At 45.0% G+C, this 510,416-nt stretch overlaps 5 protein-coding genes and 1 long non-coding RNA gene across 16 annotated transcripts; 1 reads left to right on the forward strand and 5 right to left on the reverse strand.

Annotated features, from left to right (window-relative positions):
- Positions 1 to 3,549: 3,549 nt before the first annotated feature.
- On the reverse strand, positions 3,550 to 48,277 carry MEST (mesoderm specific transcript). 4 transcript variants are annotated; one of them, XM_068276033.1, is made up of 12 exons: positions 48,218 to 48,277; positions 28,839 to 28,993; positions 22,147 to 22,226; positions 19,330 to 19,407; positions 19,107 to 19,243; positions 17,279 to 17,337; positions 15,093 to 15,133; positions 12,552 to 12,622; positions 10,944 to 11,045; positions 10,668 to 10,744; positions 10,092 to 10,155; positions 3,550 to 6,551 (listed from the first exon to the last, which is right to left on the reverse strand). In XM_068276033.1, exons 2-12 carry the CDS (start codon positions 28,990 to 28,992, stop codon positions 6,506 to 6,508), a joined length of 909 nt encoding a protein of 302 aa, XP_068132134.1. In that variant the 5' UTR covers position 28,993; positions 48,218 to 48,277; the 3' UTR covers positions 3,550 to 6,505. The 4 variants fall into 4 exon arrangements, with proteins under 4 accessions (XP_068132134.1, XP_068132132.1, XP_068132133.1 ...); XM_068276031.1 differs by having other exon boundaries at positions 3,550 to 7,603; XM_068276032.1 differs by lacking the exon at positions 48,218 to 48,277 and adding an exon at positions 48,019 to 48,107 and having other exon boundaries at positions 3,550 to 7,603.
- A 14,726-nt stretch (positions 48,278 to 63,003) lies between these two features.
- On the reverse strand, positions 63,004 to 131,675 carry CEP41 (centrosomal protein 41). 3 transcript variants are annotated; one of them, XM_068276035.1, is made up of 12 exons: positions 131,512 to 131,675; positions 128,778 to 128,870; positions 117,405 to 117,468; positions 110,711 to 110,758; positions 105,314 to 105,375; positions 103,729 to 103,801; positions 101,704 to 101,860; positions 97,659 to 97,828; positions 95,073 to 95,140; positions 74,783 to 74,897; positions 72,423 to 72,641; positions 63,004 to 63,163 (listed from the first exon to the last, which is right to left on the reverse strand). In XM_068276035.1, the coding sequence occupies exons 1-12, from the start codon at positions 131,542 to 131,544 to the stop codon at positions 63,051 to 63,053; spliced, it is 1,215 nt and encodes a 404-aa protein (XP_068132136.1). In that variant the 5' UTR covers positions 131,545 to 131,675; the 3' UTR covers positions 63,004 to 63,050. The 3 variants fall into 3 exon arrangements, with proteins under 3 accessions (XP_068132136.1, XP_068132137.1, XP_068132138.1); XM_068276036.1 differs by lacking the exon at positions 128,778 to 128,870 and having other exon boundaries at positions 131,512 to 131,671; XM_068276037.1 differs by lacking the exons at positions 117,405 to 117,468; positions 128,778 to 128,870 and having other exon boundaries at positions 131,512 to 131,672.
- A 20,250-nt stretch (positions 131,676 to 151,925) lies between these two features.
- Positions 151,926 to 185,258, reverse strand: LOC137562284 (carboxypeptidase A1-like). The gene is made up of 11 exons (XM_068273619.1): positions 185,194 to 185,258; positions 183,157 to 183,238; positions 174,898 to 175,032; positions 171,246 to 171,350; positions 168,584 to 168,685; positions 167,938 to 168,036; positions 160,690 to 160,800; positions 158,585 to 158,675; positions 153,476 to 153,675; positions 152,279 to 152,363; positions 151,926 to 152,123 (listed from the first exon to the last, which is right to left on the reverse strand). The coding sequence occupies exons 1-11, from the start codon at positions 185,256 to 185,258 to the stop codon at positions 151,939 to 151,941; spliced, it is 1,260 nt and encodes a 419-aa protein (XP_068129720.1). The 3' UTR covers positions 151,926 to 151,938.
- A 37,543-nt stretch (positions 185,259 to 222,801) lies between these two features.
- LOC137563505 (carboxypeptidase A1-like) lies at positions 222,802 to 265,243 on the reverse strand. Its single transcript, XM_068276038.1, has 11 exons — positions 265,165 to 265,243; positions 260,963 to 261,044; positions 258,051 to 258,185; positions 255,376 to 255,474; positions 246,677 to 246,778; positions 243,440 to 243,544; positions 243,176 to 243,286; positions 242,199 to 242,289; positions 241,338 to 241,537; positions 228,680 to 228,764; positions 222,802 to 223,075 (listed from the first exon to the last, which is right to left on the reverse strand). Exons 1-11 carry the CDS (start codon positions 265,227 to 265,229, stop codon positions 222,888 to 222,890), a joined length of 1,263 nt encoding a protein of 420 aa, XP_068132139.1. The 5' UTR covers positions 265,230 to 265,243; the 3' UTR covers positions 222,802 to 222,887.
- On the forward strand, positions 241,972 to 314,832 carry LOC137563508 (uncharacterized). 2 transcript variants are annotated; one of them, XR_011030366.1, is made up of 5 exons: positions 241,972 to 242,106; positions 248,249 to 248,443; positions 258,149 to 258,196; positions 310,228 to 310,330; positions 314,662 to 314,832. It is a non-coding gene; the product is annotated as an uncharacterized lncRNA (long non-coding RNA). The 2 variants fall into 2 exon arrangements; XR_011030365.1 differs by lacking the exon at positions 310,228 to 310,330.
- Positions 299,755 to 484,180, reverse strand: LOC137563506 (carboxypeptidase A2-like). 5 transcript variants are annotated; one of them, XM_068276040.1, is made up of 12 exons: positions 484,042 to 484,180; positions 432,459 to 432,542; positions 330,108 to 330,189; positions 326,283 to 326,417; positions 326,094 to 326,192; positions 322,318 to 322,419; positions 320,893 to 320,991; positions 319,260 to 319,370; positions 312,755 to 312,845; positions 309,855 to 310,054; positions 301,543 to 301,627; positions 299,755 to 299,986 (listed from the first exon to the last, which is right to left on the reverse strand). In XM_068276040.1, the coding sequence occupies exons 4-12, from the start codon at positions 326,382 to 326,384 to the stop codon at positions 299,799 to 299,801; spliced, it is 1,077 nt and encodes a 358-aa protein (XP_068132141.1). In that variant the 5' UTR covers positions 326,385 to 326,417; positions 330,108 to 330,189; positions 432,459 to 432,542; positions 484,042 to 484,180; the 3' UTR covers positions 299,755 to 299,798. The 5 variants fall into 5 exon arrangements, with proteins under 5 accessions (XP_068132141.1, XP_068132142.1, XP_068132140.1 ...); XM_068276041.1 differs by lacking the exons at positions 432,459 to 432,542; positions 484,042 to 484,180 and adding an exon at positions 382,328 to 382,401; XM_068276039.1 differs by lacking the exons at positions 432,459 to 432,542; positions 484,042 to 484,180 and adding an exon at positions 334,415 to 334,480.
- Between the last annotated feature and the right edge of the window lie 26,236 nt (positions 484,181 to 510,416).

Here is a 510,416-nt window from a genome sequence, read left to right on the forward strand (position 1 = left end):
TTTTTGGAAAAACTATTGACTTGCTGTCTGATAAGTTATCTTTTTAAGTGACCATATAAAGGAGCTTTATGTACAGAACATATAGTAATGTCCTTAAAGATTGAAGATGAATAAATGTAAAAGATAAGTCTTATTTCCTATACAATTCATCCAAAGAAAATGTTCACTTTCTCTTTTCATTCCTAATACTCAACCTGGCTCTTGAATTCCTTTTTGACTTTCTCCATTTGATTGGGATATTTTGTTAATGAAGCTAATATCTTTGTGTAAAAGATGTGTGAATGTTTTATCTCTTATCCATGCTGCCGCTGTGTGGGCTTATAGTGTTAATTGGCGGTCTCTGTATGGGAGTGGCAACATTCTGCTCACCCCTTATAGTTGTACCACGTTGTCAGCAGTCTGGCTGCAGAACTGCAAAGCAGTCTTAAAAAAAAAATTCAGTTGTCAATACATAGTATTAGCCCTTTACCCTCAAATGTATACAGCAAGCAGACATTTTGTTGGATTAAACATTAACTGGGAGTATATTGGAGTTCTTAGTCATGATAGAATATGACAATAGAGCAGCAGTTTTTCACTAGGCCAATACACCTAAATGGAGCTGTGCTCCTCTTAAAAATAAAAGGGTGGTTGCTAAAGTGGGTGTGGCCAGATCAAACACAAAACAATCAGCCCCTCACTCAAACTTATGCACACAGCATGTAAAGCAGACCGTTGACTCATGGATCTAAGGCCTGGGACCCACTACAAAGTGCTACCGCTAGTGATTTGTGATAGCACTTTGTAAGCCACTTCCCTGCTCCTATACATTAGGATGGAAACACTCCCAAAAGGCTACATGTCCTATGATTTCCCCAATTGCAATTGGTCCAGTCCCATCCACTTACATTGGTAAAGCATTAGGGAAATTCCTAGAGATGTTAAAGCAATCCCTAAAAAGTCTAGTGGGCTCCACACCTTTTGGTCCAGTTATCAAATACAACAAAAAAAATTACATGTAGCAAAAGAAGTCAGAACAACTCAGCTCTTCAGCACACAGCCAAGAGTTATCTGTCCTTCGTCTGCTAGGGCTATACCATTGCTTCTGATACCCAAATTGTCCACTGGGTGCTGCTATAACTGTAACATTGCAGTCTATGGCAGTGCACAAATTTCCAGCAGTCTGCTCATTTTTGCTGATTTAGAACAATAAAGATGGCTAGAAAGTACCATTGTACTTCCTGCACTAGCAAAAAGGAATATACTTCTGTTGTACTTCCCGGAATCTAACTTTCATATATTTTAATTACAAAATTGTAATAAAATCCACTATGGAAAAATGACAAGGTTACATAGATTTGAAAATCAATTTAATTTTTACAATTACTCTGGTATTAGTTTTCAAATGTACAGTAATAAAAACATGATTGCAAACAGTTTATGCATCCTACAAAGGTTGGGGGGGGGGGGGGGGGGGGGGGGGGTGTAGAGGAATCAAATGACTCTCGTGGAAGATAAAGTGTGTGCTTCCAATATCCATATTAAATGGACATAGTGAACAGCTTGTACATGCATGACCAATGGAACCAAGTTGTTTCAGATGGGAACCATGAATGTGCAAAAATATTCATAACTTTCTTATTTAGCTATAGAACTTTAAATGCATTAACAAAAACCAAATGATCTCATTTGTTCAAATACTAGTCAAACCTCCACAAGAAAACTCCTGCAGTTGTAATACTCTCCTAAAAAGTTTTGAAATGTGTAAAAACAACATACAAAAAAAATGAGGCAGATATGTTATTGTTGTATTAGAATAACTAAAGAGCAAAACAATATGGTTGCTACTCCTTCCTATTTTGAAACCAAGCAATTGCTGGGCCTCATTCTGATCAGCAGTTTCTCAGTCCCACACTTGGAACAAGCATGCATGCAGTGGAATCAGAACACTTAGGGCCATATGCATTCACCTTTTCTCCAAATAGGTAATTTTTCATCTTCTATTTAAAGGGAAGGTCCAAGCAAAATATAAGAGTTTCACTTACCTGGGGCTTCTAGCAGCCCCATGCAGCCATCCTGTGCCCTCGTAGTCACTCACTGCTGCTCTGGTCCCCCGCTGGCAGCTTGCCGACCTTGAAGGTCGGTGGGACGCATTGCATACATTTTCATGCATTCCCGCTAGTGCAGGAACATTTATCAAATACATTTTTACACATTACTGGTTCAATGTGTAAAAATGCACGTATTGAACCAGTAACATGTAAAAAAAAAAAAAATGTGTTAATGTTCCTGCACTAGCGGGAATGCGTAAAAATGTATGCAATGCGTCCCGCCGACCTCCGAGGTCGGCAAGCTGCCAGCGGGGGACTGGAGCAGCAGTGAGTGACTACAAGGGCACAAGATGGCTGCATGGGGTTGCTAGAAGCCCCAGGTAAGTGAAACTTTTTTATTTTGCTTGAACCTTCCCTTTAAAATAACTTAAAAAAAAAAAAAAAGTATTACAATTCTTTGTGATTTCTTACTGGTGGTTTAAAAGGTGTTTTATTGATGAGGTGTGAAAATATCACCTAGTAGAAAGTCATATGGCCCCTTGTCTGCAAACTTATTCTGGGGTCATTTACAGTAAAGTATGAGGAGACAGCAGGTCAGCACTAGGCAGTTGCTTCTTCCATATTCATCTCACTGCATTTAGCTTTTTTTTTTTTTTTTTTTTACTAGATAAATTCTTAATATTCCATCATACACATTAAGATCCATTCTCAACTAGACGTGAAGATCTCAATCTTTTTGAAAAACCAATACAAACTAATGCAGGATTTCTACTTAGTTCTCCTTAGGCTTCTTTCATACGAGAGGTAGGAGGAGGTGAATTCACCACCTGTCATCTGCTGCCATGCGCCAGCTGAATGGTGACTGATGCACAAAATAAATGGTACAGTGGTGGCCACTGTATTCAATCACATCTGAGCATAGCAGAGGTCAAACAAGATTTTTTTTTTTGTGCCACCAGTAACTCTCAAGTGGTCTTAGAAACAATACACTTGATGGCTGGCAGACAGGAAAGCAAAGTGCTTAACAAGCATACAGTCCAGCCATCCATCTATCTAAAAGAGGCCTAAATGTGAAGTGTGTGGCATGAGACTACTACATATAGTTAAAGTGTCAAAACTACAGGAAATTCTATTGCTACTGCAGTCCACTGCTGTTTGAAAATGGGAAAGCCATTGGTTTTATTATTGATTAAACGAAAACTATCACCTGGCATCACCTGCTACAATGTATTGGTGCTGGTTGAAACAGCTTATCTCTGAAGTGAAAGAGAAGGAATTCTGTGGTCTGCAAACCACAGGTATACCTACAAGAAAATGCTAAGTGTACAGATAAGTTTTCTTTCTGTGCAGGGAAAAATAAATGCCATGCTTATCCAATAAAAGGGGACACCTTGGGTATAAAAGGACTTTTGAATCATGTAGACAGTGTGGCGTTGCTACCAAATACTGCAGCCCTTTTTTTCTTTAATCACTGTTATGGCTCAATATACTTTATATGTAAATACCAACAGGCTCCATGTAGGTTTCCATGTAGGTTTTATTTTGCGTTACACCCTCAGATTGTATACAGTCCTTAATTGTTGAATACACAGAAATGGACAGGAAACATGCAGTGGTACAGCAAACGCCACATGAAGAAAAGGCACGCCTAACTACCTTCTAGCCTCAATTAGTATACATAAAATGTGTACATTCAATTTTTGTATATTCCTTAACAGGCTGCAACCCTCAATACAATAGGTTGTTTTTTTTTTTTTTTTTGAATCTTAAATGCCACCGAGAAACTGTTGTTCCAGTCCATTCCTACACCAGTATAACATTACCAGCTTCTTGAATGAAGAGATAAAATAAGCCCAACTTGCTAGTTATCCCAGGCTGGAGATAGTTAGAGAGCCACAATCATCCTGCAAGACTGGCCTGGATTTATTAGCGACTGTTATTAAGCAGTAGAAGCTGGAAAGTTAGTAAATTACAAGCTGATTTTAGTTATATGCACAATTACAGTCAGCTCCATGTTACCTTCAATTCATTTAAATTATTCCATATAGCTACTTACCCAGAAAAAACATTTTCACTTCTAAAGACATCTATAGTTACTGTGAAGTTATCTCAGGTCCCTACAGTAGCTCAGCATGTTTAATTGTGAAAGCCATCTTCCATAGTTGTGTTAGTTAAGGTGGCCACTTCATACAATTTAATGAACGGTAGATTACAAATGATTCTTCGTATGAATGATTGTTTGGGACCACTAACAGACATTTCCTATCCAATTGGATCAGATTAATGAAATCAATCTAAATTTTGGTTCAATCCCATAAATCTGATCGGATTGGTTAGGAGATTTTTGTCTATCAGTGGTCCCAAACGATAATTTACAATCATTCATAGGAAGAATCGTTCAGCAAGTTGTATCCTTAGTGGGATTTCTTCTCCCTGGGAAATGAATGTGTCACTGCAGTCGTTAGTTGTTATGGTCTGATATGACTCAGGCTAAAGTTGCAAGCTTCTTCTGTATATGGACAATCGGTTAATAAATTAAAGGCCAAGTCTGCAGGATAATTTGTTCTCCAGTGTGGAGGTGCTTTGCATCGTCAGATGAATCGGGTCTCTAGTTTAAAACAACATAAGTTCCCATATACCGTATGTTCATTTTTGCAGAAGCCCATAAGGTTAAGGTCACATTCATAGTGGTGTAACGGCGGCTTTAAAACTGTGCAGTATGTTACCGCTATACACATGTTCACAGTAAAAGTGAAGCATACTTTTTATTGAATGTATGCTTCACTGTAATCAACATGAGCATAATGTGTGCAGCACCATTCTCCCCATCCATTGCATCCCTGCTGTCACAGGGAATGCCACTATGAGCGTAACCTAAAGGGTAATCATTTGGATGCAAATCACCTTGTCAATTACAAAACTAAAGGAAGTTACTTATTTTCAAATGAAATGACTGGACTGCTATCCCTGAGATAGTCACATTATTTCCACAGAGCAGGACATGCATTAGGCCTCGTTCACATCATTTAGCGCAGATGGCTGTGCGATTGGAACGCAACGCGTCCGATCGCACGCCATCTGCGCTCCTATGCGCTGCGCTGCAGATCCCATTCATTACAATGAATGGGATCTGCGCTGCGATTCCCAAAAATGCGTGCAGCACGCGATAGCGCAATCGCGCTGCCACGCAGCGCATATGATGGGAACGGTAGAAGGGCTGTCTATGCCCTTCTACCGTTCTTGCGTGTCGCACACTATACGCGCTGCGCACGGCAGCGCGTATAGTCTGAACGAGGCCTTACTTACAGCCCAACTCCAGCCAAAATATTTAGGTTAGTTCTTATTAGCATGGCAAAGATCTAGGACTTTTGTCAGGATTTTATTATACAAGATATTCTGTTTCACTTCCAAACTACACAAGAATAAAACACAGATTATAAGAAATACTGAGGTGAAAATAAACTGATGACAATTGTATCTATCCTCATCCTAAAAATTGACTTCATTTAAATCTATTTTTTATGGTTTCATTGTAACTGCTCAATGACACATTCATTGAACTATGCCAGAGCTAGAACCTATGCCTTGACTTTTTTTTTATCTCTTTACTGCTCTCAGAAGCAATTTTTTGCCAGAAAATATTTCTATGGCTGCAATTCCTTATCAGTGAGTTTTATGCTATAGTCTGACTTGACAGAAACTGTCACTTGCATTCTGGAACTCTTTCAGGCAGAGGAAGAAGAAAGAAAGAAAAAAAAAAAAGGACCGGCATAGTTATATGTATGCCACATGTCTAACTCATGTTACATGTCACCTCAGTATTCCTTAAAACAGAATTGTCAGCCACAAACTCAAATTCCATTTAAACACTGAACAGTGTTTATAATGCTGCCAGGAATCTCACCCTGCAGTGCAAGTTATCCAATCTATTCAGAAAGTCTCTGCTGTAATTATATTATCTCAGTTACCCAAGCTCTATTCTCTTGCCTTTTCAGAAGACAGTAGGGAGATGAGCTAGTCATCTCCCATCCCACATTCCTGCTCCTCTCTGATTGAGCTGAGCACACTGCAGTGTGATGGGCTTGGCTGAAATCTGAGCCTGTGCTCACACGTGGTTAGAAAGCAAGCCAGAATGAAGCAGCAGATTGGAGGAGAACTAAGGGAACAAATTACATCAGGATTTAGCTTCAGACTGTGAGGGAAAAAGACATGGAAGCTGCCAGGAACAGAATTCTTTTCATTTACTATATAAAATTAGGTGAAATCAAAATGTGAACAGTACAATACATCTGTTATGTAAGTAGATCAAATATTTATCTACTTTTATATGTTTTTTTTCCTGGTATAGTATGGCTGACCCTCCTGCTTCTGCGTTGTTGAAGCAGCGTTTTTATTATTGTACCTTTACACTGTAAAGTCCTCAGAAAGACTAGTAGGATTTGGGTAGTCTGCAAGAAACTCATTTTGGAATGCCATTAATCCAGCCAGTATTTTTTGGGATGCAGGAGAATACCAGAGTACCTGAAGGAAATCCACACAAACAGAAAGTGAGCATACAGATTCTTTTCAGACTGTATCCTGGTCAACATTCAACCTGGGCCTTTGGCACTGCAAGGCGAGTGCCAGAGTGCACAGTGCTGCTTAACCTCCTTGCCGGTTATCCCGAGCTGAGCTCGGGGTAACCCGTCGCGGAGAATTTCTTAGGCCCTGGTGGGCCGATTTACATAATTTTTTTTAATTACACGCAGCTAGCACTTCACACGATCGCCGCTGCGTTAGAGGACCCCCCGCCGAGACCCCGTGCACAGCCTGGCCAATCAGTGCCAGGCAGCACTGAGGGGTGGATCGGGACTCCCGCTGACGTCACAACGTCATCGCGATCGTCGCCATGGCGACAGGGAAGCCCTAAAGGAAATCCCGTCAGAACGGGATTTCCTTATGGGCATACGCGCCAGCGGCAATCGGAGGGGTGGAAGGGACACCGCAGGGAGGGGGACATCATGTAGCTAGCGCTAGGCTAGCTACATGATAGAAAAAAAAATTATGCCAAAAAAACCTTCCCGTGGAAGGAGGTTAACTTGGTTTACTTTAAAACTTTGCCATGCTTTACAAATACAGGTTGAGGTTTATCTGGAGTTGGGCTTAAAGGGAACCTTAACTGAGAGGGAGATACATGTTTCCTTTTAAACAACACCAGTTGCCTGGCGTCCTGCTGATCTATTTAGCTGCAGTAGTGTCTGAGTCACAACCCTGAAACAAGCATGCTTCTGACTTCAGTCAGAGCACTTGATCTGCATGCTTGTTGAGGGGCTGTGGCTAAAAGTATAAGTGACACAGGATCAGCAGGAGAGTCGGGCAACTAGTATTAGTTTAAAAGGAAAAATCCATATCCTTCTCAGTTTAGGTTCCCTTTAAATTACTGCATTATTTTTTACAGCTCAATACAAAGCTTGCCTCAGAATGAATTAATAAAGCTTAGATAGGCATTCAAGAAGCCAGTGGGATCCTCCAGTTGGGGGTAGTGACTGATGTGGTCATCCAAAATAGTGTAAGTTGACTTCGGTATCAGAGTCCTGGGAACAGAACAATATTAATTAGTTTTCACCTTTTCTCTGCTGTTCCCTTCTATAACCTTACAAATGGCTGTTTGTTATCTAACTGATGCTCCAAGCTCATTTGTTCTACGGCATGCGTTATTCTTTGTGAATGGACATTAACCCTTTGCACTCGTATGTCCCGCATAGCGGGACATCACGAATTTGCCGATTCGCTCAGGACATTTTTACAGCGGCGGTTTGCGGCGCATCTATCCCCCCCCCCGCAAACCCCAATTTCTCTCTGCCTATTAGTGGACATGTAAAACTACATGCCCACACAGTCAGTACCCATTCTTCCCCAAACCGGAAGTGCGCGATCGGCGCACCAGGAAGTGACAGATGCAATGAAATTTTATTGCATCTGTCCTGTACAATCCCTGCAAATCTCTTGCCCCTCACACATTGACTCCTTGCTGATTCTACATTGCAGATGCCCCCTCAGCAGACTCCATGCAGATTCCCTGCAGACTACCCTGCAGACCACCTGCAAAGCCGCACAGTGAACCAATGGCAGTCTATGTAATAGAGGTCGAGGAGAGTGTAAATAGTAGCCAGTATTTTATTGCTAATATGCCCGATCGAAATACCAAAGATTGCATTGTGTGTAGGGACAGTAAGACACCGGGTGGCAGGCATAAAACCACCTATTATTGCGAAACCTGCTCACGCAGGCCAGGATTACCCCCAGAAACTGTTTTACAATTTATCATACCTTGGCTTTCTCCTCTGCTACCAGCCAATAGAAGATGCTAAACTGTCCATATAAGGTATCAAATTAAATGTTATAATGTGTTCTTTAAAATTAAATATACCATGTTACTATGTTATGTTCCATGTTAAAATGGGAGAGAGAATAAGAGAAAAAGTGCATTTCTGTAAAAAAAAAAAAAATAATAATAAAATAAATAAATAAAATCAGAAGAAACTACTCCCTTTAGGAAGGAACTCAGAGTGGGAAGGGTTAGAGAGGTATTTACCTCACTGGTCAGTAATTTTTGTTTTCCATGCAGTGACCGCCATTGTGAATTGACAGTTCACAAAATGTTTGATAAAAATCCGTACTTTTTGATTTACTGCACGTGGTAATGCTTTGTGAATTGAGGCTAATGAAGAACCAATGTCTTTCCCACATATCAAACTGGAATACATATTGTTCAGGTGCCAGGCAGTTGGGCGCAAGGTGGCGTTGAGTACTATTCCCCCTCCAAATTGTAGCATCTTGGAGGGAGATTAATGCTTCATACACACTTGAGATAAAAGTCTTTGGAAAATGCAAGATCACAGACCAATCTTACCACCCTTCATGTAGTATGAGAGCCATACTCTACACAGTCTATTCTATGGAGCTGCACTCCCCATCATATAAAATCTTTGCAAGATGCTGCACACAAAGATGCCCGTACACATTCAAAAGATCATTATCTGCAAAAGATCTGTTCCTGCAAAAAATCCATTCCTGCAAAATGCATTCATAGTCTATGAGATCTGCAGATCCTCATACACACTTGGTTTAACAGACTTCATCTGCATATCTGGCAATCATCTGCAGATCTGAAAATCCATCCTGGTGGATATGATCTGCAGATGATCTGCAGATGATTGTCTGTTAAACCAAGTGTGTATGAGGATCTGCAGATCTCATAGACTATGAATGCATTTTGCAGGAATGGATCTTTTGCAGGAACAGATCTTTTGCAGATAATGATTTTTTTGAGTGTGTACGGGCATCTTTGTGTGCAGCATCTTGCAAAGATTTTATCTGATGGGGAGTTCAGCTCCATAGAATAGACTGTGTAGAGTATGGCTCTCATACTACATGGAAGGGGGTAAAATTGGTCTGATATCTTTCATTTATTTTTCAAGTGTGTACACACCATTAGTTTGGGGCCAGGCGATCGCAGGATCCCCAAATTACTCTAGTGCTAAGCTGCGTCCAGCTTCATTGCTGGGAGGGACAGGCGCTGAAATGAAGTGATTCACTTAAAGCAGGGGTCCCCAAACATTTTGGGTCGAGGGCCGGGTCAACATACTTCAGACTGCTGGGGGGCCAGAGTATACATAAAATGATGTAGAAGTCTTTGCGGGCCAGACATGAAGCATACCCAGGTGACAACCTGCAGTGGACAGCAGTGTTCCCTGATGTTGAATTTGATTGGAAACCAGCAAATTGCTGCTTTCTGGCCTCCATGTGGATGGGTGGTGCCAGTACTGCTATTCTATATGTGGACCACCAATATTTAAAGATGTAGCTGACCGCACCTATAAGTAATACATTTTATGTGTGGGGGGCCAGTAAAAAAAAAGCCTCAGGGACATTCAGCCCACAGGCCTTAGTTTGAGGACCACTGACTTAAACTGTATCTTTTTTGTTACACTGAAATAGACGTTTGTGTTTAGTACAGTAATAAGCATCAAAAACAAAATCTGAACTAAATGAGTAAAAAAACAATAAAAAAAAACCTACTTGTATTGCTCCATGAACTCAGGATGGGGGTTAACTGGATCCAATGGCCCATAAATTAGATGCACTACGAGTACAAAATTTAAAAATGTTGAATCTATTCACAGAATTCTGGTTTTATTAACACCGAGGGCTCATTTCCACTATAGCGAATCTGCAGGCGTTGTCCGCATGCAGATTCGCACAGCCAATACAAGTGGATGGGCCTGTTTCCACTTGTGCGTTGTGCTGAGCGTTTGTGTGCGGGGAAAATCTGCCCGCCAGAGCCGTCAGAATTCGCTCCCCGAACACCGCTAAGCGAATCGCATACAATGTATCTTAATAGGGAAATCGCATGCGGTTTTGGCATGCGTTTTCCCCCGCGATTTCGCATAGGAGGTAATGTTAATTTACACAGGCAGTGACATGGTTAAAATCACCCACCTACTACCCTATGCGAAATCGCGGGAAAACGCATGCAAAATCGCACCCACACGCGATTTCGTCTGCGGCGATTTCCCGGCGATTCCGCACCGCACAAGTGGAAATGCAGCCTAAATGCAAAGAAAAAAATCATGTTTAGTAAAGAAATATACTCACAGGGCACTGATGTGTTGGTTAGGGCTCCCACCCAGCGATCCCGGTGCTTTCTGCGCTGGTTTATATACTGCAAAATACTAAGCACCAGAAGGAAAAGATCCGGGTTAATGGAGAATATACAGTGAAAAAAAAAACAAGGCTAAAAGCATGTGTGTTTGAGAACATAAGGAGCATACAAGTACTGTGCTTGTTTCTAAAAGTTACGATTTTGTTTTTGGTGTATTCTTTTTACAAGAATATTGCTCAGGTTATTCCCATGATTAGGAGTTATGTTACCTGTCTACAACAAGATTGCCTTCATTGTTCCTTAGACCAGACCACATATCCCAATATTCTGCCTCTGAGGGTTGTGTATATGGACCAAATACTTCACCAATCCTGACAAGAAAAGAGGATTTCAATGCATCATTATGCAGGTGTATTTTCGTAACAAGTCTAGTCAATCACATTTTTCTATTCTCTGCAACCCAATGCTAAGATCAAACCATACAAACCAAGACAAGAAAAGAAAAAAAAAGTGTAGCGTAGCCAACAAGGGATGAAGAGTGACAGGCAAATGGCAATGCAGCTCATTAACCTATTCCAATTATATGAAGACTGGCTATATTCACAGTGAGCATTACATTGCCTGTAAACCGCAGGAACGCAAGTTGCACTGCACACTATCCGGGCATATTTTTCTGTTGGGAAAGTAGGACACTAAAGGCTCGTACACACGCTTGATAGGCTGGGACGGGTCCGTCAGACCCTCCCGCTGGGCGGGCGTTCCAGCGACAGTACAGCATGTGTACAGTCTGTCTGCAGACTGACAAGGCCGTTTCTGAACGATCCGCCAGGCGGATCGTTCAGAAACAGCCTCATCAGTCTGCCTGACAGACTGTACACACGTCAGACTGTCGCTGAAACGCCCGCCCAGCGGGAGGGTCTGACAGACCAGTCGTTCCAGCCTATCAAGTTTGTGTACGAGCCTTAACGTCAAGACCATGTTTTCACACAATGACAGACTGCTGGTAACACCAGGTCTGCAGTTTAAGAAAATGGCACATCTTGCTTTAAAAGTAAAAAGTACTTTCCTATGTGGGAGAAAATTGCAAGGAATGCTTCAACTTCAGATAACACCTGAACATATCAAAGCTTTGTTGGTAGTATAAAACTAAAGCTGCATACAAACACTAGATGGAACATGCCATGGTGGTCATTATGGCCCTTCTCATGTCTCCATAGCAACAGTACGTGTCACTGTTTGTGTACAACACTTATTCCCTGCAAAGCCACCCACAGGATTAAGGCTAGGTCCACACTAGACACAGATGCAGGACGGACACTGCAGTCCGGATCTGGGGAAGATTAGGGGAAGTACCACCGTACTGCAAACTGATGAAAGTGCATCAGTTTTGCATCAGTTTTGTATCAGTTTCCATTCAGGTTTTTCCCTGACAGAAAACGTCTATCATTAGGAAGGAGTGGGAGGATTTTTTGGGCCAATCATAAAGCTCAGGCTATCCGTTTTCACATCCGTTTTTTGCCTGTGGAGCTGGAGATGCGTTTTCTCATTGCTTTCACTACCCCTGCGTGTATCCGTGGTCCTGATCCGTTGCGTGAAAATGCAGCAGGTCCGGACCTTCCGTTCAGGTTTTGAAAACGGATCCCCGCAAACGCAGACGGATCCGTTTTTTACTTGGGTGAGGCTGGCTGCTATTTTCAACATTAGTATCCGGGACTCCGTTTTTCATCAGGTTTGAAAAACGCAGCCACGGATACGTTTCCGGACCTAGTGTGGACGCAGCCTAAGCTTGATCCTGACAGGCAATGCTAATGGTACATCTGTAAGCAAACTCTAAGAAGTACTGCCCTATGGAATACATAGAATTGATAATTGCTCACCCTTTGCTGAAAAAATAGAAGTTCATCAGTCTGGTAAGTATTGGTGAAAACATCCCACCATCTTTTAGTATCTAGAGGAAGGAGATAAAAAGCAGACTGTGGTAGAACATAGGATTATAGAGTGTATACAAGGTAAAGTATATTGCTTACATACAAGTTACAAATAAATGATAATCTGATGCTAATCGGTCTTTACAAAAGGAACATTTTCTGTTAAGCTCATCCACAATCCATAGTTATGGATTTTTGTATGTGCTTTGGTAGCAATATTGTATTTTTGCCTTTGATATATTATGGATACATTGTATGTACCGCTCATCCCAGACCTTATTTCCTTCTTAAGGGGCCCATACACCTAACGATTTTTCCGCCGATATACAGCCGTTTCGATCACATTGAAATCGCTGCGCACACCGCTGACAGAATGATCGATTTCTGTCCGAAATCGATAGTTCCCGTTGATTCCCGTCGACCCATCCGTGCGGAAGATTTTGCTCGGTCGCCGGCGTGTCGGGAGTGCGTCGTTAGCGGCGTTCGAATGGCCGACGACCGACGCAATACAGCGGGTATACATTACCTGTTCCGGCCGGCGCGAGTCCCCTGGTCTTCTTCTCTGCTTCGGGCTCCAGACCGTCCCTGCAGCTACACAGAACCTCCTGTCTCGGCAGGAAGTTTAAACAGTAGAGCGCCCTCTACTGTTTAAACTTCCCCCCGGACAGGAAATTCAGTAGCAGAGCAGAAGACAGCGGACCAGGGGACTCGCGGCGGCCAGAACAGGTAATGTATGCAGAGGGGGGGGGGGCGGCAGCTCCACAGATTGTGATTGGTTTCAGGCCGAAATCGATTCACAATCTGTTTGCAGTAAAGGTGGCCATACGATCCCTCTCTGATCAGTTCCGATCAGAGAGGGATCTATCTGTTGGTCGAATCTGATGGCAAATCGACCAGTGTATGGCCACCTTTATCACACATTCCTGACCTTCTGTCCCTCCTTTCATGACTTCTCATTTCCTAAAGCTAATCATGACTAAAACAGGACTGATAATTTTTCCACAGTCTCTAATCACTTCTCTGCCTGATATAACAATAAATGTCAATAGCATCTCTACAACTTCAGTTCCCAAGCACACCATTTAGAGGCAACAATCAATTCCTCCCTTTCTTTTATCCAACACTCTCTGACCACTTCCTGTCATCGCCCAGTGTTCTCCCCAGAATTCTTTTTCCAACAGGGTGGCTTGAAAAAGTAGCTGGGTGGGGCAATATGAGAGAATGCAGGGCCGGTGCTTCTCTGCGCGATTCTGCTTACAGCATAGGATGAGGTGAGCCGATGACAACTGGGTGCTAACCAAAACTAGCCGGGTGGAGCACCCTGCTAAAAGGGCCTGGGGAGAACACTGTCGCCAACTCAAAAACATCTCATGCATCTGTCCTCCTCACACCATTAAGATGCCAGTGCATGCCCTAAGCGAGATCCCAGCTTGACTACTATAATAGTCTGCTCTGTGGCCTAACAACTAACTGACGTGCACCCTTTCAGTCTATAATGAACTCAGCTCTGCAACTCATTCACTTCTTGTTCATCTGCTGCTCCTCAGTCAAGCTCTTCACTGGCTGCCAGTTAACCAGAGGATCCACTTCAAACTCACATTCACACATAAAAGGTGTACATTTCCAGTCCAATCAGATAAAACTGATAGAAAACTCACAGGACAGTACTGGACCGTCAACATATAGATTTGTGTGTGAACCAAGCCTTACTCTAACCTAGAAAGCTCTCCACAATCTTTTTCCCCCATGTATCTCACTAGTCTCCAAATACCTTCCCAAATGCAACCTCCACTCTGTATATGACCTGCTTTTTTTCTCCTATTACTCTACACTGTGACACAGAAGATGGTGGCACTATATACATCAATAATATTATTAACAATTCAGAATTATGGATATTTCACTTTCATGCCTTTTAACACAGTATAAAGCATAATAGCAATAACTATTGCTACATTATTATTTTATATGGCAACATCATCTAAAAACAAAAACATGGAAAACATGATGCTATTAGTCAAGGCCCGTACACATGCTAGAGTGAGGTCACCCAACCCCTCAGGTGATATCGCTGGGTAAAGGCTGTACAGTCAGCCTACAACGTGTTCTATTGCAATGCAGGGTGGAGGGCCGACTGTGGTGCAGATGTGACCTCAGCCCCCCCGCTGTGTCCCCTGATGCTCCCCCACCTCCCTCTTCCAGCGTCGTGACCCCAGGGGTCACGAAAATGTAACTAAATGACTGCAGGGCCCAGGAGCAGCGTGGATGCCGGCTACCTGATCCACCCAGCCCCCCGAACATGTAGCATTGATCTTTTTTACATTTTCATCCCCACCTCGGGTTCTCTAACTATAGAAAAATTATTTGACGTCATCAAGGATGTGACGGCGGAAACCGCTTCATTGTCAAGGATCCCATAACAGAAAAGATCAATTAAAAGCTACAGGTGAATAAACTGGAGAAATGTATCAACACCCTGATAAAGCTGACCTTTTGTATCAGCCTGGGATGGTGAGTCTCTGGAAAAATCCCTGCAATCAGAAAAGCAAAACAAAGATAAATGTAGTTACTAAATGATGTGACCTAAAGGTTTAAAAGGGATAGCAGCAATTCAACTGGGTGTGTCTGGTCTAATTTTAGCTGTTGCCATTGATTTTTGGATCATTGATTAATTAACTAGTAAATGTATGGTCAACCTTGTACACAATTCATATTTCAGTGCCTGATGAGGATTGTGTTAACACCATGCACTATTTTAGATCAACCAGACTGAAATGTGATACAATATCATTCAGTACATGAATGACCATCCACCACTCCATGCAGTATAAAACTATGGAGCCAATTGGGCACCCCTCCCACCCACAGCACCCCTGCATTCCACTGGCTGCTTAAAGTGTACCTAAGATGACGTAATGAAAATAATTGATACTTTCCCTATTTGTACAGTGTTCTGATGTCGGTTCAATAAAGTGTTACTGTAAAAAAATAAAAATAAATAAAAAGAATTGATACTTACCTGGGGCTTCCTCCAGCCCCCTTCTGGGCCATGGGCTCCTTTGCAGTCTCCCCAGGCCGCTCAGAACATCTGCTCGCCGGCCCAGTAGCTTGGCTCGCTCTGCTACTGTGCAGAGCGCTTCCAGCTTTGGGGGATGATGGGGACACGTGTGGGGTCAGGGCAAACATGCGCTATGGAGGGCCATTAAGCCAAATTACCAGGATGGCTAGTGGATGATCTGAGTGAAGATGGCGAGGGAGCCCAGAGCCTGGAGGGGACAGGAGGAAGCCCTAGCCAAGTATCAATTATTTTAGTCTCTGTGTCTCAGGTTTCCTTTAGTAGATAAATTAATGGCCTTTCCCGAGTAATTAAAAAAAATTTGGGGGGGGTAGTTTTTTTTTTTTTTATGGAATCCAGGGCTGTGGAGTCGGTACAAAAATCTTCCGACTCCAATGCTGACTCCTCAGTTTATGAAACCATCGACTCCAACTCCAGGTACCCAAAATGCCACCGACTCAGACTCCTTAGCCTAATACTTATCAGGGCTATGGATTTTGTCCAGAAATCATCAGACTCCTCATTTTATGAAATCACCGACTCCGACTGCAGGTACCTAAAATTGCTCCGACTCCAACTCAGACTCCGAAGCCCTGATGAATTCTTCAGTCTATCCTATCAAACGGTGTAAAGATGGTCCTATACGGGTCAGAGTGCAATATGTCAACTGATCAAGCCTTTAAGCAGGGAAGGGCTTTCGAGTACTGAAGTAATCGAATTCGGAATTCTAATGAAGATTAAGTCCAGGGATCCTATGTGTGTGTGACCACTGTAATACGCGACCTATGGGACGCGTACCACCACTCACTATTGTACTTTCCCCTTCGCCGGGAGGACGTGGATGTGCGGTAGTGAGTGGTGGAACACATCCCATAGGTTGCATATTACAGCAGTGACACGCATAGGGTCCCCGGACTTCTGGGAAAGTTAGTTGGAATTCTAATGAAGATGCACCTGTGACTGCTGGATGGGGGGCATCCAGCAGTCACAGGTGCATCCATTATAATTTCAAATTTGAGTACTTCAGCACTCGAAAAGCCCATCCCTGTCTTTAAGTGGAATTGTATCAGATACAGAGCCATTCCTACACCATTCGGCAAACCAGATTTTAATAGGTAGAGATTCATCAAGCATCTATTAAACGACAAACAGTGTGCTATTCAACATTATGTGGCCTTCGATTCCTCACCACGTAGAGAGTTTCAGCATGTCACATCAGACTTTTGATAAATTGTCCAAAATCAATCGAAAATTAATCGGTTAAGTACAGGCAACAAATGACCAGCAGATTCAAAATCATCAAATTGGTTGGAAATACAGTATATAAATGTGCTCTCTTCAGCTAAATCTAGAGCCTCATTCCCAACATGGAGAAGAATAGAAAAATGCATATATGTTTCTGTGCATTTGCACTTTAATTCAAATAACTATACCTGTCATTTGCATTGCATGCAGTTTTCCTAAAAATGTATGCAGCAGTGCATTTGGAATTCAGCAAAAACACTGGTGAGAATGGGAATAATGGGATCCAATTGAGAAAATGAAGTAGAGCAGATCCGCAACTGCACACCCTTGCAGAAAACTCGTTCTTTTTTTGCCCTAACTATACCAATAACCTTACCTCCATTAGAAAGACATAGGCTTCCAATGTTGATGTGTCCTTTTCTTTTTTGTTCATACCTGCGTGACAATATGAAAATATGTAAATAGTAGACGTTTCTGAAAAACGACAGAAACTAGACACAATAGTACACATTATACATCAGAATGGAACTAGCAAGCCAATCCAACACATTTACAAACACAACTGTACTCCAAAAATAGGCCATCGTCGCCTATAGGCCATAGGTCAGTGACGTATTACGTTGCTAAGGAGGGAGTGAGAGAGACGCACAATGGAGATGAAGAGGTACAACGGAGAGCAAAGCCTGCACTCTGCCACACGTTGGTGCCGTCGTACACACCAGTTTCCTTGGACGAGAACCACCTTGTGTGTGCACCAGGCTTAAAAAAAAACCTGAAGTGAGGAAGCTCAATCCAGGTAGGAGGGTTTTTCAGGCTCTTTTAGTCCCCTATACTTTCCTAATGGTTTTGGGTCACCCCAAACTGCTTGAGTATTCTGTTGTCCAGGTCATACTTACCCAAGTAGAGGTAAGGCTCTGCAGCCCTGTCCCCAGATGTAGCTATTCCATTGAATAGCTGCTCTGAACTCCTAAGGCAAGCTTTGCGTCTTTGTAGTGCGGTCAAACAGCTACAACTGGGGACAGCACCGCAACAACAAGCTGGATGGAGGACCAGTAAAGGCTCTATACTATCCAGAGTCTTCCCTCTGCTTAGGCAAGTATCAAACCTGAAGTAAGTTTCCTCACTTACTTTAGGTGTATTGCAACAGGACCTTAATCTTGCCCATATCATTACTCAGCTTGATGTTGGTACTAGTCTGCCGAATGTCATTTACTTGGCCCACAAATAAAGAATATATAATACTTAGACATGAGCAAACTTAGACGAGGCAGAATTAAGTAACATTACGTACAATGTGCACTTCTTGTCTTTAAAAATATTGCAAAGTACAGTATAGCCTTAAAATAGATCCAAGTTAGTTCCACGTCTCCAAAATACAAGCCCATAATTCATCAGCTCTGGATAGTGGGCAGAGGCATACAAATGATGCCTTTATGCTGGTACTGTCCAGGCCAAGCATATAGCACACATTTAGCCATTTGAGTCACATAACATGTTGCAGGGTAACCATCAGTGCAAGACAGATTTTGTGAGGCACAAAAGCTGAAGAACTGCAAACTGCTCCTTTGGCTTTAGTACGCTACTATGGTCACTTCCTATTCAGGCAAAATGTGCAGAAAACTGCAGACCCCCACGCCTCTATAAACTTTAAGAGCTGCAACTGGCTCCATTGAAATTAGCAACTTTGCCAGGAATGCCCAAAATTTGTTATCAGGCACTTACAGTGCCAACAATAGGACCCCTTGTACATAACAGAACTCGTGAGTGATTTCTGTTTTTTTTAAATTTGCCACACGTAATGAAAGCCAATGGCATCACATTTGACTTTACTTGTGCGATTTTTCTACAGAAAAAAATTTGGCCAACATGTATGCTTTTTTTTTTCAGCACGGACATGCGATGCATGCAATTTAAGTCAGTGGAAACACATGAAAAATCGCATTACTAATGTGCAAATTGCATTTTTAAGTTAATCAGATACATACTCGTAAATTAACTGATAAATACAGGGTGGGGGAGAGAAAAACACTGTAAAACTGTATAAAAACAAGCAAATGAAGATTCAAACTGAAAGATTGCAACATGCAGAATCAGAAAAGCAAAAAAAAAAAAAAAAAAAAAAAAAAAAAAAAAAAGCTGAAAATTGCAGGAATAAGCGCAAGTTTAATCAGTGTTACAATTCTAGAGTACATTGCAGAACTGACCTGTAGAGTAGCTCCTGGGCAACAGTATCTCCATAATCATGGGACAGCACATTTATTTTTTGATCTGTAAGGCCAAGGTAATTAATCAGAGCTTCTACAATACTGGCCTGCTCAAAAATTGAATAGCGATGTAGCCTCTGTAAAAGCAAAATGAAAAATAAAGATACTGGGAAAAATAGTATTAAGATTGTGAACGGACTTACAGGTTTGTCAACTGACTTACAGGTTTGTCACTGAAACCAAAACCTATGAAATCCAAAGCAATCACTCTGTGAAATCTCTGTGATAAGCCTTCCCAGATCTGCAAGAAAATATCAATGTTTGAGAATAATAATAATTGATATTCTGGTGCTACATAGTACCTATTCTTATACCTATTAAAATGCTAAAGTCATTCCTAGATGATCGAATAGAACTTGCATAAGGGAGACATGAGTGAAGATGTTAAAACATATAAAAAGCATCCTTCATCAACACCCGACTAGTTTTGGTGAGCACCTGGCTGTTATTCGCTCACCTACTCCTATACTATAAGCAGAGTTGCACACAGAAGCACCGGCCCTGCATTCCCTCATCTCGCCCCACCCAGCTACTTTTTCATGACATCCAGCTACATTTTCATGCAACCTGGCTAGAAAAAAATTTCTGGGGAGAACACGGAGCTTAACATCTACTCTAAATGCCATACCAACTCATTCTACGCAGAGACTGATTTGACATGTTACAAAAAGAAAACTTCAGAAATAGCTTCACTGTACAGCCTAGTTTTTGTTTTACTGTCCTCTACCCGTATCTAACTGAAAAATAACTGACTTCCCATATTTCTAAGGCCTACATTACTACACAAACCCTAGATCTAATTACAGTACCTCCCATTTCATGCCTCATCTCTTATCTGCCCTCATACTAATGCCAACTTATCTTTCTCATGCCCACCTTTCCACTAGCATTTTCCCTTTCCATTCAAATATACAGGTCCTTCTAAAAAAATTAGCATATTGTGATAAAGTTCATTATTTTCTGTAATGTACTGATAAACAGACTTTTATATATTTTAGATTCATTACACACAACTGAAGTAGTTCAAGCCTTTTATTGTTTTAATATTGATGATTTTGGCATACAGCTCATGAAAACTCAAAATTCCTATCTCAAAAAATTAGCATATTTAATGCGACCAATAAAAGAAAAGTGCTTTTAAAACAAAAAAAAAAGTCAACCTTCAAATAATTATGTTCAGTTATGCACTGACTCAATACTTGGTCGGGAATCCTTTTGCAGAAATGGCTGCTTCAATGCGGCATGGCATGGAGACAATCAGCCTGTGGCACTGCTCAGATGTTACGGAGGCCCAGGATGCTTCGATAGCGGCCTTAAAGAAAACCTGAACTGAACATTAAAAGTCAAAATAAGCATACACAAGTCATACTTACCTTCCATGTAGTCTACTCCTCAGTGTCTTTCTCCTGTCCCGCGTCCTATTTGTTCACTGTGATCAAGGGAATTTTCCGTCCTCCATTTTGAAAATGGCTATTACCCATAACAGCTTTCTGGTCAGCACACAGTTAAACTGTAACATCGTCCACTTGAGCCATAGGGAAACATGGACATTACCGGGTACATCAGTTTTTCCTCTCAGCTATAACTGACAGCAACTGATACTTTACTGACAGCAACTGATATATTTCAGATCTGACAAAATATTGTCAGAACTGGAAGGGATTATTATCAGAAGAAAATGGAGAGCTTCTGAGAGGAACTGATGGCAAGGTAACTATGCAATGTTCATTTGAAGTTACCTCATGTGTTTATTTTAAATATTTATACTCAGTACAGGTTCTCTTTAAGCTCTTCCAGAGTGTTGGGTCTTGCGTCTCTCAACTTTCTCTTCACAATATCCCACAGATTCTCTATGGGGTTCAGGTCAGGAGAGTTGGCAGGCCAATTGACCACAGTAATACCATGGTCACTAAACCATTTACCAATGGTTTTATCTCCATAAAGCTTTTCAGCAGATGGAAGCATGAAGTGCTCCAAAATCTCCTGAAAGCTAGCTGCATTGACCCTGCCCTTGATAAAACACAGTGGACCAACACCAGCAGCTGACATGGCACCCCAGACCATTACTGACTGTGGGTACTTGACACTGGACTTCAGGCATTTTGGCATTTCCCTCTCCCCAGTCTTCCTCCAGACTCTGGCACCTTGATTTCCGAATGACATGTAAAAGTTGCTTTCATCCGAAAAAAGTGAGCAACAGTCCCATTTCCTGCACACGCCTGTACACGGTGGCTCTGGATGTTTCTACTCCAGACTCAGTCCACTGCTTCCGCAGGTCCCCCAAGGTCTGGAATCAGTCCTTCTCCACAATCTTCCTCAGGGTCCAGTCACCTCTTCTCGTTGTGCAGCGTTTTCTGCCACACTTTTTCCTTCCCACAGACTTCCCACTGAGGTGCCTTGATACAGCACTCTGGGAACAGCCTATTCGTTCAGAAATTTCTTTCTGTGTTTTACCCTCTTGCTTGAGGGTGTCAATGATGGCCTTCAGGACAGCAGTCAGGTCGGCAGTCTTACCCATGATTGCGGTTTTGAGTAATGAACCAGGCTGGGAGTTTTTAAAAGCCTCAGGAATCTTTTGCAGGTGTTTAGAGTTAATTAGTTGATTCAGATGATTAGGTTAATAGCTTGTTTAGAGAACCATTTCATGATATGCTAATTTTTTGAGATAGGAATTTGGGGTTTTCATGAGCTGTGTGCCAAAATCATCAATATTAAAACAATAAAAGGCTTGAACTACTTCAGTTGTGTGTAATGAATCTAAAATATATGAAAGTCTAATGTTTATCAGTACATTACAGAAAATAATGAACTTTATCACAATATGCAAATTTTTTTAGAAGGACCTGTATCGTAACAATTTTCAAATCAACCCCTCTCTTCCACTGCTAGAATCACATTGTATAAATTGCTATAACTGACAACAGTTTCATCTGACCTACATATTACATACAAAAGTATTGGTCACTGATAAAAGAATCACCTTATACCAATCATAACTGGAGGTTGGGAAGCCATGCAAAAGAATGACGACATCTGAGCTTCCTACTGCTCCCCATGATTCTGGTTTAAAACAGAAACAAGAAATGTAGGTAAACAAAAAATCTTAAAGCGGATCCCAAAAACATTGCACAACACACAATGAAAAGTTTTCATTCTACATATGAGGCCAGAAACCCACTTAGAGCGATTTTCCGAGCGTTTTGCGATTTGAAAACTCTTGCTAATGTAATGCTATGGGTGTGATCCCACTTGAGCGATGTGATTTTATAAAACTGCCCCATAGCATTGCATTAGCAAGACCATTTTCAAATCACTAGCGATTAGAAATCACTCACAAAGCGATTCACAAAGCAGTGCTAACCCAGTTAGCACGCCTAAAAGACTTTAGGCGTGATAACTATTGCACCACGCTGGTGAAAAGCCAGTTCAGGCGTGATAAGTTTAGGCGTGATAAGTTTAGATCGCGCGCCAAGTCCCGCACGCAAAGCAGCGCCATTAACCACTTGAGGACCGTGGGCTTTACCCCCCTTAAGGACCGGCCACTTTTTTTCCATTCAGACCACTGCAGCTTTCACGGTTTATTGCTCGCTCATACAACCTACCACCTAAATGAATTTTGGCTCCTTTTCTTGTCACTAATAAAGCTTTCTTTTGGTGCTATTTGATTGCTGCTGCGATCTTTACTTTTTATTATATTCATCAAAAAAGACATGAATTTTGGCAAAAAAATGATTTTTTTAACTTTCTGTGCTGACATTTTTCAAATAAAGTAAAATTTCTGTATACATGCAGCGCGAAAAATGTGGACAAACATGTTTTTGATAAAAAAAAACCCATTCAGTGTATATTTATTGGTTTGGGTAAAAGTTATAGCGTTTACAAACTATGGTGCAAAAAGTGAATTTTCCCATTTTCAAGCATCTGACTTTTCTGACCACCTGACACGTTTCACGAGGGGCTAGAATTCCAGGATAGTATAAATACCCCCCAAATGACCCCATTTTGGAAAGAAGACATCCCAAAGTATTCACTGAGAGGCATAGTGAGTTCATAGAAGATATTAATTTTTGTCACAAGTAAGCGGAAATGACACTTTGTGACAAAAAAAAAAAAAAAGTTTCCATTTCTTCTAACTTGCAACAAAAAAAAAAAAATGAAATCTGCCACGGACTGACCATGCCCCTCTCTGAATACCTTGAAGTGTCTACTTTCCAAAATGGGGTCATTTGTGGGGTGTGTTTACTGTCCTCGCATTTTGGGGGGTGCTAATTTGTAAGCACCCCTGTAAAGCCTAAAGGTGCTCATAGGACTTTGGGCCCCTTAGCGCAGTTAGGCTGCAAAAAAGTGCCACACATGTGGTATTGCCGTACTCAGGAGAAGTAGTATAATGTGTTTTGGGGGGTATTTTTACACATACCGATGCTGGGTGGGAGAAATATCTCTGTAAATGACAATTTTTTAATTTTTTTTTTTACACACAATTGTCCATTTACAGAGATCTTTCTCCCACTCAGCATGGGTATGTGTAAAAATACACCCCAAAACACATTATACTACTTCTCCTGAGTACGGCGATACCACATGTGTGGCACTTTTTTGCACCCTAACTGCGCTAAGGGGCCCAAAGTCCAATGAGTACCTTTAGGATTTCACAGGTCATTTTGAGAAATTTCGTTTCAAGACTACTCCTCACGGTTTAGGGCCCCTAAAATGCCAGGACAGTATAGGAACCCCACAAATGACCCCATTTTAGAAAGAAGACACCCCAAGGTATTCCCTTAGTAGTACGGTGAGTTCATAGAAGATTTTATTTTTTGTCACAAGTTAGCGGAAAGTGACACTTTGTGAAAAAAAACAATAAAAATCAATTTCCGCTAACTTGTGACAAAAAATAAAATCTTCTATGAACTCACCGTACTACTAACAGAATACCTTGGGGTGTCTTCTTTATAAAATGGAGTCATTTGTGGGGTTCCTATACTGTCCTGGCATTTTAGGGGCCCTAAACCGTGAGGAGTAGTCCTGAAACAAAATTTCTCAAAATGACCTGTGAAATCCTAAAGGTACTCATTGGACTTTGTGCCCCTTAGCGCAGTTAGGGTGCAAAAAAGTGCCACACATGTGGTATCGCCGTACTCGGGAGAAGTAGTACAATGTGTTTTGGGGTGTATTTTTACACATACCCATGCTGGGTGGGAGAAATAACTCTGCAAATGACAATTGTTTGATTTTTTTTTTACACACAATTGTCCATTTATAGAGAGATTTCTCCCACCCAGCATGGGTATGTGTAAAAATACACCCCAAAACACATTATACTACTTCTCCTGAGTACGGCGATACCACATGTGACACTTTTTTGCAGCCTAGGTGCGCTAAGGGGCCCAACGTCCTAATCACAGGTCATTTTGAGGCATTTGTTTTCTAGACTACTCCTCACGGTTTAGGGCCCCTAAAATGCCAGGGCAGTATAGGAACCCCACAAGTGACCCCATTTTAGAAAGAAGACACCCCAAGGTATTCCGTTAGGTGTATGGCGAGTTCATAGAAGATTTTATTTTTTGTCACAAGTTAATGAAAAATGACACTTTGTGAAAAAAAAAAAAAAATCAATTTCCGCTAACTTTTGACAAAAAATAAAATCTTCTATGAACTCGTCATACACCTAACAGAATACATTGGGGTGTCTTTTTTCTAAAATGGGGTCAGTTTGTGGGGTTCCTATTCCGCCCTGGCATTTTACGGGCCCAAAACCGTGAGTAGTCTGGAAACCAAATGTCTAAAAATGACTGTTCAGGGGTATAAGCATCTGCAAATTTTGATGACAGGTGGTCTATGAGGGGGGCGAATTTTGTGGAACCGGTCATATGCAGGGTGGCCTTTTAGATGACAGGTTGTATTGGGCCTGATCTGATGGATAGGAGTGCTAGGGGGGTGACAGGAGGTGATTGATGGGTGTCTCAGGGGGTGGTTAGAGGGGAAAATAGATGCAATCAATGCACTGGGGAGGTGATCGGAAGGGGGTCTGAGGGGGATCTGAGGGTTTGGCCGAGTGATCAGGAGCCCACATGGGGCAAATTAGGGCCTGATCTGATGGGTAGGTGTGCTAGGGGGTGACAGGAGGTGATTAATGGGTGTCTCAAGGTGTGATTAGAGGGGGGAATAGATGCAAGCAATGCACTGGCGAGGTGATCAGGGCTGGGGCCTGAGGGCATTCTGAGGGTGTGGGCGGGTGATTGAGTGCCCTAGGGGCAGATAGGGGTCTAATCTGATAGGTAGCAGTGACAGGGGGTGATTGATGGGTAATTAGTGGGTGTTTAGGGTAGAGAACAGATATAAACACTGCACTTGGGAGGTGATCTGACGTCGGATCTGCGGGCGAACTATTGGTGTGGGTGGGTGATCAGATTGCCCGCAAGGGGCAGGTTAGGGGCTGATTGATGAGTGGCAGTGCCAGGGGGTGATTGATGGGTGGCAATGACAGGGGGTGATTGATGGGTGATTGACAGGTCATCAGTGGGTTATTACAGGGAAGAACAGATGTAACTAATGCACTGGCGAATTGATAAGGGGGGGTCTGAGGGCAATCTGAGCGTGTAGGCGGGTGATTGGGTGCCCGCAAGGGGCAGATTAGGCTCTGATCTGATGGGTAACAGTGACAGGTGGTGATAGGGGGTGATTGATGGGTAATTAGTGGGTGTTTAGGGTAGATAACAGATGTAAACACTGCACTTGGGAGGTGATCGGACGTCGGATCTGCGGGCGATCTATTGGTGTGGGTGGGTGATCAGATTGCCCGCAAGGGGCAGGTTAGGGGCTGATTGATGGGTGGCAGTGACAGGGGGTGATTGATGGGTGATTGACAGGTGATCAGGGGGATAGATGCATACAGTACACAGGGGGGGGGGGGGTCTGGGGAGAATCAGAGGGGTGGGGGGGGGGTGATCAGGAGGGGGCAGGGGGGGGATAAAAAAAATAGCGTTGACACATAGTGACAGTGAGTGATTGATGGGTGATTAGGGGGGTGATTGGGTGCAAACAGGGGTCTGGGGGGTGGGCAGGGGGGGGGGGGGGTCTGAGGGGTGCTGTGGGCGATCTGGGGCAGGGGGGGAGAAATCAGTGTGCTTGGGTGCGACATAGGGTGGCTGCAGCCTGCCCTGGTGGTCCCTCGGACATTGGGACCACCAGGGCAGGAGGCAGCCTGTATAATACACTTTGTAAACATTACAAAGTGTATTATACACTTTGTATGCGGCGATCGCGGGGTTAACATCCCGCCGGCGCTTCCGTATGGCCGGCGGGATGTTGCGGCGGGTGAGCGGAGACAGGCGCCGGCGGAGGATCGCTTCACGGATGACGCGATCGCTCTGCCCATGCCCTTACAAGGACTGCCGCCTCTGTGGGTGAGCTGGTCCTTGCGGGCTCCACTTCCCGGCCGCCCGTGCGTTAGGCGGTCGGGAAGTGGTTAAACTCTATGCGAAGTGCACCAGACTTTGCTAGCGCAAGACTTTTGATCAGCTGTGGACTGCGGTGCTAACCCAGTTGATGCTATAGTTATCACGCCTAAACTTATCACGTCTAAACTGAGTTTGGGCGTGATAAAGGGCTGTTCACCAGCATGCTAACTGTTAGCACCGCTTTGTGAATCAAGCTTCTAGTGTGTTAAATTATCTTCCTGCTTTTTTTTAAAATTAGAAAAAGGTTGTTAATCCAACCTGGAACTGACAAGATGACAATTATAAGTACTGGCCTGAGTTCCCTTTTATTTTTTTTGCATTGCAGTATAAAAAAAAAAAAAAAAAAAAACCCAAAAAAAAAATAAAAAAAAAAATAGTGCTGTTTCTATGCACATGAGGCAGTCAACCAGCAAGCTGAATTCGCCCCTGGCTCTCATGAAAAGTAAACACAAGCAAAAACACTTATCTGGCTGTGCAAACATTGCTGATAGCAAGAGAGTGATCTCAAGCTACCAAGCTATATATTGTTGCTACAGGGCATACAATTATCTCAAGTTTATTTTCAGTTCAGGTCTTCATGTTTTGAGTTTCATGTTCAATATTGCATGTGCTCCACTCAGTGAAGCTGCAGAAACATCGCTATACAGGTCCTTCTCAAAAAATTAGCATATTGTGATAAAGGTCATTATTTTCTGTAATGTACTGATAAACATTAGACTTTCATATATTTTAGATTCATTACACACAACTGAAGTAGTTTAAGCCTTTTATTGTTTTAATATTGATGATTTTGGCATACAGCTCATGAAAACCCAAAATTCCTATCTCAAAAAATTAGCATATTTCATCCGACCAATAAAAGAAAAGTGTTTTTAAAGCAAAAAAAAGTCAACCTTCAAATAATTATGTTCAGTTATGCACTCAATACTTGGCCGGGAATCCTTTTTCAGAAATGACTGCTTCAATGCGGCGTGGCATGGAGACAATCAGCCTGTGGCACTGCTCAGGTGTTATGGAGGCCCAGGATGCTTTGATAGCGGCCTTAAGCTCATCCAGAGTGTTGGGTCTTGCGTCTCTCAACTTTCTCTTCACAATATCCCACAGATTCTCTATGGGGTTCAGGTCAGGAGAGTTGGCAGGCCAATTGACCACAGTAATACCATGGTCAGTAAACCATTTACCAGTGGTTTTGGCACTGTGAGCAGGTGCCAGGTCATGCTGAAAAATGAAATCTTCATTTCCATAAAGCTTTTCAGCAGATGGAAGCATGAAGTGCTCCAAACTCTCCATAATAGCTAGCTGCATTGACCCTGCCCTTGATAAAACACATTGGACCAACACCAGCAGCTGACATGGCACCCCAGACCATCACTGACTGTGGGTACTTGACACTGGACTTTTTTATTTTTTTACAGTAATGTTTTTGTTTTTTTGTTGTTAAACATTTTATGTGGGCATTTTTGGGAGGGTGGGATATAAATAGTGTTTTATTTGGGGAAATATTTGTGTATTGTAATGTTTTTTTACTTTTAGATGTAGTTTTACTTTTTGGCCACAAGATGGCAATCTTGAGTTTGTTTACATGACGTCACTCTAAGCGTACAATGTACGCTTAGAGGGACATAGGTTCAGCGGGGGAGAGGAATCAGTGATCGGGCACCATAGCCCGATACATTGATTCCTGGGCTACCGAATCCGCGGCCGGGAGTGCGCGATCGGCCGCGGGAGCGCGCATGTCCTCCTTGACGTTTTTATACGTCGAGGACAAAGTGGTTAAAACAATAAAAGACTTGAACTACTTCAGTTGTGTGTAAGGAATCTAAAATATATTAAAGTCTAATGTTTATCAGTACATTACAGAAAATAATGACATCACAATATGCTAATTTTTTTAGAAGGACCTGTAGATGATGCTGCAGTAGAATAACTATTTTTCTTGTATATGTGGACTGCTTTGTAACAGAAAAACTAGAGAACTTGTCATACCAATGCTACAAATGCTTGTCAGCACAGAAGGCTTCTTTTGACTATTTGTCACCCAATTAAAACAGAAACTCAAGCCTGTTAGGTCCAGCGTGTCCTGTAGATACAGTTAGCATGACCAGACCTAAGGTCACTCTAAATTATGCCAACTCCCTGGTACAATGAAAATAGACATAGAAGCAACACTACACACTACAGGATTGGTTCTGCAGAAGAACAGAGCTACAAGTACCTCTGTAGAAAATTTGTTTTTCTTTGAAGGTGAAGAAAGCTCCAGTTGACCTCCAGGTGAAGAGTCCCGGAGAGAGATTAGGAGGAGGAATATGTAGGTACACAGCAATGAGCGGAACCGTAATAAGGCCCACCTGAATCCACCATTCCTTCATCCTGAAAAACAGGATCATATTGAAAGCATTTTAATATATTCAAAAATATTCTGGAAACATAAGTAATGTACTAAACCTGGAAACAGAAATTCTTACAAAAAGCTATTTCTGTATTTAGGTGCCACAAGAAACCATGGGGCTGAAATAAGGCTACCACATAGCTGTGGCAAAAGAAACTTGGGTGTTCACATCACTTCCCCATACTACTTGTCTGCCACACAAGTTTAGAGCATGATTCAAATGCAGATGGCAGCTATTAACACCTTATAGTGGTTCCTGTGATATACCACCATATAATGGTGCCTGCACTGAGGCCCATGCCCTCATTTAGTGACAGTCATTTACTCTGGTAGTCTAGTGCAGGGCTTTCCAACCCCGTCCTCAAGTACCAACTCACGCGGACTAGCGACAGTTGCGGCGGCGACTGTCGCCAGGCGATTGACCGCGCCAATCGCCTGGCGACATCAGTGACGGTTCGGGGTGCGTGCCCTTGCAACGGCGCATACTCACGGGCGACCTGTCGCCGCAACACGCGCGCGCCACGTGTTGCAGCGACAATTGTAGCCCGTGAGTATGGGCCATTAATCAGCTTTGTTGAAACACTTATCTCAGCTGTGAGTGTTTGTGATTTTCTGCAAAACATGCACTTTTGGTGGTGTTTGAGAACAGGGTTGGGAACTATGGTCTAGTGGTTCCTGTTTTATAGATTTAGTTGATGGCCTATTGCTCTCCCCTTACATACATTTCCCCAGTGGTCCCCACCTTCCATACAGATTTCCCCTGGTAGCACCCCGCTTTCCATATATAGAGTTCCCTTATGGTGTGGTGGTCTCCCTTACATACTTTACCCGGGTTGTCTAGTGGTTTGTATAAAAAAAATGTATGCAGCTTGAAAATGGACCAAACAAATACTACAAAGGTGGAATTTTATTGGTCCTTTGTCAATCTGCATACATTTGCATAGAAAACTACTCATCGGGCTTTATTCTTACAGCAAAAATGTTATGTAAAAAAAAGATTCCTGTGCACTCATTACACATACAGTCACAATCAGATCATGTATGATGTATCACTGATTTTAAAAAATGAGGTTACTGCTTTATTCCAGCAGCACAAGTAACTGTTTTTTAATTAGTTTATCATTTCATTTTTGTGAATCAAGCACTGCTATCACAGTATACAAGTTATTTATGATGAATACTTGACAATAGAATAGTTTTATCACTTTTTTCCTTTTAATTATTGCAGATATAATGTGAAACAAACGTTTCCTTTCCAGCATTATATAAAAAGTGCTGCACCAGCTCAGGGACACACCTTTTCCCTTGCAAAGCAGTCATATTTCACCTCACTCATCTCTTCACAATCCCTAAACACTTTTAACTTCCTACTCCACCCCACCTCCTCCCCCATATTTTATCAGTTGAAGATTTTGCATCATACTTTATTAGCAAAGCTGATACAATACGGAATAGATTCAATATGCAACACCTTTCGCCAGCCCAACCATGTACTCCACTTTCCTCACCTTTCCTGGTTGCTCATCTACCAGAAACTACCCCGCTCTACCTGGCCAATCACTCACTCTGAGCTCACCCCCTGTAACGGCTTTCACTGCTTTAATGGAAAGGCGCCTTTCGTCACTAATCTCTAAAGCTCATCTCACTACCTGTGCGCTGGACCCTATTCCCACTTATTTTATGCCCCATCTCTCCTCTAATCACTATTTTCAACCTCTCCATCTTAACATGCATATTCCCTTCCTCATTTAGGCCTCTTTCACAGTGGGACATTGCGATTGATGTGACGTTAAAGTCGCACAACGTGCCCCTAATGCAGCGCATGTAGGTTATGAAATTGGACGTTATTTTGCACTGTGTTATGTGTCCCTTGGTGCGACACTTTCATCGCATACTGATGGAACGAAAACGGCACATGCGTTACATTAAAAAAAAACAAAAAAAACATTACTGAGCATGTGCAACACACATAACGCAGCAGATACATTGCTAAACACACAGCATGAAGAACTTTTTAATAACATTACACGTTACACACTAACGCAACGTGTGCACTGCAGTGTTCTCCCCAGAATTTTTTTCCAGCCGGGTGGCATGAAAAATCAGCCGGGTGGGGATGGTCATGCTGATTGCCACTAGGTGGGTTATCGCCAACACGCCCCCCCCCCCATAAAATTGACAGGCTAGGTTCCGTACTGGAATCTCTTAAAGGGATACTTAATTGAAGAAAAATTAGGCTAGATATTTACCTGGGGCTTCTAGCCCCTTAAAGAGACTCCGTAAAAAAAATTGCATCCTGTTTTTTATCATCCTACAAGTTCCAAAAGCTATTCTAATGTGTTCTGGCTTACTGCAGCACGTTCTACTATCACCATCTCTGTAATAAATCAACTTATCTCTCTCTTGTCAGACTTGTCAGCCTGTGTCTGGAAGGCTGCCAAGTTCTTCAGTGTTGTGGTTCTGCTATGCACTCCCCCCTCAGGGGGGAAAGAAACACACAAATAATCTCTTGAGATTCAAAAGGAATGCTGTATACAGCCTGCTTGTGTATGGATGTATTTTCTATGTGTGGACATATTGTACATCAACCTACTTCCTGTTTTGGTGGCCATTTTGTTTGTTTATAAACAAACTTTTTAAAACTGTTTTTAACCACTTTTAATGCGGCGGGGAGCGGCGAAATTGTGACAGAGGGTAATAGGAGATGTCCCTTAACGCACTGGTATGTTTACTTTTGTGCGATTTTAACAATACAGATTCTCTTTAAAGTCCTCCTGCTGCCCTCATCGCCATTCCACGCTGCTCTCTTCCTTAGCCTCGCACCAACGCGATCATGCTGCCGTGGCCAGGAGCACTTTGCCTATGCACAGTAGCAATTTTTCATTACCCCGAAGTGCAGAACTCTGCTGGTCACGGGAATGTGATGATGGAAGAGGCGAATGACACGTTGTGGCCATGCATGCAGCATTCAAAGGGGAATCACAGAGGTACAAAGCAGCAGCGCGGAATGACTGCAAGACATTAGAACAATTTAAGAGGCTGGAAGAAGCCCCAGGTAAGTAGCTTGCCATTTTCTTTTAACAGGTAAAGTGTCTTTAAAGTTCTAACTACCCTTCTGCTGATTTGACAATGAAACTAGCAGCTTTTCCCTATATACATGGGTGGTCCCAGTATGGGAAAGAGGATTTCTGGGCCATAGCATATGGATAAGCAGGCAGCATATCAATATCATGCTATGGCACCAGATATCCCCTCTTACACCACCCATGTATATAGGAAAAATCTTCGTAGTTTCATTTTCAAACCTGGCTGCTGGTTGTAACAACACTCAGTTACAAGGGATATTGCTGGCTATGTGTCTGTCAAGGGGCCAGGGTGCCTCACTAATCACTCGCTGCCTGCTCTGCCCTGTACGAGTCTGTGGCTGTCAGTACAGCGTCTCACTCTCCCCCCTCAGACCAGTCTAGTCTGCTAAGAATCAAACACAGTCACAGGACAGGATAATCAGGGGTGAAAGGGTTAAGCTAGCATCTTGAAGTTCTAGCTGGCGGGAGGGTCTGCGTTAGATACCCCCCTCCTCCATTAGCAGAAGTCAGTAAAACTCACAAACACGCAGCGGCTGGCAGCAGGATGAATATGGTGAGAGGAGGAAGAGAGCGTCTGGCTAAACATTCCACAGAGAACTGAGCCGCGCTTCCTCTCCGATCTCCTGCTCAGCTAAGCTGCGTGTGACGTCAGCTGCATTCCCCGCCCCTCCATACAACTGCCGGGAGCTGAGGAGGAGGGCGGAGGCAGCGTCCCTGAGTGACAGCGGCTGGCTGCAATGGAACAGCCGCCGCTGCTCACTAAAGAGCCACACAAAACGGGATAATTTCACCCCGGCGCTCAGAGGAGATCAGCCGGGCGCTCAGAGGAGATAAGCCGGGCGGCCCGCCCTGGTAAATGGCCCTGGGGAGAACACTGCACTGTGAATGTCACACAGACTTTGCATTGCTGTGCGTTACTCTGCGTTAAAGTATTTTATAACGTGCGTGACACCATCGATCACTCTCTGCTTCTCCAGACACTATCATCACTGGGTGTCAAAGGCCTAGCACATTCTTGGATTAGCTCCTACCCTACCCGTCTGGATCAAACACTTTCATTCCAGTGCAGGAGACTTGGGCGCAGCAGTGAGTAACTTCAGCACCGTCAGAAGTCGGAGCTGAGGTTACTTATAAAACACTATAATTTGGCCTCCAGCAATTGCTGGAAGCCAAATTATTTCATTACCCACCATCCATGGCGGCCTGGAGGGGGAATAGTATTTAACATCGATGGGAATTTGTGCAGGAGCAGGATAAGCCATACAGGCTGTATCCTGTGCCAATTCCTCTCTTACGCGTCTGGATGCACTTTCACTGTTTCCTATTCAACACTAACTCCTCTCCATGCCCGCTGTCTCTTGCTGTACCAAAAGGCTACGTTCTAGGACCTCTTCTCCACCCACACTCATGGCCTGGGACAATTAATACGCTCTCTTTCGGTTTTCAGTATCACCGCTATGTGCACGACACTCAAATCCATGACTCAACTCCTGACCTCTCTACACTATTATCTCAAGTCCCTGACTGTCTGCTGTTTCTGCATTCATGTCATCCACGTTTCATCATACTTAACACAAATAAAATAGTGCTATTTATGAAATTAACATCTATCCATATTGGTGATGTTATTCAAACTACACATCAGTTGTATGTACTTCGGTACTTGTGTCACTGGTTGTCCCGATTGTACAATATGTTAACTGCTCATGTATCTAGGCTCTCATTATGTTTTTCATGTTGTACAGCACTATGGAATGTGTTGGCGCTCTATAAATAAAAATAATAATAAAAATGTACTCATCTAATATAGGTCTGTCCCCTGCAATCACAGTTTAAATGGTGTCTGAAGGAGGAAGACTCCCCTACTTTCCCCTGTAGATTACGCTTAAAGAGACTCCGTAACAAAAATTGCATCCTGTTTTTTATCATCCTACAAGTTCCAAAAGCTATTCTAATGTGTTCTGGCTAACTGCAGCACTTTCTACTATCACCATCTCTGTAATAAATCAACGTATCTCTCTCTTGTCAGACTTGTCAGCCTGTGTCTGGAAGGCTGCCAAGTTCTTCAGTGTTGTGGTTCTGTGATGCATCTTCCCCCTCCAGGCCCCTCTCTGAACACTGCCTGTGTATTATTTAGGATTAGAGCAGCTTCTCTCTGCTCTATTATCTTTTACAAGCTGGATAAATCCTCCTCTGAGCTGGCTGGGCTTTCACATACTGAGGAATTACATACAGGCAGAGCTGGCTGCACTCTGCAGGAAGAAACAGCCTGACACTTCAGTGGAAGATAGCTGCAGGGGGAAAGAAAAACACAAATGATCTCTTGAGATTCAAAAGGAAGGGTGTATACAGCCTGCTTGTGTATGGATGTATTTTCTATGTGTGGACATACTGTACATCAACCTACTTCCTGTTTTGGTGGCCATTTTGTTTGTTTATAAACAAACTTTTTAAAACTGTTTTTAACCACTTTTAATGCGTCGAGGAGCGGCAAAATTGTGACAGAGGGTAATAGGAGATGTCCCCTAACGCACTGGTATGTTTACTTTTGTGCGGTTTTAACAATACAGATTCTCTTTAAGTCTGGGAGAACACTAATTACGATTTTGCGGGCATTTAGAGGTTTGCTGGGCCCTCCATTTGTTCTGTGATCGAGTTTTCCGCAAGCTTTTTCCCACATTAGTTTGCGATGTTTTTGGATGCTAAAAAATACATTTGAATCGGGAGCATATACATCGTGCTGGAAAAAGCAGAGAGCACCCAGATTTTATATTAAATTGTGGTAATCCCCAAGAAGGCCATTCAAATCAATGCCCAGTGTGGTGGTGCAGACAAGTGTGTTCCCTGCCCTGTCAACCTACCCAAGGTAGGATCGCCCAAGAGAACACAACACACAGATTACTACATTAGTACGGTATATTAAAAAAGGAGGAGTCACAGTTAGTACCATAACCTGAAGAGTGAGTTAAAGATTTATGTACTGACTGCACTCTGTAAAGTGCAATGACATGGCAGCAAGAATAAAAACAGCTTACTGTGGCTGTGTTACCATTATGTTAGAAATGTGGTAACAATAATGGAGATAATTGCAGCAATAAACATTTATTGCTGCATTTTCATGCTTTTTTTTTGTGAACCTCAGTTTGTATCTCGTTATAAAAAATGATCCATAACGTTGTCAGTGTAAACAAGGATACAATAAAAATATCCTATTAAGGAATGTAAGTCTTTTTATTAGATCCTGAAATTATAGTCCTAAAACTGTTCATGAGCTTTTCTGTTATAGTCTCTGAACTCAACTGTTTGTTCCATAGCTTCTGAATAATCAGGTAAGCAGAATGCAATGCCTTAACTGACTGTGTATATGTTACGGCCAGAACCCGAAGTCTGGCCACTTCGAGTTCTGGCTGGCCAACATGCGAAGTGGCTGTCTCACTGCGGCAAATGTGAGAAATGAATGCATTCCTGGCGGCCAATGTGAGGAATTAATGCATTCCCCCCTTCAACGCATCGCACCCGGCGCCGTATCCTCTCTTCTCCTCCGCCCGCAGTGCACCATCCTTTACTACCTGCAGAATCCGTCCAATTAATGGATGGATGTTTGGCGGCTCTGTGCTCCTCCTCTTGCCTCCCTCATTTCCCTCTGACAGCCGGGGACATACATGCACTCAGTCGTTTGTGGCTGCGGGAAAGCAGAGTGAGAACGCTGCAGACATAGCTTCTGCCAGCATGAATCCCTGCAGTAACAAACAACTCTGGGTACATGTGTGTGTCCCCAGCTGTCATAGGGAAATGGGGGGGCAGAGCCAAGGAGCAGGAGCGTTAACCTGCTGAGCGGTCTGGACGAGCTCAGCTCGTCCAACACCGCCAGAGGCTGCCGCTCAGGCCCTGCTGGGCCGATTTCAATGAAATAAAAAGCAGCACACGCAGCCGGCACTTTGCCAGCCGCGTGTGCTGCCTGATCGCCGCTGCAGCGCGGCGATCCGCCGTGTGCAGCGGCGAAAGAGGGTCCACCCAGCCGCCCGAGCCCAGCGTAGCCGGAACAAACAGTTCCGGCCAGCGCTAAGGGCTGGATCGGAGGCGGCTGACGTCAGGACGTCGGCTGACGTCCATGACGTCACTCCGCTCGTCGCCATGGCGACGAGGTAAGCGAAACACGGAAGGCCGCTTATTGCGGCCTTCCGTGTTACTTCTGGCCGCCGGAGGCGATCGGAAGAACGCCTCCGGAGCGCCCTCTAGTGGGCTTTCATGCAGCCAACTTTCAGTTGGCTGCATGGAATAGTTTTTTTTTTATTTAAAAAAAACCCTCCCACAGCCACCCTGGCGATTTAATCAGAACGCCAGGGTGGTTAAGAATACCGTACTGTGCCCATGCAGAGGTGGACACGGTGGGACACAAGAGGTACAAGAAGGCATGAGGTACAAAGGGAGCATAATCCACAAGATGCTGCTTCACCATGGATGCACCAGGTTTAGTATATATATTTTTTTCCCCTGGTTTTTGTCTAAATGTGTAAATCTAGGTGCGTCTTGAAGAAAACCTGTAATGAGAAAAAGTTCCCCGGGGGGTACTCACCTCGGGTGGGGGAAGCCTCCGGATCCTATTGAGGCTTCCCCCGTCCTCCTGTGTCCCATGGCGGCAACGAAAATCCTCCTGGAATGGTGATGTAAATATTAACCTCACCGGCTCCAGCGCAAGCACAATATCAGCTCTACACTCGGAGATAGGCAGAATTAGGCGATCGCTGTCTGGCCGCTCTACAGCGTAGGCGCAAGTCTCCTACGCCTGCGCAGTAGAGCGGACCCGATAGATCGGATATTTTCGCCAATCTCTGCGCGGAGAGCAGCAACAGCGCCCCCGCTGGAGCCAGGGAAGGTAAATATATCAAACCTTGTCGAGCCATGAATTGCGGGACACTTCGGGGGAGCCAGCACTGGATTGCCTGCAGCTACAGGAGAGGGGGAAGCCTCATCGGGACCCTGAGGCTTCCCCCTACCGAGGTAAGTACCCCCCCCAGGACTTTTTTTGTTACAAGTTCTCTTTAAAGAGACTCTGTAACAATTTTTTCAGCCTTAGTTCTTCTATCCTATGAGTTCCTATGCCTGTTCTAATGTGCTGGGGCTTACTGCAGCTCTTCCTAATTACACTGTCTCTGTAATAAATCAATGTATCTTTCCTCTGTCCTGTTTGTCGGGCTAAGGCTTTGATTGTGTGGAATGTGCAGGGCTGCTTGTGATTGGTAGAAGCGATACACACCCTCTGCAGGCCCCCTGCATACTCACACACTATGCTTAGCTGAGCCTATTAGAAGCTGGTTAGTTTGTTTGTAAACATTGCCTAAAACTGTTAAAGAGGAGCTGTTAGGTATAAGGTCTCAGAGAAAATAAACACATATATCAGTAGCTAAAGATTGGCTGTACTTACATTACATATGCATTTCACTGTCCACGTTTGGATTTCACAGAATTTATATATATAGTATATGCAGAGATAGATGCTCCTGACAGCTCATGGCAGGCTCCATGTTTTTCTGTCAAATGTGTCGTCATGTCCTGCCTGCTTCCTGATCACAGATAAGCTCGTACTTGAACAACACAGTGTGCAGTGAATATTAATGAGCCATGTGGCTAGGAACAATAGCTGACTCCTGCAGTGTAGTCTGCCCGAGATTTATCAGTGCTACGGGATTACAAGCTGCTGTACCGTCTCATTAGCAGCCGAGGGGAGAGCCCCAGAATGCTTTGCAGTATGATATGCGGCTTGCGTCTTCTTAAGAATAACAGACTTGTTGATAAGCACACATCGAAGGTAACTGAGATTTTTATCTTCACTAATTGCTTTTGGGCTTCCTTCTAAACTGTTTAACACAGGAGAATAGAGGTTTAAATTAGCTTCTGCAGCCTGACAGTTACTCTTTAATTACAAGCCAGGATTGCAGCAGAGAGTGGCAGAAACAGCACAGAGGGGCACAGGAGAAAATAAGGAATAGAATGGTATGCTTTTTAGTGTAAGAATATTAGAGTACAGATTCTCTTTAAGGTCAGAAGCGTCTTATAGTCCAAAAAATACGGTAGACGTGTACGTTTTAAAAACTGTTGATTCTCTAAACAGATAATTGGCAGCACTTCCATTTTAAAATGGTATGCTTATATTTCACAGTGGTCAGTAGGGCTGCTCAAATCCGGAACCGGGAGATACCCGGATAGTTGCTATCCGGATATCTCCCAGTAAACCTGTGCTGGCTGGGCGGGGGGGGGGGGGGGGGGGGGGGGGGGGAGGGCAATATTACCTGTCTGACGTCTTCTTCGGTCCGTCCCTCGGCGCCTCCCACGATGCGCTCCACGGTCAACCCGGAAGGAGGAAGTGTTTGTAATCACGTGACTGCCGCTTGGACCACATCGTGGGAGGCGCCGAGGGACGGACCGAAGAAGACGTCAGACAGGTAAGATTGACCCCCCGCCCAGCCCGCACAGGTTTACTGGGAGATATCCGGATAGCAATTATCCGGATGTCTCCCATTTCCGGATTTGAGCAGCCCTGGTGGTCAGTTACATAGCGCACGTGTTATGAGTGTGAACTGGGGCTGGACATAGACTTTAATACAAAGCCTGCATCCAGCGAGTTAGAATATTGCTAACAGTTACAATGCAGTATTGTGAACAGGCCCATAGAATTGTACGGCAGTGAGTTGACATGCAGAATTATTCTGCAACGTAGCTGAGCACTCTTAACCAGCCTATGCTTACTCAGTAAATTGCCAACACATTTGGCTTCTGAAGATCTCAATCCTTTGGAAATGAAATGATTTATGGTTGAAAAGTTAAAGATTGCACCAATGCATAAGCAGCTTGATTGGAGACAACATAGTGGCAGCAGCATAATGTGCAGTATGAACCACTGAGTAAGCAGAGACTTTACTGGCTGGATCAAGTCTGTGCTAGAGACAGAAGTAATCTTCTTAATAATTCTGCTTGCTCAGGACACTGTGCATAAATCTTCAACAGAATCAGCTCAAACACCACTGGGCTACATTACCAAAATGTATCCATTCAATACATGAACAACTTAACCCTTATTGATTGTATAGGTTACAACAAAAATACATTTAAAAAAAACTCTGTCATCTACTCTTCAATAAATGTACATTAAAGTATACATGAAACTGAACATAAGATAGATTTTAACGAAGTACATTTTAAGGCAATCCTGAACTGCTGTCCCCCTATAAAACAGACACTTTGGTAGTAAGAAGACTGGATAGTCCAGAGGCTTCCCGTACCATCATAAACTGTACCGCTCCTGTGCAGGGTTCCTCTAAACATAACTGACTCAGCTGTTTCTAGGGCTGGATTTCTGGAAAGGCTACAAAGGCCCAGGCCTTGGGCAGCTGTAGCCCAAGAAGCCACCTGGACATGAAATGGGGGTTTCTACATATGAAAAAGAAGGCTGCAAAAAAGGAGCAACACAAGATAAGAGAAGCTGATGTACTAGATCAGGGGTCAGGAAGCTTTTAGGCTGATAGAGCCATAAACGCCACCTTTTTTAAAATGCATGTCCCTGAGAGCCATACAATATGTTTCAAACTGGGACAGTGCGCATGAGCAGCAGAGGGCGGTCCCTGTTGCCATGGTGATATGTATACAGTTGATCTGCCGGGCAGTTGAAGTGTCAGACATCTTCTCTTGGGTTTCAGCAACATCAGCAATTTCACCAAAATCCAGACAAGAGAAATACTGACTAACAGCTTGTACAATTAGCTAGCTAACTTGGGGGTTGATTCACTTTGTAGAACAAGATACCCACGGTTTGGCCCAATAAGTTGCCTTATTGGGCCATTTAAAGTGCGGGGATCTCATCCTACAAAGTCATTGGACCTGACATGATCCAGAGTGGGACAATTGGAGCAGCTATTTAATTTGGGGAAAGAGCGAGTAAATTAGTAGTGCGCTGCAGCAGTAGCGTGTCTACTTTGAAAATTTAACTTGTACTGCTTGAGCAGTGTAGCTTAGTGAATCAATCCATACTGATTTGTCTGTGAGCCAGATGTAGCCATCAAAAGAGCCACATCTGGCTCCCGAGCCATAGGTTCCCTACCCCTGTACTAGAGAGTTGTAAATGCCGGGCTGCAGTATTTGGATGTTACACATGGAAGAGGAAGCTACACATGGAATAAGAGGGGCACTGCTCCACTTGGAAGGGGGCCCCAACATACTTGGCCTAGGGGTGGAAAATTATACATCTAGCCTTGGCTGTTTCTTCAGTATGCAGCCAAGATCAGCCTACGGGCATTTAAATCCCTGAATAATCTGGGCCCTGGATACATGAAAGAAATGTTACAGCTGCGTAGCAATCCCGGCAATCTCAGATCCACAGGTTCTAATAACCTAGTCATACCCAGAGTCCACTTGGAAACTTTTGGTCCCAGAGCCTTCTGTCATGTTGCGCCTACGTTTTGGAACTCCTTACCTCAGCAGATCAGGACAGCTCCATCCCTGGACGTGTTTAAATCCAGACTGAAAACCCACCTGTTCAGTTTGGCACTTGCAGAAATATAACTTTTGTTGTGTGAATACTTCATCCTACTACCAACTACTGAATTTGAGAGAGCCTATGGCCCCGTTCACACTGCATGCATTTCCAGGCGCGTTTTGGAAACATGTGCAGGAGGCAGACACGCACGACATCAGACAGTGCATAGAGTGCACTGTCTGATGTTCACACTGCATGCGTTCCGGACCTGTGCGGTCCGGGAACGCATGCTGCACGCATTTTTTGTAAAACCGCGTGGCTGTCCCATTCACTTTTCAGTGATGGGATCAGCCAAGCAACGCACACAAACACGGATGGAGTGCGTTCGCATGTGTTGCGTTCCGCACGCATGGCCATCCGCGTTTGTGATGTGAACGGAACCTAAGCGCTTTGTGTCCTATGGGAGAAAAGCGCTATAGAAATGTTACTGTATTGTATTATTGTATAAACAAGCATGTCCATATTGTATTGCATGAGTACGGTTTATGCAAGCCCAGTAGAACGAAGGCACTCATGCATGCTTTTTTTCCTCCGTGCACAAGTGCCTTTATTCTCCTTGACCTTCCAGACCATACTCACATATATGCACAGTACAGCCACACTCACACACTGAAGAAAATTGCAGGACCCAGTGCTGGAACAGTGTATGAAGATTCGGTAAGCCTCTGGACTATTCAGAGGCATCCCATTACTGAGGTACATAGCTGTTGTTTTTTGCTTAAAGGAATACTATCGATACCCAAGTGTTCTAAAATGACAGTGTGCAAATAATGTCTAAGTAGCTGTGTAAACATTTTCCTGCTTTTCATGTTAAATATCAGAGGCAAAAGTTGTAATTTATTGAGGGTTGGATTTAGCTATATTGGGACAAATCAAATGCAGAAGGGGTGTCTGCTTCAATGCACAGCCAGAGTTGCATATCAGACTACAGAAAGCAAATATCAAAGATATCAAACTCTGAAAGCAAAAACAGTATGAAAAGCTGTGACAATTAGTTAAATTTCCTCTGCTCTCTTCAGACAGGTCAGTCAGAAACACAGGACACAGGAGCTGCAGCTGTTGGGAGCTCTCTTTTCTGTCACACACAGAGCTACACAGAGTTAACTGATCAAGTGTGAGGGGAATTTCCCCTCTCCTCATGGCTCAGTCAGCCGTCAGTTTTGGCGTCAGTAAACAAAGAAGTTGCTACTAAAATGTATACACCAGTACTTAGCAGCATTTCCCAAACAATTCCTGTGTCAATTGAAAAAAATATGTGAATCGATAGTATTCCTTTAAAGTTTTCATGTTGGCACACGTTCTATCTGAAGCGAGAGGGATATAGAGGCTGCCATATTTATTTCCTTTTAAACAAAACCACTTGCTTTGCAGTCCTGTTGGTCTTTCATACACCGGCAGTGTCTGAGTAAACCACCTGAAACAAGAATGCGGCAAATCCAGTCAAACATCTCATCTGTATGCTAGTGCTGAGTCTACGACTAAGGGCCCTTTTCCACGAGCAGTTGATAGGCATTGAAATGAACTCTCACAACTGCTTGCTACTACCTGGCAACTGCTTGCTGCTTGGTAACTGCTTGCTGCTTGGTAACTGCTTGCTGCTTGGTAACTGCTTGCTGCTTGGTAACTGCTTGCTGCTTGGTAACTGCTTGCTGCTTGGTAACTGCTTGCTGCTTGGTAACTGCTTGCTGAGCGAGCAGTTCTGCAACCTGTGGAAAAGGGCCCTGAGAGTATTTTAATCTTCTTTTCCAAGCTGCTTCCGCTCACTACCTGGGCGCTTGCACTTGGCACAGGTGGTGTACAGGCTCCCCTATGTAGTTGCCTCTGAGCATGACAGTTTCTTTCCCCAGAGGTGGCATGAGACAGTATTTTGTTGCTGGGTAATGCTACATTGTGTCAAACATGACACGTGTAGTGTGACCAAACGCTGTCATTTAATTACTTGTAGCTGAAAGGCACTAGTGGCTGGCAGCCAACAGATAGGTGAGCGATCACAGGGCTTGTGAAAAAAAAAAAAAAAAAGGAGGCCTATGAGTGCATACACACATCCAATATTTTGGCCAATTTTACCACCTCCATGTAGTACAAGAGCCAACAGATTCTGAATACTATGAAAAAGATTGTGTAGGTTAGCTCTCATGGAAGTGGTAAAATTGGCCAATCAAAATTGGATGTGTGTATGTACCCTTAGGCCTCTTTTCCACGAACTGTTGAGCTGTGTGCTCAGCAAGCAGTTGCCAGGCAGCGACAAGCAGTTACCAGGCAGCAGTGAGCAGTTGTAAGAGGCATTTCCCTGCCTAAAAACAGTTTGTGGAAAAGAGGCCTTACAGGCAGAGGATCAGCAGGACAGCCAGGCAATTTGCCTTGTTTAAAATAAAAATATGACAGCCTTCATATCTCTCAGGCCTCTTTTCCACGAACTGTTGAACTGTGTGCTCAGCAAGCAGTTACCAGGCAGCAGCAACAAGCAGTTACCAGGCAGCAGCAAGCAGTTGGGAGAGTTTGAGAGGCATTTCACTGCCTATCAACAGTCCGTGGAAAAGAGGCCTAACTTCAGTTGTCCTTTAACCACCCTGGCGTTCTATTAAGATCGCCAGGGCGGCTGCAGGAGGGTTTTTTTTTTAAATTAAAAAAAAACTATTTCATGCAGCCAACTGAAAGTTGGCTGCATGAAAGCCCACTAGATGGCGCTCCGGAGGCGTTCTTCTGATCGCCTCCGGCGGCCAAAAGTAACACGGAAGGCCGCAATGAGCGGCCTTCCGTGTTTTGCTTACTTCGTCGCCATGGCGACGAGCGGAGTGACGTCATGGACGTCAGCCGCCTCCGATCCAGCCCTTAGTGCTGGCCGGAACTATTTGTTCCGGCTGCGCAGGGCTCAGGCGGCTGGGGGGACCCTCTTTCGCCGCTGCTCACGGCGGATCGCCGCAGAGCGGCGGCGATCAGGCAGCACACGCGGCTGGCAAAGTGCCGGCTGCGTGTGCTGCACTTTATTTGAACAAAATCGGCCCAGCAGGGCCTGAGCGGCGCCCTCTGGCGGAACTGGACGAGCTGAGCTCCTCCATACCGCTAAGGTGGTTAAGCATGTATTCACAACAGTGCTATTATACAACTATTTTTCTGATATGTCATTAGGGTGGAGCTTATTGCAGGCAGGCCAATAGGAAGGGTCAATGAGTAAGAATGGAATGGACCCACTAGTAGCACTTTTGTAAGTGTTGACTAATATTAAAAAAAAAAAAAAAAAAAAAAAAAAAAATATCACAAAACTCAAGTGCTAACACATACAGCATTACATTAGCAAGAGCTTTTCAAATCACAAGCACTTAGAAACGTATTGCTAGTGCAGATCTGGGCCAACTTTATACGACCCGGGCCGCATTCTTTGGACCGCGCACTGCATTCCTAACATGCCTGGCCTCCTCCTCTCTCTTTCCCACCTCCCTGCAGAGTGGCGAGCGGACGATTAGCGGGAGTTAACTCACCTACATAGTGCTTCCTGCATCGCGTCTCTATAGTAACAGGCCATCACGTGTCACATGACACGCCAGCGTACCACACGTGTAATATGCTGGTATGTCACGTGATGGCCTGTTACTATGGAAACGCGATGCAGGAAGCGCTATGTAGGTGAGTTAACTCCTGCTAATTGTCCACTCACAACTCTGCAGGGAGGGAGGGATGGGGAAAGAGGAGTCCGGCCGACTATCGGATTCGGGCCGTTGTTTGCCCAGCACTAGTGGGTTCCAGGCCTTATTCCAGGTTGATGCAGGATTATGCAAATGTATGCAGCTTGAAATGTTAGTGTGTTTTCAAGCTGCACAAATTTGCATAAAAAGTCCACATCAGCTTGGATTTGCCTCTCACTGACCATCCCTACTGGCCATCTAACTATTATCTGCCGCCTATGACAGCCATTCAGGTGCAACTAAAATGCAGCCGAATGTCAACAGTTGTAACACCATGTGTCAAGCACTGACATGCAGTCGCAATACCTAGTGGCAAAAAACATCTCATGCCACATCTAAGCACAGAGCCAACTCCATGGGGATTTGCACATTAAAGAGAATCTGTATTGTTGAAATCACACAAAAGTTAACATACCAGTGCGTTAGGGGACATCTCCTATTACCTTCTGTCACAATTTCGCCGCTCCCCGCCGCATTATAAGTGGTTAAAAACAGTTTTAAAAAGTTTGTTTGTAAACAAACAAAATGGCCACCAAAACAGGAAGTAGGTTGATGTACAGTATGTCCACACATAGAAAATACATCCATACACAAGCAGGCTGTATACAGCCTTCCTTTTGAATCTCAAGAGATCATTTGTGTGTTTCTTTCCCCCTGCATCTCTCATGCACTGAAGTTTTAGGCTGCTCTTTTCTTCCTGCAAACAGCTTTGCCCTTGTCTGTAATTCCTCACTATGTGAAAGCCCAGCCAGCTCAGAGGACGATTTATCCAGCTTGTAAAAGATAAGAGAGAAGCTGCTCTAATCTAAATAACACACAGGCAGTGTGCATAGAGGGGCCTGGAAGGGGGAGTTCATAGCAGAACCACAACACTGAAGAACTTGGCAGCCTTCCAGACACAGGCTGACAAGTCTGACAAGAGAGAGATAAGTTGATTTATTACAGAGACTGTGATAGTACAAAGTGCTGCAGTAAGCCAGAACACATTAGAATAGCTTTTGGAACTTGTAGGATGATAAAAAAACTGGATGCAATTTTTGTTACGGAGTCTCTTTAACCCCCTTGCACCTTTGCATTTGCGAATTTCCACAAATGTTTAAAGAGTAACTGTCAGGCTGCAGAAGCTAATTTAAACCTCTATTCTCCTGTGTTAAACAGTTTAGAAGGAAGTCAAAAAGGCATTAGTGAAGATAAAAATCTCAGTTACCTTTGATGTGTGCTTATCAGCAAAGCTGTTAGAGTCCCAAGAGGACGCAAGCCGCATACTATACTGCAAAGCATTCTGGGGCCCTCCCCTCGGCTGCTAATGAGACGTTACAGCAGCTTGTAATCAGTCCAGCGCGTAGCACTGATAAATCTCCGGGCAGAGTACACTGCAGGAGTCAGCTATTGTTCCTAGCCACATGGCTCATTAATATTCACTGCACACTGTGTAATTCAGTACGAGCTTTTCTGTGATCAGGAAGCAGGCAGGACATGACGACACATTTGACAGAAAAACATGGAGCCTGCCATGAGCTGTCAGGAGCATCTATCTCTGCATATACTATATACAAATTCTGTGAAATCCAAACGTGGACAGTGAAATGCATATGTAATGTAAGTACAGCCAATCTTTAGCTACTGATATATGTGTTTATTTTCTCTGAGACCTTATACCTAACAGCTCCTCTTTAAATTGCACACCTTTCCACTTTTTCTCGTATGTTCGCAATTATAGTATATGCTGCTGCAAACGAAAAATCATGGGACAATCGCAGCAACGGAAAACACGATTGCAAAAGCCAACGGAGACCAAGGAATCGCAGAGAAAAATGGCCCTGCAAGTGTGGAATAGGAATTGCATGTGGAAAAACACAATTGCCAGCACTCAAGCGCAACAGAATCATTAAGTGCTTTTTCCTTTAATGTGAATTCTGTCTTAGGGCACTCTGATTCAATAACCAGAGTGCTCACGTTTTGCAGATCGCAAGGGCACCACAATTAACATGTTAATTGTGCTACCCCTTTTCCACTGGTGCACTTTGTTTCACTGCGGTGCAGGTAAGCTCAGCATGCTGCATTTTTCGTGCCCTTGTGATAGACTGCTATAGCAGCCAATTGCAAGCACTGCTCAATCACAGGTAAAAGTGCACAAGAAAATAGTGATTGCAGTGCTGCAATTGCACATTTCCGTGGAAAAGAGCCAGCATGAGGCTGAGAAACTTGGGGGACACAGTTACATAGGAGAACTGATTGGGAGTATAGGAGAGAAGAGAAGGGAAGAGAAGGGAAGGGCGTGTGTGCAGGGCCGGATTTGTACTTCTTACCGCCCAAGGCCGACTATTACCAGCCGCCCCAACCGAAACCGTATCCTACCACCTCTCTCCTCACACACCCATCCAAACATTTTTGAGCCGATGGTGTCCACTATTGGGGCTAGTGCCGGGGTCTCCACGGCAACGTGAAGTGCATCAATCATGTCACACGGGGGAACTGGTCAATCAAGCGATCTACAGGTGATGGTCGTGGTGGGAGCCGTCCACCACACACACATAGTCAAAAGTGGCTCACAATTGGACATTGGGTGGGGTCAGCAACACGTAAAAGTGAGTCCTGTACCCACTGCTGTCTCCAGGGTAACAGTGCTAGCCAATCAATAATTAAGAAATGGGTACTGTGAGAGGCTGCTTTCTGTATTCTGTACTATTTGCTGGTGCTGCCCCTGGTCCTTTCATCCCCCACACCAAGTGTGTGAGACACGGCCTTCTGTAACTGCCTGGAGCTGCTGCTATGTCATTGGACAAGGTTTGGCTTTTTGCTAGTCACACACTGTTCACAAACGTTTGGTTAACGGACTGCAGCTGCCTGTAGCACAGCAGAGGCAGGTGCCAGCTGGTACTAATAGTGCAGTTATCCAGACCACTTTCATTTGTTTGGACACTTGCAAATAATGCCCACTGTCTGCAGGCCACCCCTTGTTTATCTGGTGCCCTAGGCCATGGCCTATGTGGCCTTGCTAGAAATCCGGCCATGCGTGTGTGTCACAAATAAGTTCTAAATACAGGGAATGGGTGCACACAGGAGCACCAGTTACAGAGGGAGATGCCACCACTCACAGGGGGAGGTAAGCACATAGAATGAATGAGTGATAAGCAAAAAAATAAATAAATAAAAGTTATCAATCACTTATCCAGGAGAAAAAAAAAGAAAGCCAACAGATGCTTTTGAATTTGTTGGCAGCTGATTGACCAGCAGCCTCAGAGTCCCAACATACATTGCTGAGACAGTATAACATGACAGTGCTCTAGCCAGGGGCATAGCAATAGCATCCATAGCAACTGCTATGGGGCCCTGGAGAGGAGAGGGCCCCGGTGGTAACTGATGTGTTCATTTTGTTTTTCCACCTTCTAACTTTGTCTCAATGTCCTTGGACTATACACAGTGTACATGGCATGGAAAAGTAAATTGCCCATTAACTCATATCCATGGGGTAGGGACCGGTGGCATTTCTAAAGAGTGCCTAGATATGATGGCCCCATAAAATTTTGCTATGTGGCCCCAGATTCTCTAGCTACGCCACTGGCTCTAGCCCAAATTCATGTAACCCAAACTAAGATCCGTGCGGTCCACTGACAACAAAAACTGCAGTACGTAACCCTGACCACTCATCTCTCCCACACAGTTATACAGAAGAAATAAGAATAAAGTCAGATATGCAGCAACACCTGTGTTCATATCCACTAATCTGGCTTCAGCTCCGCCCACACATTTCTACCCGCTATCAAATGTCCAGACGTGGCCGCCCGTTACAGCATGTAGTATGCGGGTCATACAAAGAGCTGCATCTACTCCCTATCACAATGACAGTCCTGCTTCCTTCCCCCACAGCCACCGGGAGCCACACACCTTACCCCGCGCGCTTACCTGCGCTCAACTTCCCAATTCCCATCATGCTGACACTAACTCCAGCGCGCTCCCGCGAACACAGCACAGAGCACTCCAGTGCAGTGTGCACGACTAGATTGGCTGGAAACAAGCGAGGGGCGGCCATTTTTAGTTCTGGCACAGGAGTAGCCTGGTAATTATACAGTTACGATAGCGATGCGCACGATTGCTACAATTGTCATCAGGATTCTAATACATAAAAAAATATGACAGTCAGTTCAACATCTATACGGTCGTGTTGGCTGTATGTACTTGTTTGCAAGCATAACAAATGTACCTCAATTACCGTAGAGGCCTGGAGCTTTGCCAAGCTTCTTTGCAGCCCACTATTTCCTAATATAAAACAGAAATTATTTTGCAGGTCTTTTTCTCCCTCCTGAAAACTGTCCCGTTTTTAGGTCAGTGCTTTCGGAAGCAAATTCCCCTGTCCCTCATTGAGGACTGGTGTACAAAACTGATGGACGTATAGATTTCTGATACATTGGTTATTTATTTCAAATGCTAGCATGAAAGAAAAGTGGTGATCACTGTAATTTGAATTATGGAAATAGGTCTGACCATGTATGTCACCAGACCAGCTCCCTTATAAATTGCTTCCACTACAACACTTTTCCATTATCTTTTAATGTTTATATTATTTTTTTTTATTGATCTCTGCCCATCCAGGTAGCCGTTAGGCCCCGTTCACATATGAAATTGCAAAACGCTAGCGCTTAGCATGGTAAAAATCACTGGATACTTCCTCGATTCAGAGAATTTGCGATCAGCACTTTACTAAGCACTGTATCGCATTCGCTCCAGAATAGCAGCAAAAATGCTGCAGGTAATGCGTTTTGCGATTGGTGCTATTCGGTATTATGCAGCTGCTGGAGAGTGGCCATTAATGCTGCTGGTATTATGCGGCTGCTGGTGAGTCGCCATTACTGCTGCTGGCAAAGTGGGGGCTGCTAGCGAGTGGCAATTACTGCTGCTGGCATTATGCGGCTGCTGGAGAGTGGCTGTTACTGCTGCTGGTATTATGCGGCTACTGGTAAGTGGCCATTACTGCTGCTGGCATAGTGGGGGCTGCTGGCATTATGCGGCTGCTGGAGAGTGGCCGTTACTGCTGCTGGTATTATGCGGCTGCTGGTGAGCGCCCGTTACTGCTGCTGGTATTATGCGGCTGCTGGTGAGCGGCCGTTACTGCTGCTGGTATTATGCGGCTGCTGGAGAGTAGCCGTTACTGCTGCTGGCATAGTGGGGGCTGCTAGCGAGTGGCCATTACTGCTGCTGGCATTATGCGGCTGCTGGAGAGTGGCCGTTACTGCTGCTGGTATTATGCGGCTGCTGGTGAGCGGCCGTTACTGCTGCTGGTATTATGCGGCTGCTGGTGAGCGGCCGTTACTGCTGCTGGCATAGTGGGGGCTGCTGCTGAGTGGCCGTTACCGTTATGAAAAAATTGTACCATGTATGGCCACCATAACGGTAACGGCCACTCAGCAGCAGCCCCCACTATGCCAGCAGCAGTAACGGCCACTCGCCAGCAGCCCCCACTATGCCAGCAGCAGTAATGGCCACTCACCAGCAGCCGCATAATACCAGCAGCAGTAACGGCCACTCTCCAGCAGCCCCCACTATGCCAGCAGCCGTAACGGCCACTCACTAGCAGCCCCCACTATGCCAGCAGCAGTAACGGCTACTCACCAGCAGCTGCATAATACCAGCAGCAGTAACGGCCTCTCTCCAGCAGCCGCATAATGCCAGCAGCAGTAACGGCCACTCACCAGCAGCCCCCACTATGCCAGCAGCAGTAACGGCCACTCACCAGCAGCCAGCAGCAGTAATGGCCACTCACCAGCAGCCGCATAATACCAGCAGCAGTAACGGCCACTCACCAGCAGCCCCCACTATGCCAGCAGCAGTAACGGCCACTCACCAGCAGCCGCATAATACCAGCAGCCCCCACTATGCCAGCAGCAATAACGGCCACTCACCAGCAGCCCCCACTATGCCAGCAGCAGTAACGGCTACTCACCAGCAGCCGCATAATACCAGCAGCAGTAACAGCCACTCTCCAGCAGCCGCATAATGCCAGCAGCAGTAACGGCCACTCACCAGCAGCCCCCACTATGCCAGCAGCAGTAGCGGCTGCTCACCAGCAGCCCCCACTATGCTAGCAGCAGTAACGGCTGCTCACCAGCAGCCGCATAATACCAGCAGCAGTAACGGCCGCTCACCAGCTGCCGCATAATACCAGCAGCAGTAACGGCCACTCTCCAGCAGCTGCATAATGCCAGCAGCAGTAATGGCCACTCGCCAGCAGCCCCCACTATGCCAGCAGCAGTAATGGCTGCTTACCAGTAGCCGCATAATGCCAGCAGCAGTAAGGTTGGCCATACATGGTACAATTTTTTTCATCCAATCTTACCAGTTCTATATAGTATAAGGGAACTGCCTAAGTTATCCTTTCAGTATATTCACTTAATTTCCCCTTATACTACATAGAAATGGTAAGGTTGTATGAAAAAATTGTACCATGTATGGCCACCATACAACCTTACCATTTCTATGTAGTATAAGGGGAAATTAAGTGAATATACTGAAAGGATACCTTAGGCAGTTCCCTTATACTATATAGAACTGGTAAGATTGGATGAAAAAAATTGTACCATGTATGGCCAAACCTTACTGCTGCTGGCATTATGCAGCTACTGGTAAGCAGCCATTACTGCTGCTGGCATAGCGAGGGCTGCTGATGAGTGGCTGTTACTGCTGCTGGCACAGGGTTGCTGCTATTACAGTGGTGGCTGTCGGTAAGTGGTTGCTGCTGGAACAGGTGTTGCTGCCTAAACAAGTGCAGAGAGGTGCACAAAAATGAGTACATCTTATCCTGTCGCTGGGCAGTTTGGCGCAAGGAAGGCTGAATGACAGCCCTCCCTACTGCCGCTAAACTCCCCGGCAGCTTTAAATACTATTCTCCCTCCGAGGGCGAGGTTGTAGCAACTCGGAGATGTAATTCGGAGTCTGGCCAACGCCAGAACCCTGAATTACCGTTATGCGGGGCGCGCAGCATTACTGCTATGACGGCACTTAATGTCACGCACCTAAATGAACTGCTTCGCATTAAAATGCTTCACTCACCATCATCCTCACTGCAGTTTTCCTCCCGCTCTGCTGCTGCTCCTCCTCAACACTATCTACCTATGCAGCTTTAGTAGATAGAGCAGGGCTACAAAAAAAAATGTCCACCAATGTCCACCGGCCATTTTCTTGTAGTCCTGATCTAACTACAGTGGGACAGAGGGGGAGGCAGAGTGGGGCCACAGAGCAGCGCGGAGGGAGAAACAGCGGGAACACAGCGACACATACCCAAGACTGCCACACCAGATACATTTGAAATACATTTGGGCTATTTCCCCCATCAGCATGCTGTTTCACAATTCATAGAAATACATCCCTACTGAATGCATTCACAATTTTCTAAAAAGGCAAAAGGTTTGGGCTCTTTCACACACAAAAAAAAAAAAAAAAACGCAAAATGCAATTGCAAATGTGGTTTGCATTTCATGGTTTCTTATTTTCACTATGTTGGTCTCAACCAAAATGCAGAAAAAAATGCAGCAGAACTACAATTGCCTTTTTAGAAAATCAGAAAAGCATTCAGTAATCACCTCATGATGAAGGAAGATTGACTACAGCAACGTCCCATGACATGTGCTCCCGATTCATCTTCTTGCCTGCCAGCAGGTATGCACGACTGGCACGAATGAGAAGTCGAGCAATCGCAGTACTTTGCGCAGAGTAGTCAGGGAACTTAAAGCAAACCTGAACTGAAAATTAAAAGTGAAAAACACACAGGTCATACTTACCCAACGTGTAGTCTACTCATCAATCTCTTCCTCCTTTGCTGCGTCCTGTTTGTCCACTGCAATCAATGGAATTCTCTATGCTCCATTTTGAAATTGGCCGTTACCCCATAACAGCTTTCAGGTCAGCACACTGTTAAACTGTAATATCGCCCACTTGAGCCATAGGGCAACATGGACATTACCTTGCACATCAGTTGTCCTTTCAGTTGTAACTGACAGCTAACTGATACATTTCAATTCTGACAAAATCTTGTCAGAATTAGAATGAGTCATTTTAAGAAGAAAATGGTGAGCTTCTGAGAGGAACCGACGGTGAGGTAAGTATGTAATATTTATTTGCAGGTACATCTTGTGTTTATTTTAAATAATCTTACTCAGTTCAGGTTCACTTTAAAGCTCCAATTTGCCGTGATGGTTGGATGTGTCACTTAACGCCGTACACGTGATTGTGTGCCTATACCCACATCACGAGATCACAGAACCTACTGCTCAAAATAATCACTGGTCGGTGGGATAATTGTCAGAAAAATTTTGAGGTGGATACTGTCCTTAAGGTTTAGAAGAGGGTAAGAGTGAATGGGGCGACAAATATTGCATGGCAAGGTTTTAGTGCCCATGGTAATGTGTTACAGCTTCTTAATTCTCACCATACTTAATCAGGGCTTACCATCCATATGTCATACCTGCACATTTTTTTCACTAGCAAAAGCAGTTTTTTTCTACTCATCTTTAGCTTAAATTACCATCCTACCTGGACTTCTCACCAGGGCTGCGGAGTTGGCATCAGGGCAATTTTGGGCACCCGGAGTCGAAATCATTGATTTCATAAACTGAGGAGTCGGATGATTTTTGTACAAAATCCAAAGCCCAGTTAAGTATTAGACTAAGGAGTCGGAGTCGAGGCCATTTTGGGTACCCGGAGTCAGAGTCGTGGTTTCATAAACTGAGGAGTCGGACTTGGAAGATTTTTGTACTGACTCCACAGCCCTGCTTCTCACCCATGCAAAGATGGGCATGCAGGACTATGTTTATTGTAATGGTTTTATATTATATAAAACAGCTATTGCACCAAACATCAGAAAACAATGCATAGCAGTGATACAGCATTGGTCCCCATCAGCTTTTAGAAGCTTCCTCATGTTAGATACTCAAAGCATATTTAGTGCTGCATACCTTCCAAGTACGGTGGTAGGCTGTGGGACATAGGCGTGTTTTACCTCAATATCAGCATCAAGGCCATCAAATAATGTGGTTTCTGTTTTACTCCCCTGACAAATGGGACCCTGCATGACCCCAAAATGGTTATTCAAATTGGCTTCATTTCAAAAGCCTATGTGCAATAAAAAGGTACAAGTCTCATGTATATTGGTGAGCAGGCTTTGTTGGACATTATCATGTTATATGTATACTCTTGACTTAATTTGAATATTCACTGGAAAAAAAAAATATGTGTGTGTGTACACATGTTGATGGGGGATTTGGCAGCAGGCATGTGGTTTAAAATGATGGTCCTTTATGTTTGTAATATCTAATATAGGTTGTTCAGAACACTGTTCTCAGTGGAATTGAGCCTACGAGGAAGTGGTTATTTAGATCACAAAAACTTGTGGCTCTACCACAAGTAATTTTACAATCAAGGAAAATAATGTCTTCTCAGTATAACAATCTTGCCCTATTTTGATTATGGATTGCTACTGTACTAGTGACAGTTATTTCTATTGTCTTATTCATTATGTTGTAAAGAATTATACCAGAACTATAAATAGTACATAAACCATAGTGGATCCATATCCGTGGCCAGGCCTACAATACCTTTATACTTTTTATGTTTGTATCCATACCTTTGGCATCGAGAACTGTGCATTAATACAACGTGATGAATTTTAACATTATATTCTATGCTGTCTCAAAAGTGACTCCAACCAGGTTTAATATACACAAGTACAAAACAAATATGTATTCCTCCAAACTCCACTTTGGGTCCAACCAACCCTTTATTTATCCAAATCTGGAATCATATAATTTCAAACAAAGGTTTTTGTTTTTTTATTTCCTTTTAATTAACACCAGTCGTCTGGCAGTCCTGCTGATCCTTTTAGCTGTAGACTCTGAACAAGCATGCAGATAAGATGTTTCTGACTGAAGTCCAAGTTAAAGGGAACCTTAACTGAGAGGGATAATGATGTTTCCTTTTAAACAATACCAGTTGCCTGGCTGCATGCTTGTTTCAGGTGTGGGTGAATCACACACCTGAAACAAGCATGCAGCTAATCCAGTCAGACTTCAGTCAGAGCACCTGATCTGCATGCTTGTTAAGGGGCTGTGGCTAAAAGTATTAGAGACACAGAATCAGCAGGAGAGTCAGGCAACTGGTATTATTTTATAAGGAAATGTCCATATCCTTCTCAGTTTAGGTTCCCTTTAAGCTAGTTGGACTTTGTGACCACAAGCCAAAGCTCAAGATCAAAATCAGGTAGTTACCTTTAGAGGGGATCTTGAGGCTTCCCTCTCTGAAGCGTGGCTACGCAAGCCCGCATGCGCAGTACCACTGAGCCCACGGCTCTGGCTTACTGCGCACGTATGGGCAGGCTGGGTCAGCTATTGCGCAGACACGCTGCAGGAAGAAGAGCTGCACGGCCCCGATATGATTAGCGACAATGCATTGTCACTATTCTTCTGAGGGAGGCCGCGCTCAGCAACAGGAGACAGCACAGCAAGGAGGGAAGCATCAATAGTATACGGAGGCTTCCCTCTTTTTAGGCAAGTATCTTCTTTTGTACCCGAGCTTCAGCTCTGGTACTCTTTAAACTGACAACTGTAAGGAGAGGGATATGGAGGCTGCCATATTTATTACCTATTAAATACCAGTAAATGCATGGATATCCTGCTTACCCCCTCTGCCTATAATACTTTTAGTCCTAGACCCTGAACAAGCATGCAGCAGATCAGGCTTTTCTGACATTGTCAGATCTGACAAGATTAGCTGCATGTTTGTTTCTGGTGTTATTCAAACACTACTGCAGCCAAATAGATCATCAGGACTGCCAGGCAACTGGTGTGGTTTAAAAGGAAAGAAATATGGCAGCCTCCATATTCTTCTCACTTCAGTTGTCCTATATGTTACAAGCTGCATGCTTGTTTCAGGTATGTGAGCCAGGTACTACTGCAACCAGAGAGATCAGCAGGACTGTTGGACAACTGGAATGGTTTATGAGGAAGTCAATAACACAGCTTCCAATTCAGGGATACTTTTAAGTGCATTTTACATCCTTTTTTTTTCTTTTGAGCCTCATTTACAAAACAAAAAAGTGACAGACAAGTCAGCACTGCTTTCAATAGCAGCAGATGTCATTTATTAAAATAAACACTTAAAAACAGGAAAACAAAATACACAATATAAGAACTCTTCAAAATTCCAGCTTCCACTGTTTTACATATTCACAATTCACAGACAGAACTGTACATCTTACATTATTGAAATGCACTGTTTCACAAAGCACAGGTTAGCAAATTTGATCAAGTAAAACTACAGACAAAAAATGGTTTAGTTTGGATTAGAGAAAGGGTTAATGTCTGTCACATTTTTACTGCTTTCTTGGGGATATTTTATCTCGCCACTTGATCTACAACACCCACTCACCTGAACCACTAGCAAGGCAAAAAATGTATTATGGTCATATGCAGACACCAAAACCTCAAAGAATCTAACTCTTCATGTGCTACTAAAAATAAGAAATTGTTAGGTCTTTTTTATTACTGACATTCCTGTGACCAGGAACCAATAGGGTAACAAAGGTAGTGCCTAGTAAGAATTTGAAGCAGCATGGAGTCTTACCCAAGCACCCCTTCCTAATAATTAGGTGAAGGATCCTGCCAGGATTCAAACCCTGCACTCCTGCATCAAAGCTGGTGTTAGTACACTCTCCAGCCTGTGATCCCTCAGGCAACACTTCTCCAATGATCCCCACACACAGACATGCTTGTCATCAAGAATTTCAGTATCAAACTGGTGCCACGCTCAGCTACGGGGATTCTCATGCATAACAATATTTATTTGCTGCATGCCGTCAGTTTCTCACCCCACATGCGAATTGACACGTTTACAATCCGTGCAGGGAAATAAAAAAAAAAAAAAATGCAACATCAGATGGGCATTTAGTGAACTGCAGGATTTGGAGTTTGCTTTCCATACTTGTGGCCACATGTTATGATTCAGCAGAGATGGAAGATTATGAGGTTGAGGAAAGGAAAGGAGTAGGATAACGTGCTTGCAGCATTATAACAGCATTTTTTATCTGATTCTGCTTTCTAACTTCCAAATGTATGTATGCTTAAAATGATTAAATCAGCTGTTTGCCAAAACTTTAACCAGTTTTCTTAATATTTTGTGCAGCCTGATTCCCGTAGCTGCGGACCGCGGCATGTGAGCGATCAGAGCGGATGGGGCAGGAGGAAGCCCCAGGCATGTTTAAATCTTTTTATTACATTTAGCTCTGAGTCCCTTTGTCACGGACGATTGCGGGGACGCAGGCGCGTCCTGGAACCGCCCGTGAAGAAAAGCGATCGCACTCGATTCTCTGCGTCGATTGCGCTTCAAATCGATAGAATCTGGATTTATTGTGTAGGAGGTCTGCAGTCCCTTCTTAGCAGAGGAATAGCATCACCTTAACTGCAGGATGGCTCTTTTGATATGCTAATGAGCCTGGGCCCAGAGAGTCCCTGGCTTCAAGCTGTGCTGATGGCCCATCCATCAGGTATAAGGTGACAAACACCATGACAGAACCAAATTTAGAGTGAGGGAACTCAGACACTCCGACTCCTTTTCCCAGCAGGGAGCCGACATGTGGCTTGCTGCTGCCAACTTCAAAGAACCTTTGCCTGGGAATGACCTGGTATAAATCCCAGGGGTCTCTCATATTCCATAAATGGCTATATGTATCATATTTTCTGTGTTGCCAGGCTGGCAGACCCTCCAAACTAACAGAGCAGGTAGGGCCCTGCCTGGCGTTGGGTCTGAGAACATTTCAGAACCTTCTGAGGTAAAGACTGCCCGTTAGGCAGTCCAACAGTGCCCTAATGGTACCACAGGGGTCCCACCCCTCATGTTTGGTATCAGACTGCTGGGTACATCGAGGCAGATCTGAAAATATTAGTAAATCTGCCCTGACCTGTACGGTTCTGTGAGATAGAGCCCATATATGGTTAAGGCATGATTTCTGGTCTCCAGGACAAGGGCAGGACTCATCTCATGTTCTAAGGGGGTGTGTGGGCCCGCCCTCACTTCCTCCTACTGAATCAGGGGCATAAGAATGGGAGAGGAGCCAAAACTCAGAGTCCTCCACTCTGAAACATCTTGAACTCTTCAGGTGCCAGCTTGAGGATATGCTGGCATCCACCTGGTCTGAACTCTGGACTTTGAAACCAAGGACTTTATGATTCTTCCCACAATAAGGACATCTTTCCAGGAACTAAGTAATTTTCTCCCTTCTTTTATTTTTCATACTGGCTATTGCTGTTTTCATAATTGTTGATTTTCATAATTGTCTGTATATATTAATTATTTATATTGCGTGAATAAACGACTTTCTCCAAGTCATTCACTTTCCGCTACCCTGCTTATCAGCACACACAGAAATGATCCCGGGTCTCTGAAGATACGCTACTGTTTGTTGTTGTTGGCTAGACAGAATATCGTGTGTTAACCGTTTTATTCGCAGGACTAGTCAGTTAGTGAGTTCCTCTGTCTCAGGAAACAGAGGTGGTGGCAGATCCCATGAACTAGTGTGTGAGTTGTAATCACCCGTGTCTCACAGGCTCCCTTCTGAGTTGTCTGCGGCTAATTCTTAACGGTTCCTGCGCATTGACTGCGACCAGAGTTCGCACGATCTGTGCGCTGGCACCGTTTAGAAGGCTAAGTGCGGTCAGCCACAAGGGCTCCTGTGACACCCTTTAAAGAGATTCTCTTGAACTTTGTAAAAAACAAAAACTGCCACTTACCTGGGGCTTCTATCAGCCCCCTGCAGCTGGAATGTCCCACGCAGTCCTCTTCTGATGAGCCATTCCCCGCCGCCGGCACCGGTGTAATTATTAGTCTAACTAGACGAATAGACGTGCGGCTGCGTGCTCCCACGCGCGGAAGCGTACTGTGCAGGCGCAGTACACGAAAACTTCTATTCGTCTAGTTAAACTAATAATTACACCGGGACCGGCGGCGGGGGAACGCGCATCAGAGGACGGCGCAGGACATTCCAGCTGCAGGGGGCTGACAGAAGCCCCAGGTAAGTGGCAGTTTTTGATTTTTACAAGTTCAAGAGAACCCCTTTAAAGAACAACTGAAGTAAGAGGACTACCAGTTGCCCAGCAGCCCTGCTGGTCTATTTGGCTGCAGCGGTATCTGAATAACACCATAAACAAGCATGCAGCTAATCTCGTCCATATTCCTCACGCTTCAGTTGTCCTTTTACTTAAACTATATTTATTAAGCTGAGTTTCAACCCCCCCCCTGCCACTTCCAAAAAAAGTGAACTGCTGCACATTGTTTACCGTAGTTGGTTATATCCAAGTAGTCTTGTGATTCAGACATCTGTCACATGACACACCTAAATAACAGTACTTCCTGTTTTAGCTTTGCAGCATCCCGTGTCACCTGCATGTTTATTGAATAGCTTATCATCAGCACCATAAACAAAACTACAGAACTGGAGTGATAACAAGGAATGCTTTTCTAGGTGAGACAGCAAAAAAAAAGGAAAGTGCGCTTCACAAATTTAAGCTCATACCATGTTTCCTTCATGTAAAACATTTACAGTAACCATTTGTAGTAACTACAGCTGTTATGAAGTAGTAAACTGTGATTAGTTTATTTTATAAAATGATAAAGCTTAATTTAAAATTGTCAGTTAAAAAAAACAAACAAAAAAATAAAAAACACTTGATTGACTGACCGCTATTAGTAATGGCAATATTTTCTATGCTCCAAATCTAAATTTAACATAAGCTATTCTTGGAATTGCACTTACTGAGCTGCCATCACGTTAAGATTCCAGAATACGCAACGTATATTTGGCAAGTGTATAACTGGACAATGAATTGGCTGTGACAGTTCCTGGTATGGTTACAGGGAACTGGATGCATACACATGGCCTTTAAAATCAAGATCAGCCAATGCTGATTCGTATATTTAGGTGGAAAACACTTATAGATGAACTACCACTGTAAGACCAATGGAAGTGGAATGTTCTCTAACTGTAAAAATCAATATAGACTTACACAGGTTACTTTGGATGGTCTATGTAAAAAAAAAGGAATTTTTCTATTACAAAAAGCAATATCAAGGAGGTACAGACAATGGATGTAGGATTTGTACGTTATTTTTGGGTTCTCAGTGTACATCCTAAATTTGGCCATACACATACATTAGCAATTTATTTAAAATATACTGGTAGTTTATAAATCATTAAGAGGTTAAACCCTCACAGAGAGTAGTAGGTGTCCAATCATATTTACATACTAATCTGACTAAAAGCTCTTTCAAAATACCTACTGTAAATGTTTTACTGCTCAGTACAGTCCAAAGCAACAGACCTATTTACCACCGTGTCTAACCAGATATTTGATGGAACAGTCAAAACATTGGAAGTCACTTTATGAAGCAAGGGGACATTCAAGCAAAGTAGACATCAAAAACTGATCATTTCAGTTGTGCACCATGTGGCTACTTTGAGGGTGGGATCACACTTGTAGCGGCAGAAAAAAAAAAAGGCAGCGAATCAGCATTCTTGGCTGGCAGCCTGCTGAGAAAATCTGTCGGCAAAGGGGAATCGCACGCATTGTGTGATAAAAAGCAACAGTGTGGTTTTTTTTTATCACCCAGGGGAAAAACCTTGCTATTGGTGCACTGTGACTGTGCATTGGGAAGCGTTATGTGTGTTTGATGCCAAGTGTGACCTTAGCCCCAGAGATATAACACACTAGAGACTTTGTAGCAAAATCATGTACTTGGTTACAATATGCATGTCTTCATAGTAAGCAGTTGCTTTTTAGACCAACAAAACAGACTGTGTGAATGCCACACGTAACTTGGTTACGCTAAACAGCAGTTTGAACTGCCCAAACACATCCCAATGCAATTATCACCCATGAGATATCTGGAAGGAGATGGTAGTACCAGCTAATCCTTTAATGTGAGCACCGAGCTGACCCTGCCCAACACCTGCACTGCTGCTAACAGGTTAACTCTTTGTTGACAACACATCAATTCCTCTCTAGATCCTCCCTGCTCAGTGTGCAATAAATCCTTAACCGGTCCCAGTGTCCTCCATGAGTCTATAAAAAACAAAAACAAAAAAAAAGTAAGTTTCATGAAAGCGCAGCGAAGGATGGTTTCTTATTGTAGGCAGAACTGTATGCCATAGGCTCCCTCGCTGTCCTCCGGGGCTGCACTGCGGTCCCCCAGTGATATCCTAAGGCCCCTTTTACACTTAATCTGTTGCTCTCAGTTAGAACTGAAAGAAAACTGATTATCTTATGGTACCTTTCACATTAAGGGAGGGTTTCCACTACTAAATGATGTGAATGCGGCTACGTAGCCGCATCGCATCACTTCCGCCGCCGGCCGCATCACTTCCGCATCTCCCGATGCGGAAGTCCATGGGGAGATGGGATGCGGCTGTGCTGCAGATTCTCGGATCGCACCGCACCTCACAACATGCACGCAGTGGAAACTCTTCCATTGCCGTGCATGTGTTTCAGGACACCCGCGGTGCCATGCGGCGCATCACTCCTAGTAGAAACGGGCCCAGTCGGTGCAGAGGCTGACCTACTCTACTGCACCGCTGTCAATCAAGTCCATGTTGTCTGCAGTGTACTGTACCTGTTCCGTACTCTGCGGACAACGTGGACTTGATCTTCAGCGGCGCTCGCGCAGGCGCAGTAGAGGGCGATCTCGAGGTCGGCCTCTGCACCAGCGGGGACACTGGGCCAGCAGCTGCCAGCGGAGGTGCAGCATGGGACGTCAGCTGCAAGGGGCTGGAGGAAGACCCGGGTAACCATATCATGGGGTAGCATTATTTGCCTGACAATTCCTTTAAAACTTTCATACAATTTCAACAATATCCCAGTACATGGAACAGTCTCTTATCAAGAAAGCTCAAAGTCCCTACCATTACAGGATCTATAACCTGTGGAATGCGATAACAATTTAACAGCGCTGCAGTGACCTAAAGCACAAATACATAGACAATAGTAAGTTTAACCACTTCAGCACCACAGGGTTTTTCGCTTAAAAACCAGAGCAATTTTCACATTTCAGCGCTCCTCCCATTCATTCACCAATAACTTTATTGCTACTCAGCAGATGTAAATGATCTATATCTTGTTTTTTTTGCCACAAATTATGCTTTGTGAGGGTGATATTTGCGTTTAGTAATTATGCTATTATCTATGCATTTTAAAGGGAAAATTGAGAAGAAAAAAAAAGAAGAAATACACTATTTCTCCATTTCCATCCACTATAGTTTTCAAATAAACAATGTTTCCATAGGTAAAACCCAAACATTGTATTTGCTAATTTGTCCTGGTTATCTCAACATTTAAATAATGTTCCTAGTACAATGTATGGCGATAATATATTAGTTTCTGGTTTGTGTTTTTTGTTTTCTCATTGTACTCTATCAGTAATTAAAAGCCCTTATCTTCATGATTAACAGTAATACACTCTCATGGCATACATATTTTAAAAGCTAAATCCCTAGGGTAACTATGTATTCTCTTTTCAATGCTGTCACTTGTTTTTTTTTACAAGTTTTTTTTTTAGGGGTATATAGTACATGAAAATAACAGTTTTATTCCTTTTCATTCAGTTTTCCGGTAAAAAAAATCAAAAAAAAAAAAAAAAAATCACATGACTTAGCCCTCAGTTGTCAAACACCACAAAATCTATTCTCTCACTTGTCACGGTTAAAATGATACCCTATATACATAATCAGATAGCTTATTGGGCATACAGCACACTGTTTACCACAAGTACGCCTATCTACTCCCCTGAGCTTCAGATAAAGTTTTGTGGGGAGTAGATAAGCGTAGCAAGGGAGGTGAAGTGGTTAAAGAGCAGGTGGTTGCCAATAACCTGGAAAGTACTTTTGACAACACTTTATAGGCAAATTTTGCAATATTAGTTAATATTGATCATGCTACACAAATAAGTGTGTGCGTTTTGTTTTTCAAACACTGACTTTTTACTAGAGATTCTGATGGGCAGTTGTGAAACCACATTTATAAAGTGTACCCAAGACTAATGGATTGAAAAGCTTTATATATACCCCCGGGGTTCCCTCCAAGCAGATGGCTCCCTCGCTGCTGTCCTCCTGGATGAGCCGGAAGATGCCCGGTTATCTTCAGCCAGTTGGACATGTTGTGCGCATGCCCTGCTAATGTCGGGAGCGCGGTGGGGTAGCACGTGTGGGCAGACTGCGCCAACTGGCTGAAAATAACCGCGCATCCACCGGCTCATCCAGGAGAACGGCAGCATGGGAGCGATTGGTGTGGAGGGGGCTGGAGGAAGCCCCAGGTATGTATCAAACTTTTTAATCCTTTCATCTCGAGTACACTTTAAAGTTTTCACTTGGAATTGTTTCCCACCATTATCTGTAATCATCATAGGCAACAAACCTCTGATAGCTCACAGTACACATATTGTGGATGTCCAGGATCCTCTGGGAAACTTTGCTATATAACACAAGCAAAGAGCAAACCAATTCACATTACCCCACCCACCCATTAAGTTATTAATACATCTATACAGTGATTATAAATTAACTGTAAACAACATTCTAAGTTTTATCTTTTCCCAAAGGAATCTCTAGCTAGCTAGCAATACTGCTGTAGCTTGAATAAGAAATGCTCTACTGCACAAGTAGATTAGGGAGTGTGTAAGTATCAGCATTTATTTCTGGAGAATGAACACGTTATTTCCAGGGTTTACTGCGTGGACTGATGCTGCGGATAGATCTGGAGCTGCTGACTGTGCTTGCAGAGGATGGAACTTCTGATCTCCCTGAAGATAGTCGGCTAAGACGGCCTGATAATAACAGAGAAAGAAGTCACTTATTCTGTATTACCAAACAGTATTTAACTATACAATTCATTACTGCATTTAATCAGTCATATTAAAACCTAATGAAAAGCACAAGGTTGTCACAGAGACACATGCCATCCTCTTTACTCATGCCTGCCAACTAAATTCAGACCAGTGGCATAGGGATTATCATTGCGGTTGCTAAGTGGCACTTAGCTACGGGAGGCTCAGTGAGCATAGCCAGTGGCGATATGTGGGTCTGCAGCAGTTCAACTGAGTATTTCCCCAGAGTCCATGGCGGCCTGAAGGGTTTTTTTTGGCTTTGCCCTGCACCCAAAATTTCCTGGCGCCTTAATTACATGAATGTGCTCCAGGATCCACATTCTCCAGGCACCCCTTTATCTAGAACTACAGCACACTCTCTCCTCACATAACGCGAGAGGGTGCACTAATCAGAGGCAGAGACGCCTGGAGAAGATAGACCATCGGCGGAGCCTGGAGAGCCGAGTCACTGCTCTCATATGGCCACTGCCCATAGGGGAGGGCTAGTGTGAGGGATAGTAAAATATATTGGTACAATCACAGATTTTATTGTGAGGAATTGGGGAGGTAGAATATTGGTACAATTACCAATATTCTACTATCTAGGACCAAATATACATTTTACCAGGCCCCCCATTAAATGTAGCTATGGGGGACCCTGTGGCTTCCAATACTGAGGGTGGCTTGTCTGGCTACCTATACGGGGAGGGGCAGCATTTTAGGGACAACAAAACTTTTCTATGGGGCCGCATGATTTCTACCTACATCCCTGACGCAGACTTTCTAACACAAAGTTTCCACAGATACAACATCAGGACTAATGAACTCTATAAGCTACGCATAGACTCAGTTGTTCACAATCTGTTATCAGCTTGCACAGTAATCCAAGTACAGTTGTAAACTTAGTTACACTGACATTCATAAACTGCACTATGGAGAGAATGAAGCAGCAGGAGGCCTTCTGCTGCAGGGAAATACAAGAAAACTAAACCAATAATTTAACAAGATGTCAAAGATTATACAAACTCCTGACTGGTGGCAAAAATAAAATAAAAAAACGGACACTTATCTGGGGGTTCTATCTGCCCCCTGTAGCTGTCATGTCCCGCGCCATCCATTTAAGATTCTCCATTTGCACCAGTCAATTATTCGTCTAACAAGACGAATAGTGCTTGCTCCCGCTCACATCTTCAGGAGCTTACTGCGCATCGCCCAGAGGCACCTTCGGGAGCGAGCACAGCCACAGTCTCGCTGAAGGGATAATTAGACCGGGACGGTGAACGGACGATCGTAGGATGACGGCACGGGACATGACAGCTACAGGGGGCTGATAGAAGCCCCAGGTTAGTGTCAGTTTTTTTTTTTTTTTTTTTTTTAACTCCACAGAGCTCCTTTAACCATTTCAGCCCGCAGAGATTTTTCACCTTATGCATCAGATCAATTTTCACCTCCCATTCATTTGCTAATAACTTTATCACTACTTATCACAATTTATTGATCTATATCTTGTTTTTTCCGCCACTAATTAGGCATTTTTAAGTGGTACATTTTGCTAAGAATTATTTTTTTATAAATGCATTTTAACAGGATTAATAAGAAAAAAAATGGAAAAAAATTCACTACTTCTCAGTTTTCTGCCATTATAGCTTTAAAATAATCCACGCTACCATAATTAAAACCTATGTATTTTATTTGCCTGTTTGTCTCGGGTATGACACCATTTAAATTTTGTCCCTATCACAATGTATGGCGCCAATATTTTATTTGCAAATAAAGGTTCTTCAGATTCGCACCATCTAAAATTCTTTATTAAGTACCGTATATACCCGGATATAAGTCGACTTCGTGTATAAGTCGACCCCACTATTTGACCCTCTTAAGCTGGAATTTTTTAATAACTCAAGTATAAGTCTATCTAGCAAAGTTAATGGCTGCACAGTAGACTTGAAGCCTTGCACAAGACATAATGAAAACATAGAGAAATGCAAACTGTATGTATTAAGAGAGTTTAGCCTGTCTAATCCCTACTCATCTGTGTCTAATAACAAGTTGTAATTTGATCTCTTCTCTGTGTCACCTGACAAGGCAGATAAACTCATTTGAAAGCACAGGATGTTAACAATACGCCTGCTTCCATGAAAGCAGGAAGTAGACACACTACAGCTGATACAAATTCTGCAATTCATCTGCAAACAAAAGGCATTTTTCTTTTAAAGGATATCATGCTATTGCATATCTTTTAGAGCAGAGAGAAAGATCTGAGATCAGGTCTGCTTTAAACAATAAACCCTTCCCAGAGCCCCAGCAGCCAGCATCTCTCTATCCCTCCCCACAGTGCTAAATCACCTGCAACACACTGAAAATCCCCCCTCCCTCCCAGCACAACTCTGTAATGTTATGCGCTGGGAAGGCAGCTTCTTTCTGTCCCCTTCCCCGCAATGCTAAACTATTTTGTGCTTCCATCCTCTCTCCCCCCCCTCTGTGCGATCACAGTGAGCACTGCAGCAGAAGCCAACACTTACAGTTCGATTGCCAGCGCTGAATCCTCTATACACTCTCCATTCATGCCGCTCTCTGTCCAATAGTACAGCTCCGGTTCCTGATGTCATGTGACTTCATGTGTCATGTGACATCAGGAGTCGCGCTGTACTATTGGACAGAGAGCGGAAAGGAGGGAGTATAGAGGATACCGCACTGGCAATGAAGCTTAATCGCCGGTGTCCTGTCATGAAAAGCTGCTTGCATCAGGGATAGGCAGGTCAGGACAGTGATCGGTGGCTGGAACAGAAGGATTTTTAGAGCGGCTTCTACTCCCGCAGCGGTTGTAGGAGCCGCTCTAAATCCCTCCGTTCTAGCCACCGATCACTGTCCTCACCTGCCTATCCCTGATGCAAGCAGCTTTTCATGACAGGACACCGGCGATTTAATCTCCGCCCCCGCCATTCTCATCATTGTCCCATGCCCATCTAATTGCTGCTTCTCCCTGAAGTGTCAGCACATACAGCGAGTGCCAGGGAGAGAGCTGTATTATTCATTTTAATGGGGAAAAGTGAGCGGCTCCTACCCCGGCAGCCGCCGGAGCATCACATGCTCAGCGGGGACCAGCATTCTCCGCTGCCGTCTGAGAGAATAAGTAATGAGCGGGGGTTAGTCCATTCTCCTGCTTGCAGGGGGGCACAGCATTGTGGCATCTAGGAATCATAGAGCAGGGGGATAAAATCCGGTTGGCTGGCAGCACTAGTGGGATCATACTGCAGCAGATGCAGAGCAGAGGGGTCAATTGATACTCAGCTACAAGTCAGAAATTTAGGTCTGACACGAGTATAAGTCGACCCCCCCTACTTTACAAAAGTAGATCAGACCTAAATTTCTCGACTTATAGCCGAGTATATACGGTAATGTTCTTTAAAACGTTACATCATAAAAGTATACATGTGGGTATCTGTAAGGTAGATCTACCTTACAGATACATCATAAAAGTATACATGTGGGTAACGTTTTAAAGAACATTACTTAATAAAGAATTTTAGATGGTGCAAATCTGAAGAATCTATATTGCAGTGTCTTGTGACTCCAAAGACGATTTCAGCACATCTAGTGAAGTGCGGTGACGATTGTGGAATTTGGAAATAAAGGTGCATTTTTTCCGTTTTGCGTCCATCACTATTTACAAGCTTATAATTTAAAAAATGTTCGTAGTATACCCACTTTTAAATGCATATTTAAAAAGTTCAGACCCTTAGGTAACTATTTGTTTTTTTTTTACATTAACATTTTTTATTTGGGTAATATTTTGGTGTGGGAAATAAAAGCTAATTTTTAATGTTATAATGTGTAAAATTGTAATGTAAATATGTGTAGATGTAGTTTTACTATTTGGCCACCTTCAGTTTTTTTCTCCCTCCTTGTGCTTCTCGCTAAGCGGAAGCACAAGGGTGATGCGGAAATTTTGACATGCAGAAACACTGAAGCCTCTAGCGAGAGCGCGTCAGTCTTTCTGCTGGGGACGCGGATCAGTGATTGGGAACCATGTTCCCATTCACTGACCCCTGGGCTACCGCGGGAGCGCGCCAAAGCACAACACCGCAGCAGAGCAGCCGTCCGGATGTGAGCTTCACAAAATGGTTAAAAAGAAGAACTGTAAAGAGAGGTGTTTTTTTTTTCACAAAACAAAGGAAAAGATAATGCGTTATGAGTAAAAGAATAAGAGATAAGCAAAAGAGGGGAAAATAATCCTCTAACCCCATCAGTGTGGTGATGAAAAAGAGCCTCTTTCTCCCACTCAGCATGGGTATGTGTAAAAATACACCACAAAACACATTATACTACTTCTCCTGAGTACGGCGATACCACATGTGTGGCACTTTTTTGCACCCTAACTGCGCTAAAGGGCCCAAAGTCCAATGAGTACCTTTAGGATTTTACAGGTCATTTTGAGAAATTTCGTTTCAAGACTACTCCTCACGGTTTAGGGCCCCTAAAATGCCAGGGCAGTATAGGAACCCCACAAATGACCCCATTTTAGAAAGAAGACACCCCAAGGTATTCCGTTAGGAGTATGGTGAGTTCATAGAAGATTTTATTTTTTGTCAAAAGTTAGCGGAAAATGACACTTTGTGAAAAAACAAAATTAAAATCAATTTCCGCTAACTTGTGACAAAAAATAAAATCTTCTATGAACTCGCCATACTACTAACGGAATACCTTAGGGTGTCTTCTTTCTAAAATGGGGTCATTTGTGGGGTTCCTATACTGCCCTGGCATTTTAGGGGCCTTAAACCGTGAGGAGTAGTCTTGAAACGAAATTTCTCAAAATGACCTGTGAAATCCTAAAGGTACTCATTGGACTTTGGACCCTTTAGCGCAGTTAGGGTGCAAAAAAGTGCCACACATGTGGTATCGCCATACTCGGGAGAAGTAGTACAATGTGTTTTGGGGTGTATTTTTACACATACCCATGCTGGGGGGGAGAAATACCTCTGTAAATGGACAATTGTGTGTAAAAAAATCAAAAGATTGTCATTTACAGAAGTATTTCTCCCACCCAGCATGGGTATGTGTAAAAATACACCCCAAAACACATTATACTACTTCTCCCGAGTACGGCGATACCACATGTGTGGCACTTTTTTGCACCCTAACTGCACTAAGGGGCCCAAAGTCCAATGAGTACCTTTAGGATTTCACAGGTCATTTTTGTTTCAAGACTACTCCTCACGGTTTAGGGCCCCTAAAATGCCAGGGCAGTATAGGAACCCCACTAGTGACCCCATTTTAGAAAGAAGACACCCCAAGGTATTCCGTTAGGAGTATGGTGAGTTCATAGAAGTTTTTATTTTTTTGTCACAAGTTAGCGGAAATTGATTTTAATTGTTTTTTTTTCACAAAGTGTCATTTTCCGCTAACTTGTGACAAAAAATAAAATCTTCTATGAACTCACCATACTCCGTACGGAATACCTTTGGGTGTCTTCTTTCTAGAATGGGGTCATTTGTGGGGTTCCTATACTGCCCTGGCATTTTAGGGGCCCTAAACCGTGAGGAGTAGTCTTGAAACCAAATGTCGCAAAATGACCTGCAAAATCCTAAAGGTACTCATTGGACTTTGGGCCCCTTAGCGTACTTAGGGTGTAAAAAAAAGTTCCACACATGTGGTACCGCCGTACTCAGGAGAAGTAGTATAATGCGTTTTGGGGTGTATTTTTACACATACCCATGCTAAGTGGGAGAAATATCTCTGTAAATGACAATTGTTTGATTTTTTTACACACAATTGTCCATTTACATAGAAATTTCTCCCACCTAGCATGGGTATGTGTAAAAATACACCCCAAAACACATTATACTACTTTTCCTGAGTACGGCGGTACCACATGTGTGACACTTTTTTGCAGCCTAGGTGCGCTAAGGGGCCCAACGTCCTATTCACAGGTCATTTTGAGGCATTTGTTTTCTAGACTACTCCTCGCGGTTTAGGGCCCCTAAAATGCAAGGGCAGTATAGGAACCCCACAAGTGACCCCATTTTAGAAAGAAGACACCCAAAGGTATTCCGTTAGGTGTATGGCGAGTTCATAGAAGATTTTATTTTTTGTCCCAAGTTAGTGAAAAATGACACTTTGTGAAAAAAACCCAATAAAAATCAATTTCCGCTAACTTTTGACAAAAAATAAAATCTTCTATGAACTCGTCATACACCTAACAGAATACCTTGGGGTGTCTTTTTTTCTAAAATGGGGTCACTTGTGGGGTTTCTATACCGCCCTGGCATTTTACAGGCCTAAAACCGTGAGTAGTCTGGAAACCAAATGTCTCAAAATGACTGTTCAGGGGTATAAGCATCTGCAAATTTTGATGACAGGTGGTCTATGAGGGGGCGAATTTTGTGGAACCGGTCATAAGCAGGGTTGCCTTTTAGATGACAGGTTGTATTGGGCCTGATCTGATGGATAGGAGTGCTAGGGGGGTGACAGGAGGTGATTGATGGGTGTCTCAAGGTGTGATTAGAGGGGGGAAGATGCAAGCAATGCACTGGCGAGGTGATCAGGGCTGGGGTCTGAGGGCATTCTGAGGGTGTGGGCGGGTGATTGAGTGCCCTAGGGGCAGATAGGGGTCTAATCTGATAGGTAGCAGTGACAGGGGGTGATTGATGGGTAATTAGTGGGTGTTTAGAGGAGAGAATAGATGGAAACACTGCGCTTGGGTGGTGATCTGATGTCGGATCTGCGGGCGATCTATTGGTGTGGGTGGGTGATCAGATTGCCCGCAAGGGGCAGGTTAGGGGCTGATTGATGGGTGGCAGTGACAGCGGGTGATTGATGGGCGGCAGTGACAGGGGGTGATTGATGGGTGTCAGTGACAGGGGGTGATTGATGGGTAATTGATAGGGGATTGACAGGTAATCAGTGGGTTATTACAGGGGAGAACAGATGTAAATATTGCACTGGCGAATTGATAATGGGGGGTCTGAGGGCAATCTGAGCGTGTAGGCGGGCGATTGGGTGCCCGCAAGGGGCAGATTAGGGTCTGATCTGATGGGTAACAGTGACAGGTGGTGATAGGGGGTGATTGATAGGTAATTAGTGGGTGTTTAGAGGAGAGAATAGATGGAAACACTGCGCTTGGGTGGTGATCTGATGTCGGATCTGCGGGCGATCTATTGGTGTGGGTGGGTGATCAGTTTGCCCGCAAGGGGCAGGTTAGGGGCTGATTGTTGGGTGGCAGTGACAGGGGGTGATTGATGGGTGATAGGTGATTGGCAGGTGATTGACAGGTGATCAGTGGGTTATTACAGGGAAGGCCAGATGTAATTAATGCACTGGCGAATTTATAAGGGGGGGGGGTCTGAGGGCAATCTGAGCGTGTGGGCGGGTGATTGGGTGCCCGCAAGGGGCAGATTAGGGTCTGATCTGATAGGTAACAGTGACGGTTGGTGATAGGGGGTGATTGATGGGTGATTGATGGGTAATTAGTGGGTGTTTAGAGAAGATAACAGATGTAAACAATACATTTGGGAGGTAATCTGACGGCGGGTTTGCGGGCGATCTAATGGTGTGGGTGGGTGATCAGATTGCCCGCAAGGGGCAGGTTAGGGGCTGATTGATGGGTGGCAGTGACAGGGGGTGACAGGGGGTGATTGATGGGTGATAGGTGATTGGCAGGTGATTGACAGGTGATCAGTGGGTTATTACAGGGAAGAACAGATGTAATTAATGCACTGGTGAATTGATAAGGGGGGGTCAGAGGGCAATCTGAGCGTGTGGGCGGGTGATTGGGTGCCCGCAAGGGGCAGATTAGGGTCTGATCTGATAGGTAAAAGTAAATACAAAAATATGTACATAAGCGCTCACAAGGAGTGGAAATGGAAATTAAATAGATAAAAGTTCATGAGAATTTTGTGAACACCAGTCTATAAACGGTGGAGCGCTGCCTGGCTATTAGTGAAATAGCTTTTTGAATACAAGACAACAGTAGGATAAGCGCTCAGAACAAAAGTCTCTATTGTAGAATACACATGAGTTCAGTGATAGCTGGCATCAATAAATGGACATACTCCCCTCCCCCAATATGGAGAGACTCACCGGACTTTGCGGCCTGATTGGGCCCGACAACGCCTCAGGGGTATTGGCCACCCCTCAGCCTCTCTGGCAACCTCCGGGATGCTGCACTCCTTACTTCCGACTTGCTTGGCCAATTGGTATAAGTGCCACCATAGAGTCCGCCTAGAGCGGCAATCTGGTGTACTGTCTATCCTGCTGCTACGCTGACTCCCTCACTGCTGGGAGGACCTGCTGATCTGGGGGTCTGGGGAGAATCTGAGGGGTGGGGGGGGGGGGGGTTGATCAGGAGGGAGCGGGGGGCAGGGGGGGGGATAAGAAAAAAAAAAATAGCGTTGACAGATAGTGACAGGGAGTGATTGATGGGTGATTAGGGGGGTGATTGGGTGCAAACAGGGGTCTGGGGGGTGGGCAGGGGGGGGTCTGATGGGTGCCGTGGGTGATCTGGGGCGGGGGGGGGGGGGGAAATCAGTGTGCTTGGTGCAGACTAGGGTGGCTGCAGCCTGCCCTGGTGGTCCCTCGGACATTGGGACCACCAGGGCAGGAGGCAGCCTGTATAATACACTTTGTAAACATTACAAAGTGTATTATACACTTTGTATGCGGCGATCGTCGGGTTAACATCCCGCCGGCGCTTCGTATCGCCGGCGGGATGTTGCGGCGGGTGAGCGGCGCCAGGCGGAGGCGGAGGATCGCGTCACGGATGACGCGATCGCTCCGCCCATGCCCCTACAAGGACCGCCGCCATTTGTCTATACGGCGGTCCTTGCGGCGTCCACTTCCCGGCCGCCTCTGTGCGTTAGGCGGTCGGGAAGTGGTTAATGTAGAACAGGTTTTCTTGTGAAAGAGAAAACTGCAGCTCAAGCCTCCCATGTGGGAAGCGCATGCACTTATTTTAGTTTGAAGTAGGACATACATTTCAGTGAATCTAAACAGCTATCCTCACAAACTGTCACAAGCTAATTTAGGATACACAGCATCAAACTTTCTGCTCCCACATGGGAGAGTAAAAACAGGAAAATCTACAGATACAAACAAGGAAGCAGACAGGTCCTTATCACGCATTATATCTGTTCTTGTATTCACCATATTTTAAACTCATATTTGACAAAGGTCCGCAAAAAAAACCAAACAAACAAAAAAAGATGGTGGACTGAGCACTTACTGGCAGTGTCTGCTGGCATGAGCATTTTCTCCAGATGCTCCTCTAGTTTTTCCAGGTCATGGCTAGAAAATCTCCATTTGTTCTCAGCTGGTAACATGGGGTCCCTTGGAGTGATTCGCCTGCGTGCAGACTTAGATTGGACAGGCTGAGGTAAGCAGGTTACTGGGAAGGAGCCGGTTGTTAGGCCATCTGGGAACTTTTGGGCTATGACTTTCAGACCTGCATATAACATTGTGACAGGACAGTTCATTACCAAGCTTGTAGAATATTGTAAATTGAGATATTAAAGTATAATCCACATTGGTCATTTACCACTCACAGTACTTTCCTCCGGTGCTTTGTAAAGAGAACATAATGTGTGATAAAAGCACATTATTAGTACAATAACCCTTTTATAGTAATTATCCTAACCTTTGTATAGGGCCTTTTTCCTGTTGGACTTAAAGCGCTCAAGAGCTGCAGCCACTAAGGGCGCAGCTCTTGAAAACATCCAGGGTTTTCTGGATGTGAGAGGTCCAGAGCCTGGGTGTGAGAGGTCCAGGCCCACCTGCACTCCCCTCCAGGTATCGCATGTTGGCCTTGGGGCCCCGGCCAGTGAGAGAGGTCCGGGGCCCCTGGCCATAGTGCGAACCAATCGTGTGTTTTTAAACGTTTTCTTTCAGCTCTAGGACATGGCAGACAGGTGAGCGGTTAGGGAGGGACCCCTGTGGGAGGGATGCCTGCACGGGGCGGTCCTGCTAGCGATGCAATCTTGCGATGGCGTCCAACTGAAGCCTCCCACCTGAATGCTAATGGCTGCTAGATGTGGTATGGCAGGTAAAGGGTGTATGATAGTGCATCCTGATTTGCTGACGAGCACCTGCTGACCACTTTAAATGTACCTGGATGCATGCACTGCTGTGTTCTATTGCTTGTGTGTGTTGTGTTTTGCCACAGCATCTGATGATTGTGCACTTTTTGTAATTTGCAGTGTGCAAAATGATGCTGCAGGTTGTAAGTTATCTTCCTGCATGCAAAGGCTATCATTCATAAAGGAGCGGTCGGTAAGGAGAATCAGTGCGGGAAAACACCGCTGCCGGTGTTTTAGACTTCTGGCTGCTGATTCATAAAAATGTATCCAGTTGCGGTAGCAGTGCGGAGATTCCCCGAACTAAGCTGGCGGTAGGCAGGCGGTAGGCTTGCGGAGACACGGAAGCAGCCGAGTTGATACATTTCTCCGTGTTCCGCTCTGCTGCAGCTGCCTGGGAGGTCTGTGTGTCTCCATTCATTTACATTGTTATCGCCACAGAGGGAGCGGTACTTCCCGACCTCACACCGCTTGCGGTGATCTTTATGAATTAACATTTTGCTACATTTTTTTTACAATAATCACCGCACAAGGCGGCGATTTATCGCTGTGCTCGGTAATGTCAGCTTTTGATGCAGAAGGAGCCTTTATGAATGCAGATTTTGCTACGTGTGCGGTAAAGTCAGCAGTTTTAAGCATTTCCGCATGCGGAAATGCTTTATGAATGATAGCCAAAGTGTAAATGATCCCATTGACTTACAGTGGTAAGTTCTAATGTGAAAGGCATCCAAAACTGTGAAGTGTGAACCCTGCCTAAGGGAGGGATGGAGAATAGTTGTGCAGGGGGAGAAGGATGTACTCAATAATGCTACCACAGTACAACCACACCCATGCACAACCATTCTGCATTCTACTGCATCCATATCACCATGGTATCAAAGAGTCATTGGCACCAAGCTCCAGCCAGACCTCCAGGTAGCCTTGAATTTATCTTTACACCATCTGCATAAAGCAGCAATGCATTGAAGCTCCATCCAGACCTAGAAGATGGCTTTGTATTTACCTTTATACCATCTACATGAAACAGCATTACTCCAAACTGTATAGAGGACAGCAAAGTTGATGCTTTGATATACTGACAGCTACAAAAACTATTTTTGTAAATATTTAAAGGAGGGTATGCAAAAAATAATGAAATAACTAAAGTGGGAATATTTAAATTATTTCTACTGTAGGCCATCTATTAAAGCAAACTTTATAAGCAATTTTATTTGCAGAACTAATCCTAAATAGAAATTTTCTTTCATGTTCTTATTTTGTTTTTAAGGGTTAAAAAACGTTTATTCACTATCCTGTAATAAGAACTGTTTGCACAGCAACACAAAAAGATCAATGGCAGTTTTCAAAAGAGCTGCTGAGGCACTTCAACTGTTTTGACTGCAAAGAAAGCACTGGTTTATCAACCTTTTCAATGTACTATTTGCTCACATTTATCTCCTCACGCTATTTCAGGTACCCTTTAGGTTTGATAAATAAGAACATAAAAGCATAGATGCGTAAAAGGCTTCCTTACCTCCAGAAAGCATAAATAGGTTTTCAAATCCTCTTTCACACATTGTAGTAGCTGCTTGACTGGCTATCCTTTCGTCTTCATCATAGAGAATAATGATTTTTCCATGTGCATTTTTCTAAATACAGAAGTTAAGGCAAATCTTTTCCATGTCCTGAGTCAGGCATGGAATCCACTGGGAGCGATTTTCTGAGCACTTTGTGATTTTAAAAGTTCTTGCTAATGTAATTATATGGGTGTGATCTCACCCGAGTGATATGATTTTATAAAAATCCCCCATAACATTGCATTAGCAAGAGCTTTTTCAAATCACTAGCGCTTAGAAATGGCTGCTAGTGGGTTTGAGCCCTGAGGCTGGTTATACACAGCACTATGAGATATGTGCAAATACTGCGACTGCTTCAATCTTATATCACATGCACTGAGGTAGTTTTACTGAGCCTGGATCCTGCTAGCTTGTGCTGAACTCTTTTTAAAAATGAATGGCCTGTCCATAGGCAAAATGTTAGGCCCCGTTCACACTGCACGCGTTTCCAGACGCGTTTTGGAAACACGTGCAGGAGGCCGACACGCACGACAGACAGTGCATAGAGTGCACTGTCTGATGTTCACACTGCATGCGTTCCGGACCTGTGCGGTCCGGGAACGCATGCTGCACGCATTTTTTGCAAAAACACGCGGCTGTCCCATTCACTTTTCAGTGATAGGTTTAGCCACACAACGTACACAAGCGCGGATGGCGTGCGTCTGTACTAGTGATGGGCGAACAGTGTTCGCCACTGTTCGGGTTCGCCCGGATTTTGGGCTGTTCGAGTTCGGTTCGGGCTCCGCCGGACACCTCGTGGTGTTCGACCATGCGGTCGAACGTATGTTCGGCCTGACAGCGCATGGCCGAACATTCCCCGAACGTTCGGCTCGCGCTGTGATTGGCCGAGCGGGTCACGTGGGTCGGGCTCGAACACGCGGCTCGCACTGCGATTGGCCGAGCGGGTCACGTGGTTCGGGTAAATAAATACCCAAACCGCGTCATTTCTCCGCCACTTGAAGTTGGGTTTAGCTTTGGGTAGGCAGGTAGGTTAGACTCTCTCACCAGCTAGGCTAGCCAGGGCCCCCCCAGCCTCCTAGTCATACTACTGTAGTGCCAGTCAGCGTGCTTGTACTGCTGGGATCAGTAGTACTTCCGCCACCAGTATATAGCATTGTCTATTGCCACTGTACTGCCAGTCAGCGTGTACTGCTGGGATCAGTAGTACTTCCGTCCGTCACCAGTGTATAACATACTATATAGCATTGTCTTCTTGCCACTGTACTGCCACAGTCAGCGTGTACTGCTGGGATCAGTAGTATTTCCGTCCGTCACCAGTGTATAGCATACTATATAGCATTGTCTTATTGCCACTGTACTGCCACAGTCAGCGTGTACTGCTGGGATCAGTAGTATTTCCGTCCGTCACCAGTGTATAGCATACTATATAGCATTGTCTTATTGCCACTGTACTGCCACAGTCAGCGTGTACTGCTGGGATCAGTAGTACTTCCGTCCGTCACCAGTGTATAGCATACTATATAGCATTGTCTTATTGCCACTGTACTGCCACAGTCAGCGTGTACTGCTGGGATCAGTAGTACTTCCGTCCGTCACCAGTGTATAGCATACTATATAGCATTGTCTTATTGCCACTGTACTGCCACAGTCAGCGTGTACTGCTGGGATCAGTAGTAGTTCCGTCCGTCACCAGTATATAGCATACTATATAGCATTGTCTTATTGCCACTGTACTGCCACAGTCAGCGTGTACTGCTGGGATCAGTAGTACTTCCGTCCATCACCAGTATATAGCATACTATATAGTATTGTCTTATTGCCACTGTACTGCCACAGTCAGCGTGTACTGCTGGGATCAGTAGTACTTCCGTCCGTCACCACTGCTATATAGCATTGTCTTATTGCCACTGTATTGCCACAGTCAGCGTGTACTGCTGGGATCAGTAGTACTTCCGTCCGTCACCAGTGTATAACATACTATATAGCATGGTCTTATTGCCACTGTACTGCCAGTCAGTGTGCGTGTACTGCTGGGATCAGTACAACCATAATGAAGAAATCCAGTGAAAGAGGGAGGGGCAAGGGAAGAGGTGTTTCCCCTGACGGTTCACGTAGAGGCCGCAGTGGAGCACCTAAGAAAACCCACTCAATACCACCCATGTGTGCCAGACAAACAACCCTCACTAATCCACAAGAGCAGGACCGGATAGTGAATTGGTTGACCTCTCAAGCGTCCAGCAGCGGGTTAAGCAGCAGCAGCACCAGCACATCCTTGTCACGCACGAGGTCCTCTGCCAGTTACAAGGAGCCAGTGGGCACAAAGGTGAAACAACCAGCAGCTACACCATGCACACAATGGCCAAATAACCAGTCCGAACAATTATTTCCAGACACAATGGGCTCTTCGGAGGAGCTATTCCCACTCCTACCCCCACAAACAATGGAACAGCCAGAAATGTTGTGCCCGGATTCACAACCATTGTGCGAGGAAACTGCACCACTCATTGAAATGCAAGGCGAGGACGAAGACACCCAAATCCCTGAGCAATGTGCGCAGGAATTGGAATTGCAGGAGGTCCACCAAGAACATCTTGAAGACATGGGAGTGAGGTGCGCAGAGGGTGTTCTGGGGAGCTCTAGTCCACTGCACACAGACACAGTCACAGATGAGGAGATGGAAGAGGAGGTTTTGGACGATGTGGACACAGACCCGGATTATCGAGTAGAACCTCGCCGTCGGGATAGCAGCAGTACAGATGAGTCTGCTGCAGAACCCACTGCTGCAAGAGTTCGCCGTGTGCCACAAAGTAGGCGGGGTATTTCGGACACAACAGGCGTAGCCGTACAAGTGAGACGCCAAAGAGGCACGAAGCAAACTCGCCAGCAAAGCAGGAGCTCAAAAGTCTGGGCTTTCTTTGAAGACTGCAGGGTGGATGTTACCATGGTGATTTGCAAGGTGTGCAGGACCCGACTGAGCAGGGGGAAAAATGTCAACAACCTCTCCACCACCAGCATGCGCCGCCACATTGTAGCCAAACATAGCACTCTGTGGTCAAACACGCAAGGCCAGGGTAGCGGCTCGCTTCCAGCCCCCAGCAACACTGCCTCCGTTGTCACCAGACCCTCCTCAGCAGCAGCCCAGCCATTACGTGGTGCACAAACATCCGTAGTAGACGACGATGTCAGTTTCCGCAACAGTCCTCTTGACGTTTCCCAGTCTTCAACGACCACAACAACCAACTGTCCTTCAGTGTGCGATCCTACGGTTCAGTTGTCTGTCCCGGAGATGTTTGAGCGCAAGAGAAAATTGCCAGCAAATGACCCCCGGGCCGTGGCACTAACAGCCAGCATAGCCAAGTTTGTGGCCTGCGAAATGCTGCCATATCGTGTGGTGGAGACAAACAGCTTCAAGCGCATGATGGCGCTTGCCATCCCACGTTACGTGGTTCCCAGCCGATACTATTTTGCGCGGTCTGCAGTGCTAGCGTTACATGAGCACGTGGTTAGCAAAATAACCAGAAGCTTGAAAAATGCCGTTGCCTGCAAGGTTCACCTCACCACAGACACCTGGACGAGTGCCTTTGGCCAGGGTCGATACATCTCCCTGACGGCGCACTGGGTGAACCTTGTGGAGCCTGGCAGTGACTCCTCCTCACCGGCTACGGCACGGGTGTTGCCCACGCCGCAAACTGCTGGACCGGCGTCCCTCAGAGGCACCAATCTCGACTCTGACTCCTTCTCCTCCAACGCCTCTCAAAGCTGTACCTCATCCGGCATCGGTAACCCAGCAATAGGGTCGTCGTGGAAGCAGTGCAGCACAGCTGTTGTCATGCGTCAGCAAGCCTTACTGAAGCTGATCTGCCTTGGAGATAAGAAGCACACAGGTGAAGAAATTTGGAAGGGAATCAAGGAACAGACCGATTTATGGCTGGCACCGCTGGACCTGAAACCAGGCATGGTTGTGTGTGACAATGGGAGCAATCTCATTCGCGCTTTAAAGTTGGCTAAGCTGACTTCCGGTTCCGGCGCCTGGATGTGAAGACGGGGAGAAGAGAGCTCCGCTAGACAAGCTCAGACTTGTAAAGATCCACACCAGATAAAACACCCGCAGAAGCACCTAACGGCAGAGAAAAGAATCGGGAAGTCAGCCGGACATTCACCCGTCAGATGGACAAATACCTGACACGATCCGGGCGGAGAAAGAACGCAGGCAAGCCGGAAACCAAGATGGCTGCCAGCACTACAGGCCGCAGAGACTCACGCGCTCTGGGAAATAAGCCGGACGGAGGGGATAGCGAGACACAAAGCGTCCGTGACTGGGACAGCGAAGCGGAGGAAACCCGCAGTGAGTACGAAGGGGAACTAGGCAATGCAGAGTTGGACAAACTAGCCACAGCAGTAGTAACTAAGCTGGCCCCTGAACTGCAAAGCATGATACACGCTGCCATGACGCAGTCACTGAAAAAAGTGCATAGAGAGCTACAGATGCAAGCGGGTCAATTAAAACAGGCAGAACAGAGAATTTCCAATGTGGAGGATGATTACCAAGCACATACCGTATTTTTCGGACCATAAGACGCACTTTTTCTCCCTCAAAAGTGGGGAGAAAAAGTCAGTGCGTCTTATGGTCCGAATGCTACAATTCAGCCCAGCGCAAATGTGTCCCCCACAAGTGCTAAACCCCACCATTCCCACTGAGGCTGTCCCCGTATGTTCTTCTACCTTTTGCTGTGTCCTAAATCATTGATTCATGTGTGGCAGCTGCACTTCACACACAGATCACGGGCTGTTCGCTGCCGGAAATCCAGAGAAGGGGCACCCGCCGCGAGTCTGATGATAACACGGTCATCGGGGAGCTCAGCCAGCCTATGGTTATAGCGCCTCCAATCCCGGGATCCCGAGCATAGATGGCCGTTTCTACTAGCAACAGCCTTATCCAGCTGACGGCCGCGAATTGAGCAGCGTGTAGTCCTTTGCACGCCGCGGGTCAGCCTCCAGAGCGGCCAATCAGGCGAGGTGCTGGCTATGGCCCCGCCAATCACCGCCGATCTGCTTGTTAACAGGAACGGATGGATTTGGAGGCGGGACCATAGCGCCGTCATTGACAGAGCTATGGTCCCGCCTCCAAATCCATCCAATCCTGTTAACATGCAGATCGGCGGTGATTGGCAGGGCCATAGCCAGCACCTCGCCTGATTGGCCGCTCTGTGTGGAGGCTGACCCGCGGCGTGCAAAGGACTACACGCTGCTCAAGCCGCGGCCGTCAGCTGGATAAGGCTGTTGCTAGTAGAAACGGCCATCTATGCTCGGGATCCCGGGATTGGAGGCGCTATAACCATAGGCTGGCTGAGCTCCCCGATGACAGGGTTAACATCAGACTCGCGGCGGGTGCCCCTTCTCTGGATTTCCGGCAGCGAACAGCCCATGGTCTGTGTGTGATTGGATTGCTGCTCCCCCACTGGTCTGTGGATCCAAGCAATGTCTGGCAAAGGAACCTGAAGTCAGCTGCTATGTCAAGTATTTCTTGTGTGGATCACAGTGTTTTGGGTGAGTTTCTGTGACTTTACTGCTCCAGCAGCAGGGAGGGAGGAGGTGTGGGAAGACTGAGGCATTTGTTTGCTGCCTGGATGAGTGGGTGAGCTGGCCTTTCTCCTTTGTACTTGCCATTTTTGTCAGTGCTGGAGTACTGATGTGAGATAAGATCCATTATCCCACTCAGTGATACTGTTCTCAGTGTGACCTTTGCCTAGTAAGCATAAGACAGCCCTCAGTAAAACAAGGAGACTATGCTGCAGACCCCAGTTAGGCACCATGTATTTCAGAGCAGCAGCCGCCTTGTATGAATGGAGAAGGATTGGGCTAGGACAGAGGACACAGGAAAGGTAGAATAGGACAGGAAGCTGGAAGGTCAGCACAATGCACAGTGGGACTGCTCATGGGGCATGTGTGAATGATGCAGAATAGCAGAGCACCAGGCGTCGTTACCTTACTAAGAGGGAGACAGTAATTGGGGGGAGGACATCCCCAAGACGCCTCTGCACCATGGACACACCAGGTTTAGTAAATTTTTTTTCCCCCTGGTTTTTGTCCTCTAAACCTAGGTGCGTCTTATGGTCCGGTGCGTCTTATAGTCCGAAAAATACGGTAACACCAAAATTCGCAGGCTAGAAAAGGAAAATGCAGAAATGCATGATAAACTGCAAGATTTAGAGAACCGCTCGCGAAGGAGCAATATTCGAGTAGTGGGACTACCAGAGTCATATGCACCATCTACCCTGATGCACTTCAGCATGGTTGAGCTCCCTCAGTTGCTGGGAATTGATCCACCATATAAAGCAGAAAGAGCACACAGAGTGGGACCACCCAAAGACGACAAAAAAAAAAAAAACTACCCAGAATGATAATGATTAAATATCTGGACTACTCAGAGAAAGACCACATCATGAGACTTTATAGACAGCTTAAAGATCCGCTGATCTATCAAGGTGTCACGCTAAGACTTTTTAATGACTACTCATTAGAAATCTCAAAACAACGCCAAAAATTCAATAATGCATGTACACAATGCATCACTAAAAAGCTGAAGTTCGCTTTGATGTTCCCAGCAGTCCTCAGAGTAACGGATAAAAAAGGGCAGCAACATATATTCAAAAATCATGGGGACGCGGAAACCTTTCTAGGAAAACAGACAGATTCACCTCCGAACAGCCCAAGAAATAGTACAGGGGGAGTTGAAGAAAATGATTGAGCGCTAAAGATATACAGCATAATGCGGGTGCTGCACAAAGTAAATGATTATAGCAAGCAAGACAAGAATTTCAATATTTAGAGGTATTGCAAGTCTGAGCATTGTTTCAAGGAAGTTAGAGGAGATTGATGTCCTTCACCAGGGAAGAAGTGAAGTCAGGTTATAGAAATGTATATTTTTACCTTGCACAAATGTTGGTATTTTATATGTTATATCTTCAAAAAAAGTTTATTCAGCAAGGTTGGGGGTTTCAGGGGATAATTGTTTGGGGGGGAAGGGGCGGGAGTAATTGTCTGCTGTTCCAACACTAATCATACTCAAAAGGAGATAATAAGTGTAACAGGGCATAAACTGGTCGTCTATCAAACATGACATTCAGAGTTGTTTCATGGAATGTAAAAGGCCTACGGGCAAAAGAAAAGAGATCACAAGTACTCAGACACCTCAAAAAATTAAAAGCAGATGTGGCTCTACTTCAAGAAACTTTTGAAAAAATGGTGGGTAGGAGAGGTATACTGTTCTGAGACGGTGGAGAGAAAAGCAGGCACAATAACTTTAATACACAAAAGAATATTGCATAGGGTTATAGACACAGAGTGTGGTGTTGATGGACGACTAGTTAGGATAAGGTTGCAACAAAATTCAGATGTGATCGATATATTCAATATATATGCACCAACAGAGGATAACCTGACCTTTTTGCAATCTCTTAGTAATAAAATAAACTGTTCAAATGCTACACATAAAACCATAGGGGGAGATTACAACGCAGTTTTAGACTTATTAGAGGGCAGGACTGCCAAAGACACCATCAGCAGGAGTTATAGGAAAAAAGCAAAACAATTTGCCTCATTCCAAGAAAATCTAAAACTAATTGACACATGGAGAATGTTGCACCCATATGACCGCCAATTTACGTTCTACTCTCAGCCCCATGACATGTGGTCTAGAATAGATTATATTCTAATTCTAATAACTGAATTTCTGTCGTCTAGAATTACAACCGCTGACATACAGGATTTGTTAGTTTCGGACCATGCACCAATCACCATAGACGTGGCAGAGATAGTCCAGAGGGGATCAGACATACTGTGGCGATTCCCGACACAGTTTTATGAAGACGAAGAATTCAGAGCATCCTTAAAGCAATGGTGGGAGGAATATTTAATAGACAATAAGGCCCAGGCCGATTCACCCTTCCTAATCTGGGAGGCGTCCAAGCCGGTAATTAGGGGGAAAATTATAGCATACGTGGCACACAAAAAAAAAAACAGGCACAGCTAGAATACTTGAAAGCGGTAGAAAAGACTAGACAAGCAGGAAAACACCACCAACTTAATCCCACAGAAGAAAATAGACAAGCCTGGGTTAAATCTAAAACAGAGGTTGATAGGTGGTACAAGACGAAAGATAAAATATGGGCATCTTTCATGTCCTTCCAATTCCACAAATACGGAAATAAAATGGGGAAACTTGACTAGACTGGCCATGGGCTCCAGAGACAACTCTAATATACAAACTCTAAAAGACAAGAAAGGTAACCTACACAATGACCCCAAAATTATAAATAAAATATTCCATGACTTTTATTCAGACTTATACTCAGAAACAACTAATAGTCTAGACCACAGCAAAATGACAGCCATACTGCAAAAAGCAAAGCTCCCAAAACTGACACAGGAAGAGACAGATAACCTCAATAGCCAAATAACTTTAGAAGAAATACAAGCAACAATAAAAAATCTGCACAACAACAAAACACCTGGACCAGATGGATTCAGTGCAGAATACTACAAGATTCTACAGACAGAAGTGGCACCTCACATACAAAAAGTCTTTAACATAATTTTGCAGACAGGTAATATGCCACACACCACCAATACTGCATACATAAAAGTACTACCAAAACAAGGTAAGGACCTATTGCTACCTGAGGCATACCGCCCTATCTCCCTAATAAACCAGGACCTGAAACTTTTAACAAAAATTATGGCAGAAAGATTAGCGAATATACTACCCAAACTAGTAGGGAAACACCAGTCAGGATTTGTCAAATGTCGCTCAGCAGTGGCAAATATAAGAAAGGTACTAATGGTACTGGACTATGCCAAAATGTATCCAAAAACATCTAAAGACTTTGCCGTGCTATTTCTTGATGCTGAAAAGGCATTTGACAATGTAAACTGGAACTGGTTACGAGCAGTACTAGAACAGATGGGATTCTCAGACTCTTATGTCACTAATAAAAGCGCTCCAACTAGACCCTACAGCGCAATTATATACCCCAGGTTTTTTGTCCCCGAGAATAATGCTCCAAAAAGGAACTAGACAAGGCTGTCTCTATCTCCCCTCCTATTTAACATAGCTCTGGAACCAATGGCCAAAATTCTAGAGTCCAGAATACAAGGTATCACAATTGGTTCATCCACAGTCATACAAACAATGTTTGCAGACGACATATTACTCTTCATGTCCAAACCACAGACCAAATTATCGGAGGTATTCCAGATCATAGATGAGGTAGGGAGAATAAGTGGATTTAAAGTTAACAGATCCAAAAGTGAATTGCTTCTACTCAATCACAAACCAGAGGCAGCAAGGCCCTTTGAAAACGCAGGAATTAAACTATCAAACAAAGTAAGGTATCTTGGAATCCAACTATCTAGGTCCCCCAGCTCGGTGTACGATTTAAACTACCCCCCACTGATTCATTAAATTATCCAACAGCTCAAAAACTGGGAACAGCTACCTATAAATTTAATGGGAAGGACAGCCCTTGTGAAATCTATAACCTTCGGTAAACTATTATACCCTTTACAGACTATACCATTGCTCCTTAAGCACCTAGATGTAAAAAAAAATTGAAGCTGCTATCTCCAGTTTCCTATGGGCGGGAAAAAGACATAGGATAGCCCTTAGCAAATTAATGATGCCAAAAAACTGGGCAGGAGTAGGTCTTCCTAACATAAGAAATTACAATCTAGCCTGCTTATTCAGACATGCTAGAGACTGGATATGTGGAGGTAGTTCCTTTTCGAACACCGAGTTGGAGGAAGCATTTTCAGAACCATGGTCACTACCAGCAATACTACACACCCCCTATCCCAAACTCCCGCAGAAAGTCAAACATAGCATAGTTTTGAGGGACACATGGGCTGGGTGGAAAGAGATAAGGAAGCGTTTTGGGCTACCCTGTCAGGTTTCTAAGTACGCACCCCTTTGGGGACATCCGGGCTTCCAGGCTAGCATGTCCCACGAGGGGTTCGGAATATGGGCAGACAAAGGTATCAGACAAATGGGACATCTCTTTAACTTATCTGAGGGAAAATGGAAAACTTTTGGGGAACTAAGGACAGAATTCAATTTACCTAAACATCACTTCTTATACTACGCACAAGTGAAATCACATGTGACAACACTGGTGAAGGACTTGACAAGAGAGCAGAAGCCAAATAACTGACACATTTTTGGCTCCAGGACCAAACCGGCTCCCCCTGTCGACAATACAAGCAACTCTGTTAAAACAACAGCAAGACCAACATGCGATAAACAACCTAAAAGCCTGGCATAGAGACATTCCGGACCCAGAGCTGATGGTACAGATTATAGACGGAAATAACCTTTATCGACAGATAATAAGCAATGAAAACTGGAGAGACTCTCACTTCAGATTAATCCATAGGGCAAAATACGCCTTCAACATAAGATATAAAACTCCTCCATCTAACTACTTAACATGCTGTCCAAAGTGCAAAACACCTCAAGCATCTCTTTTCCACTGTATGTGGGAATGTAAACCCATTAGAGCGTACTGGATTCAGGTTCAGAAGTATATCAAGCAAATATGCAACAGAGACATAGCAACCACACCGCAACTGTGTCTATTTCACTATAAAAAGGAAGACCAACAACCAACAGCAGAAACAACAAAATCGAGCGTAAAACAGAAAACGCCTCTATTGGGCCACCTAATCCTTGCAGCAAGCAAAAAAGTAATCTACAATAAGTGGATCTACCCCAGCAAACCAACTATATGGGACATAGAGCAAGAACTAATACAACTATTCAACATGGACAGACTAGATGCAGTGACAAAGGAAAAACAACAAAAGCTTTCTTCAAGAAATGGACTAAATTCATTGAACATACCTACTCCAAGGAGGAAATACAAGTCATAGTCGCACCCTTTAAGTACACAGAATGGTACGCCACAATGGACTTATTGGGAAAATTGGGCAAACTGAAGCTACCCTAGTCAATATGTCAGGGCCATAACAAGGCTTAAAGCCAATATCACGTCTCTTTCCATATAAGGATTGACAGACCTTTATGAATAAAGTTGCCTAAACACAGCAAGATGTTTTGGGGGTTGGAACAGCAGACAACAGAGGGTGGGGGGAGGGAGCAGAAGAGGGGGGGTTAAGTTGGGGGGAAAAGTTAAAAGGAAGAGATATGGTGATAATGTGATTAACATGGCTGAGTCGTAGCAAACTGTAAATCAGGGTCCCGTTTGTGAGGTTTGGATACCTATAGACCCATGTAAGATACTGTATGACATGTTGACATTAATGCACCTTGTAAGCGCATATCTCTAAATAAAATGTGTTTAAAAAAAAAAAAAAAAAAAAAAGTTCCTGAGGACATACCCAGGCGTGGCAGATCTTCTGCTGAAGGTGCGACGAGTGGCCAAATATTTCCGAAACTCCAGTACCGCTTCGGAGGGACTCACCAAGATTCAGGAGTGGTTCAATCTACCGAACCATCGCTTGGTGTGTGACGTACCCACGCGCTGGAATTCGACGCTGCACATGCTAGCACGCTTTTGCGAGCAGAAGAGTGCAGTGGTCCAGTACATGACGGCGCAGTACCGAGGCGCATCCGGGCAGCTACCAAGCTTCTGTGGATCTGATTGGGCCACCATGTTGGACCTCTGCCAAGTCCTCCAAAATTTTGAGCAATCCACGTTGCTTGTGAGTGGTGACAACTCCTCAGTCAGCATTACGATACCACTGCTGTGTTTACTGAAGAGATCAATGTTGCAGATCAAGGAAGCCGCAGTCAGGATGCAAGTGGGGGAATCTCAAGAGGACAACGATCAGCGTGATGATGATACCAACATCAGACAATCTGCCTCAGGAAACGCTGGTCCTCCCAGCTATGCTGAAGAAGAGGACGAGGAACAGCTGGAGTTGGAGCAGGACTTGGATGCCCCCACTGCCGAGGGACAGAGCGGTGCACGTTGGACTTCCACGATTCAGCTGGAATGGACAGCAGAAGAAGACGAGGAAGAAGGTGGGCGACGGCGTGATGCTGGTGATGATGATGAGGGTGCGTCAAGCTCAGAAGAACATGATGAGGATTCTGTTAGGACTGTGGCAGACATGGCTCAATTCATGCTAGACTGCATTGAATGCGACCCGCGCGTTGTTCGAATTCTGGACGACGTGGATTACTGGGTTTATACCCTTCTGGATCCACGGTACAAAGACAATGTTCCAAAACTCATTGGAGAAAGTGTCAGACAGGTCAAAATTGAAGAATACCAGCAGGCCCTTGTGGAGACATTAGAGAGGAGATTGACATCCTCCTCCTCCTCTAGCCAGTTCCACGCCGACAGACTGACTTCCGCAAACCCAGGACGAGGAGGGGAACAAAGAACGCAAGCTGCAGCTAGTGCCCACAAGGGAATGGTATCGGCAGTGTCCTTGGAGTGGCAAAATTTTCTGACACCCATGCAGCAGCCCACAGAACAGCAATCGCCCAGTTCCACCTCTAACACCGATCGCCTGCAGAAGATGGTCAAGGACTACATGTCAGATGGCGTAGCCATGTTGAACAATCCATCTGCACCCTTCAATTATTGGGTCTCTAAGCTACACATCTGGCACGAACTGGCAATGTACGCAATAGAGGTGCTGGCTTGTCCTGCAGCCAGCGTTATGTCCGAACGCTGTTTCAGTGCTGCCGGAGGCATCATTACAGATCGGCGTATCAGCCTCTCCACAGCAAATGCAGACCGGCTGACACAAATTAAAATGAATCAATCGTGGATTGGAAACGACTACGCAACACTCCCCGAGTCCGACCCCGACCAAGGACCATGAACATCTGTGATGGCTTAGCGTTGCCACTTTCCGTAATATCCCATTTCTATTTATTAATCACTGCATGGCGACAAAACTCATTGCTTTGCTTTGAAAATAATACAAGATTGTTGTTACCTGTGCCAAAAAAAACTGACATTTTCCGCATTTAAAAGACAATTTCCCTTTGAAACTTAAAAATCGTTTTTCTCAAAAACTATAAGGTCCTTTCGGAAAAAAATAGTTTCCTCTTATACCCACCCCCCTGTCCACATACCCTGAAAATTTGGTCTATGTTACATGTAAGGAGGCTTTGCAAAGCAGGAAAGTTCGGGTCCCCATTGACTTCCATTATGTTCGGTGTTCGGCACGAACGTACCGAACATCGGGACACCGTTCGGCCGAACGTTCTCGAACATCTGGATGTTCGCCCAACACTAGTCTGTACGCGTTGCATTCCGCACGCATGGCTGTCCGCGTTTGTAATGTGAACGGGGCCTTACTCCTATACTTTACTTCCACATTGTAAGTACCATCACTGGGCAGGTGTGCTAGTATCAGCTTGCTGATGGTTTGTACAGGATTTCTACAACCCAGCAACTCGGCTGGAGCCTGAAATAGTTGATTCATTATCTTGGCTAGTCGGTGCAGGTGTCAAGTGGCTAAAGCAAAGTTGGGGGAGGAAAAAAACAAAACAACACACACACACACACACACACACACAACACACACACACACCAAGGCTGCTGCCTAGGCACGGATACATTGAGACAGTTCATTCGGGTGCACATCCCAACTCTTAAATTAGGCGCCGCCATGGACCACAATGTTTTTTTTTTTTGTATGTATAACCAAAATGAGGTATGCAAATTCCTGATGTTAAGCTGCAATACAAATTTATTTATCTGCAATACCAAGAGCCATATTTAACATGCGCCTCTTTAAAAAGGTTTAACCACTTAAAGGGATACTGTAGGGGGGGGGGGGGGTCGGGGGAAAATGAGCTGAACTTACCCGGGGCTTCTAACGGTCCCCCGCAGACATCCTGTGCCCGCGCAGCTACTCACCGATGCTCCGGCCCCGCCTCCGGTTCACTTCTGGAATTTCTGACTTTAAAGTCAGAAAACCACTGCGCCTGCACGCCCGTGTCCTCACTTCCGCTGATGTCACCAGGGGTGTACTGCGCAGTCACAGACCATACTGGGCCTGCGCTGTGCACTCTTGATGACATCAGCGGGATCGAGGACACGGCAACGCAGGCGCAGTGGTTTTCAGACTTTAAAGTCTGAAATTCCAGAAGTGAACCGGAGGCGGGGCCGGAGCATTGGTGAGTGGCTGCGCCACCACAGGATGTCTGCGGGGGACCGTTAGAAGCTCCGGGTAAGTTCAGCTCATTTTCCCCCGACCCCCCTACAGCATCCCTTTAACGACCGCCTAACGCCGATAGGCGGGTCGTTAGTGGTATAGCATGGAAACGGCCTTTCCATGCCAGTTCACGGAGACTGTCTCCGTGAACAGTGTGCGAGCCGCCGATCGCGGCTCACACGCATAATGTAAACACGCGGGGAAGAAATCGTAGATCGGCGATCCCCGGCCTCTGATAGGCAGAAGCCTATCCTATCAGGCGCAGGACGGATATCCGTCCTGTGCCGCTCAGAGGGGGAAGGGAGAGGGAGGGAACAGAGGTGAGGCCAGAAAACGCTGCGGAGGGGGGCTTTGAGGAGCCCCCCGCAAATCAATAATAGCCGGCAGCGATCAGACCCCCCCAGCAGGACATCCAAAAGGGGGGGGGGAGGCACGCAACACCGATCACTGGAATATCCCCTGGTCCTTAAGTAATTAAGGACTCTTTCTCAGTGCGACGTTAAAGTCGCACGTTAGAAAATTTTATTACGCAGACTAACGCACAGCAATACAAAAAGTCTGTGTGACCTTCACAGTGCTCACATTGCGGTGTGTGTAACGTGTAGCAATATTTAGCAAGTGCTGCATGCTGTGCGTTTAGCAATACATTTGCTGCGTTGTGTGTTGCACATGCTCAGTAATTTTTTTTTAAATGTAATGCATACGCCATTTTCGTTCCATCAGCAGTGTTCTCCCCAGAATTTTTTTCCAGCCGGGTGGCACGAAAAAGTAGCCGGGTGGCGTGCAAGGGGGGGGGGGGGGGGGGAACAAGGCCAGTGCAACTATGCTTACAGAACAAAAGGAGGGTGAGGAGGCAAGCCGATCTACCTGCTAAGTACACACAATGCAATTTTCTGATAGGTTTACTGACAATTTCCAACAAGTCCGATCTGGTTTCCGATTTTCTGTTCACTGCTATAGGAAATGTTGCGAAAATCAGATTGGACATGTTAGGAATAATCGATCTGATAGTAAATCTGTCCGATAAGTGCATTGTGTGTACCTAGCATCATGGAGAGCGTTTCAGATTAAGGTGCTCAGGTCCCTTTTTAAAGGGAAGGTTCAGGGACTGTCTAAAAAAAATAAAAATCCGCATCCACTTACCTGGGGATTCCTCCAGCCCGTGGCAGGCAGGAGGTGCCCTCGGCGCTGCTCCGCAGGCTGCCGGTGGTCTCCGGTGGCCGACCCGACCAGGCCGGCGGCCAGGTCGGGCTCCTTCCGCGTTCCAAAATGCGCCTCACGGCGGCGTGCTGACGTCATCGGACGTCCTCCGGGCTTTACTGCGCAGGCTCAGAACTACTGAGCCTGCGCAGTAAAGCCCGGAGGACGTCCGATGACGTCAGCGCGCCGCCGTGAGGCGCATTTTGGAACGCGGAAGGAGCCCGACCTGGCCGCCGGCCTGGCCAGGTCGGGTCGGCCACCGGAGACCACCGGCAGCCTGCGGAGCGGCGCCGAGGGCACCTCCTGCCTGCCACGGGCTGGTGGAATGCCCAGGTAAGTGGATGCGGATTTTTATTTTTTTTAGACAGTCCCTGAACCTTCCCTTTAAGCCGACCTGAACTCAGAACTTCCTCTCTGCTCTAAAAGATACACAACAGCATAATTTAGCAAGCAACCTTTAAATAAAAGCATTTCTTTGTTACAGCAGATACAAATCCTGTAATAAATCTGCAGTGCTTTTAACATCCAGTGCTTTCAAATGAGCTCATCCGTCCTATCTAAAATGGTAGTGATGTGACACAGAAGATCAAATTACACAGGCTAAACTTTCTAAATTCAGGGTGCATTTCTCGGTTTTCCTTCGGTCCTGTGCAAGAGTTCAGCTCCACTAGGTTTCGGCAGTGTGAAGGGGAGGAGGAGCACTACAGACATGATACAAGCTGGGGACTGGGGGAGATGCAGACACAGCAGGAGAGGAGTGCATAGGACGCTGCCTAGCCTGTTACTGAACATGCTGTGCATGGCTGCGTCTCCTCTGCCAACCCCGACACCCCCCCCCCCCAGAACAAAGTAAAGAAAATAAACATGCAGAGCTGTGACTAGGCATCACTTCTCCTGCCCTGTGTGCCTCCCCCCATCTGGATTAGACCTGCAGCTGCCATTTACTTTAGCACTGTGGTTACCTGCAGTCTGGGGGAGGAAGGGGAGAATTAATTAGCAGCTCTGCGGCTGTCCCGGACTGCTGGACCCATGTGGCTCTCATCTTTGTAACTCCTGGAAGCTGCTGCTATTGCCCAGGGTTGTGTGGGCGTAATTGCTTAGCTGCCCCTCTCTTCATTGACAAGAGAGAGGCACGGCCATAACACAGATCCAACTTCTCATGACGGAGAATCGGAGCAGGAGTCCCGCCCCTTACAACCCGTCCAGCCAATCCCTGCGTCACCAGAAAGCTCTAGGTGACAGGCAGAGGAGCGCTCCTGCAGAGTACAGCCACAGCTTTCACTATGAGAGCTGGCGCTGATTGAAAGCAGGAAACTGAGCGTTCCTCTGTGCAAAATGAAGTTTTACAGCGCAGGATTTTAGAAGCAGGCAAGCACTTAACAGGCGGGTGGGGTTTCAAATCAGCCGGGCGGTCTGCCCACCTAATTGGCCCTGGGGAGAACACTGCATCAGTATGTGAGGAAAACGGCGCACCAAGAGTAACATAACGTAGTACAAAATAACGTCCAATTTTATAACCTACATGCGCTGCGTTAGGGGCACGTTGTGCAACTTTAACGTCGCATCAAACGCAACATCCCGCGGTGAAAGAGGCCTAAAGGTCCTTTTGCGGGTTTCTCCTGGAATGCTTTTGGCCCTTATGAAAGATGCTGATCAGGTGTTTAGCAGCTGTAAAAGTTTACTATCACACTAAAAATGCACTCTTGGCTGTGAAGCACTGCAAAGTGTGACTGATGTATGAATGCAGTGCCTGAACCCCAGGGCTGTGGAGTCGGTCCAAAAATCCACCGACTCCGACTCCTCTAATTTGCATATTACAATTTTGTTGATTAAAAGTATGTAACATGAAATTCTTCTCTTAACTGCCAACGCTTAGGAATTTTACAAGACAACTGAAGTGAGAAGGATATGTAGACTACTATATTTATTCCCTTCAGACTAAAACTAGTCCTTGGTAAGAGTACTTGTAAAAGGTACAAACCGGAACAAAGAACATCTATCAGGCCCTAGGCAATGTAAGTGTGGGTACACGTAAGAATGATGTGCAGGTACTCTGCAGGGGAATGAGGAGATTGTAAACAGACAACACCTCTGTGTTCAATGTGCACAGCATTCTCAGTGGATTCCCTGCAGCTCTGTGGGGAGTGCATATGTAGAGTATAGTACTACTGTGTAACAAAGTAAACCTGAGACAGATGAAATTAAAGTTTTATACATACCTGGGGCTTCCTCCAGCCGCCTTCAGGATAATCGGTCCCTCCTTGTCCTCCTCCACCACTTGGATCTTCTGCTATGAGTCCAGGTACTTGAGCCAGTCGGGCATAGTGCGCATGCACACACTCCGCCGCCAGGAGCATACTACACCTGTGCAGCACTATTGCGCAGGTGCAGAACGCTCCTGGCTGTGGGAGCGGCATGCGGCCGGACAGCGCTGACTGGCTGAAGTACCAGGACTCATAGCAGAAGATCCGGGTGGTGGAGGACAGCGAGGGACTGATTAGCCTGAAGGGGGCTGGAGGAAGCCCCAGGTATGTATAAAACTTTACTTTTCATCCGTCTCAGTTACCCTTTAATTTGTAGTCACCAAACCAAATTTTAACAACATATCAAATTATTTGATTTCATCAGCAAAGGGAGTGCATACATTTGCATAAATCAGCATCAATGCAGAATTATTTCCATCTCGTTGACCATCTCTATTAGTGACACAGCTACACATCAGGCTTTATACTTACAGCATAGATGTTATTTAGTATATATGAGAGATTCCTGTGTACACATCATATATACAGTCACAATCAGATGTGTATATCTGACCTTAAAAATACGGGGACTGCTTTATTGAAGCAGCACAAGTAACTAATTTTGATTGGTTTATTTCATTTTTGTGGACTAAGCACAGCTATTACTGTATATATACATTATTTTTAATGACCATTATCTGAGAAATAGAACATTTTATCATATTTTCTATTTTAATTACAGTTACAAATTCATTAGGAGTCGGTGCATTTTTTCCCCGACTCCGACTCCAGGCACCCAAAATTGCCCGACTCCGACTCCACAGCCCTGCTGAACCCCACCAGATAAATAACAGGCTCCTTATGCAGGCTGACATGGGCACTTTAGAAGAAGCAAACTCACGTATTGTAAAATCAAAGTGTAATAGAAAAATAAAGGCATCTTGTTAAAGGGACACTGTAGGGGGGTCAGGGGAAAATGAGTTGAAGTTACCCGGGGCTTCTAATGGTCCCCCGCAGACATCCTGTGCCCGCGCAGCCATTCACTGATGCTCCGGCCCCGCCTCTGGTTCACGTCTGGAATTTCAGACTTTAAAGTCTGAAAACCACTGCGCCTGCGTTGCCGTGTACTCAATCCCGCTGATGGCACCATGAGCATACTGCGCAGGCCCAGTATGGTCAGTGCCTGCGCCGTGCACTCCTGGTGACATCAGGGGAAGCGAGGACACGGCAATGCAGGCGCAGTGGTTTTCAGACTTTAAAGTCTGAAATTCCAAAAGTGAACCGGAGGCGGGGCCGGAGCATCGGTGAGGATGCCTGCGAGGGACCATTAGAAGCCCCGGGTAACAAACTCATTTTCCCCCGACCCCCCCCTACAGTATCCTGCGCTATCCTGTTTGGTTAAACCCTCCTCCTGCTTGCTAGCTAGCTAGCTAGCTACATGAACGTACTCCACTTAAGCACCCATGACCTATAGATGTGTCCCCAGCAAAAATCAGACCAGTCTTAAAAGATGGACAAACACTTAGCGATTTTTATTATCGATATTTGGCCAATTCCATCACTCTGCTAGAATACTGTATGTTTGAAATCAATGCAGCATGCAGTCGATCACACATGATGGATAATATGGATCATCGGTGAGTCGGGAGCGCCGGCAGGTGGACGGCCCATAGCATTGCACTAAACGGTGCAATGGTTAAAGAGACTCTGAAGAGAGAATAAATCTCGCTTCAGAGCTCAAAATTAGCAGGGGCATGTGTGCCCCTGCTAAATCGCCGCTATCGCGCTGCTAAACGGGGGTCCCTTCACCCCCAAATCCCCCCCCGCACGACTTGGTCGTACATTTGGTCGCTCCTGGAGGCAGGGCTAACCGCCGCAGCCCTGCCTCCAGTCGCATCTATCAGCGGCGCATCGCCGCCTCTCCCCCGCCCCTCTCAGTGAAGGAAGACAGAGGGGCGGGGGAGAGGCGGAGATACGCGCTGACAGACGCGCGTGGGGCAGGGCTGCGGCGGTTAGCCCTGCCCCAACCAGGAAGCGCTCCCCCGCTGCACCGAGGGAATTTGTGGGATCAGGGACCCCCGTTAAGCCACGGGATAGCGGAGTTTTAGCAGGGGCACACATGCCCTTACTATTTATGAGGTCTGAAGCGAGATTTATTCTCGCTTCAGACTCTCTTTAAATCGATTTTTAATAGGTTCATACTGAAATCTGTTAAAAATCCATGCCCAGTGTGTGGCAGTGATAGTGATAGATATATTATAGTAGTGGCTGGATGGTGTACTGGTTAAGGGCTCTGCCTCTGACACAGGAGACCTGGGTTCGAATCTCGGCTCTGCCTGTTCATTAAGCCAGTAATTCAGTAAGGAGCTCTTTGGGCAGGACTCCCTAACACTGCTACTGCCTACTGAGTGCGCTGTAGTGGCTGCCTCGCAAGCACTTTGAGTCAGACAGGAGAAAAGCGCTATACAAAAAAAAGGTATTATTATTATTCCTCTTAGATCAGATTTGGATAAGAGAGGGATGGTCAAATCTGGTGGCCATCTATACTTGTATGGCCACCTTTACCAGTAATTAAAGTCTTTAACCTAGATAACAGTGTAAAGGATACATAATCCAAGAGGTCTTGTGTGAAAGGATTCATTGTTCTGGAAAGCATTGCAATGGGATAATGATAAGCTATATAGAAAAAGGGAAAAAAATATATGAGAAGTTACATATACACATTTGTGGATATACACAGCTGATAATGTTCTTGAAAATGAATATTGAAAGCCTTGCCTAGCCACAGTTGCCAGATTCTGCCGCTCGTCATCTGCAGAGTGATGCAAATCCCAGCACACCTCCCCCTCACATTTGGCGGGGAGGGGTTGTTGGGCAAGGATTTAAAAATCAAACCGCAAGACAGAGAGGGGTAGAGATTGGCACTGTACCTGGGGTAAGCTGGGGACGGCTTGATGGAGCTTTACCAATATATCAATCACACTTTCATTCGATAAACTGCCTGAAATCAATACAGAGTTAATTGACCAAGCCTATTTGGGGCAATAGGTTTCTGGCAGACTTGATGAACGTGGTCGAATTGATTAGAAAATAATATACGTATAGCCAGCCTGACAGCTTCCCAATCAAATGAGCAGGTAGAGCTTAAAAAGTTCTTAAAGGAGGGGGGGGGGGGGGGGGGTAGCATGTTTTGGCTGATATTTCATATGTTACACATTTTTAAAGACTAACTGTACTGCGCATTGAAGTATATGGGGCTTCTAATTTGATGGAAGGCCATTGCAGTCTATAGAGATATGATGTTGTCAAGCTGCATAGGAGACAGAGCAAACTATTAAAAAACACCTATTTCTACCCTCCTTACTTGCTGAAGCCTTTAATTGCTTGACAAAGACATCCCTTTTTAAAATCCTTTATTTATTATTAGAGAGTTTGACAAGCCCTTTAGTCCTGGTGAGACCAGGGGCTTCATTCACAAAATTGTGCTAACACTTAGCACGCCTGTGCAAAGCTGCTTTGCACGCGATATTATGTGCGTAAAGCTTTACGCGCCTAAACGAATGACTTTGCTTGAAGTCAATACTTTACGCTCGTAAAGTTTTATGCGCATTACATCGCGTGCAAACCAGCTTAGCATGGGCGTGCTAAGTATACACTCATAGGTTAACACGCGAAGCGCCGTAGTGATCACGTTCAAAGTGCACTTATCATGCGTACGGCATAACGCTGTACGTGCGCTAAAACTTAGCACGTGAACGGCATAAACTTTGCACGTGCAAAATGCTTAGCACGCAAGTTTGCACGTGCAAAACTTTAACACGATAACTGCGTTATCACCAGTTAGTGAATCGAGCCCTAGGTCTTACCCAAACGTAACAACAAAGTCCAGTTTACTTAATTGCTTTTGGCAGTGCTCAGATTATGCACATACTTGTTTATGCTATGACATTACTATAGAAGTATAGTGTGGAGACTTTGTGACTTTTACTATGAGAGTCCCCAGTAACGTACATTGAAAAATGATTCGCCCGATTTCATAAATGCAGGTAAATACAACAAAAGACGTCAAAGAGGTTTGGAACAGCACCCGTGCAAGGAGAAGGTGGTGTGCCCAAGTCAGCAGCGTTCCACACCACTGGAGCTGTCACATAGAAGGTCCACTGGAACAGGCACCACCAATATAAATTTATAGTCTAACTGCTTTTAATTTTATGAAAATAAAGAGACTATAAATTTATATGGTGGTGCCTGTTCCAGTGGACCTTCCAGGTAAATAAACAAAATCAAGGCAGGCTGGACTACACAGCCCTTATTCAATTCACTTTGTCCACTAAGTTTTCTCCTAGGTAATATTTTAACACCTTATCAATAAAATGCCCTTTAAGCAATAAAATAAGCAGAATAATTTTGACAGTAACTTTTCACAAACGTATTGGGATTTTTCAATTGAATAGTGCAGAAAAGTTATTTTAACCACTTGCCGACCGCACACTCATACCGTGCGGCGGCAAAGTGGTAGCTGGAGGACCAGCGACGCAACTGTGCATCGCCATGTGCCTCCCTAATTAATCAGGAAAGGCAGTTCGCGCGAGCGGCCGTTTCCTGTTAAATCACGGAGCGGGTCTCCGTGAATAGCCTGCGAGCCGCTGATTGCGGCTCGCAGACTAAATGTAAAACGTAGGAGACATTTGTCTCCTTTGTTTACATTGTACGGCGCAGTAGCGCCGTAAGGCAGATCGGCGATCCCCGGCCAATCAGCGGCCGGGGATCGCCGCCATCTGACAGGGGACAGCCTGTCACTGGCTGCACAGGACGGATAGCGTCCTGTGCAGCCCCGATCACCAGGGGGGCCAGGTAGGAGAGGGAGGGGGGGAATTTCGCCGCGGAGGGGGGCTTTGAGGTGCCCCCCCCCGCAACATGCCTGCCCACCGGAGCGATCAGACCCCCCCTGCACATCATCCCCATAGGGGGGAAAAAGGGGGGCAATCTGATCGCTCTGCATGAAACATGATCTGTGCTGGGGGCTGCAGAGCCCACCCAGCACAGATCACAAAAAATAACGCTGGTCCTTAAGGGGGGGTAAAGGGTGGGTCCTCAAGTGGTTAAACAAAAGACAGAAAATGATCCCCTAGAGAAGAAAACTTAGCAGAAAAAGTGAATTGCATTTGGCCCCGGACTCTGGAATTCTGCTTACCTCCGATAACACGACACTGATCATAGCAGTCTCTATCGCGTACATCCAGAAGAAGGTAAGGGCAGTCTGGGTAAGGTTTGTCAAAACAGCCAGGGCTTGGTGGAGGCTCATGTTTAGGTTTTTTCTTTGGGTTATTATCCAGGTCCAATTCTCCTACTCCACTAATAAGGCTAAAAGAGAAATAGGCAAATTCCATATTAAATCATTCTGAGAACCAGATGGGTTGTTTCAGCATGTGACCTATAAACTATAAAATGCCCAAGTAACCTACATATTTCTCTTCTTCTGTGCATTTTTTTGCAATACGTAAAACAAAAAAAAACAAAAAAAAAAACTTTCACTGTTTCCATCAGACCTGCAGACCTGCATTAGCTGCGGTCACTCTGTGAGGATGAAGGTGAATACCCAGTTTATAACAGCAAAAGAGGAGTTAGTGATCAATTCCTACCATACACAGTAAACTCAATTTTGATAGATGTCAGCAGAAATCTATTGAGTATTGATCAAACCACAAGTGTTGTACTGCTTGTTGCATTGCAACACCATGGGCCATCAATCCCCCACGACTCTTATCCCGCCCCCATCACATTGAGGTTTTCGTAGTCCGATCAGACTTTCCATCAATTTACTGCACACGTTCGAATAAGTGCCAATTGAATGGATATGCTGGAGCAATAGATGACAGGCAGATGATCAACTCAGCCAGAAAACGATCAGAAAAAAAATTCAACACAAGTATGGCCAGCCTTACTCTGCTGCAATTGTCTCACTATCTATTGTATGCGCTGCACTGAAGGAAGAGAATTGTATTTCTTCATTGGGAATTAAAAGTAAAAGAAAATAGTGGGAAGAGTGTCCTCTAGTGGTTACCTACCATAACATCTACCACAGTGTACTCAAGGTAGTTTACACAACAAGTTTATACCCTCCTCAAGGCTAAATGTAATCGCAGACTATAAAAAAAAAAAAAAAAAAAAAAATTAAAAAAAAAAAAACGAACTCTTGTGGGTACATGGGGAAAGCTTCCCTGTGCAAACTCAGTCCTCACTATTGGCAGCACCAACCCCCTTCACAGACCACTTGAGGTGTTGCAAGGCAGGCCAGCCATGCACCCGTCCGGTGTTCTGCTTGAGGAAGTGAGCAGGAGCATCGCCAGACCTCAACTTTTGTAGAGTGCAGGAGCAGAAATTTAAGTTGCATAACACTCAGTGGTGGTCACATGACTCCCGCTGAGCACAGCAAGAGATAAGGTATTTTTTTTTTGTTTGTTTTTTTTAATTCTTCACCATTACACATCTGTCTTGGTAGATGGATGGTAGACGAGGGCATACACTTAATAAAAGGTTTTGGTTTGACAGCCCAAAGAAACTGAGCAATGCCAATTCTGATAGCAAGCAGAATGATAATTGAATATAAACCTCTTTATGGCCACATCACACCGATTGGCGTGAACACGGCACATTCTCCCCCCCTCGACCTTGCAGAGCCAATTGTGTCAAGACCTTGGATCGTGTTTTGCTGGGGATCATGCGCGCGGATCCCTGCTTGAATGATGGAGCGCGGCTTCGTTATCAATCTCCCATCCCTAGTAGACTGTTAAACAGCGTAACCCCTGTGATGTACGGTAGCGCTGTACTGGGGACAGCCGTGTCACTTGGCTGTCCCCTGGAGAGGCTTAGAAAGCGATCGGCTTTCATAAGCTGATGTCTATAAGAGCCGGTCGCTGTGATTGGCTGGCGGGGGTGGGGGGGGCGGGGCTGGAAAAAAAAAATCATGATTTTTATTATCAGAAGACAATAAAAGCAGCAAACAGAGCCCACCAACAGCAAGCTCTGCTGGTGGGCAGAAAAGAGAGGGGGGGGGGGGGGGGGAGAGAAACTCATTTGTGTGTGGATTCACGTATGTGTGGCTCTGCAACAAGCCATTAAAGCTGCAGAGCCCTAAACTGATAGCAGCATAAAGGTGGTTAAGCAAATGTGCTTAACCCTGCAATACAGCCTGCTTCTTCTCCTGTATGGATTTTGCTGGTGTGCAGATTAATCAGGAATTACACTGACACCTCAAGGATGGACAATAGATACCAAACTACCAATTACAGTAGAAATGTTGTACCTTACAGGAAGTAGGAGGGGATGTGAGCAATCTTGGAAGAGAAAGCTGGAGGCACTAAAGATCTTATGTCTGGATTGATAGGTCACACAATTGCAGGCAAGCACTGCTACACAATGGGTAAATAACTTATATCTACAGGGTTTAATTTTGGGATGTAATCAAGAAACTGTATTTAATTGATAAAAATGGAAACAATTTTAGGTGTCAGTTTTACAAATATGCCTCAGTGTTTCAGAGCTGGTGATCGATACACATGTGATACAGATAAATAGCATACCTTATTTATAATGTATACAGTGGAGGAAATAATTATTTGACCCCTCACTGATTTTGTAAGTTTGTCCAATGACAAAGAAATGAAAAGTCTCAGAACAGTATCATTTCAATGGTAGGTTTATTTTAACAGTGGCAGATAGCACATCAAAAGGAAAATCGAAAAAATAACCTTAAATAAAAGATAGCAACTGATTTGCATTTCATTGAGTGAAATAAGTTTTTGAACCCTCTTACAATAAAAGACTTAATACTTAGTGGAAAAACCCTTGTTTGCAAGCACAGAGGTCAAAGGTTTCTTGTAATTGATGACCAAGTTTGCACACATTTTAGGAGGAATGTTGGTCCACTCTTTGCAGATCATCTCTAAATCCCTAAGGTTTCGAGGCTGTCTCTGTGCAACTCTGAGCTTGAGCTCCCTCCATGGGTTTTCTATTGGATTAAGGTCCGGAGACTGACTAGGCCACTCCATGACCTTAATGTGCTTCTTCTTGAGCCACTCCTTTGTTGCCTTTGCTGTATGTTTTGGGTCATTGTCGTGCTGGAACACCCATTCACGACCCATTTTCAGTTTCCTGGCAGAGGGAAGGAGGTTGTCGTTCAGGATTTCACGATACATGGCTCCGTCCATTTTCCCGTTAAATCGATTAAGTTGTCCTGTGCCCTTAGCAGAAAAACACCCCCAAAGCAAAATGTTTCCACCCCCATGCTTGACGGTGGGGACGGTGTTTTGGGGGTCATAGGCAGCATTTTTCTTCCTCCAAACACAGCGAGTTGAGTTAATGCCAAAGAGCTCTATTTTGGTCTCATCAGACCACAGCACCTTCTCCCAGTCACTCACAGAATCATTCAGGTGTTCATTGGCAAACTTCAGACGGGCCTGCACATGTGCCTTCTTGAGCAGGGGGACCTTGCGAGCCCTGCAGGATTTTAATCCATTGCGGCGTAATGTGTTTCCAATGGTTTTCTTGGTGACTGTGGTCCCTGCTAATTTGAGGTCATTCACTAACTCCTCCCGTGTAGTTCTAGGATGCTTTTTAACCTTTCTCAGAACCATTGACACCCCACGAGGTGAGATCTTGCGTAGAGCCCCAGAGCGAGGTCGATTGATGGTCATTTTGTGCTCCTTCCATTTTCGAACAATCGCACCAACAGTTGTCACCTTCTCTCCCAGCTTCTTGCTAATGGTTTTGTAGCCCATTCCAGCCTTGTGCAGGTCTACAATTTTGTCTCTGACATCCTTGGACAGCTCTTTGGTCTTTCCCATGTTGGAGAGTTTGGAGTCTGCTTGATTGATTGATTCTGTGGACAGGTGTCTTTTATACAGGTGACTAGTTAAGACAGGTGTCCTTAATGAGGGTGACTAATTGAGTAGAAGTGTCTAACCACTCTGTGGGAATGAGAACTCTTAATGGTTGGTAGGGGTTCAAAAACTTATTTCACTCAATGAAATGCAAATCAGTTGCTATCTTTTATTTAAGGTTATTTTTTCGATTTTCCTTTTGATGTGCTATCTGCCACTGTTAAAATAAACCTACCATTGAAATGATACTGTTCTGAGACTTTTCATTTCTCGGTCATTGGACAAACTTACAAAATCAGTGAGGGGTCAAATAATCATTTCCTCCACTGTATGTATCCTAATCATTGAAAAACCTACCTCTGCAGAGTGGAACGTGCAGAGCTCAGAGATTCCCCACCTCCTATATTGTCAATGAACTCGATCGGGCTTAAGGGAACACTGCCAGGGCTGCCTTTTCCATTGGTCTGGTCTGCTGCAAGCTCTGCATCTGTTTCTGATAAAACTGAACTGTTGTCTAAAATAAAAGGATTGTAGGTTTGTTAGTGCACTGATAGCATCAAAAAGGTTAAGCACATTTATGATTTTAATCAGTACATATTAAATAGTTAGTCATGATCATTCAGCTGATCCAAACATTAATTTGTATAAAGCAGTTTATGCTTGCCTAAAATACCCAGAAGGTCACAGAATAGTACCACTGCTATCTGGGGAAGTATACAAAGCAGTGCAGCCCGCAGCCCCATTTATACAAGTGAATAGGGCAAGCCATCTCTAGTACCCAAGAATGTATCTGGATGCATTTTCTACACAGCTCTGCATTCCACCGTAGGGGATGTGAATGGTGCCACTCTACTGAATGGTAGGGCAGTACTTGTACGTTTCCAACACCACATGGTCAGATGAAGGAGTTTACAACCATCCTACTGTGTGGATACAGTTTCATCCACTACCAGTCTTCACAGTGCGCTGTACATTAAGCAAAAATCATCACAGCCTAAAGGCTGGTTCACATTTGATGGGAACATACAGACATTTAGTTGCTTTATAATGTAACCAAGTAAGGTCTCGTTCACACACACTAGGGGCATTTTCGGACGTTTTTCAAGCTCAGGCGATTTTTAAAATCTCCCACAAAACGCTTGTGCAATGAATCTCTATGAGAAGGTTCAAATCAGCGGGTTCATGCGCTGTGCATTCAGCAAAGCTGTGCCTGTACCATTTTTGGGGTGATTTTCGTATAATGGAAGGTATAAGAAGAGCGCTAAATGCTCACAAAACCGCTTTATGAAGTGATTGCGTTTGCGTTTTTTAGAATAAATACATTGTATTTATTATTTTCTGGGTCAAAGAGTTCACTTCCTGACTTGCGTCAGGAAGTTCATTACAAAACTGCTCTGGCAAAGCGCTTAGCAAAGCGCTTTTACCCGAAACGTAACGTGCAGTGGAGCACCAGGAGGAAAAAAATAAATAAATAAAAGCACGCAAAACGCTTGCGTTTTCGATTTTAGGTGTGAATGAGGCCTCAGTGTGTGTCAAACACTAACTTTATGTTGTGTCAGAGTTTGAGTCAAACTAGTGACCAGCAGACAGACGCCGCACAAACCTTCTGTCAGGTGGTCAGAAGCAGGTGAATGGGTCCTACTACCAGCCCCAAACGACACAGCTGCCTAGTGCTTCCATGGAGCAGTTAGCAAGTAGTGACTGGACTCCATCTCAGCTAACCAATTGAGCCTGGCTCTGACAAACTCTGTTTTCGTGCAATGTTATCTCAGGTGTTAAAACCAAGAACATTCCAAAATATTAAATTATCGAGGCACAACAGTCCCACGCCTGGCTGTACAGGAGTTTAGCATATCAAATCTACAATGAAGATGCAGAAAACAATGCATAAAAATAGTACCGTTAGAGACTAGCATTAGGGCCCATTTCCACTATTGCGAATTCGCATAGCCAATACAAGTGGATGGGACTGTTTCCACTTGTCAGGATTTCTGAGCGTTTTCGTCCGCGGTAAAAATTCGCATGGAAGAGCCATTAGAATTCACATACCGCTAGGCGGGTGTATGCAAATTTGAATTCGCATGGAATCAATGAAAAAACACAGGCACTGCCATGGTTAAAGTCGCATACCGCGTCATTCACGCAAATTCACATGAAAATTAAAATTTGCATACATTTGCATGCAAATTACTACCGCGGCGATTCGCACCGCACAAGTGGAAACGGGCCCTTACAGTATGTAAACAGCAGGCATTAAGAATAGCTGACAGTAATGAAATAAAAAAACAGGGTTAATGAATTGTTCTTTAACGTCTGCTAGTATTTCATCTAGGCACTCAGGTGACGGACATTCAATATTTCAGCTGCTGAAATTTTCATTACCTTCCAGTCTCTGTAGTTCCTCATTGGTTAGGCCAATGTCATTCTCTTCTGACACAGATGCCACTTGAAGAACCTGCATGTAATATTACATAACTTTACATTGTTCACTTTCATTTGGCAGAACAAATCCCCTAGTAAGCAAGTAAAACTGAAAAATAAAACAGGTTATTTAAAAAAACTGTCAATGTGGAATGCTTTCTGTTTAAACCCGGTTTAAACCAAGTACCTATGATCCCTGAAAAAACAGCACTAAGCTTTCTGTGTGGAGGGAGGGAAAAAAAAAAAAAAAAGGAAAGGAATCTTTAAAAGAACAATTGCAAAGAAAAATAAAAACCGGGATCTACTTTCCCCGAGGCTTCTTCCAGCCCCTGGCAGCTGATAAGTCCATAGCCGCAGCTCCCGTGTCCCGAGATCCTCCGTTTCAGATGCTGACCTCCCCATTTCCGCATCTACTGCGCGCCACTCGCAATCGCGCTCATGTGGTCTGGAGCGTTCTGCGCAGGTGCAGTTCTTGTGCGCAGAACTCTGCAAAAAGCGCTGCGGCCACGCGCTCGTGCAGGCGCGCAGTAGATGCCAATCTGGTGAGGCCAGCATCTGAAACTGAGGGGATCCCAGGACACCAAAGCAGCAGCGAGGGACATAGCGGCAGCCAGAGGCTGGAGGAAGCCCCGGGTAAATAGATCCCGTTTATTTTACCTGACACCTGTCCTTTAACTGACAACTATCAAAGCTTTTGTTTTGCCACAACACCTGTCATAGGTGGAAGAGTATAGGGATAAAATAATAAAAAAAAAAAAAAAAAAGTGTTATTTTTTTAAATTATGCCTCTATTACTCATAGAACAGGTGGCAGTGTCGAGAAGTAGAAGGTGCCATCTGTGGCAGGGGATCGCCAGTATTTGTAATATTTCCAGTATTATACATTTTCAAATTTGTGCTTCCCCCTCACCGCTGTGCTAAAGTCACACAGCAGGGATGTATGAGGAGTGAGAGACAACTACCCTCGCTACAGCTGTACTGCTGAACATTGCAACCAGTGCATGCATGCGCTCCGGAGGCATAACTCGGCTGTCTGCCATTGCTAAGCAGCGGAAAACAGCATCCTCTACGGGGGCCAGAGAAAGACTGTTTGTTGGTGGGCAAGCAGATGAACGCCTGGGCAGGCGCATGGCATTTGATTCCCTGATGACCAAGGGACCCCCAGCCTGTCTCTGCCCATGTGAAATATAAACACCCAGCCCATGGCAAGTCTTGCAGGCTCACCTGTCCACTGGTGCACCTCGTCCTGTGTCCTCCTCAAGTCATCCGCTGCAACCATGAAGACGCTGACATGGGAGGAGGTGCGCCAGCAGACTGCCACCACACCAACAGCGAAGGGGGAGGGCAGCAGGTGGAGGCAGCTAACAGATTTCCAATAGATCCCTCTGTGATTAGATTCACTAGTCAATTCTGCTAACCATCTGCCAGTGTAGGAGCTTAAGAGAAGATAATAAAAATGCATGCATTGCCATGGAAGAACAGGAATAGGTAGTTCCCTGGTGTTGACTATAAAGCACAGACATGCACATACAACTGCAGATACACACCAGCTGGGCGAAGGTAGCGACCTTTATCCTCTTGAAAAGTTCATCCTTTTTGTATCTGTAATCTTTAAAAAATGGCAAAAAAAGGTTTACATTACTAAATAATTTTCATCAAAAGTAACTAATAGCCCCATATCAAGTTGTAAATAACTGCACAGGCATAACATATCATAGGCTATTTAGTCATTACACCAAAGTAGTTGTGAAAAATCACCATGAGTTCTCAAAACATGCTTTAAAGATATGTAAAATACTTAGGCACGCCTATCCTAGAGTATCAGCACAACTGGTTTTAAAAAGATAACTGTAGCCTTGCTACTGTACTAAATAGCATCACCAAGCTTAAATATGCAATACATTTTTCCTTTTAGTACAAATAAAATAAGGTTAGCTTTCAGGAATGGCTTCTGTTGTCGGATAATCATAATCAATACTGGACTAAATTACAAACTTCGGAATACCTAGAGGCAGTTCTATACATTCTATACATGCGGTAATAAAAAGGAGGTGGCCATACATGTTTAGATTGCCACCCAAAATCTAAACATTTGGTAAACAGGTCAATCTCTCTAACCTGAATCTGATCAGAGGGATTGAATCCCCTATACACAGATTTTCAATAGATTTAATCCTGAAATCTATTGAACCGCAGTGTTGTTCTCTATAGTACAATACTATGGGCTGATCAATTTTTGGTGCAGAACTTGATCAAAATCCTGATAAAAGTTACAATAAATGTGGCATTTTGTGTCATAGATAATCGGCAGATTTGATCAGTGATTGAATCTGTCAGTAAAAATTGATCCGTGTATGTCCAGCTTAAGCAGTAATACAGGTATTAAAAAAAAAAAAAAGGGAAAGAAAACCGATGAATCATCATCATCATCATCATCATCATCATCATATAAAGCGGGTATCACCTAGAGTTTTTGCCAACTGAAAATCAGTACGATTCAGATAAAGGCACATCTCAAAATAAGTCTACCAGTTTTTGAATCCAAAGTCTACTCATACTGTATATCACCATCCAGACAAGCACCGTTTTGTAGGTTACATGCTGTACAACTACAGTACTGAAATTTTAAACAGAATACCCCAAAATGTAAAAGGGGTCTGCACCGCCATAACTGGCATTTTGAGCATCTCCACATTCTACAACATAAGGTAGTTTTAAAGCCATAAATCATTAAAGATAGCAACTAAAGACATAGGTTTAAAATGTAAAACACTAGTAATAATTAGGCTTGCCCCAATTCAATCAGCACAGCACAAATAAGCCATACATGCACTAATCTCACCAATGTCTTCCAATAACATAGTAGTGTAAAAGAAGTACTGTACTGAACACACAAAGTTCTGAGCCGTCAAATTACCTGGTTCTGTCTGGCAGGAAGCCTCGTCAGAGCTTTGAGACATTGCGGATGAAAGAACTGGGTATTTAAAGATGAGCAGAATTTGGTCCGTACATAGAACCAACCTTACAGGACTGCGAAACTGGAAAGAATGGCCCAAACCGTGTTCCACATTCACTCATTATGCATGGGCAGAGGACAGTTAGAGCTATTGTGCTGCCTTTTATCAGATTTGTATACTTTCTGCCATCATATTCTCTCTGTTGTTCTCATAAGACAGAATTACTGTACCTAGGGGTTTGATTTCACATGGATAGGGGGTACCCTTACCAAGTGGCACAATAGTACCCATTCTACCAATCCAAGAAGCTCCATATTCTACATCACATGGGCAGACACAAAGATCTGTGTGTGCTCTAGCTTTTATTGAGCAAGAGCCGAAAAATAAGAAACCTGATGTGCACCCAGGGAATTCACTTTAACAAAACAGGGATTGTGATGCTGCAAATATCAGGACAGTCGGGGAGAATGCAGATATATAACAGAATAATTTGCAGGAAAATCATATTGTGTATGAAACCTGACTTCCAGTTATAGAATGACATATAAATATGCTTTATAAACTGAAGGAGGAAATCATTCAACAGGATGCAGATAGATGACATGCATGTTCAGGAAATATCCTATGTAACTATTTCTACTGACCAAGCCAAGCACGTTAAAGCCAAGCATATGTACATACTGTATATGTATATAGGAGCATAAATATGTCTAAGAAAAGGCGAAAACCCTATACATACTGTATTTACTTATACTCTATATGTAAGAGTCATGCTGTCCAACCCGCTGAGAATCACACAGTCCATGAACCACATACTGTATATCAGGCCTGGGTAAACTGCCAGCTGGGAAAACATACAGTTGCAAACATGGGAATGCTGTCTTAAATTCAGCCTGTGATCAATTTGTATTCAATTACCTAACATACAGTATGTCATACAAACACTCACCTCCGGAGACAGCAGCGTGGGCCATCTCGGTGCAGGGTGAAGCTGTAAAACCGCTCACCCTGCTCCTGAACTCTGGGCCCACACCGATTAGTATTCAGCCTCCAAGTTATAGTAACTCAGGAGGGATGTGTAATACGGGCACCGGCTATTGCCAGTGTCTGAATTTTGTTTATCGATTTGTGTGGTGCTCAAATCAGACACGCAGCGATGTGCTGAAATTGTCTGGTTTATGTAGTTTCTGTGATCCCAACTCCCAAAGACTAACATAAAGTGGTGTATGCAACATAAAGCATTAGTGAATGAGAGACGACTTCCTGAAGTGGAGGCACACCAGTCAAACTCTGAAGAGCGATTGGTAAGATGCATCTGTCCCAGGACAGGACGTCAGGATGTGTGCTCCTAATCCCTAGATAGGTTTGATGCAAGAGTTAGGACACCTGGTACTTCTCCGCAGTATAGGTGACTAAGCATAAGAATGCATGCTTCTGTGAACTAAGACCCTGGCTTTTAACTTAGCTGTAGGGATAACAGTGGTGCCTGGATGAGTGAATCTGTGAATGCATTTGTTTGAACATTTGCATGCGAGAGTGCAAAGGGTTAACCACTTCAGCACCACAGGGTTTTTTGCTTAAAAACCAGAGCAATGTTCACATTTCAGTGCTCCTCCCATTCATTCACCAATAACTTTATTGCTACTCAGCAGATGTAAATGATCTATATCTTGTTTTTTTGCCACAAATTATGCTTTGTGAGGGTGAGATTTGCTTTTAGTAATTATGTTATTATCTGTGCATTTTAAAGGGAAAAATGAGGAAAAAAAAAAAGAAAAAATACACTATTTCTCCATTTCCATCCACTATAGTTTTCAAATAAACAATGTTACCATAGGTAAAACCCACACATTGTATTTGCTAATTTGTCCTGGTTATCTCAACATTTAAATAATCTTCCTAGTACAATGTATGGCAATAATATATTAGTTTCTGGTTTGTGTTTTTTGTTTTCTCATTGTACTCTATCAGTAATTAAAAGCCGTTATCTTCATGATTAACAGTAATACACTCTCATGGCATACATATTTTAAAAGCTAAATCTCTAGGGTAACTATGTATTCTCTTTTCAATGCTGTCACTTTTGTTTTGTTTTGTTTTTTTACAAGTATTTATTTAGGGGTATAGAATACATGAAAATAACAGTTTTATTGCTTTTCATTCAGTTTTCCGGTAAAAAAAATAAAATCACATGACTATAGGCCCATACACACGTCGGATTTCCGCGGACGGGTCGTTTGCACGCCCCGTCGTTCGCCCGCTAAATCGGGCGTGTGTACAGACTGTCGTTCGCTTGATAAGGGTGAGTTTGAGCGATCCGCCGGGCGGATCGCTCAAACTCACCCTTGTCAAGCGAACGACAGTCTGTACACACGCCCGATTTAGCGGGCGAACGACGGGGCGTGCAAACGACCAGTCGTTCGCGGAAATCCGACGTGTGTATGGGCCTTTAGCCCTCAGTTGTCAAACACCACAAAATCTATTCTCTCACTTGTCACGGTTAAAATGATACCCTATATACATAATCAGATAGCTTATTGGACATACAGCACACTGTTTACCACAAGTACGCCTACCTACTTCCCTGAGCTTCAGATAAAGTTTTGTGGGGAGTAGATAAGCGTAGCAAGGGAGGTGAAGTAGTTAATAGATTTTTTCTGGCCACACCCCCTTCAGCACCTCCCTTTCCTTAATAACTTATTTAATGTCCTAACTAGAGGCGATGTGCCTGGATATATGTGTTTTTTCAAACTCTGAAGAGGGAGACAGTGAACAGCCAAGGAAAGAAAGCTGCACAAAACACTGGTCAATGAGATGGTAATAATTCCAGCATGCATGTCAATGTACTGTAAATGGTGTGCAGTTCGGAATTGAGCCAATCACTTGTATGTACTTTTTGCGATTATTATTGGTCCAATTCCAAGCCTTATTCAATTTGCATGCTAGATGTAATTCACATCTCATTGACCATCTCTACCTTAAAGGACTACTGTAGGTAGGGGGAAGAAAAATAAAATACAAAAAATTACCTGGGGCTTCTAATGGTCTCCCGCAGACGACCTGTGCCTGCGCAGCCACTCACCAATGCTCCAGCCCCGCCTCCGGTTCACTTCTGGAATTTGACTTTAAAGTCGGAAAACCACTGCGCCAGTGGCAGTGTCCTCGCTCCCACTGATGTCACCAGGAGCGTATCATGCAGGCGCGGAGTGTCCTGGGCCTGCGCAATACACTCCTGGTGACGTCAGCTGGAGCGAGGGCACGGCCACACAGGCGCAGTGGTTTTTCAACTTTAAAGTCAAATTCCAGAAGTGAACCGGAGGCAGGGACAGGAGCATCGGTGAGTGGCTGCGTAGGCACAGGTCGTCTGCGGGGGACCATTAGAAGCCCCAGGTAACTTCAACTCTTTTTCCCTCTACCCCCCCCCCCCCCTACAGTATTCCTTTAAACTACAAAAAAGTCAAGCAGAAGCACTGAGAATTGCAAGCTAGTGCTGAACTCATTAACTGTACTAGCCCTTCTATACAATGTTTTCCTGTACTAAACTATAGCAGATCTCCAATCTCTAGATCGAGCAGGGAAGAGTTAAGCCTTGCACACAACCTACCAGGAGTGTCGCCTATCAGGGACCAGAATCAATCCCTCAAGGGACAACCACAGGAGGTAATTAGGGAGGAGATGATAGGAGGAGCAGCCAGTCTGATCCTGCAAACAGTAAGCAAGCTCTGCAGAAGGGAGCAGAGGAAGGAGGTGGGTGTGATCAGGAAGAAATATACATTTGGCTAGTAGTACTATACTTTGTGCGCAGATCTCAGGGCCATGTGGCTGAGAGACATGGCATCCTCCCTCCTCATTTCCTCTTGAATGGACTTGTGCAGTCTCCAGCCACACAGCAGTTATACATAAAGACACAATTACAGCTGGGATTTTATGAAAGCAATGAAACACTGTAAAGATACTAAAGAAGCGATAGAACAAAACATGGCTTACTTCTCTTAATTTCTTCTATTCGTTCCATGTACTTGGTCATGCTGTTACCTGATGAAAGACATAACTATTGATTTTTTTTTTTTTTTTTTTCAGTAATAAATTACCAAGTGTCACATTATACACCTCTGACATGACAAAAACACACCCATACACACATAGCAGGGGGCACCTGTTAAATGAAATGCAATTAAGGTTACCCTCTAAAACAACTTTTTTTTCCAAAATCAATAGCAACTTATGTGATTTTTGGCATTTAAGCGGAAATCTAGTGACTATTGGACATTGTACGGATCCTCTTGTTGTAAAAAAAATTCAATACAATTACCTACTGGGCATTTTTCATCCAAATCTCTCCCAGAGCTTTGGGCCCGTAGACCTCTGGCACATAGCCCCGCCCCCTTGCACCATGGAGTTGTGTCTATCTCTACCAGATAGAACTGCTACCATTGCCGGCCAAAGGCCATAACAGCCTCTTATTTAGCAGAGATGAGGACTTAAATGACCCGTTTACTGTAAACTCCATCTACACACTTGATTTATACAGTAAAAATGGGATTTTGGGAAATATAGTCTGGCATCTATAGTTTCTTCTAGTAAGTGTATTGCATAGTGATATTTGAGTGATTCGCCCTGCAACTGAGCCCAGAGAAAGCAAACTCCACTGCATGTACTGTACAAACACAGCTGTAATATTGTAATATGTCCAGCACTTTGTTTCTATACATGGTTTATATCCACTTACCCAAATTGCTATAAAAACTTGCCTTGCTAGGTTTTGGAATTTGTTTTGCTTTAAAAGCCACATCCTGTGCCCTGTGGACTTGAATCCACATAAAGAAAGCAGTGGCAGAATTTCTGCCTGAACAGCTTGCCGTTAACCCTTTCAGCTCTGCTGGTTTAATATGATTTTTTGTTTTTGTTTTGTTTTTTACACAACGTACATGTTTTTGTGTGTTTTTTTTAAAATTTGATAATGATCTCAGATTTTAGGTTTTAATCTGTGCCAGGAGATGAGCTTTAAGATTAATTATTAAGAGTACAGTACTTAATTTGTGAAGCAAAACACTGCAACTAAAGGTTTTCATTCCTCCAGAGAAGCGCAGATAAAAACAGCGCTGTAACACGACCCAAGATAATTGTAGAGAAGTGCTTGCTACATCTTTATTCACCAATCAAGCATAGTCTGTTTAATGGCCTGTTTGTTGGAACACACTAGCAACAGTAGTCAGCAGCTTTCAATACATCAGCAGTGAATTCAGTCAATGCCAAATGCAGTAACTTTACTGTGCAGTGCAGGACACCTTCTGCATTCAGCTGATTTTCTGCATGGGTTTGCATATTTGTAAATATACCAGTGGAGACAAGGAAATGGTGCACTACAAAACACCTGCACACAATATATTTATAGTTAACAAAAAAAGACAATTAGTGAATATACTGATGACACTTCATCCAGTTCAGACAATTATTGTTCCACTGCAATGGTTCTCAGGTGCAGAGTATTATTGAAAAGCCCACTTCTTGCATGCAGTTCAGAAGGTGAAGAAAAAAAAAAATTAAGAACATAGCTTTTTATTTGGATAAGGTGGGTGCATGGCCGATCACTTGAATTAGGCACTGGAACCCTGGATGGGCTATGGCAGGGCTGTGGAGTCGGAGCAATTCTGGGAAAAAAATGCAATCAAATTGTTTTGTTTTTACAAACAGGAAAATCAATCAAATAGATTCTTTGGTACTTATCCGTTAGCCGGGCGCATCCGGCAGGTGGCGACAAAACTCCACCAGAGTTACATCTTTCCCTACTATCCATGGCGGCCTGGAGGGGGAATATTAATTAGCGCCACCTGCCGGATGCGCCCGGCTAACGGATAAGTACCGATTCTTTTTAATGTCTTTTTTTTTTTTTTTTTTCCTCCCGATAAAAATTTGTTCGGATGTGTTGGAAAAATCAGGTTAATTACGATAGAGATAGATATATATTTTAAAGATTGAATCATGTATGGGCACCTTCAGGCCTCATTCACACTATATATAGTATGCGATCAGCAAGAACATCAGAGGTGCATAGAGAGCACTTCTGACTGTCAGACTATTGCTGTACACATTTTTGCCAAAGCGCATCACTGATTTCATTCACTGTACTGAATGGGATCAGCAGCACAACGCACGGGAACACAGATGGCGTGAGACAGGTGCACTTGCATCCTGAACGCACGGCCATACACGTTGCCTAATGTGAACAAGGCCTAAGGGTGATGTGCAGGTACTCTACAGGAGAATGAGGGGATTCTTCCTCTATTACACATTCGTCATGCATGATCTGAACCAGGTTTACTGACTCACCCACAAAAGCTCCATGTCGAGGTGACAGGATAAGTAGCATCTGGCAAATCATAAGCAGGTATTCTGTCCACCACTGTACTTTTGGTGGATTAAACTGGACATTTTTGTGTCCTATAAAATTTTCACCGCTAACCAAGTGGATTCATCACATCAAATTAGCTGAAGGAATACCTTGGCATTTATATAAGAACTGTAGGTAGTATATCCTTCAGACACCAGAACGCCTGACTAATGCTGGGAATACACGGTACGTTTATTCCCACATTGTCTAGCCGCTGGCTTGATTACGGCGCGTCCCAGCGGGAGCCTAGATCGATTCCTGCTTGTCCCCGCGGGCGCTTGTTATCTCCTGCTCGTTTTCTTCTATTGTCCTGCCCACGGTATCGAGCAGGAAATCGATCCGGCAGGTGATTAAGCATGTCGGATTTTATCATCGGCCGCCATCAGCAACTCGATTATGCGGGAATAAAATGTACCCGTGTATTCCCAGCATTAGATGAGCTAACTGAAGATAATTTCCACACTCAACAAGCAAAAGAAGTGGTATCCCATCATGCCACATCCCTGTTCACATGTGTACCCACTACCGGGGCAACTGAGACCATTCAAAATTGCATGAACTGAAAAATACATCAAGCAGCCAAATGCATCCAGACCAAGTATGTTCCTCATCAGGTCTTTGCCTGAAGATCATTACTTTCCTATAACATGAACAAGCCATGAGATCACTATTGCCACCCATTGTAGCAAACATGCATATGGAAAGGAGAGCTCTGAACACATTAAAGGGGAACTGAAATAAGAGGTATATGAAGGCTGCCATAGTAATTTCCTTTTAATTAATACCAGTTGCCTGGCAGCTCTGCTGGTCTATTTCTTTGCAGTAGTATCTGAATAACAACAGAAACAAGCATGCAGCTAATCTTGTCAGATCTGACTTTAAAGTCTGAAACACCTGATCTGCTGCATGCTTGTTCAGGGGCTATGGCTAATAGTATTAGAGGCAGAGGATCAGCAGGGCTGCCAGGCAACTGGTATTGCTTAAAAGGAAATAAACATGGCAGCCTCCATATACCTCTCACTTCAGTTCCCCCTTTAACATGTTTTGATTTCGACCCATGTGCTGTCCTCATACCAGATTTCAGTTGTTCCCTTTAAAGGGGAACTGAAGAGAGGTATATGGAGGCTGCCATGTTTATTTCCTTTAAAGCAATACCAGTTGCCTGGCAGCCCTGCTGATCCTCTGCCTCTAATACTATTAGCCATAGCCCCTGAACAAGCATGCAGCAGATCAGGTGTTTCAGACTTTAAAGAGGAACTCCAGTGAAAATAATGTAGTAAAAAAAAAAAGTGCTTGATTTTTACAATAATTATGTATAAATGATTTAGTCAGTGTTTGCTCATTGTAAAATCTTTCCTCTCCCAGATTCACATTCTGACATGTATTACATGGTGACATTGTTACTGTGGGCAGGTTATGTAGCTGTTTCTAGCTGTTCTGGCTGTTACAGACAGCTTTAAACAGCCATTTCCTGTCTGTGAACATTGTTACATTGTGGCAGTTTGCCCAGAGTACCGCGGTATTCAGAGCCTCTTGTGGGAGGGGTTTCAGCACAAAATTAGTCACACAGCGCTCCCTGATGGTCTGTTTGTGAAAATCATTCTATTTCTCATGTAAAAGGGGGTATCAGCTACTGATTGGGATAAAGTTCAATTCTTGGTTGGAGTTTCTCTTTAAAGTCAGATCTGACAAGACTAGCTGCATGCTTATTTCTGTTGTTATGCAGATACTACTGCAGAGAAATAGACCAGCAGGGCAGCCAGGCAACTGGTATTGATTAAAAGGAAATAAGTAGGGCACCCTCCGTATACCTCTTACTTCAATTCCCCTTTAAATGCAACCTTTCACCAAACATAAAGACACAATACATAAAAAGGATCATCAAATTCACAAGGGAAGACACAGAAAACAAAATCGGCCTTCTTGAACTCTATGCTATAAATCAGCGGTGTCCAACTGGCGGCATGCCAGCTGCTGGCTCTTCCCCGAGGTCCCGAAAGGCAGAGCGGAGCAATCTTGGCTCACAGATGGTGCCATAGGGGTGGCCACAGCACTCAGGGCTCCGGCTCTTCTCTGCTTTCCTTTTGGCTGTCACTCTTCTGCTCTCCTCCAATGCACTTCCTGCTTGATGGAAACCACCCAGGAGACATCGAGCTGTGGACGCTGGGGTGGCATCTCCAACATGCGGATGCAGCTAATCAAGCGGATTCTCAGCTGTGCGGCAGCCGTCCACGTGGTCGGGGCTGTGAGCCTGCGTGATCCACTGCAGATGCCGCGGCTGCCACCAACGTGGTCACCAGACGCTTACTTCCACCTCTGCTGTTGCTGGATCCACCCTACACCGCTGCCATGCTACTGACGGGGAGGCTCCACCGCTGGCATTGAATGATCCCCTGGCCCCACATCAAGCAGCAGGTCAGTGCTGATCCTCTGAACCCACCATGCCTCAGGCAAAGGTCTATTTGCCTCGGTGGTGCCCTAAGGACTTGAAGCTCACCACATGGCATTTTGTGAGAATCTGCTGCCAATCTAATTGCATTTTGTGGAGAATCTGCTATCACTCTAATTGCATTTTGTGGAGAAAGGCCTGGTGCACACCAAAAAACGCTAGCAGATCCGCAAAATGCTAGCAGATTTTGAAACGCTTTTTCTTTTTTCTGTAGCGTTTCAGCTAGTATTTTGCGGTTTTGTGAAGCGTTTTTTGGTGTAGTAGATTTCATGTATTGTTACAGTAAAGCTGTCACTGAACAGCTACTGTAACAAAAAACACCTGGCAAACCGCTCTGAAGTGCCGTTTTTCAGAGCGGTTTGCGTTTTTCCTATACTTAACATTGAGGCAGTAACGCATCCGCAATCCAAAATCTGCAGCAGTCCGGGAGTATGCGTTTCTGCAAAACGCCTCCCGCTCTGGTGTGCACCAGCCCATTGAAATACATTACCCTAGCGGATCCGCACCCGCAAGCGGATCGCAAACCGCAGCAGAACCGCTCTGGTGTGCACTAGGCCAAACTGCTGCTAGATTAATTTTTTTTTCTTGAGGGAAGGGAGGATGGGCCCTCCACCTTGTGGTCTGGAAGAAAAAAATGTCCCTCCATGCCTGTGAAGTTGGACAGCAAAGAGTGAAGAATACTTGGACATAGAAGTCTACATATAAAATTAATTACACAGACCAGCATCTCTTTTTGACTTCCACCATCCACTGGACCACAAGCTGAGTTTTGTGAAAACAATATACACCTAGGGTGACACTGTGGCTACAACACAAAGTCACCAAAGAGGGAATACAAACATCTCAGAAAAGCTTAAAAAGTTTGTAGGTTTGTTGAAACAACACAAGGACAACAGTTTGAGGAGAGAAACAGAACTCAAGGGATAATGTATAGTTACAGAGGAAGAGGGAGTCAGAGAAACACAGGAGGACCTTTAACCTCCTCAGGCACAAATTGTTTTCCAAGAACTATGCAGTTGCAGAGCTAGTTTTTGGTTGTGTATAAGTTACTCTATTAGCGGATGCCATATAACTTCTAAAACCACCTGGTCAGCAGGCCAGACACTGGCAAAATTTCTGCAGCATAGACTGGCATTGCTATAAGCTACTATCTTCTCAGATTCAGTCTGTGCTTGCAGTTTGAGAGCAACTGCAATTAGCAATCTGATTGGTAAGTCACAAAGAAATCATACAGAATGTCGCTTTGTACAGTGACTAAGGAGCAATTTTGCTACCCCCTAAGCTTTACAATGGAGCGCAAACCCTACCAAAACACTGCATGACCTGTGACTGCAAATTTTACCTAATTGCAGTTGCTCTAGTGGGTTCCTTTTCATTCATTACATAAAAAACGGATGTATGGTCTGAAAATCTGCAGCAAGATGTCTTTTTTTTTTTTTTTTTTCCTGGGAGGAAGGGGGGGGGGGGGGGGGGGGGGGAGATCCCAGTACTAATGCCAATGTTCACAATGATGATAGTAGCAAAAAAGTTTCTATATCGTGTTAGCCAAACAAAAATGTTGTGTAAAAAATAATACCTTTTAATGGCTAACTAAGAAGGGGACTAGATCCCAGAAAGCTTGCATCATTTAACTCTGTTAGCCATTAAAAGGTATTATTCTTTACAAAACGTATGTATATATATATATATATATATATATATATATATATATATATATATATATATATATATATATATATATATATATATATATATTCACAATGCAAACTTGCTCTCAGTGGAAACGGGCCCTAAACATTTCACAAGGGATACTTTCCATGCACGTGACATAGAACACTGACCTGTATCAAGCCTTGTCTTGACATGTTGGTACTTTGGATTCTGAGGAATTCTTTTCTTTAGAATCTGAAACAATATTGTTTATGCTGAATTACAAAAAGCAGCATACAAGTTTAATTGATTGCAAACCACCGATAATAGAAATGCAGGACACAAACGGGACGAAGTGCCCATTTTCAATTGGTACAGGATATTTTTTGTTCAAACCTGGGTAAAACAGATGTAAAAAAACAAACAAACAAACAAAAAAACAAAAACAAAACAGTATAATCGTAAATGAACTTTAGTGAACACCACCTCTCAAAAGGATTTGTAATTCTGGAAATATTCACAGACTCCCATGAATGCCTATGGGCCTGTTTCCACTAAACGCAATTTTCTGATGCAGATTTCCCATAGGCATTCATGAGTCAGTTTTCTACATCCAATCTGCGTGTAGTGGGGCCTAAGGCATTCACACTTGAGTGTTTTTCCGGCAATTTCGGCAAACCGCCCGCGCTTTTGACAGCGCTAGTGTAATAAAACCCTATGGGTCCGTTCTTACTTGGGTGATTTGCGCTGATCGCCGCAAATTGCGAAACGCAAATACGTTACCTGCACCATTTTCAGGCGATTTCCCGGCGATCACGGTTCAGTGCTATAGAAGCTCTAAACGCAATTGAGTGATTTTTCCGCTGGAAATCGCGGAAATATCACTTCCGCTTTTAAGTGTGAATGGGGCCTTAGGCCTCGTTCCCATTGCGTTCCACTCGCGTGTCCGTCCGCATTGGGCTTTTTTCCCCTCTCGCGGCGCTTGGGTGAGCAATGCAGTTTTGCTAAAAGCGCTTTTCCCGAGCGTTTTTTTAAACACTTCCTGACGCAAGTCAGGAAGTGAACTCTTTGTCCCGGAAAAGAATACAATGTACTTATTCCTACAAACGGTCACAAAATCGCTGCACAAAGAGATTTTGTGAGCGTTTTGCGTTTTTCCTATACCTTCCATGGAGTCAGAATCGCCTCAAAAATGGCCCATGCACCGCTTATCTGAGCGGATCAGAAACGAACCGCTCAGATGTGAACTTTGCCATAGACAATCATTGCACAAACGCTTTCAGGGCGATTTTGAAAATCGGCAGCGCTTAATAAAATCTCAAAAATGCCCCTAGTGTGAACGAGCCCTAAGACCAATTTCAACTCTGGTTTTGCACCATATAAGTATTACTTTGTACCAAAAATAAATACAAACAGTTAGGCAGGGGTCAACACTTGTCTGTTTTTCAATGCGTTTTCTGCATTAAAAAAAAGCTGAAAAGTAATGCTAATCAATGGGCCAGTTCACACCGACATCGATGTAGCACTGTCAGAAAACTTACTCAGAAAAACGCATGCAGAAAACTGAAAGACAAGTATGACCTTTGCCTAATGCTGGGTACACACCAGGGCTGTGGAGTCGGAGTCGGAGTCGTGGAGTCGGAGTCGTGGAGTCGGGCAATTTTTGGTGCCTGGAGTCGGAGTCGGGAAAAAATGCACCGACTCCGACTCCTAATGAATTTGTAACTGTAATTAAAATAGAAAATATGATAAAATGTTCTATTTCTCAGATAAAAGTCATTAAAAATAATGTATATATACACTATATATACAGTAATAGCTGTGCTCAGTCCACAAAAATGAAATAAACCAATCAAAATTAGTTACTTGTGCTGCTTCAATAAAGCAATCCCCGTATTTTTAAGGTCAGATATACATATCTGATTGTGACTGTATATATGATGTGTACACCGGAATCTCATATATACTAAATAACATCTATGCTGTAAGTATAAAGCCTGATGTGTAGCCATGTCACTAATAGAGATGGTCAATGAGATGGAAATAATTCTGCATTGATGCTGATTTATGCAAATGTATGCACTCCCTTTGCTGATGAAATCAAATAATTTGATATGTTATTAAAATTTGGTTTGGTGACTACAAATTAAAGGGAAACTGAGACGGATGAAAAGTAAAGTTTTATACATACCTGGGGCTTCCTCCAGCCTTCTTCAGGCTAATAAGTCCCTCACTGTCTTCCACCACCCGGATCTTCTGCTATGAGTCCTGGTAATTCAGCCAGTCAGCGCTGTCCGGCCACATGCCGCTCCCACAGCCAGGAACATTCTGCACCTGCGCAATAATGCTGCACAGGTGTAGTATGCTCCTGGCGGCGGAGTGTGTGCATGCGCACTACGCCTGACTGGCTCAAGTACCTGGACTCATAGCAGAAGATCCAGGTGGTGGAGGAGGACAACGAGGGACTGATTATCCTGAAGGCGGCTGGAGGAAGCCCCAGGTATGTATAAAACTTTAATTTCATCTGTCTCAGGTTTACTTTGTTACACAGTAGTACTATACTCTACATATGCACTCCCCACAGAGCTGCAGGGAATCCACTGAGAATGTTGTGCACATTGAACACAGAGGTGTTGTCTGTTTACAATCTCCTCATTCCCCTGCAGAGTACCTGCACACCACTCTTACATGTACCCACACTTACATTGCCTAGGGCCTGATCCATGTACAGATTGTGCATGAAGAATGTGTAATAGAGGAAGAATCTCCTCATTCCCCTGCAGAGTACCTGCACATCATTCTTACATGTACCCACACTTACATTGCCTAGGGCCTGATAGATGTTCTTTGTTCCGGTTTGTACCTTTTACAAGTACTCTTACCAAGGACTAGTTTTAGTCTAAAGGGAATAAATATAGTTGTCTACATATCCTTCTCACTTCAGTTGTCTTGTAAAATTCCTAAGCGTTGGCAGTTAAGAGACGAATTTCATGTTACATACTTTTAATCAACAAAATTGTAATATGCAAATTAGAGGAGTCGGAGTCAGCGTCGGTGGAATCCTAAACTGAGGAGTCGGAGTCGGTGGATTTTTGGACCGACTCCACAGCCCTGGTACACACTGAGATTTTCTGGCCGATTTACTGACAGATCGTTTATTTTCAACATGTCTGATTTGCTTTCCGATCGAATTTCCGAGCATTTTCCAATAGACTTCCTATTAAAGTGAATGGAAATCAATCGGAAAGCAAATGGGACATGTTGGAAATAATCGATCTGACAGTAAATTGGCCAGAAAATCTCATAGGGCTGGTGCACACCGAGCGGCTTTCTCAACGTTTCTGCAGCCGCTTGCGGCTGCGGATCCGCTTGGGTAATGTATTTCAATGGCCTGGTGCACACCAGAGCGGGAGGCGTTTTGCAGAGACGCATACTCCCGGGTTGAGGCATTTTTTGGATTGCTGATGCGTTTCTGCCTCAATGTTATGTATAAGAAAAACGCAAACCGCTCTGAAAAACGCCTGTTCAGAGCGGTTTTGCCGGCGTTTTTGTTACAGAAGCTGTTCAGTAACAGCTTTACTGTAACAATATATGAAATCTACTACACCAAAACCGCTACACAAAACCGCAAAATGCTAGCTGAAACGCTACAGAAAAAGCATTTCAAAATCTGCTAGCATTTTGCGGATCTGCTTGTGGGTTTTGGTGTGCACCAGGCCTCAGTGTGTACCCAGCATTAGAAAGAGCAGTCACCTCAGCTGGAAGATGGATATATTACTGTTATGCATTTACAAATTGTCGACATTTACTGCCACACTTTACATAGTATACAGTTGTATCTTTATCTGTACCTAGAGGCGTTCACAATCTGTGGTAATCTCTTTATAATCTTTAGGGCCCATTCACACTAGAAAATAGCAAAAGGGTAGAGCCTAGCACTACCGGTTTGTGCGGGTGATTCCCAACGATCGCGATGAGTGCTTGTGCAAGCACTGTGCCGCGATCGCTCGAGAATTGCGGCAAAATGCTGCAGGTGACAAGTTTTGCGATTGCTATTAATCGCGAAACACCGGCGATCGGCGGCAATTGCAGCAGTGAGTTCACTGCTATAAGATTTCTATTGCGCTAGCGCTTTAAAAAGCGATACCGCTTTGGGGGATTAGCTGGAATCATCCTCTAATCGCTCTAGTGAGAATGGGCCCTAAGGGCCCGTTTCCACTATTGCGTTGCGGAATTGCCAGCGAATCACCGCAGGCGAAATCACATGCGGGTGTGCGATTCCGCATACGTTTTTTGCCGCGAATTCGCATAGGTGAGGGTATTTGCGATTTTAACCATGTCACTGCCTGTGTGAATTTACATTGAAACCTATGCGAATTCGCATGCGAATTTGCGGCAAAAAACGCATGGGGAAAACGCATGCGATTTCCCTATTGAATACATTGTGTGCGATTCGCCTGCATTCCACACGCAGGCGAATTGAGGGCTCTGCTGTGCAGAACAATCCTGCACAGAAAAAACGCACAGCAAAACTGACAAGTGGAAACAGGCCCATCCACTTGTATTGGCTGTGCGAATCCGCATGCGGACAACGCATGCGGATTCGCGAGAGTGGAAACGGGCCCTTAAAGAAACACTTAAGCCAGAAAAGAAAAAAAAAATGAGTTTTACTCACCTGGGGCTTCTACCAGCCCCCTGCAGCAGTCCTGTGCCCTCGCAGCCACTCACTAATCCTCTTGCGGCTCGCAATAGCGCTAATTACAGTCGGGAATGCGGAAAAAGCTATGCGTGGCAAGTCCTGACGGGCCTGTCGGCAAAAACGAAGCTAGCTGGCAGCAGTGGACCAGAGGATTAGTGAGTGACTACGAGGGCACAGGACTGCTGCAGGGGGCTGGTAGAAGCCCCAGGTGAGTAAAACTTTTTTTTTCTGGCTTAAAGAGAATCTGTATTGTTAAAATCGCACAAAAGTAAACATACCAGTGCGTTAGGGGACATCTCCTATTACCCTCTGTCACAATTTCGCCGCTCCTCGCCGCATTAAAAGTGGTTAACCACTTCACCCCCCCAGTGCTAAATTTCTCCGTCCCTCTGCGCACCGCTTCACCCCCAGGGACGGAGAAAGGCGCACTTGTTTGTTTACTGGCTGGGAGTGGGCGGGGACCTCGCGCGCACACTCCAGCCAGCCAGCACAGCAGGTGACTAATTGGATGTTAGGAACAAGCGTTCCTAAATCCAATTAGACGCGCCGATTGCGGACACAATGGAGACTGCTTCAAACAGAAGCAATCTCCATTGATAACAATAAAATGTAAACAAACGTGCAGCGCGCGATCGCGCGCCCCCGCGACACGCGCACGCACCCCCGCTCTGCAGTGCAATGATTGGTTATGGGGACCCCAGTCCCCAATAACCAATCATATCACTGAAAAAAATCAATAGAAGCAGCGCTGCAAGGCACAAATCGCGCTGGTGCTTCAGGGGTGAAACCCCTCCGTTGTGAAGTGGTTAAAAACAGTTTTAAAAAGTTTGTTTATAAACAAACAAAATGGCCACCAAAACAGGAAGTAGGTTGATGTACAGTATGTCCACACATAGAAAAATACATCCATACACAAGCAGGCTGTATACACCCTTCCTTTTGAATCTCAAGAGATCATTTGTGTGTTTCTTTCCCCCTGCAGCTATCTTCCACTGAAGTGTCAGGCTGTTTCTTCCTGCAGATTGCAGACAGCTCTGCCTGTATAATTCCTCAGTATGTGAAAGCCCAGCCAGCTCAGAGGAGGATTTATCCAGCTTGTAAAAGATAATAGACCAGAGAGAAGCTGCACTAATCTAAATAACACACAGGCAGTGTGCAGAGAGGGGCCTGAAGGGGGGAGATGCATCACAGAACCACAACACTGAAGAACTTGGCAGCCTTCCAGACACAGGCTGACAAGTCTGACAAGAGAGAGATAAGTTGATTTATTACAGAGATGGTGATAGTAGAACGTGCTGCAGTAAGCCAGGACACATTAGAATAGCTTTTGGAACTAGTAGGATGATAAAAAACAGGATGCAATTTTTGTTACGGAGTCTCTTTAAGGTTCACTTTAAAGAGATGCTAACCAAAAGAAAATTTATGCGTGCTCAACACCAAGCTTAACCCTTACAAGTCTGTCTGTGCAAATCTGGCTAAATTGGCTTATCATGAGGCATTGCTCATGCAAAAATACATTTGCTTTCGCATGCCAAACTTTGCAGGGTCAAAAACTAATACCGCAAAGCGGTTGCCCTGCGGGAATCAGTTCATGCTACATAGCACTATCCAGGAGCGCCACGGGGAGGCTTCCCAATGTCCCAAATGGATTTTTTGCATGAGCAATGCCTCATGATAAGCCAATTTAGCCAGATTTGCACAGCCAGACTTGTAAGGGTTAAGCTTGGTGTTGAGCACGCATAAATCTTCTTGTAGTAATCACTTTAAAGAGAACCTGAACTGAAAATAAAGCCAAAATAACAATACACAGGTCATACTTACCTCCTGTGTAGTCTACTACTCAATCTCTCTCTCCTCTCTTGCGTCCCATTTGTCCACTGATCAATGGATTTCTCGGTCCTCCATTTTAAAAATGGTCATTACCACCTAACAGCTTGCTGGTCAACACACTTAAACTGTAATATCGCCACTTGAGCCATAGGGAAACATGGACATTACCTTGCACATTCAGTTGTAACTGACAGCTGCTGATATATACCGTACTTTTCGCCGTATAAGACGCACTTTTTCTCCCCAAAAAATGGGGAGAAAAAGTCCCTGCGTCTTATACGGCAAAGGCAGGGAACCGCAATCCACCGCTGGGGATTCCCTGCCTGTGCGTCCTGCTGTGGCCGTCTCCCCCCGCCCGCCTGTTCCCCCTGTGTGTCCTCGGGCCCCCCGATTGAGAAGCGGCAGCAGCTTACCTCCTCCATCTTGCCCGCGGAGATTGAAGACATCCAGCTTCTGTGAACGGCTTCCACTAGTGCCGGCTTGTAATGACGTGTCATCGATGACGTGTCATTACAAGCCGGCACTAGAGGAAGCCGCCTACACGGAGGGACCCGAGGACAAACAGGGGGGACCCGAGGACAAACAGGGGGGACCCGAGGACACCTGAACGAGGGGGTAGAGGCAACCCGGGGGGGGGGGGGCAGCCAGATGGGGGTCAGACAGCAGGACACATGGGGGTCAGACAGCAGGACACATGGGGGAGGTCATGTACAAGACGCTCCTGTAATATGGACACACCAGGTTTAGTTTATATTTTTTTCCCTGGTTTTTGCCCTCTAAACCTAGGTGCGTCTTATATTCCGGAGCGTCTTATACGATGCGAAATACAGTAACTGACAGCAACTGGTATATTTCAGTTCTGACAAAATATTGTCAGAACTTGAATGGATCACTGTAAGAAGAAAATGGTGAGCTTCTGAGAGGAACTGATGGCGAGGTTAGTATGTAATCTTCATTTGCAGCTACGTCATGTGTTTATTTTAAATATTTTTACTCACTTCAGGTTCCCTTTAAGGTAGACAAACTGTTAGGCTGGGAACACAATGTAATATCCCATCCGATCGATGAGTAATCTGAAGGGAAGTTGTATTGTGTGTACATGTCCAAACTGCTCGCTTTACCGATTGTAACTTCACAAAATTGATCCTTTATTAACCAGTTCCAGATTTCTGCTACGTATATATACGCCCCTGTGTTTACCTCTAGCAGATCAGGGGCGTATATATACGCACTGTTTACTCACCGCCGCCAATCGCGATTCCAGCGCCGTTTCCGCCGCATCCCCATTCTTCTGTGTTCAGGGCATGAGAATAATCCATTCTCAGCCCTGATCCCCGTGCCGATATGAATGGGAGAGAGAGCATCTCTCATTCATAACCCCAAGGAAACTGTTACAAACAGTTTCGTTCCTATCTGCTGTAAACAGCAGACAGTGAGCTAAGTGTAGTGCCATCTTGTGGCCAAAACGTAAAATACATCCATATACACCCCAATATACCAGAATACACTCTTACATTTAGACATTTATTTAAATATTTACTATTGTTAAACCCCTTCCACCCCTAACCCATAGTCACCAAAATAAAACTTGTAAATAAAAAATAAAAAAAAATTACAACATAAAAAAAACCCTACATAAATAGTTACCTTAGGGACTTTTTAAAGTGTCGATATATTAATGTTGCTTTTGTAAATAAAAGCCTATAATTATGTTTATAGTATTAAAAAAAAACACTAAACTGAAAAAAAATACACCTTTGTTTCCAAATAAAATATTATCGCCATACATTGTACTAGGGACGCAATTTAAGTGTTGTAATAAACGGGACAAATGGGCAAAAAAAATTGACTGTTTTACCTACAATAGCACTTTTTTTTTTTTAAACTACAATGGCTGAAAACTAAGAAATGATAATTTTTTGCAATTTTTCCTCTTCTTACCTGTAAAATGCATATATTATAAAATAATTCTTAGCAAAAAGTATTGCCCAAAGAAAGCCTAGTTTGTCCCGCAAAAAATAATATATAGATCGTTTCAGTGTGTTAAGTAGTCATAAAGATATTGGCGAATGAATGGGAGGTGCATTATGTGAAAATTGCTCTGGTCTTGAAGTGGTAAAACCATGTGGTAGGGAAGTGGTTAATTATAAACAGACTGAACAGGTTGTAAATAATTCAGGGCAGTGGAGTCTGAGTCAGAGCAATTTTGGGTGCCTGGAGTTGGGAAAAATGCATTGACTTCGACTCCTAATGAATTTAAACTGTAATTAAAATAGAAAATATGATAAAATGTTATATTTCTCAGATAATAGTCATCATAAATAATTTATATATACAGTCATAGCTGTACTTAGTCCACAAAAATGAAATAAACCAATCAAAATTAGTTACTTGTGTTGCTTTAATAAAGCAGTCCCCGTATTTTTAAAGTCAGATATACATATCTGATTGTGACTGTACAGTATATATGATGTGTACACAGGAATCTTTTATATACTAAATAACATCTATGCTGTAAGTATAAAGCCTGATGTGTAGCTGCGTCACTAACAGAGATGGTCAAGGAGATGGAAATAAATCTGCGTTGATGCTGATTTATGCAAATGTATGCACTCCCTTTGCTGATGAAATCAAATAATTTGATATGTTGTTAAAATTTGGTTTGGTGACTACAAATTAAAAGGGTACCTGAGATGGATGAAAAGAAAAAAGTTTTATACATACTTAGGGCTTCCTCCAGCCCCCTTCAGGCCGATCAGTCCCTGGCTGTCCTCCTCCGCCACCTGGATCTTCTGCTGTGAGTCCCGGTAATTCAGCCAGTCAGCGCAGTACGGCCACATGCCACTCCTACAGCCAGGAGCATTCTGCACCTGCGCAATAGTGCTGTGCAGGTGTACTACACTCCCGGCGGCGGAGTATATGAAAGCGCACTACGCCAGACTGGCTCAAGTACCTGGACTCATAGCAGAAGATCCAGTTGGTGGAGGAGGACAGCGAGAGACTGATTGGCTTGAAGGGGGCTGGAGGAAGCCCAGGCATGTATAAAACTTTAATTTCATCCCTCAGGTTTACTTTGTTACACAGTAGTACTATACTCTGCATATGATCGCCCCACAGAGCTGCAGGGAATCCACTGAGAATGTTGTGCACATTGAACACAGAGGTGTTGTCCATCACCCATAAACCTGGTTCAGATTGTACATGAAGAATGTGTAATAGAGGAAGAATCTCCTCATTCCCCTGCAGAGTACCTGCACATTACTCTTACATGCACCCACAGTTACATTGCCTAGGACCTGATAGATGTTCTTTGTTCCGGTCTGTGCCTAGGACCTGATAGATGTTCTTTGTTCCGGTCTGTACCTATTACAAGAGTCGAGGAGTCGGAGGAATCCTAAACTGAGGAGTCGGAGGATTTTTGTACCGACTCCACAGCCCTGAAATAATCAGCCGATTCCTGCCAATTGGACCGAGGTTGCATTGTGTGTTCCCAGCATAAGGGTCCATATACACACTAGATTAATGTCGAAACACACAAACAAGTGACATTGATTAAATTCACTAGTGAAAAGAAACAAGTCTACAACAACAATGATGTTGCTCACATTGTATACAAATACTGTGCAAGAGACATTTCACACATACATATGCTCTGATACAAAGTCGCTTGAGCAGTGTTCTCCCCAGAGCATATTAGCAGGGCGCGCCGCCCGGGTAAAATCTGCGGCCGCCCTGGCAAAATTTGGCCACCCATGTGGTATAATTAGCCCTCGTCCGAGCGGCAAAGAGATTAGATCCGTCCTGTGACCAGAGATGCCTGCTGCTCGGAGGAGACGCCCGCCCCCGGAAACTGTCAGAGTCAAGCGGTGTTCACGCTGTACGCACAGGGGAGGAAGACGAAAAATAACTGTGAGGCTGAGGCATGCCTGAAGTGACCTGGAGGCAGAGACGCAGTTGAGTGGAGAGGTGAGTGGGAGCAGACTGGACGGCGGGTGAGGAATGTAGCTCGATAGAGGATGCAGGATTAGAGACACTGCTTGTCATGTGTATTTGTCTTTGGTCCTGTTGAACTGGAATCTCTTTTTTCTGAGTTAGAACCTCTGGTGACTTTGTAAACGGCTTTATACAAAGTGCAGTGCTGCTTTCTGCATTGTCTTTTAGCGTAGCAATACGGTACTCATCTTTGACGATTTCTGCAGTTATTGAGAATTTGCTGACATTTTTTAAAGTATACTCCTGAATGTTTGTGAAGATTTCTGAGCTCTTGTAATTATCTTTCTACTTTAGTAATATGCAGTCGCCGCTTTTCTTAGAACAGTTACAGAATCTGTTGGATTTTATAGTTCTGCTGTGGGTGATTGGTTTTTGTCCCTAGCATTATTGGAATTTGCAGCACAGTCACATTTTTTGTCACAGAAAATGTGTCAGCGTGTCATTTCACCTCATCCTATGTGGGAATATTTGGTGTTTGTGCAGGGATGCTGGGAGCTGCCACTGGTCCTGTGGGGCATGCAATGCATTTCCCCTCCTCCCCTACTTTGTTTGAAAATTGGTTTTAAAACCGAACTCTCATCACACTGTTTACACCCAGTGTGTACCCTCTGATCAATAAGTAAAAAGTGTTAGTTTCCGTATAGCTTTAACTTAAAAGCTACCCGAGGTGACATGTTATATGAGATTGAAATATGTATGTACAGTGCCAAACACACTGCTGTGCTCTGTTCCTTTCTTTGCTTTCTGTGTCTGATAGTGTTAAAAATAAATGGTAAACTCAAACTGTCATTTTTTTCAGAATAGCAATCGGGCGATTGTGAACCATTCCCAGCAGCTATATGGCGCAATCACAGATAGTGGAAATTGTACGCTGTGTGATCACATCGCGATTGCGATCGGGCTTCCTAGTGGAAAAGGTCCCTTACTTCCCCACCCGGCTACTTTTTCATGCCACCCAGCTGAAAAAAAAATGTCTGGGGAGAACACTGCTTGAGCATTGTACACACTGTCTGATTGCACAAAATATCTGCCAAATATTCACCAGAATTGATAGACCACTTGGATCGAACAGAATACACGATATTGGTTGCTTGTCATTTAACTCTGTTCGGCTAGTTTTCAAACCTAATGTCGCCTGAAACGGCAATATTTGTAGTTGAACATTTCAAATTAATTCACCAGCTCTATTTCCTGAGAACCTGGCTTCTACATAGCAGCTCTAATTGGTATGTCCATGGTCACATACCAGCTGCCATTAACAAAGTCATAAAGCAGTGCTAAACCAGCCCTGCTTTTTCTTTTTTCCTCAACTTTAGACAAGCTATAAAGCCCATCTCAACCCAGAGGCGTATTGCTGTTGACTAGTTCCACCCTGCACTTTAATATAAACTTGTGTCAGATATGAACAGTGTGCACAAAAGCTACAATATTGTGACCTGGTGCTACCGGTAGTAAGGCTGAGGTGACCCATAGGGGAATTCCACTTATGTGATTGGTTGTGGTTTCAACAGTTCACCAATGACAGCACCTTGAACAACTTTTAAAGCTACTTCACGGTGCTCAGTTGCATTGCAGAATAATTCTGTGTGTCAACTCACTGCCTATACAATTCTACGGGGCTATTCACAGTATTGCATCGTAACTGATCATGCTATTCTAACTCACTGCATGCAGGCTTTGTATTAAAGTCTATTAGGCCCGGTTCATACTAACAATTAGTGGCAAACGGCTCTGATTACTGGTCGATCAGATCGATTTTCACTCTGTTTGCTGTGCAGTTGCTTCCCTTCCATTTCCCCATATCCTCCCCAGACCCCAATCAGCAAAGTGAATTTTGCTGGCTAGAACAATCCGTTCCTTCACTAGTGTAAAGAAACGTTTAGTTTTCTAAATGCAGTGCTTCAGCTTCCGTTTCTGCTCCGCTGGGCTCAGCTGTCTGGAAAAATTGCTGCAGTACCAAATTTGCGGTCCGTTCAGCGGATCATGCAGAACAGATCTGTTCTAACAGACCAATGTGAACAGATCCATAGGTTAACATCCGTTCCGATAGGATTCGCCAGCGGAGCGCTTTTTACTGCCAACGTGAACCGGGCCTATGTCCAGTCTCCATTGCTGTTCACACATTATAATGCATGCATTATGCAACTGACCACTGTGAATCCAGTCTAAGAATAATTCTGCATGTCAACTCACTGCCCATACAATTTTATGAGCCTGTTCACAGCACTGGGTTGTAACTGATCACGTTATTCTACCTAGCTGCATGCAGGCTTTGAAAAGTCTATGTCCAGTCTCCATTGCAGTTCACACTCATAACGCCTGGGTTATGCAACTGACCATTGTGAATCCAGGGTTGTAATAATCGGAGCAGTGCTTTTCAGCGCTGCTAGATTTGGGCGCAGCCGGCGCCTCTATTGACTTCAATAGGAATCATTCCTATTGAAGCGCTCAGTGAGTAACGTCGGCTCCTTGCTTAAAAACATAATAATTCGGCCTCCAGCAATCGCTGGAAGCTGAATTATTTCATTCCCCCACTATCCATGGCGGCCTGGAGGGGGAATAGTAATTAAATCGGCCCGGACTTGTGCAAAAGCAGGATCAGCTATATACCACTATATCCTGCGCCGATTTCAAATGTACTCGTAATAATGACTATGCCCACACTGTTTAGTCAATTAGAATGCTTCAAGTTGTAGAGGGTGCTGCGATTGGTGAACTGTTGAAACTGCAGCCAATCACATTATCAGAATTTCCCAATGGTTTTCAGTTGTGTCACCTCAACTATTTTGGCCCCTTGGACCTTGACATCCTCTGTACAGTGTTCATTAAAAAAAGCTATAGGTAGCTATATTATTAACACAGTATTTTTAGTACTGTTATGGGTGCAGAGTAGCCACACACCCTTACCTGGGCGCCAACCTCTATATTGCAACAGAGCCAAATGTATAGTCTTGCAAATGAAAACAAGTATAGCCAGTCCCCATAACCTATATCCTGCCCATTTGCCTGACCTGATACATGCTCAGTCAGATGGGTGCACAGGGCAAGAAAGGGATTCCTGGGGCATTGTAACAGCACATTTCCAACCCCCAACTTGATAAGTCAGCCAGAGGCTGGAGCATGGGCATAATAGGTGGGTACTGATTAAAACCACTACAAAGAAAAAATAAAAGTATTTTTTTTTATATAGTAGTTAATAATTCTGCAACAAATTACATATAGATTTTAGTTTTAACCCAACATTAGCAGACAGATCCAGACCTCTGTACAAACATAATCAAATTCATAAATATGAATATACGATAGTTTCATTAATCATGCCACCAGGTAAATAATGATCATTCACTTTGGGAATATGGTTAAGCATGTCCATAGGTCCCGTTCAATCCCTTCTTCAATCCAGTTCCTGTACAGCAAAAAAAAAAAATATCCAGCAAAGTCTAATTGATTCAAGCTAGCTCACTTTTAATCCCTCCTGCACAGCATCACCAGTGAAGTAACAATCTGACAGCAAGCTCATCTCATCAACAATAGACACCTCTGCCCGAGAGAAGGCGTATAAAGCACAAATCATAGAGATCTTCCCTTACATGAATTGCAAACAAAGCATCCGTTCACGCCACAGTACGCAGCTGTCATGCTCCCCGTTACTTTCTATTCATATATGGAAGGCGAGAGCCGTTGAACGGTCCACACATCAGTACTCTCCACCTCCTCTGCGCCTCCACATTAGCAGGGCACAGCGGTATGCGAATCCCCCTCCGGTCAGCACTCACCTCGGGATCACCAATTTGCCTCCTCGCCGACATGACTTTTCTTCACACGGTCGGCAGTCACAGCAGCCCCAGATTACAGCACCCTCTCCTGCTCCTCTCTCTGCCGCCTCTGCTTCGCCACTCTCCAACTATCTCTTCGCTGATTGGCTCCGCGTTCCTAAACCACCAGTGAAAAACGACGTTATTGTGTATGGAGGCGTGTCTTGTGCGGCTGGTGACAGTTCGGTTTAGTTGCTAGGGAACCGGGACGCCGTGGCCACCTGGATGTGTTGTCTGGCATGTTCCCGCCTGTTTCCCCGGCGGCTGTCGGCGAAGCTCACTGCACTTTCTTATACCTCGTGATCACTGTTCAGGAAAAATCAGCTGCAGTCCCGTCTGTGGGCTCTATTCATAAAACCTTACCGCAAGTTTTCCGCTCAAAACAGCGGATTTTCCCGTCCATTTAGCAAAGTCGGCATTCATAAAAGCTGTTCCCGCATGAAAATCTACAATCCCCCAGCAGAGCGAGAAATATCCGCCTTCTCCAGTGTTTTTCTAGATTTATCTAGAAAAAAGTAACAAAATGGCCATTCATAAAGATTAGAGGAAGCGGTATGAGGACGGGAAATACCACTTCCTCTGATTTTGCGGATTACATACAAGTGAATGGGACAGACCTCCCAGAGAGAGCAGTGCACGGAGGGACTCTGCCGGCTGAAGTGTTTCCGCATGCCTTCCGACAGCTTACCGCCAGCTTTCAGCGGGAGATCTCCGCTCTTGCATCGCAGCTTTCAAGATTTCTTTGAATGACCACCCAGAAGTGTGAAATACTGCTGCGGTATTTTCCCTCCAGGAGTTTTCTCGCAACAACTTTTTTATGAATAGAGCCCACTGGGCTCTATTCATAAAACCTTACCGCAAGTTTTCCGCTCAAAACAGCGGATTTTCCCGTCCATTTAGCAAAGTGGGCATTCATAAAAGCTGTTCCCGCATGAAAATCTACAATCCCCCAGCAGAGCGAGAAATTTCCGCCTTCTCCAGTGTTTTTCTAGATTTATCTAGAAAAAAGTAACAAAATGGCCATTCATAAAGATTAGAGGAAGCGGTATGTGGACGGGAAATACCGCTTCCTCTGATTTTGCGGATTACATACAAGTGAATGGGACAGACCTCCCAGAGAGAGCAGTGCACGGAGGGACTCTGCTGGCTGAAGTGTTTCCGCATGCCTTCCGACAGCTTACCGCCAGCTTTCAGCGGGAGATCTCCGCTCTTGCATCGCAGCTTTCAAGATTTCTTTGAATGACCACCCAGAAGTGTAAAATACAGCTGCGGTATTTTCCCTCCAGGAGTTTTCTCGCAACAACTTTTTTATGAATAGAGCCCATATGTGCAATATACTGCATGGGCTGGAGGCATTTATTTTGGAATCCTTTTTATCAGTCTCAAATACACGTGCTCACTTCTTTTGCCATCGATCTGTCACAATTTAAGGACAAGCTGAGAAGCGAATTGTAATATCCTGTAGCAACCACACAGCTAATACAGATTAATTACTAGAACATTTTAAGCTGAACGAGAACCTGAACTGAAAATAACAAGTTAAAATAATCATACACAGGTCCAGGGCCGGGCCGAGGCATAGGCTGGAGAGGCTCCAGCCTCAGGGCGCAGTGTAGGCGGGGGCGCAGAATTCATTCAGCTGTCAGTCCTAATTGTGTTTGAAGCAGAAAGAAATAAGAAAAGGGGATACATAGCAGTGACTGCAAGCCAGATAACTAGATATTAAGGTTTTGGGGAGGTTGTGGGCCCTGTGGCGCCTCTTAGACTAATAGCAATCAGTGTGTGATGGCTGGGGTGGGAGGGATGGAGGGGCGCACTCTGGTGTTTCAGCCTTGGGTGCTGGAGGACCTTGTCCCGGCTCTGCACAGGTCATACTTAGGGCCCGTTCTCACTTGAGCAGGAATCGCGCGATTCCCGCTAAAGGCAAACCACTAGCAGTTTTGTAAAAACCGCTACAACATGTAACACAAGGCAGTGTTCTCACTGCCTTGTTTGAGGTGAGCGTTAACCGCAAACGTGTTCCATGCAGCGGTTTGCCGGTGATTATCGATCGCGATTAGCATGCATAGCACGCTAATCGCGATCGCTCCAAAACCGCTGCAGTGTCCGGTGATTGTTCCGCGTTAGAGCGGGAAAATCACTCCCGCAAGTTTTGTGATTCTTAGATGTGAACGGGCCCTAACCTCCCGTGTAGTCTACTACTCAATCTCTTTCTCCTCTCCTGCGTCCCATTTTTCCACTGTGATCAATAGATTTCTTCGTCTTCCATTTTAAAAATGGCCATTGGCCATTACCCCATAACAGCTTCCTGGTCAGCACACTGTTAAACTGTAATATCACCCACTTGAGCCATAGGGAAACATGGACATTACCTTGCACATTCAGTTATAACTTACAGCTGCTGATAAATAACTGACAGCAATTGGTATATTTCAGTTCTGACAAAATATTGTCAGAACTGGAAGGGATTACTGTAAGAAGAAAATGGTGAGCTTCTGAGAGGAACTGACAGTGAGATTAGTATGTAATACTCATTTGCAGCTACATCATGCGTTTATTTTTAATAATTTTCCTCACTTCAAGTTCCCTGGCTTGAAAGGCCCTCAAAACTTACCTTTTCACTCTGGCCTACTAACCCTCACAAGTAATCCACAAGAGGTCAGCGCTCACAGCAAAATATAAATGATGAAAACCCACCTGTTCACCTCCTCTTATGCTGTTAAAATTGTATGTCAAGAGGTAGTGCTCAGGTTGTGCGTCAGAACAAATGTTAGCCAATCATCAATACATAACACCCATGCCCCCCAAAAATTAAGCATGAACTTTGACCTAGACAAGCATCAGAGACAATTCCCACACTAGCATATATATAACAGTTAATCATAACAGGTCAAAAAATTATTAAAAATAAAAATAAAATGAGTCCCTCACAGGTCCCTATGCGGACATAGATATTTAAGGTTCATGTACATAGGCCCTAAAGTCCTAAAACAGTATAGAAGAGATTTTCCTTCTCCGTGAGGCTGTGCAGCCCTCAAAAAGCTAAATTTCTGCCTGGATAGTAAAGTGGAACCTCCACCAACACCCTTTGTGTTCCACTCACCGCTGTCCTAGACCAACAAATGGTCTATATGCGCCTTGGAACCTTTTTCAGGTCATCCCCCACCTCTCCAGCAGTGTGTTCCTTCACAGATGACAGCCAGATATCTCCTCATGTGAAAGCAGCCTTCTTGGTCATAACCTCATTGAGAAAAACCCCACATAGCGTAATACTGCTAAAAACCATTTATTTGTAAAAAGCAATTGCACTCTCATGTGTTCTCATAAAAACAGCGCATAGAGTAATTTAAACACGGGCTCTCCCCCTCACTCCGCCCCAGTCTGATGCGGAAGCGGGTTTGTGCAGTTCTGGGGTGAGCTGCGGCGAGGAAGGCACGTGTGGCGTCACCGATCTCTGTGCGCGCGGCGGAGGAGTAGTGGGACACATCAAGACAAGCTTGCCAGCCTGGCCACCTGAACAGGGGAGAGCCCGTGTATAAATTACTCTATGCGCTGTTTTTATGAGAACACATGTGTATTCCTGTATTGTCATATTGCTGTATGTCACCCCTAAATATTGTCTGTCACCCCTAAATATTAAGAAAAATAAAAGTTTGCTTTCCTAAAATAGAAAGAATTTGCGATAATTCAGGTTGGAGTGAGCTTGAGATGTCTCCCAGAGCAACACTGCTGAATATATGCAAATTAACCATTGTACCCTTAGAAGCTAAACACACCTCCAGAACCGCTGGAATGCAATGATGTGTCAGCTTGTTAATTTGTACAGAGCCATAATAATCCAACATGCATACAGACTGTTTCGGATTGTTTGACCCTCATCAGTGCATGGCATGGATTAATTTGGCTCTATGGAGTAGGGCTTGTGAATCCGAGAGGCACAGACTAACCAGCAAGCTCATGGTGACCCAGAACTCATTGGAGTGTGTAAGGGACTACAATGGTCCTAAAAGCCCCCTTACTAAATACTAAATATTTACTAAATATTGTCTGTAACCTAAACTAATGTTCAGCGCTGCGTAATATGTTGGCGCTTTATAAATACAATAAATAAATAAAATAAAAAAAGCTGAACCATAGCAGAAGGCCTAACCACAGCAGAGCGCTCCCAGCCATGGGAGCATGATCAGGGTCAGTACAGCTCAGGGCTGCACATGCGCAGTAGCCACCGATTGGTGGCGGCGACCGGCCGGACATCGTGGACACAGGATGAGTCCAGGGGGCTGCAAGAAGCCCCAGGTAAGTTAAACTCATTTATTATTTTGCCTTAAAGGAGTCATCAGGCAAAGAATAGGAAAGCCAATTTACTTACCTGGGGCTTTCTCCAGCCCCTTGCAGTTGTCTGTCCCATGCTGAAAGCTCTGTTCACGGCCACCGGCCCGGGGTCCCCGCATGGTGCAGAGGACAACCTCGAGGTTGTCCTTACTGCGCCTGCGTGAAGTGCCATTCTCAATAAAGCCCACGTTGTCCGTGGCGTACTGCACAGGCGCATAGCTCCCAACTATCCCTCTTTTGGAGGGACAGTCCCTCTTCGGGAGACCTGTCCCTCTGTCCCACTTTACTGCTCATTTGTCCCTCTTTCAGGACTTTGTCCCTCTTTCTATGTTAATATATATATATTTCTCTACTAAAAATGTGTTTGATTGACTCTAAACTTTATTACCATCCTTTAAATTGATATACAGGTAGGCCTCGGTTAACAAACGAGATAGGGACTGTCGGCTCTTTCTTAACCTGAATCTGTCCTTAAGTCGGGACAGCCACCTTTGCCCCCATTTTTAATGCAGAGTACGCGCAGCGGACGGTAGATAGAGGACATTTCACCTGTTCCACGGCGGTAGAAGGTCCCATCGTGCTGCCCAGAAGCTGCGCCCTCTCTCTTCGGCCCCCGTTCCCCCCGGCGGCTTCACACGTGTCGCATAATGATGCATTAGCAGGCGCCGCCACAAGGGGGCTTTTCCTGATTGCGTCATTATGCGACGCATAAGAAGCCACCGGGGAACAGTGGACGGAGAGAGAGGACAGGGCCGCGCAGTTTCCGGGCAGCACGATGGGAACAGGTGAGATGTCCTCTATCTACCTTCCACTGCGCCTACTCTGCATTAAAAACAGCAGCAGAAGAGGTAGTCCCCGGCGGCGCAACGTCATGGCGGCGGGTCGACGGGCGTTTGTATCGGCGGGTTGTTCGTAAGTCGGGCGTTCCTAAACCGGGGACTACCTGTATTGCTAATTTTAAAATGTTTTTATATGAAGAAAAATTAACCAGCATAGAAAGGACCAGTGTGGTTTGAATTATAAAACAACATATTTTTCTTATGAAAATGTTATGGTATGCGTGACTAGGGGTGTGGCAGGGGCGTGGACAGGGGCGTGGCTTAAGTGTCCCTCTTTCTCATCTCAAAAAGTTGGGAAGTATGCAGGCGCAGAACTACTCCTACACTTTACTCCTTTAAAGTGTACCTGAGATGAAATATATCTCAGGTTCTATACTTACCTGGGGCGTCCTTAGGTAAGTCCCGATAGCCTGGGCAAGTCGCGCTTCGTTGCGCATACATGGCCCGGCCGAGCGTGCTCTGTTGCAGGGAGCATCCTGTGCAGTAGTACTGTGCAAGTGCAGAACGATCCCAGCCACAGGAGCGCATGACTGCAGTGGACAGGAGCCAACTGGGGAGATATTGAGGAACTGAGCGGCCTCAAAGGGGTTTAAGGAAGCTCCAAGTATGTATGGTACCGGAGATGTCTTTCATTTCAGGTACACTTTAAAGCAACATAAAAACTTTATTTATTTAACTTACCTGGGGCTTCTTGCAACCCCCTGAGTTCTCCTGTGCCCACAATGTCTGGCCTAGTCCCTCCAGCAAGCAGGGGCGACCCCCACAAGGTTGGCCGATCACCGACAGTCGGTGGCTACTGCGCATGTGCAGCCCCGAGCTGCATGCACCCTGATCATGCTTCCTTGGCTGGGAGCGCTCTGTGCAGTAGGGGTTTTTGCATATTGCGCAGAACACTCCCGGCCGCAGGAGCGCAGTGAAGAGGCGCATCGCCGCTGCTTTCCGGAGGAACTAGGACGGACGTCGTGGGCACAGGGGGCTGCAAGAAGTCCCAGGTAAGTTAAACTGTTTTTTTTTGTTTTGCCTTAAGATAAGTTTTGTTTTGTGCTATCTTATGATGTATCGCCTGCCTACCAGTTATTGTGTCTGTTCTCTCATTTCACCTAGCTGCATCTCATATGCAATCATTTTAAGAGACTGCTCGTAATTATTGATCAAGACAAGATATATGGCTTGAAACAAGTGAATACAACTTATATGTGCATCAGATGAAGTGGTTTCACTACTGTGTATGCGGTGGATGTTACAATATAATTTTTGTATTTATTGTTCTGACTGGATGCTGCAGCTAGCCTATCTGGTCACATTCTTATCAAAGAGGTGATCCATTAGTCTGCCACAATACTTACCGGTTGCGTATGGAAGCAAGGTCCCCCAGCAACAGAGGCAGAGATGCCAAAGTGCGCCTCCCAAATAGCGAATTGTACCTGCCCCTGTATAGGTAGCAGATGTGTCCCCAGTATTAGGTAGTACACCCCCACACACATGGACCCAGTATAGGTAGTGCCCCAATATTAGAAGTTCCTTCAACCCCAGTGTAGATAGCTAGATGTGCCCGAGTATGAGGTTGCCGCTCTCTTTTCAGTATAGATACCAGGGGCTTGATTCAGTAAACGGTGCTAACCCAGTTAGCACGCCTTAAGACTTTGGGCATGATAACTAGGGTGCTAACTGGGTCAGCACCATTTACTAAATTTACATCGCGCGCAAAGTCCCACACTGAAAACTTTGTGTGCCCACAGCACGGTGTGCGCGAAATGTCGCATCGCGGTGCGACGAAAACGGTACGTTGATGCGCCTATAAGGTCACATTGCGTGCGACTTTAACGTCACATGATGCGACTTTAAGGTCGCACCCAATGCGACCTTATAGGCGCATTGGGTGCGCTGTTTTTGCGGTGCGCGCACAAAGTTTTGCGTGCAGGACTGTGCGCGCGATGTGAATTTAGTAAAGGGTGCTAACCCAGTTAGCACCCTAGTTATCACGCCTAAAGTCTTTAGATGTGAATTTATCACGCCTAAACTAACTTTAGGCGTGATATAGGGCTTTTCACAGGCGTGCTAACAGTTAGCACGGTTTACTGAATCGAGCCCCAGATGTGCCTCCAGTATTAGGTATCCCCCTGTCCTGAATATAGACAGGCAGATGTGCTCTAGATAGCCAGCATTAAGTACCCCCCTCCCCAGTGTTAGGTATCTCCCAGCCACCTCATGCACACACTTTTGGTTTTTGTGAGGACTAGCAGACCCCAGAGACAGACTGCGAGCGACAGGGCAGCTGGCAGGGTGATGTACAACACATACCTGATTCATAGTCCCATGCTGTTTAGCTGTATGAACCTTCCTCCTTTCCTGCATGGTGTGCGCTGCCATACTAGAGGTCTGTCCCATCCTGATGATGTAGCTGCCCAGAATATCCATACTCGGCTGCATCATCAGTTCAAGACAGACTCAGTGTTGCCAACTTAGCGACTTTGTCGCTATATTTAGCGACTTTTCAAATCCCTCTAGCGACAATTTTTTAAAAAAGTGACTAATGACAAATCTGGTGACTTTTTCTTGTGTTACTGACTCTGATGTGTCTGTACTGACTCTTCTCAACTTGCCACAGCAGTTGCCGCTGCCGGCCCCTCCCCCGTCCCAAAGCACTCACAGACAGGCCCGTCCTCTCGCAGGAATCCCCCCCAGCTGCAGTTAGCAGGAGAAGAATAAACTCAATGTTATGAGATAAAAGTCGAAATCTTACAAATGGGTTTGTCAGATACAAATACACATTCTTACCATATTTCAAGATTCAAATAAGTGTCACGTAACTTTATGAAAGCCATATGACAGAATTGTCTCTCAGGCCTAGTGCACACCGAGCGGTTTTTGGAGCGATCCGCTGGCCACATCCGCCTGGAAAAACGCTTGGCTAATGTATTGCAATGGGATGGTGCACACCGGCGGTTTGAGGTTTTCGCCAAGCCGCAAACGAGCCTCCTATTGCGCGTTTGCGGATTTCGGAAGCGTTTCGTCCTCAATGTAAAGTATAGGAAAAACGCAAACCGCTCTGAAAAGCGCTACTTCAGAGCGGTTTGCCAGGCATTTTTGTTACAGAAGCTGTTCAGTAACAGCTTTTACTGTAACAATATGTGTAATCTGCTACACAAAAACGCACCCAAATCCGCTAGGTATGTTTAGAAAACCTCTCTAAACATACCTAGAATCGCTCTGAAATCAGCACCCAAAACCGCTAGCGTATTGCGGATCTGCTAGCGGTTTTGGTGTGCACTGGGCCTTAGGCCTGGTGCACACCAGAGGAGTTTTTCTGAGCGTTTTGAGTTTTTAAATCTGCTGCTAATGTTATCCTATGTGTCTGTGCACACTGGAGCAATGAGGTTTTGTAAAAAACCCCATAGCATTACATTGGGAAGAGCTTTTGAAACCTCTAAAAGCTCTTCCCAATGTAATGCTATGGGGTTTTTTACAAAACCTCATTGCTCCAGTGTGCACAGACACATAGGATAACATTAGCAGCAGATTTAAAAACTCAAAATGCTCAGAAAAACTCATCTGGTGTGCACCAGGCCTTAGGGCTGGTGCACACCAAAACCCGCTAGCAGATCTGCAAAATGCTAGCAGATTTTGAAACGCTTTTTCTTCTTTTTCTGTAGCGTTTCAGCTAGCGTTTTGCGGTTTTGTCTAGCGGTTTTGGTGTAGTAGATTTCCCGTATTGTTACAGTAAAGCTGTTACTGAACAGCTACTGTAACAAAAACCGCCTGGCAAACCGCTCTGAAGTGCCGTTTTTCAGAGCGGTTTGCGTTTTTCCTATACTTAACATTGAGGCAGAAACGCATCCGCAATCCAAAAAATGCCTCACCCAGGCATTTTTCGTTTCTGCAAAACGCCTCCCGCTCTGGTGTGCACCACCCCATTGAGATACATTGACCAAGCAGATCCGCAGCCGCAAGCGGATCTGAAAACGCCCAAAAAGCCGCTCGGTGTGCACCAGCCCTTACTTTCGGTTTCTGAATTTGCAAATAACTTGCATGTGCAGCGTGCATTATGCAAATTACGTGATGACGTCATCTAGCGACTTCTACGACAGCCAATAGCTACTTTCCTTACTGACGAGTTGGCAACACTGGACAGACTACTAGCACAGGCAGTGTGCACCTTGCGGGGAGGATGGAAGCTCTGCACCACCAGTGCATCTGAGCGGCGCAGGACCATGGATCAAGCATGTCTCATTGTCAGTTGTACAGTCACCTGAGTTCTGTCTCTGGGGCTGGAACATAGGGTAGAAAGGCAACCTCGGGAACCGCGCACCACGGCAGAGAGACCGATCACTGGAACGGTACAGTGAATGAAGATAAGAGAAGAAAGCTAGCCAGAGCCTTCACACTACCTATGTAAGGATCTATCTGTTTTTTACATCATTTCAGCAATCCTGAATGTAGTGGTAGGTCTGAAATGGCACACCTTACCATTTGCAAAACCATTTGCATAACCTGGGTGTCAAGCCACACCCACAAAGTAATAGCAAATAGAGATGGCCCGAACGGTTCGCCGGTGAACGGTACCCGGCGAACTTCCGGGGTTCGCGATCGCGGAGAACCGCAAACTTTTCAAGAAGTTCGGTTTGCCCCCATAATGCACCATTAGGGTAAACTTTGACCCTCTACATCACAGTCAGCAGGCACATTGGGCTCTATTCTCAATGAGTTACCGCATGAGTTAAATTAGGTAGTGATAAACACCGACCAAAATATCTCCATTTTGAAATTCACAATTTCTTTTTACCTCATGCGGTAAAAGTGAGGTAAAAGTGTGGTAATTACCTCAAAATGTATCTCCAATTTGAGATTCTCAATTGAAAAGTTGGTGTTAATTAAGGATTTTTTTTTATCACCTACAAATTTCTTATTCATTTGTAGTTAGCCAATAAATGGTATCATCCTGATTTAAAACTTCTTGCTTTTACTGATGGCTAACACGGTACAATACCCTACTGCTACTACTACAAATGGTAGGTGATAATTATCACTTCTCTGCTTTTGGCCTTCAGGATGGAGCCTTTTGAGCTTTGTTTGCTCAAGTTTATGTCAATTTTACATAGAAGGCAGAAAAGACGAGTGAGTCTAATTTCAAGGCGCACTTTCAGACCTTGTACAGTCTTTTAGATGATTTAATAGATGCCGAGGAGGAAATTCTTCTCTGCTCTAAAAGATAAGCAACAGCATAATTACCTTTAAAGAAAAAACATTTCTTTGTTACAGCTGATACAAATCCAGCAAAAAATCTCCAGTGTATGTACTTCCTGCTTTCATGGAAGCAGACATAGGGTCAACACAGGGGCGCCTCTAGCCATTTTGTCACTCCAGGCAAGAAAACCTGTGGCGGCACCCATCCCCATGTACATATCATAATCATAATGCGGCAGCGTTTCACTAGAAAATAATCGTAATGCAGCAGTGCTTCACCAGAAATTACACTTATTGCGGCAGCTTACACCAGAAAATACATGTAAAGGCGGCAGTGTTTCACCAGAAACTACACATAGGCAGGGCTCCCCCCCCCCCCCCCCCCCCTTCCCATTAGTTCCCCCTAATAGCCCTGATACCAGCCTGCACCTATAAGGAAAAAAAGTTTACTCACCTGCAGAAGACTCCTCTCCCGAGCACAAAGGGGGACAGAAGGAGGCAGTAGGCAGCACGAGGGTCAGGAGAAGTCACAAAGGAAGACAGAAGGAAGACAAGGGGACAGGATGAGACACAAAAGGACAGAGGGAGACACAGGAGGACAGAAGGAGGTACACAGATGGGCGGCAGAAGGTACAGGGCGACAGAAGAAGGCATGAGGGCCAGAAGGAGGCGCAATGGGGGACAGAAAAAAAAACAAAGGAGGGGCAGAAGTAAGGCCAGGGAGACAGTAGAAGGCACAAAGAGGCACAGAAGGAGGCACATGGGACTGAAAAGGCAGAGTGGGACTGAATGAGGAACAGGAGGGCAGAGGTAGCACAAGGGGACAAATACAGGCAAAGGGGACAGAAGGAGACACAAAGAGGCACAGAAGGAGGCACAGGTGGCACAGGGGGACTGAAGGATGCATATGAAGATGAAGGAGGCACAAAGGGAGACAGAAGGACAAAACGGGGGTCAGACATGGCACAAGGAACTGAAGGAGGCACAAGGAGACAGGAGGAGGCACAAAGGAGGAAAAAAGGATGCACAAGGCACAGAGGTGGCAGCTGCCCGCAACTTGCAATAAGTAGATGCAGCAGAAGCAAGTAATAGAACATCCACGGGGTAAGGCTTAATTTAGGGACGGAGCTTAATCCAGCAACATGGCGCCCCCTAGGACCAATGGCAATTCAGGCAATGGCCTGTACTGCCTATGCCTAGAGGCACCCCTGGGTTAACATCCTGTGTTTACACATTAGCTGCTCTGCTGAGGCATCCAGATGGCACAGCTGAGAGCTAAATTACAGTTGTGATTATTCAAAGATGAGGGGGAATTAGACAGGCTAAATTGTATACATACAGGGTGCATTTCTATATATTTTCCTTCTGTCCTGTGCAAGAGTTGAGGTCCCACTTTAAATGTGACAGGCTTTCCTCGGTCGTCTCTGTGTAATGGGTGGCAAGTATATGGGCTGCCCTACAGTGGTCAAAAAAACTTTATTTCCATACATATTACTGACAGTTTTATCACCTGTTTTGTCACCTGTTTTACCGCACTTTTATCAAACATTTATCACACTTGGTACATTTTTAGTGAATACTCACTATTTTCACTATTTTTAGTGAATTATCACTGGATGTAATTTTTCACCCAAAAAAGAGTTACCGCACATGGTTTTGTGAATAGAGCCCATTGTAGCAAATCAGGCTACACTCCCTCCTGGAGCCACTCCCCCCCTTATAAAAGGCAGGCACCGCCAGCCATTTTACTTACTCATGTGCCTGCAGTAAATAGAGACGGGACAGCTGCTGCTGCTGCTGCAGACTCTCATAGGGAAAGATTAGTCAGGCTCTTGTAGGCTTTTTAGCTTGCTCCTTGCTGATTCTTATTGCTAAAATAGCACCTCACAACAGCTCTTTTGAGAGCTAATCTTGTTCTTGTGATCTATTTTTTTTTCTTTGTGTGTCCCACTGACACTTGTGTTGCATAGACAGCCTTTGTGCCACTGCCAGCCAGGCACAGCACATTCAGTGACTACCTGTGTGTGTGACAGGTGCACATTGTAATACCCAGTACTGCATATACCTACCTACCTGTTGTTCACAGTGCACCCACCTACCTACGTGAGTTGAGTGCACGCAGTGTCACTGTGCCTGTCCGCTAACTGTCTGTGTGTGACAGGTGCACATTGTAATACCCAGTACTGCCTATACCTACCTACCTGTTGTTCACAGTGCACCCACCTACCTATGTGAGTTGAGCGCACGCAGTGTCACTGTGCCTGTCCGCTACCTGTCTGTGTGTGACAGGTGCACATTGTAATACCCATCACTGCATATACCTACCTGTTGTGTTCAGTGCACCCACCTACCTACGTGAGTGCACACAGTGTGATACACCACTCCGTGCATACCTGTTAACTGCACCTGTGTGACTGCACATTGTATTAGTCAAGTCAGTGCATACCTTCCACTTCATCCCCGCCCCCCGATATGGACACAACGGACAAAACAGGCAGAGGTAGAGGCAGACTCAGAGGAAGGCCACCCAGCAGGTCTGTGCAAGGTCGTGTTGATGTAATTTCGTGTGGCCCTGGCCCAAAGTACAGTGCTCAGAAGAAGGCACGTCCCATCAACTCCCAAGATTGTCAGGATGTGGTTGACTATTTAACACAGAACACCATCTTCCGCAGCCACCAGCACTACTACAAGCACCACATCCATTGCATTTGACGCTTCGCAGGAGTTAATTGGTGGGGAATTAACTGATTCACAGCCATTATTGTTACAACCAGATGAAGGTGCTAAGCAAGTTACACCACCTCATATGTCTGAGTTAGGCGGCGACACTATGGACGTAACGTGTGAAGATGATGAATTACCTGCTGTTGGTGCAGTTTATGAGGTGTCTGAGGCAAGCGAAGCTGGGCAGGATGATTATGATGTTGACGATGATACGGATCCCACGTATGTTCCCAATTGGGGAGATGAACAGGGGGACAGTTCAGAGGGGGAGTCAAAGAGGAGTAGGAGGAGAAGAGTTGCTGAAAGAAGCAGGGGGAGCTCGTCATCAGAAACAGCTGGTGGCAGTGCCTGGCGCCTTGTATCACCATCTATGTACAGCCAGTCAACATGCCCTTCAACGTCAGCTGCTGATGCCACCATAGTGCCATCACCCCAGGGGGGCTCAGCGGTTTGGAAATTTTTTAATGTGTCTGCCTCAGATCGGAGCAATGCCATCTGTTCTCTCTGCCTCCAAAAATTGAGCCGCGGATAGGCCAACACTCACGTAAGGACAAGTGCCTTACGAAGGCACATGGAGAAAAGGCACAAACTGCAATGAGAAGAGCACCTGAGCAAAAGCAGCACACAAAAGAAAAGCCACCCTCCTTCTACTCTTCCTCCTTCAGGTGCAGCATCTTCAGTCGCTTTCTCCCTTGCACCTTCACAGCCACCCTCCTCCACTCTGCCTCTGCCCTTGAGCGGTTCCTGCTCCTCTGCCCACAGCAGCCAGGTGTCCATGAAGGAAATCTTTGAGCGGAAGAAGACAATTTCTGCCAGTCACCCCCTTGCCCGGCGTCTGACAGCTGGTGTGGTGGAACTGTTAGCTCGCCAGCTGTTACCATACAAGTTGGTGGACTCTGACGCCTTCCGTAAATTTGTGGCCATTGGGACACCGCAGTGGAAGATACCAGGCTGCAATTATTTCTTAAAAGGTGATACCCAAACTGTACCGTGAAGTTGAGAGGCAAGTGGTGTCATCTCTGGCGAACAGCGTTGGGTCAAGGGTCCACCTGACCACGGATGCCTGGCCTGCCAAGCACTGTGAGGGCCGCTACATTACTTACACAGCCCATTGGGTCAACCTGGTGACCGATGCCAAGCAGGGAGTACGTGGCTGTGCAGCGGACCAACTTGTGACACCTCCACGGCTTGCAGGCAGGCCTCCTGCCACCTCCTCTCCTCCTGCTACATCCTCTTTGCTGTCGTCCTCCTCCTTGGCTAAATGGCAGTTCAACTCTACTGGTGCTGCGATCTCCTCTCCAGCTACACAGCCCCATCTCCCCAGGGCCTATGCTGCATGCCAGGTACGACAGTGTCACGCCATCTTAGACATGTCTTGCCTCAAAGCGGAGAGTCACACTGGACCAGCTCTCCTGGCTGCTCTTAACAAGCAGTTGGATCAATGGCTGACCCCACACCAGCTGGAGATCGGCAACGTGGTGTGTGACAACAGCAGCAATCTCCTTTCCGCTTTGAATTTGGGAAAGCTGACACATGTACCCTGCATGGCACATGTGCTGAATCTAGTAATTCAAAGATTTGTGTCAAAGTACCCAGGCTTAGAGGACGTCCTGAAGCAGGCCAGGAAGTTGGGCATTTCAGGCGGTCTTACATGGCCATGGCACGCTTTGCGGACATTCAGAGGAGAAACAACTTGCTGGTGAGACGCTTGATATGTGATAGCCCGACTCGCTGGAATTCGACCCTGGTCATGTTCTCTCGCCTGCTAGAACAGGAGAAAGCCGTCACCCAGTACCTGTACAATTACAGTAAAAGGACACAATCTGGGGAGATGGGGATGTTCTGGCCCAACAACTGGACACTGATGCGAAATGCACGCAGGCTCATGCGGCCGTTTGAGGAGGTGACCAACCTGGTGAGTCGCAGCGAAGGCACCATCAGTGACTTGATCCCGTACGCTTACTTCCTGGAGCGTGCCGTGCGTAGAGTGGTGGATCAAGCTGTGGAGGAGCGTGAAGAGGAACAGTTATGGCAGGAACAGTCATGGGAGCAATTTTCATCAGAATCAGATATTTCCTCAACACCTGCGGCAGCACAGAGGGGGAGGAGGAGGAAGAGTCGTGTGAGGAAGAGGAGTCAGACTCGGATGATGAGGAAGGTGTTTCTTTGGAGGAGGAGGAGGCAGGGGCAGAAGAACAATCGCAGCAGGCGTCGCAGGGGGCTTGTGTTGCTAGCAGCGGCAGCTATAATAATTTTTCTGATGCGTGTACATGCCTGCCTTATTTTTCTGGCTGCACTGCGTCTGCAACAAGAAAACAAAAGGCATGTACATGTGCCCATTCCCCTTCGAAATCATTACCTTGCCACGGTTAAGGGGCTTGCGTATCACAATGAAGCAATGACCGCCGGCTATATGAGTGTCTCGGCGGGTGGCACACCAAAGATAATAAGGTCATTGCTTCATTGTGGACAGACCAAATTTGATCAGCTGGACAGTCACTGTTCTGTCATTCAGCTACCTCAGCCCGGCGACCATATGGGATGGAAAGCCGCCATCACCTGCACTCTCGTCATGGTGCGCACCAGTCCAGCACGGCCATCACTACACAAACAGCTGTTTGCAGTCACTGCATACCTTTCACTGCATCTTTGACTGCACATTGTATTATACCTGGCAGTCAGTGCATACCTTTCACTTGAATGGATGGCAGACTTGCCCTCCATAACAGATTCTCGTTAAAGGTAGTACAGTCTATCAGTGTCATATACAGCAGGGCCTCGAAAGTCCTCCTTTTGGTCACTACCTGTGAGAAAACGCGGAAAGGCCGCCGCGAGTACTCAGAGCAAGGCGGGTGATTCCGCGTCCAACGCGGCAGGTTGCGTGCGTGGGTCTGCATCCACTGGCATGACGGAGAGCGATGAAACCGCCACATGCCTTATGAACAAGGCGGCGGATTCCGCGTCAGACGCGGATGCTGGCACGCATAGGCATAATTCTGACAGTACTGCTGAACGCGGAGGAACCGCCGCATGCTTGGACAGCGGTGCAGCTGGTTCCGCATCCAACACAGCAGAAACATTACAACACATGTCTGGTGTGGCTGGGACTGATAGTCCACACAGGTTCAGGAGGACGCGCGCGCGCGGAGAGGCAGAACCTTTATGACAGTCAGAAGGGCGTCAGCTGACCAAGCCGGTCAGCTGACAATTCCAGCAGTTTTCATCGGTCCAGCACTTAGGGGTGGCGCTGGAGAGCGCTGTGGTATATATACTGGGTGCTGGTCATTTCTCTGGTGTCTGGCGTTCCGATCACTACGTGGTAGCACTCAGACCTTCTGTCAGTATCTGTGTTATTATCTAGATCAGTTTCCAAGGTGTTGATGACCAAGGAGCTCACACCTTAGTCTAGGAATCCTGTTATTATCTGTGTTATTATCTGTGTTATTATCTAGATCAGTTTCCAAGGTGTTGATGACCAAGGAGCTCACACCTTAGTCTAGGAATCCTGTTACCATCTGTATTATTATCTAGACCAGTTCCGGGGTGTTGATAATCTAGGAGTTCACACCCAAGTCTAGGCCTTGTTGATTATTTGTTATGACCTTCTGCTCTCCTGACCACTCTTCTGATCTCTGATTAGGTACTTCGCTATATCTGATACTCGGTTGCCAAACTCTGCTAGTCTTAGGATTCCGCATCTGTCTCCTGTCTCTGTACTTTATCTGTCTGTGTGTTAACGACCTGGCCTGTCCGACCTCGAGAACTATCTTCCCTGTTGGGAGATAGTTCCCAGACCTGTCAGTGACACTTCACCCTTGGTGTCACTCACTCTCTGATCCTTCCCACTCTCAGCCTGGCTCCACCCCTTAGGGAGCATCAGACCAGTGGATGGAACCTGTTCTCTAAGCAGTATCTCGTGCTGCCTAGCACCCTCTACGCGGGTGCTCTCCTCAAAGTATACGGTTGCACCAAACACTCATATTACTCAGGTGTCCAGAGGTTAGAGATATATCTGATTATCGGTGATACTGCAGATCATCAATAATCGGGTATATATCTGCATTCTCGGTGATACTGCAGATCCTCTCTGTGTTACACCGATCGTTACACTACCTTGGGACGTGCATGCCATGCCTGCTGCCTTCCTTGGATGTGTGGTAGCCGTTCCTGCTCCTTTGCCCGCAGCGTGCCTGCTGCCTTCCTTGGATCTGTGGTGGTGGTAGCCGTTTCTTAGGCTCCCACTCCAGACCGGAATCGAACCAGGATTCCCCGGCCATTACCCGTAGTCACTCACAATGGCAGACTTGCCCTCCATAAAGGATTCTCGATGCTGGTACTGAACAGCAAGCAGAACAAGTATTTAAAAAAAAATAGGTGTAAGCTTTAACAATCTTTTCTGTCACTTTTGTGGCCAGCATAAATTTTTCTAGTTTTCAAAGTTTGCCTCCCCATTGTAGTCTGTTGCGGTTCGCGAAAGTTTGCGCGAACCAAACTTTCGCGGGAGGTTTGCGAACCTAAAATCGGAGGTTCGGGCCATCTCTAATAGCAAATTCCAAGACTGGTTTTACATTGTTTGATAATACTGAAGTGTTTTATTCTTCAAGGCATAAATCATCACAATTTTGACCTATGCCTTGAATAATAAAATACGGTACTTCTGCATTATTAAATGGTTTGCAAACCGATCTTGGACTTTGCTTCAGCAATCCTGAAGTACATAAAAAAGCACTAAAGAAACCCTACTAATACAAACCATCTGTGGTCCCCATTGTATAGCCATTATAGAAGGAAGTTGTAGGGTTTGGGTAGTGGTAACACTCCTCTCTACAGCCTCTGCTTTGGAGCATAAGGGAGGCTGCCAGCTCTTCCACTACCTGGACAGGGTCCATTTAGACCCAGACAGCTTATTTTAGTAAGCAGCCATCATATGACTTCTAGTATGGGCTGGCTATAACTAAGGCTTCACTTTTTATGCGGAGTTCAGTTCTCTCTCCTTTAACTGCCTTTTAATTAGCTCCATTATAATAGTCCCTTATGTCTGTGATCATGTTATTATTAAATGGTGTCTCTAGGCAGATTTTGTTAAAAACATCCACAATACACGAGTTGCAATTAGAGCTCCCAAAGAGGAGTTTTGTGAAATGCTTTTCTGTTGCAAAACATAAGTAGAATTTTCTCTTAAAGTTTTCCCCATTGAGGGATTGGGGAGAAATATGTTTAGGAAAATGATTTCTACTTTAAAGTGTCTCCAACTTAGATTAAAAAAAAATGTCTCCAACTACCTCTCAAAACAAAAATGAAGGTTCAGTAAAGTAGCATTGGAGCCCTCTTGTGTAGTAGTCACTTTGTGGCCCCTTCTGTATTCAGGATTTCCCCCATGTAGCATGCATGCACTTGTGTAATGACATCATTGCATACATCACACAGGGGTTAGTTGGAACTGCCTGCTTGTTCTGGTACTTCTGCCCTGCCTTCTGTACAAATGCAAGGGCAAGTGAGCAATTGCATGGAGTCAGGCTAGGCACCTGTCATTCAGGTAAGCAGCCAAATGGGGGACATTAAAAATGTATTTGGTACTCTTCTTACATGGATGCATACTTTTGGGAGTGAAGTATGAATTTTTAAATATAAGCATTGCTCCCAATGTCAGACTCATGGGTTTTTATGTACAAAGTAAACAAAGCACCAGTATGTCCACTTTAAGGCTATGTTTTCAGGGATGAGAAGTATGACATATCCAACAGCAAACAAACCATTTTAGTTAGGAAGGTTATTATATTAAAGTCTTTTCATTGACAGTTAAACCTCTTCAGTAGAGGAAGGAAATATAAAGAAATATTTTGGAGTCTGTGTGGGTGTTAGGGGGCTTTTTGTAGTTTTTCTTCCCAAAGTAGGTACAGGATTATATTTCTGCGCAGGCAATGGCCTAGATTCCCTCCAAAAACAGGACAGTTGGGAGTTATGCTTTCTCCAGACTCTAGTTATCAAGACACCTGATTTAGTGACAACACCATGCGCATGGACACAAGTGTGATTAATAGATGGAAGGTTAACTTGCAGCAGGTCCTGTCACTTGGTTACCAAACCTAGCTGAGAGGCAGCAGCTACATAGAGGACAGAGTTGGACTTGAGCAGTCTGCACTCATCTCTTAAAGTGAACCTCCAGACTAAAAATTGACTCAGCAGCACTGGAAAGGCCTGGTGTTTCTTTAACTGTTTCACAGCATCAGAACTTTTTTTCTCTTATACAAGCCTCATTTTTAGCTGCACAGAAAAAAACTGCCCGGGCATTTTTCCCCTAATGCTGTGCAAATCATGATGGGATTTCTGATGTTGTTGTTCTCGTTCTGCTGTTTTGGTGCAATTTTTTTTTTTTTTACATTTTGAATTTGACATTTGAAGCCTAGCACGTGCAGCTGGGAGGGGTGATCAGGACACAGGACAGTTGGAACTGTGTCTCCTGCTCCCTGTCACCTCCTTTCAACCAAAAAGATGGCTGCCCCCATGACAAAGATGGCAGCCCCCATGAATCACAAACATTTGCCTGTTCTTTTAAAACGGGGTGGGTAAGAGATTATATTACCTATCTATTCTAATTAACATAACTAATGTAACTTAATGACAGTATGTTTGTTTAGGCTGAAGTTCCCCTTTAACATATAGCAGCACTTTATTTTATACAAAAAAATACCATATTTCTTGGACTATAAGTCGCTTCTGACCATAAGACACACCTAGGTTTAGAGGACAAAATCCAGGGGAAACAAAATATATACTAAACCTGGTGCATCCATGGTCAAGGAGCATCTTGTGAATTGTGCCCTTTTTGTACTTCATGCCCCTTGTACCTCTTGTGTCTCCATGTCCTTTTCTGTCCTCCTCTATGGCCCTTTGTGTCCCCCTTGTGTTCTACTTTATGCCCCTTTGTTTCCTCCATTTGTCCCTGTGTCCTCCTGCATGGGCACAGTACAGGGAGTCCCCGACATTGTGGCACGTTGGAGGTTCGTATTGGCAGGCGTTCACAAGTCAGGAACTCCTTGCATTTGGACTATAAGATGCAGTGGCTTTTTTCCCTACTTTTTGGGGAGAAAAAGTGAGTCTTATAGTCCAAAAGATACAGTAAATGCTTCATTTTCTATTGGGAGGGGTTATGGACTTGTACATCATGTGCTGTAAAGTATTTTGAGTCGATGGAGGGGTTTATATCAGTGTGGCATGTAAAGCATTATTTATTATTTTAAATCAAGGATATTGCAAGTCCATTTAGAATCAATCAGATTTTTATTGCATGCCACAGGCTCTAGTTGTTTTATATATTGTCACGGGTATGCTCAATAAGCTTGGTAAGGGCCAGCCAGGTCTCCTCAGCGGTAGGAATGATCTGGTTAGCTGGAAGGGCAAATCCATAGCGGCCGGTGTCACGTAGTTCAAAGGTGTAAGAGTACTTGATGCCTTGGTTGTAGGTCCAGTCTACGGTTCCACCACTGGCTTGGTCTGTAAATAAAAACGTGCAGTTGCTGAGAGCACTCAAGACAGCTAAAGTTTTAGTAGATTTTCAAGGGATTTCCCATATGATATGGGTAGATGGGCAAATAGATGAGAAAGCATGAAGTTGTGAAACACTGTACATATATTGATGAAATACTTACAGATGGTAGTAATGATAGATCCATAGGTGTATTTTGTGCCATAGAGAGAAGTCAATGCATCAACTGCAGTTTTAGCCAAGGCATGCTGTGTAGGAAACAAGGAATATGTTTTTATTGTGCTTCAGGAAGATGTCACTAAGTTTGTTACAGTTGGGTTTTACTCAATACACATATTTCTCATAAAAAAGTACATTACTAGCAGTGATATTTGACAAAAATAAATATATTTAATGGAAAAATAGGAATATTTTTAAATCTGAAGTGAAAATACATTTCTGAGATAATTCTATGTGTAGTACCAATAATAAATAGAACATTCGTAACATGGAAAGTAATATAATTTTCCTATTTTCAGTTTAATGGCTTGATTTTTGTGCCTGATGCACACCATGCACTTTCCCATCAAATAGACCGGTTGAAGCGAATATTTTTGACTGGTCTGATCTAATATCCAATCGTTTTTCTGATCAATTTTACATAGAAGTGATCAGAAAAATGATCAGGAATCAGATCGGACCTGTCGGAAATAATCGGTTTGACCCGTCTATCGGCCGAGAAATTCTATGGTGTGTACCAGGCATCAAGCTACGTACACATATGCGACAACGATCGTTCGTTGTGAACGATGATCAAACTTTTAATTGACCAAGGAACGACCTAAGTAAAGTTCGTTTTTAAAAGTGTGTAACGATCTGATCGTTAGAATGAACTTTACATCAAGTAAAGCAACTATTGCGCTTGCGCATAAAAATCAAAAGTTCCATGGAGAAATAGCGAAATGCGCATGTCAAGCCTAGTACGAACGACCGTTTTCCAACGATGTACTACTTTTGCAAACAATCGTCGTTGGAAAAAATCCGCCAAGCTAGATTGTTCATTTTTAACGATCTAGCTCCTCCGTTGTTAGACTTAATGGTCGTTGGCTGCTTTTTTTTTTTAAACGATCGTCATTTAAAACGATCGGGGAAAGACGGTTTCAAACGACTATAGTCGCATGTGTGTAAGCACCTTTAGAGTCTACACTCTGCTTTATAAGTCTGAAAGAGAACGCAAGTCTTTTAACTCTTGCAATACTGGAAAAAAGAAAAAAAAACTTCAGAGGATTTCTTACTAGGGCTAGTATTGTATGCACCTATGTCTATCTATCGTTTTACATATCACATCAGGTACCCTTTAACCAAGGCTTGAAGAACATACCAATTCAACTTGATCAGCAGCTTTAATACTGGTGTATCCATAGGGGTAGAGGAGCATCTGAGAATAGCTGTGGATTGAAACAAATCCCTTGATTTTGCCATGGCTCTTCACATAATTTACAATGGCTCTGACTTCAGGCTCAGAATGGGCAGAAGTTCCTCTGTAGGTCTCGGTACAAGGGCTTGCGCTTGATCCAGCGCCTGAAAAGTGATGCATATACATAAGTTTGTCATTGTTCTGTTTAAAATACTATTATTATTATTATTATTATTACTATTATTACTTTTACCTCCCTTAAAACTACTGCTTGTCATATTTGGCTTGGAAATTAAAAGAAAGGAATTTGTACAATTCAGTCTTTGGATGGCATGTTTGCTAAATGTTAATAAACTGCTCTACAAACATGGTTACATTTGTTGGCATACTTCCTAAAAACAACAACAACTAAATTCATTAGAATGGCTGAATGTACAGCAGTAATGTATGTGACAGTAAATATGGCTATAAAGTTTGAGCCTAGATTTTTATCTCTTTTTACTAAAATAATAATATGGAATGCCAGGAGAGTTCTATTTAACCCTCCTGGCGGTCTATTAAAACCGCCAGGGGGCAGCGCAGCAGGTTTTTTTTATTAGGTTTTTTTTTCAAATCATGTAGCGAGCCTAGGGCTCGCTACATGATAGCCGCTGTGCAGTGGCATCCCCCCACCCGCTTCAATCGCCTATGGCGATCTGCGATCAGGAAATCCCGTTCAAAGAACGGGATTTCCTGGAGGTCGATTCTACAGGTCATTAATTTATATCATATATTTTTTTTCACTTCATGTTTACTTCTAAAAAGTAGCTCTAGATATGAAAATGTGAGGTTTCTTTCACACTGTGCATGTTGCGTTTTGATAATGCAACTGAACCAAAAAGTTGCATTGCACGGTAGCATTATGGTGCAACCATACAGTGAGGCATACAGTACAATAAAAGTACCGTATATACTCGCAAGCAAGCCGACCCGCATGTAAGCCGACCCCCCAACTTTTACCTAACAAAACATGAAAAAATTAATGACCCTCATGCAAGCCGAAGCCCTGGGGGAGCAGAGCAGGAGCAATGAATGGCCACCCAGAATCAGTGAGGGGTGTGCAGTGCGGACTAACCTGCTGAGGAGAGCGGCTCAGAGTGCAGCGGTGATGCGGCAGTGATTGGGCCAAAGGAGAGCGGGCAGCTGAGAGATCGGGTGCGGAGGTCGGAGATTATAGCTGCAGCCACGAGAGCAGAGCGGATGGATGGCCACACAAAAGTCTTTTAGAGTATAGCTGCAGCCGCTGGATGTCCGCGGCGAGAACAGAGCGTATGGATGGCCACACAGAATAGAAACACAGTAGGAGCGCTCTTCCGGGTTCATAATCTCGCGCTTCCTGCTGTGTCTGCACCTTGTACACCCATTGGCTGGTAATAGCCAATGGGTGTACAAGGTGCAGACACAGCTGGAAGCGCGAGATTATGAACACGGAAGAGCGCTCCTGCTGTGCTTCTATCCTGTGTGGCCATCCATCCACTCTGTTCTGCTCTCGCAGCTGCAGCTATAATCTCCGACCTCCGCACCCGATCTCTCAGCTGCCCGCTCTTCTTCGTGACTCGCAAGCAAGCCGAGACCCCCACTTTTGGGCCACTTTTTGGGGGTCAAAAATTCGGCTTGCTTGCGAGTATATACGGTATGCTTCATTGCCACTCTAAAAGTGCATGTCGTACTGTAAACACACTGCATGCAGTGCATTACCCTGATGGAACACGACACACTGCAGTTAATGTGATATTATTGCATTGGGATATAATTGAATTGTGTTGTGCTGCAATATTGTCCATTGTGATACAACACAATGGACACAGTGTGAAAAGAGCCTCAAAATTGGTCTCGAGGAGCAGACTCCAAAGCACCGCGCACGAGAAGACCTGAACTCGGTGCATATTCAGACACTTGCTGCCACATGAGCAAGTATGCAGGAGGTGGGAAAGGGGGTATGCTCCCTTATTCTTCAAGAGAAACTCCGACCAAGAATTGAACTTTATCCCAATTAGTAGCTGATACCCCCTTTTACATTAAAAATCTATTCCTTTTCACAAACAGACCATCAGGGGGCGCTGTATGACTGATATTGTGTTGAAACCCCTCCCACAAGAAGCTCTGAGGACCGAGGTACTCCTGGCAGTTTCCTGTCTGTGAACCTTGTTGCATTGTGGGAAATAGCTGTTTACAGCTGTTTCCTACTGCCAAAACAGCAATCAGCAGCTACGTCGCCTGCCAGGCTGCCAACAGTAAAAATGTCACCATGTGATAGATGTCAGAATGTAAATCAGGGAGAGGAAAGATTTTACAATGGGCAAACACTGATTAAATCATTTATACATAATTATTGTAAAAATGAAGCACTTTTTTTTATAACATTTTCACCGGAGTTCCACTTTAACCACCCTGGCGTTCTGATTAAATCGCCAGGGTGGCTGCGGGAGGGTTTTTTTTAAATAAAAAAAAAACTATTTCATGCAGCCAACTGAAAGTTGGCTGCATGAAAGCCCACTAGAGGGCGCTCCGGAGGCGATCTTCCGATCGCCTCCGGCGCCCAGAATAAACAAGGAAGGCCGCAATGAGCGGCCTTCCTTGTTTTGCTTATATCGTCGCCATAGCGACGAGCGGAGTGACGTCATCGACGTCAGCCGACGTCCTGACGTCAGCCGCCTCCGATCCAGCCCTTAGCGCTGGCCGGAACTTTTTGTTCCGGCTGCGCAGGGCTCAGGCGGCTAGGGGGGCCCTCTTTCGCCGCTGCTCGCGGCGAATCGCCGCAGAGCGGCGGCGATCAGGCAGCACACGTGGCTGGCAAAGTGCCGGCTGCGTGTGCTGCACTTTATTTGATAAAAATCGGCCCAGCAGGGCCTGAGCGGCAGCCTCCGGCGGTGATGGACGAGCTGAGCTCGTCCAGACCGCTCAGGAGGTTAAAGGATTACTATTGTGAAAAAAGTAGGCAGTTAAAATCTGACAGAACCAACAGGTTTTGGGCCAGTCCATCTCCTCATGGAGGATTCACAGGCAGGGAACACACTTGACTTTCAGTTTTCCGCGCGCGTTTTTCTGCATACTTTTTCTGCACACCAAGTGTGTTTCCATGCAGGAAAACGTGCGCGTTTTTTCACAGCAGCTGATGTAAATGATAGAGGAAACTGCCAAAATGTGCAGAGTCATGATGCAAAATGTCAGTTTTTTTTCTGCGTGCGAACAACACAGTAAGTGTGCACTAGCCCATTGATTAACATGAGTTCTCAGTTTTTCTGTGCAGAAAACGCCTACGAAAACAGTCAAGTGTGTTCCCTGCCACAGGGTTTTCTTTATTTTCAACAGCATTTCCTAAACAGCAGTTTAATGCCAAAATAGTAAGGGCCCGTTCAGATCAGAAATGCGGATGGCCATGCGTGCGGAACGCGTGCGGACCGCAACGCGTACGAACGCATGGCCATCCGCGTTTGTGTGCGTTGCGGGCTGATCCCATCACTGAAAAGTGAATGGGACAGCCACGCGTTTTTGCAAAATCTGCGTGCAGCATGCGTTCCCGGACCGCACAGGTCCGGAACGCATGCAGTGTGAACATCAGACATTGCACTCTATGCAATGTCTGATGTCGTGCGTTTTGGCCACCTGCACGCGTTTCCAAAACGCGGCTGGAAACGCGTGCAGTGTGAACGGGCCGTAAGGTACCAGCCAGCTTCCCTACTCACTTGCACACTATTTTGTCAGTTAGACTTTGCAACTGCTGGATAGACTGGCCCCAAACCTGTTGGTCCTGTCAGATTTTAACTGCCTACTTGTGATCATTTAAAGAGAAACTCCGACCAAGAATTTAAGTTTACCCTAATCAGTAGCTGATACCCCCTTTTACACGAGAAATCTATTCCTTTTCACAAACAGACCATCAGGGGGCGCTGTATGACTGATATTGTAGTGAAACCCCTCCCACAAGAAACTCTGAGGACCGTGGTACTCCTGGCAGTTTCCTGTCTGTGAACCTTGTTGCATTGTGGCAAATAGCTGTCTACAGCTGTTTCCAATTGCCAAAAAAGCATGCAGCAGCTACATCACCTGCCAACCCAACAGTAAAAATGTCACCATGTAATAAATGTCAGAATGTAAATCAGGGATTTAAAAGATTTTACAATGGGCAAACACTGACTAAATCATCTATACATAATTATTGTAAAAATGAAGCACTTTTGTTCTTTTTTTTTATTACATTATTTTCACTGGAGTTCCTCTTTAAGATATATATATATATATATATATATATATATATATATATATACTATAAATACTATAAAAAGCAAAATGACATGACCCTGCACACTCCAAAGCACCGTGCGCGAGAGAGATTACATGAGCTTGACACATGCTCACAAGGTCCTGTCACCCTTTCTGAGACGCTTGCTGCCACAGGAGCAAGTGTGCAGGAGGGGTGTTCCGGAGGCTGGAATGGGTATGCGCAGGAATGCCCTTCCAGCTAAGGACACCCCTCCTGCTTCACAATACTGACAAGCTGCTTGTCAACATTTTCAGGGGGGGGGGGGGGGGGGTTGGACTGCGGACACTAGGGAGACAGAGAGGAAGTATGTAATTGTGAAGGGTACATGCTTCTGTGTCTCATTATATAAGAAAAACTTTGGGTACATTTAAAGGACCACTACAGCAAAAAAAAGTAAGCAGATAAAATCTGACAGAAGCAACAGGTTTTGGACTGGTTCATCTCCTCATGGGGGATTCTCAGGGTTTTTTTTCCGCTTTTAAAAGCATTTCCTGAACGGTAGTTGCTAAGTCTAACTGCCAAAATAGTTAGATACCGACCAGCCTCCCTACACACTTGCACACTATTTTGGCAGATGGACTGAGCAGCTGCAGTTCATGGAATGCTTTTGAAAACAAACAAAAAAATCATGAGCATCCCCCATAAGGAGATGGACTAGATCAAAACCTTTTGGTTCTGTTAGATTTCTAGCGGCTTACTTTGTTCTCTTTAGTGGTCTTGTAAATGCAGAACCACATGATTTGTAGTTATGTTGTTTTCAACTCTTTTACCTCCAAAGCCAGCATCCCAGTTTCTGTTGGGGTCAGCTCCTACACAGGTGGAGCCACTGTTGGGGGACCTGGTTTTGCGCCACATACGGTCCTGTACCAGAGAAGATGGATCATTAAATTGTGCATAAAACTGGTCATAAAATGTGATCTGATCTTCATCTAAGTCACGGCAATAGACAATCACAGTCTGTTTAAACTAATACCCCACAAATAATTAAATGTTTCCAATTTTTTATTAAACCCACCATGTACATTCAAAGTGCAGGTGTTATTGCTACTGTATTTAAAAAAAAAAAAACAAGTGGACTATTTATTTTTGAGCTTTGGAAGATATTTAATTCATTAATTCAACTGGGAGGGGAATTATAAAAATATATGAACTACCCCATCTGCTCTCCCATGCTGCTCTCATTCTTTCCTGTTCTACTCCCAGGTCATCCTGCATGTTACATGATACCACATGATATTGAAGACCAGGATGGGGAATAGTGAGCAGCTGTATGACGATAACTGTAATTATGGTGCCTAATAACCTCTTGAGGACTGCAGGGCTAAACCCCCTAAGGCTTAGCTGCAGGGCCGCAGCTAACAAAACATCACACAAGTGATTCCCCCCCCCCCCCCCTTTTCTCCCCACCAACAAAGCTCTCTGTTGGTGGGGTCTGATCTCTCCCCTCATAGCCGCTCAGAGACTGAAGGCGGGGCGGAGCTCCGCCCCCCAAACAGGAGATGCGCGCGCAGCGATCTCCTGCAAAACAGAGCCCCAGGCCAATTGGGGTTAGGCGGTCCTGGGGCTGCTGCCGCGGCCACGTCCATCGGCGTGGCGCGGTCGGCAAAAGGTTAAAAAGGGCGCCTCATTCACATCAATGCAAATCTTTTCTCTGTTGGTGCCAGGTGTATAAAAAGGGCGCAGCGTTGATTTAAAACAATTATATCGTTTGTAAAAGGGCGCTGCGAAAATAAAAAACATATATAACGCTTGTTATCTTTAACTTTCAGTTTTTTACATTTTGATCAAATTTTTTTTTTTGTTATTCTATGTTAAAGGGAACCAGAGGCCCCAGGAAAAAGATACTATACATACCTGGGGCTTCCTCCAGGCCAATACGCACGCATCGCTCCCACGCCGCCGTCCTTTGTTGCCTGGATCCGCCGGTACCGGGTCCAGTCATGGCCGCCAGTCGGCCGGCAGACGCGGCCAATTGTCCGCATCACACGGCGCTCCCTCTATACAAGTACGCATGAGGCTGCCTACTGCGCAGCCGCATGCGTACGGTTATGGAGGGAGCCGCTGTGATGCGGACAATTGGCCGCGTCCGCCGGAAGTGACGGGACCCGGTACCGCCGATCCAGGAAGCGGAGAATGGCGGCGTGGGAGCGATCCAGGCTTATGGGGCTGGAAGAAGCCCCAGGTATGTATAAAAGCTTTTTTTTTTTTTTTGCGCGTTCCTCTCTGGTTCCCTTTAAATAAAACCAACACAATCATATACAAATTTCTATTCCACAAACAAAATGAGAGATTAAGGTTAGGCACCACCAGGGTGGTCTTAGGGTTAGGCACCAGAAGAGGTGTCTTAGGGTTAGGCACCACCAGGGGGGTCTTAGGGTTAGGCACCACCAGGGGGGTCTTAGGGTTAGGCACCACCAATGGGTCTTAGGGTTAGAAACCACCAGTGGGTCTTATGGTTAGGCACTAGCAGGGGGGTCTTATGGTTTGGCACCACCGAGGGGGTCTTATGGTTAGGCACCACCAGTGGAGGGTCTTAGGGTTAGGCATCACCAGGGAGATTTAGGGTTAGGCACCATCAGGGAAAGGTTCTGTATGTTTTACTAAACAATAACTTTAAAATTGTTTATATCTGGCGCCCTTTTTAACCTGAGCCTTAATAACATGCACCCCTGTATGTAAAAGGAGGCCCAACACAGGACCAGGTAATAAACCTCCCACACTGCATTACTCTGCACTTGAAAGGGGTTGAACATTGACTACCAAGGGAACGTAGAAGGAGCAACTTCTTACAAATCCACATCCTAAATACATAAACATTAAAGAAAATATAGAAGTCAAGTACTGGACAAGAATGACTTTGCAATAAAATAGTTACGTTGGTGTGTGTGTAGACAAAGCCATCAGGGTTGGTGACAAGTTCCAAGAGGATATCCATTTTGTTCAGGGTGGCAGTGAGAGATGCGTCACGACCATAATCTGTAACAATCTGTTTATAGAAAGGAATTTAAGATAGTTATTATAACTTTTTACCACAGGGGATCATGGTGTTTAATAATAATAACATTTATTTTATTTTTTTAATTAGACGTCCCAATCTTTTTAAAATAAATATAATATTTCCAAGTGCTAGATAACAGATAACGGTATGTGTTTATTCATATTCAGAATTTAATATAAAAATAATATATGTGATAAGCTTCAGTCAAGACCATAAATAATTTCACATAAAATAATGATTCGAGTGAGATAGAGAAAGCGCTTGGAGGTTATGTATTTATGTAGTATGTTTATTGAGGGATTCCTATGGACAGGGCCGGATTTCTGGAAAGGCCAAAAGGCCACGGCCTAGGGCGATAAAATCAGATAAGATAAGAAGGGCGGCATGACTTGGAGAGAGAAGAGGTCATATGTCAAAATTAATCACCTCTTCTGGTCCCGCAGCGCAGCCAGCCAGCGCCCTGCTCTGCACTAATAGCTGAATTCCAGAGTTCCCCAATTCCAGCAAGTCTCTCTCTCAATCAACATCTGCTGTCACCTCATCTGATGATCAATTCCTCTTATCATGATCATACAAGTTGATGTGAGAAATACCAGGGATTTACATTACAAAGCAGATAGAACTAAGTTCCGCTGAGTTTTAATGCAGGCATTCAAAGACATCAGTGAACCCTGCTCATTTCTTCACTTTCTCCTTTACAATTTTGACACTGACCCCAGCAGCTGTTAATTACACTTTCTTATCTCTAGTCTACTTAAATTTATGGCTTTAGGGTTTTTTTTTTTCTTCCTAGCCAGCAGTGGTCTCAGTTAACTCTTTCCTGACTCATTTTCTGTTCCTACCATCTATGAGAGGAATAAAAATGCTGTTTGCTTTACTTTCATTGCTAAACTGTCACTGTCACCTGAGCTGTTACTACCTCTATGCTAGTCTGTATAGTTTGGCATCCTTCTCCTTTCCTGTAGCAGTAAAGCATTGTACCATTTTAGCCACAGCGAAAGCAGAGAGTTTTGAATGAGGATGATACCATTTATTGGCTTAAAAGAAAAAAAGTAATCTTTCTGTGAATAAGCCTTCTTAAGACTTTGTTCCTGTATACTGCCAATATGTTAGAGCACACCACCATATGTACTTTCAACATTCAAAAGAGATACATAGATTTTTCAAATATAAATAAATATCATTCAGATGCTTTAAAGTGGAGCTGAACTCTTGCACAGGACAGAAGGAAAACAGAGAAAAATCTACCTTGTAATTCCCCCTCATCTGTGTCTAATCTGACGTTGTAATTTGACCTCTCCTGTGTCCCCTGACTGCCACAACATCTAAGCGAATTTGAAAGCACAGGATGGTAACAATATGTCTGCTTCCATGAAAGCAGGAAGTAGACACTGCCGATTGATTGCAGGATTTGTATCAGCTGTAACAAAGAAATGTTTTTTTAAAGGTTATTATGTTATTGTGTATCTTTTGAAGCAGAGAGGAAGTTCTGAGTTCAGGTCCGCTCTAATTACAACCCAACATCCACAGTGGGTATTGACAGGATGTTTGCTACTTACCTGTTCTCTGTTTCTCTCCATTGAGCTGTCCTGTCACCTGTTTGTGGCTATGACTGCAGCCAGTCACACAAAGGACAAAGAAGCAGTGCATGCTCTGGCCACTCACGCTCCCTGTCACCTGTTTGTGGCTCTGACTGCAGCCAGTCTCACAGAGGACAAAGAAGCAGCGCATGCTCTGGCCACTCACGCTCCCTGTCACCTGTATGTGGCTATGACTGCAGCCAGTGGCACAGAGGACAAAGAAGCAGCGCATGCTCTGGCCACTCACGCTCCCTGTCACCTGTATGTGGCTATGACTGCAGCCAGTCGCACAGAGGACAAAGAAGCAGCGCATGCTCTTGCCACTCGCGCTCCCTGCCACCTGTATGTGGCTCCGACTGCAGCCAGTCTCACAGAGGACAAAGAAGCAGCGCATGCTCTGGCCACTCGCGCTCCCTGCCACCTGTATGTGGCTCCGACTGCAGCCAGTCTCACAGAGGACAAAGAAGCAGCGCATGCTCTGGCCACTCACGCTCCCTGTCACCTGTTTGTGGCTCTGACTGCAGCCAGTCTCACAGAGGACAAAGAAGCAGCGCATGCTCTGGCCACTCACGCTCCCTGTCACCTGTATGTGGCTATGACTGCAGCCAGTCGCACAGAGGACAAAGAAGCAGCGCATGCTCTGGCCACTTGCGACTTGCGCAAGTTTTCTGCTCCTGCCCAGATGTGCACAGCAACCAACGCCAGTATAGTGTTATGCATTCTTGACAAGTACATATATCAGCGTTAGGGTTGCCAGGTGTCCGGTTTTACACCGGACAGTCCGGTTTTTGTGCGCTGTGTCCAGTGTAAAAAAACATGCTAAACCGGACAATTAAGTTGTCCGGATTTAGAGCCCCCCCCCCGCAGCGCAGGAGGAGAACAGCGCAGCAGAGAGAGAGCTGGGAGCAGCGGTGGAGAAGGGGGGCAATCTCCCCCCCCTTCCCTCACCTTAGGGTGCTCTCTCTCCCCCGCTGTCTCCTCCAATATGATGTGCAGGGCTGGCGAGTGGCTGCAGGCGGAACTTACCTCTGTGTCGCTCCAGCGCCGGAAGTTCGGGTCCCGCAGCCGCTGAGAATCTCATTCATGAGGCGGACAACACTATCAGTCTGAATAGTGTTGTCCGGCTCATGAATGATTCGGATCTTTGATCAGGATCTTTTTTGAGTCGAAACTCAGCGGCTGCGGGACCCGAACTTCTGGCGCCTGCGACACAGAGGTAAGTTCCGCCCGCAGCCACCCGCCAGCCTGCACATCAATATTGGAGGAGACAGCGGGGGAGAGAGACAGCACCCTAAGGTGAGGGAAGAAGGGGGGGAGATTGCCCCCCTTCCCCCCGCCCCTGGCTACCTATTCTGGGCACATATAGCCCCTGGCTACCTATTCCGGGCACATATACCCCCTGGCTACCTATTCTGGGCACATATAGCCCCTGGCTACCTATTCTGGGCACATATAGCCCCTGGCTACCTATTCTGGGCACATATAGCCCCTGGCTACCTATTCCGGGCACATATACCCCCTGGCTACCTATTCCGGGCACATATACCCCCTGGCTACCTATTCCGGGCACATAAACCCCCTGGCTACCTATTCCGGGCACATATACCCCCTGGCTACCTATTCCGGGCACATATAGCCCCTGGCTACCTATTCCGGGCACATATAGCCCCTGGCTACCTATTCTGGGCACATATAGCCCCTGGCTACCTATTCTGGGCACATATAGCCCCTGGCTACCTATTCTGGGCACATATACCCCCTGGCTACCTATTCTGGGCACATATACCCCCTGGCTACATATACTGGGACATATATACCCCTGCCTACGTATACTGGGACATTTACACCCCTGCCTACATATACTGGGACATATATACCCCCTGGCTACATATACTGGGCACATATATCCCTGGCTACATATACTGGGAACACTGGCTGTTTGTCATTATGTGCATTTAGTGGTGAAAAGCTGTCTCTTTTGTGCATTTACTGGTGAAAAGCTGTCTCTTTTGTGCATTTACTGGTGAAAAGCGGTCTCTTATTATGTGCATTTACTGGTGAAAAGTGGTCTCTTATGTGCATGTACTGGTGAGGACAGTTAGTGACATGGCTATGTACTCTGTAATGTGCTGCAGAAGATGTCAGTGCGATATAAATACTGTAAAAAACATTTTTTAAAAAGCCCATTGCTTAGCCCCACTCTACATAAAAGTGTGCTTCTGACTCCGCCCCTAACTCCACCCCCTGTCCGGTTTTCTCCATCAGCCGACCTGGCAACCCTAATCAGCGTCATTTCTCAAGTATGCATTCCCAGAACACTATTGGCTGCTGTGCACTTTCGGGCAGGAGCACAAATTGCAGGAATTATTGAGCAGACAGAGCATCCTCTGATTCTTGGCTGAAAGGGAGGCAGAGCAGCACAACTGAAATGAGCCCATTCAAACCAATGATCGATAGTCAGTGTTGGTCAGAATGTTTTTTGGTAGTGGTGGTGGTGGCGGGGGGGGGGGGGGGGGGGGGCGGTAGATGACAGCAGGCCTAGGGCACTATGAACTTCTAGCTGTTGATTGAAAGAACAGTTTACAATCCCAACTCTCTCTTTACACACCATACAATTTTCTGTTAGATTTTCTCTTAGATTTACCTGCCAGATAGCTTTTTTCCATGTTGTAGGTACATCTAACAGAAGAATCTAACAGAAAATTGTATGGTGTACCTAGCATCCTTTAGCTCCTCCTTATACTGCTCTCTCCAGATTTCTAAGTCTGTTCATCTTCTCTGCAACCTCTATTTCTTCTGAAGGAATCATTCACATTTTGCATATTTCATTGGGAAAACAGGAGATTATTTTAATTTGTGCTGTATAGCATTCTGTTTGCAATTGTTCCCGCTTTGTATTTTTATAGGATTTTTGTTATTTGTTTTTCTTAGTAAATTACTGACTTAAGTATATTAAGCAGCCAGGATAGTTTGAACACTTAATTTGCATCACGGATATGCTCATATGCAGTTTATTTAAAGAGACACTGAAGCGAAAAAAAAATATGATATAATGAATTGGTTCTGTACTATGAATAATTACTAGAAGATTAGCAGCAAAGAAAATATTCTCATATTTTTATTTTCAGGTATATAGTGTCTTTTCTAACATTGCATCATTCTCTAATATGTGCAGATTACACAACACTCAGCATTCAAAATGATTATTTCAGAGCAGTCTGTGAACTAATGACCTCTCCTCTAGCAGAGAAAAAGGAATTAGTTTAGTAACAGTTGAGATAATAAAAGTCAGAAAACAGCCCTCTCCACGACTTTGAAAGTCGGAAAGATAATGGCTTTTTTGTATAGAGATAACAACTGGAGTTTCTTAACTCTTCTTGTACTGGAACAATTAGACTGATGTATCTGATCTTAATGTTTTATTTCTTAGCTGTACTACACATACAAATCATAATATCATAGTTTTTTTTTTCCGCTTCAGTGTCTCTTTAAAGGACAACTGAAATGATATAGAGGCTGCCATATATATTTCCTTTTAAGCAGGGATGTCAGTTGTCTGGCATCCCTGCTGATCTATTTGGTTTCAGTAGTGTCTGAATCACACCAAAATCAAGCATGCAGCTAATCTTGCCAGATCTGACAATAATGTCAGAAACGCCTGATCTGCTGCATGCTTGTTCAGGGTCTTTGGCTTATAGTATTAGAAGCAGAGGATCAGCAGGATAGCCAGGCAACTGGTATTGCTTAAAAGGAAATAAACATGGCAGCCTCCATATACCTCTCTCTTCAGTTATCCTTTAACCTCCCCGGCGTTCTATTGAGATCGCCAGGGAGGCTGCGGGAGGGTTTTTTTTAAATTAAAAAAAAACTATTTCATGCAGCCAACTGAAAGTTGGCTGCATGAAAGCCCACTAGAGGGCGCTCCGGAGGCGTTCTTCCGATCGCCTCCGGCGCCCAGAATAAACAAGGAAGGCCGCAATGAGCGGCCTTCCTTGTTTTGCTTAGATCGTCGCCATAGCGACGAGCGGAGTGACGTCATGGACGTCAGCCGACGTCCTGACGTCAGCCGCCTCCGATCCAGCCCTTAGCGCTGGCCGGAACTTTTTGTTCCGGCTGCGCAGGGCTCAGGCGGCTGGGGGGACCCTCTTTCGCCGCTGCTCGCGGCGAATCGCCGCAGAGCGGCGGCGATCAGGCAGCACACGCGGCTGGCAAAGTGCCGGCTGCGTGTGCTGCACTTTATTTGAAGAAAATCAGCCCACCAGGGCATGAGCGGCAGCCTCCGGCGGTGATGGACGAGCGCTCAGGAGGTTAAGGCTAATTTCACATATGGAGCTTGATTCACTAAACTGTGATAACTGATATCACGGTCGCGTTTTGCGAGTGTTATAACGCACATAACGGTTTTTGCACGCAATCGCAAATTTTCGCGCAAAAATTTGCCGCCATTTTCATGCAAAAACTTGCAATTGCGCGCAAACACCTTACCACGCGTTATAACAAGCGTGAAACGCTAGCGCAACCGTGATAGTGAATCAAGCCCATGGTGCAGGGTGATTGTCCTGCAGTAGAAGAGTCGCTCCGCACCATTTACTATTTCAAACACCCTGCGACAGACAGAACCGACAGGGTGATTTGCTTAGCTCCCTCCCTGCTCAGTGACGTGGTCCCTGCTGGACAGGAAGTATGGCACTGAATTTTGAATGAGTGGAGTATGTCCGCCACACCGCTACCACCACAATCTAAATAGATTGTTGCGGTGCCATTGACTCTAATGTACCAGTAATTGTGTGTCAAGCAATACTGCTTGGCACCCTAGGTAGTGCGGCCAGTCATAGAGACTAATAACCACTGCAATGGAGGATGACACAAAAACCCAGTGTGAAAGGGACCTAAAGTTGAGTTGCTATTTGATCATCTCTATGTAAACATTAGGGCATATTCTTTCTGGTTCAGACTAATGCAGACTGAAACTGGTCATACACTAAATCCGGAAACTACTGATAGCTTAGTTTAGCATAGCTTTACTGGTCCATTCCTTGCCCCTTTCCTTATTAGATCAAATCCCAGCAGTAATCTGATCTAATATAGGTTGCATTGCCACCTTTAACAGCTTTATTCTGCTCCATGCAGTATAAAGCTAAACTGTTCTCATGCCCATCTATTGGCAAAAAGATTGGCCTTTCCCTAATGAATGTTTAACACCAATCAAGACAGCCATTATATTTAATATATATATATTTCATTGGATTTTATGTTTATGGAGAATTTAATATCTAATTTATTAAAAAATATATTTTATATTGTATGGGCATCTTAAAGAGGAACTCCAGTGAAAATAATGTAATAGAAAAAAGTGCTTATTTTTTACAATAATTATGTATAAATGATTTAGTTAGTGTTTGCCCATTGTAAATTCTTTTAAATCCCTGATTTACATTCTGACATTTATTACATGGTGATATTTTTACTGCTGGCTGCTGCTGCTTGTAGCTACTGCTTGCTGTTTTGGCAGATGGAAACAGTTTGTATATTTTTTACAATTTACCTTTTTGGCAAACCAAAGTCCACTGGCTGGAGTGACCCACTCACGGGCATGAATACCGGTATCAATCCAGAAAGCTGGTCTGTTGGCTCCGGTGCTAAACTAGAAAAAGAGAAGAAAAAAAAACAGAATTTGCAGCAAGATTGTAGCATAGTTGTTTTACATAACACACTTTTTTTGTTTTCTTATTACTTGTCACAATATCATAATATAAGGGTACTTTTAAAAACCAGTAGTTATATAATATAAATGTAGAAGCAATATTAAATCTGATATTGTAAGTTTACCTATCTGATAGTATCTTGGCATACATTAGTAGTAATAGCAATAATGCCAGATCTGTGTCATATTAGGGTTGATTCACAAAATAAATGTTATGAATTATTTCTCCTTACTTATTTCTATCTGTATTTATAGACTATATTTTCAGGACTTTACAACAACAAAAATCACTTACAATAAGCTGCTCCTAATAAATGTTATTTTTATGCAACTTTTTATTATTATTTTTATTATTTTTCTGTTTTGCTTGTTGAGAGGTTAAAAGTTTGTATATAAATAAGATAACAGAGATGGTAAGATAATTCAAGAGAAAACTTTTGTGAATTTTTGTGAATTACTCATATTAAAAATACTGTAAATAACGTACCTTGAGGACATTCAATGGGCGCCCCTGATAGCTGTTGCCGATCACAACTTTGCTCACTAATCCTGGATTTTCAGCCACCAGGGTATCAATGAAATTGTTAATCTGGAATGGAAATAATGCATTACTTTCTCAAAGTTCTAGTGAATTCTGGATTCCATAGAACAGAAACCTAGCCTTGGACCCTCTGAGCTTTTTCGTGATGATAAAGGACAAAAGGCTCTTTAAATGCAGTACAGAAGGTTTGGCAGTACTGTCAACACATTTTAGGGTATTTTGTTTAGGAGACTCTATCACTTGTGGAGAATAGTCTTTGCCCCATCTGTTTTTATGCTCCAAAGGCATGACTACGCTTTTGAAGGTTGTCAAAGACTTAGGTTTGTGTGAACTAATTAGTATTTTCATGTCATGAGAGAGTGATAAATGTGGTTTGATGGGACAAAAGGATGCATTATTTGTGATCTGAAAAAAGAGGTTAGTGCTCTTCACAGGTATTACATTATACAAAGGGGAGTTGAAGTTTCTAATACCTGGTATACACCATGCAATTTCCCATCAGAAAGAGAAGTCAAATCGATTATTTCCAACACGTCCAATCTGATTTTCAATCGTTTTTCTAATTGACTTTGTTCAGAAGTGAAAAATCGATCCGACTTTGTTCAGAAGTGGAAAATCGATCCGAAAAACAATCGGAAATGAGATTGAACCTGTCGGAAATATTTGATTTGACTCGTCTATCTGATGGGAAATTGCATGGTGTGTACCAGGCATTACAAGTTTTAAGGAAAACTGGGACCCCCTATGGAGAGTTGCAGTTAGACAATTGTAAGACTAATAAGAGTTCCACAGAAGATGCTGGGGCAAAAGAAATGCAAAATAATATTAAATGAACCCACAACTCTAAACAAGATAACTGAAAAACATAATAGTTCAAACGCACTCTTAAAACACACCTTTTCAGACAAGCTTATAACATTCTATAGCCCTTATTTACTTATTTGACACAATGTAATCAGAGGCAAAGGGTCACTGCCTCATCCATCCTCCACCCCCTTACCTAATGTGTCCCCCACTACCCACTTGTAAACTCGCAAGGGCTGGGTCCTCCTCCTAATGTTTACTGTTTTTGTCACAATATTTGTGCTGCTTGGAACTCTGTTTTACAATTTGTTATTATATCTATGTTCCCCTTGTCGTCTTATGGTGCTTTGTAAAGCGCTGCGGAATATGTTGGCGCTATATAAATAAATAATAATAGTTGATTTTGAGGGTACCATGCTCCATTTGTCTATAGCATAAAAATACTATTTCAGTAATATGCTAAGACAAAAGTCTAAAATGTCTCTATAATATCAGGAAATGATTTTCGTTATAGTCACATTACCTTTTATTTTAAACTGTTTATGGTTTAGAGCTTTCTGTACATGTCAGAGTGGTTAATGGGGCTGTGCTATTCATTATGGCAGATGCAGGGAGAGTCTGAGAAAGTGATTGATGGTGATTGACAGGCTCTATGCTGGCCTGAGAAACACAGGTAATTTCATGTTTGTGCTGGGAAATACTGTTGTATAAGTTATTTTGTTCAGGAGAACGAAGTTCTCAAATACAAGTTTAGTTAGTTGCCAATTCGAAGGCAAGGTTTTTCTTCATTTCCTGTTATTTTTTTTCTTCATTTCCTGTTATTTTTTTTCTGTAGTATACAATCTATGTTAATACTTTGTACAGCAAAATAAAAACTGTTGGTAAATTATAAAGTCTGTCTTCAGACTTGCCTTATACGATGCATGTTTAGAAGGCAAGAGGCACCTACTACCTGTCCACATGTGCTACAGCTTGCATACTTGACTGTTGTCATGGCCAGATGTTGCCTACAATGTGGCACCTCTTGAGGCATTGGAAATGCGGTCAGAAACATCACTTCCATCCATAACCTGGCATAAGAGACAAGCCAAGGCCACCCACAATCATTGTAATTGCTACTGCAATTCCATCATATTCCATAAATATCAACACCATTGTCTGTCTGCCACTACTGTCTGTCCTAACCTCTCTTTGTACCCCACTCCTGTCTGCCCATTACAACTGTTTTTCCACACCACAACCTCCATATCCATTGCTGTCTGTGCTCCGCCTTTCTCTGCCTGCCACCTTGGTCTGCTTGCTCCATCTCTGTCTGCCACAATTCTCTTTCAACCTAATCTATCTCTGGCTAATTCACTCTGACCACTACCTTACTATGCCTTTGCTTTCCCCATATATTTATTTTTTCTTTGCATATATATCTGTATTTACTTCTTTTATCACCATCTCCTGACCTCTTTTTCTTCCACCCACTGCTCTCTCCCTCTCACACTATAATTTCTTTCTTTGCATCTTTTTCTTTCTGACACTCACCTTCATTCTCTTTCTTCATCACTCTCTCTGCCCCTCTTTTTCTGCTTCCCTATCTTATGCTCTCATTTGTTTTCTTTATCCCTTGCTTGTGTCTCTTTATTTCCCTTTTAGCTCTTTCACACTCATTCTCTCTGTATTGATTAGCTCTCGCTTTGTCCTCTATCTTCCGTACTCATAAAATTACGGTTCATTCCACTTTTTTGTAAAAGAAAGTATTATAATTTATGCAGATAGCTTAATACTGTTTTGTTAAACTGCAATTTGGTAATACCTCATCAAAGGTATGGTATACAGCATAGTTGAAGGTGTTGGTGGAACGGGAATTTTCCATTTGATGACCAAGCTTCATTTCTTGCTCTTCTTCATCCAGCAAAGCCTGTTATAATATGGAAAGAGATATTGTTCAGAAATAATATTTGTACTTTGGAACAAATTATTATTAAGACCGGGATCTTGGTAGCCCTGTACACATATACACATGCCATTATTTTCATTTATGGTTATGTTCGTAAATTGTATGTATTATCACAGAAGAAACCCTGGTATGTGTATTGATGTATGTAACCACCAGGATTGTCATAAATGCGATGCCATAATCTGTATCAAGTCAGTGTACAGTAAGTTTTTTTTTTTTTTTTATGTAGAAATGTTTAACATTTGGTGTGGGTGTTATTACGCTAGCAATGTAAGATTAAAGAACACCTGAAGTGAGAGGGGTATGGAGGCTGCCATATTTATTTCCTTTTAAGCAAAGCACATTGCCCAATGGTCCTGCTGATAGACTGTCTCTAATAGTTTTAGCCTTAAGCTCAACACACACCATACAATCTTGGTTGTACAGATTTACCAAATCTATGTAGTATAAGGGCCAACAGATTGAAAATACCTTGTATAATTGATTGGATAAGCTCTTATACTACATGAAAGTGGTAACATTGAACAACCAAGATTGTATGGTGTGTGTTGAGCCTTAGACCCTGAACAAGCATGCAGATCAGATGTATGACCGGTAGGGATGGCCCTGCTTAGGAGAACGCATTAAGAAGCATGTGATCAGTTTGATCAGCTGATAGATTTTAAGGTTCTGATTTGCTGGTCATGATTATGTGTTAAACCAGGAAGTTATCACAGCAAATCAGAAGCTTACACATCTCTCAGCTGATCCAACTGATCACATGCTTCTCCATGAGTTCTCCTAAGCAGGGCCATCCCTAATGACTGCATTTGCTGCAGGAAACAGTAAATTCGGGCACCTGAGGCTAGTGGACAAATCGGGCGCCGCCATTCACTTCTATAATAAATATCGTTTAATGGGCGCCCGGTAGGAAAAAAGGGCGCCGGAGAAAACGTTTTAAAAGCGGCGCCCGGAGACTTAATGTTTTATTACTGTTTCTCATGATTACACATTATTTAATGATTTATACATGTTTAAATATTATTTTTAAACGAAAACCAGTACAATATTTTTCCCAAACATTATTTTTAAACGAAAAACATTACTTTTTTTTTTTTTTTTTTTTTTTTTTTACATTATTTTTAAACGAAAACAATTACAGGGGGGTCTTAGGTTTAGGCACCAACAGGGGGGTCTTAGGTTTAGGCACCAACAGGGGGGTCTTAGGTTTAGGCACCAACAGGGGGTCTTAGGTTTAGGCACCAACAGGGGGGTCTTAGGTTTAGGCACTAACAGGGGGGTCTTAGGTTTAGGCACCAACAGGGGGTCTTAGGTTTAGGCACCAACAGGGGGGTCTTAGGTTTAGGCACCAACAGGGGGGTCTTAGGTTTAGGCACTAACAGGGGGGTCTTAGGTTTAGGCACCAACAGGGGGGTCTTAGGTTTAGGCACTAACAGGGGGGTCTAGGGGTTAGGGGTAGGTACAGGGAGGGTTACTTAGGCACCAACAGGGGGGGTCTTAGGTTTAGGCATCAACAGGGGGGTCTAGGGGTTAGGGGTAGGTACAGGGAGGGTTACTTAGTAATTTTTTTTTTAAACGTTATTATGCGTTTCATTATTTAAACGAAAGATTAACGTTTTTACAATTGCCGATTTAATACACATTATTTAATGATTTATAACGTTTAAAAACATTACTTTTAAACGAAATACATTTTTAAACGTAATCCATGTTTATCGTTAAAAACCCGGCGCCCTTTTTTCCCATCGCCCCTTTTTAAAGTACGCTTTGCTGCATGCTTGTTTCAGGTCGGTGATTCAGACACTACTGATGCAATAAGATCTGCAGAATGCCAGTCAACCAGTATTCTTTAAAAGTTCATAAATATGGCAGCATCCATATCTCAATTCGGGTGTCCTTTATAGGGGTCTGAGAAAATACCCATTTACTCAATGACCAGGAAGGAAATTCTTATCTTTCATGGAATCAGGATGATATTAACACAAAACCCCATCCAGCCATTACCAGATATCTTCAAATAGCCAGAAGTATGCATGGTGCTTTACAAAGAGGGATGAATGAAAGAATGTGCTACCTGCCTTGCAAAAAGCCCCAGTGCTCAAAGGCATGGTTGCAGAGGGTTACCTGCATGCTCACCAGATCTCTTCCTATACCTGGTAGCATGGCTGCCCATACACATGTAAGGGAATGCAACACTTTTTCCCTTCTATTTGCATTGAAAAGAAAACAGGTAAAAATTAAATAAAAAAATCCTCAATATACAATATGTGGGTACAGATTATCAGAGTCTCAGCACCATGGATACCCCTTCTGTCTAGTAACCAAGAGGTTCAGACTGGACCTCAGGTAAGCAGCTTCTTTATTGCATCTATTTACAAATGAGAGAACCCTTCCTTCCTTGTAGTGAATTTTACAAGAACTAAAGAATAATACTATGTGCTAATTAACTCACCTTAAGGGCCCGACCTCACCTGAGCGGGAATCTCGCGATTCCCGCTCACGGCAAACCGCTAGCGGTTTAGCAAAAACCGCTACACAATGTAGCGAGTGGCAGTGTTCTCACTGCCGCGGTTGCAGTTAGCGATAACCGCAACCGCGCTGCATGCAGCGGTTTGCCGGCGACGAGCGTTCCGCGATTAGCGATCGTGATTAGCGTGCAAAGCACGCTAATCGCGATCACTCCAAAACCACCGCAGTGTCCAGTGATTTTTCCACGCTAATCGCAGGAAAACCACTCCCGCAAAACGCCATTGGTAATCGCCGGCGTTCTGCGATTATAAGTGTGATCGGGCCCTTAATCACAATCTTTTCAAATTTTATTGACTCAAGCCCACTAAGTATAAGTTGTTGTTGTTTTTGTTTTTTTTTAAGCTAAGGGCTCTTTCACCCCAGAGCCCCTTTTCAGCGTTTTAACACAAGTCTATACTTTGCGTTAACCAAGGTAAAAGGAAAGTCCATAGACTTTCATTTTACCTTTCACACTCGACGCTGCGTTTCGATGCGTTGCGGTACGATGCATCCCGGCGCATTTTATCGTCGGGAATCGGCATTTCTCCGTCGCGTTAATTGATACTACCACCGCTACTCAGCATCGCACCGCAGATTCCGGACGACATGCAGCAACGCGCGCAGCCGTTCTCCTGCACGCATTGTAATGTGTAACCGGCCTAAAGGCAACCTGAGTTGACTGTATTATTGAAAGTGCCATTGTTGATTTTCTGTTTAAAATTGTATGCGTGCCTGGCTGTGGAGCTAATTCTGTGAGCTTCCAATACATTTTGAATCATTGGCACAGAAAAAGCATTTGGAACCCAAATAGGTGCAGCCTTGTTGCAGTTGTGTGACTGAAGATACTAGCCAAAAGATCTTTAAAGGAGTCACATAAGCACCTGGTATTTTTAAAGCAGGACACAAATACGACAGCCCTTGTATTCCTCTTATTTCAGGTTCTGTTTAGCGACAGTAAGATCAGTCACCTTGGAACTTTTTTTTTTTACAGTGAGTTTACCTGCAAGTCATGGATCATAATGCTGTACTGGATATTGTTAGACTCCAGGTAGATTTTGACATCTTGAAGAGCAAAGAATGGCACACGGATGTCAATGTATCTGTTGGGAAGAGCAGGCCCCTGCCAGAAGTCAATCTGTAATTCACAAAGCAACAAGAATTAAAGAGGAACTGTAGTGAAAGTAGCGTAATGAATACAAATGTTTTTTTTTTTTTTTTTACAATATTCATTTATAAATTATTTAGTCCATGTTCACCCATTTTAAAATCTTTCTTCTCCCTGATTTACATTTTGAAATTTATCACAGGTGGTGCCATCCTTAGCCCTGTCAGGTGATCTCTGTGGAATAAACAAAAAGAACAATCCCTGCGCTGTCTTTGATGGATGGTAGGGAGGTGTGGGTGGGTGCTGCTCCGGAAGCTGGATGGTGCCAGCGATTCTGACAAAAAGACAAAAAGGGAACAAGAGCGCACCGCTGGTGCAGTAAAGTTTTTTTACTTCAATCAGTCACGCTGATACAAGTTACACTTACAGTGTATCAGAAGTCAATGCGCCTGTCAGGCCTGCCGTCTATCCTCTCCTGTGTCCTGTGCTTGGCCAGAGCAGCGGGATGCATTGGAATCAGTGTGGGAGTCGGAGGCAGTGGGCGGAGCCAGGACACGGGGATGCCGTCTGACGTCACAACGTTTCGGCGTAGACCACACCTTCATCAGGTCGTCGCTGCTCTGGCCAAGCGTGGGACACAGGAGAGGATAGACAGCAGGCCTGACAGGCGCATTGACTTCTTATACACTGTAAGTGTAACTTGTATCAGCGTGACTGATTGAAGTAAAAAAACGTTAGTGCACCAGCGGTGCGCTCATGTTCCCTTTTTGATCTCTGTGGAATGCTCAGGAAGGAGGTGAAGGAGAATTCCACATAGCTAATCAGCCTAGGCTAAACACCAATGTGAGGAAGGTGCTGAATTCAGTTAACAGTAATCTATAGTTATAGGAAGTGTTTACCAAGAATTACCATAGAAGTGGGCATCCTGAATAATGTACTGCATTCTACTATATGTCACCAAAGTGCCTCTTTAAAGTGTGTACGTTTGAGAAAGCCTGGAGGAGGGCCGGGGCGAAACTTGTCACGTGACACGGCCCGCATGTCACTGACGTCATCACGCTGACTCTGCCGCGTTGTATGAGGAGATGGTTGTCACAGCGTGTCTCCTGCAGGGAGAAGATTCGTGTACGCTATCCAGCCTGTGGAACTAATGGTGCACGCCGGCAGCTATTCACACTGACGGTGGAGGACAATCAAGTCATCAGCTGAGCCCAGCGGTGGTGAGAGCCCGCTCGGGCAAATTTTATTCACTGTTAAGCCGTGCAAGGCTAAGGTGTGCATATTCTGCTGCTTGAACTGTGCCTACACCCTGAAACTGTGTAATCATATGGCTGTCCTTTCCTAGTTGGCATTCAAGTGCAACTGGATGAAGTTTGATAGCTGCTTAGTGGTTGGTCCACACTGTATATCCACCTAGACTGTGCATAGTCAACAAGCGGATAGTGTGATTCTATAGACTCAGCCTTACAGTGTGGCAGACCACACAATCACGGAAGATGCCTCATATAGCATCCTGGATGATACCTCGAAGCATATACTATCTTTAATCTAGGCCTGTATGGCAGTTATTGTGTATGGTCCACTTAGCCTATCAGGTTAATTGAGTATGATTGTATTTGCTGGTATGTGTGGTCTAGCGTGAATGGTCAGCTGACATACAGCTATACACGGCCGTGTATTTTAGGGGGGGGAAAGGGTGTTTTATGTGACTACAATTTGTGATTCATCAATAAACTTTTGTGATATCTGCTAGTAGACGCCTTCCATAGTTTTCTCTCATTTCCAGTCTTGGTTACGGGAAGCGGCTCCCCTGTTAAGGGTGTGAGATACTTTCATTCTTCTTGTGCTCCCCAATCTATGTTTGATTGTTCCTCTTTAGGCTACTTTCCCACCAAGATGTTGCGTTTTAGGGGACGTTATGGTCGCATAACTTGCCCCTAACGCAACGCATGGTGGTGTTGAAGTTGGACGTCAGATTGAGCTGCGTTATGCAGCTCTCAAAGCAGCCACTCCAGGTTAGTGATAGGAAGTCCGGATCTTTTTAAGGATTCGGATCATTTGAATCGGATCATTGAAAAGATCCGGATCTTTGAACCGAATCATTTGAATCATTTTACTAGGGAAGCAGACTGGGTGAAATGACTAGCAGGACAGGACTTTCCCTGCACTGTACATTCTGTATGTTCCTGTTTCTTCCAGACAGACATCCACTGTTAACTGAATCGTTCATTGTGGTGATCCGGATGATTCAACTCACAAAAAAGATCCGGATCAAATGAACAATTCGTTCATGATCCGGACAACACTACGAGTTCCACCACGAGTCACCACAGTGCAGTGAATATTAATTAGCCATGTGGCTGGCCGCAGAGTGGCTGCGGAGGAGGAGGGGAGACCTCCTCCTCCAACATTACTGAGCATGTGCAAACAGTCTAAAGTAGCTTGGCCCAGTATAACGTACAGCATGCAGCACTTTGTTTAAACGTGCTGCGTTACTATGTAACGCAATGTGTGCACTGTGAACAGCACAATAGATTTTACAGTTCTGTGAGTTAGGCTGCGTTACTGGCTGCTGTAATGTGGGACTTTAACGTCCCACTGTGAAACCAGCCTCAAAATGTACCAGAGACGATTGATGCTGCAGATTTGATACTTCCCCAGGGCTTCCTCCAGCCCCATAAGCACGCTTGAGTCCCTCGCTGTCCTCCCGCGGTCTGCCGTTCAGCTTCAATCATGGAGGTCTTCGCATGCGCAGAAGACCCTGACTGATATGACTGAACCAGTTAACAGGGCTGATCACGTTTGAACGGCAGACCGCCGGAGGACAGCAAGGGACTCAGACGTGCATATGGGGCTGAAGGAAGCCCCGGTAAGTATCATATCTGCAGCATCAATCGTCTCTGGTTTCCTTTAAACATTTATACATATGTATAGTAACAAGCCCATATATTTAGTTAGGGCTATGTTCATAGGCCAGGCGTGTCCGAGGTCTGGTCCGGGGGTCAAGTGTGTCCCGCTGAGCCATTTCTAGTGGCCCTCAAAGCTCTCTTCAGTTACTAATTCCATGCGGCCTGCAGGCCATAGCTGTGGTGCCACATGCAGTGGCCAGCAGCAGTAACAGCCACTGATCAGCAGCTGCCACTGTGCTAACTGCACATGCTATATGGGTTATTTCCCATGAAAATGTTTTATTTGACAAAATGTCACAGGCATAGTGTACCTAATGGCAATCAGCAAAAGTGTGTTTAATTTTGCTAGTCCGGCCCCCTAGCTCTCTAAAGAACGGCGATTTGGCCCCGGGCCTATACAGTTTGGACACCCCTGACATAAGCTGCCTTACTGAGTGGTGAACACAGCTAGGTGCTGCTGCTAGCCATGACAAAGCATAGAGCTTGCTTTGTGGCCTCATGTAGTTGTCTCTCATCTACACTTCTAAAAATGTGTGAATATTCATTTTTTCACTGTGTGTGTGTGTGTAAAGTACCATGTCAGTTGTGGGTATCCGCAGGCAGCTGGGCAGAGCAGTACATACTGTTCTGCACTGGGCATAGTGTGAATGGGTCTTTATGCCAGTGTTAATGCTAAAGAAATGCTATAAATATACAGTGGTTTGCAAAAGTATTCGGCCCCCTTGAAGTTTTCCACATTTTTTCACATTACTGCCACAAACATGAATCAATTTTACTGGAATTCCACGTGAAAGACCAATACAAAGTGGTGTACACGTGAGAAGTAGAATGAAAATCATACATCATTCCAAATATTTTTTTTACAAATAAATAACTGCAAAGTGGGGAGTGCGTAATTATTCAGCCCCCTTTGGTCTCAGTGCAGTCAGTTTCCCATAGACATTGCCTGATGAGTGCTAATGACTAAATAGAGTGCACCTGTGTGTAATCTAATGTCAGTACAAATACAGCTGCTCTGTGACGGCCTCAGAGGTTGTCTAAGAGAAAATTGGGAGCAACAACATCAAGAAGTCCAAAGAACACACCAGACCGGTCAGGGATAACGTTATTGAGAAATTTAAAGCAGGTTTAGGCTACAAAAAGATTTCCAAAGCCCTGAACATCCCACGGAGCACTGTTCAAGCGATCATTCAGAAATGGAAGGAGCACAACTGTAAGCCTACCAAGACAAGGCGTCCACCTAAACTCACAGGCCAAACAAGGCGGGCGCTCATCACAAATGCAGTCAAGAGGCCCATGGTGACTCTGGACGAGCTGCAGAGATCTACAGCTCAGGTGAGGGAATCTGTCCATAGGACAGCTGCACTGCACAAAGTGCACTGTGACTGCTCAAAGCTGGCCTTTATGGAAAAGTGGTAAGAAGAAAAGAAGAAAACCATTGTTAACAGAAAAGCATAAGAAGTCCCATTTGCAGTTTGCCACAAGCTATGTGGGGGACACAGCAAACATGTGGAAGAAGGTGCTCCGGTCAAATGAGACCAAAATGGAACTTTTTGGCCAAAATGCAAAACGTTATGTGTGGTGGTAAACTAACACTGCACATCACTCTGTACACACCATCCCCACTGTCAAATATAGTGGTGGCAGCATCATGCTCTGGGGGTGCTTCTCTTCAGCAGGGACAGGGAAGTTGGTCAGAGTTGATGGGAAGATGGATGGAGCCAAATACAGGGAAATCTTGGAAGAAAACCTCTTGCAGTCTGCAAAAGACTTGAGACTGGGGCGGAGGTTCACCTTCCAGCAGGACAATGACCCTAAACATAAAGCCAGGGCAACAATGGAATGGTTTAAAACAAAACATATCCATGTGTTATAATGGCCCAGGAAAGTCCAGATCTAAATCCAATTGAGAATCTGTGGCAAGATCTGAAAACTGCTGTTCACAAACGTTGTCCATCTAATCTGACTGAGCTGGAGCTGTTTTGCAAAGAAGAATGGGCAAGGATTTCCGTCTCTAGATGTGCAAAGCTGGTGGAGACATACCCTAAAAGACTGGCAGCTGTAATTGCAGCAAAAGGTGGTTCTACAAAGTATTAACTCAGGGGGCCGAATAATTACGCACACCCCACTTTGCATTTTTTTTTTTAAATGTTTGGAATCATGTATGATTTTCGTTCCACTTCTTACGTGTACACCACTTTGTATTGGTCTTTCACGTGGAATTCCAATAAAATGGATTCATGTTTGTGGCAGACTGGCAGTAATATGACAAAGGGCTTGATTCAGTAAACGGTGCTAACCCAGTTAGCACGCCTAAAGACTTTGGGCGTGATAACTAGGGTGCTAACTGGGTCAGCACCATTTACTAAATTTACATCGCGCGCAAAGTCCCACACTGAAAACTTTGCGTGCCCACAGCGCGGTGTGCGCAAAATGTCGCATCGCGGTGCGACGAAAATGGTGCGTTGATGCGCCTATAAGGTCGCATTGCGTGCGACTTTAACGTCACATGGTGCGACATTAAGGTCGCACCCAATGCAACCTTATAGGCGCATCGGGTGCGCTGTTTTTGCGGTGCGCACGCAAAGTTTTGCGTGCGGGACTGTGCGCGCGATGTGAATTTGGTAAAGGGTGCTAACCCAGTTAGCACCCTAGTTATCACGCCTAAAGTCTTTAGATCTGAATGTATCATGCCTAAACTAACTTTAGGCATGATATAGGGCTTTTCACAGGCGTGCTAACACTTAGCACGGTTTACTGAATCGAGCCCTAAATGTGGAAAACTTCAAGGGGGCCGAATACTTTTGCAAACCACTGTACACTCTGCTTTGAATGTTACAGCAATGTATGTGGTCATCCATCCTCTATAAAAAAAAAACCTGTGTCCCTGCGAGTGCTGTCTCTGTGTAGCTGGGTCCGTGCTTTTTGCTACTGCGCATGTGCGCAGCACGGACCCAGCTTCACAGAGACAGGAGGACAGGGACGGGGCCAGGGAGCCAGGCGGACGTATGAGCGGGCTGCCGGGGGTGTGCACGTTGGGTGCGCACGTGCGCAGTACATGCAGCGGCAAGAAACACAGACCCTAGAGCCCGTTTTTAAACGGGCTTGGGTCTGCTAGTAGTCTATAATATTATAGTATAGAACAGTAAGATCATTATGTCAACATGGGCATTTAACTGTTAAATAGATGAAAGGAGATCAGGCTCTAGCTAGTTAGCTAGGAGTTGTGATGCATTGTTTAAGTTGAACCTGTTGCCATCCACAGTTCAGTATTGATAGCCGATTATCACTGAATCTCATAACTGGGGAACTGGGCAATATACGTTAGTATTTTTTTTTATGTGCGTTTCACCAATAAAAACGCTTGAAGTTAAAAATGGGAGGAAAGGATCCCGGAGGCGAGTAGTTTAGCAGTGAGACTGCAAAAGTATAATGGGAAGGCAAAGCAGATATACCTGATGTATTAGGGAAACATGAACCCTACACAGGAAGTATACATTCTCTTATGTGTTTAATTTCTTTCTTTAATGGTTTGGTCCTATTGACACGTTGCGTATTAGTACAAAGAGAGTGTTTTAAATGTTAAGGCGAAATCCAATAAAATAATTTATTTTAATTTTGGATTTTATGGTGGTTCTATGTTAGCCAGGTCTTTGTTTATCAGGAAAAAAAATAAGGTGGCTTCAATTGGACCCACTTTACTCTACTTCAGTAGAAGATGTTTCATCACTCCTACATAGTTGCTTCTTCAGTTATTACAAGAGAAGGTGATTTCTAGATATTTTATGTGTACAGCGTATCCACTTACTTCAGTCAACATTTTAGCTAACTGATCTTATTATGCAGTCAACCCTTTCCAATCCATTGTCGGACAAGATCAGACATCTTTGGCTTGATTCACAAAGCGGTGCAAACTGTTAGCACGCTAGTGAAAAGCCCCTTATCACGCCTAAACTCAGTTTAGGCATGATAAGTTTAGGCATGATAAGTTTAGGCGTGATAACTATAGCACCAACTGGGTTAGCACCGCAGTGCACAGCTGATCAAAAGTTTTGCGCTAGCAAAGTCTGGTGCGCGAAACATCGCATAGAGTTTAATGGCGCTGCTTTGCGTGCAGGACTTTGCGATCTAAACTTATCACGCCTAAACTTATCATGCCTAAACTGAGTTTAGGCATGATAAGATGGTTATCACGCCTAAAGTCTTTAATTGGGTTATCACCGCTTTGTGAATCGAGCCCCAGGAGCATTCTCCATACCTCTTTATGTCTGACCACATCCAACAAGGGAACGTTGGGTTGTGGTCCCTCTGGTCCAAGTGTCAGACTAATTGCAACACTTTGATCTCCTCTGGCATCACTCTGTGCCTCATAATTCATGTATTATGGGTGTGTGTTTGTGCTGCCTCTGGCTGTTCTGCCATTGGCTCCAATCCGATATGGCATCAGGCCCCTGGCACCAGCTCCGCCTCCACCGATTTACAGGCACTTCCTCTTTGCACTAGTGCGAGGAGGTAGTGAACCCATTGGCACCCTGACACTTAGCTTGCAAATGTACACTGTTATACAAGCTGCACACTGAATACTTTACATTGTATCAAAGGGGTAGATGCATAAACTTGCACAGACATCGCATGGCAATATTACACTTACTACTACTTACTCACCATAGTCCAGTACCGCGGGTCACACTAATAGTGTAACTTGTGTACAAAGTGCTGGTAGTAAGTGTAATATTGCTATGCGATGTCTGTGCATGGTAATATTACCAAAAGTTCAGGCATCAACCCCGCTGTGTCATATCTTCAGTGCTGTCCCATAAAAAAATAATAGTAAAATATTTACACAAATGTGAGAGTAATAATCAGTTATGTGAGATAGGGCTTGATTCACAAAAGAGTGCTAACTGTTAGCACGGCCATTTTCGCGCAAATTTTTCGCATTTGCGCGCGATCACGATTTTTGCGCGCAATTAAACATTTTTGCGTGCAAACGCGATTTTTCTCGCGAAATCATTATCGTTTTGTGCGAAAATACGTGTTTACGTGCGAAACCGTTTAATTGCACGCAAAAATTTGCGATCGCGAAAATTCGCGTGAAAACGTCCGTGCTAACAGTTAGCACTCTTTTGTGAATCAAGCCCATAGTGTAGTAATGCTATATTCTATTATATATTATTCATAATAAAGCCACAACTAAAGTGTCAGGATGAGTAAAAGCACTAAACCTAATAATAAATGTAGTTACCCTCAGGTCCTCAAAGGTTTCCAGTTCCCGCACCAGGTTCACCTCCTCCTCGGTGACTGGGAGAATTCTCAGGACTTGCTGTCTGCAAGCATATTCATAAGTTAACTTGGGGTAAATTCATAAAACTCTTAATATTGATTAAAAAGAGGCATTTTTGAAAATATATCAGTAATTTGTTAATATCAAAAATCACAAGATTATAATGTTATATGATATCCCTTGTACAAGTAAAGGATGTTTTTTTTCCCTATTTACTGTTTATCAATATGCAATATGTTAAAAAAGTAGTCATAGATCCAAGAAGTATAAACTGAGCATATAATAAAAACAATACATAGCTTCAGTGAAATATGAGCTCTGAGCTCTTAGACTAGATTCACACTGGTGTGTTGCATCAGACAATATAATCACATAGCAAATGTGATATAAACACTTTCACATTGCCATATTAGCATTGTGGCAAAAACTATTCCCATAATGCAAGGCATGCTATATCGGTGCAATGAAATACAGGTGCAAATAACTACACACAAATAACTCTATTCTTCAATTGAAGGGGACATGCAAGGTACAGGATTTCGGCATGCCAATGGGGAACAGTAAATTCGGGCGCCTGAGGCAAGTGGACAAATCGGGCGCCGCCATTCACTCCCATAATAAATATCGTTTAATGGGCGCCCGACAGGAAAAAAGGGCGCTGGAGAAAAATAACGTTTTATAAGCGGCGCCCGGAGACTTTTACTGTTTTATAACTGCTTCTCATGATTACACATTATTTTATGATTTAAAATTTTTTAAACATTATTTTTAAACGAAAAACAGTACAATCTTTTTTAAAACATTATTTTTAAACGAAAAACAGCACAATATTTTTTTCACACGTTATTAATGCTTATCACAGGGGGGTCTTAGGTTTAGGCACCACCAGGGGGGTCTTAGGTTTAGGCATCAACAGGGGGGTCTTAGGTTTAGGCACCACCAGGGGAGTCTTAGGTTTAGGCACCACCAGGGGAGTCTTAGGTTTAGGCACCATCAGGGGAGTCTTAGGTTTAGGCACCACCAGGGGGGTCTTAGGTTTAGGCACCAACACGGGGGTCTAGGGGTTAGGGGTAGGTACAGGGAGGGTTACTTACTATTTTTTTTTAAACGTTATTATACGTTTCACTTTTTAAACAGAAGATTAACGTTTTCACAATTGCCAATTTCATGCACATTATTTAATGATTTATAACTTTATAAAACATTATTTTTAAATGAAATATAGTACATTATATTTTTAAACGTTATCCATGTTTATCGTTTAAAACCCGGCGCCCTTTTTTCCCAGCGCCCCTTTTTAACGTACGCATGCCAATGTGTTGCTAGTGTCAATAACCATTATCAGTTACAATTCCTGTGAGTATGTAGTTAAACCTTTTCAGTATGTTCAATTTCAAAATATTTCATAAATACAAACATTATTATTTATTTAAATATGAAACATTATGTATGAATATTTCAAATGTATTATGCCTGGTACACACCATGCAATTTCCTGTCGGATAGATGGGTCGAATCAATTATTTGTGACAAGTCTGATCTGAATTACAATCGTTTTTCTGATGGATTTTTCAATCGATCAAAATCAATCAGAAAGACAGTCAGAAATCAGATCGGATGTGACAGAAATAATCAATTTGACCCATCTACCTGACTGGAAATTGCATGTTGTATACCAGGCATTAGCGGCAGCAAGAAGTAATTTTAAAGCAAGTTCAGAATTCTATTTTCACTCATCAGTAGTTAATATTGCAATGTAACACTACCTCTCCTACTGTACAGTCCGCAGCACTATTACAGATTACAGCTGTTACAATATGATCGTTAAAGTTCTCAAGCTTGAGATGTAGGTGATCCAGTCTATTACGACTTGGTGACCTTCATTTAATGTTTGTACCCAGCAACCACAAGAGTAGAGTTCCCTTTTCAAACTGTACACATTGTTATAGTGGTCATTTCTATGTTTCTTATACAATAAAAACATGATGTGCAACATACCCACTGAAATTCTCCTTGCAGGTGACAGCCACTACCAAGGCAAGTAACACCAATATACCCTTCATCTTGGAATCGTCAGAAGTTTCAGAATCCAAGAGATTGTGTATATATATACTGCGGCCTGCTGAGTCACACTAAAGTGCCTTCCTACTTTCCAGGTACTCTCTCTAACACCTGCTTTTATTCCCACAAATACCTGATTAATAGACCTGATTAACACATTGGAAACTTAGCACCTGCTAGCCAGATTACTATATTTAAGTGCAGCTTTATCAAGAGGCTCTTCTTAATACTGATATTATTGCAGAACTTAAAGTAGTATCTCCAAATTACAAAACAATGGTCAGTACCGTTTCATTTTGCTATTTCCACATTCTGGAACCTACTTATAAATTAGCCAGATTAGCCCCCCAAATATAGTATAGGTAGCCAGATTAGCCCTGAAGCGTAGGTAGGTAATTAGCCTTCAAAGTATAGTATAAGTAGCCTGATTAGCCCCCAAAGTATAGTTTAGGAAGCCAGATTAGCCCCCAAAGTATAGGTAGGCAATAAGGATAATCGGAAATGCCAATTTATGCTTCCGCGGAAAATCTGCTTCTACCATTGCCGATTACCGCTACCGTTTCCGCGAACAACTTCCGCCAACTTCAACATCAATTTTCTCAAAAACAACAAGCTATTTTGGATCTTTTTTCCCTCTTGTTCCCATTCTTCTCTTTAACATACCCTGCAAATTTAGTGTTTCTAGCACCTACAGGGGCTTTGCTATTAGCTGCTACAGTCGGTGGCTACTGACTGTATAGGTAAATGCGCAAAATCCGCATTACCAATATGCGGTAATTTTATAAAAATCAGAAGACTCAGAATTAATAAGCCAATCAGAGAATGTGGATTTAGGCAGAAATTCCCGCATTCTCTGATTGGCATATTCATTCGGAGTCTTCTGATTGGCTTAAAATGACCGCATATTGGTAACGCAGATTTTCCGCATTTAACATTACAGTCAATGGCCGCCGACTTTAGTGGTTAATAGCAAAGCCCCTGTAGATAACACCAAATTTGCAGGGTATGTTAAGGAGGAGAGTGGAAAACAAAAGGATTTTTTTTTCTCAAAATGACCTTGTTTTTGAGAAAATAGATGTTAAATTAGAAGGAAAAAAGTAGCAAAGTTAATGCGGTAAAATGACAGATAATGTATGAACATGTATATAAATGTATTTATTTTTATTTTTTATGTGTATGTTCAGAGTGAAAAAAAAATTGATGTGGGGTTCCCCTCCCAATCCTCTATAACCTCTTGTCTCCCACACCTAATATGGCAGAGTTACCTACAAAATCGCACCTAATACAGTATATGTCATTACAGTGTTCTTCAGTAATCAAAAGCTCTCCAACATTAAAGCAAAAGTCCCCTTTGTCCACCATTCAGGTTAAAATAACAGCACCCTTATCCTTGATGTCAGTGGTGCACCTAGAAAGAAAAAAAAAGTCTTCAGTCTTCTCTGCCGCTGGCTTTCTCAAGCCTGGCTTTTCAGTAGGTCTCTCCTCCTCCTATCAAGCAGGGGGCGTGGTCGACCATGTATATGGGTGGGGCCAGGTGGAAATACAGGCGGGGCCAGGGACAAGCGCCGTATAAGGCAAGTGGGTGGAGCATAGACGGCTGGATTTTTTAATGCAGTGCAGCAGCAGCAGCAGCCGCTCCTCCCTGGCTGGAACTAAAGATTTATTGTCGGGCCGGCCAGGGATATTCATACGAAGGCAGCAGGCGGGTGGGAAAATAGTTCCCCCTCACCTACCTGCTGCTTACAGACATGGGGCTTGATTCACAAAAGCGTGATAACTCAGTTGTCATGCCTAAAAGCTTTGCATGTGCAAACTAGGGTGCTAAGTAGTTAGCACGTGCAAACTACTTAGCACCGTAGTTAGCACGCGCAAACTACTTAGCACCGTAATCAACACGTGCAAACTACTTAGAACCATAATTAGCACGTGAAAACTACTTAGCACCCTAGTTAGCATGTGCAAACTAAGTAGTTTGCACGTGCTTACTAGGGTGCTAAGTAGTTTGCACATGCAAATGACAGTGCTAAGTAGTTTGCACATGCTAACTAGGGTGCTAAGTAGCTTGTACGTGCTAACTACTTAGCACCCTAGTTTGCACGTGCAAAGCATGTTAGCACATGCAAAGTGGCTTTTCACTGGCGTGCTAACACTTTGCACGCTTTAGTAAATCAAGCCCATAGTGTTGGGGACTGGGTGCGAGGTGTGCATGGATGTTGTGATCCCTACGCCACTGGTTCTGGATCATATTGACATGAGTTTCTTCTGTGCATGGTGAGTTTTAACTTACATTTGTGGATGTCGCAACAAAACGGTGTTCACAAATAACTGGTTTTGGAAATGTGTGTTAATTCTGCGGCGTCTGGAGCACTTTTGTTGCATTGCATCATTTTGGGTAATAGCCACTGCAACGAGCTGCGTCGGGGGAAAGTAGCAAGACACAATGTGACGTGGTATATATAAAGCCGCCTTAATCTTTTTTTGACCTTGTACAAACCTATTTTTAAAGGGGTTGTAGGCATCAGATGCCACATGAGCATTTATTTTCCATAAACAATAAAATTTCTCAATTGTAATTTTGCTTTTGTATGATTTTAAATTAAACACAGGATTAAATGCAAAACGTGGCATTCTGTTTTTGAGAAACCAAGTTGTGATCTTGCGTGCATGAAATAGAGGTGCGAGAAAAAATGGGTGTAAGTAGTGTTTTAAAATAGACGGAAAATGAAAATGAAAAGATATTTACTTTAAAAAACGTTTCATAATTCAAAAATACAGCTTAACATAACCCTGTTCTCACACATACCCTTACACACCCCCTACTGGTGGTGCCTAACCATAAGACCCCCCCCAATGGTGCCTAACCATAACCCCCCCGTGGTGCCTAACCCTAAGAGCCCCCCCCTGGTGGTGCCTAACCTTAGACCCCACCTGGTGGTGCTTAACCCCAAGACCATCCCTGGTGGTGGCTGAACCTAAGACCCCCCTGGTGGTGCCTAACCACCCCCCCCTGCACAAACACCCTAACAAACATAGAAACGTTAACAACATATTTTGATAACATAAAATTTGTACATACAAGCAAAATGACAAAAACTGTAATGTTGCAAGTTTCAAAACGATAACATATTTCAAAAACTTTAATGTTCCAATGCTGAAAATGGTATTTATCAGGTGACCACATTTTTTGCTTTGGGTGCCATTTCAATGATATTTGCATTAGTGCCTATGGGTCACCCAAATCATCCACTAGCCACCAGTGCCCAAATTTCCTATTTCCGTAATCTTTACAGCTCATAGCAAGTAAAAAAAGTAAGTTCTGATATCACTTTTCTAACTTGAACTTTTATACATGGTTACTTGCTGAAAAGGTATTTTGTTGAGGCTCCTACACACGCTTGACTAAAGTCGGCTGAAGTGGCCGATAACAAACACCTCAGACGATAATTAATCTCCAAACTGCAAGCGATCCACTTGCCCAACTGATGGCCAACTTCATTGTTCATGTCCCTTTCCTGCCCTACAGAGAACACAACTCAAATATGTATACACTCCTTAAAGTCTATTTAACCAGGACAATAGAGTTTCCCAGCCTTTAAAGAGACTCTGAAGCGAGAATAAATCTCGCTTCAGAGCTCAAAGTTAGCAGGGGCACGTGTGCCCCTGCTAAACCGCCGCTATCGCGCCGCACAAAGGGGGTCCCGTCACCCCCAAACCCACCCCAGCACGACTTGGTCGTGCATTTGGTCGCTCCTGGAGGCAGGGCTAACGGCTGCCGCCCTGCCTCCAGTCGCGTCTGTCAGCGGCGCATCGCCGCCTCTCCCCCGCCCCTCTCAGTGAAGGAAGACTGAGAGGGGCGGGGGAGAGGCGGAGATACGCGCTGACAGACGGGCGTGGGGCAGGGCTGCGGCGGTTAGCCCTGCCCCAACCAGAAAGCGCTCACCCGCATTACGGAGGGGGATTTGGGGGTGAAGGGACCTCCGTTAAGCCGCGCTATAGCGGCGTTTTAGCAGCACACATGCCCCTGCTAACTCTGAGGTCTGAAGCGAGATTTATTCTCGCTTCAGTCTCTCTTTAAATCTGAACTTGGTGTATTGTGGTCAAACTGTAAGTAAGGAGATAAGATGAAGATCTGGTAAGTAATCTTAGTTTTAACCTAATTTACTGATGCCTTTTATTAGCAATATTTGTATGAATGGACTGCATTAATTTACAATGGATATGTTTTAATGGGGTTAATGCACAAAAGTGCAGCAACATTGCCATGCACAGAGTTCACAGCAATATTACCATTTCTACTGGCAGCGTGTACCGTGAGTTATGCTATTAGCACAACCTACGGTTCTCAAGTAGCGTGCCCATTGCTACGGTAATGTGCGTTACTAAGGAGCATTACTGTTAGTAACACTTGTTTTCGTAGCAGTGGTCATACTGTTCGATTACCTCAGGTCGCACTAATAGCATAACTTGCAGTACACGCTATGATGAAAATAAGGTAAATCAAGCGCTTCACAAGCCAAAGTTAGCTGCCAGAGGTTATTCCTAATCCATGTTGGAACTGCAGAAATGTATGTTCAATCCTCAGCGCTGTAGTAATTGTAAGTCCCACTGCTGTAGCCTGCAATCACCCAGTACTCATAGGTAAACAGTGGCCACCACCAAGGGACAAACCACAGACCAGGCTTAATAGTTATAACAGCAGGGAGTTACACTTTTTATTTCATAAAAACATAAAAACACAAAGCAGGTCACTTACATTGTGGGTCCATGCATACTGAACCCTCACTGCATCAAAAAGCATATAAGGTTTCTGCACTGACAAGCGTCCAAGTGCACCTTATTACACACAAATGTGATTCCAATAGAGACAGCCCGTCTCTCCTTCCCTACCAGGTTTCGGCGCTATGCCGTCATCAGGGGATATGGAGAGCAGGCTTAGATCGGGCTAATATATAGATAAATGATTGTAATTACATCCATTCAGTAGAGTACGATTGATTCTGCCACCCCATCGCGCTTACAGGCATAGAGCATCATAGCAGAACGCTGCATCCCCATGCCAATCACTCTGATAGGTTTTCCCCATTGCACCTCTCTCATTGGTTAAAACACTGTCACATGATCGCCACATTCACAGACCGTGAAAGGCTGTAAGAGAGAGGTTAGGTAATTGGGGCCAGGCGGGTCAGGTGGTGCGCTGTCATCGCTCCCCTTCCCCGCAGTTGATTGCTATAGGAACTGGTACACTATGCAGAGGCGATAACACGTAATGTCCGCGCATAACGATATGCTGCATGCATAACTATCATTACTTCAAGCAGTCTATTACTTAGATAATATCATATATATATATATATATATATATATATATATATATATATATATATATATATATATATATATATATAATTTAGTATTTATATAGCGCCGACATATTACGCAGCGCTGTACAGTGTATATATATATCTTGTCACTAACTGTCCCTCAAAGGAGCTCACAATCTAATCCCTACCATTGCCATATGTCTATATTATGTAGTGTAAGTACTGTAGTCTAGGGCCAATTTTTTAGGGGGAGCCAATTAACTTATCCGTATGTTTTTAGAATGTGGGAGGAAACCGGAGTGCCCGGAGGAAACCCACTCAGACACGGAGAGAACATACAAACTCTTTGCAGATAGTGCCCTGGCTGGGATTCGAACCAGGGACCCAGCGCTGCAAGGCGAGAGAGCTGCCTATATATATATATATATATATATATATGTGTGTGTGTGTATGTAATATTTGCATATCAGAGTAGTAGCATTTAAAGATTGTTAGCATAATTCATAGCACAAGAATAGAAGGTGATACAGTTACATATTCATATGGTTCCCCTACTGTATTAAAACGCTAATTTCATTAGTATATTCTAAAATATAAAAATATAGAAGTATAAAAATTGCCTAAATAATATAAATTTATAAAAATATATAGAAACCAAATGCACTAGGATTATATTCACATAGATTTGTAAGCACTTACGTGACCAATTGGGAAACAAGTGCTGACATCTAGTGGTCAAAATCTAAAAATACATATATACATTTACAAATGGTTACAAGAGGCTAAAAATTGGTAGTAAAACCTTATAAAATGCGCATAAACATTCAATATTCAGGAATTATCAATAAAACAGTTTATACTGAAGTCCGCATTCAACCCATTAGGTTTAAGAGTTTTAAGCTTGAAAAGCCATTCATTTTCTAATTTGAGCAAGTCTCTCTCTCTATTTAGTCCTCTCCATTGGCTGGGTAACTGATCTATAATGCAAAAACGAATTCCACTTGGGTCTTTTGCGTGGCATTTTTTAAAGGGAACCTAAACTGACAAGGATATGGATTTTTCCTTTTAAAATAATACCAGTTGCCTGACTCTCCTGATGATCCTGTGTCTCGAATACTTTTAGCCACAGCCCCTCAACAAGCATGCAGATCAGGTGCTCTGACTGAAGTCAGACTGGATTAGCTGCAGGCTTGTTTCAGGTCTGTGATCCAGCCACTATTGCAGCCAAAGAGATCAGCAGGACTGCCAGGAAACTGGTATTGTTTAGAAGGAATCATCCATATGCCTCTCAGTTTAGGTTCCCTTTAAAGTGGTTTGGGACTGAATGGTCCACTTCACCTTTTTCTATATTGTGGACATGTTCATATATCCCCGTTTTTCCTTCCCGTTCAGTCTTACCCACATATTGGAGCCCACAGGGGAATTTCAATAAATATATCACATAAGTGGTTTTACAATGGAGGAATTTTTTTTAATTTTGAAAGTTTTCCCAGTCACATTGCTTTTGAAGGTTTCTTGTTTTCATGGAACATTTTGGCACATTCTACAGCTAGAACATTTTTTGCACTTGAAGTACCCATCCATTGTTAAAAAAAGTCAGACGTGGGGGTTCCTTGTTAAAAGAGTTTGTTGGAACATTTTGTAAATTTGAGGCTTTTTTGAAATTCATCCGAGGTTTAGCTCCTACTACATCCTTTAGATCTAAGTCCAGGTGCAGGAGGTGGTAGTGTTTATTGACTATCCTCTTGATGTCCTGTTATGAAGGGAATCTTTATTTTTCATTGGATAGTTGTTATTTGCAATGGTTCCATCATTCTCCACGTTTATTGCACTCTTCCCATGTATAATTCCATGCTTATCTTTTCCTGCAATCTCAGTACGGACATGTTGTAGTTCCGTATTGTCATACCCTTTTTCTATGAACCTATCAATCAATATATCGGTCTGTTGCATATAATCACTCATATTAGTACAGTTTCTAAATATATCCTCAAGAATTGGCTTCGTGGGATCGATTTTAACCAGGTCGTGTGGTGGCAACTACTTAAGGGAATATAACTGTTACGGTCAGTTTTTTAAAAAGTCTTGGTATTAAAATTTCCTCTCTGGTTAGTGATTACCAGGTCCAAAAAATGTACGTTCACAGTACTATCCTAGCAGTTGAACACCAGACTATCATTGTTTGCATTGATAAAAGTAATAAAAGTTTCCAATGATTGCACATCTCCCTTCCAGATAAAAAACACATCAATAAAACGTTTTCATAAAATGAAATTAGTGTGTTGTTGTATATATATATATATATATATATATATATATATATATATATATATATATATATATATATAACGTCTCTTCCTATCGCCATAAATAGATTTGCCAGGCTGGGGGCATACCGTGCCCCCATAGCTACACCGATTCTTTGTAAATAAAAAGTATTTTCAAACCAGAAGTAGTTGTGACTGAGAGCAAATTCTAAACATTCCATTAAATAATCAATCTGAATGTTACTTAAAGTGTTCTGTGCCTTCAAGAAATATTCCACAGCTCTAAGTCCTGCATCCTGTAGTACCGTATACAGGGATGATACATCTGCTGTAACCAGAATATGCTGTTCATCACACTGGATCCCTTCCAATATTTGGATCAAATGTTTAGAGTCCTTCAGATATGATGGTGCCTGAGTCACTATCGGTTGTAAGAATATATCAATAAATTGGCCCAATCTCGGCATAATTGATTGAATGGCACTTATAATTGGCCTTCCTGGCGGTTCACTGCTGTCTTTATGAATTTTTGGTAGACAGTACATGACTGGTGTCCTATAATAGGATGGTAGAAGGTATTTGGATTCTTTTTCTGTTTGAATCCCTTCGTTTATACCTTTCTTAATCAGGTTTGTTAGCTTTCCATAATACTTGCTGCCTGGGTCACCCCTTAATATTTCATAGGTCTCCCGATCCTCAAGTAAATTCATTACCATCTTATTATATTTATTAGTGTCCATGACGACCACTGCCCCTCCTTTTTCCGCCGGTTTATGGTAATTTGTTTATCCTTTGATAAAGTGCTCAGTGAGTCCTTAAAGTCCCACAATGTAAGTGACCTGCTTTTGTGTTTTTATGAAATAAAAAGTGTAACGCCCTGCTGTTATAACTACTAAGCCTGGTCCGTGGTTTGTCCCTTGGTGGTGGCCACTATTTACCTATGAGCACTGGGTGATTGCAGTACACGCTGCACGTAGTAATGGTAATACTGCTGTGTGCTGTCTGTGCATGGCAAGATTACCGCACTTTTGTGCATCAACCCCAATGAATCACAATATTTTCCAGTTTCGTGGTGATTTACTGAATATAACTTTATGAAAAAATTAGCTTATTTTATCAATGTGAATGTATACATGATTAACCACTTGCCGACCGCCCCCAGCCGATGGGCGGCGACAAAGACTGGGCCCAAACGACCGCAATACGCCCATCGGCGGGGGCGGCTGCGGGAGTGGCTATGCGGCGATCGCGTCATTCGTGACACGATCAGCCGCCGGGGACTGGCTCCGCCCACCGCTCGTAGTAACCCGCCGGCCGTTCGGAAGCGCCGGCGGGTTACTAGCACCCGGATCGCCACATTTACATTGTATAATAGGCTTTGTAATGTATACAAAGCCTATTATACTGGCTGCCTCCTGCCCTAGTGGTCCCAGTGTCCGAGGGACCACCAGGGCAGGCTGCAGCCACCCTAGTCTGCACCCAAGCACACTGATTTCCCCCCCCCCTGCCCCCTGATCGCCCACAGCACCCCTCAGACCCCCCCTGCCCACCCCCCAGACCACTGTTTGCACCCAGTCACCCCCTAATCACCCATCAATCACTCCCTGTCACTATCTGTCAACGCTATTTTTTTTTATCCCCCCCCCTGCCCACTGTCCCCTCCTGATAACCCCCCACCCCCCAGATTCTCCCCAGACCCCCCCCAGACCCCACCCCCCGTGTACTGTATGCATCTATCCCCCCTGATCACCTGTCAATCACCTGTCAATCACCCGTCAATCACCCGTCAATCACCAGTCAATCACCCCCTGTCACTGCTACCCATCAATCAGCCCCTAACCTGCCCCTTGCGGGCAATCTGATCACCCACCCACACCAATAGATCGCCCGCAGATCCGACATCAGATCACCTCCCAAGTGCAGTGTTTACATCTCTTCTCTCCTCTAAACACACTAATTACCCATCAATCACCTATCAATCACCACCTATCACCACCTGTCACTGTTACCCATCAGATTAGACCCTAATCTACCCCTTGCGGGCACCCAATCACCCGCCCACACGCTCAGATTGCCCTCAGACCCCCCTTTATCAATTCGCCAGTACCTGTCAATCACCTATCAATCACCCCCTGTCACTGCCACCCATCAATCACCCCCTGTCACTGCCACCCATCAATCAGCCCCTAACCTGCCCCTTGCGGGCAGTCTGATCACCCACCCACACCAATAGATCGCCCGCAGATCCGAAATCAGATCACCTCCCAAGTGCAGTGTTTACATCTCTTCTCTCCTCTAAACACCCACTAATTACCCATCAATCACCCCCTATCACCACCTGTCACTGTTACCCATCAGATTAGACCCTAATCTGCCCCTTGCGGGCACCCAATCACCCGCCCACACCTCAGAACGTCCTCAGACCCCAGCCCTGATCACCTCGCTAGTGCATTGCTTGCATCTATTTCCCCCCTCTAATCACACCTTGAGACACCCATCAATCACCTCCTGTCACCCCCTAGCACACCTACCCATCAGATCAGGCCCTAATTTGCCCCGTGTGGGCTCCTGATCACTCGGCCAAACCCTCAAGTCCCCCTCAGACCCCCTTCCGATCACCTCCCCAGTGCATTGATTGCATCTATTTTCCCCTCTAACCGCCCCCTGAGACACCCATCAATCACATCCTGTCACCCCCCCTAGCACTCCTATCCATCAGATCAGGCCCAAAACATCCTGTCATCTAAGAGGCCACCCTGCTTATGACCGGTTTCACAAAATTTGCCCCCTCATAGACCACCTGTCATCAAAATTTGCAGATGCTTATACCCCTGATCAGTCATTTTGAGAAATTTGGTTTCCAGACTACTCACAGTTTTGGGCCCGTAAAATGCCAGGGCAGTATAGGAACCCCACAAGTGACCCCATTTTAGAAAGAAGACACCCCAAGGTATTCTGTTAGGTGTATGATGAGTTCATAGAAGATTTTATTTTTTGTCAAACGTTAGCGGAAATTAGATTTTTATTGTTTTTTTCACAAAGTGTCATTTTTCACTAACTTGTGACAAAAAATAAAATCTTCTATGAACTCACCATACCCCTAACGGAATACCTTGGGGTGTCTTCTTTCTAAAATGGGGTCACTTGTGGGGTTCCTATACTGCCCTGGCATTTTAGGGGCCCTAAACCGTGAGGAGTAGTCTAGAAAACAAATGCCTCAAAATGACCTGTGAATAGGACGTTGGGCCCCTTAGCGCACCTAGGCTGCAAAAAAGTGTCACACATGTGGTATCGCCATACTCAGGAGAAGTAGTATAATGTGTTTTGTGGTGTATTTTTACACATACCCATGCTGGGTGGGAGAAATCTCTCTGTAAATGGACAATTGTGTGTAAAAAAAATCAAAAATGTGTCATTAACAGAGATATTTCTCCCACCCAGCATGGTTATATGTAAAAATACACCACAAAACACATTATACTACTTCTTCTGAGTACGGCGATACCACATGTGTGACACTTTTTTGCAGCCTAACTGTGCTAAGGGGCCCAAAGTCCAATGAGTACCTTTAGGATTTCACAGGTCATTTTGAGACATTTGGGTTCAAGACTACTCCTCACGGTTTATGGCCCCTAAAATGCCAGGGCAGTATAGGAACCCCACAAGTGACCCCATTTTAGAAAGAAGACACCCCAAGGTATTCTGTTAGGTGTATGATGAGTTCATAAAAGATTTTATTTTTTGTCACAAGTTAGCGGAAATTGATATGTATTGTTTTTTTTTTCACAAAGTGTCATTTTCCGCTAACTTGTGACAAAAAAAAAATCTTCTATGAACTCACCATACTCCTAACAGAATACCTTGGGGTGTCTTCTTTCTAAAATGGGGTCACTTGTGGGGTTCCTATACTGCCCTGGCATTTTAGGGGCCCTAAACCGTGAGCAGTAGTCTAGAATCCAAATGCCTCAAAATGACCTGTGAATAGGATGTTAGGCCCCTTAGCGCACCTAGGTTGCAAAAAAGTGTCACACACGTACTCAGAAGAAGTAGTATATTGTGTTTTGGGGTGTATTTTTACACATACCCATGCTGGGTGGGAGAAATATCTCTGTAGAAGGACAATTGTGTGTAAAAAAAATCAAACAATTGTCATTTACAGAGATATTTCTCCCACCCAGCATGGGTATGTGTAAAAATACACCCCAAAACACATTATACTACTTCTCCTGAGTACGGCGGTACCACATGTATGGCACTTTTTTGCACCCTAAGTGCGCTAAGAGGCCCAAAGTCCAATGAGTACCTTTAGGATTTCACAGGTCATTTTGCGACATTTGGTTTCAAGACTACTCCTCACGGTTTAGGGCCCCTAAAATGCCAGGGCAGTATAGGAACCCCACAAATGACCCCATTTTAGAAAGAAGACACCCCAAGGTATTCCGTTAGGAGTATGGTGAGTTCATAGAAGATTTTATTTTTTGTCACAAGTTAGCGGAAAATGACACTTTGTGAAAAAAAAACAATTAAAATCAATTTCCGCTAACTTGTGACAAAAAAAAAATCTTCTATGAACTCACCATCCTCCTAACGGAATACCTTGGGGTGTCTTCTTTCTAAAATGGGGTAATTTGTGGGGTTCCTATACTGTCCTGGCATTTTAGGGGCCCTAAACCGTGAGGAGTAGTCTTGAAACGAAATTTCTCAAAATGACCTGTGAAATCCTAAAGGTACTCATTAAACTTTGGGCCCCTTAGTGCAGTTAGGGTGCAAAAAAGTGCCACACATGTGGTATCGCCGTACTCAGGAGAAGTAGTATAATGTGTTTTGGGGTGTATTTTTCCACATACCCATGCTGAGTGGGAGAAATATCTCTATAAATAGACAATTGTGTGTAAAAAAAATAAAACAATTGTCATTTACGGAGATATTTCTCCCACCCAGCATGGGTATGTGTAAAAATACACCCCAAAACACATTATACTACTTCTCCTGAGTACGGCAATACCACATGTGTGGCACTTTTTTGCAGCCTAACTGCGCTAAGGGGCCAAAAGTCCAATGAGCATCTTTAGGCTTTACAGGGGTGCTTACAATTAGGCACCCCCCAAAATGCCAGGACAGTGAACACACCCCACAAATGACCCCATTTTGGAAAGTAGACACTTCAAGGTATTCAGAGAGGAGCATAGTGAGTCCGTGGCAGATTTCATTTTTTTTTGTCGCAAGTTAGAAGAAATGGAAACTTTTTTTTTTCTTTTTTTTGTCAGAAAGTGTCATTTTCCGCTAACTTGTGATAAAAAATAAAATCTTCTATGAACTCACCATGCCTCTCACTGAATACTTTGGGATGTCTTCTTTCCAAAATGGTGTCATTTGGGGGGTATTTGTACTATCCTGGAATTTTAGCCCCTCATGAAACCTGACAGGTGCGCAGAAAAGTCAGAGATGCTTGAAAATGGGAAAATTCACTTTTGGCACCATAGTTTGTAAACGCTACAACTTTTACCCAATCCAATAAATATACACTGAATGTTTTTTTTTTTTTATCAAAGACATGTAGCAGAATAACTTGCGTGCTCAAATGTATAGGAAATTTTACTTTATTTGAAAAATGTCAGCACAGCAAGTTAAAAAAGTCATTTTTTTGCCAAAATTAATGTATTTTTTGATGAATATAATAAAAACTAAAACTCGCAGCAGCAATCAAATAGCAGCAAAAGAAAGCTGTATTAGTGACAAGAAAAGGAGGTAAAATTCCTTTAGGTGGTAGGTTGTATGACCGAGCAATAAACCGTGAAAGCTGCAGTGGTCTGAATGGAGAAAAAGGCTCTGGTCCTTAAAGAGTAACTGTCAGGCTGCAGAAGCTAATTTAAACCTCTATTCTCCTGTGTTAAACAGTTTAGAAGGAAGCCCAAAAGCTATTAGTGAAGATAAAAATCTCAGTTACCTTTGATGTGTGCTTATCTTAAAGGCTGTTATAGACCCATAAGGACGCAAGCCGCATACTAAACTGCAAAGCATTCTGGGGCCCTCCCCTCGGCTGCTAATGAGACGTTACAGAAGCTTGTGTAATCAGTCCAGCGCGTAGCACTGATAAATCTCGGGGCAGAGTACTCTGCAGGAGTCAGCTATTGTTCCTAGCCACATGGCTCATTAATATTTACTGCACACTGTGTTGTTCAAGTAGGAGCTTATCTGTGATCAGGAAGCAGGCAGGACATGACGACACATTTGACAGAAAAACATGGAGCCTGCCATGAGCTGTCAGGAGCATCTATCTCTGCATATACTATATACAAATTCTGTGAAATCCAAACGTGGACAGTGAAATGCATATGTAATGTAAGTACAGGCAATCTTTAGCTACTGATATATGTGTTTATTTTCTCTGAGACCTTATACCTAACAGCTCCTCTTTAAGGGGCGAAAAGACTGTGGTCCTCAAGTGGTTAAACATTGCACATTGTAAAATCTTCCCTTACTTTTACATTGTTACATTTATCAGAAATGACAGCATCTTCACTGCTGGCAAGGTGAATTACTGTGGAATATGTTTTCCTTTCCTCTGTGAAGTAAGCATGAACATCACATGATCTCCCTGCGGGGAGAAAGTTGCATGATATCATTGCCTAGGCCAAACATCATTGAGAGGACATGGTTAGACATCAATATACAGCAATTCATCGACTTAAGAAGCATTTCTGACACCATGATATTTAAGGTAAAGTCGGCATCCTAAATTATTTATTATATTCTATCTATATGTAATTACCATTTCTTTTTAAGAAGTGTTTGTACCATAGATTTCTGTGGTTTTAAAGTGGTATAAAACCCTGACATAATATTCAATAAAAACCTGTTTTCCTACTTTTTATATGCCATACAATTATCATATTTGCTTTTGTGCATAAGTATTATTATTCATTTAGAAATTACAAGTTCCCAAAGTACAGTTTTTTTTTGCTCTGAGAGCTGCCTTTGCATTTTATTCATAACTGGTTTATTCATCTTGATTTTGAGCATAAATGCTTTCTGAGTGTCTGACTGTGTTCAGGAGTGTCTGCACTTTCAGAGAAGTATTTACTTAATTGTATCAAGTAGTAATGTAAACACAACATAACAATGTCTCTGTAACGGTTGTGGAATTATCTTCCGTGGTCAGCGCACAACGTGTACGCTGAAACTGCGGAAGTGAAAACAGGTCTCCTTTCCAGGGACCTGCAGCATACAGACCTGAAAAATGGTCAAAAAGCTGCCTGCCTGTGCAGACAGCAGAGCAGATCATTACAGTCTCCAGTTCGGATGAGTCCAGCTTTCTCTGCAGGGAACTTGTAAGTCCTGTGTTTAACTATTAAACGCTGTTCTAGTAAAAAAAAAAATGGTGGTAGTATCTAATGTAAAGCTATATTGGATGTAAATGGAGAAATAGTTTGTTTTTTCAATTTTTCCCTTATTTTCCCTTTAAAATGCATAGAAAATAAGGCGATTACTAAACAAAATTAACACACACTTAAAGCCAAATTTGTCCTGAAAAAAACAATATATAGATCATATGTATATGAACCGAGCGCAGAGATAGAAAATCAATTGATAACCAATTGCTCAACTGCGTGTTAAAAAAGGGGAACTCCCTCCACCCCTTGCAAGGATACAAATAGTAATGATAGAGATAACATGTGCTATATACCCCAAATTCAGTTTTATTCTCAATCCCAAATAATTCACAGTATCAAATAAGTAGTAGCAGTAGGGTATTGTACCATGTTAGCCATGATTTAAAACTTCTTGCTAGTATCAAATAAGTCACAGATAATCCCAAAATGCATCTCCGATGGGTTAATCACTCATCCATACCACACACACCCAATTTGAAGGGCCCTTCAATATTCTTAAGATTCTAAAAACAATAAAAAGTTTTTCTTTACTGGAAAAAAAAGTGTAAAAAGTAGGAAAAAATGTTCAACATATTCAGTACAGGAGTGTCCTCTTCATCGCAATATCGGTGGCATCTGTAGTTCCTTTTAACAGTAACCGTTCTTTATCCAGCACCTATGTAAACGATATGTACTCAAACGAGCTTTGCAAGACTCACGTGTCCTCATGTCAGCGGTACTTTTTCCTCATAAGGTGTCCACATAAAGTGTTTATATTAGTTCCCAGGTATATCTCCTGTGCGCTCCTCAAAATGCAGTAGTTACTTCAGCGGCAACTTCCCAAGCATCTAATCAAAACCGGCGATCTTGTGCAGACCGCGTCACTTTCGCCCGTCAGGCTCAATGAGCCACTCTCTGCACTTCCGCCCAGCTGGGTTTCACTGGCATTAATTTATCACCTCTCATAGGAGTTTGGAACTTAGTCCACGGGCGGCGGCTGTGCGCACTCACTGCCTACCCAGTTCCAATCCTAGATCTTTGTTGCCCACACAGATTAGAGAGGCGATTACATAGACTACATATACAGTATGTATTGCCATTCAGACCTTTTTTGGGCTGGAGGTGGTCTTTAAAGGACAACTGTAATGAGAGGGATATGGAGGCTTCCATATTTATTTCCTTTTAAACAACACCAGTTGCCTGGCTATCCTTCTGATCCTCTGTCTCTAATACTTTTAGCCATAGACCCTGAACAAGCATGCAGCAGATTAGGTGTTTCTGGCATTATTGTCAGATCTGACAAGATTTTCTTCATGCTTGTTTCTGGTGTGAATCAGACACTACTGAAGCCAAATAGACCAGCAAAGCTGCCAGGCAACTGGCATTGTTTAAAATGAAATAAATATGGCAGCCTCCATATCCCCTTTGTTACAGTTGTCCTTTAAGAACATTGGAGAGTATAAATGTACCAGCAAACCTAGCCTGTAAGAATTACTGCATCTATTAGCTTGCCATTGTGACTTGGGTAACATCGCTAAATAGTCTGAGCCTAGTGAAATAGAACTTCTGTTTTTGCAGTCAAAGTTACAATGAGTGCAAACATGCTTCTGCAACGGAGACTTTGGGCTCAATTCACAAAACTTCTCATAACTGACTTTCTAAATAAGAATAACCTTTCAGCACATTTACAGGCAAAATAATCACTCAAAGTAAGTTGTTCCTGAACGTCATTTCAACTTTTCTTACCTTAAAGGACATCCGAGGTAAAATAAACTGATGAGAAAAACAATCCTCTTGCTAAAAATGACTTAGATTTCCCACAGTTTAATTTTATATTTAAATCTAGTTTTTAAGTTTTTACTGTTTCATTGTCTCTGCTCAATGACACCTTCATTGAAGTATGCCAGAGCTCAAATCTATGAATTATTGACCCTTTTTAGCTCTTTTTTGCTCTTAGAAGCCATTACTGACAGAAAAGTGTTTTATGGCTGTAATTACTTATCAGTGAGGGTTATGCTGTAGTCTGACCTAGTCCCGACCCGGACAGTAACTGTCACTTGCATACCTGATGTTTAACTCTTTTAGACAGAGAAAGAAAAAAAAAAAGGAACACAGCCTAGTTATTTGTGTGCTTGGCACTGTGCATACACATGTTTATCTCATCATATCACGTGTCACTTCAGTTATCCTTTAATTATATTATATTTTTGCTCTTTGGGAGCTTATAATGTAACACAGATAAGGTGAAAACAGGTCAAAAAGCTTTGTCAATCATGCCCATTGTGTCACTCATTTTTATTGTTGTTATTGTTGCCACTCACTTTAATTGCTGTTGTGTGAAATAATCCAGGAGACGGTTGAAAAATTTGTACACACCATACAATTTTCTGCCAGATTGATTATTTTCAAGATGTCCGATCTGGATTTAGATTGATTTTTTGATTTTCCGATCGTTTTTTAAATCGATGGTCATAGAACAGAACAAAAATTTATTGAAAAAAAAAAACAATAAAAAAACTATAAAAAAAGCGATGTTGGAAATAATCGATCTGGCAGGTAAATCTGCCAGAAAATTGTATGGCGTGTACACGTATGAAACGTTTTTAATGCTATTCATTTTAGACTTTCTTTGCACCAGTGTCTCCCTCTGTTTGTGCTTCTCAAATTATTTGAAGTAATACAAGTACTATTGTAGATCTCAGTTTCAGCCAGGTACCAGTATATTCTATATACAGTGGCTACTAGGCACTTATGGCCAACTGAGGCTGTAACAAGATTTTCAAAGGCAGTTCGCTTACATTAACACTACCTAACAATAACTGATACACCGAATACTAGCCAACATGCCTAACACTAACCAGCCTACTGATATGCGTAACACTAACTGAATATTACTACTGATACAAATCTTCCTATGCCACCTGCCAAACTAGCCACATCACTTGAAACACTTACTGACATCCTGGCAGCCAAAATGATCCTGCTCGCTGCCACTTTCCGGCCTTGCTACATCATTTGCACGCTTGCCAATACCGCCGCGGGAAAAATATCCTCCTCAGCTCACCATAGCCGCAATTAACATTGCAGGGTATAGGTGAGCCAAAAAGTGCCAGTTGCCAAAATGAACTGCTTCCCCTTCTTCCTATACCACCAGTTTCAGAAGCTTTCTTCTATTCCTGGGGTAAAAAGTAGAAATCTTTGCAGTGTTGAGTGGTGACTGGTGAGACTGCTGGGCACTACTTCAGAAGTCTTTCAGCATTATCCCAGATTTTGAGAGACCCATGGGGCATATCCCAAGTTCCTCCCGGCAAAGATTTTCTCTAGGGGCACCCATTTCTTGGATAGGGGGGTTGTAGCCCAGTCTACTAATCTAGCAAGTGATATTAGAGTGTATGGAGCAAACATCCTTAAAGAGTAACTGTCAGGCTGCAGAAGCTAATTTAAACCTCTATTCTCCTGTGTTAAACAGTTTAGAAGGAAGACCAAAAGCCATTAGTGAAGATAAAAATCTCAGTTACCTTTGATGTGTGCTTATCAGCAAACTGTTAGACCTAAGCAGGACGCAAGCCGCATACTATACTGCAAAGCATTCTGGGGCCCTCCCCTCGGCTGCTAATGAGACGTTACAGCAGCTTGTGTAATCAGTCCAGCGCGTAGCACTGATAAATCTCGGGCAGAGTACACTGCAGGAGTCAGCTATTGTTCCTAGCCACATGGCTCATTAATATTCACTGCACACTGTGTTATTTAGTACCAGCTTTTCTGTGATCAGGAAGCAGGCAGGACATGACGACACATTTGACAGAAAAACATGGAGCCTGCCATGAGCTGTCAGGAGCATCTATCTCTGCATATACTATATACAAATTCTGTGAAATCCAAACGTGGACAGTGAAATGCATATGTAATGTAAGTACAGCCAATCTTTAGCTACTGATATATGTGTTTATTTTCTCTGAGACCTTATACCTAACAGCTCCTCTTTAAGCAGAATTACTTGCGTAAAGTTTTACCGCATGATGAATAGAGCAGAAGGCAATATATTGCATGCAATGCACTAAGCTTTACTCATTGGGCTTGATTCACTAACCAGTGCTAACTCAGCACACCTAAAAGCTTTGCATGTGCAAACTAGGATGCTAAGTAGTTTGCACTGCAAAACTGATGCTGTACGTGTGCTATTTTAGCGTGCTACGTTCTATGCTACGTTCGCGTGCAAAATCAGCCGCTTCACGTGCAAAGTACGCTTATCACGCTACTTAGCACGCAAAGCTGATTTTGCACTCAAAACACAAACTCTTACGTGCATATTAGCGAGTGAAGAGGCAGTTTGCACAAGCTAAGGGGCTTTTCACTGGCGTGCTAACACTTAGCACATTTTTGTGAATGAAGCCAATTGTGTGTAAGACTTTATGCATGGAATTTTGCTTAAGGGACTCACCAGGGTACAATTTAAATCCATTTTTACTCACCTGGGGCTTCTTCCAGCCCCTAGCAGCCATTTCAATCCCTCGTTGCAGCTCCGGTCGTCCTCGGTGTCCCACTGGTGGCCCATAAAGAGCAGCCACCCGGCGGTGGGTCGGTGCTTCAGCGTCTGTGCATCCATGTCATCTGGTATGTACTGTGCCAACGCACTACTACTGCGCAGGTGAAGTAAGCACCAGATGACTTGGACGTGCGGGCACGAGTGCCCGCACATCAAACAGCACCAACTGGGCAGGCACCATACTCTCCATACTCCGTACACAACAACAGTTCCAATAATGAATAACCATAAATAACAACTCAGAGTGTGCAGAACAGGCATAACAAGCAACTATCCACACAGAAAAAAGATGGCCTCCAAAAGACACCACACCAAACCTATACAGCCAAACATGTCGAGCATTTAGGTCCCCCCCCTCGCCAGTGGCTGACTGTGATGAGTAACTCATGGACTTTGGATTGTCCTTCCATCTACTACTCTGCCATTCCAGAGACATGAGAACTGTTGAGCATTTATAGATCCGAGGATGGGTAAATAAAGCCTATGCTTTTCTTTGCTTTGCAACCATCATGTCAGATGCAGGCAATTAGCCTGCACCTGCATGTTCGAGCCATCCCTGACGGGTTTTCCCCTTCAGGTACTGGCTCTCTTGTTAATTACCTTGCAGGTGCGGGGACCGTTGGACTGGCCACAATTGGAGAGGAGCCAAGCAGTATAAAAGGGTCGGCTGCTCGGATCCTGCAGCCGACTGAAGCACCAGCGTCTCTTCCCCCAGCACGCTTACATCTGAGATGGACGTAGTCGCAGCAGTGCTGCGAAGGTCGCGCGAGGAAGACGGCGAGGAGTGGCTACGTGAGCTGCTCGCACACGCGAGCAGCGAGTCAGCGGCAATGGCGGCGCCTCCTGCGCCGCCGGAACAAGGCACGGAATTTGCCTCTCCTCAACCTCTTGTGCGAGAGCGGAGCTCTAGCAGAGAGGGCGACGAGGAGGAGGCTCGCCGGGAATGGGCCCATGAGAGACCGGCATCCAGCCAGGCTCAGGCGGAGCCAGAGGAGGGGTTATTCCGCCATGCGGGCATGGGAAAGAGGCCAAGGAAGGCAAGGAGGGTGTTCTCTCCGCCCCCTCAACGCACGTACACACCAAAAGCAAAACCTGCACTGCAGAAAGGAAAAAAGTCTGGAGGAAGCAGGGGCCAGTCCAGGCCGCCCCAGGCAGCCGTCCAGCGCGTCGTAAGCACAGCTGATGCGCAGCAGGAAGCCATTGCTGAAGGTAGCCGAGCGGAGGTTCAGCAGGCATCAGGAGGGTCCCCTTCTGTTCCCCCATTGGGTGAGTGTGGCTCTAGTCAATCTTTACATGTGATTACTGAACGTTTGGATGCTTTGTTTGGAATGTTTAGCTCTCTAGCAGAAACTGTCAAGTTACAGGCTGGGAATCAGCAGGCAGGACCTGGTGGGGCTACACCTTCCCCAGCACCTGTTTGGCTTCCGTCAGCACAGCTAGCAGCTTCAGGGGGTAACACTCCTCAGCTGTTAGCGGGGATTGCGGAAACGCACTACAAGGAGGCGTTACCTTGCGCCCCTTCTCCGCTAGGTTTCCATTTAAGCGTTACTGTAAAGGAGAGAATTTGGAAAGGCGAATGTGTGGATATTTTGTCCCTTTTGCCTCATTACAAAGACTTCGGTAGCAAAGAAAAGAAGGAAGGTGAGGAAGAGAGGAAGCGACCAGTTTTGCGCACTTTCGCTAATTGGTTGCAGGGGTTTCTAGTTTATTCTGCTGTAGTGATTGAAAAGAAGCCTGAGCTAGCGCCAGGTCTTCTCCAGCACATGGACATCATACACGAGGCTTATAGGCAATTTGGCGGTTATGCTTGGTTGAATTACGACGAGGCATTTCGTCAAAGAATGACCGTTCATTCCTCTTTGGCATGGGGGACGAAGGAAGTGGCCCTTTGGCTGGGTTATATGCTGCCGCAGCGATCTGCAGTCGCAAAGGCCGCTCCTGGTTCTCCTTCCGGGAACTTTAAAAAGGGCATTTGTTTTGCCTTTAACGAGAATCAGTGTAAGTTCTTGTCGAACTGTAGGTATAAGCACGAGTGTAACAGCTGCAGTGGGGCTCATCCTGCGTTTCGCTGCCATAAGAAAGTTTCCCACGGCAGCAGCAACAAGGAGCCCTTTCTTAAGGGCACCGACTCCAGTGAGAGTTCTAGATATGCTGCACTGGTTAAACAGCTATCCAAGGCAGGAGAGCAGCCGCCTTCTTTATGATGGCTTCACCAGAGGCTTTGAGATCCCCCCTTTTACTGGGCAGGGTTGTACAGTCGTTCCGAACCTGAAGTCAGTGTTACGCTTCCCACAAATAGCCTTTAAGAAGATATGCAAGGAAGTGTTAGCGGGGAGGGTAGCGGGCCCATTTTCCGCTCCTCCTTTTATTAATTTTAGGATTTCACCGTTAGGTGTAGTACCAAAGAAATCGCCTAATGAGTTTAGGTTAATACATCACCTGTCCTTCCCCAAGGACGATTCCTTAAACGATTGTGTTAATAAAGATGTAATCTCTGTCTCATACTTAACTTTTGATCAGACACTGGCAGTTATAAGAAAGTTTGGTAAGGGGGCCATGTTGGCCAAAACAGACATTCAGTCGGCATTCAGATTGTTACCCATCATGCCGGACGGTTTCAGTTCTTTAGGTTTTTGTTTTGCAGGTGACTATTATTTTGACAAGTGCCTGCCAATGGGCTGTGCCCTTTCGTGTTTTTATTTTGAAACATTTTCTACTTTTTTGGAGTGGGTAGTCAGGCAGCGTATTATACACGGTGCAGTAGTGCATTACTTAGATGATTTTTTAATGATTGGTCCGGCCGATTCCCACATATGCCAGCAGGTTTTGGACACCTTTAAATGCACTATGGATGAATTCGGAGTGCCTTTAGCCCCTGATAAAACTGTTCTTCCCACTACTACGCTAGAATTCTTGGGAATAACTATTGATACGGTGAACATGGAATTTAGATTGCCTGAGTCTAAGATTTTTTGCTTAAAAAGGCTTATAAACGAGTTGATGTCAAAAGAGAAAGCAACGGTAAAAGCGATCCAATCGCTTTTGGGTCATCTGGCGTTTGCTTCCAGAATCATGCCAGTCGGTAGAGTTTTTTCCAGAAGATTAGCTTTGGCGATATCAGGTTTTACGTCCCCTTGTCAGCATGTTCGCTTGGTCAAGGATATAAAAGATGATTTGGCGGTTTGGCAAGAATTTTTAGTATTGTTTAATGGTAGGTCCTTATGGCAGCAGGAGTTCGTGCTGGATACTGACATGTCTTTTTGTACGGATGCAGCTGGTTCGGTAGGCTATGGAGCATTTTGGTTGGGTCATTGGTCCGCCGGTAGCTGGCCTAAGAGCTGGCATGAGTCTGGCTTGGTAAGAAACATTTTGCTTTTGGAATTATTCCCAGTGATAGTCTCCCTGGCTTTATGGGGTAAGCAATTTGAAAACAAGAGGATCATGGTGCAGACTGACAACAAAGGTGTAATGTTTGCCATAAATTGCCTGTCAGCAAAATCAGCCCAGGTGGTTGGTTTGCTTAGACATATGGTTTTTCTCTGCCTTAGGTATAACATCTGGTTGAAAGCATCTTATTTGCCGGGAAAAGTTAATTACATTGCTGACTCCCTGTCTCGCCAACAGTGGACCTCATTCAGGCTGGCGGCTCCAGGAGCGGATGCGGTGGGAACCCCTTGCCCAGAATATCTTTGGAGGCTAATTTGAGCAGAATCCAGGAGGTTGTTAAGAAATCTATTGCGCCAACTACCTGGAATAGCTATGCTACGGCTTGGAGTAAGTGGTGTAGTTTTTCAAACAATGTGCATGTTTCTCCAGTAGCATGCGGGCCGGAAGTGTTTCTATCATTCATATGTGCGGAATTGGATGCGGGTGCTTCCTATAGTCGTATTCTTAGGCTATTGGCAGGTGTTTCGTTTTTTAGACGATTGGCACAATCAACTGTGCATAAAGATTTTGCGGTGGTTGCGCAATTTTTGAAGGGTCTGGGCAGAAATTTAAGCAGGACCCCGGATTCACGTAGGCCTGTGTCCTTCAGGATGTTGGGAGACTTGTTTAGAGTTTTGGTTAAGGTTTGTTTGAACGAATATGAGTGTTCTTTATTTAAAGCAGCATTTGCGCTGGCTTTCTTTGGGGCGCTGCGCATTTCAGAGATGGTGGCAGCAAATAAGTATAGCAATTCTAACCTGTGGTCTGATCATGTTAGGTTGTATGAGGACAGCGTTCTTGTTTATATATGCAAATCTAAAACTGATCAAACGGGCAGAGGAGCTTGGCTCCGCCTTGGCAGGTTGGAGGGCTCAGCTTGCTGTCCATATAGGGCGGTACAGAGCTATCTGAGAGTCAAGCCAGAGTCTCTTTCATTCTTAGTGCACAGTAATGGCATCCCAGTCTCATCGTTCCAGTTCCGGGCGATTTTTAAAAAATGCCTGGTTCTGTTGGGATTGCAGGACTTTCATTTCACGGCTCACTCCTTCAGGATCGGGGCTGCCACAGAGGCAGCTAAGCTGGGGCTATCAGATGCAGATATTCAAAGGATTGGTAGGTGGGAGTCCAACAGATTTAAATTATATGTGAGACCTAACCTATATGTTAATTAATTCACAGGTCGCAAATTTATAATCTGGGTGGTCGGCCACTCTTTTGTTTACTGGGCAAGGAGGAGAGCCCGCTTCCGCCCTTATTCGGAGAACCTGTTCCTTGATCCTGCCAAATTCACAGTGCTGTGGCAAGGTACTCGTGGTCTCCTCTGGGACGGCCTTTTTGATTTGATTTTAAAAAAAAGTAAGACGTGGCCTGCGCCTGACTGCCTTATACTACATGCAGGAGGCAATGACATTGGGAAACGTAACACAATTGAGCTCATGAATAAAATGAAGCATGATTTTCATCAGCTTGCTGTGCAGCTGCCTCACACCATTCTGATTTTCTCGGAAGTAATCCCCCGGTTGGTGTGGTTTAACAATCAGTCGAAGTTTATGGATAAAATCCGCAAAAGACTGAATAGATTCATGCATAAGATTGTTCGAGATATTGGTGGTTTATCACTCCGTCACGTGGAGTTGGAGGAGTCGGTGGCAGGCCTCTATCGGCCGGATGGTGTGCATTTATCCGAAATTGGCACTGATATTTTCAATGCGAATTTGCATTCGGTCATTGAGAAGGCCGCGGTGTTGGGGGCCCAGTTCGGCTAGGCCGCTCTGGTCGGTTGGGTAATGTCACCCCTGCGGGCGGACATTTGCTGATTAAAATGTTTGTGTTATTGTTGGTATGTTAAATAAACAAAATTCAGTTGGTATTAGTTATTATCTTTTGGTTACCCCAAAAATAAATGGCCGCGGCCTTTTCGCCAATTGTGTGTGTGTATTTCTTCATAGGTAAGAGTTAGTATTGTAGAGTTATATATACATGTAAATGGGATGTGCGATAACATGTCAGATGCAGGCAATTAGCCTGCACCTGCATGTTCGAGCCATCCCTGACGGGTTTTCCCCTTCAGGTACTGGCTCTCTTGTTAATTACCTTGCAGGTGCGGGGACCGTTGGACTGGCCACAATTGGAGAGGAGCCAAGCAGTATAAAAGGGTCGGCTGCTCGGATCCTGCAGCCGACTGAAGCACCAGCGTCTCTTCCCCCCCCCCCCCCCCCTATGTGTTGTTCCCCGTCGTGGCCACTTGGGGTACCATATGGGTAATGTCACCCCTGCGGGCGGACATTTGCTGATTAAAATGTTTGTGTTATTGTTGGTATGTTAAATAAACAAAATTCAGTTGGTATTAGTTATTATCTTTTGGTTACCCCAAAAATAAATGGCCGCGGCCTTTTCGCCAATTGTGTGTGTGTATTTCTTCATAGGTAAGAGTTAGTATTGTAGAGTTATATATACATGTAAATGGGATGTGCGATAACATGCATACAAGCAGTCTTGGATGAACTAACCATCTATGCTCTGCCTAACGCTATATGCTGTGGATTCACAATCCTGCTTCTTGTTTAAACGTATGGATGCATTGAACTGCTTTTCAAGTGGCCTGTACTTACCACGCATGTGATTCTGCGAGTGGGAATCAGCGGTGGACTTTTGCAATTGAGCCCCTAAATTGATTTACTTTATCATTTTTCCAGTGGATCTACAACTTGATGGATTTGTGTATGCCTCTTTTCTGGTGTTTGCCTGCGACTGGGAGCAACACACTTTGGAGCTAGAGATAGACCTAGGGATGCTTCAGGCCTTAGTGCAAACATTGAGGCCTTTCTTATACCCTTATTAACATGAGTTTTTGTGGGTCTGGGGGCAGCAGCCCCATTTCCTGCTTTAGCACAGTCTACTGGCCCCTTTTTTAATGAAGAGATATCCTCTTCTAAGTATGTCTTTTGTATGTGTATGTTGATTGTTGATATATATTATAATTGTTAAAATAAAGTATTTTTCTAATTTAACTTCAAATGCACCTAAGAGTCAACTCTTTCTCTGGTTCCTATACATTAAATATACATATACAGTGCTGCCCATAATTATTCATACCCCTGGCAAATTATGACTTTTATTAAACCAGCAAGTAATTTTTTGATGGGGAATGACATAGGTGTCTCCCAAAAGACGATGTACAAGAGGCCTTATTGTGGAAAAAAACCCAAAACATTTTGCAGCTTTTATTTACATTTGAGCAAAAAGTGTCCTGTAGAAAATTATTCATACCCTTCACAAACTGTCACAATCTGTGGGAAAATCCAAAGTTCTATACCATTCCAAATAGTCCAACCTATTCGTAAGCATCCTAATTGCCCTTATTATTAGGGAACAGCTGTTTTAATCAACTCAACAGGTCAAAAACAGCAGCTCTCTTCAGTTGGTGTGTGGACAGTCATGGCTAAGAACAAAGGAGCTCAGTGAGGACCTGCGGCTGCGCATTGTGGCTGCTCACAAGCCAGGAAAGGGCTACAAGGCCATTTCTAAATGTTTTCAAGTTCCAGTGTCTACAGTGCAAAATATTATTAAAAAATACAAGATGTTCCGCACTGTGGAATATCTCAGAGGACGTGGTCGGAAGCCAAAAGTGAAACCTGTGCTGGCCAGTGAGAGAGGTGAAAAAGGATCGAAGGACCACCACCAAGGCCATCCTGGTGAATCTGGGCTCTGCTGGTTGCAATGTCTCAAGGCAGACAATCCAACGGACACTGCACACTGCTGAGTTCCATGGATGCAGACCAAGGAGGACGCCACTTCTCCAGTTAAGGCAGACAACAGCTCGCGTAACCTTTTTTGGAAATGCTCATCTGGACAAAGAAGACGACTTCTGGTCTTCTGTGTTATGATCAGATGAAACAAAAATTGAATTGTTTGGTCACAATGATGTTTGCTTCATTTGGCATTAAAAAGGAGAAGCCTTCAACCCAAAGAACACCATCCCCACTATCAAACATGGTGGTGGGAAACTAATGCTTTGGGGGTGTTGTTTAGCCAATAGACCAGGGAACCTAATCACAGGAAACGGTGCCATAAAAAAAAAAAGAGTAATACATGAAGATTCTCAACGACAACATCAGGCAGTCTGCAGAGAAACTTGGCCTTGGGCACCAGTGGACATTTCAGCATGACAGTGACCCAAAACACACAGCAAAAGTGGTGAGGAAATGGTTAGCAGACAACCACATTAACATTTTGGAGTGGCCCAGCCGGAGTCCTAACTTCAATCCAATTAAGAATCTGTGGAGGGAGCTAAAAATTAGGGTGATGGCAAGAAGACCCTCTAACCTGAAAGATTTGGAGCTCATTGCTAAAGATGAAGGGGCAAAAATACCTGTGGAGACATGCAAAAAGCTGGTCTGCAATTATAGGAAGCATTTGATTGCTGTAATAGCAAATAAAGGCTTTTCTATTGATTATTGAGAAGGGTATGAATAATTTTAGACTGGACACTTTTTTCTCAAATGTTAATAAAAGCTGAGATTTTTTTTTCCCCCACAACAATGCCTCTTGTACATCGTGTTATTATCTTTTGCGAGACACCTACATCATTTCCCATCAAAAAATAACTTGCTGGTTGAATAAAAGTAACTTAAAGTCAAAATTTGTCATGGGTATAAATAATTAGAGACAGCATGTACACCCCCCCTCCCCCCCAAAAAAAGTGATATAGACTATAGTTGAGAATGGGTGCCCAGGAAAATGGAGAAAAAGCTGGAGTGAATGAAAAACCATGTGGAATACGTGCCCTCGAAGATAGATAGAGAAAAATAGCCCAATGAATTAGAAGTGAAAGAAAAATCATATAGAAAATCCACAAAGGAAGCGTGATTGAGGGGAGAAAGATAATTGAGTGACGACCATGTGGTGAAATAGAACCATCAAATGCTGTGTATAAAGAGAACTTTACCAGAGAGAGTAATGCTTGGTTCCTACCACTGCTATCGTAATTCCCCAATATAAATTGGCTTTCTCAGAGCACAGGCGCATAAGCGCGACCTACCAGTGGGTCACCGCTCTTTACTGGCAGCCAGCGGAACACAGAGGAGGACCAGAGTTGCGGCAGCTGCAAGCGACTGAAATGGCTGATAGGGGCAGGAAGAAGCCCCAGGTGAGTAGAAGTAGATTTTAATTGTTGCCTTGTGAATCCTTTAAGGCCTGGAACCCACTGAAATCCGCAAACGCAACCGCTAGCGTTTTGTCTGAGCGGTTTGCAAGCGGATTCATGCGCGTTTTTGGTCGTGTTTTGCAACATTGTATTTTTTTCCCCAGCGGGTGCCTAGCGTTTTGCGTTTTGCGTTTTGCGTTTTTATCCTGATTGGTCCTGTGAATTATTTTTAATTTTGTTACAGTGTGCTGAACCGCAAAACGCTAGCAAAACCGCTCAGTTTAGGTTTTGCTGAGCGTTTCTGCTAGCGTTTCAATACTTTACATTGAAGCGCTAACGCTCCCAAAATGCTGCAGGTCCTGTGTTTGCGTTTCTGGGAAACGCAAACGCTCCTGTGGAAGTTGCCCCATCCATTAACATTAGCCCAGCGTTTTGGCAAACTGCTAGCGTATCGCAGTGCTGCCAAAACGCTGCCAAAAGCGCTCCTGTGGGTTCCAGCCCTAACAGTTCATTCCATATACCTCATTGATCCCTATGCAATTATCTTTTCTCACACTTGATCAATAAAGTACATTCTCAGTCCCCAGCAATTAAGCACATACTCTAACAATGTGATATTACTTTTCTACCTACTTTTTAGTACTTTTTCAATTGTTAGGTGCTGAAAAGTTATTTTGTGGGTAATATGGAAAATCATGTCCTAGGACAGTGATGGCTAGCCTTGGCACTCCAGCTGTGACAAAACTACAAATCCCATCATGCCTCTGCCTCCCTGAGTTATGCTTAGAGCTGTAAGAGTTTTGCAATGCCTCATGGGACTTGTAGTTCTACCACAGCTGGAGTGCCAAGGTTAGCCATCACTGTCCTAGGAGAACTCAGGAGAAACGTTAATTGCATATGGGCCATATTGCCTTATGACTGGTAGGCATAGTCTGTCAATTTCTTTCAGCTTAAAAAGAATAAAGTGCACTAGTGTTTCCTCTTCCCGTTGAGTTTGATTTAAAAAATAAATGATTTTAAAAAAGGATTTTGTTAGTTGGATTTAGGTAACATTTTAGAAAACAGAAACTGTCATTCATTCATTTTTATTTAATTGGTTCACCCTAACCATGTAAAGGACTGTTCATTCCACGATTCCAATTACAGTTGGAAACTTCCTACCAGGTGTTGGAAGTTATGTTCATGAAAAAGTTGAGTCTCTTTCGTTAAATCTTGTAAAGTTAATGTCCACACTACGGAATTGGAAGTGCTTACAGGACTGTATACTCTTACCTTGGAGTGACTATGGAAAAAACTGGAGCTCAGCTGAGGGCTATTTTGAAAGTAAAGCAGGACCTCCCCCTCCAATGGCAGTATAATTTCTTGTGCATGGCACAAGAGAATATTACCCCACCTCTTGTTTCCCCCTACTCCTTTAGCTGGCAAGCTCGCAAGGGCAGGCTCTGTCCCCCTTTTGTGTCTTGGAATTCATTATACATTTCATTCATAATGTTACTTTTGTCACTGTCATTACCAATTCTGTATATTGAATTTAGTCAGTATTTTGTCACCAATTATGCATTTTGTAAATCAATTAATAATAACAGCATAACTCCGATTATGTTGATGGCATAAATACTGCAAAATTGTTTGTGCACTGTCTGTGCCTGGCAATTTTACTGGGCTTTTATGAATCAAGTCCTTTATCTGGGTAATGAACAGTGTACAGACATACCACTTAAGGCTAGTACACACTAGCAATTTTGATTGGCCAATGATTGGTTAATTTTACCACCTCCATGTAGTATGAGGGCCAAACAGATTTTCTATTCTATGCAGATTACATAGGTAAATGGTCATACTACATGTAGGTGGTAAAATTGACCAATGATTGGCCCATCAAAATTGCTAGTGTGTAATAGGCTTTAGGTATACCTGAGTGATGTGTACTTTCCCTATCAAGATGGGAGATGCGATGTCAATGCAGTGCACACTTGAGTGTTTTCCAGAGGATTGGTTAAGGAGTAGAACATTGGGCTTAGCAGTTGCTAAGTTGCGTTATACAGCAGCTGCCTAGCAGTTGCTGTTTAACGATCCAGAATGGCCATCCTAGATAAGTTCCAGCTAGTATATGTTTTACTCATTCATTGTAAACAAAATCCTGTTATGTGTTTGTCAACCAAGTAAATACATTTAGCTCTAAGCAACTTGTTTTCTTGAGCTCATGCATCAGCAAGGCCACCTGGAGTAGCAGAGTTCAACAATTAAGTAGGCTTGCAATGTGCTGTTTTCCCACACTATAAATGTCTACTTAGCTATTGTTAGATTCATGATGTAACATTCTAGCTCTGTTTAAACATGAAGTAGTGATGTTTTCTGCGGTGCTATTTATTCAGAAATGGAGTGAAAATGAAGTAACATTCTGTGCATTACGTTGATTTTCTTTGGAATTCTGAATGAAGTTATCCAAATTAGAAAATTCTAATGCATGCTGGCATTAGAGATGGCCTGAGCGGTTCGCCAGCGAAAGGTTCCCGGCGACCTTCCGGGGATCGCGATCGCGGAGAACCGCGAACTTTACCAGAAGTTAGATTCGCCCCTATAGTGCATCATGAGGGTCAACTTTGACCCTCTAAATCACAGTCAGCAAGCACATTGTAGCCAATCAGGCTACACTCACTCATGGTGCCACTCCCCCCTTATAAAAGGCAGGCAGCGTCAGCCATTTTACTCACTCGTGTGCCTGCAGTAATTAGATAAGGGAAAGCTGCAGACTCTCATAGGGAAAGATTAGTTAGGCCCATGTAGGCTTTTTAGCTTGCTCCTTGCCGACTCTTAGTGCTACCCCCCCCCCCCCCCCCCCTTTAACAGCTCTTTTGAGAGCTAATCTTGTTCTTGTGATCTATTTTTTTGTATGTGTCCCACTGACACTTGTGTTGCATAGACAGCCTTGGTAATTCCTACTGTGTGTGCCACTGCCAGGCCCAGCACATTCAGTGACTACCTGTGTGTGTGACAGGTGCACATTGTAATACCCATCACTGCATATACCTACCTGCTGTTCACAGTTCACCCACCTACCTACCTATATGAGCTGAGCGCACGCAGTGTCACTGTGCCTGTCCGGTACCTGTCTGTGTGTGACAGGTGCACATTGTAATACCCACCCACTGCATATACCTACCTGTTGTTCACTGTGCACAGGAGGAGGACTTACCTGACGTCACTGAGGAAGAGTAAGAGGAGATGGAAAGTACAGCAACAATATGAAACCTCCATCTCTACACATGCTTGTACAAATACTTTATTAGTGGCATGCAAAAATAACCAGCAGCTGAATGTCATCAACCCTCCCTTAAAAACAATAAAAACACACGGGTCACAAACCTAGAGCGTTATAATGTATTTAATCCCGCTGTCACTGCGATGGTAATAACTAATCAGATCGCCCAGCAAATGCCTATGCCAATCAGACTAGTCCACCAATTGCAATCTGACATTTATGTGGGCCCGCCACCGGCGCACACCGCGAGGCCTCCACTCACACACAGGAGGATTTAACCCTCCTGGCGGTCTATTAAAAACCGCCAGGGGGCAGCGCAGCCGTTTTTTTTATTCTTTTTTTTTTTTTTTAAATCATGTAGCGAGCCTAGGACTCGCTACATGATAGCCGCTGTGCAGCGGTATCCCCCTACCCTCTTCGATCGCCTCCGGCGATCGGCGATCAGGAAATCCCGTTCAAAGAACGGGATTTCCTGGAGGGCTTCCTCCGCCATGGCGACGGGGCGGGATGACGTCACCGATGTCATGGACATCGTGACATCTAAGGGAGTCCCGATCCACCCCTCAGCGCTGCCTGGCGCTGATAGGCCAGGCAGCGCACGGGGTCTAGGGGGGTGGGGGGGGGCTCGGCGGTGCGGTGGATAGCGGCGAATCGGCGCGGAGCGGCGGCGATCGGTGTGCTCACTCAGCTAGCAAAGTGCTAGCTGCGTGCAGCAAAGAAAAAAAATACGCAAATCGGCCCAGCAGGGCCTGAGAAAGCCTCCTGCGCTGCTTTTTACTGCCAGGAAGGTTAAGGAAAAGATAATGGACTTAGCCTTTACCCAATACGCTTTGAAAAAGCCCCATGGGTGGGGTCAAAACGCGTCAGTGGGAGGGCCTGGTCCAAACCTATGAGTGCTGGAGGTTTTATATTGTTGCTCATAGTTGTCTAGGATACCAAAATCTCTCCTCTTGAATTAAGAGTAGTGCTACTTTGAGACACGTTGGCCACCTTAACTTTTTTGGTAACTATTGAGATGGAGAGTACGTCTGGATCCAGCTTTGTGCAGATGGCGTCTTTCATGCTGTCCAGCCTGTTGAGGGACTCCCGTATAAAAAAAACTCAAGGGGAATGACCTGTACTGGGTGGCCATGCTACTAGACCCTCGGTATAGGCACAAAGTGGCGGACATGTTACCAACTCACCTGAAGGCAGAAAGGATGCTGGACATGCAGAACAAGCTGGCAACTATGCTTTACCATGCGTGTAAGGGTGATGTCACAGCACAACGCAATAAAGGTACTACTGCCAGTAATCCTCCTCCTATGTCCACGCAGGCAAGGACAGGATGCTCCAGCGATCTCATGGTGATGTCGTACATGCGGACATTCTTTAGTCCAACGCCTTGCCTTAGCGCTTCTGGATCCACCCTCCACCAACGCCTGGACCGGCAGGTAGCCGACTACCTGGCCTTAAGTGTGGATGTAGACACTGTGAGCAGCGATGAACCCTTGGACTACTGGGTGCACAGGCTTGACCTGTGGTCAGAGCTATCCCAATTTGCCATCCAACTTCTGGCTTGCCCTGCTCAAGTGTCCTGTCAGAAAGGACCTTCAGCGCAGCTGGAGGCATTGTCACTGAGAAGAGAAGTCGCCTAAGTCACAAAAGTGTTCAGTACCTCGCCTTTATCAAAATGAATGAGGCATGGATCCCGGAGGGCTACTGCCTGCCCGTAGACTAAGTCAGTCCCCACACACAGCATCTCTGCCTGCACGCCGTGTGACTGGCTGCCTGACCCAAGACTAAGTCCAGGGCAGTTTCTAGGCTAAAATGCACGCAGTGCAAGAGTGTAAAAATTTCCCCCCCCCTCCTCCCCGTGCCAGAGCCAGGTATAGGTGCCTGCAGTATAGGTTAGCTAGGTCTAGTTGCACTCAGTATAGGTAGTTGGCTATAGGTCCCCCCAATATAGATAGCCAGGCATAGGTGCCCCAGCATATTTGCCCCCAGTATAGATTAGCCAGGTAGGTGCCTCCAGTATAGGTATCCAGTATAGTTTAGGGGCGGACTGGCCAGGGGGGAAGGGGGGCAATCTCCCCCCAGGCCGCCTTTCATTCAGTGATTTAAGGTAGGTCTGGTGTCTGGTGTATTCAGGTTTGTTGTAAGGCAATGTGAAACTTGAGGCTAGCTGATAAAAGTGCAATCAGAGGACAGGCAAGCTGGTAAATATACACAGCATGATGCAGAGTTTGCCTGGAGGGTCCGTGGGCAAACATCTGTCTGGTCTCTCCCTATTGTTATTATGACTGCATGTGTGGATAAGGTGTTATACAAGTTAAAGTTTTTGACAGTCCCTAGACTCCAGGAGGGCTACTTTCTGACTTGTGTGAGAGACTGGCAGGGACAGGAGTCCTATTACAGGCAAGTAGCCTCTGTGTGATGTGCAATACAGATAAGTTTACTGCTCCATCTCAGGTTATTCTCAATTTCTCTCCACTCCTCCTCTCTCTGGGCTAGTGCACGCCAAAATCGCAATAGCAATCGCTAGAAATTTGTGAGTGTGATTTTGTGAAGCGATTTTCAGAGCGGTTTTTTTTTTAATGAATTGCTGCAAAAAATGCTACATGCAGTGTGTAGCATTTTTTGGAGCAATTCATTACCAAATAAAACACACAATTAGGAACTGCAAAGTGCCAAAGAAACGATTCTAGCGATTCTTGGAGTTAGGATTAAACTTGGCCAAGGAGCAGTGTTGCCAACCGCCCGTAAATTTACGGGCATTCCGTAAATTTTGATACAAATTTAGATGCCCGTGAATTCCGTAAGGAATTCAGCAGCGCCCGTAAGGCCGCCCTGTGAGCAGGAGGGGAGCAGCGCAGAGAAGAGGGTGAGCTGTGGGGACAGCAGGGAAGGGGGGCCATCTCTCCAGATCCAGAACAGTGTTGTGCGGCGGAACTTACCTCCGTCTCGCTCCAAGTGCCGTAAGTTCTCATGCCGCTGCTCTGGTCTGGACCAGACCAGACTAGCGGCAAATCTATCCCGTGCCTGAAATGAGACGGAGGTAAGTTCCGCCCGCTGCCAGCCACCCGCATAAAACTTAGTTCTGGAGGGAAGAGCGAGGGAGGGGGAGCCCCAAGGTGAGGGAAGGAGGGGGGATATGGCCCCCCTTCCCCGCTGTCCCACAGCTCTCCCCTTTCTCTGCGCTGCTCCCCTACTGCTGGGGGAATACCTGGCTACCTATTCTGGGGACATATACCCCTGCCTATATATACTGGGGACATATACCTCTGGCTAGTGACTACATATACTGAGCACATACTGTATACCACTGACTACATATACTGGGCACATATACCTCTGGCTACATATACCCCTGCCTACATATGCTAGGGACATGTACCCCTGCCTACATATACTGGGCACATATACCCCTGGCTACATATACTGGGCACATATACTCCCGAATACATATACTGGGCACATATACCATTGACTAGATATACTGGCCACATATACTCCCGCCTACATATACCAGGGACATATACCCCCGACTACATAAACTGGGCACATATACCCCTGACTACATATACTGGGCACATATACCCCTGGCTACATATACTGGGCACATATACCCCTGGCTACATATACCCCTGGCTACATATACTGGGCACATATACCCCTGCCTACATATACTGGACACTTATTCCCCTGCCTACATATACTGGGCACATATACCCCTGGCTACATATACTGGGCACATAGAACCCCGACTACATATACTGGGCACATATACCCCCCCCCTGACTACATATACTGGGCACATATACCCCTGGCTGCATATACTGGGCACATATACCCCTGCCTACATATACTGGACACTTATTCCCCTGCCTACATATACTGGGCACATATACCCCTGGCTACATATACTGGGCACATATAACCCCGACTACATATACTGGCCACATATACTCCTGACTACATATACTGGGCACATATACCCCTGGCTACATATACTGGGCACATATACCCCTGGCTACATATACTGGGCACATATACCCCTGGCTACATATACTGGACACATATTCCCGCCTACATATACCGGGGACATATACCCCTGACTACATATACTGGGCACATATACCCCTGACTACATATACTGGGCACATATACCCCTGACTACATATACTGGGCACATATACCCCTGGCTACATATACTGGGCACATATACTGGGCACATATACCCCTGACTACATATACTGGGCACATATACCCTTGGCTACATATACTGGGCACATATACCCCTGGCTACATATACTGGACACATATACCCCTCGCTACATATACTGGGGACATATACCCTTGCCTACATATACTGGGGCACATATACCCCTGGCTACCTGTTCTGTGGACATCTCTACCCCCTGGCTACCTGTTCTGGGGACATCTATACCGCTGGCCACCTATTCTAGGGACACCTATAGACCTGGGGCTACCTATTTTTGGGGAACCACTGCTGTCAGATTAAGTGTATTTTGGGGAACTACTGCCAGATTATGTGTATGTTGGGGGAATCGCTGCTGCCAGATTACATCTATTTTTAGGGAACCACTGTCATATTATCTGTATTTTTACGTGGATTTTTGGTGAAATGCTGTAAGATTACATGTATTTTGGGGGAAGGGGGGGAAACACTATGGCAGAGCTCAAACTTCGCTGGCATGCCTTTTACAGCAGGGGTTCCCAACCACCGGTCCGCGGCCCACTGCCAGTCCGTTGGACGTTTGCAGTTGGGCGCGCTGCTGTGAATAAGACACTTACACGGGGCCGAGCAGGAGAGACGAATATAAGAGAGAAAGTAGCTGCCAGAGGTACCAGCAGCGGCGGCCGCGGCGGGGGGGCGGCTATACTGGGGCACTACCTACCCATACTGGGGCACTATACTACCTATACTGGGCACTCTACTAGCTAAACTGGGCACTCTACTAGCTATACTGGGCACTATATTGGCTATACTGGGCACTATACTGACTATACTGGGCACTCTACTAGCTGGGCACTCTAGCTATACTGGGCACTCTACTGGCTATACTGGACGCTATACTAGGCACTCTACTGGCTATACTGGGCACTCTACTGGCTATACTGGGCACTCTACTGGCTATACTGGCTATACTGGGGAATCTACTTGCAATACTGGGCACTATACTGACTATACTGGGCACTCTCCTGGCTATACTGGGCACTGTACTGGCTATACTGGGCACTCTACTGGCTATACTGGGCACTATACTGGCTATACTGCACTCTACTGGCTATACTGGGGAATCTACTGGCTATACTGGGCACTATACTGGCTATACTGGGCACTCTCCTGGCTTTACTGGGCACTCTACTGGCTATACTGGGCACTCTACTGGCTATACTGGGCACTCTACTGGCTATACTGGGCACTCTACTGGCTATACTGGGCACTATACTGGGCACTCTACTGGCTATACTGGGCACTCTACTAGCTATACTGGGCACTATACTGGCTATACTGGGCACTCTACTGGCTATACTGGGCGCTATACTGGGCACTCTACTAGCTATACTGGGCACTCTACTGGTTATACTGGGCACTCTACTGGCTATACTGGGCACTCATTAGCTATACTGGGGCACTACCTACCCATACTGGGACTATACTAGCTATACTGGCCACTATACTAGCTATACTGGGACACTATGCTAGCTATACTGGGGTAACTATACTAGCCATACTGGGTGCAACTAAACTCCCTATACTGGGGCAACTATGCTTGCTATGCTGCCGCACCTCAGCCCCCCCCCCCCCCCCCGTAACCCGCTGTGCACGACACTGTCCACTAGGACACGCCGACCAGGCTCAAGCCCTAGGTACGCACTGCAGTATGCAGATTCTTAGCCGAGGGAGGACTTGCAGACTAAGATGTGTGAGGATTTACTGGCTAAATTCACCAGTGTCCAGGCACGACACTGTCCACTAGGACACGCCGACCAGGCTCAAGCCCTAGGTACGCACTGCAGTATGCAGATTCTTAGCCGAGGGAGGACTTGCAGACTAAGATGTGTGAGGATTCACTGGCTAAATTCACCAGTGTCCAGGCAATTTGAAATATTAGTCCTGGGTGGAGCAGCAGAGCATTGTTCTGTATTTTCACAGTATGTTATGTGGGTTGCTAATGAAAAAGCAGACTATGCAAATCATAATAACTGATTTATTTGTTTTAACATGCTTACAACATATCTACCACATTTTTTCATGTTAAATGGTTGTACATAGAAGAGTGTCAGTAGGGGTGGTCCCTGGTGTGTTCCATGATCACCATTAGCGCCAGCCATGTCTCCTCAGCCGTGGGTATGATCTGCTCAGCAGGGAGGATGAAGCCATATCTCCCAGTGTCTCTTAACTCAAAGGTGTATGAATACTTGATACCATTGTCATAAGCCCAGTCAGTTGTTGTGCCATCCGCCTGGTCTGTACAGAACACATTAAGACAAACACTATAAGCCTGATTACATTTACCACATCATAAATGTGGCATAAGGGATGTAACATGTATATGGAGACTTTAAGCAAGTCAGGCACATTGAGATTGATGCAAAAGCAGGGTAGTAAGTTCCAATAACCTACACAAAGCAGCTTCCACAGTTTGCTGACAAGCAAAATTTAAAAACAAATTAGGTTTATCGCCAGTGTAATGCAGTATGCCATAAGTAGGGATGTCAATTAAATGCAAATAATTCTACGTTCATGCAGAATTATGCAACTTTATGCAGCTTTAACCACTTCAGCGTACATGCCATTTTACCTTTACCGCCAAGAGCCATTTTCAGCTTTAAGCACTCCTCCCATTCATTTGGCCATAACAATCACTGCTTCTCACACCTGAATAAGCTATATCTTGTTTATTTTTTTACCACAAATTAGGCTTTTTTGAGTGTGTTACTTTTCTTCAGTATTTACTTTATTTTCTATGCATTTTATAGGGATAAACAAGAAAAAAAATACACTTTCTCCAATTCCATCTCCTATAGTTTTAAAACGATATTTAAATTATGTTCCTAGTACAATGTGTATGGCAATAAAATGTTATTTGAAAATAAAGGTGTATTTTTTTCTGTTTGTCATTTTTTTTGTACCTGATCAATAAATATAAGCCCTTATTTGCTAAAACAACAATATTATACCCTTGTGACATACATTCAAAAGACGATGACTCCTTAAGGAGGCAACTATTTATGTTTATTTTTTTTTTTATTTACAAAAGTGTGTTTTTGGTGGTGGGGGGAGTTATCTTTGAAAAGGATTAACTTTATTATTTTAATTAACATGTATCCTGACTGCATTTCTCGCCATTAGAGGACACTATGAACACTATCCCGGGTTACCAGGAAGTATTCATTTTTTCTTTTTTTTTTTTACATTTGTTTTACTTTCATTATTATGAATAAACATGGCCCTTGAACGGGGTCATGTCAATTTATTACAGGCACTTCGATTGGTTCAGAGGACATTTGTTCCCCTTCACCAATCGTCGCTATTTTAATCTTGCCATGAACGAGCGGCGGGCACATGCATTTGCATGTGCACTTGCGGCAGCAACACTAGTCATAAATACGAATTCAGATAGAATAGAGTAGCTCCTATCTCTTATTAAACAATGCACATTGCCTGGCTGTCTTGCTGATCTTCTACCTCTATATAAAGCTAAACACTTTTAGCCATAGACCCTGAACAAGTATTCAGATCAGATGTTTCTGACAAAAAATTAAGTGTATGCTTGTTTCAGGTGTGCATTTCAGACACCACTGCAGCCAAAGACATCAGCAGGACTATCAGGCAACTGCTATTGTTTAAAAGGAAATAAATATGGCAGCCTCCATATGTCTTTCACTTCAGTTTATTTTAATAAATGTTGTATTTAAATAAACTGTGGCCAAGGCCAAGAAGTTGGCCTTCCTGTATCTTTCCTAATTTGCATTTATTTTTTGGGTCAGCTTTGCAGAATAAAATAAAATGAAACTTGATGGTTGATTTTGTAAGATGTAAAATTATCCTAAAAAGGTACAAACAAGGATAGGTGGCAAGGTGGAACGGATGTTGTGAAATCTAAAATATCCCAGGAACTCCACCTGGCAAATGTTAGGTGAACTGGAATGTCTAGACACACTAGAATATCATAGGAAATAAAAAGCTGCAACACACTATACATGCCTCCCAACTTTTTGAGATAAGAAGGTGGGACACTTTATGACACACCTCTGCCACACCCCTAATCACGCCTCCACTTTTAACTTTTGAATACAAGAAATATATCAATTTAAATGATAAAAATAATATTTAGCGTCTATTAGACACATTTTCAGTAGAAAGATACACATATTTACATACACCTGTGCATGAGTCCTGACAGGAAGAAATTAGGAAGAAAGTGGGACAGAGGGATTTAGTTTCACAACAGGGACTGTCCCTCTGTTGTCCCTCTGAAAAGGGACAATTGGGAGTTATGTGCCATAGGCTTTATAAAGCTGGAGCACACAATGAGGGCACTGAGAAGTCTTGACAAAACTATTGGAGGCACCTGAACGCAAGGACACACTATGCCAGTACTTGGAAACTGGGCCACAGAGTTCGAATACAATTGGCAAAATTCACAAAGCTCTTTCATCTATTTTCATCTTTTTTCACCTTATCTATGTTACATTTTAAGCTCCCAAAGAGCAAAAATATTATAGAAGATAAGAAAGGTAATATTAAAAGTAAGTTAATCAGGAACGACTTACTTTGAGTGATTATTTTGCTTATAAATGGGCTGAATAAGTCATATATGAGAAGTTTTGTGAATAAAGCCCATTGTAGCAGGAACTTAAAAGTTGGGGCACATTTTAGAGACACTATATAGCTGGCAGGGGCGTAACTAGAAATCACTGGGCCCCCCAATGAAAATTTGGTTCCCCCCCCATAGGTACCAAATATTGTAATGGGGCAGCGTTTCACTATAAAATAATTGTAATGGGGCAGCGTTTCACTATAAAATAATTGTAATGGGGCAGCGTTTCACTATAAAATAATTGTAATGGGGCAGCGCTTCACCATAAAATAATCGTAATGCACCAGAAATTAATCGTAAAGTGGGCAGCATTTCACCATAAAATAATCGTAAAGTGGGCAGCATTTCACCATAAAATAATCGCAAAGTGGGCAGCATTTCACCATAAAATAATCGTAAAGTGGGCAGCATTTTACCATAAAATAATCGTAAAGTGGGCAGCATTTCACCCTAAAATAATCGTAAAGTGGGCAGCGGTCACCAGAAAATCGCAATGTGGGCAGCGTTCACCAGAAAATCGTACAGTGGGCAGCAGTCACCAGAAAATCGTAATGTGGGCAGCAGTCAACCAGAAAATCGTACAGTGGGCAGCAGTCACCAGAAAATCGTACAGTGGGCAGCAGTCACCAGAAAAATCGCAATGTGGGCAGCAGTCACCAGAAAATCGTACAGTGGGCAGCAGTCAACAGAAAATCGTACAGTGGGCAGCAGTCAACAGAAAATCGCAATGTGGGCAGCGTTCACCAGAAAATCGTACAGTGGGCAGCATTCACCAGAAAAATCGCAATGCGGGCAGCAGTCACCAGAAAATCGTACAGTGGGCAGCAGTCACCAGAAAAATCGCAATGTGGGCAGCAGTCACCAGAAAATCGTACAGTGGGCAGCAGTCAACAGAAAATCGCAATGTGGGCAGCGATCACCAGAAAATCGTACAGTGGGCAGCAGTCACCAGAAAAATCGCAATGTGGGCAGCAGTCACCAGAAAATCGTACAGTGGGCAGCAGTCACCAGAAAAAATCGCAATGTGGGCAGCAGTCACCAGAAAATCGCAATGTGGGCAGCAGGCACCAGAAAATCGCAATGTGGGCAGCAGGCACCAGAAAATCGCAATGTGGGCAGCAGGCACAAGAAAATCGCAATGTGGGCAGCAGTCAACAGAAAATAGTACAGTGGGCAGCACGTGTAAAAAACAAAGCAAAAAACAATTCACTCACCTGGCAGAAGTCTCCTCTCCTGGCCTTAGATCCCCCGATGATCCTCCTGCACATCTCCCGCACTGACAGGCAGAGTGCAGGGCTACGGCAAGATGGCTCCCGAAGCCCTGTACTGGAGACACAAATAGTCTCCAGAGCAGGGCTTCGGAAGCCATCTTGCCGTAGCCCTGCTCTGCCTCCCGGTAAACAGACTGCGGCTGCAGGGAATGAACTGGCCCGGCGTCTATTAGAGGCTGTGGCCAGTTCCACACCTGGCTGGGGGGTCCTAGAATCGGGCGGGCGGCAGCGCTCCCCCCCGCACATGGCTGGCGGGCCCCGGAGCGGCCCCGGGACCCCTTGCAGCTTAGGGGGTCACAACCCCGGTGGTTACGCCGGTAATAGCGGGGATTCACCTTGTATTCCTATATAGCTAGTACACCATTTGTGCCCCTGGCAAGCTTGGAAAAACTATACTATGCATTGGAAAGCTGTGACACAGTATAGAGTGCTCTGGTGCAGTCAGAGTGCAGCCAGGATGCTGCAGTGCACTACTAGGAACAATGGAACTTTGTCACACTATATTTCTTGGCTGTAGCCCCGCCCACTTTTTTCCAGTCCCCTGCGCGTGCAAGGGGCCACTTGCTTGTCTTTGCATCCCAAACCAGATGGTTCCAGCCCACCCTACCTGCCTATGGATCCTTATTTCTCACATACCAATATCTTAAAGGAGCTCTTTATAAATTCCCTTGTATACGAGTAGATGTCTGAAGTGAACATATTAACTTTATTCCATTTGACCTCAATTCACACTTAAGTTAATCAGACATTTTATATAAATGACCAGTTTCCCTTTCCTTGAGTAATTTTAAGAAAAGTCTCCTTTAACTACCTTGAGACCGCTCCACGCCCATGGGCGTAGCCTTGGCAGCAGCCCCAGGACCGCCTAATGCCGATTGGCGTCAAGTCCTGGGGCTGCAGTTTGCAGGAGATCGTGCGCAGGATGCATGCGCATCTCCTGCTCGGGGCGGAGCTCCGCCCCCTCTTCAGTCTCCGAGCGGCGATCGCAACTCGGAAGACTGTTAGACGGCGTAATCGCCGTCTATTTACATGTACAGCGCTGTGATCGGCAGCAGCGCTGTACTGGTGACAGCCGTGTCACACGGCTGTCCACTTGGGGGACAAGAGAGCGATCGACTCTCATAGGCAGAAGCCTATGACAGCTGATCGCCAGGATTGGCTGGGGGGTGGTAGGGTTGAAAAAAAATAAAATAAAGAAATTGTAAAAACAAAATAAAAAAATAATAAATATTGATTAAAAAAAAAAGAAACACTTTGTTTATGCTTGCAGGTCGCATAAACAAAAAGTTACTGTGGCCATCTTGTGGCCAAATAGTAAAACTATACCCTAAAGCATTTTCCATATACAAATACATTTGTTTTACACTAAAAATTAACTCATTACCTCCCACACTCCCCAATTTTTTTTTCTGTAATTAAAAAAAAAAAATTACAATAAAAAAAAAAACATAAATAGTTACCTTAGGGACTGAACTTTTTAAATATTTATGTCAAGAGGGTACAACACTGTTACTTTATAAACTATGGGCTTGTAATTAGGGATGGATGCAAAACTGAAAAAAAATGCACCTTTATTTCCAAATAAAATATTGGCACCAAACATTGTGATAGGGACATCATTTAAACGGTTTTATAACCGGGACAAATGGGCAAATAAATTTCATGGGTTTTAATTACCGTAGCATGCATATTATTTAAAAACTATAATGGCCGAAAACTGCAAAATAATGAATTTTTTCCCACGTTTTCCAATTTTCCCATTAAAACATATTTAGAATAAAATAATTCTTGGCATAATGTCCCACCTAAAGAAAGCCTAATTGGTGGCGAAAAAAACAAGATATAGTTCATTTCATTGTGATACCTAATGATATTGATAATGATAATGACGAATGAATGGAAGGAGCGCTGAAAGGTGAAAAAAACCCTCAGTTGTGAAGTGGTTAAAGACATATAATTTCATGCAAGACTACTTACAAATAGTAGCAATTGTAGAGCCATAAGTATATCGAGTTCCATGCAAAGATGACAAGGCATCAGCTGCTTTTTTAGCAAGGTTATTCTAAAAAGACAAAAAAAAAAAATAGCTGTTTAGACAGTATGGGCAACATAACTGACCTCAAACAGGTTTACAACCTCCGTGCCTATATGGGATCCTCATTTATTTTATCATAAACTGTGCTGAAGGCATCTCTCTATGTTCCTTCTTCCTCCATCCTTCTTCCTTCACATAACTATAAACTCTTGACTTTATTTGAAAAGTGCTCAGTAGTAAGGTCCTACAGTACATGTGGGATGGACTTCTTAATTCTATGGTCAGAATCTGCCATATACTTATTATACCGTATGTCTTCTTATTTTCAAGCTATAAAGGAATCTAATTTTTAAGGGTGGCAGAAAATGGTAGGTGGCCAGTGTGACTATTTACAGTGGGTTGCAAAAGTATTCAGCCCCCTTGAAGTTTTCCACATTTTGTCATATTACTGCCACAAACATGAATCAATTTTATTGGAATTCCACATGAAAGACCAACACAAAGTGGTGTACACATGAGAAGTGGAACGCAAATCATACATGATTCCAAACATTTTTTACAAATAAATAACTGCAAAGTGGGGTGTGCATAATTATTCGGCCCCCTTTGATCTGAGTGCAGTCAGTTGCCTATAGACATTGCCTGATGAGTGCTACTGACTAAATAGAGTGCACCTGTGTGTAATCTATTGTCAGTACAAATACAGCTGCTCTGTGAGAGCCTCAGAGGTTGTCTAAGAGAATATTGGGAGCAACAACACCGTGAAGTCCAGAGAACACACCAGACAGGCCAGGGATCAAGTTATTGAGAAATTTAAAGCAGGCTTAGGCTACAAAAAGATTTCCAAAGCCTTGAACATCCCACGGAGCACTGTTCAAGCGATCATTCAGAAATGGAAGGAGTATGGCACAACTGTAAACCTACCAAGACAAGGCCATCCACCTAAACTCACAGGCCAAACAAGGAGAGCGCTGATCAGAAATGCAGTCAAGAGGCCCATGGTCACTCTGGACGAGCTGCAGAGATCTACAGCTCAGGTGGGAGACTCTGTCCATAGGACAACTATTAGTCATGCACTGTACAAAGTTGGCCTTTATGGAAGAGTGGCAAGAAGAAAGGCATTGTTAACAGAAAGCATAAGAAGTCCCATTTGCAGTTTGTCACAAGCCATGTGGGGGACACAGCAACCATGTGGAAGAAGGTGCTCTGGTCAGATGAGACCAAAATGGAACGTTTTTCCCAAAATGCAAAACGCTATGTGTGGCGGAAAACTAACACTGCACATCACTCTGAACACACCATCACCACTGTCAAATATGGTGGTGGCAGCATCATGCTCGGGGGGTGCAGCTCTTCAGCAGGGACAGGGAAGTTGGTCAGAGTTGATGGGAAGATGGATGGAGCCAAATACAGGGCAAACTTGGAAGATAACCTCTTGGAGACTGTAAAAGACTTGAGACTGGGGCGGAGGTTCACCTTCCAGCAGGACAATGACCCTAAACATAAAGCCAGGGCAACAATGGAATGGTTTAAAACAAAACATATCTATGTGTTATAATGGCCCAGTCAAAGTCCAGATCTAAATCCAATCGAGAATTTGTGGCAAGATTTGAAAACTGCTGTTCACAAACGCTGTCCATCTAATCTGACTGAGCTGGAGCTGTTTTGCAAAGAAGAATGAGCAAGGATTTCAGTCTCTAGATGTGCAAAGCTGGTAGAGACATACCCTAAAAGACTGGCAGCTGTAATTGCAACAAAAGGTGGTTCTACAAAGTATTGACTCAGGGGGCTGAATAATTACGCACACCCCACTTTGCAGTTATTTATCTGGAAAAAATGTTTGGAATGATGTAGGATTTTTGATCCACTTCTCACGTGCACACCACTTTGTATTGGTCTTTCACGTGGAATTCCAATAAAATTGATGCATGTTTGTGGCAGTAATATGACAAAATGTGGAAAACTTCAAGGGGGCCGAATACTTTTGCAACCCACTGTATGCAATAGCTATGTCTGTATAAATAACAACCGACATCTACATCTGACTAGAATAGTGAATGGTCTGATCTGCTATGTTCTTCACTCCCTTCCTTTTATATTGCTCGGTCCACATGAAACACATTTGAGGAAGGTTCTCTATAGCTAGGCCACAGTGCAGTACAGACGTATGTCATGGGGCAAAATAGTCACAGTCAGGGTCGGACTGGGACACTAAGGGCCCACCGAGGAAGTTTCAGCCTGGGCCCCCCCCCAACCCCCCCCTGGGCCCCCCCCCCCAACCCCCCCCAACCCCCCCCAACCACCCCCCCCCACCCATTTTGGGCTCACATACACATGTACTCTAGAAATGTTGCATGATTTTATGGTAGGGAATAGATTGTGAGCACTTCTGAGGACAGTCTCCAATAGGGATATGTCCACATAGATAAGTGATTGTCACCATGCACTGGAACATCGGCGTGGTCAAGATGAGTCATGGGCAGACTTTAAAAAAATAAAATAAGTAGAGGTGTTATTCACAGAGATTAGGTCTAACCAGATACATTTTAGATATAATAATCAAGTAGTTACATGCCTCATGATAATTCATCAAGTGGTCAAATGGCAGCAGATTTTCCGACAAAATGCAATCAAATTGGCGGCAGATATCTCCACAAAATGCAATTAGATTGGCGGCAGATATCTCCACAAAATGCAATCAAATTGGCGGCAGATTTCTCAACAAAATACAATCAAATTGGTGGCAGATATCCCCACAAAATGCAATTAGATTGGCGGCAGATATCCCCACAAAATGCAAATAGATTGGCGGCAGATATCTCCACAAAATGCAATTAGATTGGCGGCAGATATCTCCACAAAATGCAATCAAATTGGCGGCAGATTTCTCAACAAAATACAATCAGATTGGTGGCAGATATCCCCACAAAATGCAAATAGATTGGCGGCAGATATCCCCACAAAATGCAATCAAATCATGTGAAGAGTGTCAGGAGCTAATAGACAGGTGTGCATCCAAGCTCCCTCATGTGATGTAAAGCATGCTGGGTACACACATTGTGATTTCCCGCTCGATTCGATTATTTCCAACATGTTCGATCGGGTTTCAATGGATACAGCCGTCGATTTTGCACACTTAATATGCAAAATCGACAGCTGCATCCGATCGAACATGTTGGAAATAATCGAATAGATACAATCGATCCCGCAAATCGAGCGGGAAATCGCAACATGTGTACCCAGCATTACATCCACTAAACAGTGACAAAATGACACCATGCTGGTCTGAGAAGGTACATTAGCAGCTGGTGCATGTCATGTACACTAGCCAATCACACAGAAGCACCTAGGCAATCCACACCTTTTCAGAGCCACAAGCAATGTCAGCAGCACATCACATGGTCACTGCCTCTCACCTGAGATATATGGGAATCCTTGGAGCAGGGTAAAAGCTAAAGTGATAACGTGCTGTAGCCACATGATGCTTGCCAAACAATGGAAAGGGTAATCAAAGCGAGGAGTTCATAAAAGTCTGCATTCAGGTAGACACCTTTCACTTTCTTGGAGAGTAATCCACCTTCCTTCCAGGTGTGGAACTGAGGAGGACTGTGAGGAGCAGACTGCAGTGCACTGTCAGCCAGACCCAGACATCGCCATGCAGAAGCTCTGTGTCTCTGCTGTTAGAAAGTTCCTTCTCGCTGCAGGTGCTGATAAGATCTGCAGTGAATAAATCACAGAGTACAACTCCTGTGAACTTGTCTCCCTTACGCTCTGCCCGGCTATTTTCCAAACCCCTGGACAGAGCTATGCTTTCCATACACTCTATCCCAAAAGCCAGCCAGGCAGGCAGCTGCAGCCGTGTCATTATCCAGAGACTGGTCAGCCAGGAGTAGTGACTCCTCTCTTGTCTTGTGCTGGGATGTTTGCTACAAGCTGAGCGTCTTTATACAGAGGAACTCCAGAGGAAGGAGATATGTCAGACGGCCAAGGAGCCTCTAGTGTCACCATGCCTCCAGCCAGGGCCAGAGCTGAAAGTACTTTTTTTTTTATTAATCCCCCGTGTGAGGCTGTCTCCCGTGCTGGTGGCCACTAAAATGTTAATATTTGCAGGCAGCCCCCCTCCTTCTCCCCCATGCTTCAGCTGCTAAACACACACCTCAGGCTCAGATCACGGCGAGCAGGAGCCAGTCCGGCACATAGCCGCGCGGTGAATTCAAATGCAGGAAGTGACGTCATCGGTCACGTCCAGCATTTAAAGTCCACCGCGCGGTTGCTATGTGCTGGACTGGCTTCTGCTCGCCGTGATCTGAGGTGTGTGTTTAGCAGCTGAAGCATGGGGGAGAAGGAGCGGGGGCGGGGCTGCAAATATGAACATTTTAGTGGCCACCAGCACGGGAGACAGCCTCACACGGGGGATTAATAAAAAAAAAAGTACTTTCAGCTCTGGCCCAGCACGGGAGACAGCCTCACCGCTGCCATACACACGGCACACGCGCACAGAAGGGGCCTGCGCCAGTGGAGAGGGGGCCCTCTTGGTCATGTGACTGTGACGTCACAACTCTTAAAGGAGGCCCACCGAATTTTACGTCGGCAGTTCGGTGGGTCAGTCCGAGGCTGGTCACAGTAGGCATTGAGATTGTTGTGACAACCAAATAACCTGTAGACAGCATTATTACAAGGCCCCTCAGCGATGGTCCATGGTTCAATTTAGCCAGATGGTGCAGGGTTTACTCAAGACTTTATTTCAGTTAAGTGACTTGGAGGGGATGCAGCCATTTTAAGAGGTCCCCCACCACCATTATGTTGCAGCTGTAGAAGAACTCTACAGGTATCTTTGCATGCAAAGGCAGTACAGATGAGTTTTGGCTACATACTGTAACGCTGAACACGTGACAGTAAGATACAATTGAGAGACAGAAGGTCTAAAGACAAGCAAAGATCATACACAATAAATCAGAATATTGGACTAACTGGAGTATATATATATATATATATATATATATATATATATATATATATATATATATATATATATGTAAATATATATATATATATATATATATATATATATATGTAAAAGAAGGGCAGCTGGGGAAATCTTTATAAATTAGCACACAGACCGGGAAAATACCGAGTGCGGTATTTTCCCGGCAAGATTTTTTTTATCGCATTGCTGTAGGCCTCGATTCAAAAACAGCAGTGCGATAAAAAAATCTTGTTGGGAAAATACCGCACTCAGTATTTTCCCGGTCTGTGTGCTAATTCATAAAGATTTCCCCAGCTGCTCTTGGAGGTCGGTAAATTACCGCAGCCCATTGAGCGGTAGAGTAGAGCAGTGTCTCGATTCTCTCTTTGCCCTGCAGAAATGAATCACACAGACGTCTCTCTCTGGCTCTCCCACTGATGACTCAGACAGATGAGTCACACAGTCTTTCCCTGCCTGCAGAAATGACTCACACAGACGGCTCTTTCCACTGATGACTCAGACAGATGAGTCACACAGTCTTTCCCTGCCTGCTCAAATGATTCACACAGAGGGCTCTCTGGCTCTCTCCACTGATGACTCAAACAGACTTTGGCTCTCTGCACTTTTGCATTCATCAGAGCTGTCAGAGCTGTCGGTAACTTGCTATCGCCTCACTAGAGGAGTCGGTAACTACCGCCAGGCTTACCGCTTGTTGAAGGCTTTATGAATTGACATTTGCTGACAATTTACTGACATGTGTTGTCAGTAACTGCAGCTAAGTCGGTAATTTATCTTCCTGGTCGGTAATGTCAGCTTTTCATGCGGTAACAGCCTTTATGAATTTACATTTTGCTAAATGGTCGGTAAAGTCTGCTGTTTTCAGCATTACCGCATGAGGTAATGCTTTATGAATCGAGGCCATGAAGGCTGAAAAAGGAAGTGTAAGTAAGCGGGGAAGAGCCGCCGCCATTAGCCAGCGGTCGGCGGCTCTTCCCGCGTGCAGTGGCCGCTCACACGGGGAGGCAGCCGCCTCCTCCCAGCGTGAGGCGGCTGTCCCCGTGGAGAGACAGGCTGAACGCGGAAAAGCCGCCGCGTTGGACGCGGCGGCTGGGGCAGGTGTCCCCGCTGCGGAGACACCGCAGAACGGGGCTACTGCAGCTGGGACTCATAGTCCCTCAGGCTTTAGAGTGACGCGCGCGCGCGCACTCAGGAGGTAGATATGCCTGAATGGGTGAGTCAGCTGACCAGGCTGGTCAGCTGACTCTGGCTCCACTCCCCATTGGTCCTGTGTTTGGGGTGGAGCTGGAGAGCAGTATGGGTATATATACTGCTGGCTGTTCATTTCTTGGGTGTCTGGCGTTGCGTTCACATACGTGGGAGCACCCAGATCCGTTAGTCAGATCCGTTAGTGTGCCGGGACCAGCTGGAGCTGTAATCCTACACTAAGCTAGATTTGTTGATAGCTTAAAGTACTAGTTTGATTGTGATTATTTGTTATGACCTTTGCCTGCCTCGACTATCCTTCTGAACCTTGACCTTGTACCTCGTTATCTCTGATACTCCGTTGCTGAACCCAGCCTGTACCTTGACTCCGCCTCTGCCTCCTGATTTTGTACTCCGATATTTCTGATACCCCGTTGCCGAACCCTGCCTGTACTTTGACTCCGCCTCTGCCTCTAGATCTTGTACTTTATCTGTCTGTGTGTGTACGACCTGGCTTGTCCGACCTCGAGAACCGACCTCACCATTGGAGGGGGTTCTTCGCTCTGTTAGTAACCCTTCCGCCTGAGGGTGACTTTCAGAAGATACTTCCTGCTAGCAGTCTGACTCCTCCCGTCTTGGAGAGCTCAGGGTTGCGGAAGTAATCTGTACAGTACGTCTTACTGTACTGAGGCCTAGTCCTCTAAGTGTTACTGTTACACCTAACACTACACTCTACTCCAGTGAACAGAGGTTAGCCAGTATATTGGATTATCGGTGATACTGCAGATCACATATAATCTGGTATACGTCTGTATTCCCCGTGACGCTGCAGGTCACCGGTAATCAGACCTCTCTGTGCTTCACCGAGCGTTACAGAACGCCAGACCAAAAGACACTCATGGAACGCACTGATCCTCTGACCATGCTGGCCACTTCGGTGGATAGCATTCATCAATCACTAGGCCAACACAAAGCCTTAATTGATGCCTCATCAGGTTCTGTGAGAACCCTCCAGACATCAGTTGATTCAGTGCGATCCCCTCCTAGTGATGACATACGCATGCCTGTACCTGACAAATTTTCCGGCCACAAGTCTGACTTCCGGAATTTCAGGAGTAGAGTATTATCGTATTTTGAGTTAAGACCCCGATCCTCGGGGACTGAGACCCAATGGGTCATTTTTATTAAGACGTTGCTGACTGGCGACTCCCAGTCCTGGGCATATAACCTACCCTCTACTGATATAGCTCTGACCTCAGTAGAAGAATTCTTTAAGGCCATGGCCGTAATCTACGACGACCCTGACCTTGCTGCGTCCTCTGAGCGGAAGCTCAAACTCTTGCGGCAAGGCAGAGGTTCGGTTGAGGATTATGCGGCAGAGTTCCGTAGGTGGTCAGTCACGGCTAGATTTGACAACTTTGCATTAATGGATTACTTCTTGTCTGGGTTGTCGGAGGAGGTCTCCGACTTAATGTTAACAGTACCCGAGCCCAAGACAATTGATGAGGCCATATCATCGGCCATCCGAGTGGATCGCAGGTTGCGCCATCAGAGGCAGGCTAGGGGCAGTCACCGTGTCAGGGTGACATCATATGTGGCACCGTCCGCTACACCCCTAGTAACACCTTCTCCGCCTGTCTCTCCCTCCCCAGCCTTGCCGCCGCCCGAACCAATGCAGATTGGTCGGTCGAGACTGACCCAGGTAGAGCGAAGGCGAAGAATGACAGAACAGCTGTGCCTGTACTGTGCAGCAGCAGGGCATAGGGTGCGAAACTGCCCTAACAGGTCGGGAAACGAGTTTGCCTAGGAATAGTGGGGGGTGACACCCTAGGCACACAAACTGCACCCCTTAAGGAAAAGAAGTTACTGCTCCCTTGTACGGTTACATGGGAGAATAAGTCTATGGCCACTGAGGCATTTATTGATTCGGGCTCAGCGGCCAATTTTATGAATTTTGAGTTTGCGCAGGAGTTGGGTATTCCCCTTACTCCTGTGAGACCCCCCATTCAGGTCACAGCAGTGGACGATTCCCCTCTGTCTCAGACTCCGGAGGTGAAGGTCACTATAGGGGTACTTCATGGGGAACAATTATCATTTTTTGTATTGCACATGTCAACCTCCACTATCATCCTAGGCATGCCCTGGTTGCAACTCCACTCACCTCAAATAGACTGGGCCACAGGGCAGTTAACCACTTGGTCACCTCGTTGTTTTCAGCAGTGTTTGGGGAAGTTGACCCTGGGGCAAACCAGAATTCAGGTGGAAGGGGTACCCGACCAATATTCCGAGTATTCCGATGTGTTCTGTCCCAAGGCAGCAGACAAGTTGCCCCCACATCGCCCTTTCGATTGTCCCATTGACCTCCGTTCAGGATGTGTACCCCCCCATGGTCATTTGTACAACCTGTCGGGACCCGAAAAAGTAGCCATGCAGGATTATATACGTGAAAACTTGGCCAAAGGTTTCATTCGGTCGTCTCGGTCACCTGCTGGAGCTGGTTTCTTTTTTGTTAAAAAGAAAGACGGAGGCCTGCGACCCTGCATTGATTATCGCGGACTTAACAAAATTACAGTCAAGAACCGCTATCCCCTGCCGCTGATAGACGATTTGTTCACACAAGTTACAGACGCTAAAATCTTCTCTAAACTAGATTTGCGGGGCGCGTATAACTTGATACGCATAAGAAAGGGCGATGAGTGGAAGACGGCCTTTAATACACCAGACGGGCATTACGAGTACCTGGTGATGCCCTTTGGGCTCTGTAATGCCCCGGCCGTCTTCCAGGAACTCATTAACGAGGTATTCAGAGAGGTGTTGGGGAAGTTTGTTTTAGTCTATCTTGATGATATTCTTATCTTCTCCAACAACCTCTCTGAACATAGAGACCATGTGAGGTTTGTTTTGAATCTGTTAAGGCAGAACTCCTTATATGCAAAACTTGAAAAATGTATCTTTGAAGTAACGTCCGTCGCCTTCTTGGGGTATATAATTTCCACCACAGGCCTGTCAATGGATCCTGCCAAGGTTTCGGCGGTGCTGGAGTGGCCACAGCCGGTGGGGTTGAAATCTCTTCAGCGCTTTCTTGGCTTTGCCAATTACTATAGACGGTTTATAAAGGGGTACTCCACAGTCATTTCTCCCCTTACAAGTCTCACCAAGAAAGGGGCAGATACAACTCACTGGTCTCCTGAGGCTTTACATGCTTTTTCCACTCTGAAGGGCCTATTCTGTTCAGCACCCATCCTCAGACATGTGGATACGTCCTTCCCGTTCATTGTGGAGGTGGATGCTTCAGAGGTAGGAGTGGGGGCTGTGCTGTCTCAGCGATCAGGCTTGCAGGGTAGAATGCACCCTTGCGCTTACTTCTCTCGCAGGTTTTCCCCTGCAGAGAGGAATTATGATATTGGTAATAGGGAGCTCCTGGCCATCAAATTAGCCTTCGAGGAATGGCGACATTGGTTAGAAGGAGCTGAGCATACCATTACGGTTTACACCGATCATAAGAACTTAGAATACATCGAGGGGGCTAAGAGGTTGAGCCCTCGTCAGGCTCGATGGTCGCTATTTTTCTCCAGGTTCACCTTCATCATTACATATACCTCGGGGAGCAAGAATGTTAAGGCAGATGCCTTGTCCAGATGCTTTGAGGCAGAGACAGCACAGCCCTCCGTTCCTGAGACCATTATTCCTCAGAGATTGATACTGGCAGCCACTGAAACTTGGGAGGATTGGAGGGAGACGCTGAGTCCCTTTCAGCAGGACATCCCGGAAGGGAAGCCCGCAGGGGTTCTATTCGTTCCTCTGCCGTTTCGCCTTCAGGTTCTGGAGATGTTCCATGCACATAAGAATGCAGGGCATCCGGGGGCATCCAGAACACAAGATTTGGTAGCCAGATGCGCCTGGTGGCCTTCTCTGGCAGCGGATTGCAAGGAATATGTGAAGGAGTGTGTGACATGTGCCAAGAGTAAACCCTCCCGGCTGGCACCTGTCGGTACCTTGCAGTCATTGCCCACCCCGACTGAACCGTGGACCCACCTGTCCATGGATTTTGTAGGCGAACTTCCCAGGTCTGAGGGAATGGCGGTCATTTGGGTCGTGGTCGACCGATTTAGCAAAATGGCCCATTTTGTACCTTTAAAAGGACTCCCCTCCGCTCAAGAACTGGCCGAGTTGTTCATTACGCATGTTTTTCGATTACATGGTATTCCCGAAAACATAGTCTCAGACAGGGGAGTTCAATTCGTCTCACGTTTTTGGAAAGCTTTTTGGCAGCTCATGGACATAAAACTGTCTTTCTCGTCTGGATATCACCCTCAGACCAACGGCCAGACTGAGAGAATAAATCAATCATTAGAGCAGTTCTTAAGGTGTTATGTAGCTGAAGCACAGGACGATTGGGTCAGATTTCTGCCGTTTGCAGAATTTGCCCAAAATAATTTAAAAAACTCGTCCTCCGGTTTTTCGCCTTTTCAAGTAGTGACGGGAAGATCACCCAAATTTTCCCCATTGCCTATAGCCTCCACTCCGTTTCCAGCCCTGGAGGTCTGGCAAAGGTCATTCAAGGACCTGTGGGGGACAGTAAGAAATAACCTGGAGAAGGCCTTTTTGAGTCAGAAGGGTCAAGCCGACAAGAGACGGTCGGTGGAGTGGAGATTCCAACCAGGAGACCCGGTTTGGGTGTCCACACGTCACTTGGCCCTAAAACAACCTTCTAATAAGCTTGGTCCCAGGTTTGTGGGTCCATTTCCGATAACCAAAAAGATCAACAATGTTACTTATAATGTCGAACTTCCCACTAGCATGCGGGGGGTAAGGTCTTTTCATGTTTCCCTTCTTAAGCCAGCGGTCCAGGTGGGTCCCACTCCTCCCCCTCCTGTGTTGGTAGATGCCCAACCTGAATACGAGGTGGAGAAGATAATTGATTCACGTACTGTACAGAACTCAGTACAGTATCTCGTGCATTGGAAAGGGTATGGCATTGAGGAGAGGCAATGGGTACCTGGGAACCGCATGCATGCGGACGAGTTAAGAAGGGAGTTTCATGCGTTGCATCCCGAGAAGCCTGGTGGGAGCTGTCCGGAGTCCACTCCTCGGGGGGGGGGGGTACTGTAAGTAAGCGGGGAAGAGCCGCCGCCATTAGCCGGCGGCTCTTCCCGCGTGCAGTGGCCGCTCGCACGGGGAGGCAGCCGCCTCCTCCCAGCGTGAGGCGGCTGTCCCCGTGGAGAGACAGGCTGAACGCGGAAAAGCCGCCGCGTTGGACGCGGCGGCTGGGGCAGGTGTCCCCGCTGCGGAGACACCGCAGAACGGCGCTACTGCAGCTGGGACTCATAGTCCCTCAGGCTTTAGAGTGACGCGCGCGCGCGCACTCAGGAGGTAGATATGCCTGAATGGGTGAGTCAGCTGACCACGCTGGTCAGCTGACTCTGGCTCCACTCCCCATTGGTCCTGTGTTTGGGGTGGAGCTGGAGAGCAGTATGGGTATATATACTGCTGGCTGTTCATTTCTTGGGTGTCTGGCGTTGCGTTCACATACGTGGGAGCACCCAGATCCGTTAGTCAGATCCGTTAGTGTGCCGGGACCAGCTGGAGCTGTAATCCTACACTAAGCTAGATTTGTTGATAGCTTAAAGTACTAGTTTGATTGTGAATATTTGTTATGACCTTTGCCTGCCTCGACTATCCTTCTGAACCTTGACCTTGTACCTCGTTATCTCTGATACTCCGTTGCTGAACCCAGCCTGTACCTTGACTCCGCCTCTGCCTCCTGATTTTGTACTCCGATATTTCTGATACCCCGTTGCCGAACCCTGCCTGTACTTTGACTCCGCCTCTGCCTCTAGATCTTGTACTTTATCTGTCTGTGTGTGTACGACCTGGCTTGTCCGACCTCGAGAACCGACCTCACCATTGGAGGGGGTTCTTCGTTCTGTTAGTAACCCTTCCGCCTGAGGGTGACTTTCAGAAGATACTTCCTGCTAGCAGTCTGACTCCTCCCGTCTTGGAGAGCTCAGGGTTGCGGAAGTAATCTGTACAGTACGTCTTACTGTACTGAGGCCTAGTCCTCTAAGTGTTACTGTTACACCTAACACTACACTCTACTCCAGTGAACAGAGGTTAGCCAGTATATTGGATTATCGGTGATACTGCAGATCACATATAATCTGGTATACGTCTGTATTCCCCGTGACGCTGCAGGTCACCGGTAATCAGACCTCTCTGTGCTTCACCGAGCGTTACAGGAAGGAGTCTTTTTTTCATGGTTTATAATGTCTGATTTCTTATATGGTTATGAATAGTGAAGCTCAAGATCATTTCCAAGAAAATGTTTCTGTACTCCTTTGTCTTCATATAAAGTCTATCGTCATCTTTAACTGGTAAACATAGGTAACTAAATCGTGATCAACATAGGATTCCTAACTAGTCATGCTTACCAGTTCCTCGTGGTCTGCTGCAAGATTGTTCGTGTACCCATAAGGGAACAGTAGCATCTGAGAATAACTGTGTATGGTCAGCATAGCCTTCACATTACCATGAGCCAGGATAAAGTCCACAATAGCATTAACTTCAGGCTCAGAGTGAGGATGTGATCCATGGTAAGTCTCACCACATGGATTGCTGCTGGAACCAGGACCTGAAAACAATACTCATATTATGTTTTTTTGTGTGTGAATTTGCTTATCTAAACAGCTGTGGTTAAAGTTAAATTAAATGTAATACCTTTTTTGTAACGGGTGTCAGAGTTGTAGTCTAATGTCATTATTATATAAATGTGCCTTCATTGTAGAAACACAAGAGACTGCAAAGCTGGGCTGGGTTTAATACAAATTGCAAGGGTTTAGAAACTTCCTCTGGTTATACAGCTCATCATTAACAGGTTGAAGAATAAGCAAATGTGTGATGACCACATTCTCACACACATACTTTAGGCAGAATTTTTTAAAATTAAATCCATACCAAGCAGCATAGTGCGCGATACCCTGGTAACGTACGTGTTACCTAGGTAGCATGGATATGCTAATTGCACAGTGCATGCTACCTTACTGTTGGGAATACCGGTAAAATTGACATGAAGGAGGAGATAATGTTTAGCCAGGGATGCAAGCTATTCATGTAGCTAGATCAGGAGAGGAATGTTATATTTGGGTGTCATAAGCATGCTATTATCAAATATCAACCTGTGATCATTATGCTACAACACAGGTAAGAACATTACATCTCTAAAAAGTTACCGGTAAATAGTATGGGCAATGTGCTACATAATATGGTAATGGAAATAATCCATTACTACATACCTCCAAAGCCAGCATCCCAGTTCCGGTTTGGGTCCACTCCAACACAAGAGGATCCGGCATTGATAGATCGGGTTTTCCTCCACATACGATTCTAAAGAATCAGTACATGACCGGTCATAAGTCACAATTTAACACCTATAAACTTTAAATACCAAGTTCTGTAATTGTGAGTTGGAATAAAGCTTAATAGGAGTGACTGACACCCTGCATTCAGGAAAGCGTTTAGAAGATGCTGTATCCGCTGGAAAGTTACCCTTGAAATGTAAAGGCTGTCTAGACCGCCTTACTTCATCCAAGCACCCAACCTGATGCATTCAGAAAAGCATAGGAGCTGTACAACACATTAATTGGCATGGCTTAGCATGTCTGCTTGCTGAAAGCATACTTGTACATGTAGGGAAAAGGAGCATAAGCACTGTTTCTGCTTTTGGAGAGTTGAATAGGAATACAAGAGAAATGCATAACAGATCACTGGAGGGGAAATAGCAGCCTGCACAGATATCATTAAACAGAGCTCAGTAATTACACATACTTGCACATAAAGAGCTTGATTCACGAAGCAGTGATATCTGTTATCACACTGTGAAAACTGTTTTGCGCAAAAAATTTAGCGTGAAAACGGTCATCGCGCACAAAAATTTGCATTTGCGCAATAACATACACATTTTTAACGCGTTAGCATTCCGCGTTCGCGTGATAAATTTTGCATTATAGTGCAAAAGTGAACGTTAACGTGCAAAAATTCACGTTAATTTTTGTGCGCGATAACTGTTTTTCAAGTGAAAACGGGCTAAAACATGCGCAAAGCACTTTTTCACAGCCGTGCTAAGAGCAACATAAAGCAACAGTATAATATAAATCTCATAATGGTGGCTATACGAAGCTGCAGGTCACACATAGAAAAATAGCTGATTAGGCTTTGGGCATATAACGTTCAAAAATATTTTAGTAAATACTAATGTCCTTTAGGCTCTTACTGTGCTATGGGTGTATGCATATCCATCTGGGTTTGTCACAATTTCTAAAAAGATGTCCAAATTGTCCAGAATAGACGTCAGTGAAGGATCAGCCCCGTAACTGCTTGCTATCTGTAATCACAAGGAACAAAATAGGAACTTGGAGTAAATGTATTTATTATGAGCAGTGAAATATGTATTGCATGAAGGAAAAAGTCTTCAGAATAAAGAATACACACACATCCTCAATGTTACACTCTAAATATTCCAGGTCTTGTTCCTAACCTTTTTAGCTGTCCATATACCAGTGGCCTGAGTAATCCACTCTCGAGAATGAATACCTGTGTCAATCCATATGGCTGGTTTATTATCACCTCCTCCAGTACTGAACTATAGCAGAAGATAGATCAGAACTATATCAAAACTAGAACAATAGCAGAAAAACACACTTGTACGTCAAGGAAATTAGACCAAATCTAAAAAAAGAAGAAAAAAAGCAATTACAACATAATAATAATATATATATTTTTTTATGTAGTGCCATCATCCTGCCATCATCTTCTGTGAAATTGTTCAAAGATGGGATGGGTATACAATATAGGCATTTTGGTATACAGGTTGCCTGCAAAGACTCTTTACAATGCTACAGAGAACATGGTAAGAAATTCAGCACCATCTTAATATGCTTTGTGTGGTGTATTCAATGAGGCAAACATATTTACTCCCCATTTTGTAATAAATTCAAATTTTAATCATTTTGATTTTTGTACTAAAATCTTGAAATTGTAAAGAGACTTTGTGGACAGGCTGTATAATACAGAGGTACTAGTAATATACATACTGTCTGTCCTTGCATTTTTTTTTATTTTTTTGTGTTTGCGTTTGTTAACGCAATTGCCAAGACAAATTCCTTGTGGGTGCAAACTTACTTGGTGAAATAAATTGATTCTGATATAAATATCACAGTGACTAAAATGTGTTTACAAAAACTGAGCAGTTAGAGAAATCAAAAAAGGGAGGCCCTACCCTTTTGACTTACAATTTAACCTCCCGGGTATTATGATTATTTCCAGATTTAGGGTCTAAAAGCCATGCAATTTTTTCACAAGCTTTTAGACCCTAAAAACAAAAAAAAAAAAACATACTACAGAGAGATCTGCATTTACCTCACTCAGGCATGGGATTACTGCTCTGAGCTGCAGGGCCGGATTTGTACTCTTTACTGCCCTAGGCCACTGTCACCAGCCGCCCCATTTAGTATAGGTAGCGAGATGACCCCTTCCCTCTAGAATGGGTAGCCTGATGACCCCTACCTCTTTCCTCTAGTATACGTAGCCAGATAACTTCTCCCCCCTTTTCCTCCAGTATAGGTAGCCTGATGACACCCTCCCCCTTACCTCTAGTATAGGTAGCCTGATGACACCCTCCCCCTTTCCCTCTAGTACAGGTAGCCTCATGACTCCCTTAATCCTTCCTCCCCCCACCCTTTCTGTATAGGTACCCAGCTTGCCTTCACACCGCAGCAGCCACCTGTGTCACTCATTTCTCCATTCATCTCCAGTGCAGAAGCTTCCTCTACCTTTCCATCTCCAATGTGGCCCAGGTTCATAGCTGCCGGCCACAATGCAAATGTGCACAGAGAGCAAGGTGGCTGCTGCACAGGTGTCTAGCAATAGAGTAGTGCAGTCAGACGCTCGCTCCCTGCATTGCAGCATTTGCAAGCTTGCAAATGCTGCACCAGTTTAGCCTGCTGCTTTGGTGCCCTCCCTCCTGTGGTGCCCTAGGCCATGGCCTAAGCGGCCTTGGCCTAAATCCGGCCCTGCAGAGCTGTGGATTTCCCTCCCGAGTCTGACTCGGCATAACTGATAAGGAGGTTTAAGAAATGGGAATGAAACAGGAGGTATGGCAATGATGAAGAAGCTGTACAGCCAGCGGGGGTGAGTTCCTGAATTAGTTCTGCAAGAAGCAGAGCTTAGTCAGAGGCTGAAGGGAATGGTCTAGCTTAAAGAGAACCTGAACCGAAAATAAAAAGTCAAAATGACCATACGCAGGTCATACTTGCCTCCTGTGTAGTCCACTCCTCAATCTCTTTCTCCTCTCCTGCGTCCCATTTGTCCACTGTGATCAATGGAATTCTCCGTCCTACATTTTAAAAATGGCCATTACCCAATAACAGCTTCCTGGTCAGCACACTGTTAAACTGTAATATCACTCCCTTGAACCATAGGGAAACATGGACATTACCTTGCACATTCAGTTGTAACAGACAGCTATTGGTATATTTCATTTCTGACAAAATATTGTCAGAACTGGAAGGGATCACTATAAGAAGAAAATGGTGAGCTTCTGAGAGGAACTGACGGTGAGGTTAGTATGTAATATTCATTTGCAGCTACGTCATGTGTTTATTTTATATAATTTTTCTCGCTTCCGGTTCACTTTAATATTGCCTGCACCAAAAGGTGAGTTTTAAAGGTGTTATAAAAGTTTTTAAGGGTTGTAGTGTGACAAATGCATTTTGGAAGGGAATTCCAGACAAGGGCAATTCATGAAAAGCTGTGTACTTAAAAATGTCAGGAGGCGATTCCAATGGAGGAATAAGACAAGACAAGACAAATAATATTTATATTGCGCTTTTCTCCTTGTGGACTCAAAGCGCCAGAGCAGAGCAGCAGCCACTAGGGCGCGCTCTATTGGCAGTAGCAGTGTAAGGGAGACTAAGGTCTCCTACTGAATTAGTGCTGGCTTGAATAGAGAAACATTGGGCCATATTCATAAAAGTCAGCTAAAGTTACCATTTCTTACCTGACAAGGCATGCACTGCACAATTATCGCAACCCAAGTTACCTTGTTAATTGTGTTGTTATGGCAATGCATTGAATGCACATTAATGCTACTTGCTTCTAACAATGTTTGCATTACCAAGGTAACTCAGCTTGCACTAACTGCACAATGTGCGCTACTTTGTCAGTGTTATTGCTGATAACATTGGTGAGTGATCCCTGCAACAACTTTACCAAGTTTTGTCAATATGCTCCATTGTGTGCAGAGTGAAGTTTGTGGTTAGGTGGTTTCTGGAAATGATAGGAGATATATGGAGATGTAAGGAGGGAAAAGACAGTAAAGTACTCTGTAGGCTATGAGTTTGAAGTGGATCTAAGTAATCAGTAGGTGCATGAGTGAGCCAGAGTTCAGCATAGATTACAGAGTTGCTATTCTGTTAGCTTGAAAACAACATTGGAGGATGGTATGATAAAGACGTAATAGAACTAGGGCACTCAACAGCAATTGAGCAGTGTCTTGTGCAAGGAAGGGAGGGATGTGAGACATGTTTTGGAAATGAAGATGACATAACATGGTTAATGACTGAATGTGTGTTATCGAGCTTCTAAGACAAGTTTATGCTCTTATTTGGACAACATATAATGTGTGACAGATGTTACCAATGCTTGTATTTTGTATACAGGAATAATACTATTCATATATGACTGTAAAAAGAAAGTCAGATAGTAGCACTTCCACCTTCAGGACATATATTGGACGACCTTCATAGCTCTGACCGAGATCAATCTTGCTGACCAGTTTAGGATATTCCATTTCTAGACTGTCAATCCAGCTGTAAATCTGTGAAAAGTAACAAAATATAATGTTACTTGTATATACGTTCTGTATAAATAATTATATTGACCTTAAGTGTACTTGAAATTTGATACCTCCAGCTACAGCATGCCAAGCATGTGCAGTTTGGTACTCTTCCTATCACCCTCTATAATTACATAACACTTGTCCTTAATAAGGATGGCACAGCCAAGCACCTTACAGGAAATATCCACATAAACATTATTCAGGAGTTCTCAATGCTTGCAGACTCCACCGCCTCCACCGGCCGTTCGCTTCCTGGTATGTCCAACCTCCCGCCCGATTGATTTTGTCACTCCCTCGTGACTCATCAGGGGCACGGGAGTTGGACTCATTACCAGGGTTTTTATATCCTTTTACTGGAAGCCAATTGCCTCTTCCTTCCTCTTCCGTCCGCGTCATACGCGTCATGACGTACGCATGATCACATGTCTCCTTCCGTCTCTTTCAATTGGTCGCTTCCGCACTCACTATATGCGTCATTACGTCCGCGTGACCAAACGCGGACGTAATGACGCATATAGTGAGTGCAGAAGCGACCAATTGAAAGAGACGGAAGGAGACATGTGATCATGCGTACGTCATGACGCGTATGACGCGGATGGAAGAGGAAGGAAGAGGCAATTAGCTTCCAGTAAAAGGATATAAAAACCCCGGTAATGAGTCCAACTCAACTCCCGTGCCCCTGATGAGTCACGAGGGAGTGACGAAATCGATTGGGCGGGAGGTTGGACATACCAGGAAGCGAACGGCCGGTGGAGGCGGTGGAGTCTGCAAGCTGAGTGGAGGGGGAACAGGAGGACCCAACACAAGCTGTGCCCTGCCAGGCAACGGGGGAGAGCCCGTAAAACTCTATGTGTGCAATACATTCTGGAGCATGTGAGTGCAATTTTATGATTAAAGTTTTAAGTTTTTTACGGAGTTAAGCTATGGAGGCTATTTCTTTGAGGTACATTGCATGGATTATGGGAAGGATGATGGTGGTCTAAACGGACAGCATCACAGCGGTACCAGGATCCTGAAGTACTGAGGCTCCTGGATTTGTGCATGGTTGGCCAGTCTAGCAGTGGCCAACACATCTGGTGAGTCTGTTTTCTGTTGGGTGTCCATGGTGATGGTGGCATAAGAGATCAAGAAATTGCATATGAGAACAGCATTGAGAACTCCTGAATGATGTTTATGTGGACTTTTATATGAAATAGGATGTGCGCTTAAGCGATTGTGTATAAGTATAAAGGTCTTGCAGGACCTTGTGGTAGCGCACTCTGCTGGGACTTTTTATAGGTTTTAAATTTGTATCAGCTATAGCGCTTTGATATTACGTTACAAACCTTACAGGAAATATTTACAAAGATTTGGTGGAGCACTCTGCCCTGGAAGACACAAGGCAGTCCAAGGCCAAATGGATACCACTGCTTTGATTTGATTGATTTTGATTTCTCCATTACAAAATAGGTTGCCTGATGTCTAAGGTTCCAATTCAATGTTTGCTGGGATTGGTCACTGACAAGAGCATCCAGGCAGACACCATCAAATTTATGTCAGAAACTGCATTTGTGCCTAGGAAAGAGATCACCCTGAAATGGCTACGTCCTACCGTGCCTTAAGGCCGCGAAGATGCAACAGTCCAGACTTTCCCAAGGGTTCAAGGTCCGCTTTAACTTTTATTTTTGTATATATCTTTAATCAATAGTGCTATGCATAGACAAACACTGTAATTTTTTAATTCAGTCAGTAAATAAACCATTTACAACAAGTTGAACATTTTCTTATAACAATTGTGAAGAATCGTGGGGAAGCAGCCGTCCTCTTCTCAGCGTGAGGCGGCTGCTTCCGTGAAGGGCATGGCAGAACGCGGAAGAGCAGCCGCCTCTACTCAGCATGAAGCGGCTACTTCCGTGAAGGGCATGGAGGAGAGCGGAGAAACCGCCGCGTCTGATGCGGCGGTTAGCGCGCATGGCCCTGTTGCAGATACACCGCAGAGCGATGCGGACATGGCTGGGACTCATAGTCCTTCTAGGTTTAGAATGACGCGCGTCCGCGCGGAAAGGCAGAACCTATATGGCAGCCAGAAAAGGGTCAGCTGGCCAAGCTGGTCAGCTGACAATTTTGCCTCTTTTCATTGGTCCAGCACTTAGGGAGGTGCTGGAGAGTGCATCTGTATATATATATTGCTGGTAGTTCACTTGTTCCTTGTCTGGCGTTGCGATCACAACGTGGTAGCACTCAGACCTGAGTCAGATCCGAAAGTGTGCCGGGACCAGCTGGAGCTGTAATCCTACACTTAGCTAGATTCTATTTGATAGTCTAAAGTACTAGTTTGATTGTGATTATCTGTTTTGACCCTTTGCTTGCCTGACTACTCTTCTGAACTCTGATTCTGTACCTTGCCATTCTGATACTCCGTTGCCGAACTTCGGCTCGTCCTTAGACCCTGCATCTGCCTCCTGATTCTGTACTTCGATATTTCTGATACCTTGTTGCTGAACCCTGCCTGTACTTTAGACTCCGCCTCTGCCTTCTGAGTCTGTACCTTATTTGTTCGTGTGTTTTCGACCTGGCTTGTCCGACCTTGAGAACCGACCTTACTGTTAGAGGCGGTTCCCAGTCCTGGTAGTGGCACTCCCGCTTGAGTGTCACTCTCGTTCTGTCGTTCCTTCTCTCAGCCTGACTCGTCCTCCCGGGAGAGTCCAGAAGGAATTGTGCAGTACTCCTTACTGCACTGAGGCCTAGTCCTCTGAATATTACTGTTTGCACCAAACACTCTTTCTATACTCAGGTGTCCAGAGGTTAGCTTATATATCTGATTATCGGTGATACTGCAGATCACCTATAGTCTGGTATATATCTGTATTCCCTGTGATACTGCAGATCACCGGTAATCAGATCCTCTCTCTGTTACATCGATCGTTACAGAACGCCAGACCAAAAAACAATATGGACACACGCACTGACCGTCTGGGCGCACTTGCCACTTCGGTGGATAACATCAATCAAGTGCTGGGTAGTCATCAAGCATTAATTGATGCCCTATCAGGGTCTGTACAAGCCCTTCAGACGTCAGTGGATGAGGTGCGATCTCCTCCTAGCGTTGATATACGTATGCCCGTACCTGAACGTTTTTCTGGTCACAGATCTGACTTTCGTAATTTTAGGAGTAGAGTGTTATCTTATTTGGAATTGAGACCCTGATCTTCAGGAACTGAGGCCCAAAAGGTCACATTTATAAAAACCTTGTTATCGGGCGACTCTCAGACATGGGCATACAGTTTGCCCCCCGGAGACCTAGCCCTTACCTCCGTAGAAGAATTTTTCAAGGCTATGGCAGTAATTTACGATGACCCGGATCTTGCCTCGACTTCTGAGCGGAAGCTCAAGCTGTTGCGTCAAGGCAAAGGTCCGGTCGAGGATTACGCAGCTGAATTTAGGAGATGGTCAGTTACAGCCAGGTGGGACACTTATGCCCTGTTAGATTCTTTCTTGTCAGGGCTGTCTGATGAGGTCTCTGATCTGATGCTTAGTCAGCCCGAGCCCAGAACAGTCGATGAGGCCATCTCAGCGGCCATCCGTATCGACCACAGGCTGCGCTACCAAAAACAGACCAGAGGTAGTTCCCGGGTCAGAGTGGTGTCTTACGCCACAGCCCCAGTGACCCCACCTCCTACTGTCTCATCTCCTCCGGTTTTGCCTTCAACCGAACCGATGCAGATTGGTCGGTCAAAGTTAACCCAGGTGGAGCGGAGACGGAGAATGACCGAACAGCTATGTTTGTATTGTGCTGAAGGGGGGCATAGAGTACGAAACTGTCCTAATAAGCCGGGAAACACTACCGCCTAGGAGTTGTAGGGGGTATTCCCCTAGGCGCCCAACTCATACCCCTAGAAGAAAAATGGTTGCTTTTTCCCTGTACTGTTACATGGGAAGATAAGACCGAGGCCACGGAAGCCTTTATTGATTCAAGCTCCGCGGCTAATTTTATGAACTTTGAGTTTGCTAAAAGATTGGGTATTCCGCTCACTACGGTGGAACCACCCATTCAGGTTACGGCAGTGGATGATTCTCCTCTGCAGAGAAATCATCCGCTGTCTCAGACACCAGAGGTAGGAATCACTGTGGGGGTCCTGCATTGGGAAACATTACAGTTTTTTTTGTTACATATGTCTACGTCCACTATTATACTTGGTATGCTATGGCTACGCCTTAATTCTCCGCACATTGATTGGGCCACCGGCCAATTAATTTCCTAGTCAGATCATTGTTTCCAACAATGTTTAGGGAAGGTGACTTTGGGCCAAACCAGGATTCAGGTGGAGGGGGTTCCTGAGCAGTATTCAGAGTATTCTGACGTATTTTGTCCCAAGGCAGCAGACAAGCTACCCCCACATCGCCCTTTTGACTGTCCCATCCATCTCCGTTCAGGTTGTATTCCCCCCCGGGGCCATTTGTACAATTTATCTGGGCCTGAAAAAATGGCCATGCAGGAATACATCCGTGAAAATTTGGCCAAGGGTTTCATTCGCCCGTCCGGGTCACCTGCTGGGGCAGGTTTCTTTTTTGTTAAGAAAAAAGACGGAGGCCTACGGCCCTGCATTGATTACTGGGGCCTAAATAAGATTACGGTGAAGAATCGCTATCCGCTGCCCCTGATAGACGACTTATTCACACAGGTCACCAACGCCAAGGTCTTTTCGAAACTAGACTTACGGGGTGCGTACAACCTGATACGGACAAGAAAGGGCGATGAGTGGAAGACGGCCTTTAATACACCCGACGGGCATTACGAATACCTGGTGATGCCCTTCAGGTTATGTAATGCCCCAGCCGTTTTCCAAGAACTCATCAATGAGGTCTTCAGGGAGGTGTTGGGGAAGTTCGTTCTAGTATATCTAGATGATATACTTATATTTTCCAACAACCTCTCTGAGCATAGGTGTCATGTAAAATTTGTATTGGAAAAACTGAGGCGGAACTCATTGTACGCCAAGCTGGAGAAATGTATCTTCGAAGTAACCTTTGTTACCTTTCTGGGATACATTATCTCCGCCACAGGCCTGTCCATGGACCCTTCCAAGGTTTCCGCAGTTCTGGAATGGCCTCAGCCGGTTGGGTTGAAGTCACTTCAGCGATTTTTAGGCTTCGCAAATTACTACAGAAGGTTCATTAAGGGTACTCCACTGTTATTGCACCCCTCACCAGCCTCACCAAAAAAGGGGCAGATACCACTCATTGGTCTCCAGAAGCTTTTCAGGCATTCTCCACTCTAAAGGATCTCTTTTGTTCTGCACCGATCCTTAGACACGTGGACACCTCATTCCCTTTCATTGTGGAGGTAGACGCCTCAGAGGTCGGGGTGGGGGCTGTGCTGTCTCAGCGGTCAGGTTTGCAGGGTCGTATGCACCCCTGTGCCTACTTCTCTCGTAGGTTCTCCCCAGCCAAGAGAAACTACGATATAGGCAACACGGAGCTCCTGGCCATTAAGTTGGGTTTTGAAGAATGGCGACATTGGTTAGAGGGAGCAGAACACATGATTACGGTTTACACTGATCACAAGAACCTGGAATACATCGAGGGGGCTAAGAGGTTGAGCCCCTGTCAGGCTCGATGGTCTTTATTTTTTTCTCGATTCAGGTTTATTATTACGTATACTCTAGGGAGCAAGAACGTTAAGGCAAATGCTTTGTCCAGGTGCTTTGAGCCAGAGACAGCACAGCCCTCCGTCCCTGAGACTATTGTTCCGCAGAAATTGGTGCTGGCGGCAACTGATACTTGGGAAGACTGGAAGGAGACTTTAAGTCCCTTTTAGCAGGACATCCCGGAAGGGAAGCCTGAAGGGGTCATATTCATTCCTCTGCCCTTCCGTCTCCAGATCTTAGAGATGTTCCATGCGCACAAGAACGCTGGACATCCCGGAGCAGCCAGAACACAGGATCTTGTGGCCAGGTGTGCCTGGTGGCCTTCCCTGTCAGCAGATTGCAAGGAGTTTGTTAGGGAGTGTGCAATTTGTGCAAAAAGTAAACCCTCCCGGCTGGCACCTGTCGGTACCTTGCATCCTTTGCCCGCCCCGAGTGAGCCATGGACCCACTTGTCCATGGATTTTGTGGGCGAGCTCCCCAGGTCTGAAGGCATGTCGGTCATTTGGGTGGTAGTCGACCGCTTCAGCAAGATGGCCCATTTCGTGTCCTTGAAAGGACTCCCCTCGGCCCAGGAATTGGCCGACCTATTCATCGTCCACATTTTCCGGCTACATGGCATTCCAGAAAACATAGTGTCAGATCAGGGAGTCCAATTCGTCTCTAGATTCTGGAGGGCATTTTGCCACCAAATGGGCATGAAGCTGTCTTTCTCGACAGGCTACCACCCACAGACCAATGGGCAGACTGAACGTATTAATCAGTCTTTGGAGCAGTTCTTAATGACTTAATGACAGAATGACTGGGTAAAATTTCTGCCCTTCGCAGAATTCGCACAAAATAATTTGAAGAATTCTTCTTCTGGTTATTCTCCGTTCCAGATTGTGACTGGGAGATCGCCCAAATTCTCCCCTTTGCCAGTAGCCTCTACTCCGTTTCCTACTCTGGAGGCTTGGCAGAGGGCATTTAGAGATATTTGGTGGACGGTGAAGAGTAATCTAGAAAGGGCATTTCAGAGGCAAAAGGGTCAAGCTGACAGACGCTCGTTAGAGTGGAGGTTCCAGCCAGGAGACTTGGTTTGGGTGTCCACACGTCACTTGACCCTAAGACAACCCTCAGACAAGCTTGGTCCCAGGTTTGTGGGTCCATTCCCGGTAACTAAAAAGATCAATAACGTTACTTATGCCATTGATCTTCCCGCCAGCATGCGTAGGGTAAGGTCTTTCCACGTGTCCCTACTCAAACCTGCAGTCCATGTGGGTCCTACTCCTCCTCCTCCTCCTGTGATGGTGGATAGTCAACCGGAGTATGAAGTAGAGAAATATTTGGACTCACGTATAGTGCAGAACTTAGTACAGTATCTGGTGCACTGGAAGGGGTATGGTATTGAGGAAAGAATGTGGGTACCTGAGGGCCGCATACATGCTGATGATTTGAAGAGGGAGTTTCACACGTTACATCCGGAAAAGCCTAGAAGGAGCTGTCCGGAGTCCACTCCTCTCACTGTGAAGAATCGTGGGGAAGCAGCCGCCTCTTCTCAGCGTGAGGCGGCTGCTTCCGTGAAGGGCATGGCAGAACGCGGAAGAGCAGCCGCCTCTACTCAGCGTGAGGCGGCTACTTCCGTGAAGGGCATGGCGGAGAGCGGAGAAACCGCCGCATCTGACGCGGCGGTTAGCGCGCATGGCCCTGTTGCAGATACACCGCAGAGCGGTGCTGACAAGGCTGGGACTCATAGTCCTTCTAGGTTTAGAATGACGCGCGTCCGCGCGGAAAGGCAGAACCTATATGGCAGCCAGAAAAGGGTCAGCTGACCAAGCTGGTCAGCTGACAATTTTGCCTCTTTTCATTGGTCCAGCACTTAGGGAGGTGCTGGAGAGTGCATCTGTATATATATTGCTGGTAGTTCACTTGTTCCTTGTCTGGCGTTGCGATCACAACGTGGTAGCACTCAGACCTGAGTCAGATCCGAAAGTGTGCCGGGACCAGCTGGAGCTGTAATCCTACACTTAGCTAGATTCTATTTGATAGTCTAAAGTACTAGTTTGATTGTGATTATCTGTTTTGACCCTTTGCTTGCCTGACTACTCTTCTGAACTCTGATTCTGTACCTTGCCATTCTGATACTCCGTTGCCGAACTTCGGCTCGTCCTTAGACCCTGCATCTGCCTCCTGATTCTGTACTTCGATATTTCTGACACCTTGTTGCCGAACCCTGCCTGTACTTTAGACTCCGCCTCTGCCTTCTGAGTCTGTACCTTATTTGTCCGTGTGTTTTCGACCTGGCTTGTCCGACCTTGAGAACCGACCTTACTGTTAGAGGCGGTTCCCAGTCCTGGTAGTGGCACTCCCGCTTGAGTGTCACTCTCGTTCTGTCGTTCCTTCTCTCAGCCTGACTCGTCCTCCCGGGAGAGTCCAGAAGGAATTGTGCAGTACTCCTTACTGCACTGAGGCCTAGTCCTCTGAATATTACTGTTTGCACCAAACACTCTTTCTATACTCAGGTGTCCAGAGGTTAGCTTATATATCTGATTATCGGTGATACTGCAGATCACCTATAGTCTGGTATATATCTGTATTCCCTGTGATACTGCAGATCACCGGTAATCAGATCCTCTCTCTGTTACACCGATCGTTACAACAATTTAATAAGTTTGACATTTTCACCCAGGAAGCATGTTAGCAGGTCTCCACTCTCCTGCATGACTCCTGTTTGTGGTTCTATACATGCATATTTTGTAGAACTGAGAGCAGTGGTGGCACTGGTATTATTGAACTATTGATTAGTGAAGGTGGCAGTTTGTACAATCTCAAGTTGATGGGGAGAGAGAAGCATTAAAGACAGCAAATCCTGTACATTCTGCCCTTGTTATTAGTGCTGAGCTAGTTTAAGCCCAGCACAAACTGTATTTGTCATAGGCTATGTCATATTTCATAGACCAAAAGCTTACTAACCTCATCCAGTGTGTGGTACGTGGAATAGCTAAAGGTTTCAGAACTTCTTTCCTGTAACTTTGATTCCTTTATTTCTTTCTGTTCCTGATCCAGGAGATCCTATTGAATATTAAATATTACACATTGATTTATTTTTAATGATTTCTCTGGTGTCATTATCCCTTATAGCACTGTACAATGTAAGCTATAAAAACAAGTAAGCAAGAAATACAGTGGTGTGAAAAACTATTTGCCCCCTTCCTGATTTCTTATTCTTTTGCATGTTTGTCACACTTAAATGTTTCTGCTCATCAAAAACCGTTAACTATTAGTCAAAGATAACCTAATTGAACACAAAATGCAGTTTTAAATGATGTTTTTTATTATTTAGTGAGAAAAAAACCTCAAAACCTACATGGCCCTGTGTGAAAAAGAAATTGCCCCCTGAACCTAATAACTGGTTGGGCCACCCTTAGCAGCAATAACTGCAATCAAGCATTTGCGATAACTTGCAACAAGTCTTTTACAGCGCTCTGGAGGAATTTTGGCCCACTCATGTTTGCAGAATTGTTGTAATTCAGCTTTATTTGAGTGTTTTCTAGCATGAACCGCCTTTTTAAGGTCATGCCACAACATCTCAATAGGATTCAGGTCAGGACTTTGACTAGGCCACTCCAAAGTCTTCATTTTGTTTTTCTTCAGCCATTCAGAGGTGGATTTGCAGGTGTGTTTTGGGTCATTGTCCTGCTGCAGCACCCAAGATCGCTTCAGCTTGAGTTGACGAACAGATGGCCGGACATTCTCCTTCAGGATTTATTGGTAGACAGTAGAATTCATGGTTCCATCTATCACAGCAAGCCTTCCAGGTCCTGAAGCAGCAAAACAACCCCAGACCATCACACTACCACTACCATATTTTACTGTTGGTATGATGTTCTTCTGCTGAAATGCTTTGTTACTTCTACGTCAGATGTAACGGGACACGCACCTTCCAAAAAGTTCAACTTTTGTCTCGTCGGTCCACAAGGTATTTTCCCAAAAGTCTTAGCAATCATTCTGATGTTTTTTTTTAGCAAAATTGAGACGAGCCTTAATGTTCTTTTTGCTTAAAAGTGGTTTGCGCCTTGGATATCTTCCATGCAGGCCGTTTTTGCCCAGTCTCTTTCTTATGGTGGAGTCGTGAACACTGACCTTAATTGAGGCAAGTGAGGCCTGCAGTTCTTTAGATGTTGTCCTGGGGTCTTTTGTGGCCTCTCGGATGAGTTTTCTCTGCGCTCTTGGGGTAATTTTGGTCGGCCGGCCACTCCTGGGAAGGTTCATCACTGTTCCATGTGTTTGCCATTTGTGGATAATGGCTCCCACTGTGGTTTGCTGGAGTCCCAAAGCTTTAGAAATGGCTTTATAACCTTTACCAGACTGATAGATTTCAATTACAGTACTTTTGTTCTCATTTGTTCCTGAATTTCTTTGGATCTTGGCATGATGTCTAGCTTTTGAGGTGCTTTTGGTCTACTTCTCTGTGTCAGATAGCTCCTATTTAAGTGATTTCTTGATTGAAACAGGTGTGGCAGTAATCAGGCCTGGGGGTGACTACAGAAATTGAACTCAGGTGTAATAAACCACCTTTAAGTTATTTTTTAACAAGGGGGGCAATCACTTTTTCACACAGGGCCATGTAGATTTGGAGTTTTTTTTTCTCACTAAATAAAAACCATCATTTAAAACTGCATTTTGTGTTCAATTACGTTATCTTTGACTAATAGTTAACGGTTTTTGATGAGCAGAAACATTTAAGTGTGACAAACATGCAAAAGAATAAGAAATCAGGAAGGGGGCAAATAGTTTTTCACACCACTGTATACTCATACATAGTAAATAAACGTGCACATGGAAATGATTAATGTATACATACTGCTGCAGAACATGCAAGTAATGACAAGAAACTACACAAGTGCCTGTTCTTAGGAGCACAAACTTGAAAATGTTTATATATGTATCTCTATATAAACATAGAGCCATATCAACCCATACCATGCACTGATGAGGACCAAAAAAGTATGAAACCGCTGTATGTATGTTGGATTGGTGTGGCTCTGTAAGATGTATTAGCTATTGGCTCACTATACACCAGCGGCTCTGGATGTTCTGCCTCTCTTTCAGGGGCATAAAGAGAAGATTTGCATACTCAGGAGCAATGCATCATGGGAAACCACAGTTGCTCACTTTAAAAGCGGAATTATCGCAAATTACGGTACATTTTATATCGGTATCTCTGATTGATCAACTGTAGGACTTCTTTAGTGTTAGCTTTTTTCTAGTCTTCAAGCTGCAGTCCTCACACAGCCCAATAATGTTTGGTTACTTGAATATATTTTGTATAGGCTGTTAATTTTTTTGAAGGGGTGAGTACGAAGTCAAGAATATCTGTGGACTGAGGGTTTCCTGAATATGCTTCAGAAGTAGCTTGATCAGAGTCAGATTAGTTCAAGATCTCCAGCAGTAAGAAGATGACAGTGGGACTCTAGGATCCCCCAGTTCCTATACTGTAACTACAGGCCAGCTGGTGTATCTAAACTATTTTTCTTAGTGTCCTGGGCAAGATATGCTTCAAGACATCAAGAGCTGCAGCGGTGCCAAAAATGCTGACTGAATTTATGAAGTGAGTGTGTACTATACATTTGTAATACATCTGTTACCTGAACATCTTCTATCATTATGGAGTACTCAATGTTGCTGGATTCTAAAAGCACTTTAACTTGCTGCAAAATGTTGAATGGAACTCTCATATCCACAGGAAGCTGGGAACGAACAGGACTGCGCCAAAAATCAATCTAGGACAAAGGCAAGAACAAATCGTTATTGCAATTTCCAAATTTGTTTTTATGTTGGCTGGGAATGTGTCCGAAAATCAGTAGCATAAAACAGAAACTTTTTCAGATTATAAACAACACTAGTCAGAGCAGCTCTATATACTGGTGTCCAATAGCTGTGCACATCAAGCATGACCCCGGCACACTCATACTGTCAGGTCATGCATGACGTGCCTGACTAAAGGGCGCCAGTAGCCAGGAAGTATGGAAGCCACGGAAGATGATCGTGTGCAGCGGCAGAATCTTCTGATTACAATGGTTGTAGATGGACGGAGGACTCTGAGCATGTTGCTGGATAGGCAACAGCATTGATTGTAGCTGGGAGTGTAGTTAGTGTAGCGAGTGGGGGCAGCAGGAGTTCGTGTAGCTGGGGGGGCAGTAGGGGTTAGTGTAGTTAGGCAGTGTAGCATAGATAGAGACATTTTTATGGGGAAAAAAAGGTCCTTCACTATAGATGCACAGGGTTTAGTATTTTTTCCACAAGAAAAGAGAAAAGTCCCAAAGCTCAACTGTGTGTAATGATTTCAGTACCAGGGAGTCAACCAGTCAGCACCTGGATCCATCAAGGTGAAAATCCATTAGACCAACATAGAAAGAAAGACTGGGTCTCCACCTGGAATTAGTGCAATTATAGCAAAGTGATATTTATTCCATAGCAGCAAAAAGCACACAACGTTTCGGCACAGGGCCTTTGTCAAGTCTCACGAGAAGTACGTGTACGCATTAATGAGCATCGTAGTAATATTAGACTCTATAGGAAGTATATTGATGATCCTGACAAAAAAATTGACTCTCCTGTAGGTAAACATTTTTACGAATGCGATCATACCGTGAGTGACCTGCGATGGTGCGTTTTGGAGAAAGTTTTTGTAGCTGCAAACGTCGATGCACAGACTGTCCTTTTAAGACGTGAAAGCAGATGGATTGATAAGCTAAGTACTCTTACTCCCAATGGACTCAACGATGATTTTAATTTAAGGTGTTTTTTGTAACGAATTTGATAAACTGTACTGTCACTTTAAATTATTGGCCATGTTCTCCCTTAAGCTGATGTGCCCGCCCACTCTTGTCGGGTGTGTTTTTTTATGCTGATTGCTATATATCTGTGGATATGTGCTGTATTTGGTAACACTTGACAAAGGCCCTGTGCCGAAACGTTGTGTGCTTTTTGCTGCTATGGAATAAATATCACTTTAGTATTTTTTCCCCCTTCTAAACCTAGGTGCATCTTATAGTCTGGAGAGTCTTATAGTCCAAAGAAAACATCTTTGGGATGAATAATAGCCACCACTCTTGAGTCTTGAAATGGGTACTTCTTTAGCTTGGGATTTCCCCAACGTTTTGTCCATCCTAAAGACCATGGGCTTGATTCACTAAAGGGTGTTGACACAGCACGTCTAAAATCTTTGCACGTGCAAACTAGGGTGCTAAGTAGTTTGCAAGGGCAAAGCTGTTACTGCTCGCGCGATATCCGGTGCGCGCAAACCATTGCACCGTCCACGTGCAAAGTACTCTTATCACGGGGGCGTGCGATGTTTCGCGGCCACCGTGCAGCGCAAACTTTTGCGAGCATATTAGCGTGTGCAAAGGCACTTTGCACATGCTAAGGGGCTTTTCATTGGCGTGCTAACACTAAGCACGCTTTAGTGAATCAAGCCCCAGGGGCTTCATTCACAAAGCGGTGCTAACCTACTTAGCACGTCTAAAGTCTTTAGACGTGCTAAGCAGGGTGCTAAGTAGGTTAGCACTGGATTTCTCAATCAGATCGCGCGCTAATTTTGCGCGTGCAAAGTTTTGCGTGCGCAAAGTCCTATGTGCACTAAGTCCCATAGGCTTTAATGGGCACTTCGCGCGGAGCGCCCTGCGCTCTGTGCAGTGTGCGCATAAAGTTTTGCGCGCGAAAAGCTCGTTTAGATATGCTAAGGGGGTTTTCACAGGCGTGCTAACAGTTAGCACCGCTTTGTGAATCAAGCCCTATGTCTGCATTTTTATACACCTGGTTTTGTAAGGCACACAATACTGGTTAAGGGCTCCGCCTTTGACATGTGAGACCAGGGTTCGAATCCTGTCTAGGGCGTGAGTACCTATTCAGTAAGGAGTTCAAAGCAAGACTCCCTAACACTGCAGGGTGGCCTCTTGAGCGCGTCCCAGTGGCTGCAGCTCTTGAGCGCTTTGAATCCAAAAGGAGAAAAGCGCTATACAAATGTTCAGATTGTTCAGATTATTATAAACAAACATTCATATGTGTTAGGAACACGCATGTGTGAAAACAATGCACAATGCATACAAAAAACAAAAACTCAAACAGTGTATGGTAAAAAGCATACAGCTGCATTTTGTAAAAATGTTTGGAAAAGTGAAAATACATTAGGTGCGAATGAGACCATTGGTGATTATTACGAAAAAATATGTTAAAACAAACCTTATGAAATTGCCATTATATGTGAGGTCCTGCAATACAGGATCATCCCCACACTATTTTTCCAGATGTGTTTCTACCATGAATTCAGGAGGACCAAGAAATGGTATCTTCCATTACATATACAAATCATGCCATAACTTACTCCTTTTGACATATTGAATAATACTGGCAACTTCAAATACACACTAGGCAGTGCAACATCTCCCTACAATAATTGCAAGCAAAGCGTTGCAAAACATTATCCAAAAAAAAAGAACATTTTGTTGGCTGACCACTTCTGAAAACCCTAAGTGTGGAACAGTTGTAGTTACTGTACCTGTAAGTGGTTCATAGCTTCCAGCTGTCTCAGTAAATCTAGCTGAGTATCATCCTTGGCGCGGACTCGTAGAACTTGATCTCTGAAATATATATGCAATTTTAGTTAAAAACAAGATCTAATTGTGATTAAATAGAGGATTTAACAAGATGCTTTTTTACATCTATTAAAGCCCAACTAAATCCAAAATGTAATTAATTAAATTCTGAGAGGACACATGTTGTATAATGTAAATTATAAGTATTATTTTTGGCAATGCATTTCCAAAATTAAAAATCTGTTTAAAAGCTGTGCATCTATGTATACAGAAGAAAGATCCCTGCACTTTACTGGCTTCTTGCTCAAAAAGGTGTGATCTTAAAATCCCACTTAGTAAGAAGTACATGCCTATAGTAGGCTTTGCCAATATTGTGATGGTCCCTGCCCCGGTTCCAATCTGGTTTTCTTCCACATTATTAAAGCATACAGGTAAGTTAAAGGGGAACTGAAGTAAGAGGTATACAGAGGCTGACATTTATTTCATTTTAAACAATACTGGTTGCCCGGCAGCCCTGCTGGTCTATTTGGCTGTAGTAATGTCCTGAATAACACCAGAAACAAGCATGCAGCTAATCTTGTCAGATCTGACAATAATGTCAGAAACACCTGATCTGCTGCATGCTTGTTCAGGGTCTCTGGTTAAAAGTATTAGAGGCAGAGGATCAGCAGGACAACCAGGGAACTGGTATTGCTTAAAAGGAAATATATGGCAGCCTCCATATCCCTCTCACTTCAGTTGTCCTTTAATGTCTTTCCCACAAATTGGCTTACCTTGTGATAGGAACATATGGCTGTGCTAGGTAGCATTCTTAAAACAGAAGGTATTTGCAATAATTCAAATGAGCAACTGTGTTTACCCAGAATGCATCACTACTGAATATGCAAATATTCAGCAGTGATGCATTGTGGGTAACCACAGTTGCTTACTTAAAGCTGAATTATTGCAAATACCTTCTGTCTTAAAGAGAGCCCGAGGAGGCTTAAAAAATAGAAAAAGAACCCTATTACCTGCTCCACGTCGCTCTCTGTGGCCCCGTTCATCCTCTGCAACTGGTGTAAGGCCTGGTTACCGGCAGATTAAATCAAAGATGGCCATGACCCGGAAGTACTTCCTGGGTCGCGGCTTAGCTTCCGATTGGAAGAAGCCGGCAGAGGCGGGGAGTGAGGTGACGAAGGCGGGGGAGCCAGGCACTGGAGGAGGCGTGGGAGCAGATGATTAATTGGCTACAGGTAAACAGCAAGCTAGCAATAATCAGCTTGTCACTAGCCTGTCACTATTTTTCAGGGGGGACAGAAAAACCCAAGTGGAACTGGCAGCGGTACTAGAAGGACACAGAGACATGTTATTATGCAGAGAACATGCCTCTGTGTCCTTTAAGAAGGCAACATACCTTGCGTTGCTTTTTAGTTGGAGAGCTTTTCAGTCTCTTATAGTCCCCTATACTTTCCTAGTGGTTTTGGGCACCTCAAGCTGCTTGGGTATTCTGTTCTAGGTAGTATTGTGAGCCCCTCAGAGAGACAGCTAGTGACAAAACTATATACTGTATAAAGCGCTAGGGAAGATGTCAGCACTATATAAATAATAAATAAAGAACACTGAATATAGACATTTGTCATTGCCTTTGTTGCCACCTTCTGCCATTTGTTTTCTTGTTTCAGCTACCCCTAGAGACAGGCATTCAATCCACCGCTTTGCTTCTATACTCTGTATATATTGACTTTCAAATTAACATTGTTCAATTTTGGATTCAGTTGGGTTTCAAAATATCTCAGTAAAAAGTATTTATTCAGTTTAAAATAATAGAATGTATAAAAACTCTCCCCCCCCCAAAAAAAAGTATATATATATGCAAAATTTTATTATGTACATAATATTTACAGACATTGGGGAAAACCATTTAGAGAAGGGAGGTTGTGAAAATGGGAAATAAAATGATGATTTTAGTCTTCTATACCTTTTTAGTTGAGAAATATCAAAAGCATCACTATAAAAGATCATCTTACATTGTCATTATTCACAGAGATGAAGACAGGGTACAATGGCAAATCAGCCACACCAGATTGAAATCTGACACTAATGAAAACTGACCAAATAACAATTTTCCATCTTGGTTTATCAAGTTATATCAATAGATCTTAACATACACATTGTGTCCTAACTGAAATTAGTGGATCCTACGTTGTTTGGTTTAAATACTTAGAAAGATTAATTTTGATAGATTTAATTTGCTCAGGAAATATTTTTGACAATAAAATAAAAAAGGAATATGTTTGCTTTTATCATTGATCGTGATTTCTATAATTTGTCAGTACCAATTCCTTAATACTGCTCAAATATATTGCTCTGACTGGGGCATTTATGATGGGGGGTTTTCTGTAACATATGTAAATATTTGGTGTAGGTTTTACTGTATATATGTATAGCACACTTTCTGAAGAAGCCTTGCGGTGAAACATGCTCATGTTAAAGTCTTTGTACAGCACCTAGCACTTTGTTTATACCCACCCATCATTTAGTCAGTTTGTACAGGGGACTGGATGCTAAGTGGTGGAATTAGACCAATACATCTCTGGTCAATTCATTTCCACTGTCCTAACGTGCAAACTGTTTACTGTTGGGCTAGCAGTCACAGTAGTGTGGGATAGCTACACCTTGCCTCAGCATTTTAGACTGCGGGCTAAGGGGGATAAGCAAAGACCCCCACACCTGGACTGCGGATATATAACGGACAACCCATACAGTGGAGTAATCTGAACAGGGATACTCTCTTTCTAAACTTTGTATTGATACAATAAAATTATAAGTTTTATTTATGTACCTATAGGGTAATGTCCTTCTGGACATCAAGTGTGTATTCAGATTTCCCTGGTACGCCCTTTCATTCGGTAGTGTTTGTTCAACTAATGAAAACTGACCAAATAATAATTTTCCATCTTGGTTTATCAAGTTATATCAATAGATCTTAACATACACATTGTGTCCTAACTGAAATTAGTGGATCCTACGTTGTTTGGTTTAAATACTTAGAAAGATTAATTTTGATAGAATTAATTTGCTTAGGAAATATTTTTGACAATAAAATAAAAAAGGAATATGTTTGCTTTTATCATTGATCGTGATTTCTATAATTTGTCAGTACCAATTCCTTAAGACTGCTCAAATATATTGAGCATCATTGCCAGCCACAGACAATCTTGTGAAAATTGAGACCTTAATATGGGTATCCATCATATGTGTATAGGGATGTTTTTTACGATTTGATCCTTGGGTTTATGTATGCTATTTTTTTTTTTTACAAAATTAGTAAACAAAAGTGTCTCAGTGTATCACTTTATTTAGCGTGTTCAGATGTAATTTTGAATAAATGTTGCTTGTTTGGCCACAGTGCTACTGAACAAATGTAAAGTGTGTGTACAGATTCCTAAAGTGAATCCGCACACTGTATTTTAATTCCAGTTACAGTATTTTTTGCAAATACCAAAGCACCATTGTGTGGCATCAGCAGAACTTAGCAAGGTTTCTGGATGATAGGATCATCAGTGCTTTACAATGGTCAGAATCCTATTTAGCCATCTCAATTTATTCTCACATTTTCTGTTTATCACCCCAAATGTATCATCTGAACACTTTGTAAAAAATGATCACACTGATAGGGAATAAGAAGAAGAGAACACAGATTTCATAGAAGATAATGCTCACAGGAGAAAACTCGCACTCTGGTGAATATTTATAGGGGTTTTCCACTGACTTGTTTCCTTCATAGGCTATGCAAACATGATTCCTGCATAGGTCAGGATGCACTTGGGGAGACTGCATAGAGTTAAAGGGATCTGCTACACATGGACCAGGAGATGGTGGGTGAGGGGCTATAGTACATAAAAGAAGAAGGGGCTGCTTCTTATGAGAACAGAAAGTAAACATCTAAAACTATGTACAGGACATAAACATTTGAGAATCACAATTTTAAGATATATCTGTAAGGCTATAATAGGTAGCGTCAGCTGCTTACAAAACTGGTTATATTACTGAGCGGAAGCGGTTACTTCTTTACTCAGAGCCACTGTTATAAAAAAAAAAAAAAAAGAACACCCTATAGTTTTTTTGTTTATTAATATTGCAATTATGTGAATCTTTATGCCACTAGGAGTGGTGCAGTACTCACCCAACAAATAGCTCCTTGCTACACACAGCCACAAGGAGAATGGAGACAGCTAATACACTCTTCATGTTCGCTATCGTTTGGCAGAAGCACAGAAAGAGCAATGCTCTCTATTTATACTACTCCTTTTGAATTTCTATCAAGGTCTTGTAATATCAACAGTCATTATTCATTTTAACATGCGTATTTCAAAGAGTAGTCGTCAAAAGTTCTGTGAGAGCTCGTTCAGATGCAGTCAATTCCAACGATATCTGTGACAAATCCTAAATAGGCAGAAGCAAATAAGTACCCCCAGAAAAATGGCAGCACAACCTAACAAATATTTGGATGCCAATCACTTTATTTAGAATTCCTTGCAATAATTATTGTATCAAAAAATATACAAGAACACAAAATCCAGGATTAAAAACCTGTCACAGCTTGTTGCTGGAGATGTCAGAACGCTACTGGTACCTTGATACATATTTTTTGGGGAGTGTTTGCATATCATACCTTTTTGGAAATCTGTTGCCCAATTACTAAGTGAGATTTTGGGGATACCGGTGGAACTTAAACCACTTACTTTGCTCCTAGGTTACCCACTTCCGAACTTATGTAAAATGAATAAGCTTGTGGCCATTATCCTTAATGCTGCTAAAAGATCCATTGTGGCACTGTGGTCGTTCTCAAGCTCCTCCAACAAGAGACATGTTACTTGAGAAAATTCTCCATGTGAAGCGGCTGGAGGAAATGACGGCTAGACTGAATAACAGTGTATACTTATTATTAACATTATGGTCTATGGTGGTGCCCAAGTCAGGCACTACGCAGTGCCATGCAGACACCAAGATTGCCTGAATGGCTCTCACTATTCCTCCTATACACAATGGAGTGTATGCACTTAACTGCCTTAAAGAGACTCTGAAGTCTAAAAAAAGGTTATTTTTATTTAATAAAAGTGTTTAACCTAATAGCCCTAAGTAAACCACCGCATTCCCACCGCTCTAATCTAACTAAATCCCCCAAACTCCCCGGGGCACACCACAGGGAGCGCTTCAGTGTGAGGCAGGGCTATGAGCTGCAGCCCTGCCTCACACGCAAGGAAGGATGCAATAGCAGTATAGGTGGGCGATATTGTGGCTGGTAACGCGAAGAATCACTCGCTTTCCCAGCCTGACGGCCGGTGACGGCGAAACCGGAAGTAGCCGCAGGCGGGGACAGGAGGATCGGAGGGACACGGCGAGGGCACCGGTCAGCTGCAGGGGGCGGAGGGAAGCCCCAGGTGAGTAAAACTAATTATTTTATTTTGGCTTAAATGTCACTTTAAGCAGAATAAATACACAGGATGAGTAGAGCACAATACGTTGCAAGTAATGTATCGTTGTTTTTTTTTTGCAGCACACAATTTCAGGTGCAGAAATGCAGCATATAGAAATGAATAGGCTGCATTCAAATGGCATGCAGGGAAAAAAAAAAGCTGCATTTTGCAGTTTTTTTTGCAGAACGCATCTGAACCCCCATAGTTGTGGATGGCATGGCTATTGCAATTCAGATGCGATTTTGCATCAGTATGGGTGCTGCGTCCGTTTCAGAAATGGACGCAGAACCTAAGTGGAGACATAGCCCATGACTTTAAACGTGTAATTCTGCTTAACAAAGTTTAGGGCATACATCCTAATGTGCCTCCAGATAACATGACATCCATCAAAGTTGTGTACGTAACTTAAAAGGACAACTGAAGCAAGCGGGATATAGAGGCTGCCATGTTTACCGTATTTTTCAGCATATAAGACACACTTTCTCTCCCCCCAAAATGGCATCTTATATGCCAAATACAGGGAGTCCCCAACTTACGAACTGCCACAGTGTTGGGGACTCCCTGTATAGCTATCAGCAGCACCACGGCTCACCTCAAAGCAGCTATCAGAAACCTCTCACTGTAGCCCTAGTGATAACGCAGAAACCAGCACTAGGGGTACCGCTGCTTATAACGAGGACAGAAGGGAACAGATGGGGCACATAGGACACTATAATTGGAGGAGAACATCTACAAGATGCTCCTGGACCATGGATGTACCAGGTTTAGTATATATTTTTTTTCCCTGGCTTATGCCGTCTAAACCTAGGTGCAACTTATAGTCCAGAGAGTCTTATATGCCGAAAAATACGGCATTTCCTTTTAAGCACTTGAGGACTGTAGTGTTAAAACCCCCTAATGACCAGGCCATCTTTTACTAATCGGGCCACTTGCAGCTTTAAGGGCTCGCTGCAGGGCCGCACAACTCAGCACACAAGTGATTTACCCCCCCTCCCCCCCCTTTTCTCCCAACCAACAGAGCTCTCTGTTGGTGGGGTCTCATCCCTGCTGGGATGTTTGTTAAATATTTTTTGTATCTTTCAATAAATTTGGCTTTTTTTAAATTTAATTCATTTTATTCCATCACCCCCAGGGGGACAGCAGTGTTGCACGGCGGTCCCCAATACAGCGCTGCCGTAGATCGCAGCGCTGTACAGCCCTATTAGACGGCGGTTTCACCGTCTAACGGTCAACAAGCGGCGATAACCTTTGGCCCGGTTTTTCTGCATATATTTGCATACACAATTTGCATAATCCTGCTTCAATTAAATATTGTATGTCATTGACATCGCTAATTGTTAACTTATGTCTATGAATAACTTGTGTATGTGATTGTAGCAACATGTTTTAAAAGGTTGCCAAGCAGTGTTCTGTGTTGCCTTATAGTAACAGTCCAAGCTAAGTGCCAACGTATTCCATGGCACTGTACAGAGTAAGAAAAATACATTGGGTGCATAATAATACAGACAATGGTATACACAAAATATTGACATTGGTACAGAATACAGAATTAATTTGGGAGACATACTGTAGTAATTACAGAAACATGATGAACAAAAGGTATAGTAAATTCCAAGACACACAAGGGTGAGATTTCCATTCTCTTACAAAGTTACAATCTTAAGGAATAGGTAGGAAACAAGAGGTGGGGTAATATACTATAAGTACTGTATACTCAGAGCCAGGATGTTTTAGGTTACCATATATTCCAGCGTATAAGATGACTTTTTAACCCCTGAAAATCTTCTGAAAAGTCGGGGGTCATCTTACGCGCTGAGTGTCAGTTTTTGTGCCAGACAGAGCTTTAAATTACGTACCGGGTGCTGCAGCCATGGTGGAAAGGTACGTTTGAAAAATCTGTTTCAATTCAAAGCTTCTTGCAATCCCGATAGCATGTTGCGAGCAGCTGCTTGCCCGGGTAGCAGGGCAGCTTCCTGGCTTGGAGGTCACCTGACGGAAGAGATTTCCTGAGGAACACACTGAATTGTGGAGCGCACAGAACCAGGAAGCTGCTCTGCTACTTATGCGACAGGAGCTACAGCTACAGGAATTGCAGAAAGCTTTTACTTGAAACAGATTTTTCAAATTTATCTTTCCCCTGGCTGCAGCACCCGGTACGTAATTTAACCACTTTATGACAACCTGACTTATAAAAACGTCCTGCTAGAGCCTCTTAATGGCTCCAGGACGTTTTTATAAGTCAGACTGCCGTGTTGCTACTGCTGTGTGCGTGGGCACGTGCATTTCCGTGCACGTGCAGAAAAAAAAAAAAACACAAAAAAAAAAAAAAAAAAAAAAGACACTTTTATTTCCAAATACTATATTGTCACCATACTTTGAACTAGCCTCCTTGCCGGTTATCCCGAGCTCAGCTCGGGGTAACCTGCCGCGGAGGATTCCTCAGGCCCTGCTGGGCCGATTTGCATTATTTTTTTTATACACGCAGCTAGCACTTTGCTAGCTGTGTGTCACTTACGATCGCCGCCGCTCCATGCCGATTCGCCGCTACCCGCTGCATCAGAGGGTGCCCCCCCGAGACCCGTGCGCTGCCTGGCCAATCAGTGCCAGGCAGCGCTGAGGGGTGGATCGGGACTCCCTCTGACGTCACGACGTCGGTGATGTCATCGCGCCCGTCGCCATGGCGATGGGGGAAACCCTCATGGAAATCCCGTTCAGAACGGGATTTCCGGATGGGCATATGTGCCGGCGGCGATCGGCGCATACGGGGGGACGCGGCAGGGAGGGGGGAAGCAAGTAGCTAGCGCTAGGCTAGCTACATGATAAAAAAAAATGCAAAACAACACTCTCCCTGCCATGCGCAGCACATTTTTAGAACGGCAGGGAGGTTAAGGACATAATTAAAATCTTGTGATAACCAGGACAAATGGGCAGATAAAGTGTGTGGATTTTATGCACAGTAGCAGTGTTCATATTAAAACTATAGGGGATGAAATTGGAGAAATAGTGTATTTTTTCATTTTTTCCTTGTTTTTCCCTTTAAAATGCATAGAAAGACTCCTATTAGACCTACCGGTAATGGAGTTTCTGATTGTCATCCGGGACAACCTGAGATCCGGCCCCGCCCAGGATCTGTGGAAACACAAATCCAAGAAGATTAAAAGCCCCCGCCCTGCAGGGGCGTAGCAATAGGGGTTGCAGAGGTAGCGACCGCATCGGGGCCCTTGGGCCAGAGGGGCCCCATGGGACCCTTCCTAAACCAAAGTATAAGCTGTTTATTGGTCCTGTGTTGGTAATGATCACTTCTATAGATGCTTTGAATGGTAGTAATCATTAACAAGCTGTTCCCCATCCCCTTCTGGCACCTCTGACACTGTAGATGACCTTGGCAGGTTTTGTTGCGCCGTATCAATTGCTACGTATAGAGTTCTTGGGAGGGCCCCAATGTAAAACTCGCACCGGGGCCCCGAGATTCATAGCTACGCCACTGCCGCCCTCCCTCCATCCTCAGTGCGTCTGAAAGTATATAAGACTAGAAACACCCAGATGAAGGAAAACATTAAACACCAAAAGGTGAATGTACTAGATCCCAGTGATCTTAACTGAAAAAAGAAAGGTGCGCAGTCGAGATAGGGAAAGGGTTATAATGTTTGTCCCGGATGACAATCAGAAACTCCATTACCGGTAGGTCTAATAGGAGTCTTTCTCTAATTGTCATCCGGGACAACCTGAGAGATAAACAAGAAAGTCTTTATAATCAGAAAAGACTAACCTAGGGAGGGACCACCGCCTGGAGCACCTTTCTGCCAAACGATTGATCTTGCTGAGACAGTACATCCACTCTGTAGTGCTTGATAAAAGTTGATGCACTCGCCCATGTTGCCGCTTGACAAATTTGTTGAATGGTGGCTCCTGCTCTTTCCGCCCAGGATGTTGACAGAGAACGGGTTGAATGAGCCTTAATATTAGGTGGTAAGGGACAGTTACTACCTTCATATGATATAGATATGGTTTGCCTAATCCATCTAGCAATGGTTTGTCTGGATGCCTGCTGCCCCTTATTTTTACCCGAAAATAAGACAAATAGGCTACTTGACCTCCTAAATTCTCTTGATTTCGAAAGATATACTAGCAGAGATCTCTTTACGTCCAAACAGTGGAACTCTTCCTCCCTACGTCCAGAAGGGTTAACACAAAAAGAAGGAAGAATAATCTCCTGAGACCTATGAAACTCAGAGACTACCTTAGGAAGATAGTTTGGATCTATTCTGAGCCTGACACTATCAGGGCAAATAATTAGAAAAGGATCTTTGATAGATAATGCCTGTAAATCACTTATACGTCTAGCTGATGTAATTGCGATAAGAAATGCCAATTTCAAGGTAAGAAATTTCATCTCAATCTCCTCAATGGGTTCGAAGGGCGCCTTTGTTAGACTCTTGAGAACCAAGGACAAATCCCACTGCGGAAATACTTTCTGTCTAACTGGTGTAGATCTCTGTAATGTTTTGAAGAAATTTTTTACCAAGTCCTCCTGCGCTAGATGCCTGTCCAATAGTATCGAAAGTGCTGAACATTGAACCTTAAGGGTACTAAGTGCCAACTTCATGTCTGACCCTTCCTGAAGAAACTCTAAAACTGAACTAGTCAGATTCTGATTTCTAGTTCTAGTTCCACACCAGGCTAGATAAACTTTCCAAACCTTTCGGTATATCTTCTGAGTTACCGGCTTTCTACATTTCATTACAGTGTCAATTACCTTCTCTGAAAGACCCTTATTCCTCAAGATTACCCTTTCAGGATCCAGGCGGCCAGTTTGAATAACTGTGGCCTGGGGTGGATGAGAGGGCCCTGGATTAGCAGATCCGGCCGAGCTGGCAGAAGAAAGGGTGGACCCACCGACCACCTCCGCAGGGTCGCATACCATGGCCGTTTTGGCCATAGTGGAGCTATCAGGATCATGTTCCCTCCCTCCCTTTGAAATTTCCCCAACACCTGAGGCAGCAGCACTGTTGGAGGAAATGCATAGGAAAGGTTGAAGTCCCAAGGGAGGCTGAGGGCGTCCAACCCCAGAGATCTCTGGCACTTGTGCAGGGAGAAAAATTGTTCCGCCTTTGCATTCGTTGGGGATGCAAAGAGGTCTACCTCTGGGATACCGAATTTGTCTGTCACCATCTGGAAAACTTCCGGATGAAGTTCCCATTCTGACTGATTCACCTGATGACGACTTAAAAAATCTGCCTCTACGTTGAGAGTCCCCTTTATGTGGATAGCAGACAAAGATAGAATCCGAGGTTCTATCCAGTCTAGAGTCTCCGAGCATAGGCGCATGAGTTCGACTGATCTCGTGCCTCCCTGTTTCGAAAGATAAGCCACCGTCGTGATGTTGTCGGAAAAAATTAACACGTGCTTTCCTTCTATCAGGGATAGAAAAGATAGAAGTGCTTGTTGCACTGCCAGTAACTCTCTGAAGTTGGATGATTTCTTTGCAATTTGCTGCGTCCAATGCCCCTGAGCATGATGGCCCAACACTGTTGCGCCCCATCCCCAAGAGCTTGCGTCTGTAAAAATTTTTATTGGTTCCTCCTGTCTCCAAAGACGTCCTTTGGTTAGATTCTGAGAGTCCAACCACCAGACCAGACTGGACCTCACTTCCTCTGGGATAGATATCTGTAAGTCCAGGGAATGTTTGGACCCGTCCCAATTCGCTAAAAGCAGAGACTGGAGATCTCTGCCGTGGTGTTGGGCCCAGGTGACTGCCGGGATGGATGCAGAGAACAACCCTAGAACTCGCATGATCTGGCGGAGGGAACTCCTCTGCTGACTGCATAACAGATCTACTTCCCTTTGGATCTTTACAATTTTCTCGGGTGGTAAGTAGATCTTCCTCTCTATAGAATTTATCCTGTACCCCAAAAACATAATCTCCTGTACTGGGTTCAGGGCTGATTTCTCGTAATTTATTATCTATCCCACCTGGGATAAAAGAGAACTCACTGTATCTCTGTGAGCTCTTGTCAGAGCCTCTGTTTCTGCAAACACCAGGAGATCGTCCAGGTACGGGACAATCGCTATTCCCTGCAATCTCAAAATCTTCATGACCTCTGCTAATACTTTTGTGAATATTCGGGGTGCCGAAGCTATCCCAAAGGCAAGGGCCTGAAATTGGAAATGTCGAATCTGGCAATGAGACCTGATTGCGAACCTCAAAAATCTTTGATGGCTGGAAAAAATGGGAATGTGCAGATATGCGTCGCAAAGATCTATTGACACAAAATATTCCATGCCCTGTAATAGAGCTCTCACCGAATAAATGCTTTCCATCCTGAACCTCTTGTATGTCAGGAATGGGTTGAGAGACTTCAGATTCAGAATGAATCTGAATTCTCCATTCGCTTTCTTTACTAGAAAGACATGGGAATAGTAACCCTGGAATACTTCTTCCTGGGGTACTGGAATTATAACTTTTTTCTCTAAAAGTTTCAGAATTTCTATCTCCAGACCTCTGGCTTTTTCTGGGTCTCTTGGAATAGGATTCACAAATTTTCTTTGTGGAGGGGGGCTTAAAAACTGAAGACGATAACCTATCTTGATAATCTGAAAAACAAAAAGATCGGGATCTAACTTCTCCCATTCGGTCCGAAAATAAATTAGCCTCCCTCCTACTGGTAAATCGTCATTTACTCGGCTTGGGGGGCTCCGTCTTCCCGAGTGTGAACCCCCTTTTACCTTTCCCCCTGGGAAAGGACCATTTCCTCTGCACATTCCTATTTTTTGGAAGGTTAGAGTCCTGTTTCTTGGGGTCAAAAGGGTCTTTTCCCCTTAAAACTTTTCTTTTTGTTAGGAAATTGCTTCCCTTTTTCTGCTGAACGGGATAACACATCCTCCAGACCAGAACCAAACAAGAGATTACCCTCAAAAGGAATAGAACATAATCTGTTCTTTGAGGTCTGGTCCCCTTCCCAGGTCTTCAGCCACACTGCCCTCCTAGCCGAGTTAACGAGAGCCGTTGTACGCGCCGACACCCGAATCAGTTCCGTAACCGCATCTGCTAAAAAAGCGACGGCTTTAAGAACCACCGGCAAAGAAGCCGCATAATCCTTAATTGGAACACCCTTAGAAATCTGATCAATAAGATTATCCATCCAAATTCTAAGGTTTCGGGAAATGCAGGTGGCTGAAATACCTGGGATGAATCCAAAGGCAGCCGATTCCCAAGCTTTTTTTTTTTTTTTTTGAGAAGCGCATCAATTTTCTTATCCATAACATCCTTAAGGACACCTGCGTCCTCAAAGGATAGATCCGAGTCCTTAGAATATTGAGACAGGGATGCGTCTAGTTTAGGACATTTAGTCCATCTGTCCATTTCTGACTGAGAAAAGGGATACTTTCTCTTTGCTGACTTGGGAATAAACAGCGGCCTCTCAGGACTTTGCCACTGGGAAGTGATAATATCCTGTAAAGTTTTGTGGATAGGAAAAACTCTGCCCGAGGACTGACCCAATCCAAGATACACCTGATCCTGAGGGGTAATTTCCGGAACCGATTCTTTGATCTGTTCCGTGGTGTATACTGCCTTAAGTAACTCAGAAGATTCATCGGGGGAAAATAAAAATCTAGGAGTTCTTATCCTATCCTCCCCTTCTGAACCCCCTGACTGAGGCTGCTCTCCCTCCTCCTGGGATACTGACACTTCCTCCCCTTCCTCTTCTCCCTCCTCTTCCTCGTCAGCTCCAAAAATATCAGAAAAGGAGTGATGGGAAGGAGCACCGGAAGAGGGTCCCGGCAGAGAATCATTAATTGGCTGCACAAGGGACTCCTTAAATTTTTCTAACGTTTCCTGCATATTCTTGTTAACAGTGTCCATGACTTCCTTTAGGATATTGGGAGTCTGGGAGGCCACAATAGCATCTATACAAGCCTGACATAAATTTCTTGGAGCTTCTAAGGCTATTTTACTATTACATAAGCTACATCTCTTGTATTTAGGCTGGTTGGATGTAGTAGTAGTAGTTTTAGGCTCAGATCTTGTCTGTAAATACAAAACAACAAAAGACAGGGTACTGAGATGCCATCCTATACATTCAAATGCCAAATGTGGTAGCAGGAAAAAAACGTAACCTCCAACTGGAGGCTTACCCCACTGGCCCCTGATGGCAGGACCTGCGAAGAGGATCTGGGAGCAGAGCCCGCTGCCTCCGCTTCACGCTGCTGCTGAGGCTGCTCTCCCCTCTGACTGCGACATCTCACCGCCGCTTGCAGGTCTGATCGGAGACGCCAGGAGCACGCTGTTTTACTTCCTGGCTCTCCAAAGATCCTCCTCCACGCCCACGTCAGACGCCACACGACGTCTGACCTCACCCAGCGTCTAATCAGCTGCTCGGATGCGCCTTGCAGAGCCGGCGTCTGATGGAGGAGGCGCAGCGTAACGGCTATACACCACGCGGAAGCCGAACACCGCTCCAGAAGGTCTGCAGTCCGCGTTGCCTCCTGCTGTCCGCTAAGAACTGCCCAAACCTCCTGCTACATCACACTCACCCTCCGGTGAGTCCATAGAAAAACAAAAAAACGGGAGCTTTGCTTCCTAGGTGTTTCCGTGGCGGAAACACAGATGAACTGAGGATGGAGGGAGGGCGGGGGCTTTTAATCTTCTTGGATTTGTGTTTCCACAGATCCTGGGCGGGGCCGGATCTCAGGTTGTCCCGGATGACAATTAGAGAAAATAAAGTAATTACTGAAAACAAATATCAACCCCAAAAAGCCCAATTGGTGGTGAAAAAAGCAAGATATAGATCATTTCATTGTGATTAGTAGTGATTAAGCTATTGGCAAATGAAAGGGATGAGCGCTGAAAGGGGAAAATTGCTCTTGTCCGTTAGAGTAAAAACGTCGTTGGGGTGAAGTGGTTAAAGCTCTGCCTGGCACAATGTACTATAGGGATTACAGCAAGCTTTGCCAGTTCTTAAACAGGAACTCCAGTGAAAATAAATGTAATAAAAAAAAGTGCTTCATTTTTACAGTAATTATGTATAAATGATTTAGTCAGTGTTTGCCCATTGTAAAATCTTTTAAATCCCCGATTTACATTCTGATGTTTATTACATGGTGACATTTTTAATGTTGGCAGGTGATGTAGCTGCTGCATGCTTTTTTGGCAGTTGGAAACAGCGGTAAACAGCTATTTCCCACAATGCAACAAGGTTCATAGACAGGAAACTGCCAAGAGTACCACGGTCCTCAGAGTTTCTGGTGGGAGGGGTTTCACCACAATATCAGTCATACAGCGCCCCCTGATGGTCCGTTTGTGAAAAGGAATAGATTTCTCATGGGTATCAGCTACTGATTGGGATAAAGTTCAATTCTTGGTCAGAGTTCATCTTTAAAAAGCACAGCCCAATCTCTTTTCCCTCCCCCAGATTACTGCAGCACTCAGTAATGCCAGTTCTATGTTTTATAATACTATCATTTTGATGTGAGATTCAGAGGGTGTATAGAGGGGTGGGCCAGGAGGATGGAGGAGGCATGTTTTAAAGAGGGGTAGTCTTATCCAGCGAGTAAATCCCAAACTCTATTTTAACTGGAAATGTTGGGGGGGTCGTCTTATAGACCCAGTTTGTCTTATAGGCCAGAATATACAGTATATTTAGTGAGGAGCACAACTTGGCCAGAGGTGAAAGGGTAATGTCCTAAGTTATAGTGTATGCTGCCTGTTGGAAGAAGTGAGTTTTGAGGGGTGCTTAAAGATTTAAAAGTTTGGAGAGTGTTTTGGAAGGGGATTCTGGAACAGGGGTGAGGCTCGTGAGAAATGTTCACATAAATGCGAGGAAGTGATTTTAGAGAACAGAAGAGATTGTGTGCACAATGGAGATGGTAGTTAGGTTGGTATTTAGAATCTAGTGAGAAGATGTACTCGGGAGAGAAATTGTGGAGAGCTTTGTAGGTTAGAGTTCAGAGTTTGAAATGTATTCTCTGGTTAATTGTCAGCCAATGAAGACCTTGACAGAGGAGAGTAGCAGAGCAGGAGCGATAAGAAAGATGAATGAGTTGAGCAGCAGAGTTCAGTAAAGATTGGAGAGTTGCCAGTCTGTTAGTTGGTAGTCCAAAAAGTAGTGTGTTACAATAGTCCAGACGAAACATTATAACAGCATGCACTAACAATTTAGTGTGGTGAGAAAAGATCAGATGCAAGATATGCTTTTAGGCTGGAGTTGACAGGAGCTGGTTAGAGAGTGAATGTGAGGAATAAAAGAGAGAGGAGTCAAATAATAATCATATGAAATGTGCTTTGGGAACTGACGTTATAAAGGTATTATTAACATTTATTATTATATCATGCAGAGAAATTGACAGAAATGGTGGAAAAATGATTACCGGTAGTTCAATTTACACATATAAAGTTTTAGATAGAGAAAGGTCATAAAAGAGGATATAGCAGCAATCAGGAACACATTTAAAATATGAAAGTTCAGCACTAACGTAAGTTTCTGCAAGCATGTGAGCTTAACAGCCTGTTACAATACCTTTTCTTTCCAATAATAATGTTTACTATCTGGCAGTTAGTCATGGGACAGCAAACAAAGTATTACTGGTAGTTAGGTTGCCCAGGATGGAATACATTTGCTGTGGTGCTAGATCAGTGTCTTCAAGTGATCAGAACACCTGTGAGAGTTTTCACAATTAGCGTGTTAACAGATGGTAAACGCTGGTTACACTTGTTTATGATGCAATTATATTACAGTATTGTTATATTTTGCACTGTGGCACTTGGCCTTTCTGTGATAAATGTGCTATAGACATGGCTGAAATTACTATGACTGCGCAACACACACTATATCACACAGCATATACAGTACTGCCCATAATTATTCATACCCCTGGCAAATTGTGACTTAAAAGTAACTTTTATTCAACCAGCAAGTCATTTTTTGAAGGGAAATTACATAGGTGTCTCCCAAAAGATAATAAGACAATGCACAAAAGGCATTATTGTGGGAAAAAAATGTCTCAGTTTTTATTTAAATTTGAGCAAAAAGTGTCCAGTCCAAAATTATTCATAGCCTTCACAAACTGTCACAGTCTGTGGGGAAATACAAAGTTATAGATTATTCCAAATAGTCCAAGCTGTTCTAAAGAATCCGAATTACCCTAATTAATTGGGAACAGCTGTTTTTAATCAACAGGTGAAAACCAGCAGCTTTCTGCAGTTGGTTTGTGGACAGTCATAGTTAAGACAAAGGAGCTAACTGAGGACCTGCGGCTGCGCATTGAGGCTGCTCACAAGTCAGGAAAGGGCTACAAGGCCATTTCTAAATGTTTTCCAGTCGCAGTGGCTACAGTGCAAAGTATTATTAAAAAATACAAGATGTTCTGCACTGTGGAAAATCTCAGAGGACGTGGTCGGAAGCCAAAAGTGACACCTGTGCTTGCCAGGATAGTGAGAGAGGTGATATAGAATTCAAGGATCACCACAAAGGCAATCCCAGTGAATCTGGGCTCTGCTGGTGGCAATGTCGCAAGGCAGACAATCCAATGGACACTGCACACTGCTGGATTCCACTGATGCAGAACAAGGAGGATACCACTTCTCCAGATAAGGCACACAAAAGCTTGATTGGCCTTTGCAAATGCTCACCTGAACGAAGAAGAAGACTTTTGGTCTTCTGTGAAACAAAAATTTGAATTGTTTGGGAACAATGATGTTACTTTCATTTGGCGTAAAAAAGGAGAAGCCTTCAACCCAAAGAACACCATCCCCATTGTCAAACATGGTGGTAGGAACCTAATGCTTTGGGGTTGTTTTTTCAGCCAATGGACCAGGGAACCTAATCACAGTAAACAGCACCATGAAAAAAAGAATAATACAGGAGGATTCTCAATGACATCAGGTAGTCTGCAGAGAAACTTGGCCTTGGCCACCAATGGGCATTTCAGCATGACTATGACCCAAAACACACGGCAAAAGTGGTGAAAAAAATGGCTAGCAGACAACATTAACGTTTTGGAGTGGAGTCCTGACTTGAATCCAATTGAGAATCTGTGGTGGGAGCTAAAGATCAGAGTGATGGCAAGAAGACCCTCCAACCTGAAAGATGTGGAGCTCATTGCTAAAGATGAATGGGCAAAAATACCCCTGAAGACATGCAAAAAGCTGGTCTGCAATTATAGGAAGCGTTTGATTGCTTTAGTAGCCAATAGAGGCTTTTCTATTGAATATTGAGAAGGATATGAATAATATTGGACCGGACACTTTTTGCTCAATTGTAAATAAAAGCGGAGAATTTTTTTTTTCCACAATAATGCCTCTTGTACAACGTCTTATAATCTCTTGGGAGACACCTACTGTATTTCATTTCCTGTCCAAAAAGGACTTGCTGGTTGAAAAGAAACTGTAAGTCAAAATTTGCCAGGGGTATGAATAATTATGGGCAGCACTGTATACTGATAAAATGGCTGACTGCACAGACATATTTTACTTGCTTTTAGTGATTATGGCCCATTAGGCCTGATCAGTGGCGTAGCAATAGGGGGTGCAGAGGTAGCCACCGCACCGGGCCCCTTGGGCTAGAGGGGCGCTCCGAGGGGCCCACCCCACAAACACAGTATTAGCTCTTTATTGGTCCTGTGCTGATAATATTCACTTCTATAGTTGATTTGAATAGTAGTGATGATTAACACACAGTTTCCCATCCCCTTCTTGCACCTCTGACACTGTGGTTGTCTGTCCTTGATTAGTTTTGGTGCGCCGTATCAATTGTTATGTATAGAGTGCTGGGGGGGGGGGGGGGGGCCCAATGCTAAACTTGCACAGGGGCCCATAGCTTCTTAGCTATGCCACTGGGCCTGATGCAGTAAACTGCGTAACGTTGGCGTGCATGGGGAGCACACAGCAATTTTATCATTACTAGCGCCTGTGGCACCCGTTAGCAGCATGGGCGTTATCACGGCAACGGTGTTACCATAGCAAGCACACTACTGCATAAATGCCCATGGTGCTTATGTTGCTACTTGTGCACTGCAAATTTGCACAGTTTATTGCACCTGGCCTATTGTGTTTCATAATTGACAAATAATGGAGAAACCAGCACTTCCTTAAATAAATAGTCTATTGTTTATGACATTTATGAGGAAAACCAAGATGCCAATGTTTTGAGACCTTTCAAGGTCTCATTATCAAGGCAACTAGCTCTTGTTGAGAGTCTTGTTATGAGAAATGTCCCGATGGTGTGTATTTAGTAACCTATGGTAAAGTTTTCAGGATGTGGGAGGAAACTGGAGAGCCTAGAGGAATCCTCTAACTACTCTGAGCAGATAGTGCCTTTATCCAAATAAGAACCTGTAAGCTATTTGCTATATAACTCCTAGAAATCTTAGATAACTAAGCAGTACATCCTCCACATAACATGACTATACAGCAGGTGTCCCCCGACAACACAATTATCGAGAGTTTGTTGCTCCCAAATAACAATTAGGCCATAGGTACCCTTCAGTAACACAGCTAAACAGTGCCTTTTCCCTATAACAGAATTAGGCCTCAAGTGTTCCCAATAACAGTTAAGTAGCATGTCTTCAACAAATACAGTAACATTAGTCCAAAGGCATCACCAGTGGCACAATTTTGTAGTGTAGCAGGTGTTCCCCAAATAATACAATTAGATCTCAATTGACTCTAGTAATACAATTCACATATCATGTTTCCCCATATAAGAATTATGCAGCAGGTGTCACCTGATAACAATATCAGAGTCGTGGCAGTGCATATCAAGTAGTAACAGAGAGTGGGTGAAGATTCTGACAGACAGTGGGTGAAAAGTAATGACAGAAAGTGTGTAATGGCTAGAAGGTAGTGATAGGTAGTGGGCAATGGAGAGTGACAGGTAGCAGATGACAGATAGTGGCTGGTAACAGTGTGTTTCAGCTAGTGGCAAATTGCAGGTTATGGGTAGAGGCAGATGATGGCTAGTAGTAGGTAGCAAAAGGTGACAGCTATTGACAAGTAGAGGGTAACAGCTAGTGGCAGATGGATGACTGCTAATGGCAGGTAGATTGTTGTGGGAGATGACAGGTAGTAGTGGATGATGGTTAGGGACTAGTAGCAGGTGACCGCTAGTGGCAGGTAGTGATATAGGATGGCTAGTCACAAGTATAGGTGACGGCTAGTGGCAGAGAGCAGTGGGTGTCAGCTAATGCCAGGGAACAGTAGGTATCAACTATCCCACAAAGAGCAATGGGTAATGGCTAGTGGCAGAGAATAGTGGGAGAAGGCTATCAGCAAAAAGCAGTAGCTGACAGCTAGTGACAGAATAGTGGGTGATGGCTAATGACAAGCAGCAGATTATAGCTAGTGGCAGATAGAGGCAGAAGATGGCTAATGACAAGTATCAACTAATAGTGAGTGGCAGGTAGCCACAAATTATGTCTAGCAAGAAGCAGTCTGTGATGGCTAGTGGTAGGTAGTGTTGGGCGAACAGTGTTCGCCACTGTTCGGGTTCTGCAGAACATCACCCTGTTCGGGTGATGTTCGAGTTCGGCCGAACACCTGGTGGTGTTCGGCCAAACTGTTCGGGTTTGCCCGAACGGCTCAATGCCTGGCCGAACAGGGCCCCTGTTCGGCCGAACAGGGCCCTGTTCGGCCGAATACGGCCCCCCTATGGGGTCGCAGGCATAAGGGGGGAGCATGCCCCGATCGCGCGGGGGGGGGGGGTCGGAAATTCCCCCCACCCCCTCCGCTAGCGCTCCCCCCTCTGCCCGCTTCCCCATACAAAAGTTTAAGGAAAGTAAAATAGTACTGGTGGTAGTGGCTGGCAGTGGCACTGTGAAGTGAGTGAGGAGGAGGAGTCCGGAGAGTGACGCGTTGAGGGAGGCCGGGCAGCGGGCGGTTCAGCGGTAGTACCCTTGTGGTACTTCCGCCCTTTCTCTGACCTCACGTCCTCTGCGTGATGACGCATACGAGGGTACGCGTGACGCGTACCCTCGTATGCAGAGGACGTGAGGTCAGAGAAAGGGCGGAAGTACCACAAGGGTACTACCGCTGAACCGCCCGCTGCCCGGCCTCCCTCAACGCGTCACTCTCCGGACTCCTCCTCCTCCTCACTCACTTCACAGTGCCACTGCCAGCCACTACCACCGGTACTATTTTACTTTCCTTAAACTTTTGTATGGGGAAGCGGGCAGAGGGGGGAGCGCTAGCGGAGGGGGTGGGGGGAATTTCCGACCCCCCCCCCACGATCGGGGCATGCTCCCCCCTTATGCCTGCAACCCCATAGGGCCCCCAAAAGCGGGATGTTCGGGGAGTTCACAGTTCGGCCCGAACATGCCGAACATCGCGGCCATGTTCGGCGAACGTTCCCGAACCCGAACATCCAGGTGTTCGCCCAACACTAGTGGTAGGTAGTTGCAGGTGAAAGCTAGCAGCAGAGAGCAGCGGGTAACAGGTAGCAGCAGAGAGCAGTGGGTGACAGGTAGCAGCAGAGAGCAGCGGGTGACCGCTAGCAGCAGAGAGCAGCGGGTGACAGCTAGCAGCAGAGAGCAGCGGGTGACCGCTAGCAGCAGAGAGCAGCGGGTGACAGCTAGCAGCAGAGAACAGCGGGTGACAGCTAGCAGCAGAGAGCAGTGGGTGACAGCTAGCAGCAGAGAGCAGCGGGTGACCGCTAGCAGCAGAGAGCAGCGGGTGACAGCTAGCAGCAGAGAACAGCGGGTGACAGCTAGCAGCAGAGAGCAGTGGGTGACAGCTAGCAGCAGAGAGCAGCGGGTGACCGCTAGCAGCAGAGAGCAGCGGGTGACAGCTAGCAGCAGAGAGCAGCGGGTGACCGCTAGCAGCAGAGAGCAGCGGGTGACCGCTAGCAGCAGAGAGCAGCGGGTGACCGCTAGCAGCAGAGAGCAGCGGGTGACCGCTAGCAGCAGAGAGCAGCGGGTGACAGCTAGCAGCAGAGGGCAGCGGGTGACAGCTAGCAGCAGAGAACAGCGGGTGAGAGCTAGCAGCAGAGAGCAGCGGGTGACCGCTAGCAGCAGAGAGCAGCTGGTGACCGCTAGCAGCAGAGAGCAGCTGGTGACCGCTAGCAGCAGAGAGCAGCGGGTGACAGCTAGCAGCAGAGAGCAGCGGGTGACAGCTAGCAGCAGAGAGCAGGGGGTGACAGCTAGCAGCAGAGAGCAGGGGGTGACAGCTAGCAGCAGAGAACAGCGGGTGACAGCTAGCAGCAGAGAACAGCGGGTGACAGCTAGCAGCAGAGAGCAGCGGGTGACAGCTAGCAGCAGAGAGCAGCCGGTGACCGCTAGCAGCAGAGAGCAGCGGGTGACAGCTAGCAGCAGAGAGCAACGGGTGACCGCTAGCAGCAGAGAGCAGCGGGTGACAGCCAGCAGAGAGCAGCGGGTGACAGCTAGCAGCAGAGAGCAGCGGGTGACAGCTAGCAGCAGAGAGCAGCCGGTGACCGCTAGCAACAGAGAGCAGCGGGTGACCGCTAGCAACAGAGAGCAGCCGGTGACAGCTAGCAGCAGAGAGCAGGGGGTGACAGCTTGCAGCAGAGAGCAGCGGGTGACAGCTAGCAGCAGAGAACAGCGGGTGACAGCTAGCAGCAGAGAGCAGGGGGTGACAGCTAGCAGCAGAGAGCAGCGGGTGACAGCTAGCAGCAGAGACCAGCGGGTGACAGCTAGCAGCAGAGAGCAGCGGGTGACAGCTAGCAGCAGAGAGCAGCGGGTGACAGCTAGCAGCAGAGAGCAGCGGGTGACCGCTAGCAGCAGAGAGCAGTGGGTGACAGCTAGCAGCAGAGAGCAGCGGGTGACAGCTAGCAGCAGAGAGCAGCGGGTGACCGCTAGCAGCAGAGAGCAGCGGGTGACAGCTAGCAGCAGAGAGCAGCGGGTGACAGCTAGCAGCAGAGAGCAGCGGGTGACAGCTAGCAGCAGAGAACAGCGGGTGACAGCTAGCAGCAGAGAGCAGCGGGTGACAGCTAGCAGCAGAGAGCAGCGGGTGACAGCTAGCAGCAGAGAGCAGCGGGTGACCGCTAGCAGCAGAGAGCAGCGGGTGACCGCTAGCAGCAGAGAGCAGCGGGTGACAGCTAGCAGCAGAGAGCAGGGGGTGACAGCTAGCAGCAGAGAGCAGCGGGTGACAGCTAGCAGCAGAGAACAGCGGGTGACAGCTAGCAGCAGAGAGCAGCGGGTGACAGCTAGCAGCAGAGAGCAGCGAGTGACCGCTAGCAGCAGAGAGCAGTGGGCAGGGGCGGCGCCAGGGGGGTGCAAGGGGGTGCTCGAGCACCCCTTAGAATTGTCCAAGCACCCCCAAAGCACCCCCTGGAGTGAACTGACTTCAGGCGTCTAAAAGACGCCAAGTCAGTTCACACAGCGGCAGCACGGAGCAGCAGGCAGGGCTACGGTAAGATGGCCGCCCGGAGCCCTGTTCTGCAGACTTTGAGTCTGCAGTGCATGGCTTCGGGCGGCCATTTTCCCGTAGCCCTGCTCTCTGCATGCAGGCAGGAAGTCTCGTCGTGACGTCGGGAAGGAAGAGGATCGTGGGCGCGCGGGCGCTGCGCGCCACAATGAGGTCGGGACTCGGGACAGGAGGTCGGGAAAGAAGGTCTTCTGGCTGTAGGTGAGTAAATGGGTTTTCTTTTCTGTTTCAGGTGATGCTGATTGTGCATATTGGGGTCATATCTGCTACGGATTGTGCATATTGGGGTCATATCTGCTACGGATTGTGCATATTGGGGTCATATCTGCTACGGATTGTGCATATTGGGGTCATTTCTGCTACGGATTGTGCATATTGGGGTCATTTCTGCTACCGATTGTGCATATTGGGGTCATTTCTGCTACCGATTGTGCATATTGGGGTCATTTCTGCTACGGATTGTGCATATTGGGGTCATTTCTGCTACCGATTGTGCATATTGGGGTCATTTCTGCTACCGATTGTTCATATTGGGGTCATTTCTGCTACCGATTGTGCATATTGGGGTCATATCTGCTACGGATTGTGCATATTGGAGTCATATCTGCTACCGATTGTGCATATTGGGGTCATATCTGCTACCGATTGTGCATATTGGGGTCATATCTGCTACCGATTGTGCATATTGGGGTCATATCTGCTACCGATTGTGCATATTGGGGTCATATCTGCTACCGATTGTGCATATTGGGGTCATATCTGCTACCGATTGTGCATATTGGGGTCATATCTGCTACCGATTGTGCATATTGGGGCCATATCTGATAACGATTGTGCATATTGGGACCATATCTGCCACCGATTGTGCATATTGGGACCATATCTGCCACCGATTGTGCATATTGGGACCATATCTGCTACCGATTGTGCATATTGGGGCCATATCTGCTACCGCTTGTGCATATTGGGGCCATATCTGCTACCGCTTGTGCATATTGGGGCCATATCTGCTACCGATTGTGCATATTGGGGCCATATCTGCTACCGATTGTGCATATTGGGACCATATCTGCTACCGATTGTGCATATTGGGACCATATCTGCTACCGATTGTGCATATTGGGACCATATCTGCTACCGATTGTGCTTATTGGGACCATATCTGCTACCGATTGTGCATATTGGGACCATATCTGCTACCGATTGTGCATATTGGGACCATATCTGCTACCGATTGTGCATATTGGGACCATATCTGCTACCGATTGTGCATATTGGGACCATATCTGCTACCGATTGTGCATATTGGGACCATATCTGCTACCGATTGTGCATATTGGGACCATATCTGATAACGATTGTGCATATTGGGGTCATATCTGATAACGATTGTGCATATTGGGGTCATTGGACGTGTTTTTTTGTTAAAATCTGCTCACATTACGTGTATTTTCTTGAGAAAACCTGCACAATTATGTGAATTTTCTGGGAAAAGGTTCACCAAAACTTGGGCCCTCTGTCTTTGCGTTGCACTTTTAAAGGGAACCCGAGGTGAGAATAATATTGAGGCTGCCATATTTATCTCCCTTTAAGCAATACCAGTTGCCTGGCTGCCGTGCTGGTCCTCTGCCTCTTATTCTTTCAACCATAGACCCTGAACAAGCATGCAGCAGGTCAGGGGTTTCTGACAATATTGTCAGAACTGACAAGATTAGCTGCATGGCTGGTTTCTGGTGTAATTCAGTTCACTACTACAGCCAAATAGATCAGCAGGGCTGCCAGGCAACTAGTATTGTTTAAAAGGAAATAAATATGGCAGCCACCATATCACTCTCACCCTGGGTTCACTTTAAATTACAGTTAGCCCCGCCCTCATCCGGTCATGACCACGCCCATTTTTTCGCCGAGAGCAGCGGGTGACCTCTAGCAGCAGAGAGCAGCGGGTGACAGCTAGCAGCAGAGAGCAGGGGGTGACAGCTAGCAGCAGAGAGCAGGGGGTGACAGCTAGCAGCAGAGAGCAGCGGGTGACAGCTAGCAGCAGAGAGCAGCGGGTGACAGCTAGCAGCAGAGAGCAGCGGGTGACAGCTAGCAGCAGAGAGCAGGGGGTGACAGCTAGCAGCAGAGAGCAGCGGGTGACAGCTAGCAGCAGAGAACAGCGAGTGACCGCTAGCAGCAGAGAGCAGCGGGTGACAGCTAGCAGCAGAGAGCAGCGGGTGACCGCTAGCAGCAGAGAGCAGTGGGTGACAGCTAGCAGCAGAGAGCAGCGGGTGACAGCTAGCAGCAGAGAGCAGGGGGTGACAGCTAGCAGCAGAGAGCAGCGGGTGACAGCTAGCAGCAGGTGAAAGCTAGCAACAGAGAGCAGTGGGTAATGGAGAATGATAAATAAGTGGCAGATGACAGCTAGTGGCAGGCAGCAATGAAAGATGGCTAATAAAGGACAGCGGGTGACAGCTAGCAGCAGAGAGCAGCGGGTGACAGCTAGCAGCAGAGAGCAGCGGGTGACAGCTAGCAGCAGGTGAAAGCTAGCAACAGAGAGCAGTGGGTAATGGAGAATGATAAATAAGTGGCAGATGACAGCTAGTGGCAGGCAGCAATGAAAGATGGCTAATAAAGGACAGCGGGTGACAGCTAGCAGCAGAGAGCAGCGGGTGACAGCTAGCAGCAGAGAGCAGCGAGTGACCGCTAGCAGCAGAGAGCAGGGGGTGACAGCTAGCAGCAGAGAGCAGCGGGTGACAGCTAGCAGCAGAGAGCAGCGGGTGACAGCTAGCAGCAGAGAACAGCGGGTGACAGCTAGCAGCAGAGAACAGCGGGTGACAGCTAGCAGCAGAGAGCAGCGGGTGACAGCTAGCAGCAGAGAGCAGCGGGTGACCGCTAGCAGCAGAGAGCAGCGGGTGACAGCTAGCAGCAGAGAGCAGCGGGTGACAGCTAGCAGCAGAGAGCAGCGGGTGACAGCTAGCAGCAGAGAGCAGCGGGTGACAGCTAGCAGCAGAGAGCAGGGGGTGACAGCTAGCAGCAGAGAGCAGCGGGTGACAGCTAGCAGCAGAGAGCAGCGGGTGACAGCTAGCAGCAGAGAGAAGCGGGTGACCGCTAGCAGCAGAGAGCAGCGGGTGACAGCTAGCAGCAGAGAGCAGGGGGTGACAGCTAGCAGCAGAAAGCAGCGGGTGACAGCTAGCAGCAGAGAGCAGCGGGTGACAGCTAGCAGCAGAGAGCAGCGGGTGACAGCTAGCAGCAGAGAACAGCGGGTGACCGCTAGCAGCAGAGAGCAGCGGGTGACCGCTAGCAGCAGAGAGCAGCGGGTGACAGCTAGCAGCAGAGAGCAGCGGGTGACCGCTAGCAGCAGAGAGCAGCGGGTGACCGCTAGCAGCAGAGAGCAGTGGGTGACAGCTAGCAGCAGAGAGCAGCGGGTGACAGCTAGCAGCAGAGAGCAGCGGGTGACCGCTAGCAGCAGAGAGCAGCGGGTGACAGCTAGCAGCAGAGAGCAGGCGGTGACAGCTAGCAGCAGAGAGCAGCGGGTGACAGCTAGCAGCAGAGAACAGCGGGTGACAGCTAGCAGCAGAGAGCAGCGGGTGACAGCTAGCAGCAGAGAGCAGCGGGTGACCGCTAGCAGCAGAGAGCAGCGGGTGACCGCTAGCAGCAGAGAGCAGCGGGTGACAGCTAGCAGCAGAGAGCAGCGGGTGACAGCTAGCAGCAGAGAGCAGCGGGTGACAGCTAGCAGCAGAGAGCAGGGGGTGACAGCTAGCAGCAGAGAGCAGGGGGTGACAGCTAGCAGCAGAGAGCAGGGGGTGACAGCTAGCAGCAGAGAGCAGCGGGTGACAGCTAGCAGCAGAGAGCAGCGGGTGACAGCTAGCAGCAGAGAACAGCGAATGACAGCTAGCAGCAGAGAGCAGCGGGTGACCGCTAGCAGCAGAGAGCAGCGGGTGACAGCTAGCAGCAGAGAGCAGGGGGTGACAGCTAGCAGCAGAGAGCAGCGGGTGACCGCTAGCAGCAGAGAGCAGTGGGTGACAGCTAGCAGCAGAGAGCAGCGGGTGACAGCTAGCAGCAGAGAGCAGCGGGTGACAGCTAGCAGCAGAGAGCAGGGGGTGACAGCTAGCAGCAGAGAGCAGCGGGTGACCGCTAGCAGCAGAGAGCAGTGGGTGACAGCTAGCAGCAGAGAGCAGCGGGTGACAGCTAGCAGCAGAGAGCAGCAGGTGACAGCTAGCAGCAGAGAGCAGCGGGTGACAGCTAGCAGCAGGTGAAAGCTAGCAACAGAGAGCAGCGGGTGACAGCTAGCAGCAGAGAGCAGCGGGTGACCGCTAGCAGCAGAGAGCAGCGGGTGACCGCTAGCAGCAGAGAGCAGCAGGTGACAGCTAGCAGCAGAGAGCAGCGGGTGACAGCTAGCAGCAGAGAGCAGCGGGTGACAGCTAGCAGCAGAGAGCAGGGGGTGACAGCTAGCAGCAGAGAGCAGGGGGTGACAGCTAGCAGCAGAGAGCAGGGGGTGACAGCTAGCAGCAGAAAGCAGCGGGTGACAGCTAGCAGCAGAGAGCAGCGGGTGACAGCTAGCAGCAGAGAACAGCGAATGACAGCTAGCAGCAGAGAGCAGCGGGTGACCGCTAGCAGCAGAGAGCAGCGGGTGACAGCTAGCAGCAGAGAGCAGGGGGTGACAGCTAGCAGCAGAGAGCAGCGGGTGACCGCTAGCAGCAGAGAGCAGTGGGTGACAGCTAGCAGCAGAGAGCAGCGGGTGACAGCTAGCAGCAGAGAGCAGCGGGTGACAGCTAGCAGCAGAGAGCAGGGGGTGACAGCTAGCAGCAGAGAGCAGCGGGTGACCGCTAGCAGCAGAGAGCAGTGGGTGACAGCTAGCAGCAGAGAGCAGCGGGTGACAGCTAGCAGCAGAGAGCAGCGGGTGACAGCTAGCAGCAGGTGAAAGCTAGCAACAGAGAGCAGTGGGTAATGGAGAATGATAAATAAGTGGCAGATGACAGCTAGTGGCAGGCAGCAATGAAAGATGGCTAATAAATATATAATAATGGCTAGTGGTAGGGAGTATTTTTTTTTTATTATTATTATTTTACCGACCTCTTCCACAGCGCTGTACAGAGTATATTGTATTGTCATTAACTGCCCCTCAAAGGAGCTCACAATCTAATCCCTACCATAGTCATATGTCAGTCTACGCATGTATTGTGTAGTTCATGTATTGTAGTCTAGTGCCAATTTTAGGAGGAAGCTAGTTAACTTATCTGTATGTTTTTGGGATGTGGGAGGAAACCGGAGTGCCCAGAGGAAACCTACATAGACACGGGATGGGCTTCAAACGAGGGAGGCACACACACCAAGCTGATTTGAAATGCAAGTAAAATCTTATTATGGTCACAAATATATGCATAGAAAAGTCTGACATCAATAGCAGTTATGCCAAAAAAAACATACCATGTACAAATATACAACAATGAAACAGCAAATATACAACACATATGGTAGTTATATAGCAGGCTATACACTCTGCGGCTTACACTATAGGCAATAGGACATTTATCACCAGGATGAGTGAACTTGCAATGAGGCATATATGTATAGCCAAAGTCAGAGGCGGGACAAGGTCCTTCAGCACCCAAGGCTGAGACACCAAAGTGCGCCCCCCATCCCTCCCACCCCAGCTGTCACACACTAATTGCTATTAAACTAATAGGTGCCCCAAGGCCCCCAACCTCCCCAACACCTTAATCTCTAGTTATCTGGCTTGCAGTCACTGTCATGTATCCCCTTTTCTTATTTCTTTCTGCTTCAAACACAATTGGGAATGACAGCTGAATGAATTGTGCGCCCCCTCCTACACTGCACCCTGAGGCTGGAGCCTCTCCAGCCTCTGCCTCGGCCCGGCCCTGGCCAAAGTTCATTTGGCGATAAACACCCAGTAATAAGTACAGTCCAAGTAAGAGCGAATAGCAAACAGTCTTTTAAGCAATGAGATCAGATTGAGTGGAGGTGCTGACACCCTCTATATTACCCAATCGGCTCTTATTGCTTTAAAGACTGTTTGCTATCCGCTCTTACTTGGACTGTACTTATTACTGGGTGTTTATCTCCAGATGGACTTTGGCTATACATATATACATAACTAGCTGGTGGCCCGGCGTTGCCCGGGTATGTATTTGGAAGGTGTTTGCTCCGCCCACTTTCCCTAACCCACAATTACTCATTAACTCAATGACCAAGTGAGTGAGCTTTGCGGTCTTTGGCATCAATAATTTGCACTGAAATAAAATAAAGCTGATCGGCTGTGGCTCAACCCCTTTTCTGAATTTGAACCCCAATCACCCAATGGCCAACTGTACCAGGTACAGGTGATTAATAGTGCAAGAGGCTTGTGCCATTAACAGTGCAAGAATGGCAGCAAATAAATATTGCCCTTGAAAATCAGTAGGTGGATTTTGATTGGCTTTTGTAGGCTCCACTCACTTTTCTGAATATGAATCCCAGTCACCCAGTGACCAACTGTGCAAAGTTTGAGAACCCGGCCATTAACAGTGTAAGAATGGCTGCAGTTTACATTTTCCCAGTGATAGTTGTATTTGTCTCCGCTCACTTTTTGGTTATTGGGATAAAAAGTATCCTATACTAAGGTTAAATAGCAGTAGGAGGCGCCCTCGTTGTAGTGTTTGTGCTTGTGCGTACTTATAACAATTAATGTATAATATGTAGTAGATCGCCTACCTTAAGAATGGACACTCCACTCGGTAGGATGAATTTGAAAGTTTTTAATGATAGTAAGCACCTAGGACAACGCGTTTCGCGGAACAAACCGCTTCATCAGGTCAATATAGTGCATCAGCAAATGGTGAGTATTCTGGGCGCCCATATTGTTATAAGTACGCACAAGCACAAACACTACAACGAGGGCGCCTCCTACTGCTATTTAACCTAAGTCTAACATCCCACCCACGCTGTGGGAGTGTTATTTCCTGCCACAACCCGTGGCAGGTAACATTTTTCGAAGGAGCTGCGACCACGAACCGCAAAGACCGAGTGGAGACGGGTTTTCTCCACCTGCGTACACGAGTGGTTGCCTCTCCAAGCAACCTACACTTGTGAGTAACCTTATTTGTATATCTTGATCGTTTCACAAGGATAATACACCATAGGGGCTCCCGGTGTCTCTGTGGTTTTTTTTCGTTTTTTTCGTTTTTTTTTTTCGTTTTTTTGTTACACAGTATCCTATACTAAAGTATTCCAGGTAATGTACTATGTATGTGCCAAATTTCATTCAAATCCGTTCAGCCATTTTTGCGTGATCGAGTAACAAACATCCGAACTTTCCCATTTATGATATTAGTAGGATTGCAAGTTCACTCATCCTCGTGATAAATGTCATGTCCTATTACCTACTTATTGCCTCCCGCAGAGTGTATAGCCTGCTATATAACTACCATATGTGTTGTACATTTGCTGTTTCATTGTTGTATATTTGTACATAATGTGTTTTTCTGGCATACCTGCCATTGATGTCAGACTTTTCTATGCATATATTTGTGACTATAATACAATTTTACTTCCATTTCAAATCAGCTTGGTGTGCGTGCATATATATATCTATATCTATATATATCATGTTTTTTTGACACTGCACCCGAACATTCTATTGCATCATTTCTACTGTATATAGTGCAGTTTCTAGGCTAAAATGCACCCAGGGCGAGGGTGTACAAATTGCGCCCCCCCCCCCCCCCCCAGAGCAAGGTATGGGTGCCCGCAGTATAGGTTAGCCAGGTCTAGTTGCACTCAGTATAGGTCCCCCCAGTATAGGTAGCCAGCTATAGGTCCCCCCAGTATAGGTAGCCAGCTATAGGTCCCCCCGGTATAGGTAGCCAGGCATAGGTGAGCCAGTATAGTTGCTCCCGGTATAGGTTAGATAGGCAGGCGCCCCTGGTATAAGTTATATAGGTAGGTGCCCCCAGTACAGGTTAGCTAGGTGGGTGCCTCTAATATAGGTAACCAGAATAGTTGCCCCCAGCATAGGTTAGATAGGTAGGTGCCCCCAGTATAGGTTAGATAGGTAGGTGCCCCCAGTATAGGTTAGTTAGGTAGGAGCCTCCAATATAGGTAGCCAGTATAGTTGCCACCTGTATAGGCTAGCTAGGTAGGTAGGTGCCCCCAATACAGGTTAGATAAGGAAGTGCCCCCAGTATCGGTTAGATAGGTAGGTGCCCCCCAGTATAGGTTAGATTAGGTAGCTGCCCTCCCCAGTATAGGTTAGATAGGTAGCTGCCCCCAGTATAGGTTACGTAGCTGCCCCCCAGTATGTTAGATTAGGTAGGTGCCCCCCAGTATAGGTTAGATTAGGTAGCTGCCCTCCCCAGTACAGGTTAGATAGGTAGCTGCCCCTCAGGATAGGTTAAGTAGCTGCCCCCCAGTATAGGTTAGGTAGGTGCCCCTCCCCCCATAATGGAGGGGGAGCCGCAGGGAGGGCAGTACAACCTCTCCCTCCCTTCATATCCCCAGGTTGCCCTCCATGCTCCCCCCTCGGAGTGCAAAGTGAGCGCGCAGGAAAGCGCTGTAAATAGTCAGAACTCACCTCCCTGGTTCCAATCGCTGCCGGTCTCCTCCTGCTCTGCATAGATGCTGATACACGCTGCTTCCTGTTTAGCAGGAAGCAGCGTGTGTATAAGCATCTATGCAGAGAGGGGAAGCTCAGCGGCGAGTGAGCGGCGATTGGAACCTGGGAGGTGAGTAGTTGTGTACAGCGCTTCTCTGGGCGCTCACTCTGCACTCCGAGGGGGGAACATGGAGGGCGGCCCGGGGAGAGGTCGGGCTGCCTTATCCATGGCTTTGGCTCCCCCTCCATTACAGCGCCCCCTCCCAATAGCGCTCAGGGCGGCGGCACGGCTCTAGAAACGGGCATGACGGTATACTATTGATGTATATTAGGTTGTACATTGAACCTCATTTGTCTATGTGTCCTAACCGGGGACCCAGCGCTGCAAGGCAAGAACGCTATCCACTATGCAACATGCTGCGTAGTCAATGATCGCTTGCAAGGAGTAGCTGGTGATGGCTACTGGTAAGTAGTTGCAAGTAACTGCAAGTGGCAGGTAGCCGTCGGTGATGGCTAGTGGAAGATAGTAAAATGAGCTATAAGCAGATAATGCCTTGAGGTCAGAAACAGAGAATGATGGCTAGCAAGAAGCAGCTGGTGATGGCTAGTGGCAGGTAGCCGTGGGTGCTTACGGTAATTATCCTTTAATCTTATATTGGGACATACAGTATGTACAAAATATCAGTAAAGCTGTTTTGCAGAGAGTGCAAGGCAGTTTTACAGTTAATCACACTGACAAAGCAACATGTGATATGCAATTGGCACCATACACGCTACCTAGGTAATGCAAGCATTTTTAGAGTAATGCTCTACCACAGAACCTAGGAAATGCGGGTTAATTAGGCAGGTAATTGCCATCCTCTCTCTGCGTGCAGCAGTTTTAACTAAGTTTTATCACCAAATATGAGATTAAAATTTGCTAAAATAAATATGAAAAGTATAAAATGCTACTATGACAGTTTTTTTCTATTAGCAGACCAAATTTTTTTTTTTATCTATTAACCACTTGAGGACCATGGTGTTAAACCACCCTAAAGACCAGGCCGTTTTTCTTAAATTGGGCTACTGCAGGGCCGCACAGCTCAGCTTACAAGTGATCCCCCCCCCCCCCCCCCAACAGAGATTTCTGTTGGTGGGATCTGACCACTCCCCCATTGTTTATTTTTTTTTTATATTTTTTTTTAATAAAAATTCTATTTATTTTTAAATCCCTCCCCCCAGCCAGCCAATCACGGCAATCGGCTTTCATAGGCTACAGCCTATGAGAGATGATCGCTCTCCTTTGTCCCAGGGGGACAGCAGTGTTACACAGCTGTCCCCAGTACAGGGCTGCCTTAGATCGCAGCGCTGTACTATGTTCTAACAGTCTCCTAGCGGCCGATGGGAGACGGAAGGCAGAGCGAAGGTCCGCATTCCAAGCAGAGATGTGCACGCATCGGAGCGCATGATCTCCTGCTAGCCCCGCTTAAAGCCGTTCACGCCAATCGGCGTGGAACGGTCCTGGGGCTGTCGCCGCGCTCACACCAATCGGCGTACAGCGGTCGGCAAGTAGTTAAGATGGGGAGTTATTGCTTACATATGAAGCAGAGGGGTTATTGCTTACATATGAAAAGGTAAAAAAAAACCCCTCAGTTGAGAGAATAAACAGAAGCTATTTATAACAGGGCTAAACTAGTTATTTACAGTATTTATAAAAGAAAACTTGTCTCCTCCTTTAAAGCAAATGTTGTCTGTGCCTACAGTGATTATCTAGACGCCGAGAGCAGTTGTAAATGTGTGTTAAGATTAGGTTAAAGTAGTGTTTAAACTTCTCAAAAATTGCATCCGCAGTACAATTTTCCAAAATCACGATCACTGCTCATCTAATGTATTTCTACGGCATAGCATTTTACTTTCTCCAGGCACCAGGTTCACTTATTTCCATGCGCGATGTGCTTCAACTCAGTCAATAGGATTATAGGAATGAAGAAAAATATAATTTCAAATCGAAAATTGTATCACAAAAAAAAGTGCACAAATGTTAGTTAAAATGTGAATAGAAAAATCATGAATGTAGAATTGATCATTTGGAAAATGACACTTTTTTTTTTTTTTTTCTTACAAGGACAAGTGTGAGTGGCCCCTATCTTTATTTATGTGTGGTCAAAAACAAAGCAAAGGGTGAATCAAATACACGTTCAATAATCCATCAATAACAGGCTGAGAATCAAACTTCTGTTAGTTGAGCAGGATGGTAAATTCTAGTAAATCACACAGGAATCTGCTGTCATTTTGGCAGCTTTTGATCAACTGCAGATCGATTTACTAGTAGGAAATGTCGCTAATGACGTCACTTCCGATTGCTTTCAAATCCCTTTCACTGCAACTTTCAGGGAGCATTCACACTTGTCCTAGAGTTTTATGCATGCAATTTTCCACATGCACAATTCTGCATTTGTGATGTTTGTATTCTTTTTGTATGAACTGTCAGGCTGGATTCGCAGTGGTCAGCTGCATAATGAATGCGTTATAATGAATGTGACCTACAATGGAGACTGGACATAGACTTTAATACAAAGCCTGCATGCAGCAAGTTAGAATAACGCGATCAGTTACAACACTGTACTGTGATCAGGCCCATAGAATTGTATGGGCAGGGAGACAAGCAGAATTATTCTGCAATGCACATGAGCACTGTGAACTAGGCTATATGGGAGTTTTTTCAAGTGTTATATGTGTTTGTATGAAATTTCCCATTGCTTTTTTTCCAGTGAATCCCAATGATTTTAATGTGCAAGAAAATCAGCCTCCATATACTCGCTTCAGATGCCCTTTAACCTCCTGAGCGTTACGGACGAGCCCATCTCGTCCAGTAACTCCGCAGGGCACTGCTCAGGCCCTGGTGAGCCGATTTGGACAATTTTTTTTTTCAAACACGCAGCTAGCCCTTTGCTAGCTGCGTGTTTGTTTCCAATCGCTGCCGATGCGCCACTACCCGCCGCGAAAGAGGGCCCCCCCCCCCGCAGACCCCGTGCGCAGCCTGGCCATTCACTGCCAGGCTGCGCTGTGGGGTAGATCGGGACTCCCCCTGACGTCACGACGTCAATACGATCGTCGCCATGGCGACGGGGGAAGCCCATACAGGAAATCCCATTCAGAACGAGATTTCCTGTTGTACATGGGCGCCGGCGGCGATCGGAGACGCTGGAGGGACGCCGCAGGGAGGGGGGAATCATGTAGCTAGCGCTACCCTTACAAGGCATGGTCCAATTAGCCCCAAAAGGGAAAAAATTCCTTCCCGACTCCAGATGGCAATCAGATAACATCCCTGGATCAACATCATTGGGCATTACCTAGTAATTGTAGCCATGAATGTCTTTCAACGCAAGGAAAGCATCTAAGCCCCCTTTAAATGCAGGTATAGAGTTTGCCATAACGACTTCCTGTGGCAATGCATTACACATCTTAATCACTCTTACTGTAAAGAACCCTTTCCTAAATAAATGGCTAAAATATTTTTCCTCCACGCACGGATCATGTCCTCTAGTCCTTTGTGAAGGCCTAGGGACAAAAAGCTCATCCGCCAAGCTTTTATATTGCCCTCTGATGTATTTATACATGTTAATTAGATCCCCTCTAAGGCATCTTTTCTCTAGACCATACATGTCGAACTCCGGCGCGTGGGCTAAATCTGGCCCTCGGAGCCATTATATTTGGCCCTCAGGTGGTTTCCCCTCTTTGCATTATGTTTGGCCCACTTAGGACCACCAGAGAAGCTTTATTGGAGGGTAAGCCATAGATCACCCATAGGAAACCCATGTGGGGTGGGGGAAAGCAGTAGGTACCAAGGAACTGTATAGGGGAAGTAGGGAGCCACTAGACACCAGGAAACTGTATAGTGGAGGGAGGACCACTAAACATCAGGTAATTGTATAGAGCTGGGAGAACCACTAACCACCGGGGAACTATACAGATGATGGAGGAAGGCGACTAGACACCAAGGAGCCGTATAGGGAAAGGAGGGGGCACTAGACACCAGGGAACTGTATAGGAGATAGAGGGGGCTATTAGACACCAGGGAATTTTATATGGGAGAGAGGTGGACACTAGACATTGAGGTTGGCCCCGCGATTTGGTCCCAGAGCTCAATTTCAGCCCACTTTGTATTTGAGTTTGACACCCCTGCTCTAGACTAAATAAACCCAGTTTATCTAACCTTTCTTGGTAAGTGAGACCTTCCATCCCACTTATCAATTTTGTTGCTCGTCTCTGCACCTGCTCTAAAACTCCAATATCTTTTTTGTAATATGGTGCCCAGAACTGAATTCCATATTCCAGATGTGGCTTTATTAGAGAGTTAAACAGGGGCAATATTATGCTAGCATCTCGAGTTTTTATTTCCCTTTTAATGCATCCCAAAATTTTGTTAGCTTTAGCTGCAGCGGCTTGGCATTGAGTACGATTATTTAACTTGTTCTCGATGAGTACTCCTAAGTCCTTCTCCAAGTTTGATGTCCCCAACTGTATCCCATTTATTTTGTATGGTGCTAGACCATTGGTATGACCAAAATGCATGACTTGTGCCCATATAGCCATCCTATCCAGATCCTGTTGCAATATGACACTATCTTCCTGAGAGTTGATGATTCATCCCAATTTTGTATCATCTGCAAAAATAGCAACATTGCTCACTACTGCATCTACTAGGTCATTAACCCCCTTGCCGTTACAATTCTGGCGGCAAGGGGGCAGCGCAGCACTTTTTTTTTAATTTTTTTTTTTTTAAATCATGTAGCGAGCCCAAGGCTCGCTACATGATAGCCGCTGACAAGCGGCATCCCCCTATCCACTCCGATCGCCTTCGGCGATCAGAGTAAGCAGGAAAACCGTACAGAACGGGATTTCCTGCTGAGCTTTCCCGGGCAGGCGGGATGACGTCATGGACGTCAGAAGGAATCCCGATCCACCCCTCAGCGCTGCCTGGCACTGATTGGCCAGGCTGCGCAAGGGGTCTGGAGGGGGCGGCGCGGCGGGTAGCGGCGAATCGATGGCGGCGCTCGGAGACTGCACGCAGCTAGCAAAGTGCTAGCTGCGTGCAGGAAATTATTTTCCTGCTGAAAAGCTTTATGGAGATGAAGATTTGATTTTTCAGCACAACCTGGCACCTGCTCACAGTACCAAAACCACTGGTAAATGGTTTACTGACCATGGTATTACTGTGCTCAATTGGCCTGCCAACTCTCCTGACCTGAACCCCATAGAGAATATGTGGGATATTGTGAAGAGAAAGTTGAGAGACACAAGACCCAACACTCTGGATGAGCTTAAGGCCGCTATCGAAGCATCCTGGGCCTCGATAACACCTGAGCAGTGCCACAGGCTGATTGCCTCCATGCCACGCCGCATTGAAGCAGTCATTTATGCAAAAGGAATCCCGACCAAGTATTGAGTGCATAACTGAGCATAATTATTTGAAGGTTGACTTTTTTTGTTTTAAAAACACTTTTATTTTATTGGTCAGATGAAATATGCTAATTTTTTGAGATAGGAATTTGGGGTTTTCATGAGCTGTATGCCAAAATCATCAATATTAAAACAATAAAAGGCTTGAACTACTTCAGTTGTGTGTATTTGAATCTAAAATATATGAAAGTCTAATGTTTATCAGTACATTACACAAAATAATGAACTTTATCACAATATGCTAATTTTTTGAGAAGATCCTGTATATCACATCTACAGCATTCCCAATATCCACATTAGCGTATACTACCTCATAAAAGCTGGGCATGTTAGTCAAACAGGACCTGTCTTTAGTAAACCCATGTTGATGCTGAGAAATAAGATTATTTTCTACTATGAAGTCATGTATAGTATCTCTTAGTAGCCCCTCAAATAGTTTGCATACAACTGATGTTAACTGACCCTCACTGATAAGAAATTCCAACTATAAAACACTTTTCCTAGCAGAAAATGGCTTCTGTGAGCAACAAAGATAAAAAGTGGAATTTCTTATCAGTGAGGGTCACACTGTAGTCACTTCCTGTCTGAGTCAGGACTGAGTCAGCCACTTACATACCTTATATTTAACTCAGAGTAGTTATTTGCATGCTAGGCACTGTACATACCCATGTCTATCTCATCATGTTACATGTCATTTTGGGTATACTTTAAGGATACCCGAAGTGAAATAACCTAGATAAACGTTCTCCTCTCGGCCCCCACAGTCTACCTAAAAGCCTCTCCGGGTCCCCGGAGTCAGGCACTACTGCACAGTAGTGCCCAGTTTCAGCAACCCGGAAAAGGTTGTCAGAGGGGCATTTAGGTAGACTGCAGGGGTTAGAGAAGAGAATTGGGGGAGCAGTAGGAATCAGAACAGGTAACATTACATGCCCCCCCCCCCATCATTTCTCTAGGTTATTTTACATCTGGTATCCTTTAAGCTAAGTACACACATTGGAATTTCCACAGTTGAAGCAAGTAATCTTGATCATTTTGGACTGTCACAAACTATAATTTTCAGACAGAATTGCGGTTACCTAGCTTAAGGGCCTATTAACCTCTTTCCGACCACGTCACGCCGGTGGGCGTGGCCTCGGCGGCCCCAGGACCGCCTAACGCCAATTGGCGTAAAGTCCTGGGGACAGCTAATGCAGGAGATCGCGCGCACGCATCTCCTGCTTGGGGGGCGGAGCTCCACCCTGCCTTCAGTCTCCGAGCGGCTATTGCCGCTCGGGAGACTGTTAGACGGCATAATCGCCGTCTATATACATTGTGCAGCGCTGCGATCAGCAGCAGCGCTGCACTGGGGGACAGACACGACTTTAAAGGGTTTAAAGAAACCGTTTTTTTTTTCAAAACACACAAACAATAATATTTACTATAAAAAATAAACATGGGGGAGCGATCAGACCCCACCGACAGAGAGCTCTGTTGGTGGGGAGAAAAGGGGGGGGGGGAAATCGCTTGTGTGCTGTGTTGTGCGGCCCTGCAGCTTGGCCTTAAAGCTGCAGTGGCCAATTTTACTAAAAATGGCCTGGTCACTAGGGGGGGGGGGGGGGGTTAGCCCTGCAGGCCTCAAGAGGTTAATCAAACGCAGGGGGCAGGAGCCTAGGCAGCAGTGGTGTAAAGGTGGAGCTACCCAGACTTCTCTTTTCACTTCCCTGCATAGTATCTGAATGAACTATAGTTTGTTTCCGCTGAATGAGGACACTAGACTTGATTTTTTTTGATTGTGTGATTGATTTTGATTTTTTTTTATTAATGTGTGTGAGTAATTATGTAGTCAGAGAAAATATTGTAAATTGTAAGCAGAGAAAGCATTTTGAAAACGCCTATTTTAAGAACACCAAATGATATGTTGAATGCTTTAGATCTGATTTATAAACACTGAGGTGCATATTTCTTTATTGCCTTGTTTAGTAAGGGTTATCACGTATATGTTCCAGGATCTTCTTCAGCCCCAGCCAGGTCTCCTGTGCGGTTGGCAGGATCTGAGTGGCTGGGAGAAGGAAACCATAGCGTCCTGTATCTCTCAGCTCAAAGGCAAACGAATACTTAATTCCAATGTCATAGGTCCAGTCAATGCTTCCTCCACTAGCTTGATCTGAAGAAAAAAAAAATCATCAGGACAAGATCATTCCTGTGACTAACAAGATACTCATCCACATGTAGGTTTACTTTTCAGCATGGTAAAAAAAAAAAGCATGTTCGGGTTAGACGCCTAGTAGGCAGTTATAAATGAGGGTTTTGTTAATCTTCCCTTAAACAAGAATGAAGATGGAAACATTTTGCTTTGGGTGACAGAACACATGAGCCCAAATATATAAGTCTAGCACGGTTGCATCTGTATGCTAGCTATTTGCAGCATGACGGGCATACTAAGGTCATGGAAGGCAGTTGTATTTTAAGGTATTTGAAGTAGTTATTCATAAGATGTTTTAGTTATTCATAAGATACCGACACTAAGATATTTAAGCAGCCATAGACTATATGTGTTTTGGCACCAGCCCATAATTCTGCATTAATATACACTTATCAGGAAAAATACAGCAGCGGGGAATATAATTATTTAACTTGTCAACATTTTCTAATGGGGCTGATGACATGAAGATTACACCAGATGCCAGTAGCAACCAAGTAAACTACACAAAGAAATCAAAACAAAAATGTCATGAATTAAGTTATGACATGGAATCTGGGTACATAGACACATGCAGTTTTTATTGGCCAATCACTGACCAATTTTACCACCTCCATGTAGCATGAAACCAACAGATTTTAAATACTATGAGCAGATTGTGTAGGTAAGCTCTAAAAATACAAGGAAGTGGTAAATCTGGCCAATCAAGATGGAGGTGTACCAGACTTTAGTCTTGAACACATGAAAAGTTGAACATTTTCAAAGGGTCACAGCAGAGGAACGAAAGGGCGTAAGTAGACTGAGAAGCCTCTAGACCAGGCATGGGCAAACTTGGCCCTCCAGCTGTTAAGGAACTACAAATCCCACAATGCATTTGCCTTTATGAGTCATGACTGTGGCTGTCAGACTCCTGCAATGCATTGTGGGACTTGTAGTTCCTCAACAGTTGGAGGTCCAAGTTTGCCCATACCTGCTCTAGACTATCCAGAGGCTTCCCTCAAAGTATCTAGTGTGTTTTTTTTTCTGTTCAGATACACTTCAAGCGTTCATAGAAGAGACACCCAATACCTTCAAGATTTAAAGAATGGACAAAAATCATGCAACTTGCTGATTCATACAGGAGGCTTTTGGAAGTGGTCATTACTAACAAAGGCTTTTCTACTAAGTATTACATTTCAGTATGCGTGTTCAGTTCTTATTTCCTGTGTCATTCCACTTTGCTCCACATAAAATTGATTTGTGGACATATTTGCTTTGATTTCTTTATATGTACATTACTTGGGTTCTAACCAACATCTGGTGTAAAGTTCCTATCAATAGCCAGATTAGAAATACATTTATTAAGAGAATCATCAGTGTTTTCATTACTTACTCTGACCACTGTATAGTCATTTTCAGTAACAGTAAATTCATGTAATGTATTTCAAACATAAGTCATTACATTTATGTACAGGTCAACTGTTCCTTTCTCCAACAATAGCTCTAGAGAGGTCTTATATAATCTTAGAACTTGCACTTACATATGGTAGAGCAGATCGTTCCCACGGTGTACTGGGTACCATAAAGAGAGGTCAAGGCACTAGCAGCAGCTTTACCCACTGTGTTCTGAAGAGGAAAAAATATATATTTATTTTTTGCAAAGTGTGTGAAAATTTAGAGGCAGTCTATAGTTCTGTACATTGGTATGTAGCCATGGCCTCTCAGTGATGCTTGGCCTATGCCAAAGGTGTCAAACTCCAGTCCTCGACTGGGCCATATCCATGCCAGTGTTTAGGATTAGAGTTGGGCCGAACGGTTCGCCTGCGAACGGTTCCATGCGAACTTCCGTGGTTCGCGTTCGCGTCCCGCAGGCGAACTTTTGCGGAAGTTCGGTTCGCCCCATAATGCACATGGAGGGTCAACTTTGACCCTCTACATCACAGTCAGCAGGCCCAGTGTAGCCAATTAGGCTACACTAGCCCCTGGAGCCCCACCCCCCCTTATATAAGGCAGGCAGCGGCGGCCATTACGGTCACTCGTGTGCTGCCTGCGTTAGTGAGAGTAGGGCGAGCTGCTGCAGACTGTCTCTCAGGGAAAGATTAGTTAGGCTTAACTTGTTCCTGTCTGGCTGCATACCTGTTCTGTGAACCCACCACTGCATACCTGTGCTGTGAACCCACCACTGCATACCTGTGCTGTGAACCCACCACTGCATACCTGTGCTGTGAACCCACCACTGCATACCTGTGCTGTGAACCCACCACTGCATACCTGTGCTGTGAACCCACCACTGCATACCTGTTCTGTTCAGTGGACCCGCCACTGTATACCTGTTCATTGAACCCACCACTGCATACCTGTGCTGTGAACCCACCACTGCATACCTGTTCTGTGAACCCACCACTGCATACCTGTTCTGTGAACCCGCCACTGCATACCTGTTCAGTGAACCCGCCACTGCATACCTGTTCAGTGAACCCGCCACTGCATACCTGTTCAGTGAACCCGCCACTGCATACCTGTTCAGTGAACCCGCCACTGCATACCTGTTCAGTGAACCCGCCACTGCATACCTGTTCTGTTCAGTGGACCCGCCACTGTATACCTGTTCAGTGAACCCGCCACTGCATACCTGTTCAGTTCAGTGGACCCGCCACTGTATACCTGTTCAGTGAACCCGCCACTGCATACCTGTTGTGTTCAGTGAACCTGCCACTGCATACCTGTTCTGTGAACCCACCACTGTATACCTGTTCTGTTTAGTGAACCCGCCACTGTATACCTGTTCTGTTTAGTGAACCCGCCACTGCATACCTTTTCTGTTCAGTGGACCCGCCACTGTATACCTGTTCAGTGAACCCGCCACTGCATACCTGTTGTGTTCAGTGAACCTGCCACTGCATACCTGTTCTGTGAACCCGCCACTGTATACCTGTTCTGTTTAGTGAACCCGCCACTGTATACCTGTTCTGTTTAGTGAACCCGCCACTGCATACCTGTTCTGTTCAGTGGACCCGCCACTGTATACCTGTTCAGTGAACCCGCCACTGCATACCTGTTGTGTTCAGTGAACCTGCCACTGCATACCTGTTCTGTGAACCCGCCACTGTATACCTGTTCTGTTTAGTGAACCCGTCACTGTATACCTGTTCTGTTTAGTGAACCCGCCACTGCATACCTGTTCTGTTCAGTGGACCCGCCACTGTATACCTGTTCAGTGAACCCGCCACTGCATACCTGTTGTGTTCAGTGAACCTGCCACTGCATACCTGTTCTGTGAACCCGCCACTGTATACCTGTTCTGTTTAGTGAACCCACCACTGTATACCTGTTCTGTTTAGTGAACCCGCCACTGCATACCTGTTCTGTTCAGTGGACCCGCCACTGTATACCTGTTCGGTGAACCCGCCACTGCATACCTGTTCTGTGAACCCGCCACTGTATACCTGTTCTGTTTAGTGAACCCGCCACTGTATACCTGTTCTGTTTAGTGAACCCGCCACTGCATACCTGTTCTGTTCAGTGGACCCGCCACTGTATACCTGTTCAGTGAACCCGCCACTGCATACCTGTTGTGTTCAGTGAACCTGCCACTGCATACCTGTTCTGTGAACCCGCCACTGTATACCTGTTCTGTTTAGTGAACCCGCCACTGCATACCTGTTCTGTTCAGTGGACCCGCCACTGTATACCTGTTCAGTGAACCCGCCACTGCATACCTGTTGTGTTCAGTGAACCTGCCACTGCATACCTGTTCTGTGAACCCGCCACTGTATACCTGTTCTGTTTAGTGAACCCGCCACTGCATACCTGTTCTGTTCAGTGGACCCGCCACTGTATACCTGTTCAGTGAACCCGCCACTGCATACCTGTTGTGTTCAGTGAACCTGCCACTGCATACCTGTTCTGTGAACCCGTCACTGTATACCTGTTCTGTTTAGTGAACCCGCCACTGTATACCTGTTCTGTGTAGTGAACCCGCCACTGCATACCTGTTCAGTGAACCCGCCACTGCATACCTGTTCTGTTTAGTGAACCAGCCACTGTATACCTGTTCTGTTTAGTGAACCCGCCACTGCATACCTGTTCTGTTCAGTGGACCCGCCACTGCATACCTGTTCTGTTCAGTGGACCCGCCACTGTATACCTGTTCAGTGAACCCGCCACTGCATACCTGTTGTGTTCAGTGAACCTGCCACTGCATACCTGTTCTGTGAACCCGCCACTGTATACCTGTTCTGTTTAGTGAACCCGCCACTGCATACCTGTTCTGTTCAGTGGACCCGCCTCTGCATACCTGTTCTGTGAACCCGCCACTGTATACCTGTTCTGTTCAGTGAACCCACCGCATCAGTGCGCATACCTGTGCAGTTAAGTGAACCCACCTACCTACGTGAGTGCACGCAGTGTGATATACCACTCCGTGCATACCCGATATGGACAAAACAGGTAGAGGAAGAGGTAGTGCCAGAGCCAGAGGAAGGCCGCCCGGCAGGTCTGCGCGAGGTCGTGTAAATGTAATTTCGTGTGGACCTGGCCCACAGTACAGTGCTCGGAAGAAGGCACGTCCCATCACCTCCCAAGATTGTCAGGACGTGGTTGAGTATTTAGCGACACAGAACACCTCATCTTGCTCAGCCACCAGCGCTACTACTAGCACCACTTCCGCTGCATTTGACACTTCGCAAGAATTATTTAGTGGTGAAATCACTGATGCACAGCCATTATTGTTACAGCCAGATGAATTTTCACCAGCTCATATGTCTGAGTTACGCGGCAACACTATGGATGTAACGTGTCAGGAGGATGAAGGACCTACTGATGGTGCAAGTTTGGATTTGTCTGAGGCAAGCGAAGCTGGGCAGGATGACTACGATGATGACGGTAATAGGGATCCTCTGTATGTTCCCAATAGAGGAGATGAAGAGGGGGACAGTTCAGAGGGGGAGTCAGAGAGTAGTAGGAGGTGAGAAGTTGCTGAAAGAAGCTGGGGCAGCTCTTCGTCAGAAACAGCTGGTGGCAGAGTCCGGCACCATGTATCGCCACCTATGTACAGCCAGCCAACTTGCCCTTCAGCATCAGCTGCTGAGCTCCCCATAGTGCCCACATCCCAGGGTGGCTCAGCGGTGTGGAAATTTTTTAATGTGTGTGCCTCAGATCGGACCAAAGCCATCTGTTCGCTCTGCCAACAAAAATTGAGCCGTGGAAAGGCCAACACTCACGTAGGGACAAGTGCCTTACGAAGGCACCTGGAGAAAAGGCACAAACAGCAATGGGATGGCCACCTGAGCAAAAGCAGCAGCAGCACCCAAAAGCAAAGCCACCCTCCTTCTCCTCTTCTTCCTCCATCAGGTGCATTATCTGCTTCTGCCGCCTTCTCCCTTCCACCTTCACAGGCACCCTCCTCCACTCCGCCTCTGCCCTTGAGCGCTTCCTGCTCCTCTGCCCACAGCAGCAGTCAGGTGTCCGTGAAGGAAATGTTTGAGCGGAAGAAGCCAATTTCGGCCAGTCACCCCCTTGCCCGGCGTCTGACAGCTGGCGTGGCGGAACTGTTAGCTCGGCAGCTGTTACCATACCGGCTGGTGGACTCCGAGGCCTTCCGTAAATTTGTGGCCATCGGAACACCGCAGTGGAAGATGCCAGGCCGCACTTATTTTTCGAGAAAGGCCATACCCCAACTGCACCGTGAAGTTGAGAGGCAAGTGGTGTCATCTCTTGCGAAGAGCGTTGGGTCAAGGGTACACCTGACCACGGATGCCTGGTCTGCCAAGCACGTGCAGGGCCGCTACATTACCTACACAGCCCATTGGGTGAACCTGGTGGTGAACGATGGCAAGCAGGGCGCAGCGGACCAAATTGTGACACCTCCACGGCTTGCAGGCAGGCCTCCTGCCACCTCCTCTCCTCCTGCTACATGCTCTTCGCTGTCCTCCTCCTCCTTGGCTGAGTGGCAGTTCTCCTCTCCAGCTACACAGCCCCAGCTCCGCAGGGCCTATGCTGCATGCCAGGTACGACGCTGTCACGCCATCTTAGACATGTCTTGTCTCAAAGCGGAGAGTCACACTGGAGCAGCTCTCCTGGCTGCTCTTAAGAAACAGGTGGATGAGTGGCTGACCCCGCACCACCTGGAGATAGGCAACGTGGTGTGCGACAACGGCAGCAATCTGCTTGCCGCTTTGCATATGGGGAAGCTGACACACATACCCTGCATGGCACATGTCATGAATCTAGTGGTTCAAAGATTTGTGGCAAAGTACCCTGGCTTAGCGAATGTCCTGAAGCAGGCCAGGAAGTTCTGTGGGCATTTGAGGCGGTCTTACACAGCCATGGCACGCTTTGCGGAAATTCAGCGCAAAAACAACATGCCGGTGAGACGCCTCATTTGCGATAGCCCGACTCGCTGGAACTCGACCCTGCTCATGTTCTCCCGCCTGCTAGAACAGAAGAAAGCCGTGACCCACTACCTCTACAACTACAGTAGAATGAAACAGTCTGGGAAGATGGGGATGTTCTGGCCCGACAACTGGACACTGATGGAAAATGCATGCAGGCTCATGCGGCCGTTTGAGGAGGTGACCAACCTGGTGAGCCGCAGTGAGGGCACCATCAGCGACTTAATTCCCTACGCTTACTTCTTGGAGCGTGCTGTGCGTAGAGTGGCGGATGAAGCTGTGAATGAGCGTGACCAGGAACCGTTACGGCAGGAACAGGCATGGGACCAATTTTCATCAGACCCAGCTGTTTCCTCAACACCTGCGGCAGCACAGAGGGGGGAGGAGGAGGAAGAAGAGAAGTCGTGTGCAGAAGACGAGTCAGACTCAGAGGATGATGAGCAAGGTGTTTCTTTGGGGGAGGAGGAGGAGGAGGGGACAGCGGCAGGAGAACAACCTCAGCAGGCATCGCAAGGGGCTTGTGCTGCTCAACCTTCCCGTGGTATTGTTCGCGGCTGGGGAGAGGAGGTTGACTTACCTGACGTCACTGAGGAAGAGCAAGAGGAGATGGAGGGTACTGGATCCGACTTTGTGCAGATGTCATCTTTTATGCTGTCCTGCCTGTTGAGGGACCCCCGTATAAAAAACCTCAAGGGGAATGAGCTGTACTGGGTGGCCACACTACTAGACCCTCGGTACAGGCACAAAGTGGCGGACCTGTTACCAACTCACCGGAAGGTGGAAAGGATGCAGCACATGCAGAACCAGCTGTCAACTATGCTTTACAATGCCTTTAAGGGTGATGTGACGGCACAACGCCAGCAAGGTACCACTGCCACTAATCCTCCTCCCGTGTCCACGCAGTCAAAGACAGGACGCTCCAGCGATCTCATGGTGATGTCGGACATGCGGACGTTCTTTAGTCCAATGCCTCGCCGTAGCCCTTCCGGATCCACCCTCCACCAACGCCTGGAACGGCAGGTAGCCGACTACCTGGCCTTAAGTGTGGATGTAGACACTGCTGTGAACAGCGATGAGGAACCCTTGAACTACTGGGTGCGCAGGCTTGACCTGTGGCCAGAGCTGTCCCAATTTGCCATCCAACTTCTCTCCTGCCCTGCCGCAAGCGTCCTGTCAGAAAGGACCTTCAGCGCAGCTGGAGGCATTGTCACAGAGAAGAGAAGTCGCCTAAGTCACAAAAGTGTTAAGTACCTCACCTTTATCAAAATGAATGAGGCATGGATCCCGGAGGGCTGCTGCCCGCCCCAAGACTAAGTCAGTCCCCGCACACACAGCATCTCTGCCTGCACGCCGTGTGACTGGCTGCCTGGCCTGCACCAAGAAGACTAAGTCGCTCCCAGTCCCTCCACACAGCATGTCTGCCTGCAGGCCGCTTGACTACCTTCTCCGCCACCACCAACAGGGTCCGGGACTCCAGGCGGATTGCTGAATTTTTTAGGCCGCTGCTAGCAGCGGCCGCTGTAATAATTTTTCGGGTGCGTGTACACGACTGCCTAATTTTTCTGGCTGCACTGCGGGCAGCTGCAACAACAAAAGAAAAGGCATGTACATGCGCCCATTCCCCTTCGTGATCATTACCTTGCCGTGGTGAAGGGGCTTGCGTATCACAATGAAGCAATGACCGGCGCCTAGATGAGTGTCTCGGGGGGCACACCCACGATAATAAGGTCGTTGCCTCATTGTGGTCAGACCAAATTTGATCAGCTGGACAGTCACTGTTCTGTCATTCAGCTACATCAGCCAGGCGACCATATGGGCTGTAAAAGCCACCAAAACCTGCACTCTCGCCATGGTGCGCACCAGTCCAGCACGGCCGTCACTACACAAACAGCTGTTTGCGGTGCGTTACACGGTGAGTTTGGTGTGTCAGTGTGAAGCAGTACCTTAATTACACTACCTGATTGATGTATACACATGCAAGATGTTTGAAAGCACTTTAGGCCTGTCATTTAGCATTCAATGTGATTTCTGCCCTTAAAACGCTGCTTTGCGTCAAATCCAGAGTTTTCCCGGGGACTTTTGGCATGTATCCCACTCCGCCATGCCCCCCTCCAGGTGTTAGACCCCTTGAAACATCTTTTCCATCACTTTTGTGGCCAGCATAATTTTTTTTTTTTTTCAAAGTTCGCATCCCCATTGAAGTCTATTGCGGTTCGCGAACTTTAACGCGAACCGAACCTTCCGCGGAAGTTCGCGAACCAGGTTCGCGAACCTAAAATCGGAGGTTCGGCCCAACTCTATTTAGGATGCACACGAGGAAAGTAGCAATGTGTTCTACTTGATGAAGCACACCTTTCCTAATTCTGTCTCATCAATGAATTTGAGCTGCCAAAAGTGTGTGTGGAGCTCAACATCCCTGGCCTAGGGTGATGCAAAATCCTTCCCTCCAGAGGATTCTGGGAGACCAGGTATATTTTATACTGTCTTAAGAACTCTCCATATCACTGGGGGAGGGGGAAGATCAGTTAGGGTGAGGCATTGAGAGGGAGGGTTCATATGAGGGTAAGGTTAGATTAGGTCACAGTAAAATATTGGTAAAGATCACTGATATTTTACTATCGGAATTAACTAGTAGAATATCGGTAATTTTTACGGATATTCTACTAGCGGCCATCTCTAGCACCACATTTACCGGCGGCACATGTTTACATGAACACAATATAACAACCTTATATAAATTGCCCATACTGAAAATTCAGGGGGAAAATTGTTCATTTTAAGATTTTTTTAAGTAAAAGGCTTGGGAAGGAAATTAGGTTTAATCTGCAGTTGCAATAATAATCCTTTTGTGTCAAGTCTGTAAAAGTTAGAAACATTCTTCTATTAGAACAGGTTATAGCAAATGAAATGGATTTTAAAAAGAGTACATATTTACCTGAGGTAACAAAGTGCTCCAGGTTTTTCAAGGGTTTTTGCGCTCCCTCTCAATCCACTGATCCTCCTCTTCAACATATGTAATTATGGGGTATATTCACTAAAAGCTGTTTAACCTGCTGTTAGAGTGCACAGCTATTTTACCAGTACTACCAATAGTGAGCTAGCACACCTTGTGCAATTAGCCCGACCAGTGTTACCAAGGTAATGTGAACATTACCGCGTGCTATGCTACTTGCTAATGTGAAAGTTACTTAGTTAATACAGATTGTGCAACAACACGCAACCTCTTTTTGCAGTAGTAACAGCAACATTGTTGTGTGCTCTCTGTGCATGGCAGTTTTACTAGCTTTTTGTGAATACACTCCTATAAGAAAACTAGCTTACCCCAATCTTCAAGGATGATGAACATAATCAAACCAGTATGGCTGTTCTGCTTTACTAATAAGAATTTGCACTTACAAACATGAAATATGTTGCCACACAGAACACTGTATACAACATTGTGTTTTTAATGTTACACTTACCAGCTCAGTAAAGTGTGCAGGATTAGTACATTTGTATCCGTAAGGGAACAGTAAAAGCTGGGAATAGCTGTGGATGCTGATAAAGCCTTTAATTTTGCCATGGCTCCTAATAAAGTCTGCAACTGCCTTCACCTCCACTTCAGATTCTGCTCTGGGTCCATGGTATGAGTCTGAGCAAGGGTCTGTGCTGGCTCCTGGACCTAGATGGGAATTTGTGTAAAATTACTGCTGCATATTACTTATTTAGATTCACAGACCACAAACACTTGTAGTACAGCCTGGATTATCAAACACTCTTCAAGTAGAGCAGTTAAAGGAGGACTTGGTAACCAACAAGCAAAATGTAATTTCATTATTCTTCCTCTCACCTTAGATCCAGGTGATGGTTCGGTTTTGCTTTAGCATTGTATTCAGATAATAGCGCCAATCTACTGAGTCATCTCCAGAGACCTCCAAGCAGGTCTAGTAGGGAAATGGTAAGTGATCCAGTAAACCTGCAGTTAGCCATTTAAAAAATGTTCTACTGTGAAGTAGTTAGGCTTTTTGCGTGAGTCATATGTAATCAAAATGACGGTTATTAAGAGGCCTGCAAATCAGTGCTTGCCCAACTCAAGTTGCATGTGACCTCTACAACAAGAGGAATTAAAAAAAAAATCCCCAATATTTGTAACTTCTCCAGAGTGCAATAACACAAATGTCACTAACTTTTCAGCATTTCACACTGTTTAAACATGAATCCAAATCGGGCACAAACTGTCATTTTAAAAAGTATTTCTGGCAATTCAGACTGAATTGACAGAGGTGGTACACTTGCCAGAGCAACCCCTGGAGGATAGGCCTGAGGCTTCCGTAGGGGAGACTGATAGAATTGCATGAACTTGTTCAATATGACCAAAGAGAGGGCTGCAATCTTTTACAGCATGATTGCTGATTACTGGAGCTGCTTGGAGATCACTGGAAATACCTTAGCAAATTGGGTACAAAATGATGTCCTATAATTACAACGGATTGCAAAACATTTCAAATATATTATAAATTATTTTAATCTTTTGCATTAGCTAATGCATGGTATCCTCAATCTACACCTTCTCTAAAGACACATCAAGTGTTTAAGCTGAGAATTTTTATGTTTAATGAAAAGTATGCTCATTTTGAATTTAATGCTAGCAACATGGCTTTCTCTGCATACAGAGAATATCACACAGATGAAGGCTGGATTCACAGTGGTCTGTTGCATAACTCACCCATTATGAGTGTGAACTGCAATGGAGACTGGCCATAGACTTTAAAGGAACCTTAACTGAGAGGGATATGGATATTTCCTTTCTAACAATACCAGTTGCCTGGCAGTCCTGCTGATCTCTCTGGCTACAGTAGTGGCTGAATCACACACCTGAAACAAGCATGCAGCTAACCAGTCAGAGCACCTGATCTGCATGCTTGTTGAGGCGCTGTGGCTAAAAGTATTAGAGACACAGGATCAGCAGGAGAGTCAGGCAACTGGTATTCTTTTAAAAGGAAAAATCCATATCCTTCTCAGTTTAGGTTCCCTTTAATACAAAGCCTGCATGTAGCGAGTTAGAACAATGTGATCCATTACAATGCAGTATGTTCAAAAGCCCCACAGAACTGTATGGGCAGTGAGCGGACATGCAGAATTATTCTGCAACTCAACTGAGCACTGCGAACTAGGATGAAACCTTTAATTTAATAGACAAAGCGAAAAGATATTGATACCCATTTATATAGTTTATTGATCTAAACCAGACAGTGTAATAATTTTATGTTTGATTAAGCACTTTTTACTTGTATAATTATCTATTACAGCAGAACTTTTTGTTGTTTTGAATAGGTACTGACCCTAGCCTTTGAACCCTAGGATTCAAACCCTGGTCTCCTATGTCAAAGGTGGTGCCCTTAACAAGTATAGTATCCAGCCACTACCATTATCCTTGTCTTCCAATTTTTTATTGTGTATGCCTTTACTCAGGGTCTTTTAACCTCCTTGCCGGTTATCCCGAGCTCAGCTCGGGGTAACCTGCGCAGGAGGATCTCAGGCCCCGCTGGGCCGATTTGCATAATTTTTTTTTCCCTACACGCAGCTAGCACTTTGCTAGCTGCGTGTAGGTTGCGATCGCCGCCGCTCGCCGCCGATTCGCCGCTACCCGCCGTGCCGAGCCGCCCCCCCGCCCCAGACCCCTGCGCAGCCTGGCCAATCAGTGCCAGGCAGCGCTAAGGGGCGGATCGGAGTTCCCTCTGACGTCACGACGTCTATGACGTCATCCCGCCCGGTCGCCATGGCGACCGGGGAAGCCCTGCAGGAAATCCCGTTCTCCACGGGATTCCCTGCATACTCTGATCGCCGAAGGCGATCGGAGTGGGTGGGGGGATGCCGCCGCATAGCGGCTATCATGTAGCGAGCCCTGGGCTCGCTACATGATTTAAAAAAAAAAAAAATTAAAAAAAAGTGCGGCGCTGCCTCCTTGCTGGATTTTTTAGACCGGCAAGGAGGTTAAGCTGAGTTTTTCTAATACAATGACTGAAGTTTCATCTGTGATGGATGTCCTATGTATGATACCCCTTTAATATGAAAAAAAAAATCTGTACGGTTAAGTATCAGTTCATGGAAGTTTGATTTTGAAATTAATGCATGTAGTCAATTTAAAAAAGGCACAATGCTTTCCTTTTGCCTCTTGACAGACAGCATGATTTCCTTTTATTGTGACACAGACATTTATGGTTTCAGCTGCATCCAATGCTCCCTTATGACACAGTAAATCCATATTGCTAACATTTCACATTTTTCCATAATACTAGGATATCAATTACTTTTGAATATCATCAAGTAATCATTTTTGGTACACCTGGATGGTGAATATAACGTGTACACTGGTATTTACCTCCAAAGCCTGCATTCCAGTTTCTGTTGGGGTCAACACCAATACATTTGCTACCACTATTTACGGAACGAGTTTTACGCCACATACGGTTCTAAAAGAAAAATTAAAATAATGGTGTTAAGTTCCAGCAAAGTGGTTCAAAATATAAATCTCATCATTGATGATTGAAATTCAAATAATTTTGGTCAATACTGCATAAGATTCCTTAGAGGTACTAACGCACGCACGCACGCACGCACGCACGCACGCACACACGCACACACACACACACACACACACACACACACACACACACACACACACACGTGGTAAAATTACCTTTTGCACTAATTGTGCAACGTGCCTTACCTAGGTAATGCATATTATGCTTTTTGCGTAATGCGTGTTACACTAGCCACATGTGCTAGCTAGGTAACGTGAACTGTGCAGTATGCACATTGCACACTACATAACTACCATGAGTTATGGTAAAATTGCTGTGGGGACCCTGAGCAGTGCCGAAAATTAAAAGATTACACTTACCTGGGGCTTTTTCCAGCCCACTGTAGGCGGCAAGGTCCCCCGGCGTCCTCCTGGCTCCTCTCCGTATGCCTCTGCTGGCCCCAGTTGCCGGCGACACCCAGGCCGAGTGTCGGGCTGGCTCTTCCTGGTTCCTGACGCTTGTCATCACGCCGTCCGCTTCGGTGGCATCACGGCGGCCGGCGTGGCAGGTCTGCGCATGCGCCGTTTTCCGCATATACGCAGACCTGTCACACCGGCTGCCGTGATGACGACGAGCATCAGGAACCAGGAAGAGCTGACCCGGGTGTCACCGGCAACGGGGGCCGGCGGAGGCATACGGAGAGGAGCCAGGAGGACCTCGGCACTGCTCAGGGTCCCTTTAAACAATAGTTTTCTCAAAATAATTTCCAAGTGATTTTTTTGGTTCTTTTGAGGATTTGGGAGGGCAGGAGTAAGGCCTTGTTCACATCTAAAATCGAAATCGCTGATGCCAGTGTTTTGCGATTTTGTGTGCGATTATTTTTAATGCCTCCCGCTGCTTACCTGTGCATTGCCATTTTTTGTAAAACTTTTTTTTAAGTGCTTTTGCAGAAAGATTTGTTTTTTCACTTCCTGTCGTAAGTCAGGAAGTGAACTCTTTGACCCAGAAAATAATAAATACAATGTATTTATTCTTAAATGCGCTGGGGAAATAGCTATACAAAGCGGTTTCAAGCATTTTGCGATTTCCCTATACCTTCCATTAAGGCAAATCACCCCAAAAATGGTACAGGCAGCGCTTTGGTGAGCGGATCGTAATCGAACCGCTCAGATGTGAACACTCTCATAGAGAATCATTGTGCAGGCACTTTTAGGGCGATTTTCAAAATCGCAGACGCTTAAAAAATAAAAAAAATCACGCTAACGACCTTAGTGTGAACAAACCCTAATAAGTGCTCTATGTTGATTTTCCTACATTTTGTGACCGGTTTGGACCTCTAAATACTTTATGTAATGGTATAAAGAAATATTTACGAATACAAATAGTTTTGGAAAAGCAAATCCTCTAATCAAAATTTGTTTCACCTGAGACAGTACGTTCTGATGGGAAATCTGGTACATGCATTACAAAATGGGCCTAGAGTCATTTCGTTTCTTTTTTTTGTGAACTCGGGAGTGCAAAAGTCTTTGAATAAGGGGACAGTTGAGTATGTACAGCAAAGTGTGGTAAAATGGTCATGTGCAAGCAGTAATTATGCCAGCAGGCATGAGCAGGCACATTTTTAAAGTGTACTGACCGATAGGAAACCCTAGCAGGTAATTAAAGTAGACCTGAACTCTTGTACAGCACATAATGGAATTTCCGCATTTAGTTGTTGAAGAGATTCACGGTTCTGTTTTTTTTTTTTGTTTTGTTTTTTTTTTAGCCAGAAAAAAGAAAAGAAAAGGATTTTATCCATAGCTGGGAATAACAGACAGAGGCGCTCACTTCTGCATTTAGACCCATTGAGTTATGCTCCTGTTTGCCTGATGAAGCGGGACCACACCTGCGAAACGCGTTGCATTCAGTGGAGTTAAATAAAATATTTGTATTGATATATTGTGACTCAATTGAGTTTTATATTTTTGAGGGAGGTAAGTCCACCTGAACATCCCCCTCTTTTAGACGGTTTTTAAACGTTTTTATTCTACTCTGGCTCCTCTGTACACCAAGCCTTGCTGAGGAATTTCTATAAATTGTAATCAATAATTATTTCTCCCCTTAAAGGTCTTCATGCTGTGACTAAACTTTTAGAGCAGAGAAGTTCTGAGTTTAGTTACACTTTAACGGTTTCTGGGGAAGTTTGCAGAACCACCCAAAGTTTAAGGAAATTCTTGCAAGACTGCCAGAAGCATTCGCGCTCATCCCTGGTAGTGCACATAGTGCAAATGGCGCAACTCACATTACCTAGGTAGCATGTGTGTTGCTAGTGTAACTCATGTTAAGCAAGTAGCACAATGTATGATATTCTAGCAGTGCATGTGTTACTTAGGAAATGCAAGTTACACCAGTTACTTAGCATGCATTGCATAAATCGTGGTAAAATTGCCATACACTATCTGTGCACAGCACTTATACGTTAGCTGTATATACACCCAATATTGTTGGGGGGCAATCTGTGATACATATGGGTGAGCATACAATGTATTTTATTTTGGGGGGTGGGGAAGAGATAAGAGTTTTTTTTATGATTTTTGAACATGGATAAGCAGGTTGTTGCTGAGAATAAATTGTTACAGGGGAATAGGATTTTTGTTTAGTTTCAAAGCAAATGTTTACATTATGTATATAATTTTTTATTTTACTTTTTTTTGGCATTGACCAATGGAGAGCTAGAAAATATGCATATTGGGTGAGAAAAACAAGGAGTGCTGCTTGTCTTAGGATTGTGAAAGTGGAGAAGTAAGGGCAACCTTTTTGTTTGTTACTTTATTGAATGATCACAAACTGCATTCCCTTGGTTTTATGATGTGATCCTATGAGTTCCTGGAGGTGGACAAGCAGTGTTCTCCCCAGAGCCTTTTAACTGGGCGGAGCGCCCGGCTGGTGGTCAGTCCCCGCCCGGCTGCTGTGATCACTATCACTAATCCCTGTCTACGGCATATTTGCCGTCCTCCACACTCATTCAGCACAAGTGCGCAGCGGCTGTGGCATTGGAGCTGGCCGCTGTCACTCTGATACAATCTCCGCCCTCCTCCTCAGCTCCTGACATTACAAGCCAGACCGCGGGAGCTTTGAAGAGGTCGGGGCACACAGGGAAAGAGCCGAGAGAACGTGGGCTTGCTGTATTCCCTCTGAGTCACTGATCTGCCTGAGTAGTGCAGAGAACGGCTCTCCTCGGCCTCCTGTCTTCCCATCATGCAGGACATTTCCCAGCACGTGCCCCAGCCTCCCCCGATCAGAGGACCAGAGCACATAGAGAACAGTGTGTTGCAGCGCTCGTTCATGCCGGGGAGAGCAGCAGCAGGGCAGATGGTTATCTGATAGCAGTAAAGGTCCCCCAGCAAAGGAATCCTTGTGACTCAGCTGCCGTCTCTCAAGACAGGTATTAGTAAACTTTACAGCTAGCTACTACTGCTTCCCTTCCCCCACTGCTCTGCCCGGAGAGGTTACATAGCTAGCTGTCCTGGACATCAGTCTGCAGACTTCCTGCAGTGTGCTGTCCACTCACATTTTCTTTTCTGCATTAGTCTGTTTCTCACTCTCCCTCTTACACATTTTCCTCTGTCTCTCACACACTTTCTCCCTCCTTTTTTTTTCTTTCCCCTTTCCCAGTCCTTTTCACACACTCTCTCTGTCCCTCAAAGACAATCTATCTTCCTCCCAGACTCACACCTATTCCTCTTCCCTTCAGTTTGTATTCACCTTTTTCTACTCAACCCCCCTCTGTCCTCTATATACTGTATTTCCTGTATATGTATGTCTGCTTACCAGTACTTGATTTTGTTTAAGGGTAGAAGCCACAGCAGAAACCCCCAAGCACTTTTATGTTCCTTTGTAGTGCATGTTTAGCATAGACAAACAACAAGCATGTCTACACTGGGTTTACTACTACTATGTCAGCCAAAATTATTGTGAGACTTTTTGAATGAATTAACAAAACAGTCTGTGGGGATGTGTGGTTTTGGCCCTAAATTAGTCACCCTGTCCACAGCCCCTTTCTGGCATTAATCCGGCTTTGGCAGCACTTTATCTGATTGCCCATCAAAACAGCACCACTCAGTGCAAGATGCCTCTTTCTCCATTAGCATCATTTAGTGTAATCCTCTACCCCTATCAGCAGTGGCTAGCATGACTACCTCACCAGGTAACAACCAGCGTGCCCCACCTACTCTTCTCCCCAGCAAGCAGCACCCAGCATGATCCTCCCTCTCCATTCTCACCTAGTAGTAGCAGACAACATCACCCTCCTTCCCCACCCATGGTGACCTTAAAGGGAACCAGAGAGGAAGGATAGGGAAAAATAGGAAAAGGTTTTATACATACCTGGGGCTTCCTCCAGCCCCATAAGCCTGGATCGCTCCCACGCCGCAATCCTCCGCTTCCTGTATCGCCGGTACCGGGCCCCGTCACTTCCGGCAGACGCGACCAATTGTCCGCATCACAGGGGCTCCCTCCATACCCTTACGCATGCGGCTGCGCAGTTTGCAGCCGCACGCGTAGGTATATGGAGGGACCCCCTGTGATGCAGACAATTGGCCGCGTCCGCCGGCCGACTCGCAGAAATGACAAGACCCGGTACCGGCAGATCCAGGTAGCGGAGGATGTGGCGTGCAAGCGATCCAGGCTTATGGGGCTGGAGGAAGCCCCAGGTATTGTATAAAACCTTTCCCCCAACGTCTCTGGTTCCCTTTAATTTCCCACCCGGCTACTTTTTCATGCCACCCGGCTGGAAAAAAATCCTGGGGAGAACACTGGACAAGCATTTTTTAAGCATATGAATTGGTCCTAGTGCTTTCATGTGCAGAAAAATGAAAACCATACTTTTCAGCACTCAATTCATTGGGTTGGCTTTACTTTTGCAGACATGCAACATGTGCAATACCCACCTGGTCAACACTTTTTTTTTAAGTGAAAAAATAAAATATTTTATTGAATGGAGTTACACATTTATATTGGCAGCATGAATGCTGGGTAGCAAGATTACGGTAAGCATCTTTAGTAGGGTTAAGCTTAGAGGTAGGCATAATTGAAATGGTTAAGAACAGTGTTAAAGTCAAAAGCCAGTGTTAGAGTTAGACACTTGCTAGAGGAGAGGTTAAAAGACACAAACAGAGGGCTATGGAGGCTGCCATATTTATTTCCTTTTAAACAATGCCAGTTGCCTGGCTATCCTGTTGATACTCTGCCTCTAATACTTTTAGCCATAGATCCTGCACAACAATGCAGATCAGATGTTTCATACTGAAGTCAGACTAGATTAGCTGCAAAAAGATCAACAGGGCGACAGGAAATACATATGGTAGCCTCCATATCCCTCTCAGTTCAGGTGCCCTTTAAAGTTAGACATACGGTTAACTGTTGGGGAGCAATGTTTAGCAAGGGGTTAAAGTTTATGGTTATCAGAAGAAAGAGGTTAAAGTTGGCGAAAGACCAGAAGGTTAAGAAAGTGTTAGGGCATGTTTACATCAGGCATTTAACAAATTCTAGGCGTTAAAAAAAATACTGTTATGAAGCACTTTGAAACATTTCAAAGCAGTGGAAAGGTCCATAGGACTGAATGTTAGCAGGAAAAATGGCTCAAAATGCTTGCCAAATCTGCAAGGCATTCTGAAACATTTTGAAATGCGTGTTTGTGAACAAGGTCAAACTGCCTGTCATTTTTGTATTAAAAAACTCAGAGAATAAAGCCTCATGTACACGCTTGGATGTGAAGGCTGATAAGGACCACCTCTGCCAAAAATCTAGAGTACAATGGCCCCTGACACCTTGCTCAGCAATCAGCCCAGCGAATAAACTTGGCCAAGAGCATTGTTAATCTCACTCATCCTAGCCTGCCACATGCGCCGCAGTGTTGGCCCACCTCCCCCGCATAGCAAGAGAAAAGTGTCTGTACAGCATTGGCCCACCTGAGGGATTGAGTCCCCATGCCTGACAGGTGACCTGCCTCATTTGTGTGTTCGGGAGTTTAAGACTTCAGACTAATATAAAGGGATTGGGTCAGAGCTTATACGTTTCAGGGGTAAAATTCAGGAGAATTATCTGTACAATAACTATTTAGTCTAACAATGTTATAGCAATCAGTTAATTATTCCTGTGCATGGTGATACAGCTCCAAATGACAGAGGTGACAATAATTATTCCAGAAACAGAAAGGTTGTATTATGATGTGCATTAAATGTTGCACCAAAACCTTTTTATCCAAACAAAGCTTAATTCTTGGAATCAAAAAACGAATGTACTAGTTAGAAGCCCTATGTACTGTACAATAGTGTAATTACAATATGGATTTGAAACCAACACCACCCAGGACCATATACATACTGATGAGTGTGAAAACGCGTATCCATCTGGATTGGTGACCACCAATAGGAAGACATCATAACTGTTCAACAAAGAGGTCACAGATGCATCATTTCCATAGTCAAAGGCAAGCTTCAAAACAAAAACAAAAACAACAGATTCAAGCATTAAAAACATACCAGTGGTAAATCAGTCAGTGACCTATTCTGTTTTAGTTTACAGATCTAAAGCATAACTACATGATAGGCAGAAGGACCAACAAAAAAAAAAATTACTTTTGTTTGAATCCCCCTTTTAACTGGTTCCGGACCGACGCAGAACCAATCTACATCCAGCAGGTGGTGCTGCTGCTCTGACTGGACGTAGATTCAACGTCCTGATGAATGAAGCGTCCCTGCCATTACTGCTGATCTCGCCACTCTGAACCAGTCGCAATTCGCTTGCTCTGCCATTTTGTTCCCCAACCCTGTCCTCAAGGCCCACTAACAGTGCATGTTTTGTAGAAATCCACAGAGGTAGTTGTCAGCTCTGCTGAGACACTAATTACCTCACCTGTGAATGTTTGTGGTTTTCTGCAACACATGTACTGTTGGTGGGCCTTGAGGACAGGGTTGGGGAACTCTGATCTATAAGTCGGCAGAGCTCTGTAAGCAGGTTAGGAGGCGCTTTCATTGGTTCCTGACCTTGTGATCACAGAGAGCCAATCACATTAGCTCCCATTGATAGACAGCGTCAGGACCCAATGAAAGTGGCTCCTGAACGGCTGACAGCACTATGCCGTCAGAGATGGCAGAAAGAGGCGCCTGCGGCGATGAGACAGAGTCGCGACTGGCGAGAGCAGCGAGTATGTGCTGCAATTCGTTGGAATGTGGCATTTTACCGTACCAGCAGTGGTAAACATTATAAACATCAAAACAACCATATCAACAATTTGTTTTTGTTCTTTAATTCCATGTACCACTTATTTACTACTAATTATTTTGCATTTTCCACTTATCCAAATGTATTGTACTGTCACCGTGCTAGCCATAAGTAAAAGCCATAAGTTTTGAATTGGGATTCAAAACTTCTTGCCAAATGTGTAAATAATAATACAATTATTTTGATCTCATACAGAAATATACCGCACATCGATCTCTTCGCTCCTCCAACACTCTAAGGATGTCCATCCCAAGCATTGCCTGCTCACGTGCAAGGCATTACCGGCCCACAACCAGGACTTCTTCAGAGCAGCTCCTACTCTCTGGAACCTCCTTTTACTAACCCCTATCAGGTTTGTTCAAACCTAAAGACCTGCTTATACTCACCCTCCGTCTTCTTTTACCTAGACCACTCCTCTGAATATACACGCCAACTCTTTCACCTAATGTGTCTTTATTCTTGGAAGCCTGTGTGGCAGGGCCCTCTTCCCTGGTGTTTATTACTCCACCACTGAATGGATTAGTGACTGTTACTTGAATATAGAACCCCGGTCTTGTAATATATATGTGACCTGTTTATGTTCCATTGTTTAATGTTGTAATGTCTCTTCTACAGCATTGTGTATGGTAACATTAGCGCTTTATAAATAAAGATAATCTATTCTCGTATTTGTTTTCCTTTGGTTAACTTAACGTTCAAAAAATGTGTATTTATAAATCTAACCAAATCTTACCTTCTGTGCAGTCCACAGGGCTGTTGCCTGAGTAACCCACTCACGGGAATGAATGCCAGCATCTATCCAAATGCCAGGGCGGTTGGCACCGGTGCTGAACTGTAGGATAAACAATTTTAGATAATGCATTAACGAGTATACAGACTTTGTCTAGTGTTAAGTTCATATTAATATTAACGTTCATATTAATATTAACATTCTGATGTAAATTTAGAAATGTGTTTTCAAATTTTGTTTTTTTGTTTTTTAATTAGAAAATTTGAATTAGTTAAAACATTAACCTTTTCACAGATTGCACTGTAGAAGCAAGTCTACTTGCTTTTCTAACATAAAATAAAAAAAAGTAATCAAGGTTAATTTATTGAGACTCTGAACAAACCACTTCAGCCTTCAGTCGCTTTCACTTTATGCATCCGAGCAATTTTCACCTCCCATTCATTAGCCTATAACTTTATCACTACTTATCACAATGAACTGATCTATATCTTGTTTTTTCCACCACCAATTAGGCTTTCTTTGGGTGGTACATTTTGCTAAGAGCCATTTTACTGTAAATGCATTTTAACAGGAAGAATAAGAGAAAAACTGAAAAAATTCATTATTTCTCAGTTTTCAGCCATTATAGTTTTAAAATAATACATGCCTCCATAATTAAAACTCACGTATTGTATTTGCCCATATGTCCCGGTTATTACACCGTTAAAATTATGTCCCTATAACAATGTATGGCGACAATATTTTATTTGGAAATAAAGGTGCATTTTTTCCGTTTTGCATCGATCACTATTTACAAGTTTAAAATAAAAAAAGTATAGAAATATTTCATCTTTACATTGATATTTAAAAAGTTTAGACCCTTAGGTAAATATTTACATTTTTTTTTGTTTTTTTTATATTAAACATTTTATTTGGGTATTTTTTGGGAGGGTGGGATGTAAACAGAACTTTTATAATGTAAATGTGTGTTAAGGTTTTGTTTTTTTTTACTTTTAGTTGCAGTTTTACTTTTTGGCCACAAGATGGCGGCCATGAGTTTGTTTACATGACGTCACGCTAAGCGTAACATACGCTTAGAGGGACGTATGGGGGACGCAACAGCCAGAAAAAGCGGAGCTTCTGAGAGAAGCTGTCGCTTTTTCTGCGGGGGAGAGGAATCAGTGATCGGGCACCATAGCCCGATTCACTGATTCGTGGGCTAACGATCCGCGGCCGGGAGCGCGCGTGCACGCACGCGGACATGGCCTCCTGGGCGTAGCTAGTACGTCCAGGAGGCCAAAATAGTTATGGAATGGTTACATTTCATGCATTCCCTTTGTTATGTGGTTACAGCCAATTACTAAACACATCTTTCATCAGTTACATCTGGATTCAACCCAAAATGCTACATGAATGTGTGTTCCAGACTATTTAAAAGAACAGATTTACCTTAAGAACATAGAGGGGACGACCTTCATATGATGTGCCAATCTGTTGTCTGCTTACAATTGACTTGAAATCCGTAACGATAAAGTCAATAGCTTTGTAGATCTGGCAAGTAGGAGACCAAATGAATAGCCAATTAAATGCAAAATAATCACTTTTTCCAAAACATTGTTCTTATTATAAGGCATATTTGCAGAGAAGGAATATTAAGAAAACATGGAACCCCAGAAAAGATAGCAGATTTGCCTCCCTCCTTGTGACTTGGCGTTTTTGGGTAATTCCAGGTCAGAGCAGAGTCCTTGGATACCTGCACAAGTAGCCTTTTGGAAGATCTTTATTCGTATGTCTAATATCCAATGATATACTAGACTATCTATCCATCAGTTAGGCTGGTTTCACACCAGACGTTGCGTTAGAGGGGATGTTAAGGTCGCATAACGTGCCCCTAACGCAACGCCTGGTGGTGTTGGAGCAGGACGCTACCAAGAGCCGCGTTACAAGCAGCTCTTGGTGCGCCTGCTCTGTCGGAGGCACTGCGGAGACCACGTGAGCGGAGCTCTCCGCATCACGTGGTCCCGCCAGCCAATCAGCGGCCGCTCCAAGAAGAAAACACTGCAAGTGCAGTGAATATTAAGTAGCCATGTGCCTGGCTACGTAGCGGCCTCTCCCCGCCTCCTCTCCGCCCCCAAAATAAAAAACCCACCCGTACTGAGCATGTGCAAGCAGTCTAACGCGGCTCTGCCGCTTAGAAAGTACTGCATGCAGTACGTTGTCTGGTGGCGCAGCGTTACTATGTAACGCAACGTGGGCACTGTGAACAGCCCATTGATTTTTCATTGCTGTGCGGTGGGGTGCGTTACAGGCTGCTCTAACGTGCGCCTGTAACGTCCCACTGTGAAACCAGCCTTAAACGAAATGAAGAATATGGAGGCTTCAATCTTTTTGTTCTCTGTTAAAAATGCCAATTGCCTGTCTGTTGCACTGATTTGGATAATTTGTATAACAATGCGGATATGCAACCCATTTAATCCAAAATTAATTTATCTATGGAGGAGCAAAGGTATGTAATTATTTTTTCTATCAATTGGGTTGATTCTAGTAATGTAGTGTGCATTGCACACATAGAGCAACTTTTATTATGTACACAACATGCGTGTTCCTTCTATAACAGTCAGTAAGCTACATACACACTATGTTACTTGTCTAAATACTAGAAACAAATTGCCATGCGCCGTATGCAGTGGATTAACATTTGAGAAGAGACGGCTTACAATTTTCATACACTTTTTAAATGATGATTAACTTTTATTGGAATAGACAATGTGGTCTACAATCCACTGAGAAAATTCAAACTTACAAGTGTCATGAGATTTGTGCATCTGGCACATCAAATGTGTTTTCACTACGGTTCTATGTAAGCAGCCCTTGGATAATTCACCTACAACATGCATGTAGCCAGTGAAGTGACCTGATCTACATACTTCTCAGCCAGTGACTTCCTGGGCCTGATTTACTAATGCTGTGGTAAGAAAGTTGCTGTAAGCATACCCTTGGCCAGGCGTGCCATATTTGAACATGGAACCAAGGATTCCCATTCATCCATTGGTCTGGATCAATTGGAAGCCTCGGTGGGGAAACTAAATATCCACCTCCTGGACTTTAAGGGCGGTTTGCACTGGGAAGTACCGGTAATGAATGAAGAGATCGTCAATCAAAAATAAATATTGCAGAAGGAAAAAGTACAAATGCAAATGAAAAGATACATTTTTGGAAAATAGGATTGAATCACACAGCTGGTTTTAAGTACAACATTTTAATTCTAATTTCGTATCAGTGAGAAATATGGTGTGTACACACATCCAATTCTGTTTGCCAAATGACTGGCCAATTTGACCACTTCCCTGTAGTGTGAGGGCCAACAGATTTTGAATACTATAAACATAGTGCAGGCAAGTTCTTACACTACATAGAAATGGTAAAATTGGCCAGTTAAAAATGTGTGTGTACCAGGCTGTATACTACAGTCTGACTGCAATTTAATTATATTTACAGTCTAATTCCTACATAGAATAAGCTGTAAATGACACATTCTCTCCAGTCAGACTTGAGCGGGACTCTTAGTGATAACGAATTTCATATACATGCTATACAACTCTAGCTCAACAGAGAAACACTTCTGAGTGCAGGGGACAAATAAAATGGTTCAATATTTCAAGATGGGAGCTATACAACTTGGGTTTCCAGCTTTTAAACACAAAGTAAGTCCTATTTAGGAACAGGGCTGGATTTAAGCCAAGGTCACCTAGGCCATGGCCTAGGGCACCACAGGAGCAAGGGCACCAAAGCAGCAGGCAAAAGTGATGCAACATTTGCAAGCTTGCAAATACTGCTATGTAGGGAAAACAGGCAAGCGTCTGAACACGGTACTTTGCTGCTAGCCAACTGTGCAGCAGCCATCTTGAGCTTTGTGCACGTTTGCATTGTGGCCGGTGGCTATGGACTTGGTCAGCATTGGAGACGGAAAGGAAGAGCAAGCTACTGCACTGGAGACGAGTGGGGAAATGGGTGACACTTATGGCTGCTGCGGTGTGAAGGTGAGCTGGCTACCTATGGGGGTGGGGGGGAGGGATTAAGGGAGTTATCTGGCTACCTATACTGGAGGGAAAGGGGGGGAGGGGTTATCTGGCTACCTATACTGGACGGAAAGGGGGGACAGGTCATCTGGCTACCTATACTGGAGGGAAAGGGGGAAGGGGTCATCTGGCTACCTATACTGGAGGGAAAGGGAAGGAGTCATCTGGCTACCTATACTGGAGGTAAAGGGGGAAGGGGTCATCTGGCTACTTATACTGGAGGGAAGGGGTTATCTGGCTATCTATACTGAAGGGGCGGCTGGTGACAGCGGCCTTAGGCAGTAAAGAGTACAAATCCGTCCCTGTTTAGGAATAGGACTATAGATATAATTTTGTATCTCCATTTACAGTTCAGATTTACTGTAAGAATAGGATTTTAAATATATTAAGGCATAACTGAGCTTATGACTTAAAGGTCAGTTGTCCTAAAATAAGGCCAAAAAGGAAAAAAAGGCCTACATGGGAACTGTATGTCAGTGTTTTGGTCAGCATTACAAGTATTTTGGGGCAATACTTGTAATACGTTCTCATAGGGGGTAACTGGGGGATCAAAAGGTCACCACTAGGGCCACTTGTACACAGAAATATGGAAATTCTCTCTCTGCAGCGATTGGTTGGGAAGCTAAGACACTCATCAGAAGCCTAACGGCAGGGAATAACTATTTTTGTGCTTCAAGGCCTGTCATTAGGATATCTGAACTAAGTTTTAAGTGCAGGTATCCTTTAAAAAGTGATTAGTACATACAGTAACAAAGCAAAACATACATAAAGTTGTAAAATAAAATATTCGGTCGCAGCTTCAAGGAATGGGAAAGGAGTAAATGTTTGTGTTAACAACATCTGGACAACAGTATCAGTTAATGGGGTCAATTCACTATCCTACAGTAAAACTGTTGTTACCTATACCACTAATGTAGCGTGCATTGCACAATCAGTGCAACCCATGTTACATGGGTTGCTTTGTTAGGGTAATGCTCACGATATGAGAATACATGTTATGCAAGCATTACCCATGTAGCATGGGTTATATATGGTATACCTACAAGTCTTCATGAACATTAGAACTTCACAGAATAGAATACTGGCATTTTGTATACAGATTCTTGGATCATTGTTTAGTAACAGTAGGTAGCTTTGTTCTCTTACATCATCCAGCGTGTGATAGGAACCATAATTAAAAGTGCCAGCGTTACGTTCCTTTCTTCTGTTGCTTTCCATCTCTTCTCTTTCTTTGTCAATTGATTTCTACAACAAATATACACAGTTAGTTGTTAGAGGAATTACATCCAGTAATCAGATTCAAATATACTAACTATCCTGAAGATCATGGGTTACCTGTAGATCCTCTATCATGACAGAGTACTCTATGTTATTGGATTCCAGATACACCTTTACGGACATGAGATTTTCAAAGGGAACTCGAATATCGACTGGCATTTTAGGGTTTGCAGGTTCAGACCAGAAATCAAGCTAAATACAAAAAAAAAAAAATATTCTTACACATACACTGCAATTTTTGAAGATGTGGTAAAAATAAGGCATTAAAACAGAGTTCAATTCAATAAATAAAGCAGCCGGACATATAGATGATGTACTGGATAGCACTCTGAAAGAATGTATACTGAAAAAGAGCGCTGTGGTAATTTGGGTTCCGGGAGAAGCCGCTAGTGGAACATCAGTAAATTGACTGACAGTCTACTAATGAGCACTGGTTGATAATTTTATTGATATATTATTAACACTTTATCTAACCCTCTTCTCACACTAACTCGTCCTCTACCTACTCCCAACATTAACCACCCCCCCATCCCCCGAAAATATCTGCGCCACAATTTCTGCCACTAAAAAGCCCCTCCACCAATATCCGTGCCACCTTTCCAAAGCCGTGAAATTTCGATTTTAGCGTGCACCTCCAGCACCCAAATTATACAGTGGATGTCACTATATCCGCAATTAACAGCAATCTATGTGGAACCCATATTGCCATCTGCCAGCGATCAAATGCCCTGCTTTGCATGAAGATAGCAGAGCTATATAAATACAGAATCATAATAATAGTTGCAGAAATAGCAATGGTTAAAGTTGTACCTTAGAGATAATGGGCTTGATGCCCTAAACCCTGAGGCAGGGAACACACTTGACTGTTTTCGTACGCGTTTTCTGCACAGAAAAACTGAGAACTCATGTTAATCAATGTGCTAGTACACACTTGCTGTGTTGTTCGCGCGCAGAAAAAAAACTGACATTCTGCATCCTGATTCTGCACATTTTGGCAGTTTCCTGTATCAATTACATCAGCTGCTGTGAAAAAACGCGCGCGTTTTCCTGCATTGAAACACACTTAGTGTGCAGAAAAAGTATGCAGAAAAACGCGCGCGGAAAACTGAAAGTCAAGTGTGTTCCCTGCCTGATAAAATAACGCAAAGTGTTAGGTGTGCAATGTGTTTTACGCTACTTGTGTAAATAGTGGTTCAATTGCTCTTTCTGCTCAGCAATTTTACCATGGGTTTATTGAATTAACCCCTATTGTCTAACTGTTGGCATGAGTGCCTGTTGCAGTTAATGATCTTCTGTTTCTGGAACTTCCACTGTATCTTCCTGGAAGTACTCTAAAAGCCAATTTGCTCCACAGTCCGCTCCGTTCCCTGACCATTGTTATTACATGTGTTTGGAGATAGACTGGCAATAATGGAGAGTATGATTTTAATTCATTTCTAGCAGACTGCAGCTTTTTTCCTATGTGCACTGCCAGCAGGACACTTGCTTCTTCTCATCCTCTGATCTTCCGTTGCCATAGGTTAGGACATGCTTTTATAAGCAGAAAGCTGAACAAGCACATCTGTGATCACTTGATGACCGTTTAGCAGGCATTTCTGTACAGATTGTTTTAGGCAACCACAATCTCATGTGCAAGGCATAATGGAGTAAAGGCTACTTCAGCTGCAATTTGCAGATGTTTTGTACAATGTTTGGAAAAAAACAGAGCAAGATTTCCCAGAATGAAGCACCATTAATATACACTAGTTTTGTGCGATTCCTGCCATATCTTCTCATTTAAAAGGAAAGCAGGGATTATATTGCCTCCACTTATTCGGAACCACTATAATTTAAAGAGGAACTCCAGTGAAAATAATGTAGTAAAAAAAGTGCTTCATTTTTTACCATAATTATGTATAAATGATTTAGTCAGTGTTTGCTCATTGTAAAATCTTTCCTCTCCCCGATTTACATTCTGATATGTATTACATGGTGACATTTTTTACTGTGGGCAGGTTATGTAGCTGCTCCTAGCCGTTTTGGCTGTTAGAGACAGCTGAAAACAGCTAATTCCTGTCTGTGAACATTGTTACATTGTGGCAGTTTGCCCAGAGTACCGCGGTACTCAGAGCTTCTTGTGGGAGGGGTTTCAGCACAAAATCAGTCATACAGCGCCCCCTGATGGTCTGTTTGTGAAAATCATATTTCTCATGTAAAAGGGGGTATCAGCTACTGATTGGGATAAAGTTCAATTCTAGGTTGGAGTTTCTCTTTAATAATCAGATATTGCCTTTGAAAGACTATAGAAGCATGCTTACATTTGGTAGTGCTCTCTCTTGCCCCCATGTGCTATAATCCTACTCCTTTGTTGATACAAACCTCTGGTACAGGTCTGCCAATAACTATTTATACTGACAGAATATTAAGCCCACCGGATATCATCCTGGAAACACATCTCCTCCCTGGTCCTGCAACAGACTGTTTTGTGCAGAAAGGCTGCTCTACAAAACCTGCAGCAGTTTTCACTCCCTCTAATATGGGACAGTAGATTGGCCATTCAGATCAAACCGTAGCGATTAACAGGGAATAATAAGAACGTCTCTACAGTAAGGCAGCGGTTTTGCTAAAACCAGCAATAGAAAAGTCACAGAATTTCATAAATTCAGCAGTGAAAATCTTAAAAATACGGTTTCTAAATTGTAGGTGGCTTGTGAACACAACTTGCACTTTACTCCAAATTAGAAACTGCAAATTTTATAAAAAACAAACAAATAAAAAAATAAAAACCTCTTAGTGAAGTCTGAAAAATACTGGCATAATAAAGTTGCAGTGCACAGGGAGTGCATACTAATTTTAATATTACTAACACTGACAGGGTGGTGCGCGTTGCACAGTTAGCATTTTCAGTGTTGCCTAGATAACGCGAGTGTTGTTCATGCAGTGATGCACAGTACATAAGTAACGTAATGAGCATTACCCTAGCAACACGTTACCAAGGTAATGCGGGTTGCGCTAATTCTGCAAGACAAGCTACCTTGTGCATGTAAGTAGTGGTAAAATAGAAGTGCACTCCCTCCACACGGTAACTTTACAGAACCTTTATGAATATGGTCCAATGAAAAGCCAAATCTGCATGTTTTGCAGTGGCTAAACAGCAAGTTAGGCCAGTTCAGCAGTATTTGTGAGTTTCCAGCATTCTTTACTGAAGAGACTCTTCAGGTCATATACAAGAAAATCTGGTAATTTTGCCACGTAGGGAGTGCATGGCAATTTTACCATTACTTACGATAACAAGAGATCATGGGTTATGCAATTGGCCTGCTTTACCTAGGTAACACGTGCGTTGCTAAAGTAATGCGTGTTATGCAAGTAGCATTACGCTAGCAAAACTCATGTTACCTAGGTAACATAGGTTGCACTAATTGTACAATGGACGGTACCTTGTCAGTGTAAGTAATGGTAAAATTGCCATGTGCTCCCTCCACATGGCAACTTTATTGAACTTTTGTGAAAATGGCTCTTTGTATGAGCAGACCTTTCTGCGGCTTCCTACCTAATCTAAAGGCAGGCTCACTTACATTATTGCTGCTACTGCTTTCACTGGGCTACAGCATTTTTTTAAACAAAATTTAACATTCAAAGCTTTATTAAAAGGTTCAAAATGGTAACAAAAACATTACACATCAAATATCCATATAAAGAGAATGATGTCATTCCATGCATTTGATATCAATGTGCACATGAACACTGGGCTACAGCATTGCACGAGGCGAGGACTGGCAAAATTACAATACAATGGATTGTAATTTTTATGTCCTTTTAAATTTTTTGCAACCTTTACATTTAATAAAACTAAATGTAATAAAAGGCATTATTTAGCATGCAATATTGTAGTATGTGTACCTCGAGGTGTGAGAGAGATTGCAGAACTTCCAGCTGACCGATTTGCTCATGGCTGTTTGCCTTAATCCGCAGTACCTGATGTCTGCAAGAGAAAACGCACACAGATAGCAATGTCTAACAACTGTTACAGCTCACTAATGTTATTTGGCATGGAAAATGGAGAGCAAGGAACACCTGCACTACCATGGAGGGTACTCTGCTGGTGTGTGAAGGATAATACAAGCTACAGCATGCTCTGGACTTAGATGTCTAGTAAACTAATGTGCAAAGGACAAGAGAAGAATCCAGCTCTACTGTCAAGGCTTTCTTTAAAGCTCAGTCACATACATGGTAATGACACACTTTCACACAGTTGACGATGAGCACTGACCTATGCCTGGCGGCAGTTTTGCTTCATGGGAGAAACCTGTGCCCTGCATCCACCACCAACCGTGTGAAAGGTACTAGTGTGTCATTACATGTTATGTGACTAAACTTTGAATAAAGCCAGTGCCAGACTCTCCTTCTATTTGCACCTAATGCAGTTATTTATTCACATGAAATACCATGCATTTTTCTATGTAGGTGATTGATTTCTGTGGAACTGAATTACACATGACAGAAAAAAGTGACTTTAGAATTCATGTCTAAACAGAGACAGGACTTTGCCCCATCTGTCCGTGGTTGCAGTACTCCTTCTCTTCTGCTGGTATGGGTCTCTGGACCAGGTCAGCCAATAAGTGAAAATGTTATATAATGCTTCATCCCCACATAAAGAACACAGATAGACAGATATTCCTTCCTAACCAACACCCCACACTGTAGACAGGTTCTGTTTTCCCAGTGTATCCCCCCCTCCATCTAGCTGTACTATTATTTCAGTACAGAAAGAATTGCATGGGCCTAAACCACAAAGAGATGAGTTATCTCCTATTTTTCCACTGATGGTATTTTATTGACAGCCAACGAATGCATTTATATATATTAAAAATAATATGCAGCATTTTAAAAGCAAACCTAAGCTGGCACTTAAGGAAAACGTTATATACTTTCCCAGGGGCGTAGCAATAGGGGGTGCAGAGGTAGCGACCGCATCGGGGCCCTTGGGCCAGAGGGGCCCCGAAGGGCTCTCCCTCAACTACAGTATTAGCTCTCTATTGGTCCTGTGCTCATAATAATCACTTCTATAGATACTTGGAATAGTGGTAATCATTAACAAACTGTTCTTCATCCCCTTCTTGCACCTCTGACACTGTAGTTGCCATTGGCAGGTTTTGGTGCGCCGTATCAATTGTTATGTATAGAGTGCTTGGGGGGCCCCATTGTAAAACTTGCATCGGGGCCCACAACTCCTTAGCTACGCCACTGTACTTTCCTAAGATGAGGTAAGCCTCTGGATTCTACAGAGGCTTCCCACATCCTCCCTGACCCCCCACTGGCTGAGACCCTAGATTACTTTATGGCCGCATTCCTCTTTGCTTACTAGTGCCTGCATAAGTATGCCTGAGCAGAAACCAGTTACTGTGCAGGTTCGGCCTATTCTTATGCAGGTGAAGTACTGCCATGCTTATACGACGGACTGTGGCAATAAGAATGTATCCAGCAAGCTCTTATGGGATATGTTCAGAGGAAAGGATCCGTGCATGGCTTCTCTCTAGCAAAGTATCGTTTTTTTCTTTTTTGCCACTTCAGGTTCACTTTTATGCTGGGAATATACGGTTAGATAGTTTCTTATCAATCGAGCCGCTGATGGCTGGATTGATAATTTCTGACAGGTCTGATCAGTGAGGCGCTCGATTCCCCGCGGGCGGACAATGTGAAGAAAACGAGCAGAAGATAAGGAGCGCCCGCGGAGACAAGCGGGTATCGTTCCAGGCGCCAGCGGGGATGCGCCGGGATCGAGCCAGCGGCTCGATCCGGTGCATAAATCTAACCGTGTATTCCCAGCATAAGGATACCTCACAGTCTGAATAATTCTTGCAGTGCATGGGAAATGAAAATCAATGGTGATATGATCAGCATTTGTTATTTTACTGACAAAGTGCAATGCATTAATCTTCTGTTAACAAATTTGTTATGATTGGAGATAATTGTCTTCCTTAAAAAAGCTGGATATAAAAACCTTTGATTGCTATTACCAAACCCTCTGGCTGTCAATTTGTGCAAGATAATCTTGTGGATTTGTTCACAATTGAGTGAAAGTCTGACAATTGGCTTGATTCATCAAGCCGTGCTAATGCATTGCATGGCCGTGCTATGCGTGCTACACGCAATGTTACTCGCGCAAAGCTGTACGCGCACACAGGTTTACACGCGCACGCTAACAAAGCTCTTCATGTGTAAGCTTGGCACAATGCGCACATTGTGACGCATTAACATGCAAAGAGCTTTGCTAGCGCGCACGTGTAAACCTGTGCGCGTGTAAAACTTTGCGCGAGTAACATGAATCGAGCCTCATGTTTTATTATCTTTATTTTCCTGACTGTTTTAATAAACTTTCTTCTTTCCCTCCCCACCATTTCCTTGCGCCACACTTTTCTATATCCCAACAAATGGCTGGCTGATATTTTGCCAACAGCTCCAGAGTGGTGGTAAAATACTGAACATTTCAGTTATACTACTTTTTTTTTTTTTAAATAGCATTTATAAGGTATTTAACTCACAATTCTGTAATTTACTTCTCAATTCATTATTTTATCTTTCCCATTAACTTCTTTTTTTTTTTTTTTTTTTTTTAAACAAAGGAACACACAAAAAAAAACAATTTTATAATATTTTCTGAATTAAGCTCCATCTGTACTGTCAAGGTGCATTTGACACTAAAGAAAATATCAGTATACCAGCTGGACAAATTTCTCCATAGGAGTAGCTGTATCAGCTTGATTACAGTATAAAATGTATTGTAGTTATTAGTGATGCTTTTGTCATTAAAATAAATGTGTAAGTTTTAGGGCAAGTGGCACTTGTATACTTACCTGGTGAGGATGGTCGATCTCTGGAAAGCTTGATCGACCATCCTCACCTGATTTGGAAAAATGATCAATTCCTCTCAGATTGGGATCTGATCAGGGGCTTATCTGGGTAATATAGAGCCTATGGCGAACACTGAAATTGTGCCACCCCCCCCCCCTTGGCTTAACCTCACCAGAGGAGCTGGTGGGCACTATCAACACAATAACTGACAGTTTGGCTTTACCTCACCAGAGGAGCTGGTGGGTACTGTCAAAAGAGCACCTCACCAGTGACAAGGGCTCACTGGTGAGTAGAGAGGTCAGACAAGCAATGATCAGTAACGAGCGAGCAGGCACAGTACAGAATCGACAGGCACGAGAATAGTAAGATATCAGGCAGGGTTCAGTAACAGAGTCAGATAGGCAGAAGTACAGGAATGGTAATCAAAGAGCAGAGTCAGAGGGTAGTAAGGGTCATATACAATATATCAATAAACAGTATAATAATATCCTAGTCTTGTATGAAATCCCTGGTTTCCTCCCAGATCAAAGCACACTTGATACTATCTAAGGTCTGAGCGCTAGCACATAAGTATTCGCAACAGCAGACAAGTTGCGAGTGCACAGCGAAGGCTTTTGAAGCAGAGGAGACCCCACAACCCCGCCCACCACAATCAGCCAATCTGGAGGGCTGTGAGTCTCCTCTGACGTCAGCCGACCGGCCGGTCAGCTGACGCGCCTCCTCCCCGCATAAAGGTCCTGTCTCCGCGCGCGCCTGCGCGATACAGCAGCTCTATGTGCAAATGACAGACCCGTCCTCGGCGTACTAGACGCCAGAGGCACTGGTGAAGTCCCTGACCAGGAAGGCGAGGCGGCTGCGGAAACACCCTGCGTGTCTGCAGCCGCCATAATAGCAGATGTTACACTATTAGTCTGTATTTCCATTCTGGCTCTCAAGTAAATTGCTGATGTTGCTGAAGATGTGTTTGACACTTCCGCTGCCCGGCGGATCAACTATATACACATCACCATGGCAGCAGGGACGTGAGCCCTACTGTCCCAGTTTGAAGCATATTGTATGGCTCTCACTGAATTATATTTTAAAATATGTGTCATTTAGGTCTCTCAGCCGAAAAAGTTCCTGACCCCTGTTAGAGTATTCGATTTCTAAAGAAAAAAAAAAAAAAAAAAAATCAGTGATTGATTCTACCATAAATGTATTGAAAATGAATTATCCTTTATCTTAAAAACAGCCTCTCCCTTCTGCAATAAAAGATTCAATTTAGGCTTTAAGCCTCTTCACTTTGCATAATCATGTAATGTAAATTATGTTTAGAGGCCATTTAACTTTATCCCTTCCTAATATCTTCCACTTACCCTATAAATGTTTCTTCAGATAGCACACCTGCCACTAGGGCAGTGAGAAGCAGAATAATTTTCATGCTGGATTCTGGGAATGGTGCACAGTCAGTGAAGGCTATATATACGACGGAAACTAATGTGCACTTCAGAGTGAGAAGATGCAGATGGTTCATTTTATCTCAAGGCCTCTGATACAGACTTGTTTACTGATCACCATATTGGTTCCTGTATTTTTCCTCTGATGTAACAAATGTACTGACGTCTGTAGAGTACTGGCATACTGTACAACTCTGACAGCTCTATAACAGATGTTATTCAGTGCAACAAGTAACACAAGGAAAATATGACACAAGCATGCAGGGGTAATATCCGGGGAAGAGAGGAATTTGGTTAATTACATTACTGTATGGTACTATTGTGCTGCCTTAAGGCTGGTTTCACACCAGGACGTTGCGTTTTAGGGGACGTTATGGTCGCATAACGTGCCCCTAACGCAACGCCTGGTGCTCTCTGATGTGGACGTCAGAGTGAGCCGCGTTGTGCAGCTCACTCTGGCGTCCGTGATGCCGTGATGCATACTCTCGGACGCATGCGGCATCACGTGGTCCCGCCCGGCCAATCGCCGCACAGAGCGGCCGCTCCAGGAAGTAAACTCTGCACGTCACTGAGTGCAGTGAATATTAATTAGCCATGTGCCTGGCCGCTCTCCCCCAACATTACTGCGCATGTGCAAGCAGTCTAACGCAGCTCTGCCGCTTATAAAGTACTGCATGCAGTACGTTCTGTTATAGCGCAGCGTTACTTAGTAACGCAACGTGGGCACTGTGAACAGCCCATTGATTTTTCATTGCTGTGCGGTGAGGTGCGTTACAGGCTGCTCTAACGTGCGCCTGTAACGTCCCACTGTGAAACCAGCCTTAGACCATATCAGAATGGGGGGGGGGGGGGATTCGGGTTCAACAAGCATTCACTTAACTAGAGTGGGTCTCTGTTCTGCACCCCCCCCCCCATCTATATAAAAGAGCCTCCAACTTCTCTGTGCCTGACCCACAGCTTGAAGTAACCAGTGATGATGTGTGGCGCTGGCTGCTGCAATGAATGTCGGAAGATGTAGTCCATTAGGGTGATTGCATCTCCCAGCTAGCAGAGGGAATGCATCATTTTCCTGCACAATATCATTTCAGGCACTTCAAGCTTCGGCAGAAGGGACAGAGTAGGTGGACACCCCCTGGTAAGTTAATGCTCCCATAAAAGCCCACACCATTTAAAAACTACTTAACACTGGAAGCCTTAAAGGGAACCTGAAGCGAGTAAAATTATTAAAAATAAACACATGATGTAGCTGCAAATGAATATTAGATACTAACCTCACTGTCAGTTCCTCTCAGATGCTCACCATTTTGTTCTTATAGTGATCCCTTCCAGTTCTGACAATATTTTGTCAGAACTGAAATATACCAGTTACTGTCAGTTATATATCAGCAGCTGTCAGTTACAACTGAATGTGCAAGGTAATGTCCATGTTTCTATGGCTTAAGGCTGCTTTCACAGTAAGATGTTACAGGCGCACGTTAGTGCAGCCTGTAACGCAGTCCAACTCACAGCAATGTAAAAGCAATGGGCTGTTCACAGTGCCCACGTTGCGTTACATTGTAACGCTGCTCGGTCTGTGAAAGTGCAGCATACTGTGCGTTATACGCGGCTACGCGTTAGACTGCTTGCCCATGCGCAGTAATTAGCCACATGGCTAATTAATATTCACTGCACTGCTGACGTGCAGTGTTTTCTTCCTGGAGCGGCCGCTTTGTGCGCTGATTGGCTGGCGGGGCCTCGTGATGCGGAGTGAAACACGCGTCATTAGAAGCCGGCACTAGAGGAAGCCACCCACAGAAGCCGGATGTCTTCAATTACCGCGGGCAAGATGGAAGAGGTAAGCTGCTGCCGCTGCTCACACGGTGGGGGGACCCGGCGACACAGGAGGTGGTAGAGGCAAGAGGCAGTGGCGGGGGGATTAGATGGCCACAGCGGGACACACAGGCAGGGAATCCCAGATGACGGCGGGTCGCGGTTCGTATCGGCGGGAGTTCGTAAGTCGGAGATTCCCTGCCTTTGCCGTATAAGACGCAGGGACTTTTTCACCCCATTTTTGGGGAGAAAAAGTGTGTCTTATACGGCGAAAAATACGGTAATTTCAATTTACCCCTTGAGGAGCACCTAGGTGTCTCGTCTTCCTGGCCAGAAGACCCCCCAGCTGGCTCCGTTTCCTCTGAAGAGGACCCCAAAACCCTTGGCTGTTGAAATTGCCTAAGTAAGTCAGCATCACCATCTTGCTGAGATACCCTAGACTCTGATGCGAAAGCAGTGGAAACATTTGCATTCAGAATTTTTTCAGATAATTGATCCTGAAATTTTGTAAGCATACTATTAAACATGTCTCCCCCTTCATGCTTCACCATAGACAAAATGCAAGCAATACATAAGGGTTTTGGATAGGAAACAGCAAGTTTTTTACGACAGTTCCCACAGGTCCAGGATTCAGATTTATCCATGGAGGTAGCAGGTCTTGGGTTCTGAAAAAGAACAGAACCACCATAAGTGAGCTGCCAACAAACTTGCTATCCCCTGCCAGTATCAAAGTACTTACATGGCTTGTACTGGCTTGTGTGGCTGGCTCCGTGGCCTGAGAGGAGGAGAGCTCCATGGTGGAAGAGGGAGCGGCGGATCCTTCCAGCAGCCTCAGTCAGTGACTGCTATGGCTGCTCTGACTCTCGTTTGTGTCTATTTGTAATAGACGCCGCACAGCACGGCGTCCCACGAGCAGCCGGGTCTGCTCCCACCAGCGAAAGAGCCGTGATTGCTGTCTTCCGCCGGATGCTGCATCATGGGAACATCCGCCCACTCTGGAATGCACCTCGCGTGCGCCACAACAAGCGGACGAACTTCCGCATCCACAGAGTGGAGTTCCGATCAAAGGGGAGTGCTGCGCCTGACCACGGAGGTCACCTGGGATCTCCTCCTGAGAGGGATGCAACCAGGCGACCACAGCATTCCCCCGGACTCACCCTCTGGCCCCGGCAGCCCAGGAGACGCCGTCTGTCCTTCCCGGGGACAGGAAGAACACTGAAGGTAGGCGGTGGGAGGTGGCCATTTAAACTTTCTTAGTTCTTCCTGTCCCACGGATGGGCGGTCCAGTCTCCTGGTGGATCTGTCGTGGAGTCAAGTGGAACCCTTTGTTCTTGTTAATTGAAGAAAACGCTGTGATACCCAAAAACCGTTGTAGTCAAATGTATGGAATCTGCAACCTGCTAGAATAGACAGACTCCAGTTTGGCTTGGTACAGTTCCTAGACATGCAATCGAAATGGGAAATAATCAGAAAACCGATTGTGTTTCTTCCTGAATCGATTGTGTTTCTTCCTGAATCGATTGCGTTTCCTCATGGATCATCCGTGATACCATGCACCTCATGGGGCTGGAGGAAGCATGGAGGCGCATGACTGGCCAGATTACCGGGACTGATTAGAAGACAACTGAGCAGTCAGAAAGGATGGCGAGGGAGCCAATGCACCTCAAGGGGCAGTAGCAAGCTCCAGGTAAGTATAAATATAGCCTTTTTGATTGCCTCGGGTATCCTGTAATCACCAATATTTTGCTTTATCAAATCTCGTTCTTTTGTTAGCTTTTTTTTTTCAACTTTGTTATTTTTTGCAAGATTTCATTATGAAAAAAATGGCTAATCCATTTCAGTCTTGTGCGCTTGTTCTGAATATCCCCTGAAAAGAATCCTGCCTTTCGGAGAGAACGTTACCATAACTGTTTTATTAATATATATTGTTATATCTAGTGAGGTTGTTAAAAGAGCCCTTTTTCCTACAGGACTAGATAGAGAGTTAGCATAGCATCTTCTCAATCTCACAGTGGTGGCAGTTTACTCAATCTGTGAACGAGATTGCAGATTATATAGATCGTATTGTGTGTGGACTTGCCAACCAATCCAAAAGGTTACTTTGCCTATAGTGCTGGATGCCTTCAGAATTCTCTCAAAGTCTGAAGGTTGAATGGTAAGCTGTGACAAAGGGAACAGGAGGGTGATGCTACAACCTTTATTTCTTGGGTAATGCACAGTACAAAAGTAGCTTAACGCAGGTTACTTAAGCAAAACTCATGTTAACTAGGCATTATCATTTCATCATTTTTAGTATTTATGTAGCGTCTACATCCTCTGCAGCGCTGTACAGAGTATTTAGTCTTGTCACTTAACTGTCCCTTAAAGGGGGCTTATAATCCAATTCCTACCATTGACCATCATAGTCTAGGGTCAGTTTTTTAGGGGGAAGCCAGTTAATTTATCTGTATGTTTTTTGGGATGTGGGAGGAAACTAGAGTATGGTATTTCTTTAGAATTATCAAATTGTAGGCTCCTTATAGATTGTGATCCTAGAGCCCCCTAGTGGCTTTTTAAATATGTCTTAATATTCATTTCCTTGCTGCAAAGTTTTTTTTATTATTTGTAAGACATTTATATTAGATGTTAGAAAGTAGCCATTTGCTTATTTAAGTATAATATTCATTAACTTGGAGGCATAGAAAAGCATCAAACGTGTCAAAAATGTGTCAACATTTTCCACAGCACTTCAGAGTACATAGATCATTTCTTGTCACCTCATGTCATTAACTGTCCCACAGAGGAACTCACATTCTTATTCCTACTATAGTCAAAGGAATTTGAAGGATGCTAGCTAGCCCATGCAAACCCAGGCAAAATACTTAAACTCTACTCAGCTAATGTCCTGATCAAAAATAAAATCTGGTAACAACACTAGAGGATGAAAGTGCCCTCAGATGGACATTCACATTCTAAAACATACTGTGTTTCCAGTTAGGCTGTGTTAAAGAGACTCCGTAACAAAAATTACATCCTGTTTTTTATCATCCTACAAGTTCCAAAAGCTATTCTAATGTGTTCTGGCTTACTGCAGCACGTTCTACTATCACCATCTCTGTAATAAATCAACTTATCTCTCTCTTGTCAGACTTGTCAGCCTGTGTCTGGAAGGCTGCCAAGTTCTTCAGTGTTGTGGTTCTGTGATGCATCTCCCCCCTCCTGGCCCCTCTATGCACACTGCCTGTGTATAATGATCTCTTGAGATACAAAAGGAAGGATGTATACAGCCTGCTTGGGTATGGATGTATTTTCTATGTGTGAACATACTGTACATCAACCTACTTCCTGTTTTGGTGGCCATTTTGTTTGTTTATAAACAAACTTTTTAAAACTGTTTTTAACCACTTCTAATGCGGCGAGGAGCGGCGAAATTGTGACAGAGGGTAATAGGAGATGTCCCCTAACGCACTGGTATGTTTACTTTTCTGCGATTTTAACAATACAGATTCTCTTTAAGTCTGAATGTTTTTTTAAGAAAAAAACAAAACAAAACATGAAAACAAAAACAAGTAGTTTGCGGTTTTCTGTGTTTAACTCCTTGCACACAAGCAGTCTCTGGCCCCTTATAGGGAACATCCAAGCTGGAAAAAAAAAATCCACTTACCTGGGGGGCTTCCCCCAGCCCCTGGCTGCCATCCTGTGCCCTCGCCACAGCTCAAGTGGCTCACGGTGTCCTGCGCTGCAGAAGCCGACCTCGCCAGGTCGGCTTCTTGTGCACTCCATGGCGCGGATCACGTGGTCCGGCTGACATCAGTTCTGTAATGCGCAGGCGCAGTAGTTCTGCGCCTGCGCAGTACAGACCTAATGACGTCAGCCGGAAGTGACCCACGCCGTGGAGCGCACAAGAAGCAGACCTGGCGAAGTCGGCTTCTGCAGTGCAGGACACAGGGAGCCACTTGAGCTGCAGCAAGGGCACAGGACTGCAGCCAGGGGCTGGAGGAAGCCTAGGTAAGTGGATTTTTTTTCCAGCTTGGACCTTCCTTTTAAGGACCAAAGACTGCTGGTACCACAAAACGGCACCTTCCGACGCATTCCCACACATACCCGCTACTCACGCCATTCTCCCATCGCCACAGGCCCCTCTCTCTGCCGTGGCTATGATGGCAGAGCTCTGTGCACTGGTCAGGAGCCGCTTTAATTGGCTCCTGACCTTGTCTATCAATGTAAGCCAATGTGATTGTCTCATAGTGATTACGTGGTCAGGAGCCAATGAAAGCAGCTTCTGACCGTCTCACAGAGCTCTGCCGTCATACAGACAGCAGGGCGCGTGAACTGCAGTGGGTGCAGAACTGCAAGATCGGTGGGAGACTAGTTGAAATCTAGGTCCTGTCAGTGCCGTGCAGCCACCTGCAGGACATGGATTTCATTTAATGCGGTTCCGGAAGACGTTAAGGTAGTAATCACGTGGTTAATATTTACCATCAGCCAAACTAGACATGTAGCTGCCCTCTACATGCCATTGAAATGCTCAATAAACCTCTTTGCATGAAATTCTGGGACAACAATGTAATTGTATTTACAATGTAAAAATAGCTTCTAGGTTTCAGCTGAGATTGGCAATGTTCTTACCCTGCTATGCAGAAGTCTAAGAGAGAGAGAGACCATTCTTTCTGGAGACACTTCTTTCTGTGTCAGCGATTTACCTTGTCACATAGCCTGGGGTTCCTTTACAACTTGGTAAATTTGCCAACTACACCAGTAGGTCTGAGTATCTTTAAAGCACTCTTGTAATTCCTGCAGCTACTGCAGTATTGGTGATCCAGCTTGATGCCACCACCTCTGCTAAATATGGGTTAATGGTACACTTTTACAGAGTATAGTATAGCTCATTGTTATTTCAACCTGTATTACTGACCTGTTTTTAAATGAGCGTGATTTATTTGTGCATGCTACTCACAGAACAACATGAACTTGAATTCCTCCACTTGTATTTGAGTATCAGGTGTTGGCATTTGTAAATGTAATTAAAAACACCATATAAATAAACATTGCAAAAAGTAAGTAAGTGAAAGCAACAGTTGGCTATAGGTTCACTTGTCTTTAGTTAACACTAGTTATGATAGTTATCTGCTAATTACAATTAAGCAACATTTTCGCAATTACGGCCACACATACTGTATTTTTTGGACTATAAGACTCACTTTTTCTCCCCCAAAAGGGAGGATAAAAAGTCGCTGCATCCAAATGCAGGGTTTTCCTGACTTGTGAACGCCTGCCAATACGAACCTCCAACTCACCGCAATGTCGGGGACTCCCTGTACTGTGCCGATGCAGAAGAGGACACAAGGACAAATGGAGGACACAGCGGGACTCAAAGGAGGACAAAAAGGGGCATAGAGGAGGACACAAGGGGGTAAGAGGAGGACACAGGGAGACACAAGAGGTACAAGGGGGCATGAGGTACAAAGGAGGCAAAATCCACAAGATGCCCCTTTACCATGGATGCACCAGGTTTGGTACATATTTTTCCTGTGGATTTCGTCCTCCAAACCTAGGTGCGTCTTATAGTCCAAAATATACAGTAATTACAATTTGGAAATTCAATTGATTTAGCATAATCCATTAGTAATTTCACGTAATTATGTGCAATTTAGTGCTCACTAACTATCAATAGCAAAGCCCCCATAGGTTAGGACATGCTATCATCACCAAAATTGCAACATATGTTAAAGGACAACTGTAGTGAGAAGAATATGGAAGCTGCCATATTTATTTACATTTAAACAATACTAGTTGCCTGGCAGCCCTGCTGATCTATTTGGCTGCAGTAGTTCTGCGCCCGCGTGGTAACTGCTGTTTGCGGATTTGCACGTGAACGGGTGCACGTTCGCGTGCAAAATCTGTGTTATCGAAAACGGTAGTTACCACGCAAAACTTAGCACTAAAGAATCAAGCCCCATGTTCCTTCTGTAGTCTTTTTTTCCAGGTGCTCAATTTCCATTCACAGCCAAAAAAAAAAAAGACCCACCTAGAGAAAATCTGTAATCTGATGGATGTGCTCAAACGTTTTGTGTGCGATGTATGGGCATATGAATGGGATATTTTGCAGTTAGAAACAGGTCTCTTAAAATACAGCACACTATATTTATGCTACAGTTATCCAGGTAGCAAATAAATTAAATAACTCTTCTTGTGGATTATAATACTGCAGTACTGCATTTTATCACAATTTTGGTCTTTATGTGAAAAGCAAATGTAATCCCATCAAATCACCACAAGGTGTCAGAAGACAACAGGAAGCTGGTATGGTAAACACATTTTTCCCCATAACAAAGGCAGTCCACCAGTTTTTTCAGTTACCAGCTGAAATAAGCTTCTTAAATCCAGTGTTCCAGACTTCTGATTTGATTCAATAACATGTGGGGTTGGTGTATTAAGGCATTTTTTTTAAAAAAAAACTACCGAATTGAGGGGGATATGGAAGCTGACATGTTTGTATCATCTTAAAGGACACCTGAACTGAGATATGGAAGCTCCCATATTTATTACCTTTAAAATAATACCAATTTGCCTGGCATCCTGCAGATTTTTCTGACATGGGTATTGTCTGATTTACATACCTTAAATGAAAACTGAAGTGAGAAGAATAGGGAGGCTGCCATATGCATTTACTTTTAAATTATACCAATTGCCTGGCAGGCAAGGAGAGAAATATTTCAGCCTCCATATCCTTCTCCGTTCAGAGATGCTTTAACGCAAAATTGTAGGTGCACAATGATCTCAGGTTTCAGTCATTTTTATTATTATTGTAGTTTTATATAGTGCCCACATAATCTGTGACACTGTAAAATAGACAGCACAAAAGTACATACACTTGCATAAACAATGGGGGACACAGTCCATTTTAACTACTTCATGCTGAAGGGAACAAATGTACGGATAAATGTACATGTGCACAAATATAAACATCCTATTTGCACTCACCGAATCTAAACATCCATATTGCAGGAAGTGGTTAAACTATGGCACATGGTTTGTTTTTGTTGTTTTTTTTTTACAGAAAAATAAAAAAAGGTTTTCAATATTTCACAGCAGATTGAAAAAAAAACGAATTGCAATAAAATGACAGAATTTGGGGGGTACTGTGACAACATACCCACCCAGTCTGACTCTGCACACCGACATTTCAGCATTTAGGATCACAATTTAAGTGATAGTAAGTTGAGATGAATGCCATGGCCACAATTACCTGAACTGACAACCCTTGCCTGCACACACCCAGACATTTGCCACCCCATTGTTTCTTAGGCCTGGTGCACACCAAAACACGCTAGCAGATCCGTAAAATGCTAGCAGATTTTGAAACGCTTTTTCTTATTTTTCTGTAGCGTTTCACCTAGCATTTTGCGGTTTTGGGAAGCGTTTTTGGTGTAGTAGATTTCATATAGTGTTACAGTAAAGCTGTTACTGAACAACTTCTGTAACAAAAATGCCTGCAAAACCGCTCTGAACTGCCGTTTTTCAAAGCAGTTTGTGTTTTTCCTATACTTAACATTGGAGGCAGAAACGCCTCCGCAATCCAAAAAATGCCTCACCCCGGGAGTATGCATTTCTGCAAAACGCCTCCCGCTCTGGTGTGAACCACCCCATTGAGATACATTGACCAAGCGTATCTGCAGCCGCAAGCGGCTGCAAAAATGCCAATAAACCCCCTCGGTGTGCCCCAGCCCTAAGTGCATAAACGGTCTGCAGAAAATTGTCTCAGTAATACTATACAGTATACAGTCCCTTATTCACTTTGACTAACAAAATGTCTGCGCTAACTATGGCTCAGTTTCTATGGCTAAAGCCACAATGCATCCTTTGTTTGTTTCTCACTGTATCGGAGTAACACAATTTCACCATCTCTCAGGCAAAATACTCAAATTATGTTTTGCGAATACTTTCCTTTGTATTTTGGGAACTTTTCTGATTATAGTGCAGAAAATCTGTATAAAAATAAGATAAAAACTGTGAGAAAAGTTTAGTAGCATACTGATAAGTTCCCTTTTAAAAACTGTGTCAGCCAATCATGTCAAGCACAATAACGGTTCTTAAATCTCATGACTGATGTCAGATCTTAGTGGAGTTACCCAATGTGGTACCCAATGTACATAAAGCCCTCATGAGTGACCCTCAAATCATTTGCAGCATTCCAACAGGAATGTTGGTAAACTACAGAATTTTTTTTAGTTACATGCAGTTCTGATTTCATATCTAGTTCATATACCAGTATATACATTTCTAAATAAGTAAAAACGAAAAGAACACAGAAAGGAATGCTTGGTTTAGCAAATTGCTCTCATCATTGCAACAGAAAAAGTAGGATGAGCCACACACAAATAGCACTAGCAGCATCTCATTGTGGAGGAACAATAGCAAACTGACAAGGTTCTCCAACAGCAAAGATAACCCGCAGGCACAAGATTATGGCTTGCATAGCACTTTTCCATCTGATTAAATTGCTAAATTGGCGCTTATGATGCCAATGGAAAAAACTTTCTTCACCCTAACACATTTGGTTGAAGCATTAGAATGCCACTTTCAAGAATGTTGATAGACAATTTCTATTACGTCATGTGAGCTTTTTTCAGAAACACAAATTACTTATCGCAAGCTTAACAGAGTTTATTTTACATTTTTATTGATATTTTATTAAAAATGTTGCCCATCCCCCTTGTCTTTTTAACCATGTATCCCTCATGCAGGCTAGTTAAGTAGCATGTTCAGGTGGTGTAACCCCACACTCACAGGCTCAGCTTTTCTAGGCGTTACCAGCATATATGGAATAGAGAGGTTAAAAAGGCATTTGGGGTAGGGGCACCATTCTTAAAGGGTTTTCAATAACATAAAAATGAACTAATAACACGAAAAAAAAAAAAAAATAACATAAATTGAGCAATTGTCACCTGAGACTAGATAACTATCTTCTCGCCTTAGTATTGCAGGTGAAAGACAGTGCCTTCTTTGTGCTGATGATAAACAACTTCCCCATCTAAATTTGTGGTAACAGTCATAATGCTCAAGGTTTACAACTCAGTTATACAAATTATGCATTAGACTATTTTTAACCTTTAACACTTGCCATAGTTGCAATTTAATCTGATGTAGACTTTTCACACTCCTATTTCCAACTGTCTTGTTGCTCCCCTTCCATGAGTAGCTGCATGAGTACTCTCCATACACCGCAGCACCTGTCTCATGTTTAGCTCTTTTGGCACCCCTCTTCCATATGTTGCTCCCCATTTGCCTCCCTTTTCAATTTGCAGCCTCCTCCTTCCAAGTCCAGTCACCTTCTGTGGCTGCAAGCCCTAGGCCTTTGTGGCTTTACTAGATATCCAGCCTGATCTAGCCCCATGTGTCTGAAATTCCCTTAAAGTAAACATATAACCATATCACTTACAGAATATACTGCTTTCCTTAGAAAAATAAGGTTGTTAAGGGGAGAGAGGGATGGATACACAATTATTTGTATTTATACATAGTTGAGGAATCACTGCCACAGTTGGGTCACGAGAGTTGTACCAGTAGCGGCCAGCCTAGAATGTAATTCGTGGACTCTTGGTCATGTTAGAGGTTGCAACACAAAGACATAACACAGGCACCATCCAGTGCAAACTGAGGTTTACTGGGACATTCCAGCTTGTAAATCCAGACAGACATATGTAAATATTGGCATGTGTAAACAGGGATCACTCTGCCAAAACCATGTTTTTGGCACAGTGATCCTGGTTTACACATACTGTATATGCCAATGTTTATGCATGTCTGTCTGGATTTACAAGCTGGATTGTTCCAATAAACCACAGTTTACATTGGATGGTGCCCTCATTCTGTCTCTATGTGTTACAAGTTCTCGCCTTCTTTCCATACCTCAGAAGGAGCACACCAATTTGGACACCCAACAGGGACAGAGCCAATCCATGGTGAGACTGTTCACAATCTTTCTCGTTGCATATATGTTATATGTGAGTGCCGCACTTTACACTCTTTGGGCCTTATGAAATTTACTTTTTCTCTTGAGTTATCTCCTAGGAGTCCATTTTCATATTATCTTTAAAATAACTGAAGCATTTTACAATTGAGAAACTACCCAAAAGTTGATAAAAAGTCATCTTCCAAACGTACACCAAATAAAAAAAATCATATACTGATGCTATGTGTGAAGAGATACTGGTACTGTACTGTATGTGGTAACCAGTATATAGGCAATTGACTGGTTGGATTCAACTCTCAATCTCACTAAACGGATTGGTCAGCTCTCTCCGTCTCCCTGTTTATCAGAGCGGTATGGAAGAATAGATTGCACTGTGCCCATAAAACACGCCTTTTACCCTTCTGGCCCACCCTTGTATCCTATTTACTTCCTTCTCTGCCACTCAAATCTCGCACATGTGCACATGCGCCGCTTCACTACAGTCCTCAGCAGCGAGATCTGAAAGTTGGTAACAGGACAAGGCATATCACCCGGCATCAATGACACCCGGCGTATAAGACACGCACATGTACCGATCTTCTCAAAAAATTAGCATATTGTGATAAAGTTCATTATTTTTTTGTAATGTACTGATAAACATTAGACTTTCATATATCTTAGATTCAAATACACACAACTGAAGTAGTTCAAGCCTTTTATTGTGTTAATATTGATGAGTTTGGCATACAGCTCATGAAAACCTAAAATTCCTATCTCAAAAAATTAGCATATTTCATCCGACCAATAAAAGAAAAAAGTGTTTTTAAAACAAAAGTCAACCTTCAAATAATTATGTTCAGTTACGCACTCAATACTTGGTCGGGAATCCTTTTGCAGAAATGACTGCTTCAGTGCGGCGTGGCATGGAGGCAATCAGCCTGTGGCACTGCTCAGGTGTTATGGAGACCCAGGATGCATCGATAGCGTCCTTAAGCTCTTCCAGAGTGTTGGGTCTTGCATCTCTCAGCTTTCTCTTCACAATATCCCACAGATTCTCTATGGGGTTCAGGTCAGGAGAGTTGGCAGGCCAATTGAGCACAGTAATACCATGGTCAGTAAACCATTTACCAGTGGTTTTGGCACTGTGAGCAGGTGCCAGGTCGTGCAGAAAAATGAAATCTTCATCTCCATAAAGCTTTTCAGCAGATGGAAGCATGAAGTGCTCCAAAATCTCCTGATAGCTAGCTGCATTGACCCTGCCCTTGATAAAACACAGTGGACCAACACCAGCAGCTGGCATGGCGCCTCAGACCATCACTGACTGTGGGTACTTGACACTGGACTTCAGTCATTTTGGCATTTCCCTCTCTCCAGTCTTCCTCCAGACTCTGGCACCTTTATTTCCGAATGACATGTAAAAGTTGCTTTCATCCGAAAAAAGTACTGCTGCTTCTCTGTAGCCCAGGTCAGGCGCTTCTGCCGCTGTTTCTGGTTCAAAAGCGGGTTCATGCTTCCATCTGCTGAAAAGCTTTATGGAGATGAAGATTTCATTTTTCAGCACGACCTGGCACCTGCTCACAGTGCCAAAACCACTGGTAAATGGTTTACTGACCATGGTATTACTGTGCTCAATTGGCCTGCCAACTCTCCTGACCTGAACCCCATAGAGAATCTGTGGGATATTGTGAACAGAAAGTTGAGACGCAAGACCCAACACTCTGGATGAGCTTAAGGCCGCTATCGAAGCATCCTGGGCCTCCATAACACCTGAGCAGTGCCACAGGCTGATTGCCTCCATGCCACGCCGCATTGAAGCAGTCATTTCTGCAAAAGGATTCCCGACCAAGTATTGAGTGCATAACTGAACATAATTATTTGAAGGTTGACTTTTTTTGTTTTAAAAACACTTTTCTTAGCATAAAAATTATGCTAATTTTTTGAGATAGGAAATTTGGGTTTTCATGAGCTGCATGCCAAAATCAACATAATAAAAGATAGATAGATAGATAGATAGATAGATAGATAGATAGATAGATATTGAGTATTTTCTTGATTGCTGGTGGTTTAAAAAGCATTTTATGACAAGGTGTGAAAAGATCACTTAGGAGAAAACTCAGATGAAAAAGTGAACTGCTTATGGGCCTTTATCTCATGTTTTGACTGCATGTTAAGGGTTGCACTTGAGACCTATTACATAAAGCAAGGTGACCACCAGTGGTATAGCTAATCACGTATGAATATTTCCATGCTGTGACTCCTCAATAGAAGATCATCTATAATGAAATACACTTAGTTGGAGAGACAATTCCACACAGCAGAGCAGGTCAGAATAACTGACCCTCCATTTCTTACAGAAAAATGGAGTAATATGAGTGCAGACTAAAGCCTCTTTAGTGTGATGCATTATCTAAACGCTGAACAGAAAACATCAATTTAACCACACGAAAATAAAAAGGATGCTTCCCAGGAGTATTATCAGATGTCAGTTACGATTATCGTTTGTAGGCATTTATTTCACTGCAGAATGCAAATATGAACTCTGGCAGAACAAGACTAGCTGACAGCTTTATTTTACCAGATGTTACTCAGCGCTGCAACCTTTTCATAGGAGGAAAAAAACTGGTTTTACAAGAAGTGAAACAGCTTTCTTTTTACAATATGTTTTTTATGATAGTGGCTTTGACTCTTTGACGAAACACAGGAAGTAAATGTATTCATTACTGACATCCTTTTCTCTAAGCGTTCCTTCAGATGACAATAAAGAGTTTTTGTTTGGTGAAATCAAAAGACGCAGAACACACCACTTCACAGCACGAGCTACATGACAGAAATGTGTCTTGAAGGGGACAGCTTGAAGTTGAGCCTCCTATAGCCCTGCATTATTGGGTTATTTAATAAATATTACTTATGCCCAATGAGGTTTTGAGGTCAAAGTAATAAACCGTTGGGAAAGTTAGACTGTGTGCATTGCCCATAGCAATAAAACAGCTTCTCCCACTTCTGCTTTCTTACCCTCAGTTCAGGTTACTTGCTTCACAAAACATGGTGCTTCAGCTCCCAACTGTCTTTCAGAGCTAAAATTTCCTGGTGTTACCCTCTATACAAATATGTTCTATTTATCTGCTGGAAATGGTAATCTTCGTGTGATACCTTTCCCCTCACCACAAAAGTATTCACATTTAGCATTACAACATGGCAATATTTTGTAGTGGCGCTTAACCCTTTAGAAGACAATTTAGAGGCTTGCAAGTGCTTCGGGCTAATTTATTTTAGCACTTTTTTATTTCTTGTTACATTTCCCTACTTCTAATTAGTACTAATGTAATGTGTCTTATTTATTGTATTTATAAAGCGCCAACATATTACACAGCGCTGGACAATAAATAGGGATACATACATTATAAACAAGGGGTGACAGACAAGGGGTGACAAACAGAGAGATACGGTTATACAACATAGCACAAGGTTATACATGCAATCAGGGTATAAAATGTGTTTTACAGAAACCCAGCAAATCAAATCCGAGTAAGTCCATGAGAAGGGTATCATTGCTGGGGTAGAAAAATTAAGAAGGACACATAAAGGGGACCCTGCCAAAGACTTACAATCTAATACTCTCAGGTGGTTAGCTGTTATTAATATATATGGCCCGTTCTAAGGCAAGAATCACACTAGCGGGTACGGGTGGTACAGCAGAAAGGGATAGTGGATAGTGTTGGTGTATTCAGCATGTTCCAATTCTGCCAATCAGAACCTGAGTCTACATGCATGTGCACCACAGCACAGCAGAGGGTTTTAACTCATCCTTGTCACTGCCTTACACGTTGCATTTTAGCTCTTACATACATCCATGTTCACAAGAAAGTATTGGCATGGAAGAGGAATCCCTAATTTGATAAAAGGTTTCATTAAACAATGAAAGGATAATGCCTAGTACACAGGATGAGATTTTCAGGTAGATTTCCTGTCAGATCGATTATTTCCAACATGTCCCATCTGATTTTGATAGATTTTCTGATCGATTTTCCTTTCACTCCTACGGAAAGTCGATTGAAACAGGATCGGACATGTTGAATATAATCGATCTGGCAGGAAATCTGCCTGCAAATTCCATTATCTGTACTAAGCTATAGATCTCAAACTTTCCTCAAATTAGCACTAAAGGGAATACTTATTAAAGATACAAAAAACAACATGTTTCACAGGTTATACCCGCTTCAGTCATTAGGTCAGTGCTGTATCAAAAATAATGCTAAATCTGGTTCAGGAGTGTTGTGTCTATACAGTGCTCATTCTCTGCAGCGTCGCCCTATTGATCTAGCATGGTTAATATGGGCAACACTGAGTATTTAGACTACGGTTTCCATCATAACTGTTACATACATTTCTATGCCTGTGCTGTCATTCATCATAATGAAGGACTTTACATGATGGAGTGGCACTATTCCCTGGCACTCCCATCAAGTAAACAACAACGAGCAGTTCATAATGTGGGTAAATTCTGCTCTTATTTGTTCGAGACCAGCTCAGCTGCCCTTTTCTGACACTCATAGATACACTTGTAATACGTTTCCAAAGTTTGATTTGTAAAGTGTTAAAAAGTGTGAAGAATTGATCTATACGCACCATTGTAATTGCTGTTATGATAATGACATGATTATTACTCACAGAGTTGGCTTCATTCTGTAGTTGATCAATGACTGATACCAAAATCGGAAATGAAAACTATTGCTTACTGAAATACGCTGTATGTACAAGAAGTTTTCCAATAAAAGTTTTATTGTTGAAAAAAAAAAAGTGTGAAGAATTGCACTTTGAAATAATTGGCAAAATTGTTATTGAATGTGTTTAGTGAAAACCTGTAAGAAGTATGGCAGAGTTTTTAACAATGGATGCATTCATTCGGGTACACACTACATGAAAAAGAATGCTTGCGGAGTTCTCCGGGAATGTTATTACAGCCAATACATTCATATTCCTTTTTTGAGCGATTTCATGGTAAGACCTCTTTACCTTCACCAGTGTGACCCTTTCTATTTTGGATTGCTGCAAGTGCTGGGATTTCTTTATCTCTGTGGTATGTTAGTAGAGCACAACAGTAAGGCTATGTTCACATTATGAATCTCCAGAGCGATTTCAAACCCTGAGCGATTTATTGCGATTTTATTTTAATTACCTTTCCCTGCGCTTTTGCAGAGCTTTTTTTTTTCACTTCCTGACGTCAGTCAAGAAGTGAACTTTCACCCGGAAATGAATAAATACAATAGGCTTGATTCACAAACCGGTGCTAACTGTTAGCACAGCTTTTAGCGCGTTTTAGTGCATTTACACCTAAAAAAGACCAAACGGTTTTAGCGCAAAAAAACGGTTATCGCGCGCAAAATTTCGTGAACCTTTTGCTTGAAGTTGAACGTTAATGTGCAAATAAAAAAATTGTGTTTACGCACGAATAAGAATTTTTTGCATGCGATAACCGTAATCACGTAAAATTTCACATGCTTACAATTAGCACCATTTTGTGAATCAAGCCCAATGTATTTATTCATAGAAGCGCTCGGGAAAATCGCTATACACAGCGCCTTTTTAAGCATTAAAACAGAAGGACTGTGAGAATAGAAATTCTCCAATTTCCTATATTTAACATACATAGTATGAGTCATAATACGTATACATAGGTCCAACATACCTTCAAAGATTTACATAGTGAATCCTGGGTGACATGAGATAAACATGTGTATGTACAGTGCAAAACTATAATAACCAGGCTGTTTCTCTGGTTTTATTTTGCTGCATGAAAGAGTTAATTTGCAGGCATGCAAGTGATAGCTTCTGTCTTGTTGTTACCTTGTCGAAAATAAAGTCCTGACAGAAAACAACTTCTGAGAGCAGAGGGAAATGGAAAAAGGTCAATAGTTCATGGATTTAGTTCTGCTACTCTGGGACTTAATAGACTACCATTGAGCATGTGATGTTGCAAGGCAAGTATATGAGAAGAGTTGGAAAAGGTGGATGGACATATGGGCTGAATGAGCATCCACAATGCTCCTGCTTCCAAGTAGTAGGAAGTAAAAGTTCAGTTTAATTTACAGTATTAGATAACTTTAAATTCCCCCAAATTTTCAAACTGCATTAATATTTATGAAGTTCGCCTCTTAACAGTTGAATAATACTGTTAATGATTAATTCATGTCTAAAAGAACAGAGCAGTCCAACATACCATTATGAAATGTTAGCCAATATGCCCAAATCACTAAACTGCGGTCAAATTGCCATGCAGAGACAGTGCACAGACTTTTTAAAAATAAAGTCTGCATCTACAATTACTTGTGAATCTAATCCAACTTGACCTGCAATTTATATTAAGATACCCATTTATTTACCGTGATGGCAACAGTCTTGCCAATTACAGACACGTTTATACCTTTCTACATTGCATCCGGTAAAAATAGTTTGTGAATTTGCATTTAGAAACATTAACATTTGTAATCTGCAGCATACATAAAATGTTTTTTTTTTCTACAATGCTCTAAGACTATAGATACAGTTCATACAATGAGTTAATATGTAACAAGCTTGTCGTGCTTCTACAAATAAAAACGACTGCATCGATCCATAGAAACCTGAACTATTGCACGTTTAACCACAAGCCCACCCACTACAGGTATCTACACTGTTTGCCCTGATAACAGCCTGTTCTATTGTAAGCAAGGCAGATGGAAGACACTTGTGACCCATGCAAGGTCAATTATTCTTCCAGATAAATAATGTTGCAATTGCTATCACCAGCTTATATCTTAAGGCTCATACACACATCAGACTATAGTCTTTGGAAAATGAAAGATCACAGACCAATCTTACCACCCTTCATGTAGTATGAGAGCCATACTCTACACAGTCTTTTCTATGGAGCTGAACTCTACATCAGAAAAAAATCTTTGCAAGATGCTGCACACACAGATGCTGTACAGACACAAAAGATCAGTATCTGCAAAAGATCTGTTCCTGCCAAATATCCATTCCTGCAAATTGCAATGATAGTCAATGAGATCTGCAGATCATCATACACACATGATTTAACTGACATTCATCTGCAGATCAAGCAATCATCTGCAGATCTGAAAATCCATCCTGGTGGATCTGATCTGCAGATGACTGTCAGTTAAATCATGTGTGTATGATGATCTGCAGATCTCATAGACTATCATTGCAATTTGCAGGAATGGATTTTTGGCAGGAACAGATCTTTTGCAGATACTGATCTTTTGTGTCTGTACAGCATCTGTGTGTGCAGCATCTTGCAAAGATTTTTTTCTGATGTGGAGTTCAGCTCCATAGAAAAGACTGTGTAGAGTATGGCTCTCATACTACATGAAGGGTGGTAAGATTGGTCTGTGATCTTTCATTTTCAAAAGACTATGGTCTGATGTGTGTATGTGGCCTTAGATTAAACATCACAGGCTCGTCTACACCCTTGACTAAAGTCAGCTGAGGTGGCTGAGAACGACTGCCTCTGCCGCTAATCAGGTGTATACAGCGGGCTCGAGTGCCGATCCGCGAGCGGCGGCCAACTTTTGTCCACGCCACTCCCCCGCATAGCAACAGAACATGCTGTCAGCTACACAGCAGACAGGTCGTTCCAGAGATGTCGCCCAAGGGGATCGGGTCACAATCTCCAACGGGAAACGCAAGTCAAAAAGTGCGTACACACCTTAAGAGTCATGCCCCTATTATCGTGTGAAAAGCATAAAGCCGCTCTTTGCAGGATGACTATGTACTCATATACTAAGGAAAGGCATTCAACATTCATAAATATTAACTGCCTGAACTTGAACTTAAGTGCTTGGTGGTCACAGGTAAAGAAACAGGACATGTTAAAGACAAACTGGGCCCCATTCCTGCTCCTGGATGTTAGGATTTTGTCAGTGAAAAAACTATTGCTAGGCATAGGACTGAGTTAGTCCAACTGTGCAGGTGGGGGTTACATACGGTTAAGATTAATGCAAGTCTATGGCGGCGATTCCACAAGAGCGATTACAATTTGCCCAAATCCCAATCGCAAGCAGCAGCATATTAAGGATTTAATTCAGGGAACACAGGATCCAAAATCGCATTCCCTGAAATCGCTCCAGAAATCGCTCTGTATTTAGTGTAAAAATTGCTAGTGGGCCCTGTGCCTTAACCCTATGCAGAGACAGTACAAAGAGCAGGCTTGGTAACTTCACAGCCCCCGGCCTCCAATCATGCTTCCTTCCTACTCCTCTATCCTCCTGAATCCTTTTGATATCTGATGTGTTTCCCTGCAGCCGAGTCTAAAGGTGGCCACTAACTGTCCAATTTTTAGAGAAGAATCATTTGAGAGATCGTAAAAAAACACGTCATAATACATTATTTTACCATCAACGAATCAATCTGTATTTCCTATCCATCACAACTGATTATAAAAAAATTGTTTTTGCAACGGACAAAATTGCCATCGAATGAATGCGTTAAGAACCGTTTGAAGTTCATTGGGAACATTGATGGGATATATTTTCTGCCAATATGATCACAATTATGTGATCATTCGCTAAAAATTGGACCGTTAATGGCCACATTAAAGACTTCCGGGGCAAGGAGGATTACAATCTGTTTACTCACTTGGGGCTTCTTCCAGCCCCTAGCAGCCATTTCAGTCCCTTGCCACAGCCCTGGTCCTCCTCGGCGTCCGGCTGGCCGCCCGTAAGAATCGCGATCCTCTTCTGCACCTGCGTGGGCACTTGTGCATAGGTGCAGTACACACCAGATGATGTGGACATGCGGGCACTTGTGCCTGCACAGGCACATTAGAGCCGACCCCTGCCGGCGGTTGTCACGATCATTAGGGGCGGCCAGTGGGACACAGAGGAGGACCGAGGCTGCGGCGAGGGACTGAAATGGCTGCAAGAGCCTGGAAGATCTCGGAAGTCCTTCAATGGTCATGTGACTGCAGAGGTGGGGAACAAATCATATGCAGCAGTATGGTGTTATGAGGCTGGGTCTATAGACTACATTTTGCTAGTTTTTCAATTGCAGAGGGCTGAAAATTTTTTTTTAACAGAAAATGAAAAAATGATTTCCTAGAAGGAAACTAAGGAAAAAAAGTGACTTGAATAAGGGCCACAGTATTCATTCTCAAATCCCACTTGTGCTCGTTTCTCCTGCTCTTATCTTATTACACATCAACCAATTTGGTGAGTGAGAATACAGGCTGAGTGAATCAGTTCCTTTTGACTACCACAAACAAGTGCCTTGTCACCACAGATGTACAAACTCCAAAGGTTTTCCTTTAACAATATCAAAGGTGAACAACTTGGTAATCAAGTAGAAATGAGCATGTGAAGGAGTGCATTTGACACAGGACTGCCTTCCCGTCAACAGTTGCTAAGGAAACCATAGCAAGAGGCAGTGTGGTGATGTCTCCTGCAGAACTGCATAACACACTATAGTCTTTGCTTATTTACTACTGAGCAAGCATGTTTGTTCAGATGTTTTGTCCATTCAAACAGTCTTGCCTACTTTGACTACACAAAGAAGGGTTGTGTAAAGCTGCCTGGCTAGCTGCTGCTCTTTAGCTGAAGGGGCAGATGTGACGAGCAAAGCAGAAATGAGAGCTTGTTGAAAAGATCAAATTGCCATTTAACTTTTATGCACAATAAGTGTGGAAAATGACTTCTCAGTCACCATTTCTTATTTTCTGCCTTTGGGTTTTAGTTTTTTAGTGTTCTGAAATAGAAAGATACTGTATGATAATGGAAAAGAGAAAACCTCAAGCCCACACTGATTCACAAACATTTAGCTCATATCCATAGGAAGATATTAAAGGAAATTTAAAGTGCAAAAATTGTCCAGTTTAACCACCCTGGCGTTCTATTAAGATCGCCAGGGCGGCTGCGGGAGGGTTTTTTTTAAATTAAAAAAAAAAACTATTTCATGCAGCCAACTGAAAGTTGGCTGCATGAAAGCCCACTAGATGGCGCTCCGGAGGCGTTCTTCTGATCGCCTCCGGCGGCCAAAAGTAACACGGAAGGCCGCAATGAGCGGCCTTCCGTGTTTTGCTTATTTCGTTACTATGGCGACGAGCGGAGTGACGTCATGGACGTCAGCCGACGTCCTGACGTCAGCCGCCTCCGATCCAGCCCTTAGCGCTGGCCGGAACTATTTGTTCCGGCTGCGCAGGGCTCAGGCGGCTGGGGGACCCTCTTTCGCCGCTGCTCGCGGCGGATCGCCGCAGAGCGGCGGCGATCAGGCAGCACACGTGGCTGGCAAAGTGCCGGCTGCGTGTGCTGCACTTTATTTCATGAAAATCGGCCCAGCAGGGCCTGAGCGGCACCCTCTGGCGGTAATGGACGAGCTGAGCTCGTCCATACCGCTAAGGTGGTTAAATACATTACAAGGTGAGAAGTCAAAAATAGAAGAAAGATAAATTAACGATTGACATTTGCCATGTAATTTGTTCATGTTGTTTGATCCACAATGAGCTGGAATATCTTTACTACTGGCACACAAGAAAAAACAACAACAAACTAGACAGCACCAACTGCAAGCATTTATAACTAGAGTTGGGCCGAACGGTTCGCCGGCGAACGTGGTTCGCGCGAACGTAGGAACCTTTTGCGGAAGAAGTTCGGTTCGCCCCATAATGCACTGAGGGTCAACTTTGACCCTCTACATCACAGTCAGCAGGCCCAGTGTAGCCAATTAGGCTACACTAGCCCCTGGAGCCCCACCCCCCCTTATATAAGGCAGGCAGCGGCGGCCATTACGGCCACTCGTGTGCCTGCATTAGTGAGAGTAGGGCGAGCTGCTGCAGTCTCTCATATAGGGAAAGATTAGTTAGGCTTAACTTCTTCCTGGCTGCATACCTGTTCTGTTCAGTGAGCCCTCAGCCCACTGCATACCTGTACTGTGATCCTGCCACTGCATACCTGTTCAGTGATCCTGCCACTGCATACCTGTTCAGTGATCCTGCCACTGCATACCTGTTCAGTGATCCTGCCACTGCATACCTGTTCAGTGATCCTGCCACTGCATACCTGTTCTGTTCAGTGAGCCCTCAGCCCACTGCATACCTGTACTGTGATCCTGCCACTCCATACCTGTTCAGTGATCCTGCCACTGCATACCTGTTCTGTTCAGTGAGCCCTCAGCCCACTGCATACCTGTACTGTGATCCTGCCACTCCATACCTGTTCAGTGATCCTGCCACTGCATACCTGTTCAGTGATCCTGCCACTGCATACCTGTTCTGTGAACCCGCCACTGTATACCTGTTCTGTTCAGTGGACCCGCCACTGTATACCTGTTCTGTGAACCCGCCACTGTATACCTGTTCTGTTCAGTGGACCCGCCACTGTATACCTGTTCTGTTCAGTGGACCCGCCACTGTATACCTGTTCTGTTCAGTGGACCCGCCACTGTATACCTGTTTAGTGAACACGCCACTGCATACCTATTGTGTTCAGTGATCCTGCCACTGCATACCTGTTCTGTGAACCCGCCACTGTATACCTGTTCTGTTCAGTGGACCCGCCACTGTATACCTGTTCTGTTCAGTGGACCCGCCACTGTATACCTGTTCAGTGAACCCGCCACTGCATACCTGTTGTGTTCAGTGAACCTGCCACTGCATACCTGTTCTGTGAACCCGCCACTGTATACCTGTTCTGTTCAGTGGACCCGCCACTGTATACCTGTTCTGTTCAGTGGACCCGCCACTGTATACCTGTTCAGTGAACCCGCCACTGCATACCTGTTCTGTTCAGTGAACCCGCCACTGCATACCTGTTGTGTTCAGTGAACCTGCCACTGCATACCTGTTGTGTTCAGTGAACCTGCCACTGCATACCTGTTCAGTGAACCCGCCACTGTATACCTGTTCTGTTCAGTGGACCCGCCACTGTATACCTGTTTAGTGAACACGCCACTGCATACCTATTGTGTTCAGTGATCCTGCCACTGCATACCTGTTCTGTGAACCCGCCACTGTATACCTGTTCTGTTCAGTGGACCCGCCACTGTATACTTGTTCTGTGAACCCGCCACTGTATACCTGTTCTGTTCAGTGGACCCGCCACTGTATACCTGTTCTGTTCAGTGGACCCGCCACTGTATACCTGTTCTGTTCAGTGGACCCGCCACTGTATACCTGTTCTGTGAACCCGCCACTGTATACCTGTTCTGTTCAGTGGACCCGCCACTGTATACCTGTTCTGTTCAGTGGACCCGCCACTGTATACCTGTTCTGTTCAGTGGACCCGCCACTGTATACCTGTTCTGTTCAGTGGACCCGCCACTGTATACCTGTTCTGTTCAGTGGACCCGCCACTGTATACCTGTTCTGTGAACCCGCCACTGTATACCTGTTCTGTTCAGTGGACCCGCCACTGTATACCTGTTCTGTTCAGTGGACCCGCCACTGTATACCTGTTCTGTTCAGTGGACCCGCCACTGTATACCTGTTCTGTTCAGTGGACCCGCCACTGTATACCTGTTCTGTGAACCCGCCACTGTATACCTGTTCTGTTCAGTGGACTCGCCACTGTATACCTGTTCTGTTCAGTGGACCCGCCACTGTATACCTGTTCTGTTCAGTGGACCCGCCACTGTATACCTGTTCTGTTCAGTGGACCCGCCACTGTATACCTGTTCTGTGAACCCGCCACTGTATACCTGTTCTGTTCAGTGGACCCGCCACTGTATACCTGTTTAGTGAACACGCCACTGCATACCTATTGTGTTCAGTGATCCTGCCACTGCATACCTGTTCTGTGAACCCGCCACTGTATACCTGTTCTGTTCAGTGAACCCACCGCATCAGTGCGCATACCTGTGCAGTTAAGTGAACCCACCTACCTACGTGAGTGCACGCAGTGTGATATACCACTCCGTGCATACCCAATATGGACAAAACAGGTAGAGGAAGAGGAAGAGGTAGTGGCAGAGGCAGAGGAAGGCCACCCGGCAGGTCTGCGCGAGGTCGTGTAAATGTAATTTCGTGTGGACCTGGCCCACAGTACAGTGCTCGGAAGAAGGCACGTCCCATCACCTCCCAAGATTGTCGGGACGTGGTTGAGTATTTAGCGACACAGAACACCTCATCTTGCTCAGCCACCAGCGCTACTACTAGCACCACTTCCGCTGCATTTGACACTTCGCAAGAATTATTTAGTGTTGAAATCACTGATGCACAGCCATTGTTGTTACAGCCAGATGAATTTTCACCAGCTAATATGTCTGAGTTACGCGGCAACACTATGGATGTAACGTGTCAGGAGGATGAAGGACCTACTGATGGTGCAAGTTTGGATTTGTCTGAGGCAAGCGAAGCTGGGCAGGATGACTACGATGATGACGGTAATAGGGATCCTCTGTATGTTCCCAATAGAGGAGATAAAGAGGGGGACAGTTCAGAGGGGGAGTCAGAGAGTAGTAGGAGGAGAGAAGTTGCTGAAAGAAGCTGGGGCAGCTCTTCGTCAGAAACAGCTGGTGGCAGAGTCCGGCACCATGTATCGCCACCTATGTACAGCCAGCCAACTTGCCCTTCAGCATCAGCTGCTGAGGTCCCCATAGTGCCCACATCCCAGGGTGGCTCAGCGGTGTGGAAATTTTTTAATGTGTGTGCCTCAGATCGGACCAAAGCCATCTGTTCGCTCTGCCAACAAAAATTGAGCCGTGGAAAGGCCAACACTCACGTAGGGACAAGTGCCTTACGAAGGCACCTGGAGAAAAGGCACAAACAGCAATGGGATGGCCACCTGAGCAAAAGCAGCACCAGCACACAAAAGAAAAGTCACCCTCCTTCTCCTCTTTCTCCTTCAGGTGCATCATCTGCTTCTGCCGCTTTCTCCCTTGCACCTTCACAGGCACCCTCCTCCACTCCGTCTCTGCCCTTGAGCGGTTCCTGCTCCTCTGCCCACAGCAGCAGTCAGGTGTCCGTGAAGGAAATGTTTGAGCGGAAGAAGCCACTTTTGGCCAGTCACCCCCTTGCCCGGCGTCTGACAGCTGGCGTGGCGGAACTGTTAGCTCGCCAGCTGTTACCATACCGGCTGGTGGACTCTGAGGCCTTCCGTAAATTTGTGGCCATCGGAACACCGCAGTGGAAGATGCCAGGCCGCACTTATTTTTCGAGAAAGGCCATACCCCAACTGCACCGTGAAGTTGAGAGGCAAGTGGTGTCATCTCTTGCGAAGAGCGTTGGGTCAAGGGTACACCTGACCACGGATGGCTGGTCTGCCAAGCACGGGCAGGGCCGCTACATTACCTACACAGCCCATTGGGTGAACCTGGTGGTGAACGATGGCAAGCAGAAAGCGGCGGACCAAATTGTGACACCTCCACGGCTTGCAGGCAGGCCTCCTGCCACCTCCTCTCCTCCTGCTACATGCTCTTCGCTGTCCTCCTCCTCCTCCTCGGCTGAGTGGCAGTTCTCCTCTCCAGCTACACAGCCCCAGCTCCGCAGGGCCTATGCTGCATGCCAGGTACGACGGTGTCACGCCATCTTAGACATGGCTTGTCTCAAAGCGGAGAGTCACACTGGAGCAGCTCTCCTGGCTGCTCTTAAGAAACAGGTGGATGAGTAGCTGACCCCGCACCACCTGGAGATAGGCAACGTGGTGTGCGACAACGGCAGCAATCTGCTTGCCGCTTTGCATATGGGGAAGCTGACACACATACCCTGCATGGCACATGTCATGAATCTAGTGGTTCAAAGATTTGTGGCAAAGTACCCTGGCTTAGCGGATGTCCTGAAGCAGGCCAGGAAGTTCTGTGGGCATTTGAGGCGCTCTTACACAGCCATGGCACGATTTGCAGAAATTCAGCGTAAAAACAACATGCCGGTGAGACGCCTCATTTGCGATAGCCCCACTCGCTGGAACTCGACCCTGCTCATGTTCTCCCGCCTGCTAGAACAGAAGAAAGCCGTCACCCAGTACCTCTACAACTGGAGTAGAACGAAACAGTCTGGGAAGATGGGGATGTTCTGGCCCGACAACTGGACACTGATGAAAAATGCATGCAGGCTCATGCGGCCGTTTGAGGAGGTGACCAACCTGGTGAGCCGCAGCGAGGGCACCATCAGCGACTTAATTCCCTACGCGTACTTTTTGGAGCGTGCTGTGCGTAGAGTGGCGGATGAAGCTGCAAATGAGCGTGACCAGGAACCGTTACGGCAGGAACAGGCATGGGACCAATTTTCATCAGACCCAGCTGTTTCCTCAACACCTGCGGCAGCACAGAGGGGGGAGGAGGAGGAAGAAGTGAGGTCGTGTGCAGAAGACGAGTCAGACTCAGCGGATGATGAGCAAGGTGTTTCTTTGGGGGAGGAGGAGGAGGGGACAGCGGCAGGAGAACAACCGCAGCAGGCGTCGCAGGGGGCTTGTGCTGCTCAACCTTCCCGTGGTATTGTTCGCAGCTGGGGGGAGGAGGTTGACTTACCTGACGTCACTGAGGAAGAGCAAGAGGAGATGGAGGGTACTGGATCCGACTTTGTGCAGATGTCGTCTTTTATGCTGTCCTGCCTGTTGAGGGACCCCCGTATAAAAAACCTCAAGGGGAATGACCTGTACTGGGTGGCCACACTACTAGACCCTCGGTACAGGCACAAAGTGGCGGACCTGTTACCAACTCACCGGAAGGTGGAAAGGATGCAGCACATGCAGAACCAGCTGTCAACTATGCTTTACAATGCCTTTAAGGGTGATGTGACGGCACAACGCCAGCAAGGTACCACTGCCACTAATCCTCCTCCCGTGTCCACGCAGTCAAAGACAGGACGCTCCAGCGATCTCATGGTGATGTCGGACATGCGGACGTTCTTTAGTCCAACGCCTCGCCGTAGCCCTTCCGGATCCACCCTCCACCAACGCCTCGACCGGCAGGTAGCCGACTACCTGGCCTTAAGTGTGGATGTAGACACTGCTGTGAACAGCGATGAGGAACCCTTGAACTACTGGGTGCGCAGGCTTGACCTGTGGCCAGAGCTGTCCCAATTTGCCATCCAACTTCTCTCCTGCCCTGCCGCAAGCGTCCTCTCAGAAAGGACCTTCAGCGCAGCTGGAGGCATTGTCACAGAGAAGAGAAGTCGCCTAAGTCACAAAAGTGTTAAGTACCTCACCTTTATCAAAATGAATGAGGCATGGATCCCGGAGGGCTGCTGCCCGCCCCAAGACTAAGTCAGTCCCCGCACACACAGCATCTCTGCCTGCACGCCGTGTGACTGGCTGCCTGGCCTGCCCCAAAAAGACTAAGTCGCTCCCAGTCCCTCCACACAGCATGTCTGCCTGCAGGCCGCTTGACTACCTTCTCCGCCACCACCAACAGGGTCCGGGACTCCAGGCGGATTGCTGAATTTTTTAGGCCGCTGCTAGCAGCGGCCGCTGTAATAATTTTTATGGTGCGTGTACATGACTGCCTAATTTTTCTGGCTGCACTGAGGGCAGCTGCAACAACAAAAGAAAAGGCATGTACATGCGCCCATTCCCCTTCGTGATCATTACCTTGCCGTGGTGAAGGGGCTTGCGTATCACAATGAAGCAATGACCGGCGCCTAGATGAGTGTCTCGGGGGGCACACAAAAGATAATAAGGTCGTTGCTTCATTGTGGTCAGACCAAATTTGATCAGCTGGACAGTCACTGGTCTGTCATTCAGCTACATCAGCCAGGCCGACCATATGGGCTGTAAAGCCACCAAAACCTGCACTCTCGCCATGGTGCGCACCAGTCCAGCACGGCCGTCACTAGTACAAACAGCTGTTTGCGGTGCGTTACACGGTGAGTTTGGTGTGTCAGTGTGAAGCAGTACCTTAATTACACTACCTGATTGATGTATACACATGCAAGATGTTTTAAAGCACTTTAGGCCTGTCATTTAGCATTCAATGTGATTTCTGCCCTTAAAACGCTGCTTTGCGTCAAATCCAGATTTTTCCCGGGGACTTTTGGCGTGTATCCCACTCCGCCATGCCCCCCTCCAGGTGTTAGACCCCTTGAAACATCTTTTCCATCACTTTTGTGGCCAGCATAATTATTTTTTTTTTCAAAGTTCGCATCCCCATTGAAGTCTATTGCGGTTCGCGAACTTTAACGCGAACCGAACGTTCCGCGAAAGTTCGCGAACCCGGTTCGCGAACCTAAAATCGGAGGTTCGGCCCAACTCTATTTATAACCACACCCACTAACATTGTGATGGGCTAAGGGCCTGTTTCCACTACACACAGATTGGATGCAGAAAAACTGACTCCAATGAATGCCTTGGGCCTGTTTCCACTAAACATAAAAAAAAAAAAAAAAAAAAAAAAAAAAAAAAAACCGTTTAGGGCCCATTCACACTTGCAAACCGCTAGCGCTTTTGCTAGTATTTTGCTGTGACGATTTTTGGTGATTAACGGGGGAAAAAAAAATAAATAAAAATCGCCATTCACACGTGCTTCTATAGCACTAAACGCGATCGCTGGGAAATTGCCTGAAAATGGTGCAGGATACAAATTTGCGTTTGGTGATTTGCGTTGGTCGGCGGCGATTAACGCAAATCGCCCAAGTGAGAACTTGCCCATAGGGTATTATGGAACTAGTGCTTTGCCAAAATCGCGGGCAAAACGCTCAGATGTGAACTGAGCCTTAGGGCCTGTTTCTACTACATGCGGATTGGATGCAGAAAAACTCCAATGAGTGCAATGAACGCCTATGGGCCTGTTTCCACTAAACCCGATTCTTCTGATGCAGATTTTCCCATAGGCATTCATTGGAGTCAGTTTTTCTGCATCCAATCTGCGTGTAGTGGAAACAGGCCCTAAAAGTTTGTTTTTTTTCCCCTAGAAATACATATGCACAGGTGGGAGATACTGGTTGCTTGGCAGTTGGAAACAGCTGTTATTTCTCACAATGCAACAAAGTTCACAGACAGGAAACAGTCAGGACCTAGGTCCTGACATCCAGGGCAGTTCCTAGGCTAAATTGCACCCAGGGCGAGGGTGTAGAAATTGCGCCCCACCCCCGTGTACTCGTGAACCCCTACTCTTTAGGGACACAGTCACACAGCCGAAGGTTACAAGTAGATCTTCCTACTTACTAGTGACCAGCCGCTCATCCAGGAGGAAGCAGGGACCAGGAAAACACACGAGCGAAGAGATCCCGGAAAGCCGACTCCTCCATAGGCGGCGCGCACCGACAGCCTGCAGTAACGCTACAGGACATCAAGAATCGTCACGTGGTGGTGACGTGATTGACGTCGGAAGCAGGCAGCCCAGGAGGAATCAAGGAAGGCGATCGCGCTGGTAATCATCTTTCTACTTCCATTTAGCTGCACCATGCATCACCAGATCCCTATCAGTTATGTCCTGCCTGCGCCCCTCTTCTTCTACTTGCCGGTCTGCACCCAGGGCGTTTGGCCCTGCTGACATCGTACTGTGGAAGGGGATTAACCACAATACAAGCCACACAACCCCCCCCCCCCCCCTGATCTATTTGAGAAAGGGTAAAGATTTCTAATGGGAAAAGGGGTATTAAGTATCAACTGCTGATTGGGATGAAGTTAAATCATTGGTTACAGTTCCTCTTTAACTTACCTGGGGCTTTTTCTAGCTACCTGTAGCCATTCTTGTCCCATGTCATTCTGCCCTGCTCCCTTCAGCCACTGTACCCATCCAAAGCTGCATGTTCGGTACTAGGCCACCTCAATTGCACTCCCATGGCTGGGAGTGTTCTGAGTTGGCGCAGTTTATACAAATTGTAACTACACATGCGCCAAACACTCCCAGCACAGGGGGTGTAATCGAGAAGGCGCACAGCCAGGGCCATGGATGCACAGTAGCCTGCAACTGGCCCAGCTGACCAGCCATCACACAAGCATTACAACTGAAGGGAAGAGCATGGAACGACAGCGAGGGCACAGAAGGTCTGGGGGTGACGGGGGGTTAACATGACCTTTAAGCATATCAGGAGAATAATTTAATGACGGTTGCCTGAAGTCATCCTCTACTAGTACGTTGATGATCCAATTCTCTGGATATGGCGAAAACTATTTGTAATAATAATTATTATTATTTCTGTGACCGGAGCTACACTTTAACGCACACACCAATCAAACCATGTGTGAGGCTAGCTACAGAATATGAATAATGGTGGGACTTGAAGAGTCTGGAAAACAAAAAACTATAGATTTTTATATCTACTTTTTGTTTCATTTTTACAAAATACAAAATATGAGTTTTATCCTAAAGATAACAGCATGATGTGTGGTTCATACAAGCATCGTAAATTGTCAGCCAGGAAAGTACAGGGAATTCTAGCACAAGGGTTTGCTGCCACTGCGGCAGCTGTGATGACAGCCTCAGGGAATTCTGATGGGCAGCCTAATCAGAGAGCCTCTGTACTCTTCTCACTAGAGGTTTCCTTTATAAAACATTATAGCTTTCTTTATCTGCTAACATAAAGGTTAAACTGAAAATTGTCATAACTCTAGTTTTTCTTTTTAATATAAAGCCATCATACTAGACGCAGGCATTGTGATTATTTCTGAAGATAAACCTTTTTTTGTTTAAAACTGCTTCCTTTATCTCACTTCTAGAGATTAAGGCTAGATGCACAAATAGCAGAAACGCTAGCGTTGTGGAAAACAATGCGTTTTTACTGCTAATGGAAGTTTATGGACCGCAGGAAAAAAACGCATATAAAAAAGCATGTGCGTTTTTGATGCGTTTTCAAAAACGCTGGTTTTGTTGCATAATCTCCAAAAATGCAGCAAAAACGCTGTACATGAAAGTCAATGGAAACACAATGGTATGTGTTTTAGATGCGTTTTTGGGGAAAAAAATGGTTTTATGATGCATTTCCGCTTCTTGTTGTCTTCCGAGTGATTTGCATAAAATGCAACAGAAACACGCAAGAAAAACGCATACAAAACTCGTGTGTTATGTACTGTATATGTGAACCGCAAACGCATTAAAATGCACGCAAAACGCATCTGCGGGAAAAAAAATGCTGACGCAAAAACCCCAAAAACGCAGTAAATTCCGCAAAAACGCACACAACATAAAATGAAACTTGGCATAAAACTCAGCCTTTCATGTTGTTAGGTGTGCACCCAGCCAAAAGAAGCAGTTTCAAATGCTCTGTATACACACTTGAACAAACAAGGAAAGAATCACAGAAAAGGTGTTCCACCAATGGTGAAAGAGAGCGATTTTAGGTTTGGGTGATAATCGGTGTTAGTCCTTCATATCGAATGATAATAAAGGATTACTCCATTCAAACCACTCACACGTGGCTAATTACACACTTCCCGGCCATGTTTTGTGCCTCAGCTGACCACCATTGTGCCGTTGTTGAATTCAACCATGCTCCGACATCGTTTATTCATCGCAAACCATCAGGGATTGCTCATTCTCTAACAATGTTGATTTAGCATGTGTATGCAGCTTTACAGAGCAGCTTACTGGATATCATTAAGCCAAATATTCTATTTTTACATCGGTCACAGACTTTTTTTTAGATTAAAAAGGATATGTTTTAAGTCTTATTAATGTGTTTAAAATGCTATTGACATATACAGATATTTTAGTAGAATGCAGAATACACAGAAATGGCCTTCCAGGCATTAAAGGACACCTGAGGTAAAACGCTACATCTATCTTTACTTACCTGGGGCTTCTTCCAGCCCCTAGAAGTCATTTGGGTCCTTCACCGCCGCTCCGGGGGCCCCGCTGACCGCCTGAAGGGATCATCGACCCATCGGCAGGTCAGCGCTTCTGCGCATGCACGCGCCTGTATGGTAGTATTGTGCTGGCACAGTATGCCCCCCATTATGTGCGCATATGCCCGAGTGCCGACCCCCCGATCCTTACAGGTGGCCAGCTGCACACGCGGGAGGACCAGAGGTGCGGGGAGGGACTTCTAGGGGCTGATGAAGGCCCAGGTAAGTAAATATAGATTTAGGTTTTCACCTTGACAGTCCTTTAAACACGTCCGATTAATGCCGGGAGTGCTCCTTATTCACTTTTGGTCATTTTAAAGCAAAGTCACAAATTTTAAACTTATTAAATGCTGCTTATTGCCCTGGAAAACCAAAACAAAAATATATAAAACTTTAATTACCCCAATAGTTAACTATAGACCATGCTAAAACTTGGAACCTGTGAACCAGTAAAGCCAATAAATTGCCTATATCTGAGAGAACAACAAGAAGGATATATGGCCTTGTATACTAGAGGAAACTGGAGGGTACGTACGGCACAACCATGAAATCGATTGTGTAAGAGAGAAAGAAGATGATGACTCTGTATACCTGCCAGCACTGACAAGTCTATCCTTTTGTTAACACCACTACGTTGCTCACTGTATATGCATCTACCGTATGTCCTGGTTGGTGGTTCTTTTTTCACCAGCCAGTCTTTCTGCAGCTACTCCTCTTTTAGGCACAGGAAAGTTTATGTCTCAGCGCTGCGTAATATGTTGGCGCTTTATAAATACAATAAATAAATAAAATGTCTCACTAGCCCATGGAACAAAGGGGATCACCCGACATGCTGTTTTATTATTTTTTATGAAAAAACTGTGAGCAAAATATAAAGGCAGACATTACTGATCTCCCTCTTAAAGCTATAGATACTTGGCTGTAAGATTTTATTCTTTCCCCAAAGTTTTGCATTGTTTTGCAACCGAAGGGCGCTTGACCCCAGCAATCTGGGTCTAAAAAGGGCATTTAACGTGCTATTTAGCCGTTCGTCTGAATGAGCCCAAACTGATACTATAAAGAGTGAAGAGTCCTGACTTCCCTGGCTGCAGACTTATTCCAGAAAGCACTGAAGCCATGGGATCAGCAAACGAGTCAAACAAACAGCCTTTTCAAAAGAAAAAGATACGGTAACCTTGACGCATTTCCCAGTATATATTTCTTTTAGCTGTGTAAGATATCCGTTGCCATGGATACAAAATTGTACATATTTATAAACACAATTTGCTGATCCTATTAAGCATCATTGTAAGTATAAACATATCTTATGCAAGCATTTTTAAGGGCCAAGTTAAGAAGGTGCAGTTTTAATATGTATTTAAAGGGACTCCGAGCAGTGCAAAAACTATGGAAAGATGCATATCATTTTATTTAGGGGTCGTCAGAAAGAGGAGAAAGAGAGCTTTAAAATGATATCCATCTTTCCATAGTTACATTGTATTACACAGGGCGACTTTTTCTCAAAGCCAGCAGCTCCATTTAGCAGAAAAATATATAATAATAATACAATGTAACTATGGAAAGATGGATATCATTTTAAAGCTCTCTTTCTCCTCTTTCTGACGACCCCTAAATCGTCGCCCTACGCCTTTTAGTTTTCTCTATTTTCGTGATCGAAATCACAGCCGCGGCAATTTCAATCGCGAAAATAGCGAAAAGTAAAAGGCATAGTTCGGCGATTTATATATCATTAGAAAGAGGAGAAAGAGCTTTAAAATGATATGCATCTTTCCATAGTTTCTGCACTGCTCGGAGTCCCTTTTATAAAACACTAGACATGAAAAGGTTTTTTTTATTTTAAGTTATAGTTTTTGTAACATAAAAGCAGGGGAATACAATAGCCCATCATTTTCATGACATCAGCCACAAGCTCCCTTGTCAATTCCCCTTCCGCCATCGCCCCAGGGAATCTGAAGCCATGCTTCCGGAAATGTTGAGACAGCAGGGGATATGAATCCAACCACAGAAAACAGAGCAATCAATCCGCCTCATACATGCCCATGTGACTTACGGCTTGCACACACACACACTAGGGGCTTGATTCGCTAAAGCTAGTTAGCACGCCTAAAAGCTTTGCACGTGCAAACTAGGGTGCTAAGTAGTTTTCATGGGCAAAGCTGTTACTGATCACGTGCTATTTGGTGCGCGCAAAACGTCACACCGTCCGCGTGCAAAGTACGCTTATCAGGCTTTTGCACGCAGACGGTGCAACGTTTTGCGTGCATATTAGTGCGTGCAAAGGTACTTTGCACGTGCTAAGGGGCTTTTCACTGGCGTTCTAACACTTAGCACGCTTTAGTGAATCAAGCCCTAGATTGTTCTCAGCCGAAGTAGAAGTGGGGGCTGCCATGCTGAGAGTCTAGCGTGTGTATGGCAGCCTTCAATGCCCCAAACAAGAGATCCAGGCTGATGGACCATCTTATTTGAAAGCACGCTAACCCTATTTTTCTTCTATTACCCTTGCCCACTGTGTGCTGCTACATCATGCAACTTGGCATTGACCTTCCTTCCTCTTTCATAGCAAAAGCCTGTAGGCTAGTGACGTGTCTGTTCTGAACCCAGCTATAAACCGTCGCCGGAGAGATGGAGTCCTATCCCTATGGAGGATGTGGCATACATCTGAACCTTAGATGGGTGTAGTTCACACTGATAGGGTATGTAAGCAGACAGCTGTCAACTGGATTCTGGGTCTAATGTTGTTAACAGAGGTAAAAAAACTGGAGAACCCCTCCTCATCTCCTACCCAGAAGATGAGGAGGTCATCTATGTACCTCCTCCAAAATACTACCTAGGAACCTCCTTTCAGGATAGCCTCCTCCTCCCACAGGGCAATATACAAGTTGGCCAGCCTTGGGGCAAAAGAAGCCCCCATGGCCCAACCGTAAGTTTGCCCGAAAAATTCTCCTTTGTGCGAGAAGTGATTCTTAAGGTGCGTACACACTATAGTCGTTTGAAACGATCGTTCCCGATCGTTTCAAACGACGATCGTTTAAAAAAAAGCAACCAACGATCATTAAGTCTAACGACGGTCGAGCTAGATCGTTAAAAACGAACGATCTAGCTTGGCGGATTTTTACCAACGACGATCGTTTGCAAAAGTAGTACATCGTTGGAAACTGTCGTTCGTACCAGGCTTGACATGCGCATTTCGCTATTTCTCCATGAAACTTCTCATTTTTATGCGCAAGCGCAATAGTTGCTTTACGTGATGTAACATTCGTTCTAACGATCAGATCGTTACACACATTTTAAAACTAACTTTACTTAGGTCGTTCTTTCATCAATTAACAGTTCGTTTGTCGTTCTCAACGAACGATCGTTGTCGCATGTGTGTACGTAGCATTACTCAGGGCAAAATTCAGAAGATCCATGACAAAATGAATTTGTCCCACTGGATAGTCACTACACTTAGAGAGTAAGTGCATAGCGGCTTCTATCCCTCCCTCATGGAGGATATGAGTATATAGCGAACTAACATCTGCTGTCACCAGAATAATATCCCCTCCACCTCTAATTATTATTTATTGTATTCATAAAGTGCCAACAGGGGCATTGCTAGCCCCAAAGATCAGTGGCACGTGCACCGGATCTGTTCAGGGGTGGCCCGGATGTCCCCAGAGTCAGCTGTGGTGCCTCAATGGCAGGCATGCTGGGAGCTGTGGTGCCATGCTGGGTGCTGTGATGCCTTTATGGGGGCATGCAGGGAGTTGTGGTTCTCCTATGGGGGCATGCTGGGAGTTGTGGTGCCTGAATGGGAGGCCCATGGAAGCATGGGAGGTGGTCCACTAGAAGGTCAGGTAATGCTATGGGGGACGGCCAGATAACCTAGTGGCAGGCCAGCCCGCCCAGCAGAAAGCCAGAACAGCCAGCACAGAAGCGAGGTAACTCTGCCTAGTTTAGTTTAAGTGACACTGCCGATTTATGTGATATCTATGCTGCATTTTTTTGTATTAATGGAGAGGGAGAGCTTCATCCAACATTTTGCTAGGCAGGCCTACTTCGACCGCTGTTAAACTCATGCAAATTTAGCTCCACCCATGACCACACCCACATTATGTTGCATGGCCAAGCCCATTTTACGTCTGGAGTGCCCAAAAGTGCCCCGGATCTCTTAGGATCCTAGCAACACCCCTGAGCGCCAACATATTACGCAGCGCTGCACAATAGATAAATGGGTTAACATACAAGATAGGACATACAGGACACTCACAACAAAAACAAGATCATGCAAATGATTTGATAACAGTACAGTGTCATAGGTCAAAATAGAGACTGTTCTAGTCCACAAGAGGAGCGTTTGACAGTAAGATTGTAATAACTGGAAAAAAGCAAAAACAGAAATAAATAAAAAAAAAAAAAAAACAGGAAAAAAAAACAAAACCTAGTGCATTATCTCAAGGATGTGGGAAAGATCTTGAAATTCAAATAAAGTACTCACAAAAGCCTGGGAGGTGACCAATTGGAAATTAAACACAAATCCACTCAGGTTTTTGGGGAGTTCTTTGTCCTGTTGCACTCTTGAAAAATATGGGTAAAGACCAAACTTCCCAACTAAGGGTGGAAATGCAGTGAAAGGCACCAGAAGATTGTACAAGATTTAACTACAGCTTAAAAAGGAGGAAAGTTACTTCCAGAACAACATTTAATCCTATTTAATATAACTTGCCTGTTCCTGCATCCTCCTGTGCCGTGTATGTGCTTTGTGCCCCGCGCACATGGGCAGCATACGTCGGTGTGTGGGCTTTGGGCAGCAGTTGGGTCAGGCACGCACGCTTGGGTTGCCACCGTGCATGCATGGGGGAGGGGGAGAAGTTGCGTAGCACGCGCCTATCGGCCTAGTGCACGTTATTTCATGGGCAACCCTTTTTACTAGTGTTCAAATAATATGTTGAATTTAGCTCAAAAACAATGCTTTTGTGGAAACACAAGTCCACATCATCAGGTTAAATTCAGAGCCAAATATGCCAAGTAAAGTGTTTGGCTTTACTAATTGGCATAGGTTGTAATCCAACATAGGCACATTTTTGCTCAGTTAAAACGGACACACAAATATTGTAGATAGTAGAAGTGTTTGATTGCTCAAACATTGTCTTCATGAATGTAAGCCATCTCCCCTATAATTTCTAAGGTGATACAATCTTGATTGTAGAATCTTGCCAATTCTATGTAATACTGCAGAAGGGACAACCTAAAGTATCTGTTCGTTGTATGTTCATCTGTTCTGTTCTATTCACTCAGTGACCACTTTAATTTGGTAAGATTGCACAATCATGATTGTATCATTAAAGGGACTCTGTAACAAAAATGTCATTGTGTTTTCTACCATCCTACAGGTTCCTAAACCTATTATAATGTGCTCTGGCTTACTGCAGCACTTTCTACTATCACCATCTCTGTAATAAATCAGCTTATCTTTCCCCTGTCGGACTTGTCGTCCTGTGTCTGGAAGGCTGCCAACTCTTCAGTGTGATCTGCTATGCATGCCCCCTCTATGCACACTCCCCTGTGTGTGTGTGTTATTTACATTAGCCAGCTTTTCTCTGCTCTCTTATCTTTTACAAGCTGGATAAATCCTCTGTTCACATACTGATGAGTCACATACTGCAGAATTACAGACAACCGGGCAGAGCTGTCGGCAAGAAGAAACAAACAATCAGCTTGTAACTCTTTAGTGAGCTGCAGGGGGAAAAAAAACACAAATGATCTCTTGAGATTCAAAAGGAAGGCTGTATACAGCCTGATTGTGTATGGATGTATTTTCTATGTGTGGACATACTGTACATCAACCTACTTCCTGTTTTGGTGGCCATTTTGTTTGTTTACAAACAAACTTTTTAAAACTGTTTTTGACTAATTTTAATGCGGCGGGAAATGGCAAAATTGTGACAGAGGGTAATAGGAGATGTTCCCTGACACACTGGTATGTTTACTTGTGTGATTTTAACAATACAGATTCTCTTTAATGGGCACCATTACACCCAGTTGTCTATTCTTCCACACATTTCACCGATTTGTTTGAGGTTTTCTGGGTGTTCATGATCCTTCATGTCTATTCAATCAATGTATAAACATGTGTGCCACTCAGAAGCCTGTGTCTAACAAATTTTTCCACATAAACTTCTTTTAACAGGTTATAACTTTTTGTGACAATCTTGTTAAGTTTAACAAGAAAGTGAATGTTGTTAAGCTGTTCTATTTTGTGAGATGGTATCTGGTTCACATAGCAACTGTCAGCTGTCCAGCAGGTGCACAAGGATGGCAGTTGTGGGGGGGGGGGGGGGGGGGGGGTGGAGGGGGAGTTGAATATACTAAAGATCGACACCCTCAATGAACCACATGAGACCTGGCCCGCCTCCTGTAATAATTCCATAAGGCAAAGTGTCCATGCAAAGTTCTTTGGAGTCCCGGCCAGCAGGTGGTGTGCTTGGTATTTGCATGTGCTGCCTTGGCGTGAAAATGGCCCTGTCTGCAACTGTATTTTGTTTATCTTCTAGAAGAGATAGGGTGTGTGGTGGGTAGTGTGTGGACTGTAGCCAGAAAAAGGTTTCTGCTACACATTTCAAATAGGAGAGAAACTGAACTCATGAATTGGCAACCATTTTCTCTGCAGCTAGTCATGAATTAGCCATCCTACTATCTTTACAAGATACAAGAAGGCTGGACATGAATGCAAGGAGCTAAAGAGAGCTGTGTAGTGGTCTGCAGAAAGGGAGAGACTGGAAATTGTGGTTAGCAAATAAGCAAGACATTTACAGACTAGTTGAAGATTTGCTGTTTTATTTAAAATATTTTGGTGGTTTTTTTGCACATGGCAGTTCCAAAATAACCTTCCTGGCGGTAAGCCCGAACTGAGCTCGGGCTATGCCGCCGGAAGGCACCGCTCAGGCCCCGCTGGGCCGATTTGCATAATTTTTTTTTTGCTGCACGCAGCTAGCACTTTGCTAGCTGCGTGCAGTGCCCGATCGCCGCCGCTACCCGCCGATCCGCCGCTGTCCGTCGCGCCGCAGCCGCCCCCCCCCAGACCCCGTGCGCTGCCTGGCCAATCAGTGCCAGGCAGCTCTATGGGGTGGATCGGAATCCCCTTTGACGTCACGACGTCGATGACGTCGGTGACGTCATCCCGCCCCGTCGCCATGGCGACGGGGGAAGCCCTCCAGGAGATCCCGTTCTTTGAACGGGATCTCCTGATCGCCGATCGCCGGAGGCGATCGGAGGGGCTGGGGGGATGCCGCTGAGCAGCGGCTATCATGTAGCGAGACTTTGTCTCGCTACATGAAAAAACAAAAAAAAAATTAAAAAAAAAAAAGATTTGCTGCCCCCTGGCGATTTTTTAGCAAACCGCCAGGAGGGTTAATGTACATTGTACACAGCCAGTTGCGTAGCTATGGAGCTGTGGGCCCCGATGCAAGTTTTACAATGGGGCCCCCCCAAGCACTCTATACATAACAATTGACACGATGCACCAAAACTTGCCAATGGCAACTACATGGATAACAAAAGAACTCAAGGAACCATGGATAACAAAAGAACTCAAGGAACTCCTAAGAAATAGGAACAAAGGTTTTAAAATACAGGACAAAGAAGCATATTCTTCAGCCAGAGCAAGTCTGAAAAAAGGCATACGAAATGCAAAACTTAAATACAAACAAAGGATTGAGGAAAACTTTGAAAATGACTCAAACCCAAAGAGGATGTGGCAAAGCATTCAACTATTCACAGATTACAAAAAGAAGAATAGCACTCAATATACACTGGACAATAACAACCCCAGTCTAGCAGAGGAACTTAACCTTCCTGGTGGTAACCCCGGAGGTTTTCTCAGGCCCTCCTGGGCCGATTTGCAAAAAATTTTTTTGCTGCACGCTGCAGCGGCTATCACTTTGCTAGCTGCGTGAGCACACCAATCGCCACCGCTCCGTGCTGATTCGCTGCGCCGCCCCCCCAAAGCCCCTTGCACAGCCTGAGGCAGCGCTGAGGGGTGGATCGGGACTCCCGATGACGTCACGACGTTGATGACGTTGGAAGCCCTCCAGGAAATCCCGTTCTTTGAACGGGATCGCCGGAGACAATCGAAGAGGGTAGGGGGATGCCGCTGCACAGCGGCTGTCATGTAGCAAGCCCTAGGCTCGCTACATGATTTAAAAAAAAAATTTACAAAAACGGCTGCGCTGCCCCCTGGCGATTTTTAATAGACCGCCAGGAGGGTTAACAACTTCGTTGCTAGATTTGAAAAAGAAAACAATCGGCCTCCAGTCAACTTTGGGCCCACTACAGACTCACAGCCTTTAATCCTTCACATGCATGAAGTGCAGCAAGCACTCACAAATATCAACACCAGAAAAGCTGCAGGTCCTGATGGTGTGCAAGGACGTGTGCTCCAGGCCTGTGCTGGCCAACTAGCGAAAGTTTTTACACAAATATTCAACCTCTCTCTGCTCTTGGGTGTAGTCCCCTCATGCCTTAAATCCACAACCACTGTGCCAGTTCCAAAAAATCCTAGGATAACCTGTCTTAATGATTACCGACCAGTTGCTCTAACCCCTGTCATCGCCAAGTGCTTTGAACGACTGGTAGCCACACACAACAAGGCCTCCATCCCAGCAAATTTAGAGCAACACCAGTTTGCTTACCGAACAAATAGATCGACTGAGGACGCCATCTGTGTAGCTCTCCATGCTGCCCGCTCACACCTAGAAAAACCCAACTCCTATGTTAGGATGCCCTTTGTTGACTACAGCTCAGCATTTAACACCATCGTACCTAGCCAGCTGACCAACAAACTCCATTTACTAGGTCTTGCTCCCTCCATATGTACTCGGTTAATGGACTTCCTTACTAATCGCCCTCAAACTGTCAGACTAGGAAAACAGACATCCTCCACCCTTACCCTGAGCACTGGCGTGCCACACGGCTGTGTATTAAGCCCTCTCCTCTATGCACTTTTCACCCATGACTGCCAGCCTATCCATACCTCAAACATAATTGTTAAGTTTGCAGATCACACGACTGTCATTGGGCTTATATCAGACAATGAGGAAGCTGCATATAGAGAAGAAGTTAGGAACCTGACTGCATGGTGCGACATTAACAACCTGTTATTAAATACAAAGAAGACCAAAGAAATTATTCTGGACTTCAGGACCATCAAAAAGACCACTCACCTACCGCTAATGATCAATGCAGAGGCTGTGGAGAGAGTTTCCAGCTTCAAATTTTTGGGAGTCACCATCGCTGAGAACCTGTCCTGGGCTGACAATGCTTTAGCTGTAACTGGCAAAGCACAACAACGCCTCTACTTTTTGAGAAAACTAAGGAGCGCTAACCTCCCACAGAAGCTGCGGGTTAATTTCTACAGATGCACTATAGAAAGCGTTCTGACCAATTGCATGACGGCCTGGTACAACAGCTGCACCAAGACTACTCGAGAAGCCCTGCAGCGAGTTGTTAAAACAGCAGAAGCCATTATTGGCACTGAACTACCATCACTGGAACTCTTGTATAATACTCGCAGCGTGAGACGGGCCAAAAACATTATCAAGGACAACACTCACCCTGGAAATGCCTTGTTTTAGCTCCTTCCATCAGGTAAACGTGTTAGATCAATCCGCACACACAAACAGACTGAAAGACAGCTTTTTCCCATCCGCCATAAACTTGATGAACTCTGAATCCTCTCTGGAATAATTAACACTGTGTACAAATTGTTTAAATATCTGCAATACCTGGCACACTTGTATAATTTCTTCTCTTCCTTGTTACTATCACTATGTTCCCTATATGCACCGTGGGGTTGTCATAAAAAGTAATTTCGTTGAGTTACACAATGACAATAAAGTGAATTGAATTGAGTGTCAGAGGTACAAGAAAGGGATGGGGAACAGTGTGTTAAGGATTACCACTATTCAAAGTATCTAAAGAAGTCATTATGAGCACAATACCAGTAGAGAGCTAATACTGTAGTTGAGGGAGGACCCTTCGGCCCCCTCTGGTCCGAGGGCCCCGATGCGGTTGCAACCTCTGCAACCCCTATTGCTACGCCCATGTACACAGCTGTATGTCGGTATTTGAAAACTGCCATAACTATCATTTATCCCATAACTGTCTCTTCACACAGCTACTGTGGTTTTTTATCCTTTTATTTTTTTATTTAAATGTAACTAACTGATATCAGATTATATCAGGGATATTTAGTGTCTGCACTTGTTCTGATGAAGGGGACCTTCCGTGGACCCAAAAGAATTCTCAAATTGTGGTGGTATATGCACTGAAGATTTAAACTGCTCCAGTATTTTTTATGGGTGATTATTATAAAAAGAATGAATGTGGACAAAACACACAGCATGTCAGTAGCAGCATCTAACATTAGGACTAGAAGGTAGAATTTCATCACCTGAAGCAGGTAGTTTGGGTGTCAGCAGCCATTTATTATAATCAGTGCTGCATAGACCGCAACGTTAACTGCGGCTGTAGCGCAACCCACGTTACCTAGGTAACCCATGCATTGTTAATGCAACATGTGCTGGACTACTTGCATAATGCAAGTACTGCATGCTGCTACCTTTTTTTTTTTTTTAATCAGAATCAAAAATCGAACTGCATAAAAAAAAAAAATTGGAATTGCATGTAGTGTGCAAGAAGCCTGAAACAGCAGTTATTTTCCACAATGCAACAAGACCCACAGACAGGAAACTGTCAGGACCTAGGTCCTGACATCACACTGTGGGAGGGGTTTCACCACAGTATCAGCCATACAGACCCATCTGATGATCTAATCAAGAAAAGGTAAAGATTTCTCATGAGAAAGGGGGTATCCGCTACTGATTGAGATAAAGTTCAATCCTTGGTTACAGTTCCTCTTTAAGCAGCTTCAGCCGTACACATTATGGCCACAATATTTCCTATCACAAGTTTTAACATATCAGCAATCACAAGCCTCACATGAAGTCATATAGAGATACTGTACTGAAACCCAGTCACCATTTCCAAAGGGCTTCTGAAGCTACTAGCAGTGTCTGGTTTATGAGAAAACAGCTAATGGTATTGGCTGTTGCACACCGATGTATACTGTGAGTTCAGGTACAATTTAAATAACATTCTGCAAATAAATTACAGATGCTCTGATAAGGTTCTACAATTATCAAGTGTTTAACTTCAGTTGACCTTTATCGGTTAAAATGTATCCAGGCACAGGGGTCAAGTTTTGAATGAACTCGGTAGGAATGCTGAAGATTGTAATGGAACATTCACATTGCAGATCTGCAGGTCTTAAAAATAAATCTAGGTGCATTAAAATTGGGGTATAGGTAGTTTTGTGTTTACACTTTTTCCCTGCAATTTTAAATTGGACAGCTTTTGAGTTTTTTTTGCACATCGTGCACATTCACAATTACAGTGTATTACAACACATCTGAAAAATTGGGTGCAAAAAACAGTAACGAACACAGAACAACAGAAACTTAAGTATTGCATGGACAAAAAAAACAAACAAACCAAAACACACTGGCAAGTGTATTCCCTGCCGAAGGCCTTGTCTCCATCTACACAATTCCAGACGGATTAATCTAATGCCTAGTGCACACCATACAATTTTCTGTTAGATTTTCTGTAAGATTTTCTGTAATTAGATTCTTTTCTGTAGAGACTGGTCATTATCTCTGGTGCATTGTCTTCTGGTGGTCTCCTGCTGAGTAGAACAATGCTTAATTGCTAGGCAGATAGATAATTTCCAACATGTTGGAAATTATCTATCTGGCAGGTAAATCTAAAGCCCAATATACACGATACGATTCTTTGTACGATTTGATTACGATTCTTTTTACGATTCGATTAAATCCGACATGTGCAATCGGGATTTGATTCATTTCGATTTGCAATTGCAAAACAATGGCAAATCTAATTGCATCAAATCGAATCCCGATCGGACATGTCGGATTTAATCGAATCGTAAATAGAATCGTACAAACAATTGTATCGTGTAGATTGGGCTTATGGGGGCCCATACACTCAGCCGATTAGCGGCCGATCGATTGATCGCAAATCGATTGCCCGATTTGCAGCAGATTTCCATCGATCTGACATGCTGGAAAATCTAGGTCGATCTGAAGAGATTGCTTATCAATTTGCATTTGACCTAATGGAAATCTGATGGCAAAAAAATGCCGTCAGATCGATTTTCAATAGATTTCATACTGAAATCCATTGGAAATCTGTTCCTAGTTAAAAAAAAAAAATGTTTCTTAACACATCAGATAGATCAGAAAATTTATTGGATGATCTATCTGCTGCTAACCTAACGAGTGTATGGCCACCTTAACAGAAAATCTTACAGAAAATTGTATGGGGTGTAATAGGCATAAGGAAATGCAACGCAATGAGATCCACAGGTACATCAGAAAGCGCAAAGACTGCACTGTCTGATGTTTCCTTCCATGTGATGCGATTCTCAGCAGAATCGCAATGCACGGTCGCATGCATTTTGGCACCTTTGCAATTACATTCCATTCATTATGATGAATACAATCGCAACCGCACTGGAAAAAAATTGCAGAGCGACGCAGTGCCGTGAGTTGCGGCAGCCACCTGCTTTGCTTACAGCGTAAGGGCCTGTACACACTGCTGCGCTTGCGCTGCGTTTTTAAAAACGCATGCGTTTTTAAAATCGCAAGGTCTTTTGAAAAAGAATGAAAATCGTGATGGTAACAAGGCCTTAGGCATTGAACACACTTGCTAGAATTATGCACAAAATATGCACATCCACATTCTTCATAAAATACACAGTTACCATTCATTCACATTTTTTGGGGGTGGTTTTCTGTGCAATTTTTTTTTTTTTTAAATTGAATGACTTTCTGCTTTTTTCCGCATGAACTTGCAATTACAATGTATTCAGCTGCATCACAAAAATCATTGAACAAATCATGGGAAAATCATGGGTGAAAACCTTAAACGTGAATGCACTGCAACGTAGACCTGGGAGTCTTGGGGAAAAACACCCCTGCAAGTGTGTTCACTACCTAAGTAGGCTGGAACTGTAATCATTCACAAAAAAATAAAAGCAGGCACAGATTGGTTCGGGGAACACACACACCAATCATGCTGCCTTTAGAGCTGCCGGGAGCGTGCTCAGATGCGCTTGCACGAGCCGCAAGGACTGGTGGGAGCAAGTGCACTGCATTGGGGAAAATACAAGGGGCTTGATTCACAAAGCCGTGATAACATATCACGGCTGTGAAAAAGTGCTTTGTGCGCGTTTAAGCAAATTTTCGCACGTTATCCTTCGCGCGGAACGTTACGTTAACACTGCTTTGTGAATCAAGCCCAAGGACTTGATACTAAAGTCTGTGCAGCTAAAGTTGTTAATCATGTGACATTTTTCACTGTGATTACTATGTGTACTAATTCTGTTTTATGTATCAATGTCTGTATTTTATAGATACCATTCTCTGTATTTTTATGTACCCAAGTTTTCTTCTTACTCTGTACAGTGTCACGGAATATGTTGGCGTTTCATTAATAAATAATGTTACTCTCAGTTTATTTCAGTTTAGGTTAGCTTTAAAAATGTCAGACTTTATAAATGACTAACAGCAGATGGCAATCTAAACCCTATACTGAGTAGAAGCATTGTATGGAATGCATTGCTCAGCAATTAGCGAGTTGTCAGAAGAATGTGGCCAGTGTGCAAAGTGCGATGCAGATCCCCTTATTATGATTCTGCACAGTGGAGGATAATGATAAGTGGAGTAATTCAAAGGTGTTAAGAGCTATGATTATATTGACTGAAAGAAATTAAATTAGTGTGCTCTAATACCCTGACTGCTACAGTTTGCAGCATGTCTTCTGTGAATACAAAATTGTTTTTACTAGGCTAATAAATTATGATGGACAGCAAAACGTCTTGCCAAGTAATATAACGACATCTCAGAGCTTTAAAGAAAAACAAAAAACAATTCTTATTTCTAGTTGAAATTAGAAAGCCTGTGCAGAGATTAATAGCAGCTCTCTAGCATGGATGCTGCCACTGTGATCCGATGCAATTGTTGCTAACTGTCAAACCAGCAACAACTTACAAAAAAACAAAAAAAATCATAACAATATTCTTGAAAAACAGGATTTTGCAAATAGTGAATTTACCCTTTTTATGTAGTCTGCCAAAATTTTTTTTAGTCTAACTTACAACCATCTCCTGTTCACACTCGAGAAACCTGTCACATCCATGCATTCCTATCAACACACTTTTTGGTTGGCCAGTGACTGGCCAATGTTATCACTTCCACATAGTATGAGGGCCAACAGATTCTGAGCACTTTGTGTAGGTAAACTCTCATTCTACATGGAGGTGGTAAAATCGGTTAGTTATTGGCAAATCAAAATTGGATGTGTGTATGCACCCTTATAATAAAATATACCTTTGCTTGAGGAAGGATGCATTAAAGATCCAAAACCGTCTAGTTCTGTATCAGTGTGCATATCTGATGTATATCATTGTCTGTATCATTATGTATCCCTTGTTTGTTTTCTTACATTGTACAGCGCCACGGAATATGTTGGCGCTTTATAAATAAATAATAATAATAATAATAATAATAAGAAGAAGAAGAAGGAGTGCAGTCGTACCAATCACAAATATTGGATTCCTAGTGACTCGTCATGACAAATTACTCAGGGCAGAAGCGTCACTAGTTATTGAACTAACTGGATAAATAAATGTGTGCTTCAGTCTACTGTGGGTGTACCCAATTCCTTACATTTTTCAATAGGCATGATAATCACCAAGATGCTGTCCTTTTTTATACCTTCCCCCTAACTACAGTGCACACTAGAGAGGACCCTAAAACTGACATTCTCTGTATGGATTCATACGTTTCAATCACTTAGCCCCTAGGTATAGTCTACCCAGTGGCTCCAGCCCCTGGCAGCCACCCTGTTTCCTCACCGCAGCTACGGTGGCTCCCAGTCCCCTCCGATGCTGATGCTGACCTTGCCAAGTTGGCATCTACTTGTGCTTCAGCATGGGGCTCACAGAGTTACACTGACCTCATCAAGACTGTACTGCACATGCAATACAGAACTACTGCACCTGTGCAGTACAGTCCGAATGACGTCAGTCCGACTCTGTGAGCTGCATGGTCAAGTGCAGTAGGCATTTTGTTCTGGAGGAGACCCCGAGCCACCGGAGGGTAGCGGAGCTTCAGTGAGGGCACAAGATGGCTGCAAGAGGCTGCAGGCAGCCCCAGGTAAGTAGATGCTTGCTTTTTAATCATCTCAGACCTTCCCTTTAACCAAGAGGAAATATTATATAAGGGGTAAACAAAGTGTGATTGGCCGGAGCAAATGACTAACCTGCGTGTGATTTCCAAGTAAAAGGCGTTACCTTTGGCACAAAACTTCCACTTTCAGTAATGTTGTAGCGAATCCTTTGCTATTCAGGAAAATGTGCCCTTCTTAAAAGTTCAGTGAAGACGTAAGCCACTTATCTCTGAAAAACCCCACAGAAAGCCATCTTTGTTAGTAGAGGTCAGATAATGCAGCCCGAGCGATTCATTCATCACACAGAATTGTATCCATTAAACTTGTTCACCATAAATCGCTGCGCACGTTGGCCACCAATATGCTGTTGCAGTGAATCAGGCACTTCCAGTGGATGGCGTTGCAGTAGGTATGAAATACCCCATAGACTTTCATTGGTGCGCGTTACCCTGCCACAAAACAGAGTAACGCAACGCCAGTCTGAAAGCGGCCTTAGGCTTTACATGACTGTACCTCTAGTAAACATTTAAGCTAGGCTCACAACCCTGGAAAAAAAGCATCTGTGAAAAAAAAAAAGCGTTATTGACTCTACAATTGATTTGAATGCAACATGAGTTTTGTAATACAATTTCCCAGAGGGAAAAAATACCAAGTTGCCTGAGAAAATGACCAAAAATAACCAGAAGGTGTTGCACGCAGTGTCCACCAGATGTGACATGACAACGATTAAACGTCAAGAGCATGTGCATGCCGTCATTGAACTTCCTTGACTATTTTTCACTGGCATTTTCCTAGCAAACTATAGTAATGCCAGTGTTGTAAAACAAATAGTTAGAAATCATTAAAGCGGTATAAAACCATGATATAATATTCAATAAAAACATGTTTTCCTACTTTTTATATACCATACAGTTATATTTGCTTTTGGGCATAAGTATTATTATTCATTTAGAAATTATACGTTCCCAAAGTACACTTTTTTTTTTCTCTGAAAGCAGACTTTGCATTTTTTTATAACTGCTTTATTCATGTTCTAACAAGCAGAAATACTTTCTTAAGGGTGCGTACAGACATGCGACTATAGTCGTTTAAAACGATCGTTACCGACGGCATTGCCCGACGATCGTTCGTAAAAAGTGCACTAACGATCATTAAAACGACCGACCAACGAGATATGTCGTTGGTAAAGAACGATCCATTCTGCCAGATCTTTTCCAACGACCATCGTTCAAAAAGTAATGTCTGTACAACGATCGGTCGTTGATCGTTCGTTCTCAAAGCTTTGCACATGCTCAAACAGTTCTTTTTGACACTTGTGTTTGAAATCAGTTTATACATTATGTTGCGCACGCAACACTCGTTCCAAGATCGTTCGTACACGAACGATGTTCAAAGTAGCCTTTCTTCAAACGATCATCGGCCGATACCTCCTTTAACATCGTTCGTCATTCAGAACGAACGATCGTTATCGTATGTCTGTACGTACCCTTATTGTCTGACTTTGTTCAGGGGACCCAGCAGTGTAGGAGAAGTGTTTATTTACATACCTCACTTGATACAATTAAACATAAGATAACAATATCTACAACTGATGCATCCAGATTTCTCTGCACTGAACTTTGCTGTGTGTAACCCTTTGAATGCGGTTCTATTAAAAAATGCTGGTTGTATATAATATGCTGTAAATAATCTATTAGTGCAAAGAAGAAATGTTGGGTTTCATTACGCTTTAAGATAATTAGTGCAAAGTATAAGCATTCTAGGTAAATATAATATACAGTATTATTGAATAAAAATCGAAATGGTTTCCCTTTAAAGTGGCCCGGAACTCTTGCACAGGACAGAAGGAAAACAGAGAAATGCACCCTGAATATATTTGGAGAGTTTAGCCTGTCTAATCCCCCCTCATTTGTGTCTAATCACAAGTTGTAATTTGATCTCTCTCCTGTGTCAGCTGATAGCCACAGCAGATAAGGCAGATAAGCTCATTTGAAAGCACAGGATGTTTCCAATATGGCTGCTCCCATGAAAGCAGGAAGTAGAAGCAGTGCAGATTTATTTCAGGATTTGTATCAGCTGTAACAAAGAAAGGTTTTTCTTTACAGGTGATTATGCTGTTGCATATCTTTTATAGCAGAGAGGAAGTTCTGAGTTCAGGTCCGCTTTAAATACTGAGATTTGACCTGAATGTAATTTGCTGGTCATGTATCACTGTTTGGGTGTGGAAAGAGTATCCTCTCCTCTGACCTCCCCACCATCATCCTCGGGGATTTCAATATTCCCATCGATGAAGCCCAGAGCTCCGCTGTGACCCGGCTACTCACCATTGCCAACTCACTTGGACTAGTACAACACGCCAACACCCCCTCTCACACTGCAGGTCACACTCTCGACCTTATATTCACTAAATCCACCACCATTGCAGACCTTGACATCGCACCCTTTCCACCCTCAGACCATCACCTTCTCACCTTCAACCTCCTCACGAAAGGCACCTCCAAATTAGCCACCCACCCACCTGGTCGATGGCAGCGAGACCTACGCAAGCTCAACCCTAGTGTCCTTGCTGACCCCCTCCATGCCCTCTCCTCCACTCTCCCCACCCTAACCTGTCCTAATCTTGCTGCAGCTCAGTATCGCCAAACTCTCTCATCAGCCCTAGAGAAAGCTGCTCCACCAATATTTCGCCGCAACCGACCCCCTAACCCCCAGCCCTGGCGCACTACCCATACTCGCAACCTCCAGAGGAAAACACGCGCCACTGAACGGAAATGGAGAAAAACTAGACCTAACCAGGATTTCCTACAGTACAAGACCAACCTGCTACAGTTCCACACTGCCCTTGCTCATGCGAAGCAGGAATACTTTACCAAGCTCATCGGAGCACAAGCTTCCAACCCCCGGCGTCTTTTTGCCACTTTCAACTCCCTGCTTAACCCCCCCCCTCCGTTTCTTCCCTCTCTGCCACAGATTTAGCCACCCACTTCACCAACAAAATTGTCTCCATCCGCCAGGAAATATCCAATCTCCAATCTTCACCTCCCACCCCCTCCCAACCAGCTCCTCCTCCACCCTATCCTCCCCTCACATCCTTCACTCCTACTACCACCGAGGAAGTCAACCACCTACTGCAGACTTCCCATACCACTACTTCCCCCCCTTGACCCCATCCCTTCCGATTTACTCCAGCCTCACTTCACGGAATTGGCCCCAGTCCTCACTACCCTGTTCAACCTCTCCCTATCCACAGGCACCTTCCCCTCAGACTTCAAGCAGGCCACTTTACTACCCCTGCTCAAGAAACCCTCCCTCGACCCCTCGCTACCCTCCAACTACCGTCCTATCTCCCTCCTCCCCTTTGCCTCAAAACTCCTTGAGCGTCTGGTTCACAAACACCTGACCCAGTACCTCAATGCCAACTCACTGCTAGACCCACTCCAATCTGGATTTCGGCCTGCCCACTCAACCGAAACTGCTCTCACTAAAGTGGTCAACGACCTTGCCTTAGCTAAAGCTGAAGGTAAATACTCCATTCTCCTCCTCGACCTGTCAGCAGCTTTTGACACAGTAGATCATCCCCTACTCCTCCAGTCCCTCCAGTCCTTGGGCATTCACGATCTCGCCCTGTCCTGGCTTTCATCCTACCTCTCCAACCGCTCCTTCACGACCGCCTTCAATGAGTCCTCGTCCACCCCCAACCACCTCTCGGTGGGAGTCCCCCAAGATTCGGTCCTTGGCCCCCTATTGTTCACCCTATACACATCCTCCATTGGCAAGGTTATCTCCTCCATGGGTTTTAACTATCATCTGTATGCAGATAACACCCAGATCTACCTCCACACCCCTGACATATCCGCCACTACCATGGACAAGGTCTCCTCCTGCCTATCAGCCATCTCCTCCTGGATGTCCGCTAGGTTCCTGAAACTAAATCTAGACAAAACTGAATTTATGATCTTCCCACCCTGGCCATCCACGAACCTCCCAGATGTGCATGTCACTGTTAACCACACTACCATTCGACCTACCTCTCAAGCCCACTGTCTGGGTGTCACCCTGGACTCCGCACTCTCCTTCACTTCCCACATCCAAAACCTCACAAAGTCCTGCAACTTCCACCTTCGTAACATCTGTAAGATTTGCCCTTTCCTGACCTCTGCCACCACCAAACTCCTCATCCATGCCCTCATAATTTCCCGCCTTGACTACTGCAATGCCCTGCTGTCTGGTCTCCCTATGAAGACCTATGAGTCCATCATGAATGCGGCAGCCAGAATTATCCACTGCTCCCATCGCTCCACCACGGCAGATCCCCTCCTAGAATCTCTCCACTGGCTTCCTATCCAGTCCAGAATCAGATTCAAGATACTGTGTCTGACCTACAGATCTGTCCACAAAACCTGTCCAACCTACATTTCCGATCTTACTCAGAGGTACACACCTAGACGCTCACTCCGCTCTTCCAATGAACTTCGCCTAACCGCCCCCCGCATCACCCAGTCCCATGCACGCCTGCAGGACTTCTCAAGAGCTGCTCCAACACTATGGAACTCCCTACCTCCACTCATTAGGGCAGCCCCCTCCTTCAACATCTTCAAGAAAGCCCTCAAAACTCACCTTTTCACTCTGGCCTACTACCCCTCACAAGTGCTCTAAACCTACAGCTGACCTCTGGTCCCCTACCATTCGTGTCCTTACCTCTCCCTCTAGATTGTAAAGCCATTGGGCAGGGTCCTGCTCCTTTTGTGTCCTACCTGATCATGCACCTCCATTACTGTGAACCCATGCTATGCATCTGAGTGAACCTAACTTGCCTAATCTCCATGCTCCATCCAGTGACTGACTAAGCATTACCTGGCACTCATACTGTGCCGTGTGATCTGGTTTTCTATTATTCCTGTATTGTCATATTGCTGTATGTCACCCCTAAATATTGTCTGTAACCTAAATTAATGTTCAGCGCTGCGTAATATGTTGGAGCTTTATAAATACAATAAATAAATAAATAAAATAAATGGCAATTGGACAGGGAATCCGCCCGAGTCCATCAGTGAATGCTACAGAAATGTGTTACTGCTGTTCTACCAGTTTTATCTAATGTATAGTTTTACTTCAAAGGAGAATCCCACCTTTGCTATGGACATTAACTGTATCTGAATGTTCTCAGCAGCCTGGCTCCATTTAATTCTTTTTCCATTATATTCTAAGGCTTTTTCATAGAATGACGTATAAAAGAAAAATCCTGTGCAGTCTTTAATGGAAAAATTGATATTACTAAAGGTTGTAAGTGTTTTTCAGTGACTTATTGATTTGCATATTGACAACCTCAATGAACATGAAGTGCCATTTCCCTGTGTCATGCATTGACATTACAGTCACAGCACATTTCTCAAGCCTACCGATAACTGCTACGCAGCGATAACATACACAAGTTACGCAAAACCCTAGTCACATGACCTTGTGATAATTACTACCATTACTAAGTTAAAAAATATACATCATTAGATGGATACAACACGCCAGATTAAATCAAGTAAATCATTTATAACTGTAACATTAGTGAAAATACTTTCACCAGCAGATCTGTTGGGAGCCTGTCATAAATCATAATCCATATTTTATTTGCATAAAAAATAGATTATCCAGAGACCCTTAACCACTTGAGGACTCAGCCTTTACCCCCCCTTAAGGACCAGCGCTGTTTTTTCCATTCAGACCACTGCAGCTTTAACGGTTTATTGCTCGCTCATACAACCTACCACCTAAATGAATTTTGGCTCCTTTTCTTCTCACTAATACAGCTTTCTTTTGATGCTATTTGATTGCTGCTGCGAGTTTTACTTTTTATTATATTCATCAAAAAAGACATGAATTTTGGCAAAAAAATGATTTTTTTAACTTTCTGTGCTGACATTTTTCAAATAAAGTAAAATTTCTGTATACATGCAGCGCGAAAAATGTGGACAAACATGTTTTTGATGAAAAAAAACCCATTCAGTGTATATTTATTGGTTTGGGTAAAAGTTATAGCGTTTACAAACTATGGTGCAAAAAGTGAATTTTCCCATTTTTAAGCATCTCTGACTTTCCTGACTACCTGTCATGTTTCATGAGGTGCTAAAATTCCAGGATAGTATAAATACCCCACAAATAACCCCATTTTGGAAAGAAGACATCCCAAAGTATTCACTGAGAGGCATAGTGAGTTCATAGAAGATTTTATTTTTTGTCACAAGTTAGCGGAAAATGACAGTTTGTCACAAAAAAAAAAAAAAAAAAAGGTTTCCATTTCTGCTAACTTGTAACAAAAAAAAATGAAATCTGCCATGGACTCAACATGCCCCTCAATGAATACCTTGAAGTGTCTATTTTTCAAAATGGGGTCATTTATGGGGTGTGTTTACTGTCCTGGCATTTTGGGGGGTGCGGAATTGTAAGCACCCCTGTAAAGCCTAAAAGTAGTCATTGCACTGTGGGCCTCTTAGCGCAGTTTGGCTGCAAAAAAGTGTCACACATATGGTATCGCTATACTCGGGAGAAGTAGTACAATGTGTTTTGGGGTGTATTTTTACACATACCCATGCTGGGTGGGAGAAATATCTCTGCAAATGACAATTTGATTTTTTTACACACAATTGTCCATTTACAGAGTTATTTCTCCCACTCAGCATGGGTATGTATAAAAATACACCCCAAAACACATTGTACTACTTCTCCTGAGTACGGCGATACCACATGTGTGGCACTTTTTTGCACCCTAACTGCGCTAAGGGGCCCAAAGTCCAATGAGTACCTTTAGGATTTCACAGGTCATTTTGAGACATTTGGTTTCAAGACTACTCCTCACGGTTTAGGGCCCCTAAAATGCCAGGGCAGTATAGGAACCCCACAAATGACCCCATTTTACAAAGAAGACACCCCAAGGTACTCAATTAGGAGTATGGTGAGTTCATAGAAGATTTTACTTTTTGTCACAAGTTAGCGGAAAATGATTGTTATTGGGTTTTTTTTACCAAGTGTCATTTTCCGCTAACTTGTGACAAAAAATAAAATCTTCTATGAACTCACCATACTCCTAACGGAATACCTTGGGATGTCCTCTTTGTAAAATGGGGTCATTTGTGGGGTTCCTATACTGCTCTGGCATTTTAGGGGCCCTAAACCGTGAGGAGTAGTCTTGAAACCAAATGTTTCAAAATGACCTGTGAAATGCTAAAGGTACTCATTGGACTCTGGGCCCCTTAGCGCAGTTAGGGTGCAAAAAAGTGCCACACATGTGGTATCGCCGTACTCGGGAGAAGTAGTACAATGTGTTTTGGGGTGTATTTTTACACATACCCATATTGGGTGGGAGAAATCTCTCTGTAAATGACATTTTTTTGATTTCTTTACACACAATTGTCAATTTACAGAGATATTTCTCCCACCCAATATGGGTATGTGTAAAAATACACCCCAAAACACATAATACTACTTCTCCCGAGTACGGCGGTACCACATGTGTGGCACTTTTTTGCATCCTAACTGCGCTAAGGGGCCCAGAGTCCAATGAGTACCGTTAGCATTTCACAGATCATTTTGAGAAATTTGGTTTCAAGACTACTCCTCACGGTTTAGGGCCCCTAAAATGCCAGGGCAGTATAGGAACCCCACAAATGACCCCATTTTAGAAAGAAGACACCCCAAGGTACTCAATTAGGAGTATGGTGAGTTCATAGAAGATTTTACTTTTTGTCACAAGTTAGCGGAAAATGATTGTTATTGGTTTTTTTTACCAAGTGTCATTTTCCGCTAACTTGTGACAAAAAATAAAATCTTCTATGAACTCACCATACTCCTAACGGAATACCTTGGGATGTCCTCTTTGTAAAATGGGGTCATTTGTGGGGTTCCTATACTGCTCTGGCATTTTAGGGGCCCTAAACCGTGAGGAGTAGTCTTGAAACCAAATGTTTCAAAATGACCTGTGAAATGCTAAAGGTACTCATTGGACTCTGGGCCCCTTAGCGCAGTTAGGGTGCAAAAAAGGGCCACACATGTGGTATCGCCGTACTCGGGAGAAGTAGTACAATGTGTTTTGGGGTGTATTTTTACACATACCCATATTGGGTGGGAGAAATACCTCTGTAAATGACAATTTTTTGATTTCTTTACACACAATTGTCAATTTACAGAGATATTTCTCCCACCCAATATGGGTATGTGTAAAAATACACCCCAAAACACATAATACTACTTCTCCTGAGTACGGCGGTACCACATGTGTGGCACTTTTTTGCATCCTAACTGCGCTAAGGGGCCCAGAGTCCAATGAGTACCGTTAGCATTTCACAGGACATTTTGAGAAGTTTGGTTTCAAGACTACTCCTCACGGTTTAGGGCCCCTAAAATGCCAGGACAGTATAGGAACCCCACAAATGACCCCATTTTACAAAGAGGACATCCTAAGGTATTCCGTTAGGAGTATGGTGAGTTCATAGAAGATTTTTTTTTTGTCACAAGTTAGTGGAAAATGACACTTGGTAAACAAAACCCAATAAAAATCATTTTCCGCTAACTTGTGACAAAAAGCTAAATCTTCTATGAACTCACCATACTCCTAATTGAGTACCTTGGGGTGTCTTCTTTCTAAAATGGGGTCATTTGTGGGGTTCCTATACTGCTCTGGCATTTTAGGGGCCCTAAACCGTGAGGAGTAGTCTTGAAACCAAATGTTTCAAAATGACCTGTGAAATGCTAAAGGTACTCATTGGACTCTGGGCCCCTTAGCGCAGTTAGGGTGCAAAAAAGGGCCACACATGTGGTATCGCCGTACTCGGGAGAAGTAGTACAATGTGTTTTGGGGTGTATTTTTACACATACCCATATTGGGTGGGAGAAATATCTCTGTAAATGACAATTTTTTGATTTCTTTACACACAATTGTCCATTTACAGAGATATTTCTCCCACCCAATATGGGTATGTGTAAAAATACACCCCAAAACACATTGTACTACTTCTCCCGAGTACAGCGATACCACATATGTGGCACTTTTTTGCACCCTAACTGCGCTAAGGGGCCCAGAGTCCAATGAGTACCGTTACCATTTCACAGGTCATTTTGAGAAATTTGGTTTCAAGACTACTCCTCACGGTTTAGGGCCCCTAAAATGCCAGAGCAGTATAGGAACCCCACAAATGACCCCATTTTACAAAGAGGACATCCCAAGGTATTCCGTTAGGAGTATGGTGAGTTCATAGAAGATTTTATTTTTTGTCACAAGTTAGCGGAAAATGACACTTGGTAAAAAAAACCATTAACAATCATTTTCCGCTAACTTGTGACAAAAAGTAAAATCTTCTATGAACTCACCATACTCCTAATTGAGTACCTTGGGGTGTCTTCTTTCTAAAATGGGGTCATTTGTGGGGTTCCTATACTGCTCTGGCATTTTAGGGGCCCTAAACCGTGAGGAGTAGTCTTGAAACCAAATTTCTCAAAATGACCTGTGAAATGCTAACGGTACTCATTGGACTCTGGGCCCCTTAGCGCAGTTAGGGTGCAAAAAAGGGCCACACATGTGGTATTGCCGTACTCGGGAGAAGTAGTACAATGTGTTTTGGGGTGTATTTTTACACATACCCATATTGGGTGGGAGAAATATCTCTGTAAATGGACAAATGTGTGTAAAAAAAATCAAAAAATTGTCATTTACAGAGTGATTTCTTCTACCCATCATGGGTATGTGTAAAAATACACCCTAAAACACATTGGTCTACTTCTCCCGGGTACGGCGATAGCACGTGTGGCACTTTTTTGCAGCCTAACTGCGCTAAGGGGCCCAACGTGCAATGACTACCTTTGGGCTTTACAGGGGTGCTCACAATTTAGCCCCCCCCCCACATGACAGGACAGTTAACAAACCCCACAAATGACCCCATTTTAAAAATAAGACACCACAAAGTATTCCATGAGGGGCATGGTGAGTTTATAAAAAAAATTCTTTTTTGTCACAAGTTAGCAGAAAAGGATACTTTGTGAAAAAAAACAAAAAAAAACAATTTATGCTAACTTGTGACAAAAAACAAAATCTTCTATGAACTCACCATGCACCTCACGGAATACTTTGGGGTGTCCTCTTTCCAAAATGGGGTCATTTGTGGGGTCTGTCCTGGCATTTTAGGGCCTCTGCAATCATTACATGTATGGCCAGTATTTCTGCTATACTCCTTATATTGGGCATACAGGTAGTGCATTCTGGGCTGAAAGGAAAAATGAACGGCAAACATCCCTTCATTCGCATCGATCAATGTGGATGAACAAATATCTGCCAAAAAATGTGAAACAAAAAGAAAAGAAAGAGAGACATAGGAGCTGCCACCCCAAAAATCCAAACCCACCAGCTCGTATGCCCAGGCAATCCTGATTTATTCATCCACATTGATCGATGTGAATGGAGAAATCATTGCTTGAGTTCTTTTTTGATACAAAGTGCTTGCCAAAGCATATGAATCCCCAACACCACACCTTGGCCCATATGCCTCGGCAAACGTATCTTTTTTACTGTGGAGGAGAAATCTCGTCCTACAGCGCTGCATGCACCGATTTTGTGTAACCTGACAGAAGCGCAATGCTTCTGTCAGGATGCACCATCAGTGCTGCAGCTGATTGGTCGGTCGGTCGGTCGGTCGGTCTGGATAGAAAAAAGAGAGAAGAAAAACGAAAAAAACAAAACAAAAGGAGGGGAAGGCGTCCGCCTGGACATAGGAGCTGCCACCCCAAAAATCCAAACCCACCAGCTCGTATGCCCAGGCAATCCTGATTTATTCATCCACATTGATCGATGTGAATGGAGAAATCATTGCTTGAGTTCTTTTTTGATACAAAGTGCTTGCCAAAGCATACGAATCCCCAACACCACACCTTGGCCCATATGCCTCGGCAAACGTATCTTTTTTACTGTGGAGGAGAAATCTCGTCCTACAGCGCTGCATGCACCGATTTTGTGTAACCTGACAGAAGCGCAATGCTTCTGTCAGGATGCACCATCAGTGCTGCAGCTGATTGGTCGGTCGGTCGGTCGGTCTGGATAGAAAAAAGAGAGAAGAAAAACGAAAAAAACAAAACAAAAAGGAGGGGAAGGCGTCCGCCTGGACATAGGAGCTGCCACCCCAAAAATCCAAACCCACCAGCTCGTATGCCCAGGCAATCCTGATTTATTCATCCACATTGATCGATGTGAATGGAGAAATCATTGCTTGAGTTCTTTTTTGATACAAAGTGCTTGCCAAAGCATATGAATCCCCAACACCACACCTTGGCCCATATGCCTCGGCAAACGTATCTTTTTTACTGTGGAGGAGAAATCTCGTCCTACAGCGCTGCATGCACCGATTTTGTGTAACCTGACAGAAGCGCAATGCTTCTGTCAGGATGCATCATCAGTGCTGCAGCTGATTGGTCGGTTGGAAAAAAAGAGAGAAGAAGAAAAAAAAAAAAAAAAAAAAAAAAAAAGCAAGCAAGCAGCAAAGCACTTCAATAACATTAACTTTTTAAACTTTATTAAATATGTTCAAACCAAACAATAACATTGGTAACCAAATATTAACTTTTTTGCTTACCTGTTGTTTTTTTTTTTTGTTTTTTTTTACCTGCGAGCTGAGGATAAACTTCTCCTCCCCCATGGGTCAATGTGCAAAGTGCAAATCGCACAGATATGTGGCGAAGTACATTATGCATTCTGTCCCAAGTGAAAGGAGAGGTTTCTGGCAGGCCAGTGTATTTGGATCTCTCAAAACCTGATGTTTGGGTTCACACTGCATACTGGCCTATCCGGTCGGTCGAGCCCGCTGCACCGTCTCGCCCAAAATAGATCTTCAGGGAATACCACAAGAGTAGCATTCGGCCTAGTAATTAACTGCGTCGCCGTAGACTAACATGACTTCCGGGCCGACCCAAATTGCCGCAGAAGCCACGCAGTAACGTAGGCATGCACTAGCGTTAAGTCAAGCACTTCCGGCGTAGGGGGGGACCGCAAAGTGTGACTTTTGCTAGGCAATTTGCCCTAACGCATCGCGCCAGTGTGAAATAGCACTGAGAGACCCTTGTGTGCCTACTGCTGTGTCTGTAGTTCCCTAGGTTCTAAAAGTGTGCCTTCTCATGGTACCTCTCATAACACTCCCCTAGGCATAGGCCAGGCTGGTCAGGACAGCGGGGACAGTAAACGGGGGTGTCATGCCTTATTCCAGCCTTGCTGCAGACACAACATCTTTTTCTGGGGTTGCGTTGAGTTGGGGTACTGGGAATCGGGTAGGCGTAATGCCTTCCATGCAGCCGGCTAGTTGCATTTGGGGGTTGGGCTCTGTCACCTTCTGGATAGAGGAGTGCCGAAACAATGTCTTCCTGGAATTGAAGGAAAGATCCAGTTCTCCCAGCCTTACTGTAGAGAACAAAGCTGTTGTACATCGCCAATTGAATTAAATACACAGACACTTTCTTATACCAGCGTCTGGTTTTCCGGGAAATTAAATAGGGCCCTAACATCTGGTCATTGAAGTCCCCCCCTCCCATGTTGGCATTATAGCTGTGGACGGCGAGGGGCTTTTCAATGACCTCTGTTGCCCGTGTAATTTGTACTGTCGTGTCTGTGTGAATGGTAGACAGAAGGTAAACGTCCCTCTTGTCCTTCCATTTCACCGAGAGCAAGTCATCGGTACACAAGGCGGCCCTCTCCCCCCGTTGAAGTCTGGTGTTAACGAGCTGTTGGGGGAAGCCCCGGCGACTAGGCCGCACGGTGCCACAGCATCGGATTCCTTCTAACTTTAAGTGCTGAAAGAGGGCCACACTTGTGTAAAAGTTGTCCACATAAAGATGGTACCCCTTCTGGAACAAGGGTGACACCAAGTCCCACACAATCTTTCCACTGCTCCCCAGGTAGTCAGGACATCCGACCGGCTCCAATTTTGAGTCTTTTCCCTCATAGACCCTAAAACGAGATGTATAGCCTGTGGCCCTATCACAGAGCTTATACAGTTTCACCCCATACCGGGCGCGCTTGCTTGGGATGTACTGTTTGATGCCAAGGCGCCCGGTAAAATGTACGAGGGACTCATCTACACAGATGTTCTGTTCAGGGGTATAAGCATCTGCAAATGTGGATGACAGGTGGTCTATGAGGGGCCGAATTTTGTGGAGCCGGTCATAAGCTGGGTGGTCTCTTTCATGACAGGTGTCGTTGTCATTGAAATGCAGGAAGCGCAGGATGATCTCAAATCGCGTCCTGGACATGGCAGCAGAGAACACGGGCATGTTACGTATTTGGCGTGTAGACCAATAAGAGCGCAATACATTTTTTTTAGTAATACCCATGTTGAGGAGAAGGCCCAAAAAAATTTTAAGTTCGGAAACTTGGAGTGGTTTCCACCGAAAAGGCTGGGCGTGGCAGCTTTTCGGATGGGCGGTTATAAATTGTGTGGCATATAGGTTGGTCTCAGCCACAATTAAGTCAAGGAGATCCTGGGTGAGGAACAGTTCAAAAAAGTCTAGGGCCGATCCTAGTTCAACTGTCTCCACCTGGACTCCAGACTGGGCGGTGAAAGGGGGCAGTATGGGTGCGGCGGGATCAGGGGAATGCCAATCAGGGTTTGCCAGCACCTCTGGAAAACCAATGGGAGTACGGGCCCGTCTACTTGGTGGCTGCGGATCGGATCTTAATTCACGTACCACCGAACCAGTTTCTACTTCCAGGATGGTGTCCGCCACTTCATCAGGGTCTTCTGCGGAAGTACTGGTGTTGATAGGCCCAGGAGATGCTGCGCTGCTGGTGCATGCCTCACCAAGAAAAATCAGATCAGCGCCACTCTGCTGCCCTTGAGACTGATCTTCCGCCACCTGCAGTCCAGTGACATGGGGTGTGGTACGCCTGGCTCTAGCCGGGACCTCAACCTCGTCATCGGAACTATCGGTCTGAGAGCCACTGCTGTCTACAGGATCGTACTCTGAACCCGAAGATTCGTCGAATAAGTCGACCCAATCATCCTCATCCGACTGGTCCATGTACCTGTAGATGTCTTCATTGGAAAACCTCTTTTTTGCCATGGTGGCCTGCTAAATTTAGGAGGTATTCCTCTGAGACTACCCAGGAAAAGAGCACCTACCTAGCGAAAGGGAGTACTTGAGAGGTAGAAAGCTGTGGTCACTGAGTTTAGATAAAAAAAATCAAAACTGATGTTTACAGTGCCACAGCTTGTGTAGTGTTTTTTGCAGTGATCAGAAAAAAGAAATTTCTGTCACTGCGGTGGGGCGGGCTGAACGCAGTGCAGGCGAACGATCAGGTCTGATCGGGCAAACACTGCGTTTTTTTGTGGATCCTAGAGACCCTAATATAGATCTGACTGTGATCACTAATAATCACTTACAGATACTATATAGTACCAATGCTGATTAGCGACAGTGATGACGCTAATTAGTGACTGTGGTGCAGTGGGCTGAGCACTAACTGACACTAACAACCCTTTTGCTTAGATAACTGGCCTAACTGTTTGTTACCACTAGTGATACTAAAAAAGTTTTTAGATCACTAGGATAGTGATGGTGAGGGGGGGGGGGGGGGGGGGGGGGGTTGGGGATCAGAGAGCAATCACAAATAATCAAAAACAATCACGAGACAATTACAACACAATTACAGCAATCGGCGCAATCAAAGCCAATCACGGACCAATTGAATCCAATAACGTGACAATCAAAAACCAATTACGTGACAATTGAAGCCAATCACACGACAATCGATGCTAATCACAGGGCAAAACAGCCAATCAGTGGGCAATTGGCACAATCAAAACCAATTACGGGCAATTGAAGCCAATCACGCGACAATCGAAGCCCAATTACGTGACAATCGAAGCCAATCACACGACAATCGATGCCAATCACAGTGCAATTGAGACAATTGTAGCCAAACAAAGCACAATCAAGCCTTACAGACAGGAGATAAGATACACAATGGCAGGGGGGAGAATATACGCAATCAATGAACTAGGACGGTGTGGGGAGGATCGGAAGGGGTGGGGGGTGATCAGATACCCCTAAGGGGTAGTTGGGGGTCTAATCTGATGGATAGGAGTGACAGGTGGTGATAGATGGGTTATTGACGGGTGATAAGTGGGTGTTTACAGGGAAAAACAGATGTAAACAATGGACTGCTGATGTGATCAGGGGGGGGGTGTCTCGGAGGGATCTGAAAGGGTGGGTGGGTGATCAGAAGCCCCTAATGGGCAGTTGGGGGTCTGATCTGATGGGGGGCAGTGGCAGGTGGTGACAAGGGATGATTGACAGGTGACGGATAGGTGATTGACAGCTGATCAGCGGGCAATTACAGGGAAGATAGATGCAGTATACGGGGGGAGGGGGGGGGATCTGAAGGGGTGGGGGGTGATCAGATACCCCTAAGGGGCAGTTGGGGGTCTGATCTAATGGGGGGCAGTGACAGGTGGTGACAAGGGATGATTGACAGGTGACTGATAGGTGATTGGCAGCTGATCACTGGGGAGATAGACAGATGCAGGGGAGATAGATAGGTTCAGTATACAGGGGGGGGGGGGGGTCGGGGGGAGATCTGGAGGTGTGGGGGGTGATCAGATACCCCTAAGGGGTAGTTGGGGGTCTGCTCTGATGGATAGGAGTGACAGGTGGTGACAGGGATTGATTGATGGGTGATATGGGGGTTGGTTGGGTCTGATCTGCGGGCTGCAGGGGGGTACAGGGGGGTGTCTGATGGGTGCTGCGGGTGATCGGGGGGTCTGTGGGGCTCCTAATGTGTGCGTGTGTGTGTGCTTACTGTGCCTGCTCTCCTCGCTGGTGGTCGATCGCTAAGTGTGACCACCAGCGGGAGGCAGGCAGTATAATACAGTTTGTTACGTAAACAAACTGTATTATACCTGTTCTATTGGCCGATTTGAATTTTTACAGCCCGCCGGCGCTGCTGATTGGCCGGCGGGCTGAAGTCACATGGGGGCCGAAGAGTGTGACGTAGCGATCGCGCGGCTACAGCCGCGCGATCGCTCGTTAATTAGGCTGCAGCCGGCGACGCAGTACTGCGTCGCTGGTCCTGCAGCTGCCACTTTGCCGACGCACGGTATAAGCGTGCGGTCGGCAAGTGGTTAAATTGAGCCCAAGGTGAGAGTTATATGGAGGCTGCCATATGTTTTTCCTTTTAAACCATGCCAGTTGCCTGGCTATTCTGCTGATCCTCTGCCTCTACTACTTTTAGCCATAGACCCTGAACAAGCATGCAGCACATCAGTTGTTTCTGACATTGTCAGTTCTGACAAGATTATCTGCATACTTGTTTTTGGTGCGATTCCGACACTACTGCAGCTCAATAGACCAGCAGGGCTGCCAGGCAACTGGTATCGTTTAAAAGGAAATATGTCAGCCTCCCTATTCCTCTCTTTACAGTTGTCTTTTAAGCAATACCAGTTGCCGGGCTATCCTGCTTATCTGCCTCTAATACTTTCAGCCATAGACCCTGAACAAGCATATGCAGATCAGATTAGCTGCATGCTTGTTTCTGGTGTGATTCAGACGCCACTGCAGACAAATAGAGTAGCAGGGCTGCCAGGAAATTGGTATTGTTTAAAAGGAAACAAATATGGCAGCCTCCATATTCTCACCCCAAGTAATACGTTTACACTTCGACAAAATGTGCTAGAATTAGTGGACAGCGGTGTGCAAGTATTCATGATGAAAACTGCACCAAAACAGGGTAAGGTAAGGTTAAAGTCAAGGTTAGAGGATTATAACAGTGGTCACCTCTATTGCTGTTCAGTGGCATCGAGTCTGGATATCCCCCCCCCAAAAAAAAAAAAATCAAAAAAACACAAATACCTTCGTGAACACATTATACATCTCCACAGAAAAAGGAAAGGTCTCATGCAAGATGTATTTGATCTACCTTAAGTACATGTTGTATGGAAGGCTTACAGATTTGCTGAGGCAGTAGTTTTTGTATTGAATTGAACTACATCAGGATCATAATTTATAATCCTCCTATGGAAAATAAAAACTTGGACAAACCTAAGCCAACTGAGGATTTCAGGCAAACCTGGCTTATAAAAATTCATTATACAGTGAAATGTCCAGTCTTTCCATAAGCAATAACTAGGGTAACAGTGACTGGTGGTTTTTACTCTTACCCTGAAGCTCTAGTGTCTCAGGTTTAAATGCCATCCCACTATCTGCATCAGGGCCGGCCTTTGACCTGAGCGACCTGTGCGATCGCTCAGGGCGCCGGCTTCCAGGGGGCGCTCCTGCCGCATGGAAGCTCCGCCCCCTGGTGCCGTGATAGGCGCAAACATGATGCCCGTGCAGCCAGCCACCGTGATGGAGGGGGAGCCGCGGGGAGGGCAGCCCGACCTCTCCCTCCCTTCCTCTCCGGGCCGCCCTCCGTGCTCCCCCCTCAGATGTACACTGCAGCAGAGCCAGAGAAGAACAACTCACCTCCCTCGCTGGTTCCGATCGCCGGCGCCTCTCACTTCCCGCTGGTCGCCTCTTCTACATTAGTTACTGATACACACTAAACGGAAGTTTAGTGTGCATCAGTAACTAATGTAGAAGAGGCGACCAGCGGGAAGTGAGAGGCGCCGGCGATCGGAACCAGCGAGGGAGGTGAGTTGTTCTTCTCTGGCTCTGCTGCAGTGTACATCTGAGGGGGGAGCACGGAGGGCGGCCCGGAGAGGAAGGGAGGGAGAGGTCGGGCTGCCCTCCCCGCGGCTCCCCCTCCAGTATGAGGGGGCACCTACCTACCTACTCTATACTGGGGGCACCTACCTACTCTATACTGGGGGCACCTACCTATCTACCTACTCTATACTGGGGGCACCTACCTATCTAACCAATACTGGGGGGGGGCAGCTACCTATCTAATCTATACTGGGGGCACCTACCTATCTAACCTATACTGGGGGGGGGGGCAGCTACCTATCTAATCTATACTGGGGGCACCTACCTATCTAACCTATACTGGGGGGGCAGCTACCTATCTAATCTATACTGGGGGCACCTACCTATCTAACCTATACTGGGGGGGCAGCTACCTATGTAATCTATACTGGGGTCACCTACCTATCTAACCTATACTGGGGGGCAGCTACCTATCTAATCTATACTGGGGGGCAGCTACCTATCTAATTTATACTGGGGGGCAGCTACCTATCTAATTTATACTGGGGGGCAGCTACCTATCTAATCTATACTGGGGGCAGCTACCTATCTAACCTATACTAGGGGCAGCTACCTATCTAACCTATACTGGGGGCAGCTACCTATCTAATTTATACTGCGGGCCACCTACCTATCTAATTTATACTGCGGGCCACCTACCTATCTAATTTATACTGCGGGCCACCTACCTATCTAATTTATACTGCGGGCCACCTACCTATCTAATCTATACTGCGGGCCACCTACCTATCTAATCTATACTGCGGGCCACCTACCTATCTAATTTATACTGGGGGCAGCAACCTATCTAATCTATACTGGGGGCAGTTACCTATCTAATCTATACTGGTGGCAGCTACCTATCTAACCTATATTGCAGGTACCTACCTATCTAACCTATACACTGGGGGCAGCTACCTATCTAACCTGTACTGTGGGCACCTACCTATCTAACCTATAGCTGGGACAAATGCCTATCTAGCCTATACTGGGGACAGTATACTGGCTACCTATACTGGGGACACCTACCTGGCTAACCTATACTGGGAGGGATCTACAGCTGGCTACTTTTACTGGGTCACCTATGCCTGGCTACCTATACTGGGGGGGGGGGGGGGACTTATAGCTATATGTCAGGATTCAGGATGGACGGATACGCCCCCCCCCCCCCCCCCATTAGTGTATGTGTGTGGTGCGCTGAAACGCGAAGAGGATGAATTGGGGGGGGGGGGGGGGGGCACCAAAACCTGGTTACGCTCAGGGCGCTGTGAAACCTAAGGCCGGCCCTGATCTGCATAACATTGTTATGTGGGTGCTGCTGGTTCCAATGTTTGGATTGCATGATTCTGATATTCATAATGCAGAAGGAAGTAACAGGCTGAATCTCTCTTAAAAAACTGCAGCCCATAGCAGTGATTGTCTGTGGAACACAAAGTAGTCATTGACTAGGCTTCACAACAATTTGATAACAGCTGATCAAGGAGCTTCTACTCAGGCTGTTTAACAAAAAAAAACAAAACAAAGCTGTGCAATTGTCTACATGGGTCTGTGAGGCCTTGTTCACATCGTAAAATCGCAATCGCTGACACCGGCATTTTGCGATTTTGTGAGCTTTTTTCCGCCTACCTGCGCGTTAGTGATTTTTTGTAAAGTGCTTTTGCAGAGCAATTCGTTTTTTCATTTCCTGATGTAAGTCAGGAAGTGAACACTTTCACCCGGAAATGAATAAATACAATGGGCTTGATTCTCTAAAGAGTGCTAACTGTCACACGCCCCCTAGTGGCCAGACCGCACAATGTCTTCCAATCGGTTCTAGCACACAGACCATGCAACCTGTGGTCATAATCGGTGCGCAGAAACCACTGGAATTTTGGCAGCAGACAGGCTAGAAGGAAGCTTGTGAGTTACAGTAACACAAATTACACACTATTTCAGGTTATAGAACTGCCACCACTCCTGCAGAAGGGCAGGAGAAATAACCTCACTCATACTAATACCTGCAAATAAAACGGTTAAAACACACTATTTTATCTAGCTATCAGGTACAGACTAACCAGCAAGCTCATGGTGACCCAGAACTCATTGGAGTGTGTAAGGGACTACAATGGTCCTAAAAGCCCCCTTACTAAGATTTTAAGAAAAACAAAAATTTGCTTTCCTAAAACAGAAAGAATTTGCGATAATTCAGGTTGGAGTGAGCTCGAGATGTCTCCCAGAGCACCACTGCTGAATATATGCAAATTAACCATTGTACCCTTAGAAGCTAAACACACCTCCAGAACCGCTGGAATGCAATGATGTGTCAGCTTGTTAAATTGTACAGAGCCATAATAATCCAACATGCATACAGACTGTTTCGGATTGTTTGATCCTCATCAGTGCATGGCATGGATTAATTTGGCTCTATGGAGTAGGGCTTGTAAACCGAGAGGTACAGACTAACCAGCAAGCTCATGGTGACCCAGAACTCATTGGAGTGTGTAAGGGACTACAATGGTCCTAAAAGCCCCCTTACTAAGATGTTAAGAAAAACAAAAATTTGCTTTCCTAAAACAGAAAGAATTTGCGATAATTCAGGTTGGAGTGAGCTCGAGATGTCTCCCAGAGCACCACTGCTGAATATATGCAAATTAACCATTGTACCCTTAGAAGCTAAACACACCTCCAGAACCGCTGGAATGCAATGATGTGTCAGCTTGTTAAATTGTACAAAGCCATAATAATCCAACATGCATACAGACTGTTTCGGATTGTTTGATCCTCATCAGTGCATGGCATGGATTAATTTGGCTCTATGGAGTAGAGCTTGGAACCCTAGCGACTCTTCGGAAGGCTAGGGTTCGTTTTGTGTTGCTGAATAGTAGGCGTAGCCGAAAAAATAAATGACTTTTAGAAGTATTTTATTATAAATGCAATATAAATAATATATACAGAAAATCATTAAAATCAACAATTATGGAGACAATAGTAGAGCAGTGTAAAAAAAAAAAGGGGGAAGAAAAAACGAATACTCAAGCTCAGGTGAAAATGTCCTGGGTATGCACATTAAGTTTCTTTGTTTCTGGAGCAAAGCTCAAACAAATATGGCCGCTGCACAGTCCTCAGAGCAACAGCATGCCTTCGTGATGATGGAATTTGGAGGACTCAAGGGAGGAGTCCCAGTCAAGTTCTTTTGAATGACCCACATTTTTGGGTGGGGTCTCAGGTTCAGCCCAGGGGCTGGACAGGGTGCGGTTAACCTTCTGGGTGGGTTTCTTGTGCCCACCAAATGACATTTTCCATATCTCAGCTTAAACTTCCCGCACCCACATAACAGTCACACATTCTGAATCTTCAGAATATGACAATACATATGACATGAAACGTGGTTGGTGTCGCAGGTTCTGTCACGAAGTAGCGGAATACCTCGGGTTCTGGGCATGTCAGTGGCATCAATTTAATATTAAAATATTCACCAGGTCCGGGACTGCACATGTGGGGAAGTCCCGTCCCCACTCGGTCTTTTCCTGGGGTTGGTTGCTGCTCCTCAGAAAAAATTCCTCACTTCCAGAAGGTCATAAGGGCCCCACTTAGTGGGGTTATAAACCGGGTTACAGTAGCAGTAGGAGGCACCCTTTTGTATTGTATTATACCTTACTTCTCAAATAAATTAATAAGAGTAGTGATGTTTGCCTACCTTATTTAAGGAGACTTCTAGATAAGTAGAAAGTTAATATAAATACTTTATTGAGATCAAGCACTTCAGACAACGCATTTCGCGGCTCAAACCGCTTCCTCAGGTCAAGTAGTGTGCCTAATGTGGTGTGCAGAGATTCAGGGCGCCAAACGCAAAATAAAATCATATACTACATTTATGTTTAATGCTGATGGGAAGGCTCCGCCGTGGCTGGGGCCCTGCGGTGTGGAAAGAACAACTTACCTTTGGTAACGTCTTTTCCGGAAGTCAAGAGGACAGCACCCCTGCTGAGACTTGTCTCCCTCCCTGACTGAGGACAGGAAGCTGAAAAATAAAAATTTGCATAGCAAATAGGCAGCAGCATAAGTAGGGAACAAGTACCTCCATCTTCAGTTATAAAAAAGACACGGACAACCATTGATGCTGAAAAAATGTAATTCTTTATTCCTTATAAACCCTCAAAAATAGGGTGGGTTGCAGGGGTGCTGTCCTCTTGACTTCCGGAAAAGAGACGTTACCGAAGGTAAGTTGTTCTTTCCCGGAGCGTCATTCGGACAGCACCCCTGCTGAGATAATAACCAAGATTATTCTCTTAGGGAGGGACTACAGCCTGTAATACTTTTCTCCCATAACTTAAATCTGTGCTAGCTAAAATATTCAACCTATAATGCTTGACGAAGGTGTTGTGGTTGGACCAAGTCGCAGCTCTGCAGATCTGCTCAATAGTGGCCCCAGCCCTCTCTGCCCAAGATGCCGAGACTCCTCTAGTCGAGTGAGCTTTAATTGTGGAAGATAGCTGTTTATTTTGAGTCTTGTAAGCAGTAGCAATCGTCTGTTTTATCCATCTGGATAATGTTCCTCTGGAAGCTTTGTTCCCCTTGAATTTTCCCGAAAACAGAACGAATATTGCGTCAGACTTCCTCCACTGTTTTGTCATTTCCAAGTATTGAATGAGACATCTCTTTACATCCAAGCAGTGTAACCTCCTTTCTTTCTCATTAGCTGGGTCTTGACAGAATGAGGGTAAAAAGATATCTTGAGTTCTATGAAATTTGGATACTACCTTTGGTAAAAAAGTAATATCTGGACGTAACGTGATCCTATCATCCGATATTATGCAGTATGGTTCTCTTATTGATAGTGCTTGAATTTCTCCTATTCTCCTAGCCGTAGTAATGGCAATAAGGAAGGCTGTTTTCAATGATAAATATTTTTCTGATATATTTTCAATCGGCTCAAAAGGAGCTTCACAAAGTCCTTGTAAAACTGTATTTAGGTCCCAAGATGGAATTCTAGGTCTTATCACCGGTCTCAGTCTCTTTAGTGCCTGAAAGAATCGAATAACAAACTCTTCTTGAGCTAACTTTCTTTCTAGAAAAACGCTTAATGCGGAAACTTGTACCTTAAGCGTACTTGCACTCAGACCTTTTTCGTAGCCACTTTGAAGAAATTCCAATACCGAAGATGATGAATTCACTTCCAATGATTTTTCCGCACACCATCTCTTAAACACTTTCCAGGCTTTGTTATAGATCTGCCGAGTGACCTTCTTCCTACTTTGAATTAAAGTTTCTGTGAGCCTATTGGAGAACCCTTTATCTTTCAAGATGCGCCATTCAGCCTCCATGCTGAGAGGTGAAGGAGTTTCAGGTTCGGGTGAAAAATTTGCCCCTGGTTCAATAGATCTGTTTGAAGTGGGAGTATGATCGGTTTCGAGACTGCTATAGCTTGAAGTAATGTGAACCAAGGTCTCTTTAGCCATAGTGGAGCGATGAGAATTACTTTGGCTTGATCCTGAACGATCTTCTTCTGTACCTTTGGTAAAAGAGGTATGGGCGGAAAAGCGTACATCAGATGTGATCCCCAGTTTATTGAGAATGCATCCAGTTTCCAAGGATTGTCCTGCGGATATAGGGAACAAAACTTTAGACATTTCATATTCGTTCTCCTGGCAAATAGATCCACCTCCGGATGTTCCCATTGATCCACTATTTGCTGATAAACCCGATGATTGAGGGACCATTCGTTCTGGTCTAACTCTGAACGGCTCAAGGAATCTGCCAGGGAATTTGATGTGCCTTTCAGGTGGACTGCCGTCAAGGATTTGATATTGTTTTCTGCCCAAGAAACGATCCGAAAAGTCTGGGTCCATAAGGTCATACTCCCTGTTCCCCCTTGTCTGTTCAGATATGCTACTACACAGCTGTTGTCTGTTCTGATTGTTACATGTGTATTCCTGAGAGGAGTACTGAAGTGTTGTAATGCCTGATAAACTGCTTCCAGCTCTCTGCTGTTCGATGACTTCAAATACATTGTCCTGGACCATTGACCCTGGGCTGGCAAGGAATCTAAGTGGGCTCCCCATCCCCAAGAACTGGCATCCGTCGTCAGCACTTTCTGAACCCCATAATTCCACATACGACCTTCTGCGATGTGTGATTGGTAGAGTTGGGCCGAACGGTTCGCCGGCGAACGGGGTTCGCGCGAACTTAGGTGGTTCGCGTGCGGGTACCGCACGCGAACCTTTTGCGGAAGAAGTTCGGTTCGCCCCATAATGCACCTGAGGGTCAACTTTGACCCTCTACATCACAGTCAGCAGGCCCAGTGTAGCCAATTAGGCTACACTAGCCCCTGGAGCCCCACCCCCCCTTATATAAGGCAGGCAGCGGCGGCCATTACGGCCACTCGTGTGCCTGCATTAGTGAGAGTAGGGCGAGCTGCTGCAGTCTCTCATATAGGGAAAGATTAGTTAGGCTTAACTTCTTCCTGGCTGCATACCTGTTCTGTTCAGTGAGCCCTTAGCCCACTGCATACCTGTACTGTGATCCTGCCACTGCATAGCTGTTCAGTGATCCTGCCACAGCATACCTGTTCTGTTCAGTGAGCCCTCAGCCCACTGCATACCTGTACTGTGATCCTGCCACTGCATAGCTGTTCAGTGATCCTGCCACAGCATACCTGTTCTGTTCAGTGAGCCCTCAGCCCACTGCATACCTGTACTGTGATCCTGCCACTGCATACCTGTTCAGTGATCCTGCCACAGCATACCTGTTCTGTTCAGTGAGCCCTCAGCCCACTGCATACCTGTACTGTGATCCTGCCACTGCATAGCTGTTCAGTGATCCTGCCACAGCATACCTGTTCTGTTCAGTGAGCCCTCAGCCCACTGCATACCTGTACTGTGATCCTGCCACTGCATAGCTGTTCAGTGATCCTGCCACAGCATACCTGTTCTGTTCAGTGAGCCCTCAGCCCACTGCATACCTGTACTGTGATCCTGCCACTGCATACCTGTTCAGTGATCCTGCCACAGCATACCTGTTCTGTTCAGTGAGCCCTCAGCCCACTGCATACCTGTACTGTGATCCTGCCACTGCATACCTGTTCAGTGATCCTGCCACAGCATACCTGTTCTGTTCAGTGAGCCCTCAGCCCACTGCATACCTGTACTGTGATCCTGCCACTGCATAGCTGTTCAGTGATCCTGCCACAGCATACCTGTTCTGTTCAGTGAGCCCTCAGCCCACTGCATACCTGTACTGTGATCCTGCCACTGCATACCTGTTCAGTGATCCTGCCACAGCATACCTGTTCTGTTCAGTGAGCCCTCAGCCCACTGCATACCTGTACTGTGATCCTGCCACTGCATAGCTGTTCAGTGATCCTGCCACAGCATACCTGTTCTGTTCAGTGAGCCCTCAGCCCACTGCATACCTGTACTGTGATCCTGCCACTGCATACCTGTTCAGTGATCCTGCCACAGCATACCTGTTCTGTTCAGTGAGCCCTCAGCCCACTGCATACCTGTACTGTGATCCTGCCACTGCATAGCTGTTCAGTGATCCTGCCACAGCATACCTGTTCTGTTCAGTGAGCCCTCAGCCCACTGCATACCTGTACTGTGATCCTGCCACTGCATACCTGTTCAGTGATCCTGCCACAGCATACCTGTTCTGTTCAGTGAGCCCTCAGCCCACTGCATACCTGTACTGTGATCCTGCCACTGCATACCTGTTCAGTGATCCTGCCACAGCATACCTGTTCTGTTCAGTGAGCCCTCAGCCCACTGCATACCTGTACTGTGATCCTGCCACTGCATAGCTGTTCAGTGATCCTGCCACAGCATACCTGTTCTGTTCAGTGAGCCCTCAGCCCACTGCATACCTGTACTGTGATCCTGCCACTGCATACCTGTTCAGTGATCCTGCCACAGCATACCTGTTCTGTTCAGTGAGCCCTCAGCCCACTGCATACCTGTACTGTGATACTGCCACTGCATACCTGTTCAGTGATCCTGCCACAGCATACCTGTTCTGTTCAGTGAGCCCTCAGCCCACTGCATACCTGTACTGTGATCCTGCCACTGCATACCTGTTCAGTGATCCTGCCACAGCATACCTGTTCTGTTCAGTGAGCCCTCAGCCCACTGCATACCTGTACTGTGATCCTGCCACTGCATAGCTGTTCAGTGATCCTGCCACAGCATACCTGTTCTGTTCAGTGAGCCCTCAGCCCACTGCATACCTGTACTGTGATCCTGCCACTGCATACCTGTTCAGTGATCCTGCCACAGCATACCTGTTCTGTTCAGTGAGCCCTCAGCCCACTGCATACCTGTACTGTGATCCTGCCACTGCATACCTGTTCAGTGATCCTGCCACTGTATACCTGTTCTGTGAACCCGCCACTGTATACCTGTTCTGTTCAGTGGACCTGCCACTGTATACCTGTTCTGTGAACCCGCCACTGTATACCTGTTCTGTTCAGTGGACCCGCCACTGTATACCTGTTCTGTGAACCCGCCACTGTATACCTGTTCTGTTCAGTGGACCCGCCACTGTATACCTGTTCTGTGAACCCGCCACTGTATACCTGTTCTGTTCAGTGGACCTGCCACTGTATACCTGTTTAGTGAACACGCCACTGCATACCTGTTGTGTTCAGTGAACCTGCCACTGCATACCTGTTCTGTGAACCCGCCACTGTATACCTGTTCTGTTCAGTGGACCCGCCACTGTATACCTGTTCTGTGAACCCGCCACTGTATACCTGTTCTGTTCAGTGGACCTGCCACTGTATACCTGTTTAGTGAACACGCCACTGCATACCTGTTGTGTTCAGTGAACCTGCCACTGCATACCTGTTCTGTGAACCCGCCACTGTATACCTGTTCTGTTCAGTGGACCCGCCACTGTATACCTGTTCTGTTCAGTGGACCTGCCACTGTATACCTGTTCTGTTCAGTGGACCTGCCACTGTATACCTGTTTAGTGAACACGCCACTGCATACCTGTTGTGTTCAGTGAACCCGCCACTGTATACCTGTACTGTTCAGTGAACCCACCGCATCAGTGCGCATACCTGTGCAGTTAAGTGAACCCACCTACCTACGTGAGTGCACGCAGTGTGATATACCACTCCGTGCATACCCGATATGGACAAAACAGGTAGAGGAAGAGGAAGAGGTAGTGGCAGAGGCAGAGGAAGGCCACCCGGCAGGTCTGCGCGAGGTCGTGTAAATGTAATTTCGTGTGGACCTGGCCCACAGTACAGTGCTCGGAAGAAGGCACGTCCCATCACCTCCCAAGATTGTCAGGACGTGGTTGAGTATTTAGCGACACAGAACACCTCATCTTGCTCAGCCACCAGCGCTACTACTAGCACCACTTCCGCTGCATTTGACACTTCGCAAGAATTATTTAGTGGTGGTGAAATCACTGATGCACAGCCATTGTTACAGCCAGATGAATTTTCACCAGCTCATATGTCTGCGTTATGCGACAACACTATGGATGTAACGTGTAAGGAGGATGAAGGACCTACACATTTGGATTTTTCTGAGGCAAGCGAAGCTGGGCAGGATGATTACGATGATGACGATGATAGGGATCCTCTGTATGTTCCCAATAGAGGAGATGAAGAGGGGGACAGTTCAGAGGGGGAGTCAGAGAGTAGTAGGAGGATAGAAGTTGCTGAAAGAAGCTGGGGCAGCTCTTCGTCAGAAACAGCTGGTGGCAGAGTCCGGCACCATGTATCGCCAGATTCGCCACCTATGTACAGCCAGCCAACTTGCCCTTCAGCATCAGCTGCTGAGGTGCCCACATCCCAGGGTGGCTCAGCGGTGTGGAAATTTTTTAATGTGTGTGCCTCAGATCGGACCAAAGCCATCTGTTCGCTCTGCCAACAAAAATTGAGCCGTGGAAAGGCCAACACTCACGTAGGGACAAGTGCCTTACGAAGGCACCTGCAGAAAAGGCACAAACAGCAATGGGATGGCCACCTGAGCAAAAGCAGCAGCAGCACACAAAAGCAAAGTCACCCTCCTTCTCCTCTTCCTCCTTCAGGTGCATCATCTGCTTATGCCGCTCTCTCCCTTGCACCTTCACAGGCACCCTCCTCCACTCCGCCTCTGCCCTTGAGCGGTTCCTGCTCCTCTGCCCACAGCAGCAGTCAGGTGTCCGTGAAGGAAATGTTTGAGCGGAAGAAGCCACTTTTGGCCAGTCACCCCCTTGCCCGGCGTCTGACAGCTGGCGTGGCGGAACTGTTAGCTCGCCAGCTGTTACCATACCGGCTGGTGGACTCTGAGGCCTTCCGTAAATTTGTGGCCATCGGAACACCGCAGTGGAAGATGCCAGGCCGCACTTATTTTTCCAGAAAGGCCATACCCCAACTGCACCGTGAAGTTGAGAGGCAAGTGGTGTCATCTCTTGCGAAGAGCGTTGGGTCAAGGGTACACCTGACCACGGATGCCTGGTCTGCCAAGCACGGGCAGGGCCGCTACATTACCTACACAGCCCATTGGGTGAACCTGGTGGTGAACGATGGCAAGCAGAAAGCGGCGGACCAAATTGTGACACCTCCACGGCTTGCAGGCAGGCCTCCTGCCACCTCCTCTCCTCCTGCTACATGCTCTTCGCTGTCCTCCTCCTCCTCCTTGGCTGAGTGGCAGTTCTCCTCTCCAGCTACACAGCCCCAGCTCCGCAGGGCCTATGCTGCATGCCAGGTACGACGGTGTCACGCCATCTTAGACATGGCTTGTCTCAAAGCGGAGAGTCACACTGGAGCAGCTCTCCTGGCTGCTCTTAAGAAACAGGTGGATGAGTGGCTGACCCCGCACCACCTGGAGATAGGCAACGTGGTGTGCGACAACGGCAGCAATCTGCTTGCCGCTTTGCATATGGGGAAGCTGACACACATACCCTGCATGGCACATGTCATGAATCTGGTGGTTCAAAGATTTGTGGCAAAGTACCATGGCTTAGCGGATGTCCTGAAGCAGGCCAGGAAGTTCTGTGGGCATTTGAGGCGCTCTTACACAGCCATGGCACGATTTGCAGAAATTCAGCGTAAAAACAACATGCCGGTGAGACGCCTCATTTGCGATAGCCCCACTCGCTGGAACTCGACCCTCCTCATGTTCTCCCGCCTGCTAGAACAGAAGAAAGCCGTCACCCAGTACCTCTACAACTGGAGTAGAACGAAACAGTCTGGGAAGATGGGGATGTTCTGGCCCGACAACTGGACAATGATGAAAAATGCATGCAGGCTCATGCGGCCGTTTGAGGAGGTGACCAACCTGGTGAGCCGCAGTGAGGGCACCATCAGCGACTTAATTCCCTACGCGTACTTCTTGGAGCGTGCTGTGCGTAGAGTGGCGGATGAAGCTGCGAATGAGCGTGACCAGGAACCGTTACGGCAGGAACAGGCATGGGACCAATTTTCATCAGACCCAGCTGTTTCCTCAACACCTGCGGCAGCACAGAGGGGGGAGGAGGAGGAAGAAGAGAGGTCATGTGCAGAAGATGAGTCAGACTCAGAGGATGATGAGCAAGGTGTTTCTTTGGGGGAGGAGGAGGAGGAGGAGGGGACAGCGGCAGGAGAACAACCGCAGCAGGCGTCGCAGGGGGCTTGTGCTGCGCAACCTTCCCGTGGGATTGTTCGCGGCTGGGGGGAGGAGGTTGACTTACCTGACGTCACTGAGGAAGAGCAAGAGGAGATGGAGGGTACTGGATCCGACTTTGTGCAGATGTCGTCTTTTATGCTGTCCTGCCTGTTGAGGGACCCCCGTATAAAAAACCTCAAGGGGAATGAGCTGTACTGGGTGGCCACACTACTAGACCCTCGGTACAGGCACAAAGTGGCGGACCTGTTACCAACTCACCGGAAGGTGGAAAGGATGCAGCACATGCAGAACCAGCTGTCAACTATGCTTTACAATGCCTTTAAGGGTGATGTGACGGCACAACGCCAGCAAGGTACCACTGCCACTAATCCTCCTCCCGTGTCCACGCAGTCAAAGACAGGACGCTCCAGCGATCTCATGGTGATGTCGGACATGCGGACGTTCTTTAGTCCAACGCCTCGCCGTAGCCCTTCCGGATCCACCCTCCACCAACGCCTGGAACGGCAGGTAGCCGACTACCTGGCCTTAAGTGTGGATGTAGACACTGCTGTGAACAGCGATGAGGAACCCTTGAACTACTGGGTGCGCAGGCTTGACCTGTGGCCAGAGCTGTCCCAATTTGCCATCCAACTTCTCTCCTGCCCTGCCGCAAGCGTCCTCTCAGAAAGGACCTTCAGCGCAGCTGGAGGCATTGTCACAGAGAAGAGAAGTCGCCTAAGTCACAAAAGTGTTAAGTACCTCACCTTTATAAAAATGAATGAGGCATGGATCCCGGAGGGCTGCTGCCCGCCCCAAGACTAAGTCAGTCCCCGCACATACAGCATCTCTGCCTGCACGCCGTGTGACTGGCTGCCTGGCCTGCCCCAAGAAGACTAAGTCGCTCCCAGTCCCTCCACACAGCATGTCTGCCTGCAGGCCGCTTCACTACCTTCTCCGCCACCACCAACAGGGTCCGGGACTCCAGGCGGATTGCTGAATTTTTTAGGCCGCTGCTAGCAGCGGCCGCTGTAATAATTTTTCGGGTGCGTGTACATGACTGCCTAATTTTTCTGGCTGCACTGCGGGCAGCTGCAACAACAAAAGAAAAGGCATGAACATGCGCCCATTCCCCTTCGTGATCATTACCTTGCCGTGGTGAAGGGGCTTGCGTATCACAATGGAGCAATGACCGGCGCCTAGATGAGTGTCTCGGGGGGCACACCCACGATAATAAGGTCGTTGCCTCATTGTGGTCAGACCAAATTTGATCAGCTGGACAGTCACTGTTCTGTCATTCAGCTACATCAGCCAGGTGACTGACCATATGGGCTGTAAAGCCACCAAAACCTGCACTCTCGCCATGGTGCGCACCAGTCCAGCACGGCCGTCACTACACAAACAGCTGTTTGCGGTGCGTTACACGATGAGTTTGGTGCGTCAGTGTGAAGCAGTACCTTAATTACACTACCTGATTGATGTATACACATGCAAGATGTTTGAAAGCACTTTAGGCCTGTCATTTAACATTCAATGTGATTTCTGCCCTTAAAACGCTGCTTTGCGTCAAATCCAGATTTTTCCCGGGGACTTTTGGCATGTATCCCACTCCGCCATCCCCCCCTCCAGGTGTTAGACCCCTTGAAACATCTTTTCCATCACTTTTGTGGCCAGCATAATTAATTTTTTTTTTCAAAGTTCGCATCCCCATTGAAGTCTATTGCGGTTCGCGAACTTTAACGCGAACCGAACCTTTCGCGAAAGTTCGCGAACCCGGTTCGCGAACCGAAAATCGGAGGTTCGGCCCAACTCTAGTGATTGGTCCTGCCACCACATCAGGGAGACTTTCACATAGTGGGGTATCAATATCTTCTTGTCCAGCATTGACAACTTCTTGTTCCAAGCTTTTAGAATCCATATTTGCAGAATTCTCGTATGAAATTGGCTCCATTGTACTGCTGGAAAGCTGGCCGTTAAAAGTCCTAGTAGAGACATGGCCTTTCTTAGAGAAATTGTCCTTGCTTTCTGAAAAGAAAAAATATATTCTGTAATTGCAGATATTTTTCTAACAGGCACAAAAGTCCTTTCCTCTCTAGTGGAAATAGTGAACCCTAAAAATTCCATGGACTGACTTGGTGTTAAAGAAGACTTTTCCGAGTTAACCAGCCACCCTAAATTTTGGAGGAATTCAAGGGCTATCTGACTTTGAGTAATTACAAATTCACGAGAAGGACCCCAAAACAAGAAATCATCTAAATATCCAAGCACATTAATGGACCTTGATCTTAGGATGGCTAATATTTCAGCAATTACTTTAGTAAACAGCCATGGAGCTGAAGATATTCCGAAAGGTAAAACAGAAAACTGAAAGTGTCTTACCTTTCCTTCGATTGGAACTGCGAATCTCAGATACTGTTGGGATGAGAGATGAATTGGGATGTGCCAGTAAGCATCCTTGAGGTCTAAGGATGCCAGGAAACAGTCTTTCTGTAGGAGATGAATAACAGAGTGAATGTTGTCCATTCTGAACCTTCTGTATTTTATGCATTTGTTTAAGACCTTGAGATTTAGAATGAAGCGGAAGCTTCCCTGTGTTTTTTTTACTAGGAATACCGGTGAGTAACACCCTAAACCGCTTTGACATAATGGCACCTCTCTTACAACTCTCTTTTGTAATAAGGACATTATCTCCTGTTGAAGAAATATCTCTTGTTCTGGATCTACTGGGAGGGGGGTAACCAGAAATTTTAGTGGTGTGGGTTGATCGAATTCTATCCTGTATCCTTCTAGTATGATCTTTAGTAACCACTGATTTGTCATGTGAATCTGCCAGAACTCGAAAAAATGAGCCAGTCTCCCTCCCACCGGAATCCTGGCGTCATTGTTTGTCAGATCTACTAGGGGGAGCAAAATTGGTCTTGGACTTCTGTGGTCTATAGGGAGCCCATCTTTTCCTGTTTTGGGTCTGCTTAACTCCTGGGTCAGACCTGACGGGTCCTCGAAAGGACCGTCTAGGTTGATAGAGTCTTTTCTTATTTGGAAAGTTCTTTTTATTATCAGCGGTTCTATCCAGAGTCTCCTCGAGTTTAGAACCAAACAACAAGGCACCTTCACATGGTATACCACACAGTCTAGACTTGGATGCGTTATCACCGTTCCACGTTTTCACCCATACTCCCCTTCTTGCTGAATTTACCAAAGCAGTAGTTCTTGCTGTTAATTTTACTGTATCATCGGCTGCGTCTGTAAGATAATTAGTTGCATTAAATAATTTAGGAAAGTCATTCAGGATCTCATTCCTAGGCACTCCCATTGCAAGCTTGAAAGTAAGAGAGGAGGATTACCATGCTCTGCGTAAAATATTGTCCAGCTTTTTATCAATGGGATCTCTAAGATTACCAAAATCCTCAAATAATAGGTCAGTTTTCCTTGACACTCTAGACAGAGAAGGATCTAATTTGGGCGGAGGACCCCAAAAAGCCTGATCCTCAGGACTAAAGGGATATTTTTTAGATAGAGACCTAGGCCAAAAAGCCCTCTTTTCAGGGTTACTCCATTCCTTCTTAATTAAATCTTTCAAGGAAGAATGAACCGGAATAACCTGAAATTGGGGATCCGCCAAACCAACATACATCTCATCTAACGGTGTCAAGGATTTTTGTTCATCTTTTATGCGTACGTACAAAAAAGGCGCCTGGACAAAAAGGGCGCAGGGTGTAAACTCTAAATAATAATTAATCATTAATAGGGTTTATAAAAATAGTGTGCTATATTTCGTTTACAAATAAAGTTTAACAAAATTATAAATCATTAAATAATGTTTATAAAATCGGAAATTGTGAAAACGTTAATCTTCCCTATTTGTAAAGTTAAACTTATGATTACGTTTATTAAAAAAACAATAATATATGTTTAATTGTTATAATTGTATATTATTGTGAATAACCTTCATTTATGGTTTGTTCTTATAATAAAATCTGAAAATATTCTTTATAACGATGATATAAATATAAGTACGTTCGTAATAAGTGTTGTAAAACATTAGTAATTATTACTAAAATTTTACTAAAACTATACCTAAGCCTACTCTTACACAGAACCCTCCCTGTACCTATCCCTAACCCCTAGACCCCCCTGTTGGTGCCTAAACCTAAGACCCCCCTGTTGGTGCCTAAACCTAAGACCCCCCTGTTGGTGCCTAAACCTAAGCCCCCCCCTGTTGGTGCCTAAACCTAAGACCCCCCTGTTGGTGCCTAAACCTAAGACCCCCCCTGGTGGTGCCTAAACCTAAGACCCCCCTGTTGGTGCCTAAACCTAAGACCCCCCTGGTGGTGCCTAAACCTAAGACCCCCCTTTATTATGTGGATAATAATGTTTTACTAATTATGGATGCAAAAAATATTTTGCAATTTACGTAACGTACTGATCGCTTTATTTTGTGAATAATAATGTTTTTTATTATGTGGATAATGATGTTTTACAAATTGTGACTCCAAAAAATATATTCCAATTTACATTACGTACTGATCGCTTTATTTTGTGAATAATGTTTTAAAAACAGTAAGGGATAAAACTTTAAATAAAAAAATGTATTGCAATTTACATTACGTACTGATCGCTTTATTTTGTGAATAATGTTTTAAAAACAGTAAGGGATAAAACTTTAAATAATGTTTTAATTATTTAAATAAGATAAATATATTTAGTATTTTCATAAACGTTATTCGGCACGGGTGCATTTTATAAACGTAAATCAACACAAGCTCAGTTATAAATCATTAAACAGCTCCGGGCGCCGTTTGTAAACTTTATTTAGCTCCGGGCGCCGTTTGTAAACTTTATTTAGCTCCGGCGCCCTGTTTTCCTGCTCGGCGCCCATTAAACGTTATTTATTATGGGAGTGAATGGCGGCGCCCTTTTTGTCCACTAGCTGCCTGCGCCCTTTTTTCCCAGCTCCGCTTTCACAAGCAACACAGGTATTGCGCGAGTTCTTAAAATGCCTAAATGCATATTATGCAATTTGTGCACTGGTGCGGTGCGTTACCGCTTTGCCCCAGGGTAACACTACACCAATGGAAGTCTATGGGGCCGGAAGTTGTGAATTTGAAGCACACGTGTTGACTGTTAGTCATGTAAGTCTATGACAACACAGCTTTTTTTTCTTTACATTTTTTGGCTTTCGTCATGCGGTAGCTTATTTTTTCAATACATTTCCAAGCAATTCCAATTTTGGCCACAGGAAGTGAGCGCTAGAGCCGCACTTTCTGCTTGGCTTTCTGCCAGAAGGGAGATTACTGCAGTAATCCCTGAAGGGATTAGTGTTGTGGAGTGATGCAATCATCGCACCGCAGCACTCCCCTAATGCCAGTTGGCAGTCTGAAACCAGCCTTAAAATTTGTGATGGCCATCTGCACACGTACATTTTAAAGTGGACCTGAATTCTTTCACAGGACAGCGGGAAAACATTTAGAAATGCACCCTGAATGTATTTAGAGAGTTTAGCCTATTTAATTGCCCCTCATATGTGTCTAATCACCACTGTAATTTGATCTCTCAGCTGAGTCTGCTCAGGAATCTCTTCTGCCATGGCAGAGCAGCTATTTTGTGAACACGGGATGTTAACCCTATGTCTGCTTCCATGAGAGCAGGAAGTAGACACTGCAGATTTATTGCAGGATTTGTATCAGCTGTAGCAAAGAAATGTTTTCCTTTAAAGGTTAATATGCTGTTGCTTATATTTTAAAGCAGAGGGTTCTGGGTTCAGGTCCACATTATTGTAGTTTGATGAATATACTTCTATGGGCCTGATTCACAAAACAGTGGTAACTTAGCACGGCTTTTTGCGCGTTTTACCGTGAAACCGTTTTTGCACGAAAAATGATTTTCACGCACAAAAATCTGCATTCGCTCGTTAACGTGAATTTTTCACGCGTTAACATTCGCATTTGTGCGATAACGCACATTTATTGCGCGAACGTGAGCGTTAAAGCGTGAAAAATTAACGTTAACGTGCGAACGTGCATTTTTGTGCACGAAAATCTTTATCACGCAAAATTTCGCACAAAGCACGTCACAGCGTGCAGTTAGCACCGTTTTGTGAATCAAGCCCATTGACCAAAAAAAAAAAAAAAAAAAAAAAAAAAAAAACTGAAAATATTTTCTTAGAAAGAGAGAAAATAAGCCAGTGCAGGTCTTAGTGAGTATCTGTATAGTGTATCCCTACCTCCCTGCTGAAAGAAAAACAACAACAAAAAAAACTATAGCATGTCTAGTAGTGTGGTGAAAAGATCTGAATAAGTAGGAAAATTGATCGTGCTGAGGAGTGAGCAGCAGGCTGCCTGAGGGATACTGCTGACTGAGGCTAGAAGACCAATCCAGTAATAGCGACTTGAACATAATTGATCTGATGTATTAAAACTACAACGCATGAAGCATGTAGTAATATACAGTGTATTGGGTCAACATAGCCTCTAGGCAGATTGGCACATTACTCCTGTACAACGAGTTTAAACTACCCTTTCAAGGTGCTTAAAGGTCATTTGAGGTCAATGGATTTCATGGGTCAAATCCAACCCTTTCAGGAATAAAATGTGATAATTACAATGCAGTTAAAAAGATGGGATGACACACACACTTTCTGGAAAACAAATTGCTAATTATTAAACAAAAGTGCATGATCCGGAGACAATCACAAACCAAAATAATGAACATGTAATACAAAAGGAATAACTGTATGGCAGACAGACTGCTGCTTCTGTGGGTACCAAGCGCTGCCGCAACTGTCCATCCTAACCACTAAACACTGCCCCTCCTGGGCTCTCCAAAGGCTGCCGCTTCTGTGCATCCTAAATAATGCAACTTTTGTGTGCCCAAAACCAGGGACCATGTCTCCAAGGGGTGTATTTAGGTAACAACAGTAAACTTTCCATGAGCATGGCACCGTTGCAACATGTGCATTACCTAGGCAACACGGGTAGTGCCAATTGTACACTACCTTTCTGTCGGGAACACGGGTAAAATTCATGTACGCTCCCTGCACATAAGAACCTTAACATACTTTACTGAATACTCCCCCAAATGTATTGCTGTACATTGCCTGCGTACCTTCTTTCATGTATACTGTATGACTGTATTACTCCTGTTTGTATTATGTAATTGTATCTATAATTTGTTGTGTCATCGTAATTGCAAAGCGCCCTGGAATATGCTGGAGGTATATAAATATATAATCATAATAATCAAGCGAAAAATGGGAAAAGAGTAATACACATAATTTTTCTATGTATATTGCAATGTTAAGTGCTTATTCCATTCATAGTAAACTTAAGAAGGCCCCCATCTTCCTATGTATTGCTTCTAGTGACGATTAGCTGATGTCCACATGTAATACCATATGTTTAAATTATTCACCCACACATTTTGCTATGTGAATAAGATGAGGGGAGAATGCATTCCTTGTCCCTACCATCTGCATGTGGCAGCACAGGAGTGAGTAGCTGGGTAATATATTGGGCAGATGGCAGCTTGAGTCACACATTATAACCTGCTTCTGGCTATAGCTACATCACTACTTGTGATAGTCATGTGAGAGAGAGAGCATATCTACAGAAGGACTATGCTTCACACAAACATAGTGTAACTATGTAATAACTTACATACTGGTATACTAAAATTAAGTTTATATGTTAGTAAGAGTAAATAGTGATCACTCATCTTGATAGTATTACAGTGCTTGCCCATGCATCCCTGTCACAATGGCATAACATTATCAGTGGATGCCACCTGGATGAAATTTACTTTACTATGGGAAACACTGGACAGCATAAGCCATCTAGGAATCATGGCCTGGATTTTTTTGTAATTTCTTCCAATAGTTGGCAAATATTTGCACTTCTCAAAGTTATTTCAGAGTACGTATAGTAAAGATTACTGAAAGGTTGTTGAATTAGCATTGCCGCTAATTTATTCACACATTTACCCACATCAAAAATTAATTTAAGAGGTCCAGAGAAGCCTGGACTATTCAACTTCTGAGCAACCCCCAATATGTCCTGATGTGACCACAGTGACATTTGTTATCTAATAGCCCCCTGGCTCATTCCAGGTTTAGGTAGGTTGTAAACATTAAAGGGAACCTAAACTGAGAAGGATATGGATTTTTCCTTTTAACATAATACCAGTTGCCTGACTCTCCTGCTGATCATGTGTTGCCAATACTTTCAGCCACAGCCCCTGAACAAGCATGCAGATCAGGTGCTCTGACTGAAGTCGGACTGGATTAGCTGCATGCTTGCTTCAGGTGCGTGATTCAGCCCTACTTCAGCTAAAAAGGATCAGGACTGCCAGGCAACTGGTATTGATTAAAAGGAAACATCCATATCCCTCTCAGTTTAGGTTCCCTTTAACCACTTGAAGACTGCAGTGCTAAACCCCCCTAAAGACCAGGCCATTTTTTACAATTCAGACCACTGCAGTTATAACTGTTTATTGCTCGGTTATACAACTTACCACCCAAACAAATTTTACGTCCTTTTCTTCTCACTAACACAGCTTTCTTTTAGTGCTATTTGATTGCTGCTACGATTTTTAGTTTTTATTATATTCATCAAAAAATACAGGAATTTTGTAAAAAAAATGATTTTTTTAACTTTCTGTGCTGACATTTTTCAAATAAAGTAAAATTTCTGTATACATGCAGCGCGAAAAATGTGGACAAACATGTTTTTGATTAAAAAAAAAACATTCAGTGTATATTTATTGGTTTGGGTAAAAGTTATAGCGTTTACAAACTATGGTGCAAAAAGTGAATTTTCCCATTTTCAAGCATCTATGATTTTTCGGACCCCCTGTCATGTTTCATGAGGGGCTAGAATTCCAGGATAGTATAAATACCCCCCAAATGACCCCATTTTGGAAAGAAGACATCCCAAAGTATTCACTGAGAGGCATAGTGAGTTCATAGAAGATTTTATTTTTTGTCACAAGTTAGCGGAAAATGACACTTTGTGACAAAAAAAATAAATCATAAAAAGTTTCCATTTCTGCTAACTTGTGACAAAAAAAAATGAAATCTGCCACAGACTCACCATGCCCCTCTCTGAATACTTTGGGATGTCTACTTTCCAAAATGGGGTCATTTGTGGGGTGTGTTTACTGTCCTGGCATTTTGGGGGGTGCTAAATTGTAAGCACCCCTGTAAAGCCTAAAGGTGCTCATAGGACTTTGGGCCCCTTAGCGCACCTAGGCTGCAAAAAAGTGTCACACATGTGGTATCGCCGTACTCAGGAGAAATAGTATAATGTGTTTTGGGATGTATTTTTACACATACCCATGCTGGGTGGGAGAAATACCTCTGTAAATGAGATTTTTTAGATTTTTTTACACACAACTGTCCATTTACAAAGATATTTCTCCCACCCAGCATAGGTATGTGTAAAAATACACCCCAAAACACATTATACTACTTCTCCCGAGTACAGCGATACCACATGTGTGGCACTTTTTCGCACCCTAACTGCGCTAAGGGGCCCAAAGTCCAATGAGTACCTTTAGGATTTCACAGGTCATTTTGAGAAATTTGGTTTCAAGACTACTCCTCACGGTTTAGGACCCCTAAAAAGCCAGGGCAGTATAGGAACACCATAAATGACCCCATTATAGAAAGAAGACACCCCAAGGTATTCCGTTAGGAGTATGGTGAGTTCATAGAAGATTTTATTTTTTGTCACAAGTTAGCGGAAAATGACACTTTGTGAAAAAAACAATAAAAATCAATTTCCGCTAACTTGTGACAAAAAAATAAAAGCTTCTATGAACTCACCATACTCCTAACGGAATACCTTGGGGTGTCTTTTTTCTATAATGGGGTCATTTGTGGTGTTCCTATACCGACCTGGCATTTTAGGCGCCCTAAACCGTAAGGAGTAGTCTTTAAACCTAATTTCTCAAAATGACCTGTGAAATCCTAAAGGTACTCATTGGACTTTGGGCCCCTTAGCGCAGTTAGGGTGCAAAAAAGTGCCACACATGTGGTATCGCTGTACTCGGGAGAAGTAGTATAATGTGTTTTGGGATGTATTTTTACATATACTCATGCTGGGTGGGAGAAATATCTCTGTAAATGACAATTTTTTGATTTTTTTACACACAATTGTCCATTTACAGAGATATTTTTCCCACCCAGCATGGGTATATGTTAACCACTTCCCGACCGCCGTATATACAATTGGCGGCCGGGAAGTGGACGCCGCAAGGACCGCCGTATTGACAATTGTCGGCGGTCCTTGTATGGGCATGGGTGGAGCGATCGCGTCATCCGTGACGCGATCCTCCGCCTCCGCCTGGCGCCACTCACCCGCCGCAACATCCCGCCGGCCATACGGAAGCGCCGGCGGGATGTTAACCCGACGATCGCCGCATACAAAGTGTATAATACACTTTGTAATGTTTACAAAGTGTATTATACAGGCTGCCTCCTGCCCTGGTGGTCCCAATGTCCAAGGGACCACCAGGGCAGGCTGCAGCCACCCTAGTCTGCACCAAGCACACTGATTTCCCCCCCCCCCTGCCCCAGATCGCCTACAGCACCCATCAGACCCCCCCCTGCCCACCCCCCAGACCCCTGTTTGCACCCAATCACCCCCCTAATCACCCATCAATCACTCCCTGTCACTATCTGTCAACGCTATTTTTTTTTTTATCCCCCCCTGCCCCCGCTCCCTCCTGATCACCCCCCCACCCCTCAGTTTCCCCCCAGACCCCCCCCCCCATGTACTGTATGCATCTATCCCCCCTGATCACATGTCAATCACCCGTCAATCACCCGTCAATCACCCGTCAATCACCCCGTCACTGCCACCCATCAATCAGCCCCTAACCTGCCCCTTGCGGGCAATCTGATCACCCCCCCACACCAATAGATCGCCCGCAGATCCGACATCAGATCACCTCCCAAATCCATTGTTTACATCTATTCTCTCCTCTAAACACCCACTAATTACCCATCAATCACCCATCAATCACCCCCTATCACCACCTGTCACTGTTACCTATTAGATCAGACCCTAATCTGCCCCTTGCGGGCACCCAATCACCCGCCCACACGCTCAGATTGCCCTCAGACCCCCCCTTTTCCATTCGCCAGTGCAATATTTACATCTGTCCTTCCCTGTAATAACCCACTGATCACCTGTCAATCACCTGCCAATCACCTATCACCCATCAATCACCCCCTGTCACTGCCACCCAACAATCAGCCCCTAACCTGCCCCTTTCGGGCAAACTGATCACCCACCCACACCAATAGATCGCCCGCAGATCCGACATCAGATCACCACCCAAGCGCAGTGTTTCCATCTATTCTCTCCTCTAAACACCCACTAATTACCCATCAATCACCCCCTATCACCGACTGTCACTGTTACCCATCAGATCAGACCCTAATCTGCCCCTTGCGGGCACCCAATCGCCCGCCTACACGCTCAGATTGCTCTCAGACCCCCCCTTATCAATTCGCCAGTGCAATATTTACATCTGTTCTCCCCTGTAATAACCCACTGATTACCTGTCAATCACCTATCAATCACCCATCAATCACCCCCTGTCACTGCCACCCATCAATCACCCCCTGTCACTGCCACCCATCAATCACCCGCTGTCACTGCCACCCATCAATCAGCCCCTAACCTGCCCCTTGCGGGCAAACTGATCACCCACCCACACCAATAGATGCCCGCAGATCCGACATCAGATCATCACCCAAGCGCAGTGTTTCCATCTATTCTCTACCCTAAACACCCACTAATTACCCATCAATCACCCCTGTCACTGCTACCTATCAGATTAGACCCCTATCTGCCCCTAGGGCACTCAATCACCCGCCCACACCCTCAGAATGCCCTCAGACCCCAGCCCTGATCACCTCGCCAGTGCATTGCTTGCATCTATTCCCCCCTCTAATCACACCTTGAGACACCCATCAATCACCTCCTGTCACCCCCTAGCACACCTACCCATCAGATCAGGCCCCAATTTGCCCCGTGTGGGCTCCTGATCACTCGGCCAAACCCTCAGATCCCCCTCAGACCCAATTCCGATCACCTCCCCAGTGCATTGATTGCATCTATTTTCCCCTCTAACCACCCCCTGAGACGACCCATCAATCACCTCCTGTCACCCCCCTAGCACTCCTATCCATCAGATCAGGCCCAATACAACCTGTCATCTAAAAGGCCACCCTGCTTATGACCGGTTCCACAAAATTCGGCCCCTCATAGACCACCTGTCATCAAAATTTGCAGATGCTTATACCCCTGAACAGTCATTTTGAGACATTTGGTTTCCAGACTACTCACGGTTTTGGGCCTGTAAAATGCCAGGGCGGTATACGAACCCCACAAGTGACCCCATTTTAGAAAAAAAGACACCCCAAGGTATTCTGTTAGGTGTATGACGAGTTCATAGAAGATTTTATTTTTTGTCAAAAGTTAGCGGAAATTAATTTTTATTGGTTTTTTTTTCACAAAGTGTCATTTTTCACTAACTTGTGACAAAAAATAAAATCTTCTATGAACTCGCCATACACCAAACGGAATACCTTGGGGTGTCTTCTTTCTAAAATGGGGTCACTTGTGGGGTTCCTATACTGCCCTGGCATTTTAGGGGCCCTAAACCGCGAGGAGTAGTCTAGAAAACAAATGCTTCAAAATGACCTGTGAATAGGACGTTGGGCCCCTTAGCGCACCTAGGCTGCAAAAAAGTGTCACACATGTGGTACCGCCGTACTCAGGAAAAGTAGTATAATGTGTTTTGGGGTGTATTTTTACACATACCCATGCTGGGTGGGAGAAATTTCTATGTAAATGGACAATTGTGTGTAAAAAAATCAAACAATTGTCATTTACAGAGATATTTCTCCCACTTAGCATGGGTATGTGTAAAAATACACCCCAAAACGCATTATACTACTTCTCCTGAGTACGGCGGTACCACATGTGTGGCACTTTTTTACACCCTAAGTACGCTAAGGGGCCCAAAGTCCAATGAGTACCTTTAGGATTTCACAGGTCATTTTGCGACATTTGGTTTCAAGACTACTCCTCACGGTTTAGGGCCCCTAAAATGCCAGGGCAGTATAGGAACCCCACAAATGATCCCATTCTAGAAAGAAGACACCCAAAGGTATTCCGTACAGAGTATGGTGAGTTCATAGAAGATTTTATTTTTTGTCACAAGTTAGCGGAAAATTACACTTTGTGAAAAAAAACTATTAAAATCAATTTCCGCTAACTTGTGACAAAAAAATAAAAACTTCTATGAACTCACCATACTCCTAACGGAATACCTTGGGGTGTCTTCTTTCTAAAATGGGGTCATTAGTGGGGTTCCTATACTGCCCTGGCATTTTAGGGGCCCTAAACCGCGAGGAGTAGTCTTGAAACAAAAATGACCTGTGAAATCCTAAAGGTACTCATTGGACTTTGGGCCCCTTAGTGCAGTTAGGGTGCAAAAAAGTGCCACACATGTGGTATCGCCGTACTCGGGAGAAGTAGTACAATGTGTTTTGGGGTGTATTTTTACACATACCCATGCTGGGTGGGAGGAATATCTCTGTAAATGGACAATTGTGTGTAAAAAAATGGAAAAAGTTGTCATTTACAGAGATATTTCTCCCACCCAGCATGGGTATGTGTGAAAAGACACCCCAAAACACATTATACTACTTCTCCTGAGTACGGGGATACCACATGTGTGACACCTTTTTGCAGCCTAGCTGTGCAAAGGGGCCCAAAGTCCAATGAGTACCTTTAGGATTTCACAGGTCATTTTGAGAAATTTGGTTTCAAGACTACTCCTCACGGTTTAGGGCCCCTAAAATGCCAGGGAAGTATAGGAACACCACAAGTGATCCCATTTTGGAAAGAAGACACCCCAAGGTATTCCATGAGGAGTATGGTGAGTTCATAGAATATTTTATTTTTTTACACAAGTTAGCGGAAATGGATTTTTTAGGTTTTTTCCTCACAAAGTGTAATTTTCCACTAACTTGTGACAAAAAATAAAATCTTCTATGAACTCACCATACCCCTCATGGAATACCTTGGGGTGTCTTCTTTCCAAAGTAGGTTCACTTGTGGGGTTCCTATACTGCCTTGGCATTTTAGGGGCCCTAAACTGTGAGGAGTAGTCTGGAAACCAAATAATTAAAATTGACCTGTGAAATTCTAAAGGTACTCATTGGACTTTGGGCCCCTTTGCACAGCTAGGCTGCAAAAAAGTGTCACACGTGTGGTATCGCTGTACTCAGGAATAGTAGTATAATGTGTTTTGGGGTGTATTTTCACACATAACCAATCCTGTGTGTGAGAAATATCTCTGTAAATGACAATTTTTTCCATTTTTTTACACTAAATTGTCATTTACAGAGATATTTCTGCCACCCAGCATGGGTATGTGTGGAAAGACACCCCAAAACACATCAGCAGCGCTGCATGCACCGACTTGTGTGTAATCTGACAGACGCGCAATGCTTCTGTCAGGATGCACCATCAGTGCTGCAGCTGGTTGGTCGATCAGTCGTTCGCTCGGTCCACCTGGAAGGGTAAAGGATGGAAAAAGAGAGAGAAAAAAAAACATACAAAAAAAAACCAAGCAAGCAGCAATGCAAGAAATTCATTAACATTAACTTTCGTAAACTTTATCAAACCTTTTTAACCAAACAATAACATTTGGAACTTTTGCTTACCTGTTTTTTTTTTGTTTGTTTTTTTTTAACTTACCTTCCGAGGACAAACTTCTCCTTCCCCATGGGACAGTGTGCAAAGCGCAAATCGCACAGAGATGTAGCAAAGTACACTATGCGCTTTGTCCCAAGTGAAAGGAGAGGTTTCTGGCAGCCCTGTGTATTTGGGTCTCTCAAAAGCAGATGTCTGGTTTCACACACAGGAGTCGCGCAGTAGCGTAGGTATGCACTAGCTTTAAGTCGAACACTTCCGGCGTAAGGGGGGACCGCAAAGGGGGACTTTCGCTAGGCAATATGCTGCAACACATCGCTCCAGTGTGAAAGAGCCTTGAGAGACTACTACCGTGTCTCACGTTCCCTACTCCAATAGCGAATGTGTTCGTGGAACTTTTCAAAACACTCCCCTATGCATAGGGCAGGCTGGTCAGGACAGTAGGGACAATGAAAAGTGGTGTCACGCCTCATTCCATCCCTCTTACAGACACGACAATGTTTTCTTGGGGTGCGTTGACCTGGGGTACTCGGAAAGACATAAGCATAGTGTCTTTCATGTAGCCGGCTAACTACCTTAGGGGGATTGGCCACGGCCCCTCCTGGATACAGGAGTTCCGAAATTATCTCTTCCTGAAATTTAAGGAAGGATCCTGTTCTCCCAGCCTTACTGTAGAGAACAAAGCTGTTGTACATTGCCAATTGAATCAAGTAAATAGCCACTTTCTTATACCAGCGGCTGGTCCTTCGGGAAACTAAATAGGGAGCCAACATCTGGTCATTGAAGTCCACCCCTCCCATGTTTAAATTATAGTCGTGGACGGCGAGGGGTTTCTCAACAACCTCAGTTGCTCGCTGAATTTGGACTGTCGTGTCTCCGTGAATGGTCGACAGAAGGTAAACGTCCCTCTTGTCCTTCCATTTCACTGCAAGAAGGTCGTCATTACACAAGGCAGCCCTCTCCCCCCGTGCAAGTCGGGTAGCAGTGAGATATTGGGGGAAGCCCCGGCGTCTAGGCCGCACGGTGCCACAGCAGGGCATTCCGAGTATCTTCAAATGCTGATAGAGGGCCACACTTGTGTAGTAGTTGTCCACATAGAGATGGTACCCCTTGTGGAATAAGGGTGACACCAAGTCCCACACAATCTTGCCACTGCACCCCAGGTAGTCAGGGCATCCGACCGGCTCCAATTTTGTGTCTTTTCCCTCATAGACCCTAAAGCGATATGTATAGCCTGTGGCCCTTTCACAGAGCTTATACAGCTTGACCCCATACCGGGCGCGCTTGGTTGGGATGTACTGCTTAATGCCAAGGCGCCCGGTAAAATGTACGAGGGACTCGTCTATACAGATGTTCTGTTCAGGGGTGTAAGCATCTGCAAATTTGGATGACAAATGGTCAATGAGGGGCCGAAATTTGTGGAGCCGGTCATAGTCAGCGTGGCCTCTTTCATGACAGGTTGTATCATCATTAAAGTGCAGGAAGCGCAGGATGTCCTTAAAACGTGACCTGGACATGGCAGCAGAGTACATGGGCATGTGATGTATTGGGTGCGTAGACCAATAGGACCGCAATACATTTTTTTTATTTAGACCCATGTTAAGGAGAAGGCCCAAAAAGATTTTAAATTCGAAAACTGTGACCTGTTTCCACCGAAAAGGCTGGGCATGGGAGCTGTTCGGATTGGCGGTGATAAATTGTGTGGCCTTACGGTTGGTCTCTGCCACGACTAAGTCGTAGAGATCCTCGGTGAAGATCAGATGAAAAGCGTCTAGGGCCGATCCTAGATGATCTGTCTCCACCTGGACTCCAGACTGGGCGGTGAAAGGGGGCACTACGGGTGCGGCGGAATTAGGGAACTTCCAATGAGGGTTTGCCAGCACCTCTGGGAGCCTAGGGGTACTACGGGCCCGTGTTTCTGGTGGCTGCGACTGGGGTCTTACTGCACGTACCACCAAACCAGTTTCAACTGCCATGCTGGTGCTCGCCACTTCACCAGGGTCTACGACAGTACTGGTTTCAAGTCCAGGATGTGCTGCGCTGTTGGTGCATGCCTCACCATCAAAATCTGGATCAGCGCTAGCACCACTCTGCTGCCCTTGAGGTTGATCCTGCGCAACCTGTGGTCCACTGACATCGGTACGCCTGGCGCTAGCAGGGACCACAACCTCGTCATCAGAACTATCGGTCAAAGAGTCACTGTCCTCTACAGGTTCATATTCTGAGCCGGATGATTCGTCGGATGAGAAGTCCCAATCACTCTCACCCGACTCGGCCATAATACTGTAGGCCTCTTGCAGGGAATACATCTTTTTTGCCATTTTGGGCTGCTAAATTTAGGGGGTATTCCTCTGAGACTACTCAGGAAAAAAAATGCACCTGTCTAGCAAATGGGAGTATTTGTTAAGTAAACAGCTGCGATCGCTCAGTTTTGAGCGTCGCAGCTATGGTGTTGTTTTTTTTGCAGTGATCAGAAAACAAAAATTTCTTTCACTTGGGGCGGGCTGAACGCAAGTGCGGCAGAACGATCAGGCCTGATCGGGCAAACACTGCGTTTTTAGTGGAGCCTACTCAAAGGTGACCCTAACGTACTTATATAGATCTGACTGCGATCAGTACTGTTCACTTACAGATACTATATAGTACCAATGCTGATTAGCGACAGTGATGACGCTAATCAGCGACTCATTAGTGATTGCGGTGTAGTGGGCTGGGTGCTAACTACCTAACAAAAGGGGCCTAGCTAACTCACTGGCCAAAAAACTGCACAGGCAATAGATGTCACTCAGATCTCGATCAAAGCTGTGACAGGCGACCAGATATCAATCACAGCGCCGCTATCAGATGCCAACCAATGTAAACAGCAATTTAAATCACAGGCAATCACAGATGATCAAAAACCAATCACTAATCAATCAGCTGTCAAAAATCAGTGCACAGACAATAGATGTCACTCAGATCTCACTCAGACCTCGATCAGAGCTGTGACAGGCGACCAGATATCAATCACAGCGCCGCTGTCAGATACCAACCACTGTAAACAGCAATTGAAATCACAGGCAATCACAGATGATCAAAGACCAATCACTAATCAATAAATCAATCAGATGTCAAAAATCAGTGCACAGACAATAGATGTCACTCAGATCTCACTCAGACCTCAATCAGAGCTGTGACAGGCGACCAGATATCAATCACAGTGCAGCTGTCAGATGCCAACCAATGTAAACAGCAATTGAAAACACAGGGCAATCACAGATGATCAATAACCAATCACAATGCAATCAATCAATCAGATGTCAAAATCCTGTTCACAGGCAATAGATGTCACTCACATGCCACTCAGACCTCGATCAGAGCTGTGACAGGCGACCAGATGACACTCAGACCTCAGTCAGACGCCTTGGCAGGGCAGTGAGGGGGGCTGTGGGGGGTGATCAGCGGCGATCGCAGGTGGGATCAAGCAGGATCAGTGTGGCTATGTGATCAGCAGGGCTGCTGTCCTCTCTCCTGGTGGTCCCGGAACGCTGTGACCAGGAGAGGAGGAGGCAGCCAGTATAATACACGTTGTTTACATAACAACGTGTATTATACGCTTTGCATTGGCCGGATTTAAAGATCGCAGCCCGCCGGCGCTGCTAATTGGCCGGCGGGCTGATCACACGTGGGGGCCGCAAGGGATGCTGGGCGATGTGCGCGCGCGATCGCCCGCATTTCTGATAGAAAGGACCTTCCGCCAATCGGCGTTAGGCGGTCCTGGGGCTGCCGCCGCGGCCACGCCTACTGGCGTGACGCGGGCGGCAGGTGGTTAAGGGCCTGTTTCCACTACATGCAGATTGGATGCAGAATGGAGGCAGAAAAATTGAGTCCAGTGAATGCCTGGGTCTGTTTCCTCGTGATTTTTCTGATGCAGATTTTCCCATAGGCATTCATTGGAGTCAGTTTTTCTGCATCCAATCTGCATGTAGCGGAAACAGGCCTTTATGCTGGGCATACACGGCTCGTTTATGCGCCGGTATTGAGCCAGCGCGTCACCGCTCATCCACGCGGATCGATTCTCGCTCGTCCCCGCGGGCACTTCTTATCAGCGCTTAGTTTTTTTCTATTGTCCGCCCGAGGGGATCAAGCGCGCTATTGATCCGCCGCGGTGTTCGGACAGGTTGGATCTTATCAATCGAGCCATCTAACCGTGTATGCCCAGCATTAGGCAGGGTTCACAGGGATTAAAGTGAACCTGAAGTGAGAGGGATATTGAGGCTGCCATATTTATTCCTTTTAAGAAATACCAGTTGCCTGGCTCTCCTGCTGATCCTCTGCCTCTAATACTTTTAGCCATAGCCCCTGAACAAGCATGCCGCAGATCAAGTGTTTCTGACATTATTGTGAGATCAGACAAGATTAGCTGCATGCTTGTTTCCAGTGTTATTCAGACACTACTGCAGCCAAATAGATCAGCCTAGCTGCCAATCAACCTGTTTAAAAGGAAATTCATGTTTGCCACACGGGACTGAGCACCCCGCACACGGCACACTTCCATCCACTCGGCCCAACTGACCACTGGGTCCAACCCAGACGGGACTGAGCACCCCACACACGGCACACTTTCATCCTCTCGACCCAACCGACCACTGGGTCCAACCCAGACGGGACTGAGCACCCCACACACGGCACACTTCCATCCTCTCGACCCAACCGACCACTGGGTCCAACCAGACGGGACTGAGCACCCCACACACGGCACACTTCCATCCACTCGACCCAACCGACCACTGGGTCCAACCCAGATGGGACTGAGCACCCCACACACGGCACACTTCCATCCTCTCGACCCAACCGACCACTGGGTCCAACCCAGACGGGACTGAGCACCCCACACACGGCACACTTCCATCCTCTCGACCCAACCGACCACTGGGTCCAACCCAGACGGGACTGAGCACCCCACACACGGCACACTTCCATCCTCTCGACCCAACCGACCACTGGGTCCAACCCAGACGGGACTGAGCACCCCACACACGGCACACTTCCATCCTCTCGACCCAACCGACCACTGGGTCCAACCCAGACGGGACTGAGCACCCCACACACGGCACACTTCCATCCTCTCGACCCAACCGACCACTGGGTCCAACCCAGACGGGACTGAGCACCCCACACACGGCACACTTCCATCCTCTCGACCCAACCGACCACTGGGTCCAACCCAGACGGGACTGAGCACCCCACACACGGCACACTTCCATCCTCTCGACCCAACCGACCACTGGGTCCAACCCAGACGGGACTGAGCACCCCACACACGGCACACTTCCATCCTCTCGACCCAACCGACCACTGGGTCCAACCCAGACGGGACTGAGCACCCCACACACGGCACACTTCCATCCTCTCGACCCAACCGACCACTGGGTCCAACCCAGACGGGACTGAGCACCCCACACACGGCACACTTCCATCCTCTCGACCCAACCGACCACTTACACTTACACTGTGCCATTCATGTTTGAATGCAAGTCAATGGAAACACAGGAGGTAAAGAAAAAAAAAAAAAAAAAACACATTTTGCAGCGACTGTAATTAGATGTATTTTTCATGTAAATTAACTTCATTGGTAAGCAAATAAAAAAATCAATGCAAACTGTTATATACAAACTCATATTAAAATTGCAGATTAACAAATAGAAAATGCAGAATCATGTATGCGCAAAAGTGCATGCCTAAAATGCATTGATAAGTGTGAACGCACCATTTCATTCTTAAGGGCCCATTCACACTTGAGCGTTTTGCCGCGATTACGGCAAAACGCTCAAACGCTAGCTCTTTTTAAAAGCACTAGTGCAATGAATCCCTATGGGCCCATTCTTACTTTTTTTTATTTTTTAGCGATCATGTTTAGTGCTTCTATAGCACTGAAACGCGATCGCCGAGAAATCGCTTGAAAATGGTGCAGGCGACGTGTTTGCGTTTAGCGTTTTTGGGCGATTTGCGGTGATTAGCGCAAATCGCCCAAAACTGCTAAACGCAAACACGTCGCCTGCACCATTTTCAAGCGATTTCTCGGCGATCGCGTTTCAGTGCTATAGAAGCACTAAACATGTTCGCTAAAAAATAAAAAAAAATTAAAATTTAAAAAAAAAAATCGCCAGAGCTAAACGCTAGCAAAAGCGGTAGCATTTTGCGATTTGCAAGTGTGAATGGGCTCTAAGTGTTATCCACCATTCTCCAGCTCAATACCTTAGAAAATCTTGTTTTTTTGCTGAACTCGGAGCATAAACAGTCCATTGATGGAGCTTTTAGTGACTCCTGCCTTTGTTCCAGCTGATTCAAAGAAAGCAAGAAGGAATAATATGAGAAAATGGAAGTGGCACAAATATAGTTATTTTCTAAAGAAAGTGTTTACAGAACATAGTCTTGAAAAACAATATCAGCTATTTGCAATCACACATATTAAAACATTACATTGGAGAAGATCACACTGCATCCAGATATTGGGCTTAATTCAGAAAAGGGTGCTAAGTGTTAGCACGCCAGTAAAAAAACACTTTGCACGTGCTAACTAGGGTGCTAAGTATTTAGCACGTGCAAACTACTTAGCACCCTAGTTAGCACGGTGCCAAGTAGTAGTTTGCATGTGCTAACTACGGTGCTAAGTAGATTGCATGTGCTAACTACAGTGCTAAGTTTGCATGTGCTAACTACGGTGCTAAGTTTACTGAATCAGGCCCATTTAGTGCATCTGTACAATGCAAGTGGTTTTTCAAATTTATTAGGGATTCCACAAAAATCCCGGTCTCTGCCAATTTCCACTTTTTAAAGGAGTATTTAGTCATTTGTTTGCATCAGAGAATGCAAAATAAGGGGGGGGGGGGGGGGGGGACAAAATCTAAAGAAAAAAAAAAATTTCGGGAAAAGGGAAAATCAGTCGTGATTGGTCTAATGCTCTGCAATATAGTGCTGTGGACGATGTTGGTGCTATATAAATACTAAATAATAATAATAATAATAAGGTATGAAAGTGACAGCTTCTCTCAAGTGGCGATAAAGTCATACTATAGCGGAATCCTCAGTGATAAGGAATTACACAGCCACCATTTGCTGGTGCCTGCCACTAGCAGTAATCTGCCACTTGCCATAAGCCATTACATGCTGCCATTAACCAATAGCTTTCACCCGCTGCTGACCACCGCTTGAGGTCACCTGCTGATCTCTGCCGCTTGACACAGGAGAACAATGATTGGGGAAGAACATCTACAAGATGGAATATGGAATCTCCAAGTTTAGTATATATTTATTTCCTTGGTTTTTGCCCACTAAACCTAGCTGCATCTTATATTTTGGAGCATCTTATATGATAAAAAATACAGTACACAGCATGATGGCTAGTGCTGAGCAGCAGGTGACCTCAAGCGGCAGAGAGAAAACTAGGTGTAAATGGCAGCATGTAATTACTTATGACAAGTAGTAGATAACAGCTAGTGGCAGGCAGCAGAAAATGGTAGCTAGTGAAAAGTAGCAGATAGTGGCTAGTGGCAGGTTGCTGTGGATGACAGCTAATTTCAGGTAGCCATGGGTGATGGCTAGGGACAAATAGCAGCTGATTAGAGTGGTTCAAAACAGCATTGCGGTCACAAAAGCACTGCATGGAGCATTTTTTTGAGCGATAACGACACAATCACATTCAAGAGATGAAGGGACAAATTGTGGTTGCTCCGGGAATTGCATTTAAGATCCCAGAGCTTTGCGATTCAGAAATCGTAAGCAGTTTTCTGAAGTCCGGAAACCACTAGTAGTGGACTGAGATCACGCTTGTCAAAATGGCATGTTTTTTCCACATGCAAAAAAAAGCAAAAACAAAAAAACAAACATCGCAATATGTAGACAAAGTTCTTGGTACTAGATAGGCAGGGATGCTGTGTACTGCAGTCTGATACCTGTGCTCACAGTGAGTCAGTGGTCAACATAAAGGTAAGAGAGATCCGGGCACTAGTAACTATTGACTTTAATTTCCTTACATGAATCAGTACAGCATTAAAAGGCAGACCATGAACAGCAGTGGGGGTACAACTTGCGGCTACAAGCCTTTTAATGCTGTACTGATCCATACGCCTATGGCAGGGTCTGAATCAGGAAAGGTGTGGTCCATCAGGTAGGCCTAGTGCACACCAGAGCGGTTCTGCTGCGGTTTGCGATCCGCTTGCAGGTGCGGATCCGCTAGGGTAATGTATTTCAATGGGCTGGTGTACACCAGAGCGGGAGGCGTTTTGGAGAAACGCATACTCCTGAGCTGCTGCAGATTTTGGACTGCGGATTCGTTTCTGCCTCAATGTTAAGTATAGGAAAAACGCAAACCGCTCTGAAAAACGCCACTTCAGAGCGGTTTGCCAGGCGTTTTTTGTTACAGTAGCTGTTCAGTAACAGCTTTACTGTAACAATACATGAAATCTACTACACCAAAAACTATTCACAAAACCGCAAAATGCTAGCTGAAACGCTACAGAAAAAGAAGAAAAAGCGTTTCTAAATCTGCTAGCATTTTGCGGATCTGCTAGCAGTTTTTGGTGTGCACCTGGCCTTTCTCAGTCCATCCTAAACACTGGCATGGATCTGGCCCTCCAGGCCTGGAATTCGACACCTGTGGTCTATGGTCACCTCGTGCCTGAAAAAATCTCATTACAACGGAGTACCAATGTTAATTATTGGAATGATTTACTTTTTGTAACACCGTATCCCACATTGGGCTCCATTCACAATGCATTACGTTTGGTAATGTAAAAACAGAAGGTTTTACCAAACAGTAATGTATCAATACACTACAGCGTTTACCACATAGAAAAGTTAAACGAGTACTGTTTTCCCCGCCAATGCAGCGGGAGGAGCGGAGCTGGTTGAGGGCCGGCCCTGTGCCTAATAATGTAGTTAGGTAGAATGTGCAGCGGAAGCTTTATACATTACCTGCTCCCGGCACTAGCCATTGATTTAAAGAAGTACTATAACCCCCGCAACCGACTCCTGATATTGATTGTTTTCATCGGTGGCGGTTGGTCACGCGCAGTTGTTTACTGAAATTTGATTGAAAGCCTGTTAATCGTTTTAATAAGGTTCAGACCGATATTTATCTAATGTGTGTACGTAGCTGTAGTCACTGAAAGACCCCAAAAGAGGAAAATGAACAGCCAAGTTTTAGGCCCCGTTCAGACTGCAGAACGCAGACCGCAACGCATGCGGACCGCAACGCGTACGAACGCACGCCATCCGCGTTCGTATGCGTTGCGTGGCTGATCCCATCACTGAAAAGTGAATGGGACAGCCATGCGTTTTAACAAAAAATGCGTGCAGCATGCGTTCCCGGACCGCACAGGTCCGCAACGCATGCAGTGTGAACATCAGACATTGCACTCTATGCAATGTCTGATGTCGTGCGTGTCGGCCACCTGCACGCGTTTCCAAAACGTGGCTGGAAACGCGTGCAGTGTGAACGGGGCCTTACTGTGCGTGGCAAACAAAGCAGAGCAGAAAACAAAAAAAAACAAAAAAAAGGCCTTGCCTGGAAAGGATTGAAAAGTGAACCAAATGGGGCCAATTCAACACCTAAAAGTTCAAGAGGGTGCTGTCCAAACAATCACGTTAGTAGAAATTTCCCACTAGGTCACCTCAAGTAGGCCAGCACCCCTTACAGTGCATAGAAAGTCTTAAAATACACTGATAGCCTTGCAATCTCCGAAAAATCCAAAGCTCAATTTAGCATAGACTCCTGAAGCTGACACACTTTCAGGACTCAAACCCACATAGGCCTGGTGCACACCAAAAACTGCTAGCAGATCCGCAAAATGCTAGCAGATTTTGAAACGCTTTTTCTTCTTTTTCTGTAGCGTTTCAGCTAGCATTTTGCGGTTTTGTGAAGCGTTTTTGGTGTAGTAGATTTCATGTATTGTTACAGTAAAGCTGTTACTGAACAGCTACAGTAACAAAAACCGCCTGGCAAACCGCTCTGAAGTGCCGTTTTTCAGAGCGGTTTGCGTTTTTCCTATACTTAACATTGAGGCAGAAACGCCTCCGCAATCCAAAATCTGCAGCAGCCCGGGAGTATGCGTTTCTGCAAAACGCCTCCCGCTCTGGTGTGCACCAGCCCATTGAAATACATTACCCAAGCGGATCCGCACCCGCAAGCGGATCGCAAACCGCAGCAGAACCACTCTGGTGTGCACTAGGCAAACAAGAGGAATGTGTTCTACCTGATGGACCACACCTTTCCTGATTCAGACCCATCAATTAATTTGAGCTGTGTCAAAAATGTGCATGCAAGCGGATCGCAAAACGCAGCCGAACCGCTCTGGTGTGCACTAGGCCTTACAGCCTTTTCTAAGTGCTATTGAATTGAAAAAGCTCTTGCGTATGCAATGCTTTAGGAAATGTTTATAAAATCACACCCATAGCATTACATTAGAAAGAGCTTTTCAAACCACAAAGCGCTCAGAAAAGCACTCCTACTGGGTTCCAGGCCTAAGGCTGGGTTTCCACCAGACTGGCGTGACTATTTCTGAAATTTGCATCCGAATCACATGCATTGTGTGGGAAACTGCAGCAGGCAGCATTTTTTATCCCCCACACGTGTGAATCGGAATGAGCCTATTGATTTCAACAGGCTGTGATTCTGCATCAGAAATCATGCATGGGAAAGTGCTACAAAATGGCTGCAGTGGAAACTAGCCCGTACACACCTCCAATTTTGATTGGCTAATGACTGGCCAATTTTAACACCACTATGTACTATGAGGGCTAACAGTTTTTGAACACTATGAACAGATTTTGTTGTTAAGTTATCATACTACATGGAGGTGGTAAAATTAACTAATCATTGGCCAATCAAAATTGAATGTGTGTGCCAGGCTTTAGTCTTTCTCCTCAGACTCCAACCATCTGCAGACCAAGTCGATTGTGCATTAAGTAGTAGCACCTGTGGTGGATAATTCAACGCAGGACCCAGCAACCAGAAGCTCCCACTCTGCCACACCCTGAGTGTAATATACACCCTGTCACATTAACCACTTCCAGAAATGGCTGGAACCATGCACGCACATATGTACACCCCCCTCCCCTGCGGCACCTGAGTGTGTACTATGATGCTCTTCTCTGCAAAACCGTTCCACTTAAGGACCAGGGGATATTTCGCTGATCAGTGATGCGTGGGCTCTCCAGCCCACAGCACAGATCAGCAGGCAGCCAGGGCGATCAGACTGCCCCCCTTTTTTCCCCACTAGGGGGATGTCCTGCTGGGGGGGGTGGTCTGATCGCCGGCAGCTGTTTTGGTTTATTGGGGGGGGGTTTCCTCAAAGCCTGCCTCCGCAGCGCTATTCCCCCTCCCTCTCCTCCTTACTGTGGGCGGCACAGGATGGCGATCCGCTCTGCACCGCCTCTAATAGGCTTCAGCCTATCAGACTGCGGCGATCCCCGGCCAGAGGCTGGGGATCGCCGATCTCCTTAACGGCGCTGCTGCGACAGCAGCGCCGTATGATGTAAACACAGGGGATTTCTTCCCCGCGTGTTTACATTTCGCCTGCGAGCTGCGATCTGAGGCTCGCAGGCTGTTTACGGAGACACCCTCCGTGAACTGACATGGAACGTTTCCATGGAAAACCACAAACGACCTGCCGCTGCCTATCGGCGTTAGGCAGTCATTATGTGGTTAAAACATCTGTTTTGCACTGAAAACATTTTCAAACAACCACTTTTCAGGAAGAGATTAAAGCATAGTTCCCCAAACCTGTTCTCAAGGCCCACCAACAGTACATGTTTTGCAGGAAACCACAATCATGCACACATGAGGTGATTAGTGTTTCAGCAGAGCCGATTACCTCTGTGGATTTCCACAAAACATGCACTGCTGGTGGGCCTTGAGGACAGGGTTGGGGAACACTGGGTTAAAGGACAACCGGAGTGAAAGGGATCTGGAGGCAGCCATATTTGTTTCCTTTTAAATACCAGTTGCCTGGCAGCCCTGCTGAGCTATTTGGCTGCAGTAGTGTCTGAATACCAGAAACAAGCATGGATACTATTCCGTTAGCCGGGCACAACCACCGGGTGGTGTTAATTACTATTCCCCCTCCAGGCCGCCATGGATAGTAGGGAAAGATCTAACTCTGGTGGAGTTTTAGCGCCACCTGCCGGATGCGCCCGGCTAACGGAAAAGAACCCAAACATGCAGCTAATCTTGTCAGATCTGACAATGTCAGAAACACCAGAGGATCAGCAGGACTGCCAGGCAACTGGTATTGCTTAAAATTAAATATGGCAGCCTCCATATCCCTCTCACTTCAGTTGTCCTTTAAAGGACAATTGAAGCAGCAGTGATATGAAGGCTGCAATATTTATTTCCTTTTTAAACAAAAACCAGTTACCTGGCTGTCCCGCTGATCATCTGCGCCTGCCACAGCCCGTGAACAAGCATGCAGCAAATCAGATGTTTCTGACATTGGGGTTGATTCACTAAACCGTGCTATGACAAATAGCACACCTTATCAGAGATAGCATAGCAAGCGCTACAAACTTATGCCTGCTAATTGGCAATGGCACTGGTCCTGCCCTGAGCCCCTGCGGGTTCGTAGCGCTTGCTATATTACTCTGATAAGGCGTGTTAACTTTGATAAGGAGTGCCAACTCTGATAAGGCATGCTATTTGTCATAGCACGGATTAGTGAATCAACCGCATTGTCAGATCTGACAAGATTAGCTGCATGCTTGTTTCTGGTGTTATTCAGACACTACTGCAGCCAAATAAACCAGCAATGCTGCCAGGCAAATGGTATTGTTATATGGCAGCCTCAATATCCCTCTCACTTCAGTTGTTCTTCAACCTTTAGAGTGGTGCCTCAGCACTCATTTTTTCATACACATACACACACCTAGGCAGATATGTAGGCGAGTCACACATAGCAGCATAGGTGCAAACATAAATGTGCAGCAAATTGCATATGGTAACAACAGTTTCTTGAGCAGCAATGCATTTAGATTCAATCTGGCAAATTCCAGTACCTCTTCACAGGGTGTATTCTCTTAGGCCTCTTATCAGACAGCAGGCTGAACTGCACGCTTACCAAGGAGTTTAGCGTCCCGTCTGCCACTCACAAGGGCCGTTCTGGTGCAATTTTGAATGCAGCCGCATTGCAGCGGTTGGATCACCACATATGGCAATCACTGACACAGGGTGGTGTTACTAGGCTGCAGGGGATCACAACATGCTGCACCTGTGTTGTATTACAAACAGGCAGCTGGATTTTGATAACTACAAAGTAGGTAGCAAAACAGTTGTAAGCTGAAATGTAAAACAGACTGAAAATGGGCTAAATAAGCACCAGTTTCAGCTAGAAACCTGATTGGTCCAACTTCAAACTGCATACAATTTGAATGAAATTTACACACAAGTTGAAATTATGTGCATCGAAATGACCATCTCTGGTCATAAGCACCATATATGAAGCAATGCATCCAAGTACAGTCTGACAAATATGCTGTGTACGATGCTGTGCAAAACTGCTACCATGCCAGTTGTCACTGACTGCAGTCACAACTGCAAGGGAGTACATTTGAAATTGGCGCCGGTAGACTTGGGCGCAGGATACAGTGGTATATAGCTGATCCTGCTTCTGCACAAGTCCGGGCCGATTTAATTACTATTCCCCCTCCAGGCCAACATGGATAGTGGGGGAATGAAATAATTCGAATTATTGTGTTTTTAGGCAACTTCGGCTCCGTCTTCTGACGGAGCCGACGTTACTCACTGAGCGCTTCAATAGGAGTGATTCCTATTGAAGTCTATGGAGGCGCCGGCTGCGCCCAAATCTATCAGCGCTGAAAAACACTGCTCCGACTGCAAGGTGTCCAATGCATAAAAGCAGCAGTGATGGCCTGCCTCCTGTGCAAGGCTATATCTTCAATCCAGTAATATTGGGGCTCATGGTGTATCATGTGTGATACAATCAGGCAAAATGAAATCAAACAAAAGGCGTCATTTAGTAAACTTTACAAGTTGCAGTCCTAACGTGTTACTGGATGCATGCTATACCTGCATTGTGCATAAACACCTGCAAACTTTACATGCACTATTAGCACAGAGTAAAGTTTAGTGAATCTAGCCCAATTGTTGCAGCCTGATGTATATAGTCTCACCACCCACACAGTACAGATGCTGGAGGACTGTCATCCATACACAAGGTACTATTGTGCTGTACCACTTACCTTCAATATCCAATATGCCACACGAAGTTGTGATTGGATGGTGGCCCAATAGTGATTATAAAGGAATATGGAGGCCAGAAATGCACACACTCATGAGACCACCATTATTCACTGCATCCTGCCGTATTATCAGGGCAAGTGTCCTGGCGCTTTGAGTCCGCCAGGAGAAAAGCGCGATATAAATGTTCTGTGTTTGTTTGTTGCTTAAGTGTGCACTGTAAGCTACAGCTCCCTCAAGCCTTTCCCATCCACCCTCACCTGCTGAACAAATGAGGAGGAAATGCACAGCCCTCTACAAGAAGGCCCTACAGAGCCAGCTTTGGGAGAGAAGAGACCAGGGTGTTACACAGGAAGAGGCGAGAAATATGGTCTACCATCTAGTGGTAAAAAAGAGGAACTACAACTCCATAAAACAAATATTTCCAGTACTAGCAAATGTATGCCCGTTGGCAGGGACGGTTCTAGACTTTTTGCTGCCTGAGGCAAACTTGTGAGGATGCGTCCCTGCCGTTCCCCCCATTTGGAATGATCGCACAGCACCCAACAATTTACTCTGCTTTATTTAATGTTCTCACATGACATGCTGCAGCTCAACACAATAGCACACTGGCTGGCTGTGAGTCTGTGACAAACAAACTGCTCACCCTCAGCCACTCCTTTTCTCCTCAGGAAGGTATACACAGTACAACAATACTGGCCCTGAAATCTCTGCGCATGATGCAAATGTATCACCTTGCTTCATGAGAGAACCGGCCTTGCCCATTTGGGGCTTGATTTACAAAAGGGTGCTCACTCAGTTAGCACGCCTAAAAGCTTTGTGCGTGCTAACTAGGGTGCTAAGCAGATAGCACGCCCAAAGCTTTTATTGATTGCGCGCAAAGTTCAGCGCTGCGCGGTGCGTGCGAAACGTTGCATTGGGTGCGATCTAAACGTCGAACCAGGTGCACTTAAACTGTCACACCGGGTGCGCCCAAAACGGCGCATGGTGCGATGTTTCGGGCACACCCAGTGCAACGTTTTAGGCGCACCCGGTGCGACGGTTTGATCGCATCCGGTGCGACGTTTTACTTTACGCGTCATAAAGGGCTTTAGCTGTTAAGGGGCTTTTAGGCGTGCTAACTAAGTAACCCTTTTGTGATTCAAGCCCCTGGCATTGCACAGATTGTATGATGTGTGAAATTGAGCAACATGTTCAGATGTCTCTGTATGAGTGTTAGCATCTGTTGTAAATAAGGTTTGAAAGCACAATTCTCTATTATCCTATTGGAATCCTATTGAAATGAAAGCAGTTTGAGAGCTGCAACCACTATGGGCATGCACAATAGGACACTCTAGAGCTGGGGTCAGGAACCTTTTTGATTGAGAGAGAGCCATAAACGCCACATATTTTAAAATGTATTTCTGTGAGAGCCATACAATATGTTTCAAAGTGGGACAGTGCACATGTGCAGCAGAGGGCTCATGTCCCTGTTGCCATGGTGATGTGTATACAGTTGATCCGCCAGGCAATGGAAATGTCATACACGTCTTCAGCTACTCTTGGGTTTCAGCAACGTCAGCAATTTCCCTGAGAGCCAGACAGGAGAAATACTGACTAACAGCTTGTACAATTAGCTAGCTGACTTGGAGGTTTATTCGCTTTGTAGGACGGGATCCCTACACTTTGGCCCAATAGACTACCTGTCAAGTGACAGACAGCCTATTGGGCCAATCAAAGTCAAGTGCAGGAATCTCATCCTACAAAGTCACTGGACCTGACAATTGGAAGAGCTGTTCGCTTTGGGGGAAGCGTGAGTAAGTTAGTAGTGCATGCTACAGCAGTAGCGTGCCTACTTTGAAAATTTTACTTGAGCTGCCACACTAAACTGTGCTGCTTGAGCAGTGTAGCTTAATGTATCAACCCGTACTGATTTGTTTGTGAGCCAGATGTAGCCATCAAAAGAGCCACATCTGGCTCCTGAGCCAAAGGTTCCCTACCCCTGCTCTAGAGCATATTGTGGACCATGGGAAAGGTGTGAGCCAGTGACATCATAAGCAGTTTTCCTCACAGTCTCAAATGTTGTAGGGATGAGTGAGCACAGTTTTGCAAGAAGCAGAACTGAAACCTGTAGTGCACAAGGAGGGTGCTGCAGCCAATAAGGTGACGTTAACGTTATCACTGCCACCTTCCACTGAGCTGCACTCTGCACTCCATCTTCCTGACATTTCCTCCTTCATAGCAAGAGCTTCTGCTGTCAAGGAGTTAGGAGGTTGGTAAGATGTGTCAGGGCCGGATTTACCATAAGGCGCTGTAGGCAGGGGCGTAACTAGGCCCCACCGGGCCCCCCCTGCAGATTTTCAGAGCGGGCCCCCCCTCCCCCCCCCCCCCTGGGGCCCGCTCGCGGCCGTTTTGTGGGTGCTGGAGGGGTGGCAGCATGAGGGGAAAGCCTTGCCCACAGTCGGCGGGGAGAGGGGTAGTTCCCCCCTCTCCCTCACCTCGGGGCTCTCCCCTCTGCGCTCCCCTCCAGCTCGTAAGTGTGTGGGGCTGTGGTGGGCAGCGGGCAGCGGGCAGCGGCGGGCAGATACATACCTGCTTCCGTGCGTTCCATCGGAGAGTTCTCCCTCTAGCGGCTGACGTCACTCCCTCTCCCCGCCGACTGTGGGCAAGGCTTTCCCCTCATGCTGCCACCCCTCCAGCACCCACAAAACGGCCCCGAGCGGGCCCCAGGGGGGGGCCGGGCCCCCCCGCGGGCGCAGGGGCTGCAGGGCCTATTCCTACGCCCCTGGCTGTAGGCACATGCCTACAGGCACCTGATGATGGAAAAGCGTCTCTCTCTCCTCCCTAGTGGCTCCCTCCTTCCTTCCCTATGCAGAGTCCTGAGCAGAGTGTAAATGAGAGGTTACTCACACGGGTCTCAGCATTCCAATGACCAGATCTCCTTTCACTCGGGGGCCTCTAGCTACCTCTAGCTACCTAATAATTGGCGAGCATCTGTAGTTACCTATGAAAAGCAAGTGAACTGAGGGAGAAGTACAGCTGGGCCAGGCATTACACTAGCAGATTCATGGAGGGCGAGGTCTAAGGTGCCAGGACATCCGTGCCTATCGGCTCCTGTAATGTAAATCCGGGCCTGAATAGCGTGTGTGTAAAACTTTGAAACCAAAATGTCAGCCTTGCCTATTTGTGCAGTGTGTCTGCAGTAAGAACACAGCCTTGGGAATAAAGGAGAAAGTAGAGATGATCAATGAGATCCAAATAATTCTGAATTGAAGCAGGATTGTACAAATTATGCATGCAAATGAATGCAGCTTGAAAATGACCAATCAAATTCTACATTGGATGGGTTTATTTGTTACATTTTCAAGCTACATAAGTTTGTATTCATTATTTGCATAATTCTGTATCAGCTTAGAATGAGTTATTAGCCAGGATTCAAACCCTGGTTGCTTCTGTTATAGATGATGTCTCTATCCAGTATGCTATTCAGCCACTGGTCCTTTGCAGTGTAGATGGGAGGTGGTTTAGCTTGTGGGTAGGTAAACAGTGGAGGTGATGTAACATTGAAAGGTGTGGGTGGGCCATGGAGAAGGTGTGAGTGACTGATATCATAAGCAGTCGTCTTCCAAGTCTACAGCCTTGGAATAAATTTTAATATATGAGTGTTTATAATATGTAAGAATGTGTGTGAAATTAAGTAACATGTTTAGATGTCTGTTTGTGATTGTTAGTTTCTATTATAAATAAACGTAGGTTTTAGGTGGCAACATTAACACTTGTCTAGCATTTTAATCTATTCTTAAAAAATGTGAGTGTTGCAGCCAAGGAAGGCACATGAAATGGGCCACTCTGGATCATTAGGGATGCTTGCCCAAGCACTCCTTACTGAATAGGTGATGAACAAAGCCAAGATGCAAACTCTGGTTTACTACATCAAACTTGGTGTTTTAACCAGTACACTAGCTAGGCACAGCTCCTTTACAGCACTAAAGTGGTTGATTTTAGTCTTTGAAGTTGTGAACAGTGCGGTTTGTAGCCTATGCAATCACCCGTTTCCATTCAGATCTTATGTTCCTATCTTCACCATGCTTTTTACCTAAAGTCAAGCCCCAGCTTGAACAAAATTACTGAATGCGTCTACCCAACTTTGCTTGCCCCCAGTACTTATGCATACAAGCTGTCGAATCTGAGGGCAAGGCAGGGCGGGACCGAAGCAGAGACAAGAGAGAATCCAGGCTTAGGGCGCAGTGTATGAGGGGCACATAACTCACTCAGCTATGACTCCCCTATTGTGTTTGAAGCAGAGAGAAATAAGAAAAGGGGATACATGGCAGTGACTGAAAGACAGATAACTTGAGATTAAGGTGTTGGGGGCACTGAGGTGCCTCTTACTCTAATAGCAATCAGTGTGTGACAGCTGGAGTGGGAGGGAAGGGGGGCGCACTTTGGTGTCTCACCCTTGGGTGCTGGAGTAAGAACCTGAAAGTTAAACAGGGACAGAGTCCAGGAATTAGTCCATGAATCGATGTCAGAGGTCAGATGACTGTCAATCCAGAAATCGAACACAAAGTCAGGGACAAGCCAAAAGTCAGGACATGCAGCAAACAGCTGAGGACCCGGTATTGCTCGGTTATGTATTTTGGTCTTGTTAGGTCCTTCCACTTTTTCTAACCTTGACACAGTCACTCAAGGACCAAGTTTGTAAGCTTTGGGGTTCTTGGTATCAATGAGGCCCCATTCACACTTAGAAACGCAAAACGTTTTTCAGGAGCGATTTTTCCGCGATTTCACACGGAAAAATCACTAAACACTGCAGCGATTTTGCCGCAATTGTGTTTAGCACTTCTATAGCACTGAAACGCGATCACCGGGAAATCGCCTGTAGATGGTGCAGGAGACACGTTTGCGTTTCACGTTTTTCACCGTTTTTTAATGGTTTGCAGCGATGAGCCCAAGTAAGAACAGGCCCATAGGGTTTCATTACACTTTTAGCTTTTAAACGTTTTGGCGAAATTGCTGGAAAATGCTCTAGTGTGAATGGGCCCTGAGGGCCTATTCAGACTAGAAATCGATAAACACAATCGCAAACACTGAGCGATTTTCCGGTGTTTTCCAGCGTTTTTTTCCTAGAAATTTTATAGCCATTTTTAACTGTACAGAAAGCGTTTTTCAGCATTTTTTTCAGCGATTAGCATTTTGAGATTTCTAGTTCAATAAACGTCTAAGTCTTCCATGAACAGGAAATGACATCTGCACAGAAAAAGATGTAAACTGCAAGGTTTGATGGGTAAAATCGCTGGAAAAATTTCTAGGTAAAAATCTGTTGATTGTAAATAGGCCAGCGCTTGCTGATCGATTTACCAGCGCTCCTACACTTAACACTGAAATGCTAATCGGTCAAAATCGCTCAGTAAATGTCGCAGGCAAAATTGTTGTCTTTCAGCAAATTGAAAATCGATTAGATGAAAACACTTCCAAACACTTTTCGTTGTACAAGCGTTTTTCAAAACGCTAGCGATTTTGCCTTTCAGCAAATTGCAAATCGATTCGATAAGAACACTTCCATATACTTTTCGTTGTACAAGTGTTTTTCAAAACACTACCGATTTTCATCTATGCTGAAATCGCTTGTAAAACGCACAAGTGTGAGGGACCAAGTGTGAGAATGGAAGCAGTTAAAATTGTCCCATTGAATTCATGCAAACAAATTTGACCCATCAAACCTTGCAGTTTCTGCATCTGCATAAAATTTACATATATTTGCAAAAATTTACATAAATTTACATAAATTTGCATGAACTCAGAAGTATTCTATATCATTGATCATGCCAATGCAATGATATGCAAATACTTCTGAGTTCATGCAAATTTATGTAAATGTATGCAAATTTATGTAAATTTTATTCGAATGGAATACACACGGCACACTTCCATCCTCTCGACCCGACCGACCACTGGGTCCAACCCAGACGGGACTGAGCACCCCACACACGGCACACTTCCATCCTCTCGACCCGACCGACCACTGGGTCCAACCCAGACGGGACTGAGCACCCCACACACGGCACACTTCCATCCTCTCGACCCGACCGACCACTGGGTCCAACCCAGACGGGACTGAGCACCCCACACACGGCACACTTCCATCCTCTCGACCCGACCGACCACTGGGTCCAACCCAGACGGGACTGAGCACCCCACACACGGCACACTTCCATCCTCTCGACCCGACCGACCACTGGGTCCAACCCAGACGGGACTGAGCACCCCACACACGGCACACTTCCATCCTCTCGACCCGACCGACCACTGGGTCCAACCCAGACGGGACTGAGCACCCCACACACGGCACACTTCCATCCTCTCGACCCGACCGACCACTGGGTCCAACCCAGACGGGACTGAGCACCCCACACACGGCACACTTCCATCCTCTCGACCCGACCGACCACTGGGTCCAACCCAGACGGGACTGAGCACCCCACACACGGCACACTTCCATCCTCTCGACCCGACCGACCACTGGGTCCAACCCAGACGGGACTGAGCACCCCACACACGGCACACTTCCATCCTCTCGACCCGACCGACCACTGGGTCCAACCCAGACGGGACTGAGCACCCCACACACGGCACACTTCCATCCTCTCGACCCGACCGACCACTGGGTCCAACCCAGACGGGACTGAGCACCCCACACACGGCACACTTCCATCCTCTCGACCCGACCGACCACTGGGTCCAACCCAGACGGGACTGAGCACCCCACACACGGCACACTTCCATCCTCTCGACCCGACCGACCACTGGGTCCAACCCAGACGGGACTGAGCACCCCACACACGGCACACTTCCATCCTCTCGACCCGACCGACCACTGGGTCCAACCCAGACGGGACTGAGCACCCCACACACGGCACACTTCCATCCTCTCGACCCGACCGACCACTGGGTCCAACCCAGACGGGACTGAGCACCCCACACACGGCACACTTCCATCCTCTCGACCCGACCGACCACTGGGTCCAACCCAGACGGGACTGAGCACCCCACACACGGCACACTTCCATCCTCTCGACCCGACCGACCACTGGGTCCAACCCAGACGGGACTGAGCACCCCACACACGGCACACTTCCATCCTCTCGACCCGACCGACCACTGGGTCCAACCCAGACGGGACTGAGCACCCCACACACGGCACACTTCCATCCTCTCGACCCGACCGACCACTGGGTCCAACCCAGACGGGACTGAGCACCCCACACACGGCACACTTCCATCCTCTCGACCCGACCGACCACTGGGTCCAACCCAGACGGGACTGAGCACCCCACACACGGCACACTTCCATCCTCTCGACCCGACCGACCACTGGGTCCAACCCAGACGGGACTGAGCACCCCACACACGGCACACTTCCATCCTCTCGACCCGACCGACCACTGGGTCCAACCCAGACGGGACTGAGCACCCCACACACGGCACACTTCCATCCTCTCGACCCGACCGACCACTGGGTCCAACCCAGACGGGACTGAGCACCCCACACACGGCACACTTCCATCCTCTCGACCCGACCGACCACTGGGTCCAACCCAGACGGGACTGAGCACCCCACACACGGCACACTTCCATCCTCTCGACCCGACCGACCACTGGGTCCAACCCAGACGGGACTGAGCACCCCACACACGGCACACTTCCATCCTCTCGACCCGACCGACCACTGGGTCCAACCCAGACGGGACTGAGCACCCCACACACGGCACACTTCCATCCTCTCGACCCGACCGACCACTGGGTCCAACCCAGACGGGACTGAGCACCCCACACACGGCACACTTCCATCCTCTCGACCCGACCGACCACTGGGTCCAACCCAGACGGGACTGAGCACCCCACACACGGCACACTTCCATCCTCTCGACCCGACCGACCACTGGGTCCAACCCAGACGGGACTGAGCACCCCACACACGGCACACTTCCATCCTCTCGACCCGACCGACCACTGGGTCCAACCCAGACGGGACTGAGCACCCCACACACGGCACACTTCCATCCTCTCGACCCGACCGACCACTGGGTCCAACCCAGACGGGACTGAGCACCCCACACACGGCACACTTCCATCCTCTCGACCCGACCGACCACTGGGTCCAACCCAGACGGGACTGAGCACCCCACACACGGCACACTTCCATCCTCTCGACCCGACCGACCACTGGGTCCAACCCAGACGGGACTGAGCACCCCACACACGGCACACTTCCATCCTCTCGACCCGACCGACCACTGGGTCCAACCCAGACGGGACTGAGCACCCCACACACGGCACACTTCCATCCTCTCGACCCGACCGACCACTGGGTCCAACCCAGACGGGACTGAGCACCCCACACACGGCACACTTCCATCCTCTCGACCCGACCGACCACTGGGTCCAACCCAGACGGGACTGAGCACCCCACACACGGCACACTTCCATCCTCTCGACCCGACCGACCACTGGGTCCAACCCAGACGGGACTGAGCACCCCACACACGGCACACTTCCATCCTCTCGACCCGACCGACCACTGGGTCCAACCCAGACGGGACTGAGCACCCCACACACGGCACACTTCCATCCTCTCGACCCGACCGACCACTGGGTCCAACCCAGACGGGACTGAGCACCCCACACACGGCACACTTCCATCCTCTCGACCCGACCGACCACTGGGTCCAACCCAGACGGGACTGAGCACCCCACACACGGCACACTTCCATCCTCTCGACCCGACCGACCACTGGGTCCAACCCAGACGGGACTGAGCACCCCACACACGGCACACTTCCATCCTCTCGACCCGACCGACCACTGGGTCCAACCCAGACGGGACTGAGCACCCCACACACGGCACACTTCCATCCTCTCGACCCGACCGACCACTGGGTCCAACCCAGACGGGACTGAGCACCCCACACACGGCACACTTCCATCCTCTCGACCCGACCGACCACTGGGTCCAACCCAGACGGGACTGAGCACCCCACACACGGCACACTTCCATCCTCTCGACCCGACCGACCACTGGGTCCAACCCAGACGGGACTGAGCACCCCACACACGGCACACTTCCATCCTCTCGACCCGACCGACCACTGGGTCCAACCCAGACGGGACTGAGCACCCCACACACGGCACACTTCCATCCTCTCGACCCGACCGACCACTGGGTCCAACCCAGACGGGACTGAGCACCCCACACACGGCACACTTCCATCCTCTCGACCCGACCGACCACTGGGTCCAACCCAGACGGGACTGAGCACCCCACACACGGCACACTTCCATCCTCTCGACCCGACCGACCACTGGGTCCAACCCAGACGGGACTGAGCACCCCACACACGGCACACTTCCATCCTCTCGACCCGACCGACCACTGGGTCCAACCCAGACGGGACTGAGCACCCCACACACGGCACACTTCCATCCTCTCGACCCGACCGACCACTGGGTCCAACCCAGACGGGACTGAGCACCCCACACACGGCACACTTCCATCCTCTCGACCCGACCGACCACTGGGTCCAACCCAGACGGGACTGAGCACCCCACACACGGCACACTTCCATCCTCTCGACCCGACCGACCACTGGGTCCAACCCAGACGGGACTGAGCACCCCACACACGGCACACTTCCATCCTCTCGACCCGACCGACCACTGGGTCCAACCCAGACGGGACTGAGCACCCCACACACGGCACACTTCCATCCTCTCGACCCGACCGACCACTGGGTCCAACCCAGACGGGACTGAGCACCCCACACACGGCACACTTCCATCCTCTCGACCCGACCGACCACTGGGTCCAACCCAGACGGGACTGAGCACCCCACACACGGCACACTTCCATCCTCTCGACCCGACCGACCACTGGGTCCAACCCAGACGGGACTGAGCACCCCACACACGGCACACTTCCATCCTCTCGACCCGACCGACCACTGGGTCCAACCCAGACGGGACTGAGCACCCCACACACGGCACACTTCCATCCTCTCGACCCGACCGACCACTGGGTCCAACCCAGACGGGACTGAGCACCCCACACACGGCACACTTCCATCCTCTCGACCCGACCGACCACTGGGTCCAACCCAGACGGGACTGAGCACCCCACACACGGCACACTTCCATCCTCTCGACCCGACCACACTTACACTTACACTTACACTTACACTTACACTTACACTTACACTTACACTTACACTTACACTTACACTTACACTTACACTTACACTTACACTTACACTTACACTTACACTTACACTTACACTTACACTTACACTTACACTTACACTTACACTTACACTTACACTTACACTTACACTTACACTTACACTTACACTTACACTTACACTTACACTTACACTTACACTTACACTTACACTTACACTTACACTTACACTTACACTTACACTTACACTTACACTTACACTTACACTTACACTTACACTTACACTTACACTTACACTTACACTTACACTTACACTTACACTTACACTTACACTTACACTTACACTTACACTTACACTTACACTTACACTTACACTTACACTTACACTTACACTTACACTTACACTTACACTTACACTTACACTTACACTTACACTTACACTTACACTTACACTTACACTTACACTTACACTTACACTTACACTTACACTTACACTTACACTTACACTTACACTTACACTTACACTTACACTTACACTTACACTTACACTTACACTTACACTTACACTTACACTTACACTTACACTTACACTTACACTTACACTTACACTTACACTTACACTTACACTTACACTTACACTTACACTTACACTTACACTTACACTTACACTTACACTTACACTTACACTTACACTTACACTTACACTTACACTTACACTTACACTTACACTTACACTTACACTTACACTTACACTTACACTTACACTTACACTTACACTTACACTTACACTTACACTTACACTTACACTTACACTTACACTTACACTTACACTTACACTTACACTTACACTTACACTTACACTTACACTTACACTTACACTTACACTTACACTTACACTTACACTTACACTTACACTTACACTTACACTTACACTTACACTTACACTTACACTTACACTTACACTTACACTTACACTTACACTTACACTTACACTTACACTTACACTTACACTTACACTTACACTTACACTTACACTTACACTTACACTTACACTTACACTTACACTTACACTTACACTTACACTTACACTTACACTTACACTTACACTTACACTTACACTTACACTTACACTTACACTTACACTTACACTTACACTTACACTTACACTTACACTTACACTTACACTTACACTTACACTTACACTTACACTTACACTTACACTTACACTTACACTTACACTTACACTTACACTTACACTTACACTTACACTTACACTTACACTTACACTTACACTTACACTTACACTTACACTTACACTTACACTTACACTTACACTTACACTTACACTTACACTTACACTTACACTTACACTTACACTTACACTTACACTTACACTTACACTTACACTTACACTTACACTTACACTTACACTTACACTTACACTTACACTTACACTTACACTTACACTTACACTTACACTTACACTTACACTTACACTTACACTTACACTTACACTTACACTTACACTTACACTTACACTTACACTTACACTTACACTTACACTTACACTTACACTTACACTTACACTTACACTTACACTTACACTTACACTTACACTTACACTTACACTTACACTTACACTTACACTTACACTTACACTTACACTTACACTTACACTTACACTTACACTTACACTTACACTTACACTTACACTTACACTTACACTTACACTTACACTTACACTTACACTTACACTTACACTTACACTTACACTTACACTTACACTTACACTTACACTTACACTTACACTTACACTTACACTTACACTTACACTTACACTTACACTTACACTTACACTTACACTTACACTTACACTTACACTTACACTTACACTTACACTTACACTTCTTTATATATTATTGTATTGTATTGTATTGTATTGTCTTGTAATTTCATATTGTCCTCATGGGATTCAACCCACAGCCTCACAGTAGCAAGGCCCACACATTAGAGTAATTTAGGGCAATGTTCAGATAGTGTATACTGTGGGATTTGAACTCACAGCCTTGTGGTCACCAGACCTGCTCACTTACCCTGTGAGCCACACACTGCCATGCAATCCACTCCACAACATATAAATAAGACTCAAAGCCTACATCTGCCTACATATTCAACACTAATGTGCCTTGAGCTAATATCGCAGCTAAGCCTTTTCAGCTTGAGATTAGGTTAGTGCATAAGGCAGCAATTTCTCAACCATAAGGTTCTAGGTTTGACTACACATCACATCACAACAGCATTCAGAATGCATTAATAAGTTATTAGCACGATTCAAGGCAGTGGCTAGCACAGGGGCATAGGTAGAAACTACAGGTGGCTAACACTGGTGCATAGATAGGTAGATACATAGGTAGCCCAGCAGCCCATGGAAATGTACAGCAGAGGTGCCACAGCTGTACAGATTGTACAGAAAACACAGGGGCCAGAAGGCAACCATGGCCAATAGGAGGGGATGTGGAGTTACTATAGCTCCAGTGATTTGGAAAGTATTAACTGCCTATGGAGGAGGAGGAATGATGAATACCATTGATGGATGCACGCAATGAGCTGCTTAACTGTAATGTGGAGATGAAGATAGTGTAGTGCAATTCCATTTTTGAAACAAATTTGCATTACTATAATATATTTAATTACAACAAAATAACATGGTATTGTTCACACAATACACAATTTTTCCTCATTTCCATTGACTTGCATTAAACATAATTCATATATCACACACACAAAAGGAAAATTATTGCAATACAGCATTTGCACTCAATGCTACTTCTAATGATGGTCAATCATCACAGCCTAACATTTCTGCCTTATACAACAACTACAATAATACACTTAACAAAAATGAGCTTAAACATATACTTTTGATGCCAAGGATTGAAAATTAAAAATAGGGATGACCTATGTAAATGTACACCATTTTATAACATACCATATCATTCAAATTACTGAATAGTGTAATGGCTAAGGACTCTGCCTCTGACACAGGCAACCTGAGTTCAAATCTTACCTTTTCCTATTTAGTAAAGCCTCATTCATATTAGGCAACACAGGTGGCCATGCATTCAGAACACAAGCACAACCCAATCTGCATTGCCGTGGATTACTCTGCTGATCCCATTCATTTCAGTGAATGGGACCAGCAATGCAATTTGCCAAAAATGCATGCAGCACTACAATAGTGCATCACACTGCTGCACAGCACACATAGGGCTTGATTCACAAAGCCATAATAACTCTTATCACAGTCACACTACCATTTTGCACATGCTATAATGCACATAATGGTTTTCCCAATCCCAAATTTCTGTGCTAAAACCGTTGATTTTCATGCAACCATTCACAATTGCGCAAAAAAAACCCTTATGCACTTTGTAGCGCTCAAAAACCACTAGCGCAACCATTATAACAGTTATCACGAATCAAGCCTATAGTCTGAACACCAGAAGTGCTCTCTACACACTTCTGATATTTGCATTTGTTAGATTTCATGTCAATACTATGCAACTTCAAAATGGACCAATCACAATAACATCCTGCTCATTTTTGTTGGCCAAAGCTACATAATATTTACATTTAATTTAAATTCCAAGATAAATTATTTCTATGTCATTTATCATCCCTACCAAAAACATCAAGTTGAACAACAAAAAGCAAATTGCTTAACTTGAAAGCAATCTCATTTTCTAGATCTGAACTCACACTCTCAACCTCCCACATCTTGATCACCTTCAGTGTAGACCTGTGAGCCACTGAGAAAGTCTGACACAACAGTATGATAGTGGCCTAACAAGGCAAATTCGCATTATATGTGTAGAGCTTTACGTTAAGAGGAAGTTGAACAGTAGAGTTAAGAAAATAAGACATACAACATTACACATAGCATGGTGGTATTGTCAGCTGCACTTTGGCCAATGTAAGACTTGTATTTCCAGTTTAATTCTGGCCTAGAACACCATCTGAATAGAGTTTGGACATTCTCCACATACTTTTATAGGATAACTTTTGCTTACAAACGAAAAAAAAATGTTATAGGACAACTGAATTGAGAAGCTTATGGAGGCTGCTACTTAGATTTCCTTTTCAACAATACCAGTTGCCAAGCAGTCCTGCTGATCTATTTGGCCACAGCAGGTTATGAATAACACCACAAAAATGCAGCTAATCTCAGATCTGACAATAACACCTGATCTGCATGAACTTGGTCAGGGTCCGTAGCTATAATATTAGAAACAAAGGATCAGCAGGATAGCCAGGTAACTGATATTTCAGAAAAAAAACTTTCATTCCTGCAGAAGCGTCTGTGGCACAATTGGTTAGTGCATTTGGCTGTTAACTGAAAGGTTGGTGGTTCAAGCCCACCCAGGGATGGCTTTGTGTTTTATGTTCAACAGTTGTCCAAAGTAAACCCCAGATAGCCATTTAGCAGTGATTGGGTGCACAGCGTCTGTGGCACAATTGGTTAGTGCATTTGGCTGTTAACCAAAAGGTTGGTGGTTCAAGCCCACCCAGGGATGGCTTTGTGTTTTGTGTTCAACAGTTGTCCAAAGAAAACCCCGGATAGCCATTTAGCAGTGATTGGGTGCACAGCATCTGTGGCACAATTGGTTAGTGCATTTGGCTGTTAAACGAAAGGTTGGTGGTTCAAGCCCACCCAGGGATGGCTTTGTGTTTTGTGTTCAACAGTTGTCCAAAGAAAACCTTAGATAGCCATTTAGCAGTAATTGAGTGCACAGCATCTGTGGCACTATTGGTTAGTGCATTTGGCTGTTAACCGAAAGGTTGGTGGTTCAAGCCCACCCAGGGATGGCTTTGTGTTTTAGGAAGGAAACTAATGTACCCTTCTTAAACTTGAAGATTGTATACAAATGTAAGCAGACTGCAGAGTGGTGCAGCACAAGTGTGCTGGGACCATAACCCTGAGGTTGACGGATCAAAACCATCCACTGCTAGCCATGATTTCATTTTTTCACCTCACTTTATCACATGGGCAAAACAGTTTCCATAGCCCTGTAAGAGAAAGTGTTATAAGGGCCCTGTCGTAACATTGATATTACTGTAGCTAAGACTACTCCTGAGCCTTTCTTGTAGTCGAAGATATGAGTGAACTGTGACACCACACTAAAAACAACAACAAAAAAAGCAAACAGAGAAGCTTCTCCATATCGGCGCATTGGATTTGGTAAAGTCTTAAGCCAATGTGTTGACTCACCACACAGCCCTGCACCCAGCGTGTGTCTCATATGACTGTCTATAGGATCACTCACAACACAGCCCTGCACCCGGCATGCGTCTCATATGACTGTCTATAAGTAAGCTTTAGGTTAGCAGGAATGGTTGCATGGCCACCTAGCGTTTCATCCCTTCCACCCTTGCCCTGGAATCTTCTAGACTTCAAAGTGCTGTTCTTTGCTGTGTGTGTGGTTGGTGGTATAGTGGTGAGCACAGCTAGCCTCCACGCAGTCAACCTGGGTTCAAATCCTGGCTAAAGTATGTGAGCTTGCTTTTGACATACTACAAATCCCTGGAAGACGAGAGGGTGGTGGTGGTCTTTTTGCCACCGTCTTGTAATCCAGATTCAGATATCTGGGAGAAATCCGCGGATATCTGGGTCGGCCGTCAAACTATCTGCAGATAGCTAGGGAAAAAGGACTAAGGGAACAGCCAATAGGTTTTATGGGCTACAATTTAGCATAAACAAGTTTTCATTTGCAATTACTTTAATTTTACGCCGGAATCAGCTTTGAAATTTCCGTGTACCTTACATTGAGCCAAAGCGCTCATAAAATGGTACATGTAGCACATTTGCAATGTCAATGAAATCAAAATGCTTACATGTAAACACTGTCATAGTAATTCATTACACAGGCGCTTTTATAGCGATTTGCAAAATCACCAGTGCTTAAAAAAATTCTGTAAACACTGATAGTGTGAACAAGCCCTTACAAAAACTCCTGTAGTGTGAACAAGCCCTTACTTACTAGAGATGCTCATAGGATAATCATCATTCCACAGATGCTTTTCTAAGCACTTGGTGATTGAATGGAACGATGACATTTTGTAAAAATCCACCATAGCATTGCATTAGCAAGAGCTTTTCTAATCACTCAGAGCCCATTCACACTTGAGCGTTTTGACAGCAATTTCAGCAAAACACTCAAACACTAGCACTTTTGAAAGTGCTAGTGTAATGAAACCCTATGGGCCAATTCTTACTTGACCGATTTGCGCTAATCGCCGCAAATCGCCCAAAATCAAAAAACACAAAAATGTTGCACTTTCAAGTGTGAATGGGCCCTAACAATTAAAAAGCTTTTGCAGTGTGAAACAGCCCTAAGGCAATTGATATGGTTAGTTTAGCCACATTTAGGCAGCTTGCAATTTCACCGTACAAATGCAGTGCAACATTTCCATTTGCCTGTTTCCAAACATCAGGTATGTGCAGTGGCTGGATAGTGCACTGTTTAAGGGCTCTGCCTCTGACCCACAGGACCAGGGTTAAAATCTTGACTCCTCTTATTCTGTATGCCTGCACCTATTCAGTAGGTGATGTTGAGCAGGACTCCCTAGCACTGCTACTACCTGTAGAGCACATCCTTGAGGCTGCAGCTCTGGTGCTTTGAGTCCACCAGGAGAAAAGCACAATGGCCTCAATTCACTAAGATCATGCTGGAGATAATAAGGCAAGAGAAACTTACCTCCACACAGTGAGAGAGTTATCGTATCTCTTCATTCCTTAAAGAGAATCTGTATTGTTAAAAATCGCACAAAAGTAAACATACCAGTGCGTTAGGGGACATCTCCTATTACCCTCTGTCACAATTTCGCCGCTCCTCGCCGCATTAAAAGTGGTTAAAAACAGTTTTAAAAAGTTTGTTTATAAACAAACAAAATGGCCACCAAAACAGGAAGTAGGTTGATGTACAGTATGTCCACACATAGAAAATACATTCATACACAAGCAGGCTGTATACACCCTTCCTTTTGAATCTCAAGAGATCATTTGTGTGTTTCTTTCCCCCTGCAGCTATCTTCCACTGAAGTGTCAGGCTGTTTCTTCCTGCAGAGTGCAGACAGCTCTGCCCGTATGTAATTCATCAGTATGTGAAAGCCCAGCCAGCTCAGAGGAGGATTTCCAGCTTGTAAAAGATAAGAGAGAAGAGAGAAGGTGCCCTAATCTAATTAATACACAGGCAGTGTGCAGAGAGGGGCCTGGAGGGGGGAGATGCATCACAGAACCACAACACTGAAGAACTTGGCAGCCTTCCAGACACAGGCTGACAAGTCTGACAAGAGAGAGATAAGTTGATTTATTACAGAGATGGTGATAGTAGAACGTGCTGCAGTAAGCCAGAACACATTAGAATAGCTTTTGGAACTTGTAGGATGATAAAAAACAGAATGCAATTTTTGTTACGGAGTCTCTTTAAGTTACCTCCTCTGTAGTTATTTTCACATGCAGTTAATTAACAGCCTGTCTTTAACTCTGGAGTTATTTTAATAATTGGAGAGTTAACTTAAAGACTGAAGAGTTAACTTTAGATTTGCCTGAGGTAAAATGTTTCCTGAATACTACATGCCTTGGACGCGGCGGTTCGCGCACATGTCCCCGCAGCAGAGACACCGCTGAGCGGGGCTGCGGTGGCTGGGACCCGTAGTCCCACAGAGTTTAGAGTGACGCGCACGCGCGCGCACTCAAGCAGGCCTTATGACACCCGGGAGAGAGTCAGCTGATCAGGCAGGTCAGCTGACTCTTTACTCCGCTCCCCATTGGTCCAGCAATCTGGGAGGTGCAGGGGATGCTTAGGTGCATATATACTGCCGGCTGTTCACTCTTGCTTCGTCTGGCGTTGCGATCACACATGTGGGAGCACCCAGATCCGTAGTCAGATCCTCAAGTGTGCCGGGACCAGCAGGAGCTGTAATCCTACACTTAGATAGATTTTGATAGCTAAAGTACTAGTTTGATTGTGATTATTTGTTATGACTTTTGCCTGCCTCGACTATCCGCCTGAACTCTGACCTTGTACCTCGATATTTCTGATACTCTGTTGCCGAACCTCGGCTCGTTCCTAGACTCTGTTTCTGCCTCCTGATTTTGTACCCCGATATATCTGATACCCTGTTGCCGAACCCTGCCTGTACTTTGACTCCGCCTTTACCTACTGTATTTGTACTTTATCTGTCCGTGTGTGTACGACCTGGCTTGTCCGACCTCGAGAACCGACCTCACGATTGGAGGCGGTTCCCAGTCCTGTTAGTGACACTTCTTCCTGAGTGTCACTCTCGGACTTTCCTTCCTACTGTCAGTCTGACTCCTCCCGTCTTGGAGAGCTCAGGTCTGCGGAAGGAATCCGTGCAGTTCTCCTTGCTGCACCCAGGCCTCGGCATTTTTGTGTTACTGTTACACCAAACACTACACTCTACTCAGGTGAACAGAGGTTAGCCAGTATATTGGATTATCGGTGATACTGCAGATCACATATAATCTGGTATACGTCTGTATTCCCCGTGACGCTGCAGGTCACCGGTAATCAGACCTCTCTGTGCTTCACCGATCGTTACACATTAACATTACTTTTACAATGACTTAAAGTTATTAGTGTCTAGCCCAGGCATGGGCAAACTTGGCCCTCCAGCTGTTGAGGAACTACAAGTCCCACAATGCATTGCAGGAGTCTGACAGCCACAGTCATGACTCATAAAGGCAAATGCATTGTGGGATTTGTAGTTCCTTAACAGCTGGAGGGCCAAGTTTGCCCATGCCTGACCTAGCCAGTCCAACTAGGGACACAGAAATCAGTGCAGATGATACCAGCACAGTAGTAATAAATAATTGCAATTGCAGTATTTGTATAGCACCTTTCTCCTGTCAGACTCAAAGCGCTTGCGAGGCAGCCACTAGAGCGCACTCAGTAGGCAGTAGCAGTGTTAAGGAGACTTGCCCAAGAAACTCCTTACTGAAATAGGTGCTGGCTTACTGAACAGGCAGAGCCAAGATTTGAACCCAGGTCTCCTGTGTCAGAGGCAGAGCCCTTAACCATTACACTATCCAGCCACTGCCAAAAACCAGCCAAATAAAGAATGATCGCAGACAACAACTGTTTATAAAATCTGATAAAGACTCATCTTCAAAATATTTGCTTCCAGTTTTCATTTTCCACATCTGTGATTTAGAAATGCAGAATAAAAATGATCAGTATAAAATAACGCAGAATGCTTTTGCAATACATTAGATATGCAACATATGCAAATTTACAACAAGTCGAGCCTAACATGGCCTGTCAGTACCCATGCATTTCTGGCAAACACACAAAAATGGGGGACTAGAGCAGCATGAAAGCTCACTTGTGTTGCCTAGGATAAAAACTAAAGACCTCATGTTGAAAAGAAACAAAAGGACACTACTTATAAGCAATTTCATTTTTAATTTTTATCTTGCCATGTCAAAGATTTGAACATATGAACTCATGCTCATAGATGACCTGTGCTTGTGTCCCATGAGCCACTGAGCAAGTTGCAATAACTTGGGAAATAAAAAGAAAATGAATTGAGTTTAGTAAGGTAAAGATTCAAAATAAATCCTGGAACCCACTAGGAGCGCTTTTCTGAGCACTTTGTGATTTGAAAAGCTCTTGCTACTGCAATGCTTAAAGCACTTAGAAAAGGCTTCCAGTGGGGTTGAGCCCTAACAGATAACGGAAAATTGTATACTTACCTGACGGTAATTTTCCTTTCCTGTACAAATTCCACGTCAGCATACCACGGGTTAGCCCCGCCCCTCTAACCCCCTCAGGACATGTAACTATAAATTTAAAGATGGCCGCCAGCTCGGTGCTTTTTGTAACTAGGCCTGCCTCCCCAGAATTAATCGTTCAATGGGGTGGGTAATCCCGTATGCTGACGTGGAATTTGTACAGGAAAGGAAAATTACCGTCAGGTAAGTATACAATTTTCCGTTTTCCTATACAAATCCACGTCAGCATACCACGGGATTTAACTATTACCCTAATAAAGAAATGGGTGGGTACAAAATAGAATGCTGAAATATAACTTTTATTGTGATACATACATATTTAAGTCATACGTGAAGAAAGCAATATATTCCTGCCGAATTCTGAAGTTGTGTTAGCCGATGGGTCCACTTTGTAGTGGGTAATGAAGGTGTTAATGGATGACCAATTAGCGGCCCTACAGATAGTATCAGGGGAAACTCTAGCATAAGCCGCCCATGAAGCTGATATTCCCCTAGTTGAGTGGGCCCTGATTTCCTGAGGCGCCTCTATGCCTTTAGCCCTATATGCTGCTTTTATAGCTGCTATCATCCAAGTGGCTATAGTCCTAGATGTAGCCGGATGGCCCTTCCTATAACCTCTTGCTATAATAAAGAGTCTATTGGTTTTTCGAAACCCCTTAGTGCGTTCCAGGTAGGTTGCTAACAGTGATGGAATGTCAAGTGAATTTGGATATTGCATCGAGTCATCTGTGAAACTTGGCAGGTTCCACTCCTGACTGAAGTGATATGTGGTTGCCACCTTGGGGATAAACTCCTGGACTGGACGTAGAGTTATCCTGTCATGGAAGAACTGCAGAAAAGGTTCCGTACATGCTAGTGCCTGAATTTCAGAGCTACGACGAGCCGAAGTGATGGCAATAAGAAATGCAACTTTTATTGTTAGGTTCTCTAGCGAGCAGCTTTGTAGTGGTTCAAACGGAGGGAGTGCTAGGCCTTGTAGGACTAAGGGTAAGTCCCATTGTGGGTATAAATTTTTCCTTGGTGGTCTTAGTTTAGTTACTGCATTTATAATCTGAATAATTAGTTGCTCTGTTGCCCACCTTCTATCTGTCAATGCTGAAATTGCTGAGATGTGCACCTTTAGCGTATTTACACCTAGTCCTAAATCTAGGCCCTGCTGTAAAAAGTGTAATATATCCGTGACTCTAGGCTGGTATGGGTTTACACTAATTTTGGTCATCACCTCTATGTATTTACCCCATATGCGATGGTAAGTGGAATTGGTAGAATTTCTCCTAGACTGTATTAGTGTCCGGATTACTGCTTCAGAACAACCTAAATTTATCAGTTTCTGTTTTTCAGTTTCCATGCCGTCAAAGCAAGAATTGAGGGATTCGGATGGCGTAGATCCCCCTGCGTTAGCAGATCGTGATTGCACGGGAGAGGCAGTGGTGGTGCTATAGCTAGTTTGCGGAGTAGCGGGTACCAGGGCCTGCGGGGCCAGTTCGGAATCACTGCTAGTACAGTTGTCCTCTCCTGTTGGATCTTCATAAGTATGCGGTATATAAGTGGTACTGGCGGAAAGACGTACGCTAGGGTGGGTTCCCAGTGAGTCGTCAGCGCATCCCACCCCACTGCTTCCTTGAATCTGTATCGGGAGAGAAATTGTTTGCATTTCGTGTTGGATGGTGTTGCCATCAGATCTATCTGAGGCTGGCCCCAGTGTCTGCAAATTGTTTCGAATACTTCCATGTTCAGTGACCACTCGTTGTTGTCGTACTTGTATCGACTGAGGCTGTCTGCTATAACATTTTGTATTCCTGGAATGTGTATCGCTTGTATATGCAATAAATTCTCCTGAGCCCAGTTCAAGATGGGGCCCACTTCCCTCAGTAGGGTACGACTGTGCGTGCCCCCCTGGTTCTGCACATAAGATACCGCTGACGTGTTGTCCATTCTTATGAGTACATGTCTGCCCTGTATTATCTCCGCAAAGTGTTGCAGCGCTCTGAATGCTGCTTTCAGTTCCAATATGTTCGCCGACACCTCCCTGGCTGAGAAATTCCATATTCCTTGCGCATAATGTTGATTGAGGTGTGCGCCCCAGCCCCTGTGACTTGCATCGGTCGTCAATATCATTGGTACTGTTTCCTGTAGCCTGTGGCAATTCAGTAGGTTGCTCGGGTTCCGCCACCAGTTCAATTGAATTCTCGTCAAGGGCTGAATCTTTATCTGTTGCTTCATGCTCTTTCCATCCCATACGTCCAGGAAATTCCTCTGGCATATTCTGGTGTTCCACATCGCCCATCTCACCATTGGGATAGTTGATGTCATAGTCCCCAGTATTCTCAACCATTCTCTCGCCGTCAGTCCGTGCTTGTGTTGCACGGTCTCCACTCTGGATATCACATTGATGACTTTGTCCTGTGGAAGCCTTATTACATTTTGGTGAGTATTGATCTCGGCCCCTAGAAATACAATTGATTGGGATGGTATTAAACTGCTTTTCCTCCAATTGATTAGCCACCCAAATTGTTGGAGTGTTTGTAGCAGTATGTCTCTGTGTTGTAGTGCCAGCTGTTCTGACTCTGCTATTAAGAGGATGTCGTCTAAGTAAGCGTGGACGCGTAGGCCCTCCTTTCTGAGCAGTGCGATTATGGTGACAAGGATTTTGGTAAATGTCCTCGGGGCCGTTGAGATGCCAAACGGTAGAACCCTGAACTGATAATGTTGCGCTCCTACTGCGAATCTGAGGTATTTTTGATATAACTCCTGTATTGGGATGTGGAGATAGGCGTCTGCCAGGTCGATTGATATAAGCCAATCCTCCAATTGGATTGATGGGATTATCGTTTGTAGTCATGGGCGTCCATACATATGGCAAAATAGGGCAGTTGCCTCTCCCTGGCCGCCAGCTGCCCCCCCCTGGCCGTCCACTACTAACATTTACTAAAGCTCCCGATCGTTCATTCATTCTCCCCACAGCGCTCTTACTACATTCTCCTTCCGCCCCCTGGCCAATAGAGACACAGCTCTTCCCCACCTCTCCGCCCCTTCCTTATAGCATAGTATCCTATCCACAGAGCTTGTGGATCTGCCACTGGCCCGCCTTTGCCCCGCCCCCACCAGCCAGACGTTCGAGGTCTCGAGTGCTGCTACAATGCATCCCCCTGAATGTGATAACATGGCAGAGGTGAGGGCGAGCTGCGGGGGGTGGGAGACTGGAATCAGCGTAGAGGAGAGAGGACAAGTCTCCTGACAGGCAGCTGTTTTCTGTGTGAGCCCAGAGCTGTGTATATCGGCATGTAGCATATGAACAGTAGGATGCTGATATACACAGCTCTGAGCGTCTCACAGTGCATAGCTGCCTGTCAGGAGACTCACACATCCCCTGCTCTAATCAGTGTGCTGCTAGGAGATCAGGAGATTGTCACTCCTGATAAAAACAGAGACTGACCACCTGCTGGGGAGAAAGAGCAGCAATAAATACATACATGCTGACAGTGTGGGGGGAAGGGTGGGGAAATAAACAAGGGCACACTAAGTTAGAACAATTATCTAGGACTTTGCTCAGGGACCAGGGTGCCCATAGATCTATCGATTGTGGGCAGATCCACTAAGAGACAGATCTCTCTCTGACTAATCTGATCAGAGAGAGATCTGTCAGCTGCCCATACACCACAAGCTGATTCTCGATTGATTTCAGCATGAACTCTGTCGAGAATCAGCCTTGTGACCCCACATCCACCCCTGCACTGACCCCATAATGTAAAGTGTGTCCCCGGGTTCCCTGTGCAGTGTATGTTACCTGTCAGTGTCCGTCTCTGCACTGCCTCACATACATATGCTCTACGTAGTTGCCGGGGTATGCGTATACATCAACATGCACCCACGTATATGGCAGTAGCCACCCAGGATGTGTGTATGTGAAGCAGTGCTGAGACATTGGTGGACACAGACAGGTAACGTACACGCACAGGGCACCTGGGCGCACACTTTACATTGGGGGATAGCACAAGGGGTTCTGTAGCGTTCGTGGGGGTCCCTGTCACTACCTGAACTGGGGGTCCCTGTCACTACCTGAACTGGGGGTCCCTGTCACTACCTGAACTGGGGGTCCATTTCACTACCTGAACTGGGGGTCCCTGTCATTACCTGAACTGAACTGGGGGTCCCTGTCACTACCTGAACTGGGGGTCCCTGTCACTACCTAAACTGAATTGGGGGTCCCTGTCATTACCTGAACTGAACTGGGGGTCCCTGTCACTACCTGAACTGAACTGGGGGTCCCTGTCACTACCTGAACTGGGGGTCCCTGTCACTACCTGAACTGGGGGTCCCTGTCACTACCTGAACTGGGGGTCCATATCACTACCTGAACTGGGGGTCCATATCACTACCTGAACTGGGGGTCCATTTCACTACCTGAACTGGGGGTCCCTGTCATTACCTGAACTGAACTGGGGGTCCCTGTCACTACCTGAACTGGGGGTCCCTGTCACTACCAGAACTGAACTGGGGGTCCCTGTCTTTACCTGAACTGAACTGGGGGGTCCCTGTCACTACCTGAACTGAACTGGGGGTCCCTGTCACTACCTGAACTGAAGGTCCCTGTCATTACCTGAACTGGGGGTCCATTTCAGTACCTGAACTGGGGGTCACTGTCACTACCTGAACTGAACTGGGGGTCCCTGTCACTACCTGAACTGGGGGTCCCTGTCACTACCTAAGCTGTGGGTCTCTGTCACTACCTGAACTGGGGGGCTCCTTTCACTACCTAAACTGTGGGTCTCTGTCACTACCTGAACTGGGGGGCTCCTGTCACTACCTAGACTGTGGGTCTCTGTCACTACCTGAACTCGGGGGGCTCCTGTCACTACCCACACTGGAGGGCTCCTGGCGCTACCTTAACTATCCAGGCCAGCCAGCCCAGCATCACCACCAGTCAACCAGCCCAGAATCACTGCCAAAAAGGCCACAGCATCACTGCCAGCCAGGCCAGCCCAGCATCACCGCCAGCCAGGCCAGCCCAGCATCACCGCCAGTAGAGGAAAATTCAGAAGCCAGGTGAGAGGTGTCTACCATATTAAGGGGCATTCTGTCTATATTGTGAAATGCTGTCTATTTATGTGCCTCATGACTGCTGAATTTGTCTTGTTGGGGGCCTCACGGTTTGTTGGGAGCCTCATGATTGCTGAATTTGTCTTGTTGGGGGCCTCATGATTTGTTGGAGGCCTCATGATTGCTGAATTTGTCTTGTTGGGGGCCTCATGATTGCTGAATTTGTCTTGATGGGGGCCTCATGATTGCTGAATTTGTGTTGTTGAGGGTCACATGATTGCTGACTGCGAGACTATGGAAAAAGCTGAATCATCATCATGATAGCATTAAACCTACTTTTTTAGTTTTTTTAAAAACAGAAAATGAAAACTGGGACGTTCTAAAAAGATGAATACATTTTTCAGGAGTAGGATGGATGAAATTGTTTATCTTCACAGTTTATTTTCAACTTGGATTTTCCATAATGTTCATGTACGAGTTAAAACGTTTGTATTTAGTTTAAATTGCCATGTTGGTACTTTGCGATAGATAAGTGACTTTTGGGTTGCAGTTTGGACACTCGGCCTCCAAAAGGTTCGCCGCCACCACTGTCCTAGTCTAATGTCCCACCATTGCTTAATTCATGTAAATTTAGCTCCACCCGTGACCACACCCGCATTCTGGTCCTTGGCCACACCCATTTTTTGGCGCGGCGCGCTACGCGCGCCGCACAGCTTACCGCCCCTCCTTTTTGCCCCCCCCTGGAAAATTTTCTGCGGACGCCCATGTTTGTAGTGACTCCATCTTGAATGATTCTAGCGAGATCTGACTGTTTAGGCCCCTCAGATCCAGTACCGGGCGAAGTTCTCCGCTCTTTTTGGTCACAAAGAAGAGCGGGGAGTAGAACCCCGCGAATCTTTGTTGTTGTGGTACCTCTATGACCGCCTCCTTGTCCAGCAATTCGTTTATGTATTGAAGAAGTATCGCCCTGTGATTTTGTGTCTTGGGAATTTTTGTTTCCTGAAAATGGTCTAGTGGGGGCCCCTGCTTGAACGCCCATAAGTGTCCTCTCTGTACTGTGTCGACAACCCATTGATCGTTTATATGCTTCGCCCACACTTTGAAGTATATTGACAATCTTGCCCCCACCTTCTCTATGCGGGCGGGCGTAGTTTCAGAAAGATTTTGCATGTTGAGGACCTGAGGGGTTGGTTCTCTGTTTGTTATACTTTGAGATGGCTGTTTGGCCCCCCTGCCATTGTCTACGAAAATTGCGGCCAGTTCTATTGGTATAAAAATCTCTAGAACGTGATTGGAAGTTTGATCTGTTTGTCGTTGGGCGCTGTCTCCTAGGGCGGCGATCTTGAGGGAGCAATCCAGACCTACCTCCCGTGACTCTACTAATGGCCGAGTCTAGCTTGTTACCGAAAAGATTTTTCCCGTCGTACGGAATTTTACACCATGTTGATTTGGAATTAGGATCCGCCGACCATGGCTTAAGCCAAAGTGCCCTCTTTGTAGTTACGGAATGCAACATTGCCCGAGCGGAAGAACGCATAATATCAAAAGACGCTTCGCCAATAAAATCCGACGCCACCCGAAAATCCTCTAACAATACAATAAGCGATTTTTTGTCAAGGTCTGCCTGGATTGCTCCCTCCATATTGTCCGCCCAGGATCTCATAGCTCTGGCTACTGATGTTAACGCTATGGCCGGGCGGCAAGCCCCACCCACATCAGTATAAACCTTTCTTAAGTCTGCGTCCATTTTCCTTTCCATTCCGTCTTTAAAAGGTACTGAGTCTTCGGCGGGCAGTGTCATGTGTCTGGCCAGGCGGGCTACTGACGCATCTACTGTCGGTGGGTTATCTATCTGTGTTATCAGGTCCCCTTCTAGGGGGTATAACTTTGTAAATCTATTGTGTAAAGAAACTTTCCTCTCCATTTTAGACCATTCATCCTTGAATAAATCATTAACTTCTTGCATAATAGGGAATGTAGCTGTAGATATTTTGAGGTGAGGGTAGTAACTCTTGGATTTCCTGGGGGGTTCAGCCTGGTCCTCCCATTGTATGGCTTCCTTCACAGATCTAATAAAGGGGCTGATAAGGGCGAAGTCAAATCCAATGTCAATACCATCTTCCTCATGAAAATCCTCCATATTAGATGGGGAGTCCTCATCCTCATAACTAGCAGACGCCGGGGCGGAAGCTAATTGCTCTGACAGTGTCTGTTGTACTATTTCTTTTATTAGTATGGGCAAGTCGGGGCTGGGGGCTTGTTTTTCCTTAGGTAGGGTATAGAGGCAATCCGCACATACTAGTTTTCCCGGCAGCGGATAGTCTCCGCATGCCCAGCAATAAATTTTATGCTTATCTATGGATGCTTGTCTCTTCCTTGAGCTTCCACTAGAGGGAGAAGCTCCCCTTGATTCAGTAGATGCCCTATTAGAGCCAGAGGTTCCAAGGGCTTCTTTAGAAGTGTTGCCAGTCTGACGTCTAAGAAAAGAAACATATAAGCAGAATGTTTCAATTAATCCTTATCCCACTCTTTTCCCTACCTAATACTTACTATGCTAAAAAAGCTCTTACCCTTCAGTATTATGCTGGTCTGATGTGTGAGGATCCTCAGTTTCCATATTGGGAAATGAGAGATGCCTAAAACAATATACAGATATATATATATATATACATTTAGTATACAACAGTAAGTGGCTGTATGGTAGGCACGGTGCTAGTCATTGACACACCTGATCTCCTGGGAATGCAACTGCTTGGCTGAACAGCTCTCTAAGTCTCCGGCTGCACAAGAGAAAAGAATAGAACATTTCCGCTCTAGTCAGTGAGCCTTTGATCTTGTATCCACAAAAGTAAAAGAAGTTTGGGAGGGTTCCTCCGCTCCCCCTACCTTCTCAGCAGCGGCAATCTCCTTGCTGTCCAGCGACTCCATTTGCGCCTCTCCGTATTTTTATATGTGCTGCCGGCGTCTTCCTGGAGGTAGGGCGCATGCGCATGACGTCATGACGCTGAGCGTGACGTGCTGTCGTCCGTGGAGCGCATCGTATCGCGGAAGTGCTTCCTGGTATGCGCACTGGTTGTATGGGAGATCCCAACAGTGTAAGCGATGGACAATACACCCGAAGGGGGCACGGAGCGCCAATCTGCCGGCAAGAAAAGCCATCTGCGCATTGTATATGCGGCCAGTATGCGCCACCCCCACAGACCAGCAGAAGGGGGGACTCTCACTAGGACTCCCATTTAGAGGTCTCGAAAGTGAGAGCTTCACTCAGGAGAGGGGTAGAACCTGAGTGGAAGCCATGAAGACACAGCTAGGTAAGAGCAAAAGAAAAAAGAAAAAAAAAAGAAAAAATCCTGCATCTTCTTTAAATTTGTTCCTGAGGGAGTTTAGGACAGGTGAAAAAAAGCACCGAGCTGGCGGCCATCTTTAAATTTATAGTTACATGTCCTGAGGGGGTTAGAGGGGCGGGGCTAACCCGTGGTATGCTGACGTGGATTTGTATAGGAAAGCACATTGGTATTATGAACGGCACTTCTGCCTTGCAGAGCCTGTATCCCAGGTTTAGTCCTGGCATAGGAAACCACCTGCATGGAATTTCAATCTTCTGCCCATATTTGCATAAGTTAAATCCTGCATCCCAAAAACTTTTTAAATAACTTTCTTAAATTCAACAGCAAAAAAAAAGAAAGAAAAAAAAGGATAAATTACTGTGTAGGCAAAACACAGAACATTTATATTCCTCTTTTCTCCTGCCAGACTCAAAGAGCATAAGAGCTGCAGCCACTTGGGGCACACTCCATAGGCGACCAGGATCATTAGGAAACCTTGTCAAAATACTCCTTACTGTTCTACACACAGGCTTGAGCCAAGATTTGATCCCTGGTCAAATGTTCAAATGCAAAACAACAACAACAACAACAAATAACATTTGTAAAGCGCTTTTCTCCCGTGGGACTCAAAGCGCATAAGCATGGCTCCGACCATCGTGGTACAGAGGAAGAATTTTATAAATCTGGAAATGCCAGGCTAAACAGGTGGCTTTTCAGTCTGGATTTGAATAGCTCCAGGGATGGTGCTGTCTTTACTGGGTGTGGTAGGGAGTTCCAAAGAGTAGGGGCAGCATGACAGAAGGCTCTGTCTCCAGATTTTTTGAGGTGCACTCTGGGAGTGACCAAGTTTATAGAACTTGCTGATCTGAGGTTGTGAGAGGTGTGGTGCAGCTTCAGCAAGTCCTTCATGTATCCAGGGCCCAGATTGTGCAGGGATTTGAATGTCAGCAGTCCAATCTTGAAGAGTATTCTCCATTCTACTGGTAGCCAGTGCAGTGAGCGAAGGATCGGTGTAATGTGACAGTGGCAAGGCTGGTTTGTTAGCAATCTGGCAGCAGCATTCTGCACTAATTGCAGGCGACGCAGGTCTTTTTTGGGGAGGCCAGCATAAAGGGCATTGCAGTAGTCCAGCCGTGATGTGATGAAGGCGTGGACTAGGGTTTGAAGATCCTCTGGGGGAATCAGATGTTTAATCTTTGCAATGTTCTTCAGATGAAAGAAGGAAGATTTAACTACAGATGAAATTTGGTTTCTGAAACTCAATTCCCCATCGATTAGTACGCCAAGGCTGCGCACAAGGTTGGAGCTGTTTATGTCTGAATTCCCAATCCTGATTGGTGTTGCTTTAGGATAGAGCTGTTTTGATGGCGAGCACTGGCTTTGGACAAACAAGACCTCAGTTTTGTCAGCATTCAGTTTCAACCAGTTATCATTCATCCATGCCTGAAGCTCAGCTAAGCAAGAGTTTATTTTTGGGGTAGGGTCTGTTCCACCAGGTTTGAAGGACAGGTATAGCTGTGTGTCATCGGCGTAGCAGTGGTACGTCAGGCCATGTCGTTGGATAAGTGTACCGAGTGGCAACATGTAGATTGCAAACAGCAGAGGGGATAGGATTGATCCTTGTGGCACTCCGAATTGTAGAGGTGCAGGTTTGGACATTATAGGTCCTAGGGATACTCTCTGTGTTCTGTCAGTCAGGAATGATCTGAACCACTGGAGGACTGATCCACTGATGCCACAGTACTCCTGCAGTCTGTTAAGCAGGATTTCATGGTCAACTGTATCAAAAGCAGCTGAGAGATCCAACAGGATTAGGATGGAGCATTCCCCTCTGTCCCTTGCCATGAGCAGATCGTTGCAGACTTGGATGAGGGCTGTTTCACAGCTTTGGTGTTTCTTAAAGACAGATTGTAGAGGGTCCAGGATGTTGTTTACTGACAGCCTGGTTTCAAGTTGCAGATAGACAGCCTTTTCAATAACTTTACCTAAGAAGGGGAGGTTGGAGACAGGTCTGTAGATGCTCATAGCATCTGGATCCATGGAAGGTTTTTTAAGAAGGGGCTTTCCCAGTACTCTATCCAAATCAGCCACCGTGTAGTCGGGACTTGGCTTTGTGCTCCTCTGAGGGACACTAAAGCCTGGGAAACACTTTCCAGTATGATTGATCAATGACTGACTAATTTTACCACATCCGTGTGGCATGAGGGTTTACCTACACAATCTCTTCACAGTATTCAATATCTATTTCCCATCATACAAGACAGTGTAATGGTTAAGGGCTCTGCCTCCGACACAGGCAACCTAGGTTCACATCTCAGTTCTTCCTGTTTAATAAGCCAGCACCTATTCAGTAGGAGACCTTGGGCAAGACTTTCTAACATGGCTAATGTGTATCCTAGTGGGTGCAGCTCTAGTGCTTTGAGGCCCCATTCACACTATAAATCGCTAAACACTAAGGAAAACGCTGAGCTTTTTTCTGGCGTTTTCCTCCATAGGTTTTTCAGCATTTTGTCACTGTATGAGATAGCCTTTTTCAGCGTTTTTCAGCGATTTGCGTTTAGCTCTCCCGTACAGGAAATGGCCGCTAGACAGGAAACAGAGGTGTTGTATGGGTAATCTGCTCTGTCTTGTGGGTAATCTGCAATATTTACTGAGTAAAAGCGCTGAGGATTATGAACAGCCCAGCGTTTTTGGGGCAATTTTGATGCACTCCTATCTTTAACATTGAAGCGGTAATTGCTCAGAATGACTCGGAAATGGTGAAGGCTACAAGTTTGCGTTTCAGCTAATCACTGAAAAACCCAAAATGCTTAAATGAGAACAGCCACATAGACTTAACATTGCACAAGCACTTTTCCAAACGCTAGCAATGTACAGCGATGCAGAAATCGCCTGAAAAGTGCTCTAGTGTGAATGGGCCCTCAGTTTGTCAGGAAAAGTGCAATGAAAAATTTTGTGTAAGCTACTTTATTGCTGCATGAAGGTAGTACAATTGGTCAGTTATTGGCCAATCATAATTGAAAGTGTGTTCCCTGCTCAAGGTTAATGTCCTGTTGATTTTAGGCAAATTTAGGCAGCTTGCAATCTCACCATACAAATGCAACAGCAAATTATTTACATTGGCCTCCTTCCAAAATATATGTACGGTGGAGTAGTGGTTAGTGCTCTTGCCTTGCAACGCTGGGTTCCCGGTTCCAATCCCAGCCAGGTCAACCTCTGCAAGGAGTTTGTATATTCTCCCTGTGTCTTTGAGGGTTTCCTCCAGGTACTCTCGTTTCCTACCACATCCCAAAACATACAGATAAGTTATTTGGCTTCCCCCTAAAATTGGCCCTAGACTACGATACATACAATACACACATAGACATAGGACTATAGTAGGGATTAGATTGTGAGCCCCTCAGAGCGACAGTTAAGTGACAAGACAATATACTCTGTGGAAGATGTCGGCGCTATATAAATACTAATAAAATTGACATTTTATTTACATTGACTTCCAACCATCAGCATCTTATTGATCAATCCATTTAATATGCAAAATGAATTTTAAAGGGACTCCGAGCAGTGCAGAAACTATGGAAAGATGCATATCATTTTAAAGCTCTCTTTCTCCTCTTTCCAATGATATATAAACCGCCGCCCTACGCCTTTTAGTTTTCGCTATTTTCGCGATTGAAATTGCCGCGGCCGCAATTTCAATCGCGAAAATAGAGAAAACTAAAAGGCGTAGGGTGACGATTTAGGTGTCGCCAGAAAGAGGAGAAAGAGAGCTTTAAAATGATATCCATCTTTCCATAGTTACATTGTATTACACAGGGCGACTTTTTCCTAAAGTCAGCAGCTCCATTCTGCTGAATGCAGCTGCTGACACTGGGGAAAGTGTCGTCCTGTGTAATACAATGTAACTATGGAAAGATGGATATCATTTTAAAGCTCTCTTTCTCCTCTTTCTGACGGCACCTAAATCGTCGCCCTACGCCTTTTAGTTTTCTCTATTTTCGCGATTGAAATTGCAGCCGCGGCAATTTCAATCGCGAAAATAGCGAAAACTAAAAGGCGTAGGGCGGCGGTTTATATATCATTGGAAAGAGGAGAAAGAGAGCTTTAAAATGATATGCATATTTCTATAGTTTCTGCACTGCTCGGAGTCCCTTTAATTCAATGATCATTACAAATAATAAAAAATGCACCAAAAATGCCTGAAAACAGCAAATGCATCCAAAACACAAAAAAAACCCGAAAAAAAATAATCATGCAGAAAATGCATGGTTTTCTGCACTGCCTAGTGTGATCTCTGTCTGCCCTGGATAGTGTAATGGTTAAGTGCTCTGCCTCTGATATAGGCAACCTGGGTTCAAATCTCAGCTCTTCCTGTTCAGACAACACATTTCCCACTACACAAGTATTTCTGCCTAAAGTGGAACGCTCTAGCAGTCTCAGATTCCTGGAGGCAGTGGAACAGGGACAGCTGACATTTAGTTCATTTTTCAGCAATTTGCGTTTAGCTCTCCCGTACAGGAAATGGCCGCTAGACAGGAAACAGAGGTGTTTTATGGGTAATCTGCTCTGTCTTGTGGGTAATCTGCAATATTTACTGAGTAAAAGCGCTGGAAAAGCGCTGAGGATTATGAACAGCTCAGCGTTTTTGGGGCAATTTTGATGTGCTCCTATCTTTAAAGGGACACTTAAGTCAAACAAAAAAAATGAGTTTTACTCACCTGGGGCTTCCAATAGCCCCCTGCAGCTGTCCGGTACCCTCGCCGTCTCCCTCCGATCCTCCTGGCCCAGCCGGCAGCCACTTCCTGTTTCGGTGACAGGAGCTGACAGGCTGGGGACGCGAGTGATTCTTCGTGTTCCCAGACACATTAGCACCCTCTATGCTGCTATGTGGTATATGATATATGCTATAGCAGCAAAGAGGGTGATAATGTGTCTGGGAACGCGAAGAATCACTCGCGTCCCCAGCCTGTCAGCTCCTGTCACCGAAACAGGAAGTGGCTGCTGGCGGGGCCAGGAGGATCGGAGGGAGATGGCGAGGGCACCGGACAGCTTCAGGGGGCTATTGGAAGTTCTAGGTGAGTAAAACTCATTTTTTTTGTTTAACTTAAGTGTCCCTTTAACATTGAAGCGGTAATTGCTCAGAATCATTCGGAAATGGTGAAGGCTACAAGTTTGCGTTTCAGCTAATCACTGAAAAACACAAAATGCTTAAATGAGAACAGCCACATAGACTTAACATTCCACAAGCACTTTTCGAAACGCTAGCGATTTCCAGCAATGCAGAAATCGCCTGAAAAGTGCTCTAGTGTGAATGGGCCCTCTGTCTGTCAGGGGAAAGTGCAATGAAAAATTTTGTGTAAGCTACTTTATTGCTGCATGAAGGTAGTACAATTGGTCAGTTATTGGCCAATCATAATTGAAAGTGTGTACCCTGCTCAAGGTTAATGTCCTGTTGATTTTAGGCAAATTTAGGCAGCTTGCAATCTCACCATACAAATGCAACAGCAAATTATTTACATTGGCCTCCTTCCAAAATATATGTACGGTGGAGTAGTGGTTAGTGCTCTCGCCTTGCAACGCTGGGACCCCGGTTCCAACCCCAGCCAGGTCAACCTCTGCAAGGAGTTTGTATGTTCTCCCCATGTCTGTGTGGGGTTCCGCTGGGTACTCCGGTTTCCTCCCACATCCCAAAAACATACAGATAAGTTAATTGGCTTCCCCCTAAAATTGACCCTAGACTACAATACATACACTACACAATACATACATAGACATAGAACTATAGTAGGGATTCAATTGTGAGCCCCTCAGAGGGACAGTTAAGTGACAAGACAATATACTCTGTACAGCGCTGTGGAAGATGACGGCGCTATATAAATAATAATAAAATTACCATTATATTTACATTGACTTACAATTATCAGCATCTTATTGATCAATCCATTTAATATGCTAAATGAATTTTAATTCAATGATTATTACAAATAATAAAAAATGCACCAAAAATGCCTGCAAACAGCAAATGCATCCAAAACACAAAAAAACAGAAAGAAAAAAAAACCTGTGACAGAAAATGCATGGTTTTCTGCACTGCCTAGTGTGTTCTGTGTCTGCCCTGGATAGTGTAATGGTTAAGCGCTCTGCCTCTGATATAGGCAACATGGGTTCAAATCTCAGCTCTTCCTGTTCAGACAGCACATTTCCCACTACACAAGTATTTCTGCCTAAAGTGGAACGCTCTAGCAGTCTCAGATTCCTGGAGTCAGTGGAACAGGGACAGCTGAATTTCTATTTGTTTTTCAGTGATTTGCGTTTACTTCTCCCATAAAGGGAAATGGCTGCTAGTCAGGAAACAGAGGTGTTTCAAACCCAGATCACCTATTTTAGATGCTGAGCCCTTAAAGGGAAATTGTAACAAGAGGGATATAGAGGTAGCCATATATATATTTCCAATTAAACAATACAAGTTGCCTGGCAGCCTTGCTGGTTTATTTGGGCACAGTAGTGTCTGAAACAATAATGTCAGAAACATCTGATCTGCTGCATGAGTTTTCAGGATCTATGGCAGAGGATCAGCAGGATAGCCAGATAACTGGTATTGTTTAAAAGGAAATAAATATGACAGCCTCCACATCCTTCTCGTTATCCAGCCCAGGCTGGGAGCACACTGCACTGTGTGTTTTGCAAAAATGTTTTCAAATTTGGCTGCATTTTTTATGCATTAACGTTTTTATTATGAATTTTTTGCTGCATTTGGCATTTGCATTTTTTTTATTCTTTGCAATAATCAGTAAAGTAAAATACATTAGCATATTAAAAAACAAAACAAAAAAAAACACACATATACAAACACATTATGTGGATTGTTCATGCACATTTTAAAACTGTACAGCAAGTTTTTCGTTTTCACAAACCCATTATGTAAAATGCACATGTATGCAATTTTACATGCAGCCCATAGACTTGTATTAGCATCACAACCACATTTTCCACAACACAAACATTTCTGTCTGGTGTGTTCCTAGCATCAGGCCCCTGGAGTCAGCCAGGGAGGAGTCAGGTGGGTTCCCTGACAGCTTAGCCCATGTCCAGGTTTTCCACCTGTGGATGATAACACACAGGCGTTCTAATTAGGCCAGCAGGTCAGAGAGATGCTTCTGTGTTCACTTTGTGACTTGGAGGCTGAAAAGGAAGGAGCTCTGTATTTACTGCTGTCAACTCCTGTAAGTTGTTTAATTCCTGGTGACTTTATTGTGTTGTATTGGCCAGACAGTGCTAGAAGGTGAGGTAGCTAGAAGCCACACAGCTGACATTTACTTCCTGTTTGGTTTATTGTTTTTGCCAAAATTACAAATAAAATGCAGACTGTGGCCTGATGAGATATCTCCAGCTGTCTTGTGTCCCTGTGTCTCCCACACTGTCTGCTGGCAACAGCTCAGTGTATATATATATATATATATATATATATATATATATATATATATATATACACACACCGTACATTTGGCCATTCCTTGGAGAGAGGTTCTAGCCATTCTATTTAAATCTCAGTGGTGTAGCAATAGGGTGTGCAGAGGTAGCGACCGCATCGGCGCCCTTGGGCCAGAGGGGCCCCAAAGGGTCCACCCTCTATCACAGTATTAGCTTTCTATTGGTCCTGTGCTGGTAATAATTACTTCTATAGATGGTTTTAATACTATTAATCATTAATACACTGTTCCCCATCCCCTTCTTGCACCTCTGACACTGTAGTTGCCATTGGCAGGTTTTGGTGCGCCGTATCAATTGCTATGTATAGAGTGCTTGGGGGGGCCCCATGTAAAACTTGCATTGGGGCCCACAGCTCCTTAGCTACACCACTGTTAAATCTGTACTGTATGAATTATATACAAATCCTGTGTGCAGTAATTGTGTGCAATTTAAGTTTTTTAAGCTCTTAAGAGAACACCGCTAATTGTGTATAATGCTTTTTGTTCTTTTTTGTTAATAACATATTTCCTTTATAAAGTGCAGCTTAGATCAGCTCTCTGCTTTCTTTCTTTAAAGGACTACTGTAACAAGAGGTATATGGAGGCTGCAATATTTATTTTCTTTTAAACAATACCAGTTGCCTGACTATCCTGCTGATTCTCTGCCTCTAATACTCTTTGCCATAGACCTTGAACAAGCATGCAGCAGATCAAGTGTTTATGACATTGTTAGATCTGACAAGACTATATGCATGCTTGTTTGGTGTGATTCAGACAATACTGCAGCCCAGTGTTGCCAACTCATCCCTTTACTTACTGACACATCTAAGTTATACAGGTTCTGGGGCTAGTTGCACATAATCAGTGCCTTAACTGCATCTACCTAGCCACAAAACCTGTATAATTCATGTGTCAGTAATTAAAGGGATGAGTTGGCAACACTGCTGCAGCCAAATAGACCAGCAGGACTGCCAGGCAACTGGTATTATTTAAAAGGAAATAAATATTGCAGCCTCCATATACTGGTTCCTCTTGCTTCAGGTTCCCTTTAGGGGCTTGATTCACAAAGCGGTGCTAACTGTTAGCATGCTTGTGAAAAGCCACTTATCACACCAAAAGATCATTTTTGCACGGTAATTCACACTCGCACGCAAAGTCCCGCTTGCAAAACTTTGCGCGTGGTGTGCATGAAGCGTCGCATCGTGGTGCAATGAAAACCAAAAAGTCGCATCCTGTGCGACTTTGTGTGCAATCTGATTTTAAAAAAATGGTGCTAACCTACTTAGCACCCTGGCTAGCATGCCCAGTCTTTAGGCGTGCTAAGTAGGTTAGCACTGCTCTGTGAATCAAGCCCTAAGTATTTAATGTTTTTTTTTTTTTTTTTTTTTCTCTTTATAAGTTTGCTTTAAATGCCACTATGACTTTTACTAAATGCAGCATCTTTGTAGACCCTTCTTTTTCAAATTAAAGGAAAATCTTTGAAATCTGAGGGCATTGCGTATATATATATATATATATATATATATATATATATATATATATATATATATATATATATATATATATATATATATATATATATATATATATATATATATATATATATATATATATATATATATATATATATATATATATATATATATATATATATATATACTTATCCGTTAGCCGGGCGCATCCGGCAGGTGGCGCTGTTGTAGCGAATTTCATTCATGCTTAGTTAACGTAGTGCTGTGTGAATGGAAGCACCGCAGGTGGCGCTAATTACATTGATACGGCACATAACAATAACGGTGTTAATGGGAACTAATATGTATTTCAAGTGGCCGGAACTGTTACTTAATGCAATTAAAATGAAGGCGGCGGCAATTTAACAGATGAAGCCGCCGCCTTCGTCTGTTCTTCGTCTTCTTCTCCCACTTTGCCCTCCTCTGGCTTCTATACAATGCTGGCAGCCTGCGGGGACATGCGTCTCCCCCCAGAGTCGTTCGTCGCGGAAGGGAATCCTGTTTGTTTTCTTGCGACGAACGACTCTGGGGGGAGACGCATGTCCCCGCAGGCTGCCAGCATTGTATAGAAGCCAGAGGAGGGCAAAGGGAGAGAAGAAGACGAAGAACAGACGAAGGCGGCGGCTTCATCTGTTACATTGCCGCCGCCTTTATTTTAATTGCATTAAGTAACAGTTCCGGCCACTTGAAATACATATTAGTTCCCATTAACACCGTTATTGTTATGTGCCGTATCAATGTAATTAGCGCCACCTGCGGCGCTTCCATTCACACAGCACTACGTTAACTAAGCATGAATGAAATTCGCTACAACAGCGCCACCTGCCGGATGCGCCCGGCTAACGGATAAGTACTGTATGTATGTATGTATGTATGTATGTATGTATGTATGTATATGTTAAAGGACCACTATCACTAAAAAAGGAGGAAGTTAAAATCTGACAGAACTGACAGGTTTTGGCCCAGTCCATCTCCTCATAGGGGATTCTCAGGGTTTTCTTTGTTTTCAACAGCATTTCCAGAACAGCAGTTTAACTGCCAAAATAGTAAGATACCAGCCACCCTCTCTACTCGCACACTATTTTGTAAGGTAGACTTTGCAACTGCTGATCAGGAAATGCTGTTGAAAACCCTGATAATCCCCCATGAGGAGATGGGACTGTCCCAAAAACCTGTCAGTTCTGTCAGATTTTTACTGCCTACTTTTTTCATAATAGTGATCCTTTAAGGGCCCTTTTCCATTTGTGGAATGATGCAAGTGCGGCTACCTAGCCGCATTGCATCATTCCTACTGGCATCCGCGTCACTTCGGCATCTCCCGATGTGAAAGTGTATGAAGGGAACGGCGGGCAGAAGTGCCTGTGCAAGAATCTGCAGCATGCATGCTGCAGATTCTCGGATCACACAATGAGCTTGATTCACTAAACCGTGATAACTCATATCATGTCCGTTTTGTGCGCATTTTTGTGTTTGCGCGCAATTGCAAATTATTGAGCGCAATCACAAATTATCGTGTGCAATCGGGAATTTTCTGGCAAAAGGATATCCGTTTTGCATGAAAATCCGCACTTGCGCACGATAATTCGCAATCGCATGCAAACGCAAAAATGCACACAAAAACGGCCATGATATGAGTTATCACGGATAAGTGAATCAAGCCCAATGCATGCAGTGGGAACTGTTCCATTGCTGTGCATTGGGATCAGGAAGGACACTCGCGATGCAATGCAGCTATGTAGCCGCATCGCACCACACAGCCATATTAAGACCACACAGGGCCCCAAGCAGAGCAATACATTTAGGACCCCCCTCCTCAGCCACCCTGTTGAAAGGATGTCCCCCAGTATAGGTGACCAGATGTCCCTGCAGTATAGTTAGTCAGATGTCCCCCTACTATAGGTAGTAGCCAGATGTCCCCCCAGAATAGATAGTGAGACTCAGTAAAGGTAGCCAGATGTTCCCCCAGTATAGGTAGCCAAGTGACTACCCCCCCCCCCACTATAGGTAGCCATATGACCCCTCAGTATATATAGCCAGCTGTCACCCCCCCCCCAGTATAGGTAGCCAGATGACCCCCGCCCTTTACAGGTAGCCAGGTGTCCCCCACCCAGGCAGACCGCTATTTCCACAGTATAGGTAGCCAGATAACCCCTCAGTATGGATAGCCAGACGACCCCCCCCCCCCCCCCCCCCAGTAGAGGTAACCAGATCCACATTTCTCCAAAACAGTGTCTCACAGTTGGGTCACATGATAAGAAACCGTAGCTGTCGCCATGGAGAACAGACACTAAAGGTCTGTACACACGCCTGATTTCTTCAAACTACGGGTTGTCAGACCCACCCGTGTGGCGTCCGTTCTGGTGCCAAGCGAATCTGTCAAAACCAGCCTTATCAGCCTGCCGACGGACTGTACACACGGGAAAAACTGTTGTCAGAACGGTCGCCCCGCCGGCAGGTCTGACGACCCGTAGTTTGAAGAAATCAGTCATGTGTATGCACCTTAAGAAGCACTGAGGAGAATCTGCACCAAAAGATGCGGCACAGGAACCTGGAGAGGTAATAGACACTTTACTCCTCTCTGCTCACACTCTGCGAATTGCACCTTTTTTGCTGCTGGGTAATGCCAGAACGTGTCAAACTATCAAGATTCATGTCTGAGCATGCTGTGGCCACACCCGGGTATAACTCGGGTGATAAAACTAAGGCAAATTAGCTCAGCAATGACAAGAATCAATGGTAAATATCACAAACAGAACTCTAGACTGGGAGCACGCTTGTCTGTGTTTTCTGCTCAGGAAAACTGAGAACCAATGTAAATCAATAGCGGGCCAGTGCACACTTCCTATCCAGAAAAAAAACCTGACAGCAGTGAAGCAAAGTGTAGATTTTCTAAATTAAATAAGCTACTGTGAAAAAAATGCCTGCGTTTTTCCCACATACAGACACACATGGTGTGTAAAAAACACATGCAGAAAAGTGCGCACAGAACATTGACAGACAAGTGTGCTCCCAACCAAAGCCTTTTAACAGAGCAGTTTGTCTAAAAATGATGATGCTATCATGGAAAAAAAGTTAACTACAGATGTACCTGTATCCTTCCTGGCTAGCAAGCTGCTTCTGAAAGCTGTACAGAGATCGCACAGAAACATTAGTCATTCCAGCCCCCAGCCTGTATCTGACAGCTTTACAAGCATAGACCATGGGGGAGGATGCAGGAGGGAGAGAAACACTGTCTGTATGTATCTTATCTGTGTTACGGAGAGCATTCCTGCAGACTTTCTTTTTAACGGACCAGAAAGAGTTACATAAACAGGGGCAATAAATCTTTTATTGGGGCGGCGGGGCCCCTGACCTTTCAACTATATCAAAGCAACTGCCTCTGTTGCCTGGTGGATAATCCGGCTCTGGCACCACATATAATGGAAACGTGCCCTGTTAAGTTTGTCAATGCAAGAAATAACAGTCAGACTGTCTGCTTTGTTTCCAGGGACACAACTGATTAGCAGCTGCAGCTATTGCCCATTAATGGTACATGCAGAGACAGAATGGTACATGCAGAGACAGAAATCTGTCACATCTAGGAATATTCCTTGACATGCTGGCCCTTTCTACATTCATTGGTGAAAACAAGACTATGTTGTATGGACCCAAGTCCCTAGCCACTGTCCCTAATCATAGCACCTGGTTGCTATGACTCAGTGACAGACACAGGGTTGATCATACCATGCAGCTGCACAAGGTCTGAGTGACCTCTGGGGCTTATATAGCTGTTAGAACCTATTCTATATCACCTTGCTTCGACACCATTAACTTCTTACAGTTGCGTAACTCTCACCACAGCAAACAGGAGATAGACTTTTCTCAGACTTCTTCAAAGTTTACGGAGTTTATTCAGGAAACAGAAATACAGATAGATACAGTTTATCATATCCTAGCCACGCCAATCTTCATGTTGCGTTACAAGCTTCTTGATTAGACTTCCTGCTGAAGTCAATCAGGTACCTTCTTCCTAACTACGTTACACTAGACTACCTATGTACAGCATACATTATATCAGATTACATATAGAATGGAAATACTTAGGGGTTCCAGTCAGCCTTTAGATCTAGTGGGAAAGTCAGAAGCATAGTGAGCTCTGAGCGCCCACCTAGGTTTTTAATACCGACTAGGGAAGAGTTAAACGTGACATCATATTCGCCATCCCATAGACCCGACTATTGGATGAGCCTCATCGTGGTGTCATAATACCCACCTACTCGATTAATATTTAATGTCACCTTTCCTTTACTTACTGGAATGTGGATATTTAGTAAATATGGCTGATGTTTATTGTTCCAGTGGCGTACAAGCTGAGGTCAGTGAGACCTGCGGCCTTGTCCATAGAACAGCTTCTTGGTATGTTCTAGTCCTGCTGACAGAACTGCAGATTTTCTCTCTAAGAGAAAATCCCTTAAACGGCAGGTCTGCCCCTCAAGCCTTTTTGACTAACTCAGTCCAAATAACTGAGGCCTACTTAAATTATAACAAGCTGCACCACAATTTCTTTCCAGTCCATATAATTTGTTTTTCTCCCTTCACAGATGGGAGGACAAGCTTCAAGAGGAAGCACATGGCACACATAGATATTGGGCTCTTACTATGTGATGTACAGCCAGGAAGGTGGAGTAGAAAAGACTTGGGGGGGGGGGGGGGGGGGTAGGGGGAGGGGGGAGTGGCTTGTGTAGGAGGCAGGGATTGAGAAACATGTTGCAGGAATAACCTGGAGCGGTGAGAATGTTCCCACGCACACCATGCACACGTCTTTTTACTAAAACACCCCACCCACATTGCCAAATCATGCCACCGTCATTAAGTGAATCAACCAGGAGCATTGCTAGGATCCTAAAAGATCCAGGGCACTCCAGCTGAAAAATGGGTGTGGCAAAATATTGGATGAAGCTCCTCTCTCTCCATTAATTCATAAAAAGCAGCATATCACATAACTAGGCAGAGTTACCTGGCTTCTTTGCTGGCTGGTCTAGACTCTAGCTTTCTACCGAGCAGGCTGGCCTGCTGCAGCTTGTCTCACAGTTTCCCCATAACATTTCCTGACCTAGCGGAACCCCCCTTCCATGCTCCCACAGGCCTCGCATTGAAGCACCATCATGCCTATCATGCTCATGCCCAGCATGACCCCATAAAGGTACCACAGCACCCAGCATGCCCCCATAAAGGCACTACAGCGCCCAGCATGCCCCCGTAGAGGCACTACAGCGCCCAGCATGCCCCCATAGAGGCACTACAGCACCCAGCATGCCCCCATAGAGGCACTACAGCACCCAGCATGCCCCCATAGAGGCACTACAGCACCCAGCATGCCCCCATAGAGGCACTACAGCACCCAGCATGCCCCCATAGAGGCACCCAGCATACCAGACGTGGACTGGCCCATGGGGATGGTGAGGAGTTTCCCCTCAGGCTGCTTGCCCCCTCACATAACCAGGGCTGGTGAGGCAGCACTTGCCATTACAGCTCCCAGCCCAGCTGAGCTCGACAAGGAAAAGAGGAAGTCGAGCAGAGGACTGAAAGATGAGGAGGTTCAGTATTACCGTATACTGTGCGTGTCTGTCTCTCTGCGTGTGTAAGAGCTGGTTCACACTCGAGTGCTTTGCTGATCACTGCTAATAATGTATTCCTGTATTCTCGCTGCAGCATTTGCAATTTGCATAAATCGCATGCAGCATTTTGGGGGTGATTGGGTTGTGATTCTCATTCTGTTGAACAGAGATCAAAATGCAAATTGTGGCAACAACGTGACACAATGGTAATTGCAATTTGCATCCTGAGTGTGAACTGGCCCTAAGTGTGTGTGATATGTATCCAGTAGATGATCGATCAACAGTATAATCAATCAGAAACAATCAGTCATGCCCATTAGCAGCCTAAAACCCGCTGAACAATTCGATCATATTGTTGGGATCAATCAATTTTTCCAATTGATCACATCAATTTGGTCGAACTAATTACCTGGTTTTTGGCTTTTAGTGGGCACGACCAATCATTTTCATGATCAGTCGTCTGCTTGATTGTATTGTTAATGGCCAGCTTTACAGGGGTACTACAGGAAAAAACTGTAAAATGTAAAATATGTGCAAACATATACAAATAAGTACTTTTTTTTTTCCAGAGTAAAATGAGCCATAAATTACTTTTCTCCTATATTGCTGTCACTTACAGTAGGTAGTAGAAATCTGACAGAAGTGACAGGTTTTGGACTAGTCCATCTCTCCATAGGGGATTCTCAGCAAGGCTTTTATTCTGTAAAAAAAATATTCCCTGAAAAGGATTTACACAATGATGCTGCCCAGCTTCCCTGCTCGCTACACAGTTTTTTGGCAGTTGGACAGAGCAACTGCCATTCACTAAGTGCTTTTGAAAATAAATATATCCCTGAGAATCCCCACAGTGTTCCCTAACCCTGTCCTCAAAGCACACCAACAGTGCATGTTTTAGTGGAAATCCACAGAAGTATTTGATCAGCTCTGCTGAGACACTAATTACCTCACCTGTGAATGTTTGTGGTTTCCTGCAAAACATGTACTGTTTGTGGGCCTTCAGGACAGGGTTGGGGAACTATGCCCTATAAAAAGTCCAAAACCTGTCACTTCTGTCAGATTTCTACTACCTACTGTGACAGCAACATGAGAGAAACGTAATTTATGGCTCATTTTACTCTAGAAAAAATGTACTTCTTATTTGTATATGTTTTGCACATATTTTAAATTTGACAGTTTTTTTGCTGTAGTGCCCCTTTAAGGTGCCCATTAACAATACAATCCCACAAGTTCAAATGCTATGATCAATCGAGAAAGAACAGTTGGACTCACTAACAGAAGAAAAAAACGCTAACCAATCCAATCAGATTAATGAAATTGATCTGCTTTTTGGATCGATACCATCAATCTGATTGGATAGCAGTTTTCCATCCATTAGTGGGCCCATCCAATAATTTCTAATCAATCAAAACAATTGGAGTTATATTAACCACTTGATGACCCACCCTTTACCCCCCCCCCCTTAAGGACCAGCGCTGTTTTGAGTGATCTGTGCTGGGTGGGCTGTGCAGCCCCCAGCACAGATCAGGTTGCAGGCAGAGAGATCAGATTGCCCCCCTTTTTTTCCCCCTATGGGGATGATGTGCAGGGGGGGGGTCTGATCTCTCCTGCCTGCCTGGGTGTTGCGGGGGGGGGCACCTCAAAGCCCCCCTCCGCGGCGAAATCCTCCCTCTCCTACCTGCCCCCCCCCGGCGATCGAGGCTGCACAGGACGCTATCCGTCCTGTGCAGCCAGTGACGGGACGTCCCCTGTCACATGGCGGCGATCCCCGGCCGCTGATTGGCCGGGGATCGCCGATCTGCCTTACGGCGCTGCTGCGCAGCAGCGCCGTACAATGTAAACAAAGCGGATTATTTCCGCTTGTGTTTACATTTAGCCTGCGAGCCGCCATCGGCGGCCCGCAGGCTATTCACGGAGCCCCCCGCCGTGATTTGACAGGAAGCAGCCGCTCGCGCGAGCGGCTGCTTCCTAATTAATCAGCCTGCAGCTGGCGACGCTTCCTGCAGCTGCCACTTTGCCGACGCACGGTATAAGCGTGCGGTCGGCAAGTGGTTAATATTCTCCGTTGTGTGCCTCCATGTTGTGGGCAAACTGCAAAAGGAATAGGGGTGTAAAATGGACACCAGAGATAGCTGTAAGTAGAATATTGGTCATTTACTAACATTATTCTGTGTAATTCCGATAGTAGAATATCAGTAATCTTTACCAATATACTTCTATAACCTAACCTTACTCTAACATGATCCTTCCCACTCCAGTGCTTAACCATAATAGACTCCATCTGACAATGTCTAAGCCTAACCCTAAGACTCCCGCCAATGCACACCGTGATGCCTAACCCTATCTGCTGGGATAATATGGGTGCCGCTACAGGCGGCGATTACAGGTTATTTGGTCAACTGTGATGCCCGATAAAACAGGTGCCCAACACAAGAAAAATGTGGGTTGGGGCTGTCGTGAAAGGGCCTCTAGGTTTTGTCCCCCCCCCCCCCCTAGGGCCCAGTCTCCCCCTGCAGCATACCCCCATTGATGCACCACAGGTCCATGCATGCCCCCATAGAGGCTCCACAGCTCTATAGGGATGTGCTGGGAGCTGTGGTGCCTCTATGGCAACATCATGGGAGCTGTTGAGCCTCAATAGCAGCATGCTGAGAGCTGTGGTGCATCGATTGGTGGCATGCTGGGTGCTGTGGTACCCTGCTGGGTGCTGTGGTGCCTCTGTGGGACATACTGGGTGTTGTGGTGACATACTGGAAGCTGTGGTGCCTGGTGCCTCCATAGGGCACGTGCGTCGTGTGCCCTCCGCCAGCAGAGTAGCACAGCGGGTAGAACTACTCATCGCCTCCATCCACTTTCCAAGTCCGGAGACATCGTCTGTAGCTGGCATCTCCCCCTAGCATCTGAGAATCAGACACTAGGAGATCTACCATCTGGTTCGTTCTCAGACACTAGGGGGAGAAGCCGGGAAGAGAATCTGGAGACCAAGCAGTCTGAGGTGGGTAAACCGCCCGCTGGATGACTCTGGCCCTCTGAAAAATTACAAGGAGAGCAAGTGGTCAGACTCAGAGCATGCGCTGCTTCTTTTTCCTCTGTGCGACTGGCTGCATTCAGAGCCACAAACTGGGGACAGGGCAGTGCAATGGAGAGAAGCACATCCAAAACAGAGAACAGAAGGAAGTTAAAGGATCAGAAACTACACACACTGGCATAGATGTAATGCTCAAGTGTGCTTTAACAGTGACAATTTAGCACTTTTGCCAAGACAAGGAAGGACAGATCTTAAAGTGAGTTAGCAAGAATTTATTTATTTTTTGTTTTTTACAATAACATTTATTGGCTAACTGAAAATAAAAACAGTGAGTCTTTGGCTAATGAGCCTTCTTCAGACTTTGTATACATTTGTAGACATTGTAAACTAACAAGATGTAAAAACACACAGCTATATATACATTCTGCATTAGAAAGAGATACATAGTTTATTTGCAAATATAAATAAATGTAATACAATTGTCATCCTGTTTCACTGATGGTTAACACAGTATAATGCTCTTTTAAAATTAGTGCGGAAAGAGAAGCACAGAGAATGCTGCTGTCATTCCCTACACAGCGCTGGTTCTCTCATGAAACAAGGTGAAACACTTGCATAAGGCGCAGCAGAGATTACAGGGGCAACAGGTTTGTACTGTGTGTTTACACTAACAGCATTCAGTCAGTAGGAGGAGAACAGAGAGGAGAACAAGGTGAAGGTGTCACCAATGGGGAAAAGCAGCTTGTTGTGCTGTGAGGAGGAGTCTGTTTAATTTGACTTGCACAGCAGAAGGGAGGATGTGGCACTGCTGTCCTGAGGAGTAATAGAGTAGCTGAGGATGAGCATTTTGTCACAGACTCACAGCCAGCCAGTGTGCTATTGAGCTGCAGCATGTCATGTGAGAACATTAAATGAAGCAGAGTAAATTATCAGGTATCACAATTATCACAAGTTTTCCTCAGGCAGCACAAAATCTATAACCGGCCCTGTCCCTTTGGGGCTAGCAACACTCCTGGAACCAACCCCAATATGATTATGATAGATTTGTACCACATTTCGTTTGCTAGGCAAGTCATCTTTCACATAAGTAAAAATGATTATTTTACAGCTCTGTATGTCTGTGTTTTTAAAGCTTGCCATGTCTGTGGTATATAACCTTGAGTTCAGGTGACTTCTCCATTGTCTTGGTGCAAAATATGTGCTTTTCTCTGTAGCAGTCACTTCCTCTGATGTACCCAGGTTTTCATTTCCTCACATCCTAAAGTACGGTATGTATTTTTCTCTCCCTCGAAATGTCATAAAAAGGCATATATCAGCAGTTTTATGCTGCTTTTCAAAGAAAAAAACACATACTTCTCACTGTGCAGATGGTGTGTGTGTAAGAGAACCAAATATATAGTGTCATTTATTTCATCTGTTGATGAAGCCTCACTTCCCCCCCTGTTTAATTCTACCTTTTCTTAAGCTTACATGTTTTCTTGTGTCTCTCATTGACTTATTTCTGAGTGGAGATGAATGCTAAATGTATGTGTATCACATTTGGTAGTTTCTATAGTTACAGCAGTTAGCAAAGCCTTTTTTGCTTCTCTGACAGCTTAAAGGATTACTGAATCCATCAGACTTTACAGCAAGTTGAGGGGTATTCAGATTTTGTATGCCACTCATAAAATGTTTTTAGTTGCAAATGGCTCATGCACAGAGTAAGACAAAGCTGTCTGTTACTGTCATTCTGTATGCTTTTCAAACATCTACGTGTTAAAATATATCTTTGATACTTGTAAGTGCTGTCATATGCAATGAAACAGTAAAGTGTCGTTTTTTTATTTATTTTTTTACTATGCTAGGAGAAAAATTGTTTCAGGTTTACTATGCTAGGATAAACATTGTTCTAGGGATCCTTGAAGGGATATAAATCTCACCTGAGCAATATAAATTATGTTGAGGGGTAGTTACTGTTGGTAAAAAAACCAATTACATAACATACAAAAGGATTGCTCCAGAGACATGCCCTGCAAATTAATACCTAAACCCTTTAAAGAGTGGTCGTAATCAAGAATTGAACTTCATCCCAATCAGTAGCTGATACCCCCTTTCCCATGAGAAGTATTTTTCTTTTTACAAACTGATCATCGGGGGTCTCTGTATGGCTTATATTTTGGTGAAACCACTCCCACAGTGTGATGTCAGGGCCATGGTTCTGACATCACACGGTGGGAGCCTTGTTGCACTGTGGCAAATAACAGCTGCTTACAACGGTTTCCAACTGCCAAAAAAACAAGCCGCATCTCATCACACTGAAATCACCTGCCAGCAGTAAAAATGTCAACATGTGATAAATGTCAGAAATTTCAGAATGTTAATCGGGCAGAGGAAATATTTTACAATGTACAAACGCTGACTAAATCCTTTATACATAATTATTGTAAAAATTAAGCACTTTTTTATTACATTATTTTTCACTAGAGTTTCCCTATTGGTACCTTATGTCCCTTCAAAGTCTTGACCCGGCTGCGTTCTACATACCCACCGCCTAATACTACACTACCATCCAACTCCATCCATCCCAGAACCAAACAGCTAAACCACATATTAATTTTTTTTTTATGATGTAACTGCTGACCGACACTCTTGCTGCACTCTCTTATCACTAAGAAATTATACTCAACACACCAGGCCTTTATTTGGAGTGATACTTTATTGTCGGCCACAGCTAAACACACATCAGTATAATAAAACTTTATAAAACATGAACAGAAACAAATTGCATCAAAATATTACTGCAAAACATTCAATAACATCCCCAATGTTCTTCATCCCCTCCTGCTATCTTGGTGGCAACCGAGGAGCCCGCCAAAACTTCCCACAACAATTCAAGCATGAAACCAGACCCCTGGCCGCGCAGCCTGATCCGGGGGTCCCCTGGGCTAACATGCCAACTCGTGCCAACCAACGATGTAAGTAACCATACCACCAATCCACTTTGCATATACATGTGCAAACCCCATTTTCCACTTTGACCCCTCGGTTCCGTTGTTTGCCTCCTCTAGTAGCAGAAGGGGACTGCCTCCACTGCAAGCCAGCAGTGATACCTCACTGAAGGTGCGCACGCCACAACGCATACGCCAATTCAATCTGCTCTTGGAGCACCAAATTGAAGATATCGACCCCGATATCATTCAGATGAACCCCGTCCGAGCGGAAATACATGGCCCTCCGTTCCAAACTCACATGACGAGTCACCAAGTCCCCCTGCTTCAACACAAATCTTGTCATTTCCCCATTGACTTTGATCCTAGACCTCTCCATGGCTTGATGGCTACAAGCATGTCGCCAATCAAACCTGGGAATCATTTCTGACCAGATAATACGCACTTTGGGGACCTGTTCCCGTTTGGCCAGGATATCCCTCTTCATGGACTTAATCAAGCCCCTCATGGGACACTGACCCATATCGTTGCCCCCAGCATGCACAACCAGCACATCCAGCCCCGGACTGGCACATCCAGCCATGGTTTCGCAACAAGCTGTCCCTGAAACTGAGACCAAAAAATCCTTACACTGCAGCCCCCTAATCCCATGCCAAAAAACCTATACATTGGCCACATCCAAACCCAACTGTCGGCCAGATCTCCTTAGCTCCACCCTCTTTGCTGCTCAAAAGATGTAGGAGTGGCCCATGATCCATACCACGCACCTTTCAGCACCTGCAAAGGAAATCAAACAAGCACACTTAAAAAACTGACATGACCACAACAACCCAAGCAAGTAACATAAGTAAAAGAAACCTTCCACTTTTTTTTTTTTTTATATATATTTTTTTTTTTTTTAACCATCTCCTCTGACATCCCCAAACGTGCCACTTTCATAGCTGCCCCAATCCTCAGAGTGAGATGCGTACTCCTTGCTACTCACCTCCTTTCGGTCTAGACATTTCCTCATGACTGCCACAAACTGGAAACGAGACAATACAGTCATATCCGCATGTAGCAACAGGCAACCCTCTACAGCCGTGCGCCTAGCCATGTATTCCTTCCAAAGCTTTAAAGGGCAAATGCTGCCCCCGTTAAGCAGGTACGGTACAACACCAGCTGGGCACCCTTACCTAACTGATCTGTTTTTGATTTGCCTATCCTAATAGCGCATCCCCTTATTCCCATACAGCGTCCCGCTCCAAAATGCCCCATGTGCTTGGCCACCGTTGATCTACCGCCTTATGACTCAACCCCCCCCCCCCCCCCTCCTTCGTGAAATCCTTTTTGTCTACAGTAGCTGTAGACACCCCTTCTTCCATCCAGTGGCCCAACAAGCATATATGAATAGACCCCCCCAAAGACAGGAGAAAAAAGAAGCGGAATTCCGGGCACCTTCCGTCCAGACTCTTTATTTGCAGTGGTATTAAAATAGATGACTTGTAGTTGGCACATCCATATTGTGGATCATCAAGTGGTGGTGAGATGGAGGTGGGGGGGTGCCGGGCACCAGATGGAGCTTGCGACGACCGTCTCACTAGACGCTTGGTCACGCTGCGCTCCAATACAGAGGCAGAAATGCAATATCTTATTTTCTCCCATCGTCCTCCAGGACGGCTGCTGCTGAGACATTGCATGTCTCCGGTCACTCTGGAAACACCTGAAATTAAATTAAAAATGTAAATGGAAGTGTGAGCCCATAAAGGAGCTCCTCCCTCCTCATTCACCAGTTTTTTTGCTGTTTCCCATTCGTACTGGTCGCCTGAATAGATAGGGAATTTGTTATTTTATTGATACAGGATTTTGGCCTGGGGCACCTGTATTTTAGAATAGGTAGGTTGCCTTATGGTGGTCGGGGTCAAGAGCGGGAGGTTCCGGCCCTCTCAGGAGGTGGAATTGTAACAGTTACCTGGTCTCCTGTGTCCCTAGGGGAAGCCGCCATAGCCGCCTAAATGTCTGGTGTTCGGGGAGCGTGCAGCTGGAGGTGAATCTGGCCGGCTCACATCACGCGCACGGACTGTGCGTGTGACGTCACTTCCACTTCCGGTATCTGGTGGAAGGCAGGCGGCGGCGCCGAAAACCAGGAAGTGCGGCTATACAAGCCGCGCTTCAGCGCACGAGGAACGCCGCTCACGCTGCATCATGGAGAAGATGCAGTCCTCCAAGGCAGCAGATGAGAATGCCCCGGCGGCCATTCCGGTGGATACAGGCAAAAGTCTGCGGGTATGTAGGAAAGCACAGCTTTCTGTTTCTCCCCATTATACTGTTTGTTAGGGATCTAATAGGCTGTTTTCTTTGTCCGTTTTTTGTTTTTCAGAAAGCAAAGGAAAAGCAGAAGATTAGATGTAGGGTCTGTAATGCTAGGCTTCAGGATGGGGCTACTAGAAACATATGCAGAGATTGCCACTTAAAATCAAAACAGCCTTCGGTCCCTGAGGGGGAGGGATCCCAAGCTGCAAGGGCTTTATTAGACCTTATGCAAACAGTTAAGGAGGAAATTTCTAACACTTTTATGGCTTTCAGATCTGCTTTGTCTGTAACTCAGGATCAAAGTCAGATTCCGGGACAGGATTCTCAACCCCCTGCAATAGCCGTGGAGGGTTCTAGGCAGGGTGGTGTATCCGATCAGTCTTCAGTTATTCAAGACTCATCAGGTCAGCAGTCAGCAACGCCTCAAAATTTACCTATATCTCCCCTAGGAGGATCTTCTGGGGATTCTGGTGATGAGGGTGAGGCTTTAGATTCAGACAGATCAGACAATTCGAAAGCTGTAAGATTGTCGCGTTATCTGTTTTCGGCTGAGGACACAGATGAAATATTAAAAGCTATATATGACTCTGAACAGATAAAGCCTGATTTGCCGGTAACTTCTGTTACAGACGATATATACAAGGGTTTAGTTGTTCAGACTATGAAGGTCTTTCCCATACATGACTCAATCAAGGAACTCATAAAGTCCCAGTGGAGAGATCCGGAAAAGCGGTTTTTTGTGCCTAGATCTTTTAAAAGAAGATTCCCCTTTAAGGAGGAAGAGGAATCTCCTTGGACTAAGTGTCCAAAATTGGATGCTGCCCTGGCGCAGTATTCTAAGAACTCTGACTTATCTTTCGAGGACGCGGGATCCTTAAAAGATCCCATGGACAGAAAGGCAGAAGCCTTACTAAAACGCGCATGGGATGCGGTGTCTTTTTCGTTCAAGCCAGCGATTGCTTCCATCTTCTTGGCTAGAAATTTAGTTAAATGGATCGACGGGTTGCAGAGCCATCTAGTTGCAGGTACTCCGCATGAAAAAATACTTGAATCTTTACCAGTTATTTCCAAGTCGGTGGCGTTTTTGGCAGATGCAGCCTCAGAGAGCGTAAGAGCTTCTGCTAAGGCTGCGGCTCTTGTCAACTCCTCCAGACGAGCTGTTTGGTTAAACGCTTGGGAGGGAGATTCAGCGTCTAAACATAACTTGTGTTCTATGCAGTTCCAGGGCGAGTTGTTATTTGGGAAAGACCTCGATACAGTTTTAGAAAGATCTTCAGATAAAGGAAAGAAATTTCCGGACAAAAGGAAGAGAATACCTAAAAAACCCTTTACTAATAAAAGAATCCCGCCGCGCCCGGAGGCTTCTGGAGGGGGGTTTTAGTCCAAAAGGTGGACTTATAATGCAGGCAGGGGCAGGGGTTCATTTCTGTTCAACAAACCGCAGGCCCCTCCCAATAAGCAGTCAAAATGACTATCAGGCAGTAGGGGGGAGGCTCAGTTTTTTTCTTCCAGCTTGGAGGAAAATAACCGAGAGCCCTTACATTCTGAATTTGGTTCAATCGGGCTACAAAATCGAGTTCAGTTCAGTTCCTCCTCCCAGCAGGCTAGTTACATAGTTACATAGTTATTTTGGTTGAAAAAAGACATACGTCCATCGAGTTCAACCAGTATAAAGTACAACACCAGCCCGCTCCCTCACATATCCCTGTTGATCCAGAGGAAGGCGAAAAAACCCTTACAAGGCATGGTCCAATTAGCCCCTAAAGGGAAAAATTCCTTCCCGACTCCAGATGGCAGGGATCCCAAGGGATCCTCAAAGGGCCCAGGCCTTAAGAGATTCGATAATTTCATTGTTAGAAAAGAAAGTAATCGAAAGGGTGCCCCTTCAGGAACATTTTCAGGGGTTTTATTCAAAGGTTTTTCTAGTGATCAAGCCCTCGGGAAAATTCAGGATGATTTTGAATTTAAAGCCCCTGAACCCTTACATTGTGGGGAAAAGGTTCCGAATGGAAAGCATTACCTTGGTAAGGAATTTGATGATGCCAGGCGCGTTCCTCGCGACGTTGGACTTGGAAGATGCTTATCATCATGTACCAATTCACCCGTCGCATTGCAAATACCTCAGATTTGCGGTGCAAATTGGGGGAGCTATTTGCCATTACCAATATCGCGCTCTGCCGTTCGGGATCACGTCCGCTCCAAGAATCTTCACGAAGGTAGTTGCAGAGGTAATTGCTTTCCTACACCTCCACAATGTAAGGGTTCTGCCATACCTGGACGATTTCCTGTTTCTCGCAGAAACAAAGGAGATTTTAAAAGAGCAGCTAGATTTTTCAATTCAGTGGTTAACAAAACTAGGTTGGATAATAAGCAAAGAAAAGTCCCAGTTGAATCCAGCTCAGAGACTTCTGTTTCTGGGATTATTGTGGGACACGGAAACTCAGATGGTCTACCTGCCCGAAGAGAAGGTTTACAAAGTAGTACAGAAGGTACAGAGATTCAGAAAGGGGGAGGGGGTTTCATTACGAGATGTCATGTCTCTACTAGGTCAGATGTCCTCAACCTTCCCCGCAGTAGAATGGGCTCAGGCTCATTCAAGGGACACTCAAGCCTGGTTCCTGTCACTGTGGGACAGGAGCCAGGGATCATTGGACAATTTGGTACAAGTACCAGACCTGATCCAGATATCCCTTCAGTGGTGGAATTGTGTAGATCACCTGTCACTAGGAAGACGGTGGTTTCAGAGGTCAGTTTATCAGGATGGGGGGCCCATTGTTCGTCATTTTCAAGCCCAGGGTTACTGGGGACAGGATATGATAGACAGGTCCTCCAACTTCAGAGAACTGATGGCTGTGAAGCTGGGTCTTCTAGAGCTCCAGGACCAAATAATAGGGAAGGAAGTCTTAGTCTACTCAGAGAACGTAGTGACGGTATCATACCTGAGGAAACAGGGGGTACCAGAGTAGACAGTTTGCGGGAGCTCTCGTTACAGATAATGTATTGGGCAGAGTCAATTGTAATATCTCTGACAGCAGTGCACATTCAGGGAGTCAGAAACAGGTGGGCAGACTCTCTAAGCAGAGGAATGACGATGGAGGCAGAGTGGCAGCTCAATCAGGAAGTCTTTTTACAGATTGTACAGGAGTGGGGGTGGCCAATAATAGATTTGTTTGCAACCCCTCAGAATGCGAAAGTAGAGGACTTTTGCTCCCTGTACCCCACGGTACCGGAAGGTCGACTAGATGGCCTGATGGTGGATTGGCCCAGGGGACTCCTTTATGCATTTCCCCCGTTCAATCTGATTCCCAGAGTACTAAGAAAAATAGAAATGTCAGATTGCAGTGTGATCTTCATAGGTCCATGGTGGCCCAGAAGGACTTGGTTTCCGTGCCTACAACGACTAGTCTTCAAGGGTCCTTGGCATCTGGGCAGCAGAGAGGATCTGTTAGTTCAGGAGGGCCAGCTACATCCCAATCCTCAGATGCTGAACCTCACGGCTTGGATACTGAAGAAAGCATCCTAGAAGGGTGGAGGTTTTCAAGAAAGGTAGTTTCCACATTAGTCAAATGTAGAAAACCTTCGACAAGGAAAAAATACAGAAAAATTTGGAAGGCCTTCTTACTTTGGAAGGAAAGAAATGGGGTCAAAACTAATGACCTAAAATTTATTTTGGAGTTTTTGCAGAGTGGAGTGGATCTAGGTCTAGCGGTTAGCTCACTTAGAGTCCATGTATCTGCACTCTCTGTTTTTCTTAACCACTTCCCGACCGCCTAACGCACAGAGGCGGCCGGGAAGTGGACCCCACAAGGACCAGCTCATGCCCAAAGGCGGCGGTCCTTGTAGGGGCATGGGCGGAGCGATCGCGTCATCCGTGACGCGATCCTCCGCCTCCGCCTGGCGCCGCTCACCCGCCGCAACATCCCGCCGGCCATACGGAAGCGCCGGCGGGATGTTAAGTCCGCGATCGCCGCATACAAAGTGTATAATACACTTTGTAATGTTCACAAAGTGTATTATACAGGCTGCCTCCTGCCCTGGTGGTCCCAGTGTCCGAGGGACCACCAGGGCAGGCTGCAGCCACCCTAGTCTGCACCCAAGCACACTGATTTCCCCCCCCCCGCCCCAGATCGCCCACAGCACCCATCAGGACCCCCCTGCCCACCCCCCAGACCCCTGTTTGCACCCAATCACCCCCCTAATCACCCATCAATCACTCCCTGTCACTATCTGTCAATGCTATTTTTTTTTTATCACCCCCCCTACCCTGTGTACTGTATGCATCTATCCCCCTAATCACCCGTCAATCACCCATCAATCACCCCCTGTCACTGCCACCCATCAATCAGCCCCTAACCTGCCCCTTGCGGGCAATCTGATCACCCACCCACACCAATAAATCGCCCGCAGATCCGACATCAGATCACCACCCAAGCGCAGTGTTTACATCTATTCTCTACCCTAAACACCCACTAATTACCCATCAATCACCCATCAATCACCGCCTATCACTACCTGTCACTGTTACCCATCAGATTAGACCCTAATCTGCCCCTTGCGGGCACCCAATCACCCGCCCACACGCTCAGATTGCCCTCAGGCCCCCCCTTATCAATTCGCCAGCGCATTACTTACATCTGTTCTTCCCTGTAATAACCCACTGATCACCTGTCAATCACCTGTCAATCACCCATCAATCACCCCCTGTCACTGCCACCCATCAATCAGCCCCTAACCTGCCCCTTGCGGGCAATCTGATCACCCACCCACACCAATAGATCGCCCGCAGATCCGATGTCCGATCACCTCCCAAGTGCAGTGTTTACATCTATTCTCTACCCTAAACACCCACTAATTACCCATCAATCACCCCCTATCACCACCTGTCACTGTTACCCATCAGATCAGACCCTAATCTGCCTCTTGCGGGCACCCAATCACCCGCCTACATGCTCAGATTGCCCTTAGACCCCCCCTTATCAATTCGCCAGTGCAATATTTACATCTGTTCTCCCCTGTAATAACCCACTAATTACCTGTCAATCACCTATCAATCACCCATCAATCACCCCCTGTCACTGCCACCCATCAATCACCCCCTATCACTGCCACCCATCAATCAGCCCCTAACCTGCCCCTTGCGGGCAATCTGATCACCCACCCACACCAATAGATCGCCCGCAGATCCGATGTCCGATCACCTCCCAAGTGCAGTGTTTACATCTATTCTCTACCCTAAACACCCACTAATTACCCATCAATCACCCCCTATCACCACCTGTCACTGTTACCCATCAGATCAGACCCTAATCTGCCTCTTGCGGGCACCCAATCACCCGCCTACATGCTCAGATTGCCCTTAGACCCCCCCTTATCAATTCGCCAGTGCAATATTTACATCTGTTCTCCCCTGTAATAACCCACTAATTACCTGTCAATCACCTATCAATCACCCATCAATCACCCCCTGTCACTGCCACCCATCAATCACCCCCTATCACTGCCACCCATCAATCAGCCCCTAACCTGCCCCTTGCGGGCAATCTGATCACCCACCCACACCAATAGATCGCCCGCAGATCCGACGTCCAATCACCTCCCAAGTGCAGTGTTTACATCTGTTCTCCACCCTAAACACCCACTAATTACCTATCAATCACCCCCTGTCACTGCTAGTCAGATTAGACCCCTATCTGCCCCTAGGGCACTCAATCACCCGCCCACACCCTCAGAACGCCCTCAGACCCCAGTCCTGATCACCTCGCCAGTGCATTGCTTGCATCTATTCCCCCCTCTAATCACACCTTGAGACACCCATCAATCACCTCCTGTCACCCCCTAGCACACCTACCCATCAGATCAGGCCCTAATTTGCCCCGTGTGGGCTCCTGATCACTCGGCCAAACCCTCAGATCCCCCTCAGACCCCCTTCCGATCACCTCCCCAGTGCATTGATTGCATCTATTTTCCCCTCTAACCACCCCCTGAGACACCCATCAATCACCTCCTGTCACCCCCCTAGCACTCCTATCCATCAGATCAGGCCCAATACAACCTGTCATCTAAAAGGCCACCCTGCTTATGACCGGTTCCACAAAATTCGCCCCCTCATAGACCACCTGTCATCAAAATTTGCAGATGCTTATACCCCTGAACAGTCATTTTGAGACATTTGGTTTCCAGACTACTCACGGTTTTGGGCCCGTAAAATGCCAGGGCGGTATAGGAACTCCACAAGTGACCCCATTTTAGAAAAAAAAGACACCCCAAGGTATTCTGTTAGGTGTATGACAAGTTCATAGAAGATTTTTTTTGTCAAAAGTTAGCGGAAATTGATTTTTATTTTTTTTTTTCACAAAGTGTCATTTTTCACTAACTTGTGACAAAAAATAAAATCTTCTATGAACTCGCCATACACCAAACGGAATACCTTGGGGTGTCTTCTTTCTAAAATGGGGTCACTTGTGGGGTTCCTATACTGCCCTGGCATTTTAGGGGCCCTAAACCGCGAGGAGTAGTCTAGAAAACAAATGCCTCAAAATGACCTGTGAATAGGACCTTGGGCCCCTTAGCGCACCTAGGCTGCAAAAAAGTGTCACACGTGGTACCGCCGTACTCAGGAGAAGTAGTATAATGTGTTTTGGGGTGTATTTTTACACATACCCATGCTGGGTGGGAGAAATCTCTCTGTAAATGGACAATTGTGTGTAAAAAAATCAAACAATTGTCATTTACAGAGATATTTCTCCCACCCAGCATTAGTATGTATAAAAATACACCCCAAAACACATTATACTACTTCTCCTGAGTTCGGCGGTACCACATGTGTGGCACTTTTTTACACCCCAAGTATGCTAAGGGGCCCAAAGTCCAATGAGTACCTTTAGGATTTCACAGGTCATTTTGCGACATTTGGTTTCAAGACTACTCCTCGCGGTTTAGGGCCCCTAAAATGCCAGGGCAGTATAGGAACCCCACAAATGACCCCATTCTAGAGAGAAGACACCCAAAGGTATTCCGTTAGGAGTATGGCGAGTTCATAGAAGATTTTATTTTTTGTCACAAGTTAGCGGAAAATGACACTTTGTGAAAAAAAACAATTAAAATCAATTTCTGCTAACTTGTGACAAAAAAATAAAAACTTCTATGAACTCACCATACTCCTAACGGAATACCTTGGGGTGTCTTCTTTCTCAAATGGGGTCATTTGTGGGGTTCCTATACTGCCCTGGCATTTTAGGGGTCCTAAACCGTGAGGAGTAGTCTTGAAACCAAATGTCGCAAAATGACCTGTGAAATCCTAAAGGTACTCATTGGACTTTGGGCCCCTTAGCATACTTAGGGTGTAAAAAAGTGCCACACATGTGGTATTGCCGTACTCGGGAGAAGTAGTACAATGTGTTTTGGGGTGTATTTTTACACATACCCATGCTGGGTGGGAGAAATACCTCTGTAAATGACAATCTTTTGATTTTTTTTTTACACACAATTGTCCATTTACAGAGTTATTTCTCCCACCCAGCATTGGTATGTGTAAAAATACACCCCAAAACACATTGTACTACTTTTCCCGAGTACGGCGATACCACATGTGTGGCACTTTTTTGCACCCTAACTGCGCTAAGGGGCCCAAAGTCCAATGAGTACCTTTAGGATTTCACAGGTCATTTTGAGAAATTTTGTTTCAAGACTACTCCTCACGGTTTAGGGACCCTAAAATGCCAGGACAGTATAGGAACCCCACAAATGAATCCATTTTAGAAAGAAGACACCCCAAGGTATTCTGTTAGTAGTACGGTGAGTTCATAGAAGATTTTATTTTTTGTCACAAGTTAGCGGAAATTGATTTTTATTGTTTTTTTTCAGAAAGTGTCATTTTCCGCTAACTTGTGACAAAAAATAAAATCTTCTATGAACTCACTGTACTACTAACGGAATACCTTGGGTTGTCTTCTTTCTAAAATGGGGTCATTTGTGGGGTTCCTATACTGTCCTGGCATTTTAGGGGCCCTAAACCATGAGGAGTAGTCTTGAAAACAAATGTCTGAAAATGACCTGTGAAATCCTAAAGGTACTCATTGGACTTTGGGCCCCTTAGCGCAGTTAGGGTGCAAAAAAGTGCCACACATGTGGTATCGCCGTACTCAGGAGAAGTAGTATAATGTGTTTTGGGGTGTATTTTTACACATACCCATGCTGAGTGGAGAAAGATCTCTGTAAATGGACAATTGTATGTAAAAAAAAAAATTAAAAAATTGTCATTTACAGAGATATTTCTCCCACCCAGCATCGGTATGTGTAAAAATACACCCCAAAACACATTATACTACTTCTACTGAGTACGGCAATACCACATGTGTGGCACTTTTTTGCACCCTAACTGCGCTAAGTGGCCCAAAGTCCAATGAGCACCTTTAGGCTTTACAGGGGTGCTTACAAATTAGCAAACAAATTAGCACCCCCCAAAATGTGAGGACAGTAAACACACCCCAAATGACACCATTTTGGAAAGTAGACACTTCAAGGTATTCAGAGAGGGGCATGGTGAGTCCATGGCAGATTGCATTTTTTTTTGGTGCAAGTTAGAAGAAATGGAAACTTTTTCATTTTCCGCTTACTTGTGACAAAAAATAATATCTTCTATGAACTCACTATGCCTCTCAGTGAATACTTTGGGATGTCTTCTTTCCAAAATGGGGTCATTTGGGGGGTATTTATACTATCCTGGAATTCTAGCCCCTCATGAAACATGACAGGCGGTCAGAAAAGTCATAGATGCTTGAAAATGGGAAAATTCACTTTTTGCACCATAGTTTGTAAACGCTATAACTTTTACCCAAACCAATAAATATAGGCTGAATGGGTTTTTTTTAATCAAAAACATGTTTGTCCACATTTTTCGCGCTGCATGTATACAGAAATTTTACTTTATTTGAAAAATGTCAGCACAGAAAGTTAAAAAAATCATTTTTTTGCCAAAATTCATGTCTTTTTTGATGAATATAATAAAAAGTAAAAATCGCAGGAGCAATCAAATAGCACCAAAAGAAAGCTTTATTAGTGACAAGAAAAGGAGCCAAAATTCATTTAGGTGGTAGGTTGTATGAGCGAGCAATAAACCGTGAAAGCTGCAGTGGTCTGAATGGAAAAAAAGTGGCTGGTCCTTAAGGGGGGGTAAAGCCCTAGGTCCTCAAGTGGTTAATAGGCGGTTGTCAAGGAACAATTTTGTTACAAACTTCCTTTCCTCAGTAGCTAGAACCCAGCCAAATCCGGAGAAGCTGGTCCCACCTTGGGATATGTCATTGGTTCTTGATTTCTTGACGTCAGAGAAATTTGAACCTTTGACTGATGTACCATTAAAATTCTTATCCTTAAAAGTGGCCTTCTTGGTGGCAGTCACCTCGGCAAGGAGGGTTAGTGACATTCAAGCCTTGTCAATAAAAGATCCATACATGATAATCCATCCAGACAGGATAGTTTTCAGGCCAGATCCAGCGTACCTACCTAAGGTGGCTTCCGCCTTCCATAGATCACAGGAGGTGGTACTACCTTCCTTCTCCACCAATCCTACCAATGATCGAGAAAGAAGATGGAGTACTCTGGATGTTAGGAGAGCAATCTTGATATATCTCCAACGAACAGCTGAGTGGAGGAGGTCAAGTCATTTACTAGTCTCCTATGCGGGGGCTAATAAGGGCCTAAAAACGTCTAAAGGGACCATTTCTAGATGGGTAAAAGAGGTTATTGCATTAGCTTACAGGGATTCGAATACTACAACCCCTTCCAAAATAACTGCACATTCCACAAGGTCTTTGGCAACTTCGTGGGCAGAAAGGTCAGGTGCGAGTCTAGAGCAGATTTGTAGGGCTGCAACCTGGTCTTCTCATACTACATTCATCAGACATTATCGAGTGGAGCTACTGTCAGGCCAGGACCAAAGTTTCGGACGAAAGGTCCTACAGGCCATCATCCCTCCCTAAGGGAAAGATTTCTCGTTGGTCTCAGCAGCAGCCATCCTGGAGGACGATGGGAGAAAGCCCCAGCTGCTTACCTGTAGCCGTGTTTCGGCGAGTCCTCCAGGACGGCTGCCTGAGTTCCCAGCCCTATTTGAAACTATTATGTGTATGTATATATGTGTATAAATATGCACGAATGGGTTCTCGGTTTGAACTGGTGAATGAGGAGGGAGGAGCTCCTTTATGGGCTCACACTTCATTTACATTTTTAATTTAATTTCAGGTGTTTCCAGTGTGACCGGAGACATGCAATGTCTCAGCAGCAGCCGTCCTGGAGGACTCGCCGAAACACGGCTACAGGTAAGCAGCTGGGGCTATTCACTATGGAAGACAAGGAAAGTCTGGCACTATGGTTTATTCGTGCAGCAGGTGGCAAAATAGGTGATGTGACATACATTCAAAATGCAGCATGTGTGGCTGGATAAGCATCATAAAAAAAACATCACAAAGTGTTGCGCTGTACCTGGGTGTGGAGGAGGTAGCAGGTGTGGGCGCCAAGAAGGTGCACGGTCCTTATGACCGTTTCGCTAGGCAGCTGCCAAGATTCATGAGGTGTGCACAAGTGACTGGAACGACAGCGGGACTTTAAATGCGCGTTTGTTACAAGACGCGCTTTCCGTGACGCTGGGAGGACCCACCCTCGATGAGTGATTGGTCCAGTGTGCTGCTCCAATGGATGGGGAGTGGGAGGTGCTCAGCTATTTTTTCGTGGGCTGAGACGCCCAGCTATTGGCCGCTGTTCACTGCGTCTTGTATGACGCATGTACGCGACCTTCTTTTCGTAGCTGGGCACCTCCCAGATGCTCAGCTATTGGCCGCTGTTTGTTGCGTCCTGTATGACGCATGTACACGACCTCTCTTCCGTAGCTGAGCACCTCCCACTCCCCATCCATTGGAGCAGCACACTGGACCAATCACTCATCGAGGGTGGGTCCTCCCAGCGTCATGGAAAGCGCGTCTTGTAACAAACGCGCATTTAAAGTCCCGCTGTCGTTCCAGTCACTTGTGCACACCTCAGATGAAGCTTGGCAGCCGCCTAGCGAAACGGTCATAAGGACCGTGCACCTTCTTGGCGCCCACACCTGCTACCTCCTCCACACCCAGGTACAGCGCAACACTTTGTGATGTTTTTTTTATGATGCTTATCCAGCCACACATGCTGCATATTGAATGTATGTCACATCACCTATTTTGCCACCTGCTGCACGAATAAACCATAGTGCCAGACTTTCCTTGTCTTCCAGTTTGCGTGCATCTACTTTGCTAACGTCTTGAGCACATGGTTTACTGGGTGTTTTTATGCCAGTTAACTACAGCTTCTCCCGAGGGCCTGCCAGCTCTCCCACAAGAATTATTATTCACTATTGCTACTCTATGGTGCATTTCTACATGCCCGGTTCATGACATACTGCTAAAATGCATGCAGTTGTCATGGGACAGCGCGGACCGAGGGGAGTGGCAGCCCAGAATGATTGGCAGCCATGTGAGGTGTGACGAAGGCACACATCCCTCCCAATGCTCTGGTCTGCAATGCCGTATGGGTAATGTAGTTTGGTAGCGGTGGCGACACATTTCCGCTGGCTGGACTGCCCCACATATCTCCTCTCACCAATGGCATGTGCGGCATCCGGAAGAGGCGGTGCTTGTCCCCGCATTTTACCGGAAGTCCGCAACTCGCCTCTGTATTGGAGCGCAGCGTGACCAAGCGTCTAGTGAGACGGCCGTTGCAAGCCCCATCTGGTGCCCGGCACCCCCCCCCCCCACCTCCATCTCACCACCACTTGATGATCCACAATATGGATGTGCCAACTACAAGCCATCTATTTTGATACCACTGCAAATAAAGAGTCTGGATGGAAGGTGCCCGGAATTCCGCTTCTTTTTTCTCCTGTTTGATGGTATACATAACCTTTTTTCACACAATCCGTTGTGCACACGTCCCAGCAGCAAGGATTCAGGAAAACGTCGGTGATCTGGTGAGAACTATTTAGCCTTTATGACATTCACACTGTCTCTACATATGTCAGCGTAGGGAGTGCCACTCAGAGCTTTTCACTTCTTAGTCCATATTCATCACCCAAAGACCACTGCTTTTTCCAAGTGAACCAGTCAGACCATACCTTGCTGTATGCCTTCCAGGTTGAAAGGGGCCACTGATCTTCTAATCCATGTCCACAATCCCCCTAAATTATGGCCCACACGAAATCCGGGCACTGCTCCCCCAATGGACAAGCTTCCGGAGCCAGGGTCCTGAAGCAGTCCCACTGGAAATGAGAACGCATCAGCAATCTCGCTATGCTTCCCAGGTATATGTACAGCCTTAAAATGCATGTTACCCCTTGAGCAAGCTAATACGAATCCTCACAGCACCTTGATCACTGGACCAGATGAAGACAAAAGGGAGTTGGCCGCCATCTCAGCCGCTGTGTTGTCTGATAGAAAACACACCGCCTTATTACTCAGCTCTTTACCCCACAATTCTACTGCCACCCATAGCGGGAAAATTTAAAGAAAAGCTAAATTCTTGATCAGATCCGATGCCAACTAATCTGTGGGCCAGCGTTGGGTACACCACTTTCTTGAGAATAATACCCCAAACCCGACAGACCCAGATGCATCGGTGAACAGCTCCAAGCTGTCCAAATCCCTGAAAGGTTCCAGCCAGTAAGCTAACCCGTTGTAATGTAGCAGGAATTCCCTCCAGACTTCCAAGTCCACTTTGTGCTCCTTGTTCAGCCTGATGAAGTGGTGGGGTTCTACTACCCCACAAGTAGCCAGTGATGGCCGCCTTGAACAAATCCTTCCCATTGGTAACACCCTGCACGCAAAGTTTAAGTTCCGCAACTGTAGATGCCGTAAGGTCACCTTTTTTGCCCCCAACACTGTCACGACTTCTGCCAGTAATCCCTCCCACTTAGTTACTGGCAAGCTGCAGACACCCTCAACCGAACCAATTTCTATACTCAGAAACTTCATCACTGCTCCCAGTCCTTCCGTTTTATCTGCCGCTACCGGAACCCCGAATTCCTGCAAAATCTTGATCATCCCCCCTCAGTGCCAGCTCACAAATTCGAGTTCCCTTGGGCCCGACCCAAAAGAAGTCATCCAAATAATGTGTAATTGCCATGATGCCAGTTCTCTGTTGCACCACCCATTCTAGGAATGAACTGAACAAGTCAAAAGAATGAGCAGGAAATCCAGCACCCCATTGTCAAACATCTATCTAGATAAAATCCCATGTCAAACTAGCAGCTCCGCAGTCGTATACTCCTTTTTTGGTACCATCACGAGGGGGCACGATCAATCCCGCAATCAGTGGCTCAGAAAAAGGGGCCACAGACGCTAATTTTTTTTCTTTTTCTCTTCCGGACCACAGACTCATGCTCCCTAGCCGATTTCAAGTTCTTCGTGTGTGTATAGTGGATTCCGAAGCCCATGAGGGAATTCTAAAGCCTTCGGTAAACCCACTCAACAATGCCCCAGCTGCATCCTTATCAGTGTAATGCCCTAGCCAAGGAGCCATCACCCCGACCTTCACCGGGGTCCTCACTTTTTCCAGACGTGTCAACTGGCCTCTGTTGGCTACCCGATCTCTTGGTTTTCCTGAAACATCACATCCCCATGTGCCGTCCATTACAGAAAGAACACTCGCAGGGGCGTAGCTAGAAATGACTGGGCCCCATAGCAGAAAAAATGTATGCCCCCCCCCCCCCACACACACACACACAACCTTCCAATCCCATGGACCTCGGATCTCCCACCCAAACATTCCTCCAGGACCCTCCACCCCAACATTCCCACACCCCTCTAAGTACAGTATAAGTAGCAAGGTCTATAGGTGTCCCCAGTTTAAGTAGTAGTCAGGGGCGTAACTAGAAATCACTGGGCCCTCTTGTGGCAACAGCAATTTAAACTAAATACTGTACAAACGTTTTAACTCATACATGAACATTATGGAAAATCCAAGTTGAAAATAAACTGTGAAGATAAACAATTTCATCCATCCTACTCCTGAAAAATAAATTCATTTTTTTTACAACCTCCTAGTTTTATTTTCTGTTTTAAAAAGCTAAAAAAGTAGGTTTAATGCTATTGTCTCATATGATGATGATTCAGCTTTTCCTATAGCCTTGCAGTTAGCAATCATGAGGCCCCCAACATGACAAATTCAGCAGTCATGAGGCACATAAATAGACAGCATTTCACATAAATAGGCAGAATGCCCCCTTAATATGGTAGACACCTCTCACCTGGCTTCTGAATTCTCCTGTACTGGCTGCTGTGCCTGGCAATACTGTTTTTGGCTGGATTGGGGATGATGTGTGTTGGGGATGATGTGTGGGCTGAAAGGCCTGGCAGTGATGCTGTGGCCTGGCTGGCGGTGATGCTGTGGCCGGGTTGGCTGGCAGTGATGCTGTGGCCGATGCTGTGGCTGGGTTGGCGGTGATGCTGTGGCTGGGTTGGCGGTGATGCTGTGGCTGGGTTGGCGGTGATGCTGTGGCTGGGTTGGCGGTGATGCTGTGGCTGGGTTGGCGGGCGGTGATGCTGTGGCTGGGTTGGCGGGCGGTGATGCTGTGGCTGGGTTGGCGGGCGGTGATGCTGTGGCTGGGTTGGCGGGCGGTGATGCTGTGGCTGGGTTGGCTGGCGGTGATGCTGTGGCTGGGTTGGCTGGCGGTGATGCTGGGCTGTGCTTGGCTGGTTGAAGTAAATGCTGTCCTGACTGGTGGTGATGCTGTGGCCTTTTTGACTGTGATTCTGGACTGGTTGGCTGGTGGTGATGCTGGGCTGGCTGGCCTGGATAGTTTAGGTAGTGACAGGTGCCCCCTAGTTAAGGTAGTGACAGGTGCCCCCCAGTTCAGGTAGTGACAGGTGCCCCCCAGTTCAGGTAGTGACAGGAGCCCCCCCAGTTCAGGTAGTGACAGGAGCCCCCCAGTTCAGGCAGTGACAGGAGCCCCCCAGTTCAGGTAGTGACAGGGACCCCAAGTGTATGTAGTGACAGGGACCCCCAGGTTAGGTAGTGAGTGACAGGGACCCCCAGGTTAGGTAGTGAGTGACAGGGACCCCCAGGTTAGGTAGTGAGTGACAGGGACCCCCAGGTTAGGTAGTGAGTGACAGGGACCCCCAGGTTAGGTAGTGAGTGACAGGGACCCCCAGGTTAGGTAGTGAGTGACAGGGACCCCCAGGTTAGGTAGTGACAGTCCAGTTCTGGCTGCACTAGCATCCTTTGACAAAATTGCTTGTTATACTGTAACTATGCCATTCCCCGTAAGTCTTGTAAGCTTCCCAAATGGCAACCATATAACAAAAAAAAAAATGCAGGGCATTTTTCCGGTGTGTTTTCCCCTATCAAACTGTCCATAATTGTGAAAGCCTCCATCCAATTCCCGAATGTGCGCGGGATGAGATGAAACCGCCTACGGTCCTCGCCCTCTTCCTTTCTGTGCTCCTTACCCTTGACCCACCTACCAATATTGAAACATTCCAACGGCAATAACGCGAAAAATATCCACGTATTCTTGTTTTAACACCTCCTTTACCTCTTGTTTCAGGTGCACCCCCAACGGCCCTTCATAGCACGTATAAGCCTTGGGGAACATTGGGAGCAAGCCATCTGAATAAAGTTATATTATACACTAACTAGCAAGCAAATGTACGGAGTGAGACTCACAAGAAAGGGAGATTGGGGGGGGGGGGGGGCATGTCTCTCTCATGCTGGGAATACACGATGCATTTTATTCGATCTTTTTTTCCGTCCAATCTATTTTTGTTTTTGTTGTGTATTCCCAGCATTACCGGTCTAGGCACATCCCGTCTGGAGTGCAGTCACAGTGATCTCACTAGTGTATAAAGCAGTACTATATATTGTAAGATTATCTCTTGATACTCCTTTCAAAACTTTTCGGTCAACAGTTCACATTCACCATGAAATAAAGGGTATGACCAGGTTAGGATTAAAGCTGATTTAATGACTTGAAATTAACGATTATTGCATTCTGTGACATTACTTGGAGGTGTTCCTGCTCCCCACTGCAACACCCAGTAAGAAATATCAGGCAGTCATAACACAGGACAAGAGCATGTTCTTTCTATGCTCATGGCCTGTGTCACCACCCTTATTACTCGTTTGCCAGGGATGCTGTGAAATGTAGTCTGGCACTTGTAGGAAATGTAGACTATTGTTCTTCCTACTTTGAGGGCCACGTAGTTGTACTAAATTGACCCACCCACCATCCAGGATTAGAGGGAGAATAGTCAAAAAGATATTGAATACATTTGGTCCATAGGAATGTATTCTGTCCATTGTGTTACTTGTATCCACTGGTTATAGTCAAACAAGTGGCATTCTGTTAGCATTTACTTTTGTTTAATTATATGCTTTGTTGGGCTGTAATAGTGTGTGGATAGCCGTGTTCACAGGCAGTTGCGATTTAGCTAAACTTTGCATAATTGTAAAATGTAGAGGAAGCAGAACTCTCATAATCTACTGTATTTACTGTATTACGGTACATAAGAGTGTGTTTTGAAGCAGTGTACTGTATACGTCACATGATTGTGGAGTAGACCAGACTAAGTCTTCTGTAAATATTTGGGCTTTCCCATCTGCTACTGTGTCAGTACAATATGCTGTTCCACATGCACACATAGTAATGCAATATATACAACCACATTCTACATTGGTGTCTTGTAGCACTCTCTCTTGGAGGCTGGGAACACACTTGGCAGAAGCGCTAGCGTTGCGGAATAATACGTATAATGTTAGTCAATGTGTCTAGCAGCTCTGCTGCATAAAAAAAACAAATGCATATGCGTTTTGAAAAACGCTGGTTTTTTGTTGCATATTTTTAAAAAATGCATATAAGGAAAGTCAATGGCAATGCAGAGGTATTGCGTTTTGGTGCATTTTGCATGCGGTTTTTTTTATAAGCATTTTCTTTAAATAAAAACATGTTTTATGATGTATTTCCGCTTCCTGTTGACTTCCTAGTAATTTGCATAAAATGCATTCACATTCGAGCGGTTTGCCGGCGATTTCGGCAAAACGTTCACACTAGTGCTTTTGAAAGCGCTAGTGTAACCAAACCCTATGGGGCCCGTTCTTACTTGGGCGATTTGCGGTAATTACCGCAAATGGCCCAAAAACTCAAAACGCAAATGCGTAGCCTTCACCATTTTCAGGCAATTTCCCGGCGATTCCGTTTCAGTGCTATCGAAGCGCTAAACGCGATCACGGAGAAATCGCTGCACTGTCCAGTGATTTTCTTTTTCCGCGTGATAATTGCGGAAAAATCACTCCCGCAAAACGCCGTCAAAAATCGCCCACGTTTTGCACTTCTAAGTGTGAATGGGGCCTAAACGCATAGGAGTTTTCTATATGCGAACCACAAACTCGTTAAAACGCACACAAGAAAAACACAAGTGCGGAAAAAATCCAAAGCGCAAACGCACGCACAGTGATAACTCATATCAAGGCCATTTTCGTTGCATTTTATTACGCGTGACTGCAAATTATCGCGCACAATCACGATTTTCTTTTTTGCGCTAAAATGTACAATTGCCCGTGATAATTTGCGCAAACGGCCGTGATATGAGTTATCACGGTTTAATGAATCGGCCCAATTTCTCCTTGGCTGGACTGTCACTCAGTGAAGTGTATGAACAGGCAGTGTGCTGTGTATGTTATGGAGAGTTGATTTGTAACATTTTCAGCCCGAGGCTCAGGGCCTGTGCAGTGGAGGATTTAGTGTTTGTGTATTGTCGAGACGTAATATTCCAAAATGTTTTCACAGTTTTCTACCTGCGGTGATTCTTCATGCAAAAATGTTCCATGGCATCCATCAGCTTACACAGTATTACTATACTCTCTCACCATCGCTTGGGTGGAAAGCACACTGGCAAGGCCCGTGCAGCCGCACAGGGGTCCCATGTACTCTAGGGCCCATGCAATTGCACCAGTTAGGGCCTTATTTCTCTCTGAAACTCAATACAAAGTGATACTAGCTTGTGCTCCAGTCATATACAAGTTTAAAATGTGTCCTACATTAATACAGTGCCTAGAGAATGTGACCTAGGTTCATGAACTTTTATCTGCATTGTTTGGATCAAACCATGATCTGTTATGACCACGCCCACTCACATGGGGCCCGCTTAATTTTCTTTGCACGGGGCCCGCCACTGGCCAGATTTGTACTTTTTTTTTTTTTTTTTTCCCCACCCAAGGCCACTATCACCAACCTCCCGCTGACAAACCACACGCACAAACACACGCACACAATGTATTTAAAGATGCTTATTACCATGCAGTTTGTAGTCGATTCAATCCAAATCAATTGAAAGATTGATCGTTCAATAAAAACGACCAATTTGTTAATCGTTTTATCAATCTGTTTTGTGCATCGATTGCATCTGTAATGTTTGAACAGGTTATCCTTTTTATCCCATTTATGGGCCAAATCAATGCTTTCTGCTCCAACAGAATGGAGCAGGGTGGAGGGCGGACTTGGATTTGAAGAGCGACCAACTGTGATGATGAGTGGCAGCTCAGATCACAGACAAGAAGCTGCTCACGTTTGCTGCCCCTTCATTCCCTGAGTCCCAGACACTTGCCCGGCTGCTGCAGTTCACATGTTTGGCAGCGTAACAGCATGTGTGCCAGCCTGCCCCTTGCTTCCTGGTGCCCTAGGCCATGGCCTTTCTGGCCTTGCCTGAAATCTGACTATGAGAGCACACCCACAATC

The sequence above is a fragment of the Hyperolius riggenbachi genome, chromosome 3 (assembly GCF_040937935.1).
Source record: "Hyperolius riggenbachi isolate aHypRig1 chromosome 3, aHypRig1.pri, whole genome shotgun sequence".
Lineage (NCBI taxonomy): Eukaryota > Metazoa > Chordata > Amphibia > Anura > Hyperoliidae > Hyperolius > Hyperolius riggenbachi.

Excerpts from the sequence above, each read along its gene's own strand:
- LOC137563505 (XM_068276038.1), bottom strand. The coding sequence starts at position 265,229 with ATGAAGAGTGTATTAGCTGTCTCCATTCTCCTTGTGGCTGTGTGTAGC. Across the intron at positions 258,186-260,962 it reads AAGCTATGAACCACTTACAG|ATTGATTTTTGGCGCAGTCC; the intron begins GTACAGTAACTA and ends CCTTTGTCCTAG. Across the intron at positions 223,076-228,679 it reads CTCTACAATTGCTACTATTT|ACCAGGCGGATGGCACAACA; the intron begins GTAAGTAGTCTT and ends TGTTCTGTACAG.
- LOC137563506 (XM_068276039.1), bottom strand. The coding sequence starts at position 334,479 with ATGAAAATTATTCTGCTTCTCACTGCCCTAGTGGCAGGTGTGCTATCT. Across the intron at positions 326,193-326,282 it reads TCATGATAGAGGATCTACAG|AAATCAATTGACAAAGAAAG; the intron begins GTAACCCATGAT and ends TATTTGTTGTAG. Across the intron at positions 320,992-322,317 it reads GTCCCCTCTATGTTCTTAAG|TTCAGCACCGGTGCCAACCG; the intron begins GTAAATCTGTTC and ends TTTATCCTACAG.
- LOC137562284 (XM_068273619.1), bottom strand. The coding sequence starts at position 185,258 with ATGAAGGGTATATTGGTGTTACTTGCCTTGGTAGTGGCTGTCACCTGC. Across the intron at positions 175,033-183,156 it reads AAACCTTTGAGGACCTGAGG|ATTGACTTCTGGCAGGGGCC; the intron begins GTAACTACATTT and ends TGTGAATTACAG. Across the intron at positions 158,676-160,689 it reads TTGTCTACACACACACCAAC|GACCGTATGTGGCGCAAAAC; the intron begins GTAACTATTTTA and ends TCTCTGGTACAG.
- CEP41 (XM_068276035.1), bottom strand. The coding sequence starts at position 131,544 with ATGTCGGCGAGGAGGCAAATTGGTGATCCCGAG. Across the intron at positions 128,871-131,511 it reads GGCAAATTGGTGATCCCGAG|GCGACATTAGGTTTGAAAAC; the intron begins GTGAGTGCTGAC and ends TTGCCGTTTCAG. Across the intron at positions 95,141-97,658 it reads TCAGTGTCGTGTTATCGGAG|CTTATCATTATCCCATTGCA; the intron begins GTAAGCAGAATT and ends TTTTCTATATAG.
- MEST (XM_068276031.1), bottom strand. The coding sequence starts at position 28,992 with ATGAAGGAATGGTGGATTCAGGTGGGCCTTATTACGGTTCCGCTCATT. Across the intron at positions 22,227-28,838 it reads AAAACAAATTTTCTACAGAG|AATCATGGGGAGCAGTAGGA; the intron begins GTACTTGTAGCT and ends GTTTTAAACCAG. Across the intron at positions 10,156-10,667 it reads AACCAACACATCAGTGCCCT|TGCATCTAATTTATGGGCCA; the intron begins GTGAGTATATTT and ends TTGTACTCGTAG.